The sequence below is a fragment of the Cuculus canorus genome, chromosome Z, assembly GCF_017976375.1.
Source record: "Cuculus canorus isolate bCucCan1 chromosome Z, bCucCan1.pri, whole genome shotgun sequence".
Classification (NCBI taxonomy): domain Eukaryota; kingdom Metazoa; phylum Chordata; class Aves; order Cuculiformes; family Cuculidae; genus Cuculus; species Cuculus canorus.
In genome coordinates this window covers 2,291,867-2,795,998 of record NC_071441.1, presented here as the reverse complement: position 1 = coordinate 2,795,998, position 504,132 = coordinate 2,291,867, and the positions used below count along the sequence as shown (strand labels likewise).

Here is a 504,132-nt window from a genome sequence, read left to right as displayed (position 1 = left end):
TGGCGATTCCCGGAGGAGGGAATTGACCTCTTAACTGACCTAATCTGCTTGTTTGATCTTTCTTTTTTGCAGTATGGTGCGCTGTCTGTGAAACCTCCCTGATCAGGGCTTCATGCTGCACTCTGTTCTTATGAATAGTAATGTTCTAGTTGCCTCCATGGAACAGGGGTCAGGCCCCAAATGAGGTGATCCAAAAGGATGCCATCCTTTAACGCTGTCATTAATAAAGGGGTCTATGAGAACGAAGTGTAATCCTGTGAGATAATTAGCTATTCAGTGAGACAAAACGGAAATAGACAATAAGCAATTGTACAGCTCAGCCTAACTTAGCGGTGCTACTTTTATTAGCTTTCGGTGGGCAACAGATGTTCCTACACTGTGCTTAGAAAACAAGAATATTAAGAACTTTTTGGCAAGGTATTCTTGTTCAAAATTGTCTTTCTGTCATTTTTGCTCTCTCCCTCTTTTCCCGATGTGCATTTCTTGTACGGATTTTAACTTTGATGATGAAATAAGGAAACTATAGTACATAAACAGTTTTATTCACTATATTACAACAAATGTGTATTTTGGATACACCTGGATAGCAATAAATTAGTCACAGTTCATAGTACAGTGTCACCCTGCAACAGATGAACTTACAATGCGCTGGAATTTCCTTTTGCTTGTACACCAGGTTTAACATATTTAGTATACAGTATTTTATACTAGCACAAATTTGAAATGTTAATAGCTAAGTACTGCTGTCTTTATATTTATGTAGTAGCAGAAGTTTGTAGGAAGGGCAACTCAAAACATAAAAGTTGCTGGGAACATTGTAGACTTTAGATTGGGTCAGCGAACAGCAGGAATACACAAAAGCATTGGTCATCCACCTTGCCACCAACTTCACACTGACAAAATAATTTCTAAATTCTTCAGGGTTTGTTGTTTCCTTGTGGTTTTCCCCCCCCCTTTTTTCATATAAATCAACAAGAAATGGCCTAATATCTTGATGAGCCTTGGGTTTCAATTTCAACCTTTTTTTTGACAATGTACCAGGTCACTTATTAAGCAGGGAAATGCGAGTATAGTGTAAGGACTGGCTTCAACTTGAACTTCATCCTGCCAGCTGAGATCACGTGTTGTGGTAAACTCCAGCCCTGTTTGGTTCTGGCTAACAAAATCCGTCAGTAAATGTACTTTGCATGTCGGCAAAGTATCTGAGTGCCTTTGTAAAATAAATAAAGGTATTAGAGTGAAAGCTACTGTTCAAACATAAAGTATTGTTATTTTCAGCTGACTAGAGCTGTCAAACAAAAACCCAGGGAAGTCAGTTGTAGCAAATGCAAGAAGTGGAAATGAAGCAACAAACTGTACAACCACTTCATTTCCCAGACAATAATAAATCTAGTATGAAAGAACATGGATTCTAGCTGAAACAAGCTTTTCAACAATCAAAGTAACTTAGTCTTCACATCAATAAATCAGCACTATAAGTTAATACTATCCGGGTGTTTACATTTTGGAGTTTTAGGCAGAAGCGTCCCTAGTCTTCAATTAAGTTGGACTGCCTTGCAAACTCCAATCCAGTTTAGGAGTGTTAATTACCATTATACCCTGTTGTATCAATGAAGAAACTGTGTCCAAGAGGTCAAGTTTAATCCATACAAGTTAGCAAATAGGTGGCAGAGCTAAGTCACAGCCTTAGGCTCCTGAATATTTCCACAGGACTGTGGCATGTTTTTTTCCTGAGATACTGGATTGGCTTTTGGTTTTTTGAGCACGCTAAAATCTGTATGAGAAATTGAGATCTGGTGTTTCTTTTCAAATCTGCTCATCAAATTAGGATTTGACAAATACTTCAGTTTTGAAAACCTAAATGTAAAAGCTACATTTTTTTTTTTAATTAAGATTTGATGTATGGAAGTTATCGCATTGCTTTATTGCAGGTAGAGGGAAGAGATAGTGTACTGCAACATGTATGCTTGCATGTGCTCTGTACACATTCCATTCACAAATATGAAGAGCTGCAGGAAAAGATCTATAGATCCATCTGTAGTATTGAGGATATGACATCCACATTGTACACATTGTGGGAGTGTTTCTTTGGATTAGTTCTAACCTTATGCTTTGGTCCAAATATCGGTCAGTTTGTGATCTGGTTTTGTTTCTCCTAAAGCAATCCAGTTCACACCTGCTAAGACTGCTCCATGCTGTGATTCACAGCACATTGCTGTTGGTCACTTTTAGTAGGAAACCTCCTCTTCTGGTTCCATTGATCTTGGGTTTATCTTCGATACATTGCAAATCATTGGTCAAGCTCAGTTATCAACAAAAATCTATGCAGTAAAATGTTCTGTTGCTAGTAAAGTTCACATTATTATTATAAAATGCTGCAATTCCACAAAAGCACATTATAAAAGCAAAGTGTTTTGCCTGAGATTAGGCAGAATTATCAGTAGTAACGACCAGTCTAATCAGTAGGCCTCAGATTTTCGGCTGTTTCTTTATTTCTGTTTATTGTGTCATTACAGTCTTAACACTGCTTACTCAAGCCAGCCAACAGATCTTCTTGGCAATTTTTTCTACATTTCTAGGTCTTGTGCCATGAGAATAATTGTGATTTTATGCTTTTGAGCTCTGTTGGTTGTCAGTCGGAAGCTGTACAACAAAAACGCGGCATTCCTTTTGTGCTCTGTGAAAATTCCCAGCAGAGAAACACGAACCTTTAGTATCTCCATTCAGCATCATGGGCTGTCTGGGCCTTAACACATACTGTATGTCTGACTGCAGCTGAATAGACAACCTTGTTTCCTTTCAACACAGGGAGTCAGATCACCCACTCACTCTTGGGAGAAGGGGGAAGGGAAACGAAGTTAAACCGGCAGAGGATGTGGCTGGCGAACTTTTCCCCTGACTGTCTTATCAAGAATGTGAATGTCTGCGTGTACAATGGAGCAATTCTCACCAAAGAATAGGCAAGGTTGTTTGGGGAGGATGTGAGATAGAAGGGGATTCTGTCATTGTAAGAAATCTGATGGGATCCAATCGATGGCTGATAGCATTTCAGATCCAAACTACTGTAGAGTACGGGTTCGCTGGCTTTCCCACAGCTAGTGGCAACCACTTAAATGGGCGCCAAGGGACAGATCGGTTAATTTGAAAAGTTAATACGGCATTGTGGCTACTTACAAAAGAGTGTGACACTGGAGCCAGAAACTAGCTACACTCTTTCTCTCAGGTCCTCTCTGTTTCCTCTTCCTGATTTCTCTCTCTCTCTCTCTTTCTTTTTTTTTCTTTTTCAAAATCTTTTCTCTGATCAGCTGTAAACTTCAGCAGTTTGTGAATTGACTGAGCTACTCAGTCTCCTGGGGAAGCTCTGGCTGGAAGTACACTGTCACCGTTACTCTAAATCATGACCTCCAATTCGTGCTGGTCACAGCAGCAACAGAGCAATGATCCCACATAGGTCCTGTTTTGGGTTAATAGCATCATTGGTAGGTGTCCCTGTGGCTGAACTGTTTTCTGTCTTTGTTCCTTACCAGTCCGGTTGCTGAAGAAGCCCATTCCTTGGATCCTGTCATGCTCTTTGTAATGGGTATTCTTTACACAGGTCCAGGCTTATCACTAGTACGTGTGCTAGCCTGTACAACAAACAAAGTCTCAGATTCCCTTTTTCTTTTTCATCACTTTATTTTCTTGACATGACCTCCTTAAACAAAGAAAGGGCCGATAGGTGAGAAAGATGATGTGCATTCCTGAATTAGCATGTAGCACTATCGGCATGAAACACATTTCATATAAAACATTACTTTTCATTTGACATCTTTGTCCACAGTGAAACGATGGTTTATCAGCTGTTCAATATGTACTACTGTGTTGTTAGCATAGCAAGTAAGATAAATACAAAGCAAACCACCCATTTGTATGAATTTAATTTAAGGAAAAGTGTTTATTTGGAGCAGAAAACTAATGTGACTTTTAAATACACATTTGCTACTATGGAATCATAATTACGGCAATCAAGGCACATAAAAATCCTTTGTAAAAATAATTATAATTTAAAAGCACAAAGCTTTTAAAGTTGCTGTTATAATAATGACTATAATAGCAACTGTTTAGCATTCGGACATTTTTTTGGCAGGAGGGCTTTGCATTGTTTATTGTGAGAAAGAAATAGGCTCTGAGAAAACATGCAAATTTTCAGTGAGGGAAAAAGCAGCCTCAGGTTTGGAAAACAGAATGGCAGAAAGTCTTTGCTTCTATCTTTCTGATGCATGTAGTCTGAGATGATTTAAAGTCAGCAGGTTCTTCTGGGTGATCTCTCGTTGATATTTTATGGAAGTTACCAAAATACCTCTGTTTCATAGTATCCCTGGCATCCAGACGTTCAGGCTGTGTGATGGCCGGCGTTTATTTTCTAGCTGTGTTTTCCCTTCTAAAATGCCATTCCCTGTTGGGATCCAGGGCCCACAGAACCCACTGGGAATTTGTGATTTACTTAAAAGAAAATAGGAGTAGTCTTTTATTATTTATTAGTCATTGTTCTTCTATTGAAGTGTGACCAAATGCCTGTCATCAGATCTACAGAAAAAATAAGCACTAGATAGCAGGATGAACAAGTAAGTTTCAAAGGAAAGATGACATATTACTGGTGTGATATTTTAGCTCAATTTGTTCTGTTCAGAAGAACTAAGTTCTTCACTCAGTGTTGGAATGGATATGAATATTGCTCTTTTACAAAATAAATTCAGAAAACTGTAAATAAAAATTAGGAAAAATGAAGACGCAAAAATGTATTGAATTCACATTTTAAAACTGTCTTTTCTGTAACAGCCCAAAGGACATCAAATTCATTGTTTGTATTTAGATTGATTTGGTAGAGTATGAAAGCTCTTTTGGCATATATTATAAATGCATCTGTAGAATGAACACAGAGAGTGGTCTTACCATTCAGACCAGAAATAGTTAAAAGATATATGTAAATCTAATATTTCACCTGTGTTACAGCATCCTAGTCTTCATTTACACATTCATTATGTAATATATATCAGGTTTGTTTTTTCAGGCAGTCACTTGCTCCATCCCTTCCAAACTTCCTATCCATGAGAGAGCAACTTTTTCCCCTTGTCCTCTTTTCCTTGGTAGAGCAACTACTCCCCATGTTTTTGCAGTTTTGCTACTCTACTTCCCCCTTCACTCCCTTTTTATCCCTTAGCTCACCACCTGGTATTTTGTTTTTTTTCTTTACTCCACCCTATCTCCCTTTTCGCCTTTAACTTTTCCCTGCTTATGCCAACTCTCAGCTGGGAAACGGGATTGAAAGTCTCACTCCTCCTGATGTGTGTTTGTGGAGGACCCTGCATCACAAATGCCTATCTGGGAGACTCTCTGTAGATCAGTGAGTACGCACTTAAATAGCAGCACGCTGAGAACTGGCGAGTCAGAAATCTCTCCTTCCTCCAACTGAACAATGATAGAGGGTATAAACAGTGGAACAGATGACGGTTTTCAGCTGTAAGGATATCGACTCTTCCTCCCCACCCGAAGAGAGATGTTTCTTCCGCCTACGGACCGCTTGCAAAAAGGAAATTATTTTAATTAATTTGTTAAACCAAAAGCAATGTCAGAGCGAACAGGCAGATACCTTTCAAAACAAAAATGTTTAGGCCAAAATGAGGGGAAATAAGAGACAATACATTCAAAGTGCTGCTTTATACAAGTCTTTCACATGGCTCCAAAAATGTCTGTATTTCTTCCAGTTATGTCTACCACCTAGTGTTAACTTGAAAATGGTGATGTATTGGGTGCTTTACTTAGCTACTGTGTGAATGGCTCCCATTCACCAAAAGTCCCGGCTCACTCCATATGCAGGCAAAACTCCCAGCGAAGACAATGGGAGTCCAGGTCTCCTGACTCACATTTTGCTCAGGCAAAACCCCCATTGTCCAGTTGCTGCTTTGCTCAATGAGCAGTGATTCAGAAGTGCTGAATAGGAACTCAGTCAGCTGTGCTTTGATAATAATTTCCTGATGATTCATTAATTCTGTAAAATCATTATCAAATTCTTTGTAGAATTAGCCAGGAATTTTGATTTAGCGTAAATGTTAAAAACACATCACCTATAAGAATGTGTCATCTTGGGAGAAGTGTCCCTAACGCATTAATTTCTATGAGATCTAAATACGTCTTGAAACGTATTTTTAATTTTTTACTTCCTCTAAGCCCAGGAATATGGAAGCATTTAATTCTTTTACCAGTTTCCTGATAAATTATTTAAAGAGAGAATTCCAGTGATCCAGTGACTCAAAACAGGAAAATAAACCAAGAGATTAATGAAATGAGATGGTCCCATTGAGCTGCTTTTGTCATGCTGTATTCTAACAGCTTAAAACAATGTACATGAACTTCATTTAGTTGCAAGTTATTAAAGTCTACGATGGTTCAGGAACAAACGAAACTAAGAATTCCTGTTTGAATAAAAAACATAGTTAAGCAGCTGAAATCTTGTTCCAACTGTAGCAAAAATGTTTTACTTTGATGGATCTATGTGAATACCGTAGAAGTCAAATATGCTTTGCCTCGGATTAATTTTTTTTTATTTTGCATTTCTTCCATATTATTAGTGATGCATGACTAGCGTCATTCCTTTTTTGCCTTTGATACCCAAATGTGCTCTGAATGAGGTGGAAAAGAACTGCAAAATGCTACTAATTTTGCTTCCTACTACATCCACGAGTATGAGGTTTTGTGTGGATTGTGTGTATCTAATATTTATTCTGTAAATATTTTGAATAGAGACTGGTTTTCACACTTTGGCAATATATATGACAAAATTATACTTTAAATAGATTTGAAGCTTGACCCTTAATATATTTAATTTGCTTTACGAGAAGCTCCAGGAACCATCTGAAACAATGAGCCCCATCTTCCACAGATGGCACACTGCTCTCTAAGATGTGAGAGCAATGACCCGGAAAGTGCAGCTCTCTGCCTACCACAGAGCTTCCCTGGGACTACACTAAAAATGTAGAGGACTAGTAAAAGCCCCTGAAAGCCTCAAAAATGACAGCAGAGTGTAGTGGTTATCCACATTGCTTATGTATCAGATGAATGTTAGTGGGGAATTTATTAAGTAGAAATTTTTGGATTCTCCTGGTAAGGCAATTCCCCCTTTATTTTGGGATGGAGATCACCTAGGTATCAGATTACTGTTGACAGAAATCAATTAAGACTTTGCTTTTGTTGGGATTCACGTTCTTTCCTTTTCCCCATCAGGCATGCTACCATCCTCTTCTATAAGATCATTTTCAGACATAACATTCACACAGGATAATCCAGCACTTTTCATCCTACAACAGGAAGCTCTCTGCTGGTGGTTCTTTTCCTTGTAGGGTTTTTACTTACTTTTAACGGCTTTTTGAAGTGCTTTTTCTTTCCTACAGAGGTAACCATTTCCAACCAAACTATAATGTTGGATATGCAATGTGGTGGATAAAAAGGTAGTCACAGGTCTTTCTCCCATCCTAAATATCAGTTTGCTCACCTTGTTCAGTGAACATAGCCAACTGACATCCCTCTAAGCCCAAATTTCCATACAATCTTGAAAGGTAAGTATAAACTTATTAAGAAAAGCCCCGCATAGAGGAACTTAGACGTACTGGTGGATGAAAAACTGAACTGGACATGAGTTGGCAATGAGCACTTGCAGTCCCGGAAGGCAACTGTATCCTGAGCTGCGTCAAAAGAACCATGGCCAGCAGACTGAGGGAGGAGATGCTGCACCTCTGCTTCACTCTGCTGAGAACCCACCTGGAGTTATGTATCCATCTCCGGAGTCCTCAGCAGAGGAAAGGCGTGGACCTGCGGGATCAGGTCCAGAGAAGGTCTACAAAACTGATCAAAGGTCTGGAACACCTCTCCAGTGAGGACAGGTTGAGAGAGTTGGGCATGTTCAGCCCAGAGAAGAGAGGGCTCTGCAAAGACCTTATTGCAGCCTTTCACTACTTACAAGGGACTCACAAGAAGGATGGGGACAGACTTTTCAGAAGAACCTCTTGTGATAGGACAAGGAGTAATGGTTTTAAACTAGAAAAGTCTATATATAAGGAAGAATTTTTTTTAATTGCACACTTCAGTTCTTATTCAACAGAACAACTCTATAAACCCCCTGTTTTTAGAGCATGTTATGTTTGTTTGGCTTCCTTGGAATACTTATTTGTAAGAAAAAACATGGATGGGCATAGAATATGTGATAAATAGAACCCCAGAAGAGATCTTGAAAATACTATTTGAAGCAGACTATAAATGTTATAGAATACTATGGTACATCAGAATATAGTAAAATGAACACAAAGTTTCAGCTGGTTTTATGTAATTTTTTATTTTTTACAGACTTTACAGAGATAGTAATAATATTTCCCTAAGGTATTTTTAAACTATAAAAAATTAGATTTCCATTTACAGCACTCTGGAATCTTTCATTCTTAAGAAAATACAATGTACCCTCACAGCTATCTATGTTATGTCTAAGTTGTCTATAAATCTTCCAGGCACATTTTGACATTATGGATCATTCTTGAAGACAGAGAAATTTTCAGTAGGTAATTCAGCACACCCTCTTTCAGCAGGTCTCGTAATATACTAATATATTAATATATCTTGTATATATTAATATTATTACCACAAAAGGAGCACAAAGTTGGAAAATGGGTTTTGGTTTGGCTGATCTTTTGTGAAATAGAACAGTGAAAGTGCTATTAGATGACAGTGAACAGTGAGTTTCTTTGTGGGCTATTGTTCAGATTTGAACCTTAAAACTTTCAGCAGGTTATAGCAGTTTTAATAAAATAACGTCTTTAGGGTAACTACTGAAAAAAGAAAAACAGTGTAAAATTTCTGCATAACATGATTAAAATCAAATAGTAAGATCATATTTCACCTTACCATGGAATATTCGCAATAATATTCTATATAAGATGCAACTTTTGTTCTTTACATGGAAAATGTTGTACGAACCATCCCATAGATGTAATTCTGTCTGAATAAGGATGCTTAGTCTGAAAATTCAAACTAAGTTTTCTATACATGCCACTATTTTGACAAGTTTCTGAACAAGAAGTCACAAGACATCGAAGCAGAGGGCTGGTTAAATATTGGAAATATTTATATGATTTGAATGTGTATTGTTCAACACTTACAGAGTATGAACTTTCCTTTTTAAATGTAAAATGAGAGAAATTACTATAGTGAATTCCACTAGATGAGAGTTAGGTGTTGATGAGGTAATTTTTAAGCATCATAAAAAATACCTGAACCTGTCCATTCTTCCTACTGTAGGCAAATCCATACCTTCCTACATTGTCATGTTAAGAACTCTTGTAGATATAAGCTTATGGTTTTAGGTGTCATTAATATATGTCAATATATTTTGAAACGGTGTCACTGTGGAGGATCCTGTGAAACTTCTGTTTAGTAGCCAATAATATTCAATCCAAAATAATGTTAGGTATCCATCAATTGCTTTGGATATTTCTTAAGTAAAGATCTTTAAAAAAGACAATTACCCTCATGAATATTAAGCAGGTGGCCATTTGATCCCCTTGCTTGCTTGGAAGAGTCCACAGAAGAGAAGACATTTCTGGCAGTTGTATTTGCCTTTTATGAGCCTGCAAAACTCATAATTTTGTATTAAAACACAGAAGTGACTTCTAAACAGGTCCTTGACCAGCAATTGAGACTACTGCAACCTGTTCCTAAATAAACTGCTTAGGAAGTTTCCTCTTTCAAAACTCCTTGTTGCTTTATAACTTGAACCAAATCATAGAACGACCTAACAAGCGTCAAAGCCAGGTGAGAATAAAAGACAGAAGAGTGCAGCTGAGAGTAGAATGATGCACGGAGTTGAGGGAAGACGACCCTTCAGAAGAGCTGTGGTCTGTGATGGTCTTATCCATCTTGTGAAATTAACTGGCATTGGATATACAAATATTGCCAGAGAAGCAAAGGAGCATGTTTAAACATATGTTGTGTTACCTAACACTCACAGCACTGTTTTTCCATTGTTTATTCACTGTTTATTTGTGTATCAGTCCTTGACTGCAATTCTAAATGTTTCCGTGTCAAAGACTTAATCTTAACAGTTCTCAAATGTCATTCATGTAATTTTTTAAATGCCTTTTAGATGAACTCCATTTCAAAAAACAGCTTTGGTGTTGAGCATAAAGCAAATTCAATATTTATTTCAGAAAGCTGTAAGCGGTGGATTACGCATATACCGCCATTCATGATTTATTGTTGTTCACTAGTACAGGATTTTATCATTTGGGCTGAAACTACAATGTTTGTAAATGTTTAGTGCTGTTTTGGCGTAGACAAGGTGGTGTTTGTGTTTGCAATGACAACTACAGAAAAAAATTCGCATCACAGACTTTGGCTCTAAAAACAAAAGCATGTGAAGGAATAATCAGATCATCCTTTATAGTCCAACAAGAACTCCAGGCTGAAGTGATATGTGAGGTGGAAGACCCAGTGAGAAGCTACATTGACTGGGCTGGGCATTACAAACATGAGGCTGTAGGGCTGACATGCTGTAGTCCTTGATGCGTGTGTTTGCCAGAAGCAGAGATTAGGAGAAAGTACAATCAGCAGTGGTCCACACAGTCCTATCAGGCAGCTGAGAGTCAGAGCTGCTTTGGAAAATGGTTGTCACTAGAAATGTATGCTTCTCTGAACTTGAAAATGATCTGTTACCTCATATACCCAATTCTTAGCGAAACAGAATCTTGTGCACTCTTTGAAAATGAAAAAATGCGCGGCTACCATCCTTCTAGCCAACAGTCTGCTTGTGAAACTGGCTGAATGCTAAGGGCTCTACGTCTTTACTTGCCCTTCCCTACCTTGATGAACAGTCCAAATAGCTCTTGAGTGGGAGAAATGCTCAGTTAAATCTGGGTGCTGCCATAGAGCACAAATACTTTTATTCTAAATCGAGGTGTTAATAGTTTAAAAAGCTATACCTGTGTTAATCTAAAACCTATTCTTATCATGATAAGATTTTTGAAGTCGTTCACTCTCTGGACAGGATGTCAGTCCTGCCACAGGGCAGAGAAAGTAGGCACAATTTAATGAAAGCAGCCAGACCTGTGTAGTTTACATCCTGTCTCCCTTGCTATCCGAAAATATCCTTCTCTTCCTAAATATGATCACAAACAGCCTGGCTTTCCCTAAACAAACAAGAAAAAAAGACCCTTCTCCTTACCAACAGTGCTTTTTTCTTTTCTAAAGATATATGTAAGATAATTCCCTGGGGTTTTTTTCTGTGCTTGTATATGTGAAGGTCAGTACATGCACTGAATCACAGGAGTTCTGTGCACACTGCAGAACTGATCAGCAAATATGCAAACAGGAAAGTTCTGAACTGACAGATTTGGCACAGGGAAGTCTTAAAAGGAATCCTCAAAGAATAAATGCACTAGGACCACCTTTATATACTATTTCTTTAGTTTTATTGCCACTATAATTAATGGTCTATACAGACTTGATTGTGTCATTTTGATAATGACACTTTTTACAGCGTTTTGAGGCCACCAGGACAGCATCTGTCGTATATTTGAACAAGAGTCTTGTAGACAGGAAAACATAAACTTCCTTCTCACCGTATTTTCTCATTGTAAATTCTACCAACATTAAAACAAAAATGTTGTTAGAAAAGTTTAACATTGCAATATTTTTGCCATAGATACTCTCAGAAAATTTGACGGTACATTGTTCCAAATAGCTACAGCACCACTGTTACACCAAAGATTCTTCTGTGTTCAGAAAAGCATCCAAATTTCTCACTTCAGCATTTTAATCCGTCGCTGATTGTATTGTATTACACACATACGAAACTTGAGGGACAAAGCTCTCAGCTGCATTTTTGCAACCTCATTAATGTCATTCTGCCTTTCCACTTTATGCTTGCTTCTCTTCTTTTTCACAAATGCAGCAATGAGTGAAATCTTCAGAGTATGAATGTACAATGACTTTGTATAGCTGCAGTGGTTTTGTTTTCCTATTCTTCATTGTTTTCCTGATAAATCTGCACTTTGATCCTGAAGCTGCCTTACTCCTGGCACAGCTCTTGTTCCAGCAGCGCCTGTGGATGCTTTATGAATGAAGAGTAAAAAGTAGAGCCTCCAAGCACATGAGAATGTGAGAGTTGTGATTCAGAAGTAGTATAGAAATCTGCTGTTTTGTTTTCAGAAAAATGTGTGGTCTCCAGGCAAACGCTGAGAAAGAAGAAGACATTCAACATAGCTTACAGTAAGAGCTATGAATTCCTTTCCAGGGCTACTGTGAAGAAATTTCATATAGAACTTGGACATAAGTTAACTGAAAGTGTGAAACAGGATTGACACAGTTAAGCCGTGATTTTCCATCATTACGATATCTTCTATCACGATATAAACAGGACAATAAAAACAACTTCAGAAAACAATTTCCTTTCCTTAGCTCTGTTGCTTCAGCACAGATCGTTTATGCGAAATTCTATTCCTATGGTATGAACCTTCTCCATAACCTGCTCAATGGCAGGAACTGGTAACTGAAGAAGCCGGGGGAGCTGTTGTCCTCAAGCACTGCATTGCAAGCATACCCTTTGGATACAACACTGAGAGTGATTTGAGATACATCATAGTGAGAAAATAAAAACTGAAAAGGCTGTAAGAAAAAAATAGACATTCTTAAACTATATTTCCCTACATATGATCTTTTTCAACTCGAAAAGTATTCTCGTCAGCTGTTGTGTATTTCCAAATGCCTTATTTTGAAGAGGAATGGCAGTGGAACCCCCACAAAGATCTTTTTATTCTGAGCATATGCACTAGAATAATAAATATGGCATGTACTACTGGCATGATACAGTCTTGCGGCTTCTTATTTTTCATTCCATACTTGTGTCTACAAAGGTTGACGTGTTGGCACGGTGGGAATCTTATGTTTGCCCTCTAGCTGTATAAAGTTCTGAGTGATACAGGCAGCCACACCGGGAGCTCCCTGGTATCCAGCCAAAAACCTCAACCCCTTGATCAAAAGCAATATTTTCTTCATGGACAAGAGGTAATTCAGTCTCTGCACTTGTTCAGTTTAGGCCTAGCATGACGAGTAGTCTAGAAAACATCTTTTGCATTTGCACGGTGATCGCATATCTCTAAATTGACAGAAAAGTCAAAACGCTGGCAGGGATTTGTGTTCCACGTGCTTACCACTATGACTATTGTATCTGCAATCTGCATATTCAAAAATCTATATTTGAATGTGTGTATTTGGAGGTTTGGTTTCTGACTACTGGCATGCAACTACAGGCTCCAGTGTGCGGTAGATTGTCAGCAGAGATTCAGAGATGGTAAGGCATGAGTTTGTTGTGCTTAGAACAACGTAGAGAAAGAATAAGGATGAGGAGTCTTTCTAAAAGAAGAAGAAATGTACATTCATTTGCACACGGATTTAATGTCTGATGACAGACGTAGAAAAGCCCCGGCAGTCTGATCCTGGTGCCTTGTAGGGATGGCCTGATAAGGGAGGGAGATCAAAGCATGCTAGAATCCAGATAGTGTCCAGGTTCCCAGTGAGGGTTGGGCCTTTTGTGTCCTTTAAGCACAGAAAAGAGACAAACTGTGCCCCGAAGGGCTTTCTGTCTGAAGACACAGAATAAGGGTAGGCAGTTCCAAACAAACCAACTTGTTGGGGAGCTGACCCTGCTGTCAGAGTTGTATGGAATGCACTGTTTCTTTTGTTTTGCTTCTGAATCGGGAGATCGGGAAGGAAGTGGTATTAAAAGAAATACAGGAATGGGAACAGACACAAAATCTTTATAGCTGGAAGCTTGCCAGGTACTTGAGGCCTTACAAAGGGATTTGGTGGAAGATAAAGTAACTTCCAATTATTTATTGGAACTTTAAAAGGAAAGTTTTCCAAACCACAGTATCTTGATAAAAGGAACTTTAGTAGTGCTTAGGATTTTGGTGACAGTAGGGAGAAACGGAGAATGTGAGGTTCTTATAACAACAGGTACTATCCATAGTGCCATGACTTTTTGCGTTTTATTTGCTCTAAATTAGCCTGGACCCCTGCTGCTTTGAACTGTTTGGATTTATTTAGGAACTAGACGTACATGTGAAATTCCCACTGAATGCTATGAGTTTGATTCAGTTTGACTGAACTGTTTTAGCTCCTGAAATGTTTCAGGAGGTGCTTGCAGAGAAGCTCTGCTGGCAGGACACAAAGTGTGGTAAATTATGCAAGGGGCACACCAGCAAGTAGCCAGGAACGAAGAGGACGTGTAGCTGTTTGAGTTGGCACAGGTGCAGCCAGAAAGGACACAAACCCTATGAGTGCCCTACGATACTCATATTCTGCTGCTGTACAAGTAGGTTACTCGAGGGGAACGCGCCAGGTCAGTAGGGAACATGAGGAAAAAGCAATAGCAAAAAAGCAGAGCAATCTCGTTGCCTGCCCAGTAGTACAAATGACATAATTCAGCTCAGATGTAAATTGATCCTGCCTGTGTGTTTTCCAGGCAAGGTTCAACATCTTCATGTAGTCATACTGACGAAAAGCTGGGGGGATGGTGGTGCACTGCTGGGATTCAAAATTAATCCACTTTCTGCATTCTGTTATGTTAAATAACTACAGTAAGAAACGCTCCCTCACACACTATTTTGTGGAGTGACATATTTCAAAAACAATTTACTAATGACTCTAGAAGAAACTCAACAAGGTTGGAGATAAATGGGGTGCTGATAATTTTTTTGAATTCTCTGGAATTTGATGTCTTTTTTGTTCTACGAAAAACTTACTTTTCTAGAGTACTTTGGATATTGACTTTTATTTTTAGTAGTAAAGATAACTGGATTTCCTTTTGTTTGGTTCTTGCTATGTAATCACAGTAAGTTTTGCATGACTGTTTATGGCAGTGACTAACAAATGGTGTAAGCTGTCCTCATTTTGGGTAAGCAGTTACAGTTTAGTGTCACACTTCTTTCTTTTTTTTCACACTGCTGTGGCTTTTGGACAGCTGCAGAGCATCTTTTTCATTGATAGGTTTACTCAGCTTCTCCACCTGCATTAGCCTCCAGGGCTGACAGTAAAACGCTTATATACAGCCATCAAAGAGACAGGGCATGCAAAGACCTCAATAACAAACTCTGCTGACCTTTCTGGACACTGCATCTTTGATCATTTTATCTTTATTTTCTCAACAGCTCTTTTTTCTCTGAGTTGTTTTTTTCTTGGCTCTTCTCTTGGCAGAACAGCTGCTTCTCTCTGGCCGCTCGGTATAGCCTTATTTTATTTATTCTTGTCTTTCACTTTTGTAGGGCAGCCAGATACATGGGGATGGGTGTTATATAACAAATACAATAAATAAATAAAGCCCTATTTGCAACATTCTTGCTGTCCACAGTGAAAGCTGTGGTCATGGAGAAAGGAGTTCGTTACACAAAAATGCCCTGTTTGATCCTGTTGGGGCAAATGGCTGAAAAATATGAGGGGTAGTTTGAACACAAAGGCTGAGAAGTGAAATGAACAGAAAATCAGCTGGTTTAGGCACAACTGCTAGACTTGCTAAATGTTTTTCTTAAAAAGTAAAATCAGAACATAACGTGTCCCTTTAGGCCAAACAAATCACTGGATTTAGATTTAAATTCTTAATCCTTCCAAATTTAAAATGGTTGAAACTCAGGTTGCTGCTGGCACTGGTCACCGAGAAGCAATGCCAGAGTCTCAGTGTACTGTGGAAAGTTGATTATGCAGAGCCAAAGGACTGATCAAGGATTCACGCACTGCAAGCAGTCACTGAGTTTATTTGAAACACTAGGATAGATTTTATAGTGTTTAGAACTTTAGAAGCGTTTGAAAGAGAAGGTCAGCAGTGTCTGCTTTTGCAGTAAGCTCTAGAGCTTGAGAAGAGGTTTTGCCAGTGTTGCCAGACTTTCCAGATGCTTATAGAGCCTGAAGACCATTTCTTTCCTACCTTCCAGCTCTACAATAATTCTCTTGCCCTTTCCCCTACCTTTTACCATTTTGCCCTTTCATTAGTCCCTCTTCCTTTATTCCCACGCCGTTACTCTTCCTTCTTGCTTTTCACTACATCTCTCCCCTTGAACCATTTCTTCCTATTGCACCCTTTAGTCACCAGGATTAAATACCGTTTGTCTTATTTTTCCCTTAGGGGAAAGGACTAAGTTGCCACCTTGCACAGACAATGTCTCCTAAACTGGGCAGTAAAGTATAAGAGACAGGTAATTTCTTTTGTTTGAAATTTGAACAAGAAAGGCCTGGTGATACACTTCAGCGTACAATTGAAAAAGGACTTTTCTTTTTCTTAGCCGTGTAACTCAGTGTCAGTGCATATGTATCTTCATCTCCGCTAGCAGGACCGTATTTTCACAGATGTATTAGTGTGCCTTTGCAGAATGCCAACCACACTAACAAGATGTAATTTCTCCCACCTGCTTGGCAATAGCAATTCCTTATCCAGACTACTGTTTCAGGGCTTGGGCTCCCTAGTGTGAGAAAGGTGTTGATGTGCTGGAGCAAGAGAGCAGTGAAGCTGGTTGTGGGGTTGGAACATATGACATAGGAGGAGAGAACTGAGGTTGTTTTACTTTTAAAAGTGAAGACAAAAGGGGACAGATCTTACAGCTATCCTCAAGCGTTCCAAATATGGTCGAGTGTAGAGAAGGTGGGTGCAGGATCTTTCAGAGGTGGACTGCAGAAGAACAAGAGGGCAAAGGACACAAGCTGGAATAAGGGAAATTCTGACATCATATGACTGAATTTTTATTACCATAAAGGTGATAGACTTTGGAAGAGTCAACCAAAGAGGTTGTGGACTTTCCATCAGTGAAGATATCCAAAATCTGACTGGAGAAGGCCCTGAGCAGAAAGGTTTTAAATAACATAGATCTGTCATTCTGTTCACATATTGTTGACCTCTCACAGTGTCTTGAGGTCAGTATTCTAAAAGACATTTTAGGATGTTGTTTGGGCAGCAGGACACTACAGATAAAGATCATAAGCTAGCTCAAAAGAGTAAAAGGGGTCAAAACTGTCTTGAGCTATTGAACTTATTTATATTTTGCTGAAGGGAACATAATGCTATTTAAACGTGGCCTGAGATGTGTATTACCATAAAATAGACTCAAAGACCTCGTTAGTAACACAGGGAAATAACACAAAAATACTGGGGTCTTGCAGGGGACCAGTATTGCACTTCTTGCATTCCACTTGCTCGTCTCTCCAGCAGTGTAACTGTATCATAGTCAGTACAACGGCATCACTGAGAAAAACCTTTCCAGGTCAATTTAAATCTGTACAACTGGGATAACCATTAAAGTCAGATTTTACTGGATAAGTTGTGTGTCTACTATCAAATCTTTTTTGTTGTTCATAAACAAACTGACTCTTTTCTTTCTTTCTTTTTTTTTTTTAAAATACACACTTGCATTGACTTAAGTGAATAGATCACGGAATAATAGACTCATAGAATAGTTTGGGTTGGAAGGAACCATTAAAGATCATCTAGTCCAAACTCCATTCAGTAAAAGCAGGGACATCTTCCTCTACATAAGGCTGCTCAGAGCTTTGATCCCATATTTTCCCCTTCTTCCTCTTCCCCAGGTTTCACACAGTCTTTCAGAACTTCAACCATTATCAGAAGCTCCGGGGAAATAAAATAAAAACAAGGTAAAAATTTAGGATGGTAATAAAAGACCACACTGGTCCAAGTAGTGAGTCATTGGAGACAGCAGTTTGATAACTTTGGCCTTTACTGTGTCTGCCACATTACAGCAAATTAGATTCTGTCTCTTAAATTCTTTTCTGTTGGCAGTTTATGCAAAATTTTTTGCAGAGCCTGGAATGAAGGGGTGTGCTAAATATTTCCTCTTTCAGAATTTGCTATGGATTCCTGCTAGCTATCTGTTCATTAAGAAGTTCTGTACAGGCATAAATTCTATACTCTCACATCTTTTCTTGAGTTATTTGAAATGTACAGCTAGCTGATGTTTAATAAAATTCATATTCAAAGGGTTACATCTTCACTTTCAAGCTGTAAATAACAACTTTGGCCATGTGAGATTTCCTCCCTCTAAGCACAGACAGCTAGCAGGAATCCAATGATGACTAAGCCTGGAACTTGGAAAGCTCAAGGAATATTACCTGGTTCATCTGGCTCCTACTAGAACACGGGCTAAGTGCTCATTTTCAGGGGAAATCCATGTACTTTATTGGTCTCAATGACCAAATGACTGGAAGAGGTTTTTTTGATGCTAGTCTCATAATTTCAGTACAGATTTTCTGTATGACACCTCCCTCAAAGTCCTACATTTTATCACTAATATTCACCATGTAGAGTTGAGCACCCTAAAATTCCTTGGCTTGCTTGAAAACCAAACCCTGCTCATGGTGCAGCCTTAGGGTATTCCAGTCTTCAGTAAAATCCTCTAAAGCATCCTTGGAGCGAGGCAGTAACACAGCGTGGGCAAATGGGAGAGTCACTGTGTGCCTGCTCTCTTCTTTGATGTTTGTTCTGTTCTTACACTCTTCCCCAAGGATCTTTTCTTTTGCTGCTACTGGAAAAAGAATATTGCACAAGGGAGCTCTTCAGTCTGACCCAGCAGATCCATTGTTACAGTCTAACAATGAATGAGAATTGGGAGGCTGTGTTCATCTTTCTTGTGAAAGACAGAGGAAACTGTGTAATCATGTTAAATACCTATATACTGGCTTGTGTCTCTGTTTCCTTACCACTTTTTGGATTTCAGAAAATGTCCATTCGGTGTTTCATATTCACAAAGACTTCACCTCTTGCTTCAGACTTCCTCCTTAGATCATAGTGTTTTCTTTGCTACTTGCGTATATTTTCTCTTACTGTCAACTAGTAAGGCAGTCTAAAAATGTTCTTTATATTCATGTGGCATGTTTCTTCTTCTCAAACTCTCTGATCTCAGTTTTTGAAGCTGCTATGAATATCTTGGGTTTTTTCTCTTTTTTTTTCCATGCTACACACATTTTTCACATGATAACTATTAAATGCTAGTAGTCTCTTTGGTTGGTTGGTTGGTAACTTTTTTCAGTGTGTTAGGTGGCTGGGTCCTTTACAGCCCTTTGTGCATGAAGGTTTGAAGTACACGTAATTCATAAGCATCAAGATCATGTTTGAGTAATTTAGAGAAATCAAAGTTAATACATACAAAACTGATACTTGGAACAAGTCAAGTTTCAACAGGATTTAATTAGAAAACTGTTGCCACTATATTTCCTTTAAAATTCCTGAAGAATATTGGTCTTTAGGAGATGGAACTAGAGAAGGTATTCTGTTCTGTCATTTTGTTTTGGTAAACTTATATTTTACCATGGAGTAAGTTAGGAAAAGTCTGATCTTGTGAACTAGAGGCTAGGAAGCTTGTCATGCCAGCTACAGGAATAATTCAGTGTTAAGATAGCCTAATTCAGTGGTCTAGTAGGAATTCAAATTACCTGGGCAAATACGGACAAGATAAGAATAAGATAATTTACACCTACTTTTGTGCTGCATAAACCCTCAGGACAAATTCTTCCTTTCACTCAGAATTTCCGTCTTAGGGTAAATTTTATCTTCATTCTCCGTACTGCAGAGCACAGTTTTTAGACACAGAGACGTCTTGCTGTCAGTTCCAGGTGGCCTCAGGTGAGAGGTGCATAGCTGACAGTGCATCAGGAATGCAGAGTATGTCAAGTTTAGACAGATAAAAAGTTTCGGTTTAAAATATTTGACACTGCAGATGCTGCTTGTCACAAACATGAGCTTTTAAATTTTGCACAAATTATATTTTGAGTGCCTAAATTATTCTTTTGATTTTGCCAAAGATGGGGACTAAGAAGGGAAGAATTTTATAAGTGTTTTACTATCCTTCCTCAACACTGTAAAGGCTACAAATCTTCTCCTGCAACCACACTTAGAAGTCATGAGAGTTGCAAAGAAAAAAAATGAGCTTATTTTATTAATGTTTGAAACGCATTACTACTCTGCTCCTTCTTCTGAAGGAGTAAAATAAAAAATCATAGCAAAGACTACACACTGTATCTTATTTACACGTAAATTGTTTCAGTTGAGGGATGAAGTGAAAATGCAGGAGATGTCATGATGGGAACTCACGTTCTCAACCAAGTTTAAAGAATCTGAACAAGTATTTCTTTTCTTGCTTTTCCTTTAGCCTGAAGTTTTCCTCTGGCAACAGGAAAAACAGGTTCTTTTATTTTGCATTTGTTAGCACTTGGATGTCTATAAAGGCTCCTAACAATAAGTCGTCAATGGGCTGAATGCCTTAAAACCTGGAGAAACATTTTAGAGCTTACTAATGTTGCATATTAAGTTCCAAAACAGAAAAAAGAGATGCTATTTTATACTCACTATTCAGGGATTTGTTTATACAAAGTAAAGCAAAAGCCCAAAGGATGGGAAGATAAGATCATAGCTGTACTGTGTGCAGTGGGCAGAATAATAATAATAAAAATCTGTTTAAATGTGTCTGTTGTTGAATTGGCACTTTTAGGCAGAACAAACGTTGAAACATTGTAGAAAGTACAATGCAAAATGAATTAATTTTATAGAGGGAGCTTTGATGTCTACAGAGTTAACTCTACGTACATTTAAATAAAAATCTCATTTCTGGTTCCCACTTGATCCTGTAGTTACCTCCTTTACCTTCTGATGATCAGTAGAATGCGTTACTCAGATATCTTTACTGAAGCAACAAATACCAAAATACTCCAAACATTTCATGTGCTACTGTTTCACATTTGTTTTATGTGTGGTGTAAGACTAAAAAAACCTGCAATCACAGGGGGAGATGGAGCACGACCAACATTTTCTCATGACAAGGAAAAGGCTCAGATCATGAGACTACCAGGTTAAAGGTAAAAGTGTGAGTCCCCGCTTACATTCCGTACTGTTGTTAGCAGAAAACAACAATCTGTGTGCTAGTAGTCAAGTGCAGGACTTTGCTTTTTGCTGTTAGTAGATGACGTGATCTAACATCTCCCTCAAACCTTCCTGACCACTCTAGTGTTTAGTCCAGCCTGCCTCCACTATGTTCCCTGTGTGTCCTACTCTCACCTCACCTGGCTGACCGCCACCGCACTCCTCAGTGTCTAGCATGATATCAAAGCGGATGCAGAGACAGCAGTGAGATTTTGACGGGAATGCAACTTCCAATCCACCCCCCTAATGTTAGTTTAAGCCACTTCAGCTTTGTGATGCAGATTGCTAAAGGATCGAAGAAACACTATCGCTAATGCAAGGGAATGAGTAGAAAAATACAGAAATGTATGAACAGGGACCAAAGGGAGAGCTACTTGGCCTTTTGGCACTATTCAGCTGTTTGAGACCACACCTCAAATCCTGTGCTCAGTTCTGAGCCCCTCACTCCAAGAAGGATGTTGAGGCTCTGGAGTGTGTCCAGAGAAGAGCAACGAAGCTGGTGAGGGGCTGGAGAACAAGTCTGACGAGGAGCGGCTGAGAGAGCTGGGGTTGTTTAGCCTGGAGGAGGCTGAGGGGAGACCTTATTGTTCTCTACAACAGGTTGTGGAGAGGTTCTGGAGAGGAGGGAGCTGGGCTCTTCTCCCAAGTGACAGAGGACAGGACAAGGGGGAATGGCCTGAAGCTCCGCCAGGGGAGGTTCAGGTTGGACATCAGAAAAAAATTCTTCACAGAAAGTCATTGGGCCCTGGCAGAGGCTGCCCAGGGAGGGGGTTGAGTTGCCTTCGCTGGAGGTGTTTAAGGAACGGGTGGATGAAGTGCTGAGGGACATGGTTTAGGGAGTGTTAGGAATGGTTGGACTCGATGATCCAGTGGGTCCTTTCCAACCTGGTGATTCTGTGATTCTGTGAAGCATTTAGCTGTACCATTATACTATATCCTTAAGCTGCAGTTGGTTGATTTCCTTGAGCCTTTGCTCAAGCTGCTGCCCAAGGTCTTATTTCCCAGAATGAATTCTAGCCAAACTAAGCAGTTGGCTTATTTGGGGGTCTGATCTGACGGAGAATTAACTTTGTGGCATCAATAACAAAACTGCAAATTTTCAGCTCAATCACCTCCTTGATTTGGAAGTGGCTTCCCAGGAACTTTCGTAAGTGCCAGAACCAACGTGACTCCAAGGCTCCGAGCTCTGAACTGAAATCTCACAACTGCAGCTTTCAGACAGGCAAGGGACAGCATTTCACACCACTTTTTTTTCCTTTAGCATTTCCTGCCACCTGTATTAGGTATTTTCTCCTCTTTACACTGGTTGCTATCTAGATACGTAACTACATCTTAGTCAGTACATATAGTATTTATCAGCACCTGGGATTTTAACTTTTCGGCACTGAGGCGTTAAGTTTCTCAATGCTAAACTAATTTTTTTGGCTCTCACCCAATGAAAGAGATTAGAGGACATTTCAGGAAAGATTGTAGAAAGTATTCCAAAGCTTTAGTGATTCATTTTAAGGGGGGAAGGAGAGGAGGATGGAGAAAAATGAGTATTCCTGTGTTATTTACTTCATCTGTAAAGAAGTTCAGGTAATATGTATCATGCCATCTCAGAGCTGGTGTTACTTAAACATGTTTTTCAGATAATAGGTCTTGAAACAAGCCTATAGTTTGGAACAATGATACTGGTACCATTACGTGGCATCATCTAACATAATTCAGTATGTATAATATATAAAAACTAAGATAATCTGATTTTCCCTAGTGAATGTATTATTTTCTCAGCTAGGTTTTGGTTGGTTAGTTAGTTAGGTTGTTTGTTTGTTAACAGCATATTATAAATGTATGTGGCATAAGTGGCTTCCTTGAGTCTCGTACATAAATCCTGAATTTAAACTCCTGTTTTCAAGGACTATAATATAACAATTACCCTCTTAATCAAAATGCTTTGAAAAAAAGTGTTAATGTTATGTAAGTAATTAACGTGCACCTGCACTGTGTGTTAATTAAAGAGCTAGATTTTCTCTCTCGTCCCAGTACACCCTGGAAAGATCCCTTTCTGACATGAAGATAAAAGATTTACTATTGTATTTGCCACTGATATTTATTGATAAGAAATTATATAACAGCTCTTCAGAGAGAGAAGATGCAGAGCAATGACTGTCTTCTTCGTCTGCCTCTTAACACTGCCTTGGAATCAATTCTGCCACAGGTGCTTTCCTAATTTCAGTTATAGTTTTGCCATCTGATGTGTTATCTTCTTGGAGTCAATGTTAATTATTACATAACAACATGTCCTTTTATTTTATGAGAGCTTCTAAAAGACATAAGGTACTTGGCATTATGTTGGAAAGCCACCAGCTTTCCTTCAAATTGGAGTGTGTGTATTTAGTGCAGGTGGTTAACCTACTAATACAGCCAGCATATGTGCAAGTAGTACGTTTTTGTTTAAGAAAGCGATGAACATAAAGCATTTAAAGAATTTGAAAGGAGCCAGTTATGAATGAGGTACAACGTGCCAGCTGGGAAGAACAGCTAGAAATAACTCTAAAAGATGACATAGGTTAGACAGGCTTTTGGACTAAGTGATCCCCTTAGCAAAGGAGCTGGCAGCGCGGGAGAGTCTGAGCAAGGACGTGCACAGGTGAACCATCCTTCCCTGGAGGTGTTTAAGGAACGGGTGGATGAAGTGCTGAGGGACATGGTTTAGGGAGTGTTAGGAATGGTTGGACTCGATGATCCAATGGGTCCTTTCCAACCTGGTGATTCTGTGATTCTGTGATTCTGTGATTCTGTGATTCTGTGAACCATCCTTCTTTCTGGGCTGTAGAGGAAGGATGCTCCCTAGTAGGAAAAAATGAGAGCAATGTCTATTCCCCCAAACATGGCAAATATCCAAGGACAGACAGAAGGCTCAATGGAGATATGGCAAGTCTGTGTCCCCCAAACACCTCTGGTCAACGTCCAGGAGAGGAGCAGGAATTCAGGCTAACATGACTGATCCACAAAGGACCCTAATTTCTACAGCCTTGTAAAGTTTCTGGATGGAAAGCAGTAATGCAGATTTCACTTACTGCTCTTTGTTTATTCTGCCCTTTTACTGCTTTCTCATATATGCTGAGCAGGCAGAGGAAAGGATCTAGATCAGTTTCCCACAGCATATTACTTAGTATTTTGTTTCAAATATTTTCTGCAAGAGACTGTGACCGTAACAAAGTTAAGTTCATGAAGATTTTTTTTCACTATAATGTCCTTTCAACTACAAAATAATGTCACTAACCTTCATAATTCTGTGCCTTAAATCTCTCTTGTATCAACATCCAGCTCTTACCCATCATACATTAGGCTGGAGATTCATACCAGCTCACATATGAAACTATTCTTCTGTTGATCTTGTCTAACTAGATTCCACTAGCTTTTGAGCATTGAGTGGGTATTAGTGACTGTAAAATTTTCATGTTCACACAGGTTTTGATTTACATTATTTATGTGTAATGACAATCTATATTTGGGCATTTAACAATCTGCAGAAAGAGAGATTCTGTTTAGAGTTCTGTATGGCATCTTATGCTTGTAGCATTAGCTCCTTTACATTAAATAATGAAGGAAATGCCTGCTCAGGCAGTGCCATTTGACATCCTGGAGAAATACTGGAAACTCAGAGAGTACCGCCTTTGCAAGCAATTTTGAGACTCCTTTTATTTTATAATACTGTTGCTAAATATTATTAATTGTGATTGTGAGTTTTCTTTCTTCAGCTTGTAGTTGCATCTTCATTCCAAGACTGTTGGCTGAGACCTACAAAATACACTAACAAAACAGGTTTTCTTAGTAGCTGCGTATGTTATTTCTAGAAAGCACTTTGTGTGATATTCCTGTGCTGCTTATTTTTCAAGTCAGATAAAAAGTTCTTAAAAACGTTTACAAGAAAAAAAGAAGTTGCAATTTCTTTTTTGTGTGTGTGTGTGTTTGTGTAAACACCTGTCTGTGTATCCAACAGAGATCATGCATTGCAGACTGGGAGAGAATTTCAGAGTTTAGGTGCGTTAGCAGTTATCCCAGCGATGTCAAAGAATCCCTAGTCTACCTAACTAAAGATGTCCGTTTCAGGTACTACAGCCTCCAGACTTGCCTGCACAGGCATCTAAACTATCCTCTTACCTCCTGGACAGTCTTAAGATTTTCTCTGAGATACTGGATGTTCTCAGGAGGATCCCGACTTCCCGTTTTCAAAGTTCCTAAGAAAGTGGTGCCCTGTCCCCAAACTGCCTTCTTAAGCAGACTTCATCCACACCCTTCTCTTCTTCAGTTAGGATTTCTGTGAACATAACTTGAGGACGTTGGCACTTACATGGAGCGTTTACCACCTTTACATAATGCATAAAACTCCTAAATCCAGCAGTGCCTGTTTAGGTTGAAAAGTTTTTTGTCCAAGCAATAGACACAACCTGCTAAGAACTATCAATTTTCTAATGCGGAGAATAGTCTTTTCCATCCTGGAGTTCAATTAGAAGCTTAAAGTTTAAACTGAAACTTGGAACTTTTATAAATATCACCATGCTGGTAACTGTTAATTACGTTTAAAAAAAGGAAAATAACATACACAGGTTGTTTTAAGCTTTCTGAGGTTGAACACAGTAGCGATAAAGTATTCCTGTAATAGATTTAGATTCTGTGACTTTTAACTTGGGGTTTAAGATACCGTGATATCTCTCATACAGCATTTCTGAACTATAAGGTAATGCATTTAATTAATGTCTGCCATAGCTAGGAGCATACATAGAGTGTTTTTGTGCCTTTGCCATCAGCTGTAATTCATTATGCTGTATGCACGCTGCCAAGTAAGTGTCTGATACTTTACCCTTTCAGTATCTTGGTCTTCCGTCTGCAAAATGCTTGCTCAGCTCTCTGGAGTGTTTGTATAGGAGTATTTTGAAACTAAATACACAAAGAATTGCCTGGTGCTTATGCACTTGTATGATCCATGTAATTTTTAAAAACAATGATAACAGATGATTTTAAACTAAAGTCTTTTAAAGAGGTTTTTTTCAGCCAGCAATGTAGTGAGAGTAGAAAAGAGCTCCATGGAAGTGGGAAACTTGAGGTTATGGGGTAAATCCAAGTAATCTGATTCCTTCTGCTAGATTTTTTCTCCATAATCAGCCCTGTGCCTTAACTCACTGAGTGAGAAAGGAGAATGGAATCTGGTCCTTCAGCAAGTGAGCTGAAGCTAAAAATGTTTTATCTTCCTGCAGCTTAGCGATAGATGTGTTTTGTTTGATCCCCTTCCTCTTTCCCTTCCCCTTCCCCGTCAGTATAGGAGTTGTTGTAGCAGTCACCATTGACATAGTACTTGTAAACAAATGAATTCTGCAACCTAAAGTTGGAAGGGGTAGAGTACTCAAACAGCAGCCCTGTCGGCAGCTCCTGACACTACCGGACACTGCACAAGGTGCGGGTTTTTGGTTTTTTTTTTTAAATTTAGTACTTACTAAAGTGGCACACAAAAAAGCATAGAGGTTTCTTGTGGTGTGGCGAGTAGCAAGATTCAGTTACAGTTGATGGGTGTCATTTTACTGCAGCATATCTAAAACTGTAGTATTTGTAAAAAAAACCCACACCTATAAAAATCACATTTTCTGATATTAAACTTTTCTAGAATTACCATCCAGGCCAGTTTGTAATGTAGCAGTACACAGGGAAAAAATAATAGTTATTAGAACCTAGGGATTCTGAATTTCACTTTCAGGAGCTGCAATTTTTATCAATACAAAAAAAAAACAACTAAGAAGGTCTAGCATTTTTTTTTTTCTTTGGTAATTTAGCTGCATTTCAAGCCCAGGGTTTTATTATACCAAAGATGTGACGTGGTGTAATAGCCTCCAGTGTGAAACCATGAAAATAATCAGTTACAAGAGATCAGAACTGCACCTGTAAACATTCAGACATGTTGCATCCATCCCCCCTCAACTTCCTGACTTGCGAGGGCTGAGGGAGCTGTGCAGCTGCTCGGTTTGAGTACCCTCCTAGGAGTGGAAGATGTATGAACCGGGCATCTGAACTCCTCTTCGTGGATCCTTGTGCTCACTTTACCAGCAAAGCGCAGACAAATGTTTTCATGGATGTGTATTTTAAAAGGAACAACAAATCGTTATATTGTGTCAGGAAGAAGAACTACTTCTCTCAGAATTAAACTCCCTTGAGAAAAGTGAAGCAGACCCTGTCTTTTCCACTAACCTGAACTTTAATACTGACTGCTACGTATACAGACTGGTTCTGTCCCAGTTTTTTCCCTACCGATGGAATGGAAAGCTTTTATACAAAATTATTAAAGAATTCAATCATGAGGTGACATTGCAGGGAAATACGCAGAATACTGCAATGAAATTACAGTTGAAAAAGTCAGAACTTAAATGAGAGATATGCTCTGACTTGCTAGTACTAACGGTTTTATAAAGAGAAATATGGACTATTCAAACCTGGGCAAAACTTTTCACATATCTTATTCTATCTGAGAGATTTTGGAAGCTTAATAAATTTAATTTTGAAACCAATAGCCAGGAAAAGCCCAGTTATTTGAAAGAGAAACTCTAAAGGGAAAACCATCAAATTTAGAACAGTGAAATAAATATGGTTCTATAAAAATAAGTTCAAAATAAGTAAACACAAAGTAATGCATAAGACTTGTCTGTTCATTCTAACTTCACCTGCTAGTCCAATAAAGAGCTATTTCCTCTTCCTGTATACCTTGTTTGTCCATTTTAAATTCATTTATATCCATGGTTTCAAAGTCTTTTACAAGACTATAAAAGTCTGTAAAACTTTCCATCACAGAGGTGCCCAAAACCCACATGCATGACTTCGTTACACTTAATATTTAACACATAAAAATGTAATCTCTGACTACTTGGATAACTAATAGGCAGTAGGGGTAAATTATTGTTCTTCTATCACTGGAGGACACAAATTCTGTTAACACTTGTCACTGTTGTTCATTCACTAAAATGTTAGTGCAGAAAAGCTTACTGGAGGATATCTCCACCCTCCTGCTGGTATTTGTTGTTTCAATGTGAGTTTGTGTACCAGTGAATTTTTTTCCAGTGAAGGAATATTAGAAGCATGTAGAGAATCAGTTTGAAATCTATAGCTTTATGAATATTTAAGAGGTTAATATCAACAATAGCAAACAAATGCCTTGTTATCCTGTCATTATCAGCTAATTCTTAGCAGGAAATATTTGAATTGCATTGAGCTTGTTGCTGTAGGTTCTTCACCTAGCTAGTCAGAAATATTTCCTTCTCAACTGGAAAAAAAAAATCAGAAAGAAAAAAGCGTGAACTGTTATGCTAATCAAAGGCACTCTATGAAACAAATCTAAATTTAATTGTAAATTGAATCTGCAGTTAAATTTAAATCTGGGATGAGTTGTGTGTTATTTATAGTTTCTTGTTTAATTTAGAGAGAAGAGTTTCGTGCATTCAGACAAAAGTACATTCAGCAAATGCATAGAACGGTACAAAAATGTCCTTAAGGTAAGGATAGTAGCTTTGACGTCTTTAAAGAGATTGAATGGAGAAAACCTAGTGATTGGATCACAATACTTTGATTTATATTTTGGTTTCAGATGTGACCCTGAGGCAACATACCTGCACAGCAGCAAACTGCTTAAAACCAGTAACAAAGCCATAGCTGAGTCTTCACAGAGTTTATAGCTTCCAGCTACAGTAAATGGTACAGATTGATTCTGTTTTATTCACTAAAATGATAGGTTACATTTTCATGTGCAGTAGCTGTGGATTAGTGTCGGCTTGGTGGAAAGAAATAGGCAAGAGTATGAACTGCAAATTACTTATGGCTCAAGTGATGGCTACGTTTATTCCTTCCAAGTATGTAAAAGCAAGGCACCAAAACCGGTAAGAAAAAGTAATATGGAAGTTGTGCAGAATTGCAGAATGACAACATTTTAAAGTTAATTAATAAACAGAAATTAACATTCATATGAAAAGATACTACAATTTTGCCTACTTCTGTAGAGGTTGGTGTCACCCATTTCACTGCTACAGTGAAATGTACGCTTCTGTAGGTCACACATGAAGACACACGTTGCTTCCGGCAAAAGGCAGATTGGACTAAATAGAGAATTTTAATAACCAGACAAAGGAAAAAGACATGAATGGAGTTTCCCTGTAATGTTGTAAATATATACTCGAAGGCATCACTATCTATGGAAATCTGGAAATTTTGTTAGGCTTTCATTTTCAATTCTTAACACAAGGAGTGATGTCAGGGGACATGTATACAGTGAAAAAGTATGTCTATTACATGTATTATCCAGGTTTCAAATTTTTCAGCATGTCTTTTCAGATTGTCTAGTGTCTTTCATCACACACCCATTATCCTGCCTCCTATCAGAGTTTTAAACAATGCTTTTGGAAACTCAGTTTGTCAAATACTCCCTTACTGTAAAGCTGTTTGTAGAAGTTTGATGTAAAAGGAGAGATTAAAGTAACTGTATATTTAAATTTTCTTGCATTTCTGCAGGGTGTCTAAATTGGCAAAACATCTGTGTGTAAACAGGTCTCCTAAAATGTAGACTTTTCTCAATATTAATAACATTAGTCCTAATAAAATATAACTCCTAGTTCTAGTGCTGTGCTTCCCATCTGCAGATTTGAAACCATTTCACAAAGCAACTCAGTATCTTGTAGTCATTTTACAGATGGAGAAAACAGTGAAAGAAGGAGAAAGGACTTGAGGTTAATTATATCTTAGCTTTCTTCATATTTTCTAGCATAAGTGGCTTAATTCTTTTTTTTATATCATAAAGACTGGTTTTGCTGTGTAAATGGAAGAACAAATTTCAACGTAGCAAATGACCTATCACAAGTAGTATTTATACAGAGGGAAGAACTGTGGAAATGAGGTGTCCACCTTTTAAAATTATAGCTCCCGTAAATAGACAGTAGCGTGGGATGTACACTTACGCGCTGGTGAGCTAACTGCAGTGCTGAACTGAGTAAAATATTAAATGCATGGATAGGAGAGCCAATGGGAAGAACTGAAATACAGACCTCCAGGGAGCTGAACTCCCTTCTTGTTTCCTTGTAAACTGTATTTACCAGAGTTACACGGCAAACACCTTGGGGGCCTCTGGACTGATAATGAGCAGGAGTTAAAATCCCCTAACAGCAAAAATTTTACATATGTTGTCTAACTAAAATTAAAAATGTAAACTTTTATTAAACAAAGATGGTTTTCTTGAGTTGCAGCCATTTAAACAGAACAATCAAAGAACCACCCAGAAGGGACTACATACCTGTGGCGTTTTTAGCACGCACAACTGCTGCTGTAACCCACAACTTAACAGATTTTTTTTGAATGAATATTCTTGAGTTGTTCTCCCTGACTAAAGACACCTCTACAGAATTTCAGAGTTCTAATACTGAGGTACAGGCTTTTAAATAGGAGAAATTGAATATCTCATCACTTTTAAGCTATAAAGTTTTTGCATATCTATAACCAGTACAAATAAGTATATTGCTTAGGATCCAACAGGACACTAATAAGCTTAGATTTAATCTGTGCAGTCTTAATTCTATTTATTTTTCCTTTGTTTAGCAATTATATAAAGTTATTCCTCACCTGGTTGTTCTATGTAGATGACCAGTACTTAATATAGTTCTTCGTAATTAAATAGAAAGAGACAGTCAGTGTTTACATTTCTGGGCTTTGTTCTCTATTTCTTCTTCTTCCGTGTGTGCATAAATGCATAATTCCCACTGAAATCTATCAGTGTTGGTTAGATAAATTAGAGAGTAAATTTTCCACTGTAAGTTCTCTTGCTCAGTGAGAAACTTTCTATTTGTTTCTAGGGGCTATGGACCCCAACCATATAAATCCCTTGTGGCACAACTGCATGCATATGGGCCTTACTAATATAAATAGGAGCCAGATGCTTTCCTGTTAAAGTTATTTCATACCACTTTCAAGCATGCTATTAAACTTACCGTATTCATAGACTTGGCTTTATCACCGGGCTTGAAAAAGAATATGTGAAAGATTACCCTTCAATAAAAGACCGGTAAGAACTAGAACTTTAAAAGTGTGTTTATAGATTCAGAAAAAAAGTACTTTCTCTTCCTTTTCTTTGACTTCCTAAACTAAATATCTTTTCACAAAAAGGCCTTTCACTTAATTTGCTCAGCAGTAAAATGCCAAAGTCATAATGGACAGGAGCGACTCCTGCTAAAGCAGCTGGGCTTCATACATCAAGTGCATTGTACTGTTTGCTGCCCACCAAACAGCAAATTTAAAAGCTCCTTGAGAGTAACAAACGGATAGCATAGGAGAATTCTGGGGCTGCAATCCAATCATACTCAGAAAAGTATGATCCTAAGTATTTCACAGAACTTGTGTATTTTTTTAAGGTACTATGTAGCTCACAAGTTTCTAAAGTGTCCACTATTTTTACAAACTATTTGAGAGAGGTATTTCTTTGATTTTCACAAGGACTGAGTGTTTACAGTTAACCACTCAAGCAAAATAATGAGATAGAGGCTCAGCGTCAGGTTCCCACTACAAACATTTCGAGTTGGTTTTCTGAAAAATGAACGATTCACAGCCATGTGGGAAAGTTTTGAAAATACAGTCTGTGCCTCATTCTGTAGGAAAATAAAGTGAAGAATTTTCCTCAGCTCACAAATCTTTGAAAAACACTTAGTTGTCCTTCAATGAGAACTACCACATAAATGTATATTACTCTCGATTATCAACAGAAATGTCTTCCGCATAACATACGCATATGAATAATTAGCAAGTTTTCAAAACGCTAGCTGAGTTACCCCTAAGGTTTTCAGAGTGAAAGTTAGGAACACAGAATGGGGGAAGTGATAACTCCACCAAATGTAGGTTTGTGTATATGTAGCTGCTAGAATTCCAAATTAACCTTTCTTTCCAAATCTGTAGAGCTGGCTGACAAAGACTACAATTCTCGACATGTTCAGAATTTACACATGAATATGGCCATTTAAGCACTGATAAAATAAATATATATTTAAATCTTATCAAGTTGAATCACTCTATCTCTGTTCCAGGCTTTTTTCCTTATTTCTGTACACACACGGGACACTTTAAACATATGGGAAAGAATCATGGGTAGGTGTTCACAACTTCATTCAGCTCTAGATCCCAACAAAAGAATGCCTATGCACAAAGCAGAGCTCTGCCAAGCCTACGTCACATAATAGTATTAAATTTCTAAACACAAATAACCGACAATCCTGAAAACTTTAAGTTCAGTAAAGTTTCAGTACTCGGTTTACATTTGTCAGGGTTTATAAATAATGACAGTTTAATACTTCTTGCTTTGAAAGTCAAGTAGCAGCAAGACAGATTAACAACTTTTATCATGCCTAATGCTGATTTTCCAATAACACAGTTGAAAGTGTTGCATTGCAGCTGCTCAACCTGTTTTCATTGAAGAAAATGCTGTAGGTGTTATAAACACAACCCAAACCCTTGGTTAGTGTCATAAACATTATAATTTGAGAGATTACAGAGTTGGAATCTCTCAAATTTGGCTCGTGTTACAAATTTGGTTACAAACACTAACCAAATTGTAGAGATTCCTAATCCGTAATCTCTCAAATTATAGTTCAATGGTTGTATGTTATAGCTTGTTATAGCTTGGTAGAAGTGTTGCTGCTGTCGCTACCAAGTTAGTTTTTAAACTCCTGGTAGTTTCTCTGTGCTAGATAGTACCTTAGGTATCGTTTCAGCAATGTAGTAGCATACCAGCTGCTACACTTGAATGAAGTATGAAATCAAGCCCTTACCCTCATCTGAACAGCGAAAATATTTACAGCGCTACCCTTAAAAGAAGGGTTATTACCTTTGTGCCTTTGCCAAGATTAAAAGGAAAAAAATAAAAAGAAAATAAAATCCAGCTAGCTGGGTTACTATTGGTACAAGAAATAACCCTACAATTTCTCTCCTCTTTTTGCTCAGTTGCTGCATGGCATGAAACAACTACTGTATGCCTCTTTGCTGAGCGGAAGCCTGAGGGAAGAGGTCTGCCTTTCAGTAGTGGGTGCATTCATTCAAGTAAATTACAGAGATTCCAATCTGTTTGGGGAGGATTTAGTTGAGGAGAGTATACTTGAGCTTACATATTGCCCAGATAATTTTAAATCTACTGCTTATCACATATCAAAACCCATCAAATGTTAACAAACTTCAACTCAGGTTTAACGTTTACAAGAACAATATCCTTCTAAAGTATTTTGTAATGAATTTATATTATTTATACTTGCCACTAGGATTTTACTTCTATCATGGGAATTTGAGATACAATTTGGGTTTAGTATTTTTTTCTTGGTGTTGTATTATGTTTATATTTATATTTTGTTCATTCTTTTGTTCTGAACACCTTAACCTGCTTCATTGCTGTTAGGAGCACCACAGGCTATTCCATGTCTGGCAACATGAGGACCAAATTTCACAAACACAACTGTTTGACATTCTGATAGCAGAAGGACTCAGGCTTGCTTCACAAGATTGAATACAGAGCAACACAAATAAGTACTCACTCATAAGCAATAGTTGACTATATGGCTGCCGTACATCTTGTTACATTTTTCCGACCTTGCAGTGCCCATAACGTTAAAAATTATACTTCCATCATGGGCAACATAGAGGAATAAAAAAAAGATCTATCAAGTATGCCTGGACAGTATTTTGATACGGAAAGAAGAAGCCAGACCCTGGAAGAGTAGGCATGCAGTCTTGCATTCTGTAGAATCATAGAATCATAGAATCACAGAATAGTTGGGGTTGGAGGGGACCATAAAGATCACCCAGTTCCAACCCCCCTGCCATGGGCAGGGACATCCCACTGGATCAGGGGCTGCCCAAGGCCCATCCAGCCTGGCCTGGAACACTTCCAGGGATGGGACAGCCACAGCTTCCCTGGGCAACCTGGGCCAGGGCCTCACCACTCTCATGGTGAAGAAATTCTTCCTTATGTCCAGACTAAATCTGCCCCTCTCCAGTTTATATCCATTGCCCCTGGTCCTATCCCCACAAGCCTTTAGGAAGAGTCCCTCTTCAGCTTTCCTGTAGCCCCTTCAGGCACTGGAAGGTCACTACAAGATCTCCTCTGAGCCTTCTCTTCTCCAGCCTGAACAACCCCAACTCTCTCAGCCTGTCCTCGTAGGGAAGGTTCTCCACGCCTCGGATCATCCTTGTAGCCTTCTCTGGACCTGTTCCAACAGCTCCATCTCCTTCCTACATTGAGGATTCCAGAACTGGACACAGTACTCCAGATGAGGTCTCACAAGAGATGAATAGAGGGGCAGAATTACTTCCCTTGACCTGCTATAGAGTGGGTCTTGTTTCTGAGTTATGTGCCAGCCCCTATACTTTGTGTAGGTCAAGGCGATCCTCAGTTTCTACTGAAAAATGATGATCTTGTTATCGGAGGACAGGATAGAAATGAGAGACTGAGCGTCTGCCTCTGCTTTGCATGGAGTGCTTAGTGTGACCCAGGATAAATTACTTGCCATCTTTAAACTTGAGGATTTTTTCACTTACAAAAATGGGTTAGTAAGAGAAATTTCTTTCTAGCAATTTCTTTCTGTAAAATGCACTGAGTGCCAGGGAAAAAAGCTGGCTATTATTATTCCACAATATCTTTCAGCAAGACAAATCCCAAAATATTTGGCAAGCCATGTAGTTTAAATTAATTTTCACCAAGTGGAAAAGCCCTTCTTAGGAGATATGGACTAGCCTGTACCAGAATGACATTGAGATCTGCGGTCAGGCGTGGGGGACTCCACGTTTGCTGCCACGCCACAGCCGTCAGGACAAAATATATACTTTAAACTACAAACTGAAGTCATGTGGTGACTTTTGGTAAATAAGACAGATTTTCCAAATGGAATTCATCAGACTACTCGGGCCTGTTTTTGCAAGAAAAGCTGAGAGGGGAGATTCTCAAATGCCCGAGGGTTTGTTTCGCGATGACAGATAGGCCTGTGATTAAATTATTGCGACTTTTGAAAAAGCTTCCCTACACGATCATCCTGTTCCTAGTACATACTATAAAGCTCTTCTACGAAAATAACTATCACCTTAAACCATTAACATAAATAAAATACCACAAGGTGATTTTCTGTGAGAAAGCCTAAAGGTTCTGAGCATGAATCTAATTCTCCGGTAAAATAAACAGTTTTTTAAGATAATTGTACTTCATGAAAGTGCGTGTTTAGAGTCCCAATTGCTCTTTGATTTTGTACTCGCAATTTAAAGTACAATTAGCGGTAAAATAGGCAGTTGTTAAAGCCACCAATAAATTAAAGCCAGAAAACAATGGTGACTTGTGCTTAGTATGCAGATCATATAAACCCCAACTGCAGAGCTGAGCATTAGGATTCTGGACACCTGGCCTACTCTGGCGGTTAATAAAGAGCAGGGCAGAATGTTGGGCTCCAGCCCTACACTTCTAGTGGTTAATCCTCTTTGTAACGGTCAATTTACATGTTAGAAGATCTAAAAGACAGGAAGTGCAGTGTCTGGCTTTGAGTCTTGGTCTGAGAGCTTTCTGTTCACCTTCCTATGGCAAGAATTGCAATTTATTACCCACTATTTTGTAGCTTATTTTGAAAGATTTTCATACGCTATACTATATCAATTGAAAAGCATGAATACAGTTCAGACTTTGTGTCGCATTTTCTATAGCTGAAAATAAGGCTGTTCATAATACGTGTTAAATACCAAATGTTATCCAAAAAGTGTAAAAGCATTACTGAATATGACTCAAAAATGGAAAAAAAGGTTCAGTTGGATGAGCGTTCAGGTGGATCTCGGGCCACCTCATCCGTAACATACTGCACACCTTAATGTAGATATTCTGTTTCTTAAATTGTGGTAAATATTACTAAACAAGTTATAAACCAGCTTGAAATGTCACAGTCAGTCACAGTGGGTCAGAAAATGGGCATAATTTGCTACGGTAACACAAACTTATGAATGCACCCTTTGTGTCACAGAGCATCTGTGCTTCTTAAATGAAAGCTGTGAGAAAAAAAGCACCAACCTCTGTTCCCCTGTGGTCACTCACATTGCTCCCTCTAACTAGGCTGCCCTCAGCTGAGTCCTTACTGATATGTGGAGAACCTTCCAGAAGGGCGAGCTGGGAGCATCGCAACAGCCGGTCAGCAGGTAGTATGGGAATTTGGGCCACTCAAAACCAGACATTCATTCCCATCCCCTGGGGAGACCCAGCGGAGACTTAGGTATGGCTCGTGGTGCACTTGAGGGCTACTGGTGGTGGGAGAACATCGCAGCCTGTCCTCTCTGGAGCTGCTACACTGGCCCACCTGGACTTTTGTTCCGGATCACACTGTACCCTGCCAAAGGACAAGGAAGTCATGTGGAAAACCATTATGCTGACGTGCCCAGCTTTACTCCTGGGCTGTGCCACGCCTCCCGCACAGCGTGCACGTTGTGACACTCGTTAGCATTCAACAACAAGTCTGTGGCTGAACGTGCTGTGGTAGCTGAGCCCATTCGAGACCTTATTACTCTCTACAACTGCCTGAAAGGAGGTTGTGGAGAGGAGGGAGCTGGGCTCTGCTCCCCAGTGACAGGGGACAGGACAAGGGGGAATGGCCTGAAGCTCCGCCAGGGGAGGGTCAGGTTGGATATCAGAAAAAAATTCTTCACAGTAAGAGTCATTGGGTACTGGAACAGCTGCCCAGGGAGGGGGTGGAGTCGCCTTCCCTGGAGGTGTTTAAGGAACGGGTGGATGAAGTGCTGAGGGACATGGTTTAGGGAGTGTTAGGAATGGTTGGACTCGATTATCCAATGGGTCCTTTCCAATCTGGTGATTCTGTGATTCTGTGATTCGGTCCCCACGATGCTGGTGCAGCCTCAAACATCAGTCTGGTCTCAAACAGACTGCTGGTTCTGTGACAGTGGTCACTCATTTGCTCTCCAAATCTTCTGTGCCTCTCTGGATGACCTGTGCTGCAGCTATTTATTTGGGGCGCACAAGACATTTAATTACTTAGATCAGCTAAAGTCTGCATTTCTGACAGGTGTTTCCTGCCACCTTTTCCAACACAGTCAAGTATACGGATGACATTTTGCTTGCAGCTCATTAGTGAAAAAACATAATATGTTATGCTAGATATTGAGTGGCTGCTGACGAGCATCTCTCTGATCCAGGGAAGTTTCAGACTCCACTCAAGACGATAGGTGTGTTAGCTGCCACCCACGCACTGGGAATGTGGAAATAAGTACATTTATTGTTCTTTGACTGATGGCTAAAACAGAGTGAAACATCATCCAAATACAAAACCAGGGCAACGATTTGGATTCTTCTGTAAACATAACCACACTGCTTTCCCCAATTAGAAAAGAAAGGTTTGCCATAATTTTCTGAACCGTAAGTGCTGCTGTCGTATGACGTTGACTCCAGCCTTCCTTGCTTGTTTCTTGAGGACGTCTAGTTTTGCAATGTGAGCTATTTACTGGGCAGATGTAGTGTGATGACTGATTGCCCTTTTAGTATCTAAAGGCTAAGTTGTTTGTAGATCGCTATCAGAGATTTTGGGTACTTGCTGTGTCTTGTACAGCATCTGTGAAAGGGGAGGTGAGGGCAAAGGTGTGTGTACGTATTACAAGTACCTAAAGAGCAGAGGGATCTTGGAAACATACATGTAGTGTAATTCAAGTAAGCAGAGAGTATATGACTTTTTCTGCACTCTGGCTGGAAAGGCAATCTTGGACTTGTGAGCAAGGAGTTAATTGATATAGTACAATCTTACCATATTCAACAAAAATGAGACTTCTTATAAACTCTATTTAAAAAATAAAAATTAAAAATACCTCAGCAACATTAGAAGTGTCTTATTACAGTGTGGATTTTTTTCAATAGGAATTCAAAAGTATCCAGATATTACTTTTGCTCCAGCCACAATATATAGTGTTATCTTCTCTGTTAATGGACTGTAATGCACATGACTGCTTTTGTCACTTTCACAGGAAAAAGATTGTACTAGCTTAAATCCCTTCTAGAAATGGTTTTATCAAGTTCATGTCCAACAGCATTATAAGGATACAGCTTTTGGTTCTGTCATAAAAAATCTAATCCAGCCACATAGTGCATCGTATCTTCCTGAACCAATGCCTACCGTTATTGATCTTTGTTAGATTTCTTCATTCATCATGAATTTCTTTAGAGATACACAGAATTAAGGTGATCAGTGTAACAAAAATTTTAACAGGAATTTGGTATGTTTGGGGATCATCATGTTTTCTTTTGCTGTTTTGGACCATACCCACCACATTTATCACCGCTTGCAGGTGAACAAAATTCTTAAAGCTGCAAAAGAAGTTACCGCTTGACATTTTTCCAATTAGAATTCATTTAAAACTATAACTTTCTAAATAATTGCAATCTATCAGCTTAAATAGGATTAGAAAATAAAGTGCCACCTGGAAAAGTAATCTTAAGTGAAACTTTTCCAAGCTAGTAAGTAATTTCAGGGATTTTGAAAACAAAACAGGGGTTCATATTTTTGCTATTGTTTTGAAACGCCTTATTTTTCTACATTTAATCGAAACAAAGTAGAACAACAGAAAGGGTTAGCATTTATTTGAGCCAATGGATCATTTTGCTTCATCCAAAATGATCTGTTTTCTGTTTGTCCAGTGAATCGATGGATCAGTTGTTTACTCAGTTCCGCAGAATGACTTTATGTCATGCTGGTGTGAAGCTCTGCTAGATTGGTAAAGGAAAAAAATTTCCAGAATTAAAAACAATTTGGCAAAGATTTTGAAAATCAGTCAGTATTGGCTTTACCTTACTTTGCCTACACTTGTGTGACCCAAAGTATTACATATCTGCCAGTGGAATCCTCCCTTTGTTTATAGGTATATACAACGTATTGTCATTGGAGTCTAGCTACCATACATTTCATCTATAAGGATGAACAAGCTTTGTTAACAATAACTTCAAAAGAGAGGCAATCTTTCATGTTGCTAGGCTGGTTTTCCAGGTCATATTGAATGTCACCTATTAAAACTGGAGGAAGGTCTTGTTTTAAGGAGGTCTAAATGTAAAATTCATGCTGTCTAAATATGCGTTATAAATTGCTTTAAACTAGATCTATTTAGTGGTAAAACAAGGCTTTTGGGTACATGCACTTTATATCTTTCAAAGCAATTAATGAACTCTTTCTAGTTCACTGTCTGACAGCATTACTTATGTTTTGGAATAATGCCATTGTCTAACTTCTGCCCATCATCCACAGTTCTGGTCATAGAATCATAGAATCACCAGGTTGGAAAGGACCCACTGGATCATTGAGTCCAACCATTCCTAACACTCCCTAAACGATGCTCCTCAGCCCCTCATCCACCCATCCCTTAAACACCTTCAGGGATGGTGACTCCACCCCCTCCCTGGGCAGCCTCTGCCAGGGCCCAATGGGCCTTTCTGTGAAAAATATTTTCCTGATATCCAGCCTGACCCTCCCCTGGTGGAGCTTGAGGCCATTCCCTCTTGTCCTGTCCCCTGTCACTGGGGAGCAGAGCCCAGCTCCCTCCTCTCCACAACCTCCTTTCAGGCAGTTGTAGAGAGCAATAAGGTCTCCCCTCAGCCTCCTCTTCTCCAGGCTAAACACCCCCAGCTCTCTCAGCCGCTCCTCATCAGACTTGTTCTCCAGCCCCTCACCAGCTTTGTTGCTCTTCTCTGGACACTCTCCAGAACCTCAACATCCTTCTTGTGGTGAGGGGCCCAGAACTGAACACAGTATTCGAGGTGCGGTCTCACCAGTGCCGAGTACAGAGGGAGAATCCCCTCCCTGGTCCTGCTGGTCACACCGTTTCTGATCCAAGCCAAGATGCCATTGGCCTTCTTGGCCCCCTGGGCACACTGCTGGCTCATGTTCAGTCGCTGTCAACCAGCACCCCCAGGTCCTTCTCTTCCATGCAGCTCTCCAGCCATTCTTCCCCCAGTCTGTAGCGCTGCATAGGGTTGTTGTGCCCGAAGTGCAGGACCCGGCATTTGGCCTTGTTCAACCTCATCCCATTGGTCTCGGCCCAGCAGTCCAGCCTGTTCAGATCCCTCTGCAGAGCCTCCCTACCCTCCAGCACATCCACACTTCCTCCCAGCTTAGTGTCATCTGCAAACTTGCTGAGGGTGCACTCAATGCCTTCATCCAGGTCATTGATAAAGACATTGAACAGAGCTGGACCCAGCACTGAGCCCTGAGGAACTCCACTTGTAACTGGCCTCCAGCTGGAGTTAACTCCATTCACCACCACTCTCTGGGCCCGGCCATCCAACCAGTTTTCAACCCAGGAGAGTGTGCGCCTGTCCAGGCCAGAGGCTGACAGTTTCTGAAGCAGAATGCTGTGAGAAACTGTGTCAAAGGCTTTACTGAAGTCCAAGAAGACTCCATCCACAGCCTTTCCCCCATCCAGCAGCTGAGTCGTTTTGTCATTGCACTTCAGCCCTTCAAAATTTCATAATTATAAAAACTTCCTCTTTGTCTGCAGAAATTATATCACATTGTCCCCCTACAAATACTGATATCTTGACTTCTACTGTGAATTTGACTGTTTCTTAAAACATGATGATAATTTTGTGGGTTTTTTTAAAAATAAGTTGTGTGACTGCTGCCTAAACTAATTCCTGTGCCATTATTTTCTCCTAGCAGATAATTCTGTGAGACCCACTTCCTTGAACTTGCAAGAAACAGGCTCTAGCTTGTATTAACTTGCAGGAAGACACGCAGCCCTGCAGCTGTAATGTGTAAAAAAATAATTATAGGTAGGGTTGGTAGCACTTTCCTTTATGAAAGCTGAATGACATTTTTATTAAGAATCTACATTTAGTTACTTATAACTTTTTCAAGCTGCTACTCACATTTTAGACTGAACGTCTGTCATAAATTGAATATTTGGAGGAACATTTCTGTACGAACTGCTTCCGTTTAGAGGGAAGACATCTTTTCTCTTTCAGATTAAAAAAGATTTCTCTTTTCTTTCCCTTTTCTCTTTTGCCTTTTCTCTTTTGCCTTTTCTCTTTTGTCTATTTTCCTTTCTTTTTTCCCTTTTCCCTTTTTCTTTTTTCCCTTTTCCCTTTTTCTCTTTTCTCTTTTCCCTTTTCCCTTTCCCTTTTTCTCTTTTCTCTTTTCCCTCTTCTCTTTTCTCTTTTCTCTTTTCTCTTTTCTCTTTTCTCTTTCCTCTTTTCTCTTTTCTCTTTTCCCTTTTCTCTTTCCTCTTTTCTCTGTTTTCCCTTTTTCTCTTTTCTCTTTTCCCTTTTCTCTTTCCTCTTTTCTCTGTTTTCCCTTTTTCTCTTTTCTCTTTTCCCTTTTCTCTTTCCTCTTTCCTCTTTTCTCTCTTCTCTTTTCTCTTTCCTCTTTTCTCTTTTCCCTTTTTCTCTTTTCTCTTTTCTCTTTTCTCTCTTCTCTTTTCTCTTTTCTCTTTTCTCTTTCCTCTTTTCTCTTTTCTCTTTCCTCTTTTCTCTTTTCTCTTTTCTCTTTCCTCTTTTCTCTTTTCTCTTTCCTCTTTTCTCTCTTCTCTTTTCTCTTTTCCCTTTTCTCTTTCCTCTTTTCTCTTTTCTCTTTTCTCTTTTCTCTTTTCTCTTTTCTCTTTTCTCTTTTCTCTTTCTCTTTCAGGTTAAAAAAGATTTCTGTCAACCTCTTCTTTGAAAAGTCCCATGACCTCTTTACTATGGTATCTGCATTTGGCAGAGTGCTTATAGCTATTCCCATGGAGCTCCGCCCACACGTAGCCGAGCTACGCTTTGAATTATCTCACTTGGAATATGCTCCAAGACTTCTTAAGAGTTCAGTACCTTAATCCAAAGATTGATGGAGCCAGCCCCTCTCAGTTCTTGATCCTGGCCAGCCTGTACACGTCACTCCAAAAACACAGCTGTGCATACTGTCCAGCAGCCAAAGCACAAAACCTCTCTTGGCATGGTTTCTCCCGGCTGCTTGTGGCCCAGCTCAGTTCCAGGTAAGCAGTTCCAAGGTGCAGTGGGGTCTCTCCTGCACTCAGTTGTGCAGACGGTGCAGGGGGAAGAGGCACCTGAGGTATGACGAGCTGAGTGTTGACTTGCGAGGGCCAAGTGGCTGAGGGAATGGAATACGGAATTGGGGGAAGAGAGGTCAAGCACATATAGAACCATAGAATCACCAGGTTGGAAAGGACCCACTGGATCATCGAGTCCAACCATTCCTAACACTCCCTAAAACATGTCCCTCAGCACTTCATCAACCCATTCCTAAACACCTCCAGGGAAGGTGACTCGACCCCCTCCCTGGGCAGCCTCTGCCAGGGCCCAATAACTCTTTCTGTGAAGAATTTTTTTCTGATATCCAACCTGAACCTCCCCTGACGGAGCTTGAGGCCATTCCCCCTTGTCCTGTCCCCTGTCACTTGGGAGCAGAGCCCAACTCCCTCCTCTCCACAACCTCTATTCAGGCAGTTGTAGAGAGCAATAAGGTCTCGACATGACAGAACTTTATGGGCAGGGAACTGGTAAGCAATGAGACTGGAAAATGCTGAGGCAGATAGGTGTAAATGAGATTTAGGCTGCAGTTCCTTATGAGAGTGAGCAAACTGACATGGAGACCATCCTTTAATCCCTGGTTCCTTCCTGCTCCTCTCCCTTGCTCTCCTTGCACTCCATACCTTATCCTAGTCCTTGCCTTCACACTGATAACATTACCCTTAAGCAACATTAGGAGACTAAAGTAATCATTCAAGTGGTCCAACAAGTGCCAGCCAGCTCCAAGTGTGAGTAAGAGGAAGGATGTAGCCCATAGCTCAGAGGGGAGGAGAATAAAGGGCATTCATTGAGAAAGTCTCCCTTTTTGTGGCAATGAACGAAAGCAAACTAATAAAATGAAAGGAAGGGGGGGGAAGAAGGGAAAATCCATGATGAAACTTGGAGGTTTTAGTTGTTGTTGTTTTGTTGTTTCTCATTTGCTTTCAGGGAAATCTCAGAATTAGTAAGTATTTACTCAACCACTTTACTGTATCTGTAAGTAATACATCTCCCCTTCATTTCTCATGAGCATCATAAAAGTTCAGTTAACACAAATGAGCAACTTAGGTATTATACTAATGAATGCAAGAGGAAGAAAACTAACGTTGTGCAGTATGTGCTAAATAATTTCTAGAACTACTACTAATTGAGCAACATTCTCATTAATTGAAGGAGCAGAAAAAATATTTGTGATACATAAAGAATGCAAGATAATGCTTCTGTGTGATAAAAATTTATTGCAAATAAAATTCTTACCATTGGTATCATTAAGAGGAAGAAAAAAACCCATCATGTTTGTTGAGTCAGTGATGGTGTTAGGGACTAGTTGACTTAGTATTATCCACACCCACAAAGCACTGTTTTGCAGCTTAGGCATTGGGCTGAGGCCCCGGTGATCTGGCATCGTGTCTTGGCTTAGTTACAGATATCCTATAAGACACCAGAGTTAATTCACATAGTCTCAGTGGCCTCACTTTTCCTCTAGTTTCTCACATAATTTCTTTTCTCTTTTACATAACAGTTTCAGACCATAAATTCAAGGCAAGAGTGTTTGTAATGCCTGAATGTGCTGCCAGAACATTGGGAGGCACCTGATGTTAATTATGGTCATACAGAAAGATTTGAGTGGCCTTGAGACTGGGGTAATAGAAATACGATAGCATGAAATGTAAGGTAAATGTATTCCTAGATCATTGGAAACATTTCTAGGAGCTTAACAGTTGGAAAAATTTGTTTCCAACAGATGAAAAAGGATTTAAAGTGCTACTCAGACAAATGTGGCAAATCCGTTACTACAGGCATGGTGCAATAGAACTGCACAGAGTTCAGATATTCCTTTTTTTTTTGCTTAATATCATCTTACTTGGGTGTAACAACTTCAAAAATATTGCTTTTTTAGCCATATCGCTGTGCACACTCATAGCTTATTTCCTACCTGCTATCTGATTTGGCTTTGTTGCCACTTTTTCTCATTCCTCTTCAGGTATTTGCAGCATTTATACTTTGTGCATATAAAATGTTTCTGCTTGTTTGCGTATAACGTATATAACACTCTTGTGTCTGAGATGCTGAGTCAGTTCCATGGTGGGTTAGCTTTTATTCTGCCCAAGTAGGTCTTCTTCTGCTGTTTTGTGTATATGTTTCTGTTTTGTCGGTGTCCCCGTCCTTTGTTTCCATGGGCCTTTTATATTTGGATGTTTTGCAAAATACAGTGTCCAAGTTGATTGTCTTGCTCTGTAGGTCAGCAGCCTTAGGAGAGTGGCACTCTGCCCTCCTCTTTACATTGGACTGGGTGAGGCATTTATGCTTTAAAATACTAGTTTTGTATACTAACGATCGCTCTAAAATACTAGTTTTGTATAGTACAGATCGCTTTCTATTCTAATTCTCGACACAAATAGCCACATTGCCGTTGTTCAGTGAAAACACTAATAAAGATATGCATTAGAAAGTAATGGGGTGAGTACATTGTACAGGAAAATACAGAAACAATTGGATAGTTCTCTTCTGATCATTTTTAACAAATGCACACATTCAAGTATGCATTTATGCAAATAGCTCACAGATCAAATAATAGAACTTCTGTTGTCTACATAAGGGGGTTATTTTCATTTTATTACTTGAGTTTCGTGTTAATAGTAAGCAGAAAGAAAGTACAGTCAACTGATAGATCAGTTACCAAATTAGCCAAGCCTGCTCAGAAATTTAGAACACTGCCGGATAATGCTTGTGGTTTATATCCCTGTTTTTTCACTCCACAATTTTGTAAAAGGCAAGTACTTTCATTACCATAGCAACCACAGAAACACGTGATACAGTACGTATAAAACATCTTTTAAGAAAGCACTCAGCACCATGGGAACTGAGCTGCCGACTCTTGGGGGCAGCAAATGCTTGCAATAAAAGCAATTCAAATACATCATTCAAACAAATGATAAAAGTCTCACACCGGCGACGGAAGGCAAAAAAAGACTGAGGATCTGTGCTACTGTAGGACGCCTTCAGACATTTCCTCTTGTTTCTTGTGGGCTACAAGTTTTAGGCACGGCAATGGAACACTGTGTGTCTTTTGAACTGTAAAATATTTTCCTAAATCTATCAGTAATCCAGGCATTGTGACAGTATTCCTTTCACAATACTTACCTTTCTAAAGCTTACAACAGTCTTCTATTTCCCATGTTACGGTGCCCTCAATCGCCACAGTTTTTAATGTATTTTTATGAAACGCCTCTGATTCGGACAGCATTTAATATATTTTTGCAGATAACTGTGTATGTCTAAAGAGGTATCTGATTTTTTTGCCAACGACTCTGTGGATGAATGGCGCAAACACCCCAGAAGTCTCTTTAGAAAAAGGTGGTTATGTAAGGCATGTGTTTGGGAACTTTTCGGATTGCTTTAATTAGGATTAATTTGTAACTCTCCCTTTTTCAGTTATAGCTATTTTTCCACCTTACGTACAGTTGTGCAGAAAAAGTATGTTGCTAAAATGACACCGCAACGAGCACATACAATAAATCAAACACTCCTCTGTGTAGTATAGATTATTCTACTTCTGGATTATGTAAACAGACATAAATTTATATTCCCATAGCAAGGCAGGTTTGACACATGGAATTACAGTAGAAGCAACCATTCACCAGATCTTTGTTCTGATGATGTCATGAACCGATTTAAACCCCCCCCTAGATATAAAATCTGCATTTTTACAGACCAGGATTTGAAAACAGTGCAAGTCAACACAACTAAGGCAATATCAAATGCCTGAGGTGAATCAACGATCAGCATTCTGCAGTCCAGTTTCTACTTGTTAAACTCCACCTAATCACATCAGTCTTTCTGTGTTCTTGAACAGGAGGGAACGCCGTATCAGAACATGAGCGGGGACATTCTGTGCCACACCATGTCAAACTCCTGTCCGTCAAACTCTTGTCTCCAGCAGTGGTCGTAAGTGAAAGGCGGGAGAGGGAAAGAGCAGGCAAATCTGCCCTCCATCACCGCTCAATTCTTTCCAGCTCAGAGAACAGGTGTGCCTGCTGTGGTGTCATAGCTACAGTTGAAATGTTAGTACATAAGAATTCTGTTGATAAAACGATGTGTTTCTTTTCATAAAAAAAATGTGTTTAGTGAGTAAAGTCAGACTGGTGGTCTAAGGAAATAGCATATGCACCAAAACAGGGCGGAAATTCCAAATAATAGGATATGAACTTCAACTGTACTTATTCAATCTGTAAATTCACACTAGAGCATACAAACAAATAAAGTTACCTTACCAGAGTGAACAGCTGGTCTCGTTGAATCAGTTAATTTTGTAGGAACTGTGATTTGACCTCAAAAAAACCTACTTCTTTCCTTTTTAGATACATCACTCAAATTGCCTCTTTTTATTGGCAGCCTTATCATCTAGCGTAAAAGCTTTTGAACCATGTGGCACAGAAATGTCACACTGCACTGTCCTAGTTGCCTGTGAATAAATCTTACATCAATTATTTAATCCTTCTAGCCTCCTGTAGGTGGATTAGGGAGTGTCCATCCTCAAGGGACCACTTGCACTGGCGCTGAGACAGGCAATAGGTGTCCTGTAGGGTCATTCTAAGGACAGAAACACAACCTGCATACCGGTACTAGTGTTGTTAGTATGATCCTCCCAGGTTAAACTTCAAGTAAGGCCTGCTATTCTGCTTAGTTACTGTTGACTAGAGATGGCTACAGCTTGTTCTCATGTCTAAAGGAGGTTAAAATCTTATTTTATCTGGACCTGCTTATTAACAAGTATGTTATTTTACCTTTTCTTTAGATGATCAGCAAATGTGCCCTTAAAAAAATCAGTTGAGCATACAGTAACTGTCCGCCCTTTCACATCAAATGCAAGTTGGAGACCCCCAATATCAGTTAGAGACCCTAAGCCTTCAGATTAGCTGCAAGAAGCAGCGTTGATAGGGTACTTGTAAATGATTAGCCATAAAAAAGAGAACAGTACTCTGAAAAACAGGAAAGCAGAAAGAAATAAAAAGGAAAAGACAGTACAATAGCTCACAAAAAATGTGAACACCGCATTAGGTACATAGATAATATCATATCCGATCAGAATTTAAGTGTCACCACAAATTCAAGTTGGCTGGATGTTACCCACAGAACAAGTTCCTGTTAGGGATACTTCATGAATATTTTCAAAATCACAAGTGATACCTTTGCCTATTTTAGGGGCATTGCCATTGCCAAAATGGCACAAAGTTTCTCTACTATTGTTGTCATTCTGGAAAAGTTGTGTATGTCTGTCTGTACCTGCAGCCATGTCTGTGTTAAGTAATCGTAATTAATAACTCTACCTCCCATTTCTGTTAAAACTTTATAAAATCTCTTTTTTTTCAATGCTCAGAAATTTTCCCAACTTAAAATGTCTTGGGCTGGAATTTCTTGTAGGAGTGTCAGTTTAGCTGTTGGCAAAATGACACGAGCAGAAGATATCCTTTCCTTACATCATATTACAAAAAAATATCGTGTCAGGAACAAACAATTTGTTGGAGCAAGGTATCTGCAGGGATAGTCAGCGTGAAAGTACTGTGAATTTATAAAAGATAAGGTTGCAGAGAAGATTTCCTAATTCTTCAGTACTTGATTTTTGCAGAGTTAATGAAGTTTTCGTAGCTATTTCCCAAGTACAGAACTACTGCATCTAAACCATTAGCTTGTGTTTAGGCTTTGTCAGCAAGTATTTGAGTCCCTTTGTCCTCGAGAATTCAACAATATGCACTCATGCAATAAGCAGGGTTCTGTTGTATCTGTGTGATTGCACTCACATGTGCTTTTGCACTTACATATTGCAAGAAGCTGAAGTTTTACTGACTGCTGGCTACAGCAGGAAAAGTAGTAGTTTATGTAATATTTGAAATCTCAAATTATTCTGTAGCACCCAGCTGGATATATATTAAATAACCCTTCAAAATGGCTTAGCAGGAGAGATCTGGGAATCTCGATTTCTTATCAAGACAATACATGAGTAACAGTTTAAAAATACCTTCTTCTAAACAGTTTTCAAATCCATTCTAGGTTTTACATTTTAAAAATGAAATATTTTAGCCTGAATATGTGTTACTCTATAATAATTCTCTTGCCGATTTATGAAATATGAATGATTTCTGACCATAGTATTTTGAAGCAGTATTGAATCTCAGTTTCTTTCCAATAATTATTTCTGTGCATCCACTGTGTAATTTATTTATGACCGGGTCTTTGTCAGTGTAGCTGTTTTGGAAACTAAAGTAAATGGGCTCTCATGGTTGCAAGAGTGGTGTCTCTCAGACCTGGATTACTCTCTCATTCCCTTGTGGGAAAAAAGAAAACAAAACAAGCAACACTAGGAATTATTTCTAATAAAAGGCTCAGTGGGGTTTGCGCACTGAGATACAGAATCACAGAATCACAGAATCACAGAATCACAAGGTTGGAAAGGACCCATTGGATCATCGAGTCCAACCATTCCTAACACTCCCTAAACCATGTCCCTCAGCACTTCATCCACCCGTTCCTTAAACACCTCCAGGGAAGGTGACTCCACCCCCTCCCTGGGCAGCTGTTCCAGTGCCCCATGACTCTTACTGTGAAGAATTTTTTTCTGATATCCAACCTGACCCTCCCCTGACAGAGCTTCAGGCCATTCCCTCTTGTCCTGTCCCCTGTCACTTGGGAGAAGAGCCCAGCTCCCTCCTCTCCACAACCTCCTTTCAGGCAGTTGTAGAGAGTAATAAGGTCTCCCCTCAGCCCCTCTTCTCCAGGCTAAACAACCCCAGCTCTCTCAGCCGCTCCTCGTCAGACTTGTTCTCCACCCCTTCACCAGCTTCGTTGCTCTTCTCTGGACACACTCCAGAGCCTCAACATCCTTCTTGTGGTGAGGGGCCCAGAACTGAACACAGTATTCGAGGTGCGGTCTCCCCAGTGCTGAGTACAGAGGGAGAATCCCCTCCCTGGACCTGCTGGTGACCCCATTTCTGATCCAAGCCAAGATGCCATTGGCCTTCTTGGCCCCCTGGGCACACTGCTGGCTCATGTTCAGTTGCTGTCAACCAGCACCCCCAGGTCCTTCTCTTCCGTGCAGCTCTCCAGCCATTCTTCCCCCAGTCTGTAGCGCTGCAAAAAGGTTAGCCTCCAACCTTAAGGTAGCTTTATTTTCCACAAAAAGCTACTTGACTAGGTGTTTTGTTAGAGTTATTTTAATACCTTGTAAAACACATTGAGGAGAACTGAAGAAAAGTGTAAAACACAAAAAAAATGAAAAGTAAAAGTAGTTTATCTTGTACTGTAAAGTGCTTTGTATTTGCATGAAACCCAAGCATTCAGTATCTTTGACAAGACTGTCATATGGTATGACGCTTTCATCGCAGTAATGGCAACATAAACACAACTTCAGTTTGTCTTCAACAACTTTTAAACGCCCTGTGACAACATGTGTCTAAGTTTTGGAAATCAGAGTAAATATGTGCATAGAAAAATGGGTCCATGATGCGATGGCAGTTGAATGCATGCATAGAGGAAAAAAATCTCTTTCTCTTTACGGTAATGTTTATATTCTTGACAATTATCACATTCCTCTTCAGATTTCTTTTGGTTATAGTTTATTTGGGTTATTTTTCTAGATGTCTGAAAAAGCTGTTGTTCTCTATCCAAGCCTGCCCAGTGGATCTAAGCCTTTCTTGAAGGGCAGTGGCCCAAGATAGATACACAATAGTAGTGGGTTGTCCCTACCATGTGCCCACCAAAAACACTCTATCTCTCCCCTCCTCAGCTGGAAAGAGGAGAGAGAGTATAATGAAAGACCATGGGTTAAGATAAAGACAGAGAGATATCATTCACTAATTATGGTTACAGGCAAAACAGACTTGACTAGGAGAAATTAGTTTAGTTTATTACCAATCAAACCAAAGTAGGACAATGAGAAATAAAAACAAATCTTAAAAACACCTTGCCCCCACCCTTTCCATTTTCCCAGGCCCAAATTCACTACTAAATTCTCTACCTCCTCCCAGACCACCACAGCGAGATGGGGAATGGTGGTTGTGTCCAGTTTATCACATGTTGTCTCTGCCGCTCCTTCCTCCTCATGGAGAGGACTCCTCATGTTCTTCCAGCACAAGGTCCCTCCCATGGCAGACAAGCCTCCATGAACTTCCTCAGCATGGATTGTTACCAAGGGTTAGAGTTCTTCCCAAACTGCTCCAGCGTAGGTCCCTTCTACAGGGTGTAGCCCTTCAGGAATAGACTGCTCCAGCACGAGTTCCCAGCAAAGCCACAAGTCCCACCAGCAAACCTACTCCAGTGTGGGCTCCTCTCTCTCCATGTGTCCACAGGTCCTGCCAGAGTCTGCTCCTATGTGGCATTCCCAAAGGGTTACAGCCACCTTGAGGTATCCTCCTGCCCCAGTGCGGGATCCTGCCTGGGCCACAGGTGGATATCTGTTTCACCATTAACCTCCGTGAGCTGCAGGGTGATGATAGTCTGCCTCACCATGGTCTTCACCACAGACTGCAGGGCACCTCTGCTCCAGTGCCTGGAGGTTCTCCTCCTCCTCCCTCTTCATTGACCTTGATATCTACTGGGCTGGTTCTCTCTCATGTTCTCACTCCTCTCTCTGGCTGAAATTGCTGGTGGTGCACAGTTTATTTTCCCCTTTTAAACATACGTTATCACAGAGGCGCTACCACCACCGCTGATGGGCTCGGCCTTGGCAGGTGGCTGGGCTCTTGTAGCTGGCTGGCACGGGCTACATCGGACACAGGGGAAGCCTCTTGTAGCTTCTCACAGAACCCACCCCTGTAGTCCTCCTGCTACCAAACCTTTGCCACACAAACTCAATGCACCTATTCCGCCTACCCTGTGGTTTGTTCTGTGCCGATCAGACGAGACAGATTATTTCACTTGTTTTGTGGTCTGTGTTCTGTTTACACAACCTAGTTTGAGCTTTACTTCTGCTGTAACAGCAAGCCAATCATGAGTCACGTTCACCATATGATTTATCCCTAATTCCTCCCTAGCCAGCTGTTCCACGTCCGGTACCTGTGCAGTTGGTTAATTACTACTGCTTTCATATATTACTTGTACGCATACCTGCTGAGTTTCATTACAATCATAGCACCACTCAATACTTCCTTCCATTTTGACAGCTAAATATAAATAAGTACGATCTGGGTGTGATTTTCCAATGAGTTACGCGCCCATTCTATGTTAGAAGGGTCAAGAAAAAGTTTCCACAATCTGTTTGTGAGGACATCATATAGGACAGTTGTCAAAAGTCTTATGAGTGTCTGGAAACACGATATTATCTGCCGTGTCCGCAGCTGCGAGTGCTCTTACTTTATAGCAGAAGTCTTGACATGATTTCACAGACTCCTAGAATATCTCGAGTTGAAAGAGCCTGCTCCTAACAGAACTAGCTAAAACATTACTCTTGGTAACGTTTCCAAGTTCTTTATTTGTTAGTGAGATTTTTCCAGTAACTGGAAATTCAATACTTCTTTCCACCTCCCTCCTCTCCTGTTAAAGTTTTGTATTGCATTTGCTCTCCGTAGTGTCTTCTCATCTCTCAATTTTCTTTCCCGTGTACTTAGAGGACTGCTTATGCCCCAAGGTCGTGTAAGGCACTTCGCTAAGTAAATTTTTATAGTGGATCAAACTAATATGCAAACTATTTTAAGCTGCTTTCATTCATAACACAGGAAAAAAATTGCATATCTTGTTCTTTCCTTATTTTAATCTTAAGTCATACGGTTACTCATTCAATTAAGTGTGTAAGCTTCCTGTTCACAAATGGTATCTTTGGTGAATTCTGAAGCCCTGTAACTTTTCATGTCTTCCATGGAGCAAAGCTCTATTATCCCTGTTTTTCTTATTGTTACTACTAATTACTTATATATTTCTTTCCTGTTACTCATGGTCTTCCTTGCTAATTGTAGCTGCTTGTACCTTGGCCTGAGTTTTGTGTCTTCTGAAAAATACTTTTCCCTAGCAGTCTAACCTAATTTCCACTTTCTCTGTGCTCCCTTCCTGTGTTTGGGGCTAATAACAAGCTCATGGCTTAGCCAGATTGGTCTCTTTCTACATTTTCCATCCTTCCTCTGCATTGGGCCAATTTGTGCTTGTTCCTCAATACCATTTCTTTGAGGAATTGCCAGGTCTCTTTAACTCCTTTCCCCCATGAACTTGCCTGCCATAAATTCTTAACCAATGTTTCCCTGAGTTTACAGGAACCTACCATCCTGAAGTTTATTTGTTTTATTTTGCCTTCCTCTCTTTGGTTTCACTGCTCTTTACTGTTATTCTCGTAACAGACTTCTGTGTGGTAAGTAGTTCTTATACTCCAGGGAAGCAGTGGAAGGGTTCTGAATGTTTTGAAGTGCACAAAACCACATCCAGCATCCAAGATTTGTCAAAGAACACTCCCAGTTCTCTTAGAGCACTGCATAGTCACTTCAGTCTTATTTGCTGAGACTGTGTCATGGGAAAGTATTTAATACATCTTTTTAGTGGTTTTTATTTCTGTTTACAAGGTTACAGCCAGCACCATGTGACAAGCCAGCTCTCTGTGGATGACTGCAAACAATAGTTTGAGAACTACCGACTTAGAGTACAGCAGTTGCTCTATTGGAGCAGGTCCTTGGTCCATTCAAAACAAGGTGGAAAAAAGCCCTTAATGACTTAGAATGCAGTGCACGCATGTGAAGATTTCTTGGGATAGAGCTCAAGAAAGGATTACAGGGAGAGCATAATTGCAGAAAATATTCTAAGGATTGACTGGGTCCTTAAAATTAAAGTATTTTGTTTTCCAGTGTGATCCAAATTTTATAACCAAAAGAAAACTAACAGTCCCACTGACAGCACTTAACAGCAGTAGAATAGGCATGCTTTCTCTTCTCAGCTTTCAAACTTTTCTTAGAATTAGCTTTGTTTCGTTTTCTCCCCAAGCACATGACTTCCCTGAAAATCCCTTTCTCCTCAAAGAAGTCTCCCACATAAAAAAAATTGTTTGTTTTTAAAAGATTCGTATATTCAGACTAAGCTCAAGCTATAATTTCAGAAAAACTTGTAACTTTGCCTGTCCTGATTAACCAGTCCTTTCTCCTTTTAACTTCACGTCCATCTTTGTTACCACCTCTGAAGAAATTGCCTTATGTATTAGGTTAGAGAATGAAACTATTTTTTCAATATGAAGTGCTTTTCAATATTGAAGTATTCTGTAGCAGACGATGAACGTACACCAATCTTTTCAAAGAAATCCTTGAATATACGTGTGCATGTGTCACAAGTGTTCTGTTAGTGTTAGACTTGGGTTAGAGTTTTTTATAAATTCCTCTAACTCTTTTGCAATGACAGCCTTTTCTGAAAAATTCTTCCATTTTGTATGCAGTAAGAAAATCTTATGGAATTTCTTTTCAGTTTACTGTAAATTCCCCCTTCTTTCATGCAAAACCTCAAAAGTTTCTGCAGCAGAATCACACGTTTTACACGCATATTGGTGAGGTTTGTGCTACTTTCTTTAAGACGTGGCTAGTGCTCTTAGCAGTAATTCTTCTGTTTGGTCCTTAACATTTTCGGGTGAGAGGTTTGGGAAGCAACAAGATGTACTGGAGTGATTAATTAGGAGGATTGAGAGGATGATGTTAGTTAATGTCTGCAGAATGGTTGAAGATGGAAAAGAACTATAAGAGTACTGTGCAACCGTAGTGTTAACAGAAGTGAAGTGTCAGTCAAAAATACATAAAACACCATGTAAACATATGAAGTAGGAGTTTGACAAAGTCGGATCCAGAACTATTCAACACAGAGTAGGCTGGTAGACTTCTGCTGCATGTGTGCACAGCCCCATCAAACCTCTCAGAACTGCTGATGAAAGAATCCTGCAAAAGATTTACAGTCAAAGAAAGAACAGGATGCGCATTGATGTTTTAAACGAGTTTGTCTACTGAGAGTACATTAGGATGGAAAAGCCCTTATTTTGTAAAATGCTGCATTTTATTTAAAGAGAGGGTTGTGATTTCAGTTTAGCCAGCAGCGTGTGTGTACACTTATAAAAATCAAGATCTGCGGTTCAGATCTTTCCGTAGAAAGGACCTCGATGTGCCTCCACGTATCAGGCAGCAAGTCAGCGCTGTGTGGGCTGAGTAACTCCACATCCAGTATAGACATGCCTTTGCTCTTGTGCTTAACAATTCTGCAATAACCATCCCGCAAAGCCTTACTCCAACCTCTCGGATAGAGTTTTCAGCTCTGCTGGCTGAGGTGTGGCAGAACAGAAGCTTCCTTTAGAGGCCTTGGATGAGAAGCGCATTTCTGCCAGCCCAAGTTTTTAAGGAGGACCACATGCTACAATTCCATGACGTTGGTATTCCTAGTAGCTGTGAGGGACCGCGCAGGCCATGCTTCCTGGGAAACTCCTGGAAAGATGCACCTACAGTCTGTTATTGAAGGACTTCCAGGCAGCAGGTAGAAGGGTAGGATGATAGGCAGTGCCACGTCCCTGCCAGGGATCCTGGAGTGACTTTGTGAAACAAGAAGTGTTTGAGCGAGCACCGGATTAGCTCAGCCCCATTTCTGGTGTGCACTGGTTGAGTAACTGCTTAACTGAATCTTGCTGAGGTTGCGCTTTCAGCTCAGCCCTTATCAGGCATCAGAAAATGAGAAAAAATACTAGGAATGTCTGTGCTGTGGGAAAAGGCTCAATTGAAATACGTATTGTGTGAGATACCAGAGAGCCTAAACAGAGGAGAATCCTTGGCTCACAAAGACTTGTGTAAACAGAGCGTGGTCTCTTGTGGGGATTGTTTCTGCAAGAAATCAGGCCAAAAAGTCTGCAGCAGCTGCTGAGATGGGCTCCTTCTGTAAGAAGCCTCATGTCGTTCTTTCAAGGGGGTGTAAACACTGTACAGATGGAATTGTGCAAGAGACCGTGTTTCCGAGCTCCTTGGAGAAGGGATGAAAGAAGGAAAAGGACCTCCAAAAGAAGGGGCAAGGTCTATGTAGATATAATTCAGACTTGAAGTCATTTAAGCTCTACCTCTTCTGGTAGAGCTTAGTTCCAGGAAAAAAACTAAAGTGAGGACAACTCTGGTAGATGCAATTTCTCTCCCTCATGCATCATATTCCTCTTGTCCTTTGTCCTTCTAATAATTGCAGATGTAAACCTGAGAAAACGGATAGAGGTGTCTGAACATAAAACTGCCCAGGTGATGGGTTGGATGGTTTCTAACTGAAGAGTCTGCTGGTTTTAGTACCTTCAAGGAAACAGAACCTCAACTGCATTTTTCTGTAAATAGATCTGGAGACTACCTAACTCAGTTTCCCCATTCCTGATTCCAGCAGGGAAGACTCCATCAGAGCCCTGAGTTCTGGCTAACTTTTCAGCCCAGTAGTGTGACAATATGTAGTGGAACGAAGATGACAGGCTCTGTTAAGAAAGCAGATAGTTAGTGTAATGAACATCCAAATCTGAATATTCAATTATTCAGCCATACCGGATTGCTTATTTCCCTTTAACTGTAATTCTGTGGGGGTTGGTTTTCTTGTTTGTTTAAAGATTTATATTAATTCAGATTCACAGATTAATGGTCACACCCTGGAGCAAAATATTCAGGCGGACACTGCCCTACTGAGACTTGAGAGGTATCATCTGCCCAATTCATGAGAGAGTTACCATACGATCTATAAGCTCAGCTAAATGTCCTTATGCAGCAGAGACCCTGAGCACGACACAGAGGTCTGCAGAGAAGGGTACGCGCTTACGGAGCAAGAGCTAGGGCATACAGGCAGGAGAAACTGCGGCGAGCACAGCACTGCTATGCATTCATGCCAATTTAAATACCAGAATAATTTGGGTATCTCTGCGGATGCTCCACTCTGGGCTGGCAGTGAATCCGTGGAGGAGCAGACATCACAGAAAAGCAACTTCTGGTCTCTCGGGCTTTGAAATCAGTGAATGAAAGCATTTGTTTAAGGCAGATTAAGCAAAGTTTCAAACCAAGGCAGGTAGTTTTTCAAGAACTTGCAAAAAACTGTTAACAGAAAGAGAAGATTAAGCTCTCACCTCTCCAAATCAGCTTTCTAAATAGAACTTCTGAAATTGTAAATATTACATACAAACTTACTAAAGTAATTCATGCGATCTTGTGCAATGAAACATACTGAATAAATAAAAACATTGTTGTTTAAAAGAAATTGTCTCTATTTAAGATTCTTGTTATAACCAGACACCTCAGAGTTTAATTTTAAAGACTCCCTTTTCAGCTTATTTTTGAGCATATATTTTTATATTCATTTCTTGGCTTTAAGAAATGGGTTTTGAATTCCAAAGAGTAAAAATAAGTTATCAAAACTGCAGATTGTCGTCAGGTATTTAGTAATACAAATTAAATAATCCACACCTTACAACACCTTACGTGTTCCCTTCTTGTAAAAAAAAGAATATAAATTATTTCACATTGTGTTGTGCGTGGACTAATACTTGAGAGCACTAAAAACCTATTCTTTCACAGTTTATCTGCATGTAAAATCAGATGAAAGACCAGTTTTAAATCTTGGAGAAGTCATCTCCTGTGAAAGAAACATATTATTTCCTTATCTTGACAGCTCAGTCACTCTTTTTAAAATGAAGCACAGGAATTATAAATTACTGTTTTGTTTTCCGTTCTTCTATGTGAGAAAATTGCCTGAAATTCGAGGACGAATTAAACAACAACATTAAACAACAATGAAGACAACATGTTTTTATTCAGTGGCACTTAAGCACCACCTTCTGGTAAGATGAAGTGTTTCTCCCTGATTATAGGGATAGAGGAGATCCCACTTGTTTATGGCTGAAATTCAATTTTGAATTCATTACTCTAAGCTGTTGTCAGGTTTTACACCATAAGAAGATAAATAGCTTAAAGAAAGGTCTTGATACCACTAATAAGAGTTGTAATAACTATTATTACCTGCTTACTCACATTATCTCATACAGTAACAACAGCTTTACTTCAATGCCAAAAAACCTCACTCATGGACCCGGAGTTCACTGTGGGATGTTTTTGTCAAACATCTAACAACATTGAAGAAGTGACATCAGCTACCATCAGGCGAGCACCAGGGGACATCGAGATACTGTTTCTCACTATAACAGGCAAATCACAAACTGAATTATCGTACTTCCGTGGGCAGTCTAGTGGAGACGGATTCTGAGCATTGCTTACAAGCATCAGGGATATTTCAGGAGAAGGTAATTGATGGAATACTGAAGTCAATCTCTCAGTAAAAGTGGGAAATAGAAGATAGGGCTGTAGACCCAAAAGAGTTTTAGAGATGGGGAAAGAGGACAAAGGCTTGTGGTTTTTTTAGAGAAGAAGAAAAAAGCGTCAGTTTAAAACTGCCCAGAAAATTGTATCAGGGCCAAAATAACAAGTTGAAAAAAAGTTTTCTTCCTCATACATACGAACAGGGTAACATGTCACGTGTCAAAGGCAGAAAAACCCTAAAAGAAATGCAATAGTAAAGGTTGAAGAGATTGCGCAAGTGAACAAGGATCTATTCTCCCTAGAAATACATCATTGGCAATCAAGCATAACCGCAGTGTAAGACTGTGGAACCTTCTTGAGCAAAGTCTGAGTTCAGGTGTTCAAACTCGCCACCAGTCAGGTGCTAGAGAGGTAGGAATGAACGGGCTTTTCAACTTCTTCTCTTGTTTCATCCCAGGGAAGGGACAAAACGACTGTTGGTGACATTGGCACAGCTTATAGCTCTGCATGCAGACGACAACAATTGCTTATAGGGGAAGGCTGCACTGGTCCTGAGTTTTTTTAGGTGATAAGGAAGGTAACTTCATGAATACAAGAAGCTCCTGTTTCCATACTACCAAGTAACCAACACGGCAAAACGGAAATGTGCCATACGAGGCATGAAGACTATCAATGAGATAAAGGCTCATGTGCTTCTGTGGTGCATTTCCTGAGAAATATTTGGCACACTCAGGGCAAGAAAAAATAATAAACAATGATATTTTTTAATTTCATTAAAATGCTGTGCTTTGCATGGCATGTCTTTGAGCTGTGAGCAAGGTGAGTAACGCTGGCAAGAAAAAACAGAGTGCAGGAACCTCAGTAAAGAGCTGCACCACGGGGAGCAGTGTTAAAAGGCACCAACCATGAAAGAATTCGGCAACTTGTCAGACTGCTTCAAGATTATACCGATAGACAGCATTTTTATTAGAAAGCTTCCAGCTTGAGTTTTTTTCTCAGATTCGCTCACAAAAAGCAGATGTTTTAGATTATTGGGTGTTGGTTTATTCAGTTAATGTTTTGCAGGTGGTAATAATGGTAGAAAAGATGACCCTGAGAACCAACGACCTGTCAGCCTCACGTCTGTGCCTGGGAAGATCATGGAACAGATCCTCCTAGAAGCTATGCTAAGGCACATGGAGGGCAGGGAGGTGATTAATGGCAGCCAGCACGGCTTCACCAGGGGTGAGTCCTGTCTGACCAGCTTGGTGGCTCTCTATGATGGGGTAACCACAGCAGTGGACACGGGTAAACTGACAGATGTGATCTATCTAGAATTCTGTAAAGCCTTTGATACAGTCCCCCACAACATCCTTCTCTCTAAATTGGAGAGATGGATTCGATGGGTGGACAGTATGGTGGATGAGAAACTGATTGGATGGTTGTATTCAGAGAGTAGTGGTCAATGGCTCAAAGTCCAGATGGAGATCTGTGATGAGTGGTGTCCCTCAGGGATCCGTACTGGGACCAATGCTGTTCAATATCTTCATCAGTGATATTGACAGAGAGATTGAGTGCACCCTCAGCAAGTTTGCGGATGACACTGAGCTGAGTGGCGTAGTTGCCACACCGGAAGGACGTGATGTCATCTAGAGAGACCTGGACAGACTGGAGAAGTGGGGCTGTGAGAACCTCATGAGGTTCAACAAGGCCAAGTGTAAGGTCCTGCACCTGGGTCAGAGCAATCCCCATTTTCAGTACATGATGGGGGATGGTGTGATTGAGAGCAGCCCTGCAGAGAAGGACTTGGGGGTGCTGGTTGATGAGAAGCTTCATATGAGCCAGCAACGTGCGCTCACAGCCCAGAGGGCCAACCGTGTCCTGGGCTGCATCCAAAGCAGCGTGGCCAGCAGGGCGAGGGAGGGGATCCTGCCCCTTCTATTCCTCTCTTGGGAGTCCTCATCTGGAACACTGTGTCCAGTTCTGGAATCCTCAATGTAAGAAGAACATGGAGCTGTTGGAACGGGTTCAGAGGAGGCTACAAAGATGATCAGAGGGCTGGAGAACCTTCCCTATAAGGACAGGCTGAGAGAGTTGGGGTTGTTCAGGCTGGAGAAGAGAAGGCTCAAAGGACATCTTATAGTGCCCTTCCAGTACCTGAAGGGGCTACAGGAAAGCTGGAGAGGGGCTGTTCATAAATGCTTGTGGGGATAGGATGAGGGGCAATGGGTATAAACTGGAGAGGGGCAGATTTAGACTGGACATAAGGAAGAAGTTCTTCACCATGAGAGTGGTGAGGCCCTGGCCCAGGTTGCCCAGGGAAGCTGTGGCTGCCCCATCCCTGGAGGTGTTCCAGGCCAGGTTGGATGGGCCTTGGGCAGCCCCTGATCCAGTGGGATGTCCCTGCCCATGGCAGGGGGTTGGAACTGGATGATCTTTAAGGTCCCTTCCAACCCAAACTATTCTATTATTGTACGATAATTCTTCAGCCTTTGAAAAAAAACATATCAGAGAAAGTAGAATACCATCCTTCTCCAAGTGTCACACTAGAGAAACATGTCAGGAAGCCTCTGGATCTGTTCAGAGGGTAATTGAATCAGTCATCAGAATTTTATGTAGGTGGTCATGTTACGCTTTATTCATATACATGACAGTAAGTGGCTTTTTAGAGGTATTTATTACATGACTTATAATCGCTGAATACTTGAGGTTAGAAGGGACCTCTAGAGATTGTCTAGTCCAACCTCCCTGCTCAGTGCAGGTTCAGTCACCCAGGACACCTTACAGTAGATCAGGTTGCTGAAAGCCTTATCCAGCCTGGTCTTGAACACCACCAGGGATGGGGCATACATGGCTTCTCTGGGCTACTTATGTCAGTGCCTCACCACCCCAACTGTAAAAAATTTCTTCCTAATATCTAATCTAATCTACCCTCTTTCAGCTTAAAACCGTTTTCCCCTCATCCTGTCACTTGGAGAAAGTGATCTTTGAATATTAACCAGCTTTCTTGGACCCACCTGCCCTCCAGGGCTTTATCCCATAGTACCCTACTGAGCACATCCCTGAAGAGGTAAAAATACGCTTCCCTGAAGTTCAGGGCAGCGAGCTTGCTGCATGTCCTCCTCACTGCCCCGAGGATCTTGAACTCTACCATTTCACAGTCACTGCAGCCAAGGTTTCCCTTGAGCTTCACACTCCCCACCAGCCCTTTCTTGTTGGCAAGAACAAGATCCAGCATAGCCCTCCTCCTCATCCGCTCTTCTGTCACTTGGAGAAGAAAATCGTCATCAACACATTCCAGGAAAACCCTGGATGGTTTGGGCCCTGCTGTGTTGTCCCTCCAACAGATATCAGAGTGGCTGAAGTACCCCACGAGGACCAGGACTTGTGAATGTGAGGCTGCGTCTATCAGGCCACAGAGGGCTATCTGGTCTGGTAGCCCGTAGCAGACCCCCATGGTAATGTCACCTGTCCTGTTTCCCCTTTAATCCTGACCCAGGATTAAAAGATGTAGGATGGAGACCCTACAACCTCTCTGGGCAACCTGTTTTGTACAATAGGGTTTTTTTTTAGGCAAACTGTTCACAATAAAATAGTTTTTTCTTCCGTTTAAAAAGTATTTCCTATATTTCGATTGGTTTCCATTGCCTTTCGCCCCATCACGTTCGCACCACTGAGAACAGTCTGACTCCTTCTTCTTTAGTCCGTCATCCCTGCCTCCCTGCCAAACTATTTATACACGGTGATAACATCCCCTTGAGTTTGCTATTCTGAGCTTTCCCTTCTCCAGGCCGAAGAATCACAGCTTTTTCAGCCTCTCCTTGTACTTAGACACTTCCACCCCTTAATGGTTTTGTGGACCCCCTGTTGACTTGCTCCTATGTTGGTGCCAGTACTGACCCCCGCGGTTGAGTGACCCGCTGCCATCAGGTTTTTTTGCCACTTAGGACACCAGCGTGAGCCTGGCAGTTCAGCCAGTTTTCTGCCCTCTCTGTCTATTTATCTACTCTGTACTTCATCCGTTTGTCTGTAAGGATATTCTCAGACACAGCCTCAGAAGCCTTTACCGAAATAGAAATAACCACCATCCACTTCTCTCCTCCCAACCGCCAACCCCTCCAGTTGTGTAGTGAACAATAAAACATGCAACGTGAGAAATACGTGAGAGATTGTTCCAGTCACAGCATGTGTTGAATTCACAAACAGATGGTACTATCTGGCTGCCTTTCTTTTATAGAAAGGGTTAAAACATATTTGGTTTGTAAGTAAGAATATCAGTGCTGCTGATGCAAACCCTGAAGATTCACTATAGTGAGGATGGGGTCATATTCTAAGGTATTTAAGCCCATTTTGTATTCGTTTTAGGTAAACCAAATGATTGCGCCCTTTTAAAAACTACGAGTCTCAGACGTAACCTTTTAAGGTATTTTTGAAAGAACTTAAATTAAATCTCTAAAAAACTAAAAAAAAATCTAATCCAAGGTATTTCAATCATAGAATCACCAGGTTGGAAAAGACCCACTGGATCATCGAGTCCAACCATTCCTAACGCTCCCTTAAACCATGTCCCTAAGCACTTCATCAACCCATTCCTTAAACACCTCCAGGGAAGATGACCACCTCCCATTGTATTTGTTATCTCCAAGTCCATCCATTGGATAAGCCACAAGTAGAGTAGCGCTTCTACCACGCTTTAGCTCCAGATATCCTGTCTGCCTCTGGCCTTCCTTTAAAGGATCGGCGTGAGCCAGAATCCGTTCCCACACATCTCCTATGATCTGCAACTTTATAATTAATTCAAAAATTTGTTTTTGAGAGGAAATTTGTTTCCTGATGGTTAACTGCATCTTTCCTTAAAGCTATTTGCCACGATCTTGGTTACATTTATCGTAGGAAGAGCTGTTTCAAAATAATCTTATCAGTTCAGAAGAAGACATAGTAAAGGATTGAACGCCTCGCATTCAAGGTGAAAGGTGCAATGTGTCTAACGCTTCCAAACACCAGCAAGTCATAACAAATTCTTTGTCCGTGTCTCAAAACATTAAACTGTCAATTTTAGGTAGATGTAACTGATTATATCAACAATGTTACTTTCCAAAATAATTCCAATCTCTTCATCTGGAGCCAGAAATAGCACATGGAATCCAACGTTGTCTTCGGACCTCTGTTTACATCAGTTTAGATAAGTTTTTATTATTTAGTAGCTGCATTCATCGCATATATGAAAATCATATATGAAAATCTCTTTTCAGAATTTTTTTTCCAAATTAACTTTTTTTAAGGGTAGATGTAAAAATAGTTACAATGCATTTAGACCAAATTCGAAATTTCCTGTGAAATAGAGTTTCTGAGCTCTGAGTGGCTTCAGCTGAACTATCTCTATGTTCTTCAGAGATGAAGGGTTCACACACCAGCAAAACAAACCAAGGTAGGAACTGGCTAAAAGAGAAAGTAGTCAAACTTTACTTTTTCTTTATATCTTCACCTAAAAATTCTTCATCATCATAAGAGGAATGAGTAATTCACACATTGCATGGTAAACTACACACTAATAATGACAGCTTCATACTTGGAGTAATAACAACTTCTCACTTACATTAATAACAGTTTCATACCACATTTCCTTAGAGCTGCAAATTATTATAAATACTCTGAAATAAATATCAGAAGAGATGCACAAACTGAACCAATGCACATCAACCACTATTTCCTTTTCAGAAGAATAGCTGTGACACATAAGCTCTGATAATCAATGATAGAAAATGGACTTACAAAAGGCAGTAACAGGGATCCGTGATCATCTCTAAGGAAATGCAATTCTCTTTGGAACAGATGGTCATTAATTTACAGCAGCTTTACCACAGAATGCCAGCAAATGCATCTAAGCTCCTTCTCTCATTTCAGAACAAATTTTATTCAAAATATCTCCCCAGAAAAGAGAAAACAGAAAAATCATAACTGTTAAGTTGGAGACACTTGTTATTTGTCGTAAGGTGTCAAACACGCAAGAAATTCTGATATTGGAGAAGAAATCACAAGGAAATGTTGCGTGCATTACTGCATTTGGCTTATCTCTTCTTAAGCAAAAACAAAGTTTTCATCGGCACACATTAAGTCTCAAATGTAAATAATATTGAAAATCTTCAGAAGAAAAAAACTAAGCCTTTGGTTTTTTACTCAAGCAAGTCATGTTGCCTGATTACTTTTTGTAGTTTCTTTTGTTAAAATCATTCAAATGTGCAAATACATATCTTGAGAGCTAATTCGAGATGCACGCATGGCTAACTACTTCTGTTTCGCCTTTTCCATCTGAGAAATGAACTTACTCTTATTGTGTTAATGTTCATTCTACGAACTGCATGACCAAATAATCTGATATCAGAAAAAAATTCTTCACAGTAAGAGTCATTGGGCACTGGAACAGCTGCCCAGGGAGGTGGTCGAGTCGCCTTCCCTGGAGGTGTTTAAGGAACGGGTGGATGAAGTGCTCAGGGACATGGTTTAGGGAGTGTTAGGAATGGTTGGACTCGATGATCCAGTGGGTCCTTTCCAACCTGGTGATTCTGTGATTCTGTGATATAATTATCTTTATATTACACTAGGTTAGCCCAAAAGCCCATCTCGCCCGGAAGCCTGACCTCGCCAGTGGACAAAAGCAGCCGTTTAGGGAAAAGGTTTGCAAGCAAGGCAGGAATATAGTAGTGTTTCCTTTGATATGGCTTTCTGGACTTGTTAAATTTCATGCTGTTGATTATTGCGCACTGGTCTAATTTATCAAGATCTTTCTGCAAGGCCTTTTGTCACTCGACAGCACTTTCCATTTTGGATCATCAGCAAACTTTCTAATGGTGTAGTCAACCCCTGCATCCAGATTATTGATGAATATATTAAACGGAACTGGCCCGAGGATTGAGCCTTGAGGAGCACTGCTGGTGACCTGTTCACTATGAGCCATTGATCCTTGCTCTTCAGCCACCTGTGTTACAAATATCCTGGTTTCACGGTTTTTAGATACTGGTATCAGGTTATTGTTAAACGTGGTGCTGTAGGCTTAGTGTCAGGAAAGTTTGTCATGCTAAGACATCCCAAACGTTTGTCCCATCTCAGAATCTGCCTCTGAAAGAGTAGCTCCACAGCAACTGTTTGTGGAAGACTCAAACAGAGAAAGCACATTTTCTGCTTGGGCATCTCCTGTCTAGGTATTTCCTGAGTCAGGAGCTGCAGAGCTTCACTATTGTTAGTTGGAGTCACTGCATTTTGTTACTTTTCTTCTGAATCCCTTAAAACACTGACTACCACAACAAGAAATCCCTTAGTGAACTGTGTCACGCAGAAAAAAATGCTTTCTCTCTAGAAAATCGAATCTAGTAAAGGGTGATTTCATTGCTGCCCTCTTGTGTTTAAAGTGGGATGAATATTTAATAAGTATTTTCTTAAGTCAGATAATACGGACCCCTACCAGAGAAGAATTGTTACTGGACCTGTTGGTCACCAACGCAAGTGAGCTGATCAGAAACTGTCTTCAAAACTGAAAAAAGCCTGGGCTGCAGTGACCATGCAGTGTTGGAGTTCGCAGACCTGAAGGATATAGGACAGGTGAAGAGTTAAGTCAGGAATGTGAGTTTTAGGAAAGCAAACTTTCAGTCCCCGGAGACTGCAAGGAGGGAAACATTGGCCTCATTCTTCAGACGGGCAGCAAGGAGGACCCGGGGAACCACCACCCTGTCAGCCTCACCTCTGTTCCCAGGAAGATCATGGAACAGACCCTTCTAGAAGCTACCCTAAGGTACATAGAGAACAGGGAGCTGATTCAAAACAGCCAACATGGCTTCACCAAGGGAATGGGGTGACTATGTCACTGGACAAGGCAGGAGTTACAGATGACATCTCTCTGGACTTCCGTAATGCTGCTCACAACTTTCTTCTCTCTAAATTGGAGAGAGATGGGTGTGATGTATGGACTATTCAGTAGACAAGGAACTGTATGGATTGTCACATCCAGAAGGTAGTGGTCAACGGCTCAGTATCCAAATGGAGATCCGTGACAAGTGGTCACCCCTTCAAGGGTCTGTACTGGCACTGGGCCAGTTCTGTTTAATATCTTCTTCAATGACATAGAAAATTGGATTGAGTGCACCCTCAGCAAGTTTGCAAATAACAGCAAGGTGAGTAGTGTCGTTGACACGCTGAAGGGATGGGATGCTATCCAGAGGGATCTGGACGAGCTTGAGAAGTGGGCCGTGTAAACATCATGAGGTTCAACAAGGGCAAGGTGCAAAATCCTTCATCTGGGTTGAGGCAACCACCAGTTACAATACAACCTGAGGCATAAAGGGATTGAGAGCAGCTTTGCTGAGGACGTAGGGGTATTGGTGAATGAAAAGCTGGATACGAGCCAGCAACGTGCACTCACAGCACAGAAAGCCAATTGAATACTGAGACGCCTCAAAAAAGCATGGCTGGCAAGTCAAGTGAGATGATTCTGCCTCTCTACTCCACTTTGGTGAAACATCACCTGGAGTGCTGACAGCAGCTCTGGGGCCCTCAGCACAGGAGGGACATGGACCTATTGAAGCAGGTCCTGATCAGGGCCATGAAAATAATCGGATGGAACAACTCTCCTATGTGGGCAGGCTGAGAGAGCTGGGGTTGTTAAGCCTGAAGAAGAATCCAGGGACATCCTATAGTGGCCTTTCATAGAATCATAGAGTCATAGAATAGTTTGGGTTGGAAGGGACCTTAAAGATCATCCAGTTCCAACCCCCTGCCATGGGCAGGGACATCCCACTGGATCAGGGGCTGCCCAAGGCCCATCCAACCTGGCCTGGAACACCTCCAGGGATGGGGCAGCCACAACCTCTCTGGGCAACCTGTGCCAGTGTCTCACCACTCCCACTGTGAAGAAACTCTTCCTTATGTCCAGTCTAAATCTGCCCCTCTCCAGTTTATCCCCATTGCCCCTCCTCCCATCCCCAGAAGCCTTTGTGAACAGCCCCTCTCCAGCTTTCCTGCAGCCCCTTCAGGTACTGGAAGGTCACTATAAGATGTCCTCTGAGCCTTCTCTTCTCCAGGCTGAACAACCCCAACTCTCTCAGCCTGTCCTCATAGAGAAGGTGCTCCAGCCCTCCGATCATCTTTGCAGCCTCATCTGAACCCGTTCCAACAGCTCCATCTCCTTCTTATGTTGAGGATTCCAGAACTGGACACAGTATTCCAGATGAGGTCTCCCAAGAGAGGAACAGAGGGGCAGAATCCCCTCCCTCGCCCTGCTGGCCACACTGCTTTGGATGCAGACCAGGACACAGTTGGCCTTCGGGGCTGTGAGCGCACGTTGCCAGCTCAAGTTGAGCTTCTCATTGACCAATACCTCCAAGTCCTTCTCTGCAGGGCTGCTCTCAATCACACCATCCCCCATCGTGTACTGAAAATGGGGATTGCTCTGACCCAGGTGCAGGACCTTACACTTGGCCTTGTTGAACCTCATGAGGTTCTCACATTCCAACTTCTCCAGCCCGTCCAGGTCCCTCTGGACAACATCCTGACCTGATATTCTCAAAGGGCATTTATACGAAAGTCAGGAACAGAATTCCTAGGGACTGCTGCAATAGGAAAAGAGGTGACGGTTTTAAACTAGAAGAGGGTGGATTCAGACAAGAGGTGAGGAAGAAATTTTTTACAATCAGGATGCTGAAACACTGGTGCAGATTGCTCAGAGAAGTGGTAGGTGTCCCATACATGGAAACATTCGAGGTCAGGTTGAATGGGGTTCTGATCAACTTTATCTTGCCGAAGATGTCCCTGATCATTGCAGGGGGTTTGAGATAGATGACCTCTAAAGGTCCTTTTCAACCTAAACCCATGATTCTATGATTCTATTTTCTGTTTACTTGCAGTTAAATTACGATTTTGTGTCACCTCTGAGACTCCTTTTTTTAAGATGAAAACTCCTACTCTACTCAAGCTCTCTTCCTGTGGAAACCACAACTGAACCGTATTTGTCACTCATTTCTTTATGCTATTTCTGTTGCCATGTTTAGCAGTGAGAAAGGAGCTGCGAGCAGTATTCAGGCTTCATCAACACTATCAATTTATACAGACGCATAACCATCTATGTTTTCCTTAATGCTTTCCTCATAACTCAGAGCATTTTGTAATGTTCTGACTCCCACGGAATTAATGCTTTCAGAAAACTATTCACACTGACTATGATTTTATTCCCTGAGTGCTAAAAGCTGAATTAAACTCAAATTTGTGCATATACTCAGTGACTTTTTTTTTTCTGTTAACCCTTTCCTCCACCCGAACCTGTATTTCTGTGGTTCCTTTGCTGCTGGCTTTACTCTTTACTGTTGTGAATAACAATGCTGCTGACTTTGTTGCTCTGCTATGCAAGGCCTTTTAAATATCAATGACAAATAAATTTAACACCTCAGGTTTCAGTGCTGAACTCCATCAGACTTTCTAGTTAACTTTTCTCCAAGCATTCCTAACTTTCCTCTTGTATCCTCTAGCCATTTACCAGTTTAGAAGCACAGCAGCTGCTGTTTTACAGGCAGAAGAACGGTTCTTGTCCCCAAAACCTTACAGTTTCTCCTATATCCATAATTAAGAGTTGGCTGTACAGAAGGAAAAAAAAAGAAGACGAACAGTTACATTCAGCAGTGAAAAAGGATGACTGAGTAAATGGGTGGTAAAGACCAGAGAATACGAGAGACACTTCAATGTGTCAGTGTGAAAAAACACAGAGCAGGCTAAAATATGATCCTGCACTTTGGTCTGAGGCAAAGGTACCACAGGTTTTAGTAGATCTGTGTGTGCGTTGTGACACGAGAAAACTCAGGAAGACCAAAACCACAAAAACTGGTTAGGAGACTGGAAGGAAAAATAATGCGACACAGCATTCCAATGTGTTTATGAAGAGATCCCACCCCCATCCTCCCCCCTTACCGTGTGTATGGCTCATTCCTCTGCCAATAAAGCACAGTGGAAATTTCCACTGCAAGTTACAGCACGTTTCCACCCTTTAACCCTACACATACTAAAGTTTTGCAAGTTTTTATGGTAGTCGAAATGTATAACCTTTACTACACTAAAGATAACTAATCTGTTTTGGTTTTTATGTAATCTAATCAAATAAAACCTAATCTTTCTTGTTTAATCAAAAAAATGCTCTTTTACAGTCCTAGTGAGACATACGTAGCTATAATTAAATGAGCTGTGGTTTAACAAAATCTTTTTTTTTTTTAAATTGAAATGATTCTATATAGGTCAGCATTTTGATAGCTAAACTGGTAGCTATTTGTATGATAAATATGAGGGGTTTTAGGTTTTAATATTTAATAGTTGTATAATAAGTTGTTCGCTCTATTCACAGCAAACCATTTCTATTCCGGGCATGCTGATTAGCAGGAGCACTTGTGAACATAAGCCAGCTCCATTGCTACGTTTGATGGGCAGTTTTCCAAGCCTGTGCAGGTCAGTACTTCCACCTAAACTCATGCACAGAAGCCTAAATGTGCATTCATGAACCACTGAATACAATCATTTTCCTACGCTAAAGGATTATTGTTTGAAGAGGAGAGGATTAAAAGAACACAGCAGGGGGGCACAGGAGAGTTAAGGAAAAAAATAAAAGAGCAAAAAGCATTTATAGGAAAATGTTTTTTTAAGGCAAGATTTTGAGAAAGAAGAGCTAGAAATGAGAATAGTAAGGAAAAGAAGGGTATCCTGGAGTTGCTAAGAAGAAAGAAAAAACTATATATGGCTTGGACATATGAAACAAGGGAAAAGGAAGGATAACATAGTTTTGAGACAGAAGGAACAGACAACAAAACTTCCTGTAACTCCTTTACCTTTGTTTGTTTCTTTCTCCCTGCTCTTTTTGCTAAGAAAACTCCTGGGCCAGCTAAGCTCACCTCTCACTCCATTCTGAAGAGCTTTTGTGTGGTGATTTTGACCGTGTTTGCACTGCGACCTCTCTTGATGCCTTCCTTTACTGTGCTGCATGAACACAAAGTGTAGTAGGGGAGAAAGCAGAAAACGGAAAGTGGCAATGCAGGGTCTTTCTGTTCCCTGACAAAAGCCTTTTTCCTTGGAAGTCTTTGATGGCAGGATTTAAAATTTAGTTCAGATCTGAGGTATGAATATTTAACAAAGATTTGTAAGCTGCTTGCTCCTCAGAAGTAACCAATTTGTCTTCCTTCATGCGAACACCAGTGGTAGCATTATGTCTCTGCCCAGTGTTATGCATTCAGTGCATAGTTATTTGCCAACATCTGCAATTCTGCTGGAAATATGATCTCAATTTTGATTGACGTTTGTAATCCTTCTGCACTTCACCTTTCTTTTACTTTGGTGCTGGCTGGGAGGTTTATATTTCGTCTTCCTTGTCTCACATATCTAAGCTGTTCATTGCTGGTTTTACTCTGCTATCATCCTTTTATCCTACCATTCTCAGTTGTATATCTTTAGAGCAAGCCTCGGTTACACTGTGCATTGCCTAATGCAACATCTTTTCCTTGAGCTGATCCTGTAAAAATGCTCTTTCCAAAAGCCATGTTACTGTCCCTCTATTTTCATTACCTTCCCATATTTGCAAACTTTCCTTCTGACATCCCATTAGATTCAAACTTCTTGTCCTACGCAACTTCTTAAAATTAATCATTTTTTTTCTAATATGAAGAAATTTCCCTATTTCCTTCTGTCAAAAACAACTTTGAGGCACAGGAAACCGATGACCGAAGTATTTGCACCTCAAATCTTGCAAAGTCTCTGAACTCAGGCAGATTGTTTCTGTCCCTTGCGGGGTACGAGGATAGGAAGGCTATCTGTATATTGTTATTATTATCAGGTTGCTGTAGAGTTGCAAGTTTGTCTACTATTCACAGCTTTTTTTTATTAGTGGTCAGATGGCATAATACAAAAACTGAAACCCAAAGTGGTGGTGAGAATCTGCCTAGTGCTTATTAGCTTTCCCATGCCAGGTGAAAGGATGATTCTTACTAGATGGTTTAATTTATAGCTTGTAATATGAGAAAGTGGCCGTTGTGGTAGTGCATTTTCATATAGATCTTCATGAGCGGATGTCTTAAATTGTGTGCTGCTTGGGCATATACATTTTATTAAGTGGCCCCATTCTCTACCAGTGACCCGCCTCAATTATTTCTTACCAGTCCTTCAAACTGCGTCATCTATAGGTTTTAGCAATGATAATTTCATATTTTCTTCCAGATAACCGATAACAGCAGTAAACAACCATCAGAGAAAGGCATGATCTTATTCACTTGGAACACCACATTGTTCAAGTTAGCCAGTCCTTAACCTTCGCAAAACTCCTAGTTATGTGTTAGTCAAAGCGCTGTGCCGTACACAGTCAGCTGTCGTACAGAAGTGTAAGAAAGAGTAGTCCAGTATTGGAATCATAGTAAAAAATGGTCACATGGGTTGTCAGGCTCTGTTTTCATTATCGACCTATTGATAGGACATAGTTCATGTAACTTTGAAAAAATCTATATTATTTAAGCAGTCTCAGCGGTTGATTTTGTTAGAAGTTGATAAATATGTAATTATATGGACTGCTTAACTTTTAGATATGTGTTTAGCATTAGCTTTGCTTCCAGTTTTCTGGAGCTTTTCCAGTGTTCCAACAGTTGATGAGAATCAACGGTTATAGTTCAGATAACTCTGAGCTCTCCACCCTTTAAACTATTAAATGCAGATTACATTGACCTACTGACTTCATTTTTTTTGTTCTATCTAGTACTTGTACTATGTCCTTCCTTAGTTTTTTCACAGAAATTGTATAATTATCTTCCTTGAATACACAAATAATCTGTTTTTTCCTCTGCCGGTATAGACCAGAAATACTAAGTCTATACTGCCTTTTACCAACATTCTACCACATCTGCATGGCCATGGCCTATAACCGATTTTAGGTACTTATTGTTTCTACAATATACAGACTGTTATTATTTTACTTACCCCTACGGACTATCTTTTTCTTCTTGAAGTTATTTCCAACTAATGTTTCCAGATTTTAATTTCTTTTTCTTGCTATTTCCTGCCTCCTCCACTTGTGTGTATGTTTTTGCATATAGTTTCAGATGTACATAAAGATCTTTGCTGCCGTCACACTTGGCCGGAAATGTCTTTGTTTTCCAAATTTTCCTTGACATCCTTAAAACATGGAGACCGGTAACGAGTGGTTTTCCTCAGGTTTCGGTATTGGGACTGGCACTGTTCAACGTCTGTGTCAGCAGCATGGACAGTGGGATTGAGAGGACTCTCAGCAAGTTTGCCGATGACATCAAGCTGCGTGGCGTGGTCAGCACACTGAAGGGAAGGGATTCCATCTGAAGTGATCTTCACAGGCTTGAGAGGTGGGCCTGGGAGAACCTCATGAAGTTCAACAGGGCCAAGTGCAAGGGCCTGCACCTGGGCTGGGGCGATGCCAAGCACCAGTACCTTTTGGGTGGAGAATGAATTGAGAGTGACTCTGAGGAGAAGGACGCATGGGTGCTGGTGGATGAGAAGCTCAATGTGACCCAGCAATGAGCACTTGCAGTCTAGAAGGCCAACCATATTCTTGGTTGCATCAAAAGACGTGTTACCAGCAGGTCTAGGGAGACAATTCTCTCCTGCGATTCTGCTCTCATGAGACCCTACCATGGCAAGGAGGTTTGAACTAGATGATTTTTAGTGTCTCTTCCAAGCCAAACCATCCTATGATGCTATGAAATGTTTTCTACTACCATTCACTTCTTTATCCCAGGCAGCTGCTTCACTGATTTTTAGCTCTATAAAATTACCCTTCTTAAAAAGCTAATAGATGTATAAATACATGCATGTGTGTAAGTAGCTTCAGTTTTGTTCTGCTCTACTAAGAGTTCCTTGCCACTTAGGTACTGCTACTTTTCCTTTAAATGTTCAGGTCTTGTTTATCTGTGTAGTGTCTGTAGAGTTATGAAAATGTTACTGATTAATGATATTAATAATTATTTTTATCACTATTTCATTAGTGACACTTCGAAATTAAAAAGTGGGAAAAATTAACACGGGTGCATTCTGTCCACACTAAGAGTCAGTATATTTCATTACCTGCACTTAGACTTCATTTATGTTTCTCTGATTGAAGTCAGATACAACTGATAGTAGTGATGATACAACTTTGTAGTACACATATTACAGACTGTTTTTTACAGTGATGACCATCACATTCACTACCAGAATAAACACCACAAAGCATATTACTTTATTTATCCTTAGGACATGGATTTGTAAGCATTCAGGAACTTTTTTTCTAACTTCTCAGTGACTTGGAAAGAAGTAATGCCATTTATTATATATATAGATATTTCTTCCATTTTTCACCCATTCAATTCGTCCTAAATAGTTGAGACTGAGTGTGAAGTGGAAAGTTATAGGTATGCCTGAGAGTAAACGTTCCAAATTACAGGCTGAGGTCAGGCAAACTGTGAGCAGTGTGCTAACAGTTCTTTCAAATGAGTGCAAACAAAGCTTCAGACCTTGTAAAATATTTAATGCTGTGTGAAACTCAGCAGGTTTTGTTGGAAAGAGTTCTGGCTTTGTTCTGGCTGCAGTTTGCATAAGGTTTGCATACACTGAGAATTCAAACAGAAAGCGTAAGAGGAAACAGCTGCAAGTATCATGTTTTTTGATAGAAACCTCAAAGGAAATACTTCTGATGACTTTCACTAAAAATTCCATATTGGCTTATGAATTAGTCACACCTCTGTCCAGGTTTGGCAGAAAACTTAGAGTTGTGTCACAGATGTAAGCCCAAAATTTAAGTTTTTACTTAAATTTTAGGAATTTGGGAAATATTTACAGAATCTAGGAAATATTATTGCCGTTTTCTTCCAAAACTGGGACTCCCTGATCTCCCTCATTGTACCATCGTGGAGATTCTTCAGTCTCGTAGCCGTTCTTAGTTTGATCTGTAGGATCAGAAGCAGCACTATAGTATTAAATTTATTGAAGAGTGAACACGTCTGGCTGTGCAAAAGAATAGAGAAGGGGATGCCAGCCTGTTTTAAACTCCTCAATACAACTGATTTAAATTGTTGAAGAGGTTAAGTTGAGGTGAAACACTGTTATCACGAGTCAGGCTTTTTTGTGTTCAGTAAACCAGAGTCTTAGAAAACCTGTGTGTCTCAGAATGTCGGAATAATCATTATCGCCTTCATAATGACAGGTGTAGGAGAAACATAAAATACCTCCTCCACCTGCTCCAGTTGATGTGACAGTCAAGATCGCCACTGGCTTTAGTGGGAGCATAATAACATCTTTAAACTGATAAGTATATTATCTTGGCATCTTTCAGCACAACTTTCCACCGCTGAGAATTTAATATAACATTTTCCCCTCCATGCAGCGGAAGCAATTAATCATCAGCTACACGATCTGTTACTTACATATGTGAATGTTCTCTTCTTTCCCTTGTACCACTAGAAGAAAACTTCTAAAGGAATTCAAGTAGCAGTTAAAGAGTGGTTATGATGCTTTTTTTTCCCCAAGTTAGAGGTTCCAGGATGCTGGGGAGGGGCAGCAGGGATGTGAAACAAATTTCTTTTGAGTCCTGCAATTAAATCATTGTTAAGGCTGATTAGAGAAGCTGCAACGTGGCAATATAGTAGCAAAATACCCCTTGCAGTGCAACAAAAGAATTATTCATTACTAAAAAAACCTCTAATATAAATTAGTGAAATGATCATTAATTAGAGATTAAAACCATGTTCGGTGTAGAAACCACTGTACCCTCAGCTTCCTGAAGGAAAACCAAATGGAAAGCCAGGATGGTTTTCATACAAGAGCACACTACTACTCAGTGTCGAGTAAAAGATGTATGACTCCATGTTTCAGTGAAGCCCAGAAATACTTTGTCTTTTGAGGAATCTGTTAACATTATAACAAACCAGGTTTTGTCATTGAAGACCCCAAAATCCAGTCAGTTTTTCACTGCACTCGTGATTTTCCTGGCCAGTTATTGTTCCCTAAATAATCTGGACTTTGCCTGTAACTTTTAAAAGATAAATGTCAAAATTAGAATAACACCTGATTAAAAGAATACTGTGAAAACCAACCTTTCTGTAAAGACAGACGTCCATAGCCTTATTTGATTTTTCAAAACATTTTCATATTTTAAGGGACAAGATTATAGTCAGCTGAACGAGGAAAATCAGGTGGAGTAGACAATTAGAGTGACTGTTAAGAAACTCTAATAGTTACAGGGAATCTAATTATTTTAAGGATTTAAATAATTTATAAAGGAAATATTATCAAGGAATCATAGAATAGTTAGGGTTGGAAGGGACATTAAAGATCGTCTTGTTCCAACCCCCCTGCCATGGGCAGTGAAGTCTTTGCCCGGAAACTTGTGGGGTTTGTAGATAGGGCTTTAAACTAGTTACAAAGGGGGAAGGGGATAACACCGAGCTAGCCCTTAACAAGAGGTGGAAGGGCGGGTGACAGGGGTCAGGTGTTAGGGAGGAGACTTCTCCAAAACACCTCATAGTATTAAAAGGTCCACTGGGAAGGTGATGCAGCCAGGAGCCCAGCTGAAGTGCCTTTACACTAACGCACAAAGCTTGGGTAACAAGCAGGAGCTGGAAGCTACTGTGCTACTTGAAAGCTAGGATCTGGTTGCCATCACAGAAACGTGGTTCCATGACTGGAATGTGGCTATGGATGGCGACACGCTGTTCAGAAGGGACAAACCTGGAAGGAGGGGTGGAGGCATTGCCCTCTATCTCAAGAAAGGGTGAGAATGTGAAGAACTGTCATTGAAGAGTAGCCACGAACAGGTTGAAAGCTTGTGGGTAAAAATTAAAGATGGAAGAACCAATGGCAACCTTGTGGTTGGTGTATACTACAGGCCACCTGATCAAGGAGAGACAATTGATGAAGTCTTCTTCCTCCAGCTACAGGAGACTTCGTGCTCACAAGCTCTCATCCTACTCGGGGACCTCAACCACCCTGAACATATGCTGGAGAAGTAGCACAGCAGCTGTAGGCAATCCAGGAGACTCCTGGAGTGCATCAAAGATAATGTCTTAGTCCAGCTGATAAAGACCCCCACCTGAGGAGAAGCAACACTGGACCTTATGGTCACCAATATGAGTGAACTCATCTGTGACGTTGGGATTGGAGGCAGCCTGGGCGGCAGTGATCACTCACTGGTGGAGTTCAAGGTCCAGAGGGATACGGGAAAGGCGAGGAGTATAGTCAGGACACTAAATTTCAGGAAAGCAGACTTCCAGCTCCTCAAGGAACGATTCGGTAGGACCCCCTGGGAAATGGTCCTCCGAGACAAGGGAACATAACAGAGCTGGAAAATATTTACGGAAGCCTTCCATAAAGTGCAGGAGCGCTCAGTCCCCGTATGTAGAAAGTCAGGCAGGAAAGGGAAGAGACCGGTGTGGCTGAGTTGAGACCTGCTGGTTAGACTGAAGAACAAGAGGGAACTGCCCAGGCAGAGCAAGCAGGGACAGGGAACCTGGGACATGGACAGAGACGCTGCCCAGTTGTGTAGGGATGGGGTCAGGAAGGCCAAGGAGCAGCTGGAGCAGAACTGGGCAAGGGAAGTGAGGACCAACAAGAAGGGCTTCTACAGGTACATCAATCAGAAGAGGAAAAATCAAAGAGAATGTACCCTCACTGACAGCTGGAAATGGGGATCACGTATCAACAGCTGAGGAGAAGGCTGAAGTGCTCAACAGCTTTTTTGCCTCAGTCTTCACTGATAACTGCTCTCCTTACCCCTCCTGGGTCATGGGACAGCAAGATGGTGACCAGGGGGGTAGAGCCCCTCCCACAGTAGAGGAGGATCAGGTTGGCGAACACCTGAGGAACCTGAACATATATAAGTCCATGGGACCTGATGAGATGCATCCCAGAGTCCCGAGGGAATTGGCAGACGTGTTTGCCGAGCCACTCTCCATGATATTTGAAAAGTCCTGGCAGTCAGGAGAAGTCCCTGGTGACTGGAAGAAGGGGAACATTGTGCCCGTTTTTAAAAAGGGTAGAAAAGATGACCCTGAGAGCTACTGACCTGTCAGCCTCAAGTCTGTGCCTGGGAAGATCATGGAACAGATCCTCCTAGAAGCTATGCTAAAGCACATGGAGGGCAGGGAGGTGATTAATGGCAGCCAGCACGGCTTCACCAGGGGCAAGTCCTGTCTGACCAGCTTGGTGGCTTTCTATGATGGGGTAACCGCAGCAGTGGTCACAGGTAAACTGACAGATGTGACCTATCTAGACAGCCCTGCAGAGAAGGACTTGGGGGTGCTGGTTGATGAGAAGCTCGACATGAGCCGGCAACGTGCGCTCACAGCCCAGAAGGCCAACCTTCTGGCCTGGGCTGCATCCAAAGCAGCGTGGCCAGCAGGGCGAGGGAGGGGATCCTGCCCCTCTGTTCCTCTCTTGGGAGACTTCATCTGGAATACTGTGTGCACTAACAATTTGAGTTAGTAACCACCCCGAGGGGAACAATTCCTTCCCAAGGGTGGTTAATTACCACCCAAAAGGGGGTAAATCCCACTTAAATGGCTTAATCCCTACCTAAAGGCATTAATTCCCTCCTCCAACATTAATGCTCCCAAAAAGACTTAACTCCCCCTCTAAGAGGGCTGATCCACTCTAAAGGGATTTTTTCCTCCTCTAAATGTTTTAATTGTCCCTACAGTGGGGTCTAGCACTTCTCAAGGAAGATATACTCCTTCTCTAAGCATATTAATTCCTCCTCCAGGGGGTTAATTCCCCTTTAAGGTGTTAGACCCACCTCAGGGATGCTAAATCCTCTCTCCAAGGGGCTCAATCCCTCCTCAAGGATACTCAGTCTCCTAAGAAAAGACTTACATGACCACGGCTGGCAGGCAGGCAGCAGGGCACATCCTCTTCTCCAGGCAAGCAAACTCAGACCAGCCAGCGACCTTGGGAAACGCAATTTCCCTAGCCCTAAGTACAGAATCAAAAGCAGAGAAAGCTCTCGATTTAATCTAAGAATCATAGAATAATTTGGGTTGGAAGGAACCTTAAATATCATCTAATTCCAATGCCACAGATTCCCTGGGCAACCTCTTCCAGTATCTCATCACTCTCATCGTCAAGAAATTCCTGCTCATGTCTAGTCTAAATCTGCCCCTCTCCAGTTCATACCCTTTGGCCCTGGTCCTATCCCCACAAGCCTTTGTCAACAGTCCCTCTCCAGCTCTTGTAGCCCCTTCAGGTACTGGAAGGTCACTCTAAGGTCTCCTCGGAGCCTTCTCTTCTCCAGGATGAACAAGCCCAACTCTCTCAGCCTGTCCTCAGACAGGAGGTGCTCCAGCCCTCGGATCATGTCTGTAGCCCACACTCAAATGTAGTGCTGCCAGCAAGCAGACTGAACTCATACCAGCCTTACAGTACACTAAGCCAGCGACTAAGGAGAGGCCTAATAATGGTACAGAAGAAGAAAGACCAAAACTGAAAGAAGGGGTACAGAAAGAAGGCACAGAGACTACCTTGAAAGATGAAGAAAGTTGCACTGTCAATTTTTATTTTTTTTGAAAGAAATAGAAGTCTTGTAGCAATGCCCAAGTTAATGAACTATTAGAGTAACGTTTGGCAGCAGGCCTCGGCTGCACAGCATCACTATCGTCTTCAGGAGTTTCTTGCATCACCTTCTTCACGTTTATATTGCACGCTGCTGGTTCCAGTCGTTATAGCGACATTTCAACATCCACAGCTAAAAAACAATGTCAAAAGGAAGAGAATATTTATTACTAAGCCTACTTGTTCTTCCACAAATTACAAAGGGAAGCCAGTACTGTCATGATATGACACCTAGAGACAGCTTTTCCTCCATCACCAAAAGATGAAGCAACACATGAAATAAATACCTCTATTGCATTGCTCGACATGCTCAATCAGTTGATTTTTTTGCTGCCGAAGGAATATGGTCCCAAAGCTGTAACAACTGCTCTCCAACTTGTGGTTCCAGCTCCTAGAAATCAGAAGGAAAAAATATCTGCACTGCTCCTACTGATTTAGAAACCATTCAGAACAAATTACGAGAGGAAGTTCTGGCGATTGCTTCAGTCTTTCTGAAAGAGTTCATTCCTTTTGCTATCAACGTACACTGAAGAGCCCCACACACAACGATGTTTTTTACCGGGGCTCAGGAGAAGAACTTTCAACAACAACATTGGCCTCCAGGTTGTTTAGGGCTTTTTTTGGAGGTGTTTAAGGAACGGGTGGATGAAGTGCTTAGGGACACGGTTTAAGGGAGTGTTAGGAATGGTGGGACTCGATGATCCAGTGGGTCCTTTCCAACCTGGTGATTTTATGCCTTCAGTACTTCACAGTAATGCATTAGCAGAACGTACACCGATGAATCAAGATTCAGATTAACAGATACGTGAGGACAGCTGAGATAAACATCAAGGCCAAACAAGATACAACATAACAAAGACTTTACAAGAGAATAACTTTACCTGGCCATCTCTGCTCATTTGTACTTTCTTATTGTCATTCCAAGGGTTGACCAAATGGTGAGCAAACTGAAAAGGAATGCTTTCTTTTTGGATCCACTCCACCTTAAATATACCTCCGAAACCAGCAGAACCCCAGTCTTGACTTTTCTCACACCCTATCTCTGAAGCCATTCTAGCAAAACCCTGCAGCAAAAAATTGAAAGAGGAAAGGAAACACGTAATTAAAGCACATCCGCTCAGGCTCGAGTTAAATAAATGACTGGACTTCATACAAAACTTTCAAATTAGTCTCAAAGTGATGCACACGCTCTCCTCCATGAAATTGGATCTTCTAAAATACTTACGTCTAGATAGTTAGAAGTGTCACTTCTAGTTTCTTCCACTCCAAATATGCCTTCTAGAGTTTGATCACAGAGAACGTTCCTTAATTTATCTCGCACAATTACCATTCAAAATATTTTTAAGCTTTGTAACAGAGGATGAAAAGGTGTTGTAAAGACATTTGAAGTATAAAGAATCAGCTTCAACATTCTACTACATAGCAGTCCGTCAGCTAGTCCTTGCTAGCTGTAGGAATCTTTGCAGAAATCCATTCCTTCCTTCCCATGTTCCCTCCGTGTTAACAAACTCTCACACAGAATTAAGAGTGTAGCTGTTCTTCAAAGAAACAAGTTGCTTTTGTTTCCTTTCTCACCAAAGTGGGAAGAAATTCCAACCAGACAAGTATTCAGAAAGAAAATGAAAGGAACTCCAAATCCAAGATTGCTTCTGAGCTTTTTACAGATGCTCCTACACGCGCACACGCCAAATAAAACAAAACAGAAAAACACTCACCACACCCCCAACTTATCAACCACTCTGGCAAGCTTAGGCCAGCTAAGACTTCAGAGTCTAACAGATGCAGTGCGCTATGCAAGTCAGCAGCACACGCTCCTGTGGGACGATGGGAGTTCCTAGATAGCTCAAGCCAGACTGAAATGGAAACTAATAAAAGGAACAGAGCAAAAATAAAGGTGGAAAGTAAAGAGACACTTGGTTGAAGAGAATACGAACAGGACTGTAAATCTGACATTCCCAGGAATGTCCAGTGCATTACCAAAACTAGAAGTGCAAGGTAATATCTACCACCAACACTCCTGACTCCACACACTCCCTCACGGTTTCCTCACTGTAAACCCTCAGTGGTACCAGCAAGACAGCTGTCCTTAGCCTCGTTCATCACTTTTTGAGTTCAACTGACTTCCACCAATAGCTTTTATATATAAGGAGGTACACTGTACTTTGTTTACCCGGAACAACTGTGTTTAGCCCTCTCCATAACACACCTAACCTGCAACTGTGCACTGACAGGGCGAGTCAGTGATTGCCTATAAATGGGTCAGCAAGTATTGACAACTACCTTGCGAAACCTGAGGCCAAGATGTAGCTGTGGAAGAATCACAGTCACGACTTTCCAGCTTCCTAACTTTTAGAAACTAGATTTCAGGCAGAACAGGTTTTATTAAAACTTGTAAGAAAGACACCCCTGAGTTTCCTCTCTTTAGAAGGCTGTGACTTGATCGTAACTGCTTGTTTTCTTACACTGTTTATTTTGGCATACAGAGAAAAGAGCCTAAATCCCCCATTTTGTTTGGGAGTTTTGTTTTTTTACTGCCGTTTTAAAGGATTACAGTGGGCACACACATTACTCTGACTAAAGATGTTTAGAGGCAATTCTGTCTTAGCCTCCGAGTGACCAACGGTGTTAGCTAAAAGCGCACATTTCAGAGAATAATGAAGTACTCGTTAGTCACAAACCAGATACACAGGCTTGCTGCTCTACTTATAAGAAGAAATCACAATCAGAAATCTCCATACTACACAGGGTCATTTGCTACAGTGTCCTAAACCATGAACTAAAACAAGTATCAAGTATTAACTATGGACTCACCTGAAAGTGTCCAGACCCTTGAGCAGAAAACACCAAGTAAATCACACTGCCCTCAGAAAAGGCTCTGTTTAGTTTTCGCTCACTACTTGGAGTGGTAGACCATATACCTTTCTGTTGAGATATAGCAATGTTTTGCACATTGCTACTTTTCATTATAAAGTACCGAACTGGCAGGTTTGATCTTGGTGAAGGGGATTTGAAACCCTGCAAAAATTAAATTAAATTGAGCTACAATAAAATAAGCCAGGTTTTAGTTCTAAACTTTTACATAGAAACAGAATCTTTTGACTGCCCTCCTCCCCTCCTCCCTTAAGACCTACATGAAGCACAGAAGCTATCAGCTGATACCATCTGAGTTGGCTTTGAAATGTATTTCTCATGTATTTTACAGTTTTTAAGCACTTTTCGAAAAAATTCTCCATTTGTAAAGGCAGCAAACAAGTACAGTAGAACAGGCCTAAACAGTCTAGCAACGAACAATTGAAGAATTTGAAGTCTGACATGCATTCAGATGGCAAAAAATTATTCACTCTAGACAGTAGGCGGAAGGACACTACTAACATTTCCACGTCCAAGAAAATAAGTTTTTTCCTTTTTTTACATTGGTTGAATTTAAAACCGGAACTACTTACGAGGAATTGTTAAATCCCTCAACGAGTCTGCCTAGAGGAACAATGGATTTTCCTCTCAGCAATCTGCTTAATATTACTGCAGTTTTCTATTCAAGTCCATTGGGAGAATTACACCAACAGCCACATTAAAACATGTGCTTTGTTAAAGGAACGACCATAAAAAAGCAAGAAGTCACAATAAGGCAGACAACACAAAACTTAGAGAATCAGTGTGTATGTAGGCTAGTGCAGAAACAAGGAGGGCAGAATCCAAAGAACTCTGAAGTGCGCGTACTAATTTAGAAAAAAAAGTAAGACTCCTTCACTAGTTATTATATCAAGCTTTAAAAAAAATTAGACTGCAAGCCTGCAAAGGTTAATATTTTTATCGCATTAAACCACCGTAACAAGGATATTTAGCCTAGATTTTGAGTTCCAGAAAGAAATAACTCTTACAGCTGTTCAAAATAAGAATCTAAGTTAAGTTACTAATCTATCGATGCAATACTTGCGTGGCTGAAAGAGATCAGCAAATGTCTTGCTGAAATTCTATTAATTTTGAAGAGTGGGGATTTACAAGAACTCTACCTTTCCAGACACTGGAGAACAAGAACTGGCACAGGGGCCAGGGCAGCTCCTGCTGTCTGTAGACGTCACTGATGGCTGATCTGATCCGTCGTCTGAAGTTTGTTGGCAGTGCAAGAGTTTTTTTCCTTCGTCCTCCTTTGGCTGGTCAGGTGCGGGAGGTGTAGCTTTCATGAAAACACTAAAAAGTAAGGGAGACACATGACATACCAGCATTCTCCTAAGAGGACCCAGAACAATTTATATCTACATACCAGCCTATTGCACCACTATATGTATTATGCTAATTCCAAAACCAAATTCAGCATTAACTCTAAAACGTACTGTTGGTTTTGAATGGTAGGGTTAACCTTCTACCGCTCCTTCTTCCCAGCTATACCAATTGATGGATAATATTCCTGACTGCTGTCTCCAGTAGTAGGCACACATATGAAATACTTCTCAAAGAAATCACAACTACAGCGCCGCATAGGACAGGTTCGATTCTTTCAACTCTGCTTCTATGGTTTCTTCCTTTTTATTACGAGCAGCAATTCAAGCGATGCTTTTACAGCTCAGTAAAAGACAACCTACCATCTCTAGAAGATCTCAAAAGCTTACTTTTCAGCATTAGAAGAGTCATCCGAGAATTCAGCATCTGCTGAGCTTTCTCTGCTGCTGGTTGGTCTCCGCGTAGATGGTAAAAGAAGTTCTTCAGGAGACATAGGTCTCGGTCTCTGACCAATTCCTGAAGGCTGCTGCAAACCTGCAGCCTGTTCTTCAGCACTTAACACAGCTACAATTGCTCTTACAGTTGTTTCATCGGCCTGAGACCACGATTTAGCAGGAGCTCGAACACGATGCAGAAATAAGCTCTGCCACTTCTGTCTGAGTTGCAACAGCAAAGCACAAGCCTGTAATGAATTTCAATTCTGTTGAAGGCTAATGAAATTTAAACCAGACAGGTAAGGGTACCCTATGCCTTTCCTCTCAGACAGCATCTGGCATTCTAAAATGAACGGGGTCCAAACAGCAAAGCAGGACTGAAACGCCAGGGATGGGGAGAACACCCCATACTTCACCTAAACTGTTATCTTTTCTTTCCTTGGGTGCAAGATCATTTCTAGAACATTTTATTTCCATTAGCTCCGCACTACACTTAAGATTCCATTGTAAATCCACAGGAATCTTTTATTTTTTCATGTTAAATTTTTATTTTAAAAGACCCAAACAACTGTAAATGCTTTATCCTCTTCCTCTCAGTTCACTCTGTGTTCACACACTCTTCCTCCACACCCAAAGGAAAAGAGTTTTAAGTACCATTTTTCTTAGGCATACTTCTGCTCTAATGCAATGACTAAATTTAGACTGCTAGAGTTTAATTCCCATCTTCTCAGAAATGCTTCCCTTTTTAAAAACTCTCACTTTTGAACACCTCTACAAGATGTTACTAGAGCAAATAAATTTGGTTCAGAAACTACCCTGCCTCCTACCGGAGCCACAGCTTCTCAATGACCTCAAGACTATCTTCAAAACGGGTTGTTGTTCTCCTTTTCCTTAAACCTGGCAGTAACTTCCTTTCAGCAATTCCAATTGAAAGTGCTCCATTTTGATCCAACTTACGTCATCCTCTCAGAGAAGCAAATTCCCAGGATGCCATAGCGACTGTTCACTCAAGTATGGCTCAGACTTTTGGCTCACCCAGCTCAGGCTAAGGTCTGGCGTGAGCTGGGAACAGCGCTACTAGGTCAAACTGAGAGGATCAGATAGGCAGGACGGGGGGATCAGATAGGGGCTGAGGGTTCATCCTGCAGCCACTATCACCCTCTGAAGGCTGCTGCAAACCTGCAGCCTGTTCTTCAGGCATTATCTGAAGATATATTCAACCACCTCCCTGCGCAGCCTCTGCCTGTGCCCAATGACCCTGTCTGTGAAAAAATTTTTTCTGATATCCAGTCTGACCCTCCCCTGCTGCAGCCTGAAGCCATTAACCCTTGTCCTGTCCCCTGTCACTTGGGAGAAGAGCCCAGCTCCCTCCTCTCTACATCCTCCTTTCAGGTAGTTGTAGAGAGCAATAAGGCCTCCCCTCAGCCTCCTCTTCTCCAGGCTAAACAACCCCAGCTCTCTCAGCCGCTCCTCGTCAGACTTGTTCTCCAGCCCCTCACCAGCTTCATTGCTCTTCTCTGGACACACTTCAGAGCCTCAACATCCTTCTTGTAGTGAGGGGCCCAGAACTGAGCACAGGATTTGAGATGCACACAGTATTCGAGGTGCAACTTACTTCAGGGTCCAGTCTGAGATGGAGCCATTCATCTAGCTTCACTACTGCCAAAGAAGCAGTTGTTTTGTCTTCACCCTCACTATCACTGCTATCATTCCAGAACACACCCCCTGAATGAAATAGAAAAGGTACATCAACATTTCTATATTATTTCCACTTATAGGTAAAAACTTGAACTCTAGTGTACAACCAGCATTAAACCCATTCTCCTTCCATTTACCTTTTGTTTTAATAGGTAAACGCTTGTAAAAACACTGTTTATTTTCTGCAAGCATACCTCAGTGCAAAGTCTCCTTCAGTCAGCAGAACCTGCTGAGGGCCTTGCTATATAAGCAAATATATTGATGTGACCTGACTCACTCGTGTACCTTTATCAATATCAAAGGCCATTACCAAACTTGTGCCTGAAGCTGCTGGCAAAACCACACACTGCATATATACATATAGATATATAGAGAGAGATATACACACACACAGATATATATGTATATGGCAATAGAAACATTCCAAATCTAAATCCCACTGCACCTCGAACGAATGACGGCTCCCGCAAAGCATCACTTGGTAATCTCGCTGGTCCACAGAAGAGTGCCACGGTGATAGGTGTCACCACAGAACAGCATCGGATACTCGCCATCCCACGAGCTCTCGTCATTTCATTGTACACAAGGCACTCCGTAGGGAGCACCTGAAGGGCTGCAGCTTGCCCATTTGCTGGGGGCATCTGTGCAAGAGCAAATAAGACTAGACTATTTAACCCTCTAGTTGCAATTCAAATCAATCTTGGCATAGTTTATACCTGTAGAGACAAATATATATCTATATAGAAAAATTCTTTCAGAAAGGAAGTTTTTCCTAACATCTACTCTAAGCCTCCGCTGGCACAACTCGAGCCCATCCCCTCTCTGCCCATCACTTGCTACTTCGCAGAAGAGACCAACACCCACTACAACCTCCCTTCAGGCAGTTGCAGAAAGCCACAAGGTCTCCCCTCAGCCTTCCCTTCTCCAGGCCAAGTCCTCCCAGTTCCCTCGGCCTATCCTCACACCTTTCACGAGCTTCACGGTCCTCCTCTGGACACATTCCAGCACCTCCTTGTACTGAGGGGCCCAGAACTGAACCCAGTATTCGAGGTGCTGCCTCACCAGTGCCGAGCGCAGAGGGCTGATACCTCCCCTGCTCCTGGTGGCCACACCAGTTCTAATACAAGCCAGGATGCTGTCAGCCTTCTTGGCCACCTGGGCGCATTGCTGGCTCGTGTTCGTACTGCCGGCCAGCACCCCCGGGGCCTTCTCTGCCAGGCAGCTTTCAAGCCAAAGATCTCTAAAACAGCTTCGGAATTGGGAGGAGAGGTTACCCTTTTGTCTCGTTCTACCTAGAAGAATGACTAACTCAACTACCTTTTGATGAAATAATATTGGAAAAATAAACTGAATCAAATTATTTTATCGAGTGCCAGAAAAATATTTTCTAAATATGCAGTCTTTAATGCAAATACTGCTTTGAGAGCACTGACAACTATGAAGAGACATTTCTATAACATTTCATAGAGCACAGTCCTCTTTTTTGTTGACTATAAATTTGAAGTGATTTTACCTTTTTATACCGAGGTTGACTAAGAACAGAGGAAGGATGGAACTGCACTTTCTTCTCCTTTGGTCCCGTCAAAATCCTGCCTTCTGTGTCTACACGCACTAGGTTGGGATACATCCCAGCCACTAAGGCAGCTTTAACTACAGCCCAGTTTTCAGAGTTAGTATTAACATCTCTCATATCTGCTCCTCCTCTGGCTCTAACAAAACCTGAAGAAAGAGGGCAAACATGTGCTATATCTGCTTGTATTTAAGATCTACCTTTCTACTTCTCAAAAGGGATCGTACAATAAAAAAAGTCCATTTTTCACCACTGCCAACCACAACAGGATCAAGAAGAAATTATGATGCTGAAAATCCTTCCTGATAAGGGGTTTAACACAAACATAGAACAGAATTACTTTTTAAAACATGAAGGCACTTCCCATGGAAATAATTTATTAGAACATACAAATCCAAGGAAACAGATCTCACACTGAAAGCCAGTGGGATGTGGAACAATAAAGGCGCTCTCAGTTCTATTAACTGCTTCCTGGCCACACCTCCCCACTCCAACATCTGCACCAGGCCCAGCATGGATGTGCACTGGTCTACTGCAAATCATGGAAGGAAAATGACACTGGCGAACACTACTGTTTGTAAAGTTTGGATACCCTCCTACTACGCATACGCTTGACTCCAAAACTTTGCTAGATTTTCCTCCAAGCTATTTACCTGAGGCTCTAAGCTGGCCAAGCAATTGTGTTCTCATTCCTATGATGATTTCCATTGTGGCTTGAGACAGGAAGTTCTTTTCGCAAAAGGCTCGCTCCCAGCCATCCCTGCGTGCCTTCTGCCACGCCTGGAAAGAATATTGGTTTTACATTTGCCTATTAATTTGCTTAGCTAAGATTTAAAAGTGCACTTCTTATTACGTTAATAAACTGAAGGCAAAAGCCATTCTGAAAGAAAAGAAATGCCCCAAACCACGCTTGCTTTTTCTGGTTAAATACTAGATTCTCATCACCCATTCCCTAAGTCAACACAATGATCGGTACGTTAAGTTATTATAAGATCATTACATTATGATCAATATTTTCAGTTACCAGTGTAGTAGGATATGAAGTGGCATCTTGCTAGAACATTCAGAATTCAACCAGGTTTGAAAAAATAAAGAATCTGACAAAAAGTGTTCACTCACAGATTTACAAGTCCAACATACAGGAAAGCCACTGGGCAAAAATGAAGTTTCTCATCCAAGGATTTAATCAGTCTATCATTCCACACCCAACTTGACTGGTACATCATTTACTTTGATACATGATCTCCTGTGATTAGGAGTCTTTCGAAAGATGGAACAATACCTGGAAAGCCCTAAGAAGCACCATGTGGTCACTAAATGTTCCTGCAGCAAAGCGCTTTCTGCACAGCAGGGACGCACGCTTTTGAGAGGCCAGCGCAGGTAGGACGAAAGGATCTCGATACGCAAGAGTGCAAGCAATGGTTAGAATGGGATCCAGGCATTTCAGAACCACAGCACACAACACCATTTTACCGAGGTGTGGCTCTACTGGTAGTTCAGTGAGACGATAACCAAGTTCAGTGAGATCTTCCCAAGAGTCCATGGCATCCATTGTCTATATAAAACAAAAAAAAAGGGAGGAAAGGGGTGTGAAAGTTCATTTACAAAATATCAAGAAAGGATGTGAATACTGGGCTTGACTTGTTCCCAAACACTAAGAAAGTGAGTTACGCCCCGAATAGTTTGAGATGAAATTTTTAAGCAGCCTCTTACCTTGAAAATAAAAACATATTCCCACACAAAATGAAAACAGACAACTCGCAAACCTCAAAGCATCCTTCAGTAACTAAACAGTCTCAGTACAAAGAAAACTCAGTAAGATATGTTGCTACACCACAAATACAGAATCAAATACAATTCCCATCTAAACGGGTTCCTCCGCTGACCTTAAGCATTTGCACCGCATTTCTCACAGTTAAAGCTGGCGGAGGATCAGGAGCTTTCATAAGGAAGTCAACAACGGGACAATTAATTGGAGCCAGAAGTTTTGTGTGCAAACAAAGCTCCTGCAAGTTAAAAAAGAAATGAAAAAAAAAAATCAAACTAAACACTTTTTTGGTGCTAATAGTTCAGTTTGATGAGAATTTGTTAACAGTGGACGTGCACCTGCAGTGGCAATCTTAGAAGTTCTGGAGTCTGAAATTCCAGCATATTCTGAAATCGGAGCCTGCTGAAGAGACGAAAACAGATTCCAGGCTGACAGCGCCCAGCCCTTGAAAAGAAAAAATGGAAGTTGTTGAAAATTAGAATTTCTTTTTAAAAAACTTAAAACCATTAACCCAACAACACATACACACAAGCTTAGAACAGAAACACAGAAGCAGGCCTAAGGAAAAGGTCACTTTGTTGTGAAGTTTAAGTCTCACACACGAGGTGAGACTTTTACAGTACATGGATTACTTCTCATAGTATGAAAACCTCTCACTGACATTTTATCCCAACACTTAAAGATCTGAAGAAGCCTATCTAAAAATAAAGCAATGTGGGGATTTTTGCTATCCTAAGATCAATCCAAATCTCAGCTGTCCTTTGCTGGAAGGAATAGAAGTCATCAACTTCCTTGCTTCCTCTCCTGCAGAGAATTAGCATCAGCCATTATCCACACAATCTTGGCCTGGGCTAGTAACGTTACCCAGTACGGCTGCTGCTACGCTGGGTACCTTATCCTTGACATGCAAGACAACAGATATCTGCAAAATGAAACCCAGGATGAAGCGTTTATTACCTGCCTTTTCTCTGCACAGCACTGGCTTTTGAAATCCACACCGTTTTTAACATTGTAACACAACTCCGTGCATCAAAAGACTTCTATAAGGGCAAAGCAAGGAACGTAAAACACAAACTGAATAGAGTAAAGGAAACAAAAGTTACTAATGATTTAGAGAATCAACAGAATTTCTCCAAAAAGAAATATGCATGAGCAGCACGTGTTGTAAAGTACTTCATTTCAAGTGAATTTATACTACCTCCATTACAGTTTACTTGTGCTGTATATTTTCCTAAATTAAGTTTTTTAGGCAATAGCTAATTGGAAGTCAATAAAAGACATGGATTGTGTTAAGTGGTATCACAATCTAAGTAAAAATATGTTACCATATTGAATAATGTTCTCTTTGTCTCACTTGGAACTCTTATCCTTATTTTCCCATGTTTGATGCAAAATTACTACAAAAGCTGTCTTACAACGAGAACTTCAGAAACTGGGTATGCACATCTCTTATGAAATCCAATTTTATTTTCTAAGTCATATTCTAGATCTTAAACTGTCTTATGTTATCTCACTTGACTCGAACAATTAGTTAGGGAGTTGACATTTGACAGATCAAAAACAATGCTTAAGCACTTCATTGAGTAGACTTCAGCTACACGCAATAGTCGGACAAAGGAAACTCCTATTGTTCTCCATTTCTCAGAAGATAGCAGTCTAAACTCATGGAACTGCTTCAAAAATCAAAGAGAAACACTAGATTAAAAGGAAAAAAAAAAAGAGGTGTATATATAACTATATCAACCTGCCATAGCTTTTACAGGGCTTTGAACAGCTAGTTATTACCTCTAAGTGTCATAAAACTAATGGATGCCAAACCTCTCGGTGAGGTTTGTTGCTTGACACACACCAGCTCAGCCTACTTGAAAAACAGGTCTCCAAAATTTACCTGTTATGTATTTTAAAACAACACCAGGCAGTTTACTTCCCAAAGAAAGTTTCAGACAGTCATACCTCTTCCACCTTGCCCGAATCAATAACAAATACAACATCGTCGACTGTTATGCTGGTTTCCGCAATATTCGTAGAAAGAATCTGCAATTAAAGAAAAGAAACCAAACACTCTAGTAACTATAAAAGCAAAGACAAAATAGGTCAAGACAAAATCTGATGAAGTCCCCTGATACTTGCTATTTTGCGGACGCCAGAAGGTGGACTTGAAAGCACCCTCTTCTGATCCAAGGCCTGCATATCTGAATGAAGCATGAAAACTTGGTATCTAATGCAAGACAAAGAGCACAATTTTAAACATCTTTAAAAGAAACACTGAAGACTCAAGACAACCACAGAAACTAGAGGCTTTACCTGTGAGCATTCGCAGCAAATCTCTTGTCATCAAAAAGAATACGGTCTTTCAGGCTAACTACCTCATCGTAGCCAGGAAGAAATATTAAAATCGTTCCTAAAACAGTTAGTTTGCACAGTTAAATAGAAAATTCCCTTCAAATCTATTACAGTACTGCGTATACTAGCACTTGGAAGATCTCACCTAATAGGTATAACTGAAAAAAGAGCACAATTCCTCAGAAGCCGAATCCACAGTAATTTATTGGGAATATGTGTATATACTTACCAGCACCATAACTGTGACAGATGTTATAAAGTAAATGCATAATCAGGTCCAGATCCACTTTTTCACCATCAAAACTGTGATGATAAGCTTTCAGTAGTTCTCTGTCCTCTGCACTAAGGTCACCGTCACTTGTCTGGACCAGGGAACTTTCATCCATATTTCCAGATTCCACCAAAGCACTAAAACACACAAATCCACAAGCCAGAGACAAGAGCGTTTGCGTCACATTTGCATTCAGTCAAATGCAGATGAAGACCAACCAGACTACTTCTCTTGAAGTTGGAAGTGCAGTGCAACAGCCGCTCCACAACACGATTACTGTTCACCAACTGAAGTATTAACCCAGCAAAGCATGCAACTTCCAATTTTCAGCATTAATGCTAATTTTATTATATTTCAGTGAAACACAACCACAAGCTAATGTATCAGAACTCAAAGCATAGACATCATTTCTTTATCTGTTAAAGGAAAAAAAATTAAGATAAAGGTATTTTCCAAAAACTTCCATATCATGACAGTTCAGCAGGTATGACATTAACAGAAACTTCACTAAGAGGAATCATAATAATAAAGATCTTTACAAAACCGTAGGCAAACTATGATAACCAAGTGAAAAAAAAAAAATTCTTGGATTACCTACTGACATGTTATTCACACAAAGTTTCTTTAATATGAGTATTGTGTATCAACAATACACAGACAAAAAATGCACACTTAAACCTCTTTCCAAAATAAGTATCTGAAATTAAAATGGCACAGGGTATAGAACTTGCATATTTATTTAACTTACTTAATCACAACCTGCCCAGATATATGTAATCATAATAGTAATACCTATATCAAGATGATAAACACTCATAATGTAAAAGAAACCATACTCCACTAGAACTATAATCATCCTATGGGCAAATAATTACTGTGATACTGAATACAAACTACTTTTGTTTTAAAATAACTATGTTTCCAAAATATTCCTCTTCTCAAAATAATCTTGCTATTTAGGCCAGATGTTAAAGCATAAAAGGCTAACCTGTTCTGAGGAAAAGAAGGCAAAACATACACTTTCGCTTCTCTGTGTTACACAACTGCTCCTGCAAAGTAGTTCAAGCTCACCTGTAGGACTCTAATAGGTCAACAGTCTCAGTCTGTCCAAAGTGCTTTGCCCAGTCCAAAGCCATCCTGAAAGAGTTGCAGAAAAATCTTTCATTTTTCACTTCAAAAGATAAATAGGAATGGCACGTTACATGAGGAGGCAACTGACACCACACTTCTCTACGAATCTCTGCACGATCTTTAATCAGCACTGTTACTGCTGGAACTGCAGCTTCCTCTTTTGAAGTGCAGAAACAGGTGTGACAACGATAGAAATTTGAGATAACTGCAATTCTTTGCCCAGAAAGAATCCAGTTTTACAAATAAGTACAGGCAAACCTAGAGAAGGAAATGGGGACTAAGACGTGCCGTTCCTTCAAAACACACACACCAACGCGCAGAGATAAACCGTGCCTTTTTGCAGTGCCCTTACTAGCTCCTTTAAATCATCCCGAGAAGACACACCCCAAACGTTCCTCCTTTCCTGACTGACAGACCTGTACAAGCCCTTCTTGTTAGTCTTCACTTCCCTTGTCCAGTTCAGCTCCAGCTGTGCCTTGGCCTTCCTGACCCCATCCCTACACAAGCCGGCAGTGTCCCTATACTCTCCCAATATCTACAGATACAACACTTCAAAGATCCTTGCACCTGGAATGCACTATTTCTAAATTCTGTATAGGCTACTCTCTTCAAATAAGAACCACAAAACATTTGAGGTCTAATTCAATCAACCCAGTGAGAAAGACGCCAGTTTTAATTCCAACCAGTGTGTTCAATCAGACACGCTGAAATCAAGAGTATCTATTCCATATTAAATACTGCGTAATTAAGAATTCAATTTAGATTTAACAGAAAGCAATGTGATAACTGGAAGCTAGAAATTGTTTAGAACTGTAAAACCCTATTTGTGCTTATAGTCTGATAAGTGAGCAAATTAGTTTAGATCTTATAGAAATTTCTTTCTCACTTGTATACGGACAAATACATCTTTCAGTTTATCTGTTTGATTTTACCAGCCATTGGATGATCTGCAGTGAATATTTGCTCCCATCCTGATCAGTTGCTCTACTTGACTCAAAAAGCCTCTCCCTGAAGCAATCATTAGCGCCGTTGCGCCGGTTTCACTGTGCCTATAATCAACTGAGAAGTACAAAAAAGAGAAAAACAGTGAAACAACTACAACTGTTAATTTTTCACCTAAATGTAGTATATCGCTTCTGAAACAAAAACTGCCGTTGATTTTCTTGTATGTGTAAGATGAGAAACTTACCACTGACATTTTCAGTGAGGATGAGATGGAACACCTGAGCAAAGGCATCAACATCTTTATACAACCAGATGTCAGAAAGACAAGAATCCATTTCTTTTATTAACCGTGGCTCAAGGGTACTCGCATCTTTTTCAGTCTGAAGAGAAAAGAAAGTATTGAAAGATTAATCTCCTCAGAGGGTTGTCTTTGCTCTTGTCTAGTAGACACAAAGAATTCCAACAGCATTTGAAGCAACAACCAGAAATGCAGCATTCAGGCATCACTTCAACAGGTTCACCTGCAAGTACTTTAAACAATGCCAGCCTAGCCATTTGATCTAAACAAAGCTATGCACGACCATCACGACAGGAAAGCACACTTCAGCCAGACGACTACATGCTACTAACAAATAAGTTAAAAACTGTCTTTTAAAGATTGGTTAATATCCTTCTAGAAACTCTACAGGAGTAATACCTTTAGAAACCAGTTTGAAATAGGTAGTAATGACATTACACAGAACACAGATTTAATCGTCTTTTCCAGCTAAAGGAGAAACTTACCAGCTGATTAAACACAGTGTCACCACCATCGTCCAAGAGATTATCCTCTCCTTCTGCTCTTGGGACAGATCTTTGTCTCCGAGATCCCAGTTCACTCTTGTTTTCTTGAGCAGAACACCAGCCACTCAGGGCGCCCCGTTGCTTTTCTTCTAGGATGCACAAAGTATTTCCAAAAAGAGTTTTATGGTTGTCTTAATTATCCATTGTTTCCAGTTACAAAAAACAGTCATACCAATGCAAAGTTTAAACTATTCCAGTTCTTTTATTTAATCTAGAATGCCGTTACCAGCCCATATAAATTTCATAACTAAGGGCATCCCAAGTGTACCACTGTAAACACCTGCTAGAAGAGCTAGGCAAAAAATATCATTTAGGTGTTTAACCTCCTAGGCTCTCCGGTATTCCAACACACTGCATTCAAATGAGCTTCCCAAGTAAATATCTCCTAAGGGCTTCTCAGTCCAGATCTTTCTCCAGAAGTGAAATATCAAAAAAGTAGTGATATAGCTCCTGGACATAACAACTACATTCTGTATACAAGCAGAATAAACCAAGACCACCAGAGGGCTGGAGCACCTCTGCTATGAGGGCAGGATGAGAGAGTTGGGCTTGTTCATCCTGGAGAAGAGAATGCTCCAGGGAGACCTTCCATCAGCCTTCTGTTCCTCAGGGGGGTCTACAAGACAGCTGGGGAGGGACTTTTTGCAAGTGTCAGGACTGATAAGGACATGGGGCAATGGCTTTAACTTGGAAGGGGGAAAATTTAGACTAGACATGAGGAAGAAATCCTTCATGATGAGGAGGACGAGACACTGGCACAGGCTGCCCAGGGAACTTGTGGATGCCTCCTCCCTCGAAGTGTTCAAGGGCACGTTGGATGGGGCCTTGAGCAGCCTGGTCTGGTGGGAGGTGTCCCTGCCCATGGCAGAGGGGGGTGGGACCTGGCTGGGCTTTAAGGTCCCCCCCAACACAACCCATTCCAGGATTCTACGGTATTGAATACATCTATGTCTGAAGAAGGCAGTGAAAATGTTACTAATAGGAACCATTTCTGTACAAAATGTACAAAACCCTGCCCTCTTTTAACGGCTGCACTTCAGTTTTCATCCAAACATCAGCACGCAGTGCCTTCTGCTTCTGTAGTTTTCGTGTGGGCAAAATCCTCAAGAATATGCAATTCTACTGAATAATAATTATGACAAACACATCCTTTCTCAACTGAAAGCAAAAGTACAACCATAAAGAGAAAATGAAATCAATTTTTTGAAGTCATGTAATCTATTTCAATCATGTAAACACTGAGAGCTAAAAGACAATCACTGCTGTCTAATCACGTCTCACTGCATGTTCTGACTTCAGAATTTTAACAGAGAAGCATCCCATTTAGCTGCTCAATCTCTCCATCAACGAGACGCATTGCCAACCCTAACAATTAACAAGTCCACCAACCTTGCTGCTTCTCTTCTTGGTACTTCAGCATCGCTTTGTTTACATACCCAGTGCTTCGTAAAATATCCTCCAAAAACATCTCTTGAACTTCAAAAGCTCTTCCTTGGACTGAAAGTAAAAATAGTTCATAGAACATTAGACATTCCCTAGCTTCATCTGGAATCTGAATTTTAAAAAAGCATTTCTGTAGATACAAAAAGTGAATTAAACTTTATCTTAGAGACTGATTTAAGGAGTTATACTTTTCTTTGAAAAGTCTTGTACAAGTATCTCCAGCGGAGTTCATTCTGTTAAAGATTACCGGGCCACAAAGCAAAATACATTTCAAAAGGGGAATGTCGGCTGGGTACCTTGTTTCCTATTAAGCTCTTCAATTCTATCAACTGTTATACCAAGAGATGCTCAGAAGAGTGACAGTTAAAACTGCAATTTTATCAAAAAGAAAAAAAGAAAATAGCCATTTTTGTTTAGAAAATTCATTTGTTTAGAAAATTCTGTAAATTTCATTTACAGAAAAAGAGTTAACCGTGTAAGACTGGATTAAAAATTATAACAGCAATTAACACAGTTTTAGTGCAAGATCCCAGAAGCAGACCGCCATCTTGGTATTAAAACACCTTCTTTCATGAGAAGTATACGATGAGAAAAACTTCTCTCCATTTTCTCCATTGCTGCAGCCAAATTTGGCTCCTTTTTACCGAGTACGCCCTGACAAACAAGATAATCCAATGGTCCTTATTGCCTAACAATCTACCCTGATCTCTGTTTCAATATTAATGTTTCCTAGATCTTACTTATAGACACTAAAGGCTTCTTCCTCACAGGAAGAATTAAAATCTCCAGATTTGAATTTCTTGTACCTTAGCAGACATTTGCCATACCTTAGTTTAAACCACTCAGGGCTTTTCTCTTCTTCAGAAATAAGAAGCTACAGCTCACACACTTGTAGAAGCTGTTACAAAGTCTTCCAGCACTGATCACAAACTGTGCTACAGGAACACACAATTACAAAATGGTGGTTTCTGTGCTAAGGACTTTGTCAGTTCTGTTATTGAAGGAAGATCAAAGCTTTCTCATGACACTAACAGACAGAGTTTGGAAACCCTCTTCTTATACTTCCTAAATTCTCAAAACTGGAAAAAGCAAAGGGTTTTTTTCAATTGGAACTCATCTGTAGAGATTAAAGGAAGTGATAACAGCACAGCTTCTCAGGTAATCCAGAAGAAAAAAATTGTCCTCAGGATTTCCTGAATAAGTGTACTGATCTAAACGAACAGGAAGCCGCAAGAAGAGGAAAGTGGAAAGCCACAAAATAATTAGAACTGAAGTTTCCCTTGGGCAAAAAAAACTTTCGAAAACACTGAAATAGCATAATTTCCAGATTCCTGCCTCCAACAAGTTGCAAGCCCTATTCTACTATGCACAAATTCAGAACTGAGAACTAGAAAGAAATGTTTCTATCCATAATAAAATAGCTTTCTTCTTCAGGAACATTCCAGAAATTAAAGCAATAATTTGTGGAGAAGGTTCTTGGGAAAAGTGATCCTACCCGTGTCCTGGGACCATCGAGCCTCTTAAAAAAGAGAGACTGACATCAGACAGCCTACTTGGTTGTTCTGAAAATACAGGATTCCTCTTGAAATGCTTCTTCTCAGAACACGTTATACTCAGACATCATTGCTGAGAAAGGAAGAGCAGAGCGAAGTGCCACAGGAGGCCACCACGTACAAAACTTGCAAGCCAGGAGGGTGAAGAGAAGAGAAAGAAAACAAAAAAAAAAGCTTCTCCCACACATCTGTTTTACCTCTACTAAAGATGAATCAAATGAAATAATAACAGCAACAATGATAGCTTTTCCTTGCATTTGAATGTAATCTAACTGCAGATTACGGAGTCTAAACAGAAATTAACAGGAATTGCCATGTTTTTTTCTCAACCTTTACCTAGATTATCAGAATCACAGAATCACAAGGTTGGAAAGGACCCATTGGATCATCGAGTCCAACCATTCCTAACACTCCCTAAACCATGTCCCTAAGTACTTCATCCACCCGTTCCTTAAACACCTCCAGGGAAGGCGACTCAACCACCTCCCTGGGCAGCCTGTATCTCTCTGTATCAGCTCCATCTTAAAAAGAAAGAATCATATGATTAAAATATGAAAACCCAATTTGCCTAAGACTATAATTCTGAAGCGACCGGCTGCAGTTATCTGGGTTTTATCCACTAACCAGCAGCAATCTCTGAGAGATCTGAAGAACTGGAACTCCAGGGAATGAATTAAGGTCGATCAGACTCTGGCACATCCTAGGCTCTACACCACCACGTAGATCAGCACTTTAAGAACCTTTTCCCGTTTCCTGAATTGGTCAGAGCACAGGCCAGGACACCCCTGTGCTTACAGAACTCCCTGTGATAAGAGCTCTCCCATCTATGCAAACACTTAAAAAACCCACAAAAAATAACAAACCGAGAGCAAGCATTGTGGAAACTCTCAGCGTATTTGCCATGTTCCATTATCAGAACAGTTTGGTCTGGTTCAATAAAATCTACAAACGCTATGGCAGACATACACAGAGTTAAGATTTTACACCAATACTTACTGTGCATGATTGGGCAACTTCCGAAATAGGTAACAAAGACTTTTGCATCCAGAGCAGCACTAGAAATAATTAGTTTTAAATTAGCCTGATCCTGCAACGCATCTCTCAGTTTTATTAACAAGAAGTCATTGAACCAATCCCTCTCGTGTACTTCGTCCTGTAACAAACGGGGTGTGGAAAGAGGGGGAAACAAACAGCAGAGAAACATCACAGACTTAAGATTGTAACTTTCCGCAAATATAAACGCTTCAAAAAACTGACAGATACAATTTGCTGGAACACTAAAGACACATAGAAATGTGTTGGTTTAATTTAAGACAGGATTTTTTGTTAAACTCTTAAAAAGTAACAAATACTTCAAAAAGTTTGTATCAAGAAGTTTTAGGAAGACTGCTCTGTTAACCCGCTAGCCACACACAGCTTGATTTCAGAGGTTCAAGTGAACTCCTGAAACTTTTCTAATTCTTATACTTCAATTTCATTTTCAAGATAATGATACAAACTGCCAATCCTACAAATATTTTAATAAACTCTCACTTCACAATTGATGAACATTGAAAGAAACTGATGATAACACATAATGAAAAAAACTAGATTGTTTAGATCCATTAAGTCACACACAAAGCTTATCCCCAGCTGAGGCACATGACTGACTAGAGTCATCTCTTTTGTTAGTGTGCTCTGCTCTGGTTTTTGTATTATGGACTGATGAGGCAGGGACGCAAACATTTCAAAAATACCACATTTTTAAGCCAAAGTCGTCAAGAATGTATAAATTATTCTCAGAGTTTTTCTCATTTTGATAAACAGGCAGGCACATAGAATTATCACAAACATTTCTGTCTTCAGGTTCCACTGACATCCAATTCCACAACAGGACTTTTCACATCATCAGAAAAGAATGCATAAATAATTTGCTGAAAATTAGACTAGTCATTATTATCTTGAAAACATCTGGGCCAACAGAAGGACTGCAAACCCTCTACTAAAACATGTACTAAAACAAGTACATGACCTAAAGAATTCCGACATGCTTCTGTTGAACCATATCTACAGAAGCCTCCCTAGGGCTCTTCTGCTTTCTGACAGAGGAAATTCAGAGAAATTTAGATCTCTGTCCTCCACAACCGCATAATGATTCCAAAATTAATTATTGCTATGAACCTAAACCAAGAACCTCTTACAATTAAAAAAGAAAAAGGCAAAAACCCCAAACTCGGTCCTAGAATAAGGACTCAGTAACTCCTTAACAGTAATTCAGATTCTAACCACATAAAAACACTGTACATGCTCAGCAAATTAATAAAGACAACTAGGATCATATCTTCCAATGAATAAGTAATACACATCGCTCCACTGCACACGAAATACAGCAGGACTCTTACCACGATAACATGTGTCACTGTTGACAGAGCGCTGTCTCCCGCCATTAGCGTGCGAAGTAGGACGCCATTAGTGCAAAACGTTAACAGTGTCTTTGGAGAAACCCTATTGAACAATTCATGAAGAGACTTCAGTCCTTCACACCATTGAAATCACGCTAGCTTTCCAATACTTAATGAAAATTAAATCATTAACAGCTGCTCACCAGAAACAAAGTTAGAATTCTGTTTCTGTTAGCCAATTCCCAGAGGATAACCCTAAGGAATCTTAGTGCTTATGCTCCAAACCTTCAGGCAATGAATTAATTAACAAATTAATTAATAAATAAACAATCAAGCCAAACAGAACCTTGAAAAACAGTTTATATTGTTTACTTTACTGGAAAAGTCAGCATGGACTGCTTTGGAAAAACAGGTGGCAATTCTTCAGCATATGCTTCCATATCGTTTTGTATTTGCCCACACCAGACCGAATCCCAAAGAAATCAGCTGATCCTTTTCAAATGCTTTATTTTTTCCTCTTCAAGAACTTCAAAATCTTTAAAAGGTACTATTCTAGAGTTAGCTGGGCAAGGAAAAGCAGCGATTGCCACACTCCACGGCACTGTCACTTTAAGTACTCTGAAGTTCCTTTGTATGAGGAACTCTCACTCTAAAGCATCCCTTAGGCGTGCTGCTCTGCCTACTTAGCTTCAAAGCTGGAAGAACTTTCGGATCTAACCATGTTAAAAGTAGCGAGAAAAAAAAGAGGGGAAAGCGTAGGCTTGATCTGAAAGTAAGACAAAGAATTCCACTCACACACTCCCAATCAGAAACAAAGAGAAAAGACCTGCAATTCACTTACCTAAGACAATTTACTGCATGAAACTGAAAAGTAGAGGAGGAAAACTGTCTTTTTCACTCTTAAATATTCCATTACCCAAGCAATAACATGCTCTACCTATACTTCACATACAAAGCTTCTACTCAGCTGTATCCCAAATACGGTAGCTTAAATGTACATAAGACTAAAGACAGCAACATGCGATTGACTGGCTATAAGAAATGTCCTGAGTACCTTCTTTCTAATCGGACCTGATAACCAACTGTCTGGCCAATCTTTTCTCCTCTTTCTGCTGCCACTCTTTCAGCCACAGCAACGGCTGCCAGACGTCTCGGCTGAGTGCAAAATATACGACAGGGAGTCCCATTTGTGTAACAGTCGTCCAGAAGGAACTGAGGGATCTGTAAAGAGAAGTGGTTTCAAGTTCCTTGTCAGTTTGATAAAGTCATAGCTTTTTCACCAGGAAACAATTTAACTGCATCTCAATATTACAGAAGTTGCAAGGCAATTCACAAGAAGATTATCACTGCAAATGTACTTAAAAGAGTAGAAAGGCAGCAATCATAAATCTCTGATTTCATCTGTTTCAAAAAAAAAAATTTAAGCTTCTCTCTCCTGCTTCAGAGAAATCGATAAAAAACACTTGTAGGTAAACTTTCATTTTATCACAAAAATATTCTACTATAGAACTAGCTTTAGAAGCAGAGAGGCTCTAGAAAATCAGGGCTACTTTCCCTTCCATGTTTTATATTACTGTAATGAAAAACTAGTATCGATCACAAAATTGTGCAGAAATATTTATGCTCTTAATAAGCATCTGCTGGCTTAATAGTTCAAAAGCAAGAAAGGGAATCAGTACACAAGGCTTTTGACTGCAAAGGAAAACAAAAATCCTAAGCAGCATAAAGGAATTCCTTATTACATATGTATTAAAAAAATGGCATTAGTGTTTTATAAATAGTTTTATACAGTTTTCTATATAGTTACAGTTTTATTCCATTAAAGAAACATACTTGCGTAGTTTTTCCAGATCCAGTTTCTCCTACAATCAAAACAACTTTATTATCCTTTATCAATTTAACAATTTCCTCCTGTTTTTCAAAAACTGGTAATGACTGCCTGAAGGAATCAAACTCCGATTCCCCTCTTTTCACTGGCACCTGGGGGATCCCACTGCTGAGTCGCCCTCCTGTCTTGTTCACTCCTCTGTCTTCTGTGAAGAGAAGTTATCATATTACTTGGACATAGGCAAAAGGAAGTCACTAAACTATGGCTTAAAAATCATACCTGAAAATGAACATTCCTGACTTTGTGTGCATCCCTAGAGACGGGATGAGTGACAAACGCATCACACATTTACAAGCCATATTCACAGTAGCACAGCCTGTTACAATGCTTGAAATAAATATCATTCAAAGGAGTTCTTAGTTTCCTAGATACTTTGAACAAAAACAAACTATGCTGGTAGATTGCTCAGTGTCAAACAAGGTCATACGGAGCAAAAAGAAACAGAAAACTAATGCGAAAAAAAAGCTGCCTGGTGTATTTTCTTGGCTTTCGTATCATAGTCACACCTTCACACCTCTACAGTTGGCCTAGAAATTGTCACTGTATAGTTAAACTTCTAAGTTATTCCAAACTAACAATGTTGTCTCCTGAGAAAAAGATAACTTTATCATGGTTCAGATCATAGTATAATAGTATAGTTAGGGTTGGAAGGGACCTTAAAGATCATCTAGTTCCAACTCCCCTGCCATGGGCAGGCACCTCCCACTGGATCAGGCTGCCCAAGGCCCCATCCAACCACCTCCAGGGATGGGGCAGCCACAACCTCCCCAGGCAACCTGTGCCAACGTCTCACCACTCACATGGTGAAGAAATCCTTCCTAATGTCCAGTCTAAATCTGCCCCTCTCCAGTTTATACCCATTGCCTCTCGTCCTGTCCCCACAAGCCTTTATGAACAGCCCCTCTCCAGCTTTCCTGTAGTCCCTTCAGGTACTGGAAGGTCACTAGAAGATCTCCTCTGAGCCTTCTCTTCTCCAGCCTGAACAACCCCAACTCTCTCAGCCTGTCCTTATAGGGAAGGTGCTCCAGCCCTCTGATCATCTTTGTAGCCTCCTCTGAACCTGTTCCAAGAGCTCCATGTTCTTCTTACACTGAGGATTCCAGAACTGGACACGGTATTCCAGATGAGGTCTCCCAAGAGAGGAACAGAGGGGCAGAATCCCCTCCCTCGTGCTGCTGGCCACGCTGCTTTGGATGCAGCCCAGGACACGGTTGGCCTTCGGGGCTGCGAGTGCATGTTGCCAGCTCATGTCAAGCTTCTCATCAACCAGCACCCCCAAGTCCTTCTCTGCAGGGCTGCTCTCAATCACACCATCCCCCATTGTGTACTGAAAACAGGGATTGCCCTGACCCAGGTGCAGGACTTTACACTTGGCCTTGTTGAAGCTCAAGAAGTTCTCACACGCTTACTTCTCCAGCCTGTCCAGGTCCCTCTGGATGACATCCCGTCCTTACGGTGTGGCAACTACACCACTCAACTTGGTGTCATCTGCAAACTTGCTGAAGGTGCACTCAATCTCTCTGTCAATATCACTGATAAAGATATTAAACAGCACTGGTCCCAGTACGGATCCCTGAGGGACACCACTTGTCAAGATGTCTTCTTTCACATGCTCTCTGGTCCTTTGTGACCTCCCTCCAGTCAGTCTTACACAGCCTAACACTCTAGTCCCTAAGATTAATCTGAAATCATGCAAACTGAATCATGCTACATCTAGACCGCTGGACCCATAGGGCACACAGTTACACATTAGAAACCAGTGCAGCATTATCTAAAGAACTTACATGTCTTCAGAGAAGAGTACTTCAAATTCGGTATCATAAATGCTATTCTGCAACTCCTTAATAATTTTTTTCCAGAAGAATTAAAATCTTGGGTAACACAACTGCCTAAGCTCCTCACGACACCAGTTTTAAATGACCCCATTATTAACAACAAAAAGTGAAGAAAAGTAATGGGTTTGTTTTGGGGGCGAGTGTCAGTTGGGTTGAGGGTTGGTTTATTCTTTAAGCTGTGTCAGTCACCAGTCCGCATCAGAGGACACTTTGAACATACCAGATTCAACAGCACACGCATTTCCTCGCTCTGTCTTTGGCCGAAGTTCTGTTCGTTCTTTCCTTGTGACAGGAAATCTCTGAATTAAACTCCAAATTGTACGTTTCGTACTAGAAGTCAAGCAACAAGTCATTTCTGCATGTGTCACTGCTGATGTGTCCTTCTTCCTTACAGTCAGGTATCGATGTGCTCCTTTTCTGGGAGGGAAAAAAACCAAAAAGTATTTTAGGAATAAGCAATCTATTTACATCTATGTAATGATCTGGTGGTCAGATTATTTTCAAATATAATGTCATAATAATTATTAACATTAAAATTATACTCTCTCTAGGAATTCAATGACAAAAAATCAATCACAATAAAACTTTTAAAGACTGATCACTTGAAAAGTTACTGCAATCAGAAATACTGAGGAAACCTGGGGAGGCTACAGAGGAGTAGAACACTTGGACTTATTCCAAAAGGAAACTTACATTTCTTAAATGAGCAATGCATTGGTATAGTGAAGGGAAAAAGATACAAAAAAGATACAAAAGCTCCTGTCTTCTGAGGTGAGTATTTTATTTTTCTCAGCTGTTTGAAATTCAGTTCAAGTATTCTTTCAACAAACAGCGCATGGCAAACAATGCAACCTTGGTCAGAAGTCCTTTGGATTGACTCACAAAATCCACAAAACGTTACAAAGGCAAGCCACTTCAAACTAACCATGCACAAAGATACTTATTTTTATCTGAAACTTTTCTCTCTAGCACCGTTCCCTGCAACAGGGCTCAATATGCCAGGAACATGCATCATTTTAAATAATGAAATACCACAAAAAAAAAAAAAAAAATTCAGTCACTAACTCACCCTTTGCTTTTAGATATCAGCCCAAGAGACCAACAGAGCCGGCGAACAAATGCTCTTTCTGTACTCGTGAAAGAAGAAGGAAATTCCATTTCTAGAAAGACAATGAAAGAAGAACACAGAACCACACAAGGCACGGTATTTTTAGAAACACACAATCATTGAGGTTGGAAGACTGCTGAGATCATTAAGTCAAATCGTTGATATAGCCCATGGGGTTGGAAGGGACCTCAAAACTCATCCAGTCACAAGCCTGCTTCCACTGGATCAGGCTGCCCAAAGCCTCACCCAGCCTGGCCTAAAACACCTCCAGGGATGGGGCAGCCACAACATCCCTGGACAACCTGTTCCAGTGCCCCACCACTCTCATGGTGAAGAAATTCCTCCTTATGTCTAGTCTAAACGTGCCCCTCTCCAGTTTACAGACATTCCCCCTCATCCTATCACCACAAGCCTTTGTGAACTGCCCCTTCCCAGCTTTCTTGTAGCCCCTTCAGGTACTGGAAGGTCGCTCTAAGCCCTTCTCAGAGCCTTCTCTTCTCCAACCTGAATAAGCCCACTCTCTCAGCCACCCCTGGGCCCTGAACCACATCCCCAAGGGCCACATCTGCATCTTCTCTTAACACTCGCAGGAAGGAGCCTCCCCCTGGGCAGCATATTCCACTCTTCCTAAGGCAATCCTCCCCAGCTCTCTGCTTTCATTCCCTCAGCGCATCCCAGATCATTCCTTCTTCTCCCACACATCCCTCAGGAGAAAAGCCCCACTCCCCCTCTCCATCACCTCCTTCCAGGCCCTCCAACAGTGCTCGGGGCTCCCCTCAGCCTCCTCCAGGCTCAACAGCCCCAGCTTCCTAAGCTGGGAGGAAGGGTTAATCTGCTGGAGGGTAGGGAGGCTCTGCAGAGAGATCTGAATAGGCTGGACCACTGGGCTGAGACCAATGGCATGAGGTTCAACAAGGCCAAATGCCGGGTCCTGCACTTGGGGCACAACAACCCTGTGCAGCTACAGACCAGGGAAAGAGTGGCTGGAGAGCTGCACAGAGGAGAGGATCTGAGGGTGTTGATTGACAGCAACTGAACATGAGCCAGCAGTGTGCCCAGGGGGCCAAGAAGGCCAATAGCATCTTATCTTGGATCAGAAACGTCATGGCCAGCAGGACCAGGGAGGGGATTCTCCCTCTGTACTTGGCAGTGGTGAGACCGCACCTCAAATCCTGTGCTCAGTTCTGGGCGCCTCACTCCAAGAAGGACGTTGAGGCTCTGGAGTTTGTCCAGAGAAGAGCAACGAAGCTGGTGAGGGGCTGGAGAACAAGTCTGACAAGGAGTGGCTGAGGGACCTGGGGTTGTTTAGTGTGGAGAAGAGGAGGCTGAGGGGAGACCTCATTGCTACCTACAACTGCCTGAAAGGAGGTTACGGAGAGAAGGGAGCTGGGCTCTTCTCCCCAGTGACAGGGGACAGGACAAGGGGGAATGGCCTGAAGCTCCACCAGGGGAGGCTCAGAGTGGAGAGCAGGACAAAATGTCTCACAGACAGGGTGATGGGGCCCTGGCAGAGGCTGCCCAGGGAGTCCCCATCCCTGGAGGGGTTTCGAAGACAGGTGGACGAGACCTCCTGGTTTAGTGGCAGATAAGACGGGTTGGACTAGATGATCCAAGAGGTCCTTTCCAAGCCCGTGATTGAATGATCCCCTCAGCCGCTCCTCCCCCAAGCTCCTCCCGCCTTTCCCCCCTTTTCCCTCCCCCCTTTCTCGGGGTGCCGAGGGCAGAAGGGAGCCGCCCCCACCCCCCCCCCCCCCCGCCGCACACCTTCCTCCTCCCCGCCGAGGAAGCGATCCAGGGCGAGGTGCACCGCGATGTCCACCTCCTCGTCCACACGGACCTCCTCGGGCCCCTGTCCCCGGTCCCCCGGGCCGCCGGGCCGCGCCATGGCGGGAGGAGAGCGGGACAGCGAGCGCTCCCGGCCCCGGGAGAGGGCAGTGGGGGGAGAGGGAGGGGGAAGACAGAGGGGGGAGAGGAGGGGAGAAAGGGAGAAAAAGGGGGGAAGAGAGAGGGGGGAAGAGAGAGGAGGAGAGCGAAAGGAGAGGGGATAGAGAAAAGAGTCAGGAAAAGAAAGAAAGGGGAGAGGAGTGCAGCCTCCACGCTTCGAACCGGGCGAGGCCTCCGGAGCCGCCTGCTTCCCGCCCAAAGGAGCCCCCGCCCCTTTCCCCGCCTGAACGAGAGTCCGCCCTTTCCCGCCCAAACGAGGCCCCGCCCCCTCCTCGCCCAAGCGAGGCCCCGCCCTTTTCCCCGCCCAAACGAGCCCCCGCCCTTCCTCGTCTAAACGAGGCCCCGCCCCTTTCCCGCCCCGCTAAAGAGCAGACTCCTGTGGCGGGAAAAGACTTTGCAGATTTTCGAGTTCAACCGTTCCTGTCCAATACTAAACCACAGCCCGCAGCACTTCATCACCCATCTTTACAGCACCTCCAACACCACCCCGTCCCTGGGCAGCTTCTGCCAAGCCCCAAGAGCCCTTTCAGGGAAGAAATGTTTCCTAAACACCCAGTCTGAGCCTCCCCTGGCACTACCTGAGCCCCTTTCCTGCTGTCCTAACACTGATTTGACCACATCAGGCTGCCCAAAGCCTCACCCAGCCTGGCCTGGAACACCTCCAGGGATGGGGCAGCCACAGCTTCCCTGGGAAACCTGGGCCAGGGCCTCACCACCCTCATGGTGAAGAAATTCTTCCTAATGTCCAGTCTAAATCTGCCCCTCTCCAGTTTATACCCATTGCCCCTCGTCCTGTCTTCACAAGCCCTTGTGAACAGCCCCTCTCCAGCTTTCCTGTAGCCCCTTCAGGCACTGGAAGGTCGCTATAAGTTCTCCTTTGAGCCTTCTCTTCTCCAGGCTGAACAACCCCAACTCTCTCAGCCTGTCCTCATATGGAAGGTGCTCCAGCCCTTGGGTCATCCTTGTAGCCTCCTCTGGACCCATTCCAACATCTCCTTCTTATGTTGAGGATTCCGGAACTGGATACGATACTCTAGACGAGGTCTCACAAGAGAGGAACAGAGCGGCAGAATCACCTCCCTAAATTAGCAGTGGGGTGGCATTGTGACTGAAATTCATGTCACCTAAACACAAATTTTATTATAAACACAACGAAATTGGGGTTTTTTTTTAAAGTCATAGAATTGTTGAGGTGCAAAAAAACCTCTATGATTATCCAGTCTAACTATCAGCCCAGCACCGCCAGGACTACTGAACCATGTCCCAAAGTGCCACATCTACATGTATTTTGAACAGCTCTGAGGAAGGACACTCCACCGCTTCCCTGAGCAGCCTGTTCCAACGCTTCACTGCTCTTTCAGTAAAGAAACTTTTCCTGATATCCAGTCTGAACCTCTCCTGGTGCAGCTTCAGGCCATCTCCTCTCATCCTATCACCTGTCACTTGTCTGAAGAGATCAGTACTCATCTCGCTACAACCTTCTTTCAGTCAGTTGTAGAGGATCTCTCCAGACTAAATAACCCCAGTTCCCTCAGCTGCTCCTCATAAGACTTGGGCTCCAGACCCTTCATCCTTCATCGCCTTGAACACACCAGGAGCAGCAGCTTTTCATTAGGCTTTAAAGACTGCGTTGTTGAAGCAGAAAACCATTGGCAGCGAGTATGCTCGTAAAAGCCCATGGCACTTCTAATGTCTTAAGAAACGTCTTGGGATTGTCAGGCGGGCAGGAAATTTACATGAGATGCATCCCATTTAATGATTAGCTTTTGTCATTCTTGTGGTATGGGACTAGACTTTGTTCAGCTGTGCGGTTAAATAACAGCGCAATTTATTAGCATGACTTTTGAATTGGGATCTGGGAACTTAATTCAACTAAGAAGTTCCAAGCTAGCAGCTTAGAGATACCGCTGATAACTGGGAGGAGATTGGGAGGAGTTCACTGATAGGTGAACTCAGCAGGTGATTTTTGGGTTAAAAAACAGCAGGCACTCCTAAAGACCCCCTCACAGCCTGCGCAGAAGGCGCGAGGAATTACTAGGTATTTATTATACTGACATGTAAATATGTGATTACTTGCATAACGCATGACTTTGCGTAACATTGTGTACAAATGAAGGGGACAAACCCCTCAGTGTGCACGTGATTGGAGGAAATCCTCCAGGCCCCCGGGATTTGTGCTAATCTGCATAAAACAATGTCTCTCTCAGGGATGTAGTTATTGGCTTATTGCGCACAGGGTAATGGATCCCTATTTTGAACAACAACCAGAAAAGTAGCACTCGTATCTGTGTGATCGTAAATGATGTAATTTGACTGAATGCCATCAAATTGAGTTGGGCAAGATCGTTGCAGTCCTTGACTATGTAAAGAAGTCACTCTTCACTGTAAAGTATTACTTGCCCTCGAGTTTGTAAAAGGCAAGTCATTTTCCGAGGTGACACTCCAAGGGAAGTTGTTCGCCTGCTGAGGGTCAAGGGGGCATTTGACAGTGTCTTGAGCATTCTTTACATCAGTAAATGACCTTCCAGCTGAAACAATCATCTTTTCTTTCTGCCCTTTGACTCCACACTGGGGGGAGAAATAAAAACCTCTTGGATATGACACAAGATTAACTTCTGAAGGTTGCAGCTTTGGAAGGAGAATATTCTGAAAAAGAGTAAACTGTTCATCAAGCATGATCTTAGGTGGAGAACTACATATAGAGCAAATGAACCCTGACTGATGTAGCTGCCCGAAAAACGTCTTGAAAGATGTTGCCCTTATAACAAAAAAATAACTCTTTGTCTTAAAAAGATAAGGATTCCTCCTATCTTCCTTCCTATCAACAGTCATAAATGAGAGATCATAACTCTTTGGAAAGAGTCATTGCTTTCAGTCCTTGTGTATGTGAAAACCTTCAGTCTGAATACTTTTGCGGTCGCAACAATTTAAGTAACTAAACCCCCTGATCTACATTACAGTAACATCAGAAGCATTCATTTTGTAAGTTATGTGACAGAAAATAAAGCATCCGTATTAATTGCACTTCCCCAATTAAAAATTGTTTATGTAGGAAATAATTTTTACTTGGCTCTTATGTAGGTTAGAAACAGATTATCTAGGTTAGACACAGATTTGCCTAAGGTGTCTATAAATGCAGGCGTATCATCCACAATTTGTGCGGTACACACATGCAAAGTCACATGATAGGAAAGTGCTTGACAGCTGAGGTGGCCCCGTACATGGACCCACATCCCAGCTCAGTCTTGGTTCAACCCCACAGAGGTGCCTCCACACGCCCTGGTTGCTCCATGGCTGGGCCAGTGGGATGGAGCCTGGCTGCCAGGTCCTGCCGTGCCTCCCTGGGCAGCTTCCACAGACCCTGGACCCCGGGAGCAGCTGCCCCTGCTGCACCCTGACAGGAGAAGCTGTCCCAGCTCTATGGGACTGGTGTGCAGAGATTTGTCGGGCTCCAAAGGTGCTGAGGACTGACGTCTGGGCAAGATGGTTTGAGGTGCAGGCAGATCAGCTTTGCAGTTTTCAAATCGTGATGATCTGTCACGATTGATGGCAGTGCATTCCCTTGCTTGTTTCTGACAAACAAATATTGTGTACTTACAAAACAAGAACGCCAAACTTCCATGGAAAGTAGATTTTCCCACTAAAATAAAAATTACTGTGGGGGCATTAAATGCTTGCCCTTTGTTAACTGCCTTAAAACCAAACTGTTTGATGTAACATTCGTCACGCGTTCCTAACGCCTGACATTTTCTGCTCTCTTGGAATACAAAGCCTTTTATTCATTTAGCAGAAGTAACAGTGCATGAAACAGCAGGAATTCACGGGTTTTGAGGATTCTGAAGGATCTGGTCCAAGTGTGCCATTCGTGACACTACCTCCTTGCCGCTCCTGCTATTCTCATGTTTCTGTCATTGCTTCATCCTTGGCTGAATAATTAGGTAAGTGCTAATGCTTATAATGTTTATAAGCATGGTCTAAGATGCTGGCACATATTAAAAAAATGGGAATGATAAAGCAACTTGTTCCTCTTGCCCCATTTCTAGTTATTGGTTCAGGCAAGGGCAGAGTGTTGCTGCCACATCACTGAAAGGTATTCCAGGGCCTGACTACCAAGTGCAGCTAAAAAAAGTGAGTAGCAAATTCACTTCAATCAGCTAAACAGCCTCCCAGATTGCACCGTCTTCACAGGGCTGTATGACTGGTACCTGCGGTTCCCAACCCCTGGTAATGTGGTTAGCATAAGTGATGCCAATTTGTAAGGCAAACAGCCATTCTCTGTGACTGAGGAGGTCACGTCTTTGTTCCCTTTCCCTCATTATCGGGCTCTGAAGGTCCTGAGCACCAAGCAGGCAATCCAAACAGATTTCTTCTTCCCCTCTTTGCTGGTCTCAAGGTTCCTGGGCGCCAGGCTAATTACTCCTTCCTTGCTGGCCTTGAATGTCCCAGGCACTCAAACAACTCAGTGGTGGTGATGGCCCCATCACAGACCAGGGAAGTGTCACCGCATCCGGAGCACTGTCTGTGAAATTATGCATTTACACATCCCAAGTGGGGAATTCGGTCTGGAGCTGTGCTGGATGGTGAGATCCAAGACTCTCTAGTGGCCAGGGATACCTCCTCCATCGTCTGCTTCCTCCTTTTGTGTCCTTTTCCAGTCCAGATCATGATTAATGAGGAAACACTCTTCTAGGACTCTGTACGGTTAAGAACTTTAATTCTTAAGAAGCATGTAGTGTGTCTGCAGAACATATGCAAGGATTCTTGCATGTGGTGTTGAACAGCTTGTCTATGGGACCTGACCGAAGGGTCGAGTCTTGTGTCTGCCCAGCTTACCCAATCCTCTATGCAAAACAAACAGCAAACAGTCAGTCTCACACAGAGCAACACTCTCTGCGGACTTGAGGAAAAGCATGTAGGTCAAAAGATGGAACATGATGTAAGTTTTCCAAGATGACACACTACGACCTGAAGGAAGAAGGAAGGCTACTTGCCATATTTTCTGCTTTCATTCTTTTGGAGAGTTTGGAAGTGTTGGCTCCATACCCCCATGCTCTGGTCATCCAGCAAAAAACAGTGTGAGCAACCAAATTTGGAAAACTGCAGAGACTGAGAGAATATCAGAGTGAATAGATGCAATTTTGCCTTAGTTTTAGGTAGTACAACACCACAGACAGTCATTGCCTTGTAATGACTTAATCAACTTACAATAAATAGTAACAGTTACAACTATTGCCGTCAGTAATTAACTTGAAAGGAATTGTGCAACAAAAGCAGCGCAATAATTTTGCTGACTTTACATATTCACAAGCCATCATCAACCTCCAGGAAGTTCAAGTTGCTCTGTGGGAAGAACTGGATGTCTTCAAAGACTGAAGTAATAGAAGGAGGATAATACCTGACAGTGTGAGAGAAACGCATGACCTAATAACAGGATTTTTTTTTTGTATGGAGCTAAGTTATGGAAAAACTTAGTTGACTTCATTAATCATGAGAGGATAGAGTAAGAAATGTAATGTTACTTGTAACAGGCAAGTGCTATTCCAGGCTGTTAGCAAATAGGTATTTCAAGTAGGGATGAAAGACAATACTGCCGTTGGTGCTGTTAGTATATCGGTTCTTTTCACATGAGAAGAGGACTAATTAAAACTTCATTAGGTGTTGGAATGTGTGCCAAGGTTACTAAAGGAAATGAAGAAGCTATGGTGTACATGTGAGATAAAAGCATTTTTAATTTGGCAACACGATGACCGTAAAGAAACTGACTTGTCCCTGTGAAGGAGCCAGAAGGACCCCGGAAGGTATGAGCCACGAACAAGTTCAGAGCACTAGCTGATGCTGAATTGTTGGAGCAGAAGCAAAAATTATGTACTTTTCAGGTGAAATTTCATCAGCGGAGAGGAACTAGATGTGTCAAGCAGGGCTAGCACTCTACACCCTGGAATGCTGCACCCCATCAAGCAGCCTGAAGTGCAAACACGGGGCTATCAAATGTGTTCGGTTTTGTTGTTCGTCTAGGCTTGGCTTCCACAGGCCGGCCAAAGTCAAGCAAGGAGACAGCACTCCTGAAGCAGGGAGCTCGGCCTGCCCAGAGAAACGAAAACGAGCAACCCCAGGAACACCAGGCTAAGTGAGGGCTGCCCAGCAGTTGCTGTCTGGCTTGTATCAAAAGTGGTACAGCCAGCAGGAGCAGGAAAGTGGTTATGCCCTGATATTGGGCACTGGCGAGGAGGCACTTCAAATCTTGTGCTCAGTTTTGGGCCCCATGCTGCGTGAAAGATGTTGAGGTACTGGATGCATGTCTAGAGAAAGGCAACACCAGTGGGGAAGGGTCTGACCTGCAAGTGTTAGGAGGAGTGGGTGGGGGAGCTGGCAGTGCTTAGTCTGGAGAAGAGGAGGCTGAGGGGAGACCACTGTCTGCAACTGCCTGAAGGGAGGTTGGGCTCCCCCGGCACCTAACAAGTGATGGGAAGAGAGGAAATGCCTCAAGTTTATGGTTGGACTAGATGATCTCCAAGGTCTTCTCCAGCATAGTGATTGTATGATTCTACGTTGCACCAGGGAAGGTTTAGATTGGACATCAGGAAAAAGTTTTTCACAGACAGGGTCATCCGGCCACCAGGTCATCAGTAGAGCAGCAGCAGCAGGAGGAGCAACAGGGGCAGCAGCAGGAGAAGCAGGAGCAGGAGCAACAGGGGCAGCAGCGGCAGCAGCAGGAGGAGCAACAGGGGCAGCAGGAGCAGCAGAGGCAGCGGCAGGAGCAGCTGCAGCAGGAGCAACAGGGGCAGCAGAGGCGGCAGCAGGGGCAGGAGCAGCAGCAGCAGGGGCAGCAGCAGCAGAAGCAGCGGGAGCAGCAGCGGCAGGAGCAACCGGGGTAGGAGCAGCAGGGGCAGCAGGAGCAGCAGCAACAGGGGCAGCAGGGGCAGGAGTAGCAGGAGCAGCAGGGGCAGGAGCAGCAGCAGGGGCAGGAGCAGCAGCAGGAGGAGGAGCAACCGGGACGGCAGGGGCAGCAGGAGCAACAGGGACGGCAGGAGCAGCGGCAGGAAGCGAGGCTGCCCCGGGCGCCCGGGGTTCCCGCGGCCCCGCCTCCGCCCGCACCGAGCCCCGAGAGCGCGGGTCATAGAATGACAGAATTACAGAGTAGTTAGGGTCCCCGCCATCCCCCGCCTCCCCCGGGACCTCCTCCCGGTGCCCGGAGTCGGGGCTGCGCGCTTCGCACCACTCCAGAGCCACAGGACCTCGGATAGACCTTGGAGGTCTTTTCCAGCCTCCTGCTGCTGCCCTGGGATGTGGACATCGGCGGGCGCTGGCGCCGGCAGCAGCGGCAGCTCCAGCACGGGCGAGGAGGAGAGGATGAGGCGCCTCTTCCAGACTTGCGACGGCGACGGGGACGGCTTCATCGGAAGGTACCGGCGGGGAGGGGGGAGGGAGGTCATTCGCCTCGCGGCAGTCCCTCCCTCCCTTCCTCCCTCCCTTCCTCCCTCCCTTCCTTCCTCCCTTCCTCCCTCCCTCCCTTCCTCCCTCCCTTCCTTCCTCCCTTCCTTCCTCCCTCCCTCCCTCCCTCCCTTCCTTCCTTCCTTCCTTCCTTCCTTCCTTCCTTCCTTCCTTCCTTCCTTCCTTCCTTCCTTCCTTCCTTCCTTCCTTCCTCCCTCCCTTCCTTCCTTCCTTCCTTCCTTCCTTCCTTCCTTCCTTCCTTCCTTCCTTCCTTCCTTCCTTCCTTCCTCCCTCCCTCCCTCCCGTCCTTCCTTCCTCCCTCCCTCCCTCCCTCCTGAAAAAGGGGAGATTGAGATTAGATATTAGGAAGGAATTTTTCACTGTGAGGGTGGAGAGGCCATGGCCTAGGTTGCCCAGAGAAGTCATGGATACTCCATCTCTGGAAGCGTTCGAGGCCAGGTTGTCTGAGGATTTGAGAAACCTGATCCAGTGGAAGGGGTGCAACTGGATGGGCTTTAGGGTCCCTTCCAACCCAAACCATTCTGTGAAACTCCACTTCTTTCTGAGCTGGGTGGTTTTGCCACTTACAGTGTTAGGCAGATAATGTTTACCAGTAAACAAACAAAACTGGTCACGGGTGGTGTAAGAGAACGTCGGTACTCATCTACCTGACTTTCTGGTTTTATTTCTTTACATGTTTTTATCAATATCCTTCTTACACAATCTCAAATTTAAATTCCTCTCCTGGTCCCCAGTTAGTTTTCACATCATGACCTAGGCTGATGGATTTTGAGAGGAAGGTGGTGAACTTTTACTTTTGTAGGAGGTCATTGGAAATAAGCTGTACTGAAATGTTGGCATAGCTGGAAGCACTGGCAGTGTGGTTTGGTTGGGACTTGATTTTGTTGGAAGGATATTTCTGGAGCTGGTTGTCTGCTTTCACACCTTAATTTGAAAGATACTGGACTTCTGAAGGCCGGGTATGCCAGAGGTGCTGGAACTAGCATTTTCAGAATGAAACCGATGCTAGTTGCAATGAGTATGTACCTCTAGAGAGCTGAGTCAGTGAGAGAATTTCTAAGTCTGTCATCTAAACTGAAGCCTAAGAATCTGACCCTGCAAAAAGGCTAAGTTAGCTTCAGTCCCTGGTGTTCTCTCTTTGGAGGCAGAAAGTTGTTGCAAATCTGTAACAGCTAGCAGTCACTTCAAAAATGAAATTGAAGGGTCATGATATTTCTTGTCTAAACAGCTCCCCAAACACTCTTACCCCTCCACCCCTGCGCCATCTAGTGATTATTTGGGTGGTTGTGGTTCAAATGTAAGCTTTGGAGATGGGTGCTTTCCAACCAGTGTGTTAAGATTGCATCTGTTTCCATTTGTTTACGCTCTTCATGGAAGATAGTAATCGTGGAAATTATTCTGATGGCTGAAACTTAGGACATTCACTTAAAGTACATGCTGACTCCTTGGATCACACTCGCTGATCTGTACTGCGATGCTTTTCTGCAGCGTGAGCTCAGCAGACTTCTGCCTACAACTTAAAGAGGGAATGTTCAGTGTTTTAGTGCTTCCTCTGGCCAGCTGAGAGATGCTACCATGACACAAGCTGTTCATTTCTGGTTGACTTTTTTTACATTGCCTAAGTTTTATTCCAAATTTGTATTCTCTGTATTTCCAAATCGGTGTTTCTGAATGCTGCTTGAATTACACTGTTGAAAGCTTTGAAAACTCCAGGGTGTGTCTGGGGAGGGACATTGGATTTCAGCAGAAAATGGAAAGAAAGCCCAGAGGATAGTTGTTGAAAATCCTTCAGGAGATGATGGGTCCGTTATTGTAGGTTCTTAACACCTTGCTCCAGAAGAGAGTTGTGCCTTCAAGGCAGACCTGGCATAGCATTTGTCAAAGAACATGGTGTTATGAATTACTGCCTTCCCTTAAATTTCCATATTTGTGCGAAAGTATGGAATGAATATTTAACAAATTATCTTTGATGTGACAGGGAGTAATTTACTTTTCTTGACTTCATTAGCTAGTCTGGGTAACCAGCCTTGCAAATGGGATGGATTCTTTGCCTTACGTGGTGTCTCGGTTTCCCTCATGGTCTATTTTATGGCAATGGCTTCTGCAGGTACAGACTTGCCTGGTGACTTTTGGATGTATATGTAGTACGTATCACCACAGGCTTATGGGCAACTCTTTCTGGTTCATGGTGGCACAGCCTCCCTGTAAAAGTATAGCAACAGGGTTTTTTGTTGTTGTTGTTGTCTATAGCCCTAGCGTTTAGGTAATTGCATCTTTTTTTAGTATAATGGGTTAAAATAAACACCCAAAAGTTAACGTCTGCTGTTGTGCTAAACGTTGCCATTCTGTGCATAGTTTGTTTTGCTTTGGCTGTTCCTTTTCCTTTTTTTCATGCAGGACAGTGGCTTGGTTTTCTGTTCCCTCTTACCCTGCTTCCTTGGAGTTTCCTTTTTCTTCATCCTGGAGGACAACAGTTTCTTTGTTGCCCCAGTGGAGACTGTAGGCTATCTTCTGCACATTACTGCACCTTTTACAGCAGATTAAACATCGCAATAAATGTCTGCATATCTTCATAACAAGCTGAAAACAGAGGGACCAGCACAGTAAAATTGGCTGGTTCCTTGTGGACTGCAGGTGACATATAGCCTTTTATTAGTTTGAGCCTCTTCTTCAGAATGTGCTTCTTTTCATTGCAACGGGGTTGACATTTGCAGTTTTGCTACTCAGCATAATTTATGTTTTTGTTTTTTTTTCTTTTCTGCGTGCTGGGCTGACATGCGGTCAGTCGTTTGTTTGCGTAACACGCGCAGCAGTTTGTTTATAAGAGCTATTATGGGAGAGAACATCTTCATTCTTGTGGCCAAGGCAAGCATTCTGTATGCATGTTTATTTAGTTCCTGTTACAAGGGGGAAAGTGCTATTTGCCTTCCTAATGAAGTAACACGGTGTCTCAGCTGTGGAAATGCTTTGTTGTGCACCAAACTGTAAGGCTCTTCAAATGATAGCAGGGAGGCAGAGGCACAGATGGAGGGGAGGAGCATGTCCTGAGATCCAGATTCATTTTCAGGTTCTCACCTGACATACTGATTAATCTTCAAGCTCTCTACATTAGGATGATACAAAAATGTTAAGGCATAATTAAACGTGTACCACTGGTGTTTATAACCCAGAAGAAGCTGAATGATGAGATAGGAAATGCTAAACCTGTGTCCCTGAGCGTTGCATTTGACAGGCGCAGATTGAAATTTTGCAACATTTAGCTGCAAAAAAGTAACTTGGTTTGTACTGAGACCCTTTTGCTTCTTTGGGGATTAATATTAGTACCTAATGATTTTAACATCTTCAAAGTGTTTGGCGTTCTGATAATTCAGCCATGGGAGATAACTTTACAACAACAACAAATCCAAAACAATACAAGAAATCCCCACAGAACCAACTAGTCCATGATTGAGGCTGGAGTCTAAACACTTGAGATCAGCTGGATCAGCCTTGCTGGGAGCAAAATGCAGCCTTAAATTCTGTTTACAGCAGAACTTTGTTTTTGCAGCTGTGTCTGGATTGTGTTGTTATTAACAAAAAGCTGTTAATTGAAAAAACTCTACTTGCATTCTTTCTGTTTTGTTTGCTTTGAAAATCTTCAAAATCTTTTGCTACAGTTAAAAATATATTCAGCTTCGGAGGGTTCGTGCATCGGGGAGGACACCTGCTGCTTTTTTTCTATTTTTCTTTTTTTAAGGTTAGTTTATATGGGCTTGGTTGATGTCAGTGAGGAAAAATGAGAGCATACTAGGTTTGTACAGGTGGCAGGCTAGATTAATGTCTTCTTTAGAAACTTAATTGCCTTGGCGCTGTATTATGTGTGAATAGTACTGTGATTCAATTTAGCGCGTAATGAATTTCATCTTTACTGCGGAAGTCTCTAAATAAGTCTCTAGGTTATTCTATTCCAACATCACAAGGTCTAAATAAGGTAACTTTTGAAATATTTCTGCCTAAGAAAAATGCAGAAGATAACGGTGAAGATAATGGGTAAAGAAAAAATTAATTTCATTATTAACTTACAAACGTGCTGATTTTCTGATTTTAACTTTTGAGCATGTCTAAGTTGTCCTTAGAGTTATGAAGTAGAAAGGTAAAGCTAGTGCTTAATTCACACGGAGACATGTCATTGTAATGGAATGAAGTGTCAACAGAAATGGAATGAAGTTCTGTTTGCAGAGTTTGAAAATATTTTCCTCTCCGTACATATGTTGTTTTGCAGTGGGGTCAGTGTCTTTCAGAAAATTGCTGCTAAAAGTAGTGAAGTTTTAAACCCCATGAAAATCTACTGATTTGTTTTGAGCTTATACAGCCTGTTCAAAGGACATGCTAAAGGACTGCCTTCTTCACTGGCCCTTTGCACAAGCCATTAGAAGGAACTTCTCAGACTTGGTCTGTTACCTGACTGGTTTTAGTGATACATAGCTTTGGTAACTCAAAACCTTTGCAAGGATAAGCTGATACTTCCCTTTTTAATGGGCTGTAGTACCAAGGCTTTGCCAGCTTTCTTGCTGAGTATATTTTGGCATCCCCTCAGTGTTTGTATGTCTAGCAGCCACATACTATTAGAAAAGAAAAATAAGTCTTTTCAAGAAGACAAAGTATGTGTCTATTAGCTGTTTTTAAAGGGAGAGATTTACACATGCTCTGTGTTAGTCTCCAGCACAGCTGTTGCCATTAGTGTTTTTTTTCCCATAGATTCATAAAAACGTTTAGATTGGAAGGGACCTTAAAGATCATCCATATCCAAGTCCTCTGCCAAGAGCAGGAATACCTCTCTCTTGACTAGGTTGCCTAAAGCCCTGCTTGAACTTCTGTGCTTAACATTTCAGGAGATACCTGTTGAAGAGTGAAAGGACCAATGAAATGAAAAGAACAAAATCAATGTGGGTTGTTTGTGAGCATTGTTGGTATTTGGGGTATAGAAGAGTCAAAATACATACGCTGAGTCATAGTGGGTTCGTGATTCTGGCTGATATGCAGTTACAAGGAAACATAGGAGAAAAGCATGAGCACGCTCTTTCTATCACTGTATTTTCTTCCCTTAACTTCTGATTATGCTCTTCTGTGATTAATTCTTTTCCTTTTATAGGTACTCTCAGGACAGCGGGGGAAAGTTGAGCAGAGGCAGTTGTATGGGTGCTAGTAAAGGATACTTAGATCGTAAGGTTAAAATAATGCCTCTTCTGAAATAAGCCAAATATTTAGACTTTGCAAACAGATCTGAGCAAGGAGCTTTTCTATCATTCGGTTCATACATACACTAGTAACCTCCTGGAGACTGTTCTAACTTGGTAATTGCCTCTAAAATTATACCAAACTCTGTAAATGTACAAACATACACAGGCCGATTTGTCAAAGATTTTATCAACCTCCTTTGCTGTTGAGGGCATTAAGTTTTACATACTGTCACGTAGAGTCAAACTTTACAACTTGGGAGAGTATAAAGCAGGTATGTTTTATTGCCAGCTAGGGTGCAAGGGGGAATTTCTCCTCCTAGCTTGCACCCCATATTTTCTAACAAGCGTCTGCTTATCGTGTAAAGGCGTACATATTCATTAATGTGGGATAGGCTATTACAATTCATTGGCTAAAAGAGTGTTACTATTACAATTATTTCCATTATTCCATTCTCATAAGTCCACTCTTCTCCTTAGCTGGGTAGGCTGTTTCAAACCACAGAACCAGTTAGCCTTGGACAGTCTCCTCTCTCACTGAAGCATAGCTACCCAGCTTCTGCCTGGGCCCCGAACGTTCCTGAGATGTCCTTGCTTTGAAAAGTGCCTTCAATTCTTGTTACTGAATAGCTCTGTTGGTTAAGCCCTTCATTCCCTGTTTCAATTCTGTACATGCACTTCTGCAGACCTGTGGTGGTAAAACATAGGTTTTACCTGTAAGATGACAGTTTATGAGCCTATGCAAATATGTCCAATCAGGACCTCTGAAGACTTAATTTGGGCATGAGTTAATATTCTGCACATAGCTGCTTTCTAGTCCCTCTAGGCTATTCTGTGCTGGTTGGAAGCAGTATCAGAAACAAAGTAGGAAAGTAGAAGCTGCTGTGAGTCCTCAGGTGGCAGCTGACTGTGGAATGATAAAGCCGTATGTCCCACAAACAAAAGGTTCAAAAAAGATCAACTCTGTAAGAGAACAGCTGGAAATAAAAAAACGCCTTTGAATGCTTGTGAGAGAAATATTATTCTGCTAGTTTTGCAGGTATTTCTGGGGTTTCAGATTTATAAACCACTTTGGTACCAGTACTGTATAGTCCTAGGTCTGGCCTCAATCCATCTGTCTAACAAGGGAACACCGCTTATAAACAGTCTGCAATATCTTACCTAGGTGGGGACAAGGTTTCGCTCAGTCCTTGTATTCAGTCTGCCTCTTCATATTGCTAGACTGTTCTTGCTACAGAGTTAGAAAAGCTCTCAGACTCCAGTACGAGATTTTGTTCTCTCTTGAGATCCAGACTGTTTGCTCTGTGCTTTCTTTAACCACCTGAAAGCTTCACACATCTCAGTTTTAAGAATTCCAACAAAAAAAAAAAATGCCTGAAGCCTGGTAAATCTGACTTTTTTGTTGCACTAGGTTTTGTGTGTGTCTTGAAAACAGTTTCAGCTCCCATGTTCTGTTCCTAGACTTAATCCATCTCCATTCACAGAGTCTGTGATCAATGTAAGTGAGCAAGTTATTTTGTATGGATACAGCGCAATACTTACTGTATGCCAAATAAGATGGTGAGGGGAAGCACAATGCTGTTTTTCACATGATCATCTGTTTTTCTTGGGACTTGCTATAGTCAGTGGTTTCACAGTTGTATAGAGTTTTATGAGGTTTTAGGCTAACCTATAGTTTGGAATTAATGGATGGATTGACTATTTTGGGAGGCACTTGGATGAAAGAAGAGTTTCACCAGTGCCTGATTGACTCCTTGTATTTGTTTGCCTTCTCTTGTTTGTCCATTTTGAGGATGCCATGTGCAGGTATTTGTTGACCATTGTGGATGGATTCTAAAACAATTTTAAAACAAAAGTCTTTGGTTTAGATTGCTGGCATATGGTCATTAATGTCTGAAATTGATTCAAGCCAGATATCATGCATGTTGTGACGGAGAGCAAGGAGCCTCAGGAGATGCTTGGGCACCTGACCTTATATATAGGCTAGGTCCTAAGACAGGTACCTGCACTCCTTGTGAAATGAAATGGGAAAAGTGGAGGTGTCATGCTTTTTTTTTAAAGTCAGCTTGAATGCTGCAGTCAGCAGAACTGCTGAATGAGTTGTTCCACTGTGCACAGCCCTGAAGTTTTGTGCTGTCTGCTCTAGAATTTGTTCACTTAGAGAACTACCCTGGCTGAAAACTAGCTCAGTCAGAAATACTAACATCTTTTTCCAACATGGTCATTTCATGGTTCTGGCTTGTTCTATAGCCAGAACTCAAGTTCTGGGTAAGAAACTCAAGTTTGGTGTTTAGTTGTCATCCTTCAGGTTAAGTCTGCTTGATTTTTAAATGTGGTTCACTCTACATGCTCTGAACTAAGAAAAATCTCTAGAAGTTAATTCATGACTATAAAAATGGCATTATTTTAAAAGCTGTGAAACTACAGCAGAGGTTTTATTTAGCTTCATGGTATGTCAGCTGGTAAGTGAAAAAGAGATTAACAAGGCTACTGTTGTGCCTAATTGCGTGTTGCCCAAACACACAAAGGATGGGCTTCAGATGGCATTTGGAGAGAAATATTTATGCTGTGGATACATGGCTCTTCAAATCCACCTTATTTTTACTGTGAATGTTTGCAGGCACCTTTTATAATAAATAATACATGTGTGGAATTCATCCTAACATAGCAGCTGTTTGCGTGTATGGCCTTGTGTGTTAATTAACCTAAGTGTAATGTGCTGTAATGATTAATTGTAATCAGCATATTTGATGTCTCCCTTCTCCTGAGAGATTTTCTGCAGCATCACTCTCTTCTATTTAATAGAACAAAACAGTATTTATGTAGTATTAGCAGTTATTCAATGAAATCCCCCATGTAATTTTTAAGGGTAACTTAGGTAACAAAGACCAGACAGCCTCCAAATGAAAGCTACGCTCCTGGTAGTTCGTGCCACGTGGTAGGGTCTGTAGGTTGAATTGATACTGTGTCTTAGCAAAGTGTGAAACTGGTAAGCGGCACAAAGGAAAGCATAGAATGGCAGAGATCCTAGTGACAAGCTCGGCTTCTCTGTTGATAAATGGACCTTTGTCTGCCTGCAACAGTTCTGTCTCCAGAGATGAGAGCCTTAGCCAATATGAAACTAGGAAGGAGTTTAAAGTCTAATAAAAAAATATCCCAGAGTATGAGAATAGTAGCAGGAAAACCAGGGAACGAGTACCAAAGAAATGGAGCTGTTGATGGCTGATACTCAGACGCATGAGATGTTTTCTCTTCTTTTGTTCTTGACTCTGGAAATGCAAGATGGTTCCTGCAAGTAGGATTAGTAACAAATACCTTGGAAGGAAGGGGGAAGAAAGAAGTTGGAGGGTACTTGGGTTTATTTCAATTAGTTGTACTTGAAAATGTTGATGTTCTTATAGGCAGCCTCAGAACTATTTTGCAGGTTTGGTTTTTTTTTTCCTGAGATCTTCCAATATAAATAACAGAAAATTAATAAAGATAAAATATGCTTCTTTTCTTTAAAATTGTGGTGAGATGGGGATCAGTCTGCAGACAGCCTGTAACTGGCTGAATGTGGATTTGTTAAGAAAAAGTTATCAAACTCATTAGATCTTTCTCAAATCTAGTGAGAGCAGTAAGAGAAGGAAGTGAAACAATAGATGCCTTCTGTCCTGTCTTTATTAAGGCTTTTGATGTTGTTTTATGATGCTTGTAGGCAAGCCAGAGAAATTGACTAAGGGAGAGAATTTGGTTTGGATTTCTTTTCAAGCTGTACTTAGAGATAGTAGATATCTGTAGTTTACTTTATTAATAGAAGACTATACCACATTGAAATTGGAAGGATGGCCTGGGCCAGATCATTGCTGTTAAGGATTAATGATCTGGATGACGTGATAGTGAGTAAACTTTCTTAAATTTGAGATGACATTAAGCTAAGGAATACTGGAAACATCACTAGCAGATAAGGTTGGAGTCAAAATTGATGTTGACAAATTGAAGATATGTCTTGAAAAGAATTGAGTCAGAGAAAGTAAGGATAAGTACAAAATAGCACATTTGGTGGTAAAATTACAGGACGTGCAATTAAAGAAAATCCTCTTGAGGATAGTAGGTCTCAAGTTACACTTGAATTAACAATATCAAGGTATTGTAAGAAAGGGCTTGTGCTTTCAACTTTTCTGCTTTTTCCAGTGTATGCTTTAATATGGTGTCTAGTTTTGCATGCCACCGTCCCTCAGGTTGGTGGATCAGTTGGAGAGATACAAGAGCAGCTCAATGAAGATGACCAGAGATGCAGAAACTAGAGTCCCTTACTCAAAAGAAGGTGGGACATCTGATGATGGATTTTAAATATATAATGACTGTTTTTCTTATCCACTGTGATAGCAGAAAGCCGACTGTTAACTGCCTTTATGAAGTAATATTCTGAATTGCAGCTGGGCAGTTTTAAATTGGGAAACTTCCCGAAGAGGACAGTGAAGTACTAGGACAGATCACCAATACAGATTGTGGCAGCCTTAAAAACAGGTTAGAGAGCCATCCATCAGTGACGGCACAGCGATATCTTTTCCTGCTGTTGGGTACAGTGTTGGATAATTTTCCTTTACTGTCTTTTCCATGGTCTCGTTATGTGCTGTATTTCTATGGGGTGACATGTTTACATAAAGCTTGTTCAGCTGACGTATGCAATTCTGAGAATGGAGTTCTGCACAGAAGTCTGGCGCTGGAGGAAGGGACTTCTGTTAGTGTTTTCTGTGTCACAGCAGCCTTCATTCAGACCAGATTTCTCTTGTCTTTTGCAAGGCCCCACAGATCCTTAACGTGAAAGGAAAATCAGGTGTTTTAGGAAAGTACTCTCTCAGGATGAGTTGCAAATGTCAGTTTGAGAGAGAAACAATTCTGAGATCCTTGCTAGGATTGTTTTCCTGGTTGCACATAGAAAAGTCAAAGCTAGGGAACTGGTGAAATTGCATGACTTAAGCAGTCAAGAGCTTGACTTGCTGAGAAAGGCAGAATAGATACTGCGAGGCCAAGAAACACAGCAGTTGGGTAGCTGTCAATCAGTGGATGCTCTGGAGCTCAGTGGCTATACCAGGAAACTAAACTAAACATGCTCTTACCAAGGATAAAAGTGGTCTTACTCCAGTGATTCCAGTATGTGCTTTATATTGGCAGCTTCTTACTGCTTCTTTTCCTGGAGGTGCTACGGACTGCTGCCTTAGACAGGCATTTCTGGGTTTTAGTGTTTCAAATAGATCACTGTCTACAGTATTGGTCTAGAAGTGACTTACAACACAACTGTGTGGAACAGGTTTTCTTACTTTGTTTATTTACTCTACTTGCCTTTAAGGAACTTGAGTGTATCTTTAATCTGACTTCTCTTTAGAGGTATTTCTGCACTTAGACTGCAAGTTGCACAAGCAAAGATTAAATGTCTCCCAGCAAAATGACTGTACCTTTTTAGTAGCTGAAAACTTAATAGTTCTAAGTAAATACAAAGTTGCTCTTGGTGTTATATAATTATATCCTTGCCAGGCTTTGACTATAAATTCCTTAGAATGTAAGATGGGAAAAGAGCAGGAAGATTACTTCACTGGTTCTGTTCAGTCTGTTGTGCAGCACCCATGTGTGCTTACATAGGTAGTTTCTTGTGCTTACCAAAGTGATAATCAGAACAAGGTGAAAGTGAGTACAGCAGGGAGTATGGCTATTACTGATGTTGTTTGGCTGTTTCACTCATTTTAGGTTTGATTTTCAATTTATTAAAAAAAAAGCAAACAGCACAAACAGAAACAAAACCCAAACTCAACAAAAAATCAACCAAAGAACCCAAATAAAAAAAATAACAACCCCTGAATTCTTTTATGTTGTGATGAGTACACATATGTACGCTTGATCTATATGTTTATCTGCCCAATGTTATTGTAGCATGCGGTATGTATGACAATAGTTTTATATTTAATTTCTCTTGGGGGAGAAAATCTAAATGTTTCAAATCTGTATAAAGTTATAAGTTAGGTTCATTTTGATTGTTAGTGAAATCCTGTGCTTTTGTACCTTGTTCAAAGGACTTGAGAAGATGGAATGTGTAACAATTCTTGAAGGGCTGGTGTGGTAGCTAGATGGCTAAATAAATAGATTGTGACAGAATAATCTGATTATTTTCCTGTTAAAAGAACAGTTTCTTATGATGGAAGGAGTTCAGCTCTCTTAGCTTTCTCTCTGACTGTTTTAAATAGGTATCACTAAATAGGTATCACTGGTGTGATAGCTAACAGGTCCTTAACACCGATTACATGCTGTTTTCACTTTTTGAGTATGTTTTTCCAATGAAATTTAAATTAATTCAAGGTTAAAATAAAAGAGGCTATTTAAGCAAATTCCCCCTCCTGGTGTTGGGCTCCTTAAACTAGAAATATTTCAGATTATGTATTTTGGAGAAAGGTTTTGATATTATGTAGCAAGCTTGCTGAATCTTAGATTATCTTTCTGATTTGTGGAATGAAAAATGGTTTAGGGCCTGTGTTCTGCTCTGATGTCAGTTAATATGTAGCTTTAAGTGGAGTTTCTGCATGATTGGGATAGGGTTAGGTGGGAAAGCAACAGAAAGAAACAAGAATGAAAGAGGCCTCTTTGGCTCTCTGTCTTTTCGGTGGCTGAGTCTCTGACTAGCAGCAGAATGAGCAGACCTGAGTCCCTCAACTTTGTCTCTTGCTGTTTATGAAAACTATGAGCATCTGGAAAGGAGCCAGGGTGCTTTGTCTGTATGCTCAGGAAGATTATTTGGTCTGGGTTTACATTGCAGAGTTGTATTTGCCTAAGGACAGCAGCAGGGTTTTTAATGGTTCAGATTTTTTAAAAAGAATATGGCAGTATCTTCAAAACCTCTCTCCCTTTTCTGAGGGGTTGATTTAGTCTCTTGCAGTAAGTTACTAAGCTGTGCATCTACCACTCTTGGAGAATACCAGGTGTTTGTCTAATAGGCTACTTACATCCATTCCAATTCACATCCAATACCTTCTTTCCTGTTGTTCCCTGAATAGACTTGTTATTGGTTATTCACCTTTGTCTACTTAGTTATCACCTTCTGAGTAATGATTTATTTGGTTTTTTTTTTTACCAGCTGTTACTGTTAAGAATTCTTTGAAAATGCTTACCCATACCTCAGTTGTTTTTTTTAAAAAGAGAGTGATAGAGAACAAACCCCTCAGAACGTTTTCTTCTGAGACTGCTGATATACCCCAAATTGACCCTATGGTGTCTTCTTGAGGTTCTTCTCTTCACCTTCACAGGATAGCAAATGGATTGTTGCTGAAATTTTGCCTGCATAGTATGTTTAGGATTATTTGAATGCATCTACAAGCATATTTTATGGTTTAGTAGATGTCTTGTATGTTGTAAATATGTTCTGTGTTGATGTGGTTGCAGATGCCTTTTGGCCACTCACAGCTGGTGCCAGAGTATATTTTATAGTGCTGCCTTCCTCCCCATGTTTTGATTTTAATGAAAGAATTTGACCAAGCAAGCTTCTTAAGAGGGTTTTGTAGTCAGAATGTTTTGAGACAGGCTTGAAGCCAGTTAATGGAAATAGCATTTCTCTTTTTCTGCCGTTTCCTTTGTCCTTGATTTGTTTTTCCCTCATTAGCTTACTGCTGTTTAGTGGCAAAAGAGATTTCCCTGTCCTGTCCTCAGCAAAAATAGAAATTTAAGTAGCCATTAATCTAGTCAGAAGATAAATATTTAAATTCTTATTATGTCACCTTTTCAGAAGATAGTCTGAATATTAATAGTGGGATTCAGCTCCCTCCTGTGTTAATAGCGTGAAAATAGAGGTTAACAGTTAAAGAAAAATGTTCCCTTCTTTTTCATAGACTTTCCCTGTTGTAAATTCTTGCCAACCTTGTGGTTTCTATGTTGGATAGACAAAAACAATACTTGACTTATTGGTTTTAAGTGTGTATGAATGGATGCGTTTCCAGATTAGAGAGAGTTAGTATTCCTTTTCTTCTAAACTAAATTGTTGATTTTTTTCTTCTCTGTTCCCACTTCTCCAATTTTTCTTCACTTTCATTCCTCTCCTGCCCTCATTTTCCCCCTAAAAATATCTTTAGGAATGACTTGCTGATGGTGTGTCGCCAGCTGAATATGGAGGAGTCTGTCATGGAGATAATGCACCAGCTGGGAGCGGATGAAAATGGAAGAATTTCCTTCCAGGATTTTAGTCAGTGCCGAATGGAACTGGTACGAGAAATCAGGAAGGAGGAAGTGGAGCTTTCTGTGATATCGGATGACTCTTGTAAAAAGAAAAAGTTAAGGGATAGGATAGCTTCCTGGCCAACTAGCAGCAATAACAGTTTAGGTAGGTATAATATTTAAATATTATGTTGCTATAATTTAACAAAACATAAATTCTGTGGGTTTTGTTACCAATTTTACTGGCAGCAGGAGTTCTCCTAAAGGGCTTTGTGAATATGCTGTGGCATAATTTTACCATATATTAAAGTGCTGCTGTTCTAGCTGATGCAGTCTAGTCATCAGTATATGACTAAAATGTTTGCAGAGTATCCTCTTCTAAAAACTAGTTGTGCATGACAACAATCCTTCTTGAAAGGACAAAAGTCATGGATGTCAGCTGGTAAATGACGATCCAGTTGTCTGTACGGCTCAGACAGGTAGGAAGCTAGAAATATTAAGAATGAGGAGATAAATACTCTTAGGGTTTGCTGCCACTGTTGTGTTTTCCTGCAAAACACAAAATGTCTTCTGCCCTCAGACAATTATATGCTTTCCCTGTTTACTGGCCCGATTTCTGGTAACTTGGGATCTTCTTAGGCAAACCATCCTAATAAGTGTAGTTTGTAATAATCCAGCATAAAAGATAGGTCTTAAGTTTTGCTGGAGAAAGGTCTGCGTTACAGTCTCAAAATTTATGCCACAAAGAAATCTTATTAATTGCTGCCAAAAAATAGTCATAGGTGAATGATTCGCTTAGTTAATATGTACAATTAAATCCCTATTTTTTTTTTCATTTTCCAATTCTGTTAGTTGTACAGGAGTAATTTAATGCATTTTTAAAGTTGGTAAGTGGATTGATGTTTCTTTTCGTAATTTGTTTTTAAAAGTTGAGCTAAATCCAGAAGACCTTTGAATTACCTACCTTGGTATATTTTGCTCTGTGTTGGTGAAGCCAGACTACTTTACTGTTCTGTGTTTTTAGGGAATTCATGTTTTTTGTACTTGTCCTGCCTCTTGCTGATTCTGTAAGACCATTTAATAATTAAAGAACATACAGAGATGCTCCCCCGTGTAAACAAAAAAAGGATGTGAGGAAGTAGTAATAATGAGCATTTAGAATGCAACTGGTTTTAATTTGGTTGTAAAACAAAACAATTGTGGCATCCCAGTTCAAGATGTTCAACAGATCTTTTTCTAAAGAGGCAAGGAAACACCTCTGTCATATTTCTGTGATACAAACACTGCACAGACTATGAATGTAATGAGAACTGAGGAATTACACTAGCAGTCAAGCTTGAATTATGATCTGCATATGCTTCCATGCCTTTCATGTCTTTGAGGGCTCACATATGTATTTGTTAGTGATCAAAGAGTTGACTGTGTTACACTGGCTGTTTGCTATTGCTTTCTAAACATCGTTTAAGATGGGAGACATCATCATGTGCAAATTCAAATGTATAAACTTGGCTGATGTTCTTTTTTTTGTATAACTTTTTTTTTTACAAGGAATGCTTTTTAAAATAAACTTTGCTTTCAAGGATGGTTCGCAGGACTTTTTTTAGCGAATAATTTCTGCATAATGTATCAGCTGCTGATAATCCTTGAAAGCTATTATTGTGTAATTGTATGGGGCGCATACATTACAAAATTGCAAAATTAATTTGGCTGCCTTGGGTTGTAGTAGTCCTGGTGACCTGAAGCAAAGGAGTCCAGCCTCTGTCATGGATGTTTTTACACTATCAGTTTCTATATGAAGTCTGACTCAAAAAAAACCCCTTGACTGTGCCTATAACTTTTATTTAACAAGGTAAGAAAATTAGCTATGATCACCTTCAAAATAGTTCAGTTCTGAGTTGATGCATACTACATACAAGGCTGCTAATATTCAAAGTGATGCCACAGATCATTTTCTGAAAGGCTGTTGAGGATCTCTGATGGTTTTGCTTTGACATCTTCTACCAACAAAAAATGGATTCATCTGAGCATTGCCTTGATCTTTGGGACCTCTTTACCAGTAGCCCCAGTCAATAACTGAAAAGTTTCTGTTGTGGATTTTCTCAGTTTCACAAGAAACTAAATCTTAACTCGCTGCTCTGTCTTGCATGCTGACTTTTTCCAATCAACAGTAAGAAAGCGTCTCTGTTTGAATACGAGTCTGCTTGTACTTAGTGATGTGATCAAGTTGAGCCTTGCCTCAATGTGACAGTTTAGAACATGTTCTGTAGCGATCTCTTTGTCACTCCGTTCCCATTCTTGGTTCCTGAGCTTTAGGGTTAGTCTCATGGAGTTTTTTTTGTGTTGGATCTCATGTAATTGTACAGAGATTACCAGTCAGACAGCATTTAATATGGGCTTTTCTTGTAGCTATTTACAATTTCTTAATGAAGAGTACAAAAACGTGCATATATCTAAATAAAATATTATCTTTGCTACCTACAATTTACACATTTCATTATAAAGAAAATAACTGGGGAAAAAAGGTCCTAAGAAATAATTACATCTAATTGAAAACTGAAATTTGTCTCACCATCAGTTTTCACAGAATCACCAGGTTGGAAAAGACCTCCTGGATCATCGAGTCCAACCATTTCCTATCAACCACGAAACCATGCCCCTTAGTATCTCATCTACACGTCTTTTAAACCCCTCCAGGGAAGGTGACTCCACCCCTCCCTGGGCAGCCTCTGCCAGTGCCCAATCAATCTTTATGTGAAAATTTTTTTTCTGATGTCCAGCCTGAACCTCCCCTGACAGAGCTTGAGGCCATTCTCCCTTGTCCTGTCCCCTGTCTGATAAGGTTATTCTAATACTTTGGCCGAACTTTGCCCAACAAATCTTTCTCCTCCTTTGTCTCAGGGCAGGATCCACAAGTAAGGAAAGTGGTTGACGGTTTTAGTCAAGGTACATAACTCAATTTTATTAATACCCAGTCATATGTGTGCTCAGTAAGCCAAACCTGCATCCATATCTACCGTCTTGACAATGAAGTGAGTGTATAGACTTCGAAGTTTAATCCTTTATTCAAATGCAAATAAAGAAAAAAAAGGACATTATTTAAGTTATTATACTGATGCTTTTTGCTGCTTGGCTATTAGCAACTCAAGGGTAATATAATAAGAAACTGTAGTTCTTACCCTACACTATTAATGTCAGTGGGACCTCTAACAATAATTTGCAAGTAATAACTAATAGCTTTTCTATAAGTGAAATTGAGTGTGAACTCTTTTAATGCTGTTCTGACATTATTTGAAATACAATATAAATGAATAAAATAACTTTTGAAAGCATTACTGGAGTCTTGCAGTGACCCGTATGCTACCTGATTCTTTAATATATCATTTCAGTAGGAAACACAGGAAGAATGACAGTTACTGATCAGATCTTTGTGTCATGTTTCCAGTTGTGGAGGCTGAAAGCCAGGATGATTACAATAAATCTGTGTGAACCATCTAGTGAGTAATGAAAGTGGACTGCTTTGCGAATGACAGCCGGTAACGAAGCAGAACTATATGTTTAATGATTTAAGACACAAACAGTTTTTCAGTGCTATATAGTTTTATATGCCTTAAATAAAAGGTAGAATTAGAATTATTTATGTTATCTGGTGCATAGGTTTGTCTAACTTTCTACAGGTAATTAGCAAATTACCAATTTTCCCCATGATAAAGAATAGTCTATTTATTTTACTCGTTGGTTTTGAGGGCAAACAAGAAATGGTACTGTTTATTGGTAAGTTCTTTTTATAGACAGGGGAATGGTTTCCTGTCCAACTGAAAGCTGTGTGTACCTGTTGATATGATTTCATATTCTAGATAAATAGTTATGAATACAAGAGTCCATAAACAATCTTTGGCTATAGGTTAGTAGTTAGTAAGCAATTCATAGCTAACTCTCCTATTCTCTTCACTGAAAGTAAGTCCCTTGAAAATTTGATATGATAATTTATTTACATTGTGGATCAAGCATGTGAATTAATTAAAAGAACAGTAGAAATTCAGCTTCAAATTAAACCTGTGGGTAAACATGAGAGTGAGTACAGTTGGGGCTGAAAAATGATTACTTTTGCTTTGCATTAATTCTGTGTTTGATCTTACAGCAGATAAATGGCTTTCAAGAAACTGATGCAGTGATTACGTTTAGTTAGGTTTTATTTAATTAAAAACTACAGAGCTCATATGGACTTAAAGGTGTGCTGCAGATTTTCTTGAGATTTGTGAGCGAAGCTTCACTTCAGATTCGTTTGACTGGAAGAATTGTGAATATCTGCTAGGCCAAATTTAACTACATACAAACTTCCATTAACTACATGTGGTTCAATTTATTACTTTTTGACATTCTTTTGATACTGCTGTCGTTGTGTAAAGCAGTGGAATAGAGTCACAACCACCCCATGCAACGTTATAGGGCTCAGGCAGTAGTGGCTGGAAAGCTGTCTGAAGGAAAAGTAGGTGGATGCCCGTCTCCTCTCCTAAGTGACAAATAATAGGATGAGTGGAAATAGCCTCAAGCTGCACAAGGGGAGGTTTAGAGTGGATGTTAGGAAAATATTCTTCATTGAAAAGGTTGTTGAGCGTTGGCAGAGGCTGCCTAGGGAAGTGGTGGAGTCACCATCCCTGGAGGTATTTAAAAGATGTGGCATGTAGGGATGTCGTTTAGTGGTGGCTTGGCAGTGCTAGGTTCAATGATCTCAGGCTGGATTCAATGATCTTGAAGGTCTTTTGGTCAACCTAAACAAGTCTGTGATTCTATACCTTTTTTTTTTTTTGTAAATGTGGAGTGTTGAAGTTCTGTGAGCAACAGAACAGAATTTCAGTTGACTAATCTTATTAAAGCTGCACTGTATAGTATATGTTAAACACTGGTGAATCTACAAAGGATGGAAGTCTTCCTTGCAGAATAGGTTCTCTGGTGTCTGGTAGGGCAAAAAACTCGGTTGAACATTTCTCGTGGTTTGAATATTTGTAAAATGTAAGAACTGTTCATCTGCGTTAGACCAGAGATTATTCTGAAATTGTATCATGTCTCTTATAGTGGTGAACACCAAGTGCTTATAGAAGATAGTAGAAATTGGTTGAGCATGTAATGATGCTTCTCTACTAAGTTTCAGTACAGGCATTTTGAACCTGAGACAGTTGCGCTTGTTCACACGTACATTGCCTCCCTCTCTTTGTAATATTGTCTTACAGAACTGTCTCTGAACCCATGCTGGTCTTTAGCATTCACCATGTCCTGCGGCCAGGAGTAGCACAGCTTTCCCTTTTGCTGTATGAGGAACAAACTTTAACTTTTCTTCATTTTCCTGACCTATTTCTTCCACGTGTGTGTGTGAGGGGGGGGTGGTATTTATTTTTTTTTATTTTCCCCCCCTAGTGTGTCTAATCAACGTTAAGCATTGCATCGCATTGCATTATTTTTCTCAGCAGGAGCACTGGTGGAGTCTGTCATCTCTGTGCCTTCCATAGGACTTACAGAAAGTTAGTATACCTGAGGCTTTCGCACTGCTGTCAAATGTCTTTGAGATTACCAAATAGCTTAAAAAATTGGAGAAGGGGGAAGACAGACAGATCAGTGGGCAGGGCATGCTTACGTGGGGGAACACAGGTAACTGCCCTTCTTGATGACTGCTGGCACCAAGAGTCAATAAAATGGTTTGCCCAGGAACAAGCTTGTAGTTTGAGCTGGAGCCTGGTCCTTGGCTTTCTTAGCACCACACAACTCTAGAGAGTGCGACAGATCTGGCTTATTTGAAGTATCTTTACTACTGTACATGCTTCTTGGGCAACTCCAGTGGCAAGACATGGAGCTGTGGCTTGCCATATGGAGTGTAAAACTGGGTTACAGCATCACTTTTGTCCCAGTTCATGCTTTCTACACAAACTGTGATATGATTGAGAAACCAAATGGGATTTTCATAAGGGCCATACTTTGGCTTGGGGCTGAGCGGTGTCATATATACCACTCTTTAGCTTTCATGATTGGGAAGTTGCAATGAGAAAAACTTTGTCTTTTACTAGACAGATAACTATATTTTACTTTCTCAAGACTTTATAAGGTATCTGTTGCCTCAGACAAACTTTGATTCTCTACTTTGTAGTTTGACTCTTGGCAAGCTCATTCTTTTACCTGACCTAATTTTTGTGTGAACATTCAGTTGATTTTTTTCTTAATATTTTAGCTAGTTTTTATACTTGGTTAAAATCTTGGTAAGAATATGTCATGGAGTGTAACAAAACCAACCCCAAAAGCCTAAAAGAAAGATGCTAGCATTACTGTAGTAAATGAGAGTGCTGGTTAAGTTTCAAACTGTTCTAGTTTCATTAAAGATGTATGTAATTGTTTCCCAGGTTGTAGTTATACCCGACAGTGAGTCTGTCAGCACAGAATTCCTGAATTCAGAATGTACTGCTATTGGGGATGCTTCAGTGAATCTGAAATAGAGTTGAGGTTTTGTGATGATTTGAAGAAACATGCCAGTAAAAAGTGAAAATGTTATAACTGTAGTTTAGGGACACAGAAGAGGTGAAGTGTGAGCTGACTTCACTTGGTGTACATACTACACTATAACAATATGCACCTAAAACTGTGCATGAGCCTTCAGTGGGCATTAATAAATACAACTGGAGAAGATTTATTTTGCTGACTTGTATCTACAAGAGGATTCTTGTCTGTTGTATTAGTTTCATATATACTCAAAGCTAAATAATTTTACTCTTCAGTCAAATCTGGACTTCTCTTTCGATTAATTCTTTGTCATAATTTCATGCCAAAAAGATCACTATCTATAGAGTCATTTATTTGATACTGACGAGTATCTTTGTGATCTCTATAATGCTATCGCGCATTGTATTTTATTTTTCTAGTGCCAGTAAAGGCATATAAATTGCTGCTTATACTCTTCGAAATTATACTTGCTTGTCTTGGCATAACATCAAAGTAGTCTGGAGCTTTTTGTTCTCTGAGAGGTTTAGAAAACATTAACTCTAAACAAAGATTGCCAAGAGCATCAGATGCATTTTTTAGAGAAGTCCAAGACACTTCTTTTTTAGAGCAAAAAATGTTATTTGATTCCATTTTCCTCTTAGATCTAATGTCCCAAAATGGATTTCTCCCATGGAGTAAGTTGCCTTAGTGAGTGAGGGTGGCGTATAACTGCTTCCTTTCTTTAGAGTTTGTCTTCACTTCAAATCCTACAGAGAGAAGAACACAGCCTAAAACAGTATCTTCTATGCAGTCTTCATCAAACCAGATAAGGGTATGGTGGGAAGAACAAGACCTCGATAGTGATCCCACAGACCCTAGTCTTAGATATAACTTATTTCCTGTAACTGCTTCTCCCATAGCAAATTATTTCCTTATAGGTCACCGGAAAAGAGTTGCAAATATTCTGATGAGCATTTTCTCTAGGACTGACCACAAAGTTGAGAACTCGTTTGAAAATTTATGCCTCTACAGATGGGGGTTTTTTTTTCCAAAAAAAGAAGAGCTATAATGGATGTTTAGCAGACAGCTTTCTATATTTTTAAACAAACATGCTTGCCCACATCTGCACGTGAGTGTCAGTCATTATCAATCACTCTGTTGCTACTCTATCATTTGTATTGGTTTGTGATCTGATGCAAAATTATAAATAGGGTTTAAAGTGTGTTTCCTGTTAAATAGGAAAGAGTTAGTCTAGCTGACAGGCTTCAGCCACGTACCAGGTGGTAACCATGGACAGTGAAACTGGAGACTTTGGTCTTTGATACCTGTACAGGAATGGTTTTCTGACTTTTGTATAGCTTTGTGTGATTATCTTGTGGTTTTAAGCAGACATTCCAGACATAAACAGTTTCACCAGGAGGTTTTTGTGAACAAAAAAACCCCCAAAAAACCCTATCCACACTTTCTTATTAGTTTCCTATAATTCTTCTGGGAAAAGTATCACAGGCAGCAGGATGCGAGAGAAAAAAACTTGGTTTCGAATATTTTGTGGAGAACATTGATATTACAGAGACACATGATGTGTAGAAAGCAGTGGAAATAGATTCAATAAGCTCCTAATATTACTTTATGACTTTGATTTCTCTAGTCAGGTTGGCTTAGTAGAAAGTTGATCTCTCTTTGGAGCACAGCTTCTTCTCAGGTCTTTTGGCTTACCACATTTCATATGTTGCTTGAGCACTCAGAGATCTCTTTAACTTTAAAATTTTCTTTAAAGTACATTAGGCCTTTGTAATTTTTACATCAACTTATGGGAGTTGAATGTCTGAATGTGCAAAGACTTACCCTCCACTCCTTTCAGTTTCATGTCCTACACCCTGTTATTTAAAACTAGGCCTACTCCAGGAGGTCTTATTCGGATGTCTACTAAGTGCAAAATGCCCATTCTTTTTAAATTTCGTACATTTTCCCTTTCATTCACTGGTGCTCTTACCTCCAAACTCACTATTACTGAAGTCAGTAGGGAGCTTTGAAATTGCTAGCACTTTTCACAAATCTCCCTGTTGCCTTCATTGAATAATAGATAAGCACTCAAAATTCATACTTTTTTTTTGATAGGTTGTCACATTTTAACTATTGAATGAAAGATTAGCAAAAAACTGCTAAAACGAAAATAGTCATTCTTCTAGTAAAATAATGCTTTTGGAATCCAGAATGATTCTGTCTTTGGTCAGCTGGAGTCTGGGTTTTGAATACTGAACAAAATGGAAGTGGGAAAGAGAGGAACTGTCTGGCTCCCCTTAGAAAACTGCAAAGTCACCGAGTGCCTTGATCTGTAATGTGTTTAAGCCTGTTGAGTGATCTGGTCTGTGAAATGAGGTAGTAACACCAAATGGGCTGTATCTCCGGGAGCTATTCTATACATTTAGTAAGGCACCTAGAAAATGTTTTAAAATAATTATGCAACTTCTTATTATGAAATCATGGCTGGTGGAAACTGGCTCTGAGAGCAGAGACTAACAGTAAACTGAGAAGACTTAATTCTCTGCCCACTCCACAGTGAAATCATGATATTGGGCAGCCTGATCCAGTGGGATGTCCCTGCCCATGGCAGAGGGGGCTTGGAACTGGATGATCTTTAAGGTCCCTTCCAACCCCAACTATTCTATGATTCTATTCTGTATTCTAGAGTGAAATTCCTCCTAGAAGCTGCAGGATCTGCCCAGTCAGTATGTAAATTATAGTCCATGTTAAATGTAGGAGCTCTTCAAGTAATTAAATGTCACTGATACCTCATGGAAAGCAGTAATCAGACTTTGGATCTCTGCTGTTAAGACTCTTCTCATTGAGTGAGATGTAGCGACATGACTTAGAGGCTGGTTGTGCTCACAGTGTCTTACATTGCCAACTGTCTTCATGTTTACCATTCATAAGCCAGACTCATTTAAAAAATTGATGCAGGGCTAATCTTGCAGTATCTCACTTTTCCTGTTATCGCATATCGTTTCAGCAACTAATACATCTTCACAATGAGGGTAGTGAGGCCCTGGCCCAGGTTGCCCAGGGAAGCCGTGGCTGCCCCATCCCTGGAGGTGTTCCAGGCCAGGTTGGATGGGCCTTGGGCAGCCTGATCCAGTGGGATGTCCCTGCCAGGGATTGGAAATTAAAATAACACTTGGGTAGAAGTTTGTTTAGTAGAACCAGAAGCTTTTATACTACACTATTATAGAATTCTGATGTCTTCATTCAGTCCAAAACCGATTGATTTAACTGTCATATTCTGAAACTGAAATATTATTTATATAATTTGAAAACAACGATACGGTCTTATATTACTTGGTCGATAGGAATATTGTGCAGTTAATTGTCTTTCCTTTTCTGCCCAGTGGTCATAGTAACATCAATTTTCTGTCATGCTTATTACCTGGGAATATTCGTTATAGTAATTTTGTTTCTTTTAATGTAGAAATTTCGTGCTTCCTGTAGTTATAAGTGTAGAGTAACAGGGAAAACTACTACGGGGTGTGTGTAGTTCTAGAAACAACGGTTATTAAATACAGATTTAGGGACGATAGATTCCTAGTTATCAGGTCAGCTGCCAGCTTTTCGTGTGCCATCATACTTAACAATCCTTTCTTTCTGATTACTACTGCAAGATCAAGAGTTGTATGTTAATTCCTGAAACCTATGAGTTGTATATTAATTCCTGACTGAATTTTCATTTACAACTGAAGTCTCGGTTTTGACAGGTTCAGAGTTTCCATGCAGAGCTCAGACTTGAAAGGTGCATGACCCAAGAGGACAGCATCTTAACAACTGGAGTTTTGGAGTCTGTTGGGAAAATAGTGGGCAAATTTAGAGATTAGAATTAAGCCCAAAGTAAAATATCTCTGTACCAACCATCTCTCCTTGTGTTTTTAGTATGTGTGTTTTAAATGAGGAGTACAGAGTTGAACTTCTAAGAAAACTAGGGCTTAAAAATAGAGTCACAATACAGCCATAAAACCCAGTCTTTCCTGGATCTGTCTGTGACTGACAGGTGACTTCTGAGCCAGCTGTTTTAAGTGCTTCCAGTGTGATAGCAGATGGTGCAATCTATGAAGGCCTCTTGGGTCTTCAACAAAGCTCCTGTTGTTAATTGAGTCAACGTGAAAGTGCTTTTGCAGAACAACGTCATCCAAGTAATAGAAATTTAATGCACGTACCCTGTTGAAATACGTGCCATGTGTAGCTCTGTAAAAACAGGAGTATCTGTGTGGTGTATCCTGCTCTGTTAATTCTGCAGCTATTGCTGTGCAGATAGTTGTTTCCCATGTTCCTGCCAAGCTGGGGAGCTGGCAGAACTCCTCTGCCTCCCTCATGCTCCTGAGATGTTTCTGTTGCTCTGTGGGCTGCTGATTTTTTTTTTGCTCTATGATCTACTGTAGCCAGAAGAGGGCAGAGGTACCTAACGTTGTGCATAGTGAGTAGTTACAGCACACTGCACACAGTGTGAAATATGGGTAGTAGCACTGTCTTAGTTCAGCTCTGTTGGAGCCTTACAGCATGTAGCTAGATTAAGTACAGTAGTGCAGGCTCTTGGTGTAAAAAGGAATTGAATTATCTTTAATTGTTACCTGAAGCCATGGTAATGAACCACGTTAATTTTATCAGTATAAATTGTAATTATTTTTTGGTTTGTGTTGTTTTCTACTTACATGTTCAAATTCTAGCATATTCTTGTTACAGTAAGGCAGGCAAACTACCTCTGGGTTTCCTAAGTGGATTTGTTGTGCATAACTGCTTTACAGGCTTTTAGGGTGTTGACCTGAAACTACATATTAGCTGCTGTCTTGCTTTCCTTCTGGCTGGCTTTCTGTTTGCACTTTGGCAGCTTCAACGTTCTTGGCAAGGTAGAGGCATTCTCCTAATAGTTTATTATATAGTTTATTGTTTCTCCCTGGCATTGTACTGAATAAGTAATAACCACTGATTAGTAAATGCTCACTTGGAATGCTAATGAATATTGGAAAGAGAGAACTAGCTCATAAAAAGGATAAGCTTTCCAAGTAATAGAGTGGCATTACAATTACTTACAGTTTGATGATTGCATGGTGGATATAGAGTTGTGCTCTAGTTGTGCTCTAGCCTGTAGATCTGGATTCTGTTCTGACTTTTCTGTTAACTTAGGATGTGTACTTGGACAAGTCACTTAATTGTTTTTAATCTTCATTTTGCTCCATATGAAGTTTTATAGTGCTGCCTGGACTTACTAAATCATCTAACATCTGCCGTGGAGTGTTTTGCCATAGGAAAGTGTTGAACCTAAAACATGACAAGATTTAAAAGGGAATGACACAGTTATATGGGAAACAGAAGCACCTAAGGATGAAATAGTTACGTGTAAAACAAGGACATTTCTTAGATTTGTTTTAGGATGTAAGCTCAGCTCTGGCTGTGGGGAATTGGAGGGATTGTATGTGGAAAAACAGCAACCCTGCAGCTCCATGATACAGAAACTTTCTGTGAAGCATTCATTGTCACTAGCTACATAGTACTCTTGCATGTGTAATGAAACATGTTGTGTTTGATGTACCTCTGAAAGCTGAACTGGAACAAGCACTTCTGAGGTAATAAGAAAGGCAATGCTAACATAAAAAGTGATGAACTGGACAGCTAAAAGATTCATGTATTGTGTTGGTATTCAAGTAAACAAAAATATGTGAATTATGGTTTTCCTCTATTGTTCTTTGATCAGTGCTACTTTTCAATCTGACATAGTAACTGGCAGTATTTCATTCAAAGGTCCTTAGCTGTTGTAAATTACACTGGTTTTACTCTGTACAAAATAAAGTATGCAAATGCCTTTATTTTTTCTTGCTGGATGTTGTTATTTAGTAAATGATCTGTGCATTGAAAATGTTATTACTTTATTTTTCCTGGCATTGTCAGCATGTACAAGACGAGGGGTATAGGTGGTGGAGCCATGTGCTTTTTTTCTTTCTGGAAAGACAAGCAGACTTATTCATATGTCAGCAGTGTGCCCTGGCAGCCAAAAGGGCCATCCACGACTGGAGGTGCGTCAAGCACAGCATAGGTAGCTGGTGGAGGGAGGTGATTGTCCCACTGAGCACTGCACTGGTGCGGCCCCACCTCGAGGTGGGTGGGCAGTTCTGGGCACCTCAGCATATGGAGGACATCAAGCTATGGAAGTGTGTCCAGAGGAGAGTGACCAGGATGGTGAAGGGTCTCAATGGCAACACTTAGGAGGAGTTGCTGAGGTCACTGGGTTTGTTCAGCTCGGAGCAGAGAAGGCTGAGGGGAGACCGCATCACAGGCTACAACCTCCTCAAGGCGGGCTCTGCTGACCAGCGATAGGACACGGGGAAATGGAATGAAGCTGCATCAGGGAAGTTCCAATTGGACATTAGGAGAGGGCTCTTCAGTGAGAGGGTGATCAGTCACTGGAACAGAATCTGTGGGGCAGTGGTCACAGTACCAAGCCTGCCAAGAGTTCAAGGAGCATCTTGATGATGCTCTTAGTCATATGGTTTAGTTTTAGGTAGTCCTGCAAGTAGCAGGGGGTTGGAGTTGATGATCTTTATGGGTCACTTCCAACTTGAGTATATGATTCTATATATTCTTGTACACAGTTCATCCTAGAATGATTTTCCATTTCTGCATTTTAGGTGCCTTATCAGGAGCCAGAGAAAGCTGGGACTATGATTCAGGAGCAAGAGACCTTCAGAGTCCGGACCTCCAGAGTCATTTTATACCGCAGAAAGTGTTGGAGTGTGGTGGAAGCAATGTGACTCAACAGACTGCTCTGCAGAGAATTCTTGCTCAGGCTCCAAGTTTTAGCAGCTCTGCTGGAGGAAGCTACTTAGAACTTGCCAACACTGTAAGTGCATTTTGCCTTAGCTTCAGGGTTTTGTATAATTTTTTTTTTTGTTTTTCTCCAAAGAGACTCACTAATTTGAGCCTCTATGGAAACAAAGCCACTTTGCTGTTGCCTTTCATTTACCAGAAAATCAATGTTTTTAGCAATTCGTACGTGTGTAGGACTTCCAAAGCTTATGTAACTCAGCTTCATCAAAAAGGGTAGGAGTCTGTGAGGAGCCAGACTGAAGTTCTTAAATTATACATTTTAACAGAAGAACTGTGTCTGAAAACTTCCTACCAATTAATTTTTTGTAAGTATGATGTCAGATTGTTCAGAATTGTTGTGCAGAGAAATTCTTCCAATGTAATTTCATTACTACCTAGTAAATTATACGATGATTTTTTTTACAGACTTGGTATGCTAGCACTGTGCTTTTTTAATTCTACAGGCAAGAACTATTCTCTGTTGTTAAAACACATGTAACTATTGAAGGTGTTGGGCACTTTTTGCTTCCTTCTCAATATATTGGGATCAAGTTTATGTTTTAATTTTAAGCTAGACATGTTATAAGGACCACTGATTTTGTAGCATGTTTCTGATTTATGTTCTATAGGAGTTTAAATCGAGAAGTAAATTACGGTAAAATGATAGTGAAAAGTTTCTTATTTGTAAAATGACTGTGTATTAGGACGCTTGACTTTGATGAGATAGACTTCTAGATGGTAGTATCATAGGATAATTCAACCTATACAAGAACCTCAGGAGATCATCTAGTCTAACGTCTAATGGAAGTGATTGTTGGCAACAGGAAAAATAACTTCTTTAAGCTGCATTTTTGAACAAAAATTTATTTAAAATATTCTGAAAGTGCTTTCAAAAGCCTTGTAAGTGTTATTTAAATTCCTGATCATGAGCTGATGTACCTAAAGTTACCATATGCAGAATAAAAATATGTAGACATTAAAACTTGTCTAAGGGAGAAAAGAATTCAAGGGAGTTGACAGGTCCTTAAAGGAATTATGTCCTCATTTTCCCTGGGAAGGATAGTAAGAGATTAGCTGTGGTAAATCATAAACTCTTTGATCATCCAGTAAGAGGTGTGGCCCTGTCTTAAGTAACGCTATCATCAAGGCAAGAAACATCATCTAAATGTAACTGTTGGTAGGTGGATCTTGAATTGGATTGAAAATTGTGAGGCCCTGGCTTTTTTTCATTATTTCCTGAACTCCTTTCTGTCCTGTGTTCTCTGACTTGTGTGAAAAGAGTGCCAAACTCAAATCAAACCATACTCGTAAAACAAATACTTACCCACACTGAAAACTGCTCTCACAATAATGCAAGTATAGCTCTAAGGAAGATAGTGGGTGAATCAACATACAATCTTCTGTTTAGTTATATATGCTCTATAGCCTTGATTGACTTGCTTAAAAATTACCATTTTGAAAAGGCATGAGCTGTTCCCTATTTGCTTGTTTTAAAGGATATAAATGCATTTTAACAGAACTTTAAGTAGAGGTACTTAAGATCAATATAGCTGTGCCAAAAGTGTGGGTTTCGTACTTTTGTTTCTGGATTAGGAACTATGAGTTGCCGTGTCCCTTTTGGATCTGGAGTTCATTCAGTTTCCATGTGAGTAAGTAGTAATAGCTCCTCTTTCAAGGCTCCTGACTGATGATGGTTCAGAAGTGATAGGATTTGGTAATGTGCTCTACAGTTGCAAATACAAAGACTCAGATGTGCAGTGTTACCCAAGAATGCACGATGGGAAGGCTACTGACGTGCAGAAATCTTAAAACTAAAAATGCTGAAGGCTCCTAAGAAATAAAGACCCCCAGGTATTGTGGTTTATTTATATTCCGATCTCTTAAATTCCTTCTGTGCTTACTTCCATTAACAATGTCTGGTTGTTGTTTCAACAAACCTCTGTTATGCTTTTAAATATTCTCCCTATGTTCTTTCAAACCATAGTAGAATCAGCTGCCTCTCATTTATATGTAGATGAATACAATAACATCTCCATTTGAATCCTGCTGAGCATTGGTGTCATGGGTCATATGTAAATTTTTGCTTTGGCTTTATTAAAATGGAGAGAGAAAGGAATGGGGGAAAATTGAGAGAATGGTTTACTTTGCCTTTCATTATTTACATTTATTCCATTTACAACGGCTTTTAATACTGCAGGGCATGCTTACTGCAACCTAAATTTAGACTCTATAAGGAGATAAACATAGCCTTCTTACAGCTGTGATTTAATATGGATACTTCCTTCCCCGTCTCTCTCAGATTGTTTTATCTAACTGCATTTGCCGCAATGACAAGCTGAGCTGCTCCCTTGCATTGAGTCTCAGAAAGGACAGATCTCAGCTTTCACATTTTTATGGTCTGAATCCAGGGGACTTTTCCGTTTGTACTCAGGAAGGTGGGCAGACTGCTTTGTATTGTAACCATGATTACTTCAAAAAAAGTTGATAGTGGTTTAATAATTGCATTTCTCCCCTTTGGGAGCTGATGGTGTTTCTTCTTGTAAAGCTGTGTAATAGAAGGACAAAGATTTAAAAACAGGCTGTGTGTGGACATTTCTGTCTGGAACTCTAAATGCTCCTAAAGTTAACTAGAGAGGCTTATCTTTTTCAGAATGCTTGCAGAAAAAGCAGAGCAGAGCCATCCTGTGTGGCTCCACTCCCAGATGAACAGTTCTGGGCAGTTTCTCCCAAATGCGCCTTCACAGGCCATATGGCATATGGACACACGCTTGAAAGCAGTGGTTTTTTACATTTTTTTGTAGATGTTTAGACTTTAGACTCAGAGTCTTAGCAAAGTAACTGTTTTATGGACTGTATTTCAGTTAGGTGCTTTCTGGTGAGAGTTCATATTATTGCTTTTCTCTCAGCACCTTGAAGTGCTTTCCCTATTGGAGTGTCAATTCTCATTGCTTAATTCCCTGTTTTTCTTTCTGTTGGCCTTCTTTTGATTTTTTAACTGCGCAGTCAAGCTAAAGACATCCTTGTGGTGATAGTGAACTTTTATAGCACATATCATACTCCTCAGTAAATACAGAGGGTCTCCATGCTGCCCTTACGTTTAAGTTTTCCATTTTCAAGAACTAAATGAACATAAATCCATTACCAATTTGCTTTGTTTTTATAAAGTGATTTTTTTTTACCTTTTTGAAATCCTGTTGTCATACAGCTCTACAGAACAGAAACATAATAGCTGCTCTGAAGCATGATTCTTGTTTATTTACAGGAGTTACACTATTTTTAAAAAAATGCTGTTTGAAATTTAACCATTCATAGTCACTGCATATGTTTTTATCTGTTCATTTCATGTAATTTTGCTGTGTTCTGGTTTATTTACACATGTTCAAGTTTGACTTTCGTTTCACCTCGATAGTTTATTGTGGTCTTTACAGGGTGTGTAACTTTCGCAGCATTTTTCAGGTTCACATTTTTACACCTAAATATCAAGAATGCATTTGTGTTTATAACTCTTCACCTTTGTACCCATATTTGTGACTAACATATTAACCTTTAATGTGCCCTGTCACCACTTACTGATGATGTACCTGTTCGTGCCAGAAGGTTAAATACAGCAAATATCTCTGATAGGAAACCTTGCATGTGTTCAAAATGTAATAATTTATGCACTTGGTTGTATTGCACTGGGATGTAAATAACTTCATGGATAGAAGAGAATTCAAGCATTTCAAAGGATTTCTCTGTTTGTGCGCATTTTTGGGAGTTTTTATTTGTACTTGAGTCTTCAAAGTTGGACAAGGATCTCTAATGCAGATAGTCATATAGCTGTGGTGAAATAGCCGATTCGTGTGGTGTCTCATCTGTTCACTTCCCAGGCAGCCATGCGATCTTGATATGTTCCCTATGGTACTATCAGGCAGGATAGCACTCTGTTGTAGGATATAAAGAATTTGCTGTTCTCTGAAAACATCACATGGGGCAGCATCTTGATATGATGGGCGTACTTCACATTAGAATTACAGTCAAGTTTCGTAAGCTGAAGCAATAAGGTTTGGACAAGTTTAGTTCCCTTTTCATATTCTACTTGCACATGGTTAAAATAGAAAAATTAGCTTGATTGTTTTTGGGTTTTTTTGAATAGAATGTGTGAATATAAATGCTAATACATGTCTCTGTGTTACTGTTAATTTCTGTTGTCTTAATTCAGTTTTATTTTAAGTTGAATGTTGTCACAAGTAGCTACATTTACATAGGAAATCAACTGGGACCATTTCATTTGCCAGGAGAATATGGTTCCATACCTCTGTTCTTTTATCTGTAAAACTGTCTAGTTCATGGGATGGGGTGATCCAGAATCCTTTAATCTCTGATTTTTCTTTCCAAAGACACACCAGTTATACTGGAAGCTCTTTGACTACACCTTCCTTGCCAGAGCTATTTTAGTTGAAAATATCTAGAAAGATTTGGTGAGAATATGGTAGATTTGCAGAGGTGAAACCTTCTCATAGCAGCCGTGCAAGCCTCATGGATGTGGTTGTTCTTACTAACTCAGATAGAAGAGTGTATTTACAGAGTTACTAGCATTGTTTCCTGCAGCATCTCGTTGTTCTGGCTAACAACCAAGCAGGTATAGTCCTGCTTTATTTTGTGCAGAGCTGTCAGTGCAAGGTGGACGTGTCTAGATAGTTGGACATTAGTGCAGATTGCTCCACCTGCCAAATCTGCACTCCTTATTTAAAGGAGAGCTGGTTTTGTAGTGTCGACATCAAGAACAAAACAGAAAGCTAATGCAAGAAGATTCTTAATGTATCTTCTTGTAACTAGTATATGTTAGTATAACCTTCAGCTTTTGCTGTCTGATTTACATGAGTGTACACCTTATTTGGGGTTACTAAAGACTTGGTGGAGTTTGTGAATGGACTGTTTTGATTGTGCTTCCTGTACAGAATTAAAGTGACTAAGCTGAAGTGAGTTCTGACTGTGGACCCTCTGTGCCAAATGGAGATATCCTCTCTGTTGGGTTCACAACCCAGAAGTTTATTAAGTACGAAGGCATACTGGAAATATTCATAGCAAAGCACTATGTAGTTGTATTAACATTAGTTTCTCAGCATGATCACTAGCAGATGAGAACTTAATGTCCTTGTCTTAGAAAGTGAAAATAGATATTACTACTGCAAAACCTCTTTATTAGTCATTCAGTGGATGTTTGCATTGCCGAGTCTTCCTCCAGAAGAGCATTGACCTGCAAGTTATGACAGATGGAACCATTGTTTTGAGAAATATGTTCTTTGTGGTTGACATAGTTGATACTGAGTGATAATATTCCAAAAGATACAACTACATTTTTCAGGGACAGGTTGTTTTTCCTTTCCCACCTAGGTGATCTGCTCCATCATCGGGCAAACCTAACTTGCTCTGGCCTGTTTATATGAATAGCTTTTGGGTATAAAAAGGCCACTTAATGTTATCATTGCATTTATATTTATGTCAGACTGTAGTGAAGCTGATTCTGGATAACTACTTGAAACCGCATTAATGCTTCTTTCATCCTGAGTCCCACTAACCATTTGTGTGTTATCAGATGCATGTAAATGTAAATTAAATGAACTACTTGTAAATTTTGTACAGCTGTCATATTATTGAGTATATGATGATTTCTTGCAATACCTCAATGTTACTAGAACAAATAGCAAATATGTACTAGTACTATAGCAAGAGAATGTTATAGAGACACTTCGTATGTCGCATATATTCACATATGACATTCTGTGATGAAACTCCAAATACTGAATTTAATTTCTTTGTCCGTCTCTTTTTCCAGCAGTTCAGAGCATTTGAAAATACATAAATTTTTCTGTTACTTCTTGCCTTGCCTCCCAGTTTGGCTGTAAGACAGCCAGCTGAGTGTGACTCGCAGGGGATGTGCCTGTGCGGCCAGCAGTCTTTCCTTACAAAGACTGATACGAACAGATTGTCCACAGATAATAGATGTCTACTGGTCCATCTTATACATTTTTACTTGATACAAGTCTGTGTAATTTTAGCATGTTTAGAGAGTAAAAATGATACTGCTTAAAAACTCTGTACTACTCACCCTCCCAAAGAACTGCAAGCCTCGTATGTGGAGTGTAAGTTTTTGAAAACTACATTTTTGCCTCATTTTAACTAAGCTAGTAAATGTAGATTTTAAAAGTGATTCCTTAAAACCAGGAAGGTTCATCTTGTTGCCAAAGAAAGTGAAAATACTTTTGTAGGAGTTGAAGGGAAAAAAGGCTTAATAGAGACTGGTGGCAGTCTAGGTACAGCTATCTTAAATAGGAACCATTTTCTCTATTGTTTAATTTATAGCCATGAGCTGTAAATTAAATGTAAGTTTTACTAAAATCACACAGGTATTCCTTTTAGGAAATGATCTTTTAAGGGAAAAGTGTGAAGAAGTCTGAAGACAGAACTGTACTGTTAAAGGTAATTGCATTGCTGATTTGTAGGCTACTTTTGTTTGGTGTCCCTGTTAATGAGAACATACTGCAAAGTCTGTCATTTAGTTTCTAAAGTTTTATGCTTATATAATTCAGTAATATTTGCATGTCTTTGTCTGGCAAAGTCTGCTCCTTTCCCCCCGCCCCATATCTTCTCTGGTTTTAAATTAAGCTTGTTTGTTCCTTGGTTTGGGAAGCTCCTTCTGCTTCAGCACACCTTCCCTTATAGACAGAGAAATTTGACCCCAAAGCATCACGTATCCCATGCTCTCAAGGCACATCTTTTTGGATAGGAGAGAGTGATGACTTCCTAGTCCCTCTGTGTGACTAATGTGGGTAAGAAACACATTATGTGTAGGCCAAGGAGTTTAGTCAGTGCTATACCCCTTTGCGGAATGTGTCAGAATTCAGTTACCTGTGCATGGGCTTTTCCCAAGTTATTTTGTTGTGGAGTCTGTTCTGTATTTGGGAACCAGTGTATGCTGTTAGAGTAAACTGCAGGCACCAGATATCTTCCTCACCACCCCTTGCAGCCATTTGTTTTCAATGTCCTACATACAACCTGTATTACAATTTCTTTTTCATGCCAATAAACCCCATTTCTGTAAAAATGGAGCCTAGTGATTCCTTAAGTTGGAACCCTAGTAGGTAGGAAGGCCTGAAGTTGAAGAATCACAGAATTGCTAGGTTGGAAAAGACCTCCAGGGTCATCGAGTCCAACCATTCCTATCAACCACTAAACCATGCCCCTGAGTATCTCATCCACCTGTCTTTTAAATATCTGCAGGGAAGGTGACTCCCCCCCTCCCTGGGCAGCCTCTGCCAGTGCGCGGTCACTCTTTCCGTGAAAAATTTTTCCTGATGTCCAGCCTGAACCTCCCCTGGCGGAGCTTGAGGCCATTCCCTCTTGTCCTGTCCCCTGTCACTTGGGAGAAGAGCCCAGCTCCCTCCTCTCCACAACCTCCTTTCAGGCAGTTGTAGAGAGCAATAAGGTCTCCCCTCAGCCTCCTCTTCTCCAGGCTAAACAACCCCAGCTCTCTCAGCCGCTCCTCGTCAGACTTGTTCTCCAGCCCCTCACCAGCTTCGTTGCTTTTCTCTGGACACACTCCAGAGCCTCAACATCCTTCTTGTGGTGAGGGGTCCAGAACTGAACACAGTACTCAAGGTGTGGTCTCCGCAGTGCTCAGTCCAAGGGCAGAATCTCCTCCCTGGTCCTTCTGGCCATGCTGTTTCTGATACAAGCTAAGATGCCATTGGCCTTCTTGGCCCCCTGGGCACACTGCTGGCTCATGTTCAGTCGCTGTCAATCAACACCCTCAGGTCCTCTCCTCCGTGCAGCTCTCCAGCCACTCTTCCCCTGGTCTGTAGTTGCACAGGGTTGTTGTGTCCCAAGTGCAGGACCCAGCGTTTGGCCTTGTTCACCCTCATGCCATTGGTCTCAGACGATTCTAGTGGTGTGGACAGTGGAGCTTATTCTTCATTAAAGATTTGTGCCCGAGTTAACCTTGCCTTTTGTGCCTTTGCTTCCAAGCTAGGCATTATTTCCATTCTGTCAGGCTAAAAAGAGAATCCGAGAATTCCATTAAAGCAAGAACTGATTATTGGAATATAGATTCAGAAGGCTTGACTTGTAAGAAAGCAGGCATAAAGGCATTTTTGTCTGACAAATATTTTCTATGTTTGGGGGTATGGGAAGCTATTTGTCTTTGATTTCAAGCCAGAGTTGTAATGGAGTTTTTTTGTCTGAAGCAGGCATCAGGTGTAGTAGGATTATGAGTTGTGTTTACACAATTGTGTTTATACAGTCCTGACTTCCACAGCCCTCTAATAGTACTCACTTACTAATTTTTCTCTTCTAAGTTAAAAAGGACATTACGGATTAAATCTGCCAGGACATCTATTTTATATGAAATGTAGTTTTTCTGTCTTTTGAACTTATTGTATCCCAACAGACATAGAGGTAAGTAAAAGGCATATTATAAACTTTATTGGAAATGGTCTTTAGTAACATATTGACATAATTTCTTTCTCCATGATAGATACTACATTATAGCCCCTTTCTGACAACTCTCTGCTGAGGTTCTTTTTTTAAAAAAATTCTGTTACTATTTCTGTCTGTAGTCAATCACAGCACAACGTGATGGGTGTCAGCACAGGGCACAATTTTTCAGGCAGCCTTTTAATAGATCCTTCTGACTGAGGCTTTTAATTGGATCTTTTATGTGACAGTTGAACAATATCTCTTACAAGCATATAATGAAGGTGAAGTGCTGCGAATGATGGGTTTGACCTAGCTCTGTGGTTGTAAATGGATGTTGGGAACTGGCGTGTGGCAATCAGGTACTATAGAAAAGAGGGCTTTTAACAAGTGCGCGTAAGTAGATGTTTTGAAAGCCTACAGAGGAAGTTTGGAAACTTCAGATTTAGCTTAGTGTTGTAGTTTAAGCCCCAGCTGGCAGCTACACCCCACAGAGCTATGTGCTCACTCATCCCCAGTGGGACAGGAGAGAGAAGGGTAAAAGTGAGACAACTCATAGGGACTGTTTAATAGGTAAAGCAAAAGCCAAGCACACAAGCAAAGCAGAGAAGGTATTCCTTCACTTCTTCCTATCAGCAGGCAGGTATTCAGCCATCTCCAGGAAAGCAGGGCTCCGTCACATGTAACATTTACTTGGGAAGACAAATGTCATCACTGCGAACATCCTCTCCTTCCTCCTTCTTCTCCAGCTTTATGTACTGAGCACGATGTCCTTTGGTATGGGATGTGCCTTGGGTCAGTTGGGGTCAGCTGTCGCAGCTGTGTCCCCTCCCAGTTTCTCGTGCACCCCAGCGTGCTCGCTGGTGGGGTTGAGTGAGAAGCAGAAGAGGCCTCGACTGTGTCAGCTCTGCTCAGCAATAGCTAAAACAGCCCTGTGCTATCAATGCTGTTTCCAGCATAAATCCAAAACATAGCCCTATACCAACTACTATGAAGAAAAGAAACACTATCTCAGCCCAAACCATAAAAATTAGTCACAAGGACTTTATATCTTTCTCCCCCTCACTGCTTGGAAACTGTCTTTACGCATACCTGACTTTTGCTTTATCCATTTTTTTACTGTAGTTAAGAGAGTTCTGGCTCCATTGCAGGGGTTCAGATCTTTTTACTTCTTCAAACTTTTTTTCCAGTTGTCTGGAATGGAAAGCAATTGGCCTGATGCATTGGGCCAGCACTACTGGAGACAGCTGAACAGAGTACGGAATTAATACTATTACCTTGCTTGGCAGAGGTAAGCTTAGCCTGAGGCCCAGGATTAGTCTGTTGAAGCAACATTAACCTCCTGGATACCATGTAGTTCTTGTCACAAGGTCTTCTATCTTACCAGCTTTTCTTCCTGCTCTCTGAGTGTGAACTGTTGACTTAACATAGCTTCAGTTGGCAATGCTGAGCTTCTGTGAATCCTCATTTATTAAAAAGATAACAAGTCTTATTCCTCCTCCCTTTCTCCACACATACTAAAAACCCTTATGTTTTGGTTACACAATGTAATGGAATTCTTATAGTTAAGTGAAAACCTTAACCACAGTGCACGTTTGAAAATGGACACTAAGTGCTTTTGCAGTTCAATGCTACTTCAGTTATAATGGAGTAATTAACCGTTATCCTGCCTTCCAAGCTAGACAAAGCAGGGTTTCCATAGAAGCCTGTCATTGCCATGCTTAAATTCATCAAGATGCTCCTGCTCTCTGGAATTGTTTCTTTGTCACTCAACGGGCTGGGATGTTGACCTCAGGCAGTGCAGGATGCACTCCCTGCTTCATCCTCGGTTTCTTATAAATAAATAGATTGCTGTCAGCACAGCTGCGTTGGGGAACTATTTTGGTGCCAGTGCAGAGAAAATGGGAGGTGAGTACTTTTGCTCAGGCATTTGTTGTGCTCGCTAGTTTTCTTTTTTTTTTCGTGAAGAACTATTTCAGCATGATTACTTCATTTCAGACCAAAAAAACACATTATGACTTCTCAGCTGAGAGACAGGTTATGATAATAGTTATGTTGCGGTGTATGGGTAAACTCCACTTTTCTCCATGGCAGGAAGTAGTCAAAGTAAACTTTTGAGTTTCAGGAGGGGCAGTTTCTCTTCTGTCATGAGTTCATAGTGAAATAGGAGCCTCACTGATGGACCCAAGTGAGCCACCTCTAATTTCCTATGCTGAGTTCTGTATTACATTACCTACTTGAAGCTATAATTTTTGGAAAGTAACTGGAGAAAAATAAACTCTTTCTACCCTGTGAATTTTGAAAGGGATTATGAGTGTATATTACTGGTTGAATCTAGTAGGGTTTACATGAATAGTGATTGTCTGGTATGCATTATAGAAAAGGAGGGAAAAGTCTTTGTTTCTGTAGCACCCGCAGGTGCTATATGTTTCTTCATACTGATGTCTTGTGCCAGGGTTCTAAATCATGAAAACAGAACAAACAAGATTTTTTTATTATTATTTTAGAGATGCATTTGTTTATTTGCATTGGCTTAGTTGTTTGATAGACCCTTACCTGAGAGTAAACACTAGGTATATTTAGCAAGTAATTTCTAAACTTAATGAAGTAAGGGACTATCCAGCTGAGGCTTGAAAGTGAACAATATTTTAGATTTGTAATCTTCTTTCATGAACCAGAAGTAAGTGTATGTGGATTGTGAAAGATCTTGGGTTGTAGAACCAAACAAACTGTACAAGAAAGTCAGAGTATCATTAATACTGAAGTAGGGTTGATTGCCGCCCCTCTGAAAGTAAAAGAAAACTGTCAGAGAAGAAGGTTGAAGTAGAAATGAGTGAGGCAGAGGTAAGGCAGTCTTGAAGATTATGACGATAAGTTTAAATGTAGGAAGATGTATAGGAAAAAAGCCATTGGAGAGGTTTAAAAGGTATGTGGTGAAGCAGTTAGAAGAGCAGGAAACTGAATTTTACAGACCAGATGAGGGTTAGAATTGAGAACTTGTACTTCGTGTTGAGCTATCCAGGGAAAGCAACAAAACAAAACCAACTGAAAAACAACTACAAACCTTTAGAAAAATAAAGAAATACTTAGATTTACTGGACACTAAATAGTTAGGGAGTTGAGAAGTGTTCAGAAGACTTACTTGCTGATCTTCATGAGCAGCCAAGAAATAATGAAGCCAAGGAACATAGCAAATGAAATAAATTTCAGAGAGAGCTGTAGGAATTCAATGACAAGAATCTTAAATTTGTTGATAGTAAAATAGATCTGGCTGAAAACTAGGAGGTTTTGTTCGCCAGAGGTTTTATATATATCATTTCAGCTCACATAATTGTTGAAGTAATTTTTGTTACAATTTCTGCCAAAATGAAAGCTCCCCAAGCCCCTTAAGTGCTCAGTGAAACTGATGCTCTTGTTATTTAAATGCATGTGCCGTCCAAAAAGTATAGTAGAGTTTCAATTAAGGATCTGTCAGGCACTCTCCTTGCATTTGGTGGAATTAATCTGATTGAAAATATTTCAAATTACACATTTCAGTGAATCCAAACTTTCAAATATTTATATATATGTACATTTATATAGGTAAGTGTGTTTATACGTGCATTCTTGTTTGTGTGTCTTTAGTAGATACAAAGATGTCACGCTACATATACACAAAGATGTGTACGTATAGTCAGAAAATATCTGTCAGTTCATCTTTTAAACATTCAGAAGATATCTTGAGCACGGATGGAACAGTGGCACATGGCTAGGTGAGAGCTGAAGCATCCAAGCACATCCCTGATGTAAACCAGGGGCCCGGATCCCTCCCACTTGTTTGTGTCACTGTGGGCACTTACCTGATCACTGGCCCTGATGAGGGACTTGTGTATTCAATATGCCAGTGGTAATGGATACAAACCTAAGAGAGTTTAGGAGTAAGGAGAGGATGTAAATGAAGAAATCTCACTATCAGGGATTAGGAAAAATAGGAGAGATTTAGCAGGGCAGTCCTGGCGAATCTTTCTATGCAAGTGAGAATTTTTGAAAGAGATTCAGTTTACAACTGATAAATGTGAGGGGGTGCAAGTTCTGACGAAAGAGAAGAGTGGGACATAGAGGTAGGATTAATCTACAGGCATTTGACTAAGAGCGGTCATATTTTAGTACTGTAAGTATGCGTAACTACAGGTTGTGTCTAGAGAAGTTAAATCAGAATGGCTACCAAGCTTGTGAGGACGAGAGTGAAATGGGTGAATTTATCTTGTGGTTAATAACTGGAGAAATGCGTGACTGTACTAAGGGAATGCTTGACCGTAAAGGGAAGCTAAGCAGAAATACGGTGACATTAATTGTAGTTTACAGAATGGCCTTGTTTGTGTTTTTAAGCAAGGAGCAAAAGAACAGTGATGATAATTAGGTGGCTGCAACATGAAAGGAATGCAGAAAACGCTACTGTCTCTCCCCGTTATCCTCACAGACAAGAATCTAATGTGAATAACAGGCACACATTGACTCCCTGGTCCTTCCCTGTGCTGACCTGATGCTAAGGCACTGTGGGGTCAGAGGGAATCAAAATGAATGTGATGGCTTTGGATAAAATGACAGAAAATGAAAGTGGCTGTTTGACAGGTTGGTGAGTGGCTTCATGGTGTGAAATACTGGAGGATGGAAAAAGGGATCAAATGTGAACTCCCAAGGAGACTGGTCAGGTGAAGGACATGACTTTTTAAGTGGATTAAGCATTTGAGGGAGAGTGAACAGGTGAGAGTAGCTGATTTAAGTGCTATTTGGAAATTACATTTTTCTAGACATGTTAGCTGTTTTAGACTAATTAACATGGTATGGTTGAAGGAGAGAGAAGTTTGCTTATTTTTTTTTCAGAGAGAGTGCTTCGTTGTTCAGTATAAGGTTACTTGCAATTGTTTCAAATGAATTGTGGGGTTTTTTTCCCTTTCAACCTAGGTACATAACCTTCATTAGCATTAGTAAGGACAGTTTGCATCAAGAACATACCATTGCTTTCAGCCTCTCCCTTTTAAATCATAGTGCATTAGTGCTATTGAATAAAGAAATTTCTGGAAACATTATCCAACTTCTGTATTGAATTTCCACTTCCAATTTTAGCCTTTCTGATGACCTTCTGAGTGCTACTATTTTGTGCATGGAAGTCAAGGCTTTGGCACTACACCTGTTTATTTTGTGGCACGGTGAGAACAAAACCACATTGTGCTCAAATTATGTGTAGCAGATTTGCAGTATCTGAAGGCATAATTTATTTGTGTGTGCGATTGTGCAGGATGCTGCTCTAACTGTAGAGATGATATTCAAACAAACAAACATGAATTAAATGCTCAGTAGACTTCAATTAGTGACATTTCAGTTACAAAGCTAATTAAACGGAACAAACCAAGAAGACCTTATTTCATATATCCTGGAGTTACGATCAGCTAATCATGCATGTTGTATGCAGAGAGAAACTGCTTCTCAGAAAGTGGAACACGCTATGCTGAAGAATATGTTATATACATTTTTAATAGATAATTTCTTCTATGCTGTCATTTTCAGTCTGCAGCTGTCAAAATAAGGAAGAAATATTCATGCATGGCAATTTTCACACCTGCTCCAATAACTGTTACGAAATGGAGTATTGTAATTACTGGGACATGTTATGAGGGACAAACCTTGTAGCATAGCTGCAGTGCTTTTTTCTATATTCCATATTTCCATATTCTGTGGTGGTTCCGAAAGTAAAGGCAAGAAGGGCAGAAGAGTTGTATCTTGTCCTAAAAGGATCCTTTTACACCAGGTGATAGAGCAAATCTTATTAAATGATTATTCGGATACAATCAAAAGGTAGACTCCTCAGTGAATTTCAGAGGCGTGCCAATGATTCTCTGACTACAGCGTAATAAGGGTAAACAAATGGAATAGACTTGCCATAGGATTATTAGATCAACAGTCAGCAAACTGGCCACATGTTGTGGACAGTGATGGTTGTTACTGGATAATTCTGAAATCATCTTGGGAAGCAGCTCTCAGTGCAAATGCGCTTAGCTACGAGCAGTATGCATCATGGGTGCTTTAGGGGTACAGAAAGCAGTAATTGATCAGAATGCACCGAGCTTGAGTGGAAGATCAGGCCAGTGTCTCTGTACTGACAGAACGCATTTGGTAGATGTTGTTTCTGAAAGCCTTGGTGACAGTCAGGTTCACAAGGCTTTGTGTTTCCCACTTCTTGTTTTTGTCTTAGCACGTGCTGAGGCATCCAACTGTCCCATTGGGCTAGGAAGTGTACATCAGTAGATTAAGAGAGTCCTCTTCCCATTCCCATTCTGACCCCTCCTGACTGTAAAGGCTAAAAAAGAAGACTGGTACAATGCTGATGGCAAGGGAGCATCGTTATCTTAGGTGAGGAACTGAGTGAGAGAGAGTGAGCTAACAGTTGGCTGCCGAACAAAAAGAGAGAGAAACTGAGTCCAACAGGCAATTTTCTCTTGCTGGATCACAGGGTGCTCTGTTCTTTTCCTGGCAACACAAAATTGGCATACTTGATTTTCCTTTGTTTTCTTTGAAGCATGCCTTTGGCAGAAGCCTATGGGAAAAAACAATTTGGCTTCAACAAAGTTCTTAGTACTGTGCTACTGTATTAGATGACTTGCATGTATTTCAAAACAGTGAAACTACCTGGAGACAATTGGTCAGGTCTATCTAAGAAGTAATGTTTTCATTTAGTTAGTAAATGGACTTGGAGAAATGCTGGATAGTATCATGATTTGCAGAGGAACAAGTTCTCTGTATGCAGATATTCAGAATACATTCTCAGTGCTATCAAATATTTTTTAAAATGTGATTTAATAGAAACTACTTTACAAGAATGATTACATTTAGTCTTAGCTAGCCCTTCACTATAAAGTAATGCCTGCAAAGTTTATAAGGACTTAAAGCCAGATTGAAATGGGCAGTGCCACTACTTACCAGCTAGTCAAAAGTAACAATTCATGCTCTCCAACTGAGAAATCTTTAATCCCATACTACTCAGTGCAAGCATGCAGAAATTGCAGTGGGACTCAGCGGCAGTTGATGTCAAATACTTTTTCATCAGAGTTTGGTTTAACCGTTCCATTAATTTGCATGTGAGTTACAATTGACTTTTAAATTCTAAATGAACATTGTTCTGAAATAATCTGCATGTATGAGGTCTGACAGAAAAAAAACTGAGACTAACCCTATAGCTCAGAAACCAAGAGTGGGAGGGAAGAGACAAAGAGGTGGTTATAGAACATGTTCTAAACTGTTGCAGTGAGACAAGATTCAACTTGATCGCTTTACTCAGTACGAGCAGGCACGTGTTCAAATACAGACCTTTGCTAACCTTCGGCTGGAAAATGTCAGTGTGCAAGAGCGAACAGTGAGTTAACGTCAAGACAGTGTCCCAGCCCACAAGACATTTTCTGTGAAGCAGTTTTTAGCTACAAACAACACACTGCGCTTGAACACCCAGCCTGTTTGCCAGACTTGCTCCCTCTTCCCAAAGATCAAGTCGAGGCTCAAAGGAATCCGTTTTTTTGTTGGTAGAAGATGTGAAAGCAAAAATGACAGAGATCCTCAACATCCTTTCAGAAGATGATCTGTGGAATAGCTTTGAATGTCGGTGGCTTCATGTGTAGCTGTGTGGCAGCTCAGAAGGGAACTGTTTTGAAGGTGGCTGTTGTTGATTTCCTTAATTTGTTGAAAGTTACAAGCACAGTCTCGGGATTTTTTTTTGTGTTGGGTCTCACATCTCCCATGTTGTACACAGCTGAAACTGAATTCTGATGCTATTTTTCAGTCAGTGTCTGTGTGTTACTGTATGAAATGTGAAAGAGGAAAAAAGTATCCTGTGGAGCATATGGGTATGGTATGGAATGGATTTAGTTCAGAGTCTCAAGTGTCCTGCACAGTTAAGTTTGGAATGCATCTGTAGTGCCATGTGCTCAGGTCTAAGGGATGGGTAGAGTACCAGGTATGAACAACTATGGTGAGTGAGGAAAGCAAATAAAAACTTTTAATTTCTGAATGCCTGGCTATAGTTAGCTGTGAAGTATTTGGCAGTGAAAGGATATAGTGTGGGAAATCCAGTATATTTAAGCCATAATTAATACGGCCTTTTCTTTATAAAAGAAAAAACTTAGAACTTTATTCTTAAGTAGTTCTGGGACTCATCCCCGTCTTGTTGAAGCTGTGATACACCTGACAGAACTGGACAAAGATCAGACCAGATTCTAAGCAGGTTATAAGAGGGAATATAAAATTTGATAGGGGTGGCAATGCAAAATACAAATATTTCATCACACTCCCATTCATGAAGGCATAACTTGGAAAAGATAAAAAGTTTTTAAATGTACGGTGTCAGCTGCAGTAATTTTTGGATGTGAGAAATGAGGAAGGTCATTATACTGTACCTTTGTTACTGGGTATAAAGACTGTTAATTGCATTTTAATGCACAGGAAATTAGTGCACAAAACCACTGTGCATATACTGTTCCATACCAGTCTGGAGGACTCTGCATCTTCCTGATTTCTTACCCAGCGGAAGAGAAAAGTGCAGTTTTCCCAGTGTGGCACTGTGCATTCTGCTGTGGCTGAGACAGGAGTCATCTGCCGGCAGAGAGCAGTGCAGCCCCTTGCTGGTGTTTGAGGGGCTGGAACTGGAAACATATGTTGGGAACAAAGCAGATGGGTAAGGAGGAATATACTGAGAAGCACTAAATGTAGAGACAGAAATGAATGTAAAAGCGAGACAGGGAGGATGCTGTCAAGAAGGAAAACAATGAAGGATGGAGGCAAGGCAAGGTGGGCATGAAAAAAAGGAGAGGAAATAAAAAAATATGGACGACTAGAGAGCAAACTGGAGAACAGGAAAAATAGCGGAGAAAAAAGGAAAGGCTGGAAAACAGACCTGGAGGATGAAAGTTAAAAGTCTTGTAAAGAGATTGTGGCATTATATTGAGCCCCTGAGCCAGAGGAGAGTTGCAGTTCCTGATGCTGGGCATGGAAGAAGGACGGGGACACAGAAAGTGCTGCTGCTTTTAGTATCGCAGAGCAATATATATGTGTTTATCTTTGTTCTTGTTTTTAATGCACTTTCTGTAGTGTCAGTTTGGACGAGTAATTCTTATGTCTCCATACTGATACTAATCTGTGAAGGAAAAAAAAACAAACCACAAGATGGTTTTCAGAATGTTTCTCTTGTAGAGCATTGTTTCCCACGTAAATGTTTTTTTTTTTTTTGCCAGGGTGCAAGAATTTTGCCACGGCTTGTATAGCATTTATTCCTGTTTCTTACATTTTGGGGTTTTTTTCCCTGAACTATTTTGACACTTTAATAATATGTTGTATTAAGATGACCAGGTATAATAAATTTCAGGTACAGAATATGGTATTTCCTTCTTCTGACTCTAAAAGTACATCATAATCCAGCGTCACGAAGTGCCTTGGGCTGTCACTATGGTTTAGGGGACTGAGGGAAGGGGAAAGGAGGTTGTTGATTCTTGCAGTGGGTGCAGCATGTTTTTAATCCAGCTTGCTAAGGATTTTTCTAGATTATTAGTTGAATGTTGAAAGCAAATGCTTTTTTCTCCCCTTCTTCCAGTAGCACCTCCCTGAAGTCCTTGTAAAATGTCACGGCGTTACGTAAAATCTGCGGCTTTCGTATGGTGCTTTTGGGCTTACAGTGACCTTTTTAAATCATTACAACCTCCACCCCCCAGGGCCCCCCAACTTTCCTTATTTAATTGCACATGGGAATAGTGAAATAGGAATCCAATTTATTGTTATCCAGGTGGCATTTCCTGTTACTTAGCTTCATAGTTTTGTGTATAGCAATTAGTACTCAGAAAGCTGGAAAGATGCCTATAATTCCAAAATGAACTCTCTGTAGCTCTCTCCCTCCCACTTGCACTCTCCGTTTAGTACCGCCCCTTCCATGCACCCTTTAGCCAGCAGCAAGACAGCTGTGTTTGATCATAAACCACTTAAACTCCAGGCTCACTGGCAGGGGAAACTTTAGCGTGAAGTGCAGCATTGGTTTGTCTCGGGGAGGGGAGCTTGCTTCTCTTTTCTCCCTCTCCAAACACTGAAGACGTACCAGCACTCTCCTTTTAATTTCTCTGTGAATGTGCATGAAGCTCACCAAATTTTTCTGAGTACGTTAAGCGACATTGGGAGATGCCCTTAAACAGAGTTGTGGAAAAGAACAGCGTATAGCAGGCAGCAGAGATGAAGCACGGCTTGCAGATGGACTAAGACAGCCCAGGGATCCTGGCAAGCAGTTCCTTCCCTGTATTCTCTGAGCACTTCACAGTATTAACAAACCTCTCGCAGCAATGGATTGTCTGTGAAGTCAAAACCAGTTTGGCTCTTTCAGAAGACCTTGCATCATTAAATTAAACTTCAGCGTGGAGTAAAAATGGCTGTCTAGAGCAAAATGTATAAGACAGAAAAATTTTGGAGAAGAAAGTATTGAATCAGTTGAACAAAGCTTTGAAGCATTAAGATCTGCAGAAATCGTCAAGCCCTGAGAAGTCTAATCATGAATTCTGGAGTTGCTATGAAATATGGAAATGACTCCCCTGCAGAGCTGAGTGAGGTAAGCAGTTTCAGTGCCCTTCTTTTTGCTTTAAAAAGAAATGCTCCCCTTTTGGGCTTTCAGTCTGCAAGCAACACAATTAAAAATTAATAGAATATGTATCTTGCTGTAACTTGCTGTGCCAGTCAGGAAATGATCTGAACTTTTTTTTGCTGCCTTACTCAGAATAAGTGGTGAAAAGCAAATGATTGTAACTGTGTAGAGATATTTTTCCTGTTATCCTGCAGCAGCGATTCCCTTGCCTCCCAAGAGCTGTGTCTATACCCAACGTTCATCTTTGCAGTAGGTGAAATATGGAGATCTCAGTTGAGATTAAGCAGATGGTGACTAATTTAGGAGGGAAGTGGGGTGAGCGCAAGATGATAAATATTTATTGGTAAGACAACAACATTGGCAGAAGTTGTGTTTGCTGGTATTTGGCCAAGGTGGTGGTGTTTCTTTAGGTTAGATGAATTAGGTAACTTTCCTTCCTTCCCTAAAAGACTACAAGCCATGGGAAACTTTCTGCTTTTCCATAAAAAAACATAATAAGCTGTAATTTCTTACAAAACCCAGGCATACCCACAAGTGTATAGCATGATTGTGTGTGTGTTTTTAATAAATTTGAAACTAAATCCATATCAGATGTTATGCAAATGTTTAATAAATATTTTAGAAGTGGCATATTGTGGCAGTTACTGAAATGTCTTAGACATGTCATCCTTATAGGCTTTACTTATTTAGTTATGCTATGAAATCCCAAGCATTTGATTAAAGTAGTTTTGTTGAAAATTAAATCTGCAGCCTGTATCGTCCCAGCTTAACTGAAATGCTTCTTTCCTTTTTGCCCATTTGTTTGATACACCTTTTACTGTAACATAGCCTTTGTTTACTCTATACATTTGGGGTTTTAGGAATGTCTGATAGGATATGCTTCACAGAATGAGAGAGTTAACAATTTCTGGAGTTAGTTGTGTAGAGAAAGGAGATACTGATGTATAGAATGGAAAATAAATCAGTAGGCTGGTGAGGAGGACAACAGAATAGGGGGTAGCAGAGTAAATGTGTGAGACTTAAGCAAGTGCAGTACCCCACTGTGCAAGAGGAACGGTAGTTTTGTGATTGGGCAGTTCTTGTGAAAGAAATTTCATATGTCTTCCTCCTTTAAGTACAGAAGAGTTCAGTTTCTTCTGTGTTACTTTTTCAAATGATTGCTTAGAAACTGTATATGGGCAATGCAGCATAAATAGAATTAATAAACTCAGCATAAAAGCTCAGTTTACTTTTGGTAGGAGTCTGCCACCATGTTTCTGGCTATGATTATATTGATGATCTGCTGATTGCTGCTCTCTGTCTCCTCAGTTTTTGATTTCCAAGGCTGTACAGGATCATGTAAAACGTGGGCTGTCACAGATTTGATCCTTGGAGCAGGCAGTATTTACTGGTGGCACTGCCACCTTGAGATATTACTTATTCAATCTTACTTCACACTGTTTTCTTCTGATGTTTTGACACGGGAGATACTGATAAAAATCTGCGACTGTGGACTATACATTTTTGTTGGTTTGGGTTTTTTTTGTGTTTTTTTTTCTAACGAGCTTACTTTAGTACTTAATTTACTGTGGTGCTACAGGTGAGTTACAAAGAAGCTCCTTTCTGACTGCAGATGTACCTGGCAAGATAGTACACTCCTAACTTTATTCGGCTGCTAATTGTAATTTTCTGCTGATAGCCTTTGTCTTTGCAATCTGAGCTGCTTGTGTGATCGTGCTTTAACCTGTGTGATGCAAAAGGCCTGGGTCAGCTTCAGCATTGGTCTTGGATAAAACAGTGTGTTTTGAATAAAACCTGGAGGCCTTACAAAAGTGTCGTTTTCCACCTCCCATAAAGTAGAACATGCTTAAGCTCTCTGAGGTGCAGTTAGTTGCTCACCTCTAACCTTTAATTACTCAACAAACTGCCTGTAATTTGTATGCTCATATTAGGCTTTTTCCTGTTGGTTACTGGTATACTGGTTTACTTGCTGTAATTGAAGATGGAAAGCCTTCGGCAAAGACTACCTATGTTTGTATATGTGTTTTTCTCACCTCTTCCTCATGCTCTCCCCCTTTACTCTCTGTTTTGGCTATATCTTCTGCATGCTGCCTTTGTTTTTGATCAGTGGAAGCCAGCAGCGTTATGTTCATTTAAGCAATTGAAAAGTTTGGTACTGGCTACAATGGGAATTTGATTAAATGACTGCTTTCTTATTGTTTTTTCGCCTGCAGCTCTACTTCCACAGTCAGCTCAATTTTCACATTACAGTGGGCTGTGACCATTGCATATGTTTGAATGGCAAATGTGATAAAAGACCAAGAAAGATTATGATTCACATGACACACAGTAGGCTTTGGTGTAGGTAGCTTGCTCTCTTTATCTTAGTACCTGGAGCTCTAGGCATCGAACTACTGTTATTAAAATGAACAGGAAAGCTACAAAGCCCAGAAGATATAGTAAGTGCATTCTTGAATGGAGGCATTAGGCAAAATAGCAAATGAAATTATTGTGACCCATTATATTCATATTGAAACTTTCTCCTTGAGATTTACATCCCTCTCGGGGAAAATGGTCAAAAATTGAGGCACATCTTTTTTTCAAGACACAGTGTGATTGTAGAAACTTGTATGTGGTTGGTGTTTGCTAGTCTTAAATTCTTGTCCAGGTAAACAGAGATCTTGACTGTCTTTATTTACTCCCACTGCCCCCATCCAAAGGTCATACAGAAAGCAGGGGAAAAAAAATCACATTCCTGCCATAGGTCAGTCACACTTAACACAAGCTCCATGCTCTGTGGTTTCCTAGCTCCAGAGTTCAAGCTGTTATTTATTGACGCATATATTGGTACATGTTACCTTATTTCTTCTGCTTGGCTCTTTCTTCACCCTTCTCTTTCTTCTGTCTAAAGAAAGGAAGATGAGCCAGTATGCTGTTTGCATGGTAGATTCAGTGTGTGGTAACTGCACAAAAAGGTGGAAGAAGCATTGCTGTTACATAGCAGGGTGAGCTCGGTTGCGGTGTTAGATCTGAAGGCTTTTTAAAGATCTCATGCATTGAGAAGCAAGTGTGAAAAAATCTAGACTTTGCAGGTAACTGTTGCGGTTACCCAACTCCAACAGTGTCCTCCCAAGCTCAGTTCTGCTCTGGGCCTTCACTCCTCAGTATAATGGCTTTAACATGATTTGCAGAGTTTCCTTTTTAAGGCTTCGTCGAGGAAGGATGTGATTTGTATGCAATACATGGCACCCAAATAAAGTAAGTGCTCTTTGGTTCCCTTCAACTATTAGTCATGTAATACCGCAAACCTTTAATGTAATCAATCACAAAGCATATTTTTAAAGCCAACACAGTGAATGTAACTGAAAGTATGTACAGGTGAACAGTTCAGTGCACAGAAACTACAGTTATGTATTTTTGTGTACTTTATGTTAGAATCTATAAATACTGTGTACACATACATTCGGTTTTTATGCAGAAAGAGGTGTTCATCTAGAAGGACCTGGATTGTCTAATCTATATTTTCTTCTTCTGGATTCAAAGACACTGCCTTCAACTCAGCAAGTCCATAAGCCTTGGATGGCTTTAAGCCCCAGCGTTCTGGTCATGACCTACTAGCTCTGCTCTTAGATGGCCCCCTGGCCGTACACTGTTGAGATGGTGTGCTGAGGCAGGGGGATCTGTGGTCTGACCTGGTACACCTGTTGGGCTGAATGTGCCCATGCCTAGTTCTGATACACTTTAAAGCAGTAGTGTACTACTATGAAGGAAATACAGGTACTGACCTTAATGATATTTTTCTCAGTTGCGTAATTAAGGGCCAAAATGTGTCCTTGGATTAATAGCCAAATTATGTTCTCAGATATAATTTTCATTAGAGTGAGCTTTATGAATTTTCTGATGGTAAGACTATGCCCAGGAGATTTGTTGTTTGGATAAGGTCTGGCATTATAATATTGCAATGCATACAGAACTTTATATGCAGATGATTTGTATAATGTGATTGTTTATTGTATTATTTTAGCCCTTGCTCTATAAGTTGATGTTATATAACCTCTAAAAAGAATATAGTCTTTTTTGGACAGCAAAATTAGAAGATACCAGTGCTGTTCTAGGTGCCTACTTTATACCTTCTGCTTCTTTTTGTGGTAGGAAGCCAAGTGTTTAGGGTGTGAACATTGTGGCTTGCAGCCTTAGATACAGCTACATATTCTTTAATCCTTTACAATGATTGGAATAAACAAATAGGCTATTTATCTTGGAAAAAATAGTAACTTAGATATTTGTTTATTTATTTTAACACTGGGATATTCAAAATTTTTAGGAGGGAAAGGAAAGACAGGATTCAAAGTTTGTATTTGTGTAGGAAACAGAGTAATGAGCTTGTAAGAAGAATTTAACCAAAATTTCATATGTAATGCTAGAGGTGAAGAAGTAAAGAGAGAGCAAAGTTTGAAAGGCTAAAATGGTGACTCTTTAAATAATTTCATGGTAGGACAGCATTGCACTTAATCTTTAAGTTTTGTGTTCTAGTGCTGATATACTTAGAAATTACACTGTGAGTCAAAAAATGTGCAGAAGAAGTGTTATGGAAAGAAAAGGGGCTCCATGCCTGGAAGTTCTGAGGATGAGGCCACTGAGCAAGTCTGAGGTGAGCTGCAGGTTGAGGTGGGTCACCACCAGATGAGCAGGATATTGGGCCAAGCCTCACTGGCAAGGAGAATGTTCACGATGGCAGTCTCCACCCTGAGCTACTTTCCCATCTGTATGTCTGTTCTTTTAGAACAAGCATCAGCTTGTGCTCATGCTGTACATACGTGTGAGGAAATAGCACTGGTGGAGCGGGGAACAGGTTTTGTACGCATTCAAGGCCAGGATTAAATCTGAGCCAACCTCTCTGTGTTATCTTCCGGGGTTCGGTAATCTTCTCATTGATACAGTCACCAAGTTTCGCCCTAATATTGTATCTTTGGCCATGCAACAAGCAGACCAGTGTCCTTCCACTACCTTTCATGAGCAGGTAAACGCCATTTCTTACTGCAATTCCATCTCCGCTACTGGACGTGGTCTCACTCTCAGTGTCAAAGGGCGGGCAGCTGGTAACAGAGAAGAATGTACTGTGTCCTGCCACCAGAGAACGGATGTGTTTTCCCCCGTCAGTAGATATTTTCAGAAGTGTGATAAACCCTTGCTGTTAATCCTTTAAAATATTGCAGCTTTGCAATAGAGTGGAATGTTGTTATCCAATACTAAACTTGGCATATTTTTTGATTATTTTAACCGTGATGAGCTTTGCAAACCTGATGTTTTCCTATACTGTTCTCCTAGACAGTAAATAAGACATATAATTGCAGAAGGTTAAGTCACAGTGTGTCTTGGATACTGATGTATCTATCCTAATTTACAACAAAGATTTCAATGGAAAACTTTAATGGATGTGCTCCTGGAAAGTGACCATCAAGTCTGAATACTTTTAGATTATATACACTTACGCTTTATTTCATAGGTCTACTAAAGGTTATTTATCTTTGAAAAATCTAATTTATTTTTATAGCTTATTTTGAAATCTTATGTTAAATTATATAGATGAAAGCAACTTTTGAAAGGAGAAGGTCAGCCTTTCTGGAGGTTTTAAATAGGCAGGTTTGCTGCTGTGTTATCAGTGAACTGTACTGCTGATTTTAGGAACATGGTTTAGAACATGAACTTGAATCTGTAGTCAAGCTGATGGGGCTCTGGCATGATCAACATACGTAATTTACAGTGTGACTGATGCATGGTATTTCCAGTGTCAAAAACGTAGTGACTTCAAAGAAATTTTTTTTCTGGATTTGTGTGAGCTGCTTATCAGGCAGAATGTGTTCCAGGCCTGGAAGTTATTAAATTGAAGCACTATAAAAAGATTAGTCAAAATGCCCAGACACTGTCAGCACTGATAATGCTCTTCTGCAGCCTCCTAATGAAAAAAAAGACAAAAAATATGTAACTTATCTGACTGATATTTTAATATTTCTTGCTCCTAGAAAAGGTTATGTTTGAAAAATGCTTTATGGCTGAAAAATCAGTTAGGTCAAATGTGTGCTGTGGAAGTGCCATTAACAATGTATTGGATCCTCTAAGTGCTTTTAGAGATGTGATGTTTTTATTCTTAGATACAAAAGACATAGTTCATTCCTGGGAGATTTTTGGAGATAAAGTTCATCATCCTTTCCCTCTTCCCTCTCCCAGACTGTGTTGGAAAAGAAAAATGTGTTTTGGTCCTTGATCCAGCTTGGACACACCAGGATGTGGCTCTCTATGGGAACAGTTGCAGGAGTCTCCTTTCAGAAGGTGTTTTTGTATTTTCTGTGGAATCTATGGATTTGTAATCTGCAAAGCGATACATAAACAAAACCTTCTGAAAGAAGAATCCACAGATTGCAGATTTAATGAATGCAAAGTCAGATGTGTCTATTCTGTATGTATGTGTGAAAAGGAGACACAGAGAGAGCTTTGTAATGGGATTGGACAATGATGGTGGGATGTGATAAGGTATTTTCTTTCTGGAGCTCTGAGTAGTTTGATATATGACGGAAAAAGAAATGAGTTCTTGTTCCTTCTGTTTCTTCCTCTCATGTTTAAGTTTTATTGTCTTCATGACATTTTACAGTATTTCTAGTTGTAGATTTTACTTGTGCTGGGAATTTCTGCTTCTCAAATAGTATGGAAAAGCCTATTGTAGCTCTTCTGTCACATGTAGTAATAATATACCAACTGATGTACTCTGCAGGGAGATGCGATGATCTCAGAATTCAAAGATTCCCTGTGATGGAAGGACAGAGGTTTGATGTGAGAATCTGATGCTGGCAAAAATAATGTTTAGACAGTGGTGCGGTCTGCATTAGTCAGTCCCATGTCAGGATTTACCATATAAGTGAACCTTCTGCATAAGTGATTTACATTTTCTAACGATTCAGATTTTTAGCATGTGTAATGAATTGCAATGTTCATTAAGACTCTGGGAATCAGCTTACATATTCCAGCACTGTTGTTGTAATCATACATTAAAATTTGTCATTAAAATTATTAATGAGATATTAATAGAAATCTTTTTGGTTCTGTCAAATCGAAAAAAATTAAAGAACTATTTTTTCAGTGTGCTTAAATATATCCCCTCCTGTCTAATTTCTTGTCCTAGCTCATAAAGTTGACTAGAGAGTGTTCTTTTTTTCACAAGTGAAATCTTCTGAAAACATGTAGTTAGTATATAAAATTATACAGAAAGAAAATAAACTGGATTTATTTTCCCTCAGTTTCTCAGTATCATTATTTGTGATGACATTTATATTTTTTCAGGTAAGACATTCAACCAACATCTTGGTTGAAGAGTGACTTTGGTGGTAGAGTAGAGATGGCATCAGAGCTGTTTGGAACTTGAACTTCGTCTCCTTGTGTTGACTCTTAAGTTAATCCCCATGCTTCCCGGTGCATATCTTTTCTTTGTCTTGCCTGCCTTGGTTATAAACCTTCCTAAATAAGGATTGTTTCTGATTGTTAATAGGGGGAAGCTGTGATGGGACTGCTGGTCTTTGAATTTGTGTAATTCGTAATGATTTGAGTCATTTAAAGATCCCAGGATATTTAGAATGAAAAGTGAAATGTCAGCTAAGAGCTGGGGTAGAATCCAGACTCTGGCGTTACAGATACATGTGCGGGCTGGAAGCAATCATGGTAACAGATAACAGTTTCCGCAGTGGCATTAAATCATCCACAGTCCTTTTCTCCATTTCATGGTCTGAAATTCTGTTTAGAATGCTGCTTTATGCTGTTGAACTGCTGTCTTGATATGCGAGTGGAAAAAAACTACTTCTCTCAGTTCAAGCCTCTATTATACAAAATATTTTAAAACAATGTGTATATAAATATTTAGCTTTAGGAGGTGAACCTGAAATTGAAGCAGAAATGATTGTGGTGTTTAGATTGTGTTTATTTTTAAACATGACTTAACTTTGTTCAGATGTGTCTTTCTGCAAAATCCAGATGTCTCTGTTTTGAAGTTGCAGATAAATGCAGATAAAAATGTGGTCGGTGTGCAGGGACTGAAGTATTACTGGCATTACTTCCTATCTCAACAACTTTTTACTTTGGCTTTGTCATTGCTTTTTTGTGCTTGTGTTGTCACACTATTTTCAGCCAAGTTAAAAGATGTTGTAAAGGGCGGTTAATTATTAATGGCTACTAACATAATAAAAGGAGGTTGGAAGGTGGGCTGAAAGAAGGAAGCAGGACTTGAATTGAGGAGGTGGCATAGAAGGACAGGGTAGCACAGGTCACTGGGGGTGGTCCTTGGGCAAGAAGCTGGGTATGTTGTGAGGCGTCTGTGCTGGAAGATGAGCATGGGGACCTATGAGTTTGGGAAGAGAGGGCAGCTGAGAATGCTGTGGGTGATACCTGGCTGTAGGCCATGGAACAACGTGTTGGGGATAGAGAAGGATGGAAAAGAAGCCCAGAAAGGAGAGGCTAGACCTGGACATGTATGGGTATAGGAGATACATGCAAGCTTCCATCTGTCCAGAGGAAAACTATTGTGCGATTGTATCATACATTTGTGCAAAGGCTTTCAATGGTGTTTGTATTAACATTGTAAATCTGCCATTTCCAAGTTTCAGCTGTTGGGCTTTGAACCATTTTAATGATTTTTATTCTGTTTAAGAAGTGATTGTAGTATCATCGATTGCATCCTAGATTTTGTAAATTAACATACTAACCTTTGTAGAATTTTGGTAATGCTTCAGCAGGTTTGCTGGACTTCATTGCAGAATACTAGGATATCAGTAGAATTTAATATCCTAGGGTAGAAATTTGCATCAGGCTTATGGAAAATGGCCATCTGCTGATAACTGAACTGAGATACTGTTTTAAAAATAGACCATTTAATACATTTTCAACTGTGAGGATATTTCAATGTTTGCTAGAATTGTAACAGCAGCTCTGGTTTCTGATCTGCCAGAGCAACATTTTGAAACATTTCCAAAAGACTAAATGCTATTATGGAATTATAATTGTCGACACAGAACTATAATACATGGTTGTGATGACAGAGAAATATAAGATCATTACTGTGGTGTGTGATAAATCCAGAATTATTTCATTGATGACTCAGTACCCTTCTGAACCGTGTTTAGAGAGGTTTGGATGGAGCTGGTATTCCCACAAACAACACAGTTGCCTATATTGCTAATTCTGTCCTTTGCAGACTCTAAGCTCAGATGCATTTGCTTGCAAAAACATTGTCTGATCTTCATCTACAAGAGAATGAGATAAAATTATTCTCATTTGCTAAGAAGAGTTATCCTTCTGAAGCCTGAATGTTGTAGTGTGATAATCTCTTACACTTTGTATCCTATCCGTCGGGTTGCTTGCCCTTAAACTGTTGCCAAATATTAAATAGTAGAATCTAGATTGTTGTTAACTGTAGTTGGGGTTGGTACTATCATTGAAGTGGCACATCGGCTTTATTGTCCTTCTTGGACTGCCCAGGCTAGTGTGCTTGAGATGGGTTTTGTAGCCACGAAGAGAAACCAAAGTGGTTATTGTCATTTGCAGAAAAATCAGGTACCCACTTAAGAATGATGTGCTGCAGAGTATCCTTTGCCATTACCAGATCTGCAGGAAATAAGTTCATTTCTCTGTCCCTTCATCTCTATTTCCCTTTTGCTTGCATAACTTAGTACAGCATAATTTTTGCAAGTGATTGATGCTACTGTTGTCTAATCTACTGAATTAGGTGGTTCTTTCTACTTAAATTGATTTGCAGATGTACTTCATTTTTTTATTTTTTATTTAAACTCGTGGTCTACTTGTTCATCAACTGGTTCTTTCTCTTTATATACAGTAACCCGATTCCCGTGCGAACAAATGATTCTCTCATGAAGAGTATACCAGAATGTTCTGCCAGGTGTAACTATCCTGATGGAAGGTCTGGCCCATGCTAAATAAGCATGCAGTTTCTTTCAATGAAATCAGTAAATAAATTAAATCTTTGAGGGAAAATTATCTCTGCCTGTACCGTGATGTGTCAGTTAACTGCTGTGAAGAATACCCGTATGACAGCGATACTGAGGTCACCACGACATGTGAAAGAAAAAAATTGTTACAACGAGATGCTGGTTTTAAGAATCGGTAGAATCTCTTTATTTCTCCTCCTCCTGATGGATACCTTCCTTGTGGTGCAAAATAAAAAAAAAGTGTGTTGATTCGTAACAGTCCAGCCAGGATGGTATGGACATCTCCAATTATTTAGTTACTCTGTGAGAGATCTCTGAAAACCACATACCTTTTTTTCCATGCTTTTTAAAACATACAGATTCTGTCTCACATTCTGCAGGGTTGAATACCTGCGAACACCAGTAGTTCTCTTTCTTTGGGAAACTATGCAGTTGAATTTCAATACCTCCCCCTTCTGTAATGAAAATAAATATGCTAATTGAACCTAGAGTTCTCCTTTACCATGAGAATTTCTGTAACTTGCTGTATTTCTGTATTGTGTGTTACGCTGAATCTCTTTTTATGTCTTGTTTAAACCACTTTAAACCTAATAATTGATGCCACTGAGGTTTAGGTAAGTGTCATTTCTCCTTCAGAATATCACATGATAATATTCTTTAGTAATGAGATTTCAGTTTGCTTTACAGAATCACAGAGTGGTTGAGGCTGTCAAGGACCTCTTGAGGTCATGTGGTCCAACCACTTGCTTAAGTGAGGTCACCTAGAGCCAGTTGCACGGAACCTGACATTCTAGGTCCTTCTGGATAGAAGCACGACCCTGTGATATGTCAGTCCCTCCTCTCAGTGTGCTGTCATCAGCAAACCTGCTGAGGAGGCACTCTGCCCCATCATCCTGATCACTAGTGAAGGTATGAAACAGTATTGGACCCAGTAATGACCCTCTGGGTAACTGCTGGTTACTAATGTCCAATCAGACTGTCTTCTAGTGATAACCACTCTCTGGGCCTGTCCGTTAGCTTTGTTTTAAGTCCGTCTCACTATCCAGACCACACATGAGCAGCATCTCTAGGTGGTCTCATGAGACATCCTTTCAGCGACATTCCTGAAATGCGGATAGACAATAGCCACTGCTGTCCTCTACTCTGCCATGCCACTGTGGAAGCTGAGCATGTTGTTCAGTCGTGACTTGCTCTTGGTAAAGCCGTGCTGACAGCTCTTCCTGATTTCTTGTCCTTGGTATGCCTGAAAATTATTTTGAGAATTAGTTGCTCTGTCACTTTCTCAACGGCAGAGGTGAGGCTGACTAAACTGTAGCTCCCTAGGTGCTTCTACTTGCCCTTCTTGAAGACAGGAGTGTCATTTGTTTTCCTTCAGTCTTTGAGTGCTTCTCCCAACTGATGTGATCAATTAAAGATTATCAAGAGTGACCTTACAGTGACATCTGCCAACTCCTCCAGCACTTGTGGGTGCATCCAGTCATGGTATGCATTTACGTGTGTCTTATTTGCTTAATCTTCCCTGACCTCATCCTCTTCCACCAAGGTTGCATATTCTTTGCTCCAGCCTTTCCCCTTGACCTCTGAGGCCTGGGATTCCTGAAGGTCAGTCTTGTTAGTAAAGACAGAGTGGAAGAAGGCATTCAGTGCCTCAGCCTTTTCCATGTCCTGTCACCTGTCTGCTTACAGAAGCCGTACTTGTTGCCTTTGATATCCCCGGCCAGATTCAGTTCCATTTGGGCTTTGGCTTTCTTAACCTCATACCTGTATGCTTGACCAATGTCTCTATGTTCCTTCCACGTTCCTTGTCCCTGCTTGCACCTTCTTCATGCATTTTGTTGTGTCCAAGTTTTGCTAGGAGCTCCTTCTTCATCTGTGCAGGCCTCCTGGCTTTTTTGCTTGACTTTGTTCTTGCTGGGATGGACTTTTCTTGAGCTTGGAGGAGGTAATCATTGACTATTAACTTTCTTGGACCTCTTTCCCTCCAGGACCTTATCCCATGGGACTGTTCCAAGGAGGTGTTTGAAGAAGGCAAAGTATACTCTCTTGAAGTATAGGGCTGTGATCCTGATTTTTGCCTTCTGATCTCCTCTCAGGATCCTGAACTCCACCATCTTGTGGTCATGAGAGTGATTAAATAGTATATTTTTGTAGGCCCGTGAACTGTTGTGTCTTTGAAGATGACAGAAGCGGAGTGTCTGTCAGAATCAAATGGAAAAAAAAAATAAATGTAAAAAGCATTAGGGAACTTGCCACAAATAAACAAAATATTGACTTGCAAGAACATTTAGTAAGTTAATTCTGTCACAAACTTCTCTGTCTTGGAGTGGCCAGAGAGAGTAGTATTCTATCATGATTAATTCCTTACAAGAAATATACATCAGAAACTGTCAGTTTGTGTAAATGTTTCATTTTTTTTCTGCAGAATGGTATGATTAGGATCTGGTAGATTTTTCATGGTTCTGCTTTAAAAAAGCAGACAAACACAACAAAAAAAGAATGGCAACTACTACAAAGGATGACCTGTACTGCTTAAAAACCTTTCCTCTGTTCCTCTTTATGTCCTTGCAGTTAATTTTTAGAGTGAGTTGTAGCGGCTCTTCATGCAAGAAATTTTCCTTGGAAGAGAACAAAGGAAGAATTCTGCTGTTTTAGTTCTTACCAGATGTTGACATTATGCATGTTCTATCACATGTATTGCTGCCTTCATAAGGATCTGAAAAAGCAGCACTACAGAAACGACAGCAGGAAAGTTTAAATTAGATTTTGCTTTTGAAATGCAGCTGTGTGAGTTTCTAGTGGTAATGAGTTTGCTGTTAATCCAGAATCCAGCTTGGTTTGTTCACCTACATCAGCTTTGAAATTAAACTTCCATTTCAAAGATGTATTCAGACTAAATTCAGTCTAAGAGTCTGAATAATGCCTAATGTGTGTCCTAGTGTTTTAGTGTGTTCTAGTTGTTTAGCACGGCGTGATGCCAGGTTCCCTGGAGACGACAGACCTGTTGGGCATACATTTATGTTACTGTCTGTGACTAATGGGATACCATACCTGAGAAGCAGGAGATGCTATGGTGATCAAAATCCATGCATACTCTGGTTGATTCACAGTTTATCAGCACAGCTCCTAAAGGATTAAAACAAAGTTAAAAATTAGTCACACCCCTCTCCTCCCTCCCCTCTTAACACTGCTGTTGTGTCATGGTTACGTGAACAGTCGGTTTGGTACATAGCACAATCAGGATAGAAGTGCTCCGCACTGTGGGAAAAGCCGAGTGCAGGAGTTAGCATCCTAGGAGGAGGAAGAAGTGGGAAGATGACTACAGGAAATTAAACCCAAACTTATAATAAGAAGTTAAATGAGTTTCTTATTTGTGAATATTTGCCATTATTGCTGATTCATGATGTAAAAGGGGGTTCAGGGCATCATTATGGCAACTGAGTTAGAGTTTATTTTGTAAACCTGACAGAAGAAATTTTTTCCCCCTACCTTTTTACTGTTTATGTTCAATATATGCTCTTATATTCACATGGTCTCTTTTTCATGTGTCATCACCAGAGCTTAATGGCTTTTAGTGCCAAAAAAATTGAAAATGCACAAGCAAACAATATTAAGCAGCTGCAGAATATCACAATATCTATGGTAAAACATGCTACGTATGTGGGAAGTTGTGATAATGTAAAATATTTAAGTAATAACTTAAAAAACATTCCTTATAAGAAATGTAGATAGAGATAAGAAGATGCTCAGGAATCCTAGAATATTTTTGAAAGGGCTATTTATAGCACCTGTAGATCTCCCCTTCCCTTCTTCTGCAACTGAAAATATATGATCAAAAATAGTTCTGCCATTGAGTTACTGAAAAATTGAAATGATGAATTTATGTGGTCTTTTGGAGTCAATGAAGTAATTCACAGTTCGTTTTTTTTCAGTATTTTCTAGCCTATCCAGCTGGCCTATGTCTAAAGCTACTATCTTCATTTTGCCACATCAGAATTGTGAGCAGTTGGTAACCTTAAATTATCTATCTGACTTACGCTGGAATGAGTGAAGATGAAGTTGCCAGGATTTAATGAGTATTATTTAGGCCAAAGTGTAATACCCTGTCTTCTGTGCAGAAAAGATAAATACAGCAATGGATAGAATAAGTTTTGTGTCAAATTTGAAATAACGTACAGTATCATTGCAATGACAGTGATGCTTTGTACTTTATGGTACATTTCATTTGAGGACCTCAAATAAGTTGTACATCATTATTGGTGCAATTCTGTCGTTGTGTATGAGAACTTACATTTCAATTTCTTAATTACATTACGTTACATGCTTTATCAGAAATCTTGTTAGTCAAACTAGTAACTCAATTCCAGTTGCCTGGCTTGGTCTTGCAGAGAGGAATGTGTCTTATTGGAACATGGTTATGAAATTACACTAAAAAAACCATTTTATAGAAAGGTTTTTAGAGGATTTTAATGGTAGGCTGAGTTGGGACAGCTCTACTTTTGAGAATAATGGCGTTGCAGCTTTTAAGCAGATTTGGTGGCATCGCTTGAAAAGATGTTGTGATTTTGACAGAATAGATTAAAAAAATGCTGACTGTGACACTCAAGCTTTTTAGACTATGATGTCCTATTATGTATTTAAAGATAAATTGTTAGCAAAACTGTTGGCAGTCCTTTCTCTCCTGCCTCATAATAGTTGTATTTTGGGCCTGGAGGCTCAATCAGCAGATGTTTATTGAATTTTATAGTTTGCCTCTGGGCAGGCTTTTCTGCTTCTCAGTTTTCTGTGCCCACAGCTCATTCTCTTATGTCTTTCTTGGAGCTTTACTAAATGCCATGTGTGTTCTCAGCTTTCATTAGCCCTTTTTTCACCCCGCTTGCAGTTTCTAATTTATTTTTGCTGCCCTTGATCCCTTTGCGTTCCACATGTGCCCACCTTCCTTTTCTCTGTCTCTGTCTTTTTATTTATGTTTCACTCCGAGACTGTGTATGGTTCTCCAGAGCTCTCACTGATGGTCTCTGGTAAAGGCAGAAGCATTCCTGCCTTTTGCAGAATGGGCTGTGTGAGTCTGCAGCTGCTTGGAGAAAGGGACCGGTTCTGTTGGCATAATGGCATGGGCCTGCCTCATGATTAATTAGCAAGATGTTGTAGCAAATGAAGTCACAATTAAACCATTTTAATAACTAAATACAATGAACACTAGTATTTAGATTCGCACCAACGTGGGCAGGGTGATCCCAGGTGGTGTCGGTCCAGCAGTAATGCATTGCCGTGCTTTGACTCGAAGCCACTCGTGGCTGTATGCCCACAGATACTGAATTCCTGAGGATTACACAGCACTTAAAATCGTAATGATAAAAGTAAGATTTCTGGAGAACTTACAGTTGAGCATTTTGCCTTGGGGGTTGCTTTTTTTTGCTGCAAATTTCTCTGAAAAGACAAGTTTCCTTGGCAGAGTTTGACATTGTGAGGAGTGGTTTTCCTGAAGAACTCACGAGTGCTGATGGCCAAGTTAAGTTTTGCTGAAATTCCAGTATGTCAGATTTTGCAAAGAGCTGTGTTTTTTTTGATTTGATTTTGGGTTGCTACCCTGTTGACCGTAAGTGATAATGGATGGTTTGAGGATGCTTTTGCCTTTTCCTGGTGAGCCCTCCTGCAATCTCATGCAATCTCCTCCTCTTAATAACTTTTTCATAGAATCATAGACTCATAGAATCATAGAATCACCAGGTTGGAAGGGACTCACTGGGTCATCGAGTCCAGCCATTCCTAACACTCCCTAAACCATGCCCCTCAGCACCTCGTCCACCCATCCCTTTTTCCTGCAGTAGCATTTGGGAGCTGTCTGAATGTAGCTAGTTCCAGTCATTCTGAGCTATATTCCCAACAGTAATTTGCAAATATATGTCTAAGAGTTCCTAGGCCCAGTGCCACTACTATTTCTTCTCCATGCCTACAACCAGAGTCTTAGGGCAGCATAAAAGGGGGAAAAAAGTGTTTTAACCAAAGAGGAAAACATCACAGAAAGTTTTGATGTTATTCTACCAAATACTCTTGTTTGCTTATAAGAGAATGAATGGCTTTGAAGTTTAACTCAGTTGTGTTCATTCTGGTGATCTGCTAACCTCTCTTTGTCATTTTATTAGATATTATGAAAAGCAATTGATCTAGGTAAACTGAGACCTTTGTGGCCACGGTGAAGTCATTGACATTTTGGCATTGCTGCAGTCATTAGTGGTACTAACCCAAGTGTGTTGCTTGTGGTGCTGCTGCATTCCATGTGTAAAATGTTACAAGCAGAGACATAAAGACCTTGCAACCTCCTAATTAGCAAATCTAATAAGCGGTACACCATTTATGGTTATGCGCCAAGTACATTGATTATGATTATGAAGCCATGGCGATATAATAACAATGTAATTTGACTCTTATATATAATGACAATGTAATCAAACTCTTCCTCATTTAGTGAAATTTTTATAAACCACACAAAAACATTGCTTCTCATTGGGCTGAAATAAAATGAACACTGAAACAAGAGGAGAATACGAAGGATAGAGAGTACAGTTCTTTGGTAGGTCACGCTCCAAGAAATATATTTTTGCAAGCCTGGCAAAACGTTCAAATCTCAATTGAAACATGTCTGTTTATAATTTGTCAAATATTAAAATAATACTCTTATTTTTGCGGAAGTTTTGGTGGCTCTGGTTTTTTTTGAAGGGCTTTTAAAAAATACAAAATACCACCCTAAGGTATCCGAAAGCTGCAGTTTCTATAGTAGTGCCAGGAGAGTTCTTTTTGGTTTTAGTAGACAGAATACTTCTGTCTAGGAATGAGTGACATGAAAAAAGTAATTAATGGATGTTGCTGATTGATCAGTAATTGCTGGCAAAAAAAAATTGATTGACTTGGTGGTAGACTCATAAAGATCACACGGTTTTGTGTTAGTTGACCAAATGAGGATTTACAATAATTTTTCCTTGGTTTTATCATTCCTCCGTTACTTCTCACTTTCAATTGAATTCTTAAGCCTTTCCTGGATTCATGTTGCTGTTCTTGAAAGGGAAGTTATTTCTTGTATATCAGAACTTCACTCTTAAATCTGTTTGAGCTTTTTTTAACCAAAGAGGTCAATGCCAGCGATAACATTTTTTTAAACTCTCTGTCATAGTAATATAACACAAAGTGAATTATCAGAGGCACCAGAACAATAGGGCTCAGAATGTCTTCTGTTTTGCTGATAAATACCCTGCACTCACAAAGCTGCTGTTGCAATTAGAAACCCTAATAGGAAATAGCTGAATGTTAGTATTGCAGCACGCATTCAGCTGGGTCCCAGGCTGCAGTTCAGTCGCACTTCAGAAGCTCTGTAGAGGGGAGAGAAAGGGAAAGCAAGGGAGAGGAAGGAAACAGAGGGAAAAAATGTACTCATTGTTTCATTGCTCAAAATATTTTGACATGTTCATTTGTTACCAGCATGCTTCATACCAGATCACGTCATGCCTGAACTACCTTACAGTTCTGCCTGATGATGTGTTATCTCTGTTCCAGTGATCAATATAAAGTACAAGCTGAGCAATGCTGGGATAATTCCTTCTGGATTATTCATTGGAAATGCAGATATATGACCTTGCCCGGTGCGGATGAAATTGTTCTTCGAGGGGTCTGGTGGTGTTGAGATACGGCTTTAATAACTGTGGTATCACAATCTAAGCAGTAGCTTTCAGACGTCCATAAAGTACAGGGATGGGAAGAAGCATAGATATATTTAAACTCAATACTCTGCTTTCAGTGTTGTGCTGCTATAAGGGTAAAGTATGCAAGGAGATGAAATGCAGAGCAGAAAGAGTTCTTCCTACAGATAATCTGAAAACTTTTTGCTCTTCTTCTGCAGAAAGCTGTAGAATAGAACTGGATGCACAAGGCAAGCCTCTAAGAGAAATAATAATAAAAGTAATTTTATTTATTTTCTTTTTTTACATATTGGTTCTCACATGTTAACACCGTAAAACATTAAACTAGCATCTTACAAACGATCCTTGTTTACTGAAGTAGGCCTACACATGTTCTTAGTGAGTTTTTATATGAAAACTGAAGTTACCAGTATGAAGTGAATTCCTATGTTCATTAAAAACCTCAGTACAATTTTTAGTACAGCATTTTCCGAGTGTTCTGTGGATGAATGAGAGTTGGACTAGTGTCATGTGGTTCTGCTGAAAAGTTTTTATGAGTGTTGGGAAACATTGTACATTTTTCTATAACTATTGGACAAAATAGATGTTGTTTCTAATTTGGAAAAAGAAAAGGGGGGGGTCCCATTTCCCATCTCATTAAAGCTTGTAAAACAATTGGCAATGGGTGGATTACATAGAGAAAAAAATATTTTTAATTCCTTTAGAAAAAGGCAAATCAGTATATTGAAATGAACACAAGTAAATGATAAAGTGCTTTCCTTTTGGGAAAATGACAATGTATGTGATCTCTTACAGAGCTTCATGGTGGGGTGGCTGCAGAACATGAGCCAAAACACATGGGAATTTAATATCCTTGAGCCTTCTAAAGTTGCAGCCCAGTTAACTGTTGTTTGTAGCATATAGTTTTCAAGAAGTACAGCAGGATTATTTGGACCTTTTTTAATGTGCAAGATTCTTGGCATAAGTTCCAGTCAAGGTGGAGCAGAAAGCCATTAAAGACAACAGAAATTCCAAATGGCTAATTGTTTTAAAAGGAAGAACAGTAACTGCATGTAGCGTATTTTCCCCAGGGTAAGGGGAAACCTGATGATCCCTCCCTTCCCATGCTTAACTTGATCAGAAAAGAAATTATTCTTATTTCAGTCTGTTTATCTACCTTTGCAGGGTGATTCTGAGCATTAGTTAGTGTTAGTACTTGTTTTGAAAACACAAAATGCGGTGTATCTACTATATATTATTCTTAACCCTTTACAACATTACTTGTATTGGAAAAGCACACAAGGTTTTTATTTAAGTTAGAAGAAGGTCCTGTGTAGTAAAAGTATTCGCTGATGGAAAGAACCAGTCATTGTTTGGATTTTTTTTAATTATTATTATTTTTTTAAGCTAAATTATTTACAGAACCGTGCTTTGGAAAAGGAGGCTGACACTTTATGCTCTCTGAGTGTCTGGATTTGATTTTTCACTTCACTGCACAATGGATTTGAACTTCTGGAGCCTGGCCATTTGTTTCTCATAAACTGTTGGTCAGTAATAGTCTAGCTTTGTCCTCACCTTGTTGTAGTATAAATGGACTTCTTTTGTTCTTGGGATATTTCGGTTTAGGGCTTTATCATCCTCTCTAAAATGTTTCTCACTCTGCCTTTCCCCTGCCTCCAGTTTTGAATGTATAAGAAATCCTGATGTTCTGAGGAACATCATACACTTTGTCTGTTGCTGTTGTACTGATAATTTTCCTTTGTTGACAGTGTGATATTAAATAGAGGGAGGGGGAGTGTCCCATGTTTTTCTTCATGTTTTCATGTTCCTTTGAGCCCTGATTTCTCTGGCAGTGTTCCAGAGCAAAGGCTGTTGTTTCCCAAAAGGATCACTTGAATTATATATATAATTTAAAGCCTGATGAGCTCAAGGTCTGTTTCTTTATATCAAAATAATGGTCTTTGTTAGACAGAGCACACTAGAGAACACGTCTGAGAGGCACATCTGAAGCCCCACAGCCACTGTGAAAATAGGTAGGATTAATTTTCTAAAAAGGACCCCTCTTTGCCAGTTCTCATCCTGATTAGTTTCTGCTCTTTTTTGAAGAGTGATCATTTGACCTGTTAAATGAATATGCTGTTTTACAGTGGTAGTAATAATAATCTAAAAGCAATTACTTGGGCAGCTGCCTGAAGGCCTCTGGTATTTCGAAAACCTTATCTGCTATGAATCATGGAGCAGACTTGGCTGTTATTGAAAATCCAGACTGACCAACGTTCCAAAGTAATATTCTGTCTGGCATCTTCTGAACAGGGCACAGCTATCACTGAAGCAAGAGAGACATCAGTAATTAGACCAAGTCCTTATCTCTGCTCTGATTGTGTAGCTAACAATAAAGGATGTGGGAAATAAATGTACTGATATTAATGCATCCATTTATGCAGAATATCTTTACAACGGGGGACGTTTCACTGTCACAGCAGATTCTAGCAGATTTCAGATTTTCTTTTTTAAGAATTAGTTCTTTCATAAACTCAGTGTTTCCATGTTTCTCTCCTATTTAAATTACATTGCTTGATAATTTTGTGCGTGTTTGGCTGAGGTTCTTAGGATGACAATCTTTAGGGCATATGATGTCTTTCCATGGTCCTTGGTTCTCTTGAGAAGTTTGTTATATTAATGCCTATTTAATCACAAATTGATTATTAATTTATTTTGCATTGCACTTTGCCCAAGTTTTATCTGTGCCTCACGGATACATCGTGCTTTCTTGACTACAGCAAGTTCACTGTCTTGATAAAGCAAAGATGTGAGAGCTACTCTCCCTTGAATACTCGCCTAAAGAATAATGAAAGGGCTTGACACAGAAATAAATTAGTCTTTAACAGACAATGACTGGTCTTCATAGAGATGAAAACTGGGAATGAAATAAAACAAAGAATATAAAGCTCATTTAATAAAAAAATGTCCTGGTATAATCAGCATGGCTTTTAGGGGTCAGGGATCTGTGCAAGTAAGGAGGAATCATAATTTGTGCAAACCATGTATTTTTGGTTTTACTGACTGTATATTTTAAGAGCCACAATTATGCAATGCACATAATCATAAAGGGAGTTTAGGTTTATGGTACGTATTCAAAGTAAACCTTTTTAATTGCTGGAGCTTTTTCTTGTGTGCTTTGAGTATCTGTTGGTAGTAAATGCTTAATTTAAAGGGATGCTGTCAACGCAAAGCATGCTCCTTTATTATTTTATTTTTTCAGTTGGGAGGAGCCTCAGAGACTATGCCAGTTCCCTTGCCAGCATTCTGATTTCATGGCCACTCTGCTCTTTGCTTTTTTCCAAGGAGTTTCTAGCAGATGTAAGAAAACTGATTAGTGCAAAAAAAAAAAAAAGCTTTATAAGATATGCAAAATGTAAAATATGTAGAGTTAACTCTCTTCGCCATGTAATAATTAATCTAGATAGATCTGGCATTGCACCCTCTTTTTTTTTTTTTTAATATAAGGCATTTCTGCACCTTCTCAGCATTCAGATTCTTGGTACTTTTTTGATAACCTATTAGAGTCACTGCTCAGCTGAGACTTCAGTTTCGAATGCACTGTGTTAAGGAGCTGACAGACAAGGTCCTGCACAGCCTGAGAGGCTGCCGTTTGCCCACTGTCTGCACCACCTTTGCAGGACATCCAGAACTGCTTAGACTCACCGCTGCTGGGAACACTTGTTCTGCCACCGATCTGAGAAGTTAACTTCTCATGATGCCCCATAGATAATATAATAATTTCTGTTCTTGCTTACATGCAGCCTGGCTGGTCTGTCTTAACTCCCAACTGAACTGTAATCTCCCATTCTTTCTGAAATGATTCTCAAGTTCTGTTTCATGCATGCTCTACCATCTTAGAGCCTGGCAGACAGTTTGCACCCCATCCTTCTGTTCTCATTTGCTTTTTTTCCCCTCTTTTCAGAACAGTATGCATCCTCTGGTATTTATGTTTAACTGATTGTTTTCTTATAGTGCCTATTAGCTGTATATGCCATGGGTATGAAAGTACAGACTGGCCAATTGTTCCTATTGATGTCCTCCAAGTGATAGCTGTGTCCTGCAGGCACAGCTGAGCTGCTGTGAGCTCTTGCCCCACTGCACAATACTCTTGTGCTTTTGAAAAATGAAGCCATTGACGTGTAAGTTAGTGGTTGCTTGAGGTTAGAGGCTGACTCTTCTGTTCTTTGTTTTGAAGAGCAGTACCCTGCCACTGACTGTACTGAAATTGGGAGCAAACTTTACCTGCAGGATGCAACAAGCTTTCAGTAGCATTCTCTATCACTATAGCATCTGATACTGATGGTATGCAAATTCATTGAGCAAAAGTAATCTTTAGAAATACGTGCTATAGTATGTTGCTGGTATGTTATTCGGTACCTGAAAACACTTTGAATGCATCTGCCAAAAGAATTCCAGGAATAGTCTTTGGATTTTTTTCAAGAAATAAATTTTGAATATTTGTATGGGTTTCAGAGTCTGTAAGTATATTTGTAGATACTTTCAGATAAGATATTAAAAATATTTTTGTGTTGTTTAATTCTCATGTTGATGACTGGATCTAGCAGTATTTCTTATAACAGTATATCATCTTGATATTGATTGCTATGAACTTGGATCTTGAGAAGTGTTCCTTTCTTTCCTCTTCTAAGTATGTTTTGGTCAGCTGTTTTAACAATGGTTTTCTACTAGTCAGTGGTATAATGGTGATTTAGTCTGAGAGATAGGGCAACTAGCCCCTTCTCTGAGTTCAGAGGTATCATGCCATCCATTTGTCTTTGGTCAAAGTTTACTTGTTGCTTTGAGTCTTCACAAGCTGTTCCACACTTATATCATAGAATCATAGAATCACCAGGTTGGAAGGGACCCACTGGATCATTGAGTCCAACCATTCCTTACACTCCCTAAACGATGCCCCTCAGCACCTCATCCACCCATCCCTTAAACACCTCCAGGGAAGGTGACTCCCCCCCTCCCTGGGCAGCCTCTGCCAGGGCCCAATCACCCTTTCCGTGAAAAATTTTTTCCTGATGTCCAGCCTGAACCTCCCCTGACGGAGCTTCAGGCCGTTCCCTCTTGTCCTGTCCCCTGTCACTTGGGAGAAGAGCCCAGCTCCCTCCTCTCCACAACCTCCTTTCAGGCAGTTGTAGAGAGCAGTGAGATCTCCCCTCAGCCTCCTCTTCTCCAGGCTAAACAACCCCAGCTCTCTCAGCCGCTCCTCATAAGACTTGTTCTCCAGCCCCTCACCAGCTTCGTTGCTCTTCTCTGGACACACTCCAGAGCCTCAACATCCTTCTTGTGGTGAGGGGTCCAGAACTGAACACAGTACTCAAGGTGTGGTCTCACCAGTGCTGAGTACGGAGGGAGAATAACCTCCCTGGCCCTGCTGGTAACACCGTTTCTGATCCAAGCCAAGATGCCATTGGCCTTCTTGGCCCCCTGGGCACACTGCTGGCTCATGTTCAGTCGCTGTTAACCATTACCCCCAAGTCCTTCTCCTCCATGCAGCTCTCCAGCCACTCTTTCCCTGGTCTGTAGCTGCACAGGGTTGTTGTGCCCCAAGTGCAGGACCCGGCATTTGGCCTTGTTGAACCTCATGCCATTGGTCTCGGCCCAGCGGTCCAGCCTGTTCAGATCCCTTTGGAGCCTCCCTACCCTCCAGCACATCCACACTTCCACCCAGCTTAGTGTCATCTGCAAACTTGCTGAGGGTGCACTCAATGCCTTCATCCAGGTCGTTGATAAAGACATTGAGCAGGGCTGGACCCAGTACCGAGCCCAGAGGAACCCCACTTGTGACTGGCACACACAAAAAATAAAACATTCTGTTGTGTGAGATTTTCAAGTCTTGATGAGACAAAACATTAAAATCTACTTTAATACATTTAAGTTTGCTATAGACAAATGCAATACTTTCCCTTTATGTTTACACATTCCATTTATTTCACCAGTAGTCTACTCTGAGACTTTAAGGATGTGGTACTGTGCCACATATCGCCAGCATTTGCTGAAACTGAAGTTCAGAAAAAAAACTTGATGTTTTAGTGAGTCCTCTATCTCCTGTCTACCATACTGAAATGAGCATGTTCTAATATCTCCTCAATGTAAAACCTCTTGGTGGGGTTTGAGCACAGATAAACAAGATATCAGGCATTATGGTTTGTAAGGAAGTCACCGAATTTCTGGCAGTGTCTTCCGCTGACTCTGCTCTAAGAAGGGCAACCTGCAGCAGAAGGGGCAGCTGGAGAGTGGTAGCTTTGTAAGTGGTTTCCACAACACCTTGTCTGCTGCAAAACCAAGGTTGCTGCTAATATCTCCATTTCGCTGTTTTGTTCAGAACTGTGCAAAAGACATACCGAAGGACTACATGCTGTACTTACGTGTGTGCTTGCAGGGATATCATGGTTATTGACACAAGTGAAATGCCCTCAGGCGGTTTACTAGCTGTTGCTCTTGTTATAAATGGTTTAATCCTGGTAGGCATGCATCCTTTTCTCAGGCCTTGTCTATGTCAGTGGGTTTGCTGACTTTCAAAATGAATGTGTCACTTACACTATACATTCAGTGTAATTATTATTTTTCTTCTTCCAGTTTAATTGCAAACGCGTCAATGTTTTTGTCTGCTTAGTTATGATAGCTAGAAACATGCTTTCTCTTTGCTGTTGGCTAAGGCAGGTATGTCGTCAAAGTGTAGAGCTGTTGCAGAATTCCTATTTCCTATACCTGAATAAGGAATGCAAAGTCATTCTCTGATAATACTTTGACAGTGCAGAAAAATACCTTGATACCACAGGAAGAACTCCCTCAAAGGAGCATTCATCATTTTCTGCAAAAAAAATCACTCTGTTTTCTTTATTTTTTCTTCTTATTTTTCCCTTCCATGTAAATTGTGCCACATTTTCTGGAAATCATGGAGATCAGATATTCTGTGAAAGCTTAGTCTGTGCCGAATGCAGGTCTCTTTTGCTCTTTGAAGTTTTATGTTTACAGTACCTCTCAGCACCCAGACGAGTATGTGAAGAAAGCTTTTGAGGAGACTGATTACAAACTGCTAAAGTAGCAAAGACATAGGTGCTTTTACCCTTCTTTTTGTACGTATTGGCATGCGCAGCACCTTAACATGGGGGCAGAAAACTTTCTTTAAATGAAGTATACACCTTTTAGGGATCGTCATGTGAAATGTCTTACAAACACAAACTGTGTGTATTTAAAATAGAAACTCTTAGAGATACAATGAACTCACATTGGTTTGGCTGCTGTAACCCTTAGCAATAGTCTTAAAAGTCTTTTCTCCGTGCAGCAATTTATAGCTACTAATATATAAATAGCCGAGGTGCTTACTTAGTGGCTTAAAATACCTAAAGTTAGATGGGTAAATACACTTTTAATATATATGTCTAGTATAGATGCAAAAAAAGCCCTAGTAAATCAAGTGACCTTCCCCCCTTTTAATTTATTTCTTCAAAAAGCAGCCTCTCACCTACCACCAGAGATATTTATAATATCTTCTGTATTCTTTCAGTATTCCTCAGTGCTTCCCGATCCGTTTTCTTACTTGTCCGTGTGAAGAATATTTGAACTCCTGAGCTGTTAAGATTGTTCGAAATTATACCATTTCTCATGAGAAGTGGTCGTAGAAGCATTGTTAGTCTGTTGGTGACTTCTTGCACATAACTTTTTGTCAGTTGTTTGAGAGTTTGTCTCCTATCACCTGACATATTTTTTTATCAGGGTTTCCACCAATTTTTCCAGCCAGCCTCTGTTGGCAGCAAAAGAAAAAGCAGTAAAGCATTCTCAGTGGTTTTACTACTTTGTCACACAGTTCTTACCACACCCCCCGGATTCCTGTGCAATACCAGGAAGAGGAACTCTGGGAATGAGACTGCACATCGGACCAGGTAGTGTTTAAGTCATGGGGTTTGTAGCCTACTCTGAAGTGTAAAACTCTACTCAGATCTTCCTCTGCAGAGCTAAGTGTTGACATAAAGTTCCATAATTTCAAGTGTGCTTAGAACTTTGATGCAAGGAAGCTCTGCTGCAGGTGGACATCCTCAAACTCATCTCTGCCGTGTCTCAACCAGGTGCATTTTCTGCCTATGTGTTAACTGACAAATCTGTTCTTGTGCCCTGGACATCATACATGTCTCAGATGTGTTTAAAGAAACAAACAAAAATGAAATCCATTATCTAGCTCATGTTATTTAAAAAAATACAGATAATAGAACTCACAAAATTATTGTAGAGAAATCACTTCTAAAACATATTAATAAAAATCTGCTTGAAGTAAGCTGTTTCTTGCATAGCATAACCTTATTATACCAACATATAATAAATTATATTGTTTCTTATTTTTAAACACAGCAGTGGCTTCAGTTATTTGCATTCTATTCCAGATAAAAAAAAAATAAGTCTGTAGCTTTTATTTACTTACTTTTTACAGTCCAGACATTCGCTTTGCAAGTATGCAGCATTTCTGAAAATAAGTTCTTTTAGGCTCCAGCGGACTTATTTCAGACTGCTCTGATGTGGTTATAACATCTGTCAGTCAGAAGCAGGGTGCTTGTTGCACTAAACTAATCCCTGTCTGCAGCGGATTCCTGAGGCTTGGAAGTTAATGGCATGAATAACTTAATTCTTTTCAGAGTAGTGTTAATATTTTTGCTTCCTCAAGGTAGCAGGAGGATTGAATAACTCGTTAGATTGATAGATTACTTTGAGAGTGTCTTCTGAGTCAGACTGCTCTATTAACATAATTCTGTAGCTTGCTCTTTTGCAAAAAATATACTGGGGCTATGGAAGAGAGCAGGGAGTTATGGGGACTGTTTATCCCTTAGGTGTTTTGCCACAAATTCTTTGCGAAGACCTGAGATGTTCTGAAGGTTTGCAGTCATCTTGGAAGTATCCTCACAGGAGTTAAATGTTATAGTCCTTGTACACTTTGAGTATCCTGTCCAATAAAAAAAGTCGTAAGGTCACCTAGTTTTGGACCTGTTTGCATCATTTCTTCCTTAAATTAACTTTTCATCATTTCCTTTTATTATGGAGTCTTGTATGTACATGTAATTGTTTATTCTTGACCACCAATTTCCAGCTGTCTTGTTTGCTGGAATACAAATTTCAGTGAAAAGCTCACTTAAAAATGTACACTTCAACAGCTGCTGCCCTGAGTTGATAATATGCTCTGGGGTTATACAATGCATTGTACGCAGGGACTGCGTGTTAATTTTTCTCTCTCTTAAGAAGTTCATAACATAATAAGGAAACCAAAAGTGCAACAGAACCACGTGATAAAAACAGTGCTGTCAACTCAATTATCCATTTGGCCATTTAATTTTAAAACAAATAATAGGAAGGGAGTTAAAGTTGCACTAAATTGTCCCTAAAATGATTTATTTAGGTTTAGAATAGAACTAATTTATCTAAATTCATCTACACTAATATATCTTATGCATCATAAAATCTATTTTTACAACTATTAATATATAATTCATTCTCAGCTAAACCCTGAGGAATTACCAGTTTTGCAAATAGTGAAACTGAGCTAACGTGTCAATTATGAAATAGTTCTTACTTGTCTAATTTTTGCTTCTTTGAAGGTAAACACTGCTGCCAGTGATATGCCTTTGCCTAGTTCTGACCACAGCATTGCTACTTATTCTGTAAATAGTTTTAGTCAAGTTGCTTAATTTCTGCTTCTGAATTCCCTCTTTTTATGGACAAAATATTTTTTTACCCTTGGTATTTTTTCCCATAGATACTTACCTTTTATGCTCATGTTTAAGTCCAAGTATCCAGATGCCATAAATCCAAATGCCCAAAATTAATTTAAAAAAGAAAGGAAGCAGCAAAGGTTAAAAGCGCTGACATAAAGTGAATATTAAAATTACTCCCTCCATTTAAGTGCAGGGTGTTGTCATATTTTTTATTATTTGTTGTTATTTCTATTTTTCTTCTTGGTAAAATGTAACTGAATATGCAAAGCGGATACTGGAGAAAACACCATGAAGTCCATCTGTGATTACATGAAGCTTACAAGAAAGCTCAGGGATTTCCTTGTCCTTTTTGGGGTTTTTTTGTTGCCTGGGGAAGCAGGCATCACATGTAATTTAATCAAAAGCAAGAAGGGGGCGGGAAGGAAAGACGGGACAAGTGGAAGGGAAATTTCATCCTTCATATCTCATATCTAGTTCAAAATTGTGTGCAGTTTGTAGAACTGAATTTTTCAAGTACTGTGTCATCCAGTTCCAGGTACCATTTATGCAGTCAAGTATGTCTGACCCAGCCATAGCCGAGGAAAATGGACCAGTGTGATGCTAGCCTGCAACTGCAGGTTACAAGGCTGCTTGTGTGTTACCTGTGACTGCTTTGCAGTGCTTCAAGAGCAGCATAAGTATAGCGATTTTAAGGAAAACAAATCCGCAGTTGGAGGGAGGAAAGAAGTGAGACTACAGTATACATGAATACACTGTCATGGTCTGAATGGGCTTAATTGTTAATAATACGCCCGAGTCTTCAGCTGATGGAGCAGCAGTAGAGTAGGAGAGACAAATAAGTATCTGTCTGTCCTCTTAGATTTGAATCCATTTAGATCATAGACAAGAGTCCAACATAACTGTGAATGAGAATTCATGTTTACAAAATAGAAGTGTAGCAAAACCAGGGAAAAGGCATTCCCATTAGAACTGTGCTCACATGAGGACCTGCGCTGACAGAACTGTAGAGCCTTATCTACGGACAGTGTAGTTGCATTGACTGTTCATGGACATCATGCTCTATTACTTAGTCTTGGACGAGAGGTACTGTGGCAGTTTTTCTTACTTAGAATGTGTTGTTCTACTATAATACCCTTATGGGTTTCAGTTATAAAATTAGACATGCACACACCCCCTATTACAGCTCACCTCCCCATTCCCTGCTAAAGAACTCACAAAACTCACCTCTGTGAGTTGGTTTCCTACTGTAATTTTCAGTTATTTAGGCCATGAAATTAATTGTGCATCTCTCAGAGGTACCTGTACCTCATCTCTAAAGTGCGCTTCGTACGCTGAGAAGCAGTAGCGAGGGCCTTCCAGACAGGAATCTTTGGATGCTGTAGTAGTCCCTGTAGTAACTTGAAATAAAAGTGGTATTCCTTTACAGCTGAGTTTTTGGAAAGAGTCTGTGGGAGCTAAATACCTAAATCCCAGGGAAGTTGGTTTGTACTCTGAAATTTAATGTTAGACTCTTTGGAAAACTCCAATTTATGTTTCTAGAGGCAGATTCCGAGATTGTGTCTCTAAATACATGGAAGACTGTAATCCTGTTTCAAATGAGCTTTCTTTACTGTTCAGAAAGATGTTGTAAGTTTTCCTGTGGTACCGATACAGTCCAGTGTTAACATTCATTATAAACAAGCAGGAAAGGTTTTTGTGAGTATGTGCTCCACTTTTCTCCACGTAGCGATTTATAGCTACTAATATATAAATATCCAGGGTGCTTTTTTAGTGGCCTAAAATACCTGAAGTTAGATGGCTAAACACACTTTTAATATATGTGACTAATAAAGACACGAAAAAACCCCTAGTAAGTCAAGTCAGTTTCCCTACTCTCACATACCACCAGAGGTATTTATAATGTCTTCTGTATTCTTTCAGCATCCCTCAGTGCTCCCTGATCCATTTTCTTACTCATCCATATGAAGAATATTTGAACTTCTGAGCTGTTGGGTTGTTCAAAATTGTACCATTTCTCATGAGAAGTTGTCCAGTTCTTTTCTTTCGGAGAGGATAGTGGTAAATGTAACCAAGTGTCTGAATTGCTTCGGCATTTTTAGAATTTCAGTAGATTCCTTCAATATCATGTTTCAGATGATGATTAAAGAGGTAAAGTAAAACAGTGTGCCTTTGCTTGGCGTTGCAAAATCCTTCAGCTGTATTTTTGTGAACTCCATGTTGAGCAGTTTGACCTCAGAGCTTTGCTGACCGTGGCCAGCTCATTCAAAGAATAAACACAGCAAGAGTTGTTTTTCCGTAGTCTCCTGATTGTGGCACATTAGCTAGTTACTCTTTACCCGTTGTGTGCCAGCCTGGTTTCAGTGTGCCTGGGAAACCTGATACTGAGAATATTCCAGTGGTGGTGGCAACACCAGCAATTTCAGTTCCGGTTAGTGCAAATTCCCTATTTTATCATCCTACCAGATGACTTAACGTGAACAACTTCAACATTATTTACATGCAAGACACATCACCTTAGCTAAAGGTAAAGCTGTCGCACTCTGGGACTGCTAAAGCCAGTCATTTTTGGAAAAGAGATTAAGAAAGCAGCACCATCAGAAAAAAAAGTTGGTGAGGTATAATATTTGTGTGGGGAAAAAAAGCATGTTCTATTATCTAGAGTGCTGCGATTAATTAACAACCTTGTGATGAAAGGAAGTAGAGTCATTCCCATATTATATGTGAGGAAACAGTAAGACCTTGTCCACACAGGGCTGTTTTGCAGTTGTGCTGTTAGCCAGTGTACTGCTGTATTTAAACAGCTGTAATTATACCACTGGAAGCCTCTGAGTGAGACTCTGCTCTGAATAAAAACATTCCCTTTTCTAGTTTGAGGTGTACGGCTTTGGAAGCAATTTGAACTGAGTCAAGAAAAGAAAAACAACTCCAGCTTTCTGGCCAAATAGAAAATAAGACCAAATACACAGTAAGTTATACTCAATAACCATGATGTTTTAAGCATTTCCTTCATCCTGTACAGCCTTCTTGGCTAGACAAGCCTTGAATAAGTTAGTAATGTGCTTCTGTCACTGTTTGTGCTACTTGTTAATACTTTATTACTGTTTCCCTATGTCCACTCTTCTCTCTGTATCATATCTGCAAACCTTATAGATCATTTGCTTGGCCTAGAGGGCTTCTTTTGCAGAAGTGTTCATGCTTACAACAGTAGAGTAAAAGCAGATCTAAGTATTCTGACCTGTATCACTTTTATTACAGGATGTGGAATATTTATTTATATTAATGTTAGATGTTAAATGCAGTCCTAGTACTATTTAGCTGAAATGAAAATATCCATGTGGAAAGTTCTGCAGCTCAAGTTCAATTTCTTAGATCAAGCTCGCTCCTAGGAAACTAGAAAGTCTACTGCAGACTAAGCTAATTCTGGCAAGTGATGTAGAACTGGGAAAGAAGTTGGAAAAAGAACAGACATTAAATGCAGCAGTAATTGTATCTTAATCTAAATCTATTTTTCTGTACCCTTGTGGGTATTTTGGTCAGATGACTAGGTGTAGCTGGTATTTTTGCTTCTGTTTAGAAGGTGCAGGTATTTTTTTTTTACCGTTTCTTCATACCCTTGGACATGTCAGTCAGAAGCCTGTACATTACACATAGAAAGATCCATTAAATTGTCTGCTCTGTATTTCTGCCGGTGTAAGAGTGCTTCCCAATGCATATTTTTTTATCCAGTCTAGCTGTACGCTTCCCAGGTCATGGAGCCTTTAGCAGTTCCCTGAGCAGATTAAACAGATCTTCTGAATTTTCTTGTTGAGGGCCAGCGTTCTTTTAAATCTTGTCTAAGTATTTGTTTTACTTCAACATTCCATCTTTTTTTCCAACTCCTCCCTTTCCACATTTCTGTTCTTTCATGTGTTCTTTCATGTTGTGTTTTCTCCTTTTATTAATTGCAGCAGTGATGCTAATGTGAGTGCACTAGCCAAAGGTTGAAGCTAATAACTTGAAAATTCAGCTGCCAAATAGTTCCTCCTGGATATTCATTCCCAATCTTTTAACTGGTTTTGCTCATGTCTGTCTTTTCTTCTTTCCAGTGCTTGTGGTTGTAGTTTTCTTCATCAGCATATTGGTTCATATTAACTACCACATGATCAGTTAGTTGGTACAGGCCCTTCACTCATGGGAAAGTGAGTAAAACGGCGTTTTCTTCTTCTCCCAGTGGAGGAAAGAAAATAGAATTAACTGTTCACGGGAGTTCTATTCCACAAGACAAGTGGTCTCTTTTTCTACATGTGGCTGTGTGCATCTTTACATCTGGATGCTGTTGGAGAAGTTTTTAGTAGTCTTGCAGTCACCTGGTAGGAAGATAAGAAAAGGTGTTAGACCAGAAGTTTTTCTTAAGAAGAGCATTTACAACTCTTGAACTATGCCCACTGCAATATGGCCACTGCAATTTCACAGTGGGAAAGCCGTTCCAGAATATAGACCAGAGAAAATATCATCTTTCAGTATATATTCTTTTTTTTGTACTACTTTAAATTTTGTGTTTCCTTTTTTTTCCCCCTTTTACTTCAAATAACTTCTAGTCACTGTATTTTCCTAGAAGTAGTAATTAGTATAAACTTTTATCTATGATCATTTTAAGGTGATGGTATTTACCCCCTATGGTGATGGCAGTTTAAAAGGAGAGAGGACAGAAAGCTTTATGAGAGGGAAGTCTGCTCACTAATTTGGTTTGAACAGCCAAAGTTTTTGGTTGTTGGGATTTTCTTTCTTTTTTAAAAATGGTGAAATAAAAACTGTGTGAGCAGAGATTATTGTGCTGTGTGTCAACACTTAGCTTGTCACTACCTTGTCAGTTTCTTGTCTTGTGTTACTGACCTGTTGGCAAAAGTTTACAACCTAAAGCTGCGAAGAGTCATTTGAATATTCCTGGTCCTTTCAAGAAGTGTCCTTGGGTAGCCACTAGAGCAGACACAAGAGAAAAGGTGCCAAAAATGTTTGTTAAAGAATTACGTAAGCAAGCGGTTCTCATTGGAAACACAGCATTTGGGAATCTTCCCATCTCACCACATCAGTTACGCCCCATAATCCTGTCCTGACCCATATGGGACTTTCAGGCTGAAGATTAGAGCAGCAGGGTTTGCTGGTAAGCTGTGCTTTCATCAGCATTTTTGTAATCTTCCAATTACGTGAAAGTGCAAACCCTTTAATTTTTGAAACTTATTACTGGTTAGTGGAGAAATGTTCATGGAGAAAATTGTCTTAGGACGTCCTGAATTAACCAATATGATGACAGGCAGTTTTCCTATTTTAGCATTCAGATACTTTGCATTGTATTAACAAAATATGATTTATTGGGGAAGAGGAGGACTATTCAGGTTTGAGCATTTAACATGCCTAAAATTAGATTAGTCATAATGTGATGAGCATTTGTGCATGCCATTGCTTTGCTTCCTTATTTTTATAGTTGTAAATTCCATGTTTCAAAAGTAAGCATATTTATTTATTTTTGCTCTGAGGTCCCAGTTCTGACTGTTACAGGGAGTTGGACCTTCCATTGTCGTTACTGAAAATTATCAACAGGTATGCAAAAGCAGAGTTTAATTTTCATCTTTATGGTACTTACTACTGCTTAAAACAAACCCCAAAACAAAAGAAAACCCACAACCGGTAAAGAATTCTAACACTGAAATTTAAGAAATTGTCATTCTGAGGAAAGCTTTCTGAACCAAGAGAATATAAACAGCTACAAATACCTGTGGGCAAACTGCCTTTGTTTAAGGAAATTTAACTTATTGTATTTCTTCTTTACATTTGTATCATTGTCAAATGCAAAATCTTGGAGAGATAATAGAGTATGATGTTAACTATATATTGATTTTTTTTTCTTCTCACTGTTCAGGGCTTGCGGACACAAATGTGACCTTGCCTTATGATGATCTCATGCAGTGATCTGAGCACAATTTTTATGCCTTCACTACTGATACAAATCTAGCCAGAAGTATTTTTGTGCTGATGAGCTGGCATGAGGAACAAGAAATACCAAAAGAAGCTTTTATTTTCCTAGTTCTGATGCATCTTCTGCTGATGCTGAAGGGTGTACTTGAGATACAAGATGCAAGGGTGACTGCAAGATTTCCATTCCATTTAACAGTCTAAGAATTTTTCAGGTTTTTCTTTAACCCTCTCACCCAGCCACATGCAGCACATGCCACTTATTTTTTCCTGCTTGTATCTATATTTTCTTTTTAGCTTTCCTAGATCAGTATACTTCATGAGAAAGTAAAGGTCAGTAAAAGAAATAGTTTTCTCAAATGCCATGCTGTTCATATATAGCTGTGTTTTATGCATATTATAGTTGTTGCTCTGTCTCAATGACAGGTCTGAATCTAGATAATTTTATTCAGCCTCTGATCTCCTATTTTGTGATCACAGTCGTAAGTAAAATAACCCTAATATAGTCCTATAGGTGTAGATCTTAAAATCAGTTTATGTTCCTTTCCAGTAATCCCGGGGCCTAAAAGCCAGATTTGCTCTGACAAGGATTCTAGTCTTTCCTCTCCTTTTGTTCTGGCTTTCTTGAGTAGAAACCGGCTCTTCTAAAAAATAGCACATTTTACAAATAGTACACAGCAGGAGCAGTAAATAAAGCTTACTGTGTCAATGCATAAACGCTAGAGGATGTCTGACAACATCTATTTATGCCAATACGGCTATCTAAAAGTGTTTCTTGTGGTTAGTCCAGCTGTTCACGATGATAAAATTCTTTGCATTTTGCAGGAGATGTTTCTATTGAACAGGTGCAGATGCGGTGACAATTGCTTTTCTTGAATTAGGTGAAGATGGAGTGTTTGCCACCACTGACAGTAGGTCAGATCTGTAGTTTTCAGGCCATCTTTAGATTTGAAACACCTAGGTTCTCAACTGTGAATTCCACAACAGTGCCAGGCTGTTGTCAGTGCAGCCTGAGGTCAGGCAAGAAGTGGCTTCTGCTTATCCCATGCTTCCAGACAAGACGGAAGACACAGTAAATAGCTGTCCTTTTCAACACTCTTGTGCCACTGGGGATTTTGAATACTTGCATGAATGGAGAGATGAGTGATTATAGACACAGGCTAACTTTTAGTGGTGATGTAATACTGTTATAGTTGGTATCTTGTCTCTGCCAAATTCTGTTTCATGGAGCAGAACTGGTATATCAGAAATATTCAAGCAGAAGCAGACCTCAGGATATCTCTAAACCAATTTCTTGCTCACAGAAGGGTCAACACTGATTTCAGATCAGGCAGATCAAGGCTTTATTCAGTTACATCTGGAAAACTCTAAGGACATTTCCTCTAACAGCATCTCTTGGCAACCCCTTCTGCTGCTTGGATGTCCCTACAGGGAGAAGGTTGTTCTATACATCTGTCTGGAAGCTCCTCTCTTTTAACTTATTTCCATTTTCTCTTGTCCTGCTGCCAAGCACCTCAGTAGAGAGCAAGGCTATATCTTCTTGATCACCTCTTTTTATCTGCCTCTCTGTGACTGTGTAAGGATACCCAGAGCTGCATCATGACCGGTCATCTTGTTGGCCCTTGGCTAGACTTATTCAAGTGCAGTAATGTTTTTCATGTACTGTGAGGCCCAAAACCAAGAACACAATTCCAGATGCAGTCTGAAGACTGCAGAGTAAATAAAGAGTAAATAAAGAGGAGTATTTACTGCAGAGTAAGTAAAGAGGAGTATCAAGGGTGCTATTTGACCCAGGGTGCTATTAGTCTTCACTGTCGTTGTGCTCTGCTGGCTTCTGTTTAGCTTTCTCTCCACCAGGACCCCAGCCCCTTTTTAGCAGAGCTGTTGCCCAGTCAGTCGGTTTCCAGCTTGCCCCACTGCAGAGTTTAGTTCATCTCATCTGCCAGATGTTGCGTTTGCCCCTGTTGAATTTAATGACGTTGCCCCTGCCCAACTCCTCCAGACTGTTTATGTTCCTCTCAATGACAACTCTGGTCTTGAGTGTATCATTGAAATGAAGGCTGACAGAGATCATTAATAACGATAACCAGTGTTTAATCAAAGAAGGAACAAAAGATTCCATAAATTTTGTATGATACCATTTTCAGGCACAGTGCTGCAAAGCACCAAGCAGCTGTGAATGGTACATAGGAAGGAAGTGAATATACGCATTTTCTCTACTAAGAGGCACACAGATACTTATCCATTGTCACATAGTTTCAGTGTTATCGCTGAACAAACTTTGCTGTTGGCTTCTGTCAGTTACTGGCTTTATTTTCAATTGCTAGTTAATACATATAAATTATATTGCTATGTAGGAGAAGTTCAGTGGGGGTACCTGTATTATTCATAATGGAATGGGCTGGAAGAAGCCTGTATCTTAACTCCCGATGTGATACGTATTTAAGTATTCGCGCTTTGCTTGTATGAAATAAAGTCACAAAATGTAACAAGAAATTAAGAAAAGCAGAAAGGATGAAAAAATATTTGATGGGCTACATAAAACTTCCTGAGAAATATCCTGTATTGGTAATAAATACTAAACTGAACTGTCAGAAATAAATGGCTTAGTTACACAGTACTGCAAAGTGTATTTTCAGGACACTTGTCTACAATCAAAGATCTGATAAACCTTTATAGATAATGGGAAATATTTCTGGGAATACTTCTGAAGGGAAACCACTTGTGCCGGTGGGAACAGAAGATTAGGGAAAAAAAAAAAAGCGTTTCTCTTACGCATGTAGCCTGGGTGTGTAAAGATTTCTTAGTAAACTAAGACCTTCTTATGGGTGAACTATTGAACGTGTGGTTCATGTATAGTTTAAAGTAATTCTGAAAAAAAAAAGGGTAATGCCAGGAAGATCAAAGTTGGTAGTTATCCTCGGTGAATGCCTGAGTTATATCCCAGTTACTGATGCATACTTAAGCGGGGAGACGTGGTTAGGAGGCGTTTGTTGTTGCTGTTATGTTTTTTTGGAAGAGCTTTTTAAAAATCTTTGTTTATATGGGTCTTCTTGCATAAAGCCTCTTTCCTCCTCTCATATGGTCCGTATTCCTCCTGTAGTTTCCTTTGTTCCTTTTTTCCTTTTATCTCCTGTGAAATTCACAGGACCCGAATTCCTTTGTGCAGGTGATGAGTTACTGTTGTGTGTAGGGTGCAGACGTGTGTTGTATGATTTTCTCTGTCAACTCCTTTTGACAGAGACTCTTTTTCCATTACTGATTAAGTTCCAGTAAAACTTCCGTTATACATTCTCATTTTGTCATCTTAGTGTAGCATTACTTGATTCTTATGGCATGCTGCCTTGCCTTTAAAATGACTTGCTTATCTCTTATTTATTTTGTCCACTAATAGAAATAAGACTGTAGGAATGAGCAAGTTAATGTCCCAGTCTTAAGCACTGCATATGTTATAAATGTTCTGTATTCTGCTGCTGTTAGTAAATAAAGACTCTATTATTCGAATGAAAAGGGAATCTTCTGGTTTAAGGACTTCCCAGAGTAACGGAAAATTGTTTTTAATGGAATTGCTCTCATAACTCTCTCGGTCTTTGGTGGCCACTCTAGATTGTTCCTGGTAAGGTACCTATTTTCCAGATGCTACTTTAACCTTTGATTGGAAGATGCAGTGTCCAGCAATTATTTTCATAAAGCACTATGTAAACTGCCTTTTGCATAATAGCTACTGCAGTTTTAGCCATGTTAAGTTTCTGTCAGGTTAGGGGCTAATTTTGAAGTTATACTAGTTACCTGGAGATTGCCAGAGTAATTGAAACATTGGATACAGTATTTATAGAATCATAGAATCATATAGGTTGGAAAAGACCTATAAGATCATGGAGTCCAACCATTAGCCCAACACTGCCAAGTCCACTGTAACACCGTGTCCCTAAGTGCCACATCAACACGTCTTTTAAATAACTCCAGGAATGGTGACTCAACCACCTCACTGGGCAGCCAGTTCCAATGCTTGGTAACCCTTTCCATGAAGAAATTTTTCCTAACAGGTAATATAACCCCCTCCACCACCACAGTACAACTTGACACCATTTCCTCTTGTCCTGTTGCTCATTACTTGGAAGAAGAGACCAACAGCCACCTTGCTAGAGAATACGGCAGAGTTCTGAAGCTTGTCTGTCGTTTTTCATGGCTGGATGCCTTTTGAATTTCTTTGGTTTTACGGGGCATCATAAGATTTTTCTGTGTTATTTATGTAGCTGAAGAATAGGAAGTCGTTTTTTTTTGTTTACTGAAGAATGTAAGATGCTGAAAATGACGTGTTTCCTGGTGCTACTGGTGAAAATAAAGTACCAAGACAACTATAGTTTATTAAGCCACTTGAAATTAATGAAAAATTTGCCTCTTTGAATTTCAGATTTAACAGGCTTTGCAAAACACAATACCAGTTATTGAGGTGTCGATCATAGAAAAGATTGAATGTTAGTGCAAATAAAGTTGACATGTAGTGTAGTCAGATGTAGCCTTGACATTTTAAGATATGCTGACGTGGTTAAATAATCTCAAAGCAAATTTAGAACAGAACGCATTCTTAAACCTTCCTGATTACTGATAAAACTCCACTCCTAAATCACAAATTCTCAAGTCATTCTTTCAGAGTTACTGCTACCCTGTTCAAAGTTTCACAGCTGTCAAGAAAATTTGCCTGAATTTGTGCAGGATTTCCTTCTGGAAATCAGGCTAACAAGGAAGAAGGACAAGTGGTTAAATGATGTTTCCTAGCAGACTTGGCTGCACAGAAGGAATGTTACAGGTAAAAAGGTCATATCCTGTAAGTTAAGTTCTCATTTCTCTCTTGCCAGTACATAACGAATTATAGCCAGATACATCATGCAGCGTGGTTGAATGTGGATTTTAAGAGATTTTAGTGGATTAATTGAGTTTTGTAGTGCTTACACAAAAACATTTAGAAATCTTGGACTAGAATAGGGATGAAGGGAGACTCTTAATCTCTTATGATTAGAAAAATAGTCTTGATTGTGCTGAAGAGTCTGAGCATTAACATGGGCAGTTTTTTGCTTCTTACAGAAAATAAGGCTACATATAAGCAAATACTAGCATGACCTGGAAGACGCTGATGGAAGACAGTGTAGTAATCCAGGATATTGTCAGTGTTTCTAAGGCTCTGAAAATCTCATCTTTGACAGCAGTGCCGCAGCAATGTCACCATCAAGTGAATTTAGGCAATGCACAACTGTTGCTTTTCTCTGGACCTGCTGTATACATAATGAGTGGAACTGCGTGGTGAAAATGTGTAGATTAATTCACCCACGCACTTCCCAAACCATCCCCTTTAGGAACGACTGGAAAAATACAGGACCTAAGTGTGTGGTGGTGTTCTCTGATGCTTGCTGTAAGAAGAAGTCATGTTTTGGTGTCTTTCTTTTCTGAGTGTAAAAAACATACTGGTTTTAATCCGTAATACTTTAAGCAAAAAAATGTCAGTGTATCGTTTCACAGGACAATATTTTGCTTTTTTCAGCGAGGTAAATCCAATGATTTCCCCTTCACTCCTTTTTCCCTTGAAAGAGAAGAAATTTCAGAAATCTGCTTATATAGGGGTAGAAAAATTCTCTTGAAAGTTGGGTTAAAAGTTAAATTAGTTAATTTAGAATTAAGTTAGAATGATGTTCATTCAGAATTGAATTTTAAAAGAGCAAATACTATACGGGTGCACACTTTCATATCCGCAGTGCCTTAGGTGGATGTAACAGAAATTAACACACCGTAGACAATAAAACTTTTGATTTTTTTAACACCTTGTTACTCTTAATCTGTTTATTCATTCTTAGCTACTGGAGCAAAGCCAGATTTCTTCTCTTATGGAATAGAGATATACTGGAACACTGTGGCATTTAGTTCTGTATGTTTGTACCACTGCACATAAAGGGCATAGGCATCTGCTTAATTGCTACTTCCACCACAGTCTCTCACAACACAGCCAGGTTGAATGCTTAAAATCTTCCATGGGAAGAAGACTCAGCCAGGACATTGCCGCCCTCAGAGGAAGAGATGACTTTCTGCCTTTGCCTTTGTGAGAGCTAGTAGTTGCTAGGCTGATGACTTTTCTGTATTGGGGATTTTAGGAGACTGCTGGATGGAGTAGGTTTTTTTTAGTGATTGAAAGTCTATTTGCCTATAAACACAGAGGGTAAAATATAAGAGGTAATAACATAAACGTCAAGCTTTTAGATTAAAAATTCTGTTTAGTTTTCTGATTATCCTTCTGCTGTCACTTAATATTTCTGTAGCTTTTATGCATCTTATTTCTGTTATCATTGGGGTTTTTTTCCCCCTTTTTGGCTCTTGTGAGAACATTGATTCACAAATTATTTAAAATTGAGTAGGTTTCTGCAGATTGGAACCAAAGCAAGCTTCTTGAATTTGCAGTGTAGAGGAGAGAGAGCAGCTTTGCACTGAAAGTTTTCAACATAACCATTTCATGATGACTGTGGTCAAGACAGCCACCTACCTTCACATCCCTCATGAGTCCTTCTCTATTCACAAACAAGTCTGTGAAAGTATCGTTTCTAGTTGGCTCACTGAGTACTTCTGACAAGAAGTTATCTCCCAGGTATTTCTGATTAAGAAATTTCCCCTGATTGCTTACAGAATAACTCATCAGTGCTATCTGCCTGGCTAGCAATCCATAGTAGACACCTACTACACCTCTTTTGTTTTCGATCCCCCGAAGCCACCCCCAGAGGCTATAGGCCACATCACCACTACCTGTAAGGGCTATGCAGTCCAGCCTCTCCTTCACATACAGTGTGACATCTCTCCTTTGCCTGTCCTGCCCATCCCATCCCTCCTGAACAGCCCGTAGCCAGCACTCCAATCATGGGACTCATTGCACCAAGTCTCGCTAATACCAATGATATCATAGTTCTGTGAAGTAACCAATGCTTCCAGTTCATCCCGTTTGTTTCATTGTGTACATTTGGTGTACAAGCATTTCAGAAGTGCTCTTGAGCCCTCCGTGCTCCCAGGAGCAGCATAGATTTTCCCAGTAGCATTGCCACCCTCAGACGATGCCATGCCAATCCTCGGCTTACCTTTGGCAGTTCTGTTGGCATCCCCTTTCCCCAACAGTTCTATTTTACAGCACTCTTGAACAGTCCTCCCAGTTTGCATCCAAAGACACGTTTTCCCCATTAGATCAGGTAGATCCCATCAGGCCTGAGCTTACCTTGTGCCTCAAGGAGTCTTCCATGGTCTAAAATCCCAAGGTTTTGGCAGAGATACCAGTCCTGGAGCCAAATATTGGTATCTTGGGCTCACATGTTTCTTCCAAGGTCTCTTCCTATTTTGAGAGGGCTAAGGAAAAAAGTTGCATGTATTTGCACTACTTATGTGTGGAATGTCATGACAGTAGTACTGTAGTGTTTATAGCTTAGTTTTCTACTTTTAATCTTTCTTTGTCTATGCATATGTAGAAAACATTCACATAAAAAATGGTAGAATTGATCAAAAGCAGTAATTAATAGTGGGTTCAGCTAATATTGAGGTTGAAGGTTAATAATTCAGGGCCGTTGCATTGGATTACTAAAGTGGTTTTGGCTCTCGATCCTGATACAAGAACTGCTGGTTGTGTGTGATTGTGTGTTACCTGTTATCTATGTGTGTGCGCATGCATGCTTACTCACTGATGTTGCAACTCTAAAAGCTGAAGAAATGACTACTTTTGATATTGTTGCCTGAACTCCTGAACAACAGACCTTCCCCTTAAATTGCAAAGAGAATACATACACTCACAGATGAACAATTAAGTAGTTTTAAAAGTTTGTCAGATATGCTGCTACGTCCTCCTATTTTCATAGTTTCATTGTAAATGGAGATTGGGAAAAACCACCCCAAACAACATTTGAGCAGAAACCTTATGGCTAATACTTGCTACTAGGAAAGGTCTTTTTTCTTTGAAAATACGTGCTGTGGAAAGTCAGTGATAGTATGGCTTCTCTATTTCCACTTACATAATATCCTTCTTTTCCTGAAACTTTAAACTTTGAAAGTACCTAACAAAATTTAGGAGTAATGCAGTGTTGTATATTTCAGTTTAATGGTAATTTGCATGCCAGCTTGGTTTTGGAATGGTTAAGTACTTTGCATTCAAAATTTTATGTGTAAGACTAAGGTGAGCCTGCTTGAAGGAGGGCTTGCTACAAGTTCTAAAGGTTTTAAACATAGCTGAGACAATGATCGAGGTTTGTTCACAATCCTTCTGCAATTATTTTCACATCTTCTTGTGATGTTCACATGAATTCCCTGGTAGCTACCAAATGTAAATGCAGGGGTAGATTTTACGAAGCTTGCACATCTACTGGTTTGTATTTACTGATTTGTCCCTCTTTGTGTAGTTGTTTCATACACGCGTGTAGTAGTGTGCTAAGATAGCTTCAGTCACTGAAAATGACCTTGGTAATGATTCTATTATTTTTACAAAACACAAAAAATTTAGCCAAAATCACGTAGCTGCTGTTCCCACAGAAAGTTTCAGTGATGGAATATGGGTGAAATTTTTTCATTTAGTGTTTCATTTACTAAGAACAAAAATTGTTTTTCTGTTGTTCATTACGTTTTGTGATCTGTTTTAAGTCTTTCCTTTTGGATGACTGAAATGCAGACATCCCAATCGCTGAACAACTGTGTTTCTCGCTGTTGATGAGAGGTTGGTATCGTAGGCTCCTGGGGGCTGTTGTGTCCTCCTGCAGAACTGTTCATCTTGCGTTACTCACAGCTCACATACAAATGCCCTTAGGGAGAACGGTAGCTAGAAGCAGGCTGCGTGATTTGTTCTTGTATCAATCCAATTTCTGATGCTGGGAGGTGGTCAGGAAATAAAAGTATATGCACCAAAAACCTCTTCTGAGCTTTCTTTGAGTAGGCATGTTCAGAGTCTGTGTTGCATATGGACACACACCCAGTGCACTGGCAGTGTATGGTTTCATCATGGCTTTGTGGGAGTTAAGACTGTTCTCTGCTGTGGGAAGATTGCTCTGATGGGTATTTGCCTCTGTTGAAGTATTCACAGCTCCTGAACACTCTGGGAAACTTCAAAGCGATTTATTTGGCTTTGTTAAGGGAAAGATTATGAGGCTTGGTTACACTTGAATTCTGTTCAGATATGTGCTCAAATGTGTTGTCATTTGCCTGCTGACATCTCATCTCAGTGCACAGGTGTGACCGGTACCCTGTGCTCCCAACCCCTGCTGATGTGGTCAGCATAAGTAATGCCATTTTATAAGGCAAACAGCCACTCTCTGTGGCCAAGTGAGTCACATATTTGTTCCCTTCCCCTCATTATCAGGCAGGCCCTGGAGGTCCTGTGCACCAAGCAGACAAACCAAACAGATATCTATTCCCCCTCCCTGCTAGACTCAACGTTCCAGGATAACAGGGCAATTGCTCCTTCCTTGCTGGCCTTGAAGGTCCCACGCACTCTGCCAACCCAGAACCGGGAAGCGTCACAGCACACAGAGCACTGTCCATAAAATCACGCAGTTACACATCCTAAGTGGAGCACTTGGATCAGAGCTGCTGCTGGACAGTGAGTCTTGGACTCTCTGGTGGACGGAGACACCTCCACCGTTGTCTGCTTCCTCTGTGGACTGAGCAACTCCTATTTTTTTCTGCAATTTTTAAGTCTATATTATGACTGTCATACTGATAGAGCAAGCCGTGTATCCAGATCTGACCTGATCTGCAGAGCATACAGGTGATTAGAGATGGTAAGTGAAGTTGTATAATAAATTCTGTATTATGCTGTTTACAAATTGTACTTTGCTGATTCTGCTTGTAGAAATCCCGTGCCATTCTAATCATATATTCTGTGTTATGCTAATCATACAATCCTGTTATGATTTAGTGCTGTCATCATTCTGAAATCTTTTAGCATCCCTAAGAGAACGTCTCTGTCCCCTCACTGTCAAGTAACAACAGATAAAAATATTTCATACGTGAAATGCTTTTGAACTGTTAGTTATATTAAGGCTTACAAAAAACTACGTCTTTGATCCAGAGTTATCACATGACACCATCAGCAAAAATCTGCGCTAGTTTTTTTTTCCCTTGAGCTTCATGGCATTGTCATTACCAACAAGTATTTCCTTCTTTTGAAACCGACTTCATTCCATTTCTGCTTGAAGACTTTTGTGGCCAACAAAGGGTTCTGCCAGCATGTCTGGTTCAATCCTTATCCATATTTTTAGTATTTCTAAATATAAGGTTGTATATATTGTAAGCATATTGTATAAGCTTGTATATGTAAACGTATTGTCTCCTTTGGGTCATTTTGAGACATTGTCTGTGGCTTTCTTTTGGGAAGAGGCACGCAGAGAGAAATGGATAAATAGATAAGTGGAAACAAAGATTCACACTTCTAATGTCTCATGCTGCAGGACTTTGATTAAAGGATCCTGGATCCTTCTGCTTCTCACTTGACTGGCATTGTTTAGTGGTAGTGGATTGGCTGCTGTGGCAGAGTGGAAACTCTTTGTAATGACACAGTGTCCATGTGATGTTCAAACTTCTGCTGCAGGCATGAAGAAAATTTGACTTTTAATTTTTTTGGGGTAGATGTAACTTGTCTAGGTCTCGTATATTTAATAGAGTAGAGATTTAGCTTTCATTTAACCCACTTTGGGCTGAATTTTGACTGCAATGTAAGCCATACGGATTCACAGGGATGAAATTTGGCCACTATTACCAAAGTGTTTGTTGCGACGGCAAGTGGATGAAAATGCCTCTGCTGCTTGTCTCGCTTCTCATTGCTACCACAACATTTTGTGCATTCTCTCAAATGCAGGTTGTTTAAAACCAACCTGCCCTTTCTTCCTTCACATGCCGTGTTCTTGGCTGGTTTGCTGTATGAAATATGCATTCAGGATTTTAAACTCCTCAGAAATCCTAATCTTGTCCTCTGTGTTTTGCAGTCTCTGTCAACCACTCTATAGTCCCTTTTTCCAAAGGAAAATCCTCCTGTCAAAAGTACTATTTTTCTATCCCCTTAATGTTTACTGCCTAACTTATGTGGTGTTTAGCTACCTAAATCCCAAACCCCAGTGAACTGATGAAACCTCAGTGTGTATGCTTAAAGTGTTCTCTTTCATTGATCTCATCACCTGCTTGTTCTGTGGTACTTTGTTGGCCTTCAAATCCTCAGCTTCAATTTACTAAAGAACCTCTCTCCATCTGTTTTCCTCTCCTTCCCCTCTTACTCTGCACTTTCCTACATTCTTTTCCTTTTCAGCCAGTATCACCCTGGAGTCGGTTCACGTTCATGAAAACAAGCAGCACTGAATTTGAGGGGAAGTGAGGTAAAAGAAATTGTTCTTGGCCACTCAGGCAGCAGCCAAACAAGCTGGCGTAGAAGCCAAACGGTTTGGCATGGGTGAGGAGGTGGAAGGGCCTGGGCAGAAAGCAGTCACAGGGCTGGTGCTTTCCTGTCGTGAGAGGAGAGTTTCTGTTTCACTAGTGGCTGCTCTGTTTCTGGAGGCTTACTGTCCTCTGCTTGCAAGGCGTCCTGTCCTACTTGGACTGAATCAATTGGCTGCACACACTGTGAGGGTCCGGAAACAAACTTGTGGGACTAGGACCAAACAGTTCCAGATTGAAATGCAAGATCTGTAACGTGGAGTTAAAGATTTTGGACTTTTAGGAGTTGTAAAGTTTGAATTTATAAATGAGAAGATAATTTCATAGAATCATAGAATTGACTAGTTTGGGTTGGAAGGGACCTCAAAGCCTATCCAGTTCCAACCCCCCTGCCATGGGTAGGGACATCCCACTGGATCAGGGGCTGCCCAAGGCCCACCCAACCTGGCCTGGAACCCCTCCAGGGATGGGGCAGCCACAGCTTCCCTGGGAAACCTGTGCCAGGGTCTCACCACCCTCATGGGGAAGAAATTCCTCCTAATATCAAGCCTAAATCTGCCCCTCTCCAGTTTATACCCATTACTCCTTATCCCATCCCCACAAGCCTTTATGAACAGCCCCTCTCCAGCTTTCCTGCAGCCCCTTCAGGTACTGGAAGGTCGCTGTAAGATCTCCTCTGAGCCTTCTCCAGGCTGAACAACCCCAACTCTCTCAGCCTGTCAATTTCTTAAGCTGTATGTAAGATCTAAGACCATACAGCATCAGACGAAAAGTCCAACTACCCCATGGCCTGGTTTGAGATGGCGGCTGAGAATAGATAAGATCTGTTCAAAGGTAAGATAGTGAGATGCTGCTGTGCCCCAACAAATGTGTTCAGCAGGCAACTTTCTGAGCTAGAGCTGTTCTGGAGGTAGGACATTCTGATTAGTGTTTTTTGAAGGATTTTTCTTGTGTTAATGGAAATGTTAGTTCTCTGAATCCATGTAAACTGAAAATTTCAGGGCAGTGGTCCCCAGGTCTGATGGCACATTGTGTGAAGGTACCTTTTTATTTTTATATTATGAGTCAATAAAGAGCCGTTCCTTGATTTTCTTTTCCTTAACAGTCAGGATTTCCTTAATAGTCAGCTCTAATTACTCTTCTTGTTGCAGCCTTGGATTGTCCTTGCCATCCATCTTTGTATTAATTTTAGCTCACTGATGTCTTTGCATACCTGAGTTAGTTACCATTTAATAACCTTACTCTCCGATCAGCACACTGCTTTTTGTGTTTGTTCAGTCCTTTTCCCGGAAACATTTTTAAAACGGGTTCTCTTAACATTTCGTCTTTATTTTATTTTACAGTTGCAGGTATTTTTTCTTGTCTCAGCGTGTGATTTGTCCTCCTTGACAAAGCAGGCTGGGATGGAGTTAATTTTCTTCATAGCAGCATGCATAGTGCCGCGTTTCAGCTTTTTAACCAAAACAGTGCAGATACCAATGTTTTAGCCTTTGCTGTACTCTGCTTGCACAGCATTAAGGGATTTTCTGTTTCTCACTGCCCACACCTGGTGAATAGATTGAGGATGTGCACAGGAGGTTAGGAAGTGGGACACAGCCAGGCAGGTGACTCAAACTAATCAAAGAGACATTCCATGACGTATAACATCAAGCTCAGCAATAAGATGAGGATTTGACGGGGTTAGCCATGTTTTTGCTTGGGAACTGGCTGGGCATTGGACTACCCATGGGCATCAGTAAGCAACTGGCTTTGCATCACTTGTTGAGTTTTCTTTTCTTTGCCCTTCACTTCTTGAAAAATTTTTATCTTGACCCACAGGTTTTCTTGCTTTTACACTTCCTTCAGTCTTTCCCCCCTCCCATAAGCAGGGGCCTGTGTGGTGCTTAGCTGCCTCTCAGGGTTAAACCACAACTCTACAGACGTTTTCTTATTTAATAAGATATGTTAGGTTCCACCTTCATGAGGAAGGGAGCATGGCTACGTTCTGACTCTACAGACAGAAGTGTAAAAAGGGTTATGGGTTATATTTGTAAGTGCTTCACTGTCACTTTCATTCCAACAGAAGAAAAAGAAATTGTATTTAACTATAAAGATTCAAAAAAAGGTGAAGAAATATTTGCTGCATCTGCTGTAATATATGGTGATGGCTGAAAGTCTCCAACCAGAACCAATTCTTAATATTTGAGTTTTTAATTTAGTTCCTTGACTTTTAGTAAGCTATGATATGACTCAGACACAGCTTTGCAATACCACGTGTCTGTACTTCACTGGAGATTATAGTGCATCACGCCAGCATGCTCACTAACAGCTTTGGCACACACTGAAACACAGGAGGTTCCTCCTGAACATCAGGAAACAGTTTTTCCCTGTTAGGGTGTGTACTGGGTTTGTGTGGCAAGGTTTGGGAGCATAGGGAGCTGCAGGTGTGCCTTCTGCTGCAAGAAGCTTCCTCCATGTCCACTGCTGGCAAAGGCTGAGTCCATCAGTGATGACAGTAGCATGTCTGGGATAACATATTTAAGAAGGGGACAAAACTGCTGCATAACAGCAGTTGCAGCTGGAGAGAACTGTGAAAATATGGGAAAGAAACAGCTCTGCAAACACCAAGGTCAGAGAAGGAGAGAGAGGAGGTGCTCTCACTGCCAGAGCAGAGATTCCCCTGCAGCCTACGGTGAAGAACATGATGACGTGGGCTGTCCTCCTGTAGGCTGTGGAGTTCCACAATGGAGTAGGTATTCACCTGCAGCACAAGGAGGACCCTGTGCCAAAGCAGGTGGATGCGGCCAAGGGAGGCTGTGACCCCATGGCAGAGCAGGCTTCTGGCAGGACTGGTGGACCCATGGGGAGAGGAGCCCATGGCAGGGCAGGTTTGCTGGCAGGACCTGTGACCCCACGGGATACCCACGCTGGAGCGCTCTGTTCACGGACGGCTGTGCCCTGTGGAAGGGACCCACGTTGTAGCAGTTCATGAAGAGCTGCATCCTCTGAGAAGGACACTTGTTGGAAAAGTTCATCAGGAACTGTCTCATGTGGGTGGGACCCCACGCCGGAGCAGAGGAAGAGCATGAGGAAGAAGAGGTGGCAGAGGCAACATATAATGAACTGGCTGGAACCTTTCAGTTGGTGGAGAGATCTCTCTGTAACAGCAATTGTACGCATGCAACAGCGTAAAGGGGATAATTTTGTGACACCAGTGAGAAATTGACTCTAAAAGGGGGCTGTTTGTAATGGGAAAATATTTTTGCAGTAATAGTTTTGAGTGACAAATTAATGGCTTTGATTTAGGCTTAAATTTAGGCTAGAACTTGTTACCTTAGTGATTCCTATACAACAGGAGTATAACTGACCTGAAAAAGGTACAGAGGCTACCAGGATCTCATTTTTCAGTAACTGTAGTAAATAAGGACTGTAAGAATCACATCTGATACTGAAAAATGCGAGTGTAAAATTTACCTAAGTACTATGGTATTATCTCACACTTGAGTAGACCATGCCATCTGCTCTTAACATATATGCATATAGTGAGTATATATCTGCACGTAGACTGTGTGAACCTCCTGTGGGAAAGTCAAAAGCATTTTTAGAAGAGGCTATGTTGGTCTCTCAGTCATGCTGTCGGGCAGGGTGAGTTTTCATGGCTGAGACTGCCTGGCTGCTGTTACTGCCTTTCTGTGGTTGCTGTTGTCTGTAAGAGGTCTGGCTCAGCTGGACATCACTTTGGCCCCTCAGCCACATCGTATGCGTTGTTACACGTTGATACGGGCAGAAAGCGGGAGTGATTCGTACTTGGTGGCTGTGAGCTGCGATGGCTCAGGCAGAGCCATGTGTGCTGGAGGTAGCTGAAAAGGTTGACTCGGAGTAAGAACTGCCTGAGCTGCACTTTCTGACTCTTCCTGGCGGTGTGCGTCAGAGCCATTGCCCGTGCCTCCTGCCCTCCTTCCACAGCACAGAAAGGATAGACCTGCAGTTTTTCTTACAACAAGAAATGTGTTTGTGTTTCATTATAAATTCCTAACGGAGAGGAGACAAGGTTGTTTTCACAACAGCTGAGGTAAACCCCTGCAGTCTGCTGTAACCCACCTTACCAGGTTCATCCGGTGATAAATACAAACCTCAACGTGAGAGATGTTACAGGCCAAGTTTTCTGAACACCAAAATGCCTTTTTTTGTGCTTAAGATGGTGATACTGACAGCCACACAATCTTGCTGTTTCAACCATGCATAAGTTTGAAACTATTTCCCCATCTGAAATGTGGAAGACAGTTTGATGTCATGGAAGTATGGAGTCGGTACAGCTTAATAGCCCTAAAAAAAAGAGAGAAGATGGAGGAATACTTGGATAACTTTTTTACAAGTAAATCAGTGACCTGTGATCAGAGCATTCTACTGGAAACTTCTCCCTCAAGCTATATTGCCTGTTGGCCCATAAAAGCACATCTCTGTTTGCTTAAGGATTACGGGCTCTCACGCTCTCTCTGTAATTTTATATAAAAACTAAAAGTATGAAAACAATATTCCTGCATAAAATGTTTTTCAAGCTGACAGTGTTTGCTGTAAAGGATTATTGTATTTGGAAATGAACAAACACAGGAGATGCCTTTAGTTTATACACTTGTAACTATTATACACGTGTGAGTTGACTGCGTTTCTGATAAATGCTGCAAATATTCTTCAAAAAGTTGTAGTGGACTGAATCTGATGGTGAACACGGATGAGGCAGAAATGTCTCCAGGATACAGAGACCTGAAATGCTGTGTCCCTCAGTATGATGGGTGTCAGGTTCGAAACTGCCAAAACCCACACCTACACATCAGTAAAAGAGAAAGCCCTCGTATTTTGTTAAGGGTTTTAGCTTTGCACTTTTGTATCAGTGTTAAACATCTAGACTGTATGTGTAAGTCAAACAGAAAACCTGGAATGTAAAAGGCAGATGTTGGTTTTGTTCCATTTCTTGCGGAAATACATCTGCCTTTAGGACTCGACTGGTGGTTTTGTTAGTCATAAATGAAGCAGAATTTAATGTAGTATCTACCTTATTAGTTCATATAGAACAGGAAAAAACTCAGAAATAAAATCCTTTTCTTTAGCAGAACAGTTAAGCTGGTGTTACCCGAGGCAAAATGAGAAGGTGCACAGAGCTGAAAGGTACAGTTACAGCACTGTGAGTGCTCTAATCATGCTTCAGCCGTTTTGCCTCCACATTCCAAGCAATTTGTACTGTGGCAGCTCTTCCAGATAGTTTTAATTGTGTGAAGTCACTAGGAAGACAAGTACAGTATGCAAAAGCTTTCTGTCTAATGCTTGATCTGCTCATTACTACTGCATTTGAAAGGGAGAGAGAGATAGTTAACTTGAAGATAGATTTCTGAGTAGACCACTTTGGTTGTCTTCCTTCATTTTGACTCATGAGAAATATTGAAGGAGCAACTTCTAAGCAAAGAACTTGTGTAGGTTGCAGTCAGAAGGCCAGTGGTTTTCTGGGAGAGTTTGCTCAGTATTTCAGTGCCCATTGGTATAAGAAATGTATTAAATTTAAAAAACAAACAAACAAACAAACAAAAGCACACTACAAACAAAAAACCCAAAAACATTGGAAAATCTTGTGTTCTAAAGAAAGCAAGAGTTTAAAACTCAATTTGAAATATATTTCTCTCCGTATATGGGATCAGGCTGTCAAACAAATTGATTGAAATTATCATAGAAGAGATTAGGTACATACAAATCCTAATTTAATGAAGAGTATGAATACTTGAAATAATTTTATCTTGTCAATCCTACTGGTTTTGTCTCTGTGACACAAAAGTGACTTTGTACTTGTAAAACACACCAGCAGTGTAAACCTTACTCAAGTATTTTTATTGAAAGGTTAGGTGTCTGCTAGTATATCTGAATAATTTATTTGACAAGAACAAATATAAGCTGAGAAATGTTTTGCTCGGGTTGTTTCATTTAGGTGATACAGCTGTGGGATACCTTGCTCTCAGAAGGCTTTCTGAAACCCACTGAAGTTGTGCAAGAGATATGCCTTGAGTCATCCGGAGGTGTTCATCCCAAGGCAGGGTGCAAGTCCTTGAGCTAAACACTGCATTTGGCTTTTTCTGCTCTCTGGAGAGCTGCTGGTTTGCAGCTGTTGGTGCTAATGCCCAAGAGTTGGATCCAGTGCATGTGCTCCGTGAAGCACTATGCGGATGGTTGCTCTGCTGGCGGGTGAGCTAATTCAGCTGCTTTGTGCAAGTTAGTAAGGGACTGCTCTGTCAGCACAACCAGGGGGTGGTAATATGGGGCAGTACTCTCTGGATCCAGAAGAGGACATCCCTCTGTCTTCTGGGAAGCGTGTTTGGGAGGTGCAGAATGTGCCTGATGTCGCATGCTTCCAGTTAGCTTAGTAGGTGAATGTTTCAATGATCTGACAAAACCAGTGTTGGTGAGTTACCGTATCAAACTTGTCACGTCGGCGGGTAATTGTTAGGTGGGGTTATACCGCCTGTCTTATTCAGGAGGTCAGATTAGATCATCACTGTTCCTTCTGGTTTTAAACTCTGAGACTCTAATGCAACCAGTTGTTCCGCGCGATCACTGTCCGTACTTGTTTATCTCTGACACGCCCAAATCGGCTTGCATCTGTATGTGGCTCACACTTCAATAGAGCCGTCTGTTTTCCAGGGCAGGAAGAGCTTTCCCATACGTCAATGTGGTAAGTGAAATGGAATTTTAAAAATCATATGGTTATGTGTTGTGGAGTTAATTCACGGTGAGAAAGGGGAATTGAATACTATGGAGTTTTGAACTAGAATTTCAGGTATTCTACACTGATTTAAGCTAAGTAGGTACAACCTGTTTTAAACCGTCGCAGCACTTCACTCAGGTTTACAGATATGCAGAACAAAAATACACAATGCAGAATTGTTTGTTATGCAGTTATGTTATTATTATGTATAGTGTATGTTATTATTACTTATTATGTATATTATAACATATAACATGTTGTTACGTATTATTATGTTCTTAATGCAGAATTAAGGACAAAATAGATGGGTCATCTTGCAGTAAACTGCTCTTGTTTGAAAGCCTTTTGTATGATGTTGGCTGCGTTCAAATGAACATTTAGTCTGTTTCCATTATTGGGATTCTAGAGTACAGGTCAGGATTGGCCAAAAGATTGGTTCAATTACATATATTTGGTGTTCTTGAAAATAATGCCTTTTTCCAGGCAAGATATATTTAAGCAGTCTTGCTTTGATAAATCTTCATTTCTCTCTTTATTTTCACAAGTGGCAGTTGCAGGCGTGAATTTTCCTCTGCAAGCAATTTTAGGCCAAACCTGAAGGCTTGAGGAGCAAAAGTTTAATCCTATTTGGATAACAATTACTGAGAGAGATATAAAAGGCTGTGTTTTCATAGTTTTGTTTGCATGAAATATACGAAAGCTGTTACAGAAGTGTACATATATAAAATACAAAAAAAGAATCTAATTGTTGAAAGTTGAAAAAAGTTCTTTTTTTCCTTTAGCTTGCATAAATATAAGTTATTTTTTAGTTCTGCAGTTTGAAATCTGGCTGTCATATTGAACTTACCTGGTTAATGTTACTGCAGTGTTGTCTGCGAGACGTAAAGCTCTCCTCTCCCCAAGTCCATGCCATTCTGGAAGTAATTGCTTTGCCAGCAACATTGCTTTTTGAAGAGAGGAAGGGGAGACGTGATTTTCAAAGGAGGACAAGGCTGGGATGTATGTCAGAGCACTGCTCCCATTTTAATAAGGTTTCAGTCAGCACCAATCCTTGCACTTAGTGCCCTGCCTCAGTTTATCTGTCCGTTATAAGACTTAGTTTTATGTGGAGCAATTCGGATGGTAGAGTTGCTATGGGTAGAGTGATTGTCATGTAATATTAATTAGTTTGCTGGTAACTAGATTTCCCTCTTTTCTTTGCAGGGTCTGGGATAGGATGATGAGTCTGTTGAGTGTTTTCCTCAGGCAAACAAATACTGCATTTGAGATAGCCTATAACTCATTTAAACAAACGAATTAAACAAAACTCATTTAAAAAATACTGAGAAGGCTTATTTTTAATGAAAAATGAATAAATACCACGCTGTTATCTTTGATATGTTCCAAACATTTTTTAAATGTCTTTCTGACAGATGGTCTGCATAGCTCTTCCGTGGAATCAGCTATGCCCATTAAAAGAAAGAACATAAATAGGTCAGATGGAGCTGCTCACTGTTCTATTGTAATTCAGGAGCACTGGGCATAGCACAGCCTTCGGTGCAACAGCACCTTATTCTCATTATTGTCTGAGGAATATGTTGCAACCTATGCAAAGGAAACTTGTGTATAGAGCAGTTGTTTATATTGTATTTTTCTCTGACACCCCTTGCTGGTTTTGTTTATGTGGTTTGGCTGGATAGTTTGTGTGGCTTGGCAGGATATTGATTTAGTTTCTCTGAAACAAAAATAAAGATTTTTAAAGTAATGATTAAAATAATCTTTTTAAAATCCAGTTTGCCTTTAGGAGAACAGGAAGAAGGTTTAAAGGCTGAAAGTTTTAAAAAAGTTGTTTTGCTCCAGAGGCTATTTTTGAGTTTACCATTTCTGCAAGAAAACTCTGGTATTTACTATTTTATGTATTTGTTAGCTGTAAACAGATATATTTTGGGTACGTGGGGAGGTGGTTACAGCTACTTACAGCTTTCAGGGTTATCATTACTGATTGGCAGGATGCCTGTTTGTGTCTCATGTCAAGTATTTTCCGAGTTTGAGTGCTTCAGAGCCTGGTGTGTCATAACCCACACACTTGTGTGCTCATTTGGCCGTTTCATTGTACTATAAATGTGAAGCTTTTACCATTTTCCTTCTGGAGTTCCTTCTGATTGTATGAGAACTGATTGTTCCTGGTGGCATAAAGCATTGTCACAAGCCCTTACCTCTGGTCTGATTCTTTCAAAACAGTTTTGTTGAAGTGCTTTGGTGATGTCAACATCCTGGTCAGAACCACGTGTCTTTGACAATACATACATTTAAATGAAGATATTGGAGAGAGTTTTTCACTTGAGTTACTAGGAATCAGTTTAAGCAACTTATTCAGCTGATTTAATTTGGTTTGTTTATTTGTAGCACGAAGGAGGGGGGGAGGGAAACAACCGAAGGAAACTCTTGAACACACAAGCATCTGAAGCAACAAATTGCGTATTGTCTAAAACACCTTTCAAGATTTTGCAGTTTGATGAAGAACCCAGAGCAGCTCCTCAGGGCTACAGAGGCATTCGAGTGTCAGTTATGAAACAGGGAATGGGAAGCATCACTTGGCCTGTATCACAAATGCACTACTCAACAGTGGTGTGGCACTTGGGGCAGAGCTCGAAACGGCTTTGGAACAGAGCAATTACACACAAATTATGAAGAATGGGCTGGAGATGCCTGTGCACTTAATACTGACATAGTGCAAGAGCATGAATATGCAGATAACATTGTAATTATATATTTTTTAATCACTTAATGGTACAAGCTTGCAAGGCAAGACTGTTGTAGAATGTATATGGAGACAATGGCTTGGCGAGATAGACCTAGACTGACTACCAGTGCCATTCACATGGTGGGTGAGGTTGAAAGCTCCATAAACAGTCTGTCCAAGGAAGCTCAGTGTTCATTATTTTGTTTAAATATGTTGCTAATCTTGAAGTAATGAGTAAGATTTAATTTTCTTTATGGTAGTCAATCAAATTTCCAAACTGCTGCTTATATTAAAATATTAAGGTATTCCAGTGTTTAACTCCATATGTGTCATCATATGTGTTTAGTGAATTCATTTTTCAGTAAAATAAAACTGAAATTTATCATTCATATTAAAACCAAACGTGTGAATTTATCATCCGGACACATAATGCCAATTAATAGGTTTTTTAAATTATAATTTATGCAAGAGATGGGCATTCTAAAACAAATTATTGTTTTAGAGTGGCTTCCTTCCATAAGGACATGTTTTGTAATGTGTGTGTACTAAACCAGAGGGAAAGAGACAAAAATATTAGTGTGACCAGTAGTTAATTGCCTTTCTAGATGAAGGTTTGCAAGCAGCAGTAACAAATAATGTGTATTTTCAAATATAAAGCATCATATGTGGAGAACAAGGTGACAGCCTACGTTGTGACATGCTGAAGTGATCTGTGTTGTTTGGGTCTGCAACCCAGGACTTTATTGGGAATGGATTTTATCATGGCAACATTTCTAAGCTGAGAATTGACCATTATATGTGTTCACGTCTTCTGCTGAGCTTTAGGATCTACCTACGTCTTGTGTATGTCATGTTTTCTTACTTTTTCTTTAATGATGATGACAACTATAGATTTAGGTTTAAGAACTCAAATACTTCAGAGAAAAGGAGAATATCTTCCTATGTGCTTTTACACTGCTTAGAGTATGGATCTTGAGGTTTAATTTGCCTTAATAAACAATGTAATACTGTTTTATCAAAGTGATAGCACTGCAAACCCAGATGACTCTGCATGTCTTTAGATTAAAATAATAGTTTTCCTTTCTTCTCTGTTTCTAACCTGTGACTTTCAAATTTACACTGAACTGTAGAGAGTTTTGTCCTCTGTTATTGTACATGCATGTTTATTTTTGTAGGATCATTACTTTGCAATTTACTACAAACATGAGCACCTGAAAATAAATCTTTTGCTGAAATGTGATATGCGAAGGGAATGCTCTCCAGCCTTCAGATAAGGTCTGGAAAGTACCACTGAGACGTAAAGTAATCTGTGGTTTGGGTCATTCTGAAAGCTCTCATCGATACGAGACGAGTCTCGATGGAGAAGTCCTGCTGTCCCATGTTCATCATGTACCGGTTGAGAGCAGGGGGGATTGACTCAGAGGGAAGGCTGGAGTCGAGATAATTCCTTTGCTGCAGAGACCGAGTGTGGAAGGAGCTAATGCTTCATTAAGCTGCACTGATTAAAATACTGCAGTTTGTTAGACTAAGATGCTCTGTTCACTGCTAATGGCACAAGTAAGCAGTTCATTAAGGTAAGAGCATTGTTTTTCAGAGGCAGATCCCATAAGCTTTGTTTATTGTGTATGTGGGGGGTTTTTTTAAGTGTAGTTTGCTGCTTGGCTATGGGAGGGGGGAAGAATTGGCTGCTCTGTAAGGTAGCATTGTCAGAGAAACAGCTGGCATGCAGAAATGCCTTTGAACTCAGGATGGATTTGTTTTTGCTTCCCAGGCAGCCAGCATCAGTGTTTTAACAAAAGGGAGGAGGCTGATTACCACAAGGTTTCCTGTTCATGTGGATAAGGAGCTTTCGGAAAGAAACAGGAAAACAGAGATTCCCACAAATAATCAGTATGCTGCTGCGTTTTGTGGTGCCCTGTACCAATGGTAAATGAAGCGGAAATAAGTATCTGCGGAACAGGGAGGGCTGTGTGGAAGGTATTGGGAGAAGGGAACAGCCAAAAATGCAGAATTATGCAAAGTGCCTTTCCATTACTGGGCTTACGTGCTTGAAGGTACTTGATGAGAGACGCGTTATGGGTGTTCACACTGGTCCCTACAGGGGATACTGGGTGACCTGAGGTCTGCAGGTGAAGAGGGAGGGGGCACGGGGGAAAGAGGTTTCCTTCTGTTTGAAGAAGGCAACTTAACTGCTGTGTGGGGAGCATGGCGCTTACCTACGGTGTGCTTGAAGGACGCGTTGCTGGATTGGCCACTCCTCTCTCCAGGGCAATTTAGGTCTCTCCCCTTCCTTCCCCTGGTGAGTGTACACATACGTGCACATGCTCATAAACAAGAAGGGCTTTCCAGAGGAAGCACACAGTGGCTGGAACAACTCCTAACGGTGTATGGGATTTTGCCTGTAGAGAATTTGAGGGGGGCAGGAGTTCTGCAGAGAGAGCTGGTGGGATGCTGCCAGCGGTCACCGTCCCTTCGTGCAAGGGACAGACGGACAAACTGTGTAGTCCGGGTGAGTTTATTGATTTGTTTTTCTTCTAAAAGCAGGATGGAGCAGTCGTTGTGTCCCTTTGCGGCTCTGTAGACGTGAGCGTGGAGTACTAAGGCATCTTTATTTCCACGGGTCTGGGTTTCCCACCCTCCCCTCGCCCTGCCACAACCTTGCCTGGCCACAGTTGTTCTACAGTAACATCAAAACGATGCGGTACATTTTTCCGACCTGCAGCTTTTCCTTTGTGGCCATGGGGAGTTGGGGCAGGAAGGGGGAAGGGCGAGGCTGGGAAGGAGGTGGGGGCAGGGAGAAGTTTAGAAGAGGAAAACAGCTTCTTGTCCTGCAAGGAGTCCAGTGCTGGGACAGCCCTTACACCAGCGGGCTGCGGCGCGGAGGATGCGAGACCCAGGTGAGGCAGCAGATGGTTGGGGACTAGGGTTGGCTTCTATGCCCCAGCCTCCCCCTTTCCTTTCCATGCGACTAAACCTTTTTTTCCCCAGCTTTATAACGCAAGAAGCACCTGGTGGGACTGCAGACAGGTGCCAGCCTGTGTGAGCACATCATAACTTCTTTTAATCTAAGTTTTAAGATGACTGTTGGGCATTGGATAATGAACGTTCCCATCCTGCATGTTTAACCTTTGGCTGGTCTTGACTGGGAGGAGCCGCAACTTAAAACATGGTTCTGGTTTGTGTTTTTTTCCTGCTCTGTAAATACCTTCATGTTTATACGAACATGGGAGTGAACCGCGAGCTCACCGCATATCTCAGAGAGGATGGGAAGCAGTCTTAAAAGTCACAAATTCTCTGTGTCAGTCATGACCGAGATTACGATTTTGGAGGTAAATGTAGGTTACATGGAGAGGAAGTGCTGGATGGCAATTAAGCAGCCTGGATATAAAGATTTCAGATGTGAGATACTGGGAAGGGGAGCTCCTGCGAGAGAACATAAGGAGATCACATACTGGACACATGTAAGTGTGGTGAGTTATTTGGCTGAGCTGACCACTGAAACTTTAAAAATGAGAACCAATTTTGACTTAGTAGGAGGGTTAAATCAGTGAGGGATCTAAAGAGTTACAGGAAAACTTTGTAGTCTTAAAAAAGTAAACCAAACACAAACCTATTGCACAGTTAATCTATTCTTTCCTTTGATCTTAAAGCTTCTCAGTAGCTTTTAATCACCTCCGCCCCCACAACTTATAAAAGAGAAAAAATTACCGAGCTAATTTTATGTTATATGTTCAGAAAAATTTTGTAGCACTTAAGTAGTGGAAATAAATACAGCATCTTGAACTCTATAAGTAAAAATGTCGGTTTTAAAAGTAATTATTTAACAAATTCTGCCTGCTCTTGTGTTAAAGTACCAATTTCAGTGAATGTGGTATTGGCAGCATTTAAAAATGGCTTTTTACCAAATTTTACCTAAGTGTAAATAATTTGTACCATTATATTTTGATCAGCATTATGCTTGTATTGCCAGCTGGAAAGGTGGCAGAGGTCAGCTGCAAGAACAGACCTGTTTTCAGTTGACAGTCCTTTAATTCACATCAGTACATTTATTGTAATGCCAAATGCAGGTTGGTTGCAAATGGTGTTTTGAAGTGAGCCTACCTGGCAGTACAGAAGAGCTAGAGACAAATAAGAAATACGAGATAATACTTAGTTGCAATAATCATTAGCATTTAGATCACACATCCGAATGGTTATGTTTTTAAAGGAAACTTAATTTATATGCATTGTTATCTAGACTGTAAGCTCCTTTGGACCAGACTGTGTGGGCTATTCTGTGTGTGGCGGGGCCACCTCAAAATAGTCTGTTGCAACAGATAATGGTAATAAAGTTTTCTGATAAAAAAAAGTATGGTTTTTTTTTTTTTCAGTAAGCATTTCCCCTTTAATCTCAATCGCTGTATGACAGCTATTGTTACAGCCTTAGCCTGCTTCCACATCTTTGCATACATTAGATTCTTTTAGTAGGAAATAACGTGAAATCCGTCTGTCTGCTGCTGTGCGTGCCAGCACAGGTAAACCCCAGCAGCCTGTAATGCATTTGCTTTATTTCCATCTTAGGAAAAAGGGCACAAAGGACAATGAGGAAGGCTCCCAGAACCCACTCAAATTTAGTACTACTGTGACAGCCACAAAGCTCATGAACATTGGAGCAGGTGTAGGAAAGGAAGGAGTTGCACACGATTTGTTCAAACAGGGAAAGTTCTTGCTACCAAGTCCACCATAAAGAAGGTAGAAAGAGGCAGTCCATTTTGCTCTGTCCTTACTTTGGTGTCTTCGAAGTAATGAATGTGCCCATGCTACATCCAGGATTGCTTCTAAACCTCAGTTTATTCTTAGGGTTGGCCAGCGCTTCTGAAGAATGCTGCAAAGACTACTTCTGCTTTGTTAAATAGTTGTTACTTGATTTCGGAGACTGAGACCAGGTAGAAAGGATTTGTAGTATAGTATATTCTTCTCCTTACACTTTGCTGTGGCTTAGCTACTTTCCTGTTGTTGAGGAAGCTGGGAGGAAGCTGTGTTCCCTAAGCACGTGCTTGGGAAACACAAAGAATATTTTCTTTTCCAAAGATATCTATACATTTTTTTTTTAAATTATTATTTCTCCAGCGTAGTTCTCAAGTTTGAGGGCATTTTAGCAGTTATGATAAGAGAAAGAGGTACAGCAGCCTTCCCTTTCACTGTACATTTCTTTGGCATTTTTTTTCACTGCAAGCTTCTTTGGCAACACCTTACTGTTTTGTTGGTGAAGGCCTTTCACATACAGAATCACAGAATCGTTCAGAGTGGGAAAGACCTTTAAGATTATCCAGTCCAACCGTAAAGCCAGCACTGCCAACCATTTAAAGTGTCTGACCTTGGTTGTTTTCTTTTTCTCCACTTCCTTTTGGATATGCTTGGGTTGGTTTACATTAGCACTGTATCTGTCGTGTATGAATCAGTGTACACCAAAGTTTCACACCTAGAGAAGAGGCCACCACCTGTCTTTTTGATATGTTCCTTTCCCTCCTGTTAAAAGAGGGTCTTTCCAAACCTTGAGTAGGAATGGGAGGTATAATGGGTACAGTGCCCTTTGCCACTCTGGACTCAAAGAAGTCATGTTCACTATTTAGCACTCTGTTCTTAAGTTAGTTCTCCACCTTGCATGAGCAGTGGCTGAAGGTCAAATGCATTATTCACTTCCTTCATTGCTGGCACAAGGACAGCTGTTGCATAGACAGGACTCAGGTGCTTTTAATTTTTACCCGTACATTGTCTAATCCTGTTCAGTATTAGAAAATGATGTGGTGTAATTACCTCAGCCCAAATACAGTAGGAAATAAGGAATAATTTTAATCTTTTATAAGTTTTATTGTCCTTGTTTCCTTTAAAATGCAGGATTTCAACCAATACTGAAGACAACACCTTGGATAGCCTGAGTTAACAGGCCCATGGCAGGGAAGTTGGAACTGGATGATCTTTAAGGTCCCTTCCAACCCTGACTATTCTATGCTTTATGATTCTATGAGTCTATGATTCTATGACTCTATGATAGGTAGCTTTTTTGATCTAGTGCGGTAAATCCGCTATTTCCAGCCAATATATACACATTATTTCTGCTATTAGGGACCTACCTTCCTGTCCCTTTGTCACCATGTAAAACTGTAGTGAAGTGACCAACCAGAGACGTGTCCGCAGACCTTCCTCTTGTGCGTTTTTCCTGTACCTTGTTTGAATTCACTGCATGCCTTACATGTCCCAGTGTCACTGGGACACTTTTCTGTGTCAGGAGAGGCGGGAGGGCATGTCCTGATGCTCTTGCTTGCTCACATGTTGTCTTTCTCTCTTTTATTAACTCTCCCAACCCGGCTGTTCACCCAGTCTGTCATTCGCAGAGGGGATGAATTTCTGCTCCCTCTGGACAGGATGCTCTGGGAGGTGTAAGCAAGCATCTAGAGGCCAAGAGTTAGAGGTCCAGTAGCAGACCTGCTCATTTCTCACTAGATTTGCCATTCTGCTTTTTGGAATTTGGGTACACCGTATTTATTTTTACACCATTAATTTTTTTATTTAAAATCAGGGAAATCTGTTGCAGGCGTGCTTACCTGACAGCTTTTTCCAGCTTCAGTAATTAAAAAAAAAAAAAAAAAGGCAAAAGTGTTTCCCCATGGAACTCTATAAACACCTGAACAGAGTATTGGTGAAGGCAGGGTCGTACCTGTGAAGACACAGAAACAGCAGAGATGTTTTGAGAGGCAATACGGGCTAGGGTGTGAAGACAACAGCATTTTTCCATGACATTTTAGGTATTCTGGGAGAATTCTGGTAATAGTGAAGATGAACAGGTCTTTAACCAGAGAGGAAGAAATTATAGGGCTCAGGAAGAATCTCATTGTGAAACAAGCAGAGTTAGCCCTTAAAGTCTTGCTAATGAGTGTTGCCAGAAGGATGGCTTTAGCTTTCCCACTGCAGCGTGGATGGAGTTCAGGCAAAGAAGCAGACCATGGGTGCATTTCTTTCTAGTGGTGTGGACAAAAGTCACAAGTATGCAGTACATTTGTGACGAAGCTCAATGCAGGTAGGAGGCAGCAGCATAGATCTGTAGGAGTATTTGAAGGTGCGGGTACACGTTGAAGAGACGGTGATAAAAAGGAACTCAGCTGGGGCTGTGACTTTCCTAGTGAATCATGATGGATGGTCATGAGGACTGAAAAAACAGGTTTCCTTGAAGTATCTCAGCCGAGTAGTCTTCTTCTGATCTGGAGGAACCTTTCAGAAGGAGAGAGAGATGCCATTCTCTGACAGTGGAGACAGTGCTGGGGCTTGCTTCACTGTTGCAGTCTAGTTCCATGCTCTTGACTAAGAACCAGGGTTTGTGGTCATAGAATCTCCCAGGCTTGCCTCCTAAGAGTTTTCTTGGTGTCCTCTATGATTTGCCAGTTAGCTTTGCTGTCATTTTTGTACATTTTGTCCTTCTTTAAGAGCTTCCGTAAAAACAAAGGTTTAATTGTAAGGTGTCTGAAAGGCATTTTACAGCCATAGCCTTTTGTCTATTTTCACTCCAACAAGGGGAACCTTTCAGATGTGGTAGAAGTAATTTCAGAGGAGTTATAAAAAGCTACAGTGCACGTGACTGCTATGTGCTATACCCAGGAGTCATTTTGTGTTCTGGCCATTATAGAATAAGGAATACATTGGTATTTGATGATTTTCCACGTTGCTTCTCTTTGAAATTAGTTGTGCATTAGTCAGCCCTGCAGAGGCAAACCTCATTCTTGCTGAGTTGGATTACAGCCAGCATGAAAAGAGCAAAATCGGAATCACTCATTTGGAAGTGAACTAACTCTTTTTTAAAAGCTATTTTTAGGCAATTGTTACACAATATCTCGCTCAGGTTTGAGGAATTTCATTTAAACAGGCTGGGTTAGCACATCTTTTCATTTCTTAAATTTAGGTAGGTTTAAGAAAAACATCGTTAGACTTTGTTCCTTCCTGCGTCTATGTAGTCATTTTCCCTCCTCTTTCTTGTTGCTGTCATGGTGTACTGAAATGGTGTTAGTCTTCAGTGTGTATTTGGAAGAAGGCAGAGGATCAGTGTGCCATAAGTGATACAGATTCTGCCACCTGGGCACACGCCGGGTTGCTCAGTGCTGTGCACTGTAGTCGGTTAACCCTCCCTCGCAGCCAAGACCCCAGCAACGTGGGAGAGAATGAGGAGGGAAGTGTTCTGAGGGTTTCTTCTGTGCAAGCCACAATGCAGGATTAGAAGAATGCCAATCAAAACTAGACCAGGCTATCCAGTTACTGGGTTTGCGTGCTTTCCCACAGTGTTGCTCATTTATGACAATTATGACTTTTTGAAAGAATTCAGGCACAATTCTTTCATTCTTACCTGAGATATATTTTAAGAGAAGCTATTAGCTTATGAACAAGAGGTAGTAATACAGCAATAAAGATCTGTCGGTAGAAATCTACTTGTGCTGCTAAGTTTCTTTTGTTCAAAATGTAAGTCATATTTTCTAAGGCTTTAGGGAACGAATAATTCTATACTTCCATTTTTTCTTCGACTTGGTTTCCCTGTTTTTTCACATATGCTTTAAAGTTCTAAAGACCAGAGATTAAGAGGACTAATTGAAAGAACAATTTTTAAAGGTGTCATAGAACAGTAGCTGTGGCAAAGGCCTCACACATTCTTTGCTCATCTGTTGCAGTTAGTGCCAGACTTCTTTATATTCTGTTCCTAAAACTAGTGTTCAGTGTATCCTGTGTGTATTTTTGTCTGCTACTACTGTGTTCTATTTTAGAACCTTTTGCATCTCTTCAACATGTTTTAAATAATGGAAAATAAAAAATGTCTCTTGAGAGATGGTTTGAATTGAACAAGATCCTGTAGTTGGAAAACAATCATGACATACATCCCTTTCTTGGTCTTCTCTGTCTAACTTCCCTGGAGGTTATTCTCCCTCTGTACTCAGCACTGGTGAGACCGCATCTCAAATCCTGTGTTCAGTTCTGGGCCCCTCACCACAAGAAGATGTTGAGGCTCTGGAGAGTGTCCAGAGAAGAGCAACGAAGCTGGTGAGGGGCTGGAGAACAAGTCTGACGAGGAGCGGCTGAGAGAGCTGGAGTTGTTTAGCCTGGAGAAGAGGAGGCTGAGGGGAGACCTTATTGCTCTCTACAACTGCCTGAAAGGAGGTTGTGGAGAGGAGGGAGCTGGGCTCTTCTCCCCAGTGACAGAGGACAGGACAAGAGGGAATGGCCTGAAGCTCCACCAGGGGAGGTTCAGGCTGGATATCAGAAAAAAATTCTTCACAGAAAGAGTCATTGGGCCCTGTCAGAGGCTGCCCAGGGAGGGGGTCGAATCGCCTTCCCTGGAGGTGTTTAAGGAACGGGTGGATGAAGTGCTGAGGGACATGGTTTAGGGAGTGTTAGGAGTGGTTGGACTCGATGATCCAGTGGGTCCTTTCCAACCTGGTGATTCTGTGATTCTGTGAAATTCTTGTGGGCCAAAATGCATTTCCTCATAGCGTGGAATTAGCTGCTTGTGTGCCATATACGCAGGTTATGCGTCTCAACTTCACGTCTCTCAGATGTACAGGTCCGTTGTGGTGAAGGTGACAAGTGAGAGTAGATAGATGGACACACAGAGCAAGTGCCTATACGTTTCTTACTGGGTATTGTGCTTTTTTTTTCTGGATTTCCCTCAGTACATCAGTCTCTGCTTGGTATCCTGCTTCTCCGGAGTGAATGTATAATTCCAGATGTCTTCCTACCTGAGCTGCGCAGACAAGAGCTATTACCTTCTTGACGCCCTAGCTAGACTCCTTCCATAAAGACCCAGTTCTTTCTCCTGCGGCTTCGCTTTCCCTCTGTGCCTCCCTCAGGGCCCTCCTGCATGTTAATTCACTCTTAGTGTAATATCCCCCTCACCTCGTATTATCCGGCCTTCTTCCAAATTCACTTTAATTTCCAAACCATCTTTGTAGGTCTTTTGTATTGTTTCTCAGTCTTCGCTGGCGTTTCCAGCACCACCCCGTTTACCCTCATTTGCAGAAGCCATTAGTTCATTTTTAGTTCCATTTTGTAGGTATTGAAGAGTTAGATAAGATGAGGGTCACCAGTTAATACCTCTGCACAGATTAGTACCTTGTTTGTTTACTGTTGTAGCACTGTTTGGATCCAAGTGTAAGTTAATTAAATTTGAAATTAAGTGTTCCTGGATACACTTGTAGTTTCTACTGAAATTGAATGTATTCTGTGGCTGCAACATCAAGGGCTTCTCAAGGGCTTTTTTTATCCTGGAGAAGAGGAGGCTGAGGGGAGACCTTATTGCTCTCTGCAACTACCTGAAAGGAGGTTGTGGAGAGGAGGGAACTGGGCTCTGCTCCCCAGGGACAGGGGACAGGACAAGAGGGAATGGCCTCAAGCTCCGCCAGGGGAGGGTCAGGCTGGATATCAGAAAAAAATTCTTCACAGAAAGAGTCATTGGGCACTGGAACAGCTGCCCAGGGAGGGGGTGGAGTCGCCTTCCCTGGAGGTGTTTAAGGAACGGGTGGATGAAGTGCTGAGGGACATGGTTTAGGGAGTGTTAGGAATGGTTGGACTCCATGATCCAATGGGTCCTTCCCAACCTGGTGATTCTGTGTGATTCATTTGATTGTTTGAATGGGTTTTTGTTTTGTTTTGTTTTTAAATAACACAATGGTGACAGAATGGAAGTGCAGCCACTTCCTGCTGTAGCCTTGTTGCGTTTCTGTAAGAGTGCTTGGGAAGACTTATTTTGTTATTACTTCCTAGCAGCTGGGCATTACTGGTGAAGCTGTGTAGCTAACAAATGAAAGCCATTGTGTTTATAAATCCTTTACGCCTTGTACTCTAAACCCTTATTTTCTACTCCATTTATGGCTGTGCATCCAGTTTGGGGCTTGCCAGTGCCATAAAGGAGAGCAAGTCTCATGGAGGGCTACCAAGCTGATCACGGGCTGAAGTACTTTCCATGCAAGGGGAGGCTGAGAGATCTGGCCTTGTTCAGTCTGAAGAAAGGATGGCTTGAGGCTGATGTAACAAAAGCCCCCTGTGCCTGCAGGATGGTAATCCTGGAGAAGGAGTCAGGCTCTCGACGGCACCCACAGCGGGAGTGTGTGTGGGCATGTGCATGGGCTGAAATGAGAATTAACAATATATGGGGGAAAAATCATCTGTAGGACAGTTAGCCAAGGGAACTGGTTACTCAGAGAAGCTGTGCACTCTCCGTCCGTGGAGGTTTTCAAGCCCCAACTGCACAAAAAATCCTGAGCAGCCTTGACTCTGCTCTGAGCAGGAGGTTGGGCTGGAGACCAGCCATCCACTGTGAATCGTTTTACAGGTCTGTACCATTCATCAGCCTTATACCGCTCCTGATCTTTCACGTCTCAGGGTTTGCTTCCCCGTTTAAGTAACAGTGAGTACGTTGGAATAGCTCTGGTTTCATAGGTCTTTTAAAATCAATTTCCAAACATACCTTTATGTACACTGACAGATGTGTTTTTATCTGCTGATAGATGCTTTGTAGAAAAACTAATTTGGTCCTCTTTTAAAATGAGGATAAGAACTCTTGTTTGTCAGCTGGTCCTGTATTTCCATGATGTCTGACAACAGAGCACATTACTATGATTAATTTATAATAGAAAACAGGGCTTTCTGAAACGACCTCAGGGCTTCTATGAAATGTGAACAAGTTGGAACTAACATAAGCTATATCTATTATTTCAATTCCCATCTGAGGTCCTGCTTTCTTAACTATAAATAATGTACAGCCCCTTTTACATACTCTGTTCTGGACACTAGTGCTCTGTAGCTCATGTATATCTTTGTTCCTTTTTAGCTTATTTTCTCCTACATTATAGCTGCTGCACTAAAATATTTTAAAGTGTATGATGGTGATCTAGAAAGTCTTTTTTTGTTTCTTGTGCGGGGCAGGGAGGGTGCTGTGTAAGCTTTCCTTGTTTGTTTAGCAAAGAGAGATTGAAATTTCTTGACTTTAAGACCTACTGCAGAATTTTTAAAAAAAAAAAAAAAAGTGTCACCATATTTTAATGTCTGCAATGGAAAAAAAAATGTTAATTTCCATATTCATTGCAGTACAACAATAAAAGCTTTCTTTAATGCCCTCCATGTTTTTCCTTCAGACAGATAAAATCACTGGTGCATTTGTGGTTTTATGTGAATGAAATGCCTCTTCTCAATTACTATTTCAAAACAAGCTTGCTAATACCCATTGTCCTAATCTAAAAAATGCATTATTTGTCACCAAAAACCTGGCAATGTCACCTCACATTTCATTTTTTTAAAAAAGCATATTGACTTTAGAGTGTTATTAGTTTCTAGGAACTAACCATTTTTATATCACTACCGTAGTGTATAATTCATGCACAGCAGAATAGGATAGTAAGGACTGTTAACATTGTGTTGTGCCTGCCAAAATATATTCATAAAAATCATTTGGAGCCAGGATGGTTGAACGATGAGAGCAGTGGTCTGGGAAATGAAGCACCTGGCTTCCAGTGCCAGGTCTGCTCTTCCCTGTCTGATGTTTGCAAAATAAAAGCAATCTCATTTATCCTTGTGTACGGAGAGAAGTATCATTACCCACTTCTGTAAAGTGTTTATATGATACTTCTCACTCAACTTTTTTAAGTGCTTTCAATTTTACTTTCTGGCTCAGCTTAGGAAATCCCAAGGATCCTTAACCAGCAGCATGAGGTGTTTGCAGGCTTTATTTTGGAAGAGTTCTCTGTAATGAAGTTCCCAACTATGTCTTCAAATGTGATACAGGAGTTTGTGCATGTAATGCTATTGTCGGCGTTATTTGAAAGGTTGGACTAAATGACTTGGACTCCAAGAATGTGAAATTATCTGAGGGTTTTTTGGTCTTGGGTTTGTTTTGAGGAGAAGGGGAGAAGTAGCGTCTAGTTTGTTATTGAGAGGTTTTGAGTGTAAAATATAAACTACATCAGTTAAATGCCACAATGCTGTTTTGGTTTTACCTAGCGGAGACTTCGGTGAACGGCGATTGAGGACCTTTTCTTAAATCTCTGCTCATGTAATAACTTCTAAAAACTGTTTGAAAGACCGTAGTGTAATTCTGTCATACTCGGCGTGGAAGAGTCTCCAGTCTTCCCATGGTCTGTGGGGAGGGTGGAGGAGAAGGTTATAGTAGTTTCAGGATGGATGATTCAGACTGGTGGGAGAAGCAGCTCCATCCTGTGTGTGAAGATTAGAAACCCAAAGTCAGCTGAGATTGAAATTAAGCTACAATGTGTAGAGCCTGCTGGGATTTCAGAGGGCTGGGACATTCCCATCTGCCTACATTCTGCCTGTGGCTGTGTGTTGGTTGAGCAGACGGAGTGGTTGATTCTCACAGTTTCTGTAGTTTTTGTGTTCAATTCAAATCTGTCCATTGATAGTCACATAGCTGAGAATGGCCTGAAGCTCCGTCAGGGGAGGTTCAGGTTGGATATCAGAAAAAAATTCTTCACAGAAAGAGTCATTGGGCACTGGAACAGCTGCCCAGGGAGGGGGTCGAGTCGCCTTCCCTGGAGGTGTTTAAGGAACGGGTGGATGAAGTGCTGAGGGACGTGGTTTAGGGAGTGTTAGGAATGGTTGGACTCGATGATCCAGTGGGTCCTTTCCAACCTTGTGATTCTGTAATTCTGTAAAACAAAAGCTAATTTTCCTTTGGCTGGTTGCGCTGCATTTCTGTCTCCTGTGGTATAGAGTTCTGGGATATGGAGGAGCACTGGAACTGTCGGTAACGCTGCAAGAATGTGCGTGAGTTGTGCAGAAAGATGTTTATGTTCAAATGTAATGTTCTTGCCCAGAGCCATCTGGTTTATACTGTCCTCGAATTCTTTTCCAGATCTCTGTCTTATTTTCTGATTTTGTAATGGAATGGAGCGTTTGCTATTAATTAGAAAAGAAAAACCCTTAATGCCCTTAAAAAAGGAAAAGCTAACTTAAATCTCAGGAAACTCAAGTATATTAATTCAGAGCACGGTGGTCTAAGTCACAGCACCACGTACAGACCAAATCCACACGGTCCGCCTGTGCAACCTGTGGGAAAAGGGAGTGGCGACTACGGGGGAAGCATATGTGAGCCCCAGAACTGAATGCCTCCCTAGGTGCTTGTACGCAGCCTGGTAAGGAAGCGATGAGCTGCTGTTGCTGCTTCCTCGTATAAAAAGAAACAGAAGGCAGAATTAATGATTCCAGAGTAGAGCTGTTTGGCAGCGCTGAATTATACAGCCTCCTTCTACCTGCAGGGAGGGCCATAAAATAGGTGCTATGAACCTTTTGTTACCACTGGAGATCTGGACCGCTGTGACGTAGGAAAAGCTCTCCTAATCATGATACATGAGCATCCCCGCTCTGTTTTTTAGCGGCAGCCAAAACTGGCATTTATTCTCATCCAAACTTGGAGAAGGGGAGGATGAGGAGAGGATAAGGTGTCTTGCGGTGTCCCACATGTTGGACTCTTGTAGACTTACTGTTGAATCTTATGCTTTTCCCGGGCAGTGGAGCTGACCTCAGCAGAAAGTTAGTAGGAATCCAGTGTTGACCCACAGCACTTTAAGGAGACTGTGTAATGTCATGCTAGTGCAGGGAGGAGCGTTCCAGTCTTGTAATGCATGTATAAATGGAGCTTCAGCCGAGGTTTTGAGTGTGTATGAACTGTGCATGATGAGAGCTCGGAGAAGCATCTTTAACCCTTCCAGCTGTTAAGACTGCAAGAGTCCCTTTGCCGAGTGCTTTGAGATACGTTCAGTGACTGAAATTGAACCGTCTCTGGAGCTTTAAGTTGAGATCACAAGGTAGAGATTCTTCCTTCAGAAGGAAACCATTGCCTTGCTTTTAGTTTATTCCTCGGTCTCACCCGCCTCGGAAATTTCAACATCTGCATGGCTAAAAGGAAGAGTCATAAGTACATTGTTATCAACTTCCAAGGTCTTCAAGGCGAACAATGCCAATCTCTAACACTCCCAACCCCCCCGTCTGCTTTCGCTCATCACAGTCGTAGGTTCACTTGGGGAAATTGAGTAAAAATTTAAGCGTATGCTTCAGAATGACTTGAGCGTTGCAAGGATTTTGCTCCGTGAGTTCTGCAGTGACATTTCTTCCAATGTGGAAATAGTAGGGCCTCTGTTGGGATTAGAGGAAGAGTGAAAGAAAGAGTGAAGGTGAAAGTGTTGCTAGGAAAGAAAGCCTTGTACCAAGCGCAGAGTGCTGCCCTGTGATTGTTCCCAGGGCTGTGGGGAGAGTGGGAGGGGGTCTGGGAAAATTTGGCTGATAAGGGTTTGGTTTGCTGGCTTTGAACAGTTGCTGCTTCTACTCAAGTAGTCACTTCCAGCTTTGCTGGTTGTGCTTCGGGGAAAGCTGTGGAACTTGTATCAAGCTCGGCTATATTTTAGTACTACTTTTTGTGTAGAATTGTCTGTGTCCTCCTAATGACGCTTTCAACTTACAAGGGTGGGATGAGGCTCCCGAGGTGTAGCTGTGTGTGAAAGGAAGCTATCAGCACCTTCTTGCGTAGATTCTTCAAAGAGACAAAATGCTTTTATTTTACTTGAAAATGGACTGGGAAAGATGGGAAGTGAGGTTGGGAAAAGGAGGGATGAGCACCTTCTTATTGCAGAGTAAGAATATTCCTGTGAAGGATTAATGACAGCTTAATTAATGTTAGTTTTCTATAAATATCACTTTTTTTTAAAAAAAAAAAAAAAAAGCTGTTCTTTCTCAGCAGGGCTTTAAAAGGCTGTTTCTTAGTGTACAACACAGTCTGAACTATTCGGACATGTGATTTAGCAGTGAAGTGCATGTAAGATAAGTTAAATAATGAAGCATTCCACAAGTTTTAGCAGGTTTAAAAAAAAAATGAAATGACACGTTACTTTTTAATGTTACTGTTCTTTTCCAGCACAATCACATTTTATACTTGGCCGCTACCATTGGTTGTCATAAAGCCTTTTCTTTAAATATCGGTTTATCAACTTCAGTTTCTAGAAAGAGTCTTTGAGATTTTATGCTCTTTGGGGCATAGATATCTTGGGCAGCTGAGAGTCCTGTTTCTGCTGCATACTCAGCGTTGCAGCTGAAGTAGGCAAAAATGAAGACCAGATTAATAGGTCTCTGCAGTTGGGTAAATAGCTGCATTGGTGAATATCGGGGGGGGAAGGGAGGGAGGTTAATGAGGGGCTAATTCCATACTCAGAAGGACCACAGGGTTCACTGGAAACAGCTGCTGGCTCTAGGCTGCACAGGGTGATGCTGTGGTGAGCCTGGCAGCTTTGGTAAAGAGAGGGAATGGGAGAAAAATGGTACATTGGGAAGATAATAATCCAGGAAAGAACGGACACAGAAAAGTATTGTAGACCATTGATCCTTGAGAGAGGAGAAACCGTAAGAGGCGAGAGGATAGAAAGGGACTGTTTAGGTTGGAATCACAGATCAAAGGTGGGTGTGCAGCCACCTGCATGCTCTCGACCTCTCTGTGTGAACACCAAGGCTTACAACTAAGTCAACATGGTGTAGTGTCAGCATAGCTTGGATATTAGAGCAGCACGGCTGGGATAAGGGCATACGTGGCTGAGCTAGCGGACTCTGTTATGAGGAGAGACTGGGTGAGCGCCGTCTGTTTAGCCGGGAAAAGAGGAGACTGAGAGGGGACCTTATTGATGCTCATAAATAACTATGGGGTAGATGTCGAGGGGATAAGGTCAGACTCTTCTAAATAGTGCCCAGCAAGAGGACAAGGGGCAGTGGGCACAGACTGGGACACAGAAGTTACACCTGGACATGAGGAAACACGTCACCGTGAGGGCGACGGAGGACTGGAACAGGCTGCTCAGGGAGCTTGTGGTGTCTCCTTCTCTGGAGATATTCAAAACCCACCTGGACAACTTCTTGTGCCTGTTCTAGGTGAACCTGCTTTAGCAGGGCGTTGGACTGGGTGAGCTCCAGACGTCCCTTTGAACCCCTGTTAGAAAATAGGAGACTGTTGCTTTGGATGGATATGGGGTGTATATGGCATTGCTTCACCAGAACTGCACTCTTCTGATGGCATTTGTCAGAATACGAATGGAAGCAGGAGTATGGTTCGTTGATGTCAGCCACGCAAGGGTCAAGTTACGCAGAGCTCTGTAGGCTATGAATAATCTCGGTAATTGTCAGCTCTGGGACATATCACGATGTTGTCGCTTCAGAGTTGGTTCTTTCTCTTTCTGCTCCTGCCATGTGCACGGACGTGTCTTGTGGTTGTGACCAGTATTCCTCCACAAAACCTTTCAGCGGGTGCCCGTGTCTGAATTCTGAGTTGCCGTTTGCTTCTGTGGCCGAGGATACTCATTAAAGCCCTAGAAATGCTTTAGCTTAAACCGGAGCCTGTGCACTTCATAGAGAGGAAACTGCTGATGCCTTTTCAGCTGCTTTCTCCTAAAGACAAACAATTTTTCCTGCAATTGATACAGTTGGCTGAGGTGGGGAGGGGAAACCAACTCTGAACTTCTCAGCACAAAGAACTATGGAATATACCCCAGAGATATACTTGAGAACACAAGGATTGCTTATATATGGGCTAGATTGACCCAGATGTTAATGTAGCAGAGGCCAGTGATGTAACGTATGCGTAGATTTAGGTTGCTGACAGCAAAAAAAGGGTTAGCCCGGTCAGCTCTGTGGCCACGCACTGTCCCACGGGGCTGTAATGTATTGAGCACCAGAACTATAAAAACCGGAGTGCTCCAAAGAAAGGCAAAACGGAGGATCGGAAGTAAAAGAGCACCTTCTGTTAAACAGATGTGGTCATGCCAGCTTCAGATGGTAAGGGAGAAAAATGGGTTTGTTTTGAGAGAACATTATAAATTCATGAGTGATACAAAGAAGGTTGAAAGGGACAAAAATCATCCTTGAGGTACAGAACATGCAAAGCGGTACCAGGAAAGCATTACAAATGCGTACCCAATTCTTACAGTATTTCTTCAAATTCTGTGATTCACCTCTTCCAGAGAAAGGGTGCTGGTCTGTCCGTATGTGGTCTGGCCTGATACGGTGCTCTTTGAACCAGGAAACTCTGTTAAGATGGGAAAACTATGATCCTGGTTGGTTTTTTTTCCAGTGATGTTTCTTCAGGTAGATTGGAGTGGTTATTGTTTCATTATTAAAATTATGTTTAAGATAATACTTCTTAATATGTCAAGATTTTGGAGCTCACAGAAACTACTTTTGACCACGTAAATTGAAAAATAGAATAATGCAGCAATTTTACTCTTCACTTGAATTGTAAAGTATCATGTTGTACGAATGGTGAAGCTATGGAATATGAAAAAAAGTAGCTTCCACTTTCATTTTATTAAATTGTGTGAGTAATGTGCCACGTGCAATGTGAAGCTATAAACAAAAATGCTATGGAACGTGATTTTTGAAGAATTAACAGAGAGTAGCTTTAGCTTTAGTATCAGCAAGCGTTTGGGCTCGTGTAATGTGCAGGAGTGAAAACTAAGCCATGTGTTAAATGGATTAATGCAGTGTTGATCCTTTTCTGTCAGGACAATTAACATGAGTAAAATATTTGCCCTACTTTATACAGATAAGGAGGTACTGTATTGTTTTCCTCTTAATATTAATGTTTCTAGATGGGCAGCAGAGAGCTCAAAGATTTATTTCCTGAACCTTATGCAGATTTATAGCTGTGGCTGTGTCTGTTACTGCTTGAAAGCTCTTTATGAGCCATGTTCACAGCAGGTCTGTTTTGGTGTGTGTTAGTAAAAGTGGTCGTAAGAAGCATGAGCACATTTTGAAGTATTAAGTGGGTTGTGTGACACGCACAATGCCTTTAAATTATAAATTTTGTCTAGTCGTGACCTCTGATTTTCTTTCAGATATCTGCATATGTGGGCATGCTTTTGTATGATATGGACACAAAAGTGTGTTTTATTAAAAGCTTTAGGAGAAACTTCCTGTGCCGTTCTGACTTCCTTAGAGAATTAGTAATGTTTTTTGTGTTACTGTTTGATGATTTAAAGCAAAGAAAATTACACTCAAGGAGAGTGACAATCTCATGGGATGTGCACTTTCCATGGAACTGTGCTCTGGACTCATAAATATCTATGCCACTGCTGTTTATTTAATAAGATTGCATGGGTGAAATATAGGGTCAAATTTGGTATTCAGAGTCCAAGATAAGGAGTGAACCTGCCTTGGGCTCGGTAAAGACAAGCACTTAACGGTGCAAGTACGATGTATATTAATCTCAAAATGTTAGATCCCTTTTTATTTTTAATTTCTTAAAAAACTTTCAACTTTGCTAAACATCTGCAATTTCAATGTATGATTAAATTTTGAGTGTGTGTATGTATCAGTGAAGATTAAGCGTCCAGTAGACACTCTAAAAACATTTAAATCTTAAGTTTTTTCTCTTTCAGAGAAATTGCAGGGGAAAGGTCATATAAAATGAGTAGATTTAGCCAAAATATGTTGTGGTCTGATTAGAAAATGGCTTTTCTATTTACAGGAATTTTTGACATTTAAGGAAATTTTTATACATTTTTGCTTGATGAACAAGGGATTTTTTTAAATGACAGTTGAAGAAGGGAGTAGAAGCATCCTCATTTGAAGGACTTAACCTCATCGGTCAAGTCCCTGCATATGAACTTGTGTTAAAAAAGAACAAAAATGAGCTCATTGCAGGAGGAGGGGTTATGAAAAGCAAGAGTTAATCTTGTACCAGGATTAACCAGACACCTTTTCCCACCCTTAAGCTGTGCAGACAGAGTTGTGAACTGAGCTGGAATTCTAACTATTACATTCATGACTGACACTTGGTTTGATTAACCTCGGGTTTGTAATTACTGGCTACTTGTACTTTTGAATTACGTTTGATGCTATCTTTACAAATTGCTATCACCATTTGACTCAAATGTTCTGCTGTGTGTTTTGTTTTGCTACAGACACTTGATTCTCTGCAAATTTTATAGCTACTTGCTTTTCTGTTTGGAGAAGTCTGCTAAATAGATGGCTGAAAAAGTATGAAGCCGCTTGAACAAAACGCTATGCCTGACGCTAAAGGCAAAGATACCACATTGGATTATTAGCCCAGTGCACAACAAAAGAAAATATTTCTCCTGAATGGAATAATATATTGAGGCGTTACCGAAACACAAACTCTCTACATCAATTCCCATTCAGAAAACAGATTAAAATATGCTAGCTGTGCAGGCTTGTCTGTGCTGGTGCGATAGATAACTAACATTTATAAATGTTTTATTTTGACCTTTTCAGTAGTTTGTGCAGTGAAGGTACCATTACGTAAAATATAAGCCGTATAGTGACTCAAAATGGAAAACACATACGTGCAGTTGAATTTCCTTCAAAAAGTCTGGTTAGTGAACGGTGTATCTCTGTGCTGTCCGCTTCCTTCTAGAAGCAGTTGACATCAGGAAGGAGTTTGAGGCATTAGACAGAAATTTTGCAGAATATTTTCAGGTATGAATATTTTCACCAGATATGAACGTAGAAATAACTGCTGTCTTTTGGAAGAAGACGAGATGGTGGAAGGCATTTTCAGTTTTCAGTCCTCTGACTCACAGCTTTGTCTCACCGAAAACAACCTAGTGGTTTTCACTAATGCAAATCTTTTCTTTTTTTAATGTTTTTCTTGAAAGAAGAAGGTGTTCTGTAGAATTCTTCAATAAGAGATTTATTTCAAATGAGTTATACCGTAGACAGCAAGATCTTATTTGTATAGATCTGTGCACTGCTTTTAGAAGGAACAGAGAGTTTGTTAGGCTGGAACGTAGAAATTGTGCTTGAGATTTTTCTTTTATAAATTTAACATGCTTTCAACAAGAATGTATGTTAGTTGTTTACCTAAATGTAAAAAAAAAAGAAAAAACCCCAAATATTAGTTATTGATGTACTAAAATCCAGCTAAACAGATCCTTCTTTATTTTTTTCTGTTGTAAACAAAACTCCCCTAACAGTTTGTAGTAACTTTTTTTTAAAGTTTTTACTCATTTTTAAAGCTGATTCATCACAGAGCCTTATCAGGGTTGTATTTTGCAACAGTGATTGTTTCCTATGCATTTCGTTAAAATTATAGTTTCAGTAATAACGTCCAGTGCAGTGAGAAAACTCAACAGGGCATTAATGCAAATTCTCTCACAGTTTGCCATCCATTTGCAAAGCTTTCAGTAAAATCAGTGAGCTTTTCCCCAGTGTATTGACCAGATAATAAGAAAGAAAAGGCAGTGCGTGACTTGAGAGGTCTGGAAATGCCAGAATGCATCAGGGTGTTGCTTATGAGCGAAATACTCAAATGCGAAACATGACTTTTACAAAAGTTGATGGATTTTAGCTAGAGGGAAATTGTGGAAGCTTCCTGCAGGAACTGAAGTCATGGTAGCTCAGGTAATTTTCCTGCCTAAGGATTTGTATTAAGTTTGAAGAAGTTGATTCCCCTTGGGGAAACTGCATCCCATTTTGAACCGGCTGATCCGTAAAGATTGCTTGGCAGAAGAACTGGGATCTGCTCAAAATGGTAAGTCCGACCTAAGGGAGAGTCACTTGTGCTAAGAACTGACCTGCAGTAGTGAGACACTGACTTGGGAATCTTGCACAGCTGAGTCTGAGATTTACGGCCAGGAACGTGAAGGTGGGTGATACTTGGTAAACTACGTACAACCTGAGTGTGTTTATAGTAGGTTACCTTCTGGAAAAAACCAAAAGCATTTTAAACCCACTGCTTTTCTTGTAAGGGAGGTCACCGAAGACCTCAACTCATTCGCCACTTGTTCTCCACTCATCCTGGAGAACACAGAATCGTAGAACATCCTGAGTTGGAAGTGACCCACAAGTAGCATCGAGTCCAACTCCTGCCCCTCCATAGGGGAGCCCCAGCGTTCTCACCATATGTCTGACAGCGGTGTCCAAATGCTTCTTGAGTATTGTCAGGCTTGGCACCGTGACTGCTTCCCCAAGGACACTGTTCCAGTGCTCCACCACCCTCTTGAGTGAAGAACCTTTCCCTCTCCGGAGTGATAATCAGAAGCCCTGTGAAGACGGCATGGCTGATGGCCTGGGGTTAAAGAAGCAGGATGAGACTATGAAGGTCTCAGAGATGCAGCTGACCTTGAAATGATGAAGTAATTAAGAACTGAACTGAATGTATGTTATTAAGCAATCGTATGCTCGTCCAGGGAATTTTGCTGCCACAACTAGGGGCTCTAAAGTTGTTTACCTTCTTTTAAAAATTGTTTTAGAGCTGCAGTTTTGGAAGCTCCATGATGGAAGTTCTAATAAATCACTTAAGGGCATGAGCTGGCCAAGGGAAACTGGGAAGATATTTTCTTTCTATGACTTTCAAACAGTTGGACAAGTACATTCTAGGGGTTTAGCTGTTAGTTTCGGGGGGGTGGGTGTCTTTTTCGCTTCTTCTTTCCCTTCCTTGCTGAAGCGTCAGATTTTGGCTTGAGGTGGAAACAAGAGTGGTGGATGTGGCGGATCATTGATTTGACCTGGCAATACAAATACTTCGTTTCTCTAAGTTTATGATGGCAGCATATCATGGGTCATGCTAAAGACAAAGATCCTTTTATGACTGTAAGTACAGCTTTGTTGCTAGTCCAGAGGCTTTGGAAATGAGAAATAATTTTCTGGTTGAGAAGTTTTGACAAGAACACAAGAACCATGGAATGCTTTTTAAAAATATCATTAAATTAGCTTAATGAGTAGAGTCTAATGTTTGAGTGGCTGTTAAATGGCAATCCCTGTTTTGAAGTCTGAAAGGGGACTGAAATTGAAGAAGCAAGTTAAGATGGTGTTAATAAATGGTGGAGCTGTTGGAAAACAAGTCAGTGTGAATGAGCGAACCCTCTGGTTTTGATGTTGTGTTATCCGGCACTAAGCACCGTAATGTGAAATGCAGACGACTGAGTGAGTTGCATTCTTGGGGTTAGTCCTTCCTTTCCTGAAGGGAGAATAGTGTACCCGTCAGCTCAGCACTGGTCTTTGGAGACTGGAAAGGAACAAAGAAAAGGATTCTGGCATCCTGAGATTTACAGGGCACAGGGACCTGCACTGAACCTCACTGTTCTGCTGCCATCTCAGTTCATTTTCTCCAGTTGCGTTGGGCAGAAGGGGAGACGGGATAAAATAAGTCTGTTTATTCTTTCCATCAATTCAGTGATAAAAACAGAGTTAATTTCCCTTACTTAAATTATATTGAGAACAGTTATAAGAAGAGTAGCAATGCTATGTAAGTTCACTCAAGTGGGATCAAGTCCTGCTTAGTGTGGACGTGTTGGGTCCTCCCTAGCCCATAACGGTGTATCAATATCAAGTCTTTATCTGTACTTAAAGAAAGGCTGTGGTGGCAGACAATGTGTTGAGGCTGAATTGAAATGAAGACAGTATTTTTTCCTAACTGTGGTCTCCTTGCCACCACCTTTCCACCCCCTGCATTACTGTTAAATTTCCTCCCTTTCTGGGAGCAGAGGAGTCAATGGATTCCTCTTCCAGATATTTGTCTCTCTTGGTTACTTTTAGGTCTCCTTTTTGTATTTTTTTCTCATGGCACCTAAAATTTTCTTAGCGTGAAGGTGTAACCCTCTATTGTAACAGAAGTGGAGTCATTAATCCAGTCCTCGGGCACAATCAGAAGTACAAATTAGCACTGTGCTCAATTCATCAAGTGTGAACTATCAGATCAATTTTTTAAAGGAACATCTTTTCCATGATTAAACCTTTTTCTTTTAAAAAAAAAAAAGAAGTTATAAAACTGATCGAGTATTAGATTTCCTGTGCTGTGACATTTTTTGAGCAATCTCTTATTTTCTATATCAAACACTTTTTACTGTAATTAAAGAGGGAGGGGTTTGTTTGTTTGTTTTAAGAAATGGTTTGAAATATTCATAAATGCCTGCAAACTTTAATTTCCATTTTAAAATAAAAAAATAGTTCAAATTGTTTATAAATAATGCAAACAGACTGAACATACCTTCTGCAGATTTTTCAACTTAAAGTATGTCTTACAAACATTTGGCTTTGCTTTTCTAGAATGTGGATGGCTCCATCCTGGCTCGTGTTGGCACATTATTTGTTTAGCATTGCACAAGCATATGAAGTAACTATCTAATGCCTAACATAACAATAATTGCTTCAGCAGCATAGTCACAAAATGCCCATTTTGTATGTCATTCTACAAATTTGTAGGCTTTTTATTAGCATATAATAGTTGTTTCCAGTGTACAATTTCAGGACACGTTTGCAGGCACATCCAACAATTCAGCAGTACCGCCTTTTTAGTCATTTTGACTTTGCCTTAGGTAATTACTTAAAGGGCTGTTGACTGTGGTATTTCAGGGCTGTGCTCTAGAGATCATAAAAGTGAAATTGTCTCGGGCATGTCGAGCTGTCCTGTCCGTGCTTCTGGGAGACGGTTGCTCTTTTAAGTTTGTCCTTTCCATCTTGTCAGTGCATTTATAGAAATGGACTTGGATTACATTTATTTCATCACTTGAACTGTAAAAATTCACCTTTTATGGAGCATGGCCAGGAAAAGGTGGCATGAAAATTGTGTTGGACTGAGAAGAAAAACGGTTGAGAGTAACCACACATTTCTATAACAGCTACTACAAATATGCACTATTTGCAAGTAGTGCTGATCTGTGCTCCTGCTAAAATGTAAACTTGACAGTGCCTTTGAGTTCTTCTGTACAACAAATGCCTGTAACACAGGTTTTGTGTCTTTAACTCCTGTCTTAGAAATTTTAACTTTTACCTAGAATTTCCTTTATTTTGAAAAAAAAAAAAGAAATAAGATGCTTCCTGGTTGTGTGAACCTGGGCTATAAGTGTGTGTGTGTAAGTTTTTCTTCTTGTACCTTTATTACGCATCCTAGGTGTATCTGCCATGTGTTGGCATGACAGGTTCTCGTTGATCTCAGGTAAGTGTCTAGGCTTCTCCTGGGCCAAGCCTTGTACTGTTCTCTACTGCCATTAATAAAGCTAGCAATGCACAGCCACAGCCCTAAGATTCTTGAAGTCAAAATCCAGGCAAGGATTTTTTTGTTCTGTGCCTTAAAATGTGGTTTTCATTTTGAATTTATGTTACTAACCTTTTTGTTTCCTTGTCAGCAATTGTAGGTTTTAGTCCTATGACCCTCTTTCCTTTGAGTAAGAAAGGTGTCAGAAAATACAATCAATAGGCATTTCTTGTTGTTCTGCACTTTCTGCAGTTTTAGCTGGAATTCTAACTGTATTTGCCATGCTGTCATCCACACCTACCATCTCTCTGCTTACGAAGCAGCTTGAGTTTTCAAGCCCCGTGTATTGTCCAGTGTAATTTGATAACAAAAAAAATGGGGAGATTTTCAGAGATGAGGCAGAGTTCTGAATATTTGACCAGTTGTCTTTGTATATACTGCTAGTTGTTAAAATAAATAGCAGCAATACAGAGAAAAAGTCTGTATTGTGTACTATTTGCACTAAACTTTGTGAAACGCAGATGGGAAACAAAAGAGAGGATGTTGGAGCCCAATACTCTCTGACCAGACCCTGACCACAGTCTTTTAGATAATTCCATGTGTGGAGAGTGTCATGTTTAACATCAGACTTACTTATCAGAAGATAATTGATGTTACACAGGATATCTGATTTAGCAGAGTGATGCAAAACATACTGAAAACACAATACAAGTGTAAGCTACGTGTAGCGGAGTACAGCAGTTGCAGTACATGGTTCAATGATGATACTGGTGTGATTCCCATTACCGGTCCCAGTAATACGCTGACGGTCACAATGCTGGGCATCCCGAGTCTTGCTAGGGAGGCATCCGTGGGCTGAAGCCAGCTCAAGCCCATTGCTCTCTTTGAAAGTATTCTCCTATTTTTCTGGTTGTGTATGCTGTGCTGTGCTGAGCTACATGTACGCCTCCTGCGTGTTGTCCTCATGCTTTTAACTAATGTTTCTGCCACCAGCTGATCACCACTGCCTGTCAATAGCTCTTGATCTGCAACAAAGACTACCCTCAGGTCCCTTTGGTGTTGAGATCAAGTCAGCTTTGCGTTCTACCCCGAGCTTCATGGAGATGTCTCCCTGGCTCATTTCCTCTGAGCTGTTTTCCATGGTAGGGGTTTACTGGTCAGTCGCAAAGGACACATATAGAACATCTGAGGTTGTTTGGTGTTTGGCTGCTGTACTGTTATATGACTTGGTGTCGCTTTACCATGATCTTGTTGCTTTTATGGCTCACTTGTTGTGTCAAGAGGTTACATTGCAGAACATCTGTTCCCAAGCTGATGTGCGGCGGTGCTGTAGCCAAGGGAGGCAGGAAACGAGGAAAAAGATAATATTGATTCCTTTATTTCGCAGAGAAGGATGTGCTTAGGTCCTTTTTGTGATTTCGCTGTTGAAAATAGCAAACATACGCAGGGGGTAAAACTGGTTTTAGCAATATGGTTTAATTAGCCTCGTTTCAGGCTGAGGGAGAGAAAAATGTTGATCAAATGTTCAGGATCGCATTTCATAATGGCAGGGGAAAATGCTGAGTATGGGAGTAATTGTACTGCTTTGCAGTACTTTAACCTTAACTTAGCATTTTTTTCAGCTCCCTCCTTCATCGCCCTTTGCACCTTTCTCTTGCGCTGTTCATGGGATCAGAACAATTCCAATAATATGTACCACAGGCGTATCGATAGTCCCCTGCTCCCTTGGCATTCCATCTGTATTATTATCCCATGCACTTTTGTATTCTTTCCCCCACAAAGTGCTTGAAAAACTGGACTGCCAGCAAATATTGTTTTTAATTGAACCTACATGGAATATTTCACAAAGCCCAGCACCAAAAGCAGTGTTTAAAGCACTGTGCAAACAATACATCACAAAACCTTGTCTACAGTTTGTAGAAGCAAGCATGATGGGGAAAAGACTGCAGTCCTAAAAGAGACTGCAAGAGAGGTCAATAGGTTGCTTTTCTTAAGCTTTTGCTTATTTTTTCTAATTATTGTGTCTTTCAAAACATTGCTCTACAGTGATTTGCATTTTAAAAACATAATGCTATGCACAGTTTATTTTATATGAATAACATATAATAATTTTAATTGATTTATACTTAATATATAATAATAAATAATGATTGTTATATATTTCATACATAAACACCTGGAAGGATAGTATTGGGTTTAAAATGTGGTGCAAATTGTGGTGCGTTATGTGATTATGCAGTAGCATCACATAATGGCTTTTTTTATCCTGGTGGAATTCAATAGTAGCTGTATTGAATCATTATAAAGTTTATGAACAATCCAGGCTTTGTCAATGAGCTGTTTTCTCTGTATGGAATAGTTTTCTGTGGGAACTGTTGCTTGAAGGTTCAGACCAATATGTTGTACAAACAGAATCTTTATAGTGTCTGTGGTAGTGTTTACAAAGTACAGAGTTTTTGATCTGTTTCATCATCTTGTGTCATTAAGAGGCATCCCACCTTGTACTATAAAATTCTGTTATGAATGTTAGCAGTGTTGACACTACCTCGTCTACCACTATTTGCTGAGGGAAAGTCGTCTTTTAACACCAGCTGGCACCTAAACAGCACGCCCTGCTTGCTCACCCACCTTGCCTGCCCTCCTCCACGGTGGGATGGGAAGGAGAATTTAAGAGGACAACTCAATGGATTGGGGAAAGTACAGTTTTATTAGGACAGTAAGAAGGAGAGAAAATAATAACAGCAACGACAACAACATATTGTATGAAACAAGTGATGCACAGTGCAGTTGCTTACTACCCAATGTCTGATGCTCAGCCTGGCACTAAGCAGCGATCACTTGGCCCCGGACAACTCACTTAGTTTATATGCTAAGCATAACATTGTATGTTATGGAATGTCCCACTGGACAGTTTGGGTCAACTGTCCCTGCTGTGTCCCTTCCCAGATTCCTGCGCACCGCCCATCTCCTTGCTGGCAGGCCGGCACAAGGAGCTTCAAGTCCTGACTGACTGGCAACAACTAAAAACATCAATGTTTTATCAGCAGTATTTTCATCCCAAATCCTGTACATAGCACAACACCAGCTGCCAGAAAGAAAATTAACTCTATCTCAGCCAAAAGCAGGACAGAGGTGATAAAAAAAAACAGTATGCCATATGGCAACTTCCATTCTCCTCTCTTATTTGTCATATCCTTTAGTGATTTAATGCTGCAGAGTTAAAACAGTGACTTTCTTCCTTCCAACTGAGATTTTTAAATGGAATTTTTCCTACCTTAATAGTTTTGATTATTAAATTCGATTTCTAAATGTGAGCTTTTTTTTCCCCAGAATGACTTTTTTGTTGACCGTAACTCTTCGGTCAGATTCTTCCTTGTTTGTGTTACAGCAACATCCAAAGATCCCTATTCCGGTTCCCACCCTGCTGTGTGCTACACAAACACACTGGGAAGCATAGTCTGTGGAAATACACCTTAAGTGAAGACGCAGCAGTACTTTGTACACTTTTGTTAAGGAATTGTCGAGGAAAGCGTGGCTCTGCCAAGAGGACATAGCTACACTGACCGTATTAACCGTGTGGTGTATTGCAGTAGTAGCTGGAGGAGTCACCTGCGTGTGACTTTCTGCTGTGTCCACTGGGTACATGAAACCAAAGGGTATCCCAAGCAGCCCTCCTCTGTGCATCATAAGTTTCTGTCGTCATGTGTGGCCTTTCAGTAACTTACTTCTTTTTGTTATTATTTTCTTTAGTGCTTGGAAACTGGACTGGTCCGATTTATGAAAGGAAGGCATAATTTTGGAGAGTAAAAGATGCAACAAACTTCCCTTGTAATTAGTAAAGAAATATTTTGGTTACTTGGAGAAGAGAGACCCTGTATTGACAGGGGTGGCTGAATATAACTCACAGCTGGATACCCTGGGGAAGGGGCTGGAGAACAAGTCTGACGAGGAGCGGCTGAGAGAGCTGGGGGTGTTTAGCCTGGAGAAGAGGAGGCTGAGGGGAGACCTTATTGCTCTCTACAATTACCTGAAAGGAGGTTGTGGAGAGGAGGGAGCTGGGCTCTTCTCCCCAGTGACAGGGGACAGGACAAGAGGGAATGGCCTCAAGCTGCGTCAGAGGAGCTTCAGGCTGGACATCAGGAAAAAAATTTTCACAGACAGGGTGATGGGGCCCTGTCAGAGGCTGCTCAGGGAGTCCCCATCCCTGGACGGGTTTAACAGACGAGTGGATGAGGTGCTCAGGGACATGGTTTACAGAATCACACAGAATCACCAGGTTGGAAAGGACCCATTGGATCATCGAGTCCAACCGTTCCTAACACTCCCTAAACCATGTCCCTCAGCACTTCATCCACCCGTTCCTTAAACACCTCCAGGGAAGGCGACTCGACCCCCTCCCTGGGCACAGGCAGACAGAAGGGTTGGACTCAATGATCCAAGAGGTCTTTTCCATCCTAGTGATTCTATGATTCTATGATTTTTTGTCAGGAGCTGTGAGGCCAGGCAGCGGTGTTGCTACAAAACTACACACAATTCACGCTGTTTCTTGCCCAGTTTGGGGTTTGCAAGGAGATGTGGAGGAGAGCTGAGCTGACTGCAGTGTGGGAAGAGGACAAGGACAAATCCATTAGAAGTCTGCCTTGTTAGTTCCACTGTTCATGGAACAAGTTGTTTTTCATTGAGATTCCTAAATTAATGGTGTCCTTTTATATTACAGCACCATGTGTGTGGACATTATTGATCTGATGCTTAATTAAAACCACAGCTGGTGATCATTTAATTATAGTGTACGAAAGGGAATGATACTTTCTTCACTATGTAGCATTGTTTTATTCAATTTAGAGAATTGTAGCCATTATGCCATGTATTATTTGAAAGCTGTGGTGACGGGTGTAAGATCTGATGAACAAACTGGTGAGCTTAGCACACACACCCTCTGTTAAGGGAATGAAGTGAAACAGTGGCTTTGGAATTCACCACCTTTCCTGAAAATTGGAAGTCAGTTATGAACAGATTGATACAACCAGGCTGGTTCTTGTTTGTCCACACTGTAAAACCAGTGCATAGTTTCCTGTGATAGGAAGGAGAGCTTTCTGCTGAAGCCCAAGAGTAATTAAAGATCATTCAGGGTGTTTCTGGATTTATTAGGAGATTTCAGCATACCTACTTTAAAGAAGCTGTGTTGCTTATGCCTGTAGCTGGCCTGAATTACTGTTCTTTTGCTTTAAAAGTAAGATCACCTCACCTTAAACCTACTGCAACATAAAATTGTGTATGTCTGTATTTGTACTGAAGTTAATGACTGCATGTGTGCAGGACGTTTTTGGAGCTGACATAATAGAAATGCTTTTGACTGAACCCACAAGTAAGAACGTCCAGAGCTTCAGAATTCATATCTAAAAACCTTCATGAAATTATGTTTTCTGTCTCGAAGCTTGAGGTGGTCTTTTCTATAGCAATGGAAATACTGTATGTGAAGGAGGTGTTGCCTCTAATCTCACTGCTGTTGTACAGATACTTTCACACGTCAATATGTGAGAACACCTATGGTTTTGCTGGTGTCCGGTATTGTAAAGGTAAAACTGATATCAAAATAGGACTTATTAGCAGATTTACTGGAAATGGAACAAGAAAAATAACATAGAAGTGACCCGCCCAATAAAGCATCACAGTGAAGGACTGAAACTGGCTGGAGAAATAGAAACAGGGTTTGTATTTCAGTTGGAATCTTGGCAGCAGAGCGGGGTTTGCTGTGTTACTTGGTCTGGTGTGAAAGGTGACTTTTGTTTTCTCAACCAATATAACCTCAAGTTGTTTTGTTACTACCACAAAAACAGACTTTAGTATTAGCGACTGGTTTTAGTCCTGGACACTTTAGTAGTAGCTGTCAATACTGAGCTGATGCCTCTGGTGTAACAACGAATGGGATGCTTAAGGATGGGAAGAATGAATGAGTTATAAGTATAGTATTCTTTTAAGAGTTGTTCTTGATTTCTAAGTTGTGTAGCTAATGTAATTTAGGTAATGTTACTTAACCAAGTCTGCTAGATATTTCCGCATGCTATCAGTTAAACGTGTAATGTATCTTTTATCAAGAGGATCTACTGCGTAAAGAAAAACAGTTCAGGTTCTGCATGCTTGGCTTCAGTAGATTAGAATCACTGAAACACACTGACGTGGGACCAGAGAACAACAGCTACAGAGCAGGAGCTTGAAGTGGAGCAAGTTTATGTTGCAAAATAAAACCAATTCCTATGCGTGGAGTTATTCCCTTTAGCAAATGGATAACCTCTGTATGTCTGAAGGCATCAAAACATGATACACCACAAGACTCAAACTACTTTCTTTAAAACTCATGTTAGAAGTAATCTACAGCTGAATTATACTTTGCTGTATTTATCCTTTTGATGCATTTTCTAGTGAAGGAATGTGAGTGCTGTCTGGAGAGGAGAGTTCCAAGTAAAAAGTACTTTGTAGTACGTGGATTTCTTTTAGACTTTCATTATAGCAAAGTTCCTATTAACTGCCACACAAATCCACAAATATTATAGCTGCTGTATAATACTGTATCTTCTTTCAAAATGCTGCTGCTGCATAGCTTGTGAATTGATTCATTTCTTTCCTTTTGTCTTTTAGCTTCATTTAGCAGCCCTGGCTTCCTTAAAGGGAGACATAGTGGAGCTTAATAAACGTCTGCAACAAACAGAAAGAGAGCGTGACCTGTTGGAAAAGAAGTTGGCAAAAGCACAGGTGAGCAGTAGTTCCAAGATTCCAAAGGTGATCTTTGGCTTTGTGATGTCCTTGTTCTTCAGAAAGGGATATGGTGTGCTGGGAGAGGTTAAAATATCTGAACAATGTCACAAGCGAAAAGAATTTTAAGACTGCAAGAAACGTAGTTGCTGTGGGACTTAAGTTTTATGTGCTGATGACATTCTTCTAAAAAATACCAAGAAGGAATTAGATTAGTTTTATTTTGAAGCCAACATAAACAGCAGCTGCTTTGAAACTTTTTAGAGTATAAAAATTGCATCATACTCTCAGTGATTTAGGTAACTGATGGCAGGGTCGTCCACTCCTTGGTCAGATTCAAACACAGCACAAATGAACACTGATCAAAAGCTGTTGCCAATTGGCAGTACTATGTTGGTAAAGCCAAGGGATTAAATAAGGAGGAGGTCTGAACTCTAATGTTTTCACAGCTCTTAAGGAAAAAGTAATCTTTTCAAGTCATCAAGATACATGTAGAAAGGAAAATGCAAGCAGGGAAATTTGGAACTATTTTTCTTTTGTTTTCCAACCCTAACTATTCTGTAATTCTATGATTCTTAATATTTCCCTCTTCTATAAACAAAACCTTTTATTTCAGATACTGTCATTCTGACAAATACCTTTTATAATTACTTTAAATTTCAAAACTATTATATGTAAGAATATATACTCTTTTATACTTGCATAGAGACAGTCAAAGCATTTTATCCTGTAAAGTATAGTATCTTATTTGTTGCCCAGAGAAGCTGTGGAATCTCCAACCTTGGAAGTACTCAAGGCACCAGGACCTAGTCTTGGGCCTCCTGCTTTAGGTGATCCTCCTTGAGTTGGTTAAGGATTTGGATGGATGACCTCCAGAGGTCCCTGTCGGTTTCTGCCATTTGGTGATTTTGCTAATTTAAAGTCCTCAGTATTCACTGCATTTTGGTAGAGGCTCATATCTGTATGTTACTTAAGCTAAAGCCAAATGTAGAAATGTTAAAGAAATGTTGAAGTGTCTAAATTTTAAGGCACTTAGTTTGGTCTTCCAGCTTTATACAGGTTCTTGACCACATTCCGTAATGTTGTTTGACCTTTAAGGTTGTTGGGATTATAAGTGTTACTCTTATTGCAGACCATCAATGCAACATGCAGAGATTAACCCTTTTGTATTTTGATTCCCCTAGATCTGTGTGCCAGAGGCACGCTGAGAGTTAACTTCTTTTATCAGCTGTAATCCTGAGAGCCTTTTCTAATTTCTAGTGCACTCTGAGACAGAGTCCTCTTTCTGATGTGCAGTTTGATATATGAGGCTGCATTTGACAGTTATTAAATAGTCAGATAGATCTTCTGTATCCAATGCTCCGCATCATTCTGCACGATGATTCTACACTGACATGGTTTTTTATTTTTATAATTCTGCAGCATCTCGTGCTGACCACAGGTTTTTGTTGGTGTTTCAGTCTTACTTCCAGATCTTTGTTTAAAATTCCATGTATCATCTCTCAGCCAATGAAAAGTGCCTTGTAGTTGCTCCCATACTATAACGAATCCGCACTGGTGGTGACTGGGATTGAGGATCAGTCCGTAATCTCAGTTGACATATGCTCTGTTAGCAGGAGATTGGTGTTTTCTTTGATGGGCTACCAATTATTCATGTGTAGCGCTCAATTTGTAATGCTGAGGGTTTTCCCATGATCTTGGGCTGTGTGCTAGTGAACACAAGTGCAGTGACAGCTTCTACCCAAACTGTGAATAAGACGAAGTCAGAATTAAAAGCTTACATCTTTCAAAAAATTATTTTTCATGAGTAATTTCTATAAAGTTTCAATGGTTTAGGTTTATTCAATTTATTTTCTTACAAAAGCCCCCAAATAGATAGGAATTTTGGGGGGTTTATATTGAATAATATACAATCTTTCCTCTTTTTCTAACTGTGTCACTTTCAAGTAGGTGCTCCACTTAACAGATTTTTTTGAACTTTTCCTTCCAGTCCACAAGGAATCATCCAAATTCATGTCATGTATCATATCATGCCATTTTTTCCTCTACAACCTCTGTTTAATGTATTTCTTCCTCACTAATGTGAATCAGAGGTTCAGAAGGCATAAATTTCAGAAGAGGTGTTTGAGGTTCTGCATAACCATATTCAGATGATAGTGGGGCAGCATGAAATCTCTGGTGTTCATCTGGACTATACTTACAAAGGCAGTGTGTTTCATTTCAGCTGGCGTGGTAAATGCTCTCTGGAACAAATAGCTGTTAAAACACATTTTTGGTACTATCTTTCCTGTCATTTCATGAGGCATGTGAGACACTTTGCAAGAAAGAATTAGTGATTTGCAGAGCAGAGGTGATTTGGGGAACCACAGTTTGAGTAATGGATGACAAATGGTGAAGAGACATAGTTGGAAAGCTTGTGCTTAAAATTTTTTAAGTCAACGTAATTGATTACTGGTTCTTGTATCACGCTCATTTCCAAAGCTGCAGTCTATGGAGACCTGCTACAGCATTTGCATGCACTGTTCTATTATTTCAGTAAGAGAGCAGGTCTCCTTGTCTGTGTGTTTGTAACAGTGCGCGATTTCCCATGGAGTGAGCTCTTGAACGAAATTTGCTCTAAAGTATTGGTCAACCACAACTAACGTCTTCTTCCAAAAATCTTTCTGTGGCTATGAAAAGTAGTGCTTTCTACTAGCTCTGCCTGGCACGATATCCTGGCTTTGATAATGATAAATAGTGCGTGTCTGAAGGGAGAGCATAAGAAACACATACAGACTTATTCTCCTTCATTCTTCTCCACCTTTCTGCCAACATCTGTGAGCAGGAGGCCCCATCTCACTTAATAGTCCTTTACGATCCTGTCCCCCATGGACTTATCTAATCTTCTTTCTAATCCATCTACATTCTTGGCATTTCCTACATCCTGTGACACTGAGTTCTGTAGTTTTATGGTAGAGCATAGGATTTAATAACATGCTGAATGTTTCATCAAATACGACGTGAACGGACAATTCACTTACTACCCCTTTCTTACTGTTTCATCTCCTTTCACAACGTAGTGCTGCTTTCTCGTTCTTTGTGCTTAGTCCTTGTAATTTTGGGATTTTATAATAGATGTAGACACAGAGTTAAAAAGACCATACTGCATTGTTCTGAATCCCTTGACACACAGCAATAGGTCCCATTACTCCAGTAGTTAATTATTTACTATCCTCTCGATTATTCAGAATATAGGGAGGGATGTCAGAATTTCAGTATATGAATAAAAACAACGCTCTGTAGACATACAAAGAGCATGCGAACTTCACACAAAAGCTTCAGTTTCTCATTTAACAAGGTAGCTTGAAATAGAAATATGTGGTGTTCAGGTGAACTTAGAAATGTCTTGTTTTGTTTTGTGAAGTGCTTATCTCACGTGGATTAGTCTAGTGTACTTGTATTCTTCCACATCAAGTGTACACAGAATATACCACCAAACAATTAATTCTGACCGTGCATGTTTTCATGAATGAGTATTTGGCACAATGGACTTGTGTTTATGCTTAAAATTAGGTTAATGAATTACCACTTTAAAATCTGCCACTCCTTTAAAATTAAAATGCTGTTTCAGTCGAGCAAAGGCTCTTAGCTCCTGTGAGCCTGTTAGACGGGTTTATCATTGCGGCTCACTCAAGTGATGACTCATATTGTTGGTGAACAATGCCATAGGCAGCAATTGTCTCTGCAGGGCGTGAGGCATTGGCGGATCTGTTACGGAGCCCTGCTGCTGGTGGTTCTTTTCTCGTCCTCTGACTGAGCACTGCAATTTTAACATAAAGTTTTGCCTTGCTAGTGTTTCTTCTGCTAGGAATTTGTGTACACTAATCGGTAGTAGAATCATGTGTTGAGACAATGTGCTTGGGTTAACATATTTTCTCTTGCCATCCATCTTGCTCATAGTCTTCTTGCTCTTGTGTTGTTCCTGGCATCAAGAGGTCAGACAAAGGTGTTTCCAGGCATTGTTAATTTATACTGTGATTGAATTAACCTTTTTAGTCTGTATGACAAAACAGCCAAGGGTCACTTACATTAAGAACTGTGCTAGAAACTTCTCTGTAGACGTCAAAAATTGCTTACTTTTGCAGCCACTCAGTGGGTTGTTCCTATGTTTGCTTTCTCAAAGAATTCGAGCTCTTTATGGTTTTTATCAGGACTTAGGTATCAATGGTGGGAAGAGGGATGAGGAAGAAGGCGTAAGATATTTATATTAAAAAGTTTGTGTGACTGACACAAGAAAATTGCAAGAGTTGAATGTGTACACCTTAGAAACTGGTAGGAACTGGTAGGAACTGGTGGCAGGTTATTGTTCTGAGACCCAAAGGGCACAGAAATGAAAGATGACAATGAACAGGCTCGGTGCCCCAGAAAAAAACCCTCGAACAATAGGTACCAAAACATGCATTTGTTTCTTTTCCCTTGTAAGCTTTCAGATGAATGTGCCATAACAAGGAGCAATCCTGTATAACCAGAAGAATTTTCCATTGCTGCGTTTTGGGATTTGTACTGAACTGTGTTTCCATTACTTGGTGCTTTTGCCTTTTTCAGTTGAGGCTTGTCGTGGCTGACCAGAACTTTGAGGTGTAGCTTTGTACCCACCTCCAAGGCACAGTAGTCCTTCTTAGCATCGTATCCCATCTTTCACACAGATTTCCTTTCTGCGTTTTCCAGTTACTATTGCCCAAGATAATCCTAGAGGTCTTTTAAAAAATCAGATGGGAAGCTGTTGGTTTATATTGACAGACTGCTGGTGGTTCACAAAATACATCTGTCACTGAATGATGGTTATCCTGAAAAATGGTGACTGAGAAATGGCTGGAGAAAACAGAAAGTAAGTCTGGTAATGCAGCTGAGGTCCATTAGCGAGAATCCATATATCTTCAGTCAAGATAAACAAATTCTACTTTTCAGTGCATAGCTTAGAAAGACAAAAATTGTTGTGATAGGCTTTTATTTATTGACCGAAAATAATTGCTACACACTCTGTCTGAGACATCCTTTCTGTTTAAAAGGAAAAAAAACAACAATGCACATAATTGATTGATCTGGATAATGCTTCGGTAGCATTTTTGGGTATCACTGTGTGTCAGAGGAAGTTTAGGTTTAGAAAGGCAGAATAAGCAACTCTTTATTGCACTTAAATATGTTCTAAAGCTTTCGTTAAACACTTTCTGTTATTTCTGCACTTTGAAAGCTGTGGTAGTGCTTCCACCAGATGCAATATTAAGATGTGGAAACACAACAGATTAGTTGTGGAGTGATCCTACAGCAAAGAGTGCTTACAATACACATGTATAACCGTGTCAGTTGCCAACATTATGTCTTAAAAGCCAAGTGAACATTGTCAGAGTAAACTATGAAAATTCTGGCATACTTGCTAGTTTGGGTATAATTTTCATATTTGTGATACAAAGGGTTGACGGAGTTACCTCTACATCAAGTGTTTACTTGATTTGAAAAAATAAGGTTTGATGCTGCAATGTTGGAGGACATTATACATTACTATAAATTGTAGACTTTAGAAATGCTACTGGGATCTTACATTGCAGTCCTTCGGTTAAGGACAGTGTTTTTTATACTGTCAGTTGGCCTGTGAATTTCCTTCTATTGTCAGCATAGTACATAGCATTCGGTGGCTGCAAGGAGGCTTGAGTGTTTCCTGCAGGGGTTCAGAAGCAAAAGGTTAGGAGTCCTGTTTTTTCCAGCGACTACCAAGCATGACTTCAATCAGCATGCGCTGTTGGGTTGTAATTGCAGTAGATTGTAATTGTTTGCTGCGATTGAAGTAGAGTGTTTGCTGGTGTGAGGAGTGAGCCAGAGAAGCTGGATTTAAAATTCTGTTGGGAAGAAAAAGGAGGATTTGGAAGAAAAAGGAGGATTTCGTGATATGTTTAAACAAGCAGTCATGTATTGTTCAAATATTAAGTATTTTATTGTAGAGGGTTAAAATAATAAAAAATATGCTATGTTATATTTAAAAGCTAATAAAAATGAATACTCATACTAGAGAAGAAGTCATAACCTCCAAGTGTGGTTACTTTTCTGTATAATAATGTGGTTTCTACCTTAGTACTTGTTCTAATTCAGACCGCGCTGGGAAGATCCTTGAAGATTCATGATGCGTCATGAATCTCAGCAATCCGAAGATACATTTATAGCTATTTTGAGTTGCAAGTGGCATTTTTTGTTCAAGCAGGAAGGGCATCTTCTCCCCTACAGAAAAAAATGATGATAAAAGAACATTGCATAGTCTTTCAGTTCCTAAAATCTTCTAATTACATACCTTTTTGTACCTGTCAATATTTTGCATCTGTCCTTCTCTCTTGCTAAGGCAGCATTGGTTTGGTGAGTAAGAAAATCATTAATTGCCTTGTATCAGATCTCTGTGCAATGTTATTCATAAGACCCTTTCCATTCCTTGCTTCTCTGCTGTAGTGTGAGCAATCCCACCTGATGAGAGAGCACGAAGACGTGCAGGAGCGAACAACACTACGCTACGAGGAACGTATCACTGAGCTGCACAGTATCATTGCTGAATTAAATAAGAAAATTGATCGACTGCAGGGAACAACAATAAGGTATGGCAGCTTCATGGAGATTCTGGGCCAAGACTGGTTCAAAACATGGTGCAAATTATACTCTAAATATTTAAGTTATGCGTTCTGCAGAGTTTCATCCTGAAGCTCGGAAGTACTGCATTTTCTCTGGCAAAATCACGCTTTGCAAAACATAACAAGCACTGCGAAGACCTGCTCTGTGCCATCTAAATATTCCCTAAGTGTAAAATATATGACAGGGTACCAGATTTTGTGATAGCAATGGTGGATAAAGTAAGATCAAGCCACTCAACCCGCACCTCTGCTTTTCATTTTCTTTTCTAACAATTCTGTAAGTCACCTAAGCCAAATCCCTTATGGTGACAGATGTGGCTCAGACGGATACCAGTCGGTTTTGCATCTGCTTCTGCTAGTGTTTGTGACAAAACACTATAGTACCAATCTTGGTGTTGCCTGTCCTTGGAGCAGCAAAGCTTATGTTAAAATAAACTTTACGTTTGACTACAGGAAAACACTTATTTTTCCTCGCTTGCTTTTACGCATCATTTTCAAACTAGAGAATGTTGGACTAGAACAAGAAAGGAGCTACGTAAAGTTTAGCCTGTGAGGATGCAACTAAACTACCAGGATCTATGGGTTTTCTGGAGAATGTCAAATTACATTTTACACTTTCATAGGTTGTGTTGATGTAGTGCTGTACCCACGTGGCAGATTTTCAGTTTTCCTTGCCTATTAGCTGCTTCATTTATTTGTCTTAAATGTTTCTGCGAGCACAAGGCGATGTTGTTACAACCACTCACTTAACCTTCCAAGAAAATATTTATATGCAAAAAGAATAAGGGTTAGAGTACCATAAATAAGTGAAAATATCATCACACATATATACCGTTATGAAAGCAGCGATAGAATCATTTATGTTAATGTGATTTAAGAAGATAAATACTGCCATCTCTGTGATCAACATAAGTAACGATGATCATTGTAAAATTTTTCAGGCATGTATTTTCTAAACTTCTCTGAAAAAATCCCTGTGACCCCCTTTTTCGTTCATGCTCTGCAGACAAACTTCCCATTCATCTTGCTTTGAGTCACCTTTCTTTTCAGCATGATGCTGTCTGCCCATCCTACCCTCATCTCTGGTAAAGCTCTACTAGTTGAAAAGACTGGTTGAAAAGCAAAATCTGAGAAGCGTGAAAGCTGCATTGATATTTTTCGTCTTGAATGGCAGAAGAACTCTCTGACATTTAAGAAAAATATTACATGGAATCCATGAAAATTGTTTGTTCGAAGTCCCTGTGGCAAGCTGAATACCAAGCAGCGTCTCGGTTATGAAATATTGGAATCAAGTGGATGTTGTGAATATTTAACTGTGTCCATGAACAAGTCAGCTGTGGCAAGCGCAGGAAAGTGAGGCCTAAGAACCGAGCTTGATGGGGAGTGCATGCTGCTTCTCAAGAGATGTGCAGTTTCTCTCCCACCCAAAGGCTGTGGGGTGCAGGCTTTAGAAGGCATCAGAACACCACACTGCAGCGGGCACCGCACCAGTGCCGTGCCCCAACCATGCTCGGACAACTAGGATGCCTCCTCTGATTTTATTCATTCTGGTTTTATTAGAAAGAACAAAAACGTTTTTTAAGTTAGTGGACTTTTTCCTTCCTTCAATGATCAGAATAGCTCGTTTTCTTTGGCAGGCTAATAATTTGGTGTCAAGAGCAGAGGAGTAATATTCTTCCTAGAAATGGCAGAGGTAGAATCGAAGGGATTCTATGGAGTTTGTAAAGACAGCTGAAAGAAGAAAAACTGATGCTTCCATGCTGTTGCTTTTTTGTAAATCCTCTCTGAGACCTGCTTACATCACTTTTGGGAAGCTGTTCCGTCCCACAGAGCAGGGGTGGTGTAATTGCTGTCCTTGCCTGGACAGGTGTGACTCACAGCACTCCACCCTTGGCGAAGGGAACTGTGAGCCTGAGAACTGGAACAAAACAGTCCTGGGAGAAAGGGTTTGGGGAGCACAGCCCTGCTAGGGCCCTGGCATTTATTATTTCCTCTAAACAGGAACAGAGGAGGGACTTCAATTTTGATTTGACTTTTGGATACCTGCAAGTAATACTGAGTGGAGGCTTTACTTGTGCTATCACAAAATTTGGGCTGCCTTTCTGGAAACAATTTTCTTGAGTTTACGTTTATTGCATAACAGATAAATGTCTCCCCGGTGCTGACACAGAGCTTGTTCAGTATTTTCATGTATCTTTCTAGGCTGTAAAAATAAACTAACATGTAGTGTGATGTACTGCTGCTTTATAACATTCTCCACGGTTCATTTCAAAACCAAAAAATATTCTGGAAGCAATTAGAAGAAACCAGAGTTTTGTGAACCGTGTTTGACTGTCCTACTTAAGCTGTACTCTTAAATTTGTAGCTCTTTGTTTGAGTGTGAGTAGTACCCTCTCAAAGTAGGGCAGGAGGTAAGCAGAAAGTGTTTAAATCTGAATAATTTGTTGCAACGGTTTGAGGAGTGTTGGCAGGCTGTAGAAGCTAGCTAATATTTTCCATTGCAAGATTTTTTCTCTGGGATTTTGTGGGCTTGGGGGGTTGCTTTTTGTTTGTTGGTTTGGGTTTTTTTCCCCTTGCAATGTCAGGGGTATTACACAGCTTGAAGCGTAATGTCTTTTTATCATGTGATTCAGTAAGGCCAACTCTAGAAGAGAGCTTCTTTCACATGTCAATGCCCGTGCCTCTTCCCAGGTGATGCACTGATACCTGATACACTGATCATAGTAACAATAATCTTACAGGACTACTTTTAGAAGTTTCCAGGATTGTTCTGGGTTTGTTAGCCGTTTCTTGCATACAACAAGTTCCATGTGTGTGGCCACATGAAGTTATCTGCTGCTCTTGCACTACATTCTTCCAGCATTCCCTAAGGAAAGTGAGGTCACCATGGTTGTGGGAGAAGCCAACATTCATCTGCAACTGTCTCATCTCCCTGCTTCTGCTATGGACAGCCCAGCTGGTTTGGAAGCCTAAAGTGACATGAAAAAAAGAGAGGGGACAAAAAAGGGCTGAAATACAGAGTAACTGGTTTGATATTAAGACTAAAAAGAGAGGTGCCTATGCTCATACTGTGCAGGTAGATGAGCTTCTTGCTTGCCTGGTTCTTCATATGTGGCAGTGCAGAATTTACCCACAGACAGCACAAGCGGGTAGCAGTTTGGGAGCAAAAAGACACTAAAGAAGTGGTCGACTAGAATGAGGATACCTTTTTTTTATTTAAGCAGTCTGGAGATATAAACCTTGGCTCTGTTTTTTTCTTGGAAAATTAGAACTGTGTGACAACATCTCACTGTTCTTTTCTATATTATTGAGGAGAGAGTGGAAGAAGGTGGCTGGTATTTTGCTTACATTCATTGTAAAACTCAAGTCACAGGCTTTTGTCAAATTCTGCAAGACTATTGGGCAGAAAAACCTATGATGATAGTGCACGGCGCATTTTTTCAGCTACGATTAGAGTGAACAGCTTGGGACTCCTGTTAGCGTGTTGAACAGATGACAATGTCTTACCCCTTGTTCTGCTGTTTCAGTTTGTAGAAGACAATTTTTCTGCCCTACTAAGGTTCTCTGTCCTTTGACAAGTTGTATGGCTACTCCTATTTTCTCTCCAAATATGTACAACTTATAAGAGAGCAAAGGAAATCAAATGGGTCTTCCCAATTGTAGAGTCATGCTGTAAATACTTAGGCTTAAAGGATACTCTTGGTAACTCTGAAGCACAGAATGGATGTACAAATTACACAACAGCATCCTAAAAGGGAATTACATCTATGCTTTCAATTCTGGCTGAGGGATGATGTGATAGAGAGCAGCCCTGCAGAGAAGGACTTGGGGGTGCTGGTTGATGAGAAGCTCGACATGAGCCGGCAACGTGCGCTCACAGCCCCGAAGGCCAACCGTGTCCTGGGCTGCATCCAAAGCAGTGTGGCCAGCAGGGCGAGGGAGGGGATCCTGCCCCTCTGTTCCTCTCTTGGGAGACCTCATCTGGAGTACTGTGTCCAGTTCTGGAATCCTCAACACAAGAAGGAGATGGAGCTGTTGGAATGGGTCTGGAGGAGGCTACAAAGATGATGGGAGGGCTGGAGCACCTTCCCTATGAGGACAGGATGAGAGGGTCGGGCTTGTTCAGCCTGGAGAAGAGAAGGCTCAGAGGAGAACTTATAATGACCTTCCAGTACCTGGAGGGGCTGCAGGAAAGCTGGAGAGGGGCTGTTCACAAATCTTGAAGTAATAGGACAAGGGGCAATTCGTATAAACTGGAGAGGTCCGGTTGCCGGGTCCTGCACTTGGGGCACAACAACCCTATGCAGCGCTACAGACTGGGGGAAGAGTGGCTGGAGAGCTGCATGGAAGAGAAGGACCTGGGGGTGTTGGTTGACAGTGACTGAACATGAGCCAGCAGTGTGCCCAGGTGGCCAAGAAGGCCAACGGCATCTTGGCTTGTATCAGAAATGGGGTCACCAGCAGGTCCAGGGAGGTGATTCTCCCTCTGTACTCGGCACTGGTGAGACCGCACCTCGAATACTGTGTTCAGTTCTGGGCCCCTCACCACAAGAAGGATGTTGAGGCTCTGGAGTGTGTCCAGAGAAGAGCAACGAAGCTGGTGAGGGGCTGGAGAACGTCTGACGAGGAGCGGCTGAGAGAGCTGGGGTTGTTTAGCCTGGAGAGGAGGAGGCTGAGGGGAGACCTTATTGCTCTCTACAACTGCCTGAAAGGAGGTTGTGGAGAGGAGGGAGCTGGGCTCTTCTCCCAAGTGACAGGGGACAGGACAAGGGGGAATGGCCTGAAGCTCCGTCAGGGGAGGTTCAGGTTGGATATCAGAAAAAAATTCTTCACAGACAGAGTCATTGGGCACTGGAACAGCTGCCCAGGGAGGGGGTCGAGTCGCCTTCCCTGGAGGTGTTTAAGGAACGGGTGGATGAAGTGCTGAGGGACATGGTTTAGGGAGTGTTAGGAATGGTTGGACTCGATGATCCAGTGGGTCCTTTCCAACCTGGTGATTCTGTGATTCTGTGATTCTGTGAGAGGGGTGGATCTAGACCTTATTACTCTCTACAACCACCGTAAGTTTTAGAGAGGAGGGAGCTGGCCTCTTCTTCTTAGTGACAGGTGATAGGACGAGGGGGAATGGCCTGAAGCTCCGCCAGGGGAGGTTCAGGTTGGGTATCAGAAGAAGATTCTTCACAGAAAGAGTCATTGGGCCCTGGCAGAGGCTGCCCAGGGAGGGGGTCGTGTCGCCTTCCCTGGAGGTGTTTAAGGAACGGGTGGATGAAGTGCTGAGGGACATGGTTTAGGGAGTGTTAGGAATGGTTGGACTCAATGATCCAATGGGTCCTTTCCAACCTGGTGATTCTGTGATACTGTGATTCTGTGATTCTGTGATATCTGTGTAACTCTAAAAATAATAAGCACCTTTAACAACACCAAACACAGTATACTCTGTGGAATATTAGTGCCTGCTAAGGATTATTTGAAACAGTTGTCGAGAAGCTTGTAGCGCATTGCTATAAAACCATTTGTTCAAACTTACAGCTTTTAATCTGGAAAATATTCAGAAAGAAGGTTGTGTTGTAGTTAATGAGGAAGAAGGAAACTGAAAAAAAATACAGCTTTACAAAAAATAACACTTGTGTCCTGGAGGTCTGATTCTAGTGTCACAATGTGAGCTAAATGGAAGCTGCTTGGTCTCAATTCCAAAGATACTGTGGGTGTGATGGTATTGGCTTCAGCATACAATGCCAGCCCCACCTGCCTTCAGCGATTAGTTCCCATGTTCTCAGTGTGTTGCTGTTTGTTCACGTGTGAATTGGGTCAGAGGGACCTCAAGTGTGTATCCACAGGGAGCGGTCGGTCTCTGGGTTGCGGTGCACATATATCTGTAGTACTTTCTACCTGAGGGTCTTAGAAGAGAGTCTAAGGGCTTTTCTACCCTGGGTCTTAGGGCTTTAAAAAAAAACTTGTCAAAGTAAAATGATTGTTGAAAAACTGCTGACACCTAAAGTGTGAAACTATGCAGTGTTTGCAGCCTTGAAGAGAATGTGCACTTTGCGAGGATCCCGGCAGAACTCATCAGTGGTGTGAAAGGATGCTCAAAGTGTGCTGTTTTGGTTACTATTTGATTAAGTTTTTCTCACTGTCTCTGCAGCAGTTGTGATTCTTGGTTGCACTTGAGCATAAGGAAAGCAGTAAGTGCCAATGCACCTGTAAAACATGATTTTTCAAAACAACATTGATTGCAGGCCACTCTGTGTTTAGAACAGCTTAATCTGATCTTAATAGCCTCTGACTCACCATGACATTCCAGCAACTGGGAACCATCAGAGCCCATAGGAAAACAAATACCTGCTTTTTCCAGTTAGTCCCTAGATGGTGACAGCAACAAGGAAGCTGAAGTGCTTCCACCTTCTGGGTGCTGTGACAGGAGGGCAGTGAGTAGTCATCATCAGCTATTGAGCACTATGCATTTCCAGTTGCTCTGGAGGACTTTTCTCCTGTTTTGGCGAAAGGAGGGTCTCAAATGGTATCTTCTGTTGCTGCCGACTTCAGTTATAAAGGCAGAATTTATATTTGTGCTGCATCACTGTAGTTGAATCCCCCGTTGTGCTTTTTGCCCTCAGTCTGACCCCTTTGAGACTAGACCAATAGACCTTGTCGCTTTACCAGAAACGGATTTCTGATCTTTCTGGTCAAGTCTTCGAACCATTAGCTCATTCATAAAATGACTTCTGGCTTAAGCTGTCGGAAGGGTGCGAGTCCTGCCAAGTGACATTCTTTTCGGCTGCCCCACGATACTGAGGGTGCTTAGACTGAAAAAAAAAAAAACCCAGCTCAGACAAGGTTGTGTTGGATTTTAAACTAAAATCTACGCAACAAGAGCCGAAAGAAGACTGGTGAGAAATTGCTGTTGTATGTGGCATTGTACTATGATCAATACTGCCACTTGTCTATTTGTAGAGGTAATTCAAACTTTTTAAATGTAGGATTAATTGTTTCATAAATGAAAAAAAAATGAATTACCTTCAGTTAAAAAAATGCAACTGCTTGAGTGCTTGGTAATTGCTTTTGTCTAATGCAAATTACTGTTGGCGTGTGCTGTGTCTAATAATAAATGAGTTCATGGAACATTAACTCATGCTTATGTGTCTTCATTACGCTGTTTTAATTCCCGCTATTCATTATTTAGTTCTCACAATTTCATGTGTTGCGTGGTACCCTAAAGACCTTTCTTTGATCTAAGTCTCAGCTTTAACCAGCTGACCTGCATTTTTGTTTAATAATAGTCACTAAGTGCTTCTGACAAAGTCAGGCTTTCTTTGCTCTGAAGCAAATGTGAGGGGTGGAAAAGCATAGTTTTTCCTGTGGAAATTACATCTCAGTACTTTGGGAATCCCTGCTTGGCAAGCAAGCTGAAATTCCTTTTTTTGAGTTGGCCTGGTTCATAAATTGCCGCCTCTGCTGCTCTGAGAGCAGACTTTCCTTCTGTCGTTGGTCCCTCTGTGCATGCACCATCTTGTCTGCTGCTTTGTCTGGCAAATCCAGACACGCCTCCAGGCTAAATCCTATGATATTTCTGCCTGAAACACTAATCACCATGTAGCATGCACACAATAGACTTAATGTTACAGGTTCCTCTCCCAGATGCTGATCCTCCTGTACCTCTTTGCTGTTTCTTTCCATTTCCAAGTCAAGACAGTTCCATCCTCACACTTTTCTACTGATTCTGCAGCAAAATGGACCTCTACATATGATTTAGTATGCAACAAAATGATAACTGCTTACTTATCAGAGGGGCTCTACACCTGGATAAGCTGTTGTTTTTCTAACATTTAATATGTATATTTTAAAAAATAGTCAACTATAGAAGTAAAAAAACCCCAACTCTTGAGTTGAATCAGCAAGTGGATCAAAAGAATAAATATTTACAAATGTATTCAGGCAAAGCTATTATTCATTTATTTGTCTTCTTTCCCAGTGGTTTAAACTCCTTGTGTGGAGACAGGGGAGAAAAGCTCTAATTTTTTAAGCTCATTAGCATTAGTTACAGTATTCTGTGTCCTCAATTATTTTAGCAGAACCAGCTTGACAAATAAGTTAAAGCCCAGATAACGGAGGCTTTTTATTTTCCACTAACTCCAGCAGTTTAGCGCTGTACTCACTTACTTGTTCTCTTCCTTTCAAGAAGTGAAAATGAAAAACTACCTGTCCCCAAGTGCGTTTTTATGAATATATGCAAGTGAGTGCATGTGCACGCTTGCTTTGCACAGAAAGTGGTGGCATCCTTAAACTGACAAAGAGACCAAAATCAGTTATCGGTAATCCATTTTGGGATCAAAAGCCATTTGTGCTAATTAAGAATAGTTATTTGGGGAGTTATTGTATATAATTCTTGTACACATCCTTGCTTGCACTCAGTTCTAACCATTGTTACCATTCACAATGGTCTGGAGTAATAGTGGACTTGGGAATCAAGAGATGGAAACCAAACACTGGCTGCTGGAAGTGAGTGTTATGGGCATAACACAATTGCTTTGTGATGAAAGTTAAATCCTTCTCTACTGACTGGACAAAGCGTTTGTATGGATTATATCCTCTGGCTCAACTTACAGGTTGTGTCACAAAGGTATGGATTTCCTCAGAGGACTTGGATTTCTAACATTGCTCTCACTTCCAGGGAGGAAGATGAGTACTCAGAGCTGCGGTCTGAGCTCAGCCAAAGCCAGCATGAGGTTAACGAAGACTCACGCAGCATGGACCAAAATTCTGTTTCGGTACCGGAGAATCAGTCCACCATGGTCACTGCAGATGTGGGTGAGTAATGCTTCCTAGTAGACATGATGTCTTCTCACAGCAAAATAGCGTCATAACCTTTGGAATGCAAATCCAGACATTTGGTGATGAAATAAATTAATGTAGGCTGTGTTAATCACAACAAATGCTGAGCTCCTCCATGACTATGAACTTGTATGTGAAGTAACCTCTGTATCTTGATGTAGAATAGCCATGAAGTCTAGAATGGAACAGTCTGTTCAGGAGAACCCATGGCTTTTGGAGGAGAAGAGGGGGAAAAAAGAGACCGCACCTCGTATACTGTGTTCAGTTCTGGACCCCTCACCACAAGAAGGATGTTGAGGTTCTGGAGTGTGTCCAGAGAAGAGCAACGAAGCTGGTGAGGGGCTGGAGAACAAGTCTGACGAGGAGCGGCTGAGAGAGCTGGGGGTGTTTAGCCTGGAGAAGAGGAGGCTGAGGGGAGACCTTATTGCTCTCTACAACTACCTGAAAGGAGGTTGTGGAGAGGAGGGAGCTGGGCTCTTCTCCCAAGTGACAGGGGACGGGACAAGAGGGAATGGCCTGAAGCTCCGTCAGGGGAGGTTCAGGTTGGATATCAGAAGAAAATTCTTCACAGTAAGAGTCATTGGGCACTGGAACAGCTGCCCAGGGAGGGGTGGAGTCGCCTTCCCTGGAGGTGTTTAAGGAACGGGTGGATGAAGTGCTGAGGGACATGGTTTAGGGAGTGTTAGGAATGGTTGGACTCGATGATCCAATGGGTCCTTTCCAACCTTCTGTTTCTGTGATTCTGTGATAACTTACATGTGCCTGTAAATTAGTCGTAACTCTAGAAAAGAACAGTAGAGAGAGTAAAAGTTGGAGGGGGAAGTGTGAGGAATGGAACTGTCTGTCCAGTTCGTTTACAGCCTCATTATACAGGATGTCTACACTTTATGAAGACTGAGAACCTTTTTAAATTATGAAATAGGGATAGATTACTGACATGGACTTAGACAAGGACAAATCTGACATTGGTCTTTCAAATACAGAGCAAGGAGCGAGCACCTCCAGACGGTCTGTAACTATTTTTTTTCTGGTTGAGAAATAAGAGGGCAAGCATCTCTCCTTCAGAATTCCATCTAGTTTATCATCTAAGCACAATTACTGATCATCTAAAGAACCTCCAAGAATGTAATAATTGCTCAATAAAGTTTGCGACATAAATAAACGCAGATACTAGCCTGAGGTGTGATAGTGTTCCAAGGCTTTGGGCACAATAGTTGAGCACCGTAACTGTAGACTAGCAGAAGCGTGGTGTAATCCTTACTATGACTGATGTCCAGAATTCTCTTCAAAATAGTATTTTTCTTCATTTATATTTAAAATTAAATAGTTGGTGTTAATTTTCTTCCCTGGGTGAACTAGCTGGGTACGTGGGACCTTCTCTAGATGATACTGTACACGAGCAGTATTTTAGGAGGTCGTTGAAACAGGAATCTTAAGCCCTGTTGCAGAGTTTGTAATCCTTTAAATGTTAAACTATTAACACTGTTGATGTTTATCATGCAGCATGCAATATTTGCTTCTATATATATGAAACCACATTAAAACACTTTCCACTTGTTCGTAACAGCGCTTCACTGTTGAGAACTTCTTGCTGTGTTTTTCCAGTACAGTGCCTTTTGATGGAATGGGCCTGAGAGTAGGCTGACATTTGGGGATAGTATTCATTGTCCTCAAGGTGGGTTTAGTAATGTAAAAGACATATTTGTGGTGTAAGGAACCATATAAAAAAGGTTTTCTATGTGACTTCTTATATTGAAGTAAGTATACCAGCTCTGGGTCTGTATTTGTTTATAAATGCAAAGCCTGACACAGCACATCTGTATCTCAGTGTCTTTAATTTCTAGAAATATTTGATAGAACAATATTAATAATAACGTAATCACAAGTGTCTGACATACAGAATTCAGGTAGAGTATACTTAACGAAATACTGTATGGAGACAAGAAATTTTAGTAGAGGTTTTTATATTCTTAAAAAGTGAATGTTTTTACTTTCAACAGTTAATGCTTATTAAGTCCCTACTTGAACATATTCTGATGTAAGGGATTTTTTTACTTTAATTGTCTTTGCTTTTTTTTTTCTTTATTTTGAGAAATTCACACTAATTTACTTTTCAGCATTTATTTTGGGATTAGGAGGTTGATTTTGTTCTTCATGGAGTGAAGCTGAAACAGAGTTTGTGTACAATAATAGTGAATTATCCATTTAAGTTTCTCCTAACACTGGAAATGTGGCAACCAAGTGAAATGTAACAATAGACAGAATTAGAGTATTAACTCTAGGGATTATTGCATGTTTTTTGTTCTGTATAGAGAGTCTGTTCTTTTTGGGTTTTGTTTCCATATTCCTGGGAAAATAAAGCCTTTCGTGTGTGTGTGTGTGTGCACGCACGCATACACACACACATATTTACACAAATAAGTATATTTTTTTATCCTTCTAGATATAGGTATATAAGCATAAATAATCACAATCTAATAACTGTGTGTATGACCTTGCTTACTACCCTAATGGAATGAGCATCAATGACTCGCTAAAAAGAACAATACATCATGATACACTAATGCATGTGGGTATGCTGCTTTGCTGCTATAGGCGATAAAAACCAAGGGCTAGAACTGTGAATGCTCTCCAGTATGTCCTGCAGAGCTGGTGACTGGGTTTTACTGGTTTTGTGTGAGAAATAGGGCTTGCATTACCGTGAACCCTTATTTTCTAGGGAAATTCTTATTGTAGGAAAAAAATTCAGGACTTGTGAAGTTTGTTTAAATGGATAAAGTGTCTGTTATAGGAGGTGTGAAAACAAATAAATTTAAGCAAAAAATAAAGGTTTTTACAATTAAGTGTCCTACACAGTATATGTCGTCCATAAATCAGTGTTATTAGAAAGGCATTTTCAGTATTATACAACAGATGGGTGGCTTTTAGTCCGGAGGATGTAACTTGAAGAGTAGTTTTGTATATGTTACCCATCATTCTTATTTTTCATACAATACCGTGGTGTTATTTTAAACTCTTCTCCTTGTCCAGCAGTAGGTTCATGTTTATGTTCATTAGGCTGTGGAGTTATATTTGAGGTAACAAGTTTACACTGTCTTACTTTCCGATCATATCATCCCTTCATCCAGTTGCTTTCGATCACCTCTTGCAGAGAGGTTTGAAGGCAGTCTGCAATCATCTGGTGTCTCGCATCTGTTTAAATTTCAGTTCAATGCCACTCTAATTCAATCCCCTGTAGGAACCACAGCTATGAGGCTGCGAGGGTGTTCGGACCACAGCGGGACGTTTGCAGCAGGAATATAGAAATAACACCCTCCAGCAAGAAAGAGTATCTGCCACTGGTTTTTGCACGGTGTAGGAACTGCTGTCTAATAGTGCACCGCTTGTGTGCTGTATGGTTCGTAGCTGTTGCAAACTCTTAAACTGTAAGCCAGAAATATTGACTAGCGCGTATGAGAGCCAGTAGAAGTGTGAATTCTGCCCCATGTCAGCCTTAGGAACCGCCACTACCTGTCACCAGGCGTGAGCCTAAGTAAAATAAAGATAACTTACGTAGTGAGCGAGCAAGGGACTGAGACCCACTTGTTTACACAGAAATGGAGGATGCTATGGCAGAGCCCGAATGCACTAGAAGAGCTTTACCTAAAGACAGAAGAGGAGATGCTCACCCGCCACGTTTTATAATTGAAACTGCGTTGTTGTATATGTTGTTAATACAGTTATACTGTGGGACGTAGCAAAGAACAAGGTGTGTTGTTATCACAGAATCACCAGGTTGGAAAGGACCCATTGGATCATGGAGTCCAACCATTCCTAACACTCCCTAAACCATGTCCCTCAGCACTTCATCCACCCGTTCCTTAAACACCTCCAGGGAAGGTGACTCGACCCCCTCCCTGGGCAGCTGTTCCAGTGCCCAATGACTCTTTCTGTGAAGAATTTTTTTCTGATATCCAACCTGAACCTCCCCTGACGGAGCTTCAGGCCATTCCCTCTTGTCCTGTCCCCTGTCACTTGGGACAAGAGCCCAGCTCCCTCCTCTCCACAACCTCCTTTCAGGCAGTTGTAGAGAGTAATAAGGTCTCCCCTCAGCCTCCTCTTCTCCAGGCTAAATGATCGCTGGCTATTCCACAGTTGCACTGGGAGAAGAAATAGCTATGAAAATGAAACGTAGACTGTAAGATAGTCTGTAGATATCATTTCTGTAAACACCAGAGTTTTTTATATCGGTCAGTGCCTCAGTACAGCCACAGAGTTTCCTCTGAAAAACATCCAACCATAATGTCAGTGAAGGTACTAGGTAGGAGAAAATGTTGAATTAACAAAGAAAAGCCCTTGAGGTTAATAAAACCAGGATAATAGGCCCTGAATGGCAAAAAACAATAATCAAAAGAAATGGCACAGTGTGTGAGCATGCGGTGTCTTAAAATGCTGTCCTTCAGAAAAAGAAAGGTTTTTTAAGAAAGAATAAACACTTGAGATAAGTAGAGGGAGTGTTATTTGTCAGATGGGAGGTAACTCGTGATTTCATTTGATATGGTTATGGTATTCAAGCCTATCAGTTGGTGAGGAAAACCTGACAGGTTGCAAGGACATTCTTTGAAAAATATCAGTCCTGGCTTTCAGCAGCAGGCGCTTCCTGGGTTAGGGTTTGTTTTTAAACTGAGTTGCTAATTGTTGTGATGTTTTGTTTTGTTTTGGCTTGCTTTCTTTTAGATAACTGTAGTGACTTGAATTCAGAACTGCAAAGAGTGCTGACAGGTCTGGAAAATGTTGTCTGCGGGAGGAAGAAGAGCAGCTGCAGTTTATCCGTAGCAGAAGTGGACAGACATATTGAACAACTCACTACCGCCAGTGAACACTGTGATTTAGCCATTAAGGTAATGGTAACATTAGGCTCTAAATGCGGTATTTAAGTTGCACAAGACACCTGATAGCATTCTATAGTAACAGCATTTTACCTCCAAAAGTGTTAAAGTGTTTCACAGAAATCATCTCCAGCTCACAGTATGTGTTGGGTAGGCAGTAGTACACCTGTTTCATGCTGAATTTTCCAAGGCATAGGAGGAGCTACTGATAGACTTTGATCTCAAATCAGAAATGTATTTGTCTTGTGCTCATTTCAGAGATAAGAGAAACAGCAACACTCAGCAGTTAATTTACTTTCATAAGGTTATCCAGCGGATGAGTTGTCTCTTGGCCAAGGTCACACTACTAGTCAGTGACCGGGAACTGAAAACACGATATGTAATACTTGCTGAAATTTGAAGATAAAATGCCATAAACTATGTGTAAGTTATGGCTTTGCTGTCTTAAAATATGAGGCTCCTACTTAATATAAAGCATGTGTGGTATATGCATTCTAATGAGACAAATCAGATGCAGAAATGAATAACTCAACTGATACTTATGTGTCCTGGTTTTATTGTGCATGTGACAGAACAAGAAGAGAGATGACTGACAGGACCTGTGATGAAGGGTTTGCAATACAGAACCTGAAAGCAAGGGAACTATAGAATGTCTTGCGATATACAGGGAAAGAAATGAACAAGTATTTTGTGCCAAATTGAAAGTTGTCAGTGACTCATTTATATGAGAACAAACATACTGACGGTTTGCTCTTGAAAAGGGGCGATCTGTGACCATTCTAGATGGCTCAGGCAGCCCTTTGGCATGCTACTGGGAAAGGTCCCCTGTGTTCCGGGTGGTGCTTGGGGAATATAATGGCCCATAAAGAAATTAATGTTGAGTAGTAGTTCAGAGAATGTGATATGTATGAGAAAGAGAGAGACAGACTGACTTATGGGTCTCTCGGGAATGTTCCTGAAGTAGTTTATTTGAGCGTCTAGGAGAATTAGGATCAATACTTTGAATGTTACACAGCATTATCTGGAGTTTTGGGGTTAAGTGTTCTCAGAAGTCAGTATTTGCTAAGATAATGGTTGTCTTTCCAGGACAACAGTAGAGGTTGATCTGTGTGGGGTCCACAGAGGTCTCTGGAGTGACAGGAGATGAGAAGTTTTGCAGGGGTGGATTTAACAGAGTCAAAAGAGCTGCCCTAAGCCTATTCTCAGTTCTTCTCACTTTAACCCCATTATTTACTGTTGATTCAAATTAACTACAGTCAGACTTGTGATAATGGCAATTGTCAGCAGCCTCTTCCTTGTACAGAATTCAGGCCTTTTATTTTCATGTGATGGCATAGCCATTTTTGAGCCAGGGAAGGAGAAGGCTTTTCCCCACTGCCTGTGCTGTAGAGCCTGGGATTGTTTGTGTTTGACAAGCAATAGCATGCAAAGGTTATTAACCTTTCAAAACACAGGAATCTCTCTGACGTGCTTCGATTATGTGCTGAGGAACCATGTCACCAATGTGTTTAATAGAGCAAGACCTACAAGTAGAGCGCGTCTCCAGAATTCCCCCCACGGCTACAGGTCATTTCTCCTTTCCTGCTTCCTCAGACAAAGCACTGAGAGATTTTTAAAGCAGGTGGAATCATGAGCAGAAACCTGAAATATCCTGACTGTCTTTCGCTTTGAATGTTATTGGCTCTTTTTCTTCATCAGTGGATGAATGCATTGAAGTGTCTTGAATCCTTCAGCTTTGGGGATTAAATTTCACTGCATTTGTTTTAATGCTGTTGCTGCTAATTTTTTTTTCTTCTTTTATGGAAATCACGTGACTCTAACTAGCTCAGTTGTTTCTGTCCCACAAAGAATGAAAAGGCTTTGAAATAAGATTTATCAGATTGTCTGAAAAACTGGATGGGCACTAACCTATTCTTTGTTTAAGAAAATTTCTACAGGGTAGTCTGATTAATGCTTTGTTGTTTTGAAGAGCAAGTAATTGTCAGTAACAGATACTACCACTAAAACTCTAGCAACTGAAAAAAGATTTAAGTATTTCCAAGCACGAACCATTTAGAACATAAGAACAGCTGTACTGGGTTGGACCAAAACTCCATCTGTCTAGTGGCAGATGCCAATGGAAAGCCTGCATCATAAAAGGACGTGTAGTATGCTTAATAGGCATGGGTAGAATTTTCTTTCATGTTTTAATCTGATGCATTTTTTAACCCATCTAAATTTTTGGCCTACATAAATTCTGTTAGGAATAAATTCTGCTGTTGGGTTATGCCTTTTGAAAAAAAGTGCTGCTTTTTGCTTCTTTTAAACCTGATACTGTTCTGATTTAATCTGATACCATGTCTGTAATGCAACACTTCTTGTAAGGAAACTAAGGCAGAGAGCACTGATGGCAGTGTCAGAGGCAAGACCGAAATTACCGTGGTGTGACATACTGCCCTGTGCTCGGAACATTACATTGTAATTCAATCCTATAATCCATGAAATTATACCTGAATTTATCTGCTCTGCAGCAGCACGCCAGATAAAACTGCTCAGTAATACTTCTTTGGAGAAAAATAAGCAGCCTGGTAGTTTGCATAGATATATCCATGTACAACATTTATGTTTTATTTACCATGGAGGGTGGAAGTTTACTGGTCATCAAACTGGAGGTCGTTAGATAGTAGCAATGGAGTTAAGAAACAGCAGTTGCATCTCACTCTAAAGGTGCTTCCATGGTGTTGAGCCACAGCTGCTGCTTCCTCATGGCAGTCCTTCTTTTTTTAGTGTTTCTCCAGGCTTATTGCCCCCAGTAATGCTCTGAGGAGGAGAACAGACTTGGGAAAGGGAGAGATCGGAAAATTAGCAACACTAAGAGCATGGGGGAAAAGGAGGAGGGAGGCAGCAGCAGAACTTGGCATTGGAGGGGTGAGGAAGCAGCAGGGGAAGCGTGCAAAAGACAGAGGAGTTTTGGGAGCAGGAGGGAGAGGAGAAGGCAGCAATGACCAGGCACTGTTAAGCTGGCATAAGCACGAGAGCGTGCTCCTGCCGTTACAGAGCTTCTCTTCACATTGTAAGGTGAGCTACACTGTGCTTGTTCAGAACTCGCACTCATCATCATGTTGTGTTAAAATAATTTACCTTTAGTCTGAGACCTGTAGGTCCAAGTGAAAGTAGCGTAAAGAAGAGCTGCTGTTCCTTTTGTCTTACAGAGATGTTGAGGGGCATTACTCATTAGAAAAGTAATTGAAGCTCACTACCAAATACGTAAGGAGAATTATGGTGTAGATATTCTGTCAATGGGGTTTTATATTTATGACTCTAAACTTATTGTAGTTTTATGGATGAGATACACAAAATACGACTTACAAGGATAAATTGAACCTAACTGCAAAAGTTTTGTCCTTGCTTCTTCCGTAATGGCACATAGTGTAATCTTGAACTAGTCATATAAAATGGGATTTTTTTGCTTTTGTATGAGTGTCTTTTCCTTCTCACTAAGGAGTCTTGCTGTAGCCAAGACGTATTCTTTAAGATTAATGTGCTCATAGCAATAAATAACCAGCTTTTCATTGTAATGGACAAACAATTAAGTTTCACTGATACCTTGGTGTCAGACAGAGCTGAAAGCGTCAGGAAGATTTCTTGCAGAAAAAAAAGCAGAGGTGTGTTTTCAATTTGGTTTGTCATTTTCAGCTGCCCTCTAGTTGGTTCTTCTAATCACTCCCAAATTAAGGATGTAATCTTTGGTTATTCATTTTTGTTATATTTAAAAATTGAGTCCCTTTGAATAAAACAACTAAGCAGACTATTTTTAACCTTGGTATCTGAAAATATTTTTAGTCATGGCAATATTCCTTTGCTGATGGTGTGTGTTTCCACTGCGTTTCACCCAGTGGAAGCTGCTGCATCTGCTGAATGGTGCCTACAAGACACAGTTCTGAGCAAGGGGATGGAGGACAAGAAATGCTGAATGGCATTATATATCCCAGAGAAGTCCAGCTTTTTTTAGGCACTAGGAAGGCTGTAATGTCTTCTGCTATAATGTAAGCCTAGCCAAGGCCAGTTTTTTTCTTTTACCTAACTGTCACATCTAGGAAAGAACATGCTCAGGGAGATGGAAGAGTTCTGTGTTTTTACCGTGGAGTTGGTCTAGAACTAAGGGGGGCCTCATGCCGTGCACATTCACGGGCATCTGCTTTGCCCTGTTACTCAGGCAGGGAAAAAACAAACACGGTGCTCACCCACGACGAAGAGTCGTTAGTTTGTGTTAACGTGTTTTGAGATGAAACTGCTGTGATTGCTGTCACTCACGTATGCCATATCTTTTACATGCATTTAAAACATCCGTCTGCTTTGGTGTTGGTCAGTGAAATGTTTTAATAAGACGGTCAAACCATCAAACAAAATAAGCAATAATTTTGTTAGCTATTATTTATCAAAAAGTATCAAATTAACAGTGTTGTGTGCGTAGAAGTGTATGTAGTTGTCTGTTACACGCTTCTGTCATGTACCATCAGTCTTGTTCAATCATCTTTCTCTGCCTCTTTCTGATTTTTGATGGCTATTTTTGCAGACTGTAGAAGAGATTGAAGGTGTGCTGGGACGTGACCTTTATCCAAATCTGTCTGAAGAGAGATCTCGATGGGAAAAGGAGCTGGCTGGCTTGCGGGAAGAGAATGAGAGCCTCACGGCCATGCTGTGTAGCAAGGAGGAGGAGCTGAACAGGACCAAGGCCACCATGAATGCTATTCGTGAAGAAAGGGACAGATTGCGTAGAAGGGTAAGGCTGCTACGTAAACGGTGGTTTCTTGTTCCCCCTAGTTTGTGTAATTTTGTCACCAGAACAGGCTTCTCTTTCATCTCACTTCCTGTCCTGGCTGTAGGGTATTTTGGTTTTGAAGCTGAACTTTATAAATTACAAAACTAGGACAACACTGAACAAAATTGGAAATGAGTGTGTGCCAAGGTGTACAACAATCTGATGTCATGAAAACATGTGTTAACAGCAAATGTGATATTCATCTCCAAGGAAGCATATGTAACTTGTCTATAGAGAAAGCAGATGTTCATTTAGTGTATTTTTCTGTGAGACTTTTTTTTTCCCCTGTAAATAAACAAATATTTCTGTGGTTTTGATGAGAATTCAATTTGTGATTAGGAAAAAGAGAAAAATCATTGAGCAATAGTTCTCAGAACTGAACAATGAGTAGTCTCAGCCATATCCTGCTTCCCTGTCTACATTTTATGATGCTGCAAGGTCAGATAAAGGCTCTGTGCTTTGTGTGCAGTCCAAAGTAAAAAAAAAAAACTGGAAATTTGCTCAGAAAAAAACATGGACAATCCAAGAGAATGTGACCTTTTTCTCTGTTACTTTTAAAATTTGTTACCTTCATCCATGTTGAATCTGTGAGTTTTGGCTAGATATGAAATAATTTCAGTTTTCAAACAGGCAGTTTCAAGTTTGTGTTCAGTACGCTTTGGTAAAATTATTGGAAGTGTTATTCTTTACCTACTGGCAGCAGATCAACCTTTTATGCAAATACTGTGGTACTAAAATAACATTCTGTAGTGACTGTGTCATTTTACCCTGAAGCTGCATTGTGTGAGACTTCCAGTTTTCAGACACTGAGGCACTAATTACCTTTGCAAAATTCTCTACTCGCTCTTAACACTAAAAAAAGGTACGTATGATGAAGGAAGGACAGTAATCTGCTGTCATGTAGTACAAGATTACTTCAACCTTTCCTTTGTAAAATTTAGTTTTATTCTATACTGTAAGTTGTTTCCAGTCCTAAAGTTTTTTGACTTTAGGTTTTATAGTGGCACTTCTTTTTAAACAGAGGCAGTACTACCCCTCGAGCTGTGAAAGTAGCATTTATGCACCTACTGAATTATTGCAGGACTAGGGCAGGCGAGGGGGGCAAGTGAGCGAAGAAAAAAAGCATGTGCATCTGAAATTCACTTACACAAATGCAGATATCAGCACTACAGATGATACAGATCAATATTGGGATATCAAACAAGAAAAAAATAGATAGCCTTGAGGATAAAATTAGTAGAAAAATATTTGAATGTTGCAAAGTATGGAATGCAAGTTAAGGCGCTTAAAGGATTGGTAAGAAGATTTTGTGCTGATAGCCAGGAGGTCCTTGGTTAAAAACAGAAAAGGGGAAAGAGTTGGTGTTTGTACCAACTCTCAGCAGGGCTGAGCTGTTGATACATGGTGGCAAATTCAGTCCTACCATGTACCAGATAAATCTCTACTGGTTATAGAGATGGGAAAGACTGTATAAAGCGCGGCGAGATCTGATTGTATCTCTTACACTTGAAAAAGTTCTGTTTAAACTGGAAAAAAAAAGAGAGATATTGAAGATGGTCGTGGAAATGGTTGGCTTGCTTAGGATAGTGACTTAAAGAGATTTGCTTGTTCAGCTTGGCAAAGCAAAATCTGAATTTGATTTTTCTTTACAAGTGCTGGAGGGAGTAAGAATGGGACCTAATGGCTGTTCAAACATATCACAGAATCACAGAATCACCAGGTTGGAAAGGACCCATTGGATCATCGAGTCCAACCATTCCTAACACTCCCTAAACCATGTCCCTCAGCACTTCATCCACCCCTTCCTTAAACACCTCCAGGGAAGGCGACTCGACCCCCTCCCTGGGCAGCTGTTCCAGTGCCCGATGACTCTTTCTGTGAAGAATTTTTTTCTGATATCCAACCTGACCCTCCCCTGGTGGAGCTTGAGGCCATTCCCTCTTGTCCTGTCCCCTGTCACTTGGGAGAAGAGCCCAGCTCCCTCCTCTCCACAACCTCCTTTTAGGTCGCTGTAGAGAGCAATAAGCTCTCTCCTCAGCCTCCTCTTCTCCAGGCTAAACAACCCCAGCTCTCTCAGCCGCTCCTCGTAAGAGCAAGGAGCAAAACTGGAGCAAGAAGAGATCAATATACATTACTAGTGGCTGTATTAGTCCAGAAATTAGTCTGTGAAGTATCTAACAGACAAGAGGATTGTGATTCTGAAGAAACAGTAATGAGTAAGACTATTGACTAACCACTTTGAAGACGGGGCTTTAAAATGTTAAAGTTGTGTTTTTATAATGAAATGTGTGACTATGCAGAGATAACTAATAAAACCAGGATCATTGCATTAGAATCGTATCCAAAGGAAAGCAAAAAAAGTGTACTTGTAATTGGGCCAGTTGATACAGCTGCATAAATTCTAGAGCTAGTCTTACTATCTCTGCACAGAACTGTTTTGTTTTGTCTGGCTGCCAGCAGCAGCAGAGGGCTGGAATAGATGATGAGGGAAATGCTCTTTAGTTCTGTGTCTGCGGATGCTGCTTGACTTGGTCAGCCTGTATTGGAATCCCCAGTGAACCAAGAGTTTGAGGAGCCACACAAGCGCTGGGTATGTTATATTTCACAATACGGGCAGGGTCTGGGACCGAAAGGGTAGTCTGATTATACTGATCGAGGAGCTGTTAGCAGGGGTGCTGCGTGTGTAGCTCACGTCTCTCGGATATGGAAGCATCTCTAGTGGAATTGAAGATCCACGTAAGGGGTTAGAGCAAACGATGATGGCACCAGTGAGATGTTACCGACCCAAACTGTGTTCAGACCTCTGACCCTCGAGAGAGTGAGTCTTGAACTACTCTGTAGAGACTCTGAGCTGTCTTTTGTCTACAATAGGCCAGTTTAAATGTTTGTTCTTCTTCAATTAAGGAAATTAATCTTGGATAGATGTCTTTCCCAGCAGACAAAGAGTTAATGTTGGATTGGCACAGAGCATAACAAAATCAAGCAGCCTCTATTCAGACACAGCTGGCAGGTTGGTTATTTTTTAAGTTGCTTTCATTTAGTTTGCACTTGGAGGGGACTTTATTGAAATATGTTTTTTAATATCATCCTGCGCTTGCAGAACAACTGGTTTATTGACCCCACCAGAGAAGTTTGTCCGTGGCATATGACCCTGTCAGCAGCACTATATAATTATGGCACTGGAAACTATATTTGCATTTTTAATGTAACTTTATGTCCATGGTTGCAACAAAATAAATGTTTTCTTTGACCTATTGTATATTTTCTGTATGCCACCTGAACTCGGAGTCACTTCAGATTATTTCCCTGGAGAGTGGAGAAGGAGATCCAACTAAAATTTAGTTATTGTTCTTCTCAAATTAAATTGGGTGAAGCGAATAAGCATGAAGTTGGGCAGATCAATAGGCCTGTTACTTTAGACCAATGCCTGTAATCAAGCAGAGTGCTTTCAATACATTTTTCTCAGGCTCGTTGGAGGGTTAATTTAATTAGGCTTTTACTGTGCTCAGTTAACAAATTGAGCCACTTTCTAGAACAGTAGCTAAGAAACAACATACATATGGAGTTTGTTTCTCACGGGTCATTAGTAAATGAGGTAATCACTTATTTCTGTAGGGTGCCTGCAGTGTAGCAGCTAATTCTATAATCAGCGGTTTATTTTAACTCTGGATGGTATTGCTGTATTAAAAATAAGATCTGTTTAAGTCTGGGCCAGTCAGTGCCCTAGAAACTGCTTACTCACAGCTGACCACAATCCTGGATCCAGTAACACAGATAAGATGCTTGAGAACTTCTTTAGCAGTTCATGGGATTAATATTATTATTACATGAGAATAAGAATGTAATCAGGGCAGCACTATTTACAACTGCTATACGTAGTAATAGGCTTAAATAGCAGTAGAAAAAGTAATATTTGTGTTCTTACACGAAATTTCTTGTACCCACCAGGGGAGTCAGATGAAGAGCAGTGATACAGCTTATAAACTCCATCATGACTGCAAAGTAGAAGTTGTGAGGTTTTTAGCTACTATCCATGAAAGCTGCCAGATGAGTAGTGCCTCAGCACAGTCCCAAGCAGACGGTTGGCAGAAGAAGTGTTGGGTGTGGGCAGTGTTCAGGCTTCCCTGAGGCTGTTCTGAAGAACTAAGTCTAAAGTGAAAAGGTGGCTCCAGGTTTGGAAGTATGGAAGTCTGTTCTCTGCATAAGCCATATGTCAACTTGCACAGTAAATCAAATGCTTTTAGTTCTGAGGAGTGTTCTGTGTCTGCTCCAAACTCAGCTGAATTTATGAAACTTACCAGAAAAAAATACAGGCTTAATAGTTTAGCTGTCTTCAACTTAAGACCTTCATGAAAGCATAATCTGCGGAGAAGTAAAAAAGTGTCGTTTTAATGCATGATCCCTCCAGCTACCGCGTTGCCCCTGCTCCAAGAAACTTCATTTTAGCATGAGGACTCTCTCAAAATACCTTGTTTTTGCAAGGAGTGGAAACCTATTCAGACCACAGCAAGGGTCAGATCCTTGGCCTCAAAAGCATTCTTGAGTTCATGCTGTTCTCAGATAACACAAAGCTGGCAGGAGCTGCGCTATCCTTGTTTTGGCGTCATTCATGTTGGGATCAGAAGGTATTGTTCCAGATTGCTGGAGAACACTGATATCTTATGGATGTTTAGAGGCTTTTATCAGCTTTCACATCTTAAAGCGATCCTTGAACTGTTCTGTCTCCTTGTCTCTTGGTGCACGCCAGAAGCCTGAGGTTGCAGCCAAAACCTGTGTCTGTTCTCCGCCTCCTTCAGTTGCATGGTATTTGCTTATGCAGCAGTATCTCCGCTTAACTGTTGACAAATTAGAGCTTTTCTTCTGTTTCCAAGCTTTTATGCAAATGCTTAATGATTAATGTGGAATTAAATAGGAAAGAGCCTGAGACAGGCTGCCCTCACTTGTGTTTGTTTCTGCTGCTTGCTAGTGAGGATCAGGTTGCTTCACTTGTGCTCGGAGCTCTTAGGGAATCCACCCTTCACCTCCTGTGTCACATGCTGCCAGGTCTTTGGGTTTTGTTGCTTTGCATCCTTTTTTGAGGTGCATCACCCAGATCTTTCCGCATGGATCCTGCCTGAGGGACTTGTGTCTGAAAGGTGTCAAACGCAGAGGAGCGCTTGCTTGGTGATGCATTGTTACACCCAGTGCACTGTAGCCTCTCCCACTACTTAAAAAAGCCCTGTCCGTAAATCCTCACGGCATACTTATCCTCTCATAGATTGTGGTCTGTCTGTGTTGTTCCCATTCTCCATTCCTCAAAAAAGCAAGAAGGTTCACACTACTGGTTGACTTTCAGATTCGCCAGAGGAGTAGCTCTCCTAGTTACAGATAAGTTCTTGTGTATTTCTTTAAAGTCTTTGCAGAGGAGATAGATTCTAAAAATGCCTCCTTTGAGCTGATGAGTGCAGACCTATGCTTATTCAGCTCCAGAGACTTCATTGAGGAGGTGGCCCTTATAAGTAACCAAGAAAGTCTTCTTTACCATACTCAGCCAACCACAGCAGACAACCTGCTGGAAATCAGGTGGTTTTAGCTTTGGTGATCGCAGCACTACAGACTGGGGGAAGAATGGCTGGAGAGCTGCACGGAAGAGAAGGACCTGGGGGTGCTGGTTGACAGCCGGCTGAACATGAGCCAGCAGTGTGCCCAGGGGGCCAAGAAGGCCAACGGCATCTTGGCTTGGATCAGAAATGGGGTCACCAGCAGGTCCAGGGAGGTTATTCTCCCCCTGTACTCAGCACTAGTGAGACCGCACCTTGAATACTGTGTTCAGTTCTGGGCCCCTCACCACAAGAAGGATGTTGAGGCTCTGGAGTGTGTCCAGAGAAGAGCAACGAAGCTGGTGAAGGGGCTGGAGAACAAGTCTGACGAGGAGCGGCTGAGAGAGCTGGGGTTGTTTATCCTGGAGAAGAGGAGGCTGAGGGGAGACCTTATTGCTCTCTACAACTGCCTGAAAGGAGGTTGTGGAGAGGAGGGAGCTGGGCTCTTGTCCCCAGTGACAGGGGACAGGACAAGAGGGAATGGCCTGAAGCTCCGTCAGGGGAGGTTCAGGTTGGATATCAGAAAAAAATTCTTCACAGTAAGAGTCATTGGGTACTGGAACAGCTGCCCAGGGAGGGGGTCGAGTCACCTTCCCTGGAGGTGTTTAAGGAACGGGTGGATGAAGTGCTGAGGGACATGGTTTAGGGAGTGTTAGGAATGGTTGGACTCGATGATCCAATGGGTCCTTTCCAACCTGGTGATTCTGTGATTCTGTGATTTAGCAGGGTCTGAAAATTATCTGGCTGAATGTCATCACCGTGAGGTCTGGTTGGGAGGTTAGGGGTGCTTTAGGCTGGAAAGGGCCTGTGCCACTTAGAGCAGCTTGAACTGTCACATTGGTATTTCATTTTCCTTCTTCTGTTCCACGTATTTGCAGTGCACATGAATAAATTAGAAAGTGGGAGAAGTCTATTCACTCCCTGTGGTTTGTTTTACTTCATCGTCCTGCTCTGTATAATGGGGGAGAAGAACAAAAGCTGTATTAAAATGCTGGTGAAAAAAAAAAGAAGTTGTTGCTCAAAGTGTAGTTCAAATATACTGCATGGTGAAAAAGCTCTCAAGTTAAGTTAGGAAGAAAAGAATCACAAGCATGCCACTTATTTGAAACTGGTTTAGGAACAAAAGCAGTGAGTGTCCTTTGAACGTGGAATTTGGTAACAAAACCAAGCAGTTTGTAGCTGTGTTTTTTTAATTTAGGCTATGTTAACAAGTGATGTAGTTGTGAGTAAAATATGAACAGTAAACACATGTTTCTTAGATTCATTATAATGAGCATATTCCACCAAAGTATTTTCTATAATCCATTGTTCATTTCTGCAAACCTATTCATGGTGCCGGTTAATCACTTATGAAGTCTTTCATATATCCAACACTACTGTAGTGTGTCAGCCCTTTTCTCTTCTACCTTCGCTTCTTTTTATTTAGTTCTTAAGGTACTCTTGAGAACATTTGTTTACACTTGACTTTTATTGGTATCTAAGCTATCCATTGCAGCTATTTCCTGCAGTCCCTTCAGGCACTGAAAGGTCACTATAAGGTGTCCTCTGAGCCTTCTCTTCTCCAGGCTGAACAACCCCAACTCTCTCAGCCTGTCCTCGTAGGGAAGGTGCTCCAGCCCTCACAGCATCTTTGTAGCCTCCTCTGGACCCGTTCCAACTGCTCCATCTCCTTCTTACATTGAGGATTCCAGAACTGGACACAGTACTCCAGATGAGGTCTCCCAAGAGAGGAACAGAGGGGCAGGATCCCCTCCCTCGCCCTGCTGGCCACGCTGCTTTGGATGCAGCCCAGGACACCGTTGGCCTTCTGGGCTGTGAGCGCACGTTGCCAGCTCATGTCGAGCTTCTCATCAACCAGCACCCCCAAGTCCTTCTCTGCAGGGCTGCTCTCAATCACACCATCCCCCATCCTGTACTGAACACGGATTGCTCTGACCCAGGTGCAGGACCTTACACTTGGCCTTGCTGAACCTCAGGAGGTTCTCACAGCCCCACTTCTCCAGCCCGTCCAGGTCCCTCTGGATGACATCTCGTCCTTCTGGTGTGGCAACTGCACCACTCAGCTCAGTGTCATCTGTGAACGTGCTGAGGGTGCACTCAATCTCTCTGTCACTATCATTGATGAAGATATTAAACAGCACCGGTCCCAGTACGGACACCTGAAGGACACCACTTGTTGCAAAGCTCCATCTGGACTTTGAGCCATTGACCACTACTCTTTGAACACAACCATCCAACCAGTTTTTTATCCACCATACTGTCCATCCATCAAATCCATATCTGATGGAGTAGATTTCAGTTCTTTCTTTTTTTTAATTGTGTATTTCAGTAATGTTTCCCTCATTTCTCCTTTCTTTTTCCTCTGATATCAACCCCTTTTTTTTCTGATAATATAATTAGATGGTTGATTTGTTGGCCACTTTACGTTTCAATTAGAGTTTTAGAACTTTATAGCAACTTTTATATTCTTCTGGACATTTCTGTCTTTAAACTAGTACGAAGCAAGGGCTGAAGAAATCTTTCTTTTAATCCTTCCTTCTTTTTCCTCCCCAACTCACAAATCAACACTTCCCTGTCTTTTGGATCTTTTTTCGTTTGGGTTGTCTTCACCCATCAGATTATGCCAATTTTCTCCTCCATTTCCTGTAAGATCAGCCCTTCCTCTCTCTCCCATTTCCAGTGCCTATTGTGTCCCGCGTGCAGTACTGCAATTACCTCTGTTTTACTAACAAACATAAACTTAAGAATAATTTGTATTACGTAAGGCTAATAGAATTATTGAGCGAGGGTGGTCAGACAATTTTTAATCATACTTCTTAAATTAGTCTTTTCATAACTCATGCATTCACCAGTCCAGAGAAGAAAATGGCTCTTCTGAACTCTTTTTTTTCTTGATTCTTATTCTTTGGTCTTCCTTTATTTTTCCTGTAGTTACTACTAGTGTGGAAAATTACTACTAGTTGTGTACTTTCTGTGGAGACAGTGGATACTGCTGTATTGACGGTGGAGGTTTTGGTGACCAGAAATAGTTACCTCCCCCCTCTCTGGGCAGTCTGGTGGGTGGGCAACCCAGTCATGAGATTCTGGCTTGGTGAATGTGTGAATTGTGACACTGGGGATTTTACAGGTCAGACAAACTTGCCTTGTTATCCTGCTCAGAATTACCATCCAGTACTCAGCATCGCTAAAGTTAGTCCAGTTATTTATAGCATTAATTCAGCGTGTAATTTCTTAAATGAAGGCCTGAATCAGTAAGTACACAAGAAGCGTGAATAAGCAGTTTCTTTAATTTGTGGCTGTTTCTATGGTACAGTATTAAAGCAGTGATTTCCATAGACTGATAACTGTGCTTGTGCTCTGAGTTTTCTTTCATCACTGCTTTACTGAGCAAAGTTTTGCCTGGCTGTGACCTAAGATCTGTTCATTTTTCTTTCTGTTGCTAATGTTGTTTTACAGATCCTTGACAGTAATTGGCTTTTGTAATCATGGCCAATAGTTGCTGCTCGGTGATAAAACATAGACCCAAAAAACCTATCTGCATTAAACTTTTATGTAGTATTATCCTTATATTGTCCTTATAGGTGGTTTTCAACTTCAGAGTCAATGAATGCTTAGCATTTTAAGTAACCGTAATATTCTGTTTCCTAGTTGCCCTTAAATTTAGAATGTTACTTCCTTTCGGACTGAAATCTTCCAGGACTAACTTCTGGGCATAGGTGAATATTTCAGCAATTTTGAAATCAGACGTTGGGGCAGGGATTTGCTTTTATGAAGAATACGTACCTAGTGGTTTTCGTGTTTGCTTTTAGACAATGCTGTAACTTAAGCACTTGGGGAATTCAGTTTGGAACAGCCCAGGTTAAAAGAAAGAGTAACAAATGTGATTTTTAATTGAATGAAGTTTTGGGTTGTTTGCGGTTGTGGTTTTTTTCAGTGTTAATGCTACAGTACAAATTTTATCTGTGCTGGCATTCCACGTCTGCAAACAGAAACACGCATAGATGGTTTATTTCAGTTTTATGTATATCAGCACGCTGAAATAATCAGTTTTCATCAGTAGAGCACTTCTGTCCTTCAGGTTTGCATTATTGCAGCTCTACCCATGTTGATATATGTCTGCCTGAACAAAGGAAGCCTCAGCTGCAAATATATAGAAGATATTTTGAAATATATATATATTTCAAATATATAGAAGATATACAGATAGAAGATATACGTTATGATATACATATATATATATATAGAAGATACACGTTAGGAACCTGCACTTTATACATTCTGCTCAGTTAGCTTCATGATGTAATCTCAGTTAAGATGTATAATTCTGGACCAAGCACCTGTATCCACTTTTCAGCAAGTTACTTTAAACACTGGGGATTTGATTTGAGGTTTTGTATACTTTGTTTTTTTTTTTTTCTTTTTTAACAGAGACCAATGGAATTGTTTGGGTTCATTTTGTTTGAGGTGCAGCACTCCTCCGTGACTGAATATTAGGAGAGCAGTTGGGCTTTATGTGCTCTTACTGCTGCCAGCTACAGCTTTCAGCTTTTTATTGGTCACATGCAATTGTTCTGCTCTGATATGTAAAACACACAGTTTCTTTTTCTCTTTTTATTTTTTTTTTGGGGTAATTTGCACATTCTAAAGATTTGGTGACTGAGTTCCAGCTTGAACTGCTTCCTCAGTGCAGTAGGTCAAAGGGATCTGCAGCTGTTGTACAGGGAACGTACTGACTGCTGCCACTTAGAGCAGAGATTGCTAAAGCACTGACCGTGCCCTCGGTGAGCCAATAGTTAAAGAGCCTCAGCTTTAAGGCAACTTTAATTTCTATATTTTTTTGATGAAGGGATTTCAGCTTGCTTAATCAGTTCTTTGTGTGAATGTATTGTATTTAATATAAAATCCCACCTTGTTTTAGAGAGTAGGAATTAGCGTTGTGTTTCATGGTGCAGAGGGATATCAAATGGACTGAACTTTTGTTTCACTGGACTTCTGGTAAAAATTCTGTTTTGCAGATGGACTGTTCCAACAAAATCAGCTTAGGAGCTTGTGTATTAAACACTCTGTTTTCAGGGAAATTGCCTCTTCACATGGTTTTCTCCCCCTTCTGTCATCTCACACTCTTTGTTTGAGATTGTGTGGGAAGAATAAGCTCTGTCACTTTACCTTCTGGCAGAATTGTTGTGTTATGGAGACCGTTTATTCTTTGTCTGTTAAGAATTATTGCAAGGTAAACAGTATGATCTTTAGCTCAGTTTGTATTGTATAGTTTGGCTCTGCAGACTTTTCTTTTACCCTTTGGTCTTGAAACAACTTTTGACGTCAGTTCTACAAGCACCTAATCTCTTACGAGGGCTGTGCAGTGTTTGCAATGTACGTTTACAGAGACTTTCTGCAAGACTGTTTGTTGGGTGCTTTGCAGCTATTTTTTGACTGAACATTACTCACTCTATGGTAGCTTTGCTTAACTGGAGTTTTGAAAGCATGGTTCAAGGAGGTGATTCTGTCCCTGGACTTGGCAGTGGTGAGGCCGCACCTCAAATACTGTGTTCAGTTCTGGGCCCCTCACCACAAGAAGGATGTTGAGGCTCTGGAGTGTGTCCAGAGAAGAGCAATGAAGCTGGTGAGGGGCTGGAGAACAAGTCTGACGAGGAGCGGCTGAGAGAGCTGGGGTTGTTTATCCTGGAGAAGAGGAGGCTGAGGGGAGACCTTATTGCTCTCTACAACTGCCTGAAAGGAGGTTGTGGAGAGGAGGGAGCTGGGCTCTTCTCCCCAGTGACAGAATCACAGAATCACCAGGTTGGAAAGGACCCACTGGATCATCGAGTCCAACCATTCCTAACACTCCCTAAACCATGTCCCTCAGCACTTCATCCACCCGTTCCTTAAACACCTCCAGGGAAGGCGACTCGACCCCCTCCCTGGGCAGCTGTTCCAGTGCCCAATGACTCTTACTGTGAAGAATTTTTTTCTGATATCCAACCTGAACCTCCCCTGGCGGAGCTTCAGGCCATTCCCTCTTGTCCTGTCCCCTGTCACTGGGGAGAAGAGCCCAGCTGCCTCCTCTCCACAACCTCCTTTCAGGCAGTTGTAGAGAGCAATAAGGTCTCCCCTCAGCCTCCTCTTCTCCAGGCTAAACAACCCCAGCTCTCTCAGGGGACAGGACAAGGGGGAATGGCCTCAAGCTGCATCAGGGGAGGTTGAGGCTGGACATCAGAAAAAAGTTTTTCACAGAAGGGGTCTTCAGGCCCTGTCAGAGGCTGCCCAGGGAGGGGGTGGAGTCACCATCCCTGGAGGTATTTAAAAGACAAGTTGATGAGATGCTCAGGGGCATGGTTTAGTGGTTGATAGGAATGGGCAGATTCAATGATCCAAGGCGTCTCTTCCAACTTAGTGATTCTATCATTCTGTGATTAACATTTGAATTTCTTTTTCTTTTACAAAATCATCCTGTGATATATTTATGTCAAGAGTTTTTTGACACTGGAGCTTTCCATTAACAGCAGGATCTTCATTTGATTTGTTTAGGTATCATAATCTTAGACTGGAGCATTAGCTTCACAAAAGAGATAATATTTTCTGTATGAAAAGTACAACTGCGCTGAAGTGGTTCTATAAAACAAGCTGAAACTTTGAGTAATTACAGCATTACATTTGCGCATTTCCACATTGCAAATAGTTCAAAAAACTGACAACAATGACATTTTACAATCTTTATTCACCTGCTCCCCACAGTAAAAGTTCACGGCGCCACTGGACAGAATACGTCTGTGCTTAATTCAGAAGCAGTTAGGCTTGGCCAGATGATGAGAAAATCTCCAAATCCTTTAAACCATAAAACAAACAAATCCCCCAGAAGTTATGTTGTTTTGTTGTAGGTTCGGGAACTGCAAACCCGTTTGCAAAGCGTGCAGGCAATGGGCCCGTCCAGCCCAAGTCGTCTCACTTCTGCCAATCGACCTGTTAACCCCAGCACAGGAGAGCTGAGCACAAGCAGCAGCAGCAATGACATTCCTATAGCCAAGGTGAGATACTGCATGTTGTGGTAATGCTTTGTGGGTTTTGCGCAGCTGCTGCGTAAGCACATGATTAACTGGGAAATACCTAGCATCCCTGCAGAGTTTTCTGGTGTCCTAAGCATGACATGAGCTGCAGAGAGGAATTGGGCAGTGGTAACTAATTCAGTTACAACACAGGTGTAGATTTTACAGTAGTTTAATTCAGGTTTGCATGTGTCGGTAGTGAACAAAAGTGTCTTGTGTAGTCTTTGTGGAGTGTGAGTTCCTGTGTAACCTGCACAGCATTCTGACTTACAGATTGCCGAGAGAGTGAAGTTGTCAAAGACAAGATCAGAGTCGTCATCGTCTGATAGACCTGTCTTAGGATCAGAAATCAGCAGCATAGGGGTAAGGACTAATAACTGTATGCATGCGTGTGACCTTCTGAAAATGACCCATGTTCCACTAAAAGCAGCACTGTTTTCTTTCTAAATTAATATGTGACTTAAAATACTTTACAAGGTTATTTTGAGGGAACTGTTTCCACAGAGAATATTTCTTCTGGTATTAAGATCCTGTTTTCTCATAACTGGTGGATAGAAATTGTTCTCTGAGTGACTTCGAGAGGATGATTTTGGAGTCAATTCCTCCAAAATATTATTCTTCAAGAAAATACTGCTCAGTTGCATTTCACAACTTCCAGTCAACAGAGAGCTAGATCTGCTTTGAAATGCCAATGTAAATCCATAACAGCGTTACTGATGTTTGTTTCAGTGAAGAACTCAGCTCTGACCTTTTGCTAACCTTTCAAGAAAGTAACGAACTTGCATATTAGGTTTTTCTACGTATGATGGAATGGTGTACTTCACCCTTTGTTTGGTAGACTTTTAAATCAAAGTGACTTCTTAAAATGGAAACTTATAAATGTTCTATTCAATGTAAAATTCATAGTAAAAACTGAATAATGAATGCCTTGAAGTGAGTTCAAGCAAGCAAATGCAGCTCTCAATGCAGACTGACTGCCTGTGGGAAGAATCTAGTGGTTATCTGTTCACAATGATCTATTAACTGCCCTGTGCAGGTGTCTAGTACTGTGGCTGAACATTTGGCACATTCCCTCCAAGACTGCTCAAACATCCAGGAAATCTTCCAGACTCTTTATTCACATGGATCTGCTATCTCTGAAAGTAAAATCCGAGAATTTGAAGTGGAGACAGAGAGATTAAATAGGTAAGGTGAAAAGTTAGAGATGCTCCATTGTGTTATCTGCTATTAGCTATGTTGAAGTTACTACTTTTTTATCCTTTTTGAACATGACTTAGTTCATTTCCAGCTCAACTGTGGCAGCTTCAGATAAACATGGAATGTAGTTAATTAAATGAAGTTTGAATCGTGTGCTGAGGATCCATTCCATTAGTAAGACAGTCTGGTCTTTCTCTGTGGCAGACCAAGTAGACATGGCATCTACTTCTGTAAGACACATCATTGCTAGAAATAAGGATTCCTATAACTCATTCTCTATCATTCTTAAGTTAGCTTGCTTTGTTTGGTTCTGAAGAAACAGAATTGCAGCATTAACTGCAGCAGTGAATGTCCTAGTGCATGGTGGTGTAGCACATATACCTGTAAATAGATTTCTGTATGCAGAAGAAAGACTGCAACTTTCTAGTTACAGACAAAATATTGCTGATGTTACCTTTCGATAAGCTCTATCAAAACCGGTGCATCATATCCTCTTTGGCACATAAAATCAAAACTGTGGATCGGAAATGTGAGAATCCTGTCTCAGCATGTTTCCTTCCAACTTCTCTCTTCCCCACAGCTATCTCAAATTTAGTCTGATCACTATAATAGCTCTTTTATTTGTAGCTCATGTTTTTGTAGTGCTGCAAAATGTGATCCTTTTATTCTTTTTTTTTTTTAACTTTTTTTTTCTTCTTTCTGTGCACTGTATAGTTATGCTTTGACAACATGTACCCTTATAGGAGGTGTCAAAAGCGATATAAGAGGTGAAGCATCCCAGCAGCTGGGAGAGTCAGGGCTTTATTCTGGTCACTGAATAAGTGGTATATTAGCCCTTCTCCTTCTGGTTGCGTTTGTTAAAGAAGTCAATGTTTTTTTGGCTTTGGATGGCTCATTTCATTATTAGCTAACATTCCAAATTATGGAATCATTTGACCGGTTTTTGTGTGTGTCCAACTCTTACAGTTAGGTGAAGCATAGCGATGCCTAGTGCAGTTCTGAACAGTGAGAATAAACAGCAATGCTGACATCCTGAATCTTCATTTTCAGATTCAGCATCAACCTCATTGAGAAGAGTATTCCACTTACTTAAGTTCTGATATTACCTTCTGTCTGACTGTTGGCAGAAATTTTGGAGATTTTGTTGCCTCCCTCTACATTCACTCATATTTTGGAAGCTCCCTCTCTAATTGCAACCAAAATAACCGCTTCAACTGAAAAGGTTATTCTGGATGTTCCAAAGAAAGAGGGCATTCATGCAGCTGCATGATCCCTACACACCACCCCACACTGCACTCATGAGTATGCCACTTAAAGCAAATGTGGTAGCTGGAAGTGAGGAATGGAGGCAGAAAAACTAAAGAAAAGTTTAAAATGAAACTGTCCTACATAATCTTAGAATCGTAGAATCACTAGGGTGGAAAAGACCTCTTAGATCATCGAGTTCAACCATTCTATCTGCCACTAAAACACGTCCCTGAGTGCCTCATCTGCCCGTCTTTTAAACCCCTCCAGGGATGGGGACTCCACCACCTCTCTGGGCAGCCTGTTACTACTTTCTGCTTGCTGCTGTTCCGCAGGGTTATGATTACATTTTATGGGAAGGAGAGAAGAAGAGGCTAAGAGAAATTACTGTCCTCTTGGCTCTTGATGTGGGATATGGAACTGATAGATTCTGCCATTTTCATTAAAAACCTTGTGTGGACCAAATGGTATTGGTTGTTTTAAATTATGATCTAGAGTTTTCAGGACAGTGTCTGCAAGCTAAGCTTGAAGGTTGCAAATTACTTCCTTTTCTACAGCCGTATTGAGCACTTGAAATCCCAGAATGACTTGTTGACAATAACACTGGAAGAGTGCAAGAGCAATGCTGAGAGGATGAGCATGCTTGTTGGGAAGTACGAGTCCAACGCCACAGCCCTCAGGCTTGCTCTGCAGTACAGGTATGTACCTACACAGAGGGTGCCCTAGGGAGAGAAAGGGGAAATAGAGGAGACTTGATAAAAGTCTTTGAGAGTGAAATTGTCGGTGTGCCATAGTAACGCTACTTCTTTTTGTTTCCTCACTGAAAATAATGCTCCTTTGGTTAAACTGCCTGACAAACTACAGAGCTGAAGTTATTGATACAAGTGTAGTTCAACCCTAGTTCACCGGCAGTAGTAAACTTGATCTAATAGAAATATATAGATTTGTTTTTTCATTTATAAATACTGAATTAACATTTCAATTAGGGATCGTATGCGGAGTCAAACTATGTCTGCTGTATCTGGTCTTTTAGGTACACATTCCCTATATAAGGCTGGCACCTTTCCCAGGACCAGAAGACCAAAAAGTCACCTAACTGAGGGTGACTTTATATTATATCAGTTAGAATTGTGGATTAATTGCTTGGTATTCAGTTACAAGTATCTAAATACACTTTGAACTATATAGAATCATAGACTCATAGAATAGTTTGGGTTGGAAGGATCCTTAAAGATCATCTAGTTCCAACCCCTCTGCCAAGGGCAGGGACATCCCACTAAAGCAGACTGCCCAAGGCCCCATATGTAAAACATAGTGTTGTTTAACTCCTTCAACTGCAATTAATTTGGAACAGGTAGTTCTGGTCTTAAGACAAATTGTGTGCCTTTTAAAGAATGTGTTCTGTTACTATTAGCCTTGAGCAAATTACAAGGAAATGCGAATTGCAAATAGGTATATTAATGTATATATTTTCAAAAACATTATCATGCAGCAGGAATAAATTACTCACGACTGTGTTTAGAGGGTGTTGTGTTGTAAGAAGGAAAATCTTAGAGCCAGGACAGAGCGTCTAGTGTTTTTCTTGTCTTGTCTTTTCTTCTTACTATACTTTGTGTAGTACAGTTAGAGTATAGAATACTGTATTTTGTATAGTAAGACGGTATGGAAAAGGTTTCTCAAAGGGATCATGTCAACCACTATTGTATTCTTGACTGTGTCAAACACACTTCTGGAGCTGACTTCACATTGGGTCTTTCTCTTCTGTTCTGCCTTGTTACATTACTTGAGGCCACTCCGGGACCATCATAAGGAAGGAGAGATGGTTGAATGCTTGTGATAGAAACCACATGTGTTATGTCACTCCCTGCTGCTTGATAAGTAGCAAAGAGTCATGCTGTTCATTGGCTACCTTTTGTTGTTGTTGCTGTTGCAAGTATTCTCCTCTAAATTTCAGATATTTTATGTTATTTTTGGGTTTTGTGGTTTGTTTTCTCTTTCAGTGAACAATGCATAGAAGCATATGAGCTGCTGTTGGCCTTGGCAGAAAGTGAGCAGAGTCTCATTCTGGGGCAGTTCAGAGCTGCAGGTGTTGGTTCTGTTGGTAAGATGTCAATGAATCACTTTATTTAAATGTTTTCTTTTTCACATGTCAGTTAGCGTTAAGAGTTAGTTGCGATGGTGAATCATCTCATGAACCATCACTTAAGAATGCTCACCTGTCTGTTATTTTTTTTAACTAATTAAATCATTTTACACACCCGAAAAATAGGGGATAAGAAAAAGAGCATGGAATCAAGTCATGAAATTTACCAGCAATTTAAGTTAACCTACATATACTATCACAAGGGGTTGTCTATTCTGGTAGTGGTGAAGCTGCTACAGGTGTGGAATGGGCTGGAGTGGAATTATTAAACAATATTCATGAGCATATGTGGTTAGGGCCATGCAGCTATTAAGTACAGATTTTGTTTAAACCAGCAACATTGACCGTCCTTGGAAAATGAGTATAATTTCTGAAAAGATTAACACAAAGTAAAGATAGCATTGAGAAAAAGCAGAAACAAAAAAGAAAATACTCTAGTTTTTCACCCCACATTTTACCTTTGCTCTGAAATTTTAAAATAGTCTATCTTATGTTTTACTGTCTTGTCGGGGATGTTCTGGGTTTTTCATATTTTATGGATAGTTAATCTTGTGGCTAGGTCTTGTTGCTTTTTAATTACACTAAGTAACAGCATGAACCACAATCACAGGTACAGTTCAAAAGTGTTTGTTTGGAGATTGACATTTGTGTTGGCTCCATTTTTGTGATAGAAAAAGAAGTGTTTACACAATGATCATTAATCTATGTTTTGTAGTCCCATTCCTTTTACTGACAGGAGAAGGTAGACATGGTGATCTTCAAGCAGAAAGAGGGATGACCTTCAGAGATAGTAGAATAGCTCTTCATGCCATGCTGAGGCATAGTAACTGCCTGGCTGAGCCAGCGTGGTAGTGCTGGCATCTCAGGAATCGCTTAAATATGAGATGCTTCTATAGACAAAGTGACCATCTAGCTTTAGAACCACAGGACTGACACGGTCAGCCTCTTGTTTCAAGCGCAGTTGGTCACCGTGCTGCTGACTATGCCCCTTATTTCGTATCTCTCCCAGCCAAGCAGGCTCCTGCGTATCAGTCTTGGTTTGTGCAGTGTGTACCATACACTAAACGTTAGGGTGGATGTCTGAGATGTTCATCCACCTGTCTTCCAGGTTCTGGGCGTTCCTTTCCACAGTGCGCTGGGGGTCTTTCCCTGCTGGCAGAGATCAGTGGCCAGCAGAGGTGCATTTAGGTTTGGATTTTCTGTTCAGATAGGTATCACAGAGAAATCTTAGAAGGGAGCAATACGTTGGATTTGAGTAGGGTTTCATCTCACATGCATTTTATGAAAGAGAGTGTAGGTTAGTTTTTACATCGGTGTCTGTCTGCAGCTCTTAATTATGGCATCATCAGTTACAACCCTGTGATAGAAATAGTGCCAGTCTCCCATTACATAACACAGATTGGAGGAAGTTGTTTATGGCTTATGTGGCTTTACTTCACCATGAAATTTGATTAAAACACCTAGATAAAATAGCGTATTTTTGGTTTGAAGACCAGCCAAGTTTTATATCAACATCTCTGAGTGGAAAATCCATGGGAGCTGCTTCTGCATCACGTAGAGCTGAGCAAGTCCGCCTGCTCTGAACAGAACATTCTCCCTTTCATTCACTTTAATGTCATTTCTAGTGCACACACTTCACTTAGCAAGTGTGAAGTATGGGTAATTGATCTTTGACTTGAACAAGGAAGAAATGAAAATCTGACATAGAGCAAACGGGGGGCGATGGTGGGTTATGCTCCCTGACATCTTTGCATTGTGTTTGGCAAAGTATGAATGTATCGTAGCTTTGTTCAGACACGTAGCCACTAATGTATCTTGCTCTAATTACTTGACTCCAGCTGGTGTTAGGTATGTAAGAACAGTGACAGTGGTGGTTTCTGTCCTTCCTCTGCTGAGGGGATGGCTTAACAGCTGCGTAGATCCTGCATGACCGCTAGAAATTATAGCTAATTAATAAACACCAGTGCTAGTCTTCTTTTGATTTAGTGTGCATGACTGTGAACTCTGAAAGGCTGCTGCTAAGCAGTAAGGCAAGTCTTCCAGCTCAAAAGGAAACTTCTAGGAAGATATTCTGGCAAACATTAGGCTTGAGGTAAAGGTGCTCATGACAGAAAGCACTGGAAAAGACTGCACTGTGAAACAGCTCTGGAATGATTGGTGCACAAGTGATAATTTAGGCTGAGGCTTTTCCAGTGTGTTATTAATTTGAGCATCCTAACCTAGTCCTAATGCACACTGCACGCTTTTGCAGACAAGCTAGCTAAGCTAAAACATCACTTAAGACGTACCCAGAGCAACAAGTACCTGGAGCTTGTGTCTGGCAGGGACATAAGTTCAAGCCAGTAGCTCAGTTACCACTGAAACACAGAAGTGAACTTACTTTTATGTCACAAATTGGTAGTTTATTATCATGGTCTTGGTATAAACTGAGATTGTGCAGAAGCATCTCTGCTGTTGCTTTAATTTCTCTCACCCTCCTCAAAGCTCTGAAACAGATTGTTTTCTTGAAAACTAGGGGACCAGACTGGTGATGAAAACATCACTCAGATGCTTAAGAGAGCTCACGACTGCAGGAAGACAGCTGAGAATGCAGCAAAAGCCTTGCTGATGAAACTAGACGGGAGCTGCGGTGGAGCCTATGCAGTCACTGGCTGCAGCGTGCAGCCCTGGGAAAGCCTCTCGTCCAACAGCCACACCAGGTAACTGCAACTCGTCTGCTCTCCTAATCCCTCGGTGTTGGATTTCAGACCAAAAGTTATGTTGTATTGTATTTGCTGAACTTCCTCTGTCACCTCAATCCACTGGCTTCTTTGCTTTGATTTATAAGTCACCACGCCTCAGTGCTCTAATTGTCTTCAGAATTCGAGCAACACCGGCCAAGGATTTTGTATAAATTTGTGGCAAATGGTTGACTCTGAACTTTGATCTTCCTCATAAAGGCCAAAACCATTACGTTTGTTTTACTTCAGTGACCTTCTTGGTGTCTTATTGGAGCTCAGATCATGTACATCTTATTCATAGCTATTGTATGCAGACAGCACAGGCATATGGAGAACTAGAGATCGGAATTATGCTTTCATCAGCGTTTTGGGGTACTCAAGGATAGTTTTCTAATTGTTACAAATCCAGGCATTGGATATCAGAAAAAAATTCTTCACAGTAAGAGTCATTGGCTACTGGAACAGCTGCCCAGGGAGGGGGTCGAGTCGCCTTCCCTGGAGGTGTTTAAGGAACGGGTGGATGAAGTGCTGAGGGACATGGTTTAGGGAGTGTTAGGAATGGTTGGACTCGATGATCCAGTGGGTCCTTTCCAACCTTGTGATTCTGAGATTCTGTGATTTTAAACCATTTCCTCTCCCTTTTCATTCCCCTTTACACCCCTCCGAATTCTTCCTTCCCATGCTGTTCTTTCACACATGGATTGGCAAATGAACGTCATGACGGACAGAGTGCTTTCTTCCAGGGAAGGCTGGATATTGCAGATTTTCTGAAGACCTATAAAATAATGACTTAAATGAGCTATTATTGCAGAAGTGTTCCAGTTCAAACACATCTGCTACCAGCTTAATTTTGAGTCGTTGCCTGCCTGCAGTGTAATTGTACTCTACAGTGAATATGTGCTTGTGTATAGATACGAATTTGGCAAGCATCCTGGATAAATATAGATGGAAATTTTTCTTTTTAAAAAAAGTTATTTTGGTTTCTCATATTCATTCTAAAACTTCATTTTAATTCAGTTTTTGAGCCAGTTCTTTATTCAAATGCTGTCATTTTTTGACACTTTTAGAAGTTTATTTTAGTACTATATCATTTCCTCTTCTTGGTGATGTCTCCTCCAAAGATCTTATTTCCTGCCACGTGACTGGCATGGGATAGCTAAAAAGGGAGCAGAAAGGTTACCTGAGGAAAAAGGGGTCCAAACGTGAAGTAGATTTTAATATTTTGTTCAAAGAAGTTTTATGGCGCACTTTCAGTCCAGGAGACCCGGATCTTTGTTTGGAAATCAATGTGGCAGCATCTGTGCTAATGACACATTGATCACTCATCCTACAAGAAGTATTTACTGGCCTTGGGAGGAAGCTGCACAAAGCTGTTTCAGTTGCTTGGCTTGTCTCAGTCTGTTTGCACTTATGCCATACCTATACCTGCATGTGAACGTGTTCTAAGTCGCCACGCGTAGCAGCACCTCTAATTAGGCTGAGCTTGTTTTCTATTCCGTTGTCTGAAAGGGTCATTTTTGCTTGTTCATAGCTATCTCAGTGTTTTTCTTCCTTGTGATATATCTGGTATCTAGTCGAGGCATTTTTCTTTTTTCTTGAAAACAATTCATGCAGATTCCAGTGTTGACGGGGGAAATTGGCAGTGGGTGGATGTAGCATTCCTGTTTCGTATTTGTTCTCCTAGGCCTTCACTGATAGTGTTTGGTATGAAGATAGTCTCTACAGTCCCTGCTTTGCTGAAAGCCGGGTTTGATTTTTTCAAGGGAGGTATAAAAGAGGGAGATATGTGCATTTGGGGAGGAAAATCAACACTTATGCTCATTATTTACCATGAACTTTTGGTTGTCAGCTATAGCAGTGTGTGTATGTGTGCACGTGATGTGTCAGCTTAGTACATAAAGTTTCAGCAGAGTACAATTAAAATGGCATAGAATTTAAAATTTCATCAGTATAAACTGTCATGAAATGAAAAAAATTCAGATGTAAATGCTTCTGGGTACAAGAGAGGTGTTTTAGCTTGAGTCGTTACCATTGTAGGATAATTTTTTCTGACACGGAGCAAGATATTGTGCTGAGTAAGATAACTATTGTTATCTGTTTTAATATATGTGGAGCGTGAGAGAGAAAAGCTTCTCTCACTCAGCCAAAGGGCACACAGCACGTCAGGAACTTGTCATGTTGGCATCTTGATCTGATCATCACTTACACATGGTTGTCCCTCTCCCCTCCCCCGCACGCAGTGTAATTTGTCTCTGTCTGAACATACATTTCAGGGAAAATATTTCTGAAACTTTAGCTTCTCCGAGAAATACAAATCTTCTCTTATTTCGTTCTGTTGTGTTCAAGTGATACGCGGTAGAGGTGTTCTCAGATTTCTCCTTCCAGTGGATGCTGTCTCAAAATAGAGGCACCCCCTCTTCGGCTTACACATGACACTGTGTGTCTGACACATGACGCTGTGTCAGACCACAGATGGAGAATCTCCGTGGATTCAAAAGAGACGTGCTTTTCTGTATTTGTACCAGTTCTATGTTTTGTCTTAGGTTTAAAAAATCTGGAGATTTTGTCTTTAACTCTCCTCACTCTCTCGTACTGGGATCCTTTTTGTTTCTCTCCAGGACTCTGCTCCTGCTTTCTGGGGTTATCCTGCCTGTGTTGCCAGCTCTCTCAAGCTACTCATGCGTACTCCCTCACCACTTGGCTCCCTGCTGCTCTAGACAGACATTCCATTGCTGCTGCAGACCTCCAGCCCTCTGTGATTCTTTGATGTTGATTGTTTCCATTTCCTTTCCTTTTCCATTACAATAGCAATCCAAGCAGAGATAGGAAAGGAGGCTATGGATTTTTAGCTGTTCCTGCAGGCTTAATGTTTTTTATTTGTCTTAAAGAACTTGGCAGTATGTAAAACCAGTGCAGAACAAGCCCACATCACAAGTCAGTGCTCTGTGAACCACCATTTGCGGACCACTACACGGAAATGAAAACGTTTTTACGTTATGTGGTTCAAACATACTCCAAATCTGCAAGACTGATCTTTTGCCACAGGTGTTTTAGTGTTGCAGGCTTTTAATCGCTGCTATATATTGGTACGTTCTCCCATTGAGACCAGCTGAGTAAGGAGGTAGTGGATGATGAAGAAAAAACTCCTTTACTGAGACTTGTGACAAATGAGTAATTCTCCCTGCTGTTTGAAATCCTGTAGAATAGAGACTTATAATGGAATTGTTGACCCATCTTTAGCTTTGGCATTTCAAATGAGATTGTGAATGTCAAATCACTGGAAACATTACTGAGAATAAATGCGTGGTGAGCCACTAGTGACAAGTGGTTAAAGACTGTAAAAGGGAGCACCTGAAATGAAAATAAACAAAATGCAATGGAAGTGCATCACAGAGGTCGTTACTGGTGAAGTGAATACAAATAATAGCAAGCATCTCAACTCATTTGTCTGCCAGCAGCACAATAATATTGCCAATACCCTTTGTTTTAAAATAGAAATGGGTCTGCAGAGTAGGTGGAAGTCATAGTTATTTTAATGGACAGAAGCTAATTATAGAACATACATTGCCAATGAGATTTGACTGATTGCACCTTAAAAAGAAGGATGCAAACGAGAAGGACTCCAACTGTAACAGACTGAAAATGGTGGATTTTATTCTCTGTCGTGCAAGTGAGGCCAGCCTGACATCTGGATTCATGGAGGTGGGGAAGATCTAGTCTCTTACATGCAAAGGGAATTCTTTTCAGTATTATGCAGTGTCACCAAATATTTGAACTCAACCAACTGTAGGAATATATTTCTCATCAGTATCACCTCAGATTTCTGATAAGTAGCTGACAAACAAGATTATCTTGGCTGAAGTGTGCAAGTAAGTTATTTAGAAAGAGCCTAGCAAATGTATTGTTACCTGTGTAACGCATCATTGCTGGACTGAACCAGTCTCAGAAGGAAGCAGGGTAGTTTCACCAAAGGGTCTGATTTTAGACAAATATACTGGGGGGTTGTCCTTTGGCTAGTCGGATGGTTTCTCAGAGAATTACTACCTTTTGGCAGTGTGCTGTTTCAGATCTCAAGCCACAGTGCACCTAGAAGATGATCGGTCCATCTATACCGAGAATGAAATGCATTCTTTAAAGTCTAAGGTTGCATGCAGACATTCAAGCAAGTTTTCTGGATTCAATTCCGATAGCGTTGTTTTAGTTCATTAAAGTCTGCAAAACTGCTGAATTGCACATTTGTTTATTGACTTAATTTTTAACAGATGCATTGAAGCTTATACACGGATTGACGGACAAAATTTCGTTGTGTACAAAGTTACTGACACAGAGGCACTGTTGGAAGCCTCGTTTATATCCATGCACTGCATTTTATACGGACACACGTGCATGCAAACACACACATGTATGCCAGCAAATAGAACTGTGTGTTACATCATACCAACCTGCGTATTTTCCATAGGCTGTATGTGAAAATTAATTTGACATCATCCAGGCATGACATCGTTGTAAAAGACTTAAGAGATGAAGTGAGTGGGAAGAACATTTCTCTTTGCTTGTTCTGAGTACAACAACAGTTAGAATGAGCAGATTGATGTTGTATTCCCTCTGGGTGCGATGAAACTGTGATCCTTTATCCTTGAGAAACGAGAAATTACATATCTTTTGCAACAGTTTCATGTGTTTTTTGGATGGATGCATTATACTACATATGCATTCTGTCAGTCTGTTTTCCTTTATCATGATTGCTGTTAGAAAGGAGAGCAATATCTAAAATTCAGGATCATATGCTCACCAGCTGTGGCCTTAAGTAGAGCAGGAGAAAAGCTGTATGTTGGGGCGTTCAGAGGAACACACCCTGGCACAGCTGTGCTGTGGGCACTCACAAGTACTGCAGCATTGTTTCTGTCCTCATCATGCAGCCTCATTTTTACAACAGGCCAAAATGGGCTTTGTACCCTGACTTTCTGCAACCCATACTGCTTCCAGGCTTCTGGTTTGGGGCTTGCTGCTAAGTGGTGGTGGGAGGAGGAAGGTTCTTGTCCCTTTGTGTGCTGGCTGAGGCACCTTCCTCGCTAAGCTCCTCTTAAGAAAAAAAAAAAAATGAGAGAAAATAAAAAGGAAAAAAAAGGAGGGAGAGAAGAATTAAAAATGAGAGAGAGGGGAAAAGGTAAAAAAAGATTTATAAAGGGAAAAAAAAAAAAAAGAAGAGCAGCTTGCTAGCAATTCACCAGAGGGGCCAACTCAGCTGCAGACAGACAGGCAGGCAGGCAGCCAGGACTGAAGTAAAAGCAGCCTGAGTGTCACTGGCAACAACCCAGGCTGCCTTCCTGAGTTTAGGCTGCTCTCCCCTAAAATGTAAGTGCATAGACATGGATCTTCAGGGGCCAAAATCTATGAATATCCAGCGAGTAAGAGGTCCAATACAGCGCAACAATAGACTTTCAGCATTGTTGCTCAGGTTTCATTCCCCGCAGGAGAGCTAGGTTTTCTTTCCTTTGCAAATGAAAACTGAGATGAGCGCTTTGTCTCCAAAGATTTGAAGCCCATGTAGGCTTTAAAAGCGGTCCTCCCTCCAACAATAGCTGGTTTACATCTAATCCAGAAAAGCTGTGCAATTGTTGACTTTGGGTGCTGAGGAAACTTGAAACTTCAGTAGGGAAGTAAGTATTTCTTGCATTGTCTACCCCCATGATTTTTATATCAATATCCACTTCAGAGAGGTATCCAATCTTCAGAGAGGTCTCTTTGGATTCAGTAAAGCAAGATTTATTAAATGTTCTGAGATTCTCTATTGAAGGACTGTGAATGAAAATTTGTTTCTAGCTGGAAAGGTTGGAAGGGTGAAGGTACTGGGTGTTGTTATCTCCACTGCAGATGAGAATGGGCAAAACCAAAAGCAAAGACTGTTCACATCTGTGGTAAATATGGCACCGATTAACCCAGAGAAAAGGGAGGAATAGTGGGAAATCGACAGAGAACTGTAGTAAGCACAGTAATCCAATATTTCACGAGAAGGAAGGATTTTGAGAAATCTTTGTAGCCCTGCCAATTCTCCATCTTCTCCAAGGTTTGCTTGGAATTTGTGGGAAGACTGGCAGTTATTTGAGGCACTTAAAAAAAGTCAGTATAGCTCTAGCTGAAGTAGAAATGAAAGAAAAGAGAAAAATCAAGCCTGTATTGGTAGTCTTCCCCTTTATGACATGCAGAATGTATTTTAGGACACTATCCTGACTCTCACAGCACGTAGCGGGTGGGGCTTTTTTCCTTCCTACAAAAATGTTGAACAGCAGTGCAATTTGATGCAGAAAGTGATTTATTCCCCTGCTGATAACTGAGATCATCTAGCATTCCAGACAAGCACAGTTAATGGATGACTTATCCCTCACCCGGCAGCTGATTACAGGACCTCAGGAGACAGCAGGCAGCTTTGAGTGGGGTTATAGAAGCAACATGGCATTTTATTTTCCTTTTAATGTTATTGCAACTATATTCAGCCCTGGAATGCTGCGGCTGTATCAGTCTCAGCCCCCTGCAGCACTAGTCTGTGTGTAGATGGGTAGTCAGCACCGAGCCACCCTCGCTCTAAGACATTAGTTCTCCCTCTCTGTGATCTCTGTGTAAACATTTGTGGGACAGACTAACGGATAGTCATTTGTTTGATGCCTGTGGATAGGACGAGTTCTGCTGATGATGACTTTTTATTAAAAGTCCTGCTACCTCATGAGTTGGTTTTAAATGCCTGCAGCCCTGAAGAAACATCGGAGTATTGAGGAATAGACCTTAACATGGATTGAAAGATGCTACTGCCTGGCATCTGCCAGTAGTATTTTTCTCGGGTTGATACCTGCAAATATCCCATCAGAAATATTTGAGATGATAATGGCTATAGCCATCAGCAGAGAGAAATGAGGTCTGCGTCTATTCTTTTTTCTTAGCAGATGCTTCTTTCCAAATGAGTTAAAGGCTCAGTGGCTGTGCAGCAGAGAGAAGTTTGCACTGCTAGGGTAGTGCTATGAAAACTTGAGGTTTTTTCTCTTTTTTTTTTCAGCCATGTGTCACTAAGCATCTGGCTTTGCAGAAAAGTTGTCACATAATTCAATTTTTTTGTGCAGCTTAGAGAATTATTTTCTTTCCTGAATTCATCACAGCTCTCTGCACCTTCTGAACGTTGCCACATCCAGTCCCTGCTATGTATGTCCTTTCTGTGAACTTTTAAGTAAGATTCAGACGTATTAATGAAGTATTGGGAGACAGTTTCGTGTAAAAATATAGATTTTGTTTCAAATGTTTTTATAATACCGTTTTTTCTCTTTCCAGCACCACCAGCTCAACTGCGAGCAGTTGTGATACAGAATTTACAAAGGAGGATGAGCAGCGCCTGAAGGATTACATCCAGCAGTTGAAAAACGACAGGGCAGCAGTGAAACTGACAATGCTGGAGCTGGAAAGCATCCACATTGATCCCCTTAGTTATGACGTTAAACCTCGTGGAGACAGCCAGAGGCTCGACCTGGAAAATGCAGTCTTGATGCAGGAACTTATGGCAATGAAGGTATTTTATTTATATCTAACAGGCCGACAGCACTGCTGACAGCGCCTCTGTGCTACAAAACACGCTCAGTCACGCAGATGGGAGGCTTTGATAGTGATGACTGGGTAATAAAGGGTAACTTTGTTGAATCAAATAATCAGGGCTGAAAATCCACTAGTCAGAAAATGGCAGAAGGCAGTGCATTAACGATGATAAGCTATGTGTGTTTCGAATTAGGCGAGGACTTCATCCGTTGCTCTAAATTTGGAATGCTTTCCTTGACAAACCAGATGCTCTCTTTAAGAGATATGGCAGCTGAGTTGCTTGAGGGTGACCAAAATCATCATACAGCACTTCCCAAGAGACGGTTCATTACTTTACTTACAAGCTTGCAAATGTGCATCTTGAATATTTGTGAACCGAAGCAGAGCAAATTCACCTCTTTTAATATTGCCAAGGGAGGAAGAATGGTCTGCCAGAAGCTATCATCCCTAATGCTCGCCAGTGGTAGGTCACAAGTCCAGAGCTGTTCTAGGCATTGTGTGGCAGTCTGGAGCTCAGTTCAGAGCTCAAGCAAAGAGCGCAGTGTGTAATAACTTGCAGTAACAAAGGTTTTTGGACAAAACTCTAGTCCCTTAGGCCTGGTTTATAGATCCAGTTGTATAGATGTGAGCTGGAAAAACTGACTTTTATTGACCAGGTACAGAGCTTATAGGATTTTAAATCTGGTTTTTGTATAGACTCTGAGAGATGTGAACTAAACCACAGGAACATTTTAAAGACAATGTAAGCACATGTTTGCATTTAGAAATCGTCTGGGTGTGGTTCATTTTAATTTCTGCATGTTAGCAAGTCCTGGTTTAGTCAACAATGGCAGATACGCCAGATGATGGTATCATGTGGGAGAGCAAATCCTAGTAGATTCATAAGCTTCTAAAGATACAGATTTTTGTTCAGATGTGCTGCTTCTGGCTAACTAATAGCTTAGTAATGATTATTATGTTCGTAGACCTTCCATGACGCATTAATATAATTTTGCAGTAATGCATTCAATATTTGCAGTAAAAAAAAAAAGGCAGAAAAAGAGACTGCCTGCTACCACTCAGAAGATTTAAAGTTATGTCAGTTGTTTGAGTACATTGTGGCAAACAGCATTATATTCTCCATAATTAAAGCACGCAAGATGTACTGGAAAACATTTGCAGGTAATTATATGTATATTTCAGATATCGCACTTCCTTCTCCTCTTTTGTGTCCAGCTCTTTCCTGAAATTTTTTGTACGCATTCAGACCTCTATCCTTAAATTGATTGGTAAAGGCTATTCCTTATGATTAGTGCCCTTACATTCCCTGACCTGGTAGGAATACCAGCAATAATTTCATAATCATAATTTCTGGCACAGTTTTGAGTGGTGGTAATCCTTTTCTTCACTACCTTGTTTTCGAGACATGATGTCCACTCGTAAAGTTTGTCTGGACGTAGCGCGTTAGATCTTCACCGCAGGAACTGGCCATAGAAGAAATCTCTCTTCTTGGTTGGTTAGCGTGGAGTGCCAACTGAACACACACACATACGTTCTTAGACGGGTGGCTGAAGTCACCCTCAGTCCTTTCTGGTACAGAGAAAATGACAGTGTTGTTGCTATTGTAATATTTTGTTGTACTTTGCTGGAATCCACAGTTGCAGGAAATGCCTAGGTTTCTGGAAGTAATAGAGTGAAAAATGTTCGTCAAAGCTTGGAATGCATTTGTTTGTAAGTGCTCTCCTGCTACAAAATTGGAAACTCATTTTTTCTATGCGTGAAGCATTACAAAAGGCACAGCTACACTCCGCATCCGTTGGTACCAAGAGAGTGTACAACCTTATTAGCATCCATGGTTGTCATTGCCCAGGTCTACACTACACCTCACTCATGTATTCAGCCAACTATAACATAGGTGAACCTAAGGGCAGGACTCACGGATGCCGCGGCTTTCTGAGTATATTGTTTGTATCTATTACTTGGAACAGGCACCTCATACAGAACAGCATTTTCATCTGCCTTCTTCTGAGACAACTGGGGACTTTATTTTAAATTTCCTTGTGGTATTTTATTTAACTTGAAGCAGATGGAGTCATCTGTGCTGCAGAGGACTTCATCATGTGGCAGCTCTTTCTTTGTTCCCTGCCTTCCACATTCTTAGCAAGGATGATACTTCCTGCATTGCTAGTTCTTAACGTGCTGTCGTCTTCCTGAAACTCGTATCTATGTTGGAATCTCTGCTGGATCTTTTGACACCTTTCATTTATGACTCCCAGTAAAAACTGATCACCACATCAGCTATATTTCTTCTTGCATCTTTGTGTTATGTTGATAATGTTCTGAAAATGCCTTTACACTGCTAGTTCTTCATTATTGATGAAAGAGATCCATAAAAAGGTGGTATGGAGATGGCATCCTCTTTATTTTTTTCACTGATCCAGAGTGTAAGACGTAGTGGGCTACCAGTGCTCCCGTAAAATCCAATTCTTTGCTTCAAGCAATAATTAACCATGTTTCCAAATATATTCTCATCTGCAGTTTGTCATCATTCAGTAGTCTTGCTTTGAGGTCACTTGTTGTCATGCCCCAGTTAGCAAGGAGATTACTTCTGATGGGTGTAAATAATTCTTGGTTTACAGCCTTTCTGCATTTCAAAGGACTTAATCTAGATAAGAAGTCTCAGCTTTCTACACTGATTTTTTCCCTTTTTGTGTACAAGTGGTGGTAATATTGCTCCTAAGATGCTTTGAGACTACAGTTTCTTTGCAGAAAATGTTAAGAATCCCATTGTCTGCCTTTGTTACAGCATTTCATGCTCTTATATGTGTATATAGTTAAACACGGTTAATTAGTGCATGGCTTTTATCTGTTCTGATACGGTTTTTTACTTCCCTGGAGGCTGGTATGTTCCACCTTGTGTACTGCAATCCTCTTGGAGACCTTTTTCATGACTTTTGGAACTTCTTGTCACATAGGAGTCCTCACTGTTTTATTCTTCTGACATCACCGCACCCAACACAAATTTCAATTCTGAGAGTGCTGTGGCATTTCCAATTATACCGAGTCAGGAGTGTTTAATTGTCACTGAAGTTTTCACCCAAATTTTGAATTATATTATCACTGCAAGTACAAAATATTCCTCAATATTCAGTTAATTAGTCCTCAAGTGACTGCTAGATTTGGTGCTTGAAGCTTGTGAATTTGCATGTGTTTCATAGGACTTCTCTAGTGGAAGACTGACCATTTGCTGCTCTTTCCTTCAAGGTTTCAGTTTATTAATGCCTCTTGTGCTTTAGGCTTGCACTCGGAAGCAGCAGATATGTTAAACTGCAGAGTGTTTCACCAGCATCCTGTCCTTAGGAAAAAAGAGGATAGTAGATATACAAAGGTGATGTTCTCACTGACATGAAATTTAGACGCTATCTTTAGAAAAAAATATTTTCATGGAAAAGATTACTGCACGCGTAAAGACTCGTTAACACTCTGGGTTAACCTGAGCTCCTCATGTTTTCCCACATGAAGTGCTACTGTTGCCTCGCAGATTGTATATGTCCATACTGGAATCCCCAACTGTAGTTTTAATTTTTAGGTTCAACTTTTCCATTCCTTCCTGTTCCTTCCCTGGGAGCCTCTGTAAGGCACCGGCTGACGCTTCTTCCACTTTTCCTGGGCTTTGTCTTTGCTTCTTTACTTCAGTTGTGTTGACTTGACATGAGAAGACTGAGGCGTAGAGAGTGCTTTTGGAGCCCGTGGTACGTCTTCTAGGACAGGGTACAAACTTGTGAATTTGTTTAGGAGGATCTAAACTTACTCTCTTCATAAGCAAAACAGTTAACCATTGATCCTCAAGTTTATTTTGAGCTAGAATATGTACTACAAGCAAACATCCAGGCTTTAGGTTAAAACTTCTAAGTGGTGGGAAAAATCAGTTCCACAGACTCATTGTTGCAGTAGTTAAATTCACTTTTTTTTCTTTTAAGGAATAAATGTCCCTTGTTTCCCAGCTGAATTTGCCTCACTTCAGCCTCCAGCCTGGAAAGCTCTTGTCATGACCCTCCCACACAGATAGCCCTCTGTCAAGAATATCTTCTATTCGCATTAAGTGCCAAAAGACTTTCCTCAAGTTACTTCTCAGCCTTCGCTAAGCAGGCTAAGTAGATTAATGGCTTTAGAAATAAAGGTTTAAACAGCTAAATGCATACACTTAAGTATACCAGACGATCCGGTTCAACTCCTATAACTAAATTTCTCCATGATTATTTATCAGTGTTATTTAAATTTTTACTGTTGACAAAGGAAATGAATGGTGAGTTTGCCTAACAACTATATTTCAGTAAACCACATTGAATGAAGCTGATTGTGCTTCTAACCTTCAGTTCACGAACGCGTAGATGAATAAATGAATGATTTTGAAGCTCATGCAAACCTTTCCAAGCCTGAGGGGTTTTAGGATATGGATTTTATTTTTGCCTGGTTAGTGATTCTGAATAAGCCAATGATTACCCGTGATTACAGTGTGCTGGTTGTAGCTGTGCTACACCTGCGTGCGCTGCTTATGCTTAATCCAAACAGCAAATTTGATAGAAACTTAGATTCTCTTCTATAGAAAAAAATTAGTCTAAATGTGCACCGAGATTTGTGTTTCCATAATCTTTGTTAATAGTGAGTATAATACAAAAAGCATTATTTTTTAAGAAGCTAAGATACTTCTGATTTCTGTGATTAGAATATGACTTCTATTTAAAGTAATAATAGAAAAAGAATTATTTGTTCCAAGGCTGGCCATGCAACAAGAAATTTCTGTCTTCTAGAGATGTCTACGCAGTGATCAAGTCTAGAACTGAACTGTAACACAGAAAGTGGCTGCATGAACCCGTTATTCACCCATGAGGTGACCTGGGGCACAATAAGCTCAACAGAAAGAATATGATTCTGGGTTTAGGGTTTTTTTGTTTTGGTGGTCTTCTATTGGTTTTATGGGGTTTTTTTTAAACACAAAATGTAAATTAGATTTTAGAACGATCTCATTAAAGGCTTTGTGGCTGCTGGGTTTGCCTGGGATTAGAAAATAACAAGACATTTCATGGAAGAAACTTCTTTGAAATGTTGTTACATAGAAGAAGCCTTCCGATTCAGGATATCTGTCAGCTGCTTTTCACAGGAGGCTGAGAAATAGTGCGGAAAGAAAGGTCACCACACTCATACCTTGTTCTTACACTTCTCCCCAGCCACTGGCAGAGCAGGTGTTAAAGCAGAGGTCTGTTCCCAAGTAATAATTCCCAAACAGTGTTGTGCTGCAATACTTCACAGCCCTGTCATAAATAGAGAGTGGCAGAAGAAGTGCACAGAAGAATTAGCTCTCAGAATTGAGCTTCTTTCTGTGAAGTACTGGTGTCCATCTCTGTTGGATCATATTTATGGAATAATATAAGCGGGTGCATTTTTGTCATCCTCTGGTTGTATATAGTTGGGATTCTGGCTATCTAATGGGTGGAAGTTAAAAATGGGCATCCGGTAGTTCCATGCCTGGCTTCCCTTCTTGGCTAACTAATTCTATCACAGAGTCTGCTATTATGAGGCAGGAATATGTGGCCTATGTGTGCTGACCTAGTGCCTCAAACCTATTCCACTGTAATGAGATAAACCAGCTCTAATTCTTATGGAAACTAGAACCTGGCATTTAGGGAGCTGTGTGACAAGAAAGTCAGATTCTCCTGGTTTTAGGGCAGTAGCTGCTAAAGGGCAATATAGAACCAAAGAAATTTCAGCAGCTGTGGCATCCTTCTCGGATCCCCAATATGCCAATTCAGTACCACATTGGCCACTCCGTTGCCTCTGATCCTATTTCTGAGACTGATCAAGGGGTGGCACAGCTTCTCATACTCCTCGATGATCCAATGGGTCCTTTCCAACCTTGTGATTCTGTGATTCTGTGATTCTGATTAAGATATGCTGGTCTTTTGACAAATACACTGTGATTATAAAAAGTGTTCTGGATGCTGATACTCTTCTCCATGGAAAGAAAACTGGAGTAATAGAAGTAGATAAAACTTTTTATATAACCTCATCTTGTTTTAGGTATGTAGTCCCATGAAGCATCATGCTCGTAATGTTTCTTTAACAGGAGGAGATGGCAGAGCTCAAGGCACAGCTTTACCTGCTAGAGAAGGAGAAGAAGGCATTGGAATTGAAACTGAGCACTCGAGAGGCCCAGGAGCAGGCCTACCTTGTCCATATTGAGCACTTGAAGTCTGAAGTGGAAGAGCAAAAAGAGCAGAGAATGAGGTCTCTCAGCTCAACCAGCAGTGGAAGCAAAGACAAACTGGGCAAGGTCAGGAGTCGAGCAACTTTCCAAAATCGGCATAAACACAATTTATTGTACCATTTCCCTCTCCACAGCAGTCTCTAGCACGTTACATAGTTCTCCTCTGTTGTCTATATGTACATCTTTTCTCTCTTCTCCAGTTTTTAGGTGGTTCTTTCCATACTGTGTCTTATGAGGACTTTGCAGAATTACTCTTAAGCCTGGGCTAAAATAAGGTTGTCATTTTGGAGAGGAATACAATAAAGTCATTGTCAACCGATGTATGTGTCTTAAACACGTGTCTTGCTTTGTTGCCACTCACTGGAATCAATGGAAGAGAGTCTGAGCAAAACGCTGTCCTCTCCCTACTCCAAATGCAAAATATTATAAAATAGAACTATGAAAAAAAACCACTGTAATGGCAATCTCTTTTTCCAAGTGAGGCATGTTGTAATTATTCGAGAATGAAGGTTTTCACCTTTTAGTATAATGCAAAATAAACAGATTTCTGCATTTACATTAATAACTTGCAGAAAGAAGTACTGATACCTAGAAAACTTTTAATCTTCTTATTTTAGTGCTCTGTCCCCAGAAAACATCAGTAATGTATTTGAAAAAAAAATCCAGGGCTAGCCCATACCTGTGTTTTTCTTCTTTGTTTCATGCAAAGCTTCTTTAAATTGTTTGATCCGGTGCTTCTTTGTTTCAAGTCTGTTGTCAAAAGTGATATAAGACACCAGCAGTTATGCACACTATTTAAAGTAGCTGTGAACTAAGGGGTTTTCAGAGTTTTCCCGTTAAGACAGTAAGTAACTTCAAATTGGATGGCTTTTCCTCTCTTCTCAGGAATGCAGTGATGGTACCGCAACACCCTTAACGCTGAGTGAGCTGAGACCATACAGTGAGAGCGAACTGACTGCTGAACTGACAAATGCACTCAGACGGTAAGCAGCTTCTTTCACCAAAAAGATTACTTGTTCCATAGGTCCATGGCCAGGTTTAGTTCTAAACCTTTGCTCTTACCCTCAAGCAGTTTTAAGAGTGATCACAGATATTTCCAACAAGACGGAAAAAGGATCAGAGTTCTAACCTTCTGCCCTCTTTTGCTGTTGTTCCTCAGCTGATGAAAGTCCTCGCATGGTGCTCAGCGCCATTCTCCTTGAGGTTCTCTAGGACTCAAATTGACTGCATCCCTAAGAAACCCTCAATGTCAGGAATGTCCACATTCAATCAAGAATATGACACACAAAACAGTGACATCACTGGCATGAGGGCGTGCAGAAAACCTTTAGTGAAGACAGGATTTGAAGTGTGATCTTTGATTAAGAAGGTTGTTTGCAGATGAGGACTTGGATAGGAGTTACAGGAGTGGGAATTGCAGTGGTTTTCATGACTCAGAAGTTGCTTTTGTTTCCTGAGTATGTAAGTAGAGCCACAGTTCAATTAGGAATGACATTGTGTGAAGTATTAGCTTTCCAACGAGAGAGAAAATTGATATCTTGACAAACTGCTTTTATCAACAGCCAGGTTTTAAGCCAAAGCTTTCAGTGCAGTTATACATTAACTAGATTCTTGTTTGTGCAGCCGTTTTTGCTGCAGCAGCTATGTGGTAAACCTCATGAGAAGGATTTTCACTGTTTCAGTAGTTGTTTCAGTACTTGTTCCACCTTATTCTGAGATATGTCTATCTAGTATCTGATCTGGTTATTCTGTTTAGAACCTCTGAAAAGTGCTACCAAGAATTTTGGCTGGAAAAAAATAATGTATTCTGCTTTTCTGGTGCTTGCACCCTCGGTAATGGTGGAATGTCCTCTCAAGCAGCTGTGGTGTTTCATTCCTGAAGTGCTTTTTCATAGCTGCAACTCGTAGTGTGCCTAGGGACACTTAAGCCTGAAAGGCATTATGTAAAAATGTAAGATCATTACCACTGCAGAATCAATACATCTCATACCATTTGCTTAATAGTCTGGCAGTTGCTGAGCATTTAGTTTGCTTGATGCAGGAAACAAAATTCTGTGGTTAAAATAATCAAAACTGTCATTTATGTGTGGGTGGATAAAACCCATCAACAAAGTCATGTGCATAAACATTGCATGGAGCCATTGGCCTCCCCTGTGCCCCTCACACTCCACCGCTGGTGTGAGCAGCTCCACTGGCATTTTCTGTCTTCACTCAAGCTGCAGCTTTTCCCTGTTCTTGTTATTTTCTCCTGGATTTCGAGTAGATGCCAGTGACCTTAGTTCATGGAGGCTTGAGTCTAGTCATGAAATGTAGTTTGCTGACAACACAGAGAGAAAAACTGTGCTTTATCTATTAGTCCTTAAGTTGATTAGCATGGATTTCCAGCCAGGGGCCCCGCAAGTACAGTTTGTCAGGCAGAAATGGGGAAGGAAAATAATCGGATTAAACTGTACATAAATTTTGGAGTGAAGACTCTCGGTGTAATAGAAATATGACTGTACTAAATGTGATTGCTACTGCCAGTGGGGCTCAAGCACCGTTCCCACAAGCTGTGTGGACAGGGTATTTTTCTCCCTAATCAGTGTGCCAACCAAATCAGGGGGAGTGCTTAGTCTCCTTATTCTGAAGTCTACTCTCTGAAAGTCAGTAGAAGGTCTGTCTTAGCACATAGAGAAAGCTTACTGCAACCTGTCTAGCCACAGCTATGCTTCAAAGTACTAACAGTCCCTAACTGCAGCCCTGGATAAACAGAGCCTCATATATCACAACAAAATGTGTTCCATCATGGATCCACAAGATTTTTAAAGATAATCAAGGTGCATTTTCTTCCCTGCAAGCGTTTCAACAGTGCAGAATGGTCTGAAATTACTGTGATATCTTCAGGGACCATCCGGATTTAATTTCTTGCACTTCGCCCGTGCCAATCACTCTGTGCTTTTCCTGCTTGTGTGGGAAAATAAATGCTGGCACTGTGTGTGAACCAGGAGAGATCCCGATGGCTCCCCCCCAGCGCCTTCCTGACCCACCAAAGAAGCAGCATCGGAATACAAAATGGAAAACATTTTGCCAGTAACTGTGTTTGCTGGGAGGGAGATGTGAACATCACACACTGAATCTGTGGTCTAGAGACAATAGTTAAACGCCAGTGTTCAGGAGTATTTCAGTGCCGGTTGCAATTAGCGCGCAGATCCAGCAGTTGGACCCTCCCGTTGTTACTCCAGGCAGCAGACACTGCTGCAGAGGACAGCAGCTGCAAAGATAGGGGCAAAAACCAATTTGCTTTTGAGTCTTTCAGTTTGTCAGAGAACGAGATACCAATCAGCTACCCTGCTTGCTTGCCCCCTCCCCATCCTGTCTTCATAGAGACAAAAGCCCTGGCATTTCCCTCTCTGCTGCTTTCCCATTCTGTCCGTATGTCGCTGCAGAACTGTCAGTTTTTTCTCGGTTAATTGAAATAGAGTGAAACTCAAATAAAACAACAGGACACAGCTACGGTTTGGATTTTGGTGTGGTTTGGAAGCATTTATTAGTTTGTAGTCTGCAAATGGCTCTGCAACAAAACAGTCTCCTCCACAGAGGTAGCCTATCTTCTCTCTGCAGATGTGGATTTTCTCATAAATCTGGAATCCAGCAGAGTGTTGTGAAGCTCCCCGAGTTGTCACTGGTAGTGCCCATCAGCAGAAATTCAAGGCAGGAGTGATTCTTCATTTATTGTTTCATACCATATTTGTTCTTGTAGGAGTCAGGATTTCCTGTAGCAGTGTTCAGTATTGAAAACCATCTATGGGCTTTCCACAGAAATCACTTTTCTTTTCCATGACCACTATGCTAACCAGTAGAAATGGAAATTATCTGCAAGTTTCATATTGTAAAAGTTATATCTAGGTTACCCAGTTTCTGGTGTTGCAGGTTAAGGTCACTAATTTAGAGATACATCTTGTTTCAGCCAAGCAGAAATACTTTCTGCCAGAGTCTTCAGCAATTTTATTTTCCCCCTCTCTCCTTTCTTGATGGAATGTTTCCATGGACATGAAGCCTCTTGAGTGTTTTCTTGGGTTTTACACATCCATAAGTGAGCTTGTTGGCAGGAAATACTTTATTCTTGGGAGGGCAAAAATGTATTCTTGCAGCCTCATGGCCTGGCACTGACACCTCGGTGATTGTGCCAGAGGCCAGTTTTATGGGAGAGGATCTGGTTGAATACCCCAAAATCAGCCACATTACACTGTCTGCGAGGAAGACCTTGAAATGATATTTTCCTTTCTGGTGTGTTCTTTGCTGCTGCCGCAGGGGAAGGGAGCGCTGTAGGTTACTTGTATGAGTTCATCACTTATTAGGCACCTACCAGATTATAAATGCTCTGGAGATGGCAGGAAGGAGGCAGTAAGAAGAATTCCAGCGATTCCAGAATTTAGCAACGAAGCTGGTGAGGGGCTGGAGAACAAGTCTTATGAGGAGCGGCTGAGAGAGCTGGGGTTGTTTAGCCTGGAGAAGAGGAGGCTGAGGGGAGACCTTATTGCTCTCTACAACTGCCTGAAAGGAGGTTGTGGAGAGGAGGGAGCTGGGCTCTTCTCCCAAGTGACAGGGGACAGGACAAGGGGGAATGGCCTGAAGCTCCGTCAGGGGAGGTTCAGGTTGGATATCAGAAAAAAATTCTTCACAGTAAGAGTCATTGGGTACTGGAACAGCTGCCCAGGGAGGGGGTCGAGTCGCCTTCCCTGGAGGTGTTTAAGGAACGGGTAGATGAAGCGCTTAGGGACATGGTTTAGGGAGTGTTAGGAATGGTTGGACTCGATGATCCAATGGGTCCTTTCCAACCTTGTGATTCTGTGATTCTGTGATAGCAGTGATAATACAACTAATCATCTGATAAGTTCTTTCATTCTGTGCAAAACAACCAAGCTGGCAAGACTGAAACTTATCCCTCCCCCAAGCCTTATTAGAAATACTTTGATTGTTGAGGTCCTGCTGCAGTCTCTGTTTGTACTTCCAGTTGCTGATAGCTTTCCTGTCTGGATAAGGTTGTATTTTGTGTATTTAGAGGATCTTATTTAATCTTACTGATTGTAAAATCATTGAAATATTTGGGCAGGAAGAATCTGGCAATGCTAGGTAAGGGCCATGGCAGACAAAACACTTAGTACGCAGACTGTTCAGACCTCAGCTGGGTTATCACTTGTCACAAAATTATGATCCCTGACGGCTGTGCGATCAGAAGGCATAAATTGTGTCCGTCTAGACGCGATTCGGTATCTCCCTCACTAAAGCGTGACTTTCCATCTAACAACATAACAAAGCAGCTATGTATTATTTACCACGTCTGATGACTTTGGGGCTGAGAGATAAGCTAGTAAGTTGTGCTTCTAATTGGGAGTTTGCCATGGAGAGGGAGAAGAGTGGTAATCAGTAGTACTGGCAAACGGTTCTTTTTCTCTTAAGAGAAAGTGCGGTTTACACATGACTATGGTCCTGCCTCTCTGGAAGTGGAAACTGCAGGGATTTTTAGTAGGACATGGAAGAGTCATCCTATTGCGATAACTTCCATGTGTCTATTGAGACACGGTCGTGTTCTTTACTGTCTTAAAGTCCCTGTGCCTGCCTGAAGACCACAACCCTATGTCGAGCCAAACTTCTTGTTTTGAGAGAGCAACAATTTCCAAAGAAAGAGGTGCAAAGGCATAGCAGTGGCTGTTCCCTGACACAACGTCAGTAAGAGATCAACCAGGCTACCTTCCTTTATATTAAGCCTCCACAAACTTCATATGACAACATCTTAGCTTGGCACATTTTGAAGAGCCACCCTTATTTTCGCAACAGCAGGATCCAGGAGTAGGTAGAAGTGTCTTGGAAATTCAGGCGTATCTTGACCATTAGTAAAGCAAAGTATTGGGATTGAGAAGAGGAATGACTAAAACACATCCTATTGTAATGACTCAGATTTAAAATGGCTCTTAGGAATTGGATCAGTAGAATCATCTTTCTGTTTGCATAAAGCACAGGATAAACATACAGTGGACAAAAGTGGCAGAGGGGAGGTGGGGGTTGATATTCAGGAGATACGGATGTGTTTTTCCCCTGCATCATCGCCTGCATTTTGTCAGTTACATTTGCTTCTTTCTCTTCTCCCATTATCATGCCCACTAAGTGGGGAGATGTGCAACTTTGAGACACTGGAAAAGCCAGAGACTGGTGTGGATTGCAGTCACTGCAAATTTCAGGGATCTCCTGTCTTTTTTTTTTTTGTGTGTGACTGTGCAGTCTCCTTCTGTGGTTTCCTTTGGCTGCCGGAGGGTTCACGAGGCATGGCCTGTCTCTGGAAATTCCCCTGAAGAGCCCCGCTGAGAGCAGCCTACTTGAAAGAGGAGAAGTGGCTCATGGTGATATAAGGCACGGATTCCTCAGAAATGCCTCGGGTAGTTTTTTTTTTCTACACGCATCACAGATAACCGTCATTTTTCTCTATTTTTGACATGGAATAAGTAGTCCTCCTTACCGCTGCCTGGTTATCTGAAAAGCTGAGCTGCTGTGTAGTTGGGTACGAGCATCACAGGGAGCTCCAAATAGCTTCAGGTCTGGATTTCTTCCAGGCTGGGCTGGCAGAGCCTGGTGGGAGGTTTAAGCAGCGAGTGTGGCAGGCGTGCTGCTGCCTCCCTCCAGCCCTGTTCACTCGCTTTGCTGCCAGTCTGTTGTTTCCAGGACCACACCTGGCCTGTCTCCCTGCTGCGGTGGGGTAACACGTGCCTGTGATACCCTCTGGTTTTTGAGATACGCTTTAAGCCTGTGATAATCTGCAAAAAAATTTAAAAAAAAAAGTGTTTTACACTGGCAAAGTGTTTTTTAAAGCCCTCTCCACCTTCTCTGTGATCAGAAAATGCTACCCGTGCACGGGCAGCAGGCAGCAAGGGTGTTCTCACGCCCACTGATGCGCCAGGGGGTGAGACAGGAAAATGTGGCATTTGAAGAGGATGATTTTAAGACTCAGTTGGCATTATTTTGTTGCCTTTTTAAAAAGTACTTTTAAATATCAGTTGTTTTCCCTTTCAGGCCAGCCCAGACCAGTGAGGCAGGCACGTATGCGAATTGGCTTGGGGATTCCACATACAGGTCTGATGTAAGACTTAGTTTAAACTGCTGATGAAAAGGGAACTTTGCTGCATTCCTTGTAAATGTCCAGCTGTTATCTCCTGGGAGAAGTTGAACAGCTAGAAAAAACAATCACGTCGCCCTGTTCAGCTGGAGCCGCAAAAGACAGAGAGGGGAGCAAGGGAACACGCCAGGCGTAAGACAACAGAAGGATATTTGGAAAGGGACTAGGAGCCAAGGGTGTGTCGCTCCCCTTCAAAGCAGGACCATGCAGGAAGCTAGGGGCCATGCAGGAGGTGCTTCTCCCTCCCAAACCCCGTGTGCCGGGGGCTGGACAGCCTGCACGGGTACCTACACCCTGAAAACTTTGGGCTTCACTCCCTCCGGGCTGTTTGCCCGTCTGCTGCGTCAGGGCTTTGTGTGTGCAAAGCTCAGATAGATACTGAGATCAGGTAGATGCTGAGCTGAAGCTGATGGTGCCACTCCATCTGGGGAGCAGAATTCGAGCAGGACAGCATTACCTGTAGGAGGTCGTGCTCCCCAGTGGGTAAAAGGATGTTTCTAGGGATGGCAAGATGTAGGATAATCAGGCTTTGATGTAGGATAATCAGGACCCTCGACACTTTATCCTGCTGTGGGAACTTTCCAACCTCGTGATTTGGAGAGCGCTGATTACTCCTCTTTTGCTCCAGATTTGGCAAGAGCTGTGGGTGCTGTCGACGCCAGGGCAGAGGAGCGATAGCTTGTGCTTTCACATGAGGGGGAGTTGCCTGGGTACACTCCAAGCCAGGGACAGAAAAATCAACTTTCTGCATGCCAGGGGAGAGCAGCTTCCTGTTTGCAGTACTGAGGAACTCTCAGAGGAATGAGCAAAGGCAGGAAAATCCGCATGGGAAGATTTCTGCCACATAGAATCTGAACATGTCTCAAAAAGCCCTGATAGGAGGGAAAATACAAGATGTGTAAGATCTTGCTTACATTATTCTGGGCCAAACACAGTGTCATTGTGTGGAGGACAAATTGACAGAAACTGCAGAAATGTGCCTGATGTTCCATAGTTTCCTTTACAGCTCTGGCAGAATTCCTCGCTCTCTGCAGCGGTAGCTTTGAAACCTGAGGAAACATTACGCCCTGTCTGCTTACCTTCCTATTCAAATCACCCTGTAAGTCTGAAACAAAAAGCCCTGGAACACCACTTTGTGACTGTCCACTGAGTCTTTTGATCATGAAAATACAAATCTTTGTTACCAGCATGTGAGGCTTTTCACTGAAAACAGTGGCTTAGCAGACGATGGAGTGGGCTGCGGTCCTCTGGATGTGCTTGCTCTCACCTTTTCCTTGCCAAGGGCACAGTCAGGGATCTCCCCAGCTGGCCACTCAATGCCCCACCGCACAGAGCCCTTGCAGAGCGCTCAGGTAGTGGTGCTGGAAGCGTGTCATGCCCTCAGATCATGAGCTTCTTCCCTCTTCTGAGAACACGTGCTCGTTTTTTCTGTGCACACAAGGTGCTATGGTTGTGTTTTCTGCAGCTCCGGTGGCAGCAGCCGGTTGGAAGAGGAACTGTTGGGAGCAAAAGCTGCGCCGTCGCTAAGTCTGTGAAAGACAACAAAAAGTCTTTCTACAAATACATTAACAGGGAAAGGAGGACGAGGGAGAATATTCAGTCCCTATTGGATGCAGAAGGAATAACAGTGACAGGGGATAAGGACAAGGCTGAGGTACTTAATGCCTTCTTCGCCTCAGTCTTTAATAGCAAAGAAAGTTCTTCCTTCTGTTTACAAATCCAAGAGTTAGAGGGGCAGATTGAGGCTCCCATGATCCAAGAGGAGGCGGTTAGAGACTTGCTTGCCCAGCTAGACGCCCACAAGTCTATGGGGCCGGATGGGATCCACCCAAGAGTATTGAAGGAGCCGGCGGATGGAGCTGGGCTCTTCTCCCAAGTGACAGAGGACAGGACAAGGGGGAATGGCCTGAAGCTCCGCCAGGGGAGGTTCAGGTTGGATATCAGAAAAAAATTCTTCACAGAAAGGGTCATTGGGCCCTGGCAGAGGCTGCCCAGGGAGGGGGTCGAGTCACCTTCCCTGGAGGTGTTTAAGGAACGGGTGGATGAAGTGCTGAGGGACATGGTTTAGGGAGTGTTAGGAATGGTTGGACTCGATGATCCAATGGGTCCTTTCCAACCTGGTGATTCTGTGATTCTGTGTGAATCCTGCAGTCCAATTGACTTGTAACTTGGGGCCAACAGAAATTGCGTTCCCATAAAAAAACCTTGCTTCTACTTCCTTCTTTCCATCAAAAAATACACATAAATGCTTTCTCAGGGTCCATACTGGCCCTTGTTACAGCCCTGGAGCATTATAGCAGTGTGAGTTTGACACATAAGCTTCCGTTTGCTCTCCAGTCTCTGGAAGAGTGTCTGGCGGACACGGGCCATGCCACGGCCACAGGGCAATCCCTGTCTGGAGGATGCTCCTACAGCAGTTGCATTAAGATGCAGTTTCATCTCTACTTCATAGCTCTGACACATTCTCATCCTGCAAAAATGCTACGTATGACTAGAACTATTGTTTTAAAATATTCTGTTTTATTAAGCCTGTAGTGGCTGATTCTTCATATCCTACTGATTTATAATAGTAATCAGGACAGTGAAGTGGTGCTAGAAATCCCATGAAGACAGCTACTCCTGTAATACATTAAAGGAATACAAATAGCACTGCAGGATTCATTATCACTCCCATTCGCTGCCCAACTCAGCAATCAGTTTTGGAGAGACACAAATAAGGACATTTCTTTCTGTCTAAACTGAGGTAATCAGTGATAGAAATGGAGAGAAGTGGGAGAACTTAGCGTGATCAGGCATGGGATTTCTACAAAGGCGTGAAGGGGGAATGGCTTCAGGTTGGGAGGGGGCAGATTTAGACTGGACATCAGGAAGAAATTCTTCATCATGAGGGTGGGGAGGCCCTGTCCCAGGTTTCCCAGGGAAGCTGTGGCTGCCCCATCCCTGGAGGTGTTCCAGGCCAGGTTGGATGGGCCTTGGGCAGCCCCTGATCCAGTGGGATGTTCCTCCCCATGGCAGGGGGGTTGGAACTGGATGATCATTAAGGTCCCTTCCAACCCAAACCATTCTGTGGCTCTATGATTTGCTGGTCAGCCAGTGGGGTGCAGCTCTGAAGTCTCTCATTTGCTAATAAAATTGAAGATGCGGCACTGCAAGAGAAAACCTTCTGTGTCTTTCATCCGATGTATATATGCATCTCCATTTCCCAGGCAAAACCAAGGTGTTTACTGTGCCTTCAGTGCTGTTGCTGAGTCCATTTACGCAGGTGTTACCTTGTTCTGTGAAACGGCTCTTGGAGTAAAGACATTTGGATAGGCTTGTTTTAAATTGACAACAGCAGCTGTAAGAGTAGATCCGTATGCGATGCTTTTGTAAATTTTAGGGACAGCACATTCAATCAAACTGCCCACTGCTATCCCCGAGTTTAAAGCGGGAGCAGGCACTAGTTAGTGCTGTTTTCATTGACGTAAAGACATTGAGAAAAGCCAGAAGAACTGTCTAGATCTTTTCAGCTCAGGGAATATATGTATTTTATATCTCAATTTGAGGCATTTATAGATTTGAAGGATTATCTGTTACCTATTTAGCTGGATAGCTCATAACTAGTACCTGGGAGTTGTTTAGCTAGGCTGTGGAGGCAGGGTGCTTACTTCTCTGCTGGCTCTGTATCGTTGGCAAGCAGCAAAAGGATGTTACTGGCCCAGTGTAAAGAAACACCGCTTCATGTTCCAGTTGAGTTTGGACTCATTATGACTGGTTGAAAGGAAGGTGGGTGAAAAAAAACATACAAAAGATGATGTAATAGTTTTATCAGGTATCATTCACCATAGCAGCCAAACTTTACCATGCGTGACAAGTTCCTCCAAGTCTTTCCACTGTGCTCCTTTCCCGTGCAGCTGTTGTGGCAGCAGGTGTGTTCAGGACTTCAGCTGCAGGAAACGGTGGCTCACAGGGTTCTTCACCGCGGGACCGCCTGCGCTGTTTTCACAGCTGTACCTTGAAATCAACCTCACGATTTTCAGTTTTCTTTTCTCCCCATCCAAACACGGCAAATGTTTATTCCGTTGGACTTTGTGCTGGGTCATAGCACAGTGCGCAGCTGCTGAGCCTTCCCCGGAGTCCCCGCCTGTGGCGTCCTTTGGAGCAGACAAGCACCGGATCGGCTCTGTTCTGTCCTCGTATGTCTCACATCAGTAGTTCCACACACGTTAGATAGCAGGTCTAGCCTCTGCCAGGTCTGATCTTTTCTTATTTGTCTTCTATTCCAAGGAAAAACTGGATTTTTTGTTGTTGTTGTTGCTATTTTCTTTGCAGGATACAAATTTTGACCGTAGCCTGTGCTGAGCTTTTATGGCAGCTAAAATAGGATAAAAAGAAGGATATAAAGAAGAAATAGGATATAAAGAAGAAAATTTACATTTGGGGTGGGAGCTTTTTTTTACATTTACATCTGGGAGCTTTTAACCACTAGGGAAAAAGATTGAGTAGTCTGAAAACTGAGTTACTTCAATGAAAGAACACATAAAGAATACTGATGATTCTTCATCAACAAGGCCTCTTTAGTCCTTTTTAGTTTTGCCAGTAAACCAGCGTCTGCAGCGCGTTGGTATGAACTGCTAACTTGGAATATTTCCCCGGCTGGCTGTGTGAAAGCCCTTCTGTGCCGGATTTGGGCAGGGTGATACGTGCCACATGTGCTGTCCCTCTCTCTCCTTATGAGCTGCTGCCCTTGCCAGGCAAGCCTTGGAACTGCAGGATGCTCAGCTGGGATTCGAGGACCACCCCTGTGGTCTGTGCAAAACCAGAGGAGATTTAGGGTACTCATTCCCCTGGGGGTCAGTGGGCTTATGTGGGAGACACTGGTGGTGTTGGGATGAAATCCACCCACTCAGCAGCACTGCAACAAAAACAAGAGGGAAAAACAATTCATTGCAAAGCAGCTCTTGGTAGCAAAGCATGGGTAAGTGTCACCATGAATGCGAAGTTCCCAAGCGTAAGGTTTGACCTTGCACAACCTTTGTCCAGGTTTTGCCCAGCTCCATGTAATTCTTACTCTGGTTCTTTTTTTTTTCCCCAAATCTGGGCTGCCTGTACCATGAGGACGGTCCGCAGAGAAGGGCTTCTGGGTCTCCACATCATCACTTTTGCACAAGAGGTGGGACAGTCCCATGTCCCTATAGCAGAGGGCTGTGGGCAGCCACCGGCTCTGCCGCAAGGACCTCCCTTGGCAGAAGCAGCTGCCTCGTGCTCCTCTGAGCTGATAAATGCTTTATAAAGCCATCTCAAAGCCCAAGGTGTAATGCTCACTCCTCCCCAGGACTGCCTTGTTCACCTTTTCTTTCCTCCTGGAGATATTTCTAATGTAAAAGTATTATAAGGTACCTTAATCCCATTTGGGATTGCTTCATGAGATTAGTTTTTGGTTGATAACTGGTAACTTAAGTATTTTCAGTACTGGCAACGATATCAGCATTTTAAGCCTCACTACTATGGCTTATTTGGAAGAAAAAAAGTGTACCTCAGAAGCCAATGCCCACCCTCTCTCTTCAATACTTTTTGTGGTTGCTCTTTTCTTAGTGGTACATAAAAAAACCATGATCCACCAGAGAAGTTTGTTTTTTCTTTTGTCTGCCACACCTCTGATCATACATTCTAAAATGGTGAATGTTATAAAATTCAGTCTTTGGAAATATAAGCAATACCTCTTGTTTTAGCCAAGTAGTATTAAGGAAAGCATTTTCAGCCCGTCAACCCAGCACAGGTAGAAACTCGACCACCTTTCATGCGATTGCAAGCTGAAATGGTATTTCTGTTTTTAACGGTAGTTAAAAACCTCCTTTCTTTTCTTCTGATCCAGAGAGAAGAAACTGAAAGCCAGAGTGCAAGAGTTAGTGAGTGCTTTGGAGAGACTCACGAAGAGCAGTGAAATCAGACATCAACAATCTGCAGAATTCGTTAATGACCTAAAAAGGGCGAACAGGTATAGGATCTCCCGGCATTGGTTATTTTGCAGTGTTCTGGTAAACACTGTGGTCCTACCCGTGCCTTAATGAGCACTTTCTGGATCCTTCTGTTGACGTTGGTTGACTCTTTAAGGTTATAATTAGAGATAGAGGAGGTATAAACCTCCCATGCAGGACACTGAAAACTACATAGGTGTTAAGAGTGGAGGGGAAATAGGTTAATCTTAACTGAGTTACTAGTAAATACATTATTATTATAACAAACCCCTCTATTCAGTCAGATTTATGGATCTGCTGATTTGTTTAAAATGGTTCCCTTTTTCTTTGGCTTCAGCCTCTTTATTAATAAACTGGCTTTGAAGTTTTATTGCTCACTCAGTAGGTTTTACTGGCGCTGTGTTTGGATGGACTGAGAACATGATAGACGGTGGCTGCCCTTCCTGCAAGGAGCCTATCATTCACAATGTAATTTTCATTAATAAATTATACTTGTGGTGAGGATCAGTACCCATCACAAGCTTTCCTACTGAGTCAGGGTGGAGGCACAGAAGCTACTTAGCAGCAGACAAATTAGCACAAGATGCCATCCTCTGAAAATAATTTATATTTTTAAATGGAAAAGGCAAAATCAATGCTGCATTTTTTTTTTTATAACAGACTCTGGCTATGCAATCTTTTTGGAAAGCATTACAGGTTTGATATCGGAATAGCCTGACTCACAAGCAGCGCTCCACAAGGTCACCATCAGCAACCTCTAGCTGGCTCTTTGGACCATGTTTGGAAAACGTTTGCCATAACCAGTTTACTGGTAAAGCTGCGTACTTTCCCCCTAAAAAAGATAAGAGATTAGCATCGATCTGGGTTTGGATCAATAAAGTTTAGGTCTAATGCATATTAAAGCACTAGTAAATCTTAGGAAAGTGATCGGTACCCAAGCTTGGGAGTGCCCCAAAGGCAGGGGTTTGGGGTGGATTTTGTAGAACTTGCTATGAACAAGTTTTTTGAATGACCATTTATTGCCTTGTATTTCTAACAGCAATTTGGTAGCAGCTTATGAAAAAGCGAAGAAAAAGCATCAAAATAAGCTGAAGAAACTGGAATCGCAAATGATGGCCATGGTGGAGAGACATGAAACACAAGTAAGGATGCTCAAACAAAGAATAGCTTTACTAGAAGAGGAGAACTCTAGACCACACACCAATGAAACTTCACTTTGAATGCTTCTCTTTCAAAGAAAGATGCTTAGTGCCATTACAAATTCCTTTCTTTTGGAGGTTGACTTTTAGGTAGCTTCAAACACTAAGAGCTCTGACTGTCAACGCTGACACACGTTAAGCACCTTCACTGGGATCCCAGAGAGGTGCCATGGGGATACTACAAGCGTTAACCAAGGACTGTTTCATAATGTAAAATGGCAGTGCCTGAATTATCACGCTATAATTATGTACGTTGTCTGTTGTCATTGTGTCTATATTCATACGAGTAAGTTCTCTTCCATTTTATATATGTTCTGTAGGTGACAGTATCACGTAGTAAAATAATTCACATTAAGAGGTTTTAATTTGGGCGGTTTGCAGGTAGTTGGAGAGTTTCCCCAGTCCCTCAGCTCTCTCTGCACACAGCTCTGCATTGTACCCTCAAGACTTGCTGCTGAAGTTAAATGGACTAAATCGGCAGCTGCAGAGTGGGGATATAATAGGCTGGATTGCTTTTTGCACCATACTCTGTCACTCATAGTGGGGATCAGGTAGGAAAACTGTTGATTTGGGAAAAAAAAAACAACAAAAAACAAGAAACCGTAGTTGCATCTCTGAAAATTATGATAATGGTGTAATTCTTGGTTTGTGAGAGAACTGCAAAGGCCGTGAGTTTCACCATAGCAGATAGATTGTCTGTGTCAAGGTTGGGTAAAAAAAAAATTACAGGAATCCTCCTGGTATTTATATTGCATGGTGTTTGCAATTATTTTGTGAAAGAGTTGGTGTTTCTTTTTAATGCATTATAGCCAAGGAATTTTTTTTTTTAAGGAGCTGGGTCATTTTCGTCACATGTATAGTGCTTATTACAGCTTTCTGTGATCGAGAGGTAGAATGCCTTCTCTTTGTATTTGTTTTGACCAAAAAAAGGTACTTATTAGGAACGTACCTGCTTAATATTGAATACATAGGCACAAAACTATAAATGTGTAGATGTATGGATATACAGCCACAAACAGAATGTGAATGGTGAAGTCTTTATACAACTTCCTAGGTTAATTTTTGTCCCTCCTAACATTCTCTTCTTTTGTTTAAGTCACATCACATTACTACGTGTTCAAAGGGACTGATTTGAAAATGTTGGCCTATTATGGTAGTGAACATTAAGCAAAGCACGACAATCAGGTTGATTTCTCCAGGGAGCAAAATACCAGAGTCTGCTGTAGCACCCATTTCATTCAGAATTTGCCTCTTTTTGACCAAGTACATGAAACAGCCTCCAGGTTCGTTTTAGCAATGGTAGTCCATTAAATTCATTACCTTGCTTGAGTGTTACACCTCTACTTTATATTTTTTCATGCTCCGTTTTCTCCCCTGAATCTGATTTCACTTATCTACCCTTCTTGCTTTATGCATTGATTTAGATTTATGGCAACTTCTCTGATTTATTCCTCCAGTTTCCAGTACTAGGAAAGTACTTTTAGAGGACTTCAAGTGTTTTCATCTACTCCTAAGTTAGGCCAGGCAGCCAAACAGTTGTGAGAATTTGTGTTCAGAATATGGCATTAGTGGTAGGTGTTGGTTACACCTGAAACCGTCGCAGCTGGTGTTCATGACCTCTCTTACAGTAGGTGCTGCTTTCTTCTTTCCTTGGGGCAGTAACTCGTACCTCTGGAGTCTGATGCATCAGCTACAAAGCCAACATCAGCAGTGACTGACTGGAATAGCAAGTTAAAACAATGCCCATTTCAAAATTAAGTTGTGGGTAGGTAGCGATGCCAGGGGATCGGTTTGGGTCAGCTATCTTTCTCAAGATTCTTGATTCAGAATGTGGATGGAATGTTTCACAAACCAGGCTGTAGAGGGATCAGGAACATTGATATCTTGCTGTCTTTATGGTTTCGCTATGAATTGATCATCTATGGTGTTCCCCTTTGTTGGGCAACAAGTTTCTCACCAACGGGAACACGGGGGTTTGCCATATGCTTCAGCCGTAGCCAATCACACTTGTGTCTGAAGAAACAAAACAAAATGACCCACTGTGTACCATGGCAAAATGCAGCTGCAGGTCTGTCTTACTGCACCTGGAACACCCACGTACCTTGAGGCCATCTCAGCTCTCAATGTGAAAGATCTTTCACTTAAGGCCAATAGAAACCAGGGCTGCATTGGATTTCCTCTTAGGCTCAGGGGTTTTTTTCCTATTTCTTGGTCCTAGAGCAGCTGTTTAACATAATGCAATGAATCTTAAAGCATTTTAATTGAAACCTGTCTTTAAAGGAAATACCCACATCAAGAAATCATAAAATGCACCTGGGTTTAAAAGCATAAAAAGCTGCAGTGTCCCTCAGTGCCTTTCTCAGGCTTTAATGATTTGCTGATTCTGCATAAGCTGAATGTTGTCCTACTACATTTACTGCACATCCTCCCTGCCAACTGCGCTCCAGAACTGTTTTGGAAGAAATTATGAATCATCAGTAAACGTAAGCCCCTCCCGCTTTCTTCCCAAAGGGTTTATAGGTGGAAAAACAAGATGGGTATCACACAGCCTCAGCAGTAGCTGCAGTTTGCCAGACCACCAGTTATTTTGCCTAAGTAAGCAGCTGCTGCTTCACTTGCTGGCATGCGGAAAAGGACCAGAGGGAGGTGGTGAAAGGTTTACTGCTATTGTGAAAACTGTTCAATATTAACAATTAGCTACAGTTCCAGCATACCTGTTAAAATGGCACCATCCCCGAGAATAAATGCCAAAAAAACTAATTCCTTTTATGCAACTGCTTTAAATACCAACACACCAGCCTATAAACAAGCAACCTAACTCACTTAACACTTGTTGCAGAAATACTAACATTTGGAAAGCAAGAAAAATAGGCGTGTCTTGCCAACAGAACATAGGTTGTTCACTCAATTAATCTTAGGTTGTTTTTTTTTTTTATTTTCCAAGTCACCAGAGTGCATGAATCTTTGTATTTCACAGTGTGTTCAGAAAAAAAGTACTTTTTTTCCTCATTAAATGTCTAAATCTTCACCAGCTTGAATGTACTGTTAGCTATTGCAAAGCACATGTGACTAAGTTTGCATAATGTCAGTATTGTTCTACTGGTTTTATTAGGATTTTTCATTTCCTTTAATACTGTAACATACATTGTGATTTTAGAAACTTTCCACGTTACAGGATTAGCTTTAAACGTGTTGCTGCTTTTTAGTTTTCATAGCTGCTGTAAAATAGCTATTTTGTGTTTATTTGATATAGAATTGTAAAAACTGCATTTATTTATACAGAGACATTTATAATACTTATTTTACAAATGTTCTTATATTCTGAATAAATTTCTAATGCTGTTTCTTTGCGTCGGAGGTTGCTTTGCCATACCTTGTCAATCCTGTTGTTGAACAGGTTCGCTTAAAGGTACCACAAACACTTTCTCCAAGGTCGAGAGAGATGGCGTGACACTATTCCCAGAGTGAAAAGCTGGTAAGAAATCACCAGAGATCAGATCACAGGTTTTAGCTGAGCTCAGGAACATCAGTACTTGCTACAAACTCTGTATAGTTTCAATGAATACTTTATAGAAATGGAACAGCACACACAAAACTGTTTACACACATCCAGGTTTTTTAATGACAGGTTATATGGACCAAAAGAAAAAATGTCTGTTTCATAAATTCTTTAAAAGCACTGAATGAAGTTCACATACTTCGTTCTCCAGTACATCTAACACCTTTTGATTTATTTTTTTTTTCTGCTTTCCATTGTGTTTGTTTGATGGGCCCTTTGTCCACATGATTTTAAAAAGTAACATTTCTTTTACTGGCACTATATATAATCAGTGCTGCTGATTGGCTTAAGGCAACATATAAACATTCTACAGTGAAAGATTAATCTGCACCAGCAGCACAGGCTTTACACGTCACACTGATCAGCACTGCTTATATTCATACCTCAGTACTTCGGTAAATTTATATATAAAGTCATTTAATTTTACAGAGAAAAATTACAGAATAGAAGAAAATGTCAATTTAGTCATCGCCTCTTAAATGGTGTGCTTCAGTTTCTGAATCAGTGGATAACAAATAAAATCACAATCATCAGTAAGAGGTGACTGATTCAAACTTTCTTCCAGATAACATAATGGAAATGGAATAAAATCTGTAACTTACAGTTCTAATCATAATAGCTGTATGCACTTTCTACTTAATTAGCACTGATATGCCACATACATACCAGTGAGGAAAACAGATCAAGTTCTTGAGCTTTAAACAAACAGGAGGAAGACATAACCCCTCTTGCATGAGCCACACAACAGAACACTGGCTCCCTATTTCCTGTGAGATATGCAGTGCTGTACAGAAAGGTGTTCCCCTTGGGCGTGCTGTACAGAAAGGTGTTCCCCTTGGGCAGCAGTTCCCGAGTCAGCATCCCAGAACACGTACAGCAATCGAGCGTTACGTCAAAAATAACGCAAAAAACACCACCTTCTTTGTGGAGTCTGTTTTGCTTCTTTATGTTAAACTGCCTTGCAAACTGCTCCTCAGGGCTCCCGTACAGCTTCCAAACAGAGGAGAGCCACGTAGACACAGCGGAGTTACTTAAGGATCCCCTTTTAAGTACAGGCTTGAGACTTAATTGCTGAGAACTCTTACGCATGCAGTTTTGCATACTTCTACTGCGTAACAAACATATCTACCCAACCAGTCAGATAGAAATGGTTCACCTCTCCTTAGTTTCGTAATTTTACTCAAACATGCTTAAAAAAAAATTGCAAAGTAAGTTCTTGTCACAGTGGGAAGTCTGCAGGATCTATTTTCTTTAAAAAAAAGCTATAAAAGCCTTGTTTTAAAATTATTAATGCTCCATGAGCAGTAATCATTTTCCTAAAAGCACTGAACTGCAACCCACAATGGAAATTAGAAGCTAGTTCTTCTAATCAACAATACTTAACAATGACAAAATACTCCACACTGTTTTCAGTAAATTTCCTAGTGGATCTATTAAAATTTAAATATTCAGTACTCTGAAATTTTCTCAGAATTACCTAAAAGCAAACTTTCTTCTTTTTCCTGCATGTTTTGAAGTACAAATTGAAGGTAGTTTTACTTCCTTCCCAGAAGTATCCCAGAGCTGAGAAAAATTTAAAGATAATGGGTTTCTGTAACGTTGAATCTCTATAAGATAGTCCAGTTTAACCAAACATTTTCAATTAAAAGACAAGTTAAAACCCAAGCATTTAACTTCAATATACTACTACTAAACCAGAATATTTCCTTTTGTATAATCTTTAATATGGCAAATGTAATCGCTACATGTGTTGTCTTCCTTGCAAGTTCACAATCTACTCGAAACAGTGAAAGGAACACACAGCACAAATCCTACTGCATCTATCAGTGCTTATGTACAGGATTAAGAACAGTGCAAATACTAGCATTTAGCCTACTTTCATTCTTGAACTACACTACTGCTCTAAACACATAAGAACAAAAGCCTACTATGCAAGAGTAGTGACGTTTCCAAGCCTAATTTACTGTAAAAGCACCTTCAGTTAGTTCGTAGAATTTTCCCATGCCTTAAATAATTTTGTTTGCTTCAAAAGCTGAAATATTATAATTAGAAAAGGAATCTGAAATTATGAAGTCACATATAAGCACCAGATTATTTAACGTTTACAGTGCAGGACAATTTCTGCCAACACACTTCATTTTAAAATCAACAAGAGAGGCTATTCTCCCAGTTCTCAGTAGTTTTGTGCTTCCCTACGCATTTAAGAGTGTAACCTCCTAATCTGAAAGACGAAGGCACCTTACTTTAACTCAGTTGCTCAGAATTCATAAAAAGGAGATAGCTGAGGATTTAACAGCCCGCTGACCCGACAACTGGACAGCCAGTGACCCATGGAGCAGCAGTGCTGTCCTGCACCACAGGATATCAGAGCTTGGATTCTTAATGTAGACTCTTGCTCTTTGCACCAGAATGACTCGAGTGCTACTATGAAACTACAAATCAACAAAAGCAACTCTATGCTACAGTAAATAAAAAGTTGGGAAAAAAAAGAATTTCTCATCCGAAATGACAATCTGAGAGCAATTCTGTAAGGAACAGCCAGACTCAAAGCCTGCCTTGTTTTCGAAAGGAACTGTTAACATTTACAAGTCACAGGTAGATGAAGGAAAAACATCACAAATATTGTTCTCAATTCATCAAATTAAATCAGGAAAGTTGGAGCGCAGCACAGAAGCCTGGAACAGAGACTAGGCTCAAAATTTTATTAGAAACTATTTACGCAAGTTTGGTCTAAAAAATTTACACTGTGTTAAAAAAATACTTTGATTGTGCAATAAATAAAGCTATTTCCCCTCTTCTTCCCAGTACCACTGTTTCCAGACTTCAAACTACGTAAGACACAGCTACTTTCAAAAGCATGCATGTACATCAAGGAGTTGAAGTTAATATCATTTCAGCACAGAACATACATCATTCAATCAGGCAGATCACTCTTCAGTGCGAGTTAAAACTTTAGAGCATTCTGTGAAGAGAGATGCTAAAAATCTCATACTAAAGCAGGGAGTTTATATAGTACTAGAAACTGCAAAACAGCAATAGATTCCCAGCACCGACACATTGGTAGGGTTTTTTGTTAGCTGTTTGCTTGTTCTACGAGTTCTTTCATTTCAAGAACGTTAAATGACCATTCACAATCTGAATAACTCCTTAAAAGCAAGCATTCTTACTTTAGTGCTAAGCATAAAATGAGCAATGTTTGTTTTTCAAGTATCTTGACATCAGCTCTCAAATCTGACATGCAAACATTTGACACATTTCTCTGTGTCTAGTTCCCACAAAATAAAAACTCACGGAACTAAACTCTATATCTCACTTGCCATTTCTTCACTGTGTGTTAGAGAAGCTAATGTAAACTGTACTTCTAAACTTAAAAACATACTTAATTATAAAATGACAGTGAAACAAAAACATAAACAAATAAGAGTAAACAATTTTAAATGTTCACAGTGCAGGGCATGTGGAACCCCTAAGGTAGATCACATGCCACCACACTTAGGTTAATTTAGAAAGTTACTGAGAAAGCAGAAAGCAATGCTACTACAACAGTACCCTTATACAAAGAAGTTATTGCATATTTATCACATTTATTTGCAACTCACATTAAGGCTAGATTTACTAAAATCATGACATATGTACAAGCTCCGCTTTGGGCTACTTAATGAAGCACCCCATTTCTCTTACACTGAACTAAGTTTTCACTAAGGAAAATGACCCAGTGAATACAGAAGGCAGCCAGCATCTCCTGTTCATAGGACACGCTTGCTTCATTCTAAAGACTTCCACTGTCTGTGACGTGATTTCCCAAACAGCTGCCAGAAGCTTCGAGTTCACTGTTTCATCGACATCCCCCTAAACTCATAGAGCACTAGATGAAATATAACTAATTCATCTGAAAAGTCAACTTATTTATTGAAGATTTCCACAGCCTTATATTTAACCATGCCTTAGGAGAGCCTTGTTAGCTCCACAGGCAGTAGCAGCCTCAGGATACAAACACAAACTTCTGCCTCACCATGAGTAAAGGCACTTTTGCTGGGAAATCAACTACTTGCACTGAAGAAGTAACTAAAGATTAGTTTTCACCTGAAGCTGAATAACATAACCTCTTCCAGCATTACCACACCTTCTCTATTACTGTCCTTTGCCATTTACTGTTTTGAACAGACTTTGGATACTTTTTTTTTTAATTTTTTTTTTTTTTTTTTAAAACAAAGTGAGACAAAGCTAGATTGAGCTATTTTGCAATTTGGTCTTGAAAGACAAGGTCCTCAGGACTCTTGTTCTCCAGACGGAGGAAATGCTGCAGTCTGTTTCTCCTGTTGACTGATACAGAAGTCCAGCACTTTGTATCGCCAAGATTCTTAAAGCATTCAAGTCCCAATCACTTGGTGTCAGGAATGTAAAGAAACCAGGAGAGAGAGTTCTAAAGCTACTTCTGAGGAAAAATACTAGGTAGGAGATCAGGTAGGGTAGATTCAGTAGGGTAGTGGAAGGAAGACCAGGATTTTGTTTTTGGATGACACATGAGTTGCATAAAGACTCAGTGCATGAATATACACTGTGATGGGACAAGAGCGTATTTCATTCAATCTACGAAGTTACCAATTACCTTTACTTTGGAGAAAAGTCCATTTATGGATCTGGGACATGATTGCTACCACAAGCTGCTATGACAAGTGAGTTCAAGTGCATTTCTCTCACCTGCAAAGCACACGTTCAAAACCCTTTTACTTGAATGATGAAGATAATTTAACAGTTAATAGTTTGTCACCTCAACTCTTACTGGTATTTTGCTAGTTACCCTCTCCCCCACCCCAAACTTTTGTATTTTCACTAAGAAAGTGTTGTAGCTGAAAACAACTGAGGCTACATCACTTAAATGCTAACTGCAAGTGCAATTCATTACTACCGGATATATACAGAGCATACACTACACAAGAGATCAGAGGACAACAGCACAGAATACAATACTGGACACCCTTAGAATAGTTATTGCAAGCCCAATTAAGCCATTTAGTGTCACACAATGACTCTGTTATCGATGCACCTGTCTTCCTCCTCAGCAAGATCTACAAGAGGCTTAATTACATTCAGGACAAATTCTAGACAAGTAACCTCTAACAAGGTTTAAGCTTTTATTTTTCAAAAGCAGCTGCAACTGGAATAACACAAACCTTTGCAACTTCTCCTTACTCAGCTGGGGACAGTGCTTAAGAGTTGAAGCTAGACACTCTGAATGGCTATGTTCTACCCAGGTTGTGTATCCTCACTGGAGACAGAGGCAGAGTAGGTACAAGAAGTCAAAATGCAATAGATTTGACTCCCGAGTAGTACTGATCACCAGCCAATAGAAACCATCACTAGTGTGAAGGAGGGAAAACAGGAAGATATTTTGGGAAAGAAACCAAGAAAGAGAAAGGATGACAGGCTGAGGCTAAGTTTGAAATGTGCAACTCGGTTTCAAAATTACTAGGACAGACAGAGGAGTCCTCTGAGAATCTGTTTCATTGCCACTGGCATAATATTGCAATGTACAACACAATAATGACTAACAAGTCCAATAACTTACACCAAAGCAAAGTTTAGCAAGCTGGCATACTCCAACAGTTGAAAAATCATCAATGACGTTCTACAAAACACACAGCAAGTTAAAAAAATAAAACCAAACAAAGGAAAAAGAATGCCCTGTAATGCACAGCTAGGAACAAGTGAACTGAACACTGGAAAGGTACTTTTGTGGATGAAGGCTATACTGCATTTAAAGTGCAACACTTGACTATGCCACTCCCATACCACAAAGAGATCGAACCCTTCCAAACTACCAGTCAGTCCCTGCACTGCATTTTAAAACAAACAAACAAAACAAAACAAAAAAATTAACTCCTGAGAAAGAGTAAGGCTGGATAAAAAAACCCCTCAATTGCAACAGGCAAATCTGATTTTTGTTCCTAATAGGTTTGCTGTCAGAGGTCAAAACTTTTCATTATGGCATCATGGTCAAACTTGAAACTCAAGAAAGCTCTCGATGAGAAAGCAAATTTGTAATGGCCATTGCATGCCACAGAATGTCCCTCTGTGTGTTCTGGTGGTGGGTCTTCACTGGGGCAACACGTCTCATACGCTGCATCTGCTCAAAAAAGAAAGGTACGAAACGTTTTAAACACATTATCAAAAAGAGGATCAATAACAGTACAATTCACACAGCCACGTAACGCATGACAAAGGGTGAAAATTCAGAGTGCACTTGCCTGTTTCAAAGTTATCTTGAAGTCTTCTTGTATTAGGCTTTTTTTCACATTTCTGGTTAAGAGAATGACCACATGTTACACACTTCATACAGAAATTACATTCTGTTTCTTGGGGGTGTGGCTGAAGCATCAGGTAATAGGCATGCCCATGATATTTGCTTCGACATACCTCCTAATGTTTGAATTATTTTACTTATAGCTCAGCATGAAATCTGTCACGATACTTTATCCAACAAGCACGCATCCAAGTCCACGTGCGACCTTTTAGCAGTCAACCAATCATTTTTAAAATGTAGGCTTTTGGAAAACACGCTAAATTTTTCCCTAAATGTTTTAACCTGAAAAAGCCTTGTATATAGCGGTTTGGAATCAAAGTTAGGCATGCATAAGCCTGTTTTTCAATCTGCTTGTCCCAAAAAACAAGGGGAATGTATTCGCAAACACACAACGTCTGCCAATTCAATTAGCAACACAATTTAGAACTCTCCTACGAGGCGTTAAGATTTAGCCCTAGGTATGCTGCTATAAGCATACAAATACAGAGAAAAGTATGGTTCTCTGCATTCCATGTGAATTAAGAGTTCTCTGGCCACCAAATCGCATGGAAAATAAACACTGGAGCACAAATCCTTAAATTTCCAAAGGCTGACAACAATGAATATGCAAATGAAACATCACAGAAGTATTTAGCAAAGTCTGTAAAAAGCCTACAAAGTAACTGTGGAGTATTAATGGTTCCACTTGTTTTCATCAAGATATCACAGACTCCCTTTACAGTTTTTTTTCTATATACACAAGTTTCTAGGCAGTCAAGTATTTGACTTATCATTCTTCTACCCTAAGACCCCAACATATCTATAACTATTTCTTGCCACAGTGAAGATTTTTACAGGATGAAAGTTTATGGTTCCTGCACTTTTACATTAAAACCAGAGAGAAAGTAATAACCACAAGCGAGAGTGGGAAGAATCTACTAAACAAGAAAATCTGAAGCCTGGACAAGACAGCTGAGATGCATGGAGAACTGAGGCTCACTGCTACAGAGAAGCCAGAGTAGAACTCAAGAGCCATAGCAAACAGTGGGGAAAAAATTCAATTAGATATTATATTTAAAAAATGAGAGATATCTCAGTGAGCCTTGTTACAGTCAGCTGATCTGCAGGGACAAAGACAATTCATTACTGCAAGGGAAAGGTAAGAAACCAAGAATGTCATACGGAAACATACAAGCTGCTGTAGTTATACTGTATAATTAAAAACTATATGAAATTCTGGCACACCATTCTGCATCTCAACATTTTGCTAATGAGAAAAGAAATAATAAGCATTGCATTACCACTTTGCATCTAATTATTGCATAACCTAACTTTGTGTTTACAATAATAGGTAATATATGAATAATTAAGACAAGTACAACACTGACTTATGCACGCTTCAGTAGGCTATTTATTACCCAACAGGAACCTGGAAAGATACAGAGGGACTGTCTACCGAAAGAGCTGACAAACTTTAAACTGCTAAAATAAGACTTACTTCCAAAATGCAAACTTTGTGAAGCCTAGTATGCCTGTCTATAGATGTACATGCATCTAAGGTAAGAAATGTCATGTTTCTACAAATACAGATCAAAAATTCTGATGAAATATTGTATCAGAAATGGGGTCACCAGCAGGTCCCTGTACTCGGCACTGGTGAGACCAGTGAGTACAGTACTGCCCTGTACTCGGCAGGTCCCTCTGTACTCGGCACTGGTGAGACCGCACCTCGAATACTGTGTTCAGTTCTGGACCCCTCACCACAAGAAGGATGTTGAGGCTCTGGAGTGTGTCCAGAGAAGAGCAACGAAGCTGGTGAGGGGCTGGAGAACAAGTCTGACGAGGAGCGGCTGAGAGAGCTGGGGTTGTTTAGCCTGGAGAAGAGGAGGCTGAGGGGAGACCTTATTGCACTCTACAACTGCCTGAAAGGAGGTTGTGGAGAGGAGGGAGCTGGGCTCTTCTCCCAAGTGACAGGGGACAGGACAAGAGGGAATGGCCTGAAGCTCCGTCAGGGGAGGTTCAGGTTGGATATCAGAAAAAAATTCTTCACAGTAAGAGTCATTGGGCACTGGAACAGCTGCCCAGGGAGGGGGTCGAGTCGCCTTCCCTGGAGGTGTTTAAGGAACGGGTGGATGAAGTGCTGAGGGACATGGTTTAGGGAGTGTTAGGAATGGTTGGACTCGATGATCCAATGGGTCCTTTCCAACCTTGTGATTCTGTGATTCTGTGAATATACTTTTCATACATATATATGCCCTCTTTCTCTCAGTAGGGACGTTTGTTAAGCATTACTTAAACCTGTTAATGAGACAGCCACTGCACGTTTCTTACCAAGGCATGGTTTTGCTTAACTGGTTGACTCTGGATTCCATTTGTTCGCTTCTTTTGGCTGGAAGTTTCTTGATGCTGCTTTCTGCCATTGCTCTTGAAGCTCTGACTCTGCCATTATGTCCAAAATGTAGTAAGAGAAGAGTTTAAACAGCAGCATTGAAGATTATTGCACTGACACTTCCTACTTATTTGCTAAAACTTTCCTTCAAATAACCTCAAAACATGTGAATGGTATATTTTGTAGAAAAAATGAAGCACAATGGAATTAATTAGACAATACACTCAAATTACCAAGAGTTATCAGCTGTTACTCAGTCTGTCTTGTACTACGACACACACTGTATTATACAGTAAGTTCAGTTCAGCAAGTTGCCATACACTGATGCATATATATTAGTGATACCCAAAATGTTTCAAAATGACACACTAAGGACACCAAATGGTGGGTAGTAATCACCAGCTATACCTCAAACAACACAACTACTGCCTAGTACCCACACACCTCTAATGCCTGCTAAATCTGAGAATCTCCTACCCTTTTTTTTCTGTTTTCTGTTTTTATTTTCGCATTCTCTAGTGATATGATTCAATACTTTTGTTCCAGAGAGGAATCCTTATGGACAAAGACATCTGTCTTTCAGTAGCCCAGACGTATATGCTTGCCTAAAAAACAGCCTACCTTCATTTTCAAAACTTCAGACGTCTCAGAATGATTACATGGTTTCTGTGGCTGTTTTGGCTTCACACACTGTTCTGCTGAAGAGCCATCTGTAAGCACCTGCTGACTGCAGCGAGTTTTGGATCTAGTACAGGAAAACAAACAAGAGTTTACAGCAGAATTCCTTGACAGCATAAGATAGTATTCACCCAACTTTATTTCGCTTGCTGGTAGGAAACCTATGTTCTGCACAGACAGCAGGCCAGCTTCACGTTAGCATTTGTCCTGTTGCTGTCAGTGTTGGTGCTGACCTAACTCAAATTACTGGAGCACAGCCTTTTCTTTGGGACTACAGGTTTTAAAGTTTCCTGCACTGCTTTTAGCTCAGCTGAATCAAAAGTCAGCAGGCACTTGGCTTCCCTACTGACTCCCACAGGTTTTATCTAGCTAGATACTTCCGATAGTAATTCACAGTCCTACTTTAGAGTCCTATTCTTCCTCTGTGTAAGTGCAAAAAGCATTGAACTTGAAGCAGTGAAACTTATTTACCTATTTCAGTTCCTAGTTTTTTGATTTCCCATAAACACAATGCAAGAAATTATCTAAATGAGATAGACACATGTGGGAATTTACCAAAAAAAAAGCGTATCATCACATTAATTTACTTCTCATCTTATTTACAGTCCTGAGAAATGCCCACCTTTTTTTTTTTCTCCCTTGAAGTGTTCCAAGGCCAGGTTGGATGGGGCCTTGAACAGCCTGGTCTGGTGGGACATGTCCCTACCCACGGACGGGGGGGTGCAACTGGATAGGTTTTCTGGTTGCTTCCACCTCAAACCATTTCATGATTCTATTATTCTATTCTATCGCTGGAGCACAAATACTTGGAGAAAGCACAAGCAGCTTTGTGCGACCGATGTTTTACAGAAAGGATATAGAGATGTTAAACTGACCTGGTTCTTACCTAGCTTTTTCCAAGTTGGGCTTAGAAGGTGTGCTGCCTGTAGATGAAAATCCATTCTCGCTATCTGAAGAATCTCCTCCATTCCTTTGGGAAATCCATTCCCTCAGTGGCCTGTGGGCAAGAAGTGCAACAACATCTACTTACTGAAACAAATCTAAAACACCTGAAGTTGTCTGAAAGGCACCAGCCTATCATTTGCCTCATTTCAAAACATACCTGATGAAGGGAATTGCCATAAAAAACTTGTTAGGTGCCAAACCCAGCTTGGACTTTGGGGTCATGTCATTTTTGTGGCATGGTAATTTGTCAATGGAAAACCACTCAATATTCTAGAAAAACAAGAAATATAATAAAAAATGTCCACTGCTGTAGCCTTACAGAATGTTACAAACGTGTCTCAAAAAATATTTACCTTAATGAAAAAATTACAATGGCAGACTTTAATTAACAGATCACAACTGGGTTTTCCGTAACAGGTTAATTAACAATGGGGTCATTCTTCTGACTGCAACTACAGAGTAACAGATAGTACAGCACAGCACATACTCATTGCAAGAAATGGTACATAGAACATGAAATGCATTATCCAGCAACCAAATTCTAAATAAGGGTTTCAAAAACCAACCAACCTGCACAGTGAATGCCATAAATAAAGGCAGAGGCTTTAAACAACTTTTAAAGCCCCTGCTATTCTTTCTATGTTTATTTAAAATGCAATCAAAACTAGACCACTAATACTAGTCCAAAATTATGAGAAAGAAGGGGATTTAGTTTGCAGAGCAAGCTTCAGGTTTTGTTATAGAAGAAAAAAAACACAAGGAAAGGATGAGATTTACATTATAAATTATACATTATAGTTTTAGCTATAAAAAACATATACTTTACAGAATGGATACTGAAAACGGGAATTCTGAATATACAGAGCACAGAAGAACCCATATGAGCTTTTCTGTTGCAGAACTCAGCCCCAAAACCCCAGCTCCAGGTAAGATGCATATCATCCAGAGAAGTTGCAAACTGAAGATTATTTTCAATACAGTTCTACACGGAATATAAAAATGTCATGCCTGTTTGTATTACATCAGATGAAGACAGTGCTTCAGCAGGGAGACAAAACTGTCACTCTAAGAACTATGCACCACCCAGCACAGACAGGGTGTATTTCTTACAGAAAGGGGGTATTTAGCTTATGTTTGAAAAAAATCTCAAAGTTCATCTTTTACTTTTTATTTTGAAGAACAGGTTTCTAACGCAAGGAATTGAGACTGGTCTCTAGTCAACTACAAGTACCTTCTCCTATTTAAAACGCCAGATGCCCTGCTCAGTGGCACCCTCTGCATGAAAATACGTAGATAGTTGTTTTAAACTGAACTGCAGTACAGGAAAGATATTCAGACTACAAAGATTATGGATATGAGGAACAAAGTTTCCAACAAGTCTGCTACCTGACTGAGCCTTTGCTGCCCCCTTTTAAAAGCCTAATGGTGCACAAATCATCCAAAATAGTTCCCTTCTTTTGTCCCCATTCGAATCTCTTTCTTAAAATAGATCATTTTCTAAGTCTGGATGGTATTAACACAATCCTTAGTTCCTCCTTCTGATATGCAGGCTTTTGTGTATAATCAATTAATATCTATATCTTCAAAAGAAAACACAGTTATATATACACAACTCTAAGTAGGAATAAGATGGAATGATTAACACAGATACCATCTAAGAGAAAAGAAGGGGAGAATTATAGTTTGACAGCACAGTTTAACGTTGTTTCCATGATGAATAGAGGTCAGAGTTGGTCAAGAACCAGTCTTTGCAGCAGTGCTGCAAAAAACTGAGAAGACCACACAGTGTAGAGATGCCATTTCTATCTAGTATTTGAGGTAGTCATCATGCTAGTTATTTTCATTATTTTACAGATCATTAGCTTTAAATTCAACCTCCACAGCAAGCTTCTTAGAGACTCAAACAAGATGACACATACCCGAATTTCCCTTCTCGTTTTGGGGTTGAATTTCGTGTTCTTGGGAACTCCTGGAATGATGTACAGCCGTGCTAACTGATCATTAATTCGCAACTCAATGTATTCTTCTTTGCAGATATAATCTTTTATGTCAAACCCAGTTTCTTCAAACACCTGAGAAGGATATAGATGAAATCAGCGTATGCACTCAGATTTATCTTTTCAGAACCTATCATCACAAGGGAAGGAATGACTATTTTGCAGATCTATCCAGGAAAGCAGTCCACTGCTGGGAAAACTAAGCCTTTACACACAGATATATGTTCAATAACAGAAAAAGTATCTAAGATCCTATGTGGTTCACGTTTCTTCAAGAAAGACAGACCTGTAATAAAAGCTCTATTACACCTTCACGTAGCAATTATTAATACAGATTCTCTAGCAGCTCCTCCACAATGCTATTCACTGCAAAACTACTATTTGGGGAGTAAAGACATCTTCAAATTCTAGCAATGTTTGCTTGCACCTCCATTTTTCTCCTCTTTCAACAATCCTTCATGACCCTTCTATCGCCCAGTTCATACAATTACTTTTACACTCGTAGCAAAATGCTGCTGGAGGGTAGAAAACCTTCTACTACAAAACTCAGACTGCATATTCACAGTGACAAACTAACTTAAGACTGCATTAGTAGCTCCTCTATAGAAAAGGAGAGTTACATCTGCTGGAGATTACTAGAAGTGCAAGAAAATTTAAAAAGAACGTTTTCTTTGCATGTTTTATGGTCTTGCAATAGATTCACAGAATGGTTTGTGTTGCTCAAAGACAATCTAGTGCAACCCCCCTACCACAGACAGGGACATCTTTCAGTACATCAGGTTGCTGAAAGCCTTTCTTCTAAATATTTACTTTTGATAACATTGTTAAATATACGGGATTTATAATATAAAGAGATTCAGGTCACAAAACACCTAACAGCTTACATTAGAGCCTGCCTCTAAGCTTATTAACATTCATTTTTACAAACTTCCTAGTCCTCAAAATCTTCGCAGGAAACAGAAGTACCGAGGCAACAGATTGATACCAGTGCCCAGAGGACATCTGCCCAGAAGGTGGAACACGCGTGTGATCACTTACTCTTAGAACTGGATACGAACCCCAGGATTACTAAGCCCCACTGCCAATAATCCAATGGCACAATTCTCCAGCCAATTTTTAAAGAAAACAGACTTAGATTTTAAAAGATGGTCAGGAACACCAGTAAAACCTTGTCTCAACCCTCATCTCCTGTGGGTACGTATAGTGGGCAAGTATAGTGAAAACCAGATCCAAATAACTGCACATAAAATAATAACAGCGGGAAATACTCAAAATGTGTAACGCAAACTACCAGTATACATATTGGCATAAGCAAAATGGCCACAAATTCTGTTGTTGAAAAGGCATAGGAAATTAAGCACAAATATCAAAATAAACAGGTGCATTTAACACAAAACAAATAACTGACCAGTTAGTTTTCAAATCAGCACATAAAATCCTTACACCAAAATAAAAAGCATGCCATCTTCCCATCTAACTACATTAAGAACAGCGGTTAGGGGGGAAAACAAACAAACAAAAAAACAACTCAAAAAACCACACCATACACTGCCTCAATTAAGAGATGTTTTTCCTCCACATTTACTCTTACTACTAACACCAATGGTTTCCCTTCCTAAATGATCTTTCCAGATTATTTAAGTGTTGCACAAACTCCTTGTACCAAGGCAAGTATCCACCTAGTATGGTTTTGCCCTCACTAGTTTCTGAAACATCACCGAACTGTGTAGGCACTGCCCAGCTAAGACCTCTTCAATTAGACCTTACGCAAACGCAGTTTATAGTTTTAGACCTGTGAAAACCAGTTAAAAGATTCATGTACAGATATCACAGACATCTCTATTCCCAGCCATGTGTAGGCCTTGAAGAATTTGCCGGTTTATTCTCAATGATGATTCACGCCGATGCAAAAAGGTCACACCAACCGTGTTGGTTCGCTTGTGCAACCTAAAACAATTCTCCAAAATTAAAAACACCATCAAACACTTTTTTCTTTTCTCCAGAAGAACTGTGCCCACTTAGATGATTTGCTGGCATAACTTAAAAGAAAGAGGAAGGCATACTTCACGCCATTCCCTTCTGAAGCAGTTTTGCCTAGTTCGTCCGGTTCACTGCGTTGTGGTCCATATATTTTTATGGTCTCTTCCACTTTCAAGTAGTTCTTTAGAACAAGTCTAAAAGCACTTGACTAGTAAAAGTTTAACTGAACAAGCTACTTGTGGGGTAGAGGAAAAGAGAAAAGCATCAAATAATCAAGTTAACTTCACTAAGTCCCTGCTCGTCCTTCCCCCGGACAAGTTCGGTGCATCTGTAGCTCAGGTGTTTCACTCTTTGGCAGGTCATTTCATACCATGTAAATGACTTTCCACACTCAGAGATCATAAACTGCTAACAAGAAAGTGCATTTCATGTGTGTCCATCACATAATACTTCAATGTTAATACCTCACTTAGTTTCTCCAAATCCATATTAAATATATGAGTGGTATGAAAAGCACCATCAGGGAATCAGAGATATGTATGAATGAAAAATTCCACATTTGATGGGTTTTTTTTTTTTAAAAAAAAACAACCACCATGACTTCTCAGATATTGGTTCAGATGAACTGTGAAGAAAAACTCATGCATCTTACCACTCTCCCTCATCTTAATTTTTCCTTTCAAAAATTCTAGATGCGCTGTTACATGGAGATTGAGTTTACACCAGTAATATTCTTTTTCAGGCTATTTTTAGGATTCAGCTTCATTCTATATCTAGGTCTCCAGCAGCAATATATCCCACAGATTATTTTATTTTTCAGATTTTACTTGCTATATACATTGATCCTTGCTCCTACACTATTGAAAACCAGAAAAGCAAAGCTCGTCATGATTTTTCCATAATCTTCTGCAATCTTCAACTCAAATCTTTTGCCTCTTTACACGGCCCAGTGTACATAACCTAAATTCCCTTTTTTACATTTATGGTAGCCCATGAAATTAATATTCCAAAAGCCACAAAGGACATAAAATTTCCCAAGCACCAAAAATAAGTAAATTAATAGTCTAGCAGAAAACTTTTAAAAATACTCACTTAACTCATCAAGTTAGTGAAAACAATTACAAACATCAAACATTTATTTTTAAATTATATAACTGCCCCCTTGATTATCACTCTGGAAATCAGAAAAGCACTAGAAGCTACAGTAAAAGACTCCTGAAAGAACAGACTATTTAGTTACCTGATTTCAGTAATGAGATTCCAAAGTAAAATGTCTTTTCATCTAATGCATATATCCTGCTCTTGGCAAAATTTCATTTCTTTACCTTAAATTTAAGGGAATCAAATACAACTTACCTCTCTAGCAGCACAGTCATGAGGAGCCTCTTCCTTATTTACCTTTCCTTTTGGAAATCCCCAACCAGACTTTGCTAAATAGCCCTGAACCAAAAGAACCTGCAAAATATAAGGGAATGCAACTGTCAAACACACATTATTCTAACCAATTTCAATTAAATGTCTTGCCTTCACTATCCCCTGGTCCAAAAAGATACTTTAAGCTGTGAGGAAGGAAGCCAGTAGTTTTCCTGCGTTCTAGCAAGAATTGTGAAATTTTTTATGGTATCATGCAACTCAATAAAAAAACCCCAAAACTAGGTAAGAAAAGTAGAAGAGTCTATAGTCTCCCATGTTATTGTTTTGTACACGCTCAATGGTGTCAAGTAACTGTCAGGTCTCTGCGAATTGGAAGCATAACTTTTTTTTCCCCTCCAGATGAAAACGCAAACAGCAAATAGGATTACTTCTGCCAGCACATGCCATCTTTCCCTCCAGCCCTTTACAACTATTTCTGTACTTACATTTTCAAGTGTCTCATCAAGAATAATTGCACCATAGGTTGGCACTCCCATTTTATATTCTTTCCACTCATCTAAAACCTTTTGTACATCTTCACCTTGAGGCAGTAAAAAAGGGCAGTGATTGAAGAGTATGGCAGCACGTTAAGGAAGATAAACTTAAGCATCTAGTTTCAAATCACATACAGAAATACAGAAGATACCCGCGCAACGTCTGCAGTAACCACAGCCCGGTCCCCCAAGTGCATTACAAGACATATTTGTAGTACTGATAAAAAGCATTCCATTGAGGAGCACTTAAAAATACAATGCTACAGCAGAAATGTGAGATGGAGAGGGACAGATGTAGGGAACAAATAACATCTATTAAATTGTATTTTATCCTGCACTGCCTAGTATTACTAGAAGAATTCTATTGGCCTGAAAGTACATTTTAGAATCAAAACCATACCTAAAATAAATAAAACATAACTGCAGAATATCAAGTAACAAAAAGTTATCGTATTTTTACAGTTCATCGTTAAAATATAAGCTGTGGTGTTTCAAAGTAAGTATCTGTTATCAAACCAGCAGAGAAGTATGCTGTGTAGTGAAACCTCAGATAATATTTATCATGAAGAATTTTGGCTAGTGAAACAACATATAACACTGTGAGGAAAGTTAGAAGCCATACTCCAACCCCAGATAAAGAATATCTGGGAAAAGATTAAAACTCAAACACTTGCTGGATGAAAGTCATGTTTTTTTTCCTCCAGCAAGGACTAGATAGTATACATTCCAGCAGCCCCCGTAAGCAGTGAAAAAAAACACAGCCCAATCCTATAGAATCAGTAAAAATGCACCCTCTCCCCTACCAACAGAGCAAATGTCAGTACTTCCAACAAATACTTACCACTGGCCATGGGAGAACACATACCACCTTCACCTACGTTAGCATTCATGTCACTATTTACTTGAAAACAGATTCAATCAAGGAGACAAAACGTGATTAAGAGCTCCAACAGCTAATCTTTGAAACACACCTAGTCTGCAAAATAAAACCATAAGGAAAAATCCTCAAAGATCAAAACCAACCTGTTGTCCATAGTTCTTCAGCAGTGAGAAACATCTCTGTTGTAGATGTCACAAAATAATGGAAGCAATGAAGAGATAAAATCACACACTTTGCAATACTTTTAATCCCTGACACAAGAACTGCCATTTTCCTGCTGCAAGCATGAAATTTCGTTAACAATATTCAGTTTGTACTTTATCCACCAAGACAGAAAACAATCACAGTAATAAAAAGGATATCAGCTTTAGCAAAATCTCTTATCCCACACTGAGGTAATCCTGGTGTGTTTTGCATGTAGAAATCCAAGTAAAACCAATGGGCAAGTTCAATCTGAAAACACACTCTGATTGCATTGTCTCTCTCTTCACTTGGAATGTGCAAAATAAATCGGCTGCCAGGAAAAGAAGAAGTGCAAGATTAGTCAAATCTACCAATTCAAATAAATCTAACAATAAAACGTATTGCAACAGTGGAATTCCTGACCCATTAGCACAGAGCAGCAAAGATCTGGTGGTCTGGCCACCAGCGGGTTTTCACATCGAAGTGAAATAGAATTTTTAACAAGGAGAATGGATCATGACGTTCTTTCACAAAAGTCAATTACAATAAACTAAGTCAATTAACTGTTATGAAAACAGGGAGGGCAAGGACATCCTACATAAATGGTTACACTGCAAGAATGAAAGCATTTTTATGTGTCCAGTAAAGAACACCTGCAAACTCTGCCAACAGCTGTAAACACTTTTTTTTTTCCCAGAACAAGTTAAACACAGCTAAGTATTTACACTTAATACCACAGTACACTATTAATTTATGTAGATTTTAAAATTCAATACAACCCTATTATTCTTCTCAGTCTGGAACAGAACATGGTCAATCAGTTTATTTTTCAAGTCTACTTCATGCTTTCGCTCCAATATTGGTGCACAAATACAGAGCCCCAGAGATGTCAGTGTAAGCAGCACTGTGCGAGAGCTTATTTTATTCAAGTAGAAGAAGCTTTACTTATCAACATGATCAAGAGCAGCCCTGTGGAGAAGGACTGAGGGGTGCTGATTGACAAGAAGCTCAACATGAGGCAGCAGCATGCGCTCACAGCCCAGAAAGCCAATCATATCCTGGGGGCTGCATCAAAAGAAGCATGGCCGGGGGGGCGAGGGAGGGGATTCTGCCCCTCTACTCAGTTCTCATGAGATCCCACCTGGAGTACTATGTCCATTTCTGGAATCCCCAGCATAAGAAGGATATGAAACTATTGGAAGAGGTCCAGAGGAGGCAAAGGAAATGATCCAAGGGCTGGAGGACCTCTGTTAAAAGGACAAGCTGAGGGAGTTGAGGTTGATCAGCCTGAAGAAGAGAAGGCTTATAGTGACCTTCTAGTACTTGAAGGGGGCCTACAAGAAAGCTGGGGAGGGATATTTTACAAGGGCGTGTAGTGATAGGAAGAGGGGGAACGGCTTTGAATTGGAATAGGGGAGATTTAGATTAGAGATTAGGAAGAATTCCTTCACCACGAGGGTGGTGAGGCACTGACACAGGTTGCCCAGGGAAGCTGTGGTTACCCCATCCCTGGAGGTGTTCAAGGCCAGGTTGGATGGAGCCTTGAGCAGCCTGGTCTGGTGGGAGGTGTCCCTGCCCATCGCAGGGGACTGGAACTGGATGATCTTTAAGGTCCCTTCTAACCCAAACCATTCTATGATTCTCTAATTTAAATCCAAAATCAAGAACAATAGAATTTGGGGGTTTAGAAATTTAAGGCCATCCAACTCATTGAACTCAAACCATTTGACAGAGATCTTTTACATTCAACTCTTCAGTAACCCCAGCTAAATTTCAAAAGCACATAATACCATTGCCAGAATCAGAAATACTTAAGACATCTTTATTTAAAATTTTAAGTATCAAATTTTAAGGGGTGTCTGAAGTGGTTGCCTCGCCCAGGACTCCCAGGACTACAGGAATGGTTGGACTCAATGATCTAAGAGGTCTTTTCCAACCTAGTGATTATGTAATTCTATGATTTTACGACTCTGGCCTGGAACTGCCTCCTGCCTGGCCGCGGGAGTCCAGCCCCATGCCCTAGGGTCTCTGCCCAGGCTGGGGGACAAGGCTGTCACTTTCCCTTGGGCAGGTTCAACCAGCAGCAAAGCCCAGCACATATCCTGGGGACACACTGAACGGTAACACAGCTGGTCACACAGGCTGCCACAGACAAGGCACTGCCAGCACCTACACAGAGGACTCATATGAAACGCACACACAGAGACAACTCTCCTCTTCTTCAGCTGGCAAAAGCAGAGGGTTGCTAGTGCAGGTACACACTTGACACTCTCTAGGTTCACAAGTACGTGCACGTTCACGGGTTCCCCAAGCACCAGTACAGCTCTCTGTCCACCCAACACCTCTGCCCATCACAAGACTTCTTGCCTCAATGGATGGTCCAGCTCTACGTTTGCTAATGAGTGCATGCCACAGCAGGTTTGGGGAAGAAAAGACACCCCCCAACAGCCGGCACCAGGCACATGAGATGCAATCAACAGTCCTGCTCCAGCTGCCTGTGCTCTGCCCCTCACTGCCTCACTGACACAGTTCCCCCATAGTAGCTGGTGTTCAGGACACTCACCATTCCCACCCCAGACCCTGGAAGCCAGGACCCCCACTGATGTGAGTAGCTGGCACCGAGACACGCCCCCTCCCTCCTGTGGCTGACACGCTCGCACACACGGCTCGCATCGGTAGATGGCACGCCAACCTGCCACCCTTGCATCACACATGTACATGGGGAAGAGAGTGAAATTAAGCAGAGAAAATTAAGAAATATTTAATAAGGAAACATGAAAAGATATATTGCCACAGACTGTGGCAATCAGACAAAAGGCTCAGCCAGACAAGTGTACTGATTGGATCAGTTTTATACACAACCAATCCCAGTCATACCCCTCTCTGCCTGCCCCTGCTTTGTATCTTGTGGCCCCCTTCACCCACCGCACCCCTCCTGGCCTGGTGTGTGGGATCCTCCTGGTTTAGAGCCTTATTGGATGCCAAGGCCAGGCTGATCCTCCTGGAAGCAGTGCCTGTGGCTTCTTGACAGCCCATCAACTACTGTGACTGGCAGGTTTGTTCCTTGCCACTGCCTCCACTTTTCTTTACTTAGGTCTGTGTCTGTACAGTTTTGGTTCTATTACACCCTTTTCCCCCTCAGTTCCCTAGGAGCCAGTCCCCACTCAGATAAGCTTCCTGGAATGAACATTACCATCCCCACACAGACCCTCAATAAATCACTGGCCATGTTTGGTTCTCATCACCCTTATCGTTCCTCCCTCAGGCTTGTGTCCCTGTACTTTTGTTTATGGCTTCCTCCTTTTCTTATTATCCCATTTTTGCATTGAAAAACGTCCTTGGCCAGATACCCTTAAAGAAGCAGACACTCTCCCTTACACAAATAAACTTATTCACTTGAACAACAGTATTTTCCCGCTTACCTATTTTTACTTGGCAATACCACTCCTCTACTGCTCCTTTCTTTTTGAAGGTTCTATTCCTGCTGGAAGTAGCCCGTATATAGAAAACTGCTGCAGATCACAGCTAAAAAAACCAAAAGTCTGTTTTCTTTTATACCTAGTTGATGATCTTTGTCACCTCAGCCCTGCAGCTGAACATAAATCCTAAGATACAACACACAGAAGTAGTACCAAGGAGGAGTAAGAACGTACCAGCACTAGGTTTAAGAATAACAAGAGCAAAGCCAATAAGAACACTGCTGATTCATCAAGAAGTTAACTCTTCAGTTACTGAGAGCAACTGAAGTGCTAACAACAGCCATCTCTAGGCTGTAGTGGGTGCCAGTGCCCAACCACAGGGTGGCCTCCACTGCCCAGTGCCAGACACAACCAGCAGACCCACCACAGGGCACAGATGAAGCCAACGACAGTTGGCACCTCTGGGAACATGTATTTAAGAGAGGATAAAAATGCCAGACAGGCATAAGAAGAGTGTGAGACAGCAGTGCAAACACCAAGGTCAGAGAAGGAGGAGAAAGGGGATGTTCTTCATGGCACAGCAGATGTCCGTGCTGCAGCCTGCGGCAGATCCTGTGCCGGAGCAGATGGCTATTTCCTAAAGAAACCTCAGCCTATAGGGCTGATCCCTAGAGGCAAAGCATGACGAGAAAGGAGGAACATACGAGGTGCTATGGACTGACCACAACCCTCAATGCCTGTTCTGCTCAGGGGAGAAGGTACAGGAGATGGGAATGAAGGGATGGAGCTGAACCTTAGAAAAACGGGGACGCAGAGGTTGATGGTTCTAAATGTTTGTCTTTGTTTCGCTCTATCCAAACGTATTTTAAGAGGCAAGAAACTAAAATAATTTTCCTGAAGTCTAATCTGTTTTGCTCACGATGGTAACTGGTAACCAACCTGCCTGTCTCATCCTGAGCCACAAGCTTTTCCATCCTATTTTGTCCTCCATCCAGCTGAAGAGGGAGAGTGGCTGGGTGGGTGTCTCAGTGCTGGCCAAGGTTAACCCACTACAGTACTGATGTCAAAAGATGGGGTAACAGCCCTTGCTTATACAAGAAAGAGAACACCAAAAAGCCCCAAAAACTACAGACTCTGTGCCTCGACTCAATTTATTCAGCAAATAACAACTCCGTAGCACAAGCACGACAAAAAAATTACACGAATACCTGTTAAGCGTTATTTAACAAAGTGGGTCAGAGCAGTCCCATTACTGAGGCTTAAACACACAATAATCTACGAGAAGCGGAATAAATCGTATCCTGGCATAGTGCGATTCTAAAACAGCCTAGGAGCCCAACGAATGTTTGAAGATGTTATGTACCTGGCTTTAGCTTTCAGCTTGTTTTCACATGCTGGCAAGTAACATTTCACCCTCCGAATACGAACTCTAAGTGTAGAAGTCTCTTAATTTAGTTTACCAGCAGGGACAAACTGTTAACAGCTTGGAAGAAAAGCAAGCCTTAAATGAAATTGCGTTAAACTAGTGGGTTTAATCTTACTTTTCTTATCTTCAGGAGATCGGTTTTGCAGTGAAAACATTTAACAATAATCATCACCACTGTGACTTATATTCACACAAATCTCCATAGCTGAAAAGCCCACTTACTACTTTACACTGTTGGAAAAAATTGTGGGGTTTGTTTGGGCTTTATCTCTTTTGGGTTTGTGGTTTGTTTTTTTTTTTTTAAAAAAAAGGTAGTTTATACTGATTCTCAAGTACAGGTTTCAGTGCTGTATACGTGTATGCATTTACATATATAAATATATGTGTGTTTATATATATATTTCAGTATTATATTCTGTGAACTCAGCTATGAATGTTCGACTCTGAATGTACATTACAGCATGTATCTTCATACGTTGAGCTCTACAAGACAAACAAAGCTCAAGGCCTGACAGCCCTTCACCCAGTGTGCTTGACTTTATAAAGCCAACATACAAGACGATTTTTTAGTAACATGCATTAAAATTTCTACACTTAAGCTTAGCTATGATCCATGTGAAATTATCATCTATTCTACCCCTAACAGCGTGGAAAAACACTAAGGTTAATACCAGACAGAACATACACAAGTACACATCGAGCCCGCAGAGTCTGGGAATTTTTTTCTCCCACATAAGAAACAGGTACACTAAACTTCCCTGTCCCATTAAAAACTTAAAATCTGCTACTGAATGCTACAGATGCTTCTGAATAGCCAGACTGTACCCTCAGCAAAACACACGATCACACAAATACTGCAAGCAAAACTTCATAAAAATAACATCAAGCCACAAACCCAACCCAAGAACATAATCCAGACCCTCCTACAAGTTCATGTATGTCAAAGCTGAGTTGCTTTAAATGACTACAGGCGACAGAAATTTGGATTCTCAGTAAAATCAGGTATAAAACCAAAGCGTATTTGTCAACTTAAGATCAAAATCGATGACTACAAAAAGAAATACAGTCATCCCACACAGAACCTTAAAACTTGGAAGCTCCGGTTCACAACTGAAACAATAAAAATAACTGATGCGGTAAAGATTACCCAGCAGTACTTCATGTTTTTTTAACCTATGAGGCTCAATAAAAACAAGCAAACAAAAAAAGAAGCATTACACCCTCCCCTCAAGACATACAAAATTAAGATACCAGCTAAGGCACCTTTGTCTGCCTCTGGAGTCAGCAACAGGTAGTCATGAGAACTACCTGCAGGCATTAAAAAGGCACTAGCTGCCCTGAACAGTGGAGTTACTATTTAGGCTTAATTGGCTGAATTAGCTGGAACAGCTGCAAGTGATCTGAGGATCAACACATGAGCCTCTTTGAGGAGCCTCTGCCTACGCAGGAGCCCCTGTGAGGAATATAAAGAAAGTGGTTCAGAGTAAAATGAAAGCCAAACGCATTTTAATTCAGCAATGCACTATGCTGACAGAATCAGCACCAGCTCAGGTGGTCTCTCATAAGGAAATGTATCAAGCATGTAAAATGGCAGATGCAGCGAAAAGTTCTGATGATTGTTCTCTCTTGCTTAAACAAACTCGAAGAACTAAGAGTTTCCTGCATAGAATCCAGGCCTTTTGCTTCAGCATAAGGAAAATACTCCTGTCCAAAGATAAAGTGTACAAGTCTGACAGACGTTCTAGCTCTCAAAAGATGCAAATAAAAGCAATAGTTCTGTTTTGTGGACATCTAAGAATTAACTTAGATTTCTAGTTTTCAAACACACCAAAATAAAAAAAAATAAATAAAAAAAAACCCCACAGAACCCACTAATTAAAAAAAACACCAAATACCCAAACTATCAGGCAAGCTTGATTCAAAACCAGACTTATTTCATTGTTTAGCTTAGTAAAAGTAATGGGAAAGCTTGCCATCTCCTAAAAATTCACCAACAGTTGTTTAGAGTTGCAGGCCACACTTCTATAGTTCATATACAAAGAGACTATAGAATTTCTACAGATCCTGTAACTTTCCAAACCTGCTACACTGAACTTAGAGCTATTTCAGTACTGAGGTTTTATTTTCTGAAAGAATTTTGAAAAAAATACTTGACACCTTCTTAATAACCAAGTATGAATAATTACTCATCTCTTTCTACCAGAGTTTCTACTAATACTACACACAGACTGAAGAATGTGGGAAGTGAAAGATACTTTGATAACTCATTTATAGGCAACCACCTGAAGCAGAGCACCTCTGATTTTCTCCTTATTTAACAGTACGTCCTCTCCATTGAGCCAAGGTCTATCAAGCCCTATCACTCCTGCAGCGCATACTCCTCTCTTTAACCCAGACCAAAGCCTTGCTCCTCTACTCTCTTCAGTTGCTCTCTCTACATCCAAGCAAGGAAACTTACTCGAAGCAAGACTGATCTGTTAGCGCTCATGAAAGTCAACAAGGTGAAGTAGCGCTGTACTTTGAGGTGAATCAGAGTCAGTTCAGTGACTAACGGAGTTGTTGTAAATAACTTCATTTTCTGAAAGCTAGCTGCATCTTTCCCAGACAGCGTTCTTCTCTACCGTGATAACACAGGCATTGGCTCTGAGAAAGGCCATTGCTTATACTTAACCAAGGCCTTCCTCGAGCTGGCAGAAAAGGAGCCGCACCTGCGATGGGGGGTACATGACCCTAAACTGACCAACAGAGTATTCCACCCCACAGACACCATACTTGGTATAAAACTGAGAGATCATCAGAGTCTTGCTCTTTTCTCTTATGGCCAATGTCCAGTGAGGACCTCATCTGTCTGAGTGCTCCTGATCCGGGTTCCTGAGCCCAGCTCCCTCCTAACCGGTAAGTCTTTTTCCTCTCATTTCCCTGCAGAGTAGGGGGAGCTCAGGGAGGGATTTTGGAAGCTCAACTGCACGGATTTAGCTGCCGAGTTTGGCCGGGTGGGGTTAAACCGTGACAAGTAGGAAAAGATGAAGACTCAGGCAGATGGTAACTACCAGCCCCTCATCTACCATTCTAAGCCTTCCTCTGTTTTTATTTTTTTCCAATTAAAGCCACACGACCACATCCGTATAATTAGAAGACAAAACATTTCAAAGGTAGAAGATGTCAGCAATTCAGAGGGACACGGTGGGACGGCCAGTCCCTTCTCTCTGCAGGAAGCCCAAAGGAGACTAGTTGGAAAGAAGAACTGGCTTCAGAGGCCAGGCTTAGAGAACTGAAATTTACTTGGGTACTGCAAAATGACTCTTGCATTAAGCACACAACAAAACATTACAAGGAGAGCAGCTCTAGCTTCATGCAGCATTCCTGCTTCTAAGGTATTTTCACTTATTTGAAAACAGTAATTCCAGTAAGTGGACTAAGCTTCATCCCCAGTTACCTCTCCCTCTCAGACTTACACTACACTTCAGAAGAAGTCTTTTAGAGGTGGTAAAACATAAGGATTATTTCATATCAAATGACTTATCACAAAATATCAAGCTGAGGAGATGCCAGTCTGGGGCACAAAAATCCAAGGATGACAGATGAATTTAGAAGTCCAAGGAGCTGCAACACAGATGATCAGAGGACGAGATCATAAGGGAGTAAGTGCCTCTGTGCTCCCCAAGAAAAGAGAATCTGTGTTTTATGAAAATTCAAATATGCAGCATTTCTAATACAAAAAAACTAACCACTTCACTCTGAAAGGACTGACAAGCAGGAGAGGACAGTTTCAGATTCACATAATCATAGAACACGGGATTGGAAGGGACCTCAGGGGTCATCTGATCTAACCTTTCAGGTAACATATCGTTTAAACAACACAGCCCAGAACCTTGTCAAGCTGAGCCTTAAAAGTGTCTACTGTAGAAGAATCTACCACTTCCCTGGGGAGATTATTCTAATGCTTAACTAGTCTCATGGAGAAATAATTTCTTCTGGAATATTGTCGGGCTTTGTGCTGTGACTGCTTCCCTGGGGAGCCTGTTCCAGTGCTTCACCATGCTCTGGGTGAAGGACCTTTCCCCAATACCTATTCTAAACCTCCCCTGACACATATTCCTGCCTTTCCCTTGGGTCCTATCAATGGTCAACAGAGAGATGAGTGCCTGTTCACCCTCCTCCCCTTCTCCAGCCTGAACAGATCAGACATCAGGATTTAAGGGTATCACTCAGGCTCTTCCTTTTCTGTCTCACTGGAACATTCTCTTCCAGGAGAAGGGACTTCCTGCCACCCCTTCTAAGCGATGCCAGACTTCTGAACATCACATCAACTCACCACAACTTACGTCACATCAATCTCACACTTCCACGTCCTGTTTGACCCCCATCAAACAGCAGGAGCTGCAGAACCACAGGGGAGGAACCAACCACACATGCCACATTTTTTCTCCCCCACACTCAGCTTCTTCCCAGCTGCCGGTTCAGCCCCCACACAGAGCCAGGTGAGGGCTGTGGGGCAGGGCAGGGGAACTCAGGGTGGGTGGGGGATGCAGGGTAGGGCAGGTGGCATGGCGACACAGGGCAGGGGGACACGGCGGGGGGGGGGGGGACCTGGGACAGGGCAGGGACATGGAGACACGGGGCTTGGGTAGGGACACAGGGCAGGGGGACACGCAGGCCAGGGGGGCCATGGGGCAGGGCAGGGGGACACGAGAGGAACATGAGGAGGGGGTGGGGCAGGGACACAGGGTGAGGGAGGACACAGGGGGAGAGGGGGACTCAGGGCAGGGGGGACACGGATGGAGAAAAGGACACAGGCAGGGGGACTCAGGGCAGGGGGGACATGGCGCAAGGCAGGGGGGCACTGGAGGGGAACAGGCAGGGCAGGACAGCGGGGGGACACAGGCAGGGGGACAGAGCAGGGGGAGAGACACACAGGGTAGAGGGGGGGCACATGGGTAGGGGGACACAGGGCGGGGGGACGGGGGGAAGGCGGGGGGATGCAGGGTGGGAGGACACGGGCAGGGGGACACAGAGTGTGGGGCAAGAGGGACACACGAGGCATGGGGGACATGGGGAGGTTGGGGACAAGGGGCGGGGGGACACATGGGGGAAGAGAGGCACACGGGAGGGGAGCACGGGGGTGGCACAGGGTGGGGGAGGGGGTACACGGGGCGGGAGGGCACAAGGGGAGGGAGGGACACACGAGAGGGGACACGGGGTGAGGGAGGTACATGGGGAGGTGGGGGATACAAAGTGGGAAGGTAGGACACAGGGAAGAGGAAGGACAAACGAGCGGAGAGGGGACAAAGAGGGGAAGGAAGACATGGGGGCACACAGGGAGATGGGTAACACAGAGGGAAGGAAGGCACAAGGGGAAGGGAAGGACACACGGGGGGGACAAGATGGGGAAGAGGGAGCACATGGGGCGGGGGTACACAGCGTGGAAGAGGGGGCACACATGGCAGGGACAGGGTGGGGAGGGGGACACACGGGGGGAGGGCACAGAGGGAGGTGGGGAATATGGAGCGGGGAGGGGGGGACAGAGCGCGAAGGAAGGACACGGGGGGAAACCGTGTGTGGGGAAGGGGGGACACACGGGGAACACACGGGGGGAGGGAAGGCACACGAGGAGGAACACAGGGGGCAGGAGGGCAGAGGGGAAGGGGAGGGCAGAGGGGAAGGGGAGGGCAGAGGGGAAGGGGAGGGCAGAGGGGAAGGGGAGGGCAGAGGGGAAGGGGGGGACACGGGGCGGGGAAGACACAGAGTGGAGGAGGGGAACATGGGGGGAGGGGGGGCACAGGGCACACGCGGGGAGACACGGGGCAGAGGGGCGGGACACACACACGGGTCGGGCTGTCGGCGCTGCCCCCGCCCCGCGGTACCTGCACAGGTCGTCCAGGACGCTGCTGGGGATCTCGGCCCGTTTGGTCTCCATGGGGAAGCGCGGCTCATCCCGACGCGGCTCAGCGCGAGCCCCGGCGGGTGGGCGGGGCGCGGCGGAGCGGCGGCCGCCCGGACCAATGGGCGCGCCCCGCCGGGCCTTGTCTCCGCCCACCCGGCCGCGCAGCATCCAATCAGCAGCCGCGGGGGGACGGGACCCACGGGCGGCGTCATCGCCGCGTGCCAACGGGGGCGGGCGGGGTGCGTCACGTGGCGCCAGAGCGCGGGGCCGCGCGAGACAGCGGCGGCAGCGCCCCCTGCGGCCACTGCGGGGGGGGCGGTGAGGGGATGGGCGGGAAGGGACGTCAAACCCATCCAGTTCCACTCCTGCCGCGCGCAGGGACATCCCACTGGATCAGGGGCTGCCCAAGGCCCATCCAACCTGGCCTGGAACACCTCCAGGGATGAGGCAGCCACAGCTTCCCTGGGCAACCTGGGCCAGGGCCTCACCACCCTCATGATGAAGAACTTCTTCCTTATGTCCAGTCTAAATCTGCCCCTCTCCAGTTTATACCCATTGCCCCTCGTTCTATCCCCACAAGCCTTTGTAAACAGCCCCTCTCCAGCTTTCCTGTAGCCCCTTCAGGCACTGGAAGGTCACTATAAGATCTCCTCTGAGCCTTCTCTTCTCCAGGCTGAACAACCCCAACTCTCTCAGCCTGTCCTCGTATGGAAGGTTCTCCAGCCCTCCGATCATCTTCGTAGCCTCCTCTGGTCCCATTCCAACAGCTCCGTATCCTTCTTACATTCAGGATTCCAGAACTGGACACCGTACTCCAAATGAGGTCTCACAAGAGAGGAACAGAGGGAATAGCTTCTCATCAACCAGCACCCCCAAGTCCTTCTCTGCAGGGCTGCTCTCAACAACATCATCTCCCATCTTGTACTGAAATTGGGGATTGCCCTGACCCAGGTGTGTGACCTTGCACTTGGCCTTGTTGAGGTTCCAGTTTGAAACAGTTTGAGAGAACTGGATGATCTTTAAGGTCCCTTCCAAACCAAACCTTTCTATGATTCTGTAAATCTGTGAAAAGCCAGACTCAATAATCAATGCCAATTTCATTACTAAGTAAAGTATTCTCTAATATGACGTTGGGCATGCAGGGGATCGCTCCACCTAATGTGCATGCAATGGTCCAGTCCAATTCACAAAGGCTGCACATAGTCAATGCACACATATCCATCACTTTTCCTGGAGCACTTGTGTCTATTATAATCAGTTCCCTGAATTTATTTACATAAGTTTCCTTGCCCTTGGCGCACGTGCTCTGCCCTCTGGTGGTCTCCTTCAGGGGTCTCGGGATGAAGGCCATAGATCTTCCTCACAGCTGAACTTTCCAACTCCCCTTCTTGTGCGTGCTTTTAGACTCCTGGGGCACCTCTTCAGGGTTGCATTTTGTCCTACCTGGTTCTTCTTTCTCTTATCATTGCACTAGTCCTTGTTATCTGGCTTAATTTGATAGAGTTGCATTCTTTCCCATTCTTTCTAAGTGTAGCCTTGTAAAATTCCTTATTTAACCCTAAGTATCCAGGCACAGACTAGCTAAAACTTATCATTCAAGCTAATCACAGAATCACAAGGTTGGAAAGGACCCATTGGATCATCGAGTCCAACCATTCCTAACACTCCCTAAACCATGTCCCTCAGCACTTCATCCACCCGTTCCTTAAACACCTCCAGGGAAGGCGACTCGACCCCCTCCCTGGGCAGCTGTTCCAGTACCCAATGACTCTTACTGTGAAGAATTTTTTTCTGATATCCAACCTGAACCTCCCCTGACGGAGCTTGAGGCCATTCCCTCTTGTCCTGTCCCCTGTCACTGGGGAGAAGAGCCCAGCTCCCTCCTCTCCACAACCTCCTTTCAGGCAGTTGTAGAGAGCAATAAGGTCTACCCTCAGCCTCCTCTTCTCCAGGCTAAACAACCCCCAGCTCTCTCAGCCGCTCCTCGTCAGACTTGTTCTCCAGCCCCTCACCAGCTTCGTTGCTCTTCTCTGGACACACTCCAGAGCCTCAACATCCTTCTTGTGGTGAGGGGTCCAGAACCGAACACAGTATTCGAGGTGCGGTCTCACCAGTGCCGAGTACAGAGGGAGAATCACCTCCCTGGACCTGCTGGTGACCCCATTTCTGATACAAGCCAAGATGCCGTTGGCCTTCTTGGCCACCTGGGCACACTGCTGGCTCATGTTCAGTCGGCTGTCAACCAGCACCCCCAGGTCCTTCTCTTCCATGCAGCTCTCCAGCCATTCTTCCCCCAGTCTGAAGCGCTGCATAGGGTTGTTGTGCCGCAAGTGCACATCTAATCTTAGATTTTAGTTCAAAACTCACAAAAACTATACACAATATTCAACTATATACTAGGTTAGCAACTTGTAACGAATCCTTTCTTCCTTCAAATTCTATGATTCTATGTCACCACTCCCCATCATCCTGGCACACTGTCCCCCCTCCTCTACGAGTCCTGCAGTTGCACATGGGGTAGTTGACTTGCTGCAAATCAAGCTTGGCTTCAACCCCCCCCCCATCCACACATTATGTTTGCTTTGGACACGGTGTGCATTTTTAAATTCACAGGCTGCAGAGCGAAACATGAAGCCCCACTGCCATTAGGAGGGAATATTCGGTGCATTTCTCTCTCCTTCCCGGCCAAAGTGCCGGAGCTCCCTCAGTCCCCACTTCCACGGCTGCCACTGCTGCAGTGCCGTCCTGCCTGCAGTGGGTCTCAAGGAGCCACGGCGGGTAGAATCTGTAGAAAAACTGATGTTTAAAGTGAATAGTGATGTGTAAAGTAAATAGTTTTCTCCTTTAGCTACCAGAGCCAGTTAAGTCAACATCAGCAGGAGAGAGAGGATAAGAATGGATGATCAGGAGACTGGTGGCATGATAACTGCGCCAGCCTCGACTGGCTTGGTTGTCTGTAGTGGATTTACGTGGTATAACTTGCTGAAAGCACCAAAAGGAAAGGAGGCAAAGGATACATTTCTCACTTTCTGTCCATAACCATTAAGAAATTAGTTATGAATACATGCACTTTTTGTGTCTTCAGGGTAACACCAGGCTGGTGTCTCTGTTAGCTTCTTTCTTCATTCAAATGAGCCTGTAAACACACAGAGTTAATATTAAAGTACTTAATTTGTAGAGCGAAAATTTTTGGCCAGAACCAAAATTTCTCTGTATTTTATTTCTTTTCATTGTGTTTCTCTAGATTTTTTTTTCTTTGCTACTGATCTTTATCTTCAAAAAATACTGAAATTTGAACTGGGAGGTTGAATTGCTTCAGTACAAGGCTTGTTGGGACATCAGAACATTTTATGCTTCCTTCTGCCACTCTACCTCTGAAGTCAAGCAGTAACAGTACTGTTAATATGGCTAGACAGAGGGACAAATAGGAGTTTCTGAGTGCAAATTGGTGAATCCCACTGTTCAGGGTTCCAGAGAGTTCAGTTTGTACTAGAAATGTAGACATCTGCATCTGGTTCAGGGTATTGGGGCTACTCTTCCCACTGGTGTTTTCCCCTGTGCTACTACAGCTTTTTTTTTTAACTCCTTTCCCGCCGCTCCCCTCCATAAGGATGTGGTGCCAGGAGCTCCTACCACTGATAAGGAGAAAAATAAATGTTTTAAAAGAAGCACTGCGATATTTGGTCATCTACGCTACTGTTGGCCCATTCCTGGTTTCTGCAAAACACCCCTGATACTATGAAAGAAAAGTAAATTAGAGAAATGTTACCTAAGTTATGAAATGCTCTTGGATAACAAGCTGCTTAACATAGGAGAAATATACTAACTGAAGAACATAATGAAAGCTTATAGACGGTGTTCCCAAGGCCCCAGGACAGGAGGGCTAGCAGAGATACATTTGGACATTTCTGCTTGCTCCATTTTTGAGACATTGCTCAAAGACTCCGGGTTAGCCAGGAGAGAAATCTATGAAAAAAAATGTATTCATAAATGGGATTTGGAACTGTGCATCATTGAGAGGAGGGTGTTTCTCACTTAGAACCTTACGTGTTTTCTATTTTCGTGCACTCCTTTCACCCATTAGCTCATACAAAGCAAGTTTTAGTTAAAGCTGACACATTCAGGTCAGCTTATTTCCCCAGACACATATTTCCCCAGGGATAAATCTACATGTAGACCCCTCCAGGGAACTTGCATGCACAGATGTATTGAGGGCAAAGTTGGCAATACCTCTTGTCAAGCTGCTAGGGCAATAAAGACAGCAGGAGGCCAGGTAAAGCATTGAGAAATTTACCTAGGACCTGCAGCACCTCACAGCTCCAAGCAACCTGCAGAATCACCCAGCGATTCCATCAAACGGGTCTTTAATCTTTGCTTATCAGCCAACCTTGGCAGTCAGTCAGAAAAGCAACAATAAGACATTTGCAAAATAATGTTTCTTGTCTGTTTGTGCAGGGAAAAGGAAAGAAGATAACAGAAAAGAAAAAAAAAAAGGGTCAGTCATTTGTGGCATCAGAAAGGAGTCTCAGGAGAGTAGCTAGGCTGCACAGGAAAAGCCACAGTTGAAGGCGGAGAGAGTTTTGATCGGAGAAGGTGGCCAAGGTGGAAAACAGAACTGTCTTGAGTAGGAGGACGCTCTCACAAGCCAAGAAGAGCTCAAAAAACATGTGTTTGCAAGTTCTCATAAACAAGAAGTTCTCATCCACCATGAACCCTCGAGTCCTTCTCCACAGGGCTGCTCTCAAGAAAAAGGTATTCATTCTGCTTAGGCCTTCAAGAAGTGGTTTCTATACTAAAATCTCCAACAAAGGATTGCTAATGGAGGTAGCAGGGAAGGGCGCTGAAAAGCACTAACTTAAATTTTGTAAATAATACAAGCTCAGCACACCTACTTACTGCAAGCTTGTATTTTGGGGCAAATTTTCATAAGAACTGCAAGAAGCCAATACAAGCATGACTCTCCTGCTTTGCTCAGTGTGTTACATGGGAAACGAGGTGAGTGGGAGAGCTCACACAGGCCTGTATCTCAGGTGGGCAGTGGATCTACAATATAACAAATACTATATAACCCATACTGAGAAACGTAAGTAGTTAAAATATGAAGCAAGCTTTAGGTACAGGAAATTACCCACACAATGTTAAAGAAAACTTAGGGTTAGATCCATATTTGTCTCAGTTCTCTGGTTGTTAAGGATAGCCATGAAGATACTCTGAAAAAAGATCTAGCGGGATTTGTGATTTTTTTTTTTACTAAGTGAGAAGTATCATAGAAAGAGCCACAGGTGTAGTGATGTACAAGAAATTATAAAAATTAATAAGATGCATTCAGTAGATAATTTCAATGAGGAATAGCAAACCCTGGTGAAGTTTACCCTGCAGAGGAGGTAGGAAACCTGTGAAAAAGTCAGCAATCACAGGTTTATTTTATGTATAGAGAGGTGTGGTAAGCCTGCACATAAAAGTCTGCATTAGGCTTTTCCTAACATTGCATTACTTTACTCAAATAACTTTATGATTTAAGACCGTGCAAGTAATCATTAATTTAATGACAATGACACATACATCATCATACACACAGGACAAGCAGGCAGTGAAGCATAGCACATGCTACAGGGCATGACTGCATGGTTTACTTAAGGCAATGCTAAACTCAAACGGGCTTATCCAGCTGATCCATGTAACAGATTTACACATCCCTGGGGCATGTTCATCCACTCAGGCTCCAAGGTAAGCAGATTGTTGGAGGAAGTATGCACCTGTGCTAAAGCCAGAGGCTAACCTTGACATCTGGAGGGATGACAGGAGTGGACGATGGCTCAGAGCGCAGAGATATACAGCATGAAAGACAGCTAAGAGAAGTCAATGAGCTCATCTAGGCTTTTCTGATCCTAAAATCAGGCTTAATAGCTTAAAACATCAAAGTAGAGAAGCAAAGATGCTAATTTGCATTAAGCAGACAATACAGGTAGACAAAATATTAGCCACAAAAATGGAAAGGGTAAAACGGAGGACAATGAGAAGGAAATAACCCTGTTACATGCTGTTTTCTTTTAGCTGCTTTTAGAATGCACCCTCGGTGGGCAAAAAGTTGCAGCCAGTGAGTGTGCATGTGGTCTAAGGGTGCAATTCCTCTCTCAGCCCAAGTGTATCCAGTTACCTGTGAGCTTAGATGCTAGCTCTGGTATTTTATGATAACCTACAGACAGAGGCAGAGTTGCCTGGACAAACTGGCTACTACTGCGTGGTTTTGGTTCTGATACCTGGCATACCACTACTTTCAAAACCTGCAAAGTGGGAAGGCACTCATCTCTTGGTCCTCCATAGGTCCTGTGGCATTTTTTCTGATTCTCCTCATCTCCAACAGAAGCTCCTTGAGCAGGTCACTCGATCCCCTTCAATCTTCCTCTCTGGGCTGGCTCTTTCAGGTTACAGTATTCCTTCCTTGTTCTTAGTTTCAGGCCTTTCTGGGAACGAGAAGGAGCACTGCCCAGTATTGTGTGCCCTCTGTATTGTGTCAGAAGAACATTGGTATTTTCTAGTACAGCACCCTACCTTTGTTTCTATTTGCCTTTCCAGTTTGTTTCTTCTAACAACCCATTTTTCTCTTGCTCCGTAACAATTAAAGCATCATAAATAAAACAGTTAAATATGGTACTGCTAAGAGGGAATTACTCAGCACACTGTAGTACACTGAAAACACTCGTCTAGCACAGATCAACTGTTATGCCACATTTAAAAGTATTTTTTTTAAATAAAACCAAACAAACACAGAGTTATTATGAAAACTCAGCTGGAATTCAGTTATTTTTAACATTTTTAGTATATTCCTTTCCCTATAAGAGTTCTGTGTCTTATCTGCTCTCTTCCTCCATCCTTCAGTTTTACAAGTATGACCAAAAACCCTAGAATTTTTAGAGAGGCCTTATTAAGTGTGAGGAGAGAAAGCACGGGAGAAAAAAAGATCAAAAGACCAGAGCAAGTTTCCATGGGGCTTCTTGCTCTCCTGCAAAACATGATCCAATTCCACAGATCCCTTTTCAGTTTCAGAATTGCTTATTTAGAACGTAGCAGGTCCTGTAGTTCCTCCAAATCCCAGCATACCCGGATACAAAGCAAGAGTCACCCTCCTTTCTGCACCCTTTGGTGATGTTTATGCCACGTTACTTTTAACTTTGTTGTGTTTGTTCTCAGAAGTGAAGGCTAAGTTGAAACATGAGATTGCTGCCTTCAGCTAACTGCATGGAGATTAGAAAGAACTAGAGCTTCCTCAGAGATACAGAGGAACAGGGCGAAGGAAAAGATTAAACGGTCACTCGTGACATCAAAGGAAATTTCAATTTCAAACAGAAGGAAAAAAAAAAAAAATCTGTGATTGCGGTTAAGCTCAGCAATGTGCTGTCCAAGAGGGCTGTAGAATTTCCATCGTCAGGATTTTCAGACCCCAGTAGTCCAAATCCTAAGCACTATGGTCTGTCTTTCCCATCAGCCCTACTTTGAGCAGAAGAGTGGTCTATGTAACAAGATTAAACCTTTTATTACAAAAAAAACAAAACAAAACCAAAAACAAAGAAAAAACTACAGGATGAACCTTTTGTTCAGGGTTATAGAATCACAGAATGCTTTGGGCTGGAAGGGATCTTTACACTTCATCTAGTCCAAACATCCTGCAGGAGCAGGGATGGCTTGAACTAGATCAAGTTGCTCAGAGCCCCATCCAACCTGACCTTGGATGGAGTAGGACTTACCTTACAGACTAAGTATTATTATCTTCTCACCTCTGCCTTTAATAAGACAGCTACTTGAAAGAAGAAAAGGTATTTGTTTTGTTTTAAACTCTTTGCAAGATGCCTTCCCCCAAAAAAATGGAAGCTCAAAGGCACAATGTGCTATTTACATTTAAATTTTCTTAGCTGAAGAAAAGACACACAAAAAATCACTCAGTAGAAGACTCATCTGTATTTTCTGGTGTGCCTACGAGTGACACAGTTTTGAAGAAGGCAGGGAGAGCCTACGATACTGGTTGTAATGCTGAGTAGGATGCGGAGGAGTTGCTGAGAGGGATCAGCCCAGCCAAGGAAGTTTCCAGGACTGCATCATAGCCAATAAATTATATTTAGTTGGCAAGAACACTGTGCACACCATAAATTCTCGGGTACAGCTGCAGCAAGGTGCTGCTGCTCTCAGTCTGGTCACCATGCAGCAATGTTGTCATCACCTTTCCTATACATCACGTCAATTCATAGCATCCCTTTGATTTCCAGTCATCACGTCTGACATCAGTGGTAACACATACTGCCTTTCTTTTTCTTCTTTAAACCCTTTAGGCAGTTTTAGGGGGCTGGAGCTGGGCCCTCATTCTCTGTAGCTCCATTTACACACGACTCCTCTGCAGAGCCTCCCTACCCTCCAGCAGATCAACACTTCCTCACAGCTTAGTGTCATCGGCGAACTGCTAAGCGTATGTTCATTCCCCTCATCCAGGTCATTGATAAAGATATTGAGCAGGACGGGACCCAGCACTGAGCGCTGAGGGACACCACTTGTGACCAGCCTCCAGCTGGAGTTAACTCCATTTACCACCACTCTTTGGTCTTGGCCATCCAACCAGTTTGTAACCCAGCAGAGGGTGCACCTGCCCAGCCCAGTGCTGGCCAGATTTTCAAGGAGAAATGGTGCCCAGGGCTTTACTGAAGCCCAGGTGCATCACATGCACAGCCTTTCCCTGGTGCACACACGGACACCCCCAGGTCCTTCTCTGCAGCTGCCTTTCCATGTGCAGCCTGGGCAACGACATGAGCCGGCAATGTGCGCTCACAGCCCAGAAGGACAACTGTGTCCTGCGCTGCATCCAAAGCAGCGTGGCCAGCAGGGCGAGGGAGGGGATCCTGCCCCTCTGTTCCTCTCTTGGGAGACCTCATCTGGAGTACTGTGTCCAGTTCTGGAATCTTCAACGTAAGAAGGAGATGGAGCTGTTGGAACGGGTCCAGAGGAGGCTACAAAGATGACCCAAGGGCTGGAGCACCTTCCATACGAGGACAGGCTGAGAGTTGGGGTTGTTCAGACTGGAGAAGAGAAGGCTCCGAGGAGATCTTATAGCGACCTTCCAGTGCCTGAAGGGGCTACAGGAAAGCTGGGGAGGGACTCTTCCTAAAGGCTTGTGGGGACAGGACGAGGGGCAATGGGGATAAACTGGAGAGGGGCAGATTTAGACTAGAGTTAAGGAAGAATTTCTTAACCATGAGGGTGGTGAGGCTGTGGCCCAGGTTGCCCAGGGAAGCTGTGGCTGCCCCATCCCTGGAGGTGTTCCAGGCCAGGCTGTGTGGGCCTTGGGCAGCCCCTGATCCAGTGGGATGTCCCTGCCCGTGGCAGGGGGGTTGGAACTGGATGGGCTTTGAGGTCCCTTCCACCTCAAACCACTCTACGACTCTATGACACCCCCGTCCTCCATTTCGCGCGCCGGGGGCGGGGCTTCCCGAGGAGGCGGTGCTTCTGGGGGCGGGGTTTCACGGGGGCGTGGCCAATCTCGCGCAGAGGGTGAGAGCAGCGGGCGGCGCCGGTTGTGGGGGCTTCGCCGTCGCCATGAGCGCCACTATGAGGCAGAGGCTCGACCGGTTCCTGCACGAGAAGAACTGCATGACAGCCGTGCTGGAACGCATCGAGAGGAAGACCGGCGTGAACCGCACCTACGTCGCCGCTGGTGAGAGACACCTGCCGCCAACGGGATCCCTGAGGGGCGCCGGGGGGGGGGCGGAGCTGCCCATGGCGGCGGCGGCGGCCGCGCCCTCCGCGCTCTCCCCTTCGGCCGGCGGCGGCGCTGGGGCGGGGGGGAGCGGCTGCGAGGGCTCCGCCGGCTCCGCGCTCCCTGGGGCTCCGCTATGTGTGGCGGGCGGGGGCTCCTGAGGCTCCGCTCTCTGTGGCGGGCAGGGGCGAGGGGCTCCGCTGTCCCTGGGGCGGGGAGGGGGGGGCTCCGCGCGCGCTAATGGCTGCGGTCCTCGGGGCGGGCGGTGGGTGGGTGCGCGCGCTCCGAGGGCTCCACTCTCTCTGGGGCGGGCGCTCCCCGGGCTCCGAGCGCGCTCCAAGCGCCCGCGGACGGCTCCAGTCCCTCTGGGGCGGGTGGGGGCGAGGGGCGCCCCCCCAGGGGCTCCGCGCTCTCCGGGCTCGGCGCGAGTTCCGGGGGCTGCGCTGTCCCTGGCGCGGGCGGAGGCTCCGAGGGCTCCGCTCTATGGGACGGGTCGGGGCTCGTCGCGCTCCTCGGGGGCTCCGCGGGCTATGACACCGTCTCTCTCTCCCGTTTTCCCCTCGCAGGCATCGTCGGGGCCGTGGCCGTGTACCTAGTGGTGGGATACGGCGCCTCGCTGCTCTGCAATCTCATCGGCTTCGTGTACCCCGCCTACGTGTCGTGAGTGTTGGCTGCCCTTCCGTAGCGTCGCGGATGTCAAACCCGTGGGAGGGGGGAACGTGGCCGTACATCTCCAGAGTTATTGGTTTTGCCACCCAGCCCTTTCCTGTAGCACGTGTAGGCGCAGTGTTTTGCAGAATCAAACCTTATAACCCAAAATGAGTTATAAAGCAGGTATGCTATTTCCAGCGCTGGGGTGCAAGGGGGTTTTCCTCCTAGCTTGCACACTGTATAGCTTAACAAGCAGCTACTTATAGTCTAAAGACATGGATAGGTTAAGCGCCTGCTACATATTCATACCCTATCTCCGCTTCATATTATAATTAGATCTGGAAAGTTCGCGCCAATCTTAAGCCTGCGTAGTGCCTCCTGATGGTCGTGGGCCGGGGTCTTAGAGATGAAGTAGGAGGTCTTCCTTGGGATGAATATATTTCTTTTTGAACTTTGTGTGGACTCGGTCTCCTCTGGCTGTTTTCAAACTCCTGAACCAAATGCAGCAGCTTTCTGCATTCCAATGCCTACTGATCAGTAAACTGCTGCTAGCTGGCTCCTTCATTATCAACTTCCAAGGTCTTGAAGGCAAACAACGCCAAGCTGTAACGAACACTCCTAGCCCCCCTTGTCTGCTTTCGCACATCAGCAGGGTGCTGTGTAGAAAGCAAATTTGTTCGTAGAATCACTAAACGGTTCAGGTTGGAATTGACCTCAAAGCCCATGCAGTTCCAACCTCCCTGAGATGGGCAGGGACACCCAGACCAGGCTTCAGGGTGGGGCACATCCATGACTTCTCTGGGCAACCTGTTCCAGTGCTACACTCATAGTAAAACATTTCTTCCTAATACCTACTTTAAAACTCCCCTCTTTCAACTTTATTATTTAGCACTCTTCAGATGGAAGGGTGGGGGAACAGCTTTAAATTGGAACAGAAGATTTTAGATTGGACATTAGTAAGAAATGCTTCACAGTGAGGAGGGTGAGGCCCTGGCTTCCCTCTTGCCCAGGGAAGCTGTGGATGCCCCTTGCCTGGAAGTGTTCAAGGCCGGATTGGATGAGGCTTTGATCAACTGGATCCAGTGGGACATGTCTCTGCCCATGGCGGGGAATTTGGTACTAGATGATCTTTAAGGTCCTTTCCAATCCAAACCGTTCCATGATTCTATGATAAATCATAGGAGATGCTGGGTAATCCAGCTAGGTAATTCTACCCTTGCAAAGCAGTACCTGTAGAGTGTTAACGTTTCAGCTTTGGGTTCTCCTAGCTTTGTCATCTTCGTCAAGGAGCTGATCACTGTGTCTTACCTGTTACCTGTAACAAGAGAGAGAATTGCTGCTTTAAGTTTATTTGCCAAAAGTGGTAGTGGTATTTTTTGTTGAGGACGCTCCCAGATATGCATGAAGGCACCAGGGCACTGTCAGCATATGTTTGATTTTGATACAAGGTGCTGGGTGATGTAACAAGCTGGAGACACAGATGCCTTAAGGAGCGCTGTTTACTCCAAATCCTCCTAGCTGATGAGGAGGTGGAAGGGAAGACACTGTAGCTTCTCTTGGTTCCGAAAGACAAAAATTACTTCATTTTTCAACGTAAAGCTTCCTTAGATATTTTTAAGAATATCTGGTGTCTTTTGTGGGCATTATGTTTTTTATTCTACTGAAGTAGGATGGATTCCAAAAGACTTCAGATATGTGCTAAATAAAACCTTCTGTGTAGCCTAATACATTCATTAAATGGAAGTCCTTCCCAGCTGTAGTGCTGTATCACTGAAACGCACTGCTTGCTGTTTATGTAACTGTTTGAATACAGTCAGCAACTTTTAAAAATAGGTTCTTTGTAATTAGCTCCTGGGCAATAAAAAAATCATTCCTTCTGTCTTGTTTTTTTCAGAGATGTGGGAAATTGACTCAGCTTTAGACTTTTGAGATGTCTTATGCATGTAATGCTTAAGTAACCCTTCTAAACGCTTTTTCTGGTGAGCACTGGTTGTAGAGATGGTAGGCCAAGAACTCTGGAGAACCTTGGGTTTTATTTTCCATAAGGCAATTTTTAGTGAAAAGATTAGTTAAAAGGTATTTTTCATTAAAATCTGAAAGTGGAGATACCAGCCAACAAAGCTTCAAACCCTTAAAGTTACGTAGGAATTATGTTTATGTAATGTTTTATCTCACTTAGGTCTTTTAAACTCAAATAATTACTTTCTAAAATGCTATTTGAATTTTTAAATTTGTTTGAGATCTGGTTTGGGATTATATTTTAAATCTGTTACGCAACTGTGGTTGATAAATTGATAGTAAAAGCTCTTACAGCTGGCAAGGCAGTAGCAACTCAAATATGAATAATGGGGTTTAGTCTTGGAATATGAAATATATTTTCTAGTTTTTTTGTAGGATGTCTGTCCTTTTTCATGTTGGATGATGGGGTTTGGATGTATCTTAATGTGAAGTTACATCCTAGATGTTACTACTGTGGAGTGATTTGTTGGAGGGTTTTTTTTCAGTAGTAGGTCCCTATCCCATTGTCCTTGACCACAAATTTTGCTTAAAAAAAGGTGAATAACATGCAATGAATACAATGCCAGTTCTGTTTTTTTTCCAATTTACGCTCAGTTAATGCCTTCCCCTTAGCTGTCTTTTTAATTCTGAAACATATTTAAGAGAAAATTAAAGTCTTATGTCATAGTCTTAATTTAAAACACATGTGATGTGCTGCATGCCAGTGTCTTTCTGTGGCAGCCTGCAGACAGGTTCCAGCCCATGGAGCAGCCTGCTGACAGTAGGGGTGGGCTCAGTCCCCTCCCCTTACCTTCCCTCTCAAGTGCAGAGCTGGTACATAGCACATTCCTACCCACAAGCCTGCGTGCTGAGCCAGAAGACCAGTGCAGATGCAGAGAGACAGGAGTGAGGCACATGAACTCAGGACAAGTGGTATTGCCCTTGCTGGCCTGTGCAGGGCTGTGGGATCAGTCTGACAGCAGCACAGCAGGACATTTGTGCTGTTACCAGAGATGGTTTCAGTCTGGAGTTAATCATGGACTGCTTGACTGTGAAAAAGACTAAGAATCCTCTTTGGCGATTACTATTCTTCCACCATAGGGGTTTCTTTTTGTCTTGATCCCACTGTGCCACTCTCCTTATCTACCATAGGCTCTCTACCCTCATGCAGGGCTGAGCTGTGAGAAGGTAGAGCTGAATTACTAGAGTGAATCATCCTTTCATTTTTTGTATTCCGAGTGCAGTACTGCCGTCAGGGTGCTGCAAGTGCTGTTCCTGATGTTCATAAAGCATAAAACCCACAAGCATAAAGACCCAAAGTATAAAGGACACTAGCCAGGGTGGTTTGTGAAGTAAAAAAAGTCCACTGAAAGCAAAATAACTCCTTTGAATTCAAACGGAATCCTCTGAAGTCAAAACAAGTCCATCAAATCAACTCCACTGAAATAAGAAAAAGTCCATTGAAATAAAAAAAGAGAGGAATACCTTTCTTCTAATTGATCTGTGCCCCTTGAAAAGAGAGCTGAAGAGCCTGCTATGTGAAATAATAGTAGTAAGGTTTGCTTCCTTTGCAAGAAAACAGATTAAAAGATTGGCAGAAAACAGTTTAGAGCTGTTTTCATCAGCTGCAAACACCTTTAAGTGACTTTTTGCTGTAAAAGCTGTGGCTTCTGGAAGAGGTCAGGGGCTGCAAATGGAAAATATTGTGCAGGATGCTAGTTTGATGTTTATGCAGGTGTTTCAACAAGAGATCCAAGCCTGAAATGTCTCAGAAAGGTACAGAAGGAGAAAAATCAGATTACTCTTCCCCAGTTAACTAACTGTCTTGTCTTGTGAAGTACGTCAGTGTATCATTTCTGTATTGCCAGTGTAAAACAGCAAGGTTCTTGGTCAAGCTTCTGTTCAGCAGAAAAGAGATTCATGAAGGAGTGTGACAGATATTTGTGTTCTGCAAGGGAGATCACCTCCTGTCCTTAAAGCTGTTCAAAATGGCATACAGACTACTGGGTGGGTGACCCGTTGGGCGTATTCATATCTATTTTACTAGGATTTCAGTTTTGAGCTACCTTGGTCGTGGTAGTTACTGTGGTCTCTTTGCTTGCCTGAAAGCAAATATATTGGAAGAAAACTAAATACGTAGAAGGATGCTTAGCTCAGATTTCGATCTGTTCGCACACGAAACCAGGACAGTTTTATAGATGTATAGATATCGTCCTATCAGACCTAGTTCTGTAGATTATTTTCTTCTGTTTACATTGTCATCTGCTTTCATTGTCTGTGTATGGTGCAGCAGGTGCGAATTTCAGTGGAGCAGCGCTGGGAGCTGTGGCAGCTGTGTCAGATCTAGCAGATGGGGTGAGCGTGGCTCTGGCCTGAGGGGGTACAGGCACAGCTGTGCTTCTCCCTGTTCACGCCACTGTTGTGCCAGCCCCGGCCAAGGCTCAAAGCCACACGGGAGAGGCGACAACTGCCTAGTTAATGCCTAACACAATTTCATGCAGGCAACCCCCTTATTTATGTACACCATCAACTTTGCCTTGTGTCAGTCTATGCTGGTTTTATATATGGAGGAGTTTGCTCTCTAGCAATACAAAGTCTTCTCCAAAATCTAAGTCTTCTGTGCTGTGTCACCAGCAAGGGTCCACCCGAGGCTATTAATGCATATATAATTAAGCAGCAGTTTTCCAAGAAAGCGTTAACTGACTGTCTCCCTGTAAATCAGACAGTCTGGGTTAAAGTTTGTCATAAAACCCTAGTCTTATTCCCTAAAATTTTAAGTGCTGTGTGATTAAATAGAATAATTTTAAGTTGAAATCTAATACTTGTGTACAGGCTTTGGTTTGTTTGCTAAGTTTACCACAGATGATGGGAGCAACTTTTTATACTTTTGGCGAGCTTTAACTGCTTAAGGCAATACTCAGACTAGTAGATGGAAGACGTGAGTGTTGGCAGTACATAAATAACATTGCCAGTATTGTCATTGCTTCTTTAAGCTTTCCAGAGCTTTCCTGTTTAAATTCTGCACCCAGAGCCAGTGTTGGTGAACTGCCTCAAAAAAACAGTGAGTGCGAGCAGGAAGGGAGCCTTCGGTGACTCAGAAATGCGTGCAGAGGATTGGAAGCTTCAGAAGTGCTGTCATGCTTGGTTTAAAATTGCAAAGATGAAAATAGCTGTGGGCAGTAAAATGTCTGAACCTATTACTGGTGTCTTCAAGGGAGAGAAGCAATATAGCACAGTCATACCTCTCTGCTTCGGCTAATTTTGTGCTATTACTTCAGTTGTTTTTACTGTGTATGTGCTGCTGGTGGCATTTTGGAAGCAGGAAACAATCTAGGTTTGGTTTTAGAAAAGTATAAACACGTAATGCCACTCTCCATTGGAATATTGCTGTGGTGTCTTGAGCCTGTCTCCTAGTTCCTTTGCCTCTTCTATACCTCTGAGACAGGAACCGTGCTTTTTCTTTGGTCATAGTTGTTTGGAAAATATAAAATCCTTTCTGTATTTGTTGAGAGCTGTGGCAGCAGATTAGCTTTCTTTTAACAAACTTTGAGGAAAATGCTTATTTTTTTCCTTCATGGAAAGGCTGCATGGTACGCTGATGTTCACAAGTGATGCTCTGCTGCTGCTATATAAAAGTGACTTAAGAGAGCTGGTCTGTCTAACCAGATTCACAATGCTCAGCATAAACCTACACAACAATCTGTCTGTGCTTATGCCGTTTCCTCTCCTAGCTGACACTCTTTTCATGGGACCTCAAAGAATAAAATGTGTATTTCGACTTTCATGTGTGTCCTGCCAAGTCAGTTCCTCCAAACATACTTGCTTTTGGATTTTAGAGTGTCACCTTTGAAATAAAAGATGTCTTATCTGTTGGTTGGACAAATAACGTGCTTTCCTTTCTACAGATAACAAGTGGTTGTATGCAAGAGAGAGTCTGGTATTACCATAACTGTAGGAGAATTTGACTTTGTCTTCTGTATCCTTAATTTAGGTTAAAAAGATAAAGGCCTTTGTTATACAGAGGGATTCCCAATCTGAATTGAACTCATTGAAATATTACCGATTTATGATTCATGTGGATATTTTTAGGGACTGCGGATGTGTTTGAGGCATAAATAAAGGCTTTTTAGCAGACCTTGGTCAAGATGCACTGCAGTACTGCATGTTGTATGCATTCCTCTCTCTCCCAGCATTGATCTCTAGCATCTTGGGTGATGTAGCCCTACAGATGTTAAAGGAATAGTTCAGTTTACATCAACGGGGTTTGTGGGGATGTATTTTTAAACTGCTCTTTCTCCTGGTGGCGAGTCACAATGCTTCTGATACTGAATGCCTAGATAGCATCACTGATCCTACATGCTGAAAAACGGAGATGGAGTTTAAAAAGTGACAAAAAGGTGTAGATTATTGTTAATTGCTTTTCTTGTTTTTCTGTTTTGTTGTGGTGATCTCTCTAGCTACATATTAAAAGTCCTTCTTCGCAGCTGTGAGACCATCTGGTGCAGGAGAGCTAGCGACATCTTGCTATCACAAAAGGAAGGAAGCCTCTTTGTCATTATGCATACAGTGAGCAAGATACACAACTTTCACATGAGGGTAATGAGCCTGTCTTTGGCTATTAGGAAGAGAAATGCAGTCTGTCACTGTGAGGGTCTGTGAACACTAGACAAAACTTATATTTTGTAATTTTTCCGTAAAAAAAAATCATTGCTACACAGCTGAGCAGTCTTCAGGTCTCTGTAAACCAGCTTCAACCCCAAAGTTAGTCCTTAGCCTAAAACTTATATCCCTTTCCCACTCCCTGATGAGTCAATTTTTTAAGTACCTTCAACAATTAAAACTGTAGGATTTTATTTCTAGTTTTAAAATCTCCTTAGAGAAGGATTATTTCTCTAGAACAGCAACATTTTACTGAGACTGTAACAGCTTGGAGAACCAAATCTGAAAATGTTGGCTATAATTTTATGCTTTACTGTACATTTATATAAATCAAGGCCATACTATTATTCTTTTGCCAATATTGCAATAAAGAGAACTGAAGAACAGTGGTAGAGCTGTAACAAAATTACACTTGACATAAAGTCTCCATAATGCTGCATAGGTTGATGGAAACATGTAACTTCTTTCTGTATTGTTGGAAGCTTGTAGCAGGGCCGAGTTAGTCTCCCCTTAGTCACACAGTACTGTTTGATGTCTGCGCCTGCACCCTGAACATGGAGAGGCAACCAAAACATAGGAAATATTTTTTTCATTTTCACAAAATCTGCTGTCACAAGTAGAGAAGCATTGTGGTGTGGATTTTAGCAAGTGGCCTCCTTGGGGGGTGGGTATGGCCTGTCTGCACTGTGCCAGTAAAAAACATGGCTTTTTCTAGAGCTCCCTCACTGCATGCCACTTCTCTTGTCAATACCTTCAGGAAAGACAGCCTGAAAGACCCTGTGATATAAAAATGGGATTAGACATTTCCAAAACAGGGCTCTAAGACTGTAGCAGGCATTGCAGCGTGAGGTGTCTAACTGCTAATGCGGACAAGTACAGCCAACAGTGAAGCTGGTAAAGCTGAGTCTGAGACTGCGTACACAGGTAAGCCCCACTGAAGCCCACGTTGACTTTGCTTGCCTTTGTTAAGGGTGGAAGTGGAGAAAATCCTCCCTCCAGGGAGGGTGTGTGGGTGGCTTCTCTGGGAGTGGAGAGCTGAAGCTTGCTGGAGCTCTTGCTGCACAGTACCACCCGCATCGCCCTGCCTGCGTGGCAGAAGGAGCAGGAACTGAGTGGTTTGGCAAGCTGAGCTGAGGCACTGACGCATGTTAATCCCAGGGAAAAAAAAAAAAAAGCCTCTGTGTACATGGGGGTGTGTTTGGGGGAAGCTGTTTTTAACCCAAGTCGGACCTGGGGAACTGATTTATCATACGGCCCTACGGTATTTGTTCCAGATGAGAAAGGACCAAGAATGAGCAGAGAGAAATTAACTGAGAGGATGGCTGCTTTTTGGGGGTTTTTTTGTGGGTTGTTTTTTTTTTTTACAGGAAACTAGCTTTCTGCTGAGTTAACATAGCCTGAAGAACTCTCTGCACTGATGGGCAAAGTGGCATGTGCTCCTTTTGTTGCCTCGGTTTCTATTTCCTCTGAAAAAGTTAAGGTGGAACCCATTGTACTACTCTCATTTTGTTTGGTTCTGTCTCCTAATAATATCTGTTCCTACATGGAGCCCCCCCCTTGCTATCCTTTGTGAATTTTTCTGCTGCCACCTTCTGGATACAAAAATTTTTGATAGAGGAGAGATAGTACACTTAAAGTGCAGCGGCTGTCGAAGTACATTTGGCAGGAAGATATTTTCATTATCTGCAAATGCACTACTACTGGAGTCAGGAAGGAGAAAGGAAGAATACAGAAGGCTTTTAACTGGTGGGTGAAAATGTGGCGTACAAAATGAGAAATGACAAATGCACAAGTACTTGTTTCACTGAAATCATGCCAGATGTTGTGGAGGCAGCCTACCAAGATGAGAGCGAGTCTGAGGTGAGGATGACAGAGAGGCACCAAATTGAGGAAGCCTGTGGTGCAGTATTGTCGATTCCGCAGGGCTGTCTAGATAGATAGCTGGAAGTAAATTATGTTTTAATCACAACAAACTGCTCTTACTGGGGTAGACCAGTAAATATAAGCTTTAGAAGGAAAGGTAATTTCAGGATGGATTTGGTTTGAGTTTGATTTTTGAGTTAAACAGGAAAAAAAAGTGCCGTGCTTACCTAGGAGGTCAGAAGTGTGCCTGCCTACTCATTTAGCATAGCACTGACTAGAAAACTGAGGGAAGGATGCACAGAATGGTCCAGATTTCCCGAACCAGAGTGTGACCACTGGACTTAACAGAGATTAATCTTTTGTCTTAAAATTTTAATTTTATTTTCATAAAAATGATCACATACACCTTGTAAATTTGGGGGAGTTGAGTGATAACTTCGTATAAGCCTAGTGCTTTTTTTTATTTATTTCTGTTATCTGTATTTTATTCGCTGAACTCGGCTCAAAAAATAACCCAACCTCATAATTGTTGCACTTACTGTATGCTTATTCTGTGAGTACTGTATGTGTGAGTAAACGCTAACAATTAGTTGTTATGCCAGAGCTGATTTGTTAGCTTGTAGCAGTTTTCTTGGACAAGAGCTGATTTATTTTTTTTTTTGTCAAAATGAGTCAGGTACTTTAAGTGAAAGAACTCAGCAGTTTACTAAAATTAGACCAGTATGTTGTAACTATCAGGTAACAGGATAAAGTAACCACACTTCATCAGGAGTTGTTTGACAAATTCTAGTGAGTATGCAGTCAAAATTGTGCCAGTGCTCTGATACTGTAGCTACATAGCTGGATATGACTCCTGGGCTATTGAATAGCATAGAAGCCTCTACTTTTCCCTGTTGGCGTTGCCAGCCAGCAGCGTTATCGAACAGATCGGGCTAAAAATGAAGTTTTTAGTTGGCTCCTGCTCTGTCTGCCCAAGTTGCAGTGCTGGCCCACAGCAGGCCATTTTCACTGCTGGGCAGTCATCTGCTTTTGAAATAACTGCCATCCAGTTTCTTGGAAGCTGGTCCTAAGGTCTGCTCTTACCTCTGACATGCAGAACTACCCTAAGCGGTTGTTAGAGGCTTTATTGGGAGTCGTCTATGGATCCTGTATACGCACCATATAAAATCCTTTGTGATGTGTAATTACTACACATAACTAACATAGAATTTAGTCATAGCAGTATTAGAAGAAACTTAGAAAAGACTAAGACTGTTGGTTTTCTTTTTAAATTTGAAACTGTAGGCTTTGGACACTCCTTCCTCTGTTAGGAAATCTTTGTTATGTGCTAATGGGGCAAACTTTTTTGCTCTTTGAATGTATAAATAACCAGTACAAGAAAGGCTATCCCAAAGCTGGCTGTACTTCCAGTGCCTCTTGATCAATATCTTTTCACTTATTGATGGAGATAGCATTTAGCATAAAAGACTGCTGAATTCATGACTTAACAGGGAGAAGACTAAAACATTCTCAGCTTGAATTAATGTCTGTGATTTATCTCTCAGGGTTAGTTGTGCAGAGTGTTGCACCAGAAGAATACCTAATAACTTGTAGAATAACTTATAAAAATAGGTATAATTCATGTGAGTTCCTCATGTTGAAAAGCGTGTAGTTATAAATAGACAGAACCATATCTCTTCAGATACTCTACATACATTATTGTACTTTTTTGTTCCTGGAAAAGGAGTATTTTCTGTGACTCACTGTTGAAATAGTGTGTAAATAGCAAAGAATGGAGATAACTTTTGTCCTTTTATTGAACAGGGATGTGTTTGACTATGGATTTCCACTGGCAGCCTCAGCTGAGGGACATACTTCCCATTCAGAAGCAGAGTGTTTATAAAATACTTGCTTCTTCTTGACTTCAGTTAAAAGTTGCATTCAATGACAGCCCTGCTACATCCGTTCTTCCCTCCTTTCTCCCCCAGTGGGATTGGGACTGGAGTGATAGCTAACAGATGCAGTTGCGTACTTTTTCCTTCAGAGCTGATGTTGCTGGCTCTTACCTGAGTGGATGTGGTAGAGGTCTGCCACCTGAGCTCGTCCCACAGTGCCCACCTAGGTTAGACCATTATCTGTTATAGGAGGGAGAATGCACCTTTTTCTACAACGTGCAACATGTGGATATCAGTTGTTTAAATCACTGGTTTTTGACTACTGGTAGAACTGCTCCTTGTGACTTATCAACCATGAAAGTGTCTTGTTCATGTATTCCCTTCAAGACATGGCCTTAAGGAACTGCAGCAGCAGCTGGTGAGCGTTCAAAGGGAGCACACCCATGGCACTGCATTTATGGAGCTCTTAAAGGCCACCTGCTTCTACAGGAGAGAAGATAATAAAGCACGCCTCATTAACACAAGGATAAGTCATCTGCCCTTTGCCACAGAATTTGAGATTCTAAACTTCTTTTATTTGAAAACCAATTTTCATGGTTACTAAGATGACTACATTAACAGAAATTAAACAGTAGTTCCTTAAATCCGTGCATGACTTCAGGTGACTAGAAGACAGCAAGGCTGTTAGCAGTTCCATTGCAAAGCATTCTCTCACAAATAAACAAGCTAGCGTGCAGAACAAGAAGTTCATGTGCTGAACCTCTGCAGCAAGTTTTCCGTAACATGGACAAACTTTGCAGTTGGTTCCTTTCTCTCTCAGTCTACCTTCCCTACTAGTCCCTGATGCCTTTTTGCCTTCCAAAAAGTACAGTTTCAGGCCTTGAAAATAGATCATTTGCCCTCTGCTTTACCTTCCATGTTGTTTGTTTGTTTGTTTTTACATAGCCTGCTCACCCAGCAGTACTAGAATAATTGGGAGGTGCAGGCATAGGAAAGACACGGTTAAGAGTGGGAGACCGACGTGGTTAAGAGTAGGAGAGCAGACGCTGCTGAAGTAGGCACTGCCTTTGAGCAGACTGCCTGGACCACTGTTACCTAACACTGTGTTGTTAGGAACAGCAGTAAGCAGACCTGCTGCTGTCCACGTGTGGAAAACCTGTTCTTCCAGTTGTACTGAGGCACCGCAGTAACAGCACCTTATTGTGTGTGGTCGGGTAGGGCCAGGGCTGCTGCTTTCCCCAGTGCGAGACTGCTGGCCAGCAACAAACTAATGGTAATAGTACATAAATTAGGTATCAGATCCTTGTATTGCGTTTCGAAGTAATTTAATCCAATAGCTACTCCAATTCTCTCTGCATGTGGTGGGTTTGCCAGTGCTTTTGCTAAAACATAAGACGTGCCACATGGTGGATTCCCTTCCCCCTCTTAATTTACAGAACTAGGAAATGAGAAAGTCTGAAGAGTTTGTCAATTTAGAAAGCAGGAAATGTACTCACAGCCAGCTGTCTACCTGCGGTTTCTGTTTTGTAAACCTCTATAGCTTTCCGTCTTTTTTATGGAATGAAGTAAAACTTTTCACCCTTGATAGACATCCTGCACATGCTGCTTCAGCAACAATATAGCTGATATTAAGGTAGTGAGTTATAAAAGAATTAGAAGTAAATTCATTACACTAAGTCTACAGACTTCAATCCTGTAGCCTGAGTAGAGAGGGATATGCATTTTAATACTCTTAAGCTTCACTTCGTGAGGCTTACAGATGCTAGCATTTCATTCTAAAACTTCTTACAGTGCTAATCTGGAACTTTGTGAGTCCTGAGTCTCCCTGACTTTCACTGAAGAAAGCACATGTCTCTTTCTTTCAGCTTCCTGTTTTTAGAACTGTATGAACGCAGGAAGCCAGAGACTTTACTGGAGGTCACTCCACCCTGTTCTCAATATTGTAATCTGCATCAGAAATTTCAAGTCTTGTGGGTATGGATTTCTAGAACAAAAACAGTCAGTGGTGCAGATACGTAGTCGTCACTGTACAGAGTGGAGAGTTACTGGGTCTCCTCTGCTGCTGTAGACCGAGTGCTTTTTAGTAGTTGGAGTAAATATTACTGTTTACCTTTCCAAAGAGTAATCTAGTACATGTACGTTCTGAGGAAATGTATTTGAGATTCCCTTCAAAATCCTGAAGTAAATGTTAAATTTTAATGTAGACACTGTTTGCACTGGGTGGTGCTGGTCTGTTATGATCCCAGCTGGAAAGGCATTCATATTCTGTATAATTTGGAATTCTATTTATTAGACCTAACATTGTAAGGAAACTATAGTCAATCTTATGTCCCTGTAGATCCTGGGAGCCCCGAGTTGTGCAGAAGTGAACGGGCCTCTGCACAGCACGCTGTGTGACTTGATCTGTAAGCAAGATTACCCCATGTTGATCAGTTAAGCTATTGTAACTTTTTTTCTTTCAAGGCAACAACTCTATTCATCTTCCCTGTCCTCAGAGAGGAAGGATGTTCCCTGTTAGATAATGGCAAAGTCATGTAATTGCTGATACCCAGTAGGAGCAGCCTGCAGGCTCCTGTGTTCCGGTGAGAGGGTTCGGTCTATCCTGTGACCAGGGTATTTGTGCAGAACAGGAGAGGCCTGAAAACTGGGCTGTACATGCAGCACAGGCCTAGGCTTGCCCATGTTAGCTGTCACGTAGGTTACTAATGCTTTGACATACAGCCACCTTCTGGTCTGGATTACTGCAATGCACCCAGAACTGGAACAGGCCAAAGATTCTCCCCTTTACTCTCTTTCTCATGAACTCTCATGAATGAGGTGAGAGTGCTCATGTTTTTCGTTTGTTTGTTTTTTCTTTTTTTTTTTGTACTTGCAGAGCTAGAAATATGAGTATCTTTTCTTTGTGAAGTCTTGCATGCATGGGAAAGCTTTGCTGTTCAAAGGTGTTGGGCACATTGTATGATTAACACTACTTAGTTTTCTTTCTACAGAGTGTACAGAAAAACTGAATTACAAGGATTCATATGTAAAACCAGATCTGAGTTGTTAAAAACTTCACCGTTATGGTTAACACCAATACTAGTGATCCACTCATTTGTTTCATTTTCCTTACAGAATCAAGGCCATTGAAAGCCCCAACAAAGATGATGACACACAGTGGCTGACTTACTGGGTTGTGTATGGAGTTTTCAGCATAGTGGAGTTCTTTTCCGACATCTTTCTGTCCTGGTTCCCTTTCTACTACATGCTGAAGGTATGCTAATTCATGTGTACCCTCTCCGAAAATGAGACCTTCGATGTAACTGATTTATTGTCTTCAAGAGTGAATAGATACCAGCAGATTCCCTTGGAATCATTCCAGGATCACACCAGCATTGGCTCTGACAGTACCATATCAATGTGCCACGTTTGCACACAGTGGTGGTGTCAGCGGTGGGGTACACTCAATTCAGCAAAAGCACAAAGGAGGAGTTATGATGAATGCACAGCTTTCGACAGTAACTGCTAAAGGAACACAGTAGTCAAGTGTTCACTTTCAGGAGTAGGTAGGAGGAGAGGTTATGTCTGTGATAAAAAGAAGGTGTTGGCTGAAAGAAAGCATTGCTAGTTGGATGGAAGGAACTGAAATTGTTCTGTGTGGGGAAGGGGATGGAGCAGCTTCCAACTTTCAATCCTTTTGTGACTGAAACGTCTTGTAGCATAGTTTGTGATGTCTCCGTGTTTCTTTTATGATGTTATGAAATATAAGCCCGGATATGTCATTCGGGCAAATTTCAAGCTCACAGTCTTTTTCCAAATATGCTGATTTGAGCTCCAGGCTGAGTTTTAACTGCTCAGTATTTCTATATACCTTCATGTGCAGGGCTGAGACACTGATTGTAGTTGCTCCTGTGTTTTCATAAGTCCCGAATGTAGGTTCTTGTCAGCCCCAAGTTTTCAGCACACTAGGAATTTTTACAGGTTGGGGAACGGGCATGTTCAAGAACTCCTCAGGATGTGTTACTGTATTAGCATATAGTTTTGTTCTCCAGCTGAAGACAATTTGAGATTTCCTGGGTTTTGTGGTATGTTTTGTAATGCCTACTTTTTATTTATCACCTTTTCTTCTCTGACGCACAGGACACACGTGCAACTCATTAATTCATGTCTGTGATCTGTTTTTTCAATAACTGTTAATTATTTAAATATTTCTTTGGCATCCATGTATTAAAATACTGTTGCCAGTGAAAATAACAGAGATTATCCTAGCAGAACTCTTGGAGAGGGGAGGGGTGACTTCTGACTACCATATTATTGAATATGGTATTTTTTTTTTCCAGTTAAGACTCTCACCACTCTGAACTTTCTGGAGGTTTTTATAAAACAGTTCATTTTTACAGGCTACATTTGTTCAGTTTCATGAAATACAAGGGAAACATAAACTAAATTATCAGTGTGGTATTCCCAGGCTTTGAAAAGACTCAGATTTGCAACTTTGGTGTGTGTCCTCTAGAAAATGTATTTAATCATCTGTTTCAGTCCATTGCCAAAGTAATAGGTATTTGAGGACAAATCTGTAGTTGTAAAAGATTTGATTTTTTTTTTTTCCCCTTGACTAGACTGGAACAAAGCTGTAATAATAAAAATGACTAATTTTGTTCCCAGACAAGGCAAGGGAAATTTCCGTTTCTTTTACTTTCAGAGGAAGCTGGACTTCGAGCTGAGGGATTTCCTAAAACAAAAGAAAGCTAAATAACATTTTTGTATATTGAGACAAGTAAAATAACTGTTGGTAACTGGCCAGTTATTCTTTAGCAGGAGATTATAGATATATAATTCTCCGCTTTTAGTGAGAGATAACATAAGGTAGTACCTCTTACTCTTTCTGTTCCAAATAATAGATGCTTTTGAAAACTCATGTTCCATAACTTTTTGCTTGTATTTTCTCAGACCATGCTTAATGACACTGCATCAGTTGCTGCTTACTGGTGCCAAATTGTATTGCATGTAGAATTACTTTTAATTAATTTAAATGTTCCTGGGAGGCATTCTTACTGGTGGGCACTTCACTTTGAAAAACCTTCCTTTCTTTTCTGAGAAAACTCTCCTTGAAGTCATTCTGTTCTGACGGAATGTGACCAAGTAGTTCAAAGAAAAAAGCTTAAAGCATACCTAAAAGGGTAGTAAATTGGTCTGGCAAAATCTTCTGTAAAAGGCAGTTTTTGTCTCCAGAAGTCAGTGATCCTTTTGAAAGAAAAGACATTTCAAAATAGCTCTCTGTTTACAGATATATCATAACTGGTTTTTTTCTGTGGCAAGAGGAATGAGAAGTGGCCTTGAAGAAAAATAGTAGGATTGTCCTTCAAAACAAGTAGATTAGAGGTGTTTTCTTCAGCTGATGTGGATCAAGAGGATCAGTTTTATTGTGGTGTGCTCTGCAGTGGAGAGAAAGCTAAAATTTTACCGATGTGAAAAGTAGAACCTGCAGAGCATTCAATCTCAGTATTCTTTATCTGAGGAAGAATAAAGGGAAGATATTTTGGAATATTTGGAAGTCTCTCCTGAAGAAGTCTTCATGGGTTTTGTGATGGAAAAGGGATTTTATTATTTTTTTTTTCTGTTTTTGTTAGATTTGGCCTTGTAATCATTGAATTGTTACTCAGGAATTTCTTAGGTAATACCTATGAAACAAATATTTGGATGTGGATTTGTCTCTACAGCTTTCCAGTGGGAAATCAGAAGTATGAGGGGAAGAAGAGGAGAGAGACATGTCTGGCTAGGCACAGTGGAATTCTGAACGGATGCTGTGATTGAACTAGTTTCTATGAAATGCTTTTGCATTATGCAATCACTGCAAAACTCATAAATAAACTTTTCGTGAATTTTTTGTAAATGACTTTCAGAAGCTTTGGTACATGCATAGAAACATCTATTTGGCTGCTCTAAGTACTGGTGGGAAAACTGGAAACCTTTTGAAATCTAAGCTATTTAAATGAGTGCCTTTCCCAAAAATATGTGGAAATCCTCAAACATTTAATCATGTCTAAAATCAAAACAAAGCACTTTTTGGCTGAGGCTGGGGTTGGTTTGTTTTGAGTTTGAAGAAAAGGTGGTCTGCGGAAAGCTGATCTGCTTTTATTTTCTGGAGAGGGTTTTGACAGGGCATAATGTTGCACTGTTTGTGTCTGGAAAGAATAGACCATTGCTGAGAAAACTTGCTTAATTTTGCTATGATTTTATCCTGTAAAATCTTGCTGTATATGCTTTCAGAGCTCAAGCAAATTTAGTTATGGCACTTCCAGTCCCTTACGTGTTTTGATCTTGTGTTGCATAGCTCTCTTTATATTTTCTATGACAGTGGAACTGAAGCAAAATTCCCCAGAGAGCGGGTTGTGCTATAAAAGCTAAACCAAACCTATGTACTCCAAAAGCATTGCCCTTGTCTGTGCACTTTGTATAGCTTGGGTCTATCTTTCTTACTTGTCACTTTAGTTCTGGAATGGACATGGTCCCATTCTTTCTCCTGCTGCGGGGAAACAGAAAAAAAAACAAGGATGTTTTGGCTGCATTTAAGTGATTTAGGGACCCAGACCTTCAGTCAGGCCTGTGTTATGTAGTTAGTAAATAGCCATAGAAAGTAACATTTTGTCTAGTGAGGTTATACTTCTCCGTTTAAAATATATCGAGATATATATATATATATATATATGCAATCTTCATACAGCTCTTACCAGATGAAGTTTGTTGTGGCAGCCCTTCTCCTTTGTCCTGTCAGTATCTATGCAATTATTCCGATATAAAGACTCACTGTATGCCAGTGTACTGATCTGCATACTTGTTGGACTGTGACCATGCAAAATGGAGGGGACAATGTGCAGTTTTAAATACGCCCAAGTCTGTGGCAGAGTTAGGAATGCACAGTACACCTTGTCTCCTGTTCATTTCTTCTACTTACACTGATGGTCTTGTTCCTTGTAGTGTGGCTTTCTGTTGTGGTGTATGGCTCCCAGTCCTTCTAATGGGGCAGAATTTCTCTATCATCGAATTATCCGGCCTTTCTTCCTGAAGCACGAAGCTCAGCTTGACAGTGTTGTTAAAGACCTGAAAGACAAGGCTGCAGAGGCTGCAGATACCATCTCTAAAGAAGGTGAGGAAAAGACTGTTTTCTAAACACATGAAGTAGGAGGAGTTTCCATGGGCGCGTCTAATATTACAGTTATTATTAATCATTTTGGGGGGAAGGAGGGAAATGTAGCAAGACTGTGTAAATTGTAACAGAGAAGTTAAATTTGGGTGAATATGTCAGGAAAAGAGGATTGCAGTGGATCTTAATTTCTAGGGGTGCAGTTACACTAGAATGACTGCAGGCTGTATGGATGGAAGAAGTAGCTGGTTAGTTTGTTGTCTTCCCACCGCACATCACTATTAACACTTTGTCTAGGGGCAGGTCCAAACATCCTCACAAGATACCTGCCATAAATACACTTATTGTTGCCTGAAATAGAGTCTCAAATAACGGTTTGTATAGAATTGTGCAGTAAAGCAAATCCTTTAACTCCAGTAAACAGCAACATGTGAAATGAGGTTTTCCTGCCTGTAAGTTTTCTGGTCTATAAGTTTTTGTACTTTTCCTTCTGCTAGAGAGCCATCTCTTTTAGAAATTACTTAGGTTTTTATTTGGTTAGAAGAAATGTTATCACAGCCTGTAGATTGCTTAAATTTTGGTTTTATCTCCTTTCTCTTTCTGTAGTGAACTGTTGTGCTTTAGAATGTCTGGTAATAGTTTTATAAATAAGAGAAGGAAATTTATGAAGTAGCTAAAATAAAGGCTTTTTGAAATGTCATATGAAAGGAAATCTATTTATAAGATATTTCAAAGCACCTTAAGTCTCCTTTCCCCCAAGCAATGCATGCAGTCTCATTTCCTCTTCCAACTTTAGCAGTTTTCCTGGCAGTATTTAAATGATCTGCCTTTCTCAATTACACTTTGCAATTATATTTTGCTGCATGACTCTTCCTTGAATGATTATTGTTAGATGGGTGTCTTAAATAATGCTCTTCCATGTTGCATATGGGATTTTTCTGTCCTTAATCCATCTCTTATTGTTTCTTTTTCCTAAGAAATCATGCCCACACATACGCTTTTAAAAATCTTTATGTGGTCAGTTTTATTGGTATGTGTCTACGAAAGCTACGATTTTCTTTTGTGATGTTTGTTTTGTGACCTAAAAGGAAAAATAGGTGTTTTTTTACGCAGCTCAGGAACACTTAGTAAGGCACTAGGTCTGTAGGCTTTGAAGATTAAAGTTGCTTTTATTTTCCTGCAGCCAAGAAAGCAACAGTGACCTTTCTGCATGAAGAGAAGAAGAGCACTTAAGCTATTAACTGGATAGTTTGCCTACCACCTCCTTTAGGAAGCTTGATGTTTCTGGGAACTGTGGTATGATATTAATAATATTGCCTTGGAAACATTTTGACATTTTAAAGGAATGTGTTGTAAGTTTGCTTACTACTTTGCTATGTCTGTATGGGAAGTAAGCATCTTTATTTACGAGCAATGCAGTGGGCAGCATCTGAAGCTTAATGAAAATATTTTATTCATCTTCATGCAGAAGAAATATTTCAGTAATCTCTTTCTGCAGTAACATAAATAAAAAGTATATATCCCACAGGCTCTGCACTTTAGTTGTCTGTGTATATGTAATTACTCTTAACACTTTGACTGTGGTGCATCTGGTAACATGAAACTACTGTAAAACGAAAATACTGGTCTGAAAGGATCTTCTGGAGTATACAGGGAGTTGCTGTGAGAGATGGCATAATGGATGTATTCCCCACCTACAAAACTGTAAATGGTGAAATTACATGTTCTAGGCACCTGATGATAGAAGTTATTCACTGTTGCATGTTTTGTTGTAACACAATATTTGGTACAGTGTGTGTATTCTTAACTGGGTAGATACTAAATATAGGAAAGAGTGACTTCATTCAAGTTACCAAGCTTTACTTAAGTGTGAAATAATTTCCCAGAAGTGGATGCATTTGATTGCAAAAGATCAGCGCGGGATGACTAAAGTACAACTCCTTGTCTCTTCTTGCTAAATGAAGTTGTCATCTAAAATTAGAGTGCCTTTTAAGTTCACACTCAAAAGCACAAACCACCTTTCGCTAGGGAGTGATATCATTACCAACACTGTTTCCTAAAGTCCAGTTCAAATACAGACTGCCTCGGACGCCGGTCCCCAGAACTGTGTTGTTAGTGGGATGGACTACAACCTCCCATGAGCTTTTTCTGCTCATAGGAATCTGCAGTCCCTTCTGACTGTACCAAGAACAACTTTGCATCAGCACTGAGACTTCTGAAAAGAGATGCTTTTGTCATTACATGATATATTCCTGACCAACCAATAAGAATACAACTGAAGTTAAGGGAATACAGGCTTTTTTTTTTTTTTTTTAAGCCTTGAATTGGTATTTACTTTTTCACTCTGTAGTATTTGAAATTCAGCCTGAATTGCTGAGATCTCCCTGTTCTTGTCTCCATACTGACATTTCTTTAAAGCCTACAGTAATGGTATGAAGTTTTTAATTTGCAGAACACACAGAAAGTAAGCCTAAAATTCTGATACAAAAAAAAATGATTTCTGGTCCAAAACCTTAAGCTCAAAAGATTTAATCTTAAAATAGATTTGTGAAGACTTTTGGCTATTGTAAGAAGTGGGTATATAAACATTCAATGCAAATTTTCAGATGCAAAACCTGGAAGAGAATGGAGTGCACAGCACAACTCAGCAAGTTAGTTTCATGTTTTGAGAGGGAAGTGTTGTAAGAGACTTACGAAAAAGCATTTTAAGCTTTAAGCTGGAAAACCCAGCCCTCATGGCTGGCAGCTTGGATAGGGAAGTGTGAGACCCACTCTGCATCATTTTCTGTAGGGCAGCGTCCAGTTTGTCATGTGAAGGGAAAAATGTGAGTGTCACAGCTAATCATTCCATAACAACTTTTTGTTATGAGAGGATGGGCTGAAGGGGATAAAGTCTACAGCAAAGTTACAGATGTAAGCAAGTGAAAAGTTTGAAGTGACTCGCCGAATAAGTGGTTTAATTTTCTGTTTTATCTTCCTCTATCTTAAAACCACTGACTTTTGCTGCAAGCCCTAGTCAATCCCAGTGCTGTGTTTCAAACACTATCAGCTTTTGTTTGCCTCTTGAAGTAATAAGTAATGAATAAAAATACTCAATTTTCTGTTGGAGTTAGGTAACAAAGTACTACATAACTCTAAAAGCTGCTGATACATCTTAGACTTTCCAACCCTGACAAGGTCTGTGGTAGAGTAGGTCTGTATTTTTCACTTCTCGTACTACTCAACAGTTCTTGCACTGTTATTAATGGGGATAAAAAACTTGTTTTTACAACTTTGTATTTCTTGACCAGCAGTTAAATTCAGTACTCCTTTATCGAATTTCTACTTGAAGCAGAACTACCCTCTGTTGTTAACGGCAGTTGATCTTGTTTTCCTTGATGCAAGTAGAAATTACTGGATTTCTGCAGCAAGTTACCGTGTCCCGCATGTAACTCCACTGGGCTGGCCCCGCAAGTCAGTGCTCTTCCCAAGGATTCTTTGCAGCATTTATGTGCAAATGTTGGTACGCGTGTCTGCTCTGTGTCTGTGCTGAAGTTGTAATGTGCTAAATACAAATGGACACAAATAAAGAGATTCTTACGGGACTGGTACCATGCCTCAGTGTTTCTTAAGAACCCTTACACCTTCACACTGAGAACCTGATTACTTCTAAGAAGGCAGAGCTTATTTACTAGATATAAACTTTTTTTTCACCCAAGCCTCATTACTCTGAAACGAGGAGAAACCTCTGAGAAACCTCATCTGCAGCTCCACGTGTGCTGATGGAAGCCTCGCTGCATTAAATACAGTTGGGTTGGAGCAAGCTGCCAACCAGCAAAGATAAAACACTTGCTCTCCTTGACGAGCAGCTGAGGACTCCGATTTGACTGATTTCGAGAAGGAGACTGAGGGGTGACCTCATGGCTCTCTACAGCTTCCTGAGGAGGGGAAGTGGAGAGGGAGATGTTGATCTCTTCCCCCTGGTACCCACTGACAGGATGCATGGTAACAGTTCTGAGCTGCATCACAGAAGATTCAGACTGGACATTAGTAAGCTTTTCTTTACCAGGAGGCTGGTCAGAGATGGGAAGAGGCTTCCTAGAAAGGTGGTTGATGCCCCCGGCCTGTCACTGTTAAGAGACGTTTGGACAATGCCCTTAATAATCTAACTTTTGGTCAGGCAGTTGGGCTGCTCCATGCCAACACAGCCACATCTGCGGGTACAGAGCCAAACCATCTTCCATGCCCTCAGTACAGCACGTACAAACATCCCCGTGTGCTGCCCGAAAAAGGAGTTGTGGCTAAACACACCCAAGCAGCACGACATATGTGCAGCCAAGCTTTTTAAGAACAACTGTTCTCTGCAGTCCTAGCCTCTGAGAAGTCTATGTCGTGGCTGAAGGTGGAGATCACGCTCCACTGTCACTTCCAAAGCTAAAATACATTTCAAGATAACCTTTTGAGACTCATTTTCTTTACACTAGGAGCTGGATAATGGTGGTTGTGCTGCTGCTACAGCAGCTACGTGTTCTCTTCCATACATGTGAAAGAACGAAGCATCTATCACACCATAGGGGTGAATTTTCATTTTCAGTCATTCCTTTGTAGTTTGCCGGTGTCTTCAGATTCACATCCATTGCTGACACAGAAATCATTATATGGATTGTTACAAGGATCCTGAGCTCACATCCATTTCTAATAATAGAATCAGAATAATAGAAATTTTGGAACAAGATGATCTTTAAGGTCCCTTTCAACCCTAACCTATGTTTCTTACCACAGAAAGGTTTGGGTTGGAAAGGACCCAAAGCCTATCCAGTTCCAACCCTCCTGCCACGGGCAGGGACATCCCACTGGATCAGGGGCTGCCCAAGGCCCATCCAACCTGGTCTGGAACACCTCCAGGGATGGGGCAGCCACAGCTTCCCTGGGCAACCTGGGCCAGGGCCTCACCACCCTCATGGGGAAGAATTTCCTCCTAAAGTCTAGTCTAAATCTTCCACCTTCCAATTTAAAGCCATCCCCCCTCATCCTATCACTCCATGCCCTGGTAAACAGTCCCTCTCCAGCTTTCTTGTAGCCCCTTTTCAGTACTGGAAGCTGCTCTAAAATCTCCTCAGAGCCTTCTCCAGGCTGAACAACCCCAAGTCTCAGCCTGTCCTCGTAGGGAAGGTGCTCCAGCCCTCCAATCATCTCTGTATCCTCCTCTGGACCCATTCCGACAGCTCCATCTCCTCTGTATCTTGAGGATTCCAGAACTGGACACAGAACTCCACGTAGGATCTCACAATGTTGAATCCTTGTCCAGGTACCCAAAACCAATACATGAAAACAACGAGTAGATGCTTTCAGCTCACTAGGCTGGTATCTTCTGCAAGGACTCAATCGCAGTATGCACATTCCTCACATCCTGGATGTGGAATAAATTCCCACCGGTCGATGCACGCCTGCCCAAGTTAACATTGCCACCTACAGGAATCCACACACCACACACGCTCCTTAATAACCACATTGCTTATGCAGATTGCCACAGAAAACCGTAAAAGCGAGACAGGCAAAATGCAGACACCCACCCTCACCCAGTTTTTCCGTCAAAAAAAGATCTTTGTTGACAGCTTTGAAACCAAACAGTCGTACTATTTGTGTCTTTACAGCGGCCTCTAACCATCTTCCCTCTTCCCACGGGTGAAGGGGAGAGAGGAAGGTGTTAAAAACGGGGAAAAGACCTGCAGAAGAACCCAACCTACCATCTCAATTCACTTGTCTTTAATCCTCTAAGGAACCCCACTTGTTAAAGAACAGGAAATACAGGGGCTTGTAAGCTTAACCCTGGCGGGAAAGGAGGAGTTGTGTTTAACTTTCTAATGGCAGATTCAGGAATAAATATTCCTCACATAGTGTTTTTACTCTTAAGTGCCAGACAGAAATCAAAAAAGGCAGAACACTGAACTGCTGGAGACGTGGGCACACAGGGAGGGGCTGAGGGAATCAGACCTCAGCTCCTGATGGCAGCAATCATCCTATTCCCAAGTACTGCAAAATTTGCTTAAGAATCATAGAATAGTTTGGGTTGGAAGGGACGTTAAAGATCATCCAGTTCCAACCCCGCTGCCACAGGCAGGGACATCTCCCACTGGATCAGGGGCTGCCCAAGGCCCATCCAACCTGGCCTGGAACACCTCCAGGGATGGGGCAGCCACAGCTTCCCTGGGCAACCTGGGACAGGGCCTCACCACCCTCATGGTTAAGAAATTCTTCCTTAACTCTAGTCTAAATCTGCCCCTCTCCAGTTTATCCCCATTGCCCCTCGTTCTGTCCCCACAAGCCTTTATGAACAGCCCCTCTCCAGCTTTCCTGCAGCCCCTTCAGGTACTGGAAGGTCACTATAAGGTCTCCTCGGAGCCTTCTCTTCTCCAGGCTGAACAGGCCCAACTCTCAGCCTGTCCTCATCGGGAAGGTGCTCCAGCCCTCCCATCATCTTTGTAGCCTCATCTGGACCCGTTCCAACAGCTCCATCTCCTTCTTACATTGAGGATTCCAGAACTGGACACAGTATTCCAGATGAGGTCTCCCAAGAGAGGAACAGAGGGGCAGAATCCCCTCCCTCGCCCTGCTGGCCATGCTGCTTTGGATGCAGCCCAGGACACGGTTGGCCTTCTGGGCTGTGAGCGCACATTGCCAGCTCATGTCGAGCTTCTCATCAACCAGCACCCCCAAGTCCTTCTCTGCAGGGCTGCTCTCAATCACACCATCCCCCATCATGTACTGAAAATGGGGATTGCTCTGACCCAGGTGCAGGACCTTACACTTGGCCTTGTTGAACCTCAGGAGGTTCTCACAGCCCCACTTCTCCAGCCTGTCCAGGTCCCTCTGGATGACATCCCGTCCTTCTGGTGTGGCAACTACACCACTAAGCTTGGTGTCATCCACAAACTTGCTGAGGGTGCACTCAATCTCTCTGTCAATATCACTGATAAAGATATTAAACAGCACCGGTCCCAGTACGGACACCTGAGGGACACCATTCGTTCCAGATCTCCATCTGGACTTTGAGCCATTGACCACTACTCTCTGAATACAACCATCCAACCAGTTTCTCATCCACCATACTGTCCACCCATCGAATCCATCTCTACAATTTAGAGAGAAGGATGTTGTGGGGGACTGTATCAAAGGCTTTACAGAATTCTAGATAGATCACATCTGTCAGTTTACCCGTGTCCACTGCTGCGGTTACCCCATCATAGAGAGCCACCAAGCTGGTCAGACAGGACTCACCCCTGGTGAAGCCGTGCTGGCTGCCATTAATCACCTCCCTGCCCTCCATGTGCTTTAGCATAGCTTCTAGGAGGATCTGTTCCATGATCTTCCCAGGCACAGACGTGAGGCTGACAGGTCGGTAGCTCTCAGGGTCATCTTTTCTACCCTTTTTAAAAACGGGCACAATGTTCCCCTTCTTCCAGTCACCAGGGACTTCTCCTGACTGCCAGGACTTTTCAAATATCATGGAGAATGGCTCGGCAACCACATCTGCCAATTCCCTCAGGACTCTGGGATGCATCTCATCAGGTCCCATGGACTTATATATGTTCAGGTTCCTCAGGTGTTCGCCAACCTGATCCTCCTCTACTGTGGGAGGGGCTCTACCCCCCTGGTCACCATCTCGCTGTCCCATGACCCAGGAGGGGTGAGGAGAGCAGTTATCGGTGAAGACTGAGGCAAAAAGGTTGAGTACCTCAGACTTCTCCTCATTTGTTGATACGTGATCCCCATTTCCAGCCATCAGTGGGGGTACATTCTCTTTGATTTTTCCTCTTCTGACTGACGCCTTGTTGGTCCTCACTTCCCTTGCCCAGTTCTGCTCCAGCTGCTCCTTGGCCTTCCTGACCCCATCCCTACACAACTGGGCAGCGTCTCTGTCCATGTCCCAGGTTCCCTGTCCCTGCTTGCACTGCCTGGGCAGTTCCTTCTTGTTCTTCAGTCTAACCAGCAGGTCTCAACTCGGCCACACCGGTCTCTTCCCTTTCCTGTCTGACTTTCTACAGTCAGCTTCACCCAGAATACTTGTAGAGCTTTCTTTGTTTATTACATTAAATCACAGTTTTATACACTTGACTCAATGTTACTCTGCAGAAATCCTTTTCTGTAAGTGATCTACACTTTAAAATAGCTTTACTGTTTTGAGTTCTTCGATTGAGAATTTTCAGTAAGCGATGCCACCAGGGTTCTTTCTCAACTACAGCACAGACGTGTTCTTAAGATATTTGGTTTCTGACCACTGTAAACAGATATCCCATGAGACTGAAGCTCCTAACCTTTCAGCTGTCTGTGGTTTAAAACTTTGACATACAATACTTAAGCGTAACACGATCATGACTTGTCTAGAGTCATTCCCCTGACGGAGCGAGTTATCTTGTAACAACTGATTTTCAGTGCTCTCACCTGAAATAAAGCTTCAGAAAAAGTACTCAGGAAAAGCTAAGAATAATTTGAGCCCCACAACCTATGGGCAGTTATGGTTCTTGTATCACAAGTGTGCCTTCCACTCCCACTTGCATACTTCACTTGGTGTTTCCTCCCATGTTGCAACCACCCTGTAGCACTTCCCAAGCTCTACAGAGTGGATGTAACTCACCTCTAACCCTGCCCAGATGTTTTCTGTAACAAACCGATTTCAGACAGAGCCCACATTTCCACTGTTCCTACCCCCTGGCATACCATCAGCTCAAACTGGCTTTGAATTGGAAAAGGGAAGATTTAGCTTTAATAGTAGAAAGAATTCCTTCACTATGAGAGCAGTGAGGCACTGGTCCTGGTTGACCAGAGAAGCCGTGGCTGCCCCATCCCAAGGCCAGGTTGGATGGGCCTTGGGCAGCCTGATCTGATGGGAGATGTCCCTGTCCATTGCAGGCGGTTGGAAATGGATGGGCTTTGAGGTCCCTTTCAACCCAAACCATTCCATCATTCTGTGATTCTATGATACCATTTAACTCACTTCTCAAAATTCAGGTGTGTTTTCCAAGTTTTCCAAGACACTCCAAAGGTCAGTGTGGAAACTGTTCCATCGGCAGACAAAACCTAAAGATATTAGTATGTAACTATTGTTAATCACAGCCTTGTAACAGAGGATTTCTTCCCCTAAGCCATTCTGTCTGGAAAGCCTGCACAGCGCTGCTCCCACGCTGGTACAGGGCTCAGCCTGAGGAACTCTGTCACAGCAGTAAGAATAAGAACGCATCCTCCTGCTTTGTTAAACAACGCAACACAAGAACCACTCACACAGTATTACAGACAGGAAATACAATTGACTTTGAACCGCTCACAAGTCAGGGTCTCTACACAGTTGCACAACTGGTGCCTTTCAGCATTGGGTAACCTATTGGGTAACTATTTGAAAATGACGCAGCTGAATGGAATAAGAAATACAAGAACACAAGAAGACTCAAACTACAAGCACAAATAACTTGAGCAGGGACATCATCAGGAACTTCTCATCACGTTAGAGTAGTCATTAAAAGCCCAGAAACATTTGGAATGCTGTTCATCTTTAAATTGGGAACAAACCTGATGCCATAGAACAGCCTACCCCGTGGCTTAATGTTGTCACACGAAACACTTACCAAAAATAATCTCATAACTTGCTTCCAGCAGTCATTCCTGAAAGCATTCAACTAACTTTGTTTTCATTTTATTGGAAAACTTTTGCAGGACTTCCATTTTTAAACTCAAACCAGGCACTAATGCTTCTTTTCCAGTCTCCTTATATTAAACAATCACTCATTTAACTTGCACAGTGCATTTCTTAATTACTTCAAAGGAGCCTTGCTACTTGACAGCTGTTCTGGCCAACTCATCTTCTCCAAGTAACTGTCCCTATGTGTGGACTAGGTGAAAAAACCCCCCTATTTTAAGATAGCAGATACTGCAAACCTCAGACACCCAAAAAAGTATTTGACACATAGAAAATAAAACTGTTTCCTAAGCTCTCAAACAACAACCTGAAACATGACAATGCAGCATCTTACTCAAGACATAAAAAGGAGCTGTATTTTTCTTCAAATTATCTTAAAACATTACAATATTATCCTTATAACTTGTGCCACTGACTCCTTTACAACCAGCTGTGGAGGAAAAACAAACTTTTGGATGAAGTATTCTACAAAATTACATTTTTAAAAATTAACGTGTCACCTTTATTAGTATACTCAACAGCTGTGAAAAATCATTAGCAAGGGAAGAGCCACGACTTCAACAATTTACTGTTTTCTGTTAGTGACAAAGACTCCCCAGAATTAAGACAATCACTTCACTAGCATAGACAAATGGTTTACTAAGGCAACCAGTTTTCACATATCTAGCGTGCATAAGAATATTTATTTATTTACTCATCAGAAGCTGCATATTTCTTTTTGAAAGAATAACTTTTCCACCCACACCATTTGCTTACATTCTTCTGCATTTTAAAAGTGGATGCTAGCTTGAGACTTGCAGGCTGTGTGTGAAGACAAATTTATTGTTACACAGATGCGCGGCAGCTACATGCATTCCAGTTCCAAGAAAAGCAGGCAGTTCTATTCGGTTTCACCTGTTTATTTCTTCCTCCTATCTTTCACTTCAAAGTTTTAGGAAGTCATGTGTCCATCCAAACTTGTGGTTAAATACCACTATGTGATGTAACAATTATTCCAGGTGCAAGCTCATTTCTTTTTCTTCCCTTTACCTTTCTTGCCTCCCTCTCCTTGCTGAAGACTTTGATCGCTACCTCCCATCTTCTGGGTTCTTGTTTTCAATTTCGGAATGGTCTCGGCAGCGTACAACATCACTGATTTACCTAAAAATACAGGCAGAGATCAATGCACACCTACTATGCTAAGAACACATCTGCATCATTTTCAAACTTAGGAGCTTCAGCACCACTTTAGACCTCTCTTCAACCAGACACACCGCCTGCTACCTTCCCCTCTGCAGCCACAGGTTTTATTTTCAAAAAAATGATGGACTGAGATCAGTCACAGCATACTGGAATTTGCACGTAACTCAACAAGTCAAGTTTTACAGCCTGGAGAGGCTCCAGGGAGACCTCACATCAGCCTTCCCGTACCTGAAGGGGCCTACAGGAAAGCTGTGGAGAGGCTTTTCATAATGGCCTGTAGTGATAGGATGAGGGGGAATGGCTTTGAACTGGAAGGGAAAAGATTAAGATTAGACATTCTTCACAACGGGGGTGGTGAGGCCCTAGCTCAGGCTGCCCAGGGAAGCTGTGGATCCCCATCCCTGGAGGGGTTCCAGGCCAGGTTGGATGGGCCTTGGGCAGCCTGAGCCAGTGGGATGTCCCTGCCCATGGCAGGGGGGTCGGAACTGGATGATCTTTAAGGTCCCTTCCAGCCCAAACCATTCTGTGATTCTATGATTTCATGAATCTCCAAAGCATCTACATCCTTCCTGCTACTCCCTCCCTTCACCACTTAATGATCTCAAATATCTGGGACAGAATGACCAGGCAAAAAGCTACAAGTCTTTTTAATAATCACTGCTGTCTTGCACCAGGAATGTGGTTTTAAAACACCTCTTTCTGACCAACAGCACTTTCAATGCTACTCTAGATTTGGTACCGCTCTTGCTCTTTTCTTAAGATATGTTTGCCTTCAGATACACGTTTGCTTCCCTTTTACACACTGATTACTCGTCAAGAAAAATGCAAAAGACTAAATTATGTGTCATTCAACATGAACTATTTTTGTTAATTAGTTAAAAGGAGCTGCTTCATTGTTAATTTATGAAAATGGCCAGCAGAAAACCAAAGAGAGGATTGTATTTTTTCAGTGTGGCACCCATACTGACACCCAGCTGATGTATGTAACCTAAAATAAAGTGGAATATGGGATTTTAGTACCAAACCCTCTGTTTTGACTGTCAACAAGACAAGAAGTCAAAACTGCAGGGCTGCTTTGTTCAACACAGCAATCACGCAACACTCTTCACAATGCCTTCCAATTCAAGTGCAGAAGAAACAGCAGCAGTAAAGACAAGTATTTTACAAACTGCACTCAATGCTCACAAACCACCTTGATTTGGTTGATTTAAACCAGTAAACTGATTAAATGTAAAGCTGTAAAATTTATAATGATATAACTATTTAAACAAGGTGGTAACATACAAAGTCTTCCTATTTCAGGAACAGACAAGCTACCAGACTCAGGTACTCTACTTACGTGTTGGAAACTGAGGTAAACACGGGTTACCATCATCTTGTTTGAGCTGGATTCGCACTCTACCTCTGTACTGCACGTCCCTGTTCCACTCTCTGGGATACATCTTATTTTTCTGTGATACAAAAGGAGAACTTATTATGCTAAGTACTGGAAAAATTTTCTGCAAGTTTTGCCAGGCAATCAATCCAAGTCGTTGCAGCCTGAAACACTTCTGAGCAGAGGCAAACCACAACCATAGCTCTGCACACTGCCACCCACCACTTACCCACTGCGGGAGCATCCAGAGCTATAGTGAAACTTTTTCAGAGGCACTGCTGCAACCAACTACTGGTACTGAACAATTCAGTAAGTAACCTGCTGCAGGGACTGTTCTACTTTCTTACCAGTCTGGACTGCAGTGACACAAGTTTTCCTTTCGTCTCTGCAGCCACAAACTGTTCCAGACACCTAAGACAGCACATGAGCAGGTCACAGTTCGAGGCCCACTGCTTTTGGATACACATAGCCCCGATTTCTGTTAAAAACTCACAAGTTTCTTACTGGTACTGGCTATTTCACAGGCTGGCATGAATTAGCATGAACATATTTGACAACTTGTGAAAAAAACAGTGATATTGCTCTGGTTTTTGGATATCAGAGACAGTCTGAGATGAGGACCTAAATTCTTCAGTAAAGAAGTGATAGAAAATGCAATAATATTTATAAGTAATAATTACTTCAGAAAATGAGTAGCAAAAAATTACTTCTCTAGAAACTCAAGACTCATTTCCTGACCAAAAAAATAGCCAACTTAAACTATTTAAAGACCAAGCAGCTATTGCAATAAAAAATTAACGATGTCTGGTTAAAACTTCAAAGGACTTTGAAGATTTCAAGCATCAGAATCCTATTCCTACAGGACAGACATTCCTAAAGGCAACCACCTTTCATTAAAAATATGCTTTTTTAAAAAGCTTAATCTCCCAAGTTGCAGCTTGCAAAATTAGCTTTTATTGTGACACACTCTGAAGCACCCAGGATAGTGATCTCAAAAGGAAGTCACAAGTAATCTTTTCATAAGCTTAAAAAGTGGCATCACCTCAGAGGTCTGGGTTATTCCTGCCTTGTATACAGGTTTCCAATATTTACTCCATCATTTTGGTCAGTTAGTACTCAAAGCAAGGAAATATCTTGGCTGATAACAAAAACTTCTCAACTGCAATTTATTCTGTCTGTAAGGCTAGTTATAACAGAAGAAGAGAGACATGTACCAAGTTCATGGTTATTTTTCCTCTGCATGTTTTTCTGTTTTTTAGTTACCTCTAACAGCACGTTGAATCCAACTGCTGCACACACATCCTGGATTTCAGTAGACGTGGGATTTTCAACTGCCTGTCAAAACAACACGTAACAATTATTTTTCAGTGATGAACTACCTCTACAGTAATAGTTGGTGAGAAAAAGCATATGGGGAAAGAGAAGGGACTTCAAATGATGACAAATCTACTGAAGAAGTCACCTGTGAGCACTACTATGGTCTAGAAGATAAGACATCAGTAATACAGGAAACAGATTTAATTGCAATGGAAGCAAGCAGAAGAACTGCTTAGGAAAAACAACTGAAATGAAATAACACTTGTTATATCTACAAAAAAACTAAGAGCCAAAAATGAGCAAGAGCAAACTAACAGTAAGGAGTGAAGGAGAAAAGAATAGGAACTTTCTAGGCACAGATTCTTTCACAGACAGATATTTGGCAACCTGCACGCTCAAGAAAGACTTTAGTTGTTAACTGTTATCAGGAAAAAAACCAATCCTAATCAGCAGATAAAAGCCCTTTTTATTCCCAGCACCACTTGTTAAAAATACTATAAAGGAGTGAGATTATTAAAAACTATTTCTGGACAGATTAAAAGCAACAAGTACAAAGTCTATGTGCTGCAAGCATTGTAAGTTTTGTGTTTAACAGCAGCAAAGGGGACAGGGCACAGAATACAGGCACATACAGTCAGTCACCAAGCAATCATTTCACTAGTTATGCTCTTCTGCATTACTTTCAAATCTGAGAAACTACCTATGTAGGAGGTTCAGTGCTTTAAGTTTCTCATTACTTCACCTGCTCGTCAAAGGCACTATGAAAGCAGATACTTAAATCCAGTGCTCTTGCTGACACTGGGTTATCTTCAAATACACTGTAATTTTCAGTTACCAAGCTACTTGCCGTGGGGGATAGGAAAGACCAACACCTCTGAGATTTGTTTTCCAACTCTCTACATGCTACTGTATAGTAAACCAAACCATTCTGTTTCCCTGCCACCCACAAAATTACTTTGTCTATAGGTATCCTTCTTCCTTCTGCTATTGTCTTCTTATTATTCAAATATGCTGGATAAATGCAGATGAATCTAAAAGAGAAAACAGCGAGTTTAAGTAAGTAATACAAACTCCTTAATTGTTTATGCAGTATTTTCCTAGTAAAACAACAAAATAAATCTCATGGCTACAACACAAAAGTTCCCACAGCATCTTAAAACAAACACTCATTTTTGCTAGACCAATTAGTAAGATGTTGCAAAACCTGACTCTGAGTTATCCAGGACACTGCATGACCATTTGGCTGAAAAGTTAACTTGCAGGACACTACTTTCCAGGGCACAGAGTGTAAAAAGCACAGTGCTATCTATCCTGAGGGGAAAAAAAGAAGGTTGAAAAGGAATGCTTTGATCCATTTCTTAAATCACTGTAAACTAGAAAATGCATGCATTTCTCTGAAAATAAATAAAGGTTTCCTGAGAAGGCTGCAATACGCTAATTACTGACTAAGTTCTCGACAGAAGCAAGGGTTTGGTTTACTTTGATACGGAATTACTCTCCCTGACCCTGTTCACACACAGAACAACCCAGATCTGGGTCAGCTATAAAGCCTCTCAAAGAACTACGATTAGAAACTTGCTTAACGTTTTTTCATTAGATTTGAACCTGCCAAGCACATACAGGTAACAAGAGTGGCAGAATCTTGATTACACTTCTTACTAGACAATAAAAAACCCAACTAGCTGAGTCCTACAAGGAGAGACTGAAGAATACCTACATTTGAACAAGGAGCTATGACAGCATAAGAAAACAGGGAAGCAGAAAGCGAGCAAATCTGGCACAGACTACTGTTCAGTTAGCTAGAGACCTGAAAGAGATCACTGATCCTTACTGCCTCCCAGGAAACAATTCTGTCTCTTCAGCCATCACAACCTTTACTGCCTCCTTTTCCCCTATCAGCTACAGCCTTCTTTATGAGCCCACTGGTTGGTTCTTCTGCATAAGCAGCAGAGCTCTGCACAGGACATTTTCACAGAATCACTAAGGTTGGAAAAGGCCTCACAAGATCGCTGAGTCCACCTGTCAGCCCAGCACTACCGTGTCTACCGAACCATGTCACAAAGTGCCACCTTTACGTGTTTTTTTACCCCCTCCAGAGAAGGAGACTCCACCACTTTCATGGGCAGCCTGTTCCAATGCTTCACCACTATATCCGTCAAGAATTTTTTTCCTAATATTCCATCTAAACCTCTCCTGGTGCAACTTAAGTCTGTTTCCTCTCGTCCTATCGCTTGTTATCTGGGATGGGAGACCAACATCGACTTTGATACAACCTCCTTCATGGTAGTCAGAGACAGCAGTGTGGTTGCCCCCAGCCTCCTTTTCTCCAGGCTAAACAACACCAAGTCCCTCAGCCACTCCTCGTAACACTTCCTCTCCAGCCCCTTCCCCAGCTCCACTGCCCTTCTCCGGACAGGCTCCAGCCCTGCAACGTCTTTCTTATAGTGAGGGGCCCAAAACTGAACACAGTATTCGAGGTGTGGCCTGAAGAGCACTGAGTACAGGGGGCAAATTCCTTCCCTGCTCTTGACGGCCACACTGTGGCTGATACGAGGCAGGAAAATCAGTTTCATTACCGCCTCTCATAACCACCAGCATCCTACGCTGACCACCACTGTCTCTATTTCATTTTACCTTTTCTGAGCAATAAATGATACAATACGTTAAAAGAACGACAGGACCGTGCAACATCAAGCACTCCAGCACCAGAAGCCGCCAAACCTCACCCTCCCACTTCACCACACGCACGGCAGCGGCCTTCCCACGCGGCCTGGCACCGCTTCCCACCGCGGGAACCACGCTTTGCCCCCTCTCTGCAGACCCATCCACAGCTCATCGGCCACCCGGGACAAACGCTGTTACAGCTGTGGGACTGACCCACCGCCTGCAGCCGCTCACCTGCTCCCTGCAGGCCCTGACAGCGCTCCCTGCCGCCCTCAGCCCGCTCGAGGCTGAGTACAGCCCGCACCCGCCACCCGCCACCCTCTCCCTGCGGGCTCTGACTCACTCTCTGCCCTCTCACCCTGCTCTCCTCGCCCCGCCGGTATCACCCACCGCCTGCGGGCCCTCACCTCTCTCCCTGTGCTCACCTCGCTGCCCGCACCCGCTCCCCGCTCGCCCCGCGACCCGTCTCACCGCTCCTTATCGGCCGGAGACGTGGCCGCCGCCATGGCTGCGGCAGAGTCCACGCCACGCTCACCGCCCCTTCCGCCGGAATTCCCGGTTCTTCCGCCGGAAGTCCCGCCCCCCGCGCTCCTGATCCGAACTTCCCTTTGGGCAGCGCTGCTCTCGATCAACGGCGGCGACCAATGAGGAGCCGGTACGACAGCGCCGCCGGGCGCCTGAGGGGAGGGAGGGGTGGGCCTGGGACCGGGGGCGAGGCCCGAGGAGAGGGACGGGGACTAGGGCGGGGGCGTGGTCTGAGTCTGGGGCGGAGCCTGGGGCTGGGGGCGCGGCCTTAGACTGGGCGGGACATAACCTGACCTAGGTCAGTGGGCGGGGCCTGTGTCGGGGCGTGGGCGTGGTCTGAGGCGCCGGGCGTGGTCTAGACACTGGGCGTGGCCTGGAGACAGCGTGACCTGGGGCGGAGCGGTGGGTGCGACAGGGGGCGTGGTCTGGGCAGGGGCGTGTCCCGTGACTGGGGTGTGGCATGGGGCAATGGGCGTGGCTTTGGCCTGAGCCAGTGGGGGCGTGGCCTGCGGAGTGGGGGCGGGGTTTGATGAGGGGCCTGAGGCGAGGGGCGTGGCCTGTGTGGGGGCGGGCTCGGGTCGGTGTGTGTCTCGGGGCCCTCAGGGCTGAGCGCGGTCCGTACAAACCCAGAGAGCTGCGTGTATCCCGGGCTGCGGGGACGGGGCTCTGCCCCTCTGCTCCGCGCTGGTCACACCCCCGTCCAAGTGTGGAGTCCCCATCATAAGGAGGAGATGGAGTTGAATGCTGCTTTGCCGGCATGTGGAATGGGATTCAACAAGGCCAAGTGTAAGGTCCTGCACCTGGGTCGGGGCAATCCCCGTTTTCAGTACACGATGGGGGATGGTGTGATTGAGAGCAGCCCTGCAGAGAAGGACTTGGGGGTGCTGGTTGATGAGAAGCTCGACATGAGCCGGCAACATGCGCTCACAGCCCCGAAGGCCAACCGTGTCCTGGGCTGCATCCAAAGCAGCATGGCCAGCAGGGCGAGGGAGGGGATTCTGCCCCTCTGTTCCTCTCTTGGGAGACCTCATCTGGAATACCGTGTCCAGTTCTGGAATCCTCAATGTAAGAAGAACATGGAGCTGTTGGAACGGGTCCAGATGAGGCTACGAAGATGATCGGAGAGCTGGAGAACCTTCCATACGAGGACAGGCTGAGAGAGTTGGGGTTGTTCAGGCTGGAGGAGAGAAGGCTCTGAGGAGATCTTATAGTGACCTTCCAGTACCTGAAGGGGCTGCAGGAAAGCTGAGAGGGGCTGTTCATAAAGGCTTGTGGGGACAGGACGAGGGGCAATGGGTATACTCCTTGTAGTATGGCCATTCAACCGTGTGGCCTCAGCAACAGCAGCTGTTGAAAATTTGCCTGCAGCTGGCTGGCAGCAAGGCGGTGACTTGGCAGTGCCTTACAGACATGACTCAACAAACTCCTCAGCTAGAAAAAAAGGTTATGTAAACAAGGTGTGTCAAATTGCAAAGGAAGCTTATGGTGCAATGGTTGTCCAGTGCTAAAGACGGATGTTTGGAGGGTGATCTCCTGATTACCACCAAGACAGCTGGTGCGGCATTAAGTGTTCCTCTGTAAGAAGTAACCTGTTACAAATAATTCCTCAGACATTTGTCATTGCTTAACGACAAAATGTTCTCATCTCCTTAGCAGCAGCTTGGAAAAGGATTTCCTACGCTGTTCTTTGCACGTGTTTTTCTTTTAAATCTCCATTCCATACACACACTCACATGTCTATTAAATGATTTTTTTCCACTGAGATCCCCATCACCTAAAAAGTGTTAGAGCTGCCATTGGGAGGCAGGTCCCCATTACCTTTGGACTTGTCCTGTTATCCATGTTTTTCATGTTAAATCTGTGCATAAGCCATAGTGGCCGAAGCTTCTTGTCAGCTGTTGTCACTGGCTGGACAGAGGCAGGCGGTCGGGGAGGTGGGCAGCAGCCTTTGGAGCCTCTGCCTGCGAACATTTCACCTCACGGCCACTGGATCCCACACTGGTGGGGTTGCGCTTCCCAAACCCTGAGCTGTGCTCCCTGTCAGTGAGGAGAAGAAGGTTCTAAAGCTAGAACAGGTCTCCACCAGCCATTTAACACCACTCAATCCTCTGCGACCATACCTACAATGTGAATATGGACAAACTAGGTTTCATTCTTTTTGTTTTGTCTCCATGTGGGTGTGCAGAATGCAGCGCATACCGATGATCTGACTGTTGTGTGAGACACGGTCATCACAAAACTGTGTCACAAATCAAGCTTATTGCTGCTCGGTTTAGTCAAATACCATACGTAGCCCTTTCCTTCTGGACAGAACTGAACCCACCAAAAGGGCGTAAGCAGAAATCTCCCTCTGAAGGATGGGGCTCTTGCAGAGTTTAAATCAAAGAACAATCTAACGCTTTTAGGAAAAAAAAAAACACTAAGAAATATTCTTTTGGTATTACCACAGCTTCATATACAATTAAATAAAAAACAGGCTAAAATGTAATGAACAAATATTAAAATTTACTTCTTCACACTCTTATTTTCCCCTTAGATTTCGGCAGTGTTTTGAGTTTCTCAGTCACTTTGTAAAGCAGTTTCTGGTGCATAATGGGCTACTGTTGGGCATCAGCTTAAGAAGCGCCGCTCTGATGCAGTGTTAAAGGCGACATTGGACACATCTGCAGTTTGTGAGAGGCACAGAACCATCGTTGCCTGTTATGGTTGCTCTCTGTCAGTCCCCTTAATTCAGGGCACTGAGAAAGATTCTGTCTTTGTTTAATGTTGTTATATTTGACAATTGCATGCTGTTTGTATCCTTTGAATTCATATGGATTTTTAATACCAACATTATTAATTAATGGCTTCTCATGTGATGTGTCCCTGCCCATGGCAGGGGAGTTGGAACTGGATGATCTTTAGGGTCCCTTCCAAACCTAACTATTCTATGATTCTATGATTTCCTGTAATAAAGCAAATGCTTATTACATCAACACCTATGGTGATGACAAGAAATACTTCCTCTGGTTTTTTTCATATTGAAAAAAAAAATAGTGGAAAGGGTGCTTGTGGAGTTACCAATTGGATCGTATGGCAGTGACTGACCACGACAGGGGAAAAGTCTTCTTTCCTGCAGGTGCTATTATTGCATAACAGTCTCCTTCACTGATGCTGGAACTCACAATACCCTGAAAAATCAGCTTATCTAAAATGAAGCACTGGGTGCAGACCCGTCAGTTTAATCCTCATCATTGCTGTAGGATGACTTCATTGAGTATACGGTGTACAGTCACTGTGTTTGTTCTGGTGCCATAAGAAATACATTTCAAACTTGAATCCTGCATGTTTCTAGCCTGAGGAATTTGGAGACAGAAGTAGGTCATGAAGCACACGAGCTCAGGCACGTTTCCTGGATATCTGTCCCTTACCCCAGAAACTGATGAAATGATCAAAACCTCATAGCTTTTAAATGCTTCAAAGCATTAGGAAGAGAAGGTGTAACTGCTGGTGAAGAGAGGACTCGTGTACGTTTGCAGCACAATGTCAAGTTTTCAAATAGGGCTTTTAGTTAGTGGCAGGGACACCCCTCTCTGAAAGCTATGCATAAGTTGGTGAGGTCGCTGCGTTTGCGCTCACTGCAGTGCAAGGGGAAGCGGCAGGGAACGAGCATCTCCAGCAGACAATTCCCTCACTACGTACACAGCAAGTGTACGTAGTGACACTACGTGTCAGCAGCAAGTCAGATGTCCTTACTCAGATTCTATTTTTACTCTTCAGTGTGTCTGGGGAAGAAAAACAGCAAAAAAAAAAAAACCCTCCAAAGAAAATGACCCAGCAACAGGAGCCCTGTACAACAGTGAGCCAGGAATCTGAAGTGGTTGTGATGTGCAGTGGTACTCGGCACCGGTGAGGCCACAGCTCGAATCCTGGGTTCAGTTTTGGGTCCCTCAATACAAGAAAGACATTGAAGCTCTGGAGTGTGTCCAGAAAAGGGAACGAAGCTGGGCAAGGGACTGGAAAACAAGTCTGACGAGGAGCAGCTGAGAGAGCTGGGGTTGTTTAGCCTGGAGAAGAGGAGGCTGAGGGGAGACCTTATTGCTCTCTACAACTACCTGAAAGGAGGTTGTGGAGAGGAGGGAGCTGGGCTCTGCTCCCCAGGGACAGGGGACAGGACAAGGGGGAATGGCCTCAAGCTGCGTCAGGGGAGGCTGAGACTGGACATTAGGAAAGATTTCTTTGCAGAAAGGATTATCAAGCACTGGCAGAGGCTGCCCAAGGAGGGGGTGGAGTGCCCATCCATGGAGGGGTTTAAAAGGCAGGTAGATGAGGTGCTTGGGAACGTGGTTTAGTAGTGGTCTGGTATGGTTGGAGTCGATGCTCTCAAAGGACTTTTCTAACCGAGGGACTCTATGATTCATATGATATATGATTTCACCTGCAATTAACACAGATGGCCTAACTAGAAGGGGGAGCCAAGGGAAATGCGGACAGTTTGAGGCAACACCTTTCCTCTGTTTTACTGGAAGTGTCATGCAGACACGCCAGCTTATTCAGACCGAGCTTACATGTTCAGTTTTCTCTAACCTGATGTTAAGACTGAATAGCTGAAACATGCTTAGAATATGCCTGCATAATAATTGGAGTAGGGAAGCATTTGGGAGGAGGTGTTATATATTTTCAGCTAGACTGGTGAAACAGCTCCATGGTGGACTGCACATACAGAACAAACAAAGGGGACATAGAGTGGGATCTTGATTGGTTCAATAGGCATTGAAGGGAAGCAGGCAAGATGAGAAGGATCTTCTCCACTATCTTTATAAGCAAGGATTCACAAAATACTTTTAAAAATAAAACATGGAAGCTGGAAAAAAAAAGGGAAAGTGTTGAAAATGGAAACATACTTCATGAAATATGACTCGACATGGAAGTAATGGACAGGTGTGAACTAGGTCTGTCCAACGAAGAACTTCCAGCAGCACAGAGAAGAGAGAAAATAATGCTGTCCTTCATTTATTTTTATTAAACTGGTATTTACTTACCATGAACCAGCAACATGCAGAATTAACCGTATCATACTCATCGTATGCCATGTTTGAATGATTGCATACAGCATTTTCCCCCAAAGAAATGGTTATTTTATGGTTATTTTAAATCCATGGACTACCTCACTCCTTTCAGTCTTAACAATCTGAAATCCTGCCTTTTACATAAGTGTTTTCTGGAGAGGTAACACCTACAGAGAGAGGCCTGTCCTACAGGGACCACAGCCACACAGCTTCCTTTGTTAACCAGCACAACCTTCTTTGCCCACCTCAGTGGTCGAGATCTATAAACACTCTCAGTAGTCTGCGCGTCCTCACAAAGGCATGAACACCTTAGGGGTGTTCAATAGGGATCTTCAAGGCACGTGGATGGTAGATGTTCTGAACCCACATTCAGCTGATTTCAGTCCATGTAAGTGCTGCACCACAAGAGCAGCCGACACTCTCCAAGTGGGCTTGAAATGGTCATCCTGACCTGTAGACTGTTCAGAGCTACAAGTCTTCTGGGTTATGTCACCCAGACCCAAAACGTGGCTTACGTGAATTGATTTAGAAAGCGCAGCAGGCAATAGGTACCGTATTTCACTGAGACACAGGGGAGACTGCTGAGCACCACATTGTCAGAACTCTATCCAAATCTCTACTTCGCTGGCAACAGGAGAGCGAGCAAAGTGGAAACAGGAAAAGAGGGATTTCTACCCAACTCTTATTCCTTCATGCTTGCAAAGGCTACACTTCTAAGTACAGACCTCAGTTTTACACCCGGTCGCTCCCTGGCCCTCGGTTTTAGCCTGGGAGAAGCAACTGACAGCTGTGTAAAGTCACAGCTGTGTTCAGCCAGTTTGTAGGATCAACTGGAACCATCAATCATCTGTGTGTGACACAATAATACAATATTTGCACTGAATTTGTAGTTTTCATTAAAGCTAGGGGATTTCTGTTCTTAAGAATTCCAAATGACTTAAAACACTTAGAAGTGGCAAGTAATCCATCACAGTTGTTCAGTTATAGTAAAGGGAAAAAGAGATGCCAATGCCCTTTCATCACAGAATGGAATATTAATAATAAAATATTAAAAAAAGGGAGTGTTTTCACCACTCATATTATGGCTTTTACATCTCCCCTCCTGCTCCTCCACAGCTCCTTCCACTCAAAGTTTGTGCCACCCCCAGACCTCACCAATAATCCAGGTCAGGTACACAAGCAAATGTGAATTCTGTGTTATGGTGCATACAAAACGCCTTCCCCGGCCCCCAACAACTTGCTTTTTTGTACGTCAGGCTGTCAGAAGGGAGAAGGGACAGGATTGGACCTAATCCATCTTCATTTGTATTAAACACCTCCATTTGTATTAAACACCTTCATTTGTACCACTCAAGATGTCATTTTCACCATCCCCTCTGACTTTCATTGCAGGTGATAGCAGTAATGCCTTTTCTTTATTCTGAATAAAAATGTTTAAACTAGTGTTGAGGGAATTTCCTTTTCTGCATAAAAATCAAGACTGAAGTGCATGTTTCCCTTGAACACTGCAAAAAATAAGGTACCAGCTGATCACTCCTGAAACTAAAACTCATCTTCTCAACTACGAAGACAGCGCTACAAATACGAGAATTCTAACAAAGGATCTTAGTAACTCAGCAGCAGTGCTTTTTCTTTTTTTTCTTTTTTTTTTTTAGTTTAATTGCTTGTGTGTCAAAGCCAAAATGTAAAGAGTGCAAAGTATGGATGTATATATAAATACATCCTTGTGTGTGTGTTGGGAATTAATCAATCTAGGTCCCTTAATAGCCTCTCATCAGTGACTAAAGAATGGACTCATTATGGAACAGCAAGACTGGAATTAACTCTCTGCAGTGCTTGTAAGTCATAATGAAATAAACCCTTCTTGCATATCTCTTGTAAGTAACAGATTACGGTATTACACTGTGTTGGAACGAGATTTTGTCTTCTACCATTTGTCCTAAATAGAAACATGGAGGAGAACAGGGAGCTCTACTGGAGAGCTAAATGTCTCCGAGCTTCTTCTTTCTACTTCTTTTGTTTATCTGAAACGTGACAATCACCAAAAGGAAGCCGCACAGTCTGAGCATTTGTTCTGATATGCTGAATCACTGCTGAAGTGTCTTAAAAGACACATTCCTTTTTAAATGAAATCATATTTCCAATACGCAGCGAACGGACACGTAACTTTCAGTAGTAGCCAAGAAAACAATTCCACTCTGACAAGGTGCAATCAGGAGGAAATTTTATATAACACTGCAAGTAATAAATTATGCATAGCAAGACTAAATTCAGAATTAGTATACTGTGAAACAAAATACATTAGAGTAGTTGAAGAAAGAATTGATTACAGAGTTAGGATATAAACAGTAATGCATCTCAGGCAGAAGCAAACAACAAAACTGAATTAAAGATAATTGTGGGCTGAGTTTGTTCAAGAGAAACAACACTTTCAGGTGGGAAAATGCATTTGATCTCATCACCAGCACGAGCTTTATGTGTGTTAAATCCCACCAAAAAGTAGGGTATTAAGAGATACCGTCTGTGTGTATGGCTTGAGGTCTGGACAGAGGTGCATTTACTGAGTGAACAAGCTCCCTGGACACATTCCTGGTATCCTAATTCGAATTCCACAGCCACTGAGGCAAAAGGTGCAACAGTCAGCGCACACAGCGAAAGTATTTCCTGAAATTCTGAAGTGGCACAAATTCACAAATGCTACGTGGAAATCTCCAAAAAAAGGTTATTTGCAGAACGGTACCAGGGAGGCATTACCCACTCTCGGAGCAAGTAAACAGCACATCTGGTAAAACTGGAAGTTTGCGGCAGAAAACCTATGTATTAAATACATGGTTATATTCGTGTCGGCATCACAGACTCATTGACACCTACAATAATTAGTTGTGAACTCTTTAACCCCTTCAGCACCACATGAAATCCCCTTGCACTTCCGATATGTAACCAAACACAACACATAACCAAATAACTTCCTATTCTGACTACAAACTCAACCTTAACTACATTAACATTCTCTATAAACACTTTTACAGATACAATCTGTTATTCTGCATATAGAAGACTATGGAGCAGGAACAGTATTTCTACATGTGATTCGAAATAAAAAGTGTGGGCATCTCTCCTGGTTTTACTTAAAAGTGCAAAGGAGATGGCTGTGGAACCAGAGAGCGAATAAGTTTGGGCAATTTGGTATTAAGAAAGTCCTCAAAGTTTGAAGCACGTGGAGGAAGTCATGCTTCATATTAACACTTCTCTAACGATCCGCAGGTTCATCCAGATCGCACATCTCGTCGAGCACAAAGCTGTCAGACAGGTGGACGAGACTTGGCAAGGCATTACAATAAACACATGAAGCTACGTTTGGGTGGAAGCCTACACATGATAGTTAGCAACACAAGGCTGTTCATAATATTTAACAAAAGCCAGGTGAGAAAAGACAGTTTGGGAGGCATCTAATAACAAGGGAATAGAAGAGCTTGCATGGGTCCATTTTCCAGATCATCCCTTCAAGTAGCACTGTTTTCATTAGGGAAGGGCTAAGTTCTCTCCCTCTTTAAGCCTCTTCCAGATAAAAAATAGTTGCGATAATTTTACTGGAAGGATTTACTGCATTGATTTTAACATTGCAAATTTAAGAATCATCACCTAGAAGTTTACATATAGTAAAAAAAAATTGTTCTTTGGGTATTTTTGATGAAGAAATATTTCTTTACCACAAGCACAGGCTATAGACTGATGTAATACTTCAGAAGTCAGTCATTGGAATTTACAGGATAAAGGACTTACCCCAACAAAATGTATTTAAATGCAAAGTGCTGAGGGCCATTAGGGAGAAGTTCAGAGTGAACAGTAGTTAAGAGTAAACAAAAAACACCCAACTTCAACTTGCATTTTCTGTCCCAAAGGGTGAAGAACAGGCCTGAAACTTGGCATATTTGCTTCAAATTGCCTGCAAGGGCTTGACCCAACCCACTGCCCACCCATAAAGGAAATATCTCAAGCCTCCTTCCACCATCCCGAGCTGTTTTATTTTCTGCTGGCCCAGGTGGCAGTTGTCCAACTCTGGACTGAGCAAATTCAGCGTACTGAATGCAGGTCTTATCCTACCGCCCCGGTTCTGCTAGGTAAGAGCCAAGCTGGTCCACTGAGGGCCTGATGAGCGTCAGGAATCAAAGCTAGGAGCATGGAAGAAAAAAGAAAACTTCTTCCAACAGCATGTGCTGTTGATTGTAGAAATAATATGGTTCTTCAGGATAAAGACTGAAGAAGCTAATACACTGTTATCTTCTTGGTCATCCCAATTTCTGCTAAGGGGGGTGGGAAGATGGGACAGTTAGGAAGTACTCCAAAACGCCCATCAAAGAATCCAGCTGTCAGGTTATCAGACAGAAGTTTTGCAGTATTGTGGTCTACTGGTACACTTTCAAAACAAAGCCTTGTGAATTTGTGGACAAAATGCTCTCTCTCCTCCTCATACAGTTTACTGGGGAAGATCTGAGAGTACATCCTTAGCTGAGAGCCTCTGAAATTGTCCCTTTTCTTTCCCTCTCCTTTTACCGAAGACACAGTAACAAACTTCCCAAAGCCATCAAAGACACGAGTCTACACTGAAGAATACTGCTGCTTACTTAAGGTTACAGCATCAACTATACCTTGTTTTCTGCAGCCAAATCCTGCTTGAAACAATATTCCAATCTCATCAGGAAATCCTGGCAAGGCTTTCCATTTTTAAGCTGTCCTCTGACATGAGTTTTGAGAATTATCTCTTGAGCTTTTATGGGAAATATTCTGATAGAGAACTGCATATGAACAACAGAAACACATTGGCTCCCCTTTAAAGTTCGCTGTATTCAGTCAGAAGAGCTTTCACAGAAATTGAGCAATAACCTTTAACTGTGACTCACTGCAAGAAACTTAAACAAATGTACATTTTAAAAAGTTAAGTAATTAGAATTTGTGAGGTCATGTTTCTGCTTTTCACATCAAGAGGACAAACCTACAAATCACTCTGAAATGAGTTTCATGAATGCGTTCTCAGTATTAAACAGATTGTTAAGTTTGATATGTTCTGGATACGGGAAACTAATTCAAGGACAATTGAAGGTCTGAGCACAAGTCTGTAGAATGAATTGCAGTGCATCCCAGAAAAACAGTAAAATAAGTCTTGGTTTCCTTAGATCCTTTCTTTTCTTTTTTCTGCCTTGATATAAATAATGTCCTCATACCTGCTGTGGCAACTTCATAAAAATAAAACCAAAGAACAAGAGTATATTTTTAGCAGCATAAATAAAATCTGACTATCAAGAATCTAAGTACCATTAACAAAATCCAGGACCAAATATCCATATCACAGCCATTTTTCATTTTTTGTTCTTTTATTTTCTATTTCTGGGATCAGTTTTAATAGTTAAGCTTAGAATGTAAGTTTGTATCCCCATCACTAACATAAATCAAACATCACCGATGTCTTTAAATATTCTAAAAGGCTCTTAGTGGATACTAAAGAATCAGAGACATGTAGATTTGGAAGGGATTTCAAAAGATCACCCAGGTCCATCTCTGCACACAGGCAATATGAAATATACTATAGTCCATCCCTATGAGATGTTTCATAAACCTCTCCTTAAAATTTCTATAATGGAAATTTAGCAACTCCCATGGGGAGCATATTTTAGTGAATCGCTACCGTTATAGTTGCAAAGTTTCTCTCATCTGTCTTTGCTACAAGTATAGGTTAGTTATGAGGGCATTAAGAGAAACTTCCCAATTATAATGATCACAAAGCATCTCCAAGACTAGACAAGCCACTACAATTTTCAAAGACATTCTGGTGTTTGATATGCATACAATTAATTAGTTTAACCCCTCAGTTATAAAACTGAGATCAGAACTTCTTTACTGAGATTACTTAACCTTCAAGTTCTCAATTGACAGCACAAAGATGTAAAGCCAGTGTTAAAACAACTACCTTGGATTACGTAGTATATCTTCACATTAACAGTTAAAAGCCCAGAACAAAAAAATTATATCATTTACGAGAAAAGTGGTCTTGCATTTTTAAACTCAAGGATGGAGCCCTCTATTCTACTCCAACAGGAAGCCTTGACTTTGAACAGATCACAAAATCTCTGTCTCTATTCCATCTTTAAAGCGACACTAATATTCACATTAGAAGTTTTGGGAAGATGCTACGTGCAGAATATTTCAAACCTAAAACGAGCAGTGCTGCTCGTTAACAGATTTCACCAGATGACACAGAAACACTGCACGTCTCTAAGCAAACCTGACAGGAAGCAAAGAACAAAAGAACAAATAAGATACCACTTCTGCCAAACAGGTATTTTTGGTATTGGCTTTTATCTAAATTGACTTCTGCCTGCTGATAGTATCTCAACTCTGATCTGAAACCGCATGTCCTATGGTGACTTCCAGATAAAAACGGATTCCTTTTAATATCAGATGAAGTAGCAAAGCCACAGATGTGATACACTCTGCAACTGTGTTAAAGCTACCATAAAGGTAAACTGCTCTATTTCAGGGCTTCCTGAAATGAGGGCACTTTGAATCCTGAATATCAATTACTTAGAATGCTAACTTTAGAAGACTTTAGTTGAGATACAACGGAACTGGCACGCCAGTTCATGGTGGGTTCTGCCATGCACAGAATGGTTAATGTTCTGTTCTCTCATATTTCTACTTTAAACCAATTCTCATCTAAATTCAGACTACATTTATATTGTTAAAGCACAAATCTGTCTTTTTGGCATTGTTCTAGCACAAACCATATTTGCATCAAAAAGGCTTGAGGCAGCAAATGTCCTGGTTTGTATGCAAAACTGTTTTTCACCTATGATAACAAATTTCTTGCTGCCACTGGATTCTTGCAATATTATCCCCTTCATATTTTTTAAAAAATAAATTTAAAAAATGCATGAAGATTTCAAGTAGAATTAAAATTTATCTTATAGTCACTATTTCACATTCTATGTTATCCCCAAATTAAAAAAAAAAAAAAATCTTCTGTTTTACAAATATTACTTTTATACATACAATATTGTTTCAGGCTTGCAGTCATGAAAACAATTGTTCTGCTTGGCTACTGGAAATACCCTGCCTTGAGCCTTGTTATGCACCTGAGATGTGTGAAACTGTCTCAATTACAAATATATTACAGAAGACCTACGGCCCGATCCCGCAGCTGCTGTGAGCATCCCACAACAGCCACCTGCCAGTGATAAGGAAGAAGAATATTGGAAGGCGCAAGATTCTGCCGGATCAGGCCTTAAATGCAAGCGCGTTAACAACACATTATATGGTGACATCTCAAAACAAAATACTGTATTTCTATGTAATGCAGAAGTAACACACACCAGTTACATATAGTAATAATTTATTCTGAAATGTTCATTTTAGTCTCTGTTGAGACATCACCCATGTCTCATTAATAAAAGAGCAGCCATGTCACCTCAAATACCAGAATATACAACAAGTTACAGCATAGCAAAAAAACCTCTACCTACTTTAGGATAAAATCTAATTCAGGTAAAATAATTTTGTTCGGGGTTTTACAGTTACACAGTTTCTTTTTTTTTTTGTTTTTTTTTTTCAGAGCACAAAAAGTGTAACTCATTACACCATAACTATCTATGCACATTATGTGACCACGGAAATGTTAATCATTACTTCAGAACATGAACCATCAGTTCCATTCATGCAGAAAAAGCAGGCTGGGAAAGCTTGTTCAGCAGAAACCATATTACTGTGAATTTCACAGCCACATGATTGGGTTAGATGGACTCACAAATACCAAAACAGTATACTTTTTTTTTTTTTTTGCATAAATAATACTAATTCTTCCCTGATGTAGTTTAGTCAGTCTGTAACCTAGAAATAATCGATAAAGCAAGATGACCGTATCACCTCTACCTGCAATGTTGCATGATTTCAACGACAAGCAATATTTAAAGGATTATGGGATGGGATGCTAATTAAATACATGTTAAACATACTGTACAAATATACTTGCCTTAGCAATTTTATTCCAAACCATCAATCGGGTATTCCTCTAAAATATTACCAGTGAAGACAAAGTATACTATCAAATATGGCTTCTGGAACAAGGACACTCTAACAAGAATCAAATCTATTTACAACAAATAAAAACGACGACAAAAAAATTCAATCCCCATTCTTTTAGTTTCATTTGAAACAAGACTTCTAAATTGCTGCTGTATACAATACAGTCTTATTTGTTGCACTTAAACAGAAGTTACCAGGTAAGAGCCAGAGTGACGCTTAGGACTCTGAGTTCCACTGGAGTCCGGATTTTCAGACTTGGAGTCACGCTTCTTCGTGCTGTTATTTACCGGTGTTGGTATCTGTGAAGGCCGAGCAGAACTATTGTCCACACTGCTCTTCCGGCGGCTTGGATTGTAATTGAAAGGAGTCACTCTTGCTGCAACAGCACCAATGGGAGAGCTATGTTTGCTCGAGCTACTGGAACTGAATGGTGTACGCTCACTTACAGTACTTTCATTATTTTCTGGTGCAGGAACAGGATTGTTCGGTAGAGGCTTTGTTTCAGTGCCTTTCTTGTCTGGACCCTCTATCTGAAAGAATGAGTTCAGACGGTTTTCTAACCCAACGGTACGAACAGGAACACCTCCATTCCCTGGGGTCTGTTTTTCTTGAATCTCTTTAGAATCTTTACTATTCACCCCCCCTTTCTCTGAAACACTGTCAATAACTGGGGGAGTGTTTCCAGTTGGGGACCTTCCAGATCGAGGATTGTTAATTGGACAGTCCTCTATCCTCACCCACACGTCTTCTGTCTTAGAGACAGGTGGTGCCATCTGATAGATAAGAGTTTTGGAATCGGAGCCGTTTGCGGCACTTGAGGAAGGATGCTGAGGATCATTCATTATCTGAGGAATTTCATTTTCTTTTATTTTTCTCCAAGTACCTTTTGCTGGTGCTTGGCTTTCTTTACTTTGCTTGTGTCCAGAAAGAGAACTTCCATGTTGCTTTTCATCTTCACTTTTTGCCTTTTCACTGGATTCTGAAGAAGCGGACAGAATTGAGGAGGAACTTCCAGTTCTTCGCCAAGTGCTTACACGAGGAAGGGATGAGGAATGCTTACTATGCTCACGCTTCCATGTTCCTGACCTATTGATCGGCAATCTAGATGGACTCTCAGAATGAGAACGAGCTATATCATGACGTTTTGCTGGTCTCCCATCATATTCTACAGAAGGGCTCAGATTAGGGGGTAATTTTCGCCAACCACTAGTCTGGGCAGTTGAATGAGTGGATAAAGTCATATCAGGAAGAGATGGACTTAAAATTGGGGTCTGGATTTGAGACCTCGTGGGAGAATCAGGCCTGGAAGGAGAGAGAGATTCAAATGAAGCTGACTCTTCTAATTTCCGTCTTAGAGTTGGGCTTGGAGCTTCTTTAATAAAAGTTGACTGTCGAACAAGAACAGGTCTTTCAGATCTGTCAGATTCACTTCCACTAGACTTGGCGGATGACATTCTGGATAGTTCAGTCTTTTTGTTTGATCCACCACTGCTGAGAGCTTGGCTTAACCCTTTGGAAGCAGACTCACTTCTTGGAATGCTACTGGAACTCTTAGGTAAGGCAGTTTGCTTTGTAAGGTTTTGCTGGCTCATTTGCCTGCCTGGTGATGTATATGACATTCTACCTGAACTTGAAGACTTAGTTGAAGCCGTGCTAGGAGATGATGTCCTTGGCAACTGAGACAGTTTGTTGGGAGGACTTATACCATTTCTTCCTGGGGAAATTGAGTTTCGGCCGGGAGACTGCAGAGGCCTACTTAATGGCTGCTGTTGAGGTCTAGAAGGAGTCGAGTCTCTAGAACCTGATCTAGAAGGTCCTTTACTTGATCCACTCTGGTTCAACCCCGATGGTTGTCTAGTTACAGGAGCTGGCTCAGGTTTCACTGATGACTTGGCTCCTCTTGGAGAACTAGTCAAACTTTGGCCTTCACTGGGACTCTTGGAGTTTGTGTTTTTGAGTGGGGGACCTTTTTTGGAAACAGGACTAGTACTTGAAGAACTATTTCGAACTCCTGGAATATGGATCATTGTCCTACCACGTGAAATTGAAGGCACACTTGTCTGTTGTGGTTGCTTCAACTGGCTTGAAACTTCTGAATTGGAGCGAGCTTTTCCTGGGATTATACTTTTATATACTTTCTTCCCTCCTTTGATTCCCCTACTTTCAGATTCTGCTTTTTTAGACTCCAGTGTACTTTTCTCTCCTGGCTTAAGAATTCTTGGACCTTTATTACTAGTGAAAGGTTTTTCTTCCTGGTCTGGGGTGAGATGAAAAGGTGACCCTAGAGAAATACCAGATTTTAATGAAAGGATAGAGTCAGAGTCTGATGAAGCTTGTCTAGACAGTGATGCGGCAGCTGCAGCTTGATGCAAGCTACTAACTATAGAATTTGCACCTTCTTGGATAGCTTTCCAATCAAAGTTCTCTGAATCAGGTGAGAAACCATGTTCTGAATCCATCCTCTGTACCTCTCTAAGATCCAGTGTTAAACCCTCTGCCAGTACACCACCTGCACTTCTGGAATTGTTTTTTTCACCTTCACTCTTTATTCTTGAGGGTTTTTTCTTTTTAGGCATGGCAGAGCTAATGCATTCCTGCAAAAGATCGTCTTCTGAGTCAATGCTAAGAGAACTGAGAGAGCTGTTCCTAGAGAAACATACAGGAGTATCTTCAACATGAAATGATTTAGGTGCATAACCAGAAGTCTGTGGTCTGTTTGATTCCATCTGTGAATCAGGGGCCTCAGTTCGTTTTGCAGGTTCCCCTTCTTTGTTGTTATTGTTTTCTTGATCAATATCACTGAGAGAACTAAGAGATGAATTGCGAGAAAAACAAACAGGTGTGTTTTCGATAGCAAAATTCTGCATTTTCTCATCTGTAGCTGCTCCTCTGTCTGGAATATCTTTAGTTGACTGAGTGAAAGTTTTAGGCTGGCTTCTGCCTGCTGGGTGTTTTTGACAAACTTGTGTCCTGTTACTCGGTTGCTGATTTGAAGACTGTTGTGGATTAGCACAGTCTTTACTTTCTGTTTCCTTTGATTCTTTTCCTTTTCTTAATTCTGCCTTCTCCCTTGAAAGGTCAACATCATCATCGTCAAAATCCAAAGAACTTAAGGAATCATTCCGTGAAAAGCAATAAGGAGTTCCCTCAATAGGTGTGTAATGATGAGGGGAATCAAACGCAAAGCTTCCTCTTACACGCTCTTCATTATTTGGCAATTTGTCATTAAAATCTCTTGAATTGTTTTTAAGATTCTGTTTCTTTGTGTCTCTGTTCTCTGGATAACTTCTTTCATTATTAACATTGCTTTTAAGCTCTGTGGTTTTTCTTATACGTGCTCTATATTCATTATTTTGGGGAACAGGCTTTACTGGTGATGTTGGCTTCTTTTTCTCACCTTCTGGTTGGCTTTTGTTACTTAGAGATGAAGATGCTTGTTGAATTTGATCCATTATCTTTTTCACTCTGAAAGGTTTGTGACTTTTTCCTTTTGGCATAGCTGAGTTAATGCATTCAGCCAGAATATCACCCTCTTCTGTTTTGTCATCATCGAGGCCTGGGGGAGTCATGGTTGAGCTTTTTGCTCTCTGAGAGTCATCAGTACTTCTTCCTTCTGTAGGAATGGTGTCTCGCTTTTCAAACTCCTCTGCCTCTGCTCCCGTCCCCACACCATCCACATTGGCCAACTCGCTTGGGGGCGATTCGATGGTGAGATCACTCAGAGATGTAGCTGTTGAAAAGTTTATTGGTGTACCCTCAACACAATACACCCGTGGCATATCATCTCCCGGTGTAAAACTCACATGTTTTTGGGATTGCAATCTGCTTTGTGAAGGCAAAAGTTTGTAAACGGGCAGCTGGCTGGGTTTCCTGGCTACAGGAGGAGGTATTTTTGGAGCAGATGCTTGAGAAGGCTTTTTGGCTTTACGTGAAGACTTTGTTGGCATTGCAGAAATAATACATGCTTCCAGAATCTCAATATCATCATCATCATCAGAATCATCCAGAATGTCTTTTTCTGCTTCAGTAGGCTTCTCAGCTTTCTTCTCTTGGTTATCCTTTGTATCATCTGACTGTTCAGGTTCTGCTTCATTTCCATGTTCATTTTCATGAACCGGAGGCATTATTCTTAACTCTACATCTTTCTGTATAAACGGCTCATCAAGACTCAGAGCACTCAGGCTAGATGAGCAAGAAAAGCCATCTGGTGTGCTTTCTGTGGCAAAATGTAAGAGCGTATCAGCATCTGGCAGTACCTGAACTCTTTGAACAGCTGCATTTACAGCTGCCTGTCTAGGACCAGGCTCTCTCTTTTCTGCATTAGGTACTTTACCTTTAGCTGCATCTCTTTTTACTTGAACTGCTTGAGCAGGCGGTGGTGTTTTACTTCTGCTGGGAGGCATTGTTTGTCCCGGGCTGTCTGGAAGGTCACTGGGACTTATTATACCACTTACCATCCCACTGCAAGGCTCACTTTGAACTGAACTAGCAATTGAATGGCTTTCAAAACTATCCAGGGAACTGACAGAAGTACATCTGCTGAACATAAGTGGTGTTTCCTGCACATAATGTTCTGGTGGGCTTTTAGGAGTCTGTGCACCACTCTTTGAGGGAGATTTGGCACCTGAAGAAAACTCAACAGCTTTATGTCTAGAGGAATCAGAAGGAGACAAACTAGAAGTCGCAAGTCTACTGGATTTTGTTCTGATGTGCTGTGATGCTGATGTGATTTCACTTGCTGCACCTTCTGTAGACAGAGCGCCACTGTTTTCCTTCAGTTCTGCTATCTGTAGTGTGTTATTAGCATCTGTCACACATGTGGATTGATCACGACCTATTTCATCTTCAGCTGATGACAAAGATGACAAAGAGCTACATCTTGAAAAACATATTGGGGTATCTTCCACACAGTATGTTTGTATAGTTTCCTGATTAATAGAAGGGGTTTTACAGGAGGCAGTCTTCTGTGCATGACCACCTCTGCTCTGTGCAGAATTCGGGTGAAGCTGATTCTGTCTCTTGGAACTAGCTGAGGGGGCCGACGTGTTCCCACTGCTTGAGGAAATATGGTCAGTTTTAGTGCTCTGCACTGAGGAAGCCTTTGAAAAAGTAAAAGATGGCTTCTGAGAAGAAGGAACTTCTGTTGAGTATTTCAAACTGTAATCAATAGGCTGATCGACATGTTCCTCTTCATTGTACTTTATGCTATAATTAGTTGGTCTGTCTTCCTCATCATGTTGTTCCTCCTCAGAGTAACGTTCACTGTAGTTGGTTGGCTTGTCATCATCATAATCATCAACCTGGCACAAGGACTGGCTTACTTTCTGATTCATTCCAAGAGTTGAGCCTACTCTGTTTTGATCTGAACCATTGGATCCTCTTGATCTAAAGGAAGAGATGCACTCCTGCTGTCCAAAAGGTGATTGATACTTCATATGTTTATCATCTCCACTTTCACTGTACATGGGGTAGGTTGCATTTTGGCTCCTTGACTGCCTTTGTTCATTTTGTTTCATTTCATCGTCTATTATATGCTTAGGCCTTGCCCACCTTTCATTCTGAGAGGGACTTTGCCTTCCAGAATTTAACTGTTCATCTGAGTATTTAAGACTATAATTAATAGGAGTGTCAAGTTCTCCATCATTGTCATCCATATGATTTGCACTATGAATCTTATGTGCCAAGTCAGCTGGGTATTGACCATAACTACAAAATTTACTCTCATCATCTTCAGAGTAAGATTCAATGGAAGGTTTCATTTGGCCTCTTTTACCATAGCCATCACTGCTGCTGACACTATTTAAACTATCATTTGAAGCCCTCTTGTACTCCATTTTTGCGTAAGGCACAGGACACGTCCTGCTCGAATTCTCAGATTTAGGAAAGTACGCACTTGAGTGAGTATGGGCAGTGGCTGATCTCCTGGGGGCATTTCTGTCTTCAGCCAAACAATGCATTTCAGAAGTGGAACCAGAATTTCTGTCATCTTGTGGGATATGCATGCTTGTTACTTCTTCCATAACTTTGGCAATCTGAACTGCAGCAGTAGAGATCTGCATTCCTATTCTCTTAGATGAGTTCCCGGTATTCTCTGCAGCTGGATGATAGGTATTTAAACCTACTGCTCGATCCCTGTCAAGACTTCTGTCTTTCTCAGATCGAGAATTTTCTAAGTTTCCTCTACCAGAAGAGGAGGAGGCAGGCAATACTGTAGTATTTAAATACGGTGAAAGCACAGGCATATTACCGGCATTAAAACTCTCTGACCTGCATATACCATCATCATGCCGACTGGAGTCCAGCACATACTCGCTGTACATATTTTGCTTGTGCCTCTGCTTATTACGGTGAGATGCTTTCGGGCTTAAATTATCAATGTTGTCAAAAGTCTCTGATAGATGCTGAGCATCTAATTCTGCTTCCAGTGCCTTTTGCTTTCTGACATGAAGAGATGGTAAGCTTGACCCTGGAGACATAATGTTGGCATCCTTATATTTTGCTGGCCTGTTTGCCATGAGGTTTCTTAGAGCTGCAGCACTGCCCATTGCTATCATTTTGTGTTTTGAGTGAATGAGGTTTTTCAGCATGCTGACTGCTCCCATGTCCCACAAAGCTTCCTGATCCTTCGCGTTTCGTGCAGAAAGATTCCACAGGGTCCCACATGCATTACTGACTATTGTCAAACTGTGTGACTTCAAGTGTTGTAGCAAGGTTTGCAAGCAGCTGTTCTCTCGCAAGATTTGCCTGGTGTTAAGTAATTGAAAATAAATATCAGTAAGTGGCCATAAAAGGATAAAACACAAAGCACGACAAAATCTATTTATGCTAGACAAGTTTTGCCCTTAGAAAGGATAATCATGAATTCTGCAGTGCAAATTTCCTCTAGCTTTCACCTGAATGTTAATCAAATCCTATTACAAATATGAATAATTATCTTCTAGTACAGTTCATCATTAAGAGCAGTAGGTATTAACCTGTTTGCGTAGTCCTGTTATGTAAATGAAATACTTGCCTTACCAAATGCATTAAAAATGGACTGTACTTGATTTCTATACTTAATACATGTGTTCACATTAAGACTCAGTCATAGCAACTGTCTGCTAAATATACACATGGAACTGCTACAGATTTTCAGAAAAAGTATACCCACCTATGGTCCTCATTAGTAGCAATTAAGCTGGAAACATTTCTCAATATTCCTCCTCCACTTTCTATGATAGCTAAAGTGTTTGTTTGGCTCCGGTACGTCAGCGTGCCGACTAGAAATGCAAGAGCACCATCAACAGCGCATATATCAGCTTTGTTCTCAGTACAGTGTGCTGACAAATTCCATAAGGCACTCAGAACACTTTTTAGGGTGGATTCCTAGGAAAATAACAAAATGACAGACTTAGAGAAGTTTGCAACTATGGATCACCACCTCCCAGAAATACGTAAGTTAGCTTCAAGGAGCTATGTCTATTACAATTCCTGCTTTTTTGGCTGCTAAGCCAGATGCAGGTAGCGGTGTACATGTTCATGCTTCCGCTGGCCTCCCTCCCTCCTGCAGCTATCGATTTGTTATTGATGGTCCCAAAGTTTTCAAAAAATGCGTGCCACAAAACTTGTTACTGCCATAATGGTAAAAAAGGCCCAAAGACTAACTGGCAAGGGAATTCAGGAGGGAACAGAGTCATGTTCGGACACCAGAAATATATCTGGACAATTACAGAAGTGGTAGTTATCCATTCATTAACTCAAAAGAGGTTTTTTAAATTGCAAAATTATAAAAAAGGCTACTGTAACACCACAGCTCATGAAACTGAAGAGCAAAAGCTGTCAACCCTCACAAATAAAATTAGAGAAATACTAGTTTTGAGATGTCATCACTACATAGTGGTCTGCTGCTATGTTAAACCAAAGCAACTCTCTCCTTCAAAGCAAGTGATCCGTAACAACCCAAATACCTGACCAACTGCTTTTATCAAAGAAGGAAACATTATTTGTGTTTTGTGTAAAATACAGGCAATCTCTCTAAGATTTATCTCAATCATTTACACAGGTTACCTTCTTAACTTCTAAAGCACATTCCATCAATGCTTTCACACTTCCAACTTCTCTTAGGGTCTTTTTACTATTTACATCTGCTCGCCATGACAAGTTCCTCAACACACTTGCAATGACCTGCAAAACATAAAAGAAAAATAACATCTCAATATAGCCACTTCTTTATCAGGTTATCCGATTTTCCTCCTGGAATGCTATAAATTAATTAACAGTGGTCATGCTCAGCTACTGAACTAGCCCTTTGCTAAAATCTGCTTTTTGTTGTGTCACCTGTTACACTGCTCTAACATTTCAGCATGAAGTTTGATCAAAAGTACTGGCTTCTGCATGTGGGCACCTGAACTGAAGAATTCAAGTCAGCTTCCCTGCTTTCCACACTGGTTGAAAAATTCGTTCAAAAATTCAGATTTGTGCTCTGCTCTGATGCCTGCATTAGAATTATGTAAACTTGGGGGAGATTTATATCATCTTCTTCTCAGCTTTTCTGCTTGTAAAATAGAACAATAACACTTGCCTGTCTCTCAGATAGTATAATTACTTGGATTAATGTTTATAAAGCTCTTTGAAGTCTTAAAAATACACTGTGTCCCTTAAAATCAGGATAGCTATCCACAGAAGCTAAGTAGCCCCTCAGCTGATGTCCTTGTCAGCAGCTAGACCAAGACAGACTGCCTCTATAGCAGTCAGTTGTTACATGTTAAACTCCACCTGTTTATGGGCCACAGTAACTCTCGTGAAATAGATTTGATATAGAAATCTTTTACCTATGGATGTTCTCATTGTCACAGAAGTGTGTAAGCTTGTTAGATTATAAGATGAATGCTCTCCTGCTCACACTCACAAGGGAGTGCAGGGAGGCAGTGGCAGACGGAACAACCCAGTAATATCCTGTCCTGGTGGCTCCCAGGCCCCACCATTGGAGCCATCTCACCCTGAAAAGCGCAGAGGCACAGAGGTGAAAAGGAACCCAAAGGAAGTGCTCAGAGGACGGAGCATCTTGCCCAGGCTCTGGCCAGGGCTCTCCCAGCAGCCCCATGCCTCAGGTGTGACACAGCCCAGAAGTCCCGGTGTAGGGATGTGGGACACTTTATGGGATCCAGGAGAAGACCACATAAGTTTTATTATGAGATAGGAGGACACAAAGGTTCTAAAGGCAGGAAAAAGGATAGATATAGGTTATTCTGGGAGGTCCAACGTTGGGAAAACACAGGGAATAAGGTGGCAGACAGGCACAATTGCATCTGAACAGTTGGCTGGCTGACATACCAGCAGCACAGTCTGTCCCATGTTTTTACTTAATCCCACTTCTAACTTTTCCTGAGCGAGGGACTTCCCTGTGTGTGTGTTTATAGATGGGCATCTACGTGCCAGTGGTGGGAGACACACCGCATGTTGAGGTGTCAGTGACTGACTTTTCAAGAATACTAAATATACTTCATATTTACCAAAATACCAAATCAGAAAGTCTACCCAATAACCTCTATTGTAATTCTAATTATTTTCTCAATTGTGGACAGCGAGCTCCTCCTCTAGTGGAGAAACGATTTTGTGAACAGGGTTTTAAGAGATAAAGCAAATTTTACATAAAATTGTTCTTTGATTATTCACTCAAAGAAAACTGGGTTTTCCTTTCCAAAATATGTTCCATTTTGTTTACAGTATATATTTATTGAAATGGATTATAATCTAATATTTAATAATTTCAATCAAGTTCCATAGCAATGAAGAACAGCACTCCCAGCTCTCAGAATCACCTAAGCACTTCCTAAAGTCTTTACTTTCAGGCTGTCTTCCTTACAAAGCAGGAGCTCTTTGAAGACACACTCAGATGTCCCACTGAACTCTTTGCTCATACTTTGAAAGCTTCTTGGAGAGGTGCTGGTGTTGAGACTAGTTATATGTATGGCTTGTTAGGTCAAATGCAGATTCTCTTGAAATACAGCCTTCTGTACTATTATTCCCCCATTATTTATTTCCTGCAGCTGTAGGAGGAGCCACAATATGGTACTAACCCTCTAGGCAGTCTCATTTCATTAACATTACCACCAGTAAACCAAATTAAGAGCATCTAAGATAGCTCAAACTTATCTTTAAAACTGAATTTCCAGTAATAAATCAGGGTCGTAAAAGTGTGTCTGACAGCCCATCTATGTGCTTTGGTAAAAAAGCAAAATATGACCCATGGTGAAGCATTTTTACAAGCAGGAGGTTGTACTTCATAATTTACAGAATGAGAAAAGGTACAAACTTTGCACCAAAGTCAAGGCAAACAAGACCATGTAAGAACAGCAATTACCAACACTCCCCTCCCCCTCCAAATCTGGCTGGGATGAAGTAAGTTTCAGAGAGAACCAAACTAAAAACAGAAGGCCAACCAAGGACAGCACATTAGGACTTCCTGAAGATGACAGAATTCAAGTATAAAAATAACTAGTGGTGAGGCCACATGAGTAGATAGAAGGTAAGTATTATGCAAGGAGAGCAGAAATACAGTACTGTAATACAATGCAATGATGCAAAATGATGGAAACGCTGTAGCTAAAGAAATATTTCATGTCAAGAGGACATTACCTGCTGTAAGTCTTCACTTTCAGATTTCAGCTGGGCTACAAGAGCTCTCATGCAGCCCTTCATAGAACATAACGTGGCCTGTTAGGATTCAGAATTAAAAAGGAAGTGAATAGTATTAAGTGACAGGCAAGGTGGCTTGCTTCTGCACAGTGTTTTGATATTTTAAACTAACCATATCTCAAGTTCAGTAAAAATTAGTAAATATGTTGCAAACTATAAATATTTGGTTCATAACTACTAAAAACTGAAGTGTAACAGTCAGTTTCTGTTTTGGACAATATATTAGTGTTAAAATTGTGCTAAATTTTGTGGTTTTAACAACAGGCCTAGGATTCTATCTGGAACTTTACTACCTTAGAAGTCTTCTTTACTGTGCAACAGATAAAAATCACCTGTGAGCTAGCAGTGTGTCACCTACTGTCTATTCATGATCATATCTTTACTTCAGATAAACACAGGATGAAAAACATTATACGTAAAACTGACACAAATATAACAACATTTCTGATATTTGAAGAACTACTTTTTAAGAATACAACAGCAAATGAAAAACTAAGGCCCACATTGGAAATCACGATTAAGAACAATTAAAAATTACTCAAAAACAAAGTATGTGTTAGAACTGTAACACTTGTCACCTGGACAGTACGTATATTTACATCGCCAAGTAGTTTAGTTTATGCTATAAACCCAGTAACTCCAGCCCTGCAGTATTTACTGACTGATCACGTAAAAAACCAATATTTTGTGAAGCACTTCATTTGCCACTAGGATTTATGCTTTACTCTTGTCTACATCTCAGAACAAAAGCAAGTTATATGAAGCCTGTTATTTCCATTCACTCCTGGATTGTTTTCCTCTAGAGCAGAAAGACAAAAGACTTCCTAGCGTGAAGTTATTTCAAAATCCATAGCTTGGTAAACTCCGGGACAAGAAATTATTACAACTTTCTATCTTTTGAAACCATACTTGTCAGAAATCAGGGAACCTATTTTCTCTTGTAAGAATTTCAAGTAGTGCCCATTATGACCCAGATATGCTCCAAATATTTAAAAGCAAGCTCCAGCCTGAAAAGGTTTGCAAAATGTTATGACAGTAACAGCTTCGTTAAATAACTGACACCTTTACAAAATTTGACTCAATTAGCAGTTTTAGTTTCAACATTCTCAGAAAAATCATTCATTAACCGTAATCACTGGCTGCAGGTATTATGTGCTATGCTAATTTAACTCTCATTAAAAAAAAGTAAGCCAGTAGATAAAGTCCTTACTTCCAGCAACAAATTAAAAGTAATTTGAGACTTGATACTATACTTGTGTGATTCTGACTGTCAGGAACAGGATGGAATGACAGGTATTTTGAACTCGTCTTGAGCTTCACCTGGAGGTTTTAATCACCCGTTTTGAGAACTACAATTCAAACATAGCTATGAACTTTAATTACTGTATGTTTAAAATTCTACTCTCACCTTGTTTGCCACATCTCCAAAAGTCAAGTTTGTCAGAGCCATTCCCGCATACCTCCTTAAGGTAACACTATAGTGATCATTTGTAAGCCCATACATTTCACAATCCACTTGCAAGAGCTCAGCAATGGCCTGCAAACCTCCTTTAGAAACAAACAAATAAGAAAATAAATATCTGTACTCTAATGTCACAAGTACAGTACATAAACACCAAGTAGGAAATTGCACTTGTACATATGGAAAAAGTCTCAAACATTTGAAAAACAGAAGGCTCAGAAAGGTATATAAGTTATTAAATACTGAATCTGGATCTTGAATCCTGTGCTTTGCAGCAGCTGCAAGGTATGACAGCATGACATTGAGATTTCTGGGTAAACTGGGAACAGGAGGAATTATGAGGAAGGAAGAAGCACACTGATCTTTTAATTCTGCCCAGTTAAAATCATGTTTGACTGATGAACTTGCACCAGTTACATAAAAGGCTATTTAGTAAATCTGGAAATGACTGACTTAATTACTAGCACTGAAAATTATTTTCTGAGAAAAATACACATATTTATCTTCACTAATAATGAAAAAGGGCGAATGAAGAAAAATTGTATGCTTAGAATTTAGTGGGCATGGACTAAAAAAAACTCAGGCTGCTAAACAAGAACAAACTCATGACCAAATAAACCACCACCAACAGAAACAACCCCCCCCTAAACCACACCCAAAACCCTCACATCAACAAAATGCCTCCCACCCTGGAAAGCAATCTCCACTCTTAAGTTCAATACTTCTAAAATTGCAAATATGTCCAACAAAAGGGACATATTTCCAAAACTCACAATTCATGTCAGAAAAAAAGTAACTGACATCATAATTTATCCACTGGGAAATGGTCTGGTTAATTTAATTGGAAATAAGCTGTTGATCTGTTAAAACTAGTAGTAAAAAAAAGCCACATTTCCAGTGAGGTACAGAAGGAGTGTCAGTGCTTCCAGCAAGCTCCTCAAAGGCAGTCAGAAAAACACATCTGGTCTTACCAAGCTCATTCATTGCATGCCTGTGTTCTTCATCAAATGAAAGTTTCATCAAAACGCACACTGCCGGACAGATTTGATGATCCACTGGAGCAGGCACTGATCCAGAAATAGGTTACAATTAGTATTTCCTAGGTGATTTTGTCTAGATCAAAAGCTTTCCAAAAGTGAATGTAACCTTAAGATAAATCAACTGCAATTTGGCTCAGGGTTTGTGTCTTCCCAGTAATCCACGAACAGACAATTACCTAACAATATTACTAACACACATGTGTACTAGGAATATATTTGATGCTGAAAAAGAAATCAGGGAGACTCTTGAATGTATGTATTAAGAAATATGACTGCCAGTACAAAACTGATTATCTTGTTACTTAAAATAACTAATAATCTTAGTCAAACAAATCAATATGGTTAAATATTCACCACCTAATGTGAAGTTGCTTCTTCGTTTGTTATGTCCTTACAAATGGTTAATTAAATTATTTGTTTCATAACCAAGAAATTTTTAATTCCATTATTTTGTGAGCTAGATTCTGGCTAATGCATAAGCGGCATTGCTATGTCTTGTTCAGAGCCTCACTCTGCTAAGTGGTTCTTGTGGTGAATTCCCAAACTCACGACGCAGCCCTCTGATTTCAGCACTGCCTCTGTCACAGGCACCGCCAGCCTGTATTTACCAAACACCCTCAATTCAGAAAACCAGTTGAACAATCCAGAAGGTTAAATCTTTTTTCTATCTGTTCCCTGAGAAAACTCCTATTCACTTACACCTTCACTTATTGCATACTTTACCACTGAAGTATTTCTTACATGCAACAGTGGAAATAAAGATTCACATCATATTGAATATATTGAATAGATTTAATTTGTTGTTTCTGTCCCTCTCCTAAACTAGATGTGCTATCTCCCAAACAAATCTGCATGAAAAGCAACGTGGGATTATTTATTTAGATATGTTTGATTATCCATTATAATGTAAAACAGAATGAGTAGACAGTCAATATTAATTTACAGATTATAAATATAAAACAAGAAAATTATTATCTGGAAAGCACAACAAGGTCTATGGTTTAAATAACAAGTTTATAAATAGGGTATTATACCTGTAATAGACACTATTCCCTAATGCTGCCTCAACTTTTAAAAATGTACACAGACAGATACACACGTGTATAAAAGAAAACTCACATTCAGTAACAAGTCACATTAAAGCAGTGCTTTCTGTAAATTCACTGTTTCCAATATATCCTCGAAACATTTTTATACAGCTTGCAGAACCTACTTGGGTTTTTGTCTTGGTCCATGCCTTGTTCATGTGCTTCCTGCCATTCCCAACATGTTTCACAGTAAGCCCGGATCTGCTCCAAAAGATGGAGCACGCGGATTTCCCGTCTGCCTCGCTTATCATCAGGCTGGGAGTGAATGATGTTATGCAGTGCTGCGCTGGCTCTGGCACGGGCCTCTTTACTACCACGAGAGTTTCCTAACAAGACAGAGTCTTTATCGTTGCCATGTAAAAGCTGGATGAGGAGAGGAAGACATCCAGACTGACGCATGGCTATGCAGCTGTCCTGGGAGCTAGACATGGCTAGCAATGTTCTTGACATGTCATCTTTATCATGAGTACCAAGCATTGATAATAGTGAATACACCATTTCCACCTGCAGGTCAAATGATTTTAAAAGTAGAGTTACATTAAAAACATAAATATTAAATTAAATGAAAATGAAATTTAAATGGTAATCATGAGCAAGCCCACCTTATTTAATAGCACAAGATTTTTGCTATTTATAGAAATCCTGTTAATACTTCAGCATTCAAAATATTACTAAATTTGACTTCTGGGTTCAATGGCTAGAAGAAGTGTGTGGTCGTTGTAAATATATTAATCTACAACACCTATGGCAGAGACTTCTACATTTCCATTACGCAAAAAGCTTAAATAAACATGGTAATGCAAGTGTTTGAGAGATCTAAAATACATTTAAAATTAATTCTGTCTCAAAAAACACACTATGTAATACACTGTCATGTAAAGATGCTCTTCAGTGCAAAACTATTTGTTATGTAGCATTAAATACAATTATCTAGACAAAAGATGATTACACAAATTTTTAATTGACATTGTGTTAAAAAAATCATACATCATGTATTTTAAAGTTTTCCTTTAAAACTATTTTGTAGGCGCAGAAGATTCCACCACTACGCGTGCAGAAGACAATACAGCCCATGACGTTGCACATACAGGGCACCAGCAAGTGCAGGACAATACGGCCGATGTCCTTACGCTCGCTAGCAGAAAACCGTGGGACAGTAAGCAAGAAACTGTGAGATAGTTAAGCGGGAGGAGAAAACATGGAGACAAAGGACTCATCTGTAGCAAGTAGAGTTATGCTGAATTGCTGCAGCTTTGTGAACCTTAGAAGTGGAAAATCACTGGGGTATATGCTAAGGAGGCAGATAACGGTATATAAAGCCTTGCTTGCATGTAATAAAGTGATTTTGGTTTTGACCCTGAATGGAGTCCGTGCCTCAACTGCTACACTATTTCAAACTGATAATTTTGTCTTAGGGTGACTGACTTCCATATGGACCAGACCATTTACAATAAACGCAGAACTGAAGAGTCAAATTAATGCTTTTTCAAGTTTACTGGGATAAAACCAGTAAAGCAAACAAATGCTCATGTAATGTATACATAATATATGGAGCATCTGTCAAATTAATTCAAGCCAAGAGAACAAAGCACTTCATATTCAACTGGAAGCTATCAACTTTCTCATTAAAAATCAGCAATTTTTGAAGAATTCCCACTGTCATGTAATACTGTGGTCAATGAATTGTTTGGTTTCTTTCCATCCTGTATGCTTCAATAATAACTTAACAGAAGAAATCCATTTTGGTTCTTCTAGTGAACGTTCAGTAGAATAACAGGATGCAGAGGATGATTTTTACATACTATCTAGAAACTTCAGACTCCTAACGAAAACCAAATAGGAACATTCAAAATCAAAGCACAACATAAAGGAACCATCAAAGGGAAGTGTAAAGCAGCAGTATGTGTGTTTCTGTAGAATATACCAATTAAGGAAGAAAATAGATTTTGGACTAACAGACAATGCTTTCAAGTAATAATGAGGTATTTGCATTGGTTGGTTACCAGACCAGGGAATGACTTTATTTAGTGTCTCCAGACGCAATTCTGATGTGCCTGAAGACGAGTACAAATACCAAGTCATTAAAAAATTGGATAGCAGCGGGTATACTAAGCAGCAAGTCTGTTAACACACACTTCTCTAAATACTATACGATTGTTGAAGCAATACAGAACTATTAGAATCTGTGAAACGTATGATCACATGCAAAATTCATTGAAATGGTCTAGGAGCCATCTTTTTGACAGCCTAGCCTCCTGGTTTGGAGAACCTGTCTTCTTGGTCGGGGAAAAATCAAACAGAGTATTAAAACAAACCACTTGGATTCTTAAAGGAGAGCAAATTTAATCTGCTTTATGCATGCCTCTTGACTGGGATTTCAAGTGGCAGCTTCAGTCCAGCGTTATGGAGACTCGAGAAGTAAAGTTTTTGTCAGAGAATAAAGCTCAAGAAGCCACCAAAATCCAGCCTCCAGGTTGTGGCAAATTCAGTATAGGAAAAACTAAAAAAGTATTTGTCTGTGTACCTCTCCCTGTACACATACACTGCCCACAGACATGTCTCTTTCAACATCGGCAAATGCATTCTTTTATTTAGAATCTCTACCAATTTCCCTCTTCTCACGCATTAATATTAAGCTTTTCCTATCCCACAGCACACACAGTTCAACCTATTTCTTTGCTGGTGTCCTTCCACACTCAGTCCCTCTCCTTGCCTTCAGGGCTCCCCTGTTTGCAGCTTTTGGGAATTCTACAGTTTGCCATGAAAGCCTGTAGACAGACGAGCTGATGTCACGCCCATCTGGTACACGCACACAGAGCAGGACTGAAATGACAATGTCACAACACTGTTTTAAGGCCCAAAGTAGTTAATACTATTGGCCCTGCTCACCAGAAGCCTGCGCCCAGCACATCCTCAACAGCATCTATGCTACCGCTGATTCCAGAGGCAGGACAAACTCCAGTGGTTCATTAACTCAGTTCTGTGTTACAGATTTGCCCTTTTCCTCCTCCCTCTCTTCATGCTGCACATATACTCTGTGCAGTCTTTTGTGAATACACCGTGAAGGGCTTACATAATAACTTTTTTCCCCTCTCTAATTTCTTAACAGTCGCATCTGTTTCATGAATTTGGACTCTAGAGAAGTATTTGAAGAACTTCTTTCAAAAGGATTAGTTCGCTCATCATGGATGACAAATCAACATCACAAGCCTTTCCGATATGCAAATTATTTCTAACAATGATTTTTTCCTTACTGTAACAGCTCCTAACTGATCATCAGTAAGTAAAAGAAAGGATTCCTGTGCGTATATTTTAAAAGCTGAAAAAATATTCTAAAAATCCATAAAATTACTATGTGTGGACAGATTGTTTAGGTAATATTAGTACTACTGGTGGAAACAATGAGGTTATTGTATTAGTAAAAATGTAGCATTAGCGACCTGTGGTTTGTAATCTTCGGTTACCTTGGTACCCAGGTGGCTTGTCAGTCTGCGAGGAACAGAATAGTTACTACTAGAGCTCATAACACTGGCTGTCTCGTGGTCCACTCGAGCAGCAGAACCCTACAAATGTAAGCAACAATTCAGTATAAAACAAAGTGGGTGAAAAAACAACTATTGCCTAATTCAGTTTCAGCACTGGATCATGAAATCGTTTTGACAGTAATGAACTGTCAACTTACTTTTGTTAAGTTAGGACCTCCCTGCCCTGACACAACTTGGAGGTCACTGTTAAACTGGGTTTTATTAACCACTTTCCCTGAAACTATTTCTCAAAAGAATGTATTTTCAACTGAATTATTTTATATTTACTATTTTCACCAAGAAGATGTGGATTTTACAATAAACTGAATTATAATTTTTAGAGAGAGAAAAAAACAGCCTCATCTTTTATGTTATTCCTATGCGATCCATAATACAAGTCTGCACTTCTTCAGAACACAATCATGAATGCAAGAACCAACAAGTAAAGAGCGATTCATCTGCACAAGGTAACCTGCTTGAGTTTATCCATAATAAAAGCAAATTATGAGTGGATCAATCTGTTTTTTTTTTAATTAAAAGCTATAAAATAATGCTGAGACTATTTGCTGCAACTTTCCTAGAAATTGTCAACAGCGTGTTACTATCTGTAGTAGGAAGACCCAGTTATTAGCATCTTTATCCTCATTTAAACAATTTTTTTTACCATTTTTATCCACTCACTCTCATTGCTTTTTATCCTTTTTTGTTGTTTTCTTTCTTTTTCTCTGCCTCCTATTTGTGACGGCCCCCTTACCATGTCCCTCCCTTCCCATTCACTTTAGGGAATTCAAAAATACATATGAAGAGCAAACACCTTTAAAAGTGGAACACTGTTTTACTGAGTTAATTGTCAGTCTTTTGTTAATCCTCTACAAAAGCTAAAAGCTAAAGTCTGTCTGTAAAACTATTAGCTTAAAAATGTTGCTTTGCAAACAAAGCTGTCTGGATCAACAACTATAATTTTTTTCAACACAAGTACATATAACACCATAAAGTAAGAAGAATATTTCTCTCTGGGTATTTGCTGCTCATACCGTTCAACATCTTAAATTTGAAGCTGAAAGTGACTATTAGTTTAAAGGTAGGAATAACTTCATGCAGTGTTTGTCTAGACAGAAAAAATTCTATTTACACTGGGATATTTAAACACACATTGTTATAGTCATTTCACTCTTGCATCTGAATCCAGAACATTTCATGCATGTTCCAGAATAACTGTTATGCTAAAAGCCTATCACCAGAATGACCTAAATTCACATATTTTATTCTAACATGTATTTCCTATGTAAGGAAGCCCCTTTTTTTCTTTATTGAGTACAGCAGACATTAAAAACCTTAAAAGTTTCGAATGAAAATGATACTAGATCTTCTCAATTATCCACTTAAATAATCTGCAGGGCTGGGAGTGTGGGAATGAACTCTCAGATTTTTTACACTCAGCAACCCCTTTTTATCATCTTGACCTCAAAGTACACTTGGAGGTCATGTTCAATATAACGTATATGCTGGAATTCTCCATTATTGGGTTCAGTATGATCATTTTATTCAAGAAGGTAAAAAATGACCTAAATTTGGAGCACCACTTATCAAAATTCATCATGACGTGGACAGAAAAAGACCAATTTTCCTTCTGTTTCGCCAGAACTGTGATTCAGATAACTCTCTTGTTCAGAGCCATGTAGCATTGGTACTTGGAGGATGCCAGGACCCCCATATGAAACGCAAGTACACCTTACTGTTTTCTAAAGAATGATGTGAAAGAACTAGTGTAAGGCGGGTAGCTGTTCACCTGAGAAACCAGAAAACAGCAAGGGGATGTTACGTGCACCCTCCTTGTGTAGAACCCTCTCTTTCAAAATCTCTGTCTACCTCATCTTGTTTTCTCCATTTATACTTCACTGTCACAGATTGTTTTACTGTGCTTGCTATTCACTTTGTCAGCTAGGTAGCTTACTCTATTCTGTGGCACATTTTCTTAACAAAACGGACAATCCTACTGATTAAGTTTATGAAACTTCCAAAACAAAGTAAAGAAAAAACATTTTACTTCAGCAGCAGAATAGTGAGTGTAATGGAAAAGAGAAGAAAGCTGAAAGATGAAGCAGAAAACCAACATAACCAAATTCTGAAAAATCCTGGATTCAATTGACAGAGTTTTGATAAACATTGTTTCTGTGACTAGAAAACCAATTAGAACCAAATGATTTGGTTAGAACTGTTTTTTTGCACTCATTTTAATAGCGACTGTTCAAAATACATTGAGCTGATTTATCAGAACTAAACGTTATATCCAACCTACTAAACTTCTTCTGTCTGGACTTGCACTGAAAATAAATAGTCCCCAGATGTCTCTTTTAACACAGTTTCAGTGCCCTGGATCCATCCATCTCCAGAAGGAAAGAATATGTGTGGTTTACACAATTTTATAAGACAAAGTTCAAAATTGCACAAATTCTCAACATGAAACCTCGAAGTATGAATGAATCTCCCACTTGCACCAGCCTGCCAAGACATGACAACCCCTTCTTCCTTCTGTCCCTGTAAAATATCTGTCGTCCAAAATAACTTCTGATTCAAACACTGAAGATGGATGATACAGCCACGATGCTTCAATTATTTAATTATGCTTTCAGCCCAAAGAAGAACTCAACTATTTTCTTCCCAAACAATAAAGCTGTCGTAAGAATTAGAATCAAAGCTTCAAGCGACTGCTCAGAAATGGCCGACAGAACTTAATTCCAAATGGTGATAAAACTTATTTCAAAGCAAAATTACGGGCTGTGCTTAATGTTTCATCAAGTGCTATATTCTAGCCAAACCACAACCCCTGATAAATCTTCTTGTACAAGAAGCTTTCAGAAGGATTTAAATGATTCTACTTTCCTGAAGTAGCAAAAATATTTGCATATGAATTTGACTATTACATTTGTAACATGAAGTTTTAAGAACCCCAATCACTAGAGGGAATGTTTCAGCTACAGTTGGAAATCATGAAAGGAATAATCATTAGCACATGGTAAATAAATCAAAGTATTTTTAGCCAAAGAAAAGTAATAAATTTTGATAAATATTCAATTTTAAAGACAAGAATTTAATGTATCCCTCAAAATATTCCACTAATATATTTCACTAATAAAATGAACAGCAATGAAAGATTATTTAGAAGCGTTTAACCCTTTAGCCCTCTTTCATATCATTTCATTGATACTATACTGTTTCAAAGCTTTATCTAAAACAGTATTAAACAAACGTTAATGATAAACGTGCCATTTGGTTCTCCTCTTCTTTAAAAATCACGGCTATTTCAGTGATAATTTCTAAAGTGACTATTTTTCCATAATTAAATCATATGTCATTAAATCATATTTCTAATACTGCGGTTCACCTATGGCAACAAGAATGACAACAGAAAATGTATTTTACCTCCTTCATAGCATCAGGCTCATTAATCATTAAACAAAAGAAAAATGCTCCCTGCATTATCGAATATTTATAGTTCATCTTATTAAAACATTTCTTCCATAACTAGAAGAAATTTCACACACGTAGATCAAAAGAAAAAAAAGCGCCGAGTATCTTTTGAAAATAAGCAGGCATACAAACACCGTAAGGTATATACTAATATGTAAGCATTTCACATTTTGAATATTTAATTATACTACCAATAAACAAAATAATCAATTTACCTGACCAGTACTGCCAGTTGCCATGCTGATTTCTGCTGCTCCTTGACCTTCGTTCTGCCTCTCTGTATCATGGGAACCTGCATCATGCTTGCTCTGAGGTGCTCTCTGTTAAATGTAAGGATTTATGAGGTTACATACAGAAATGAAGTATGCTTTACCATTCAACACTCTCTAGACTGTGAACGCATCAATGCTGCATCCTCAACAAAGCCACAGTACTTCGTATTTCACAACCCTTAGACCCAATAATTAACAGCTGAGACTGAATGTCTTCAAAAAACTGCAAGATGAAAGTGAAGCATGTCCTCTGAGGATTATAGCCCTGCAAGACAAAGGATTTGCTCTGAGACACAGAAACACCATTTTCCACCAGCTGTGCTCACATCGCTATCAGAAATGTAACAGAATTGGAGCAAACAACTGTCTCCTCTGCACTGTCACGTGATCCGTGCATTTACTGGAGACTACAGCAGGCACAGTTCAATTAAGCTTCTCATTCCGAGACAAATAATTTCTGCATGAACAGAAGGATATCTGTGCTCTAAGAATCCTTCTGAATTTTAAAGGACAAACTGCAGGAATAACTGTTTCGACGCAAATAAAATTTAGATAACCGGATACTGATCCACCTAATCATATCTTATCAAAATAAATTCAACTGGTCTGGCAAGCTGGTACAGACGTTTCAGTTTCTTCAGGAGACCAAATCTTCTGTATAGCGAAAGGAAAATTAAACTGGTGTGCCTGCCACTGTCAGGGATGATGAGAACAACATGAAAATCAGGCCTTAAAATACAGTTTCTTCATAGAGCACACAGAATAACTGAGCAGTTACAAAGTGTGTGAAGTATCTCCCGTTACATACTGATGTGTTTAAAATGTTTCAGATTTTCAGAAAGGCACAAACTATCCTGTCCAAGCAGTGGCTTGAAGTTTGGAATTGAAAAGGTATCACCTTACCTCCTAGTCACAACTATCCTCTTAGTATTAGCTTTGATGCCAAATCTCATTTTTCAAACTCAATGGCTACTATCTCAACGGACAACACCCTTGTACCCCTCTCAAATAATTTATTTTACTACACCTGGTTTATACAACTCCATTTCCACGTGGCTCTGCAATGTTCTTGAGCAGTACAGCCTACGACACCACAGTCTGCCTCATCTTGCTTAATGAAAATTTCTCTTTAACTTTGAACAGAAACGTATTTCTCTCCAATGTACATGCACTGAAACTTCTTAAGTTACCTGGTGGCCAAACTCATACAGGATCACTGCCACATTAGCTCTGTTTTGTTCATATGAAGACTAATTTGAATCTCAAACCCAGAAAATATTTAATGCTGAAGAGAATTTCAGAAACCAGGAACTAACGATAAATAAATGTGGTGAAATTTAAGGATAAACTTAAAAAAGGAAATCTAGATGGTTTAACTAAAGGAATACAATATGTCAAAGAACACAGTAGTATCAGACATAGTAATAACATGACAAAAGTGAAAATGCTGGGTAACATTTTTTGTAATAGCGTATGTTCAGTTATGGTGAATAAGTAACTCAGAAAGCGAAACTCACATAATATTGCAAGAGACACAGTGTTGCTATTCTTTTAAATCTGATCTGTAATTTTAAAAGTCACCTTCTCTGTCTTTGCGCACAAAATGACACCGTTATCGGTGCTTGTACAATCACTACAGAGATTATGGTTACCAACAGAGGAATGGGGCCCAGTCTACACCAGGCCCTGCCGTGCTACGTGCTGAACACGGTTTGAGGCATTACATGCTGAATCCCTGCCTCGCAGTACTTTCAACCTTGAATAAAGTTCAACGATGAGTTTGATAAAATCTATACCTAAGCCTCCAGTGTAACCCAGGATTCAAACCCGTGAAGGAAGTAGCATTCAACGTACCTAGAGGCAAAGAGCTGACTGTTCATTAGCCAGGCTCTGACCCACTGGGTTACCTGAGGCGGAATAATGCTGCTCTTCCAACAACACCTTTGATCTTCGGGCAGTTTTTGAGGTGTGGTGATGACGGTGCATCTACTAAATAGTTCAGATGCATCTAGAGCACAGACATATATTTCATTCCCTAACAAGAAGTTTCTGCTCTCCCCTCAGCACTGTCTGCCTGCCACTCGCGTGGACTTTGTTTGCTACATGCTATTTATTTATGAATGATATGGCTTCCCATTACCTCCAAGTGCTCTCAAAAATACATCACTACAAAAAGTAGTTAACCTAAGACTGAAATTTAATTTATAATTCTAAGGCAATGCTTATGTTACTAGCAGTGCTTAGCTAACTTTACAGGCAGTATGGGCTCACAATATGCACAAACACACACACACACGCATCGCTGTCAAGTAAGTCATCGGCTGTGCTTGAACACAAAATCTGCAAGTTCACATTTAAAAGCTTATACCACTTCAGCTACTGAAGTGATTTGAAGTGAGAAGCTGTTGCTCAAAGGAGTTAACAATAACACAGGCAACAGGCAGTAAGTATTTACTGAAAACTTTATATATAAAAATACTTATTTTATTTCTATTAATAGATATTTAATATAGGCATTATAATTTATTCTATATCCATATTAAATAAAATATGGATGCATTTTACAAATATACAAAAGACAAAAATAATATGTATCCACACACATGGATGATTAAAATATGTATTTTACAGATATAGTATCACTGTAACTAAATAAATATTCCCCTGACAGACTGTGGAAGCACACCCCCTCTTCACATCACCTTTTAACACCAGAGGCAGGACCCGTGGATCAAAGCGTATGAACTACCAACCCCACCAGGAAAGCAGTGCAGGCAAACAGAAGCAGACTGTCATCTCTACGTGAGGCTGCAGCAGCAAGAGAATGGCACACAGGTACCCTGGGATCAACAGCAGCCACCTATCTTGAAGAATGATTTTTGAAGAGGTGTAAGCTGGGTTTATAGCCCTCTGCCCTTTCTGAACTATGGTATCACACTGCAAAAGTCACTTTAACAGACTCTGCTTGTTTTCTCCTGCAGCAAAATGGTGAAAGACCACAGGTGCCGGTAACAGGAAGACAGAGCTGCTCCCTCTACCTTATTTGCCACTATTTTCTAAACGCTTCTGAAGTGCACAACTATCATTTGTCAATTATTAATTTCCCTGTGCTTACTAGCAGGAAAAAAACCAAAAAAAACCCACGTAGGTGTTTTATGACAGTTGCAAGCATAAGTAGGCCTTGATAATTTTTGCTAAGACAACAAACTACAAATAATTTTACTCAATGCTTTGTCAACATAAGTTGTCGAAACAGCCTCGAGTACTTATTAGAACAGAAGACTTGTCTATGTGTAAACCAGTTTTTCCCCCAATATTCAATTACCCTATTATTTTTTGTGTATCGAAAATTACATATATACTATTATTTACACGATACCAGAAAATGTTTATTCTGCCATTACTTCATAATAAACACAATACACATAAGGCATAAGTATGCAAGTAAGACAAAGAATAATGCAACAAACAAAAATAAGAAACTAAGATTGAAACAATTTTGCTGCCAGTGAGTAAAAAAAATTACAGTGAGTCAAATCCTTAAGAATTCCCATCTATCACGGTTTTAATAGATCAAAGCTGAGCACAGTCTCTGTACAGAATAAATCCTTTACATTTTATCTACAGCAACACTGCCTAATGCAAATACTTGACATATTTCAAGTGACAGATATTATGAAAGAAATGCCTCTACCACTACAGCAAACTGAAAATTCCATACTAAACAGCTGCCAAGAATTTGCATTTTTCTTTTAAATAATTTCAGCTTTGTACCTAGCAGCCAAAAATTCTCTCTGGAGGGGTCTAGCTCTACAGTAGACTTCAAGTCTCATTATGAAATATTCCAAAATTTCTAACAGAAGTTCTTTTTCTAATAGCATTTACAACACTTAGCAATGCGCTAAACCTTAAAAATATGCTAAAACATGAGCCAAAAATCTCTTTTCCTTGATTTCCAAAACCTATTTTCATTATACAGTTTAGTGTCATGAAAATATCAGTTGATCTTATTCTATAAGATATACTGTCCTTGGATTCCACAATGGCTGGCACCATCACAGGGGCCAACTACATCAGTGGACGAGCTACCACATTTATAACTGTTGTTACTATGGCTTTATCAACTTAAAGAACATTCAATTTGGGTATCACTATATCAGGTACAGTATAAAAATATAACAAATGCCTTATGTCTATACTTTTCAGTTATACGGACTCTGCACAGTTTAACTGCTACTACCTTCTACCTTGCCATTCGGTAATTTCAGAACAAGATGTAGCTGCTTTCCTTATAACATGGCCATCCTCCGGAAATTATTAAAATACACTGTAAAGTATTAGTAAGTGTGTACTGACTGCCTCCTCTACTACCTGTACCCAAGTAACTCTGTCTTAGAACATGTAACTATACAACCAGCCATTCAGACGCCTTGTGGATAAGATGCACCACCCCACCACACAATTTTGATGTATCAGAATGTCCACATATTCAGCAGTCAAATGATTTGGTGAAAGGAGTGAAGAATTAAAACAAAAACTTGTTTAACTCAGCAGTTGCATCTCAATGCTGTTTGAATCCTTGAGCTTAAGTCAGTCCAAAGCACACTATCTGTTTGGTGAAAAACATCAAACACTGGGGACGCGAACTGTCTGACTAAATGGGGCAGAAGTAGCTGTTGAGAGGCTGGTCAACCAGGTAGGGAGAGATTTAAACTAGAAACGACGGGGGACAGAGTGATTCCTCAGCAAACAAGAAAGGAAGATGGGGATAGGGAAGGTCCCTGCTGGCTGATGGGAACAGAAGGGCAAACCACATAGCTGAGGTGAAGTGGAATCCCCTTGAGGACAGGCATACAAGGAAGGAAGGAAGGGCAGCAGAACAGCCTTGTGGGGAAAGCTCTCAAGCCTGGTCTGAGGAATCAGCACTCTTGGGTGCCTTTCTGGCATGCCTCGACACTAACGCACACTGCACGGGAAACAAACAGGAGGAGTTAGTGTGTGCAGTCATAGGGCTACGACCTCACTGGGATCAGAGAGACAGTGAATGGGACAGCTCGCATGACTGGAAGGTCATGATTGAGGAATGCGAGACATTTTAGGAAGGACAGGCTGGGACAGCGAGGAGAGGGAGCTCTCCTTTAGGTGAGACAGTAGTTGGGAGCGCACAGAGCCCTGCCCATGGATGGGTCAGGAGTCAGTCAGGCGCTTTCAGGTTAACAGGCAGACCAACTTGCTGTTGTAGCAGACATCTGCTAAAGACTTCCTGATCAGGAAAAAAATCCATGAGACCTTTTCCAAACAACCAGAAAAGGACAAGGTAGTCAATGCTTTCTTTCCCTCCGTCTTTACCAGTAAGATCGCCCGTCAGGAATCCAGGCCCCTAAGACCAGAAGGAAAGTCTGGAGCATGCACGACTTGCCCTTGCAAGGGAAGACCAGGTCAGGGAAAGCTTAAACAAAGTTACAGTGAGGTAACTAGCTCGGTGGTTGAGGGAAAACCAGCTGCTGTTACTTACACCAACGCTAGTACACCTTCAGACATTGCCTCATCATGGACAAGCTAACAACGTATGGTTTAGAGACGTAGACAACAATGCAAACTGAAAACTGGTGGAACAGCCGGGCACCAGACAACTGTGATCAGCAGCACAAAGTACATTTGGAGGCAGTCACTAGCAAGGTACTTCAGGGTTCAATACTGGGATCAGTCCTATCCAATATCCTCAGTAATGACCTGGATGCTGGGACACAGTGCACCCTCAACAAGTTTGCAGATAAAGAAAAAGGAGAAGCTGATGCACCACTGGGTTTCCACCACCTTTCAGAGTGACTTGGAAGAGGCTGGAGAAATGGGCTGACAGCAACCTCAAACAGTTCACCAAGGAGAAATGTGAAGTCCTGCACCTGGGACAGAACAGCCCCAGGCACCAGCACATGCTACGGGCTGCCCAATTGGAAAGCAGCTTTGTATAAAAGGTGCTGGGCATCCCACCAAGTACAACATGGGCCAGCAATGAACCCTTGTGGCAGAAAGTCTGACAGTACCTTGAGCTGCACTGAGAAGTACTTTACCAGCAGGTGGAGGGAAGTGATCCTTTCTCCCTACTCAGTGCTGGCGAGGGTCTATTTGGGGAGCTGTGTCCAGTTCCAGCCTCCCCAGTACAAGAAAGATATGAACTTACTGGAGCAACTGTGCAGGACCACAGAAGTCCTTAAGGGACTGGACTGTGTCTCCTATGCAGAGAGGCTGAAGGAGGTGGGATTATTCAGCCTGGAGAAGAGAAGGCTGAGGGGTGAATCTCATCCATGTGTATAAACATATGGACTGACTAACAGCAAAAGACCAGACAACTTTAATTATACACACTACTGTCTGCTTCTCTTACAAAACCAGATTTCCCCCCAAATCCTGGAACTATGAGAACGTTATTTTTCCAAGATGTAAAAATATACATCCCTTAGTAATCCAAATGCTGCTCTGAGCTTTCACAGTAGCTATTTTGGGTGGAGACAAACCATGAAATATTCACATCCAACACAGAATCTATATTTAATTTACCAGTACAAGAAATGGAGTTGACCTTGTAAGTGAATTTCCACTGTAAGAGCAGGTTTTGCTAATAGCAATTACTACCACAGACTTTGCAATTTACAGGAAACATTAGCTTTTATTTCTTTATATAGAACCCAATACTTAAACACTAAAAATAAGCCAGGCTTCTATAATGAAGTCTGACAGAAGCTGTATTCACCCTTTTTAAAATCTTCTATCTCTCAAAAGCTGAGCAAGCCATGAAGGTGCTTATCAGAGAACCATATTTAGAAAGGTATGTACAACTGATTAATATAATTGTTAGTAAAACCAAGACTTAGCCTTTATAACACATTGCACTTTGGCATTTTTACTGAAATTTCTAGTTAAACTTTTAACAGAGAAATCATTAGTGACTAAAGTTCAATAGTAGCACAAAGACTAATTCATGTATTCCACCCTCCATTCAGTGGTCAGAGAACAAGTAACAACCTACACATATTGACAAGCTGATTTAACTGTGCCATCACTAGCTAATGCAAATGATCCCGCCTACCAGTTTATTGAAATAGATTTTTATTCAAAGACACATTTTTTTTTAAGAAAAAGATACATACCATAATCAAAAGGCAAGTAATTGCTCACTAACCTCTGCTTCAGCTGCTTGTGATTGCAGGAGCTGTCGTATACGAAGAATGTCCTTCTCTATTTGTTGAATCCTCGCCACCCTTGACTGAAATGAATGCATTTTCATGTTTGATTTTGTTCAAAAACTCTTTACTTACTGTACAGAATGACAACATGAAGAGTTCTTTGCAATATAGCTGACTACAAAACAAAACTACTTCATTCATGTGGTAATTTAAATGTTCATAATCAAGCAGAAGCATGATTGCAAACATCCAAAACAAAGTGAGTAGCTAGAGTTTTAACAAAACCAATATTCACTTGGATATAATACGTATTCACACAGTACACACTCCGGTACAGGAAAATGCTCCAGATAACTTGCACAACCGTCCTGTTTCTGACACTGATATTTTGTGCAGATCTTTAGCAAATTAACTTAACTGACTTTCACCTCAAATGTTAGAATTCTACTTGCCTTGCAGAGATTTGAGAGTGATTTATATTTGCAGAGTGTCTTGAAGGTATGAAATCCCGAATGACTTCTATAATAGTCAGTTACTATAGTGGTTTGGGAGTTTTGCTTACGCACACCCTTTGAATATTTTTCTACTCCTACCAATCTCAAGGAATTTACAGGCTAAGTATGAAGAAAACTACACACTGCTTCTTTGGCTTGTCTAGGATTTTACAGACATCTCTGAATCAGTCTTTTACAGCCATATTGCTACTCATTTCCCACTGCAACCATTCTGTGGTTAGTAAGGGAAATGTTAAAACCCCAAACATTACAGGATACATATACTCTGTAGAAGTTATACTGTGAAGCACAGGATGCATTATGATTCTATGAAACAGGAAGTATAAAGTTACATAGCCCTGTATTAGCCTGATAATTTAATAAATTGACATTATTTGACTTTAAAAGCAGTAGTAAATAATTGGCCCAATACAGTATCAGGACATAAACAGAACTGCTTAAATAGGTTTGGGTTTTTTTAATGACTGCTAGCTTAAGAAAATGGACAGCAGCTGAAAGAAAAATCCTGATTCTTTCACTCGATTAGCAATTACAATGCCGTTCTAAAAAAAGAAAGGGTTTGTGCATCTTACGGACACTGCAAAGATCAGCACTATAATCAATCTTATTTAACATCTTTATTATCTGAAAACAGAATTAAAGTGAACTTTTAAAAGGTGCTAATACCAAAAGATACACACGGAATAGAAACACATTATCTAGGAATTTTAGAAACATAGAAGAATCACAGAAGAAAATATAATCACAAAACACAATGCATCACAAACAGCTATGAGAAAAACATCATAGATGTCTAAATTAGTAGCGATGCAAAGCTATGATCATTAAACTACAAATTTGATTTGCATTCGTAAAGCAATGTAACAGAAAAAATGCCAATAAAAATGTGAAAGCCGCACACACAGAAGCTTCAGCACAACAGTAATCAAACACACAATTAATCCCTGCTTTGCTCCTAGATCAAGAAATTGTTATGCATTAGAAAGATGATAAAAATGTATTCCTGGAAATAACTATATGTTGGTGAAGTGACGCGTGACTGATAGAATGTCTCTCATTGTCTTTAAGAAGTTCCCCTAAAATGAGTTTCTTTCTGTGTAATCATAAATTTATTCTGTACAGGCATCAAGAAAATCCAAAAATCTGTATACACACTTAAACATGGGGAAATATTTTTGAGCAGATGAAAAAAGTTTAAATACACAATTTGCACAGTATCACTGACAGAGCTCTCAACAGGGACACGAATTCTATCTACCCTTTCCAATTCAGTCCAGAGATTTAAACATCAGACCATTCTTTCTGCTAGCTCATTATGCGTATCACATGCAAACTGAGGAGTTCCATTAACCAGGAGCACATCTTGTACCAAGTGCTGTACAAGCAGTGCATTTCTTGCCAAAGAGGTGTACAGCCTAATGACAAACATGCATGAACAGACGTACAAAACTGAACAAGCACCAGGAATGGTTTTAACCTTGGAACATATACAAGAAACATCACTTTTCACTCCCGTTTGTTCACAGTATATTCCTATTCATTCTATTTGCTGACCATCTTTATTAACATGAAATTGTTGGATAAAGTAACTAAACAATAATGTTACAAATTACTTGGATTTCACTGCTCCACTAAGACTGCTAACAACAACAAAAAAATCCCTCCATAATTGCAGTGATAGAAATACAGTAACTTTCTAGAAATTAAAAATAAGGAACGTTTTGTTTTAAAAAGGTTGATTTTTTAAATTTTTTTTCCCAAATTAAAATATACATAACAGAAAAATTATTAATAGACTCGCCTACATTTACAAACAAGACCACTGTATTAATCTAAGTGTTGAAACTTTCATCTGTGCAAGACTCCAGAATCCAAATTTTCCAATACCTTCAGTGGACATTGCTTTAGCAAACTTTTAAGGACCTTGGGAACAATTCTTATAAGTTTTTAAGCAACTCTAAATCTAAACAAAAAACAAAGACCCTTCTTGTTCTGGCATGAAGGAAAAATAAATTCTATGTGAACATGATTTCAGTTTTAGAACTGAAAATTTTTCAGTTTTACAGAAATCTGATACTGATTTTTCAGTTTTACAGAAATCAAAGCTTGCTTCTACTTATTACTAAGTGCACACAGTACAACATTTGAACAGCCTAAATAAAACATGGATAGGTACGGATTTCTTTGGTTTTTTTCAAGTAAGAACTAGCATGTGAAGTTATAAACCTCAGGGTATGGTAGAAGTGAGTGTAAATAATCAAACAAGCTAAAATAAGCCGCTAACAGTCTTCTAATGCATCTTTCTGAATGACTGCTGGGCATGTGCTTGTGTACAATCTTCACAGAACTGCAAACAGTGAGCTAAAGGAAACAAAAGCCTAAACACGACAGAAAGGAGAAAGCCATTATTTCAAGGTCCATGAGAAAGCGTGGCTAGTGCATAAATTACTTGGTCAACAGCAGGTTATCAGCTCTCTCACAGAGTAATCTTTGGGACTCCTAATACAAAAATGCCTGCAATGTCGGCCTTTACGGAGCTGAACACTTCTCTCCCTTCAATCTGCATTCTGCATTGCATTGTGTGACAATCCAGAGACTGCTTTGCCTTCACTCAGGACTGGCTGATACTACTAGCACAGCTGAATTTGTGCTGGTCATCATCACTGCTGATAAACTTCAATAACATAGCCGTATGGCTTCCAGATCAGAGACAGTTATTATCCAGGCAGATTAAACTCGTGTCTGTCTGAGCCCAACTATACAGAGAAACCCCTACACAGCCTTCATGTACATACCTGACAACTGCAGGACGTGTTTTGCTAAATACTTATAAACATGAAATTTCTGAGAAGCCCTAAATCACTCACTTGAAAATTTAAAGCAGCTTCTCCAATTACAAACAAAATTAATTAGAAATGTTTCTTATGTAGCGGAATGTGGTGTTGAATAAGCTTGATGAGAAAACCAGAACCCAGGGAGACTATTTTTATTGAAAGGATTTACTTTTGATAACATTCATCATTAAAAAACCCAGATTATTTTAACAAGCCAGTTATTTAACCTCTCTGGAAATAAATGGTCACTCAAATTCTCACTCTGCTGATGTGGCAGAGTAGTTTTTATAATCAGCAAGCAACTGATTATTCCATTTACAGGTTTCATACAATTACATTCTAAGTTACACTTCCAAATGGATGTGATTTGCATACAGTATTATACCTGTTCTCACCATGAATGCAAAACAACTCTTGGTGAGAGTAAACAACTTCCAGACACATATGTGAATTACATTTCACTTGAATACCTTGTCTTCAAAGATTATTCCTTGATGCATGTTACAGAAACCTGAATTTTATTCTAAACTTAAAAGCATGAAAAATATCCAGCATCACAGATCAAAAATAAAGCAGTTACAAATACCTGTTTGTTAGAAGCTAAAAAGGTAATAAATTTTAAGCAAAAAAACATTAAAAAATATTTTCTCTTGAAGAAAGCATCTAATTCTGCCTACTCAAAAGTCTCAAACAGATACAGGATGGTACTTTTTGCAGAGTAATTATTTCTTATGTTCTGATTCCTATTTTTCTATTTGAAAGGTTAACTAAATGCTCTAAGATATCACTGTATTTATGCACAGTATAAAGATATAATTACCGATAATTCAATAAAAGAACAGGAAAACTTTTTGCCTTCCTTTCAGCAAAGACAAACTATACCTGTGCTCGCTTCTCCATGTCCTGGCAAGTACCTAGCTGCTCTTCCATTGCAGCTCTGATTTGCCTTGCCTCATACTCCAGTTGCCTTCTGGTCATGTCTGTTTGCAAGGAGAACTGAAATGGAAGTACACAGAAGGCATTTTAGTAAATAATTATAAAATATGTATTTCTCTGAACAAAGCAGAACAATTACTTTTCCACACTAAACTTCATAAACAAATAAGCAAACAAAACAGATCCTTAAAATATGACTGCATTATTAAAAACTAGAACATGGAATGTTGTTCAACCAACAGACATCCTGCAAGTTGTCTTGTCTGGAGAACAAGTGTTATGAGGAACAGCTGAAGGAACCGGGATCATTCAGCCTGGAGGAGGCTGAAGAGAGACCTGATTGCTCTCTACAACTGCCTGAAAGCAGGTTGCAGCCAGGTGGGTGCTGGGCTCTCCTCTCAAGCAATGGGCCTTGGGTTGTGCCAGGAGAGGTTTAGATTGGGTATCAAAAAAACTTCTTTACTGAAAGAGTGGTGAAGCACTGGAACAGGATGCTGAGGGAAGTGGGAGTCACCACCCCTGTAGTGTTCAAAACATGTGTAGATGTGGCACTTTAGGACAGGGCACAGTGGTACTGGGCTGATGGTTGGACTGGATGATCTCAGGTCTTTTCGAACCTTAACCATTCTATGACTCCGTAAGTTTTGTCAAATGACTACACATAGTATACAAACATTGAGACATTATCATTCGTTACAAGCCTGGAACATCTGGCTACTACCATATGTCAGCATATCAACAAAACTGTCATATGTGCCATCAGAATGAGTACTTCCAAAAATATTTAGAGGTATCAAGCTACTGTACCTAGTGGTGGTGTTCCCAATACTGCTATTGACCCTATTTTTAACTATCCTGTGAGAAAAGGAGAAGCGTCCAATTCACAAACACCTCCACCACACCTTAACATTTGCTCCTGCTGATACATTTTTCAAGGCAGGAGCAAAGCACTTCGATAGTTTTCGATAACTATTTGCAAATAAATTAGTGTCCAAGAGCAGTCTTCCCAGAAGACTTCACTAAGGCCAATTCAGAGAGTCAAGAAGAGGATTATCATTTACAAAGACCTAAAATGTTACTAAAAAGAATGGGATATGTCATTCTGTTGTGGCTGGAGCTGAGTCATAACTGATATAGTCACCAAAAAAAGAGATTTAGTGTAGATGTTAAGTAAGATACTCTAATCATAAGAGCTACGTTAATTATTACCCATGAAACTGGAGAGACAATCTTAAAACCTACAATACAGTGACACAGACACAACTGACACTGCCTTTGGGAACAGGTTGCAGTTCCTCAACATCCTTTTCAGACCATCTCCCCTTGCTTCTAGTGTTCTGATAAGCTCAGCCATGACTCAGTGTAAGATTTTCTGAGGTCCATCTGCTTTTAACCCAGTCACAGAAATGTTTTCATTGTCTATTTCCATTTCCAGGAGGCTAACAGATTCCTGATCATCTGTGACTCTGTAAAGATGGGCAACCAGGTTTTCCCAACCCTACGCGTGTGAAAAATCTTCATTAACCCAGATAACGGTGACTTGACAATAGCAGTTTGGAGATGCCAAGGTAAAAGCTTTGAGCGACAATACCTGCACAGGCTACAGTACAACTTTAACTGCTGTTGTGAAATAAAAGTACCTATGTAAATTATTTCTTTGGTTAATTTTGTTCTCAAAAGTAAAAGAATCCTTTGAATAACAGAATGATAGAGATAGAGATAAGACCTTTGGAGGATAGAGTTAAAGTAGTAGTGTATAATTCATTTGTCATAATGACTTTCCAGTTCTCCTTTCTACCACTGAGATTTGTACTGATCAGTATGAACTTTAATGTGTAAAATTATATATGAAAAATTGCATTATTTAGGCTGTTTGCTTTACATAGTGAATAAAAAAAAACCTGTCAAAATTAAAGTTATAGTAATGTCAGAAAACTCTTATAAAAGATAGACAGCATCTAAAGAGAGGTCATAGCACCAGATACCTGAGCAAGCATACTGAGGGTTACTTACATTTTCAGTAAGGGGAAGACTATCAATCCTTTTAGTCAGGTTCTGAAGCTGGGCATAATACCAGTCCTTTTCCTTCTCTTCCTTCTCAAGCTCCGCAAGTAAAAGAGATCTATTGGAAAGAGAAGTGGCCAAAGTCTCACTACTAAGACCTCATTACCATACACAGGTATAAAACCAGGCATTGATACCCATAAAAAAAAGGTTACATGAGAAATAAGGTTTGAAGAGGGAATTAAGACATTCAAGAACTGAGAGTAGTTCCCTGGCCCCAGCTAAACAACCTATTCATGCCTCGGTGCTAAGCAAGTCATCAGCTTCTTATATATCAGGTCCACATCTATGAAGGAAGAAAATAAATACATTTCTCTATAAAATCACTTTGAAATCTCAAGAGGCATTTTGTGACAGCAATAAACAGATATTAGTTGTGTGCCAACTTGTATCCTGTTTCTTTTAGACAATTTAGCTTTTACAATGCATAAAACTACATTTTAGAAAAGGCCTGGATGCCACAGGAATGTATACATCCCTGAATCACATTACTGAATGAAATAATCTCATCTAACTTTGCCGTTTCGCCTTACTAACTTTTCTACCCATACCAAAACTATGGCTAAAGCACACAGAATCAGGCTATTTCTTTAAATATTAAGAATAATTTAGAAGAGTATTTCCCATTAAATATTACAGACAGGATAGATCTGCAGCTGTTCTGAATGTTTTAAATGGCTATCTTAAGCACAGTGCATACCTCATCAGTATATGAGAAATATAAAAGGATTAATAAATGCTGACTACCAAGCAAAATATTAGGAATTTTACATACCATTTTATCAGTACTTTATGAGCTAAGTTTACATAGTTGTCAATTTTATCAATATAGATGCACAGCACTAATTGTCACCAAACTTTTCAATATACTAAAATTTTCAGGCAACATCTGGCTAGCAGGAGTATACAGAAAAGTCACTCTTGGTTGACTGGGTATTTTTTGCAGGGGGGCGGGGCTGGTTTTCTTTTCAAGCATGAGTTTATCAGTTTCTTATAAGTGCTTTCTGTGAGCACTCTTCTTCCTTCTGACATTTTAGGATTGTTCATCAACATTAATGGAAATGCTAAAACCAACACTTAGCAAGAGGAGAGAAAGCTCCATGCAAGTTTGCCCACTATCATTTCCCATCCCTTAACTTCTGCACCTCTACACTCCAGTTGAGGGCTTTCCGAGCAAAAGCCATATACAGCCCTTCTAAAGCACACAAAAACATTATGGATAATTACTGCAAGTTGTTACGGAATGAAAACAAAGCATATCACAAAAATACAGATTACTCCTGACTACTTTGATAATGCATCCCAGTCACGATTAGAGATGATACAACTTCCACATAATAAAATTTCACGTAGAAGAAAGAATTTTAAAGTAAGTATTTAAGGGATGCTTGACTTCACTCTGGCTTTAAAAATATTTCAAACTAGTCTTGATCACTTAATCTTTATACTCCATACCCAACGTGAGTGACCTGAGCACGGTTCAAACAGAAAATTAAAACTGACAGGATCCCTCACTACAACAGCAAGAGGCTGAAAAACTGCACGCATCTAAGAGCGCCAAATGTTTTTAGACAAGAAAACAATGAGATAAATTTCCAGATTTGATTCAACAGTTACATCTAAACATAATTATTTTAATGTTAAGTCATTTACTGGGCAGCTTTCCCATCAGACAGGTTTACAAATAAACGATTACTACACCACTGTACATAAGTGTAGCACAATTACTGGAAAACAGTAATTCTTCAGCCACAAAGAAGGGGGCCAGCAGGAATTCCTTCAGTGCATTAGACAAACTGAAGGAAAAGCTAATAGATGGTTCTTGGTGAAGCCCATGAGGCAAGTAATGATTTTGGCCTCTCACCTGCCTCTTAACCCACACTCTGGATGCCCAAACTCTGCACATGCAGGCATCCTGCATTGCTCCCTTTTTCCCAATCCTGGATTTCCAGGCACAGGTTGCGTATAGTTTGTGAATCAAATTTGCAAAAGCATAATTAATGCATTCCTTATAGAAGTATTTTTACCATGTAAGGATCTGAAAATGTGAAAGGACCAATTCTGCCTCTGGATGTCAAAGAGCTGGTAACAGAACTAGAGCAATTACTTTCAGCTAAGCAAACGTGTGACCAAGGTCCTCTTGTAAAATATAGGGTATTCAGTTTGTGAGACACTGTCATTCAATTTGTCTTGACATGCTCAAAGTACGCTAGAAGCAAAAAAAGAACTTAGGAACCACCGGTGCTCCATATACAACACAATGCATGACCCGAGGGTGCTCCTTTAATTTAACAGTGTCATTTTTGATTCTGAGTAAAGCTTTATTTGAGATTACTACTTTGGTATGGCTGCTCTGTGAGAGTTAAGGTTTAACAATGTCTCTAAGGTCTCTCAGCACAAAGCTTGGAGGATTGGTACAGGCTTAGCAGGTTGCACTTCAATTTCCATGAAAATAGGCAGCAAATCTCTCTTGATGTGTCTGATCAGCTGGGCCATGCACGTCAGTTAATAGTGGAGACTGTACCAACCAGAAATACAGCTCCTTCTCAGCCTTTTGGAACTTCCTGAGAATAGAAGAGCATTTAAGGTAGAAGGAATGTTACTGAGTGTGGAAAAAAATGGAAGGAAAAAACCCATCGCGGTTATTCCATTTTTTTTATGCCCCAAAACTTTTCGTATCAGGACACTGAAAGTATCAGAGAAAGTTCTGTTCTCTGACAAGTTTAGTGAGTGAGAATGCATCAAGGCAAATGAAGCAAACTTTTGGAACTTTACAGTATTTTTATGAGTTAAGTTTCCAATTAGAACTGCTTTTGAAGGGTGGCTATTTCAAAAGACTTCCCTCAAGTGGTAGTTTTGAAGGTCCCAACAATAAATGAAGTTGAATGAAAGCAGAAAACTGATATTTTTCTTTTGAAAATATTTTCTGCACTATTATGCCAATGTTATTTCCACTTAGAAAGGAGGAGGGAAACAGTCTATATGGCACTCTACTCGCATTATGTAAATTACAATTACAATTAAGTTTTTCAAGTCAATTGGTAGGTTAAAAAATAAAATCTTGAAAATGAAACACCAGTGATGGATGCTGTAAAGACTGAGGTAAATTGTACAGTCAGCCACAGGGAAATAATAGTAGGGGCAATGAGAAGTAACAAGACAAAGAAAATGCTCAAAATCAACATAAAAAAATAAAAAGAGGAGTGGCATGAACTGGAAGCAATAAATAAGGCACACAATCATTACTAATCATAAGAGTGACATCTTAGTGGTAAATTACAGAATTTACAAAAGTGAGATTATTAAATTCAAACTGCAAAGGGAAACCAAAACAAAACGTAACCTGCAATGTATAATGAAAAGTTTTGTTGTTGATACAGCTTCTTACCAAATACACCTGGAAACAGCCAGAGAGAAAGCAGAAGATATTTAATAAACGGTGTGTTCTAAATTGGTAACCTAAAACCAAACAACCCGCATATTTTTCTTTTCTTTTTTTTTGATTTTGAAATTAGAGGAGAGCTAAGCAAGTGAGAAACTGGCAGACAATTTCATCTACACACTGGTAAGTAAATCAAGTGATAATTTTCTTTCTCTCAGAAGATCACTGTCAGTCAACCTAAATAATTTTTTTAATACAAAACAAATTTCAGCTATTTTTTCTCGGTTAATAAAGTAAACGAGTAAGAAACACCTAGTAAATTATTTATTAATAAACATCTCATGAATTTGCCAATTTGATCCGATCCTTGCCCAAACACTTGTCCAACAGAGCAGCAGATACTGCGCTGCTGTGTAAACCTACTGCATAGAAATGTTCCCCTAGTGCAAGTTTCAAAAAAATGTTATTTTCTTCTATTTTTGTATTTTGAGGCTTTTCAAGCTCCACAAGTTCTTCAGAAACCTAATTGCCAAAAAAAGGCAAATAATGTGTGTTTAATACATACATTTAGAAACACAAACTGAGTATGCCAAATAAGTTCAGGCATAAGGCATTGGAAAGTAAGGCTAATTTTCTCTGAGAAATTGTAGTGGTTTCAGAGAAGTGGTCCTACATTCCCCCAACCCAAATTCTCCTTCATCTGGCTGTGCAGCGTCTCCATCAATGCTCCTACACATCCCCTGAAACAGAACAGGATAGCTTGGATTATCCACCATTTCACTAATAATGAAGCCAGATGTGATCCGGCCAGGCCTCTACAGATCATCTTCTTGGCAGCACAAATCTTTACCCCATCAGCTATAACAGTAACATTGCTTAAGCTCATCTGAAATGAAAATATCCTTATCCCTTATTTTTCAGCATTATTGGGAAACAAAGACCAGTTCACCGCCTGAGCTATTTTTATTGCTGAGAAAAACGGCCAAGGAACTATCACATTAGAATCCATAACACTGGGAAAGGATCACAGATCATAAATTGTATGCGCTAATCACCTTGAAGAACTCCAGCGGCTATAAATTATTAGTCCTTGCTCGAAGTGGCCTGGAGTTCACTTGAATCATGAAAGGAAGTCCTAACTATAATTAAAGATTTTTCTATCACATGTAGTAAAAAACAGTGCTGGAAGAATACAAACAAGTACATTGTTTTGTCAAAGTGGAAAATGGCAAACATATTAGATTCTTGAAGACTGGGATAAGCAAGTAGTAAGAGATTCACAGGAATCCACGTTTTATATGATGGAACAAATATGATTAGTGATCCTTAGTAGGAAAATATTAAAACAGAGTGGTTGCTAGAAGAGGCTCCATATGGACCCATGGGAAGTTACCTTCATTCTACTGACACAATAAAAATAAATGGACCTAAATATAGTATCTTGGATGAAAAGTGTACCCTTTTCAGCTCCCGAGAGGAAAAACTCAACTGAACATCAGGAAAGGCCCATTAGGGCAGGGGTTTCTGTCCACAAAGCCACGTATTACCCACCAAACTTTTGTATTACAATTCCAAAGTAGATTTTTTTTTTCACTTGTGAATGACCGCTAGGCATAAAAGTACTGTGTTTCTATTTATTTTCATGACTGCACACTTGACAACATACCCATTAACTACCTGATCATGACCAAATCTTTAGGAAACCCTGTCCCACAGACAAGCTTCTGAAAACACTTGGTATTTAAGTCAGGTTCATTTTAAGACAAAAAGATGTCTTCAGTGGAAACAGCTGCGTGTCTCTTACTTCGCACTTCCTTTGTAAGAAATTAAGTGCTACAAAGCTGTATTATGCCCTGAAAGTATGTTTTTCCTATATTGAATGGATACCACTATCTTGCAAGAAAAGCAGTTCCATCATTTTGTCAACACACAATGTCAGGTGGGTACAACATCTTGAAAACAAGAGTACATATTTTGGTTTAACTGGCATTTTTGCTGAGAGAGCAGAAACACGAAGTAAATGTCTGCTAATAGCAAATAACTGATCAACAGCTACAGTACTTATAGCCATCTGCAAAAGAGAGAGAAGCACCATCACACTGTTACAGCTTCACCATTTACCAAGAGCGGTGAAGAGATAAAGAGGTGTTTCAGATGCTCCACTCCCTCTGTCTAAATATATTTCAGTTGCTGGCAATCTGCTGATTAAAATAAAATAACCTTCAGCCAAGAAACAGTAACAATAAAATGCATAAATATATATATAGAGTTACATACGCATGTAACAATAATATCCATATATACATATATGAAGAAGCAGTAGAAATTATGTGTTTTAAGATATTTTATATATTTTTGTTAATAGATATTATATATCTTTTATAGAATTTTGTATGTGTCTAAATACAATGAAGATTTCTGGTTTCCTTACCTGTCAAGATAAATATACCAGTGATCAAAACCATATGCATGATAGCTTAAATAGTAGGTGAGCCAGTAAACTTTGATGTGAAAATTAGAAGTTGATCTGTACTGGATAAATAAACAAAGACATTTACCTTTCTTTTTCTAGCTCTTCTAAATAACCAGTGCTTTCTCGGCTTCCATTCATAAATCCCCTTCTTGGAAATGATCCCATGGGAACAGGACTGCACTCTCCTGAACGGCTCGACACAGACCCTTCCCGACTCCCATATGAACGCACAGATACCTTTGGCCTTAACTTCACTCCAGGGAAGTTGCTACTTTCCAAGTTCAGTTCTGGATAACAAAGAGCAAACATTTTCACAGTTGAAGTTTGCCAGCTTAAATCCCAAAGACAATCTTTATCTTATTTTCTTATTTCCTGCACAAATCCATGACCTTTTGATGGAAACATTTTGCATAGAGAGAAACACACTGTGAGCAAAACCAATCTTGCTGGTACACATAGAGAATTCTAGTTGGCTGAGCAGATGGCCAAACAGCAGCTCTGACAATCCTAACAGTATCCCCACATGAGCCTGCCTGCATCTTTCCCAGAGGACTTCAGAAATGGACAGTTCTGCATAAATGTCATATGGATTGTTCTTATGGTCCACTGACTAACAGCTCCTTTCTCAGAGATCTTGCAGATGCTTCACTATCGTGTAAATGATGACAACCCTGATCACCACGCGGCCCTTAAATGTAGACAGGCCCTACGACATTTCTGGCTCAGTGGTAGAGATAATGGACATTATACAGCCTAGTCAGTGGTCGAGGCTTGCTTTGCACGTCCAATATAATGGGATGGTGCACATTCTGGCACACATTCTATGGAAGGGAGCATCAGCTTGCAGGATGATGATACAATTCCATTAATATGACATGGAGAAGGCCGGGCATGCAAACGACTTTAGAAAATCAGTGGAACTAATCCATCATTAACTTAAACAAACGTATTTGTTCAGAACAGAATGAAAAGCAAATTGTATCAAAAGCAATTCATATGAAGCCATAGGGTAACAGCAGCAAAAGCACAAAAGCAGCATAGGAACCCATATTTTTGGGGACTGTGTCGTAAAATGCTTAGTTAAAACAACAGACACTGAGACTATACCTTACCATCACATCAGCACTGGAAAGAAGATAACAGCCGAGTTAGAAAATTCTACCCCAAAGAATGAGCAGAGAAACAAATGAACATACTTAAAATACAATTCTAGCTTTACCTTTAAGTCGTTCCAGTAAGTCAATTTGTCCAGAAGACACCATTGCCTCATCTTCAATACTTCCTTGTAGCTGTTTCAGCACCTCCTGTAAGAAATTAAGCTTAATTAAGAAATCCTTACAATAAGAAGTCACAAGGTAAATACATCTTATCCTGCCCTCAAGTGCACATTTACGTAACAGCTACTGAAACAGTGAAGTGAAAATACATTTCAAATGAGCTAAGTGTGTCCTAAGTTTAATTGCCACCAAATATATTCTGAAATACTTCCTGAAGCACGGTCACAATGTAAAGTATACACCAAATAACTCATCCTTTGCGAGAGTCCAGTCAGCTGACTTATTTAAAAGTTCTTCTGAAAGCCAGTCCAGCTATCTTGAACTTACAGAAGGAGAAATGGGAGCACAGAGAAACTAATTACATTTCTCCATCTGTGTACCTTATGTTAGTTTTGTAAAAATAAAATTTGGATACATAACTGAAATTTGGATACTTAACTGAAATCTTGACTATATCTTGAATACCACGTTCTTTAAACCTCAAAGAGGTTAGAGTGGAAGCAATCCCCAGGATTTGTCTTCTGTGAGGTCTTAGCACCACTGTAAAACAGCAAGGTAAGTCATGTTGTTCTTACTAGTACTACTGCTAACACTACCAATGCTACCACCACACCTATAAGGAAAAGACATGAGATCTCCTCATGTGTCATGTTACTTGACTTACAATTACTATTACCACCACCATCCCACCTACAAGAAATATTTAGGATTTCTCCATACAGCTGAAGCTTCAAAGCCAAGAGTATCGCCATGTGATATTGAAACTATATATGACAAAATTATACAGCCAAAGGAACATACTTCTAAGGCACAAAAAAATTCATAACAAACAATGATTACTACACTTAAGAGCAGCCTGGAAGCCTCTGGGTCTCTAATGCTCAGTGGCCTAAATTCAGGTAGAAAATGAAATCCCTGACAGTGAATGCCTTTTCTACATCAGAATGAAGGATACATCAATAGCAAAAATAGACTGAAAAGACTGGCCACAAGGCAAAAAGCCTTTACTGGTACTTAAAATATAATTTCTCATACTGTGCCATAGAAAATATTTTCGCGAGGCAATAGCCAGGAAATGAAAACGATTCTGAATAATGAAAGGTACTCCATAGTTTTAATACACAAACTCTACCTTCAGAATTGTACTTCTGTTCAGACCTGAAAACTAATGAAGTTAAGACAGTTTAGAAGATCTCCACATCACTGTTTTTCTCTTTTAAGAGCCTAGCATACCCTATCATCAACATCAATGGTTCTTGCAACTTGTACAGAAGGCATCTTTTAAATGCATTTTGCTCTTTTCAAAGGGAGAAAAACCCCACCATCTACAAGAAGTTGAGATATTCTTGAAAACCCACACTACTGAGCCTTTTTGTACTCAAGAGTGGTGCTTCTCGTATAGAAATAAAAAAAAAATAATACTTGAGTAAAGAACTGCACAGTGGTCTGGGGAAAATTTCCAAGCACTAGACCAAGAGAAATGGTGGCAGCACAGTTTCTGCTGCCACCCACCATAAAATTAGATGCTGGTACTCTAGGAAGAGGAATACTGGAATACAGGCATAGTAATTATACTTACTTTGTTTTGTGGAAATAATTCTGCAGGTGGAGTTGAGACCAAATTTCCTAATTCACATGTTGCCTAACCAATGGGAGTCAAGGTGTGTGTCTGCATTCACATTTTAGTTTGGACCAGTCTGATACGAGACTCCCATCTGCCCCATCAGCTGTAGTTTGGTTCACATCGTAGGGTGATCTGAGAGCATAAACCACATTCCTTTCCAATTAAACCAAGCCAGCAGTTACATTTAAGACTGCTAATGGGTATTCACTCCACAGGACCAGGCTGGAACACAGGTATATGCACACTGGGCTCATAATTCACCTACATTCTGCTCTTACTGCACTACCTCTTTGTTAATGCTGGCATAGCCTTTAAGATCATTTAGGTGTGATAAAATCAGTACTCTCGGGAACACATCCCCACTGTGTTTGCACCCCTCTGGTATCTGACGTCAGGGCAGATAACATCTGCAGACAGCAACCTTGGCTTAAACACCTCAAAGGGCAATGTGGACTTCTGGAGTTGCCGTAAGAGTTTTGTAGGCTTCTGGAAGATCTGCCAACTCAGATATACTTGAAATAACTAATGAATCCCTTTCCTCTGAGAACAGTACCTTGATACAGCGAAAAAAAGCAACACCAACTTCCAAACCCTCCCTTCCATCCTCTTCTCTGAAGCCTCTTTCTCACCTCTCTGCCAGAACTGTGGCAGTTGAGCTATTTCAGAAATCGTACATCCAGAATACTTTCCTACATAATGAGTCTTCCTGCTTCAGGAGCCAACATGAACAGCTAAGCAGAAATAGCATCACTTTCTCCTGTGTTACTGAACTACGCAACTTGGGTGTCCAATGAGCTAGGGACTGCTCTTTCTAAATAGTGATGACAATTCAACATTAGCATATCGGATCACCTTTCTCTGGAATGGAATAGAATGGAATAGGAGTTAGGGTTGAAAGGGACTTTAAAGATCATCCAGTTCCAACTCCCCTGCCATGGGCAGGGACATCCCACTGGATCAGGCTGCCCAAGGCCCATCCAACCTGGCCTGGAACACCTCCAGGGATGGGGCAGCAACAACATCCCTGGGCAACCTGTGCCAGTGCCTCACCACTCTCATAGTGAAGAAATTCTTCCTAATGTCTCATCTGAATCTGCCCCTCTCCAGTTTATACCAGTTCCCCCTGGTCCTATCACCACAAGCCTTTATGAATAGCCCCTCTCCAGCTTTCCTGTAGGCCTCCTTCACGTAGATAGATCACATCTGTCAGTTTACCCGTGTCCACTGCTGCGGTTACCCCATCATAGAGAGCCACCAAGCTGGTCAGACAGGACTCACCCCTGGTGAAGCCATGCTGGCTGCCATTAATCACCTCCCTGCCCTCCATGTGCTTTAGCATAGCTTCTAGGAGGATCTGTTCCATGATCTTCCCAGGCACAGACGTGAGGCTGACAGGTCGGTAGCTCTTAGGGTCATCTTTTCTACCCCTTTTAAAAACGGGCACAATGTTCCCCTTCTTCCAGTCACCAGGGACTTCTCCTGACTGCCAGGACTTTTCAAATATCGTGGAGAGTGCCTTGGCAAACACATCTGCCAATTCCCTCAGGACTCTGGGATGCATCTCATCAGGTCTCATGGACTTACATATCTTCAGGTTCCTCAGGTGTTCGCCAACCTGATCCTCCTCTAATGTGGGAGGGGCTCTACCCCCCTGGTCACCATCTTGCTGTCCCATGACCCAGGAGGGGTGAGGAGAGCAGTTATCGGTGAAGACTGAGGCAAAAAGGTTGAGTACCTCAGCCTTCTCCTCATCTGTTGATACGTGATCCCCATTTCCAGCTATCAGTGAGGGTACATTCTCTTTGATTTTTCCTCTTCTGACTGACACACCTGCAGAAGCCCTTCTTGTTAGTCTTCACTTCCCTTGCCCAGTTCCGCTCCAGCTGTGCCTTGGCCTTCCTGACCCCATCCCTACACAACTGGGCAGCGTCTCTGTACACGTCCCAGGTTCCCTGTCCCTGCTTGCACTGCCTGGGCAGTTCCCTCTTGTTCTTCAGTCTAACCAGCAGGTCTCAACTCGGCCACACCGGTCTCTTCCCTTTCCTGCCTGACTTTCTACATACGGGGACTGAGCGCTCCTGCACTTTATGGAAAGCTTCCGTAAATATTTTCCAGCTCTGTTATGTTCCCTTGTCTCGGAGGACCATTTCCCAGGGGGTCCTACCGAATCATTCCTTGAGGAGCTGGAAGTCTGCTTTCCTGAAATTTAGTATCCTGACTACACTCCTCACCTTTCCCATATCGCTCTGGACCTTGAACTCCACCAGTGAGTGATCACCGCCGCCCAGGCTGCCTCCAATCCCAATGTCACAGATGAGTTCACTCATATTGGTGACCATAAGGTCCAGTGTTGCTTCTCCTTGGGTGGGGGTCTCTATCAGCTGGACTAAGACATTATCTTCCAGCCTACAGCTGCTGTGCTACTTTTCCAGCATATGTCGGGGTGGTTGAAGTCCCTGAGTAGGATGAGAGCTTGTGAGCATGAAGCCTCCTGTAGCTGGAGGAATTAATCAAAAATTTATTAATTTAGGTTGTAACTTCCAGAATTTAAGTAATCCTTTTTTCTTCAACAGCACAAACATTTTCTCCAAGTCAGCAGGTAAAGCATTCTTTTCTAAGTCTTCCTACATATCTTTTCTATAGTGCCATCGACAAGGTATCAATGCCATTATGAGGCTATGACATTGATTTTGGACTCAATCACAGTGCACTTTGAAATCTAAGCTGACAAAGCAGACAAAGGCTGGAGAGGGAGATTGAAGCCCTGGGCCAGGTACTGCTGGAAAACAAGGTAGTATGCCAAAACGACAAATTGAGGAATTTAAAGTTTTACTTGAAGAAACTTCCCTGCAACACCTCATTTGGAGAAAACACAACAAGGGATCTGTTACCGTGATCATGCAAATGTTTATTTATTTACTCATTATAACTTCGCGACTCGAGACTAATGCTGTTTACATGCAGTTACCCCATTTCCCCCTTTGCAAGATTATGCGGTGTTTTGAAATAGTACTTTTCCACTGTAATTTCATATTACTTTTGATATGTCTGCTAAAGAGTGTAAAAATCTCCACAAATAAATCTGAAACAACTTAACCAAATATAAATTTCCTGTTTAGTTATGCAAGTTTGAATATATATTTGTAGCCATTTACAGCCTGTTCTAAGCAAAGTCTTTACTGATGTAGTAGTGACTTATTGATAACAGACACAAACACAAGTGTATCTATAAGGAAGGACACAACAGTTGTTTTTCTGTTCTTTTAAAGAATGCTAGTCACATTATTATAACGGTTACTTAAATGTAACCTCTATTATCTTGTCCTACTGGAGAAGTACAAAAGAACACTTTTAGAAACGGAACTGTCCCTGTGACTCATCATAATTTCAAAATGTTTGTCTTCACAGTCTCTGGAGTGCGAAGAACAGAAACAACGTAAATTCTTTTTTTTTTTTTTTTGCTTTGTTCGGACTCTATGACTATAGTCCTGACCTTGCAACTACTTTCCGGATAATTAACTAAAAAAGATCAGACCTGTAGGCAAGTAAGTGGAAAATTACTGAGAAAAGCACCTTAACTAATACTACACACAGCCACCTAAGTGCTAAAGGCTGCAAATAAAACCGCTTAAGTGCTGTGTCTGTGAATTTAGCCAAGCTGCTAATAAAGAAGAGAACCACAGAGACACACCGCTAACAATGTCAAATTTCAAATCCAACAAGTTAAGTTCTAAAAGTATATTCAATTTTTGAGGACTGTTAAGTATAAATATTAATATATACTTTTAGAAGCATTTCAAAAGAGGGTATCTGTAAAAAGACACTGTGGTTTGGATATATCCCTCTCCTGTGGCAGGAAAAGAAGCGCTGATGACAATTTATACACGTTTGGTTTTCTGTGAACACTACTTGCTTCTACACCCTCCACTTTAAATAGAATTGCTTTTATTACTTTTGTTCACTTTTCTAGAAGTTTTGTGGATTTGGTGAACGTCAAATTGTATGAAAATCATCATGAAAATTAAATACTTGAAACGGCTTCCAGCAGGATGCCAGATATACTCATGGGCCAGTATCAGTTGGAATACTAAAGCAACAGGATGTTTTGAAATACACAGGATCTTTTAAAGGTAAGCATGAGTCTACATCTAAAAATACTTCCAAAAAATGCTATTTTACCCATAAATTTTTAGTAAGACTGTCTTCATTACCTGTTTATCCTTTTCAGCTAATAACTGTGCTCGAGCCTACATTAAGAGATATTCCTGTCGTCTACACACAAAGACTCCTCTGTATGTTTTTTTTCAATATTTGTAAACAAAACCCAAATTGAGTTATACTTCAGCTTCACTTTTTTGGGTTAGGCTTACCTTGGTTACTGCTATATTTACAACACCTGAGTATCAAAACAGGTTTACCCGCACAAATACAGGAAGTGCTTACAATTTCAGATGGTAATAGAACATCTAATCAAACAGGCTGCCCAGGGAGGAGGTGGAGTCACCATCCCTAGAGGAGTTTAAAAGACAGGTAGACGAGGTGCTCAGGGACATGGCTTAGTGGCAGATAGGAAGGGTTGGACTCGATGATCCAAAAGGTCTTTTCCAACCTTGGTGATTCTATGATTTTATGACCTACCTTAGTACGCTACAGGATGGGAATAATGTGCACTGAATGACCCAGAACTATTATTTTTAACCAAATCAGCTGTATTTTTGAAAGAGAAAATTCCTATCAGCACCTGTACTCATGTTTTTAAACCAACATGCTGAAAATTTAACATCGAATTGCACTCTGAAATGAAAGTTTGATTTTTAAAGTTCAACCTAGTGTTGCAGATTGCTTTGATTATTATTGATTTAAAAGGGCAGGAAAAAAGGTAACACATACTAAAAGCACATCCATCACTCAAATTCAACAAAAACATGAGATGTCAAAACAGCAAGTGGGACGGACACCAGAATACTATTCTCTATGCATCTATAGATAGCATAAACTTAAGTCTTACATGACCTCTCCCACCATATAAGCTTGACAGTGCCTTAGTGCTACCACACACGGTGTCAGCCCATGCAAGAGGCCCTTTACTCCTATATGTTTTGGTGAATTAGTGGGATTCTAATTGCCTTAAGTGCCAGCACTCTGGTTGCTCAACCAGGTCCAAGCAGTGAAGACAGCATTGATGACTGAGGTGAAACACTGGAGATACTCAACTTTAACCTTGTAGAAAAAGGAAAGCATTTGTTATGCGAAATGATGCTGTTCATTTTAATTTAAAACAATGTCATTTTTTAAAAGAAAAATGTTTATGTGGTGCCACCATGCTGAGGAGCTGTCACTTGCAGTAACCACATACTGAAGTCTACTAAGTGTTCAGTGTGGGGCCGCTGTCAGATCAATTTACATTATATGATTTCACGTTTAGAAAGAATGCTGTCTGAAATAATGTCAGTAACTATACATATCACCAGCTCAATTTCACCTGAATTCTTAAAAAAAAAAATTTAGAAAATAATTATTTATTCAACTTTCCAACTACTCTGGATTCTGGAAGAATCTTTAGATTTACAAAGAAAACTCTAGGAGCTTTACTTACTGCGAAATCATACCAACCAACCAAAAAAGACACAAATCAAACATAATATAATGGGACTGTTGGTTCTTTACTGCTTAAATACATTCACTGGTGTTTTAAATGCCTGCGTTTTGTAATATGCTAAATGACTTTCATAAGCGCATTTTTAGTTCAGTCGAACTTAAGAAGAGTTATTTTCAAGTGTCTAACTGCATTAGTTGAGCAGTCACTGAAGAGAAGTATTTCCCAGAACTCATCACTTGATTCAATCGGTAAAAATTCCTTCATCTTATGGGAGTTCCACTCACACACTAGATCAAATTACCGTTACACATTAATAACTTCAAAACGGCTTTTTTTTAGCCATATTTTTAGAGGAACTGTCCATCGCACTATCACTTGCATATCTACTGTACTGGTGTGACAGCCTCCTTTACATGCCTTAAAAATCTCTTTTACGTGCCTTAAGACTGCCATTACCTTCTCACTGCAAGAAAATCTGAGTGCATGGGGCACCACAGAAATGTTCTGCATGTGTAAAATCCAACTTAGAGTAAGGGAATTAATTTGAGAAGGAATATGAAAGCTCACTTTAGAAAAAGGAGAAAAAACCGTCTGATATTTACTATGCTAACCATGATTACAATTTTCCTTTGAAAGACTTAAAAAGTTTAAGCACTTAACGTATTAGGAAAGGAAAAATTGAAACTAAATGGAAACCAAACATATACTGGAAAGAAAATACTGGATGAATTCACACAGCTCTATAAAATACAAATAAATACAAATATTTACATAGGCAAGGAATTTTACTGCTGAATCAAGGGCTTTTCTCCCTACTTGTTCATCAAATGATGCTTTTGTTGAAGAACACTGAAAAACGCTATTTTCACAAGTCAAAAGTAAAATCTTTAGAAATTTAGCCTCAAAAGAGGCATTGTCAATTATCAATGGAAGACTACCAGGCAGCAAAAAGACTGTAGCTAATACTCTGCCAGCTTGTCCCTAAGATTTCCCCAGACGAACAATCTTTGTGTCTAAGACCATACGTAGCTCTTTTCACTCCCAAACTAGACTAGCTAGCTGTTATCATGTACGGCAAGACTGTTCATACAGGCAGTTAAATAAAGCAAATACGAAGACTTGAGGAAAAAAGGGGAAACCTATTATGGCTAAGTCAAAGAAGAAAACAAGTGTCACCATGTTCTGTCCACCTTTACCACAACCGTTGTTCAGAATGGGACGAATATAAAGCTAAAACAGGCTTTCGCCTAGAGCAAGGGTATATGCACATCTGCCATGCAAATGCCTATGCTGTAAACCATTTGGAAGAAGACTTGACTTTCAAAGTGTCAGGACCTATGCTACTAGTTTCAAAGTTCTCTCCTACAAAATAGCTATAATGTGAAATTTCTACAGCTAGCTGATTCATTACTGTGCAAAATAAAGACAGTGAATTTAAAAAAAAATCTGTATTATTTCAGAATACAAAAGATGATTCAGCTACACCGAAAGCCAAATATACATTCCTATTGAATCAAAACATTTTGGTACATTTTACTGAATGTAACTGGATTTTGAGCATCGTCTGCTCAGGACGCTACAATGCTAAGTGAGATCTTCATCTCACAGTTCTCACTGGATCCCCTCTGACTAGCTTAGCTGCCTGCAGTGTTTCTGATGGTGGCTGCAGCTGTGCAGTTTTCATGATGCATGTGACACAGTCACAGTCAGACCGCAGATTAATCAAGGAGACGTGGTTTGGCTAAGAAATCAAATTGACAGAAGAGAATAAAAGTTTTAGTGTAGTTTTAATACTAAAAAAAAAAAAATTAGGAAAAGTTCAGTTTTTTCCTACAGGCTGCATTTCTGTCACAAAGTAACTTCCAGAGAAATACCTGACTCCCTACATAACATTATATTATATTAAAGACTTCATCTGCAGAGGTAAATTAGAAAACAACAGTTTTATACAAAAATATATTTTCATCCTTCCTGTGAGCACTGAGCATGCTAACTACGGAAAATTTTTTTGCAGAACATGTAAAACTGTATCATGGAACGTACAAACCAGCTCACAAAATTAGGATGGCATCACCTACTGTAGAACTGTTGTATTTTAAGTCTTCCTTTTTGGTTTTCAAATAAAAAGAAAATAAAAGTAAAAATAAACTTTACTGTGTTGACTACTACTTTTTTGTAATTTATTTCAAACACAAGGTTTGTTAGTGCTATAGGCAAAGAAGAGATCTAGGGGTTAGACTCACTGCAATGTCCCCATTATTGAAATCTGATACAAACAAGAATTTCACAGAAATTTCTTTAATTTATGCTTTTGAGTCATTGATTCTCTCCCACAGCTTCCTTCTTAAAAGCAGGAAACTTATTACACAAGCTCATATGCATCTACACCTTGACCTGTTCTTCAAAGCATTTCAAGTTCCTACTACATTTCCCTTTATCATCTACTGTAGTAATTTATATTCCCGTTTAAAACTCTCCTAAAGCCAGGTTACAACAAAATTCAGTGAAGTATCAAAGAAATCACGGCAAAGACTCTACTGTGTGTCAGACAAGAGCATGTATCACAACAACCTTCAATAAACTGATGTTTAGAGAAGAAAAACAAGCTCTGTTAAGTCAGCAAAGCACACAGTACCACACAAATAATTCCCAAGAGCCAGGAGAACAAAGAAAAACAACAACAACAAAACCCTTAACTTTGGCCACATCCACGAGAACACTGAAGAATCAGAGAGACAAAATGAAGTTGATTCATTAGAGTTGGCTGAAAGATGCATGGAAACAATGCCAAGACAAGGGCAAATTCAACACAGGCACCACTTTCCGAGGTACACTACTTGCATGGCAATGAGCAAATGAAGAGCTTGCTAGAAGATTCTCATCGGTTGGTGATACACAGGCTAATTAAGGAAGGCAAATTTATGTTCAACTCCTGCTAGCAACAAGCAAGAAGTTTCTTTCACTATCCTCTGTATCCAGATAAACAGGATTCTACTCCAAAAAGCTGTAAGCCAGGTACCCACAGGCGAAACTTGGAAGAAGGGGGGAAAAAAGAAAGCTAGAACTAAAGTATACAGCAAAAAACCCCAAAAAACGTTACTGTGTCCACAGCCCCCACAGCAGAAAAGTCATGACCACACAGGATGATCACGATGCTTTGCAACTTCATAAACTGCAAGGAAACCGGGATTGTAGTAGCAATTTAAATGATTCAAATTATCTGGATCTTTATAAGATAATCTAACAACTCTGGTTTCCTTAAAAAAAAAAAAAAAAAAAATCCCCAAACCACCAAAACCCAACACTTAACACATACCACTTTCTAATGTTAGAAAGTTGTCCTACTGTGACCTCTTACTGCATTTTTGCAGCTTAATTTTCACACATTTTAGTCCCAATTGGCAGTAAGTACCAACGCCTCCCTGAAATTATTTGCTAAGGTGTTCTCCAGGAACATAAAAACTAAAGCACTGGGGACCACGCTACTTTTCAGGTGGCCAGAGCTTTGTGGTAAATCTTCCACACTGACACTTTCTGCTGAGGCCCCTCAAGAAGACTGAAGCTTTTAAAGAAAAAAAAAAAGCTAAACTATAAACCAGGATGATTAACTAATGTTTTAATTTAAAATATTAACCATTCAAATGGAGAAAAATAAAGTTACTCGATGAGACACTTCAATGCCTACTTTTGAGTCTCTGTACAACCTCATCACTGCCAACTGCACCTTTGCAAGGCGAATGGGAACTGCAGAGTGCTGCCTGGTTCAAGTAAAAGCTCTCCACCACTCACCAGAGAGAGGTGTCCACTTCCTACTCTACCACGGGCTCCCTCTCCAATCACGGGCTCCCAGGCTACTGCTGTCACCTTTCCTCCTTCACTCCACTCAAGCCACTGCCCCCTTCAACCTCTGAAGGTTTGGGATTTTAGAAGGGAAAGAAATTCCTTCTTGTCCTTCTCCGCCCTTCTCAATGGAGCATAATCCAGCTGGGGAAAAAAGCCAAACAAACCAAAACAGAACCATGAGGAAACACTGTCACTCACACTGAGTCAGGCCAAACACCAATTCACACAAACATCTCACTTTCAACAGCAGGAACCTAGCGAGGATACAAGAACAAAAAAAAAGCCTACTGTTCAATTCTCTTGTATGTCCTCTCCCCACTTTCTAACTGGGCTTCACTAGCAGACCTCCTGACACCACATCACCAGTGGTACCACCTACTGATCAATTCTTCTGGCATCCAAATGCTCCCACGGCAAAGACTTCACAAGAAACTAATCTTGTTTTGTTTATTTTCCATTTGCTGTCTGATAACGTTATTTGATGTTCCTTAGATCTGGTGTTGAGGGAAACTAATCACTTCCTGATAACTTTCCTCATGCTATTTATGATCTTTAATAGCTCAACAATCTTTCTCCCACCCTGTCCCTCTTCTCTCTCTCCCTGCTCTCTCCACCTGGAAAGTCCCCTTCGATTCAATCATGCCACTTAAGAAAGCTTTTCAAGTCACTTGTTTTTGCACCTATATTAATTCTAGTAGATCCTTCCTGATGAGGTTCATCAGAACAGGACATACTACATCAATTTCTGGATGCAGCATGTGTCTATACTGACATAGTGATAGTTCTTCTGTTTCCCTATCTACGTTCAGCAATTCCCGATATTAGGCTGACTTTTTTGGATCCAAACTAAGCATTAACCTGGACATTTTCAGATATTTATAGTATTATCTCTAAGACCTCTTTCTATGTTTTTGTCATGCTAATTAAGAACCCCTCATTATCAACATAATGTTTTCTGTTGTGACTGTTCTATGACTCAAAGAACTGAACTTTATTTCTCGTGTATACAATTCTCCCACTCAATACCCTGTTCATTTTTACCACACTGAAAATCATCACTGAAAATTTTTAATATCTTTTATTTTTCCCCAGATAACTCAGGAATGTGTTTGCAAAAAACCACAGGTCGTGGCAGAAACCTCATCAGGACACTACTGGCAAAATAAAAAAACCCAAAACTTGACTATTCATTCTGCTCTTGATTTTCTACCTCTAAGTTGGACAGTAATCAAAGAACCTCCCTAAATCAACTTAGGTTCTTCAGAAGTCTTTGATGAGGGACATCAGTACACTAATTTGAGAAAATCCAAGCCAACTCATCAGTGCCAAAATTGCTTACCTCCTACTTAATGACTCCTTCTAACTCTTTGCTCTCTAATAGTGCATTCTTTACTGTTGTTTCTGACATGTCCATTACAAACTCAAGCTTGCAGGTCTGTCAATCAGTTTTTCCTAAACTTTCTCTTTTTCATAAAATGTGGCATCACACCTGCTGAGGCCATTTTAAACGCAGCACACAGATCTTCATCTTTTTCTGCTAATCACAAGTGCTTGTTATAACCAGAAGTACTCAAAACACATACAGGATCTTGCAGGAAAATTACATTCATACAGATAAATTTGGTAAGCAATACAGATCTTTGTCTGGTTGACAAGGGAAAAATAATTACTGAACTTTTTCCAGTTTGAATTCTACAGTTTGACAGTGTTACCATTACATTTAACAGACAACAAATAAAGGAAGATATGTAAGGAAGCAAATGGAAATACACTGCTGAAGAATCTTAGGGGTTTGGGGGCATCTAACAGAAGACTTCTCTTAAGCAGTTCAGTTCACACCGTGTGGACACACTGTGTGAAATATACAGAAGAGAAGCTTTGACTAAGCAGCCATACTTGCTGAACTGCTGCAAGGAGGGAACCTACCAGAGGCACTTCAGGATCCACGAACAAAGAAACTACCAGCTGACAAACCGATTAAGACTTTTGACAGAAAGGAAATAATTTGCATGACTACAATTTTAAGCATTCAGATCTCCCTATCACTCCATTAAATGATTTCTCCTCTTTCTTTTAGGCTGTATCATGCTCTTTCTTTAAAGTCAAATGGGTCACACCTCCATCTTCCCAACTGTTGCAGAGAGTGGAAGAGGTTACACCTCACAACTGACTGTTCAGCAATTTCATACTAAAGTTGCTTTATTTCTGATATTTCACTGTATCTGTTTTATCCTTTTGTTCCAAAAGTTTTAATGTGGACACTTGAAATTCAAGGTGAGGATACAGAGATGCTCTCTGCATGGCAGGGAAATATCCCCAAGCTCCATATGAACAATTACTGTGGGGATATCACAATACTGGTTTTGGTTCACAAAGAAACTATGATCCACTGTGTCATACTTTACTTGATCTCTTAACAGAAATAAAATACCATGCAACTCAGATCACTTGGAAACCAGATTTCCAGTTCTGGAAATTAAGATAACACTTTGATGGGTAATGGGATGCACAAAGCATTGCCTATCATACTAAATTTAAGATTCAAATACAGACTTCTCAGGTTATGCTACAGTTTGCTTACTATTCACTAACTGCAATATATCTATTTCAACATAAGTGTTTCTCTTCTGTGTACTGAATGCTTTGCTTTCGTAGATTAACATAATATTTCAACTATTTTACTTCGGCATGCCTTGGTATAACATTTTAATGTGAAACCAACTAAAAATGTCTTCTCTGATGATAAAAGGAAAAAGAAGATTAGGCTAAAACCACTCTCCCTCTGGAAACAGATGGCGAAGTTTTGTTATCTGACACAGTAAGTATCCTCAGCAAAACGTACGATTTTTGGTACTTTCCAAGAAAAATGTTTGTTAGGTCTCCGAAGATTGCAAACACTGGTGTCCAAGAAATTTATCTACCATGTATTTGAGGAACCTTGTATACTGACAGCTGGAGAGACACTACCCATCTATATAGCACACAACAAACTAAGCTGTATGTATCAGAGGTCTCGATGAACACACTAGGCTTCAAATTCTAATTTGCAAAGCACATTACTTACCATGATACATAGAACTAAAAATTCTTGTGCTAGTTGGAAAAATACCTCGTAGCACCTTCTGTGCTTTACAACGAGGATCATTAAACACTGACGATCAGAAGCAGCTGATCAGAATAAAATAAGTTTCCAAGGTTAAGTATCAAGAAATGGTGGCTACATAGACAGTATGACCATAAAAAAATGGAGTTTGGAGAGTTAAAAGAAACCTGCTTACCTAATCAAGGAGATATCTGATAAAAGTAGTCACATGTTCCAAAAGACTGAATCCCGCAGCAGCCATTTTAAAGCGAACACTAAAATTTAGGCAAGGGGGATAAAGGATATCTGAAATTGTATGTGGCTGTACACGCAAACTTCTAAAAAAAGGATGTGATTCAGCCATTAGTATATCTCATGCAAAGGAACAGCACTATTTTTTTTTTTTTTTTACTCTTATGGCTTATAGATCACAAAATGATACTTCCATGGAAGGCTGACAAAGTGTTTACGTCCAAGCGTAACAGAAGGTCAAAACACTGCAATCCAGTTTGCTCCTGGAACATGCTGAACATCAATCTTCTATTTTTATAAGCAAATGTATGCTAACCAACTTCAAGTTGGAAGCAGCACATTTTTCAGATCCTCTCCTTTTAATCAAACATGCTAACTTGCTAGTTTGTCTGAGATTCCTGCTAAGGATTTAAATATTCATCCCTTGAAACAGACAAAAAGATATTCTAGTAAGTTACATTAGCAAATAAAATCAAATGCAGCTTAATCATATTCAATTATCATATTTGTAATACAATAGAAGCTTTCTCAAAATCTCACAAATCTATCATGACAGAAACGAGATGAAAAACAGGTACCATGGCAACTTCTTTATAAACCTTTTATCTTTAATTCTGCTAGTTCGAGTATTAATCAACCTCAAAACTATGTAAAACACTGCAATAAATCTGGAATATGATATTCCACAGACTTATAATTTCATTCGCAACCACATTAAATTATCTTACTGTAAAATTGCACATATACATTTGATTGACAGCCGACTGAACATGAGCCAGCAGTATGCCCAGGGGGCCAAGAAGGCCAATGGCATCTTAGCTTGGATCAGAAACAGCGTGACCAGCAGGTCCAGGGAGGGGATTCTGCCCTTGGACTCGGCACTGGTCAGACCACACCTCGAATTCTGTGCTCAATTCTGGGCCTCTCGCTCCAAGAAGGATGTTGAGGCTCTGGAGCGTGTCCAGAGAAGAGCAACGAAGCTGGTGAGGGGCTGGAGAACAAGTCTGATGAGGAGCGGCTGAGAGAGCTGGGGTTGTTTAGCCTGGAGAAGAGGAGGCTGAAGGGAGACCTTATCGCTCTCTGCAATTACCTGAAAGGAGGTTGTGGAGAGAAGGGAGCTGGGCTCTTCTCCCAAGTGACAGGGGACAGGACAAGAGGGAATGGCCTCAAGCTGCGCCAGGGGAGGGTCAGGCTGGAGAGCAGGACAAAACTTTTCACAGACAGGGTCATGGGGCACTGGCAGAAGCTGCCCAGGGAGGGGGGGTGAGTCACCACCCCCGGAGGGCTTTAACAGATGGGTGGATGAGGTGCTCAGAGACATGGTTTAGTGGCAGACAGGAATGGTTGGACTTGATGATCCTGGAGGTCTTTTCCAACCCTGTGATTCTGAGAGTGTACAAAAATAAAAATCCTCAAAATATCTTAGCACTTGCTTTTCTTATTTAGTCAAAATTCATTCCAATCCAACTTAATAACATTACAAGGTTTATTATTATGCTGTCTAATTGGTGGAAGAAACCCACAAATGCCATCCATGTCAAGAGTAAACCAGTCTTTGGACCTGCATAGAACATCACGGTAGCTAGTTCTCTAGGACTCTGTTTTAAATCTGAATTCCTTCAAACAAACAAACAAAACCCAGTCCCAAACCACAGAAAATTATTAAAACTAAAACCTTTATATAAGGACAAAAAAACCCATGCTCCACAAACCAAAAAACTATAAAAAAATAAAAATCCCTGGAAAAAGCAGCTCCTAATATTCTGAGAACATGAGTCTTCCTGTTTTGTTACTGACAGGTGTGGACACAATACAGCGGACTTTAAATAAGATGGAAAATCATATGTAAAATACAATTGTAAGTGTATTATATACAGATGAAAGAGAGAGTGTTTTTCCCAGAGTATCAAATATAACAAAGATGGCTTTCTTACAGAAGATAACACCCATTACTCATTTAATGTAAAATGAAGCAGAGAGGGCGAGTGTAGAAATCAAGTGTAATGCCATTCTTCTGCTAATTCTTGAGTACTTGAAATTAAGTTACATATATCTATTTCCTTCCAGATTTTATATACAGAGAAAAATGCTGACAATAATTAGCTATGACATAAATAAAAAATATGCCATCCTTAACAGAAAAATACTTGGCTTCTATAGATAAGGCAGAAAAGCCTTCGTTTGCAGTATCTGTCTCAAAAATTGAGGTCTTTTTCTGACGAAAAGTCCCCTACATTTACATGCACAAAATAGAATAGCTGATGTTGGACTGCTTGTGTCTCTTCATGAAATTAACAGGTTCTGAATTCAAATAAAACTACATTCAATTTTTCCTAAAGTTTTCCATAGCCTGCGTTTTATACAGTTACTGCTACTATCTACCACTAGACAAACTGTTCTTCATTTTTGGGCCAACATCATTTTTTCATTGACCATCAAACAGCATATTTGTTGATTTACAGAGAATATTTTGCCGCACCAAACTGCTGTATTTCATCTGACAGTAAGCCAACAGTAACAACTGAATCTCCCCAAGTTAGTCAATATACTCTGAGGGATTTGTTTGAACAGTTAATTCCTACAACAAGACAAATTAAAAATCAAAGTGGACACTTCTACTAATCATTTCGGCATCCCTGTTATCACATTTATCTTCCTTTACCCATAACGTTGCTTTCTGGACAGCAAATGGACAGTTTTCACTTTTATACATTAAATTTAGCTCTAAACCTGAAGCATTCAGGCATTCTTATATAGGTCAGTAGTAGTTTATAATAAATACATGTGCAAGATGAGCTCATGTTAAGCTTTTAATTCCAGCATGATTACCTTACATTTCTGAAATGAAGCGATTATAAAGATGAGGCCCACTTTACCCAACATTTTAACACTTCTACTACCAAAATCAATTTCTTTAAACATACAATTTTGCCTCTAAAATACCTTTCCTAACTACCGCCTTCCACAACCAATAAAATAATTTAAGGCAAGAGAGGAGACAAATGTATTAACAGTTCAAAGAATCAGTGTGAGTTATTTCTGCACCAGCCCACAGATCAAAATTCACGATGCAAGAACAGTGATGCTCACCACTGAACTACATCTTGTTTTCCCCATTGCTGCTCCCTTTCTCCCACTAACAGCTGGAATTTTACTTGGTGGGAGGTAATGCTAAGAGCCCTGTGACACTTAAGATACCCCCAAAGTAATACTTTTTTTTACCAAAATATTTAGAGTCTTAACTTAACTACTTACATGGTAGCCAAAGGGCTTTCAATCTCCACTGCTCCAATTTTCCTAATTACTTTTCTTGTAACTATCCCTAATTATGGCACTGGAACCACAGAAACCATGAACTTTCTTTCACTGGAACAAAGCCACCACATACTTTCTCCAAAAGCTTGCAAAACTACAATTATGTTCTGACTGAAGAGAATCCTGCAATGATTCCCATCACACTGCACCCACAGGCTCCAATCAGACGCTAAGATCATTCCTATATCATCCTTCAGGTTTAAGTCAAGTCAAAGCTAAGTTTTGACCCTTTCCAAACACATCTGAAACAAGCAAGGAGAAGAAACACTGCCTGGTTCATGTGCAGGAGCAAGCACTCCTGAGGAACAGCCGAGTAGGATTTGTTCATAGAACATGGATTAAAACAAAAAAAAAAAAATACCAAATTAATCTGAATATCCCTCCCCCCATTTAAACAAAAAAACCCATATTGAGCTTGATATTTGAGTTTTTTTAGGATAAGTTTAGGCTTTTTACATAAATTGAGCTTGATTTAGAGTTTTTTAGGATTATATATATTTTTTTAGCATAAATTCCACATATCTACAATGGCATTTCAGGAGAGAATAAATGTGACATCTACTCTGAACATGCTCATAAGCATTCCTCTGCGAAGCGCAACAGAGCCACTTTTCATTTGGTGGTCTGCCAGGTTTGAAGTTAGGACAGAAAGCTGTTCCACATCCCAAATTAATGCCCTAGAGACTGCTTATACAGCTAGTCTTGTCTCTAGGTTAGCAGAGATTTAATTATCTGCACAACAGCTAAATATAAAAAGTAAAAAAACCTGCATGGGGTCAAAGAAGGGAAAAAAGGCATTTTCACTCTTTGGTTTTCAACTATGAGGCAGATCACCTCTTCTGCTCCTCCCTCCCTCATTTTAGACTGCAGCGACACAGAGGGAAGGGGCTTACTGACAAATTTGCTGCAATACTGCGTTAAGAAAAACAGTATAAATGATAGCTAGCTTTCAGATACATAACCAATTTTTTTTCCACAGCTGCCAATGCCAACCACTGTTTCAAGTACCTGGTGTAAAGGACTACACCTTCAATTTAGGGAGCAGAACTATTTCTGTTTTACACTGCAATGCAGGGATTAAACGTATCTGAAAAATTTGTGCTTCTTTCAAGTGTAGTAACTAGTGACAGTGCTTCAGAACACAACAATATTTTTCTTCTTACAGCAAATATAAAGGTACCAACGCACACGCTGCAGAAAAGGAAGTTCAGTTCAAAGTACTGCTAATTGCTATATCAATCAGATTACCATAGTTAAGATAACACAGGTCAGTTATAAAGGAACAGTAAGTCTGCAATACAAGGATTGGAGAGCAAGGAGACGGACACCCAAGTGTTTAACATTCAGAATATACCTACTTTATACAGCAACATATGTAGAGATATCAGCCACTTCTGAGCCATATAAACTGAGATATCAAAAGCAGCCTGGTTATGCTGCCTGTCAGCAAAATGCAGCAGGATTTGTCAGCTTAGGAAGAGCAATGCATTAATGCAGCTATAATGCTTGAGAAATTCTGCCTTGTTCAGTGTCACGGATCACATGGATGCAGCTGTGTATGCATCTCCCTACTGATCAAATTCCATCTAAGTTCCAGCTGAACCTACTGTTTCCTCTTGGATAGGTGGTTCTGAAGGCCTACACCTAACCAAAGAACACCAGACGGACAGATCTGGGTGAAATTATTAACTATGAATTGAGGCTTCAAGAGTGGCTGGAGAACTTGTGGTCTATTTTTAAAATGAACTTTTCCTTTTGAGATGTTAAATACTGTAATCGTAGTAACTTCTCAATTTTTTAAACTTACCTTAAAGACTGAAAACCTCCAGTCTCTCCTGTGTTTTCAAAAGCTGAACAATACTCACTTTGTCAAACTATGGCAGCAGACTGGATTTCCTGCTGGTAAGTACAGCAATGCTAAAACACTAGGTTTAGCTAGTGCTTACCATGACATACCAAAAAAGAAGCCATGGAAACTGGAAGCTGTTTCTCAAACCCTGTTTTGAAATATTTCAATTTCCGAATAATAATAACAAAAAATTTCACTAAGTAGATTTGATAGTTTTCCCCTACACAGCCTGAAAAAAAAGACTTCTGACGGAACCTAAAAGCACACAAAACTTGCTAAGCAACCATCAGTCTGTGACACAAAAGGCAGTGGTGCAAAAAGGCATGGAGCTTGCAATACCTTCATATTAGATGCCTCATTTTCCAGTTTTGTTAGGTGATTTGAGTTATCCTCTAGCTCTTGCCGAAGATTGGAGTTCTCCATCTTTAATGCCTCAACTTGCTTTAACAACTGATCATATGAAGCTGCGGCCATCCTGGGCTACCCTCAGCCCTAAAAATGTAAGAGAAAATATTGAATTTTAACATTTTAGGAAAAAAAAAATTGAATTTATCTAACCACACACTTTCTAAATGTTTTATTTAAACCCATTAACACTATCAATGCCCAGAACTAATGCCAGTTCAAAGACTTTTTTCAGTGGGCTTCCATTTGACACAATTAAGCAAAAGAAAGATATTCATTAACAATTATATTAGGTGTTATGGGAAGCCACAATACATGGAAAAAAACCCACAGCATCATACAAAAGCATCCCTACTATTCGCATTTCAGTTCTAACACTGATAAACTACACAGATAATCGACGATATTTAATGATTTTTTGAAAGACAACAAGCACCATCAACCATTTCTAAAAGATGCTGACTGCTTGCTTGTTTTATGAAATGCAATATAGTCACAGATGTTCAAATTTTCTAGGAATAGCACACACTAAAGGAGATGTTGCATGAAAGGCAAGCAGTAAATACTAAGGAATTTCAACAGAAAAAAAGCATCAAATGTAGTAGTAATCAAGCCTTTTGTAACAATACCTTCCAAGGCATAAAGATTTAAAAAAATAAATTTACAAAATTCCAACACAAGAAGTGGTCATGTTGCACAGTAGAATAAAAAGATACAAGGCTATTCTTGATACCAAGATATCCCATACTATTTTTCTAACATTGTAACACACTCCTATAACACCATCACAATTATTCAGACATTACAAAGGAGAAAGAAGCAAATACTCCAATTCTAAAATTCAAATTGCTTCCTGCTTTCCAAACCAAAACCAACCAAAGTTGTTCACCTAAAAATATAAGGTAACTAAAACATGGCTGACCACATTTGAAGCTATCAACTTCTTGTACATCAGCCATTCAAGAATAATAAAAGGAATCCTAGCACTTTGTATATGTACAAGTTACCCTTCCAATATCATCACAGGAATTTCCTAAGTATGCAGCTTGTAACTCATAGGAAAAAAATACAAAAAGCCTACGAGACAATATTCCTTTTCACTGTTACTGCAGTACTGTGGAAAAGATGGAAAAATTAAAGACTTCTATTTAGCATTTTCTGTGTATTCTCTCACTGAACCTTTGACCTTACTGCTTGTGTAACTCCTCATGTAATCAACTTCGCGCTTCCAGATGAATCTTAATTGAATTATCCAGCTTATTAAAATATAGGTTAAATTACTGAAAAATGTTTTCAATAATTTTGAAAATTATGTTTAATCTTTCTAAATGTAAACTCAATGGAACATAAAGAACAGTATCTACCACTGAAGTCAAGAATAATAATGAAAGCTGTAGTGCATTTGATATGATGAGTTTATTTCCTTTTATAGAAGCAAATCTTCATGCCCTAAGCACCTGTCATCAAAGATAGGAGAAGGAAGAAGCAGCCTGCTGCTTATGGAATTGGGATTTTCATGACAGTACCAATAAGCCGAATTAAAAAAATCCTCAACAAATTCCTTTTGCAAAATTTGGTCATGCTTTACTGGATCATTTCAGAGAAACAAAGGCAATCTGAAACATCTACTCCGTTCTGGAAATTCTGTGCTTTTACCATCAGGTTGTTTCACCTAAAAGGTGAAACAGCTGTCAAAGAACATTGTAACAAAAAAAGAATAGGGTAATAATAATAAATAATAATAATAATAATAATAATAATTGTGAAAAAGGGCAGACTACTTCTGTTCCGTTTCCTTTTTGATTTTACTTAGCAAGTAACAGTTTCTACTCTTATTAATAAAACCAACAGCTGTAGCTCACATTTCCTTCTAGAACACATACTGCATGGGCAGTTCTGCACAAGCCCAAGGAAAAGCAGATACAAACGGAAACATTTTCACATTAGCTGTCATAAATCAGTAATGTAGTGTAATATTTATAGAACTTGTTGGTTTCGACTCAAGTAGATCACACATTTATTCATTTACATCTAATTTACAGAACCGTTGTGTGCCATGTATTTGACATGCATTTTGCTTCTATCCAGGATATATTTTTTTCTTTCATTATTTTAATTCATGATTACAATGGAAGGGCAGGTAGTGCTAAAAAACAAGGAGTTTTTACATTTCCTCTCCAGATTAAGAAATTCTCACTCACGAATTTGGAAGCTATAACAATTACCCACATTAACAAAAACACATATACACAAAAAAGAAAATGGAGAAAACTGAATGAGGGGAGGAGCTACAGTAGTAGAAAGACAGCAACTGCACAGTTCTGGTATTTTAAATGAAAACCAAGCTTATATGTGCTTACGTTAAATGAGTAAGGATCCAGATTCTGAAGAGGAAGTTTGGTTTGTGTTCTCCTCCTGATCAAAGTTCCTCAGCTTCCTGTTGTGTGCTTTGTTTTTGTAAAATGAAAGTAGAGCATCACCACTACGAGACAGCATTCTGCCTCAAACTAGGAGTCACTTCCCAATTTATTCAATGACCCAACTTTACTCTGTGGGTTTTGAGATAAAAAAGAAAAATTGAGTTAGCTGATTACCACAAGCTGGGTAACCCAAAATGCCTTCATTTTTTTTTTGTTAAATAGATGGCCAAATGGACAGGAAGTGACACTGCTACAGGCAGAAACTCACTCTTGCCAGTTTGGCAGCCAGCAGGAGCCAACACTGCCCGACTGTAGCTCTGCTGGCTGCCCAGGTACTTGATGGAAACCCGCCTGTACCAGCAGGAACCACAGCAACACCCAGCAGCTGCTCCCTGTCAGGATGTTTATGCTGGATATGGCATGAACTTTAAAGAGCATCGGGGGGTGGGGTGGGGGAGAAAGGCGTACATTATTGTATATTTTGGGAACACAGTCAGGTCTGGGCAAAATGTTTGCAGTCAGTCTGTCCACACTGGAAACTGGACTGCAGGCAGCCAGTCTCATGTTCACAATGCACTGCAAGCACTCGGCATATTCTGTATGCATCTGCTTCCAGTCCCTGCCACCCCACTGGCTGAGACACCTGGACTTCTTCAGGGTAGATGTACATATGCCTATCTCCATCCAAGATAATTCTTTCTCCTGCCTGTAAATGAATGACTACCATGTATTTGAGGAGAACAGTAAAGTACTTTTTAGAAAACATTGATCTCACCTATCTCAACTGCAATGAGGCGTAATACAGGGCCACATGTAAAACTGCTCATCTCTACTATAACTATGGCTGACAAAACCGTATGTGCGTAAGGAGTAGCTTGAAGATGATGACAGTGGGCAGTGCTGAAAGACAAATTGTTGGCCTGGAGGCAGGTTGTCAGCAGAATTCCCCCAAAACGAGTCTGCAACATGTATTTTTAAACATTTCATCACTGATTTTGGCACAAGAACTCGACATCAAAACTCGGTCCCATAAATTCAAGAGGCTTCACAAGGTCAGAGAACTACATCTAATACATAAGGAATTTGATGAACTGAGAAATGGAGTGGTAGAAAAAGGGTGGAATTACACAGCATCACATTAAAGTAGGAGCCTCATCACCTTGAAGCAACCCAGGTCTCTTAGCAGCCAACCTGAAGGGCAATCGAGAACTGCCAACACGAGACTGGCACAAAGAAAGCAAACATGATCACCAGAGTCATCAGGGCATTTTATAAAGACAAGAGTAAGAAAAGTTAATTTAGTGGGTGCAGAGAAAGACGCCGACGTGATCAGGGGACTAGAGGGTCTCTCATTTGAGAAGAGACTCAGTGAGCAAGCCCTTGCTGCTTCAGCACAGTAACATCTGGAATGACAGGTATACTTTATCATTATGGAGGGAAAAACACTCAAGAACGAGAAAAGTATTTATGTTAAAACACAATACTGACATAGAACAAATAAGTGTTAGTGACTCATTTGTCAACTGCTGGCTAGCAACATCCTTGTCTAGCTCACTGTACAGGAAGGAACGGGACTTAGTGGTTCAGAAATCCAATGCTGTACTCCTAAACCTCCACAAACAAGAATACTTTGCTTATTTTTGTATCTCCAAGCTATTTGTATACTTTTCCTCCTGAAGTAATGAAATGCCAAAGCCATTTCACAAAAGAAATTACTATTTAATTTTAAATTAGGGGAAACAGACACAGGTAGTACATGACCTCAAAGCAGCCTATGCTTTCTGATGCTGAACACTGTGCCACTTCGCAGCAGAGCGAAACTGCAAGGCTCCATTACACACAAGGTATTCCACATATATTGAGCTAACACTCCTACAATTAAAACCTGCCTCTCTTCTGGAAGCAGGTTTTTTTTTGCCAATAGCCTCAAACCAGGCACCTCAGATCAGAGTTCAGGTCCCAAAATTAACCCTTGGGTTTATGTTCCTGAGTGAGTTAAAAAAAAACCTAAACCAACCCACAGGCTTTATTTTTAAATGCAAAACTGGTGGCATTAATAGAAACTGATGGTATTGTTACATCCCCGTCTCATTTTTTAAAGGTCAAAATGCTTCCCTTGGGGAAAGAGTCAAACTCTGGATGCTCTCGGCCAGACTGGGTTAACAGCCACGTATCGCCTCGTTCACAGTAGTAGTAACCAGCAACCAGTCCGAAGGAGAGCTGGGAAGAGTTTACCTGGGGCCCACCAGCCTGAAACTGTACCCCCGCACATATACACACAAAGCTGCTCCAGATTACTGGGGCCAGAATCAGCTGAATAAAGAATGACTCTTCCCACTTCCCATGTGGAGCGGAATGGAAGAGGAAGAAGTCCAGGCTACAATATGCACTTTGCATCTCACACAGCCCAAGGGAAAATGCATGACACATGCAACACAACCCACTTTTGTGGTGTTTATTTCAGCCAAGCTCCCTTTTGCACTCTTAACTATGTTTCTTCTCCAAAGAGTGGTCATTGTTCAAAAATCAAAGGAAGAAATAGAGGATTAATATGATTGTATCAATAACCATCTTAAAATACAGAAACTCTAAAATTTAATATCCTCATTGTAAGATGCACCTAAAATCTAGGTCTCCCACTCCCTCAACCCATATTTCTCATAATTAAGACATTTTACTTTCCATCTACTATTAACATAAGGTAAAATTATGACAAGAAATTTCATGCTCTATCAAATCAGCAGTTTGCAAGAATAGACACAAAGAAGAATTTCAAGCTGGATATAACTCGTTTACACCCTAAAATAAAAATTAATGAGAAGCCTAAATTTACGCAAATATACTGTTAAGATTTAGATGTGCATTTTTCTACATTAAGAAAACTATACAAGCAACAACGGCCCAGAAATCAGGAAGTTAGATGTACTCTTTTCAGTTTCAGAGACAGGCAAAACCCCCAAAGTTCTCTGAAAACTTACATTTTTTTAATTGATCGGACTTTTTTTTTTAATTTGAAAGCAATAAGCACATCCAGTCAATATTCCCTAGAGGTTCTGCCTAAGAACCCAAACAACTTGATACATTAAATCTCCTTATAAAAATATTTCAGACTGCCATTACTATTTTTCATACATAAAATCTACCAGTAATAACCAGATATTTTTATAAAACAACTTCTGTAGAACAAATTAGTCTTTTCAGAAACTCCAAACCCCTACTCTGTATTTTCTCAACAATAGAGACCAAGAACTGTCACTGCCTACAGGTAAAGCTAGACAGGACTTTTAGTCAACTACAACTCATTTGTTTCAATTACAAAAATCTTTGATGGAATAACCACCCAAGGAAGAGTTTTTCCTGGTTTTTTTTTTTTTTTTTTGCTAGAAAATAAATTATACAGCTATTTCTGACATCAAAATAGTGAAAAAAGGCAGAAGTACCTTTTTCAATAAGTCCAAATACAAACACCACTACCATAAACCAAGACTCCTGATCATGCAATTGATATTGGGTTACGAGGTTTGTTGACAGTAAATCAGATGATCAACTCTCTAATAAGCAAGCAGAATTTAGCATTCTGCTACCACGTCCAGTAAGCAGATGAGCTCCTGTGCTCTAAAACCAAAAATCTGTAAGATCTTTCACAACTTTGTTTGTTTTCTTAATATAACAACTTGTAATCATTGTATCTGAACTCCCTGAATATCTACATTATAACTTAATAAGGTTGGAATGGACCACCAACTCTTATTTCTTTCTACATCCATATATTTTACCCAACTATTCAGTGCTGAGCCAAATATCTTGGCCTTATTACTCTTTATCATTCTGACAATTTTTGTTACTCATTCCCATGCAACTAACGGTGAACTGTTTCTTCAAGCGCGTTATCACACTGAATACGGAGGAAAAAATAGTCAAGAGATTTTTTTTCCCTATAAGTTTAGCTTAAACACATTTTAAAACATTTTTTTGAAGCACTCGTTCTAGGGATTCTGACTTGGAAGCTGCCAGTGCTAATTGCTGGGATGCTGGGAGGGCTGCACCAGTGCCTGCCCCCAGCTGTCTGCCCTGCCCATCTCTGCAAAGTTCCCACCCAGGGAAGACAGAAGGGCTCAGCTGCTCAAGTGGCAGCTGCCTAAACCACTGTAGATTACTGCCAGACTACCAAGGTAATCTGAAATACGTGTTTGTTTAGCTTACTGTGCTGGGCCATTAACCACAATGGTTCAGCTGCTCTTACGTGCCCACTTCACTTCCGAAAGAGGGACAAGACTGACAGAGAGGGCAGCAAAAAATCCCACATGGCTGTTCTATGGTAACCTAGCCCCACTTAGCAATTTCAGCCCTAAACGGACTATCTTCGTACAGTTACCTTTATCAAAATGCTCAAGAGCATAAAGTGAAGGGGGTTTTTAGCCTTTCTTATTTCAAAACACATAAAACCACGCCAATTCACATTAATTCAATTTCTCTGTTGACTGAACCCTGTATGGGACTTTCCCCTATTTCACTTGCAGCCGGTCTTTGCATTAAATGGTTTAAACGTAAATATCCTTCTGTTTGTCCTTTTCCAACTCTGGCAAAATATCATCACTTTAAAGTGCTGCTTTAAAAAACTTATAAAAAATGAGTATCAGTGAGCCAGGGATTCTCATATCCGCTTCATTTTGGGACAAGCGTTTCAGGCTCATGTTCAAAAACGTTTATCCTTCTCAGGCATTGTGCACTCTCTCCTTTCCTACTCACTGAAAAAATATTTAATCGAGCCTGGATCCTAGAAGCCCATTATCCTGATTCTTTCCATACAAAGCAGAAAAATTTTATTTCTGCCTCCTCCAGCATCACACTGAAGAACTATGTTACATCAACCTGGTGGTAAGCCTATGCTTTATTAAAATGGCTTTTCGTTGCCAGGATATTTAATCCTCCTATCCCTACCTGCATTGATGAACAAACCCCAAACTTCTAGTCTGTAGCAGCTAGAAGAGACGTTATTTTGTTTGCTTTTAACTCATCTGGGATATGCAGACACACAAATACAACAAAGTCTGAAAATCCTGTAAGTCTTTGGGTGCAGCTGAAAGAGAATTAAGGAAATACACAGTACAGAATGAGAATTATCCATGAGTAGAATAGCAGACCCAGTACCTTCAGTTCACGCTCTCACCCATTCCGCACTAGCATGCTCAGGTCATCAGAAAGATGCAGGAAGCAGCAGAAAACAGCCATCACAGAAAACTGCTCTTCATCAGCTCATTTTAGCAACAAGGGCTGATATCAGAAAGTGAATTGCAAGTTATGTAATGCTAGTCCTTTTAATAAATTTGAAAAAGCTGACATTGAAAAAAAATGGACAAACTATATAAAATTATAATCTCTAGATTAGGTACACTCTGAATTCCCAGGTTTTTCAGCTGTGCAGAAAAAAAAAGCAGGGGACAGATGAACAGCCTTGAGTATTACCAGTTACCTTACCTTAAAACAACAAGCAAAGGGGTTAGTCCCTTTAAAATGGGGCCACACAATTTTCTCTAAACCGCATCTGCATGGAGAGGATTTTCTTCTTAGGTTAATGTCCACTTCTCATGAAGGTTATCTTTGTAGACAGCAGATTATCACACTGAGGCGTTACTGTACCTGATCTTCCCAAATCCGTTTCACTGGGGGGACTAGGTAGAGTTGTTTTGTTCTTCCATAAATGAATGCCTAACTTGGCAAGAGCTTTCAATCCATTGCTGTTATTTTGGGATACTTCTGTAAGTTCAACACTTGGCCTGTACTCACCATCATAAGAAGCATCAACATCTGTTTTTCCTAACCAAAATGTAACTTAGCTGATGAAGGTTTGAAATAATATGACATGCGTGTGTGTGTGTGTGTGTGTGTGTGTGTGTGTGCGAAACAGAAGTGACCCCAAGTTTAGGATTTTACTAAAGAACACTAACAATCAAAAAACTCACTCCTATTCATACAAAAGAGGACTGAAATGAAGAAGTCACATTTCAGACTACAGGCGGTCAAGTTCAGCTTTTAGTACAGTGCCAAGAAAAAAGGCCTACTTCTTCCTTTATAATTCTGGGTTGGGAAGTTCCTTAGCTGGTTAGTCATGCTGCATTCAGAATACAACTGTGAAAATACAAAACATGATTTGCATTTAAATACTATACTGAACACAAAGCAGTCCAGACATCATTTGACTCATAACTTATATTGGACCAGGGATGATTCACAGGCCTTAACACTCATTCTTCATTATGATCATCTCTGCTATTCATGGCTAATTGCGTAAGCCCTCACTGCATCTGACTTGCTCCTGTTTACTTTCATGTTTCTCATAATCTTTCAAGGATCCAGCTCTGTAAAGTTTAAGCAAGAGAGGCCAAGAAGGCTTGAGACAGGTCTGCATTTCCCTATTTTAACTGAAAACACAAATTAAACTCCAAACAAGAGATAAACCAACTTTAATTAAAAAAAGGGAGAAATTATTATTTTATAATAAAGACATATTTCTCCATATTGGGTGACCTGTCAGGGTCATCTTCAGGGTTTCCTTCAGCACGTGTAGAGAACGGAAGAGCACTTCTCTTGCAGGAGACTTATCACCACCCTTTCACACAGGTCCTGCATGAATTTTGGAAAACTACCAGTGGCGACCTAGTCTACACTGACAATAACTTATTGTTGCAGCATATCACTAGTAGTATAGCCTATTTTAAACAGGATTTCCTTAAGTTGATGAAAAATTAATAATCACATTTCATCAACATAAACATTTTGGGAACTGAATTAAGACACTGTAATCCAATGTAAGAACTTAAAAGACCAAAGGAAACCAATTTTAGCCATTTGTATTTTCAACTCAATCTGTATTATTCCACGCTGATGATATACTGGTAGTGTACTATGACAACATCTATCAGAACACTTACCATAACAGAATATTTCGTACCAATATTTTGGCAAGCATCATGATAGCACTTAAGGGATGATGTTTTGGGAAGTGTGCATTCATAAATAACTTGAAGTATTATATTTAAAAGTGATCTTTTTTCAAGCTGCCATCTTTAGGAGTGACATTACAGTTTCTTACAGGAACTATTCCACTCGTTACACAATACTAAAGTCGTTTCCTATTAAGCCTTAAAGAAGTACAGGAAGAGGCATCACCATACCAATCATCATAATCACTACCGTGCTTTTTGTCATTTCCTTTCCGATCAGAAAAAAAGTGCTGTAAGCACCTCTACATCTTTTGTATATTCTAATATTTAAGCAACGGTTACCAACATTCAAAATGTTACAGGATACTACCACTTTACCTTCTGAAACCAATTACTCCCAACACTAAGTCCTGAACCGATGTTTTAATATTTATCAACATCACAGGATCATAGGAATCATGATAGTGAGGGTTGGAAGGGACTTTAAAGATCAGCTAGTTCCAACCCCCCTGCCATGGGCAGGGACATTCCACTAGACACCATCACCCAAAGCCTCTCACTGACAGAGAGGAAATCTATATTTCTAAAACTAATGGTACATATAGAAAAGATTGTGAGGGGATGTTTACTATAAAACAGAAATGCAAACCCAGTATGTTAGACCTGTCTTCACCAAACACTTCTCACGCATCACTGCATTTAACTAACATAAAACTGAAATAAATAGCAAAAAAAGAACACTAAGGAGCACTTTCAACAGAACAAACAGCAGAGGGGGGAAGCACTGAGAACCTGAAACTGACCTATATTGTATTATTCAATATGCACAGTAATTTACCGAAAAGACTCCCAGGCAAACTAAGAAGCCGTATGTGCCTCGCTACGCCTTTAAAAGGCATCGTTCAGCACATGACTACCCAAATCGAGTCAAAACCGGACTCCACCGATCTCCTGAACAAAATCCTACCAAATAAAAATTGCTCCTTGCAGCTCACGCACACGGCCAGGGTCCTCCATCTAAAGCAACGATTTTAAACCTCGACCCGAAGAACGAACGGCACGAAACGATTCCGGAGCCTACGTGCCCCCCAAAAATCGCTACACATTTTCGCACAAGGAAGGAGCGTTCTGCCGGCAATGACCTAATTACCGGAATAAAAGCTGCGCATCTGACAAAGGGGAAGAAAGGACCCACTGCTTCATACATAATTTATTAAGATTTCCCACAGCATTCAGGTTAAGTCGCGGACCCGAGCATCTCTTTGTGATGTTAAATCAATGTGTAGGAAGTCAGCGGATCCCCGGGCGCACCGGAGGCGCCGCGCTCCCCGCAGAGCGCTCCCGGCCCGTTCCCACCCGCGGCACCAACAAAGACGGGCAGCTCCGCACCCCGCGGGCAGCCGCGCACCCCACGGGCACAGGGGCGGCTCCGCGCCGCGCGGCCACCTCCGCGCCCCACGGGCAGCCGCGCAAACCCCACGGGCAGCGGTAGCTCCGCACCCCGCGGCGGCAGAAGGGGCAGCTCCGCACCACCCCGCGGCAGCAGCAGGGGCGGCTCCCCGCGGGCAGCACCCCCCCCCCCCCCGCCCGCAGCCGCACTCACCCCGCGCCCGCGGCGCCTCCATCCCGCCGGCAGCGCCCGGCCCCGCCCGGCGGCTGCGCCAGCGCCCGGCGGTCACGTGCGCGGCGGGCGAAGGGGGCGGGGCCGCCCCGCCGCAGCGCCTCAGCCCTCCGCAACCGCGGGGCGGGAACGCAGCGGCGCTCCGGCTGCGGGGAGTGCCCTCCGCCCTACTTTCCCAGTGGCGGTGCAGGACTGCGCTCTTTTACATTGAAATAAAGGCAAATATTTCCCTTTCACAGAAAAATGAAACGAGGTTCTGCACGCGCCGGAATCAGACCCAACGCTGTTCATCTAATTCGTGAAGGAATACGCAGCGACACTGCTTATTAAAAAGGCCACCGCAAGGGTACCCTTTAGAATCACAGAACAGTTTGGGGTGGAAGGGACAGAATCACAGAATCACCAGGTTGGAAAGGACTCACTGGATCATCGAGTCCTTAAAGCCCGTCCAGTTCCACCCTCCTGCCATGGGCCGGGACATCCCACTGGATCAGGGGCTGCCCAAGGCCCATCCAACCTGGCCTGGAACACCTCCAGGGATGGGGCAGCCACAGCTTCCCTGGGAAACCTGGGCCAGGGCCTCACCACTCCCGTGGTGAAGAAATTCCTCCTTATGTCCAGTCTAAATCTGCCCCTCTCCAGTTTATACCCATTGCCCCTCATCCCATCCCCACAAGCCTTTGTCAACAGCCCCTCCCCAGCTTTCATAGAATCACTACGTTGGAAAAGACCTCTTAGATCATCAAGTCCAACCATTCCTATCTGCCCCGAACGAGCCAAATAACTTGGGCTTAAGCAAAATCCAACCTGGTGCTCCAAGCATTTTGCTGAACTGCAGTCTATGCTAGGATGGAGGCACCATTACCAGAAGATCCACCAGTGTCCTTTAAAATAAACCAGTGCCAAAGCACCTCTCACCTGAGCACCAGCAGGATCACAGAATCACAAGGCTGGAAAGGACCCATTGGATCATCGAGTCCAACCATTCCTAACACTCCCTAAACCATGTCCCTCAGCACTTCATCCACCCGTTCCTTAAACACCTTCAGGGAAGGTGACTCGACCACCTCCCTGGGCAGCTGTTCCAGTGCCCAATGACTCTTACTGTGAAGAATTTTTTTCTGATATCCAACCTGAAGATATTTTTTTCTGAACCTCCCCTGACAGAGCTTGAGGCCATTCCCTCTTGTCCTGTCCCCTGTCACTTGGGAGAAGAGCCCAGCTCCCTCCTCTCCACAACCTCCTTTCAGGTAGTTGTAGAGAGTAATAAGGTCTCCCCTCAGCCTCCTCTTCTCCAGGCTAAACAACCCCAGCTCTCTCAGCCGCTCCTCGTAAGACTTGTTCTCCAGACCCTTCACCAGCTTCATTGCTCTTCTCTGGACACGCTCCAGAGCCTCAACATCCTTCTTGTGGTGAGGGGTCCAGAACTGAACACAGTACTCAAGGTACGGTCTCACCAGTGCTGAGTACAGAGGGAAAATAACCACCCTGGCCCTGCTGGTGACCCCATTTCTGATCCAAGCCAAGATGCCATTGGCCTTCTTGGCCACCTGGGCACACTGCTGGCTCATGTTCAGTTGGCTGTCAACCAGCACCCCCAGGTCCTTCTCTTCCGTGCAGCTCTCCAGCCACTCTTCCCCCAGTCTGTAGCGCTGCATAGGGTTGTTGTGCCCCAAGTGCAGGACCCAGCATTTGGTCTTGTTAAACCTCATCCCATTGGTCTCGGTCCAGCAGTCCAGCCTGTTCAGATCCTGTAGCCCCTTCAGGTACTGGAAGGTCGCTATAAGACCTTCTCAGACCCTTCCCTTCTCCAGGCTGAACAACCCCAACTCCTTCAGCCTGTCTTCAGACAAGAGGTGCTCCAGCCCTCTGATCATCTTTGTAGCCTCCTCTGGACCAGTTCCAACAGCTCCATCTCCTTCTTGTTTTGGGCATTCCAGAACTGGATACGGTACTCCAGATGAGGTCTCACAGGAGCGGAACAAAGGGGCAGAATCACCTCCCTTTAAGGGCACCTCAGACTCATCTGTGCTACAGTAAAATACTGTTTTCATGCACTTGTCAGATATAAAGTCACTACTACTGGGTACTTCAGGAAAAGAACAATTATGTGTACATTTAAGCTACACCAAATTAGAACAATGACTATCAGTTCAGTGACAGGTAGTAGTAAAAAAATCCAGAAGGCAGAGGAACAAACAAACCGATTCATGAAACTATTTTAGAATCTCATCCCTGAACCCATCTCTGAGGCTAAGGATGTATCAAAGCAGTCATGAAGATGACTTAAACCCCCAAAGGAGCACACTACTGAATACAAAAGACAGCAGAAATTAATCTGTATTTCAGCTGTTTGCGTTTGCAGTCTGTATTTTCACTTTTAAAAAAAAGGTTCTATAGGTAACAGGTGCTATGGAGATTTTTCTTTTAAAAATTATCAAATACAAAAGGCAGCTTGGTAGAAACAGCACAATATTAAGTCTCTTTAATCCTCTAGAAGTATTCAAGAATAAAGTTAAGGGTAGTGCAGTCCCTCTCAACAGAGTACTGTGTGATACAAGACATCTAGAAAAGTGCAACTGTTTCTCAGCTACAGCAAATCAATGCCCTCCCCTGTGGCACCACACACGTTTCGGAGTTATACAACTGGACATACAGACAGATGGCTCATTAAAAACATGTATCCTTAAACTCCTGAGGAAATGTCATTCTTCCTATAATAATTTCTTTGATTTGTATCAAACATGCAGGTTTGTCATACCTCGTGGCTGGGACCACACAAAATCAAAGGCGCTGAGGGCCTGTGTATGAATTGCACCACAAATACTTAAATGCAGCCACTCTAATTTCAGCTCTTTTCTCATGGCTCCTTTTTCAAGTCATAATAAGTAATATCCCACTCTCAGGAAAGATGCTCTTTACCAGATGACCTTTCATCAAACATCTTCATGATTAAGAAGATGCCTAACATGATGTCATCTGCTACCTTTTCAGCATGATATCACACAAAATCCTCTGACCTCATCAATATGGCTGATTATAGAGGCCCTGTCACTTAAGCTGTTACGGTAAACCATTTTAAACTGAAGTTAAGTGGGCCAGTATTCAAGGACAAGTGTTTCATGCTACAGGATTTTTTTGCTACAAAGCAATAGTTGACATCCCTCTGGTTTTTGAGCCACTCAATTTCATTTCACATACTCTCATACTCTCTCAGCAGTAACAAATGATCCCATTGCTCTTTGCAGGTTTGAAGTTTAGGACCTAGCTAGGCATTAGATCTAAAGCTGTCTTACTTAATGTCTTACTGATATATTACTGATACACAGCACTATTCCTCCTCTCAGAAATGCAAACCAGAATAATTCCAGCTGTTATTGTGCATCTCCCTCCATCCTGAAGTTATTTACATTAGGGCAAGTGTACACTCAAATAAGTATCGGCATATCACAACGCCTACATTATCAGTTGGCAAGTTGTTGCAATATGAGTTGTGGTTTATATAGCAATTGAGTTGGTGCGGTAACGGTTTTAAATCAATGCTCAGAAGCTGCAAGTGCAATGTTGTACGGAATGACTACTTTCAGTGTGCAAAGACAATACCAGAGTACCGACGCCAAAGAAAATGACAGAGAAACTGAAATCCGATATACATGAAAGCTAAGCTGCATATTTCTAAGCAGAAAAAACTAAGCCCAAGAAGCACACAGTTTTCTAAAATCCTAAATGGGAATACCAAAGATAAAAGGATACACAATATATTCCCTTTCTCTACACACATACTGTATTTTTCTGCAACTCTTGCAAAACTGTAGTTCTTGCTCTGTGGAAAGATTCTTCTTTGTCCTGGTACTGGTCAGTCCTTTCTGAGCCTGGTAGTCACACGCTGCATAAGTCTGAGTAAATTCAGTGCTGATGAGTGATGTTAGATTCACTGCTCTGTAGCCTGAAGTCCCATACGTATTCACAGAGCAAACAGAGTATAAGCAGCAGCACAAATTCTCTAATACTTTCTGCCAAGACAACAGCTGAGTGGGAGGCAGAAAGCCTTCCCTTCCTTGCTCATAGTAATGCCCATTCTGTTACCATTTCATAAAAATGCCAGCTTCTGTTTTGTGTCTGTCTCACATGCACTTGCTTCGGAAGTAAAATCCAGTATTAAGTGAAATTCAGTCTAATGGAGAGCATGTTATCAGTAATAAGATGACCTTCCTCATACTATATCTTCCAGTGGCATTAGAACACTGACATACAGCCAAACAGGTGAATGGTTCTGTGACACATACTCTTAGTTTCTTTCAAGACTGCTCTCTATGTGCAGTTCTGGATACTGCTAATAGACCTGATACCAATGAAACAGTTGTTGAATAAAAAAGGTTAGGCCATCAGGAAAAAAAAAAAAAAAAACAAACAGAAAGGAATTGTACAGAGAAAAGTCTTGTTTAGACTTAGCTTATTTTTGGTTTAGTTGGGTTTTCTATCTAGCAGAAGGAAAACAATAGCTTTTTCATTGTTTGACAGATACCATTACCAAGACAGATCTAGCAATACCTGCTCCATGTTGCAGAAAAACCCCCAAACCCTTTGAAGCCTATTAAAAGAATGAAATCTCTGCATGTAAGCTATCAAATCACAGGGACACAAAATTTTAGTACTGAAAATTATCAGTTCAGTTTCAGCATTGAAAATGCAACTACTTCCATTATTCTGGACAAGATGTCTACTCAGCACAGCACTCTCAAACACTGAGTATGAAAGGAGGCTCCAGAAAAGGAATTGACAACCTTTTCATAGAGTATTTGATGTAATCCACACACCAAGTATTTCTCAACTTCTTTATGGAAGAACAGTTTGATATCAAATAAATTGTCATAATCCTATTTCCCCCCCACTTCTAAATAATGCTAAATAGAAACTCCCAGCAGATTATGATCCATATTTTTAAAAACCAACAGGATATTACTCAAAATACTTGCTACATAAAATCAAGACTATTACAAACATAAAATCAAGACTATTACAACAGAAAATGAAAGATATTTTCCGCTTTTAGATATCTGGCTCATAAATGGGACAGCTGACTGTGCCTCCACTCCACAACCTCACCCTCTAGAGCAGTACCCTTCTACCTGAAAATGGCTTTTCACTATTTAATGTATTTAAAGCGATTGATACTTCATTATTAGTCATTGTACATGCACAGTACTACCCACCTCAGAAACTCTGGGCACAGTTGAGTGGGTTGGATAATGAGTTAAATTCTCTCTCTTTCTGTTGCCAGGCACTATGGTTGGTATTACTCGCAAATGTGAAGCGTAGTGTTACTGACGTAAGAGATCTTGCCTTCAGAACCTCACTCACTAATAGAAGTTTAACACACTGACTTACATTAGGCTGCATCTTTTAGAAAGGTCGTACAAACAGATTTTATTAACAAAATAAACTGAAAACTTTTCACATCTGCTTTACATAGATGCAAATTGTATCTTAACACAGGATTCAGTGAAGTATTTTAGCAGCTGCTATAACCAAAGATTGCCTCCTGCCTTTCAACTTTGTTTTAAAAACCGATAAAGCTGAATATGCTCTCTGCTTCTCATTTCCTTGGGAATTATGAAGTTGCTTTCACCTCTCTCACAAAGACTATGTATTGTTCCCTCTGAGCCTTGTCCTTACCATGTGACTAGGATCAGTGATAGTCTGTACATACGCACATTGGGAATATTCATAACCTGTTCACATCAGAATTAATATCAGTGTTTTGACCATGAAAACTGTATTCCAACTTTGTCCATCAGGAGTCTTTCAGAAACGTTGCGCATTCTTTTCCCATACAGATATCTCCAACTATGATCAGAAAGATCATCAGAAAAAAAAGAGGTTTCCTGAGATCAGGAAACTAAAGGGCCACCTTCTTTATGCAGATGCAGAAAGAAAGGAGACATGAACACCACCACTGTTCCTAATGTATCATCCCAAACACATGCACTCAAGTCTTGACACTGGTCTTACCAAAAAACAGGAAGTTTCTGTACTGAGAACAGAAAATCAGAAATCAAGTTGTTCTTTTAAGATTTCCTACCATACTAATGTACTAAAATTTCATCTATTGTTTTTTTTTCAGAAGGCTGTGCTACAAGTTCCTGAACTTGAGAAGATTTTTCCACAAGAAGTGAAAAGAAACTTTCACAGGGGTCAATTAACTACCAGAAAGTCATGTAATACAAGCTAAATGAGAAAGAGAGAAAAATGCATGCTGTTTATTATCGTGTCAGAGGTACAGAAAGCTATCACCTGCTCTTTAAATCCTTTATACTTTATTGTTTGCAAATTCCTTAGTCTTGTCCAGAAGTACTGTGTTCTCTGGGACGTCCCCCACTCAGGCTCTCTCACCTCTCACAAAGTTTTTCCACGTGCATGTAGGTTTCTTTCTGCATCTTAAGGGAATGAAGATTCAAGGAGGATTGCTTCCATCCTCACGTCTTTTAGATCTAATTTGGAGCTATGGCCCAATCTGTAATATTAGTCACGTATGTTCTAAGAACAGTACAATAATGAAGAGAGTTTGCATAGCAAACCATTAATCCAGTAAACTTTACCACCAATTTAACCATCTTTTTATCTCACCTGCATAATAAACCCCACCCGACACAGCTTTGTGTCACATTACCTACCTTTCCTCATCCTCTAATTAAGATCACAGTATCCCAGAACTGTACGACTCTTCATCCATGCCTTGTGTTAGTTCTCATGGACTTTAATTTAGAGTGCAGGTATTTATCAGAAATATTTCTGTTCAAATAACAATAAACTGAGTTGTTACTTAATCCAGGCCCTACGCCTTCAAGACATCAGGAGGTAGCAGCGAGTCAGAGCAATGCTGTACAGTACCTTGATGAAAGGCAACAGAAAACTTCAATAAATGCCTACATCAGCCCTCGCTTTCCCCAACGAACTGCAGACATCTTCATCTTAACCGTTCTGCATTAATTTTTACACAGTTGTCTCATGTTTAAATGGAAAAACCATCCTAACCAAAAAGCTCTGTTGCAGCAACATAAAAGGAAGATAAAAAAGCCAAAAAGGCAGAAAATAGATGGTGTTCATTCAATCCACTAAAGGGCGTGGACTTTCACAGAAATTTGGAAAGCTGACTTCAAAGATGTGAGCTAGAAAACTGATGATTTGCCTGTGAAGTACAGACAGTCAGTAATCCACTAAAGTACTGAAGGCTGAACATCTTCCATATAAAAGCTGTTGTCTAGTGTACCTCAGGGATTCTCTGGGGATTTTTTTTTTTCAGAGAAAATGCTCTCCTTAGGCGCCTCTGCTTAGGAACACAGATTTCTCTTTTCTGTGGAGTAAAAAACCATTAAGTGTTTAGAGAAAGATCAAGAATTTGATGTTTTCGGATATTTTTTGCAGAGTACCAGGCTCTGGATCTGCCCAGTCTCCATTAGAGCCATCTTTTGTGTATAAGCACTTTGCCTTAGAATACTTCGTTGTTAGATGTCACACAGCTCTTGGCTCTGATGTACCTTTCTACCTAGGGCTGCACATCTATCAGCTGCTCAGAGGCTGATTAAAGGTCAGACCCAGAAGAAGAAACTGAGCACATACCTAGAACACCTGCAGTCACCCGTGTTACAAGACAAAGCCCTATTTTGCTGCTTCTTAATATTTAGCATCAGCCGTAAGAAGTTGCAGTACTCACATCCATACATGGCAAATGGATGACTGCACATGCACAGGGATGATCAGATCCAGTTTCTGGTTACAAATGTGCCTGACAGAGGTCACTGCTAAAAAAAATGAATCCTGCACAGTTATATAAGCTTATATATAAGTATAGTGAACCAAGGAGCATCCCAGAACTCCACACTACTCTGACAAGCGGAAGCTCTATCACTTCAGTGAAATATTTACCCTTTTTTCCCCGACACTATCTTCTTTCTAGTCTTCCCTTTGTTTGGTTTGAACCAGATGTTCTTAATGCAAGAGGTGAATTCTTGTAATAAGCAATCTGACATTTTAATAGTAATAAATCAGCTAAAAATCTATTTAGCTAAAGGTCATCAACATGTTTTTTTTCCCAGGATATTGAAAAGGAGGGCAGGTCAATTTTTGTGGAATCCTGTAAGCAAACATCTTTTACAAGAAGGTATATTAACTATCATCACTCTTCAGGTCTGCTAAGAAAAACAAAGTTCCAGCTATAGGCAAGTTCCTTAAAGCCCACTGCATTAAGAAAGGCTGCGACCAGGTCTAGAAACACAAAGATCTTGCAAAGTCATGGCTGTGAGTACCCTCACCATAATTATATTTTTTAAAATACTTAAATTAAGGACTGAGTTTTAGCTAGAAAATGACAACCATATCAAACTGATCTATAAAAACTGTCCTTTAGAAGATAAAAGTGTTGACAAGGACTCCAAGGATCTAACTTCCTTAAAAATCTAAAAAAATACCACATTCCAGTATTCAACACTAAATTACTAAAGAGATCAAAGAAAGACGACAAAAAATGTCTCAGTTTGTTAAGGAAGATGTGCTGTATGGTTTAAGGAGTACAACCTAGCTGGTTTAGCAAAAAGTAGGCTGTTTTTTATTGCTGTATATTGAAAATATTTCCACGTTTGTCCTAAGTGTATAGAAATCCTCAGGTGAAAATTAGATAAACTGGAATGGAATTTCCCAACAGTGGTGTGGTTAATCCAATGAGTAGGAACTGAGCCTACAGTGTAAGAAGATATTTCTTTCATAAATGTGGACTTCTGGTGTTCTGCAGCTTCTAATATAAAGGTCCTGCTGAACAGTGCCTGTGTCTATTCTGGGCTTGAAATGCATAAAGGCTCATGATTGATTTAATCCGGCACAAATTTAATTCCTCACAATGTGCGTACACTCATAACGTGTTGCAACAATTATAATCAGCTCTCGAGCTACTGAGATTTAGCTGATTGCTTGTGAAGGTCAAGAAAGAAAGTTCTCCAGCTCTTTTTTCAGAAGCAATGCAGAACTCCACCATTAATTAATTTCTGTGTATGTAAAGGTGAGCTGCTGTGGGAGGCTGCACTCTTACAGAATGGACTTGTGCTCCCAGGCAGCACAACCCCACAGACACCCAGCCAGCACACAGTTTCCCTGCTCGCAGCGACACTGATCATCAATTGTAATGATTCATGTCAGATTTTGGGGTTAGCTTTTGTTTTGGAAATGTTCTTGCTCTCCTCAGCTTGTTTATTCACCATAAAAATGCTTCCTTGGATGATTTGGGTCTCAGAGCCTTAGGGGATTTGCAGTAACACAAGCCACGAGGCACACTAACATTTTTTTCTCCTCTTTTGGTACACATTTTAGAGGGTTTACTGAAAATTAAAAATCCATACCCTCATTTCAATATAGAGATTTTTTGTAGCGTTGGTGGGGTGGGTGCTAGGAATTATATTTTCCTTTGGGCATTTTGAATGAACAGCATCTTGAAATCTTAATTTTTCTAACACTACTAACGTTGGAAAACGACCTTCTGCTTCCGTTGGTGTGGGGACAGTTTTCATAAAAATCTGAGGAGTCTATTCATCTTAGGTAACCTATTTTCTCCTAGTAGTGAAGGTGCAGCTTACTGATTACTCAATAAGGAACAAAAATTCAAATATAAGCTGCCCTGTCCAGTTTTCAAGGAGTATGAATACTTTTTTTTTAAATTGATGTATCTGCTCAGAAGAAAAAGCAACTGAAATACTCATGCCTTCTCTAGGCAATCTGCTTCCCGTACCAGCTCCATATATGTAGCAACAGTGCTCTGTGATCCACGCTTTACAACTCACACAAAGCTGGCCTTTCTTTTGGCCATTCTTCATCTTGGAAATCACCATGCAACTTCAGAGTAACCAAACTAGCATCAGAGACAGCTACTACTAAAAATTTACCACTATACTGAAGTTACTTTAGGAAAGTAATGGGAGAAAGCAATTTAAAAACAGGCCGATAGCCATGCCCAGAAAAAATAATGCATCAGTGCAGCCAAAGAGCAGAAAAATGCACTTAAGTTTGTCAAAAACTGAGAAGCCAGAAGTGCTTTTTAAATTCTTTGACCTAGATAGTGAGTGCACACTCGAGTGCCAGCTTCCTTCCTTTCCCCCTGCTCAGATCCAGAGCTACCAGCTACTCAACTTAGACGACTGGAATACTTATGTTCCATGCATTATACCTTAGAACCGTATGACAATTGCTTTACTAGAGTGTATAACATTGCAACTCTCTTGAAACACTTGGGCTAGAGGTACAATTTTAAAATTATCACTGAAAGGAAAAACATCTTGCTGATTAGATACATTCTGCATCTCAGATTCCAATCCCTAAAGACATGGGGAGGGAAAATTTTAAGTAATCGCAACCATATTTAGAAAAGCTCTCCATCTCTAAGTGTACTAGAAGAACACTTCCCCCCCCCCCTTTTTTTTCCTCCTGACACATAACCCAAATACTTCAATCTTAAATGAAAAGATCCCCAAGGCAAGTCAGCTAGAACACTAGCCCTAACTAGCAGAGATTTAGGGAAAAACATATTTGACGCAGATCCTCCTCCTCAGCATGGATTTGCATTTTATTGATCCATTACTCTTTTATAACTTTTTATATTTTTAATCAAGTACCAAATCCCTTACTAGAAATAATTTGTATTGTTTTGATGTTAAACCTCAAACGACTCATGTTTAAAGTTTTCATGGCACTGAGCAATCCTAAGCAAACTCTACAAACATAATACACAAAAAAACATTCCAAATGAAGTAGTCTTGGAGGCAAACTTAGTGCCTGCAAATCAAGTTGAGCCAAGATCCCAAGAATTTTAAGCATTTCCCCTGACACTGAAGGGGGTAATTTGGCAAGCTAATTACGCCAGGTGGCAAGAGAAAAAGAAATCTTCACAATAGGTATTACTTGTTCTAACAAGGAAGAAACAATAGAAGAGATCCCATGCCATTGGAAAAATCCCTTCTGTCACATGAACTGAAACACAAAGTCCTTCCGCAGAAACTCAATTGGCAGTAATTGATTTTTTAAATTTAAGACTATGTATTAATTGTTCTCCAGTCTCATTTCTTTCTTTTTCCACTTCTAAATTTTTTGTCCTCTCTTGCGACCAGACATGTTTTGTCACTTTGAGATTTCATGCAACTTTCACATCATAGCACTTATTTATCATGTGATCAAACATGTAAGTGACTAGAGTCATCTGGATGAGCAACTTGATTGGAACTATTCTTCTGTGCCCAGATGTGGACCCACCAGACAGAAGGTTACACCTATGCTTCAGTCACATAATAGAGTATGGCCACTCCAGGTTCAGGCACTTCCTTGGAAGGCTGTGTAGCGTGACTTCACTGACGACGAGTGAGATACAAAAGCAGGAGCTTTCTAGTCCACACGTGCTGATACTTTGGTGATGTTCTTTCATTTACAGTTTATTACCTTCCCTTTCCCAAAGAGTAAAGGCTGGCAAGTGCTAGTAGTGAGCCTCATGAAAGCCTTATTCCCCAGTTCAAATGCCTGGTAATATTCTACACCGCAGGCTATGAGCTTCACTTCAGGAATTATGTCTTTTTACAGATTTGAGGCTTACCCAACACAAAGCAATTCTGATGCTTATGAGGCTTCTACAGACTCCTGCAATATAATTACATAACAACTTGGGAAACGGAGAACAGAGGCAAGAATGATGAAAAGCACTATCCATCCGTGTTGAAAAGTGGTGTAATAAACTTAGAAAAACATGAATTGAATAATATACAATTCTCCTCCAAACAGTGAACTAGGTGGCAAACTGCCTACATGAACAATTAGTTGGTTTTGTAAAGAATTCCATAACTTGTAAGTCACAAGTCAGAAAATTTTCAAGCAATAAATACATACAGAGCAAGTAACGAATTTGTGCTTTCCTACACTACCTGTACTCTGAGCAGTTGACTTTAAAGGCAAGAATTCATACACGAGCAGAGAGCAAATGCAAAGCTTAGCCATGGTAACCCCAGTATGTATTATTCTCTGAAAAAGTTAAAACATTTTAAAACACCTGAGACTTCTAAAATACAAACCAGTGAATTATAACCACGCTGTGTCATTAAAATTAGTTTCAGGCCTTCCTTGCCCTGTGCATACTTGACTGTTACATGGACTCCTGAGTACCTTTACATCATTCAAGGCACTATTTTACTGGTAAAGAAAAAGATCTGGACATCTTGCTCACAAGTAAAATTGAGAGAGAGAGATTTGGAACAGTATAAAGACAGTCATGTACAGACAACTACTTTTTCATGCAAATAATGCAATACACAAGTCCACTGATTCTAGAGGAAGACAAGCTCTCTTTCTCCTTTCAATTCCCTCTTTTCAGCTTCCAGCACTTGAAACATTTTTGGGAAAAGCTTTATGAATCAAGTCTAGTTCTCAAGGTCTTAACAATGAAATTTAGACATTTAATTAGCAAGCCATCACTCAGACTGGCATAAACCTTTTGTCAGAGACCTAATTCCATGCCAATTCAAACATTCCATTAGTCTTATATTAACTAACAAGAAGTCTCATAATATTCTGGCTATTTGACTGCACCGGTATGCATTAATGCAACAGTGGAGTGAGTCTAACTGAAAGCTAGGACACAGATTTACAGTGTATACATATTAAACTAGTCAGGATATTTTAAGACAAAAATAGAATAACCACATTTGTGTATGAACTGGTACTCAGGCACACTTTGTGCTTCTTGGTAGCCTGGAGGCAATTATAATGTCATCCAAGTTAGAAAAAAAAGAAAAGATCTGACCAAATTAAAGCTGTTTCACTGATTCCAAGCTGAGTCCTGACCTTAAACTTCTCTGGAGTTCATGCTGAACCATACTTAGACTTACACATGTGAATTAAGTGCCATTATTCTGTGTTGTCATTTCTACCCCAAGTCTATACAGAACTTTTAAAGAGTCCTAAAACACATACAACAATAAACAAATAAGCTATATTTGGAACCAAAGAAGAAAAATCACACTAGCTAATGTCCTTTTCCAGCTTGTATTTCTAATTTAGATCTGTGGTTTCTCTTGAGATAACAACAAATTCCAAAATGTAGAAAAATGCTAGAGCAAATGGTAGGAGCTCTGTGGGGTTTTTGCCTGCTCTTGTGGAAATGGGAACTTTACAGACGTTTGAGTTACTACTCCACTAGACTGCGCTAAAAATAGAATCCCATACAATGAAAGACTTGTAGTTGGACAATTTGAATACCGGGGAACAAAATCCCAACAGAGTCATTCTGCTGAAACAGAAGGGAGGAGGAAGACTGGTAAGAAGCAAGATGTTCTGGTTTGAGGTAAAGTAGAATCAGGTTTTTAACTACAGCTCAGCCTCATCTAAGTAACTTCATCTTCTGAAAGTTAACTGCATGTTTTTCAGACAGCATTTCACTCTAGAAGTGTTAACACAGGGCACTGGCATTCAGAAAGGCCATTGGTTACACTTATTCCTATAGTAACCAAGGCCATCTTTGACTTATGACATCCACTAGCTCCGAGATGTGAAACAGGTCACACCCGCAGCGAGGGGCAGACAGAAGAGGTGACCAACAGAGCATTCCACCCCACATACATCATATTCTGTGTAAAACAGAGACCACAAGAGAATCTTGCTCTCTCCTTTGATGGCAGACATTCACTGAGGACCTCATCTGTCTGTTTGCCCCTGATCCTGGATCTGTGCATTCCTGAATCCAGTTTCTGGGTCCAGTCTCCCTCCTACCACTCATCATGACTGCCCTGCAGCATCTGTGGTTATGCACAGCCATCGAGGAATCGAGGTGTAATTTCATATATTTGTATGTATTTTATTTTTAAATATGTTATTACTATTCTCTTATTAATAGCATTATTATTAGTAGTATTTCATTAGAACTGCTTTAGTTCTAGTTTCCAGCTTGCAAGTCTCTTGTTTCCCTTTCCCTTGGGGTGGTGGTGGTGGGGAATTCGGAGTCCAATTGCTCAGTTTTAGCTGCTGAAATTTGCCTGGGCCAGAGCTAAACTAGGACAAAAGATTAGAGAAATATATATATAAAGGAATTCGGAAGTATTCAGAGTTATGCTTAATCCTGGTACCGATAAAAGTCTGTAAACAATTTTCTGGCACACTGCGTTATAAAAAAATAATCTATTCAGCTTTGTGTTAAAAAGCCACTATGTGTGAATATGATCATATATTACATTCTGTTAACCTCGGAATCTCATGCACCTCAGCACTGCCTGCTGACACTGTTGTCTCAGCAGCAATAGGTAGCAGTTATAGTGCCAAGACTACTGGCACCAAAGCTTTTACTCCAAAATTGCTGGAAAGAAGGCTTTGGATGCCAAAAATAAATTCAAACAATCAGCATTTTTTTTTTTTTTTTGGTTGGTCTAGGTCCTGGTGAAAAACATCTGATGACAAACAACAACTTTACCAAAATTTCATCTTTACATCTAAGTCTTTAGTGGCTGATCCAGAGTAACCAAGGAGGCTTTACATGAGCTGTTGGATAAAAAGTTCTGTGGGAATCAGCTTAGAGAGAGCAGAAATCTTGAATGTAGGTCTTTCTGACCAGGAAAGAGAAGTTGCAGACAACCTCAGTGAGACAAGGCAGGCATTTAACTCCAGAAATCCCATTATTCAAGGCACGTGCAGCATTTCCTTTGTGGAACGCCTAATTCAAATACTTAAATCTTTTATTTTCTCCACTTTACTAAAAAAACAGAGCTAAACTCTAAAAACCAAAAAACCTAACCAACAAAAGAAAACAAAACCCACCAAGAAAATCCAAACTCAAACAAAAAGAAGTTCTGGGCTCAAAAGTTTGGTTTTGTATCCCTTCTAATATAGTAAAGGAACCACAGCTACTTAGCCCTTTATGACCTATATGCTTTGCACATCATAAATGGGAATTTTCTACTTGAAATCCTGAACATGAGGAAAAGAGACAATCCTTCCTCGGTGCAGGTATTATGGGCTTTTGAAGAACACTAGAGCAGGGCTGATAAAATACAAACTTCTGTCAGAATGGAAGCTGACTTCTCCTTGTCATGAAAATGCAGTGCCCACCCATCTATTTGAAGCTTCTACTAAATAGCAAAATGATAAAATGGCCAGCATGGTCGCTGAAATAAGCAAGTTGCAACATCACACTAAAATTTCAAACCAGGCACTAAATCAGCTACTGGAAAGGTACTTTTTACTAAGTACGCAGGAGCAGTATGAAGGTCACCCACATCCTTAGGTCCTTACAAGGAATTAAGCACACTTCTAGTTCCCAAAGCTTTGAAACATTGTCACAAGCCAGCATTTAATTGCTCAAAGATGTTCACAAATGAAGGCATGCTAAATTACTGGTCTTAAGAGCAAGATTCTAGAATTCCAAAGCTTAACCAATCTGTGTTTAACTTTTACTGAATAAAAACCAATGTTACCAACTCTCTAGGACCAACAGGAATACCAGAAGACTTCGCAGCAAGAAAAAATTTTCTCAATTATATTTTCAAAATGCAACCAATATTAGGACGGTGTTTTGAAAACAAGTAACTACTGAAAAAAAGATATTTAATCTGACTAGCACAGATCAAGACTAATAGACAGCAGCAGTATTATACTAAGATTTCAGCAACTTGAGGCAAAGTGGAAGTTATTTGCAAGACTGACGTCTGAATTTAAACCTATAAAGGCAGCACCACTATGATCTGCCTCCAAAAGGGACAACTGAGGAACTTAGTATTTTTATTCTGATATTGTACACCTGTAATCACAAAATACAGCTTAGTAAGATTATGGATAACTATTTTGCTCCATTTTCAAAAGAATGTCCTGTTTCACAGTTTGATGAATCTTTGCCTATTCCAAAGAACGTTATGCAGACACAAAGCAATAGAGGTAACCAGTTGCTGACTGAAGGGACAGTTAACACTGCTGCAGTTCAAGAAAAACATACCTGTTGCATTTCATCCTTTTTCCAGCTGGTTCAAGCCAGCAAGGAATTAATTGCATTTCTGAAATAAATCGAAGATAACTTTGGTATCTTTTTCTCCAGATTTTTTTTTTTAAACATAGAAACATTTAAAATATTTAAATTATGAAGATAAATGAATGTTTCAATGTTTTCATTATCATTCAAATAAAAAAAAAAGAGCTGTTGTTACATCACACTGTTAGAAAAAGCCTAGATCATTAAAGCAAGCATCTATTACAATACCAAGTAGCATGACTGCTCCTTGTACAACATGAACATATCTAGTCAAATTCTTATACTATAGTCCCACGGTAAGCTTAATTCCTAGACTTACTGCATTCCAGGACAATACTGTTATCACATCTGAAATAACACTTAAAAAAAAAATTAGGAACTGAAAGAATTTAATGTCCAGACTACTGAATTCCAATGCCACTGCCTAGGAATTGATGCAGTAAATTTATTTCCCAAGATGTCCTTCTTATGTTCTCAAATATACCCAAAGAAAAGCACATTGATGTTGACTACACTGTAGGACTTCCTAGAATGTATGTTCAGCACGTAAGTCGTTTGTACATAGAAGATAATACATATGAGCTGTAAAAAAGCCTGCCCTATTCCTGAAAGGACCCCACACGTGAAAAGAGCCATTTCAATATGTAGTCCTCTTATAATTGCACTTACTCTTAATGGACTATGTGAGTTGGACCTTCAGGTCTGTGCTGCAAGGAATAACCAAACCTTTCCCTACTCCTCCCTTGCAATACAAGCACCGAAATAGAGATATTGGCTATACACTTAGCTCAGTTTTAACTCCCTCTGTGCAGGCTCCTTTGTTTCTCTTAATCACAACATAACTACTATTCTACCACCAACACCTTTGCTTATATTCTCCTCAAAATCCAAGCACAACTGGCATGAAAAGCAACTTTAGTCTCAAACTGCAGAAGTTTGGCAAATCAATAATTTCTGAGAACAGAAATCAGCTGCAAGACAAGACTCTGCAAGCAAGAACTTTACTCCCACAGCACAGTAACAGCTACCTATAACAGGAGAACCATCATTATAATTACTGACTTGCAGGGACGAAAGAACTCTATCAACTCTATCCCAGCAAAGACGACCACAATTTTATTATGAAGATTAATTATGAAATACTATTAATTATAAAAACACAAAACAAGAGCACCCTTCACAACAACAAAAATGCATGCCACATGCCACATTTCTTTGTTTTTATTAACAACCCTCAATTTCTAGGAAATAATTACAACACAAAGCCACATTACATAAAACTACTGGGCTGGACAGACTCCTTGTAATAATTCCACTGTAGCAACACTTTGTTCCTGTCACTCTGAAGACCACTCTGTTTCCCCAAAGAAAACTAACACAAGTAGCAATTCAGATCTGTTCTGCAGTATAAACCTGGATATAAAAGCTGTTCATAGAACTTCTGTTCAAAAAAAAAAAAAAAAATCTTGAAAAGACAATTTGATGAGTAATTTCCAGTAAAGCTACAGAGGTACATTTAACATTAATGTATAAAGAACTTACGATCTTCACCATCATGTTGGAACCTCACTTCTAAGTTTATATAACCACAGCCTCAGCCTATGTAATATTTTTATTTGCATTCATACTTACCTTTCCATATTCCCAAAAATCAGTTGAGGGCCACAAAGACGATCCGAGGGCTGGAGCACCTCAGCTATGAGGACAGGCTGAAAGAGTTGGGGTTGCTCAGCCTGGAGAAGGCTCCAGGGAGACCTTGTATCTTCCTCCCAGTACCTGAAGAGGGCCTATAGGAAAGCTGGGGAGGGACTTTTTACAATGGCCTGTAGTCATAGGATGAGGGGGAATGGCTTTGAACTGGAAAGGAGGAGATTTCTATCAGACACTAGGAAGAAATTCTTCACCATGAGGGTGGTGAGGCACTGACCCAGTTGCCCAGGGAAGCTGTGGCTGCTCCACACCTGGAGGTGTTCAAGTATAGGTTGGATGGAGTCTTGAGCAGCCTGGTCTGGTGGGAGGTGTCCCTGACCATGCTGGAGGGGGGTGGAACTGGATGATCTGTAAGGTCCCTTCCAACCCAAACCATTCTATGATTCACTTTATAAAAATACCGCAATGTAATTAAAAAAAACCCTCAAAACACAAACCCAAAAGAACAACACAAAACCCAAACAATCAAACAAATCACACACCGACAGATAAACCTACATCAAAAACAGAAAGGCACTTCAGCATATACAGTGACACCTCTAAGTTCTATCCTGACATGCTTACTCAGGCATTCAAATAATTTTATTAGACCGAAGTCACACCACTACCTAAGCATGAACTTTACAATCCAAACACAAACACCAGTACAGCCTGTAACAAAACAAGCCAGAGAGGGTTTGAGGGAAATACTGACTATTGATCAACTGAATTTCCATTTATACGTAAAAAAGCAGAAATATTACAAAAAACAGCTGCAAAACACAACCAAGTAATAACACTCAATATACGACTCTATCAACGAAAAGTGAAAGAACGATAAGACAAAGTAGGCCTGTTTGAGTAATATAACTAGATTTCTGTACAGAATTTCTGTGTTAAATTGGAATTTTTTTACACTATTATATAAGAAAAAACATTGCTTAGTTCTAAAGAGCTGAACCCCTTTAAGTGGAAGAACAGCAGCAACGTGGGATTTCCATAGCAGAGGTTTCAGAGAGGAGAAAAACCTCATGTGATCCTGAGAACCTTTTTCCATTAATAAAGGGAGAGCCAACTCACACAATTTGTGCTTTCATGATTTCTCTGCACTCTTGTCACACAACAATGAGAAGTCCTAGTTTTCTTCCAGTTCCTTCCACATGCCAGCTACCACAAAAAAATCCAATCTACTAACAGCCAAATTCAGTTTTGTGAAACTCGGCACCTTTCAGAATGTATTTAAAGCAACCAGCACTCACACCATTAACCTCACAAATAAGAACGCTTTTTATTGACAGCGGAGTTCCAGAAAAAATACCCAATTTTCCTTCAAAGCATTTAATCTATGTGTGACAAGCTAAGCCTTAAGTGATGCCTTACTGTGTTATCAGAGTTATTACTGGATAAGAACAAAAAGTTCATAACTTCAAAAAAATTACAGCATTAAGAGAGGTACCATTATGCTATTTCCCAAAAGCCTGAATTATTTTTATTTTGAACTATAAAGCCTATGTGAGTAAGGTCTTTTCTTCTGGTAGATACTATTCCATCCATTTGTGGTTAAAATGCATGCTCGGTAAACAACAATATGCTTACAAAAGACATCTCAAAATGCTACTGATCCTGAAAGTTCAGCACTTCAGATTTTCATTTCCATACAGAAATCATACTACTTGTGTTCTAATACAATTGCATTTACTAATTTGGAAGATACTTTTATCTAATGAATTTTATTTGCCACCTTCTGAAAATCCATAAGAAAGTCATGGCACAATGAATACTCTCTGATCTCAGAAAGTGTTCATGTTTTAAAATTTCTCATTTTCACTAGTGATCACTAACATTAAAGCAATCATTGTCTAATAAAGACACAAATGGACATACTCAAGGAACTCAATTAACCTCTGCAGTCAATTCGAATTAGCATATACTAGCCCTGTAACCATGACCAGCAAGCAGGATCAGAGATGCTGTTGTGGTAGCGTATAGAGGTAACAAAACAAGCAAATGGTTGTCTTTTTAAGCTTTTTGCCAACTACCTACCTCTCCCACCTTCACTGAAGCCAACCCTGCTGAAGCTACAACTGATGCAACAAGACACAACCTTTTGAATAAAACTGCACTTCAATTATCCAACAGACCAAGTTCTATAACAACACAGCATGATTTCCCATTGAAATCACTATCACAGTAATAAAAGTCACACTTGTATTCAAAATTCAAGATAATTAGGATCAAAACAATGCAGGCTATTAAATACCGAAACATTAGAAGCTGGGTATGTAAATCTGAAGGAGTCAAAGCTAATACTATATAGTAGAAGTGGTTTTGCTATGCTAATACTTCTTTTGCTTTTGCTAATACAGTAAATGAATGATGAAAATGCTATAAACAGCACAGAGCAAAGAAGATCCATGCAAAGATCAATTACAACTACTGGATTCCAATTCCCAGCTGGGTCCATATACTTTCATTTAGTATAGTCATACTGCACTTTTAAACTTGCAATGGAGTCTTCATGGAAACCTAAGCTCATGAAACAATCTTGATACACTTTTTTTTTCTTTTAACATGCATAATATTGATAATCCCATTAAAAAATGAGAAGTTAGCAATTTATGTTTTATTCACCAAGCTGGTTGTTTACATAATTTCAGTCCATTAAAGCACTGCTTATTCCATCACAAACCTAAAAGTTACTAAAGAAAAAAAAAATACTGCGAAAACATGGTAACTTAATACAAAGAAAAGACAAGTTAAATTGGGACAACTCAAAGAAGAATACACAAGGCATGGCGCACACAAAAAAATTGATTTTACACTGTTTCAGATAGTGTGAAAAAACCCCACAGAATTAATGGATTTCTACTGTATAATGCTATGAAACAGCTTCTTATAGCATAATTTGAAAGTGGGAACAAGAGGTACTACTTTACTACTCTAAATCTACTCTAAATCAGTGCTTTGCTTTCACTTGCCACTCATAATATTCCAGAACAACTTGCTACCATAAAATATTTCCAAAAGCATACATATACCCACATGAATAATTCTGTTTACTGTCAGTGAGCTGCTTGGAACAAACAGGAAAAGGTACCTACTATAAAACAATCCAGACTATTTTGCTTTTACTCAAAGAGTCTAGCCAAAATAAAGTCAGCCAAATAAAATTTTTCCTTCTCCCTCATTACAGGATTAAGGAAGTTTTATTGTTAACTATGATATTTAGTTTTAAACACAATCATAAAGGGATGTAATTCCTTTATTCTCTATTTGTTATCTAGCTATAAACAGGTTCTAGGTGTAATCTAGAAGTCTTTACTGAAAATAACTGTATATATACATACACACGTATATTTTTTGAAAGCATATACAAGGTATTGTAAATACAAAGTGCAGAGGTGTTAGTGTAGCACTAATACTGACCAAAAGAGAGTGCTGGTAACTTGTTGCATACAGTGGCAGAGCACATTGTTGACAGTATCTGTTTTACATTCTAAAGAAACTGTAGCTGTGATCTAGTTACTCCACAAACATTTTCTGCAACAGATGCCTAGGTATCAAAACTTCAAGTACTTGAGGAGGGATTTCAATCCATGGAAATAAGATACATAGCAAAGACAGGTTCTCATGCTCAACAGTGTTTCATATTGCATTACTTTACATATTATTCACATTGCAGAAAAAAAAAAAAATCATCAACTATATCACAATTTCGATTTCCACAGTTTGGGTTGGTCTTCCTCCCCTGCCCTTTATACTACTAAGCAAACATCTTTCACCAAACTTTTTTTTTCTGAAACCTAATGCATCCAAGGAGAGGAAATACTTGCAAGGTTCTTCTCACTGGGCAGAACTATTCTATAAATAGTCTTCACCATAACTAAAGGAAAAACAACATATCAAGGAAGTTGAAGTCGAAGCAAAACAATGATCTCATGACATTCACTTTAAGACTAATATTTCTTGAGTGCTTAGGATTGGATGAACCCAGCTGGCATACTTACTTTTTCTTTCAACATAGTTTTAAAAAAACAAGATTAGAGCACTTGAATAGAAAAATGTTTTGTTTCTTTCCATTTCAGTTACTGATCTAATATTACTTAACTCTTGCTGTAGCCTCAACTTACCAAAACGTTACCAACACTTCTGAAGAAAAGCTTTCAAATCAGTGCATCTCCACTGGTACACAGAAAAAACTCCTCTTGTTCAACCAGGAATTGGTAGAAGTAAGTACATTAAAACCGCTTCAGCAGAACCTTATTTTATTTTTCAGAAAGTTAAGTTTCTATGACAGCTTTACTAAAAGGCTTATTTTCCCAGTTTTAAAAGGTCACTACCATCACCTCCTCTACAGTTGTTACGAGGAGCGGAAGAGCCAACAACAAACAAGTCAGTTAGATAGTTTTGTACACTTGCATCTTCATTACTCTGTGGTCACACAATGAAGCTGGTAATTAGAGATATCTGAAGTATTTTACTTTACAATCAATCACCTTTGAAGCTATAAATGGCCACTGAGGCTAAAGTGACTTCATAAACTGAGGATATAGTCACAGACACCTGTACAGATCCACCCCTCATTACATAAGGTCAGTGAGGACACATAACAGAAGAAGTAAGCCCAGCTAAAACTGAGTTTTGCAGTTAAAGACTCATCTAGCAGTTAGAGGAAGGTTTATGCAGGTCATAGGCTTTAAACACGTTTTCACAGCAGAGAGCAACTGAGCTCTTACTGACATCTGGGCCTCAGCCCTGTTGCCTTTATATTCCAGTGGTATTTTAGCTATGGACTACCTGAATACTTCCAGGCAGGTTTTGAAGAACAAAACCACTAAACGAAGTCAAACTGCATTACACTACACAAAAAAACACAGGGCTTTGAGTAACACCCATGGGATCAGGGCTTCTGCTGCTTGTGGCCAGCACCAGCAGGGTTCAGTGCCACTGGCCAGGTGGCAGAGCCTGCCACTGCCTTCAGGGAAAGAGCCTGCAAGCCTTGGCCAGACAGGTCCCCGGCTCTGACCAGCCCTGGGATGCCTGGGAAGTGAGGCAGGCAGGGTCCCTAGCTCTGACTGGCCGTGAGTGCCCAGAAGGTTTACCCTGGTGTAAATTTCGGGGTTGCCGTACGCAGGGACGTGAGTTGGACTCAATGATCCTTGTAGGTCCCTTCTAACTTGGGTCATTCCGCAATTTTGTGGTTCTGTGAAGGGTCTGTTGAGGCAGGCAGGGTCCTTGTCTCAGATCTCCATGGAGAGTCAAGGTGGGCACGGTCCCTGGCTCTGACTGGTCCTGAGTGCCCAGGAAGGTTTACGTTGGCATATATTTTGGGGTTGACCAGTGCAGGGATAGAAGCTGGACTCTACGATCCTAATGAACCCCTTCCAACTCAAGCCATTAGAATCATAGAATAGTTTGGGCTGGAAGGGAAGGGACCTGAAAGATCATCTAGTTCCAATCCCCCTGCCACGGGCAAAGACACCCCACAAGACCAGGCTGCCCAAGAGCCCCTCCAGGGATGGTACAGCCACCACTGCTCTGCGCAACCTGTTCCAGTGCCTCACTACCCTCATGGTGAAGAAATTCCTCCCTATGCCTAGTTTAGTCCTTCTGGGATGCCGTGAGGGGCCCTGCGAGGCGGGCAGGGTCCGTGGCTCTGACTGGCCCGGGGTGGCCGAGGACGGGACCGGGCCTTGCTGGCCCGTGGCCCCCCCACCCCCGGCCTGTGCCGCAGGCGGGCAGCCCCGGTGCCCGGCGGGCCCGCACTCACCTGTCCGCCCGGCTGCGGGCGCTCCCCCTGCTCACGGGCGCGGGCCGTTCCCTGCCCCGCCTGCTCGGCTCCTCATCCCCGCCGCGGGCTCCGGGGCAGCGACGGCCTGTTCCCCCGTGCCCGTACTCGGTGCTCCCCGCCGGGCCCCTCACTCGCTGCCCGCCGCGGGACACCTCGCCGCCATTTTGGCCGGGGCTGAGCTGAGGCGGGGGGAAAAGGCCGCGCACGCGCACCGGGACGTAGAAAGGGGGCGGCGGGAGTGCGCCTGCGCCTGCGCGCCTCCGCGGCAACCCATCCCCGCCCCGTGGCGCTCACCTGCCGCAAGGGGGCGTGGCCAAACTGGCACGGTACGAGGGGGCGTGGCCATATGCGGGGCGTGGCTATGCTGGCCGAGCCCATATGAGTGGTGTCGCCAGGCTGGGGGCGTGGCCATGGCGACAGTGCATTTGTAAGGGGCGTGGCCAGGCTGGGGCGAGGGCACTCTGGGGGCGTGGCCAGGCCGAGAGGGCGTGGTCAGACTGAGGGCGTGTGGCCAG

At 40.9% G+C, this 504,132-nt stretch overlaps 6 protein-coding genes across 15 annotated transcripts; 2 read left to right on the top strand and 4 right to left on the bottom strand.

Moving 5' to 3' along the window:
- Positions 1–77,914: 77,914 nt before the first annotated feature.
- LOC104060237 (YTH N6-methyladenosine RNA binding protein C2) lies at positions 77,915–105,212 on the bottom strand. The gene is made up of 30 exons (XM_054055335.1): positions 105,084–105,212; positions 103,281–103,371; positions 102,432–102,628; positions 100,322–100,521; positions 99,543–99,709; positions 98,489–98,591; positions 97,104–97,260; positions 94,501–94,608; positions 93,052–93,200; positions 92,513–92,648; positions 92,256–92,382; positions 91,264–91,329; positions 90,151–90,329; positions 89,883–89,979; positions 89,709–89,796; positions 89,532–89,612; positions 88,536–88,618; positions 87,917–88,022; positions 87,697–87,816; positions 87,093–87,365; positions 86,464–86,590; positions 85,754–85,959; positions 84,686–84,881; positions 84,158–84,267; positions 82,498–82,790; positions 81,901–82,078; positions 80,702–80,905; positions 78,772–78,954; positions 78,178–78,281; positions 77,915–78,023 (listed from the first exon to the last, which is right to left on the bottom strand). Exons 1-29 carry the CDS (start codon positions 105,202–105,204, stop codon positions 78,201–78,203), a joined length of 4,227 nt encoding a protein of 1,408 aa, XP_053911310.1. The 5' UTR covers positions 105,205–105,212; the 3' UTR covers positions 77,915–78,023; positions 78,178–78,200.
- Positions 105,213–112,295: 7,083 nt separating this feature from the next.
- Positions 112,296–319,928, top strand: MCC (MCC regulator of WNT signaling pathway). 2 transcript variants are annotated; one of them, XM_054055336.1, is made up of 19 exons: positions 112,296–112,666; positions 126,025–126,272; positions 139,237–139,448; positions 244,353–244,466; positions 250,938–251,080; positions 259,782–259,918; positions 264,659–264,822; positions 269,366–269,572; positions 282,069–282,215; positions 282,507–282,596; positions 283,270–283,418; positions 285,233–285,373; positions 286,676–286,776; positions 289,334–289,517; positions 296,856–297,090; positions 303,217–303,423; positions 304,243–304,340; positions 316,359–316,481; positions 317,501–319,928. In XM_054055336.1, exons 1-19 carry the CDS (start codon positions 112,548–112,550, stop codon positions 317,679–317,681), a joined length of 3,000 nt encoding a protein of 999 aa, XP_053911311.1. In that variant the 5' UTR covers positions 112,296–112,547; the 3' UTR covers positions 317,682–319,928. The 2 variants fall into 2 exon arrangements, with proteins under 2 accessions (XP_053911311.1, XP_053911312.1); XM_054055337.1 differs by lacking the exons at positions 112,296–112,666; positions 126,025–126,272; positions 139,237–139,448 and adding an exon at positions 157,848–158,477.
- On the bottom strand, positions 314,875–349,280 carry DCP2 (decapping mRNA 2). Of its 4 annotated transcripts, none has more exons than XM_054055340.1 (13): positions 349,171–349,280; positions 338,641–338,792; positions 337,351–337,478; positions 336,848–336,946; positions 333,434–333,586; positions 331,672–331,784; positions 331,456–331,566; positions 330,513–330,636; positions 329,834–329,941; positions 327,468–327,519; positions 322,697–327,346; positions 321,034–321,132; positions 314,875–316,368 (listed from the first exon to the last, which is right to left on the bottom strand). In XM_054055340.1, the coding sequence occupies exons 1-11, from the start codon at positions 349,221–349,223 to the stop codon at positions 327,183–327,185; spliced, it is 1,257 nt and encodes a 418-aa protein (XP_053911315.1). In that variant the 5' UTR covers positions 349,224–349,280; the 3' UTR covers positions 314,875–316,368; positions 321,034–321,132; positions 322,697–327,182. The 4 variants fall into 4 exon arrangements, with proteins under 4 accessions (XP_053911315.1, XP_053911314.1, XP_053911316.1 ...); XM_054055339.1 differs by lacking the exon at positions 314,875–316,368 and having other exon boundaries at positions 320,077–321,132; positions 322,697–322,782; positions 325,829–327,346; XM_054055341.1 differs by lacking the exon at positions 314,875–316,368 and having other exon boundaries at positions 320,077–321,132; positions 322,697–322,782; positions 326,789–327,346.
- A 9,417-nt stretch (positions 349,281–358,697) lies between these two features.
- REEP5 (receptor accessory protein 5) lies at positions 358,698–380,681 on the top strand. The gene is made up of 5 exons (XM_054054294.1): positions 358,698–358,887; positions 359,496–359,589; positions 373,089–373,227; positions 376,932–377,100; positions 378,281–380,681. Exons 1-5 carry the CDS (start codon positions 358,770–358,772, stop codon positions 378,328–378,330), a joined length of 570 nt encoding a protein of 189 aa, XP_053910269.1. The 5' UTR covers positions 358,698–358,769; the 3' UTR covers positions 378,331–380,681.
- A 6,416-nt stretch (positions 380,682–387,097) lies between these two features.
- Positions 387,098–393,879, bottom strand: SRP19 (signal recognition particle 19; the record flags this gene model as incomplete). The annotated part of the gene is made up of 5 exons (XM_054053883.1): positions 387,098–387,907; positions 389,289–389,400; positions 390,588–390,659; positions 391,597–391,672; positions 393,731–393,879. Coding segments are annotated over 5 exons (543 nt in total), but the record flags the coding sequence as incomplete, so codon positions are not given.
- A 12,575-nt stretch (positions 393,880–406,454) lies between these two features.
- Positions 406,455–503,808, bottom strand: APC (APC regulator of WNT signaling pathway). 6 transcript variants are annotated; one of them, XM_054053428.1, is made up of 16 exons: positions 503,597–503,808; positions 469,057–469,209; positions 449,096–449,180; positions 447,962–448,163; positions 441,971–442,079; positions 439,904–440,017; positions 435,669–435,752; positions 428,432–428,536; positions 424,662–424,784; positions 421,347–421,725; positions 420,065–420,160; positions 419,040–419,179; positions 417,572–417,649; positions 415,001–415,117; positions 414,105–414,319; positions 406,455–413,698 (listed from the first exon to the last, which is right to left on the bottom strand). In XM_054053428.1, the coding sequence occupies exons 2-16, from the start codon at positions 469,189–469,191 to the stop codon at positions 407,134–407,136; spliced, it is 8,547 nt and encodes a 2,848-aa protein (XP_053909403.1). In that variant the 5' UTR covers positions 469,192–469,209; positions 503,597–503,808; the 3' UTR covers positions 406,455–407,133. The 6 variants fall into 6 exon arrangements, with proteins under 6 accessions (XP_053909403.1, XP_053909405.1, XP_053909404.1 ...); XM_054053430.1 differs by having other exon boundaries at positions 424,686–424,784; XM_054053429.1 differs by lacking the exon at positions 503,597–503,808 and adding an exon at positions 480,090–480,191.
- Between the last annotated feature and the right edge of the window lie 324 nt (positions 503,809–504,132).

Coding starts and splice junctions, on each gene's coding strand:
- LOC104060237 (XM_054055335.1), bottom strand. CDS start 105,204: ATGGCGCGGCCCGGCGGCCCGGGGGACCGGGGACAGGGGCCCGAGGAG. Junction 89,797..89,882: donor TTTGCTGCGAATGCTCACAG/GTAAAGCCTCTA, acceptor GTCTTGCATTAG/ATACCAAGTTTTCATGCTTC. Junction 87,817..87,916: donor TTCTAAGATTGCCACTGCAG/GTGCACGTCCAC, acceptor TTTAACTTGCAG/GAGCTTTGTTTGCACACAAA.
- MCC (XM_054055336.1), top strand. CDS start 112,548: ATGTGGACATCGGCGGGCGCTGGCGCCGGCAGCAGCGGCAGCTCCAGC. Junction 126,273..139,236: donor TAGCAGCAATAACAGTTTAG/GTAGGTATAATA, acceptor TCTGCATTTTAG/GTGCCTTATCAGGAGCCAGA. Junction 303,424..304,242: donor GCAAAGACAAACTGGGCAAG/GTCAGGAGTCGA, acceptor CTCTCTTCTCAG/GAATGCAGTGATGGTACCGC.
- DCP2 (XM_054055340.1), bottom strand. CDS start 349,223: ATGGAGACCAAACGGGCCGAGATCCCCAGCAGCGTCCTGGACGACCTG. Junction 336,947..337,350: donor TTGATGAGACACTTGAAAAT/GTAAGTACAGAA, acceptor TATATTTTGCAG/GTTCTTTTGGTTCAGGGCTA. Junction 331,785..333,433: donor AAACGAGAAGGGAAATTCGG/GTATGTGTCATC, acceptor TTGTTTTTCTAG/AATATTGAGTGGTTTTCCAT.
- REEP5 (XM_054054294.1), top strand. CDS start 358,770: ATGAGCGCCACTATGAGGCAGAGGCTCGACCGGTTCCTGCACGAGAAG. Junction 373,228..376,931: donor CTTTCTACTACATGCTGAAG/GTATGCTAATTC, acceptor TGTTCCTTGTAG/TGTGGCTTTCTGTTGTGGTG. Junction 377,101..378,280: donor AGATACCATCTCTAAAGAAG/GTGAGGAAAAGA, acceptor ATTTTCCTGCAG/CCAAGAAAGCAACAGTGACC.
- APC (XM_054053428.1), bottom strand. CDS start 469,191: ATGGCCGCAGCTTCATATGATCAGTTGTTAAAGCAAGTTGAGGCATTA. Junction 442,080..447,961: donor GAAGAGCTAGAAAAAGAAAG/GTAAATGTCTTT, acceptor TCTTTCCAATAG/ATCTCTTTTACTTGCGGAGC. Junction 435,753..439,903: donor ACATGGAGAAGCGAGCACAG/GTATAGTTTGTC, acceptor CATTCATTTCAG/TCAAGGGTGGCGAGGATTCA.